Source organism: Colossoma macropomum, unplaced genomic scaffold, assembly GCF_904425465.1.
Source record: "Colossoma macropomum unplaced genomic scaffold, Colossoma_macropomum, whole genome shotgun sequence".
In the NCBI taxonomy this organism is placed as follows: domain Eukaryota; kingdom Metazoa; phylum Chordata; class Actinopteri; order Characiformes; family Serrasalmidae; genus Colossoma; species Colossoma macropomum.
Window position 1 is genome coordinate 1497888 of NW_023494794.1, and position 576716 is coordinate 2074603.

A 576716-nucleotide genomic window follows, 5' to 3' on the forward strand; every position below is an offset into this window, starting at 1 on the left:
TAAAAATGTCATTAATATTAATACATTTCACAACTAAAGTCAATCTGAAATTAAAACTGATCTTTTGTACCTGGCTAGTTCCTAATAGTGATGGCTGGTCACTATTAAATTGGAAGGGAGGGCTAAAATATTAACACCTGTCAATAGCTCACATAGCACACTTGGAGAGCCCCCAAAGAAACAATGCAGTAAGCTGTCTAGCCAGCTACTGCCCACACTTACATGTCGATGTTTACCATTACCTAATCACTATAGTAAGCTAACAGAACCACTACACTATGTTTCTCAGCAGTTTTATCAACTACAATGAGCAGAACAACATTTATAACTTACCTGAATGTGTGTTACAAGCTCCAAATATCTTAGCATCATCATTATTTGTGGCTGACACACTCTGGGTGCCCTGGCCAAATGGCATTTTTGTGATTTTCTAAGTGAAAATAAGTGATCATAACACATCCTCTACGGAGAACACACCTCTGCACATTTTAATACAGTTTTTTGCTGAATTTAACATATTAACAACATAAAATGTGTCCTATGCAAGAGTTATGACATATTTTCTATTTTCTATTTTATGTTAAACTCAGCAAAATAGAAATTTCATCCCACTCCCACAGAAAACTGCAATCATTTGTCCCACTCCTGCCCATCACCCAAAACATTGTGGCCTGCTCCTACCCACACAGATTCATCAAGGCGAACTGACATTCAAAATTTATCTATTCACAAATACATTATCCTCTGCTGAAATGACGCAGCAGTCATGGTCATCAGGATCACTGTCAATTAATTTCAACACCATTTATTCCCAGTAAACACAAAGCAGGAATTAAACCACAGTGTGATTAATTTTGGTGTTTTGCTGGGCTCGGCAGCTGTGGCCATCGGACTGAAGGCTCTGCCATCTCTGTAAGCTACGAGAACTTGCACGTTGTTGTTGTCTACCTTGTATCACAATTTTGGTCTATTTTTTAATTTTGTTTACATGATTTGAAATTGCTCAGTAGTTCACATTATTTCAAAATTTCATGTCAAATGGACCAATAGAAAAGGCTGAAAATCACTTACATTGATATGCATTAAAAGTGAAGAATGTTTTTTCCTGCTGTAAAGTTACTTTTTTGGAGATGTGAAGTTTTGTTCTGACAACAACAATATTTAAAATGCTTATATGTCCTTCAGCATTGGAATACTGCAGAGTTAAAGACTTCCAATTGGCTGTGTAACAATCTAAGCAAATCCTTTTCTCAAGCAAAGCTCCCCATGCGGTCAACAATTATGGCTGCTTTGAATGCAGTATCACTTTCGAAAATGATGGAGTGCAAGAAACACTAACACTTATTCAGAGCACAGCCAGACACCCCAGTGTCCCTCTGCTTACTCTGTTACACTTATCTCAGAATGAATGATAGGTGTGTACTTGGAATGACCTCTCACTCTCACAAATGAGGAACAGTGCCAGTTTGCTAGACTGAAAGTAGGTTAAGTTACTTTTGATCTCATTCTTTGTGCATCAGGTAGAAATCATAGGGGGCTGTTGTGGAGGCCTCTGCAAGCCCCCTAACTCACACAAATACAAACATCATCCCCTTAATATATGCACACTCACACCATGCTTTATTCTATCATTAGCATTAGCTGCTAATGTGACCTTTTTGCTACCATTATCATTCATTAGTAGAGAATCTGTTTAAGTTCATGTTTTAATATTTCACCATAAAAATTACAGCAATTGTTTCCTATGGATACTTTTTTAGCATGCATTAATGTCATGAGACACAGTTATTTTACACATTTGTGGGACCTGAGGTGGTAACCATGCATACATACAGATGCATTTTAAAGTTACAATATGAATAGGAAATATGTTATATGTTTCAGATTTGCCAATAATTTCCTTTCTATAAGGATGTTTTTTTCTTTGAACAATTGCACTAGGAATGTTGGATTGGTGTAAAAGAGTGAGATCAAGAGGATAAACAACAAAGACATACTTAAAAAATAATTCAGCAAGTTTGCATTGTAGTTACTGAATAATAAGCCTGTAATAAAGATGTAATAAGCCTCGAGTTAATAAAATGAAAGACACTCGGATATTCAGAGTAAGATTTAAATAAGTTTTTGCCCTGTATTTTACCAAGGGTAATCATTCTGGAGGACACTGTACAATGTTTTATGATGGGTAAGGAAGGCAGGTAAAGAACATCATCTTGTCCTTCAAATATTTAAATTACTTCATGTGTCACAAAATGGTGAAAACACTGTGGAAACCTAGCAGAAATGGTTTCATTTATGTGCCATTTCACATATATCACCTTGTCATGTAGTTCATATTCCATATACATGATTGAAATCTGATTCTTAAGGTGATCCAGCTGACCCCATTAACCTCAATGGTTTTGAAGCCAGTTGTCATGATTCGCTGACAATGATAACATGCTATATCTATCTATCTATCTATCTATCTATCTATCTATCTATCTATCTATCTATCTATCTATCGATCTATCTATCTATCTATCTATCTATTATTCATTGCAGTCAGAACAAAATCTTGTTTACCTCCTGTAAAGTTATCATTTTGGAGATAAAGAGGTAAAGAGGTAACAAGCTTGGTTTTCTCTCAAAGATGAAAGCTTTAAGTGCTGTTTATCTGATGGGGACAGTTTTAGTGGTCTACTAGGTTTCACAGGTAGTTTTAAGAACCTCATTTTCAACTTTCAATCTTTTTTTGAGCTCCACTTTTGGAATCTCCTGTTTTTTTTTCAACATTTTGTCCTTTGAGTTTCTCCTTCCTCATGCAAGTGGATTATCTTATCTAATTTCCTCAGAAATCTCAAGAAATTATAAATATAATTATATATATATGTATATATATATATATATATATATATATACACACACACACACACACACAAGGTTTGGAAGCACCAACCATCCATTTAAGAATAAGCCCCATTCTTCTGAATTATTTAATTATAGCACAGAAATAGCACATTTTTACATGCACAGATGGTGTGGACCGAATCTATAAAAAGAATGTTTTCTTCGGAAATTGCGGCATTCCAGGAAAAGACCTCATAAGAGAAAAAAACACTCGTGAAAAAAAATACATAAAAAAACTGCATCTGAGCCAAGCTGAAAGAAAGAAAAGCAGACAGGCCGTGTGATGAATTCTACATAAAGTGTGTACCCTTCCAGATGATTTCCATATTCTCCGGTGGATAAGTTCACAATGTCGTAATTCATCTCTAATCGAATAAGCTTCAACACTACCAAAGCACAAATCAGATTTGGTCAGGGAGGGCAAGCTTGGAAATTTCATTCCAATGAACTTTCCCCATCATGTTGACATACTGGAAGAAGATAATGTGATTTTGCTCCGGACTGCACATGAATTATCTCTAATAACGGGAATTAAATGCACCAGGCTGTGCACGCTTCTCTTTAGCTAATTACAGTGCAGCGACAATTAAAGAATACAATATATACATTAATGAGGATAAATGACCAAATGATTGAACAACTATTATATAAAATGTAGAACACCATGTATATGATATTGTTCTGTCGTTCATTTCAGCTGGCTGTGAAAAAGAGCTTTAAAAAACTGGAGGAATAAAAATATCAACATCCTGTACTGCATGAAAATCAGAGACCCTCCATTTTTTATTTCCTGTGGAAATGCCCATTAAGAACATGTTATTCATTTTTCAGGAGAGATTTCTAAGGAAATTCGATAAGATAATCCACTTGTTTGAGGAAGCAGAACGTCAAAGGAGAATAAGTGGGGACAAGAACAGGAGATCCAAAAATGGAGCGCAAAAATAATTGAAAGTTACAGAGAAAATGGGATTCTTAACAACTACCTGCAACACCTAGTAGACCCCTACAACTGTCCCCATCAGATAAACAGCACTTTAGGTTTTCATCTTTGAAAGAAAGGAGAAAATCAAGCTCCACTGTTGCTTCAGATCTGAAAAAATCCACAGGTGTTTCTGTTCATCCTTCCACTGTGAGAAGACAACTCAACACTATGAGTCTGAAAGGATGTGCAGCTGTCAAGAATCCCTCACTGAGTAAAGAAAAAAGACCTCAACATCACTGATTGTGTTTGGTATTACTTAAATCATCAGAAGCAGAAACTGCAACCAACTTCTATGGCTGAACTTTGGAGGTGTGTAAAAATATCACATGAAGTATGGTCTATATATATATATATTATGTCTTTCAGCCTTTCCTTTTCCCTTTTTCCCCAATAACACCTTCAGGTTGTGAAACTCGAAAATAACAAACCTAATAAATAACCTGCTACTACTGTGTTACCCTTTAGAACTAATAAATAGCAGCTTTGGACTGATACTTTTAGAGATCTCGTCTGAGGCTAAAGTGATTCGCCAGTACCTTGGCTCTCTGTTTGGCTTTATTAAGAAAAATGCATTGCTTTATTGCCCGCTGCAGTATAAAAATAAAAGCATATTATCCTTAAACTGTTTTCCCTTCAGGCAAATACAGTACGCACAATATATTTGGTGGTTAATCTCCTCCTACGTTGGCTGGAACCTTGGATAGATGCAAGATCTTGACAAAATGGCAAATATTTAAGCGACCAATTACTTAATGTCTTCGATATCAAGGCAGATACTCTTCCCTCTGTGGGCTGTAGCAGGGTCATTGCGCTCCTTATATTACTGTCAATCTCAGAATTATTGCAGTTCCTTGAAATAATTGAACGGTTCTGCTGCAGGGGGGAGAAAAGAGCTCAAAATAAAAAATGAAAGTATTACTGGTTGGCTGGGCCAACGCCTGGCCTAAATCATGTTCCCCACTGCACTCGCCTATAAAGACGCATGCCGAGCCAGTCCGGATCAGCCGAAGAAATTGGATGGCCTTTTCATTATCATAATGCTGCCATTATGCTCGGAGAAGGAGAACAGTTTTTCAAATTCACCTCTGAAGGATCTCATCTTAGCTTCCTGGGCTGATTGGACTGGTTTAACAGGTGCTGATCTAAACATGTCAGCTCCGCAAAGCGGCCCTAATCTATGAATTTTATCTCAGGAAGAGGAGTCATGGCTGTCAGTTTTTTAAAAAGCGAAAAAGAGTTGCCCAGCATGTCTTAAACTACATTAAAATGCATGATCTACCAGGAAAGGTAGCATTGGCACGTTGATTCGCCATTTGAATAGCAAGGTAATCATCATTATTATGATTGGTATGGCATTGTTTTGGGAGACGTGCTGAGGAAGCAGATCCTCAATGCTTCAGATCATATTTTTAATACGCCAGGGACAAATTAGTGCCTCCGCCTGCTGTGCGGAATGAGTTTTTGAGGGTTCATTTGCCCTCCAATAGAATTTAAGATGTTTTTTTGAAGACTTATGGTGTAATTTGAAACAAAGCCCAACTTGTTACATTTTGGAGTTTATGTTTATAAACAAATCCACAGAGAGATTGGACTGTCGTCGCTGCTAGGCCAAGTTGTAAAGTCAACGGCCCAAAAAAGATCAATTCAAATGCTTAGCCTAGCATTTTACTTTATAGTTTTCTGTTCACCTATAAACTTTTGTGCATTTGGAGGATTAAAAAAACTTTAATCCATGTGCAGTTTAAAGTGCCATACCTGAAATCTGATTGGTCACCCCAGACGCCACCCCAAAATTCACATTGTGAGTACGTCTTGACTATCCCACTTTGCCTTTAAAGGGAGAGTGGTTTCACTACTTGTAATCTGCAGAACAACCCCCACCTCCACCCCACCACACCCCAAATCCACACTCCCTCCCCAGCACACACATTCACATTGCCACCCTGCTGAAACTGCCTGCCAACCCTTTGCTACCTTCGGTACAATATTCTCTATCCACTACTGTCCCTGGTCAGCACTGGAACATCTTCCTTGACCTCTTCTGATTTTGCAGAAGAAGGTCAATAGTGAACTTGGTGCAGAATTTCATGTACAGGGTTGTTTTAGGGGTGCAAACAATTGAAGGGATGAGGTACCAGTGGCTGTTTTGAGGTGAGATGCTGTTATTACAGTGATTTGCCCAGCAGGGGTTCAGCATGCTATCATTGCAATGTTGCAGTCATCTTTGCAGCCCTAAAAGTGAGAACATTTTTATATCTGTAGATATATTTGCATTTATATATACACAAAATTTTATATCTTAAATATAGTTAGTGTTATCACAGCTTTTAATTGTCTATTTCAGTTATTAAAACTGTACTGGTCTGGTTGCTTTGACTTTGACTGGTTGTGCCACCTGACTTTTCAGACTAATTTCAAATTAAACAGACATCTACTTAGACACCCATTAAAAACCTTTATCCTTGACTTGAGTTTATACTTACATTTTACATCAAATAAACATTATTGTAATATTTATACATTTTCATGGTGGAAATCACACCACCTGACATGGTAAACTGAACCATTCTAACCAGGACCTAAAATCTTTTTTTTTTGACAATTTGTGAAAGGGCTACTGACCTTGGCATTGCACCATAAAGGTTACTTGGACTCTTCTTTATGAGGCAAGACCCTGGCCCCTCTTTTGTAAAAGTTTTGTAAACATGTCAAAATAAAAGTCCTTTGTTTTTGGTTGTGCTGCCTGACATTTTAGGAAGTAAGAATTTGTGGACAAAAGTTCTTCAGTGAGTTGCGTTAAGCTGGCTTATTTTGCGACATAGTTTTTATTGTAATGTTTTCAAACTTAAAATCATACCAAACTATTTTATTTTTAGAATTCCTTATAACTAAATTACCAAATTACCTTTTTTGATAGTTAATTTTATCAACATATATGGTTGGATGGTTTACTCGACATTTTAGACTTATTGAGGCAAAAAGAAACTAAAATGATTTTTATATGGATGCACTGAAAATATGTTTCACATAAAAAGGTATTGATGAAGAATTTGGTATATGTCATGCATTTTTTTAAATTATTTTTTGGAAAAAAATAATGGATTTTATAATGAACAAAAAATGCACGTCATGTCAATGACTCATATATGAACACAACTGAGGACTATGACCCTGTACTAAGTGTTAAAGAAACCTACTGACTCAAAATGCCAGCAGCTTTCTGTCTCCACTGTTCAGTTCCATTCACTGTCTTTTAGGAGGAAATAGAAAGCAGCCATGTTTAAACTAGCTGACCAGAAAGTATGTGTGGTACTTGTTTGAATATGGTAGATTATTAAACATTGTGGATTGTTAAATAATATTTAAGCTGCAGAAAAAGTTAGTAAAATGACAGGTTCTGGTACGACATGGTCTTAGTTTGTTAAATGAAAGTAATGAAGGGGGAGAGGGGCAGTGGCACTTACTATCCACAAAGGGAGCCTTGGACTAAAAACGTTTAAGGACTGCTGCCCTAAAGAACCTTATTTGTAGGAAGTGGTTCTTCTGTGGCATCATGTGGCACCATTATTTTTAAGAGTGTGTTGAAGAGTTCTTGAGTAGATGCATAGTGGAAACGTTGCAGCTGGTAGCCTAGTTACATTTCTGTGATATAAATTAAAAGGCCAATGAGCATTTTTCAGGGGTGTAAGTGGCAGTATTGAGTGATTTTCAGGGGGTGCTTTAGCCCCCCGAGTGCCATGCCTGACATGGCAACATTTGAGGAGAATCTTACTGTGTATCCAGAGAAGGTGGAAGAAGTGGTTCTTGTCATGGTTTGTACAGTCTTCTGTTGCTACTGCCACAACTGTTTATGCTGGTAACACAATGTTAGGCTGGCTTTTTGTGGTGAAACTTTCATGTAACCACAAACAATTTCCATGCAACTTAACAGCCACACAAAGCAGTTCAGAAATAATCATATTTGCCTGCAGCAAAGTGTTGTTAATTTCTTTTATCTTTCTGGCTTTACTTTGTCTACATTTATTTCATCTTATCCTTTTTAATGTTGAGATTAAAATCAATAGCATTAGTTCATCACACAGCAGGCTAAGAAAACAGCCTTTCAAACAGCCAACATGTTAGCTTTAGCAGGCTGACTAAGTAGCTAAATGACCTAAGTAGTCACTAGCAAATAAGCAGCGAAACTCCAAGATTGTCGTTTCTTTTCTTACAAATGCGATCACATTCTGACTGGCTGTTTTATGAGACCCAACACAAAGTTGACAGTGTTGCAACTGTTGCAGCTGAGTTTAAATTTGTCTTAAATGAGTTGCAGGAGATTGTACATTATGCTACTATGCAATTATGAAATTTTGTTTCATGCAAGTTTCAAGCAACTAAACTTGGGTGGAAGTTTCACCATATAAAGCCTTAAAGCACAACCAGTGCTCTGAATGACCACAGGATAGTGGAGGTAGTGCAAGCTTAACTATGCCTTTATTTCACAGGCAAGTCAACACATGGCAGCATCCTTCATGTTTGAACGTCAGAGTAGCTCATTCACTACCTTCCCTTCCCAAAAACAAACAACATCTGCAGAACATTAGCAATGTGCAGAACTGTCTGGTCAATCATCGGGCTCTCCTGGGGCCCGTCTTCTGATGAGCTCGCTTTCCGACAAGCTCACACATGCAATACAATACAATATGACAGTGCCAGTCAGAAAAGGCTTGCAGCCCAGCCAGCCAGCCAAAGCAATGCATCCCCTACTAAAGAGAAAGGCATGCTTCCTGCTGCATGATTGGCTGCTCTTGGCACTGAAAGCTTCCGAAAGCTTTGGCGGAGATGACATTGACTTTAACCCACTATCTCCATTGGTCCCTTCAGTTATTGCCCTATGACCCATAGAGTCGCGCATGGCCAGGTCCTGCGATTGCTCCCTGGACTGGCCAATGAGCCAGCTGTGAGTGGATTATCAGGAGTGGTGGACTTTCGGCGCCTCACCTAAAGCGTGATATAATGCAGTGGATTAAACAGAGGTCTATATGATTATTGCTTTGTAAGACACATTCACCATCAACTTTATTATGAGCACCTACCTTGTACCTCCACTGACTGGCCACTATATGAGCTTCACTTATCTTTAAGGCCCACTATATAGGGGTACAATTACAGATTGAAGCCCATCTGTTGGCGAATTGTCTTTTGACAGTGGTGGACTATAACAAAGAACAGACACTTTTTTACTGTAAATAATACAAGTATTTTTTTCAGTATCAACAAGTATCAAATTTAATAAACTCTCCCAAATATCAATTGTCCAATTGTAGATTAGCAACTGTAACTAGGCCTGCACATCTCTGACAAGTTTTTAGACCGGTTTACATCTTGTAAAGTTGTGGGGTTATTAGATACTGGATATTCTAAAAGTTTGGAAGGGGGTAACAGGCCCAGCACCAGAACTAAACCATAAGTGGAGCATCCAAAAACCATGAAAGGGGAGGGAAGGGGTAGCAGTGCATTCACATGGCAGAAAAAATAGTTAAGGAAAATATGGCAGATCAGTACAAGGGAGACATTCAGGAGAGAATCAATGAGATAGTCACATTTACCGCAAATCCCTTACTTATATCACTAACCTACAACATACAGCGCATTGGTAAAATATAACCAATACAAACTGATGCATGCAAACCCTCCTGTGTTAACTGGTAAACTTGGCACCCACTGTAGGAATTACTGCAATGTGCACAAAGTTCAGCTTCTCTTTTTTTTTTTCAAAGTTCATCTTCTCTTTTTTGCTGCTTGCCACTGTAGAAGCATGTAAAAATAATGGGTTTAGTGGAGCATGATGACTGATTGGTGGGGCATTGCCAGGCCTAGGGGGTACAAGAGGAAAGGTGGGGGATATGGATTAAACCCCCCAGGCTTAAACAGTAGGAAGACTGCATTCCACTCAAAACCACACAGCGTTACCACTCAAATCCATGCTGTTACCACATGGACTAGGCACATCTGCTCTAAAGTATGTGATTAAGTTAGCTAACTGTGATATAAGGTCATGATGTTTTTGTGATTTTAGGCTGCCGATGGTTCACACTGTGGCTCACTGCCAAAATATATCGATCTCTGCTCATAAACTGATCATTGATGAAAGGCTAGAGGATGGCTAACATAAATGGTGTATCAACAGATGGGTTAACACCACCAAGTTGGAGCTACATGGTAGCTGTTTCTGATAAAGTAGCCACTCAGTATGCATATTATAATGTTCACTGCTGAAAAACAGAATGAAAACCTTTTAATAGTTGGAGCATCAACTCACACTAACAACTTTATGAATCAATCAAATATCAAGCATCAGAAGTCCTCTAAAACCTGCAATTCGTCCTCGTTGAGCAGAAATCAAAGTGGATAATGGGCCATTGTGATTGTGATGAAGACAGTGGGTTACATCCTGATCATGCTGTCATTTCACAGAGGCTCCGAAATCTAACTGCCTCAAATTGCATTCAGCCCGAGATAATTTAGCCCAGCTCTTGAGAGCCATTTAGCCGAGTTCAGCGGCTCATTCCAGTGCCTCTCCAAATTCTTTGCAGGGTCTAAATATACTCCCTGTCTTTATCTGCTTGCAGTCACTCTGATTGATGTCAGACACCCACTAACTCTTAAAGCACGGCTTGTTATTCAAGAGACTTCTCAGAAAAGACTGTGGTGATGAAGGCCAGATTTCAGTTTATACATTAGGGCCTGTCCTCTGCAATGAGAGAGGTTATTTGTTTTAAGCATGAAATAATACATCATAAGCGTGGGCTAGGTCATTGGGTCAGAATGATCAGCAAAAAAGCCTTCTTCTTCATTTTTTTCTATTGGACGAGAAATTACTTTCTTTATGGATTTGCCCTCTCGTATTCCACGCAAGTTCAATCAACATTTCTGTCAGCTTTCTTGTCTTCTTAATTTTATGCTAAAGCCCTCTCTTTATGAGCTACCTGACATTTACAGAGCAAGAGATTAAAAGTGCACAGAAAAGGCGTTTATGAATAATCATCAGTCTAGACTCTACATTAAAAAAAACTGTGCTAGAGATATTATTCATATCAAACTGAACTCTCTCTGGCAATGTGCTCTGAGACTTTATCAATACTTCTTTTAACTTGTTTAAATTTGCCATTAAAGTGGGACACATGCTTGTCCATATTTGGGATAGCTAAATATATATCAGTGATTTTTTTCAATGTCAATTCTATCACTGTATAAAGATGCACAAGGCTTCCTTTCTAATGGACCATGATTGTCTGTGTGAGTGTGAGAGCTCATTCTGAACGCAGTCCAGATTGGTAAATGCTTATTATTGATTTGTTTAATCAGAGTAACATAACTGATGTTCAACACTCAGATGCAATTAGCTTATAAGATATCAGACACAATTACATTCCTGCATTAGTTACTATGGTCATACAAAAGTTCCCACACCCTTGTAAAAATTACGTGTTTTGTTGATTCACTTGGCAAAAATAAGTTAACACATCCTCTACAGCCAGAGTACTTCAACCTTCTCCTAGTGTGAGCCTTATCTGGGGCTAAAACATTTCAAAGTCTCTAGAAGATATGTGCAGTGTGATGGACTGGTGACCTGTCCAGGGCATTTCCTGCCTTCCAGCCAATGACCGCTGAGATAGGCTCCAGCAACCAACACGCCCCAGATTGATAAGCGGCTTAGAAAATGTGTGTGTGTAGAAGATGCATTAGATAAGACAGGGTTATATTATTTAGTCTCTGTAAGGTCACAAATATTGTGAACAAGAAACAGAACCTTCCTATTTACATACACTGTTAGCCAAAAGTATATGGATACCAAGCTTTTCAACAATTTTTTAAATAAAAATGAGCATATTTTCTTTTTTGGTTTGCAATTACCTTACAGATTGAAGACTAATCAGGTTTCTTTTAAGGAAAAAAATACTGTGGTGTCCACCCCAGGTGTCCACCTGAGGAGCTTAGGGGTTGTGGCCATGCAAAGTGACTCTCTGAGCGCAACTCTCTTCAGGTTAAAACGGTGCTGTTTCTGCTGTTGCTACGTTGCTAAATTTGTTGTTGTTAGTTTAAGATGTGCTTAAATGAAGTTACAAGGCTAATGCTGACCTCACAGCTATTTTAACTGTGAGTAAAAGGGCTGGGCTGGGCATTTCTTGCTGCTTGGTGAAGTGCCTGTCCAAAAAAAAAGGCATTTGCCTGTATATGCTGGACCCTATCCCAGCAGTCACTGGACAGAAGGCAGGAAACACCCTGGACACGTCGCCAGTCCATCGCTGGGGAGACAAACGGACAATCACACACACATATGTTCAATCGGTATGGCCACATGTCTTTGGACTGTGGAAGGAAGCCCACACAGACACAGGAAGAACATTCAAACTCCACACCCTGGTTGCCCGGTCGGGGAATCGAACACTTTTTTTGCTGTGAGGCAACAGTGCTACCTACTGCACCACTGTGCAAAAATATTTAAACTATTTTGGGCAAAATGTTCTCGTCAAATTTCAGAGAAAAGCAAGACGTCACCAGATTTTGATGAGTACTGTACACCCAACACACATATTCTCATTTTGTTTATTTATTTTATAAAAATGTATTATGATCTGTTATTAAATTCATGTTTTATTATACTTCAAACTATCTTCTGGGATTTTCTTGTGTCCATTTTATTTATTTTTTTTATTTATTTATATATTTATTTATTATTATTTTTTGTATATATTTTTGTTCCTCTTATTCTCTTTTCCAGGTCCTTGTCACAACTATATTGCATATGTGAAAATAAATAAAGATTTGATTGGTTGTTTGAAATAATCCATCCATGCTCCACCCAGAAATCCATCCTTTAATAGTAAAGGCTGTAGATCTTTTCAGAATGGTGGCAAAACCCCATAATGAAAGATTGTAGTAACGTTTTTGGATGCTGTACTACCAAGAAGACTATGTTGTTGTAGCTAACTGAAACTAGGCAGGCTGTAAATGGCAATGATGAATTTTCCACTAGCTATGACAAAAGTATCTGCTGTATCTGCGATGACCTAAAAATATGACTTTGCACATGCACACAAAACAAACGTAATGTGAAACCTACAATATACTCTTAAATAAAATAAAGGCATTTTGTTGTGTGTTACAGTTAAAGATTCTCATTAAGCTGAATGACTTTTGCCAACATTGTCTAAAGCTTGTCTGTCTTTGCAACAGTTGGTACAAAAAAGCACCTTTTTTTGCAGCATGGGAAGGTCAAGTTTTATATATAAGGTTGGACTGTGATTGTAATTCACAATGTAGCTTGTAATATTCTTGCTGGTGTATATTCAGTGTAAAGTTGGTGAGCAGCATTTATTCCTAGAGGTAAAATCTCTATTTTATTTTATAAAGCTTGGCAGTGCTCTGTGATATTTCTCAGAAATAAGGACACAATCAAGCACCAATAATTTAGACAGACACCAGTTGTGATCTTATGCGGGTCAGTGTTGAAGGGCTCCGAACTGTCAGTGTTTTGATTCACTGCTTTGCTGCATATTGAACCACGTAATGACTGTCCGGTAGTCAAAAATCATTATCGAGGCCATTTCAGCCACCGTTCGCCTCACTCATCATTCAAACTGCGCTTTCAAACCCCAAACCTCCTGTGGCTTCACATTCACACCCTATTCATATTCAGTGCGCATTACATCAGACGCCAAGCCAAGCTCGCCTCTGCTTTATGTAAGTGAACTCAATGATGTCGTCGCTCTCCCTGATTTTTTTTCATGCTCTGAAGGACGTCTTGAAATCCAGGCAGCGATGTCTTAAAATCAAGGAGTGATGTGTTAACTCCTTCAAACTCTAAGGAACTATTGATGGCTTTCATAGAAGTTATTATAATTCATGATTAATGGATGATTAATCTCTGCAGTTTTGTAATGGACTAGGGTTAGGGTTAGGGTTAGGGTTACTTATAGAAGAATTGTTTTTCTATTATCAGTACTCAGTCACACCTTCTTGACAGCTACAAATCCTTTCAGACTCATAGGGTGTGTCTCAAAACCTACACAGACATTTTTCATCATATTATGTGCACTGCCGAGAAGAGGTCTGTCTGAATTCTTAGATACCTCATATATGCTGCCTACTGAGGGATCTTATTTTGACCAAACATTGAGAGGCCATCAAATGTTTTCTCAGCTGCTAAGGCAATCCCGCAATGGAACTTTTGTTTGAAAAACAGCAGGCAGAAGCGCTGGGGCAAACGACAAAGTCATCTTCAAATGTGAATTATTCTCATTTTCTGCTATTGTTCTGAATAGCCAGCAAGCTAACAAACTTGCTGGCTAATAACCAAGTAGCTTAACTAGTGGTAGGTTTCGTCAAACGTTAGCTAATGAGAGGTAGCGCTATCTAATCATTGATCCGTTGGTGTGTTTTGAATGATTTGGTAGAATAATGAGTGTTACATGGCGCTTTTCTGTAAGTTGCTATCTGTTTAGTTCTGCGTGTTCACATACATGAGTTGATTCTGCTCCTTAAGCCCTTTGCCCTTGGCTACTTTAGCTATGTCACATACTTTAGTCCATTTCTATAGATAACAGTATGTTATACAGTGGAAAAAAAATGTAAGCTGAGATCATTTGAGATTACTTGTTAGCTACATTAGTCTTTTCAACCCAGTTCAAAACAGCAAACCTCAGAATCCAAATCTGGATAATTGACTCCATTTCACATGAGGCTGAAAACTGTGTTAATATTGTGTATTTTTGCCAGACTATGACTTTAAGGTTTGTAAATGGATAATAAACCTGGAGTTTAAGGGATTTTATACACATCTCTACTAAAAGTCTTCTATATTATATATATTCAACCACTCATAAGGTTTTGAGGTGATGTATGAAAAATAAGGCATATGATGTACCAGATGGAGTTGCTGTAAAGGTGATGGAAGTTGGCTGGCTGCTCTAAGGAATCTGATGTTGTGAGCTGGCCGGCGGGCATCGCCGCAGCTTCTGACAGGCTGACCCTTCCTGGTTTTTAATTTCATTTAGTATGGCTCACCAGTAGGTTTTTCAAATTGATATATTGTAAAAATTGTAAATGCTCATAAATAAATAGTAAGCATTAACAAATGCATGGAAGCACTGTACGGTGTACGTATGGTCATTTAGCCCACTCCATGCGCAGGTGTCCTATCGCTTTTGAAAGTATTCTTATACGCACTGAAACGTTATGACATGATGAAAACTAAAGTGGACATTCATGTTGGGAGAAAGTGAAAAGTCAAGCAAATGTTAATGAAATATTCATAAGCGCCGACACATTTTCTCAGATTAAAATACACACAGACACACCTTTAAAGGGTATAGGATCTTTCTGGAGGTCACTGTGTTCTTTGGCTCCTAATCTTCATCTAAATAAATGATCCTTGGCTTCTGAAAGATTGATGACGGCCATATGCATATCATCGCTGTCCAAAGAAAAACATGGATCACCATTTTTTTTTTGATGTTTTAGATTTCTACATCATTTGAACACTGCCGCCATCTTTTACATGGTGTGGACATTTCATGATAAATGGACCGATAGAAATGCTTCAAAATCACTTGGAATAAAACCTTTACACGAACCTCCATTAAAAGATAAGAGCTTTTTTCCTTCTCCTTTAAAGTTACTATTTTGGAGACACTTGGTTTTCTTGGACAGTGACAATATACTAGTGCTGTATATGAATGTTGTCGAAAACAAAACCTTGTATCTCCACTATGGTAACTTTACAGTACAAGGAAATGCTTTCTTAACTTTCAGAGTAAAATAATGTAGTAAGATTTTATTCCAGTTCATTTTGCACCGCTTCCATTTCAAGACACTCGCTTTTGGTTCTTCAAAGAAATCAGCAGGGATATTTTTTCACACTTCAAAAGTTCAGTCTTAGAAGTTGGTTACATTTTCTGTGTCTCATGATCTGAAGCAAGAGTGGAGCTTGATTTGATGAAAGCTTTAAGACAGTTTTGATGGTCTACCAGGTCTCGCACCGTTGTGAGTCCCATTGATTGTAATCATTTTTTTGAGCTGTAGTTTTGGAAACTTGTTGTTTTCACTTATTTTTCTTTGACTTTTTTTCCTTACTTATGTAAGTGGATTATCTTAAATTTAATCTTCTCAGAAATATCTCCTGACAAATGAATTACCTGTACTAAATGGCTGTTTTGAGTGGAAATTAAATAAATGATGGGTGGTCTCTAACTTTGGCACAGCACTGTACATATACTTTGTCATTTTAATTTAATTTAAATGCTGATATATTGCTTTGAAAATAGTTTTGGCTATATGCTCTGTTTGTATTTGTCTTGGAAACAAAGTTTGTTTGAATTTAAGCCTTTAGTTCTAATTGTCTTTAAAAATATGAAAAATGGGTACTACTTTACAATAAGACAACCCATATAAAGGGTTTATGAATGGTTTAGCTAAATTAGTTTATTAATGGTTCTTAACTTTTTTTCATAAACCCATTAAAAATCATTAAAAAGCAGCTATAACCTCGATCAGCCATAACATTAAAACCACCAAGTGTATCTACACTTATTACCCAGTTTATCAGCTCTGCTTACCATATAGGTGCCCTTTGTAATTCTACAAATACAGACTGTAGACTGTAATATGTTTCTTTACTTAATTAGCCCCCTTTTAACCTCTTCTTCAATTGTCAGGACCACCACAGAGCAGATATTATCATTCCCAGCACCGCAGTGACAGTGACGTGGTGGTGGCATATTAGTGCGTGTTGTGCTGGTGCGAGTGGATCAGACACAGCAGTGCTGCTGGAGATTTTTAAACACTGTGTCCACTCACTGTTGCTGCACAGTTCATGTCTGTCACCCTTTAGTTCTGCATCAGTGCTCACAGGACTCTGTTGGCTGCATATTTTTGGTTGGTGGACTATTCTCAGTCCAGCAGTGACACTGAGGTGTTTAAAAACTCCAGCAGCTCTGCGGTGTCTGATCCACTCAGACCAGCGCAACACACACTAACACACCTCCACCATATCAGTGTCACTGCAGTGCTGGGAATGATCCACCACCCAAATAGTACTTGCTCTATGGTGGTATGTGGGGACCTGACCTTTGAAGAACAGGCTGAAAGGGGGCTACAGTCTGTAATTATAGAACTACAAAGTGCACCTATTTAGTAAATAGACAATGAGTGTAGAAATAAGGAGGTGGTTTTAATGTTATGATGGTGTAAATAAACAGGGCAACAATGAGCTGGTTAGTCTGATGAATATGAATAACTGATGAAGCTGACAGGTATGATGCTGACTGATGGAGAACATAGAGTAAGTATACAGTATAGATGAATGTGGGCTGATTCATGAATTTTAAAGAGCTTTTGATCTGATTAATAACAATTTATAAACTAATTGCCAACCATTCATAAACCCCTTATGAGGGCATACTTTACATACCATATGCAGTTGAATAAAGGTTAAACAGAGATTATTTCATTCTGGAATAGCAATGAGAGACACAGACTAGCTGCCTATCTGGACTTCAGGGCCCTAAACTTTAAAGAACCTGCACATAACCACAGCATACTATTGGACTCTGATCTTAGTTTTAACATTCATGTCAAACAGTCACTAAATCAGCATTTTATCACTTTTAGAACATCAACAAGATCAGTTTCTGACTAAAGCAGACCAGGAGAAATTCATTCAAACCTTTTGTCTGGCAGGATTGACTACTGTAATGGTCTCACTGTAACTGACTCCCAAAAAAGACACCCAGTCAGCTTCAGATTATTCAAAATGCAGCTGCCAGAGTCTCACTAGGATTAAAAGAAGGAAACCCCCATTCTTAAATCCTTACACTGGCTACCAGTCTGTTACAGAACAGACTTTAAGATACTATTACTGTTCTATAAATGGCTTAATGGTGCAAGGGTACTGTATTTATCTGATATGTTGCAGTGATATGAGCAGCGTTTGGCTACTATGCTGCTCTTAAATGGAAGTTGACAGAGAGCATTAGAAGAGCCCCGACACTACACACTTTAAAATCCCTTCTTAACATGTTCCTGTTTGAGCAACTTTCAGCTCAGTTTAAAGCACTGTTAGCTGTACTGCTCTTCTGTCCTCTAACGGCACTTTATTATTCTAATTTCATTTTTAATTTCATTTTTAATTAGAATGATTCTTCTCTTTTAAAATACATTGTTTTAATCATGTTTCTAAATTTAATTCTCCTTCAATTTGTTACTTTTTGAATTACAACTTGAGCTATCTTTGTATTTCAACACTTTGAATGACCGCAGTGTATGAAAGGTGCTAGATAACTAAACTTGCCTTGCCTTGCCATATTTACGTTGCCAGTTTTGACTGGTAATATATATATGGTACAGCCGTGCTTTAAACTGTCAAGGAAAGCTCACATCGCAGCACAAAACCAATAGTCCCTTGGTACCATGGTGGCAGTGACATCAAGCTTCCAAAGCACATTACAGTCATGAGATGTTGAGAAAGTGAGAGAGACAGGAAAGATGGAGAACTGAAAGAGCAAGAGAGCACAGAATACACTCATAAATAAATCTAAACAAACACTGGCTCTCTCGGCCCTCTTTATCGTGTCAAATCAATATTGGAAAATATCTAAAGGCAGCTAAAGCATCGGGCCCTTTGTGTTCCAAAAGCCTTTAGCAGAGATTCTCTAAAGTCCTAAAGTTTCTCTCAGTACTGCACTCAAACTTTCTCTCCTCTGTTTTGTTGAAAGGTGTCTGGCCAAGCAACCCCACCAAGAAATAATTGACCCATCCATGATCTGCCTACAAATGCATTCCTTTGAAGCAGCTGTTGCCTGGTTGGACAAGCTTTACAGAACACTGGCAAAAATCTCATCCAACCTGCTGAGAGATTGCTGTATTAACTGTCACTACATGTTAAAAGTGACACTTAACTATACTATGTTGTGGTAGTGGGTTTAGATAGCTATCTAGATCATACAGTACTGTGCAAAAGTTATTTGCTCACAAGAACACTAATCTTAGAATAAATACAAATAACATTAATACAATAAGTAGCATTTTTACTTGTGTTAATATATTGGTTTGACCATTTCCAAACCTCCCAAGGCAGTACACTCTTAAAAAGATGGTTCTTCAAGGGTTCTTTAGTCGTGATGGAGAATGTGTTGTATGTTGTGTTGGTTCTGTATAGCACCAAGAAGTGTTCATTTGTTGTTACAAGCTTGACATCATGACAATAGCATAACTCTTTTTAGTGCTATATAGAACATTTTTAGAAAAGTTTCTTTATAGAACACTACACAACACATTCTACATCAATCTGAAGAACCATTTCACCATGCAAAGAACCCTTTAGGTATGCAAATGGCTCTTTATAGAACCATTGTCTTTAATAAAAAACCCTTGAAGGACCATCTTCTTCAAGAATGCGGTTATCGAACAGCTATTTGGAACACAAACCCAACAGTCCTTTAGTCCTTTATCAGTGGTCACAGGACGCTGTTGGCTGGATATTTTTGCTTGGTGGACTATTCTCAGTCCAGCAGTGACTACTGTGTCTGATCCAATTGTTCCAGCGCAACACACACTAACACCCCACCACCATCTTCAAACGTTCTTCTGCAAATGTTCCTCAGACTAGCTCTAAGATATCAACTACTTTTTTCAAAATAAGCAATTCTTGTTAGTTTTTCTGTACTTATGTTTGTATTAATTCTAATGATATATGGTGCTTTACAAGTAAGAATGCACTTACTGGGAAGATAAATGGTTTTAAACAAGGTGCTTAGGTGCTGAAGACTTTTGCACACTACTGTAAATATTATTAAAGTGCATTACTACATATACTACATTTTTCTTGTATTTTATTTTTCCCTTGAGGGCCACTAATCACATTTGTGTGGATCGAGAGCAGTGGGGCAGGAGAGCAAACAACATCTTCATAACCACTTTACCTAAAAAACTGCAAACAGTTTTTGGTCAGCTTTTATTAGTGAGCAAAGGGGCCACGTTTTCCATTCTATAGAAGTTTTTAAGCCAGTTAAAAACTACTGTATACTCCAGTATGCACTATACTCTATATTCTGTCTAAAGCTATATTAGTCTCATTGCCCTGTGAAGTTTTCTTCTGCTGTGGATGGATGGCTCGCTAGCCAGCAGGCTGTTGTTTATTCTTGGAGATAAATGCAGTAGAGAGCAGGCAGGCTAGCAATGCAGAGCAGTACGGAAAGCTTCTGCACTGCGCCAGGCAACTAAAACCAACATTACCACCTTAAATTAGAGCTCTAACACAGACAGCTAGGAACAGAGAGAGTCGATAGCCCAACCTCGGACTACTACTGAGATATTACTGTGGCTTTGACAAGAAAGGAGCATCTCCATGTGAAACACAAGGGGTCCTCGGGGGTCCAGGACCCCCTAATTATCCTTTTGGTCCCTTTGAATGGCTCAAAATCAAAATTCTGAAGGGTCTCTGAAAATAAACTTATTATGACATTATGCTGTCCGGAAAAAATGGACGCTCACATTCAGGGAAAGCTCATGGTTTAGCCTGCCTCACCCACAATCAGCAAACCTTTGTCTTTGGTATTCTTAACTAACCAGAGATGCAGCACTGGTCTGCCTCATGCTGGTGCTGTAGTAAATTGGCTTACTGGGTGGTCCCTCCTAGCCTAGCAACTGTAACTATGTCAAGTATACCTCTTGATAAACTGTGCATTATGCCATTGCATATTTGTAAATCTGAAAATTTGTGCAATTTCCCAAGGGATTGGTAAAAAGAGTGAACTGTGGCTCATTTTTCAAACTGAAGACAGAAGAGGGGATGTGTAAGATCCCCTTTAATGTGTGGAAGAGCCCTTTACCAAACTAGAAAAGAGCTTTTTCCCCCCAAAAAAAGAATTGCTAAACCAAACATTTTCCCTTTGACGCTAGCATCAACACAGCTATGGCGAGTCAGTTAGCACCCAGCCAATGCTGGAGAAGGCAGCGAATATGGGACCCCCCAAACACCGGGGGGTTTTTCACACACTGAATGTCTGACTGACATGAAAAAAGGCTAACTATAAATTGCTGTTTTGTGTGGCATGCAGGCAGATCACCTTGCTTTCTTTAGATGTACTGCTACTGTGCGCAGGTAGCTAAAAAGCAGTGCAGTGGAGCATGTGTTTTCATTAAAACAGGTAAAAAGGTTTTCAGTTTGAAATATTGAACCAAACAATAGACAGAAACAGAAATAACTCTAGCTCTAACCTAAATTTTCCACTATTACTCACTATTTTACTATTATTCACTAGCTTGCTGAGCTGTGATCTGATTGGTCAGCTTCTAAAAAAGAGCTCACCACTTTTCTCAAAACTTTAACGTATGAAACATGAACCTATGTTCCACTCTAAAATATGCTGGTTCCAGCACTGCATTCTGACCAATGTGCAGCCACTTCCCATTGAATTACATGTAAAGGTTGAAGAAAAAAAACACATACTGCGATCACAGCTTCAGTCTGCCATCATCAGCCATCACAAGCTTTGAGAGCTGAATTGAAGATGATCAACTGCACGTTTGGAATCACAGGCACGTGGATGGGCCACAAGTTCAGTACAAAGTGCAACGATAAGGGAAAGAGACCTCAGCTGCAAACGTAAATGAGGTCGGTATGAATGGCTTCGCTCTCGAGCATGGAGCAGCGCAAATGGTTGGAGTGACATTGCCAAGGTCGTCATGGGCGATGCCAGCGAGCCTCGCTATTTAATCATGAGACTTGCCATCTTCTGGCCCAAGGCCTGATCCCAGACTCTTTTCTCCTCCTCTCCAGTCTCAAGGGACCTTGGCACAAAGAGACAGAGTGGATCCTGGCGCCAGTCATCGGCCTGATGTGGGCAGTGTCATAAAAATACCTAGGCATACACACACAAAGTTTTACAATGTCCCATCAATCTGGAAAACCATTTCATCAGTGCAGCTGCGGATTATCAGATGGTCTGTAAAGAGGTATATTTTTGCCAGAAGACGTTAGCAAAAGCAGCTGCACTAATCATGACTCTGGACAACTGACTGCCCTTGCTTGGGGTTGGTTTGTGACAGCCAGCTGCTCTCCCAGCTATACCCAGGTGGAGGTAAAATAGCCACAACTCAAAGCAAGAGGGGATGGTGCGTTCGTCTGACAGACAACAAGCCTGTTGTTAGCCCATGGATGTAACCTAAGTTAGTATGGGTTAAAAAGTCGCCCCAAAACTTCCAACTTAGCAAGGATTAGTAGTAGCGTGTTACGTCTCCAGAGAACACATTACATGTGAAAATAACAATTACCTCTGTTATGGTTCTGTTAGCCAATGATCGTGCTTTGCTAGCTAGCATGTTTTGTTTGTGTTAGCGCTCATGTTCAGGACGTTAAAAGAGCATAAAGGAACTTGGGGTGGGTTTTAGAAGGACTCGTCCATTTTTCTTGCCACCGTTGCCTTTGGCTTGATATGGGGGCTTAGACCTGGATTTTTCTGTAAAGCTATTTTGTAGTACTATTTAAATAACATTTATCTTGACTTGACTAGTGGTACATTTCACCAGAGTCCAGTGTGCTACTTTTCTTATGATTCTTATCAACACCTCCAATAGTAGATCACCAATTAGCTCTAAACGAGTGGTCTCCAACCCTGGCCCTGGGGGAAGCTACCTTCCTGCAGAGTTTAGTTCAGGACCAGAGTTGGAGATCACTGCTCTAAATAAAGACAAACTAGGCATCTCTTCCAAAGTTAAGATGTCTAGTTAACATGTAATAAAAAGTGTATACAAAAAACTTTCACTGGGGTTGTACACTCAAGAATACTTGTTCAGTACCTTAAGTTAGGGAACATAATTGTAGCATATTCCATTATAATTACATTTTGCATTGACTCCATACACCACCTGTTTTTTAATATTAGGTAGTGCAATGGTAAAAATATGCATCTTTCTGCTGGGAAAATAAAAAAAAAGGATTGAGGTACACAGTTGGACCTTAAAGTTCCATTGTTTGGTAAACAAAAATGTCCCTGAACAGTACCTTTATTTCTAACAGTGCAGGCCTTATTTGAATATCAGAGGTGCTTATTAATCGACTGCAGTTTCTGGTCAATAACTAACCTAATCTCGTCATTTTGTCATAGCAAAACACTGCGCAGATATCTTCATATTAACATGTAATGTGCAAAACATTTAGATATGTAAAAAGTGCTCTGGAAAAAAATATTATTAATAGTTTATTGTTAATTTATATTAATAAAGCAGTAATGTCAACATTACATTGCTCCTCTATACCGAGGTGTTACTGAAGATTGCAAAAGAGATTCTTAGGGGTGAAGGAAACCACAGAAGACCCACTTTTGGTTTGCAATAGAACCTTTATGTTGATTTTTTTTTTTTTTTGGAAGATTTGCCAATATTAATGAGATGCAAGTGTCAAGAACCCTTTTAACACACCTATTAAACCTGGTCATTAAATTGGGATCAGGGGTGTTTGAGTAGGAAAGTCTCCAAATTGTGATGCAATTTAGCCCTCCAGCACTGGACTTTGGGACCCCTGATGTTTTATAAAGATTTAATAGCAGTTAAAGGTTTTTCCTACAACTATCCAAGTCAACAAGAATTTAGGAACCTTTATTTTTAAAGTGAAATTCTAATAATTAAGAGATTGGTACATCTATTTCTTTCTTGAAGGGACAGTTAGAGTTAACTATGGTCAACCAACTGGCTTACATTGGCCATCTGAATATGAGCCCAAATTTCCCTAAAATCCTTCTGCTCTGCAAGTCTTTCAGTGACAAATATCCATGAAATGGAGGGCATGGACCATCAGTGCATGAAAAACAAAGCAGTAGCAGTGTTCATAACTTATTTATCCTGGCCAATGGCTGTCCCAGCTGCTGCGATAAGCCCCAACTTCCCCAATCCCCTAATTACCCCTATGTCTCTGTGAAGTGAAAACCACTTGGCTTCTCTGGCAGGGATGGAGATTGTCCCCTATACTTGTCCGCTGGTGCTGATCCAGGACAACACCCCCCATTCCCCGGTTGTAACCTTCACAATTGTGCAAGACACTGCGAGAACTGATGTCAGAGCAGACCAAAAAGGCAACTCCACCCCATATGTTTTCCCCAAACCCACCCCAGGCACCAGCACTGCAGCCATCTTTATCCATCATTTATGCACTGCTTCTCACGCTCAGGCCTTTCCGCCGCCTCTCTGGGACTGCCGGCTGTCAGCGGAGATGACGAAGCGCCCCCCCGAAACACAAAGAAAGAAGATAAGCACTCTATTGCAGGGAGAGCCAAGAGTCACTGCAATCACTTTTTAATTATATAATTAAACTGATGAGCCCACCTCTGGGGTAGGATTTTCAGCTGGAGAAAAGCTTCATTCTTCTTCTCAGACCTTCCGTGTCAAATATGGAGATCTTTGGACAACTGTGCTTTCATCGTTTCAACACAATGTACCCAAGTCAGTAACCGAATGTGTTCCAATGAGGTGAAGTCCCAATCACATACAATAAAAGTATATTTACCGATATATGTGTCATGTATGTATATATAAAAATGGAACTGGACTTGGAACAAGGTTTTATGGACACTGATGATTTTAATTTTGTAATGGGAATAACTTGGATTGTGAGAAGCCAAAAATGCAACCAACTTCTAACACTGAACTTTGAAGGTGTGGAAAAATATGCAGTTTTCTTTGAAAAACTGAAAGTTAGTCTCACAAAAAGAATGGAAGCTTTAATAAAGGCAAAGAATGAACACATTAAATATTGAGATATTTGGGTAGTATGTAGTTGTTGAGCCTTCTGTGTAGTTGTCTGCTTTTTTTCTCATGCTGAAAAACGAATCATTTGTACTTAATAGCTGTTTTAACTGGAAATTAAATAAAAGAGGGGTGGTCTCTGACTTTTGCACAGCGCTATATTTAAATCATGCATGACCATATGCATTATAATGTACAACAGTCCAGTTATAATACGTCTTTCATTCATTATTCGACATATAGATAATACCTTTACTTTACATATTAATTATGTCAAATATATTGTATGATACATTATCAATAGATAATACATTTCAGTATATTTAAGTCTATTTTAAGATGTGCTGTTAAAGATGTCAGCTCTTTAAGTATCTTTTGTTGTTCAGTATATCAGTTTATTGAGTCTGATCTTGAACATTTCTGAATAATAATTTCCTTCACACATTGAAGCCTTGTTTGTCTTGGCTTAACGTTTAATGACCGATAGCATTTTCATGTCTAATAAGCTGCTTGGTATTGGTATCTTGCTTGTAGAGATATAGTTCATTTGTCTGAAGGTTAGAAATGTAGTTCACTGTCATACAATAATTTCATTTTTAGCAGCATTTTTCTGTTCACAGTAGCCCTCGAATCAACACAAGGAATTTTTGGTAACAGTTACGCAAGTAATTATTGAGGGTAGAATCTCTTCTTAGACTCCAGACTGCAGTCCTTTGAGAAAACAGAAGACTTCCGTTGTCTGGGCTTTTATTAAAAGCTTAAGGAAAAACGGTAATTAAATCAAGCCTTAAAACCGTTTAATGAAAATCGTGACTGCAGACTCCGGTACAGTGGGTTTCCTGGAAGTCATAGAGGTCAAAGCAGTGTTGGCAGGACAACAGTTTGCACTTATAAGAATCAGGAAAGCCCTTTATAACTTAATTATATTCTCATATGTACAGCACTGTGCAAAAGTCAGAGACCTCCTTTCATTTATTCTATTACCAGGCAATCCAGCCATTGAGGACAAGTTACTCATTTTTCAGCACCAGAAAATTTAGAACATAAAGAGTATATATATCAGAAATGTACAAAGAAGCTTCAACAAAAATATAATATCAGCATATTATAAATATTCTCATATTTAATGTGTCTTTATTACAGTTTCTGTTCTTTTCTGGAGACTTGCTTGCAGTTTTTCAAAGAAATCTGCAGGGATATTTTTCCACACTTCCAAAGTTCAGTCTTAGAAGTTGGTTGCATTTTCTGCTCATAATCCAAGTGATCTTAAACACATTCAGTGATTTTGATTTCTGGACTCTGGTGCGATCAGTCCCTTTCTCTGAGAACACCAGCTTGATTTGCAAATTTTATTCCTTTTTCTCAGTAACTGCTTCTTGACAGCTGAACATCCTTTCAGACTCATAGTGTTGAGTTGTCTTCTCACAGTGGAAGGATGCACCTGGTTAAATTATGTCCAAATATGGACTTCAATGCAATGTCCATAACTGTGCTGAGAGCAATAACTCTTAAAAAATAAAGGTGCCAAAATTGAGTGATGGTATAGAAGAACTACTGTTGGTTCCTTAAAGAACCTTCCAATAGATGGTGGAATTTTTGAGATGTGTGAGTGTAAAGAACATTGTTAAAGTTTAAAGAACCGCCATATAAAATAAAGCATCTATATCAATCAGTTTTTTTTTTTCCTGGAACTGTACATCTAAGCCAAGAACCATCAAAGCACCTTTAGTTTTTGAAGAGTCTCATTTTATACTACTATTTCTTCCTCTTGTTGAAATTCTGTTGAAAATGTGGATTCTAAACTTTCAATACCACATTTGTGTTTGTAAGTAGAAGAGGAGCATTTTCAGCTGTATGTATGTAAAAGTTTGAACTCCCCTTTTCGAACTGCATGTTTTGTTGATCTAAGTTAACACATCCTCTACAGAGAACACACTTATAGCAAAATATGCCAATTTTCTGCAATGTTAAGCAACAATTTCTATGTATTTGCTATGTATAACCTATGTGGCAGAACCTTTGCACAGGCCACATTTTATATTTTGTTTTATTTTATATTTTCTTTAGTTTTTCCAGTATGTTCAATTCCGCAAGTAATACTAAACAGGAAATAAAATAAATAAAACAGATATTGTGCATTAAAATGTACAGAAAATTTAACTTATTTTTACCAGGGTGCACAAACATTTACACAGGACTGCACCTCCTTTGACTTCTTCCACAATTTGTCATCTCTTAGCATCTAAACAAATGGAAAAAAGTTGGAGGTGCAGAACCTGTTGATACAATTTACCACTAGTAAGGGTTAAAACCAATGTAAGCCACCAATGCAAAAAGAAAAGCTAGTCGAAGTGGGAAATCTGAGTTTACTCTGTACTCTGACCTTTATATAACATTTTACCGGTGCCATAAAAACTGCCTCCTTTCAAGTCAGAAACATTGTGCGAGTACACCCCGTCTTTTTCTTCTCCCTTTTTCATTCTTGGCTTTAAAGCTCTCAGTGGTCTATCACCTTTAAACATTTCTGAGTGTCTTTCGCAATATTGAATCACGACTTAATCTACTGAAGACTTATTGAATATTCTAAGAACTGATAACTTTCCCCTTGTGTGGAATGACATTTCCAAGAACTTGTTCATGATCCACTAGTTAATGCAACAATGTATATAAAAAAGTGTTTGAATACTGAAATATTTATTTTGTATCCCAACACTGCAAAGAAGTTTCACTACAAAGCAGAAGTTCTTAACCTTTTTCAGAGTGCAGCCCTTTTGTTGGGTTAAGAATATTTCCCCACCCTACATACACCAGCATACACAGCACAGAAATTACAGAACAATACTCAAACAGGAAGTTTACTCACTTAATGGGATGACTGGGTCTGTGTTTCTTAGCTAATGCTTTGCCACAAACCACAAATCTGTAGCCTTTCACTAAAAAGGGCTTCAAGTTTAGCAGCCTGTGTGTTGGCCCTATCATCAGGAGTTCGATCCCCGGTGATGCTACAGCCATCCATGGCCTCGCTCTCTCAGATCTCCCCCATCACTCAGCGTGATGTTAGCTAACATAACAGAACCGGTGGTTAGCGTTCTCTTCCAAGCGCATTCGGCTTGTGTTAGCGGCATATCTAAAAGATGTGGTGGCTGGCTTCGCAACACTCAGAGGAAGCTTGTGTTTGCCCTCACCCTCCTAGTGGTAGTTGTATTGTATGACTGGGGAAGACCTAACTAGTGGATGGACCCTCCCTCAGTAATGAGCCCATCCAAAAGAAATTCATCATTGACATAAACCTGCAGTCACATCGGAGTGCAAGTTTCTTCATTGTGGTGGGGCAAGTCAGGTGAGTACGAGTGGTCCTGATTTGAGATGGTTTTGGAGGGGACGTTCAGTTAGTGTTAGCAGGTTAACTTGTTTGTTTTTTTGCAACTGTGAGCGACAAGCAACATTTTATTGGCAGAGGAACATTTATCCATGTAGTATCTACAGAAAAAAAGATGCCACAGCTGGCTCTTTTGTTTTCTAATGGCTGACATTCCCAATATTCACAAATTCATGAGGTTAAAATTCACCTCGGCACGAAGTGAAGAAGCAAACATGAGCTGAGGTTCACCAATCTGCGCAAAACTGTCCCAACTGGGGTTGTGTACAGTGTGTGTGTATATATATATATATATATATATATATATATATATATATATATATATATATATATATATATATACATACATATGTGTGTGTGTGTGTGTGTGTGTGTGTAGGGCGTGGCTGTGACCAAACACAGCCTTTAATAAAGCACAATAACTTGTGTCTTTGTCAATAGTGTAGAATGCTACAATAGCTTTCAAGCACCACTTTTGCAACCTCTTGAAACCAGGTTGAGACTCCCAGGGGGTCCCAACCTCCAGGTTAAGAACTCTTACTTTAAAGGCTGGCAATATCTGGAGCCCACGCAGCTTCTGTTCCCAGGTCATGTTCCTCCTCAGTAAAGAACCTTTTCAGTGATTAATGGCACAATTGTCCTTTAAAGTCCTGCAAATGTATGTTATATAATTGAAATTGTACATACAGTCATATGCAAAAGTTTGGGCACCCCTAGTCAAACATATATATTCAGAGCATGTAAAGTGAATTTGATTTTAATAAAACAAAACACATCTTTTATGTTATTTGAAGATTTGTTTTATATATTGCTGTTATTTTGTGTTTTCTACTCTATTTTTCTTCTAGATTTTTATGGGAATTTATGTTGAGAACCACACCATTTCCTACATGGCAAATAAAAAGATTCTGATTTTCTATGGATGAATAAATTCTTCATACACAACCTAAGTGCAGGATGATCTCATGGTTTCGTACCAATACGAACTGAAGGTCTGAGGAGAAGCTATTTCTGTAAATCTGTACTCTGTAAAACTGTAAAGTCGTAAAGCCAAGGTGTTAGAGCTGCTCTGTAGTGGCTTCTTGAAGCTCCTGAGAGGCAATTTCTTAGCTTTGGCAGCTCTGGAGATTAATGCGCTATGTGAATTTATTGAGAATTAGCACAGCATGAAAATGTACTTCACAGCATGGTCACAAGCCACCTAATCTCCTCCCAACATTTGGGGGGAAAACTAATAGAAACAGCCAGCCAACCCTGCAGAGATGAGTCCTTTAGTCTCGTCTGGTCTGGTCTTCTGGTGCTGAAAACAAACAGAGTTGATTTCAAATCAGAACCTTCCATTGTTTTCACATAATACATGCCTTTTTTCACAGTGCTATTTAAGTTTGAATTGCTGATGTGGGATGATAAAGAAGGGGTAGTTACACAGTTTGACAGGTATTGCTCAAACAAATCACTCAGGTTCTTCAGGAGAGAAGCCAACGTTGTTTAATTTATCCTGCCTAAGCATACATCAGGTCTCTTGTTACTTTGAAATATAGCTGCGTCTGAGCTCTAACAGATTGCTTGGTCAGTGTGAACAAAATATAGCAGCCTTGTTTGGAATCGGAAGTGACTAAGAAACCAAAGGGCAAAATCAGAGGGACAATTTAATGAGTGTGCCTAAGGAGCCTAATCTCACTAAGAGCCACTCAGCCGTCCTTACTCTAAACAGCAGTAGCTCCAAGTAGTAGTTGCTCTTTTGATGCGGGAACAGTTTTCTCCATGCCAGTTCTGGCTTTAACCATGAAAGTGCATACAGAAGAGCCATAGCTGTGGTCAGTGGCACATTTTTAAAGGGCAAAATTTGCTTTTTTAAACCAAAACAGTCTGATTTTGTATGTAAACCAGGGGCGGCCTTTGCACTAGGCAAAAGATGGTTCTTCAAGGGTTCTTAGTAAAGAAAGTAAAGAATATGGTTCTATATAGAAACATGAACACTAACAGAACCCTTGATTAAAAGGTTCTTTGCATCATTAAAGGGTTCTTCAGATGGAGAGTGTGTTTCATATGGTTCTATATAGAACCTTTTTGAAAAGGGTTCTATATAGCGCCAAAAAGGGTTGGCTTGACATCGTAACAATAGAATAATCCTTTTGGCACTGTATAGAACCCTTTTCAAAAAGGTTCTATATAGAACCATCCACAGCATGTTCTCCATCAATTTGAAGAACACTTTCACTATGCAAAGAACCTTTTAATCATGCATAGCGTTGTATAATTCAATCCCCAGTCAATACAGTCTATATAAACTAAGCTGCAAAAAAGCGCCCATTTTGAAGTCACATATATCTGCCTCTTTAGCTTCACCCCTTCACACTGAAGTCATAAGGAGTGTGTCAACCAATCCTGCTTTTTTGAAAGAGGCACAATACAGAGCAGCCTATCAGAATAAAGATAATTTACATATATGAGTCTCAAAGACACAGTAACAAAAACACCCTGTTTAATTCTAAGGCTGGCTTTAGTTGCTTAAAATCTACAAGAAACTAAATTACATTTGAGTTGCATAATGTAAAGCGTCCTGCAACTCACCTGAAACTCAGCCTCAGCAGTTGCAAGTTTTATGAAACAGCCAATCAACATGCCAGTAATGGATCACGTGATCATGTTGAACAACATACTTTCAGAAAATTGGTTTCACCAGATCAATGGACAAGAAAATACAACAGAAGATAGTTTGCTGGACAGGTGGCTACTTAAGCATTCATTTTCAAATGCTTAACAAACAAGAAACAGATGAAAAAACTCTAATGTACAGAGATGGAATTATACATTATATGATATATAATTATATATTATATATTAAGAGGTTCGGTGGCACAATGGGTAGTGCTGTCGCCTCACAGTAAGAATGGCCTGGGTTTGAATCCCCTGCCAGGCGACCAGGGTCCTTTCTGTGTGGAGTTTGCATGTTCTCCCCTTGTCTGCATGGGTTTCCTCCCACAGTCCAAAGACATGCAGTCAGGCCAATTGGAGATGCTAAATTGACCCTAGGTGTGAGTGACTGTGTATGTCTGTCTGCCCTGCGATGGACTGGCGACCTGTCCAGGGTGTATCCTGCCTTCCGCCCGATGACAGCTGGGATAGGCTCCAGCACCCCCTGCGACCCAGAAGGAGAAGTGGCTTAGAAGATGTGTGCACGTGTGTGTGTATATTAAAAGAATGGCTATTACAGCCGGAAAAAGTATGTGTAAAGTATACGAAGATGATAAAAATGCTGCAAATATGTAAATTACACCAGACAGATGGCTTTATAGTGAGAAAAATGCAGTGTATCAAAAATACCAGCTGTTTATTGGGCTATATAGTGCAGTAACTGAATGTGTTGCGTGCCACTTTGGTTCTGAATTGCTTTGTGTCACTGTCATTTAGCATGGAATTGATGCTGCAGGCAATTCACAACATAGAACTAGTTGCATGAAAGTTTCACCGTGTGAAGCCAGCCTAAGTTATAGAGGTTTGAAATGGCCAATGGTTATTTTAACAATTACACCTTCTTGAGCCTCAATTTAGCAATATCGGTTTTTAAATCAATGATTTAGAATTCCAAGCACCACAGAAATGCTCATCCTCAGTCATGTGTAAATACATACATAAAAGAATTCTGATTATTTTTGGTATATAAGCACAAAAACATCATACGGGAACCTCAAGAAAAATGCTCGGCATGTAGGTCCTTCAAATTTCTATCTCAAGTTAAAGTGAATTTATCTAAGTTCATTGCATTCAACGTATTAAGTGCTCCTCTTTGTTACAAGCTACAATTGTAAAAAAGATAGTTCTTCAAGGGTTCTTTACTAAAGAGAATGGTTCTATTTAGAACAATTAGTTTGAAATACAACCATTTCATGCCTGAATAGATCTTTGCATGGTGAAATGGTTCTTCGGATTAATGGAGAAGGTGTTGTATATGGTTCTAAATAGCACCAAAAAGGGTTCTGCTTTAATTCCAACTTGACATGGCAACAAAAGCAGAACGCTTTTTGAAATGGTTCTACATAGAACCATATACAGCACATTCTCCACCAATCTGAAGACCATGTCACAATACAAAGAACCATTTAGTATAAAATGGTTTGGTAACACTTTACTGTAGGGTATTGGTCATAAGGCTTTATGACACCTACATAGGCTTGTCATGACGACTGACCTAACCCTACATAGATGTTAATAAATGCTTACTCCAATAGGCATAATTTGCCATAAAAGTTACATTTGCTCGATTTGATCAAAGTCAGCTGAAGTAGTCTTTATGACAGATGATGCCTGTTGGAATAAGCATTTCTAAACATTTATGTAGGGTTATGTCAGTTGTCATGACAAGCCTATGTAGGTGTCATGTAGCCTTATGAACAGCACCCTACAGTAAAGTGTTACCAATGGCTCTAAATAGGACCATTCAAGTATATAAAGAACACTTGAAGGATCATATTTTTAAGTGTGTATATTGAAGTGTTTTACAGCACTGTTAGAAAAAAATATATATTTGCAAGCGCGATGCTCCCGGTTACCATAGTGACGGAGTTAAAGTCATAACATCAGGACAGCTTTGTGTAGGCCTGTGCTAATAAAAACTTACTTTTCCACTGTTCATTTTTCATTTGAGTACTTCCCTGAATTGATATTTTGGCCTTTAGTAGATGGCTGTAGAAGGCCAAATCCAGCCTACATCCATAACATATAGAGCTGGAGATGAGGACTGCAGGCTGGCTGCCTGACCACTGCTTATTCAGCTGGATAGTTGCCATAGATACAGAGTGCTGATGCCGTTGCACCAGACGTGGCGCATAGTAATGTCACAGCCGCTTGAAAGCTACACATAAGTTCTGAAAGCGATCCAATGGCTCACGACCAAAGTAATTAAAGATTGAAGTGTGCAAGTGTGTTACACAACTCTACTCGTAATGCCTTTTTAACTCTTATCCTAGTGAGTAGATTGATGACTTATATAAAATTATGACATGGTACATAATATGTTGAAAGAGTACTGGTATTTCTGCACAAGGGTCATTCTACAGAAACATCCATTTTTGTGTCCCTAGCATTTTCAGATATATTACACTTGAAAAACATGTTAGGGTTACAATTTATTTATATTTTAAAACAAAACAATATGTTATTTTAACAATTACACCTTCTTGAGCCTCAATTTAGCAATATTGGTTTTTGAATCAATGATATAGAATTCCAAGCACCACAGAAATGCTCATCCTCAGTCATGTGTAAAGGGATGAGTGCCATATTTTTAGGTAAAAAACATGTTTTTCTGCCTTTTTAACTGCAATAATCTACACACGGCTATGAAATATATGATTTAAATAACATAAAGAAAACAAACGCCAAATAAAAATGATAAAATATATAATGAAAGTTGTGGTCCCCACGAGTTGTGTCACTGGTGTTACTGCTTAACAAAAAAAATTATTTATTTTGAAATAAAAATGACACTGATGACATCACTTGATTTCCTTTTGCATATTTTCTGAGGATCTAAGAAAAAAGCACATGGTAAGTCCACTGTGTCTTTTCAGTCATCTGAAATTTTCTCATTTAGCTCATGATTTCATATAAGGCTTTTAGTTTACCTCTTTCTTAGGTAATTGTGAAGAAATAGAATACAAATGGATTAAATGACATATTTTAGTGGATATTCCATGATTGACAACATGGTTTGATGCATTTTGTAAAATGCATTTTTCATTAAAAATGTCGCTGGTGTTACCTTTCTAATGTGTAACACCAATGACGATCAGTTACACCAGTGACTTCTACGGATAGATAAAAAAGTAGACATTTCTGTAGAATGACCCATAATTCAATTAGTGAGATATAGACAAAGTAATTTGTAGTGGTTTGATGTATAAAATGCCTTAGTCTAGAGAAACTTACCAGCTCAGATTCCTTTACAGTGGTGATCATAAGAACTACACATCACCATACCACACAAATATAACCATTATGTTTACGATCCAAAACCACTAGTGAACCTACACGAGTTTTTATATGTAGTAAAATGAAGACTATTTTGCCTCACAACAACCTACATTTACCTCTCCACTGTGAAAGTATTTAACAAATACATTAGCTCAAAACTTTTGTAAAACAATGGCTGTGTTTGAAAAACCTACTACTTACTGCTTGCACACTGATTGTGCCCGAAAGTAGTTAGCATGTGACCAACATGAATTTCTTCAGTACGCCAAAGAAACCAGATGACTAACTACTCTGGACAAATATATGCAGCCAGAGCTATCTCTATGATATATGGCATCCCACAATGCATCTCAGTCATTTCAGGAGGACGTAACCATTGATATAAAGGCCTGGATATTTTTAATAGCACTGGATTTAGCCTTTCAGTACATTAATAATAGTGAAATGAAAGAAATTTGTCCAAATGCTGCTGCACTCAGCACAACACTGAGCTTTCTCTGCTGGTTCTGAGGTGGATTTGCTGACTTCAGCTATTTTATTAAGTTAACTCACTGCATGGATAACATGGTTAAAACATAACCGGCTAAAATTGGTCTCAGCCAAACAGTCTGCTCAGCATGAGTAGGGCTGTGTATTGGCAAGAACCTGGTGATATGATATGGATCCTGATACAGAGGTTACGATTCAATATATTGCGATACTGCAAGGCAAGCGATGTATTGGGTTTTTTAAATCTAATTTAGGAAAACTCTCATAGTATAAAAACACACCACCATATGCATAAAATCTGAGAAAAAGAAAAAAGTTTGCTTTTTAAGTAATCAGAACAGTGGGATCTGCATTTGCATTAATCACAGTCCCTTTGATGCCCAACATTCAGTGCGTTAACATAATCAGATTTCCGCAGTTATCCGATTATTCAAATGGCCATATGAACACCATACTCTAGAAATCCAATTAAGAAATCTAATAAAGAGAGCTGGATTTTAGCCCAGTAATCAGATTTCTCAGTGCCTGTAAACTCTTACTCAGATTTCTTTCAGATTTCTCAGTCTGTCTATGTGCGAAACAGACTGCTGTACCAGAAACAAGCAAGTAGTGTTGCCGCAAGGTGGCAGCAAACACTTTTGGAGCGACGCTGAAACCAACTATATTCTCCTATGCAGGATTTAAATATTCTTTATTTTGTAGATGATGTTTATTCATATTTTCAGCCAAAGTGGTGCAATGTTTTTTTAAAAGCCGCAGCATGAAGTTTGAGTTTTACATTACATTTATATTGTGTCTTCTGTGAATTTACTGGCCGTTTGCAAAGCAGAAATCTGATTACTGTCTGACTCATGTAGACCTGGAGTTTCCTATTATCTGATTACTCAAGTGCATATAAAAACGTTGATCAGATTACTGACAAAATCTGATTTTCTGCAGGTACTGGATTATTAAGTGCATGTAAACACAGTCACTGTAGCACTACTTTTTGTGCCATATGAAGGAAGGAATTAACATTTGCCTACAGCAGTAAAAATGAACATAAAAGTTCATTTTTACCTTCTTGTACAACTTGTGCACAGCATTGTCAGAGATATGTTCCGAGGGTGTGGTGTAACAAGGCTCCATTGTACATTGTCCATTGTTCACCATATTACATAAGCCTTGTTCTGACACATTGTGCTGCCTTGTCGAAATGTCCTACTGTAGGGCACAAATTTAGAAAGCTCCCCACATAAAACCATAGGCAGGACATTTTGATAGCCTAAATTACAGGCTAAAAGTCAGCTTCCTACTCGCCAGCTTTTTGTTTGCATTTCCCTGTTCCACCTTAAACAGTGCAGCAGTTATTATTACAATGCCTTGTACCAGAATGTAACAACCGCACCATTTAAGGTGGAACAGGAAAGTTTGTACAAGAAACTGACGAATAGGAAGCCAAATTCAGCCAATCTAATTATCAGGAAATGTTAGCAGCAGTAAAAGAATAAGTAGGATATTTTGACAGCCTAAATCACCTTATCAGGGGTAAGTAGTAATACTACGCTGGACAATACAATAGACTGTACAAAAGATTTGAAGCAAGGCGAATTATCATAGAAAACAGTTACTAGGCTATAGTAATGACATGGGCACACTCAGTGGGTATGACCAAGCTGTGAAAGACTGGGGGTGTCCGATACTAATTATCCACTTGTCTCAAAATCAAAATTCTGGGGGGTCCCTGACAATTAACTGTGAACTTTCAACCTGCATAACCCAGATTCAGCTAATTAGAGCTACAAGCTACAAGCTGGACATGGCAACAACAGCAGAACCTTATTTGGTGCTATACAGAACCATTTTCAAAAATGTTCTATATATATCGATATACAACACATTCTCCATCAATCTGAAGAAGCATTTCACCAGCAAAGAACTGTTTAAGCATGAAATGGTTCTATATAGAACCACTGCCTTTACTAAAGAACCCTTGAAGAACCATCTTTTTTAAGAATGGAGGATCACTCCATGTCCACAAGTTAATACTTGCTTTAGAGAAAGAAAGTTTTGTTGTTGTTTTATCAAAGCTGTGATTCTTACTATTTTCCTCCACTGTTAGTATGTGCAGTTATACTAAAGCCAGTGCAAGTTTTAAGATGCTTTCACAGCAACATATGACAGCATTTGAGTCCAAAACACGTCTCCATCGTTCCAAAAGAGATGGCCTGGTGGAGCGCCACTTCAGGCTATGTTTCCTAAACCCCCTTTTTTTCAAAGAACAAATTGAAACCATTTTTCTCAGCAGAAAGCTGCATTGTATGTTAAGCCAAATCCACTTCTTTCACATTTGTGATTAATGTTTGACCATGAGGCAAATATTTCTGACAGGAATTATTTTCATGCTGTGTAATCCCATATTGTGAACCACAAACAGGAAATTACCACGTTCTCAAGCCTTTTAAAAATTGCATGGCATTTCTAATACACCCCACCCTCCTTTATGGAGATAATGGAATAAAGTGCAGGCAGTTTTACACATTCTCAAGACTGAGTGCGTCAGTTTTAAACTTGGTTGCTATTTATCAACTTATTATCAACCAATAACTTGAGACCCCCATAACAAAACCTCATATCTCCAAAATGGTACTTGTATGCAAGACTAAAAAACATTCTTAACATTAAAGCTGTAAGTTTTGGGGATATTTGAGAAATGTGTAAATCGCACTGAACGTGCAGAAGAACATTATGTAACATCGATTGTGCTTCGAACCCCTTCCCTGAATGGATGAACCTGTTGATTGAAAGTGTGTTGGAAAAAAGTATTCAAAGAGAACCTGGTCAAAACTTTGTGAAGGACTTCAGTGAATTATCTCCTAGTGTCATCATATCTTCATCGTTCATTGGAGAGCTAAACATCAAGCCAGACACTTTACAGGGTGACTCACAGCAGTGCACAGACACCATAGTCTAGCTTATGTTAATGTAGATTTTATTCCATACACTATATGGACAAAAGTATTGGGACACCTGCACATTGCACCTACACAAGCTTTAATGACATCCCATTCTAAATCCATAGGCATTACTATGGAGTTGGTCCTCCTTTTGCAGCTATAGGAGCTTCCACTCTTCTAAGAAGCTGGCTACAGATTTGGCTAAAGATTTTGCAGTGTGTCTGTGGGAGTTTTTACCCTTTGATCTAGAGAAGCATTTGTGAGGTCAGACACATGTTGGACAAGAGGGTCTGGCTCGCAGTCTCTGTTCTAATTTGTCCCAAAGTGTTTGATGGGGTTAAGGTTAGGGCTCTGTGCAGGCCAGTCAAGTCCTTCCACATCAAACTCTCTTAACCATGTCTTTATGGACCTTGCTTTGTGCACTGGGGCTTAGTCATGCTGGATCAGAAAAGGCCCTTCCCAAAACTGTTCCCACAAAGTTGGAAGCATACAATTGTCCAAAATGTCTTGGTTTGCTGAAGCATTAGGATTTCCCTTCACTGGAACTGAGGGTTCTAGGCCAACCCCTGAAAAACAACCCCATAGCATTATCCCTCCTCCACCAAACTTTACAGTTGGCACAACACAGTCAGGCAGGCAATGTTCTCTTGGCATTCACCAAACCCAGACTCGTCCATCAGACTGACAGATAGAGAAGCATGACTTATCACTCCACAGAATATATTTCCACTGCTCCAGAGTCCCTTTACACAACTCCATCCGACACTTGGCATTGTGCATTTTGATCTTAGGTTTGCATGTAGCTGCTCGGCCATGGAAATCCATTTCGTGAAGCTGCTAACACACAGTTCTTTTGCTGATGTTGCTAAAAGGGGCAATTTTTAACTCTTAAGTGAGTGATTCAACAGAGGATAGACACCATGTGCTTCAGCACTCGGCAGCCCCACGCTGTGAGCTTGCGTGGTCTACCGCTTTGTGGCTAAGCTGTTGTTTCTCCTAGATGCTCCCATTTAACATTAACATCACTTACAGTTGATGGGCAGATCTAGCAGGACAGAAATTTTACAAACTGACTGGAGGCAGAGGTGGCATCCTATGACAGTGCAATGTTTAAAGTCACTGAGCTCATCGGTACAACCCATTCTACTGCCAGTGCGTGTCTATCGAAACTGCTAGGCTATGTGCTTAATTTTACCTGACCTCAATAATTAGGAGGGGTGTCCCTATACTTTTGTCCATGTAGTGTATATTCTAGCTTTCAGCTTTACTATTCTAGACAATTGCTATTACAAAGTGAAGGGCAGTTTTATATGCATCACTATGTTTGCATATGACAGCAAGAAATTCTGTCCTGGTTTAATCTCAGGCTCGTTACTAAGCCTTCCTAAAATGTATTATTCAGTAATGATATTACAATGGACAATGGTTACAATGTAAACTAATGGAGTTATTCTTAACTGTGTGATAAAAGTGTGGACCTGCTGGCTGATTCCGTTTGTTTAAGGGGTTAATTTTGCATTCAAAAGCCCATGTGCTGGTACACAATGTTGAGAATGTATATGTTTAATATATGTTGAATTGCCATTCAGCTTTCAAATAAAATTCCGTTTTCCGCAGGAAGTAAAATGCGAGTGTCTGTTTAATATGAATAGCAAAGTCAAGCCCCATAAAGAACTTTAACCCTTATCACTATAGAAGCATAATAATTGCAATAAAATCTTTTTGGTTGACTGTACTAATTTGTCAAAAGTATTATTACAAATCTCGTAACACATACCATGTCTTGTACGCAAATAAGCTCACGTCTTGTAATTCTTAGTTACTATGATAAATGTAGTTCAGATCAGTTAATTTGGAGAACTCCTACAGACTGAAGAGTCTTTTGCCCAAAAAGCTTCCCAGCATTCTTGGCAGTTTTGTTGGGTTCTGTTAATTAACTCATATTTTTGTAATATATAAATATAACTCTCTTAGCAAAATGTGGAACATAGCATACTGTGATGTTCAATGTGAAGTTTTTGATGGTGTTTGTGGTCAGATGGTGTTGAGTCCTCAGAAGTGGGTAATATATTAAGTTGTTTTCATTAATGCCATACATTACACAAGGACCAATATGTGATTCAAGTTAACCTAACTATTTCAAGAGTAAACAGAACTTAAAAAGAAAGAGTACATGAATATGAATTGAATACAAACATGGTTATTTGCGTGACGCACTTATTAACTGTAATTACATTTCCAGTTACATCCATCCGTCCATCCATCCATCATCTAAACCGCTTGTCCTTCTGGGTCGCAGACAGACTGACATACATATACAATCACACACACATTCACACCTAGGGGCAATTCAGCATTTCCAATTGGCCTGACTGCATGTCTTTGGATCGTGGGAGGAAACCGGAGTACCCAGAGGAAACCCACGCAGACACAGGGAGAACATGCAAACTCCACACAGAAAGGACCCCAGTCACCCGGCCGGGAATCGAATCCAGGCCCTTCTTGCTGTGAGGCGACAGCGCTAATTTCCAGTTACAGTACTGTGCAAAAGTGAAAGACCATGCAAAATGGCCTTTAAGTTGTTCATATTTCAGCAGATATGTTTTTTGTGAAGAGATTAGATATATAATAGTATGCAAAAGTTTGGGCGCCCCTGGTCAATTGACATATTTTGATTTTCTAAGCGGAATATAAGTTACCACATGTTACACGGAGAACACACTTCTGCACCTTTAAGTGCTGTTGAACATATTAAAGAAAAATAAAACACAAAATGTGCCATGTGCAAAAGTTATTACATATTTTCTGCATATCTTCTGTTTTATTGTGTCCCAATATCTTAAACTCAGCAAAGAAAAAGAAATTGTGCACTAAAAATTGCATATTTAAGGTCCCAGTAGCGGATGCAGTGGCTTATTTTCACATAGAAAAAAAAAATAAAAATGTCATTTGACCAGTATTCCAACTCATTTCTGTCCATCCTTCTGCTGTGAGTGGAGAACTTGACACGATGCATCTTGATAAATGTGTAGCTGTCAAGGAGCTGTTACGGAAAAAATGAAATAGACCAGAAAATTTCCATAATCAAACAAAGAAGCTGCTAGTTTTCTCCAAACAATGGACAGACCACCCCAGAGGTCCAGACCTCAGCATCACTGAAAGGGATTATTTGGATGGTGAGAAGCAGAAAAAACAACCAACTTTTAAGACTGGACTTTGGAGGTGTGGAAAAACATCGCTGCAGATTTCTTTGAAGAACTGAGAGCAAGTCTGCTGAAAAGAATAGAAGCAAATGGAGACACTAAATACTGTAATATATTTTATTTGGTTAATGAATGAATGACTGTACATTTGAATAGCACAGCAAGGTGGCAGTAACTCTAAGGGTTACCAACACTTCCACAATGACTCCACAAGCAGATCTGGATGATAATTGACTGGTGATCAGCACTTTACGATTTTGCTGAAGCTCAGGGCTGTGCTCTGCAGGACGTTAATAAATCTTTCGGCAAGGCATGCTCCTTGTTTTTTTCTACTGCGGCGGCCCCTCGGTTTGGTTCCTCACCCCAGCTGTGAGGCACACACTCCAGCTTGGCCACATGCTCAGCAGCAGTCGATGTTGGACTGTTTTTTATTTCTCCCAAGACTGCAGTGTCGGCCGCTCTTTTATCTGCATGCTTTCTGCAGAGACTCTCTCTCCCTCTCTCCCTCTCTCTGTCTCTCTCTCTCTCTCTCTCTCTCTCTCTCTCTCCTGTTCCCCACTTTTATACGCCAAGCACTCAGGCACAAAAACCAGACGGCAGTTGTGTTCTAAAGAACCCCTCTAAAAGTCCCCACTTTGGCGCGGGCGTAGGCAAGTGCATCAACTCTAGTGCCACATCACATTACACCTCCTTTTCATACAGGCTCTATCAATAGAAGCCAGGTGAGTGGGGAGGCACTAATGATTTGTTTTCGCCCTCAGCCTCTGTCACGCGGAGAGATTTCTCTCTTTTAATTTCCTCTGCCCTCCTGCTGCTAGCCGCCAAAGAATTTTTATAATCAAAAAAAATATATATGTCTTTTCAAAGATTACTGCACTGTGGGCTTTGCCTATGGCTCTGTAACAGGAGGAGTTGACGGCAAACTTCGGCAGTGTTATTGTGCCGGCAGAGAGATCAAATTACAGCAAAGTGAGGATGGGGATGGTTTTAAGGGATAGCAAACTGGCCAAAACATGCTATGTGATCTACTTCTACATGGATTGTGTTCAGTATGACTTCACAGGATACCGTTCAGAAAGTGAATGGGCAAGGCTGGTGCCACAGTGCACTGCAACTAATGCAGCACTAGTGTGCTGACATATCTAAGAGTGTCTCACCACAATAGAGGCTGAGTCAACATTGAAAACACAAAATCCTCAGGGTATTGCATTTTGAACATGGATGCCAACGTCAAGGTGCAGTGTTGTTCATTACATTTCCATCCAAAAAAGGTATTCTTTTTCCAGAGCCAAGAAAAAAACAGAAGATATGTATTAACGAAAGCCTCAACAACTAAATGTAATATAATTTTTTTAGTATTTATACATCGTCGCTGTCCAGAGAAAAACATTCTCCAAAATGATAACTTTACAGGAGAAGGCAAAAGTGTTATTGACTTAGTGGTGCAAGCATCTAAGCGTTGGCCCTATCATCAGGAGACCGCAAGTTTGATCCCTCTTGATGCTACAGCCATCTGTAGCCAGGAGTCCAGGAGAGCACAATTTACCCCTCACTTCCCCCCCTATCACTCAGCGCAGGTGTCTGTTAGCTGATGTAACAGAACTGGTGGTTGGTGCTTTCCTCCGAGTGCGTTTGGCTGTCCAATGATGTTGCATTAGCGGTGGTTTGAAAAGATGCAGTGGCTGGCTTTACAGGTCTTGGGAGAAAGTCTGTGCTAGCTTTTGCCCTCTTAGTGGTGGTGGTATTGCATGACTGGGGAGTCCTAACTAGTGGGTGGAATTAGATGTGACTAAACTGGGGAGAAAATTGGGAAAAGATCCAAAGAAATGTTGTGTTATTGACTTTTAATGCAGGATAATTTGAAGGTTTTTTTACAAGCAACTTTTATGCATTTCTGTCAGTCCATTCATCCTGAAATTTTTACACAACTTAAAGGGTAGCTAGTTTGTTCAGATTATGTGGAAAAATTTAAAACGAAAAAAAAACAGGAATATTTTTGTTTTAGACAGCAATGATATACAAGTTCAGTCTTAGAAGTTGGATGTATTTTTTGCTACTCAGGCCCATGGCATTGTCATTATTTTCAGTCAAAATGGCCATTACATTCACGTTATTCATTTTCCCTCATCAGGAAAAAAAATAATGTAACAGAAAATGACCTCAATAACCCATACACTATCATTTTTGTCAGTGTTTAGTATGTGTTTATTGTAGCTTCCATTCCTTTCAGGAGACTTGCTTTCAGTTTTTCAAAGAAATCTGCAGGGATGTTTTTCCACACCTCCAAAGTTCAGTCTTAATAGTTGGTTGCATTTTCTGCTTCTCACAATCCAAATAACCCCAAACACATTCAGTGATATTGAGGTCTGGACTTTGAGGTGGCCAGTCCGTTGTTGTGAGAACACCTGCAGCTTCTTTGCAAATAGTCCTCATCTCAATAATGACTTTGTGACAGATATACATCCTTTCATACACATGGTGTTGAGTTGTCTTCTCACAGTGGAAGTGCTTTTCCCCATACCTGCATCAGTACGCTGATCAGCTGGTTGCTAAGTAACAGTGATCAGTTTACCCCAAGCTGCTGGAACTACTTTTTATGGTGGAATAAATTGCCAGTATGATCTATAGCAACATATTTTTGAAAGAATATTCAATGTTTTTTACTTTGCAAAGCCGTTATGTAAAAGCAGTAGAGCAGTCAGTGTGTTATCACAAGACACCCCCCTCTACACTTTCAACAGAATTACTCTGCATATTGCTACAAGTGAGAAGTAATGGAACGAGCTCAAAAGCCATTTTAAGGTATATATATTATAGAGGATGCCCTGCGATGGACTGGCGACCTGTCCAGGGTGTATCCTGCCTTCTGCCCAATCACTGCTGGGATAGGCTCCAGCATGTGCCAAACCACCACCCCCCCACCCCCACCGCAACCCAGAACAATAAGCCATTTAGAAAATGTGTGTGTGTGTGTGTGTTATAGAGCATCTAGAAGGGTTAAGCATGGTCAGCAAGTGCATACTGTAAGTACATACAGTACAGATCTTCGCCTGTGGCCTGGGTGCTATCTAAGCTGAATGTAATGTAACAGTTGTGTTTTTAAAATAGAAGCCTCAACACTCTGATTTCATGTGCGTAGCACTGGAAACATCTCCTCGGGCACTACTGCCATATGTATTGGAGTTATCTGAATCTAGGGGATTTTCAGAATGTGCTCAGAGACGCTGCTTTTTAATATTCTCAGTCACAGATGAGTAACAGACAACAAGGGAAAGGCTGGAGTGTTTAAAATGATTTTACTCACTCCTTATAGCTATGTATGCTCTTGCCCGCTGTCCACTAGAAAGCAACAAGACATTTCAAAGAATTTCATTTGAATAAAAGAAAATACCAAGTCTGTCCAGATCCGTTACAGAAAGCTTTGGAACAATCTTCAAAGTAAAGGTTCCTCTGTGGTTCTCATCTTTGGATGTTCTTTGAAAAAAAAATTCATTGAATAATTATTTAGGAAAATCAAAGGTCTAAAACTAGGTTGAAAGCAACCCGATTTGGGGAACTATTGGACAGAAAACATGCTGGGTGAATATACCTAAGCAGGATAGACTGGTCATTCAGTAAACCATTCAACCCATATTCTGGGTCACATTGTGGGTTTTTATTATGCTTTCCTACAGTAATCCCCCAAGAAGTTTTATTTACATAAATGATCCATATTTCCTGAAAGTAAATAACTCTAAACATGCCCACTCTTTAATATGTTGAAGATGTGGAATGCAAATCAAATATATATGCAACAATAAACATGTTTTAAGTACATTTTAAACAAAAAATGCTTTAGAAAAAATATTGAAAAAGAGAGACAAAATTTAAATTGGGGTCCTTTTAATAAATTGGGAAATTTCTGACTAAATGAATGCTCTCACATGAGGTGTTCATCTTCTTTTCTGTTTTCATCATGTTCCACTTTCCAGATTTTTCCCCTGGATGAAACTGTAAACTCACCCAGCCTGAATTCATAACGTAACTGTAAAATCTAGTGCGCCATGTTGCTTTAAACCTGGAGGAGCTTAAAGCTCAAGTACATCTCAAAATACTGAGAAACTTCAGACACCTTTGACTTTGAGTCAGCAGCAGCCATGAACACTGGGAAGATAAATACTGTTAGCAGACACGACAAACGCCAACAAATATGGCTTTAGAGTTTTCATTTTAGGCTGTTTGAGACTGTAATGAGTAACATTTACATGTGTTCTTGCGCAACAATAAACATGTGACTAGAATTTCCTCCATTTGTCCAGGATATGGTTCTGCTTTTAGTTCTAAAAGGACCCACCAATCCTGACTGCAATTTTTGAAACCAATTTTCACGACTACACTCTTAAAAAGATGGTTCTTCAAGGGTTATTTAGTGAAAGGAATGGTTCTATTTAGAACCATAAGTTCTATATAGAACCATTTCATGCCTAATGTTCTTTGTATGGTGAAATTGTTCTTCAGATTGGTGGAGAGTGTGTTTGTATATGGTTCTACATAGAAGCTTTTTTCAAAATGTTTCTATATAGCACCAAAAAGGGTACTTCTATTGTTACAGGCTTGACATCGTAACAAGAGAAGAATCCTTTTTGGTGCTATATGGAACCCTTTTCAAAAGAAAGTTCTATATAGAACCATCTACAGCACATTCTCCATAAATCTGAAGAACCATTTAGTGATGCAAAGAACCCTTTAATCATGCAAAGGCTTGTTTGAGTGTTCAGTGCTTTACTAAAGAACCCTTGAAGAACCATCATTTTCACACATTCTCCATCAATCTGAAGAACAATTTTACCATGCAAAGAACAGTTTAAGCATGACATGGTTCTACATAGAACACACAGTTCTAAAAAGAACTATTACCTTTACTAAAGAAACCTATGTTTTTAAGAGTGTACCTGAATAATGTTTTAGTTCATTAACTGAGAAAAAGGGAGCTATTAGACCTGTTTGCCGTCTCTTCTTGTCAGCTTTTCAAGGCCACGACTAAACCACATAGAATGCTTCACATGTGCTGATACACAAGTTCAAGTTCATTTTTAACATAATACATGTACAGTATTTATCACATTTAGTGTCATTTTACCTCACAAACTGGCTGTTTTCTGAGTTGAAAGTTATGAGGTGAAACAGACTGTAATGTTATCTGAGGTAACACCATTAGCATTTGTCTGTTTATCTTAAAGACTTTCTCGGTGTAAATTGCAAGCCACATGTGACCTACAGGGCTTTTTGTGGTCTCATTCTGGGTTTAAATAATGCAGTAATGGCAGAATGCTGAGTGGCGTGCCTGAGCGTGCAGAGAAATTGAACTGAGCTGGAAGTCGCCAGTGTGCACCTTTATTCAAAACAATGGTTACGACGTGGCTCAGTGCATCCAGTGTGCGGTGGCCTTAAGCATAAAAATCAGCTATATTGATACAGATGTGAAGTTAAAAGACTCCTACCTAGTAACTACAGGAGTAACCCTCACAATAATATATTGTAAAAAAAAAGTATTCATCAAAACAAAGGTCCCAACATGACCTCAGCCACAATTCAAACTCTGCTGGACTTCCTACCTTTTGGAGAAAGTCCACTATGTTTGCTCCAACCTAAAAAGTGAGGGAAGTTGAAAATGAACCAGTTAATAAAATAACGGAAGCTTGGTTTGCACTATTACATCAGGATGTATAGATAACCAGCTACAGTGGGTTAAACAGGTAGGAGGATGTCCAAGGATTTAAAAGTCGCAGTATGAAATATGACTTTTAACATCATATTTTAATTATACATTGAACCTATATGGTGTCTTGACAAATGGAGCACCTTCATGGAGCCAAATAGGCCCTTTTAAGCCTGATATTTATCTGAATTTGGACTTGATTGATTGATTGATTGACATGTCAATAATAACTGTACTCAGTGCATCAAGATGTAAACTCAAATTTATTGTAGCACAATACACATAAAAATACAACACATAAACAGTAAAATATAAACAAAACAATATACAACATTTGGTATAGGAGACTCATGGAAAATGACACATTTTTTCATCTGTGCTATAAAAGCTGCAGCAGCTACTAAAAACTTGCACATTAAAACAAAGCGCACACAGCTAGAGTTTACTAAGCTGTGTTGGCCTAGCATTAGTTCACCTTTTCTTAACAGACATGTTTAGTTTTGTTTGTGCTAGCTACTTGACCGTTGTTGGTTTGGCCACATTAACAGCATCTCACACCTGAGGGGAGGAGGAGCTAGAAGCTAACACTAGTTAATTCAGAGTCAAAACTAGTTTCTACAGTATAACCTGGTTTGATTATGTGTAAACCTTAACATAAACACTTATGTTTATGAACAGATTACCAACTTTGGATATTACATTGTTTTTTCATAAGCAACAATTCAGCAAAGACACAACTATCATGAGGTAAAACATGCTAATAATGTAGCATGAGGACAGTGTGCTAGCTAAGCTAATGCTAACAGGCAAACAGGTGACTGCTAATAAAGTTACAGTTAGGTACAAAAGCAGTTACAAACCTTTACTTGGGCTTTTTTGCTGTTGTATGTCGAGATCTGCTTTCCTGTGATGAAGATGTGTCAACATAACCCAACAAAATGGCAAAATGACTCAATCCAGCATTTGGTGAATCCATATTTTTGGAGTATCACTCCACAGCATCTTTAGTTTTCAAAGTGGCACATTCAAAACTCACCAACGAACCATGCTCAGCTCTAAGCTTGCAAATTAAAACTTTTCAAAATGCTTTAGGGGTTTTTAACATTAATTTGCCGCTCATGCAAGTCAAACCAACGCCTGAATACAGAACCATCGTGTATTATATGCGCCGTCTCATTCGTGCCCTTTTGATCTGGGCCACACTAAATATCAAAGCAGGTTCTAAATTGATCCAGCTGAATTAATGAAGGTGAGCCTCTTGACATCCTAAATGTAAAATGTCATAAGAAAATTGATTGATCTGATGTTTGAATGTAGTCAGACGAACATCTAGACCTTCATCCGTTTGATAAAAGGAAAATCTTTAATTAGAATCATATCCGTCTCACTGTCTTGACCGTCCAACATGCAAAGCAAATGAGCTCTTGTGGGGAACGCTTATGTATATTTGATTGAGACTGGTTATAAACCATGTGCGATGCTCACAGAGTATGAACTTTTTCCTGCCTCTCATGCATAAATTTTGTTCATATTCAATAATATCATCAGGTTCATGAGAATCGCTGAACCAACCTCATAAATAAATGCTGAACTTTAATTCTTACTCCTGCATTCATGGAATGTGCATCCAAAAACCAATTAAGCCTACTATGTTATTATTGTATTCCTCTGTGAACAATTAGTCCTCACCCTATCTGGCTCATCATGAATAGACAGAATCCACACTGCATTTTCACTGAATCTGTGCACTGAAGAATTTACGACACATTTGCAAACTAACAACAGGGACCAATCAGGTGCAGTTAATTCAGCAATGAGTGTGTTTACATGTATAAAATAATCTTAGGACTGCAAAAAATCTGATTTTGCTATGATGCTTCCAGTGTGTTTACATGCACTTAAGTAATTTAATAATATTTTTTCATATGATTTACTGTACTGTACAAAAGCCACAGACAGCCCTTTCATTTACGTTACCATTTCCAGTCAACACGGCCAATAATAATAGAACGGGAACATCTGAGATGTGTAGTGAGGTTTTATGGGCTGAGTCTGAATCTGCAATTGAGATTATTCAAACTGTAGGAAGCGGAAAATGCAACCAATTTCTAAGACTGAACTTTGGAGGTGTGGACAAATATCCCTGCAGATTTCTTTGAGACCCTGAAAGCAAAACTCCTGAAAAAATTAAGGCTTAGGGTGCTCACACTGAATAATGTAGGCATATGAAACTGCCTGGGGACCTTCCAGGCCACAGTGCTGTGGAGATTAGCGTTCACCCTCATCTAACACTCTGAATTTAAATCATAAAGTTCTGGCTAATTAGCTGATGAGCTGAATCAGGTGTGGTTAACGAGGCAGTGAGCTGAAGTCTGCAGTGTTTTGGCCTGCAAGGACTGGAGCCTGACACATGTGGAATAATGGAAAAAGTACTATGTTTAGCTGTTGGGGCCTCTGTATAATTTTCTGTTAAATAAATGTAGTCTGATAAAAATGAATGACGTTCTTAATGGCTGTTTGCACAGTACTGTCTGCGTGTGTACATTTGCTTCGCAACTTGCCAATAAACCCACCAAATAACAAGAAATTGATGTTTTAGAGCAGATATAGTGTCAAATCTAATATAAAAATGGGAAATAATTTTTGAATATTTTTATGTCTATTTTTGACATTTTTGTGAACAAATATTGTTGAAAGAAGCTCTTTTCTGTCTGGTTCTCTTTATAAGAATGAAAGATAGATGACCTGTGATGACCAATTATTTCACTATTATTTCTTGAAATCCAATAATCTGATATAATATTGTTGTATGCTGTTTGGATGACCACTTGAATAATCTGGCAACTGCAGATAATGAACATATTAATATATTGAATATAACAATGTGTTATTGTTACAAAAAAGTGGCGAAGAACCAATGTATGTGGTCCTCCTGTTGTAAGTAATGTCTTTCACTCTGTTGCTTGACAGATGAGACAGACCAGGGAAATAAACGCGTGAAGCTGCTGAAGACCTATCTGTCAAAGACACTACAGTACAGAATAAAATACAAACCTGAAGAGTATCTGTGGAGTAACTGGGTTGAACCTGGAAACTCTGAATATTTGGAACTCACAGCCTATACACTGTTGAAAGGGTGTCAAAAAGGGTTCTTTAGTGTAACACTCTAGAGGACCCACTTTGAAGAACCTTTAGTTCTGCAGTTTCTCAAGAACCAACCGCCTAAAGGTTCTTTAAGAAACCAAAAGAGATTGTTCTATGGCATCACTCCAAAGAACCCTTTGTGGAACTATTATTTTTAAGGTTAGAGCATAACATCTTCTTTGTGCTGCAATTAGAGGAGCAACATGAAAGCATGCATCCTACATGTTGCTTAGCGCTGGATATAAATACAACATAATAACGATTTACAGATCTAATTGTACTAGACATATGGGCTGCATTAAAGTTCAACATGAATAAAGCACACGAGCATTAAAATGACAAAGAAATGACGTCGCTGGGGAAAAAGGTGGGCAAGGTGTTTTTTTCTCTCCTCTCAAAGGTTTTGAATGTATTCACTGTAATATCAGGTTTTAGAATTAGCACATGAGCGGGTCTCGGCTTCATATCACGTTTCTGAAATCATGTTAAATGCTCTTTTGAAAGCACTTTGTCTTTATGCAAATGACTGGATTTGTTGGAAATGTTTTTCTATGGAGAAAAAAAAGTACTTTCAGTGCCCGAAAAAATGTTTTGTACTGAGAGAACATGAAGTTCAGTGACTTGTTCCAAAGAAAATCTTGGAATTACATGTAATCTCATCTAAATTAAATTATTCAAGTACTTCACTCAAGAAAAAAAAGCCACGCAAGCAGGCTTGAAGAGCTTACATAACAATCATTAATGCCGATAAGAGGAGGAACTACTTCCGTTCTTGCCATCTGTTGTTAGATGATAGCGATCGCCTAACGTCATATCCACAGAATCAGAACACTTGATGTAGTCATCTCCAGCTCACGCTCGCATGTACGTTGTGATACCAAGGCTCCCATCAGTTAATGTAGTGGGAATCGTGCGCTTCTCCAATTCGAAAAAAGGGTGTCATATGAAAACTTCATGCCAACATTTGTCACGGAATAGTGTCTCACAATTTGATTGGCATGTTAACGCATCCCCCATCTAGAACGTATCATCCTGTCACCCAGCAACGTCTGAGGCTCGTCTTCACGCAAAGAGGAAGGCATGAGGGGCAGGCCGTCGAGTGGAGCTACAGCAGCGTATCTCTGCTGGAATGCTTTGTAGTCAGTCACCACTCAACTCTTAGGTGTATTGAAGCTGCTCTCTTTCAAGTGCCCGCATGCCTTATTCAAAGAACGCAATGATGGTGGCGTGTATGGCAGATAATAAGAATGAAGCCCGATTAAACTTGCAAGCATTGAGGCCATAAAATGGAAGATGAAGCGCAGCTTGCCATCTTTTGCAGAGTCTTCTATAGCTCTCACCGGTGAAAACGTTTCATAGCATGCCAGGAAACATACTCGGCTTCAATCGTTAGAAGACGAGAGTTCTGGTCCTACTTTATATTAAATGTCTGTAATAACTGTGGAGTAACTGGGTTGAACCTGAAACCTCTGAATATCTGGAAACCCATAGCCTATACACTCTTAAAAGGGCGTCAGAAAGGGTTCTTTAGTGTGACACTCTAGAGGACCCACTTTGAAGAACCTTTTAGTTACATGTGAACAACATATGCAACAACAATGTAACTACTAATGACTTAGTCACTGTTACAGATGGATTACAGATATAGACCTTATGTAATTACAAGTGTATCAACTTCATTTTTGCCTCATGTAATTGCACAAGTGTATCTTAATAGTTGTAACAGGCTATTCTCTCATGTAATTACACATAAATGTAACTACATTTGTAATTAGACTGGAACAACAGTAGTTTTCAGAGGGGTTTTTTTTCAGCAGTAAAAGGAAGTATGTAATAACGTACATTAAGACATTACTTACACTGTATCTGCCAGCTTTCCTAACATTTAGCTAGTGTTTATGTTGCTAGTGCTGAGACACTGTAACCAGTTTCAACTTTAAACCATTCTGTATGTATATGTGACAGTACAGCAGGTGTCTCCTTATCTTAAAATATAACTTTTATGACATTAATTAAATGTGTTGCATTAAACCCAAAGCAATTTCTATATTACCGCTCCATTATTACATTATTATTATTATTATTACATTATTATTATTATTATTATTATGTCCACTTATTTTAAAGTGTAACTTCAACACTACACTACAGGAAAGTTCTTGTGTATAAGATGCACTTGTGTAACTACATGAGGCAAAAATGAAGTTAATACACATATGTAATTACATAGGCTGCACTTCTGTAATCCATCTGTAACATTGACTAAATCATCAGTAGTTACAGTGTTGTTGCAGATGTTATTCATATGTAACTACACAGTTATTACAGTCACTTAATATAAAAGTGGGAACAGAGTTCTTACTTTTGTTTTGTTATATTACCTACATGTCATTACATCATCACATATTTCATTACATATTGAGTTATACATACAATGAATTACATATACATATACATATCTACTCTCTGAGTCTGGACCACCAAATTTTTTCCACTTGTTTCAATGTCAAGAAATGACAATAACAGGGTGAAAATGTAAAGGACTGTTCTTCTTTCACTTAAAGAAAACTGCTCAACAATTTTCATCAAATTCAAACCATAATAAAATATCTCTTCCACAATATGGGCTGGATTCCCAACCCAGATTAAGGCTCATCTTAGACAAAAAGAAAAATCCAAAGGGAATTCACCATTGGAACTGCAGTTCAGCCCAAAACTAGGGTCAATCCATGTCTGCGACACTGGTTCAAAGGGTTTTCAGACACCTGCTCATCCAACATCTCTTCAAAAATCAACTGTATCTATAGAGAGTTTGTCCCAGCTTCACTGTAGTAAAAGCCTCCACTCTTCTGAGACAGCTGTACATTAGATGTTGATACATTGCTGAGAGGATTTGATTGCATTCAGCCACAAGAGCATTGGTGAAGTCAGGTACCGATGTTGTATGATTAGTTCTGGGTCACTCCGGCTCATCCCAAAGGTATTGGATGGAGCTACATGACTCATGTGAGGCTTCTCCAGAGCATTGTATTCCAGTACAAATGTTTTTCTATGGGGATTATACAAGCTGTGTGTAGAAAAATAGGAAACAGGCTTAATCATCACTCTGTCGTGTTGGGTTGCAAGCCCAAAAAGATGGCCTAACCATCAGGAGTACAATCTGTTAACTTTTTGCGTGGATTACTGACTGATGCAAGCCAAATGGGTCAACTTTTGTGTGTATAAATGCTCAAATCCTCCTCTGTGGCTGAGCGGCGCAACCTTTCAAGGCATTTGAAATCCCTGACTGTATGTCCTGAGTGAATATATATAGGTGTAATGACATGCTTTCAACTCCCCCAGTCCTAGCCATCCCAAAGATGTTTGTTAAATATTAACATGCATGGCAGTGAAGCTCCATCATGTGATATCTATTTATTCTGGCATGACATAAAAAGTAGGAAAACAGCCGCCACCAGCCAGTTACCACCACTTTGCCGTTGGACAAGAATAGTTTGTCATCAGTCGACCACTACTAGGCTTTTATTTTTATGGATGTCACTGCATGAATGCACTTAGGAACCATCACAGATGCATCCATCCAAAGACGTTCTACTGCAAAAATGCTTGGGGTTTTTTGAGATATTTATAGGGTGTTAAAAAGTCTTCAAATACCCAAAAAGACATTCAGTCCAACAACTAGAGCGCACTGATCCAGATAATTGGCTTTTAAAGACATGTTTTTATGTTTACATGATGAGAAAAATAAGGTTCGAACAGGAAGAAATAACATTTTTAATTCTACACCATGACAGGTTATTACCAATAAGCAAGTTATTCAAATGAACACTTCTCAGGTGGGTAGGAAATGTATTTAAATATGTATGCGTATATGTGAGAAGAAATCATAACTATAATGATTAAACGAATACAAAGGGGAATGTGACATGGAGTTTTATTAATTCAACTGAACTATTATTGCGCATACTGATTTGTCTTAAATGAATCAGAACTTGAGAGACACAAAGCGAGAACAACGATTGAGTTTGAAAGTGTTAAAATTCAAATGTTTGGGAATCGACATTCAAAACTGAAGCAAAGCACCCTCAGGCGTTTTGCCCACAAGTTCCTTCCCAGAATGCCTTTTGTTTATTGATGTCTCTGCATCTGCTAACTGCTGAAAACATGATTAATATACCAGTAGGGAAAAGATGCCGTCTGTAAGGAGAAACTGAGATGATGACTTATGTTTCACTCACATGAAAACTACAGCCAGACGAGGCAAAACTGCATATTTTATTTGGGTGCATTTATTTATAGATAAGAAATGTGACAGCATTGTAACTTGGCCCTGTTTACACTTGGCATTAACATGCAATCACTGTAATCCAATTGTGGATGGTGACTGGATCATCATCCAATCCAGACTCCACGTTTACACTTGCTTGATTCAAATGTAGCTTCTGCACCCAAATACTGATCTGCTCTAAGTTCGCCATGTAATATTTACATGTTTAAATCATTCTGGTGTGGCTGTGGAACAGAGTAAACATGGCCATTTAAAGACAACCAGCCCCAGCCATTTAAAGACAAAAGCTCTTCTGCGTTTTGTCTTTTATCTTCCTGTTTACGGGTGACTGCCATTAGAAAACAGTGGGTGTTTCCACAGAACAAGAACAACAGACTTGCATTTTTGGGAACAATGTTCTCAACAAGTTACCTTGCAGGAAAAACATGAGAATGGAGAATGAATGTATAAGACTTTGAGATATGCAGTGTTCTTGTTATTGTGCAAGGCTCCATGTACACCAGCACTAACATCAGTAGCCCAAAGCTCAGAATATTATGAAATCCATGAACACCTTTGTAATATATAAATGACTAAATTGCGACTGATATAACTGCTTATGGGGCAACAAGGTGGTGCTGTTAGCTCACCGCAAGAAGGGCCTGGGTTTGGTTCCCTGGCTGGGTGACCAGGGTCCTTTCAGGATGAAGTTCACATGTTCTCCCTGTGTCTGCGTGGGTTTCCTCCCACAGTCCAAAGACATACAGTCAGGCTAATTGGACATGCTAAATTGCCCCGGGTGTGAACGCGTGTGTGATTGTATACTGGCGACCTGTCCAGGGTGTATCCTGCCTTCCACCCCACGACCCAGGAGAATAAGCATTTTGGAAAATGTGTGCGTATAACTTCTTATACGCAAATGTGTTGTTTTTCACTGCTATAAAAAAACATATTTCATTACATCACTTAAGTAGCCTCGTCACTGGTAACAACAGTGTTGTGGTACCCTTTGCTATACTAAATAAATGGTACCCTTTGCTATGCTATATACAAGTAAATGTGCCTTAAAAATAGCCTGTTCATTCTTTCTAATAATAAATATAGTCATGTAACACTTTCCTCTAGTTTTAAGGTGTTCAAAATATTAAATGGTTTAACTGACTAAAAGTGAACACACAAGGAACACCAAAACAACACAAACAGTTAATGTTAATGTGTGCAAAAAGAATATTTAGCATAAAACTCTATAAAATTAAACACATCTGCAGCGATACACCAAAATCAACACAGTCCCTTTTGCTAAAAGTTAAATAAGAGCTGTGCTGGCTTTGCTTTAGAAATTATTTAGCAGCTACAAAGCAAAGCAGACCAGGCGCTGTTACAGTAAAAAAAAAGATAGTAAGGTATGTATGTTTGCTGAACAGCCACAACTGAAACACAGTCAACGGAAAATTTTAACAGCTTTTCAATTTTTGTGTTTGTAAGCTTAAGCGGAAGAGATTTTATTATGATCTGAATTTGATGAAACATGATTGTTTTGCTCAAACACAAAACCTTCATGCTTTGGCATTTTTTGATATTGAAAAAAAATGGAAAAACTTTGGACCTGTTTGTACGGAATATAAATCAAATGTAAATGAAACTGATTATGAAACTAACTCAAATTGAAGCTACACTATGTCAGTTTTGGGGATTTGGAGACCTCTCTGGTGGAAATGTGTAATTGTACACAACGTGTGGAAGAGCATTTTGTAATGTTGGTTGTGCTTTAGACCCCTTGCCTGACAGGATGAATCTGATGATTGCAAGCTCATTGAAAAAGGAGAGTCAAAACTTGGTGAAGGGCGTGTCTCCTGAGGATGTGTGTGAATTATCTATGATTGTCATCATCTCTTCATCAGTATAATGTTGATTTTGTAGACCTAAACTTCGAGTCGGACCTTTCTGAGCCTGTGCATGTGAAGTTAATATGTAAAGACGTATGACATGGTCCGAAAAACTCTGACACCTCTGACTTATTATAACAGGCTTTATAGGGTGACTGAAGCAGACTCAGTACTGATACACCTTTTAAATTTAACAAAAAAAAATCAGTGCATCTTTAAATTACATAATTACACAAAACTATGAACTGCAAATTAAATGTATAGCAAAATTACACCAACTCTAGACATCTAAGGGTTAATCAAAATTTTTACTTTACAGGTCCTCCAAGCTTTTCTTTATGGTAAATCTTATACAGGGCACTGCATTAATCAAAGCCCTGAGGACAACAGGTCACGCCCCTGACTTAACTGATGGTGTGTGTTATGTATTTGACTCACTGAGTGTATGAGTCAGTGAAGAGAAAAAGGATGGAAATGCTGATGAGTTGAGTCAGTAGATGGAAACTCCACGTCACTGCAAGCTGGCCAAGTCACTAACAGCTCATGCTGGGACCCTTCATAATCATTTCTGCCCTGTCACGGAGCCAGTCTTGTTCAGAGCAATTAGCTAAAACTGTGCATGAACTGTCCTTTTGACAGAGGCACTTTTAAAAGAGATATACAATTTTCCCCTTAACCCAAACATAGTTGTTCAACCAAGACGTGCTTCGTACTTCTTTAGTTTTGCACTGTAGCTACAAGGCTAATAACAGGCTAATCATTAATGGAAGCCAATGCCCTACCAATTAGTATTGGTCAAACTGCAGGCCTAAATCATTACACTCTCGCCTCAAATCACACTCAGTTGTGAAGTAATCTTAAAGAGGCTTGCTTATGTGGTTTCTAACACTTTCATTACATACTATTATGAATATGATAACTTTACAGGAGAAGGAAAAAACCTACTCTACTTTTAATGTAAGTCAATGGAACCAGAATTTTTTCCAAGTATTTTTGGCCCATTTCTTTTGGTCCAATCATCCTGAAATGTACACACAACATAAAGGGCAACAGGCATTTTCAAATTATGTCAAAAACTGAAAAACAACAAAAATGGAGATGCAAGGGTTTCTTCCAACCACAGCAATGTAGTTTGAGGTAATGGGATTCATTAGCAGTCAAACCAACCAGTTAAACTTTCCAGAGGAAGACATGTTTTAAACTGCAGTTCAGTGTGCTTTGGTAATAAGAATGTAGTTTGATCATGACCCCTCGCACCGTGGTCTTTTTACTGAGATTATTAAGGGGTTAAGAAAGTCCACAGCCAACAAAAGAGAAAGTACAGAGGAAAAAAAAACGCAGATGTTCAAAAAATTGGTGCAACTCTCAATGGAAGGACAAAATGACCAGCTTTTACTGATCCTAGTAGGCCTCTCATTCCTGGGCTGTAGTCTAGTATGAATAAAACGCCAACCTAATCTGTGAGTTTTACTTCAACAACATCACTCAGGACTTCAGCTGCATTTCAAAAGGGAGTAATGATTAGCTTCAAGAAAGAGGACCGAAGGAAAGTTGACGTCTTAGCCCAGCATGGCTAATTAACAATGCACGCAGACGCTTTATACCTCAGTGATCTTACCAGGATGTCTGAACTGTTTATGGTCAGGATGCTGTAGCTACAGCATGAACGGCCATGCTCAGAATACCTTTTAACAGGAGGAAATGAATAGGTGCAGTGGTTTAATGAAGGAATTGTGATTCTGCTGACGGCTCAGAAGATGCGTGTTTGTTTTGGGAACAACTGCATGAGCCTGGCTGCCTTGAGCCAAAAACCTGCACGGTTCAGCTACTGGAGAAAAATAAATAAAGCTAATTAGTCAGTCACTGTCATAAAGCTCCACTTTCGCTCTAATAGAGGGAGATGGGCACATTTGTATTCATTGGTGGTTTATTCTGCCAAAGTTAATTGGACTCCAGTAAACAAAACCGAAAAAACAAAACCAGAGCCTTTAAAATCTCACCTTTAATTGTGATTTGTGGGGCTCATGTCAGAATATCAAAATCATCTGCTTAGAATTTTTTTCCTTATAGGAATGATTATTCAATTGCCTTTTCGGAAAATCGCAATTACTCTGTTGGTTAGGTTGATGAGTAAATTAAGCAATTTTTAATGAGAAGTAAAATGTAAAAGAGCAAAAACTCTTAAGTAAAAACCTTAAGTAAGCATCATTGCTCATTTCTTCTGACTGAATGCTAACATATACCAATATGCCTGGCAGCTTGACCTTCATTAAATATCCAGGAAATATAGTTTCAAGGCAGAGAGAAGTGGGATCTCCAAGCATAATCATGCTAGCTATGCTATGTCCAATCTGTGGAGAAAAAGTATTGATGATGGCAAATTCATTATTCTCTTGTGATGCCTCTGTATAAAAATGCTATGAAAGTCTCTTGTTCTTGAAAAAACAGTGGTGGGACGGATTAGCATGAAAACGCTTCAAGCCACATAACCAATCAATTTTGCTTCCGTATGGTGATTGCTGAAGAAAGCTTATCAGCTTTGTGATTTGTGATTGCATTACTTTCTGCAGGCATGTGTCTGGGTTTAATGATAGTGTAATCCATCTTGAAGCGACTAGTAGCATTAGCAAGGGATGAATTTCTATATTTCTAGCCGAGAGAAACCTGCCAGGTGGTTAGACTCCAAATGTGCACTTGGGCTGTGTCTCTACAATAAAAGTAACTTCTGGACAGGCCCATCCATGTGACAGATCGATTGCATCAATAGATACTGACGTAAAATATGCCTCTTTTAGTCATTCAATATCATTTTACAAGACTGCTGCAGCCAGTTAAACTCAGCCGAGAGGGAACAGAGCAACTGAATCAAAGGCAGTTTAGCTACATTTATCATCCATAATCTGTCTATTGTGTTACTGTATCTGGCTTGCCTTTGTGTTATCGATAGGCTTGACTGTGAGCAATGCAGCCACCACTGGACTGAACTCGGGCCCTCTGTTTAGAGCTGGGAAACACGTTTTGGATACAAGTCAGTCATTTCTTTCTAATAAATTACATATCTGTAAAGGAACGCAGCTCATAGTCTAGGTCTGTTCTTGAGTTAGTGTTGCACAGTATCGATATACTACAGTATAAAACTCTGTTCTAGATTAAATACAGACATTTTAAGCTTGTGAAAGTCTTTCCACGTTTCGTTTAAGGCTTGCAATCGAATGACATACATTTGCCTTGCATGTTGAAGTTTGAGTGAGTGTTTCAGTAAAGCGTATTGGTATAAAGCTTCCACTACTGCTTTCCTTTTCTATCAACCAACTGAAACTATATTTCTAATGTTTTTGCTGTGAGAACAAAATCTCCAAAAAAAGTAACTTTACAGAAGAAGGAAAAAGTGTTTTTAACTTTTAATGTCAGTTAGTATCACAGCATTTTATTCCAAGTCATTTTGGAACAATTTCAATTGATTGGTTGATTCTTCTGTTACTTTCTAATAATGACAGTGGTTAATCTAAAGGCCTTCTGTTGAGCTCCTGAAGGACTGTGTAAACTATGGGAAACCATGGAGGAAAAAATCCTGATTGGACCATTTTTCTTTGTGCATTTCAAGATCTTAACCCTTTTGTTTGCAACCAAAATGTAACAATGAAATAAGTGAGTAATACTGAAATACTTGCATGGTTTTGATTCAATTAAATAAAAATTTTAAATCACAGACATGTATTAAACGGAAATCATTAGGCCTTCTCTGAGGGCCTGGAAGCCCCTGAGGGTTCCCCACTGATGATTATCGTTTTTTTTTCAAAACGGCACAGCTGAAGTAAACAGCCTACCGCTACAGTCTCCATGCTAAGCAAGTTTCAGGACAGCACATAGTAATAATCTGAACAGTAAACAGTAGTAGTGCTAGTGAGAATTTCATATTTACTTATAATTAAGTTGTACAGTGTTGTCATTTTTTACAGTTTTATTTATGATGTTGTAAAGAAGAGGTTCAGAGGGGAGAAGTTCAATAAAGAACACAGTACAATAGCAATGGAAAATGAATTCCTATTTCGCTATAACTTAAGAGCAATTTTATCATATTCTCAACTTACTCAATGTAAGTCAGAGTATAAAGATCTGACATTCCTTTAGATAAGACTCAGGCTCAATTCAGCCTTCTAAATCTTAAAATGAGGAATCAAGAGAATAAGTCCAGAATTCATAGGCAATTCACCAATTTCTCAGTCCCTTTGATTTAAATTCTACTCATTGATTATTTTAACACAATTCTAATTCCTGATGCATTGTTTCAGGATGTTAAGTATAGTAAGTGTCATTATTAAAGGGTGAATGTACTGTTTGATAGGGCCTGTCTAGGTGACGAGTGATGTCAGCTATGATATGTTAAAAAAGAGCAGGAGACTCAATCAGTGCCAATGTAGCACATTTACGCTTTGCTGGACAAAGCACTGAGTACGTCATCTACTGATGCACATGAGCAGACGATAGAAACAAAATGGAAAAGAAGAGAAAGAGAGTGAGAAAAAATGGTCACACCAAACATACAAAGCTCAAAATGAACACAATATTTGATAAGTTGCTTCAGCTATAGCGACCTATAGTGTGTTAGTAAGGCCCCTGGTGTAGCCCAATTTTGCATCAAGTGCTTTTTCGCTGCACTAGCAGACTACACCAGCATATCGGAGATGTCTATTTTCAATATTTAACAGAAAACACTGACAGTTAAACAGCAAAAATTGGTTCTACAGAATAATTCTTGGTCCTACCCAGTTACACATCTTGCAACAGCACATTAAAGGGGATTTGTCAAAATTTCTGCATAATTAAATGGTTAGGATTTAAACAAAGTCATTCAGAGTAGTTTGGTACAAAATGTAGAGAAATTTACTGAGTCAGAATTGTTCACAGCGGTAATGATTGGAACTAGACGTCTGAAAAGTTTAAGCCCTCTAAAAGCTACATCACAGAAAGTTATTATATTAAATGGTTATGAATACTCAGCCTGATGTTTAAGACACTGTTTTACTATAGTTTTGAGGTAAGTTTTGGCCTAAAATGTATTTTAATCAATGTATTCTAATCTACTCATAGTGGAGGGATACATTAATGGTGTTCTAAGGCAAAATAGTCCCCAAAGAAAACTTTTATTTTTTTTCAGATTTACCAGAATTTTAACATCATCAACATTACATACTAAAAACTCAGAAGACTTGTGTTCGCTGGTGGTTTTGGTTATTAAATAAAATGGCTTTATTTGTGTTCCAGACATCAGGACCCCTGGTTTCTATCACCACCACTGTAAATAAATCAGAGTCAGTAAGTTTCTCTACAAATAAACCATTTTGCATCAAACCACTCTGAATGACACTGTTTACATTACAACTACTGAATTATGCAGACATTTGGAAAAATTGGTGGATTTCCACTTTAGGAGGATGGACATAACATATGGGGAGACACTACAGTCCAGACACTACATGTTCATTAAATTAAAAAATAAAGTCTTAATATTAAAGTACAATTTATGTTTTGGATTAACAAAAAAGACTGTTTGTTCCAGCATCACATTTCTATCCATACATTTAAAGAGAGCAGCATTGGTTCTTTCCAAGAAAGTGATGTTGTTTCTTGACTATAACTGCTGAAAATAGATCCATCTTACATAATACATTGCTGAGCTTACACACAAACATCTCCAAGAAGCCTTAGTCCTGAAGACAAAGGTATACCAACATCTTTAATACCAATTTATAGGGATTCTTGAAGCAGTAATCCAATGAAATGTGCCATGTGACTGGACCACACTGCAGAAAAAGCTCAGAGATAAAAAAAATAAAAAAAGGTACACTCTGGTAGATGGACCTTTTACATAAACAGCACAAAGATCCCAAGACTTGAAACTTAATTGAATATAAAGTTAATAATGAGCAATAAATTGTTTTCTTCTAATCAACGGATATAGTAAGCATGCCTCCGCGCCAAAGCCAATCCTTTACCCAGGACAGGAACCCAAAGGAAAGAGCATTTGTACTGCTGACTTTATACACACTGAAGTGCTCAACGGATGTTTACAAGGCGTGTGGCTGTGTTCCTGTACATTCCAGCTGCTATGTCTCAGCTGGACGCTTCAATAATTCACACTGCGAAAGAGATTAGTCTTATTTCGCTGCACTGCCATTTCACATGTCGTCTGAGACGAAGACAAGATAACAACGCAAGTAACAAGATGTGGCCTGGTAACTTACATATAACATATTATTTACTTTGCTGAAACAAGTCTACAAACTTGTTTCTGCTGAGTTGGAGATTAGAGTGACTATCAATCAAACCATTAGAACACCTCAGAAGCACTGGATGTCGGTCTTTAAAGGCCACTGCTTAGCGCCCTCGGGATTCTATAAAAGTCCTGGCTCTGTAAATTGCAAAAGCTGAAAGAAAAACTTGTGTGACATGGTGCAGTACTGCTGGGAACTAATAGGCAAACAGCACTGCACCATTTTGCTTGCTTCATTAAATCTATATCACTATAATGTGACACTTACGGTGGCTCAGGGAGTCAACTCTTCCATTTTGATTATGGTGGTGAACCACAAGAGACAATCTTTTACCCATGTTACCTTGAATGAACCGTGCCGAACACTCATAGCTCGCATCCACGTTGTCATTCGATATTTACTGCATGTACCGACTCGGTTAAGATAAGCGTTTAAGAGATGCTACTGTATTTCCACAGTGTTGTAACTCGATGCCCACAGTGCCAGGGAGGAAGAATGAAGACCTAATAAAGTTATTATTCAGGACATGGATCAGTATGAGTCATCGCAAAACAAGACTTCAGGCCATTACATGAAAGAGGTAACTTGTGTATTAGGGGCAGTGGTAAATACAGAGACTGCTTGTATGAGTAAGCAGTATACTTCTATGTCCTGTCTGATTTCAAACAAAGCCATCTGCTCTGAAGAAACATCAAATAAAAAAATCAAAAGAAAAGAAAGGTTCAAAGGTCCGTGGGCAATCAATGCATCTCCGGGGAGTGTGATGCAGCTCATTTTTGTAAGATCTCTTGAAAGGTGGACACTGAAGACAATTGGCCCAGACTGTCTAGTCTCATTCAGAAAAGGAACTGTTTTGAGATTGACAATATCAACCACTGTGCTAACAAACACGTTTGGCCTAATCAAGGTCTTCTCTTCTCTTAAGTGTCTATACAATGTATTGATTTATATTACTGTGTCACAATGTGTTCTTATCTTGAAGCTGAGCATCTGGAACATAAATATAAAACAAATTTTCAAAAGTCTATTCACACTGTATTGAATGTGAAGACGGGGCATTGGTCATGCAAGTCTCCTTTGTTAAATTATAGCTAAAAACCTGATTCTTAAGCTCTGGGAAAAAGCCACCAGTGAGAAAGTGGTTTACAGAGCTGACTAATATACACTGGTAGACAACATGGTACGTTTTGAAGAATAAACTTAGGGAATTTGAAAAGAGTTGAAAGCCTTTGTTTTATATCTCATAAGAGGCCAATTTTAACAGTCTATTCATCTTCAGCTTGATAGCACTTGCAAGGAAAGTTAGAGGGAATATTGGATAGAGAAAAAAAAAGTTTTGTTTGTTTTACTATTTGAAATGGCATATAGTATATTGTGATGTTTATCACAACATACGATGTTGCATATGCTAATGGGAATAATGGAAGCAATGAACATGACTGGCCACTGTTTCAAAATATGCCAAAACTGCAATGGCAAAATGGGTACTGAATACTTGAACTATTCAAAAATAATTTAAGTAAAAAATTGTTTTATATAAAACAACAGGCTACATTAGCTACAGGTAACCGTTAAGCCTCTTTAAACATCCCCAGGAGGTAGTTTTTTTAAAACTGCCCATTAGCTTGAACTACAGCACTGGGCATCTTTTGTTTTCTATAATCGCTGGCCCATAGATTGTTGGGGAAAGGGGGGTCTGAGTGCACATTATCTTGCAGTGCATGTTGGGGACTGTAGTGCAGCACATAGTGAAACAGGCTAATTATAATAGAAAATTATACTTGGCTTGGCCTTCGGGCCTTGTGTTTGACATATGGGCCTTTACAATGTGGCTTCAAAATATGATGTTTCTCAATAAAAATAAACAGAATTCAATTCAGCTTTGTGTGTTAAAGGGGAAATGTGGTATGGCAGTTTTTGGATCCGATGAAAATGACCTCAAAAAAAAAAAAAAAAAAACAGCCCACCAGGAGATGTCACTGTGGTGTGAGACCTCAGGCCATGGCAAATCTCATTCAGCAGTAACAGCACCCTATTTGTTAAGTCTTTTCACCAACAACTGTTTCATTTTAACGGGCAGCTTCCCACAGAACAATGGATCTAATGACAGACATATGGTGATCGTCTTTATATGAAATACATAGGGGGTAAAACTTATTCGTATTTTTATCCTCTTTTTCATCTGTTACTAATCGTATAAAGTACTCAAACAAAATATATTCTGTGATTTGTGTACAAATGCACGACTCAGTTTGATCCACCCTCAACTGTATTAAGGTTCTATGCTTTTAGGGTAATTATTTTTACATCACAGACTGTCATGGACCTACATTTAAAAGATTAGACACTTTACCAGCATGCCGGCCTGACAGAAATCTTCAATATCAAACAGCCCAGAAGCCCCTGTAGCCACACACCTAAACAAGATGGTTCTTCAATGGTTCTTTAGTGAAAGCAATGATTCTATTTAGAACCATGAGTTCTGTATAGAATCATTTCGTGCTTAAATGGTTCTTTGTATGTTGAAATGGTTCTTCGGATTGCTGGAGAATGTGTTGTATATGGTTACACCATGGTTCTTTAGTAAAGGCAATGGTTCTATTTAGAACCATGACATCATTTTGTGCTTAAATGGTTCTTTGTATGTTGAAATGGTTCTTCAGATTGCTAGAGTATGTGTTGTATATGGTTATATAGAAAAGTTTTTTGAAAATGGTTCTATATAGCATTTATTTTGGTGCTATATAGAACCATATACAACACATTCTCCATCTGAAGAACAATTTCACCATATAAAAACCATTTAAGCATGAAGCTGTTCTATACAGAACTCACGGTTCTAAACAGAACCATTCTCTTCTCTAAATAATCCTTAGAGAACCATCTTTTTTAAGTGTCCAGCGTCCAAGACTGCAGCAGGGCTGACGAAGCCCTTTGGTGATCACTGTGGGCGTGAGGGATGCGATATCCACACGTAGGCGGACAAATGGACTGGGATTAGTATTTTAAAGGCGGAATAACAGCGCAAACGCCTCAAACACTAAACTTTTCCCATCTTCCATCTTGAATGAAGGATGAGTGAATGCACGTCAGACAGCGAGTGATTTCAGTCGGCTGGGTCACGTGACTGAATCTCGGTCGCTAACACGCACTCTCCCTCTCTGAGGATTTTTTTGAGAGCGGAGGTTTTTTTAACCGGCACTTGGAAGAAACGTTCAAGTGTCGCCCCGTTTAGGGCAGACAAGGCGCTCACCACAGCACAGAGCAGGACTGCGGGTTTAAAAGACGAACTTGACCAGTTTCCCGACGACGAAAAGTGAAATATTTTCACCAGACTGAAAGACGGAGAAGCCGAACTGCTGCTGGGTTTCGTCTCTCAGCCTGGAACAGTTTTGGGGTTCCGTTAACGTTGGCGTCGCTGAGGAAAACACATTTTTCACGTTTTTTAAAGTGGACTCCACACGCCAGGCAGAGTCCCCACACACTGTAAGCTGCCCTCAAGGAAAAAGGTAACCGTTTGTGAGCGGTAGGCTGGAGGTTTACTTCGACTTCTGTGGGATTTCTGCTGTTTAATCCACCCAAAATTTAGCGACCGGGGAGTTTTCTCTGACAGAACCGCCGCGGCGGCCGTGAACGTTTGTTTCTCCTCTGCTGGATCTCCTGTTACTTCGGTTTGGACAACTTTACCCGGACTAAACTGAACACTGAAGGCGAAACACGTCGGGATAACGTAGTCAGGCTACACAACGAACCCCTTTGGACTCGTGTTCTGTCATTTTGTTTCCTTAACCGGGCAGTACCGCTCGGCTGGGCTGTGTGAGGTGATCTGTGAGCCGGACTGGTGAACTGCGCTAGCCTGTTAGCTTTTATTTACCTCAGGGCTGCTGCGCGGGAAAAAACGCGTCCGCGCGACCTGAACACTTCCACTGTTTATGCCGCCGCCGTCTTGTTGAGCCCACTGTTTTCTTCTTCCAGTCTCGCCTGGTTCTGCACTCCGCAGCCTGCGTGCCGGGTGGAGACGGGTTTATCCCGCGATGTGTGGATTATGTGAAGCGGGCACATGGTTAAGAGACGCGTGGGAATCGAGAGCTCCTCGGTGCCTGTAACTTTTCTCCCCCGCAGGCGCGCTCTCTCTCCCTCTTTCTCTCTCCTTCTCTCTGTGTCTCTCTCCCTCTCTGGTCGTGGGAAGAGATTTGGCCAACGGCCTTTCTGTCCTCTTCGCCTCTTTATCCGGGTTTGCCATATTCCGTAATGGACGTGAAAGCCTTCGGCGAAGTTCCCCCCACATCCAGCACGTCCAGGTGATTTTTTTTTCCTCCACTCTCGGTTGGAATCCACCGCGGGACTGAAGACGAGTCGCTACTGCCGGCAGGTCGCGGGATAAACATTTCTGGAGCTGATCAGTATTAGTTGTTTCGAAAAACGGGATTTACTGGGGGAACTACGATGTCATTTGTACGGTCTTGCTTGGGAACTCTGCTGCTGTGTACATTCATTTCTGATGGTAAGTAACGTCGCTCGTTCTGTTTTTACCTCTGATTTTTTTATGTTTGTTATTTTGTCTTTTTTTTGACCAAATCAACATTTCAAGACGACGAAATTGCCCTTTTTAAATAGTCAGTGACAGCTGCAGTTTTTAAGTCCTGATTGGTGATTCCAAGCACACACATTCAGACATTCATGCAAACACGAAGAGCTTGAAGAAGCTGTAATGGCAGCTTTAGGCTGGAATGGCAGGTTTACATCTGTAGTGGTCATTGGTCACCACAATCTCACGCATTCAAAAATAACAGGAACGTGCAGCCTGTAATGTGTTGATCCAGCGTTCAGTTCAGTGTGATGATTGCGGTTGATGCTGTGGACCAAGCACAGCGACTCCCCACAAGGTGGGAGCACGACTGTATGAAGGCTGCTGCACTGTCGTAAGGATGTGTAGTCTACACTACATGCAGCAGGATAGTGAACTACATTTCCCCCATGCCCTTTTTACTGTTAACCAACAACATTTTAAGACAGGGAATGGCATATTAACTCCTGTCTCCATATTTTTGGAGTGTTATTAATTCTATTTTGTTGAAAACCACAATTTTATCACCACTGATGTCGCAGATAATGATGTTTGCTTGTGTAGGGGGGCCAATATAGGCTTACCCAAATTGTCATTTAAGCTAGATAGTTGAGATGTGTCCTGACTGTCAAGTAGAGAGGGATCAATATGCAGGCCACTTTACCTGTTTCCATGGGAGGCCCAACTTAAATTCCTTCAATAAAAAGGCATCTTGTGGTGATTTCCCATCTGACACGTCCTTATGACTGCGGTAGTTTTGTATTGGTGATTGTAGACCATTTCACTCTGAGTGAGTTAGGCTTTTAGGAGGGTACATCTCATTTGCAGGGAAGGTTTCTCATCCTGAACATGGTCACTCATGCAGCTTGCTTAAAAAAAGGGCTGCTTGCAAGTTGACACCTCATTTACATTGCAATTCAGTAGCACAAAGAAGTAAGACCTGCCCACGCACATGCTCTTTGATATATATTCTCTGATACAAAGGCTGTTGTTAGCAGACATTCAAATACACCGGATTTATCTGATGAGTTTTTATCTAGGTACCATGAATGTGCATAGATTTATATGTAGAACAATACTGAGAGAATATATTTCTGGGATTTGACCCAGCAAATTTGGCATTGGCATTGTTTCGTCTTTTTTTGAAATCGCAGGCCTGTCCTAACTAGTGAATTTAGGCTGCGGGTGTTTCGGAGATGAAAAACCATCTGAAATAACAGCTCCCAATCAAAACTCTTACTTATAAAATATGCCCTATCATGTTACATTGACGGTCACTGGCACTGGGGATGATGTGGCTTTGAACTGTTCTCTTGAAGTCTCCTTCAATTCCAGCCCTTAGCCGACATGGTTCCTCTGAAATTACAAAAGAACAAAAGGGAGTTTTATTAGGGAGTACAACATATGCCTTCTATCCTGAAGGGAATTACCAGATGACTTGACTATTAATGTATGTATCTAACTATGTCCAATTTGGAAGGCATCATAAACATGCTTGCAAGAAGATTATGGTTAAATATTAATCTGACACTTGCTTTCGACGCTATGTACTGTGGTTAGGATGGCAGTGTTTCAGGAAAAGTTTTGCAAAAAATCCAACCCATTACTTTTCTCTTTGAGGTCGATTAAGCAGTTGCAGTGTATGGTATTATTCTTACAAGTTACTACAGCACATCTAAACATGATACGTTATCCATTACAATAATTTCTGGTATTCCAGGGGCCATTTTTTTTCTAGGGGCCTAATGAAAGATGTCTCGTTTAGAAGTTACAGCAAAGGTACCTTAAAGTCAACATGAATAGATGGTCATTATGAATTTTACCTCTGTACCAGAACATATTTCTCAGTGAAACATATCAGGGAGGGTCTGAACTAGCTGAGCACTTTCACTCGATGATGATGGGAGTGGGAGGTGAAACATGATATTATTGATCAATATATGATATTATTGATCAATATAACTCTTCCTCACCCCCTGATGCATCATGACATATCCAAAAATTGGAAGATGTAACCAAAAATGAAAAACATTTTGATGGAAGATTACAGAAAAACAGTTTTGTCTGTTAAATGTTATATGGTGAATTGTGCTTAATATGACCAGGGACATGAACGAAAAGTGTAAAAGGTCAGTTTTGATTTGACTTAAATCACATTCTATTGTATGTTTACCTTTGTACACTGGCAGCAAAGTCTGCAATTGAAGGAAGTTTCTTATATTGCAGACAATGATTTTCATATATCACTGACAGTATAGCTGTGATGTAAAATCTGCAAAACTAATCTTTGACCCTGCTTCTAATTGAGCTGGCAATACTTCTTTCCTGGAGACGCCACCACATCACGTCAAAAAGGACCGTTCTCCCTTAAGTAGTACATGCAGTAACCATCTGGACTGACTTGCTCATCATTCATGTTTATTATGTCACCTGTCAGGTGTCCGGTTTAGGCATGCATGCTTTGACAATGACGCTGTGTCTCTGTGCATTCCCATTTGTAACCTAGGCAGCTTTTATATGTACTTGATGCTAATACAATGAGACAGTAAATTGGGCCAGTACAAGTACATCTCCTCCACTTTCAGTAATGACAGCCTTTCGGAGTGACAGACAGGCACCAGCCGAAAAGATCAAGGCATGAGTAAACATTGAAACATCAACAAACCTGAGACGACTTGTGCTCTCTAGGGACGGCTTGTTTGTTAATCCGCATGCTGTTGCACCTGTGCAGAGCTCTCTGCTTTAGCTTTCCGAGCTGCTTTTCCCACTCTGTGAAACCAAATCATCTGGAAAGGAATAGCTTTGTTGTGTTCTTGTGTTTTATTTATTAGTGTTCCAGCCGGCAAACACGGCTGGTATTTAGCATCGGCAGACCTCCGCTGACTAGATAGTAGGGACCCCTTTAGGTAGGCTGTTCCCAACCAAGCCTGTAATTATGCCTGACAGCACTACTAATTGGGCTGACATTTTATTTTTGTCACTTGTCAGTCCTGTTGCTGGACACATAGGTAGATGCTGTCAATCAAGCATTATATTGTAATAGTATTTGCTGTAGAAATGCTATTGAATGGGAACCTTGGGGCCCATGCACACAGTCATTTTCTAAGCACAACTGCATAGAAAATGTCTGTGTTGGTTTACTCGCAAAAGCTGTGCCCTCCATTTTAATTTTTAATGCTTAAAATGAAATGAACGGTGCCTTGTCTTGTCTCTAAGCACCCTGTTAACCTCAGCCATGATTCAAGACATTAAATGAAACTGCAGCTATAAACTTTAAGTTTATTCCTTTTTTACTGACAAAACATTGATCAGGTGATGTCTAGCTTAAAGGACTACAGATTAACCATAACAGGCAGAGTGAGTACTCTCGAATAAGTGCTTGCAATAAAGTGAAATTGACTTTTTTTGAGGTGTACATAGAGGAGGGTGGGGTCCAAAGTTGGGTACTAAGGTAGTGTTTCCATGACATCCTCTCCTGACACTGGTTATGATTCATAAAGTACTGTCAAATATTGAACAAATGCTCTGCAAATTACCTACTGCATGCTTGCCCTGCTTCTAGTCATTTCAGTCCTTTAGTCATTTTTATTCAATGGAAATTAGCTTAGCGCTTACCTTGAAATATGATATGCCTATGATATTTTTGTGTCTGTAACATTATGTTTATTAATGATGTCCATTAATAGCCATTTAAAAGTTTCATGAGTGAATCTATGTGTGCAGAAGAGAAAATCCTCATAAACAAGATGGAATATCTGAGCTGGCAGAATCCTTTTTGAAGCTTGGTGCTGAGAAAGGCATTTAAGTCTCAGATTAAGCCATTTGATTTTTCTCCGTCTACACTAACATCAGCTCCAAGCTGTGGAGCACAAGCAGGAGATCATGGCGCAATAAAGCAATGGCGTTAGGAGGCACTAGCATGCTGCCCCTGATTCGCAGTGAAAGGCATCTTTGTGGCGCGCTGGTTCCCTCAGACATAGCGTGACTGGAGACCCCCCACTAAAGGCTCAAGGGCTTAATGGCCTTGCTTCTGAAAGCATACACAGGTTGTTTACATGCATTGCACATTGGCCTTTGAATAGGAGACCTTGTAATCACAATTGCTCAATCATAAAGTACACCAAGGATGAATACATCTGCTTGTGTTTTCACATCAGCAGAAGATGGGTTTAATGCCTGGATGGGTGTACTCTACCGTCGTTAAAATGTTCTCCCATTGAGTTTTAAGTTGACCTCATGTCATGCAAGATAAATGGGCTCTCTGCAGGCAACTTGTCTGACCCATCTGTCTACCCATCAAGCCTGTGAGAGAAATGGTGAGCTGCATTGCCCCTCGTACTGTTTTGTTTTTGGTACCCAGTATGCAAACCATAACTCTCTAGTCATTCGGCTAAAGAGATCCAGTATCTCTTTGATAATAACTCCAAGAATTGCTGTGGACCACGTGGGGATACTGAGGAGGAGCATCCTAATGACAAATATGGATTGTTGACATCTATCAGATTATTTTTGGATATTCTTTGCCGTTTCAGAATGGCTGGCTGTATGTTTTTCAAGCTTTAATAAGTCTGTGAAATGGCTGACTCAGGAGGCTCTAACCTTTAGTTTCTGCTCTTGTTTCTACTCAACTGCTACATTCCCTCCAGCAGCACAGGATTAGTATCTTGACAAAAGAGATGCTTATTAATAAGAAAATTGTCTTTAGCTGCAGGAAAATGATAAAAGCAGACGAGAGGTTTTTTTTGTTAGTCTGCAAAATCTCTGTAAGGCTAGTAATTAGGGAGACCAGGAGAGTTTGCCGGAATGTGAACACAAATAGATTAGCTCGAAAAAATGCCTCTTCCCTTTTGGAGTAGAACTATCATTATCCTCTTCAACTTCAAAAGTGCAGTTGCTTTTAATGCTTGATTGTCTAAGGGAATAATGCTGTAGTCTTTAGTGCTAGACGTAGATGCTGGACTGGACAAGGGTCTTCAAACTTGTGTCAAGGCCTCAATTATTACTTGCATTATCAACATCCACTGTGTGTCTTGCCTTCTCATGAGGGATTGGTCTGTGTTCACTGCAGTGGAAGCTAAAGAAATATGGCCAGATTTTTGCCCCCCAGTGCTCCTTGGCTGTTTGTGCAGTGCTGTCCCACCCCCACCCACTTCTGCCATCTCTCCTGCCTCCATATCTCATGTGACAAATCTGTGGGAAGAAGGCACACACATTACCAGTGCCCCTGCTCTGCAGGTTGACTGGCTGCTCCCTGGTGCGTTTGAGCTTTATTTTTCAATTTCCATCATGATTTTCTTGTCTCTGCTGCACTGCAGTGGACCCCTGCTTGGCATGTGCAGTTCATCACCCAAGTCAGCCCAAGCCTCTCATTAACATGGGAGATTGGTAGAGCTTGCGGTCCGGCTATTCAAATCAGCTGTCTCTGCTCTGCAGGAGGCAGGTAGGGTGCAAAAAAGGCTACTTGGTCTTTCTTTGCCATTATCCTTGGTATTAGATAGAAGTTGATGGTGGCCACCAGAGCAGAGTGGGTCAGTGTGGCCTCAGCAGTCAGCATGACTCATTAGTGTGACTACCAGGCTCTCAGACGGTTTGCTTGGCTGCATTTGAAAATCCCCCAGCTCACACCAATGACTGATAGTGTTGAGCTTGGAGCTAGTCGTTGCCAGACCCACACAGGAAATGCATGGGGTGTAGCTGGATGAATATATCGATGGCCATGCAACCTCATGCAACAGTAATTGTGGTAGGTTGAAAATATTATGCAATTCAGGAAAAGATTGTTATATTTCTAAGTATACATGTTCTAGGTTTAGTGTTGTAATGGGGGATGGGGTGTTTTTTTTTCCTTACCAGTGTTGCTTGTGAAATCAGAAGGGCTGTATAAACTGTTTACTGGTCATATTATGTAGAGGGGTACAGAACTTTATAAGCCTGTATTAAGCTGTATTTTTCAGTTGATTAGCTTCACAAGTTCCCACTATCAATAAAAAGGCAGTTTTAATCTAGTCGTGCTTCAGCAGTGACTGCAGTACTTTCAGTATAGATATTCATACTTGGTTTCTGTATTTTTTTTTAATTAAAATTTATTTTTAAATTAAATTTAGATTAATTTACTTTTCTCTTTTTCCTTTCAGTGTGCAGTTTCAAAGGACTGCATCACAAATGTTGCTAATTGTGAATCTAATGTGTTCCACCTGAAAATGAAAGGCAATGTTAAATGTTTCCTAATAGCCGTCTTTTACTGATAGCATGTTAGTTCTTTTTGTAGAGCATTTTTTCAAGGCTATCCATTGTGGAGTTAGCAGGGTGGGTGGGAGATGAGGCATGGAAATAGTATGGTTGCCTTGCAGGTGGAGCATGAGCTTATCCGTCTTGTCGGTAGAGTAGGGTTCTCATCCACACTGGCGTGCTCAGTGCCCCCAAAGCAGCAGTAAATGCACACTAAAAAGTCCTACTCCAAGACCGTGGAGCATGACTTCACTCTGAAAGTTTGAAAATAAGATGCCTATACTTGTCAAACTCCTCAGAGCTCTTTTCAACTGGTGCTGCACTGCTACTCATACCACCTTATCCCAGGTAACAGCCCTCTTTTCTATTAGAATAGTTGCTTATGACCTCACTCAAAGGCTAAAGATGAAGTGCAGAGATTTACTGTCTGTTAGATTAATCCAGAACTCATTTATACCTAAAGAATCACATTGAAATCAGTAGTGTTCAGCAAAGCCAAAACACAGGGCTTTGAATCTGCACTAGAATGAAATTTTGCAAGGGTAAGTTAATGGAACCAGACTTTTTTTCTGGTTCCATTGTCGTTTTGGGTCGTTTCTTTTGGTCCATTCATTATAAAAGTTACGCACAGGCATTTTCGAATTGTCAAAAACTGAAAAACGACGAATATGGAGATACAAGGTTTTCTTCCGACAGCAGGCCTGTACTGGAAGCCTTTCAACTTAGCTGAGCTGAAAGAGATACTGACTTGTGCGTTTTAAGGAAAAACAACAAATTTCTTCCCAGGAGACCTCTGTGACTTTTAACATGCCTCTTATCTTCATGGTGGGTCATGTTCAGCAGTGACCTAACTAGTGTTTGCACCCTGTTTGTTGATGTACAATGTGTTCTCACTCTAGAAGCACTCCAGGTGCTTTGTGTTGTGATGCCAGGGCTCTGGATGGGCAATTTATCTGTTTATCCCAGTCATACTTCCGTGTGCTGGAGTATCAGAATCTGCTGTCTGCTTCCCAGCGCCATTCAAAGCACTGCAGGAATGCCTGGCAACAGTGGGAGCTCGGGAAGCACGGAGATCTGTCAGCAGCCAGTACAGCTCACAGAAACTCCTGATGCGTTGCCACATGCATACTGGCACAAGAGTGGCAGGAGATAAAACCGGTGAAAATCAGTCCCGAACATTATCGCACAAACTAGTCGTTAAATCTGACTTATTTAATCTCCATTTAAATGTTGAGGTTGATAATGCATGAACATGACTACAAATAATGAATGGTGAATGTAGGCGGGCAGTCATAGCCTATGTCTGCTGACAGGGGAATCTAGTGAACAGAAGATGAAGCGCCTTGGCAAGAAATGGCTTTCCAGGGAAGGACAGGCCACAGCATTATGAGCCATTTTTATTGTTGAGTAAAGATGTGGCAGTGCCGAGATTGTGACACCTCCTCCGGTAGAAACGGATTAACCCGAGACAAGCATGTTGCTGGAGTGAGGGATGAGGAGTCCAAATCCCTGAAATAAGCACTAGCACCCCTGGGAAATCAAACTCGCACAGCCAGCGCAGGGACGCCACATGCCTACAACTCGGAACCACAGTAAATCACACATCATACTCTTGATCTGAAAAAATTTCCTCTGAACCTGCCAACCAAATCACGCTTACTTTCACCAAAATGTGGGAACACACACGCACATCTCTCTCTTGTGTTCTCTCATTCTCTCTCTCTCTCTCTCTTTCACTCTGACCCGCTCGCTCTTTCATACATACATTTGTATTATGTTATGGGAGTTTACTGCTAAGGTATGTTCTGTTGTAATGTTTCATGGTAGCTACGTGCTGCTGTGCCTACTGGTATGATTCCGATATCGTGCTTCCTTGCCAACAACATCAATATTTCTCATTATTATGAGAACATTTTATCCCCCCGTAGAAGGTAAAAAGTAGACACGCACAGATAAATACATACCAAATTTCTTTGAGTGTAAGGCCTCTTCTGTCATGATTTCGTTCTGCAGTGCTGATTGTGCAATGAAGTATCAGTGCATTTCAAGAAGATGCTGGAGAAACAATGTATGCCTTCAAGGAAGATGAATGCCGCAGAACGGCCGCTGCTGGTCAGAGTATGCTTTAGACGTAACTGATGCCTTCTGGGCATGAAAATATGAGGCCAAACTTCGCACTGTGTACACAGCCTCTGACCTTTTGTATCTTCAAAGATGAAGATCTACAGAGATGCTTTGTAAACCATTATTTCTCCTCCAGAATGTAAATTGTTACTGGCTGTGCAGGACGATGCTCTTTGGCTGCTCTGGAAATTATTGATATCTCAAGCCAACTTCAAAGACTGTGACTGTTTAAATATTCACAAACGTGGTTCGTTGCAGTCACATCTTGTTTGGTGAAAAGGGAACTGCTGCCTACCTGGCACTGACCTTTGGTTATCCTGTAGAGCCACAAAATTTCAAGCTTTTTTAGTTTTCTTTCCTCGGTCGGAATAGTCAGGATTCTGTATACGTGTGCTGCATGGTTCCTACAAGCCACAGTGACTTTCTGACGTGCATAGAAGCTTGTGTAGAAGGCATATGGCTAAACTTAATCAGAAGTGATGTCTCCAGTCCATTTCTTGCCAACAAGTCCCCTCAAAAGGCACGCTTCACCCAGATGCAGCTAATGATGTGGAAAACATGGTTGAATTGATTGAGTTAAGGCTGACAGTTCTGTTGGAGTGCTTTGTTTTACTTGTTGTAGCAAGAAAGTCCTTATGCATTGAGACAACTTGAAGCAGGCACTTTTGTTTAGTTTTACTGCAAACAAAAGGTCAATTTCAGAGAGGATGAATGTCACATACAAGCAATGCAGTGTACTAGTGGGGGGTATACCTTTTCCTCCGCTATACTGTTTTATGGTGTACTGGTTTAAATTCTTTTTTAGTTATACGTTTTGTCATAACCTTTATGCTATTATGCCACAAATAAGCACAGATAATGCATCATACATACAGTGCAAAACAAGCCTGTTGATCTAAATGGCTGATTCAAGTACATTATCTTTTCAGCCACATTTTAAGTGAAAATAAAAAATGCAGCAGGCCCTCGATTACGTATTGCTGTGTAGTCAGTTGCAGTCTGGTAACGAGTCGAGTTTGCTGTCAAGAGACATAAAAGTGGAAAGAACTGACGTCTCCTGGGGATTGCCTTTAGCCCGCTTGCCACGCTTCTGTTTTCTCTTGCACGGCCTGCGGCGTCGCCTCCCTCGGTCATTTGCATCAGACTGCGATGACCGGACCCCGAAACTGCCTCGCGACAAACGGAGGCTGTGCAGCTTCTCAGCCTCTACTAATAACGTGAATGACTTATGTTTGCCAACTTTCTACAGATTCCTACAAAATGGGTTTTTTTCGGCTGTACCACCGACCCCACTACTAACGCAATGCAACAGTGTTGTTCAGCCTGTTAAGAGCCAAACTGATCAACAAAGATACAGTGCACTAATGAGGTCTTGTTGGGGATGTCAAATTAGCTTCCCCTTGTTTGTCAAATATTTAAATATATTCAAAATTTCAATAGAAAAGAAATTACATTATTTCAAAAAGAAAATAAGTAGGATACCTAACTGCAGTAAAAGCCAGATTGATGTCTATATGCCGAGTCTTTTAAAGTGGAGTGCTCAGTATAAATGACTTGTCCCCAAAAGCAAACAAAAGTGTTTAAAAATTCTCCTTTGGTTTAAACCAGTGATTCTCAACCTGGGGGTTGCACCTTGTGAGAGAGAGGTCAAAAAAGTTGCAAAGGTCTTTTCTGACATGAGAGTGACTTCAATAAAATCCCTTATGCCATGATGTTCCGCTGTCATTATAAGCTAAAGAGAATAGCTGAAACCATGAGCAGACTGATTTGTAATGAAAGAAAAAGTCTGTAGCTGGCACAGGTGGCAGTGATAGCTGTGTAGGGGCTTCGCCACACAGCTAAACTTGCAGTTTTCTTCACTATGTTATAAATATTACATAATTGTTAGCTTATGGTGCTACAGAGCTTCCAGGTTTGGAGCACTGGCTTGTCAAAAAGTGCCATCTCATGAGAAAATGTGTTTCTGCTAATTAGTGATGTTAAGTTTATAAAGTAAACAGATTGCTTTGTTTAGAATGACCGAATTGCTTAAAAGCTGTTGCAGATGTTTAAAAATATTTCCAAACAATTTTGTTGGTATGCTGTTTGTTTGTGGTCAGCAGATAAAGGTTTTTCCATGCGTTTGGCTGGTGTCGTTTGTGATATTACGGACTACATTATATTATTATGGAGTACCATACAGTACAGCATAGTTACACATCTGAACCCAGAACTGTCCAATCCTGATCAAGACCCTGTGTCCGTTTGCAATCACACAACAGAATTGTGAAAGTAGGCGGAGATTCTTTTTGGGTCACATGATTTCTCCTCCGAATTTAGCGTCAACAGTAAATACTTTCACTGTTATGCTGCATTTGGTTTTATGTGAGACAGTGAATCTCTCTTGTGTGGTTTTGAGTTTTGATTTTTATATATATATATATATATATATATATATATATAATATATAATATATAAAATATGTAAGTGGCAGGTCTTTTGACCGTGATGATACGTGATGCTTTTGGATTATTGTGTTTGAGAACGGTAATAAAATTCAGATAGGGTACTCTGGTAATGTACAGCTTGCTTGGCGGTGGACAAAATGTGTGATCATATATTTGTAACCACACTGTACCGTATAGCCTGATAGAAAAATGCTCTAAGGGATCAGGAAGGTCCTGGGAGCTGCGGCAGAGGCTTTTTAAAACATTCAGATGGACGTTTTCTACACTGTAATGTGCTGTTTGTTTTTCTTTTTCTTTGGAGTCGATGAATATTTGAATGTCATTTTATTTTGACAGTCCCATAATAGCAATCTGAAATGCACTTTGCTTGGTTTATTTATATTTGTTTGTTTGTTTATTCGGTTTGGTAACAGCTGAACGTGTGTTGAGGGGTCAGTAAAGTCTTTGAAGTTGGACTTGCCTGTATGAATTCTCTCTGATGAGTGTTGTGTGCAGATGGGGTCTTGTTCATGTAACTGCTGACATATCGCTGCATACTGACTCTTGTAACATCTCCCTGCAGTGACTCTTTCCACCCTGGTGTGTGTGTTTCTCTCTCTCTCTCTCTCTCTCTCTCTCTCTCTCTCTCTCTCTCTCTCTCTCTCTCTCTCTCTCTCTCTCTCCTCTCTCTCCTCTCTCTCTCTCTCTCTCTCTCTCTCTGTAATGCCTTCCGCCTCCACATGTGTCTCGACTTGACGGGAGAAGCAGCAGTAGCCGAACAGTTGAGGCTCAGAACTCGCAAATCCTTTTTCTTTCTTTTGCTGCCGTACCAGATCTTGCTTAGACAAACCATAGTTTTGTTTCCCATTTGCATATTTGCTCACATCCTAACAATAATCCCTTCCTTTTCCAGCCTCTCCAGTTGAATATAATTTTCCCTCACACTAAATAGTGTCCTCAGCTGCTGTACGTCGTCACAACTTTATCAGAAAGCTAGACGCGAGAGGATAAGCAGCAAGGTACGTTTATCATCCTGCACCTGGAAAGCTGAGCTTGGCCGATAATGCAATTTGTTAAGTAGTAATTGCTGCACCTGGGGACCATTCTCCCTTATTAACACTGTCTTTCACAGGTGTTTCATCATTTTCGCTGAGGAAAAACCCAACAAGGCACCGATAAACCCACGTAAATCCGTCGCTCGTGACCCTCTCCTCAGCGTGTTCGTAACTAAAGTGAAATTCAAGTAGTTCGCCTCTCTGTGCTCTACCGTAGACAAAATAGCTTTTATTAGAAGATCGACGTTGCTAGTGGGAAAATTTCTCCCACCGAGCGCATGTAGCCATAGATACGGTTCTGGAATGTCTCAAATATGTGGAGCAGAGGGGGGGTGGGATCTGCCAAAAAATCTGCTACAGTGTTAATGAGCGAATAATGTTCAGCTGCTTCCAGCTACGAGCTTCCTTTGTCGTTAAGGCTCAAAAAGAAGAAAACGTTGTTTGCTGCGTGGATTTAGTGGAGCATTTGTGCTTCATCTATGCATGCAGATGTAGGATTGCATTGATGCATGCCTCGTTATGGTTGATTGGTTGGAGCAAACTAGCTCACTGTATCTCAAGGTTCTGTGATCAACTGCCTCAGGATATGTGGCAGCGAGCAGATGCGCAAGCTCACATGTGCAGCTGGGACATTTTAAAGTGTGCTATTAAAAAATATGTAATAAATAAATGAAAAATCTCAGTTCAACATGTTGCCGGTAATTGCTTTCAAGCCAGTGTCATCTGTAGCCAGAATCTGATTCAGAAGCTGCAGAGCCTGCCATTGAAATGCTAATGACGGACCTCCTTCCCTACGAACCTGATCTTTTGTTGTCTGCAAGTTGTTTTCCCTCCCTCACACAAGGACTCCACTCACTTCACCATCAGCACAATTACAGGCTCCTTAATTGAAACTGCAGGAGTCGCGCGCTGTCAGAGCTGAATTATGGATGTATGTGATCAGTCCGGTGGTCTCATATGTTGGTCTCATATGTTCTTCGGTGGTGTTATATTGACTTTAAATTGGGTGCTTGGTTCATTTGTTTGAATCCAGGGTGCTGTTATTGAACTTCATAAGCAAAATGGTGAGAGGTCATAGTCCATTAGAAGTGCCAAATGGTGTTTACTGCTGAAATTCGTCTCACTGCCATTGCAAGTGCAATTGCTGAGTGAGCGGTCCACTTTAACAGCTTTGCACCTGGTTCAGTTCACTGATGATTTCTTGTTTGTTGACGAGTTTAGTCAGGAGTGTAAGAATGCATAAAATCGCTGAACTGTACAGCAGGCTGTATATACTAATTAGTCTTTTAACAGTATTATCTAAAGCATTGTTATTGCATTACTCTCAAAAGTTAACGTAAATTAATGTTCCAATAATATTGATATATACACAGTACTGTGCATCTTGGAGACCACCTTTAATTTATTTATTTTATTTATTTTCCAGTCAAAACCGCCATTACGAACAAGCGATTTTAGTAACATTGAGGGGGAAAAGCAGAAATTAGATTCAACAGAAGTTACCCTAAAGCCTCAAAAACCAAATATGATTTGATATTTGTCAACATTTAATGGATCCACCCTTTGCCTTTATTACAGCTTCCATTCTTTTCATGAGGCCTGCTTATAGCTTTTACACTTCCAAAGTTCAGTCTTAGAAGTTGGTTGCATTTTTTGCTTCTTACAATCCAAGTAATCCTAAACACATTCAGTGATGTTGATGTCTGGACTCTGGGGTGGTCAGGCCGTTGTTCTTTTCTCAGTGGAAAGGGTAAAGGATAGACAGAAACACCTTTTTTTCAGATCTAATGCAACAGTGAAGCTTGAATTTTTTATTTATTTATTTTTTTTCCCCTCTCAAAGATGAAAAATTTAAGTACTTTTTATCTGGTGGTGACAGTTTTTGGTGGTCTACCAGTTCTTGCACTGTTGTTATGGGAGAACAAAGATTACTGTTGCACTAAGTAGGTTACTGCAGGTTCGTCAAGCAAAAAAATGGTATTGAAAGGTATTGTTGCAAAATCAGACAAATCTAGCAAAGATTATATATATTCCATCAAATAGAGGACAAAAAGCCAGACACAAAATGAACAAATGTTTCAGTTCACTTGCTATCAGTGCTATAATTGTTAGGGGTCCCATTTTTAGATTAATCAACTAAATGAAACTCCTGTTTCACATATTTTTGTATATTTATATATGTTGTCTTTTATATATAATCATCTCAGAAATATTGGCTTACAAATGAATAACTTGTACTAAATTGCTGTTTTGGCTGGAAATGAAACACATGAAGGCTGGTCTCTTAATTTTGCACGATATTGTGTATACACTCCCATATAAGACATAATATAAGGATGTGTGGAGCTCTAAATTGTTTTAATGTTATGGTGAGAGCTGCATAACATCAAGAATGCCTTGCATTTCTGAAGTGGTGATCTTGAGGCAGACATCAATTGTAAACATATTATCGTTTGTTTTGTAATTATTGTTTTGCAAAATAATTGAGCTTTAAATATGTTAAATACCCCTTACTGTCTAGTTTATAGTATCAAAATCTACATTGTATAAATTGTTGATGTACAAAACATATTGCAGCAGATAATTCCCAACTTTTGACTAGTAGTGCAAATATCTGCAATTCTTAACAGTTACAAATATATATTGCTGGTTTAATTATTCAGCATAAAGCATGGCCAGATCCTAAGGGAGGAGACATGTTGCTTGCTTTGTAGGAACTCATCTGTACAGAGCGTGGTGGTGGATCAAATCCTTTTCTGACCGTGTGTAGGGATTAGCTACGAGGTGTGTGTATTTCTAGAGCTCAGGCCACTCTTTTCCCTGCCCCGCCACCCTCTCTCTCTCCCTGTGAGCCACTCCGATCTCATCCTCTGTTTACGGCTGCGCTTCAGCGGCAGTGCAAGCCCACCCTTCACCCTACAGTCACTGCTTGTCCTAGATTTATTGCTCCCTCGCTCTACCTCTATCTCCCTTTCTTTCTTCCTTTCCTTCTCAAATCCCACTCCTTTGCCCTCCCTCAGCACTCCTTTTCTCATCTCCATTTGCCGTTTTGCTCGCCAGAAAATCTATTCTGCAGTTGTGCCATGATTTGTAAACAAGGTGATGTGATAAGGCTGAATGAAAAGAGTCCCTCGCTATGTATTTTAATGCCCCACTGTTTAAGACGTTTTAGTTCCGTGGTGCTTATTAAAATTGGCAAGATGCCTAGCCCTCGCATGCTTTTTTCCCCTCTGCTTTGCCATATGACTGCAAAAGAGTATATATTAATGTCTGGTTACGCAAGCACGAATCTATATCTGAGATTTCATGCTGATGGCGACATAGAGAGGAAATGGAAAAGGAGTGATATTAAGAGGCACCGGCTGCCTTCCAGCATGGGGGCCTGTTTTTCTCTCTTGTGCAATGCTTTCCAAACAGCCTATTTACTGCATCGTAACGTCCCAGTGAACACAAGTACATCTTGAGCTCTTTTCTACCCAAAACCCCGTACGTTCATGTCATCACAAAGCGGTAAGGATTTGACAAGGACAGAAGCAAATTTCAACTAGATGAAGCAAACAGAAATAATGACCTGTGTTCCAAAAAAATAAAGCCGTAGTGACCAAAGTATTAAGGTCAATTTGCAGGCCGTTCTCAAACCTTCGATTTACAGAGATCCCATTTATTCTATGTGCTTTGCCTACGCTACTTCCCAAGAGACACGTTGCATCATGACGGGGGTAATCCTGGGAATAGCGTGTCAAAAACTTTAGATTGAATATTTGGCTTGTTCACTACAAAGTGCAAAAATCTTAGGCATGATTCGCGAGGGAGGCTCGTCACAAAGAGGAATGTTCAAATACCCGAAGTGCATTTTCTTTTCCCTTTTTCTTTCTTTAGTAAAATCCTTCAGCTCAGATATTTTGATCACAGCTTGAGTACTGTTACAGTTGTCAACTGGAGAAATTTCAGCAATTATCATTTTCTTTTTTTTTTTTTTAAACAAAAAGTTTGTCCCCCTCCTCATCTAAGACACTGTAAAACAAATTTTTTTGTGTTCAGTGCATCTTTTCTCAGGTGCAAAGTAGCTGAAAACACACAAGTTCTCCAAAATCATGTCAGAAATAACCAAATGTACCCAGTGGTTTGAGAAGAGAGACGCAGTGACAGTTTATGAAGAACTTTCAAGAGCTTCCAAAAATTGCCTCTTTTACTGTTCTTCAGCAAACTTTTTTAGTTAAACTTCTTTTGACATGGAGAACTTGGTTTTAACAGAGATGCACTCATCATAAGTTTACATACCCACAGTGTTCTCCCCAATGGCAAAAATCTTGTAACAAAGTTTGACAGTGTATTTTTTTTTGAGACTTCAATTTAGAAAAAAAAAAACTGAAAAAGGCACAACATGTACCAGTCCTACAATGTTTTCCCTGTGGCTGCACAATAGATTCAACTTTAGCAAATAAGTTAAGTTCTAAAAATTGGTAAAGCAAAGAAGCCCTCATGTATTTTATTGTTTGCATGCCAAGAATTATTTTATGGACACTTTTATCCAGAGCTACTTACAATTTAATCATGTTATAACATCAGAAGTCTTGCCGAAGGACAGTTATCGTTGTAGAATTTTATGCCTGCCCAGCCATGGAATCAAAGACCGGTCTACTGCATGTAGAGTGGCAGTGTTGCCCACTTTGCTACGTGCGAGGAGTCTATGGTGTTGTGAGTTCATTTTTGGATTTCAAAAAACAAGACATAGAGAAGGACAACTGGCAAAAATAACGAGGACAACGTAAATTATATTTTATATATATATATAATTATATAGACATTTGAAGCATTAAATCTAGATAAATTGACTTGTCCAGCCCCTGTTAGTCAGCCAAGTTGTGCCCAATTCCTCTGTCAGTGCTTTCAAGTGGGCAGGTGTTTTGGCACTGGCAATGTTGTTTGATTATAAGCCAGTTTTTTGTTTACAAATTTTTACATTTTATTTTTTCCGTATGTGAAATGGTCTCCTAATCACTATGAATTCCAAAATCTGGATGGTTGTATAGAACACTATTATATGGAACAGAATCCATGATGGTAATAAACGATTTCAGACACTCCGCTATACGGGTTTGCTGGGTGACAGCAGTTTCCGTTGCATAAACACTATAAATCTCATGCCACCCGTCTGATGTGTACGCTGAGTTTGCCTGCACACATGAGAAGATTATTGTGGTGCATTATGGGATTGTTTGAGTGCACTTGATTTTCTGGACACCTTTACAGAATTACAGAACCCCAAAATACAGCTTTTGTTTTTCGCTTTATCTAAAATACAGGTGAACTATCGATATGTGTGTTGTTGAAGGACGCAAGTGTGGGTAATTTGAACATCACTGTGTAGAATTGAGTCCAAAGCTCTGGCATTGACTCTTAATTCCTAAATACCTGAAAACGAAGAATCTGTTCTCTTTGGGATCAACTACCAGCCTTACCAAACGCAAAGAATTAAAACTTGTTCACTAGAGTGTGTACTAAGGGAGACGCAGGAAACCGAAGCTACTTAAGCCATGGTCAGAGAGGGAACAGCAGCCGTAATTACCAAAGTTTACTATCACCCTGGGGTGAATGGGAAGGGACTGCTGTTAACAAGCTTCCTCCAAGCCTCTTTTTCAGCTGCCTGAGTGAAAATGCAGTGAAACCCACATGGAGGACTTTCCATTTATCTGTGCAGGCTAGACTTCATGCTCTGTTTGAAGTAGGAAAGGGTCCAAGTGATATGCCCCCTCCACAACCTTCTCCTTTCTCTCTCCCTCGGCCCAGCCTAATTGGATTGTAAAACAAAGGCTGAAGGAATAAAACAATGTGCCGCTCATGAACACTGCTCCTCTGAATCTCTACACCTCAAAGACTGAGGAGATGGTTCAAGGTAGGTGTAAAATTATATTAAATATCTTCTTGGATGATTGGATGGTGTCTGCAGTTCAAGGAACGTGCTGAAGTTGACCCAGTATTGATTAATATACTCAAAAAAGAAATACTTAGAACTCTGCAACTTCCATGAGTTTAATACAGGACATGATTAGTATTTTTCAAAAGCGATTACGCTGTCCTGTTTCAGCAGAAACATTTTAAATATCGATCTCAAGTTGTCGTAATCTTGCACATTATGAAGCTCCGATGGACTTCAGCACTCCAGTGACACTGCCATGGTGGTGATGTGTTAGTGTGTGTTGCGCTGGTACCAGTGGTCCACCAGCCAACAGCGTCCTGTGGGCAGTGTCCTGTGATGACTGATGGACTCGCAACACAAACTGTGCAGCAACAGATTAGCTGTTGTCTCTGACTTTACATCTACAAGGTGCACCAACAAGGTACAGGTGTCTAATAGAGTGGACAGTGACTGTACACAGTGACTCCAGTGTCTGATCCACTCGTGTCGGCGATTAACACTAACACGTCAATACCACATCGCTGCAGTGCTGAGAATGATCCACCACTCAAATAATATCTGCTCTGTGGTGGTCCCATGGGGGTCCTGACCATTGATGAACAGGGAAATAGTGGAACATTATGAAGCTCCAGTGGACTACTTCTTGTGTGCTACTTACTCGCTTGCATATTGTTGCCTCCATATCAATAGCTTTTAACTACATTTTCTTTGAGGTACAAATTGCAAGGAGTGCCAATCCACCTGCCTGTTCCTGATCTGACACCACTGTGTGAGGTGGAATCAAGGAGCCAGTTCTTGTTTACTGTGTGAATCTGTCGACGGAAGCCAGTCTCTGCAGCAGTGTTAATTTATTCTCAGAGTTTCTCCAGAGCTGCCGCACAACGTGAGCTTTCTGTTGCACAAAAATCCTCCTCTGCCGAGACGCAGAGAGCGCCGCGATTGTTGTTGATATGCGTGCGTCTTGGTAGTTTGGTATAGACCCTGACTGTTGACACGCTATAGTTGATTCTTTTGACAACTCTGGCTGGAAAGAAAGTGCATATATTGAACCTGGCGACTCTTTGTCACCCTTACAAGCTGTCAGTCTTGCTGTTGAAACTGTCCAGGTAACATGAATTTCCCCCCTCCTTTTCCTGTTCCCTCTGCTCTGTGACTGAGACACATCCTGAGCTGTATTTTTCACGGATGAAATGAAGATGTGAAAGCACTATCTGCTATGCTTTCCTATTTCAGTGGCTAAAGGAACAGCGTACTCCTGTTTGTAGATTGAGACTCACGGATTCCACTATAACTGAGTTCAGCTCATTTGCCTTCTAATAAGCAACGTCTAGTTTTAGGATTGCATCACGTTCTGAAATAGTCTGTTTATCTTGACGTCTTGCATCACCTTAAAGCACAAAGACGGGTTTTTTTTTTTTAAGCAGTGTGGCCTGAAACATCTCGTCACTGTGTCTCAGAAACGGTAACGTTATGATGGACTATGGTCCATTAATGTTTAAATGTTCACCCAGTGTGAAGGTCTGCTAACATTTTCAAATGGTGTTGAAAAAGAGTTTTGAGGTTTTCTAATGATGGTAGTTTTTTTTACGTTGTCGTTGTAACTTAAAGTGCTTTAAATACTGAAAGACTAAATCTATTTATTATTTGTAGAGGGTTGCAAATGCAGTAAAATGAGTAAAAAAGCTTTTCCTGAGTACAAGAAATATGTTAGCACATATCAGCTTGCAATATTGGCCAAATCTAAACACACGTCCATTGTGTATATGTAAGAGACACTTACTGAGCATTTTATTAGGTACACCTACCTTGTATCTACACTCTTTGTCCATTTTATCAGCTCCACTTACCACACGCTGACTGTACTCAGTTTGTTTCTCTGCATAATTTATCACACCTTTACCTTGTTCTTCTATAATTAAGGCCCCCACAGGACCCCCACAAAGCAGGTATTAATTTGATTGGTGGGTCATTCCAAGCACTCCAGTGACACTGATGTGGTGGTGGTGTCTTAGTGTGTGTTGCACGGGTACCGGTGGGTCAGACACAGCAGTGCTGCTGGAGTTTTTAAACACCTCAGTGTCACTGCTGGACTGAAAATTGCCCACCAGCCAACAGCGTCCTGTGGGCGGTTTCCTGTGACGACTGATGGACTAACAGCACAAACTGTACAGCAACAGATTAGCTGTTGTCTCTGACTTTACGTCTACAAGGTGCATCAACAAGGTAGGAGTGTCTAATAGAGTGGACAGTGAGTGGACACAGTGTTTAAAGACTCCAGCAGCACTGCTGTGTCTGATCCACTCGTGTCAGTGATTAACACTAACACGTCAACACCAGATCAGTGTCACTGCAGTGCTGAGAATGATCCACCACTCAGATAATATATGCTCTGTGGTGGTCCCATGGGGGTCCTGACCACTGATGAATGATATAAAGCATGCAGAGAAACAGATGTATTACAGTCTGTGATTGTAGGACTACAAAGTGCTCCTATACGGTAAGTAGCCCTGCTAAAGTGCATAATGAGTGTCGATACAAGGTAGGTGTACCTCATTGAGTGTATATACAATATAGTATATTCATAGTAAGTTCATAGTGTAATGTCACCACACTGGGGAGATCCCCTACCTCCCTTTATACCTCTTTGTTTCTTGACAGTGCCGTTTGCTGTATTGTTTTTCACTGTATTGTCTTGTGTAATTTTTGCGTGTTTTGTGGTTTATGTGTAAAATCAAACATATTTAATGTTTAAAAAAAAATTAAAGGAATTAAAATTTGGTATGCCAAAGTGGAGTATATGCAACCATGTTGTTGGTTGCTACATGTTTAAATATGCTTAGAAATGGGTTTACAGATCAAACGTGTGTGTGTTTTTTTCTGTGTTTGTTTTGTTTTTTTTTTCAGTCATGTTTTTTTCTCCCTCCTACAAATTCAAATCAGTCCAACTTTCTCACTCTCTTTGAAGTCAGTAAATTTTGGAATTGTCTACTGCTGCTGTTTGAAAGCCAAGTGCATATTTAAATGTTTTGGGGCTTTTTTTGCTTAGTTTTGTAATCTGTTTTAATGATATACAGAATATAACATTTGCAAGAAAAACAAACACTGTGTTTTGCCAGTGTAAAGAGACAACGCAAAGCCTCACACAGGGAAAACAGACTTTCAAAGAGGCGTTCTCGTGTTTAGTTTAGTATGCTGTTTTGTGCCAAAACCGCCAGTACTATGGCAGCATGTCATGATGGCGGATGCATTGTGAATTCTGACATATCAAAGGAGCAAATGGTTTTGACAGGGCCAAGTCTAATTATCTATCCTGTAAAAACAATAATAAAACTTTTATACAGCGCCAAGAATGTGTTGTGCTCAAAGCCCTTTACAGCAGCACAGAATGGAGAGGTTGTGTGAATATGCTATAGATGACTGAGGACCTTTTTCCCTGTGTTTCAGGCACACACAGGGCACAAATAGGACCAAAACTACTATATTAACATAAATGTACAATGAATTTTGATTGAGGGAAGATATGTGAAGCTATTGAAAGGCATAAGTTAGTGGTGTTCCTGAGAGACTTCCTCTGACAACGGCAGCCATTGCAGTAACAAGATGGAAGTGTAGGCTAAAAACATTATGGGAATATCCAGTGATGTTTAGCCAGTTATTTCCATATGCTTTACCCCTACATCCCCATGCCCTCTCGGTCTTCACACCCTCCAGATCTCTCTGCCCCACCTGGATAGCACCAGTAAACTACATGGTTTCTCATAACGCCAAACCTGTGTTTTCTTATTTTGTTTCTCTCATTAGCATTTACTATCTTCTTCTGCCTTCAGTAAACGAGTGAACCAATTCCAGTTATGGACATGCTCTCCAGGACGCCCACCTCAAAGGTCTAGGATACACATCAGCAACAAGGGTCCTGCTGTTTTCAGCCAGCTCATTTTTGATGACCCCTCGACCCATACTCTGTCTTCAGTGTTCAAACTCGTGACCCTTCATGCATTCTTACCTGCCCCTTGCTCAGTCCTACCTTAATCTGTTAGAACTAGTAGTTTTTGCATTTGCTTTCAAGTGTGTCCACATTGTGCCTTTATTATAGCTTCCATTCTTTGTGGGTGACTAGTAAAAAAAACCTTTTTCTTTTTCCTTTTCTTTTTCTCAAGTTCTTAGAAGTTGGTTGTTTTTCTGCTTTTTATAATCCAAGTAAAACTAAACACATTCAGTGATGTTGAGGTCTGGACTCTGGGGTGGTCAGTCCATTGTTCTGAGAACACCAGCAGCTTCTTTGCTTTCTTTCTTTTTTTATATCTTTTTCTCAGTAAGGACATCTTGACAGCTACACATCCTTTCAGACTTGTAGCGCTCAGTTGTCTTCTCACAGAAACACCTGTGGATTTTTTCAGATCTGAAAAGTGGAGCTTGATTCTCTCCCCTCTCTTAAAGATGAAAGCTTGAAGTGCTGTTGGTGACAGTTTTGGTGGTCTACCACAGCATGGTTGTTAGCAACCCCTTTTTAGTAGGAACATCCTGTTTTTTTCACTTATCCTTTGAACTTCCCCTTTTTTTATGGATTAATTGTCTAATCACTGGAAAATATATCCTGAAAAATGAGTAACTTGGATTGGAAATTTAAGGGTGTTCCGACTTTGCAAAATGTCTGTACTTCGCAACAGACATTTTAGAGGTAAAGGTATGTTATTCAGTGTCAGAAACTACATAAGCATGTCTGTTTGAGATTGGCTTGGAACTCTATGCAGTTCAAAGCACAAATGTGTTCATTTATTTATTTTTTAAGGCACAATGCAAAATGCTAACTAGTGAGGTACAAGCTTCCATTTACTTGTTGACTACATTGGTCTTGTAGCTCCAGTGCAAAACTTAAGAAGCAAACTTTGGACACTAAACAAACTAATCACTTTAAACTGTTCTTACAAGTATGGATTTCCTCATGGGCAGTTACCCAGTGTTTAGTTTCAGTTTTGTGCATCTGGTTTGAGCCTCATATCTCACTTTTTAAGGCTTTGTTTTTCTCAAAGTTTCTTATTCCTTCTGAGTCCCACGCTTACCACTGTTGTGTTCAGATGACTCACTGGAGATTCCTGGATGGCTGTAAAGATACTCTACGACCATTTCTATTGTGAAAAGGTACCATATAAATAAAACAAAATTGAACTGGACACAGCTGCCATTTCGCTCTCATTTTTCAATTATTTTAAGCCCTCTTGACTTGTCATGCTGGATAGGCTCACCGGTATTCGTTTTTATTTTTTAGTAGAAGTAAAAATTGCTGCTTCTCGCCACATTAAACCAGGCTAAGCTCTCATTGTGGAAGTTGACAGGACGGGAAAGATTTAATGAATATTTCCACCAACAGTGCCAGTGTTTGTCAAAAGTGAAACATATCCTTGCCAGTTTTCGTTCTTGTGCAGAGCATGTTAAGTGCTTCTGTGCGTTTGAAATTTTAATTTAATTCAGAATTGCTTTTCTGCTGTTCCACATGTTTACACTAGTAGCTGCTTTTTTAATTCTTTTTGAATACTGCATCATCAAGATCATGTAGCCTTTACAGACTTGTTTTTCTTTTGTTATTGCTGTTTATTTGTAGCATTAGTTAAAATTAGAGCTTTTTGTTTCAGTGTAGTTCAGTGAAAAAGCAAGAGTGCTGGTGATGAACAATTTTGTGGAGTTTCTTTGACAGGTTCCTTTTTTAACAACAACAAAAAAAGATTCCCAAATGGTTCTTAGCGTGAACATATGGCTATGAGAAATGTTTAATTGTTATAGAAGCTTTGATATCTCAGTATTATGTGGAGGTTCTTTAAAGCTGCACTATGCAAGATATTTTTGTTCAAAATGGAAAGAAGTGGTGTCACTGAGACAGGAGGGGAAAAACTTGCTAACATACGGTGTCTGTGTGCCGCTGCCAGTCAAAATGTAAAGCCTTAAATAGAAAATTAAAAGGCCATGTCATACATCTGTACATATTTACATCATGCAGGTACAACAAATTCAGCACATTCAGAAGGTTCTGCCCACTGATAAGTTCTCAAATGCGAAATCAACATTATACTGACGAGGGTCTGATGATAATAGATAATTTAATAATAAATTTAACTCATAAGACACATTCTTCACCAGGTTTGACTCAGTTATCTTTGAATACTCAGTTATCAATTCATCTCCTCAGGTAGGGGGTCTGAAGCACAACCGACATTACAAAATGCATACATTGCATACAATTACACATCTCCACCAGAGAGATCTCCAAATCCTGAAAACTCCACAGTGTAGCTTTAAACTTTTAAAAACGTTCTTCAGTCATACATCCATGTACATAAATGTCTTTCAACGGATTGTTCTTTAATGTGTCTTTATAGAACCAAAAGTTTTTTTTTCTTCTAAGGCAGGAAACTGGGTTCCTTCCAGTTTACAGAAATTAGCATTTTGCTTCTTCTAACTAGGAGCGGTGCTTACGGGGGCCTAGGCCCTCTCTTTTGGCAGCCAAGCACCCCCAGATTTCTGACTGCTCAGAGAAAGTCCTCCAATGCTGATGAAATGAAGATACAGAAATTACAGAATAATTTGTTCTGCACTTTTATAAAACGTCATGACCCCGAAGACACTAAGCTCCGCCTTTCCACCTTTAATAGTGACCGTCAAAGCCCTCCTTTGATTATCACCAACTTTTGAGGGTCACATTCTTCAGCTGTTTGCCCTGGACATATAGGTGCCTAGCAAAGTAAAAGGTAGGTTAATCAGCCTTTCCCCATCATGATATGCTATCACCTGTTCTAGTAACTAGGCAGTTAAATGTGAGGTCATCAGTCATGTGTTTAAAATGGTTTTTTCCCTCTCTGGTTATGGAAGCTATAATGAATGAAACTAGTTGGCTAGGTGGTCAAACTCACTATGCGTGGGATGTAAATACATCTTGGCTGGCCCCTGCAGGCTGTTACTAAACTCATCCTAAAATGGAATTCTGGCTGCGCTGCTGCTTGTGGCTCAGAGTTCAGCTCATGATGGCCTTGCCAATTAGCTGATGAACTGCATCAGGTGTGTTTAATGAGGCAGAATGCTAAACTCTACAGTGCTGTGGCCCTGAAGGAACTCAGTTTGACGCCCCTGTTCGAAAACATCAAGAATCTTTTTTGGCACCTTTATTTTTAAGAATGTATTGAGCTGCCTTTAACTGAAACTAAGGCTTGATCATAGCACATAAGATATTTTTTTTTTCTTTGAGGCTGAGATGCTGGAAGAGATCGTTGCATATTTATGTGCATGTTCTGTTTTCATATTCCCTTGTCCCTGCAGCATGTAGCCTAGTGTTTGGAGGAATGTACAAGCACGAACAGGGGCCTTGACAAATGAAGGGCCGAGACACACTGTAGGGGATTAGGGAGTGACACTGCTGTGTAAGAGAGACTGATAACTCAAGGTGCTCGAGTAATTTGATTTTGCCAGACTCCTACTGCACCTGTCATTGACTTCAAGCCTTAGCAGTGACGGATAGAACTTACCTGTCTTCCATACAAGCAAAGACGCCATAAGAACTTCATTGTCTGTGGGGCTGTATTGTCAACAGCTTTATGGTGCCGGCATGTCTAAAAACAGTCGGACAGGAGTTATTTCGTGAGCTGTTGCTGGCATTTGCTTTTTTCAGTCCTTTCTTTGCGTTTAAAAGCACGTCATGACTATTTTGGTCCATGAGTGAAGGCAACAATAGAGAACAACTTGTATTGCAGCAGCAACGCATCGTTTGTCATATTTGTCAAACTGTTGTTTCTTCAGTTTGAGATGGAAATTACCCGTAGATGCTTTTAAAGCAGTTAATATAAACTGCCTTTGGGCCTGTTGAGTGTGTACCAGCAATTCTTTTCATCCGGGTAGAGCAAGAGTGGACCCCTACTGTTTCTTGAGTTGGGCGGCGAGATCGCACGTAAATGCGTAGATGAGCTGACGTTGATAAGTCTCTTTGGATTTGTGCTCTGTGCTTTCTCTCCTGCCTTTATTAGTGCTCATCCCATAAAGCTGCAGGTGGTCCATATGTCTGCCGGCGCCGTAGGCTTCTCCTGTGCCCGTGTCACACAACGGAGGGCCCAGGCCTATTAGCCTGTCATTGATTGGGCCGTTTTAGTCAAGGAGAGCAATTGCCAACCACATGCTTCACGACGTGTGATGTCATCTTCCCTGGTCCTGATGCCAGAAACAGCAGGATAATTGTAGTGGACTGGAAGTTTACGAAGGGCACCAAGTCCTTTTTGCACGTCCAGCTGTGCTGTGAATTACACTGCTCTCTGATATTTAGAATAGGAAAGCCATTGTGTCATTTATTTGGTGAGAGCACTTAGAAACCTCGTAAAGTACAAGGTCCCCTATGTGGCCTCAGGTTGCAGTCCTTCATTCTCATAATTACACAACCAAATACTTAGTTAACAGATACTTTAGAGCAGTTACAAAGGCCATATTGAGGCATTCTGAGGCCCTGGGCTACTGTCTTTGTGCCTTTACCACACCCTTATCAATGTACCAACATTGATTTAGCTTCATCATGCTTCATGCGAATCTGAGTTGAATGTCAGGTCTCTGGGGTGTGAGTCTGAATTAGGTCTTAAGCCTTTAGTAGAGAATTCCAATCTTATTAGCTGCACCTGTCACATTTGACATGGCTTTAAATAATGAGCCTTTAATCACAGAAAAACGTCGAGACAGACGGATTTTCTATACTGAAACGCTTGTTATTGGAAGCTGTATCAAACCCTGCGAGCTGTGAGGTGAGCAGCCCTACAGTAATTACTGCTGTTTGCTTGATTTGTTTGACTATTCAGGGATGCTTTTCCCATAGCTAACTCCAAATCCAGAGCGAGTTTAACTTCCTTGCTGTTCTGGCATAATATCACCATTTTGGCACTTTCACCTTTCCAAACGAACGAGTTGGACTGGAATGTTGGTGAAGTACTTGATATTTATTGCAGATTTACTACAATACCCATAATGCAATGCCCTCAAATCCCAATGCAAATCTCAATTTTTTTTTCCCTCTGGCTCAAATTTCAGTAGTCTTAAGTCTCGCGGTAAGTTAAAAGCGAGTTAGAGTTGAGTCACGATTCAAAGAAGTGCACATCCAGGTTGAGTTGGGAGTCAGGTCAACATGTGTCTCAAGCCCGAGTGACTGACTCTCTGATTCACAAGACTTTGTAGTGTTAACACACATCGGAATAAACCAACCTAAATTAATTGTAACATCAATACATAACCTCTCTCCACTAGCATTGCTAAAAGGTATAAGTGAGGCTAAGTAAAATGAATATAAAGTTGAAAAGTGAAAATAAACTAAAAATGACAAAAAAATAAACAGTTTTTTTTTTAGCAAAACTGTGCGACTACCGATAATCTACAAGGACAAATCTCCATCAATGCAAGCATTTTTAGTTGTTTTTTACTATTACACTGTTATTCACAATCATGCTTATGGTCATTGGCTGTGGGCTGCAGCCACTAAAGCTCACTGAGTTAGTATGGCCTGTATAATAAGTCTTAAGATTATTATCCGAATAATAAGCCTGCAGATTAAGGGCTTCATAAACAGTAGTTTCCAAGTATGAGATCAAAATGCCATACAGCAGCTCATTTTTTATCTTTACTGTGAGGTGCCATAATTCTGTCAGTTAAAACGAGGCAAAACACAGATGCTGTCTATAATAACTCTGAATATAATGACTGTTAAATTATTTAAAGTTGCTGATGACATCGCCCTAGATGGTCTGTTTCAGGGTGATAAATGCCCTCAAAGAATGGAAACTTGCTCAAAATAGGAGTATTTCGTGGTGATCAAGTCATAAACACCCTTATTTTGATTATTCTTGCAAAGTTGGAGATGCTTTCTGTTTTTAAATGTAGAGAAAACAAAATAATTGATATGTCACAATGGAGAAGCAGCACTTGTTCCTGTGGAAACTGTCAAAGGTCAGTTTTATTAAGAATGCAGACAATACTTTCAAGCTAGCAAATCAGAGATTGTGTTTAATTAGAAGGCTTGGAGAAGGATTTGGAGTCAGTGAAATTGACTTGAAAAGGCCTGCATTGGTTAGTGGAAAGTAAATTTTGATTCCCACTGCTTTTAGCCTCCTGAACCGTTTTTAACGTTCTTAGTTTGTAGACATTGATGTTTTGTTGGTTTGTTGTTGGACAGAAAAGTTGTGCTCTCTTCTATTCTCTTCTAAACTTGCTGCTTCTCTGTTGTGGTCTACTTCTGATTCGCAGCTCTTCTGTGGTTTGCTCTCCAGCTCTCTGAGGTTACTGCGGCGGGATTTGGGCGGCACTGTGCCCCCAAGACAGGGGGAATTAGTCACCTCTTATCTTCAATGAGCAGCCATATTCTGCTCTAATCTTATCTCCAAGGCTGTGCGTTTTAAAGACGGGGCACGCTGCCCAGGTCCCTCCACCGTGAAGCAGAGTGAACACTGCGCTGCACCTGCCACTGATTCCTTCGCTCCACCGCTCACACCCAGAAGAAGGCGATTAGGATCTGTAGGTTCTCATGAAGTCGAATGCAGGTTGTTCTGGGACATGAGATTTCTTTATACAAGTTTACAGCACAATTTCAAGTGTCAGAGTATTTTCGAACTATTTGACAGTGGTTGCCAGCGATGGTCCTGGACGGTCCCTGTCTTGCATGCTGCTTTTTTTGTCTTAACACTCCTGATCCGACTAATCTGACTTGCCTTCCATGGTCCATATCACAGTTGTGTGCAAAAGGCATTTTTCCCTGCAAACTTGCTCAAAAGAAGAGTATTGCGTGGTGATCATAAAGTCATAAACTCATCATAAACACGCTGTCGCCTCACAGCAAGAAGGGCCTGGGTTCGATTCCCGGCCGGGCGACCAGCATCCTTTCTGTGTGGAGTTTGCCTGTTCTCCCCGTGTCTGCGTGGGTTTCCTCCAGGTACTCCGGTTTCCTCCCACAGTCCAAAGACATGCAGTCAGGCCAATTGGACTTGCTAAATTGCCCCTAGGTGTGTGTGTGGGTGTGAATGTATATGTCTGTCTGTCTGCCCTGTGATGGACTGGTGACCTGTCCAGGGTGTATTCGGTCTTCCACCCAATGACTGCTGGTATTCAATTATTTTGGTACAGTTAAGATTGTTTTTTAAATTATTTGTTGTTTTTTTACTAGTATTTTTAAAGTGCAGGGTCAATTTCCCAGACTGTAATTTAGCCCAGTCCAGGACCACATTTTCCTTTTAATGGAGAATCTCCATCCAGAATGCTGTATAGTCCTGGACTAGACTTAATCTCTGTCCATTAAACCTTTCCTTAGTAATCTGCCCTAAGGTTAATAACTAGGGTTGTACACTTGTATCAGAATCATGATGGTATTGGCCAGATAATTGTTTTATTAGCTTCAGGCAGCCGTTTAGATTTGATCAGTGTTTCAACCAATATTTGAAAGGGTGCAGCAATGTGGGAAGTAAGGGCCGATGCCAATATCTGATATTTTCTGTGTACATGTCGTGGCTGATGTCGGTATGTGTATTAAAATTGGGAGAACTACTTGGATAGAGTCAGCCAAAATTTAAACATCTGTCCAATGGCTATATATATATATATATATATATATATATACCGATCAGGCATAACATTATGACCATTTTCTTGTTTCTACACTCATTGTCCATTTTATCAGCTCCACTTACTATATAGGTGCACTTTGTAGTTCTACAGTTACAGACTGTAGTCCATCTGTTTCTCTGCATACTTTGGTGGACCCCTTTTACCCTGTTCTTTAGTGGTCAGGACCCCCATGAAGTTTTTAAACACCTGTGTAATTCCTAATATCACCAGAAAAGCAGAATGTTTAAGGAACGCTGGGTACGTGCATTTAATTGACTGCATTTTATTCATTTTACTGCATTTGTCACCCTCTACAAATAAATGTTATTTTTTCCACAAGTGGATCTAATCCCGATTTGGCAGATATGTACATTAAAAATATAGGATATCTGCATTTGCCTACAATTCCTGGATTAGTATATCCCTAATTATAACTGGTAATAAAGCGAGAGTTTAGGAGTTCTGTCTTGAAATAGCAATGAATATGCCTTTTTAAGCACTTCTTTCAGGTGATTTCAGGCATTAATATACAGCTTGAATCATTTGTGATGTGGAATACAAGTTTATGAACATAAACACAGGCACAGAACCTATGAGAAGCTGGTTAAATTAAAAAGCATACTTATGTTCAATACTGATACATTTATGAACAGAGTAGCACTTGTTGGAATAAATGAACTGCAGTGAATTGAACTGAAGAAACCTGAGGTTATGATGCTGGTGAATATCTCGTCTGCTGTGCTCTCTGTTAATGAATTCATCACTGTAGTCTTTTCATTTAAACAAAAAAGGAGCAATATTAAGGTTAATAATAACTTAATCTCTCATGCGCTGTTGCAGCCGTATGTCGCCATTTATTCGGTCTCTGTTGCTGTGGTACACTTGCGTCTAACTCGTACCTTTCATTAGCCAGCCAAATTGTTCTCTGCAGTAGGTCTTTAGGCAAGAGTCCCAAATTTCTGCTATAATTGAAATAAAAGACCTGTCCCATTAGAGCATTTGGCGTCCTCTGTTTAAGACCGATTCACCGTATCTGCGCAAGCTTGAGAAGTGACAATGGCGTTTTTGCTCTAGGTGTTGTCCATCCAGCTTAGTGGGAGCCTAATCAGCTTTGCTGTGTTTAGACAGACCTCCTGTTACTTCTCCTATCTCTTTTTAGAAACCCCCACTTCCATCTTGGCCAGCAGGGCTCCTTTTTATGTTGGCTCTCCGTAGCTCTCTGCATTAGTTGATTGGTTTTGTGAATGGAGAAGGCCCTACTTTAGTTTAAAGCTTGCCTGCGTTGATGGACACTCACATTCAGGCCTAAAAATAAAGGTGCCAAAAAGGGTTCTTTGGAGCGATGCCATAGAAGAGCAACTTTCAGTCCTCTAAAGAACTTTTCAGTGTGGGTCTTGAAAGGACCATTTCTGCAAATGAGTGCAAGTGTTCTTCTTTGAAGTGATCCTTTTTGTTAGGCTGTAATTCCATCTTTTTGTCTAAGAACCGAAGGTTTTTCCTCCGTTGTCTTCCAGCGTTCCAATTCTGCTGGATCTACTGAGTGGATTAAAAGAAAAGAAACACTATTATGTATAATTGACTGCTCTTTCCTGCCTTTTCCGTTTCCTTTCGGAAGATCACAGTTTAAGCCGAATCTGAAGTAGCAGATGCTCAGCTGGAATCCTTTCCCTCGTTCTCGCCAAAGAGGACCAAGACTCTTCCATTTGTAGCGAAAGCAGGGGTGATCAGGTGGAATGTCTGTGTTTGACGTGGACTTGCTGACTGTGGCTGTTACAAAGAGCTGGCTCAGCAATGGAAGATCAACCTGAGCCGAGGGTCTTTAGAGTGGTGGAGCTTTGTGGCAGGAAGTTGAGGTATTGTGGCCCCTGCTAGTGGCCTCTCGTATGGTGTAGAATAAAGCCCAGCTAGACAGTGGTCATCAAATCAGTTCTGGTCCACATTTCCATTGCCCTGTATTTTGCCTTGCTTTTAAAACCAGAGGTTATGCTATAGAGCCATGTTTACTGACCAGCAAGCTGGTTCTATGTAAGATGGTCTTAAATCCTGATTCCATGGGTTTGCACGCTCACTGGTTCCTGTGTGGTCTCAAAACCTGTATCTAAAGTAACTTGAGCTTAGTTCAGGAATACATCACAAGTTAGCTCAGTTACCCACAGGCATGACTGCTATGTGGTGTGCAAGGCCATCCCGATCCCCGTTCTTTGGAGATAATTTGATCAGCAAGATAACATTGAAATACGCCTGGTCTGATTCTTAAGAGCGCTAAAGCTAACAGCAGATTAAACATTAGCCTGTTTTACAGCTTTAAAACAATGACACAGCAAAGCCAAGACCTTTATTAAGCAGTGTTTACTTATACAAGCTGGCTGACTCAGTAAGCCAGCTAAACAGAACAACCACAAACTGATAGATCCAGCTGGATATAGGGAGGATCAGGCCTGTGGGGAAGAAATGAAAGAAATCTGACTCAGCTTTCACACAGCAGACAGGCACTTTGTACCTGTAACTAGATATGCAAAGGCCTCCTGCCTCATTAGCAGCAACTGTAATTGCCAGTATATGATACACTCTCTTATCTCGAATGTTGTGTATTTGTTTACTAGGAATGTTACAGTACAGTCAGAATTAGAACCTTTATTTGCCAAGTAATAATAAAAAAAGTTATGCTATAAAGTAGACAGTACATAGATAATCTGCAAGTACAATGGGAGATAAGTGCAGATAGTAGGTACAGCTATAACAATAGAGCAAAGAAAATGTAAACGTGTGTATGTGTACGTTTTTATTTTGCATTATGCATTTTTGCACTTGCATGAGGATGAGGAAAGTCAAGGCGAAATTAGTGGAAAAATAAACCAAAAAGGATTTTCCAACAAAAAAAGACCGCTAAAACTGTCCCCATCACGTAAACAACGTACCTAGAGGTTTTTGAGAGATAACAGAAAATCGAGCTCCACGTTTCTGTCCATCCTTCTTCTGTGAGAAGACAACTCGACGCTGTGGGTCTGAAGAGATGTGAAGCTGTCAAGAAGCCCTTACTGAGAAAATATGCGAAATAACATTTTTAATCTAAACAGAGGAGCTGCTGGTGTTCTCAGAACAATCGACTGGTCCAGACCTCAACAACACTGAAAGTGTTTGGGATTACTTGGAATGTGAGAAGCAGAAAATTCAACCAACTTCTAAGACTGAACTTTGCAGTTGTGGAAAAATATCCCTGCAGATTTATTTAAAGAACTGAAAGCGAGTCTCCTAAAAAGAATAGAAGCCGTAATGAAGGAAAAGAGAGGACACAAAATACTGAAATGTTTGATATTATGTGTAGTTGTATGTTGTAATTTTCTGTCAGATATGTTTTCTGCTCTTTTTTTTGTGTTGAAAAATGAGTAACTTGTACTTGATGCTGGGCAGGTTTTGACTGGATGAAAACTAAACGAGTCTCTGACTTTTGTTCAGTACTGTGTTGTGAAATTAGTGTATCATTACAGCCTTATTGTTCATGTCAGGGGAAGCATCGGTGTTGATGGCGTCTCTGTGCTTGTGCACTTACTTGCAGCTTTGTTTTGCAGAATTTCTCTCTTGTCTTCATACGTGGTTTAAGCGGCGTTTGATCTACCAAGCCTTGGGGTGACGTGTAGGAGTCATGTTTTGGCTCTCTTGCATTCTGTTGTCTTTTTATTACGGTAAGTTACACTCTGACTTTTAAAAGTTGGGGTCTTGTTAAAAAAGAAAAGAAGAAAAAAACATTCCTTTGATGAACACCTGCCTGCTGTAAAATTAGCCATCAGGACCGGAGATTAAAGCACACGGAGAAAACGGAGAGGTCGGTCAGGGAATCTGTGCCCATGGCTGGTTTTTAATACAAGCATCTGGCTCCTACTTGTTTTTGTGTGTATGTTTGTTGTTTACAGAGTTGCTGTACCACATCCACATCCTGCCTAGTGGTTGTTTATTTACGGACGTGTTTTTTCATCCTTCTCGTCCAAGCAAAAAAGCAATGAACAGCCTGTGTGTGTGAGAGAGAGAGAGAGAGAGAGAGAGAGAGAGAAAGAGTGCAAACATGGGGCTGAACTAAATAAGGTGTGTGATTACGTAGTGCTGGAGTTCACCTCTGTGCTCCACTATAACTTGGTGAAGTCTCAGAGGCAAGTCAGTCTCAGAAGAGTCGTTCCCTCTGGAGAACAAAGACAGAAGAAGCCCGTTTCAACTAGTGCTGCACAATATGTAGTTTCTAGGGCTTTCATGATTTATTTATTTTTTTCTTGTAACCTTGATTAAAAAAAAAGTGGCTTAACTTTAATTTACATAAATCAGCAGTGATTTAATTGATAATGGTTGAGTTGTAATACACCTTTCTCTAGTAAGCAGCAGGGCCTGATGGACATGCACATTTTCCATGTTATTTATATATATATATATATATATGTATGTATATATATATATGTATGTATATATATATATATAAATAATACATTATAATGTACTTATGCTGATTGGCCACTTCATTACATAGACCACCTTGTTTTTACACTCAATTTCTATTTTATCAGTTCCACTTACCATTTAAGTGCACTTCGTAGTTCTACAATTACAGACTGTAGTCCATTTGCTTTTTGGCGTACTTTGTTAGCCCCCTTTACCCAGTTCTTCAGTGGGCAGGATCCCCACGAGTATTATTTGGGTGGTAGATCATTGAGAGTGGCACACAAACTATGACATCTGATGTTTTACCTTTATAAACCTTTGAAAGCAGAATATTTTGCCACTCTTCAGATGTACTGAAGTCTTCAGCTGCGCAACCACATGTGGCCTTCGTTGTATTTTACACTTCCTAATGAGCCACACATTTTCAATAGGAGAGCAGCAGGCCAGTCTAGCACCCGCACTCTCTGATGTGCAGGGTGTTTCTTGACCTGTTGAAATACATGTGGACATCCCTGAAAAAGACAGCATGTGTTGCTCCAAAATGTGGTTGTATCTTTCAGCACTAGTGCTGCTTTCGCAGATATGCACGTCAGTTGGGTGCTAATGCACCCCCATGACAGGGTGACGGATCCTGGCTTTGGGGCTTTACATTGGTAACTGTCTGGATGGTCCTTCTTTCTTTGGCCCACAGAACAAATTTGTGATTTCCATGAACAGTCTGAAAGGTTGTCAAACCACAATGTACGTTTCCACTGTGCATCTGTAGATTTCAGATGAGCTCAAGCCCAGAGAAGTCGGCAGTGTTTTTGGACGTTGTTGACACTTGGCTTCTGCTGTGCATAGTACAGTCATATTTTGCATTTATGAATGCAGTGATGAAGTGTTTACTGACAGCTGTTTGTCAAAGTATTCCCAGGCACATGCGGCAATATCAATCATAGAAGCATGCTGGTTTGTAATGTGGTGCTGTTGAAGAGATCAAAGAGCAAGGGCATTCGGTTGTGGTTTTTGTCTTTGCTTTCTATGCAGAGATTTTTCTGAATTCCCTGAATATTTTGATATCATGCTTAGAGAGTGTAATACTTAATACTTAAAAACCTTGCATTTACTCATTAAGGAACTTTGCTCTTAAACAGTTGTATTTTTTGCTGATGCTACTAAAAATGCAAGCCTCGACCCAGCCTTGCTCATCCTTTCCTGGATGTTCCTGCAGACTTTAGTGGTACGAGTTATATTGACCGTCTCCATTTATACTCACCCTCTCGCCAACAGAGACCTACAGCAAATCTGTACAACCACTTCAGCAGTGATGCATCTCGATATTTGCATATCACTTGTATAGACATTGTTCATTCATTCTTGCTTGACCCATTTTCAAGCACATTGTGAAATAGATTTGGGTCTTTTTTGAAACAAAGTCCTTTGTAATTGCAGGCAAACGTTCTTCACTTAACTGCAACTGAAGGTGGAAGAATTTGCGCATGATGTAGCATAGTCAAGTAGTGGGCAACCCACAACTCTGAAGGTGGTATCTGGGTTGGTAAAGGGGCTCTTATGTTTACAGGAAGAAAACAAATCTGATGTCAACATGTTTTCTTTTTTCTTTCGCATCACTCAACATAAAACCTCTTACGGCACACTGTCTGCACGGCAGTAAAAGCCTTTTCATTCGGTGCTTTATGAGTGGGCTCTAAGATGAGTGGACTATATCAGCCTATGTTCTCCCTCTGCTTGTTTTATATCGCTGTAGTAATGGACCGACAGAAAGGCCATTGCTGACATTTTTGCAACTTTTAAGCTTTTAGAGTGACTCTTTCGATGCTTTCTCTTTCCTCCCTTCCCAGTCGTGCTTGTGGGAGGAGAACTGGAGCGGGCAGTAAATCCGCCGAGCACTCAACCGTCAGTTAAATGCCGTTTCCACTGCTGACATCTCATTGTGAACTTAATGCTAAGGAGGCAAAAATCTGCTTCGATCAAGTGTCCCATTGTTTAAAGGGGAGGGAAAGTTTTGTCATCATATTTGATGTGGCGCTAGCTCCTAACGACGGCCAAGGTTTCTTGCTCTTTCCTTACTTTTTAATTTAGTAAGAAATAAAACAATTTGTAAAAATTAAACAGCCATGTTCATCAACCTGTCTTCCTTCATATGATGAGCAGATTTTATCCACATACTGGTTCGTCAGTTTCTTTTCCAAACTCCTGTTGAAAGCGCATATTGATACTCTTTTGGCCTAGAACATTTGAAAGGTTTGAGTGCTGGCATCTTAGAGATAAAATGTGTGGAGTTGGCGTTACTCCAAAGGTGCGGCTTTTGCTGCTTTGTTTTTTTCAGGTTTGCAGTTTTTGCCAAAGCAAAATGGCCAAGATCTAAACAGCTTTCATATTAATGTGTGTAAATTGACCGAGAAAACATGCTGAAAGAAAAATGGCCAAGATCTAAACAGCTTTCTTGTTAATAGGTGTATAATTGACAAAACAAAACTTGCTAATTTATTGAAAAATATTTTGAAAAGCTTGGTTGAAAGTGAACAGAATCTGCTTTGACAGCAGCCTGTTTTGCAAATGTATTTTAATTAAACTAACTTAAATTCAAAAATCCAATAATTTAAGTGTTTGAAAATGGTACAGCCATTCAGCTAACCCTTTACTTCTTATGAAACCATGTACATCCATGCACTATTTTTTTTCTGTCCTGTGGGGAAACAAAGCTAAAGCTAAAAGCCACATAGTCACCAGTAGCATGCAGTAGCAGTGTATCGAGAGAGAACGATAGACTACTTGCACATCACATAAAAACAGCAGTTTGTGATTGACCATTTTTAATGACTTCTTCTGGTCAAAGCAGGCAGTTCTTGTCTATGTTGAGCGACGAAACCCACCAGACTGTCAGTGATAGAAATATGGCTGTTGACACCATTTGTTTTAGTCTGCTTTGAGGCAGTAATATAGGTCTTAATCACCTGGTGCAGTCCAGACTAGTTCCCTGCTCCTCCAGATAGCATGCTCAGTTTCATTTATATTTAAAAATAAATTAGTGTGTTTGCTACCGAGCTGTGGGATAATTACTGAGACTGCATTTAGTGGATGCTCCAATATGAAGCGGCTTTGAGCATCGTAGAAACCTTGATCATTTAGAATCTGAAATATGGTCATTTCCATGGTCACTGGCGAGAGTGTTTTAGGATAGTATGGCTAAAAAGGCACCATTTCCTCTGCTCTCCTGCAGCAGATCTGTTGCCAGATTGGGCATAATTACTTATATTAGCATTTTGCTACTTACACTGAAAAATATATCGCTGATAAATCACTGATATACAGCTATTTTTTTATTTTGTAGGTGCGCAACCTAGCGCAGAGCAAAATGTCACCAATGTTTCATGTAGTTAAACAGGTCCAAGGAGCGTGAGCATTTGGTCATCATTTTCTCTACCTGTAGCAACATCATCTGTGAATTTGCATAGCAATTCTGTTTGAGATTCACCATGAAGACCACTGTTCTATCATAATTCTATCACTTTTTTTTAATTATTATTCTGCACAAGCAACATAATTCACTCCAACATTATTTTAATGACCCTCCAGGTGGCTGTAATGTAGCACCATTGTGACACATGTAAATAACTCTCAGTGAGAGATAGCCAGGCTGAAGTCCAGTACAGATTTATTTTTGATGCAAATATTTTGTTCATAAAATTGTTTATAAATAATTGTGATTTTGCAATAATAAAATGTGTAAACGATATTGAAAAGAAAACCAGTATCTCCAAAGTAGTAATTAAACAGGAGAGGGCAAAAACTGCTCTTCACCTGAAACATGAGATAATATAAAGAGATTTTAATCCAAGCCATTTTGGAATATTTTTATTGGTCCATTTATTGTGAAATTTTCATGGGCAGCTGCTGAGCTCAAATAATGTAGAAGACAAAAATCTTTGTTTGCTTGTCCTTGTTGAATATTCAAATATTCAAGAAAATTTTTGATAGTTGAAAAATGAAAATATTCAATAAAGAATAAAGTTTTCAGGAAGCAGTGGGGGTCTATGCCACTTAGTCTTTATTCATTTGTAGACAAAGGCAGGCGGGTTAGTTTTTAGTGGGAGAACTAACTTTCAGAACACATTTGGTTGGACTAACACCATGTTTTGCACAGTTTCAGCAGTATAAGAGTTTGGCAGTGTTTTAGATGGAGTTATCCTTTGAGGATAACGTCTTTGCCTCCCAGCCTCTCAAGATTGAGCTGGAAATTTAAGGGCTGATGTCAGTGGTGGTGTTATTTTGAAACAATAAAACCTCCACTAGCTCCCTGGACGCTCGTCTCACAGCCGTGCACTCCACACATATAGGAGCTGTCGAAACTTTTTTGATATAAACCTTCTTGTCAGTTTATCCCTCTTCTCATCACTGTTATGGAATGATGAGTGGGATTCAGTGGACCCCCGTTGCCTTGCAGTACTTATTGAGATGTCAGTCACAGAGGCTCTGAAACCATCGTGCAGATACACCTCCACCAGTGACATAGGAAGGTTTTTTATTTTTTTTTGGTGGGGTGGGTGTGCTGAAGTTCATAGTTTTCCAATGTGAGGTAGCATTTAAGGTGGAATGAGAAAATGTAGGCGCTAGAATGTAACTCCTGCGCCATTTAAGGTGGAACAGGAAAATTTAAGCAAGAAACTAGCGAATAGGAAGCCAGCACCAGCCTTGTTCGTTTTCTGTTACTTGGTTTTATTACGTTACTGAGATGTCTATTCAAGCAGGTCTGCTATTACTGAGGAGCTCTGAGTTTGGCGAATTAAAAAAAAACAGTTCCCAAACCTGGACTTCTAAATATGATTGAAAGTTTTAGAGACAATTGGACTCCCAACAACCACGCAAGACCTAGGAGACCACCAAAGCTGTCACTGTCAGATTAACAGAACTTTCATCTTTGAGAGAGAGGAGAAAGTCAAGCTCCACTCTTGCTTCAAATCTGAAAAAATCCACAGGTGTTTCTGTCCATCCTTATACTGTGAGAAGACAACTCGACACTATGAGTCTGAAAGGATCTGCAACTGATAAGAAGCCCTTATTCAGAAAAGGATATAGACAAAAAAAGAAACACTTGCAAATCAAATAAAGAAGCTGCTGGTGTTCTCAGAACAATAGTTTGACCCCTCCCAGAGTCCAGACCTCAACAATTACTTGTATTTGGGATTATTCGCACTGTGCTAAAACAGAAAATGCAACCAACTTCTAAGACTGAACTTTGGAGATTGTGGAAAAACATCCCTGCAGATTTCTTTGAAAAACTGAAAACGACTCTACTAAAAACAATGGAAGCTGGAAGAAAGGTAAAGACTGGACGCACTAAATAATGATATTGTATTTAACTGTTGAGGCTTCACTGTAATTTCCTGTTAAGTATTTATTCTGCTTTTTTTCTGATGCTGAAAAAGGAGTAGCTTGTACTTCATGGCCATTTTGACAGGAAATTATAAATGAAGGTTTATCTTTGATGTATTTTCATATTTGCACTGTATCCTAGGCTTAAAATACTTTTGTTACTTTATAGCAACTGCAGTTTCAGTTAAACAGTCCCACCCACAGTGAGCTTTTTCCACTTGTCGCCAAAGTCGCCTTGTTGTGCTGTGCGATAGGACAAAACGCAAGGAATTAGGCAGCGTAACTGTATCGTCTGCTGCTGATTTTCACTGTACAGCAGGGAAGCTCCAACACCCACTTTCAAAATAACCTTGTCTTGTTTTCTCTGTTCAATTACTCGTTGTCTGCATGCCTTCCTTCCCCACTCCTAAATAACTTGCCTTGGGGGGATCCTCTAAGGAACCCAAGTGTAGCCACCCACAGCATTAAATTAGCATGTAAGCGATAGCGACGACAAGCTAGCTTGTGTCAGGCAGGCGCGAGGCGCCATGCTGCGTGTGCACCAAGGCGTGTTCATCTCCTGGATGGAAAACGTTGAGGACGCTCAGCAGTGGGCCTTTAAGCAAAATCTCCATACTTCCTGCCTCATGCTAAGCTGTGGGTTTACAAACCTTGTCACTGTGCTGTGGATATTCCTCCAGTTTCTCAGCGATTGCATATGTGGCTTTGCTTAGACCTAGACTGTGGAGCTTTGGTGGTGGGGTGCATTTAGCTTTTAAACGTCTCGTTTTGTTAGTTACTGTTGTTTTGCTCTACCATTTAAATGTAATAGTATAATTACATAAGTAGGCGTAGTTTGTTATAGAATAAATTACGTCAGTGTTCAATTTTGATGCTGTGTTTATGGGTTCAGTTCTCAGCGTTTTGCTGTACTTGTTTTGATTTGAAAAGTGATGAAAGCAAGGCCATATGCGCGATAGCTTTTGCCAAATAACATTTTTGAGCCGACATCAATTTGATGAATGATTCGTTGTTCATCCGTTTGATTCACAAACAACTTTTGTGAATTAAGAGTGATTCAGTTTGATACACTAAACAGCAATTCATTATTTATATCATAATGAATTAAAAGTATTCATATAACACAATGAACTTAAAGACTTCCCCTAATATCTCAGGCAAAACCCTAATCAGTAAATTTACTTTAGTAATGTTTTTATTACGAGTTGATTCCCAAAGGTCCGTGTTCTAAATAGGGTCATTTACCTGAACGTACGATATAAACAAGACGTGTGCAGTTTGTCCTCAAAAATATTAGCTGATTGAAGTGATGTAGCCACAAAGCAGTTCTTAATCTAAAAGCTGGGAGAGAATTAGGGGCAGGACGTGACGTGGTCATTGAGGGGGGAAATAAACAATGTACAGCCTGTGCACTGTGTATTTCTCCAAGTAAAGAGATTAGTTTAGCTCTTTCGAGCATCTAGTGAATTGAAACTGGCACAGTTGAACAGCATTGCTTTGAGCTAGCTTCACTTGTATGTCAGCATTATGTGCTTATTAGCTAACTACCCTACAGAGCATTCACATATGGAACAGTGGCTTGTCAAAGCCTGATAAAATTCAGTTAAGACAAAAATAGAGCTGTTGGTTTATTTATGATCAGCAGTGATTTGTAAGTCTCTCGTGCTGCGTTTCCTCTGTGACTTTCACAGTTCGCTTGTGAATTCTGCCTGAGCCGCTCGTGAGCTGTGAGGCTGATTTTTGACCTACAATTTAGTATTCAGTAACGTTGGGCAGTATAACAGTAACAAGGTATAGTGCAGTACTTAAAACAGTCCACCCATTTATATGGGCCTCACTGATTGGGGTGTGGGAGTTCGCCGATAGGTGGCGCTGATAGAAAGAGGGGAAAAACCTAAGAAAATCTTGGCATGATAGCGGTTCAGCGATGACTAAGAGCTACATGCGGAACATGTTCAATTTCAGACCAGTCACCCAACTTTGCACGGTCACATTTCCTCTAAACAAGTGCCATTTTAGCATCATTTGTCTAGAACCAAGCCTTTGCTGTGATGGGTGGTGCATTTTACCTGCTAACTAAGCTCTTATTAGCTTAGCCAAAACACTACAGAACAGGCTCAATTTTGGCTTTCTGTCACTCCAAAACCAGACACTCGCCTTTTGCTCTCAGACATTAGTTTTTATCATCTACGTTTATGTCAGCAGAGCAGCAGTTAGTCAGAATCCAGCCTGGACAGGTGTGTGCTGCTGTTTGGGCCTGTAGCCTGCTCTATTAGCTAACGTTAAGTTAGCTGATAAAGCTACCGATCCAAAGGAGCCGGTTTAATTTTGTCTTTCTGCCTCTTCAGCACCAGTTGCTTGATTTTTCTTAACCTTGAATCATTATCGTCTAAACTTGAGCAACAGTTCAGCAGAATCAAACTCGCACTGTGATGTGTGGCACTGTTTGGATCTGTAGCCTGCTTGCTAAGTACAGTAAGTTAGCCGAGCAGGCTAGAGAGCCAAACACCACAGAACAGGTTTAATTTCGCATTTCTGTCTCTTCAGTGCCAGTTGCTCGGCTTCACTCCCTCAGATTTGAATCATTATCATCTAAACTTGTACTTGTGTAGCCAGAATCGAACATGTTCTGTTGTGAGCAGAGCTGCTATCATGCTAGCTAAGCTAATGCAAACCAGCTTCTCTATCCTAGTAATATTTATTGAATAATGCTATCATAATCCTGCACTGTGTTCACTTATTTGGGACCTTTATAAGCAAACTGCCACCCCTTTGTTTCCGTATGTCCCCTTATGATCAATAAAGGTGCGTTATGAGGAATTATAAACGATGTACTGATAAAACAGAAATCTTTACACCACTAAGCTTTTGGACTGGAAGTTTCAAATCTCTGCTTTGGACAAAATGTCTTCTTGTTTTAATGAGCTACGGGTGAGAAATAAAAGCATATTACGCCATGCTTGTTTCATCACTGGCGATAACTGGAACTTTGGAAGGTCAAAGTACATTTGCTCCACTGCAATTTATTGCATTGCGAGGCTGCTTTTCCAAGCAATTTTGTGTCAGTCCCCCTACTTCCACTATATTTTGTAAACCAGTTCCTGTACAAATGGTCTCTGCCGTGTTGGAGCGCGGAGGTGTTTCACGAGGGGTGTTGGTCTGTGCTCTTTTAAACTCGAAGACTTCTTTCCTGTCTTAGTAGTGCAGATTTGAATTCTCCTTGACCTGAAGAAAAGGTTCGTGTGGTGAAATGCTGGCCACGAAAATGATAGAACATCTTGTAGATCTTTTTCTGTTCTCTGTAATCCTGAAGCTGAAATAGCAGTTGAAGTGAAGGGCAGTGTTGTTTCATGGACTGTAGGTTTGTCCGTTGCACATGAACAAATGCACTTTTTATCAGTCTCTCTCCATTGACCAATAATGGCAGGCCATTGCACGGTTAGACTGAGTTAACCTCGGTTCAACCCAGGCTGATTGATTCTCCTTTTAAATTGCCCAAATGTAGACTTTCATTACTCCTTCCTGCCTTATTTTAGTTGCATTCTTTTTATTGGAGGTTGCCTGTAGTGTGCTGATGAGCCATTACACAAGGCCTCAATGCACTGTTAGTAGTTTCTTGTTGTAACATACATTCATAATGGGCAGGTGAGTTGATTTTAGTGTGTGTAGTGCAGGAAAACAATAAAACTTTGCAGGATATACTTTTGATTGTGTTAAATTGAGCACTTCAGTAGTGATTGCTTTTTGTGGCAGTAGTGTGCTCATGCTGGGTAATGAAACCTGGATGATGTAACACAACACAAAGACATTTTCACAGTATATAAGTGTATATATATATATACGCACACCCACAATTCATCCTGAAACCAATATCATCATATTGCCTACCTCTAGTGGAACTCTGTACACAGTCTCTATGGAGACATTAGACAAGTTATTTATAATCACTGTCGTATGCTAAGTATCAACAGGAGGTACAACTCAAGAGACCTTCTCCATTACATGTTCGAAACCACTTGAAAACACAACATCCTGCATGATATGCAGAATAAAGAAAACCAACAGAAGCAGAAAGGAAGTCCCACCTTACACGCCGACATCTGCAGAATTAAAGGTCTAACTAAAAAAAATAGAGAAGTTCTTTGCCTTGGATGACCAGGCACTCCCTGTTGTTGAGGACGGTGGCACATAGTTTGTGGCACATACTGTAGTTATTTTAGTGTGTTTGTTTTATGAAAACTATTTTTATTTGCCAGCTTTTTTTTTTGGACCAGTGTGTTCTGAATTTTAGTTTTTGTTTCTGCCAAGGATTTTCATTTCTGGGCATCACTAAACAGTATGTACATTGTGATATCACTGTTGTTTGGAAAATGGAAAATTTTGTGGTATACATTTAGCCGAATTCAGACACACAGACTGTTTGTCTTTCAGATCTTACTCTCAGCCCACTGTTTGCTTCAGTCCAGACTGCTGCACCCCCCCCCCACCGTCAGTACAGTAATGTATCTACCTAGCTAAGCCCATAAGCCAGTCCCGAGGCAGTATCGGCAACATTTTTTCCTTCAAGAAATGCTGTCCCCGTTCTGAGCTAGAATGACATTGGACAGATTGGATTCCATGGTGGTTCACTGAGTGGGAAAATGTATATCCCCATCAGAGCTCTCTCTCTTTCCTCTGCATGGTCCTACCCATTTAATTTCCCGTCGGCCTGATGCAGGCTGTATTACAACATTGATCAAAGTGCAGGATAACACTGCATGTCGCTAATGGCGTATTGGTCACAATTCTTGTTGGATACAACATCACATTATAGGGTCGCTCTTACCCTAGAACTGTGCATGACACCAAGCCTTTGGAGGCTTACTGCACTGTAGCTGACTCTGAATGGTCTTTTGGCATGGCTGTCCACTTAGTAAATGTTTTCAACCTTTAGCTGAGTTCTGCACTATTTTTACCAAAGGAGCCATTTTGGTGGAATACCACTAAGAAAGAGGAGAGCAGTCTATGGCTAAGGTGCTAAAATATAAGCATTTTGCAATTCATTTGGTTTAAAACATTTTCAATAAATGTTATATTTCTCTGAAATGCTAATCCAGGTAGATGTAGTCCCAATTTACTTTTTCTGATTTAAAAAAAAAAAAAATCAGAAAATGAAGATAATAACGTCTGCAAGTAACAAACTATCATAATATCCTAGGAATGGATCAAGCACATGGTGCTGGTTTGAAAGCAACATAGACCAAAGAGTGACTGCTACAAAACAGTCATAGAAGTTACAGAAATTGAACATTGGACTGAACCGGTATACCAGTTTACATTCGTGTCATAACTGTTATACCCGTGTGCCTCAAATAAGTGCAGATAGTGTGACGTATGAACAGTGCAAACCACGCTAATGCTAACCCATTTAGCTAAATGGCTGAGCAAGGGATGTTTGTCATGTTTCAAATAATAAAGGAAAATGTATCAGTCCCCTGATTACCAACCACTGTCAAGCATGTTGCATTTGAAATAGTTCTCTTTATTTTGGAGGCAGCAGACATAAGGGTGTGGCCAGTCTTTTGGGGTTTAGCCTTAGTGTAAAATGGAAAACAGACCAATTGCCACACTTCTGTTTCCTTGTGCACCACCTAACTTGGGCAGCTGTACGCAATAAGCCGTGGACCACCTGGTACTGAAGCGCGAATGACTAATATTTTTCAAATTCCAGCAGCATCTGCTCATTGGAGACACGAGTGTATGGGATGCACGTATGAGATAAATGATTTGAGAAATTTAGTGGAGTAGAAGTTGTCTTCTTACTCGAAATTACTGCTCCACTTTAAATTGTGCAGCAGTTACATTCAGACTGTAACATTTAAGGTGGAACTAAATAAGCCAACTTCGATCTTGTAGAAACTGTTTTTGCCAGGCCTGTGTTGCTCGCGTTAGAAAACAAAATTGCAAGTTTATCTATATATTGTTTCATTTTGTTTTTTTATAATAATTCGCATAATTATTATTGTGATCATATAAACATAAACATGGGTTATTATAGAAAATTGGTTCTAAGTATCTAAACTAGTTTTATTTGAAAAGATACATTTTTGTCCAAACCACCAACTACTGCAGACAGTGATCACCAATTTGCACTAGAAGTTTAGCCTTCGTCGTCATGACTCTGTAACTCAACTCCTGCTTCTGAGCACCTGAGAGCTACACTCCTGCCTGGAGGCGGAGATTTGATGAAGCGTGACGCTCTTAAAAGGGCCGGTTTGAGAATCCACTCTGGATTCCAACTCATTCCAACTTGAACTCCAGCTCTTCCCTTCGCTGTCAAGAAACTTGCACGTTGTTGGGAGGAGTCAGGGAAAGTTCTACCTCTCTGCCGCAGGAGAGCCATCACCCCTTGTTATTCTGCATCTCATATTCCTCCCCCAGCTTGCAGAGCTGTCGGTGATTCAGCACCCTTAGAACAGTGAAGTTGACCACATGCATAAGAACTTTCTTATGGTGAAAGATGCAGTGAAACCTAAGAAAGTCTGTAATTTATCACGTATTCTTGTTGAGAACAGCTGTTCATCTTCATTGCTATTCAGCAACATCTTATTTCACTAAAACCACCCTAAAGTAATAGTTCAGTTTGAGGACAAACTTTTGATTCTTTAAGTACTAAGAACTTCAGTGAAGATGACTAGAGGTCAGTTCGAAGCTCATCTGTTACAAGTAACAATTCAAGATTATGAATAATGTGAACAAAAAAAACACATATTTCTCTTGTCACATTTGCAAAGTCATGTCCATCCTAGCAAACAGGGCAGCAGTTCACTTAGCGTTGTGGCTGTGTGAGCAGAGAGCAAAGGAAAAAGAACAGGTATGGCTGAAAGTTAAAGTAGTAGAGACGAGGAGCACATACAGAATATGCAAGTCTGACTTCACCTGGAAGAATGTTACCTTTGGCCAACAGAAAAGAAAACATACTGGTGTTGGTTCTGAAGCAGCAGAGTGGCCTGTAAACAGTATCTTTCCCTCCATGCTGGTATTTCAACAAACTGAACTACTTCCTGAGGGCAAGCAAATTACGCTCTAAATGATTTGTCAGAATAAGCTAACGTTACACTTATAAACATCACTAAAGCTCATCATGTTACATCACTAATGTGAGTCACTGGAATTTTCCAAGCCATATCAGTTTCTGTTAATTAGAAATGTTTAGCAGCTACTTGGAAAAAGCTATTGACCACTTGGGCGTTCGTCCTGTCTCACCACTACATGCGTTAGCTAGCTAACTATGTACAACTGGTTAGTACAACACATTTCTTTAACTTTTACGTAATGTGCAAGTCCAGGAAACATTCACGCAAAGCTTATCTAGTGAACTAGCATGTTCAATGACGCTGCAGCCGGAACAGCTGTACCGTTATTTTGAAGAACAGGCATGAAGAAGCTTGAAAAGATCTTCAAATACAACGATTTGTCTCCAACTCGATTTTTTTTTTGTGCGCTTTTGTATTTGAAGTAGTGAGCGGAAGTGTTCACCGGCTTCACGCTGTGTTTGACTGTTGGTGGCCTTCCCCTGTTTTCCACCTGTGCGGTGGTTCCCCTCTCTGTTGTTTTCAGTAAAGAGCATTTTTTCTGAACAGAAAATGGTGGGTCTTCTGCACCAACGCTAAACTTTAACCAGCACTCTAAACAACTATGACTCAGAACGTTTCTTTAGACTGGAGCACTTCACATCAGAACTTACTCTGAATGACTTTGTTAGAGTTTGTGGAAAGTGAAGGTGAATTTACAGTTTAGAATTTAATATTTCATATTTTAGCGTATGTTGACCCTCCTGTTATCTTCAAACTAGTGAACATCTTTTAGCCTTGGGGTTTGACCAAATCATTTTAAACTACAGGGTGATTCCAAAAGATTCATCCAATTTCAAAGCGCCATACTTTTACAACTGTGAGGTGCCTTGGAACCAATCACATACTAATTGAAAGAGGGGGTCATAGAGTTTCTGACTGCCACTGGAAGATGGCTCCCTCATCGCTGGATTGGCCATGAAGGAGCCCACGTTTTGGCACTCCACTTCTGTCCACCAAGATCACCTGATCTCACGCCATGTTTTTTGTGGGGGTACGTTAAGGATTCTGTTTGTTCCGCCACTCCCAACAACACTGTATGATCTCCGAAATCGCACTGAAAGAGCCATGAGTACAGTGACACCCCACATGCTCAAACGAGTATGGAATGAATTTGACTATGGTGGTGTTGTCTGTACAGCTGGAGGAGGTTCATACTGAGCACTTGTAAAATTACATAATAAACTTTATGCTCACTTATACCATTTACAGTTTACTGCATTGTTCTGTAATGATTTACAAGTGGAAATAAATCATTTTGAAATTGAATGAATCTTTTTGAATCACGCTGTATGTCAAAATATCAAAGTTCAGGTGGGAATTTTTTCCCCTATATGCAAAATTAAAAACATTGTCAAACCGTCTAGACACAAAATTGTGGTCATTTCTTGGGGAGTATTAATATGAAGAGCCAACAGTTTTGTATTGCTTCTCTCTGTGTTCTTTGTGCTCCGTTGTATTACTTAAGACAGTCTCTGGGATCTTTTGATGATGTCTTAATCACGCCAAACTTGCAACTTTCTTGCCAACACTTCTCAAACTCATTAATATTTTCTCACATAAGACCCAGAGACAATATCAAAACTCTACCCAGACAAACTGCACCACTTGCAGAGGCCCTTCACATCACACGCTCAGTAAGATTTTGTTGGCCTGCTTTGGAAGTGTCGTTCAGTTAGTTTGATGATGTAGAAAAACAATGTGTTTTAAAACAATTAAACAATGTGGGTGAGAAATGCCTTCTGGTGATCAAGGGCCTTTAATCTGGAGTGCTGAAACAGTTCCTTGTCAGATGCTCCATCTAAAGGTGCTGCTTTGGTCCACAGCCCCATGTTGGTGATTTTTCAAGTAGAACATTTCTGACGGATGACTTTGCTTCATGCTAATAACATGTCATGGATAAAACAAGCACTTGATGGATTTTACTTTGAAGGTTACGCCGTAGCTTGTTATAGTGTACAAGCATGATCAGACACTGCAGTGTGTAGACTGTGTACTCAGAATGGCCAGATCGATACTGAATAGTTGATACTAATCCTGATGTTTCCTGTTGAGAATGTGTCATTAAAAATAAGTGTTTCCTTAAAGCAGCTGTTTTACTATAATTGTTTTAATGGAACTAAATGTGTATTGAGTAGCAAATAAATGTGTAGGACTAGAACTTATACACACTGGCAGTATCCACAATCTGTAAACTGTAAAATTAACCCAGCGCTGGGTCAAAATAACCACATAATGGGGTAACTCTAATGACCCAGCCTGTTGGGATATTCATATAGCCCAATAATGCTGGGTCAGATTACCTCAGCATATGTTCTGTTATCCATAACCGGGCATTGGGTCAATGTATATGACCCAAATAGGGTTGTTTTTTAACCCAGCATTTTTTTTTTGATGGCAGATATTAAATCAGTAGTATTAAGCATAGTCAATAATATTAACTGATGACCGAATATTTGGTTATTTTAATCTTTTATAGCCTATTATTTCTTGAAACAGACAGATTATGCTAGGTTTAGACTGGATAGCTTAGTTAAGACTAACGCAAAGATTTTCAAAAATATACAGTACTGTGCGAAAGTCAGAGACCACCATTCATTTAACAGAAAAACTGACAAGAGGTCTCCTGAAAAGATTGGAAGCAGTAATAAAGGCAAATAGCGGACACACTGAATACTGAACATTTTGAAATTATATTTAGTCTTTAAGGCTTGTATCATTTTTTTTGTTACATTTTCTGCTTCATTTTTGACTGGAAGTTAAATAGAATATACAGTGCTATGTAGAGACTGCCCTTCATTTGTTTTGTCTACATTTACTAATATTTTACTCCAGGTCAAAATTTCCCCTTTTTAATGTGCACAAGAAAACTTTTTAAAGGCATCTGTTTGTGAACTTGCATTTGCATGGGATTCTTTCATTACTCAGTATCGAACTGAAAAGAAAATGAGTGGCATCACCCTTTCGTACTCTATGCTGTACTAATACTGCTCTTATGACTGCTGTCATAAAACTGTGACCTTGACTGGAAAGATCTTGGACCTCCTCCTGAAGCCAGTGCTGGGAATATTGCTTTATTTTCTAAAAGTCTTTTGTTGCTGTTGCTGTAAGCCATTAGTCATTTGAAACCATGCATTACCACAAGGCTCAGTGAACACTCGTAATGATCTAACGATTCACAGAAACAATATTTTTCTTGATGCGTTGTGTTGGATAGTTCCTCCTTGCTGAGATAAATGTAAGTCAGTAATGTGCCGAGTTGCTCGTCTTTGTGTTTTAGATTCATATATTGAGATTTTTTTTTTTGTTGAACAGTCTGAAAAGTCACGCTTTGACACAGTTTAACTTGAAGTTCATTTTCTCCAAGAAGTAGTTTATGGTGTTAATCCACTTGTCAAAGCCTTAATTATGAGCTTAGCTTGTTATTGCATCTATAATTGACAAACAGCCTGACCTCCCTGACAAGTTTGAGTAATTTGAACTGAAAACACCCAGTTGCCTTGGGAACACATCAAGATTTGATGGGTGGAAAAAAATGACATCTAAGATGTTGACTCGTGAGTACTGTCAGTAATTTTTAGAAGTGTGTGTGTGTGTGTGTGTGTGTGTGTGTGTGTGTGTGTGTGTGTGTGTGATTTTCTAACTGAAAACTAAATGAACGCTTCCTCCACAGAGAACACTGTTAAACATGGACATAAATAACATCATAATTTTTTTATATATATTTTTTCTATATGTTACACTGTTTGTGTGTGTGTGTATAATGTGTATATATGCTTCAATATACTGTCTGTATTTCTTCCTTCAGAGACCAGACTGTATGTATGCACAGCAGTAACTGTTCATCATATTAAAATACCTCATCTACCTGCAAACACACATAATATGGTGGTGTGGAGTTGAAAGTTTACAATCTCTATTTGCCAGAATTCCTCCACTTGTGTTAAAGGTACATTCCACAGATGTTTCGAACATTCAGCATAATTAAATGGGTAAAATGTAAACAGATTCATTCAGAGTTCATTCATTTGATGTGAAATGCTCCATTCTAGAAAATAATTAAGCGTCTGAAGCAATTAGTGCTTCTAAAACTGACGTCGGATTTTAAAGAAGCAAGTCTTGGCTCAAAAACATTCATGGTGGAGGGCGCGGAGGGCATTGAGTCAAAATAGTTCCCAAAGGTTTTAGATTTACCACTATTTTAGCATCATGAACATTACATGTAAGAACTGAGATGGGTGTATGTTCCCTGGTCATTTTGGATAGTAAATAAAAAGGCTATATTTGTGTTGGTGACACTGTGATTCCTGGTTCCTGTCATCACCTCTGTAAAGAAATCAAAGTCAGTAAGTTTCTCCACAGTGAACCATTTCATATCAAGCCATTCTGAATGACTGTTTGCATCTCAGTGACTCAATTATTCTAAATTTTTTTTTTTGAACATCATAAGTTCACCTTTAATGAGCTTATAACAAGAATATAAAATATTAAAATGCACTAAGCTTTTGGTCTTGCAGTTTCTAATAGTTAAACATCCACAGAGCTGTGGACCTTGTCGATGAAAGTTATTGGGTTATTACTTTGCGGTGGAGAGTAGACTGCATTTTGTTTTTTGTAATTTAGTGGGGTTGATAGTCAGAACATAGTTGATTATGTTGTCATTGTCCACATTATGGAAAATGGATGTAAATTTGAGTTCATATCCACTCCTCATACAACACCGACATCTGACTCTGCATGTGTATGTGTGTCACGCCCGCATGCACTGAAAGTGTTGGCTGATTTGATTCACAATTCCAGTCTGCCAATTCACCCTGACTGATTGATCTTGCTGAGTGTAAATGCAGCTCCTCAGTCAGTTTCAGAGTTTTGCTCTGGAGGTTCGTGCATGAGCCCAAGCGACTTCAAGTTCATGTGTGCAAGTTTCTTTGTGCGGTTAGTAAGTTTCCCATCGCAACTGCAACCATACTTCACTTGCCATGCTATTAAAACACAATAAGTGGGTCTATCTATCACATTTTCACTGTATTCTACATTAGAGGATCATTTTTGGAAAGCCCGTAATTTTTCTTTCCCCTTATTACTTTCCTTAGGAGGTGATGGCTCACTCCAGTAATTAGGTTAAGGCCCATAGCCTCAATGCTGTTCAGTAAAAAAACAGTGTGCTTAAAGGGGTACGCTGGCGTTTTTCAGCCTAATGTCTGTGTGCTGCGTTTTGTAGTATACAGTCAATTCCTATGGACAGTAATTTCCTTCTGTTTTGAATAGAACAGAAAACTCATTGACTGTGAAATCATCGGTCATGTAGAAACTGCCCATTGGCTTCTATTATAAGTGCATGTAAGCTGGAGTGTTCCTTTAAACCAGAGGTGTTCAGATCTGGACCTTGAATCCAGTTTCCAGTTCTAGATTTGGCAGTCACTTGTGTGTATAGCCCTAGGTGGCCAATCAGCTCCATCAACAGTTCAATTAACTACCAGGGTGTGTACAAAATACAGGACTGGAAACTGATTTCAAAGTCCAGATTTAAAGATCTCTGCTTTAAACAAATTGTTAGGCTGGCTTTAGGGCTGCTCGATTATAGCAACGGTCATTACAGTGGTTATTTTGGTCAATATTGCGATCACGATTATTAACACGATTACTCATTGACTTTGGGAACATCATGCATTTATTAAACTTAAAAAAAAAAAAAAGTTTTTTTAAACAGTGGATTTACTTGAACTTTAACTAGAATTCACCTAAAAAAAAAGGTCAAAATAAATTGTCTAATATATAAATACACGTTTAAATAAATAATATAAAAATATTAAATTAAAAATAAGATCAAAATAAAGATCACCTATGTTGTAGTGCCCCCCACAACCTACTGAAACCCACTTAACATACATAAAAATAATAAATAAAAATAAATTAGACCAAAATAAATTAGATGAGTTTGGTCGAAATCATTGTTAAATGGAATGTGGCACAATAATCATTTTATCTTGATTATCTTGTTTTCATAATTGGTAGAAGTCAAAATTGAAAACAAAAATAAAATTTGATTAACGCCCAGCCCAAGCTGGCTTAACTTAAAAACTTGGCTACTTAAAAAGTCATCTTGAAAAGATCAACATGCACAAAACACCTTAAAGTATAATACATAGTAAAGAACCCTAGGTAGTTAGAAACATACGACAGTGACACCTGTAAAAATTGTCCAGAGACAATAAATATGCTGCAAATATGTCAGTGGAAATAATGCATCACAGTTGTTTTTATATCATGAAAACAATGATACATCAAACAATACAGGCTGCTAATTTGGCTAACTAGTGGAGTAATCAGATGTGTTGCATGCAGTTTTCTTTTTGAGTTGCTTTATGTAGGGGTCAAGTTGCACGGAAACTCACGATATGCCTTACTGTCGCTGCCGTTCTCACTGCAGGTTTGTTTTGAGTTTATTTTGAGTTTGAGTTTGATTAAACAAAGAGAAATAACCAAATACAAATTTACTTGTTTAGCTGTAGTTTTGACTGTTGAATGAATTTCAGCTGAGTGCATCGTCTTGTTCAGACGCAAAATTTATGGTGTCGGCATAGAAGAAAATGTTTAAGCAGGCACTTCAACAGCAGCAAGAATTGCCCAGCCCAGCACTAACCCCAACGTGGAAGACGGGGAGGGGGTAACTGGGGAGGACACACACTTCCAGCGAGGAGGGCAAACACTTCCAGCACCCAGCATTCTCAGTTACAGTTATTCTAAGTACGAATTAACCACCCAGCGACAACAGCCGCAGTCACAACAAAACTGACCTTTTTAACTCGGCTCCAAGAGGCACTTTGCATGGCTGCATGACCCTAAGCTCCTGCTGGCCACCTCTGGCGTGTGTGTGTGTGTGTGTGTGTGTATATATATATATATATATATATATATATATATATACATATATATATATATATATATATGTATGTATATATATATATATGTGTGTGTATATGTATGTATATATATGTGTATATATATATATATGTGTGTGTGTATGTATGTATCTCTCTCTCTCTCTCTCTCTTTCTCTCTCTATCTATCTATCTATCTATCTATATATATATATATATATATATATATATATATATATATATATATATATATATATATATTGATCAACATGTTAAAAATCCTAAATGCATTTTATGTTTGCCACCCAAAGTTATTCTCACTTGGAGCACTATGATTGCAAAGTAGTATAGACTTGCCTGTCCACTCTGTAAACCAGCTGAAAATATATGGCTATTCAAAAGTTTTAAATAATTTGTACTTTCTCTTGTATATTTGATGCTGTCTAAGTATGCAAAATTCCAGTCAGACTCCTCTCTGTCCTTATCTGACATAGGGTTACAGCACAGTCTCGCAGCCTCTTTGGAATGTCCTTTGTGAAAAGGGGTAAATGTGCAGCACTACTACAAAATACAGTTTTTGACAAATGTTGCTGTAGTTCACCATCTGCTGCAGTAAAATGCAGTGGGTCTGAAGGGTTAAATTAGTTGAAATTGCTCCTTAGTTATCATCTGTACACTCCAGATGCAGCAGATAGAGGCAAGGTTGAAAAACGCTGGAGTATTGTTTTGACTCAGAAATCTCCATATTTTTTTTCTTTTCTTTTTATTGGCTTCTCAGCTTCCAGCTCATGTTCTTCAAGCCCACAGGCAGCCATTTCATATTTACACACTGTTCATCAAATTTAATTCCTGCACACGTCAACCGGGACATACAAAATTCAGAGAGCAGAAAGCCGGGTTGTTGAATCTTGAACTCTGAGCTGCCCTTTAAATAGCGGTCGCTTAATAGAAGAATCCACCAGACGTGGAAATCTCCAGCGTATTGGTTGCTTGCGTTTTACCCTTCTCCTCACGATCGATGATTTTCCAGCCTGATGCGATTGAGTCATTACTTCTTATTTATTTATGTATAGATCTTGTTTTCTTCTGTCACCAGAGGGAAGGTTTACAATATTTTTGCTTACAGTTTTTAACTTGATGGATATTTTGCCTAACAGGCCAGCTGGGCAGAAAGCCAAGGTAACATAATTGGGTCTTGTCAAAATGAACTACCAGCCTTTCATTCTGAGTAATAGCTTCTTTCTAGCATTGTGCGGCCCATTGTTTATGGCAAAATGAATGGTTATTAGCTAGAACGTTAACTATTTTTAGCCACGTTTTCAGTGTCATTCTACAATTTTAGGTGTTGTTCATGTCTGTAGGATACATCTTTTGTGTATCAGTGTACACACTATTTGGTCAAAAGAATGTGGCCATCCTTCCTAATTTCTGAGTTCAGATGTTTCAGCCACACCTATTGTTAACAGGTATATAAAATAAAGAACATAACCACAAATTTTCTACAGACAAACATTACAGTACAGTGGGTCATACTGAAGTGATCAGTGTCTAAACGCCATGATGGATGAATCTGGTTTTGCCAAATGCCAGGAGAACGCTACATACTGGAATGCATAGTGCTACCAGTAAAGTTTGGTAGAGGAGGAATAATGGTGTGGGGCTGTTTTTCAGGGTTTGGGCCCCTCAATTCCAGTGAAGGGTGTTGTTAATGCTACAGCATGCAAAGACATTTAAAGCTTCCACTATATTCATTTATATGCTTCCAACTTTGTTGCAACAGTTTGAGAAGACGCTGTCTTGTTCCAGCATGACTCTGCCCCTGTGCACAAAGTGAGACCCATGGTTTGACAAGTGGAGGAACTCCAGTAGCCAGCACAGAACTCTGACCTCAACCTCAGTTAACACCTTTTGGATGTATTGGAACATTGTGAGCCAGGCCTTCTTGTCCAACATCCGTCCTTGATCTCTTTTGACTGACTGGGCACAGATTTCCACAGACAGTCTCCAAACTCTTGTGGAAAACCTTGCCAGAAGAGTGAAGGCTGTTATAGCCACAAAAGGGAGGCCAACTCCATGTCATTGCCCATGGCTTCAAAATGGAGTGTCCAACAAACCTATTTTGGTGTGACAGTCAGGTGTCAACTTACTTTTTATTTTAATATTCAGTCATACAGTGCATGATTTTACCAAACTAACCTGGTTTGCAGCTTGAATTATCTATTAACGGTGTACAAAAATAAGATGGATTTCACTTCATTGCTTAAACTTTTGCTTGTCCTGCTTTCTGTTTTGCCCGGTAACATTAAAAATGGCTTAAATATTCCTTTAAAGCTCCAGTTTTTTTTTTTCCCTTTGAGGACCACTTTTTGACATGAGTTTGTATACCAAAATATTTGTTACAGTTCATTGACGTTTTTCCAACATATCTTAAGCCATTAGAATTATTTTTTTTATTTTTATTTTTTGGGATTTCTACCCAATTATCTCCCCAATTTAATCGTCTCCAATTCCACCCGCTAGTTAGGACTCCCCCAGTCACACAATACCATCAATGCTAAGAGGGTGAAGGCTAACACAGGCTTCCTCCGAGACCTGTGAAACCAGCCACGGCATCTTTTCGAACTGCCGCTCGCCCAACGTCATTGGACAGCCGAACGCGCTCGGAGGAAAGCGCCAACTGCCAGATCTGTTGCGTCAGCTAACAGACGCCTGCACTGACTAGCATCGCGCTGAGTGATGGGGGGAGAAGGGGGGCCATCCCACCCACCCAGAGAGAGCCAATTGTGCTCTCTCGGACTCCCGGCTACGGATGGCTGTAGCATCACCAGGGATCGAACTCGCGATCTCCTGATGATAGGGCCAACGCTTAGACGGTTGCGCCACTCGGGAGCCCATAAGCCATTAGAATTAAACATGCTGTTTTTGTTACTATACCTTTTAAGACTGATATACAGTACTGTAAATACAAATAATACAGCAAGTAGTAATTTTATGTATATTAGCATGTACTTATCCAATTCCAACTCCCTCCCCAAGGAAGCCCAGAATTATTTCTAGTTATCATCCAATATCCAATTTGACTAATCAGTCTTTGATTAAATTAAATCACCTGTGCTGGTGATGGAATTTAACAAATCTGTGTCAAGACTGGAGGCATTCAGGAGAAATCTGGAACCAAACGTCTTGTTCTTACTAGCTTACAGTGCATCAAACCAGGCTGATATTCTCTCATAACTTAAGCCACATGTAGACAGGGTTTCTTTCACATACAACTAGCCAGTATCCGTCTAATCAGTCCCCGATTGATGCTATGCACAGGATGGTTCAGCTGTACTTCAGGCAGCTCCGCTCAGTGCTGCTTGATGGCTTTGCCAGGCCGTTTCCCCTGATTGGCTCCATAGGGTAAAGCAATAGCGTTGAACCAGAGAGATGAGTTCATGGGACACTCATCCATCAAGCAGCCGAACAAGTTCGGGGTGAAGCTTCCCTCACCAGCAGAGACTGACAGGGCAATAAAGCAAAGTGTGTCTCAGAGGTGAAAAGTCAAGCCTGGCCTTAATGTATGAGGAGAGAGAGAGTCAATAGCCACTATGTGGATAGAAACCACAGTTAGTTAGAGGTGCTCAAGTTCAATATACTTTAATTACGCAATTTTGACTTTTTGTTCTGAGATTTTTGTTGTTTTTTTTCTGCCAAATTTGAATATGCAGCCTTCACTAGCCATTGCTTCTTTCTCTTCAGCAACCTTGCGTGTGTCTTGGGTAGATCTATTCGACCAGTGAGAATAAAATCCATTAGCATAAACACTCTCACTCTGCCTGTGGCCTCCTCACTGATTTATGATCCTTTATTGGCTCACATTCCGTGATGTTTATTCACTGTTTATCCAGTCTCACAGCCTGGAGATGATATTGATGGGTCTGTGTAACTGGCTAGTTATTCAAAAGAGGGAAAAAGTAGAAAATGTATTGATTTTCATAATCGTTAACAAAAGAAATGATGCCTTTTAATTCTGATTAGTGTTTTTAGAGCTTGATTTCAACGTGTAATTCACAAAATGGATACAGCCGTGTGCAAAAGTCTAAACACCCCAAGTCAAATTGCGTTTCTAAGTGAAAATAAGTTCACATCCTTTACAAACTTAACTTAAATATGGCATTACTGCACATTTTAGTACACACATTCTATTCATTTGCTGAGTTTAACATATTGGCGGGGTGGGGGGGGGGCATAAAATGTACCGTATCTTTTGCACAGGCCACGTTATGTTTTTTTTTCTTCCAACATGTTATAATAAATTCAGTTTGTGTGTCTGGTAGTTCCCTCCAACATGGACGAAAGGCTAGACTGACTTGGCCAAAGCACCTCACACAAAGGTTGAAAACATGTAAACTTTGTATGTACCCTGCACAGAAAATGAGCAGACTAAGGAAACAAACCCTTATTGCGCTTCGTTTTGGAGGAGAAAAAGTCCACAAGGTTTCATTCTTCCCACTCAGCACATGTAAACATTAGCAATGTTAGCGAGTGCCCTGACCGCAACAACTTGCACGTTTTTTTAAGCAAACCTATGTGATAATTTCCAGGAAGCTACATATGCCAGTGAATAAACATTCATCCTTGAACTGAGCATTTTTAATGACAGGTGCGAGTAAATCTGTCCTCCTCTACAGCCCCATGTTGCTTTTCCAGTTCAGTTTCACACTCTTTTTTGATTGGTTACCGTGTTAACATTGACATATGACAAGTGGAGCTTTTCAGCTGAAACGGAATATTTTTAAACTAGATTGAGTGGAAACTCAGTTAAGGCTGGTTAGTTTAATTAATTGTGCGTTTAGGAACACAGCATTTATTTCGGGCAGTAGTGTCAGCTGTTGTTTCCAGCGTGAAGGAAAGTCGTTAATGCTACTATTTTTAAGCTTCTGCATTAACAATTGCAGAAGTATGAGAATAGTCTATTATTAGCTTATTGGCTACATGACATCTGCAAAACACTATGGGGAATCTGCAGGCGCCATGTGAACAAGATCAGATCGCTATGTTTCTTTTTTGTGTTTTGACCCCTCATGACTTCTTGTTCTTTTATTTACTGGAATTAATGAATGTAAAGTGCTATAAAACAACATTTTTAAGATTTAAGTAACATATTAGGCCAACCATGGGCACAGCCACATATTTAAGGATAACTTACATCGATTTAACACAGATGTGTGGCAAAGCGTCACCATGTTTTGATTGCATTTTAAGATTATGCTCTATGTTATTGATAGACAAAGTAAAAGACACATTAGGAACATATAGAACTACTACATCAGCATTTGAAGCGGAATGTTCTGATGCTACATTCAAATCCCACGGATGGGAATGTGCCATGTAAGGTCCAGCTATGGCAAATCCCGCCAGTGGAACTGTACTTCTGAAAGGGTGTAGTTGCTTGCTAGCACTAATTTACTTTTAATGCATTGCATTTTCACACAATTCTGTGTTGATAAATAAAATTTCATAATTCCATATTTTATCAAAAATCCATTGTATCGTGTCGAGTCAAACTGCATAAAGTGACTACACTCTTTCTTGTCGACAAGCCCCACAGTCCTGCTATAACAGCTATCAGTTTCAGTATACAGTTCGCTGAGTGCAGTGTTGAGTGATGGGTTTTCAAAGGATATTAAACATTAATATTTAATTCAATACAAACAGCCGATTGAAACTAGATTATTCTAGATTAAATGATTATTAAACAACAAATTAGCCACTTACTGAAGTCATTTCCATTGCCCTAATAGACACCACTCCAGGCCTGTGCAGTTTTTATCCCACCCCAAAAAGGTGGTGCCAAAGTGACCTCGCTGGTAGCTCCTGCCAAATTAACACCAGTGATTTCGTTCAGAAATCATAAGGCATCGTTTTCTTTGATTTAAACTCTTGTACTGACTGTTTAATTCATTGTGGTGGTGCCCTTTGCTTCACTGGCATTGATTTTATTGATTCATCATGGTATCATGTTCTGTTTGGCCTTAAAGGGAAAGACTCATTTCCTCTGCATGCTCATCTCTTCAACAATCTATTAAAGTTCATCTCTGTAGGAAAACTGCAGTTGTTTACCTTTTTCGCAACGTGAACTTGAAAGCCGTGCCACCAATACGTTTGATGGCACGCTAATGGCACTTAGTGAAGACGTGAAGTGCGGGCGTGGCAGCGCTAATGGAGCGAAATGAATAATTCACATACATGCGGCACATCTCATGATGCCCCCAGCCCCTTTATGACATCTCAGAAAGTAACAGAGAAGGAGAAAGCCTTTGTGGATGAGGCATGTAACGTAACATAATGTAGCGCTGGCTAATGATATACAAAACAGCAGGTTATTGTCAGGCTGAGGACTCTCCCTGCTGTACTGTCAAAGAGAGAGTGGGACAGACACAGCAAGCAGAGGAGGAGTGGAGAGCTATGAGTAAGAGTTAGCAGACACGAGGGAATCTTTAACTGTGTCCCACTCTCCACAAGACTGAGAAGCTTCGCTATCACAGCTCCTTGTGGTGATGTTCCAATCTGCTGGCAATTCTCGTCCACTTGTTCTGGGGCCTTCTGGTTTGAAGAGGCTCATTGGTTGCCAGATTTTTGGCAGGTTCTCCAGGTTTTTATTGTACTTGGTCTTGCAGAAGCTCTGCAGTAAAAAATGAGACCTGAGAAAAACAAGCAATACAGGATGTTCTTGTTATCTGAATGCTTTAGACGGCAATAAAGCCGGCGAAAGCTCCCAGTTGCATCTGCGTATGGCGATAAGCTCTAAATCTGTATCTTCGGAGGAGCAGTTATTAAGGTCAAGAAAAGTGCTTGAGACAGAAAGTTTCCTTTGACTGTGCAGAGATAAACCTCTAAAGTTGTGGAGACGGTATTGACCTTGGTTGATCTGTTTGACGGTGGTTGATAAAGGCGACTTGTTACTCAACGCGATTTCAGCTGCAAGCTGTTGACTTGTACATACTGTGCATTCATCCTTTGAAAAGTACTAACCATTTGTAAAGTGCTTCAACGTTCTTGTTTCTGAATGCTCGTATTTCTAGAGAGTCAAGTGTCATCTAGACCCTAGAGCTGTGCCCACAGTATTACTGGAGCTCAGTGCATCATTAATTCAGAGGTAAGCTGAGCCACCCTGGAGGTATGTGAATGGCTGCTACACTGGCAGTAATTAAAGCCCGGGATTGGCCGAGTGGCCGTGCAATACCCCGGGGCCTTTACCGAGTACCTCCCATCGGACCCCCAGCCCGCTTCCAACTCTGCTACCCTCACAAACAGTTGCACACACTCATTTACTCTGATTGTATCTCTTGACGCTCGCCAGTAAAAGACAAACACCACTTACTTTGACTGATTAGCCTCTTCAGACCAGGCAACAAATTTGACTTTGTCTGGGTTTCACTGTTGTCCTTTTTTCTTCATCCTCTCTTAATAGCGCTCACTCTCAAGAGGATTGTCACTTCTCTGTGATGGACTGAAGCGTCTTGCGTCCATTCTTGCACCGTTTCGCCCTTCCCTGCACTTGAAATCCAATGCGAGAAGGAGATGATGAATATGCAGATGCATTCTGCTTGCTTAGCTGCAGTGCATCAAAAGCTTTCGTATGTTGTCATGAGAGACCCTTTTAAACAAATGTGAAGAACCACGCATATTGCGCCGTCACATTTCCAGTGATGAAACGTTACAATTTAAAAAAGAAACAGCAACTTTTAAGGCATCATTTAAGGCCGGGGTGTGAATAATGCAAACTGCAGGCAAGGCTGGCGCTCCTGTTTTCGCAGGCAGATTTGTCACCGCAGAATTGCGGCCACTGTGCATCGCTCCAAATGGGACTTTATACGTATGGAAATGTACTCGGCATGGAGAGACAACCATTGTTGTCATTACCCAAAGAAAGAGCTTGGGTCATTAATTTCCACCCCCTCCTTTTCCACGGGAGCATATTTAGTTTTCTCTCTTGGCTTTGATTGATTGCTGGCTGCCTGATATGCTTGCGGTAGAGAGCTTGAACTGAGTCCACGGTCTGAATATTAAGAAACCCTGGCTGCTGGGGCTCTGCCACTCGAGCACTTCCATTCTCTCAGGAGGGGTGCCTGGTGCCAGGAGCGAGATGATGTCATCATGCCAAACTCCACGTTTCAAAGCTCCTCTTTACTTTCCCTCCGCTGATCTTCTCAGATCTCGCCCCATAGAGGAGGATTTCAAAGCCTTGCCTAAAGTGGATCTTTTTTCATTTTTAAAGTCAAGTGTGACTCCGGGCCATAGCTCTGTAACTGTATTATACCCTGAAAACACTGAAATATCTACTTGCACTAAAGAAGTATCACATGAACCCGAGAATAGAAGGCCTGAAAATATATGGCTTCTTAAAATACCTTGTGTTGGTGCTACTGGGGGTTCAGTTGACATGTAGAGCTTTTATCACTTTCCAATTACTAAATGATGTGGCGATTAACTCTGGATGAGTTTGATCTGCAATAGCAAAAGCTCTTTCGGCAGTCATTACAATTGTCGTTCTCTGAAATCCGTAATCAAGCTTCCTGTTTATGATCTGAATTTTCGTAGAACACCAGTGCCCTGATTGCCCATCAGTCCATTCGCACAACGGTGTGAATGCTTACATTTTCACTTAAGACAAAGGCACTTTGACTCTGGCAGCTTGCCTTCAACCTGGCAGTAATCCTGGCTTCGGTTAGGACTTCCTTTAGTTTGCTATGCAAGGTGATCATACTTTATGTAGTTGGGGTAACACATCAATCTTCACATCAGAACAGTTCAGCCGGAACCTTAAGGAACCTTCCAAGAACCATGAATTAAATGTTTACGTCTTACTGTTTACTCTCAGACTTCTTATTTGGTTCATATTGCTCTCATCCATATTTGATAAGCTACTTAGCGGTGCTCAAAGTGAGATGAAGTCATAAGCGTAGCCTTGCCAGAGTTTACTGTCGGCTGTGAAGATGCCGTCTTCATTTGTGGGTCAGAGGTGACCTTTTAGGTTCTAGTCTTCGTTACTTTGACCTTTTCATGTCCGAGGGCTTGCAGCCGACCAAGCTAGGTGCTGCTGAACTTTGTACCAGCCGCTCCATCACTAAAGAGACAGGGTGAATTTCTCTCATGCCTTGACCTTTTTAGGTTGATAACTTGGTGTTCTAATACAAATTGTGATAATTTGAGTCCCGACCACCGACACCCTGACGTTTCTGCTCGATTAAGAAGGAGAGTTTTGTCATTTTTCTTCCTTCTCCATCATGGCAAGACCTTTGCTTTAGCATCAACTGTGCTAACTTTGGACTGTGGGCCTTGGCGAATACGTCATTTTAGTTTGCTGACAAATTGGGAACTTTTAGAGTTTACTTGACTGACATGATTATCTATCCCAGTGAGACACTAGAGAAATCAACAGTAACACTTAACCTGAACCCTGCTACATAACATTGACGTAACCATGCCATAACCAGTAACTGCCACAACAGATGCCACAACACAATCTGGCGTGACAACTCATGACAGCATATGTCAGTATTATTTAGCAGGATTCAAGTAGTGTTACTAAGTCAGATTCAACTTGATTCTATGGTTTGGTTTCATTGTGTTTAGTCATTTCTGTGAGTGGGTTTGACATATAAGTAGAATCAGGCCTTACTGGTGCTTTTGTCTATAAAATAGATGTCTGTTTTTTATGAATGCATTATCTGCCTCCTCTGTGATCTCACCCCCTGAACTAAAAATATAACGTTCCTACCTTTTAAAATTACATTCATTTTGATGGAATTCGCCATGAGTGGGTTTTGCGCTGCAATCTTCCAAGACAAATAAATTTTGCCTGCAACTTTGGTGGACTTTGACCTGCAAATTTGTATGCTTGACCAGCAGTACTGCTACTTTGGCTGTGTTGATCACGGGGGTTCAAATAACAACCCTGAACTTCAAAAATGGAGGAAACATTAAATTAACCAGTGTCTAATCACAGTGTATAAACGTTTCTTCACTGGCTATAAATAAACACAAGAGAGACTGCATGATTCGCAGTCAGAGAGGAGGCTATTATCTTTTACTATTGCGATTTTTATGCAGTTGGTGAGTTGCTAACTGAAGTGTCAGCTCCTTGGCTACTTGCAGCCACACACAAATCACTTTAATGCTGCTAAAGAAAGCCAGTTATTTACAATTTCTTGCTACAGATGAATGTGCAGCACTGTGTGGTGGCAAGTATATTATAATGTGATATAATTTCATCCACTTTCATTTTACTGTTTTTGGTAGCTTGATCCCTGCATTGTTAGCTCCTTGGCTAACCACAGCAGCACACATGACCCCACTGCCCCCAACCACACCAGCTATCTCCTGTTTTCTTTGTGAATGTATATTCATCTGATACAATTGCTTACTTTTGTGTTTTTAATGTTTATGGTTAGCTGACTTGCTAAGTGCACCAATACAGAGGCAACATGAACTGCAAATGTCTAGCATAAGTGTGGATGAGGGGGTTAATTGTGTTGAAACCTTTGTGAAGGTGTCTGTTAAAGGGAAATGTCAATGTTAAACGGATGTATTATTACTTCTTAAAATGTTCTGAGAGGTGTTTCAGACAGTATTACCCATTTCGACATAATTATACACAAAGAAGCCACAAGCCTGGGACTCTGGGACTTGGAAAAATGGCTAAAATTTGATCTGTGGAAAGTAAGTCTTTAGCCTCTGCTTTTGCCATATTGATATGGATGTCCAGGTCAGTTAGTTGTTTGCCCGTAATGGACCGATCCACTGTGATGTAACTATAAATTCAGTAAATTAGTATATTAAAGATCCGATAGTTTAGAATATAGAATATAGAATATATTTTTGTTAAAAATCTGATTGTGTGGTACATTTGGGCCTTCCAAGAGTTCTGATCACCTCTGTTGATATAACTATATTTGGATGCACATGGCCCAAGCTAATCCTGAAAAAGCACCTTTAGCTTCATAATGGCCTTTATTTTAGTGCTTTCTGTCTTGCAGTATTGTTGATTGGATGCTTCTATTATTAACGTGATTTCTGATATTGACCTTGAGTTGGTACATGAGTGGATTGCGACAGATTACTGCCTGCGTGCCTGTGATCAGCGCCAACACCTCTCCAGGATTAACTCATAAGCTGAGAGCAATGCATCAGGCTTGATAGATGGGTGCACCGATGACATTTGCAGCACACAACCTGCATCATCAGTTATTTGCATTTAAAATGTGCACCTTTTGATTTATCTTCTCATTTGGAAACAATACTAATGCGCTCTCCCTTCCTCTCTCTCTTTCTCTTTTGCCTCCTCTGCCGCTGCTGGCACGGCCCCTACAAAGGTAAGTCAACGCCAATGATTTCTGTTTCATGATATGTGGGTGGAGGAGATAGATGTGCAACACAGTTCAAGTGTCACTTTGTATAACATTTTTTCTGATGTGGTGCTGCGTTATTACCCTCTTGACGCCTCAGTGCCAGCACGAGTGGTTGAGTGGAAAACTCAACAGACAGATGAATGTCAAGTCAAAGCTCAAAGTAGGCTTGACGTTGTCCCAGCCTTAGAGGTACACGGAAGGGGAAGTATAGAGATCAGCCATCAGGAGAAATGCATTAGCACTGACCAACTTGAAACCAGTTCAAGGTTTAGAGGCTTATTACACATCCAAATCCCTTTTTTACTTTAAGTAGCAGATTACAGAGCCTTAAGATGCTTTAAACACCTACACAAGTCTTGAAACACCTTTCAGGGAGAGCTTTTGAAATGGGTGCCTTGCAATTTTAATTAGAATTGGAAAGGTATACTTTATTAGCTTTTTTGGTTCGGGTAACTAAGCACCTTGAATTTTGCACTTTGATCAGCACTTAAAGGAATGGTTCGGCAAAGAATCTCCTGTTAAAAACTATCTAAAAATATCTGTTTTCAGAGTGTGAGGAACACACTATGTCTGATTAAAACACAGGGAGAAGCTGTGAATGTTCATACGGTTTGTTATACAGAAGCACGAAGACCAGTTATGTGGATTACATCAGGGGTTCTTCACCGTTGACCCCTTTTTTTGTGGTTAAAAATACTTCAAAACTCCCTCTTTGCCTCCACATCCCCCCTCCAGCCCCCATACCCATACACATCAGTGTGCACATTAAAAAAAATTACAGAAGAATAATCAAATAGTAAGTCACCTCACTTACTGAGCCATCATTACTTAGCTAGCATTTCATCACAAACCACAAATGTTGTGGTGCTGAAAAAAAAAACACCAGCGGTCAGTCAAGGTCACCCAGTAGAAAGTCATCAATGATAGCCAGTCTTCCTTGGCCTGTAAGTGAAGCCATTCGGCAGGGCTTGTTTGCACTCATCCAAATGATTTTCTGTGTTTTGACAAGGTACATTTCTTGTGGCACCACTTTCCCGACCCCGAGGTTGGATTAGATGATATTTAGAGCACACAGATATAGAGATGAAGGTGACTGTAGAAGGTAGGAAGGAAGAGAGGTTACAGCATGAAAGATTGTGACTACAACAAAACAGAAGAACAGAAAAAATACATGATTACAAACTGGCCTTCATAACAAAACATCAGCAAAATAAACAACAAAATAAAACAGATTAGCTTAACCACCCAGGAGAAAACAACACTTAACACACATAAATCACGAACAACTAACATACAGCCCTGTCGAGGTAAAAGGCAGTAAAGGAAAAGGCTTTTCCTGCCTTTTAACTCTAAAGCTCCACCTACTGCATGTAGTAAAACATAATGGGACATAGAATGTCTCACTCCTCCTCCTACAATTTCCAACATCTAATTTACACACTTTTCTGCTTACCCTGGTTAATCAGTCAAGACATGCTTGATATCCAGGTTTTGCACTGGGGCTACGAGGCTAATGTTCCTAATACTAGACGACAGTAGTCACCCAAATCTTTTCTGTAAGTACATCCCTAAAACCTCTCTCAACCCACTCAAACGCCATCCAGGTCTTTGTTAAGGTGGCACAGACCAGCTGATGTGGTTTAGGACGCAGTATGATCGACTGTGAACTACAAAAATGAACGAAACCTCACTATGTGGCTGTTTTAGACAGCGGGTGTTGTGCCAAAGTCCAACTCCCCTCCCGAATCCAGTTCGTGTGCATGCACGTCATGCAGGCACATAGATGCTAGAATACCTACACAGTTTCTGTTGTTCCTATCCTTAAACATGTATCTTCAGTTCAGTAACAGCTATTTGTAAAAAGAAACGGCAGAAACCACATTTTGTAGTTCACAGGGAGTCATTTTGTGCTCTAAACCACATCAACAAGGCTGCGCCACCTTATTGAAGACCTGGATAGCGTTGGAGTGGGTTAAGAGAAGGGGATGTATTTACAGAAACGATTTGGGTGACTGTTGACATTTAGTGTCTATTAGCAGCGCCAGTGCTAAACTGAAGAGGTAGAACTCTGATACCAAACCTGTCTTGGCTTGTCATCTGTATCTGGGGTAAGTGTAAAATAGTGTAAATTAGGTTTTTGGCCAAAACATTCCTTTAAACAGATTTTTTGCTTGAGCACATCGTCTCATATTTGGATGTTTTTGAGTTTTCACCAGTATTATTTTTTTCACCTTTTTTCACAGTTTTGATTTCACTTGTGATTTCACACTTACCCCTTTTCCCTCCAAAATACCCTCCAATTATACTGGCAGATCTAGCAAGCAGCTGTTTCAGATACTTCTCAAGTACATCACACGCTTGCTATCTGTTACACACAAATGTGTGGCGTTATTGCTGCAGCTCGTCAATCTGTGGGCCTTTTCACACAACAGATACTTCCCACGACATTGTATTTTCTACCACATTCATTTCCTCTTCACGCCGTCACATTCTTTAAACACATCTGATCCGACTACGAACTGATACATTGCAATGAGAGAAACCATAAAGTGATTTCTCTCCCAAAACAATCTGCTGTGCGCTTTGACAAGACATGCACTGTTGAGCAAGATGGGCGTTGCTGCCGGTTCATAATTACTCAATCAAGGGTTCTTGGTTATTTGCCCTCAGAAATGCCTCCTAATTTCTGCGCATCTCTGAGAACGGTCTACGCTGTTGTCATCTTCGGCCTCTCTTCACGCTACACGGGTTATGAGTGCTTACCTCAGACCTTTCGCACCGCAGTTTTCCATGGTGTTCTGGAACGTCATTCACATACAGTGCAGCGCTCTGACATTTCCCGAGATTTCCCCTGATATGCCATGACCTGCTTGTTTAGTACACTGGGGCCTCGCTTGAACGTGAGAATCATGTCTCAGTCAGTGTGAAAGGGGACCTTAAATTGCAATGCAGCTCCTCCTTGGGCTCTAAGCAATCCTACAATGGTAATGCAGTCTGTACATCAGATCATTAAACATTTTCTGTGATTTTACATGTAAGACAAACCTCTTGCAGTTGGACACAGACACCTCCCCGGCAGTTGGTGGTAGGATGTAGTAGAGAGTAAATCGCTCATTGGGATTTCTTATTGACACATCTCATTTTCACTGACCATATCTGTAGATGGTTCCATTCTGTTTAAAGATCCTCCTGAGGTCACCTTCCAGTTTCATTCATGAAATGTGAAAACAGCTAAAAAGATCATAGCTTATCTCATATGGAATACGGTTATGCTACACATTTTCCAAATGTGCTCCCAAAGAAGCTGTTAAACTCACTAATGAGTATAGCCTGTTAAAGCTGCACCACACATACCACTGTCATCATGCCACTCAAAGCATGTTCAGGATACTGCCCGATTTCAGTTGTGAATGTTTGATGTTTGTATTCTACAATTTGTGCAACTTGAAACTAAACGTGTGCAGTGAAATATGGAATACCTGAGTGCGTAATGCACTTTTGTTAATGTAGAGTAGGAATATGATCACCATTTCTAAAAAGAATCACCTGGCAATACCGCGCCCTATCCAGGCATGACAATATAGTAACCCTTCAGCATCCAGCTACAGTGAAGGGTGGCCAGTGCCATCCCACTCTCCCCCTTCCTTCCCCACAAATGTGCCACGGTGCTACATGTATAGCTAGAAAATCTAGGTTTAATGGGATGTTACATTCAAGCAGTGTTGGTGTCCATCAGTCCCCTTCCTGTAATAAAACTATAAGATAATCATGGCGTGATATTCTCACGTAAAATAGCACTATAACTATTAAAGACAGGGCTTGGTTTATGTATGTATTTCCGTAGTATATTTCCACAGTAGTGCGATTGGGTGCCCACAGAAATGGGCAAACTTTTATTTTTAAATATTGTCTCCCTGCAAAGAGGAGATGGTCAAGGTTATACAACAGCCTCATAGAGAAAGATTTGCAGTTTAATCACATGCACTTTACAGATTAACTGACATTGGGCCACTGTGTGCTAGCCTCTGAGAATTACGGCTTGCAAAGCACTCTGATGTTCAGATCAGTCAGTACAGAAAGAGAGAGCAAGAAATAGTAAGAGAGCGGGCTCTGCTTCATTTTGGCTGTAGTACATTATGGCCCCACCAGTTTCAATACCCGTTTTCAAAGCAGAACATTTTGATAACCCATAATTTTGACCATTTTATTTTATCTGTCATAAACGACAGACTCCAATAGCGTTAGTTAAACAGGTTTTACTGACTGATTTGTTTCATGTTCTTGTCAGTTGTCAGATGTGATTGTCAGATCTCGAATGTCCAATTCGAGTTTCTTAAGCTCAGACAGCAGAAACTCACAAAGGAGTAAGTAATATGAACATAACTATGTATGAACATAAGCCATTTATAAGGAACTTGGAACCTTCAACCTTAAAGCAGGTAAGTGACATTCTCACTGTGGAAAATTTACCTCTGCAGATAATCAGTTAGACCTCACTCTCAGCCGAGTGTGCCGAGGACATGATGAGGTTGGTTGGGCCCTACTGCATATACACAGGTCCAGGCTCAAAAACAATGCCAAAAAAGGGGCCGACAGCGCAGGCAAAGCTCCGTAGTTCTGGCTTTTTCTATCTCACTGCCATCCCCCCTTCTAGCACTCTGCTGTCTGCTTCAAGATTTTGATCTCATCCCTGGAAATGTGGTAAATGTGTGCGCCTGGCATGACGGGGGCCTCGGGATCTATCTGCAACTGGGAGGGCAGAGAAAGAGGTCAGAAAGATTGACTGAATCTGAAGATTAATCTACCCAAACGTGGTAGGCAGCTGCCTAGCAAGGGCCCTTCGAGTCATTTTGCAGATTGATACAGTGCACATGGCTGCCCTCCATACAGTTTCCCTGCTCACTTTCTCTCAATGGCTTGGGCCATAAAACCCGACATTCATCAATTAAATGACTAGGGACGGAGCCCATTTCTGTTTCAATTGCTCCAAATCAGTTTTTCCTTGCTGCAGATAAATAATACATAGCCTTTAGCACTAAGATGCAGAGATTCTTGAATAGAGAAAAAGAGGGGGCTCATTTGCAAGTTGTTCTCAACTTTGAGGCATCCTTACGTTTCTCCTGAAACACCGCAATCTTCTTATTTCTCCAGAAACAAACTACAGCAGCCTTCTTCACATTTCTCCTGAAAGGTCTACAGCATCTTTTACATTTCTCCATTGATGGCTTATTTCACGGTGCACGTGCTACATTGATACCTTTTACTTTTACTACTGCTAGTATGTTCCAGGTAGGGGTCTGCAGGGGCATGAAATTGAAGCCTGAACCTGACCTGTATCCATAACTTCAAGACCCAACCTTACCTGAGTCGTGCTGCTAATTTTGGACCCTGAACAGAAGAACACTTGCATGCATTAATGTTAAGAGAGGGATTATTGCAGATGTGGTTTTATTGCTTTATTTTGGTTTAGTACTAAGGTTACGTTCTCATTACCTGGCTAAAGAGATGCAAATACAGTATTTTTTGCTGCGTGGACATGCAAGTCTTTTCATATCAGACCCGAGCCACTTTTATTTGTGGTCCTAGATGGGATACATATTAGATATGTGGCCGTGTAGAGCCAGTAAATGGTGCAAAAGCGTCTGACCCTTTTTCACCATTGTCTTGGTTTGTTTGTTTTTTTCTTAGGATGTGCACATTAGGGTAGTTTCAGAACACAGATTCATTCACATTAATGACGGATTTGAGTCACTTACCTACATCAATGTGAAAGTCATGTTAGAAATACTGGTTTTGAGCAAAAATTGGAATTGAGTAAGGAGGCTTGTGAACGTAGCCTAAATGTTTGTGTTGAATTACAGGTGTAAACTGGTATTTTACATTATAGTCAGTATATTTTTGTGAAACTGTTGGACGTACCTGGTGGGGAACAGCATCCACTCTCCTATGATCAGTTGTTAGTCAAACCATTAGTCCTGTTAGTCCAACTGTTAGTCCAGTTGTTCATGAGAAATTAGCCTGAGCTTGCTGAGAGCCAGACTTTGTATGTGAAAAAGCAGCCTAAACCTGACCTGAGTCCTATGTCGTAAAAAAGAAATTGACCTGAACTTGACCTAAGCCCAATGTTGTATGTCAGAAATCCTAACCTGAGCCCATTGTTGTACATGAGAAATCGCTCCGAGCGCCGAGCCCGGTATTGCCCATGAGAAATCGCTCCGAAACTGACCTGAGCCCGTGTTGTATGTGACATAGCAGCCCATGCCTGTCCTGAGCCTGATGCTGTATGTGAGAAATCACTCCCAACCTGATCTGAGCCCAGTGTTGTACATTATTTTATGAAAAGTGCATTCTCAAAATGTCATGAAACCCATCTCAAAAAGGTTTCGGACATCCAGTAAACCTCCGCCCCCCCCTCCATAGTTAACTCAAGAACCCCATGTTAAGAACCACCATCCTGTATAGAGATGGGTGGAATAAGACTATCCTGGCTAAACGTACACTGAATAATCTCTTGCAAATGTAATGCAGTGCAATGGCACAGCCTCCTTTTGAAGTGATAATGACTCAGAGACTCTTTGCCAGCCTGAAGAAGTGCGTGGACCCAAAGTCCTCCTCAGAAACGCAATTAGATCAGCTTTTCGGGGGGGAAATAAAGTCGTAGCCCCTCAAGAATTGAGGTAAAAGGTATATTTCAGAGGTCTGCTAGCGTGTGCTACCTTTAGCTTTCCGCTAAGTGCTCCACTGGTGAGGAAGCAGCCAGGTAATTCAGTGTGAACGGTGAGGGCAGGCTCGTGCATTGACCTGCTGGCTTTTTTGGAAGAAGTGCTGTTTTAATGGAGGATTTAACATAAGCGATTAGCAGCTCGTCCTTATCCATTCCACCATGACCCCCCCTGAGGCTGCCCTTCTCTGAGATGTGCTGCGCTGCCATTTCTGAGCCTGGGCTTATAAATGAAGGTGGTTGAGTGTCCATATCCTTCTTTAATTAACTGCAAAAGTGTCCTCTGAGACTCCGATGAGGGCGCTCCGTGGGAGGATCACGCTCGGTCCCTCCATCTTGCTCTCTCATCCTCTCCTCAAAGGGCTATAGGACTTGGTTGGTGCTAGATCCCCTCTCGGCTCCAGTTGCATGGGGTGCAGTTTGGTGTCATTTTATTGAGCCTGAGTGAGTCCTCTAATAGTTAACCAGAACATGTCTGAGGTGTGGTAGCCCCCCAGCTATTACAGTTTCACGACACTATGGCGGGGGAAAAATGTGACATGGATACTTTGGGTAGTTAAGCAGATTCAAGTAGAGCATGGTTCTGGTCACTTTCTCGTATTCCTATAGCAACATCATCTGCAGGTTTTCACAGAAATCGGACGGATGTTTCTCAGAATTCACCCTGAAAACTGCTTTTGTACTATAAAAACCTTTTTCACACCTTTATTATTTTTATGCACTTGTTGTTTTGATCGCTCTCTTGGTGGCTATGATATACTACTGTTTTGAGGCATGTAAATATCTCACAGTGGGTTATAGGTTAAACTGCAGCCTCTCCATGGAGGGGTTAGTTTTATACAGTGTTACAACTAGGCCTTCCGTAGTAAACAACTAGAGAAGTCCATATTTTCTCATATAACTTCAAAAGAGTTAACCTGTACAGATGAATAAGAAACAAGCCATGGATGTCATGTAGATAAAATATATTTCAGTATTTCCATGCCGATATTTAGTTTATTGTCCAAAACAATACATGTGACTCCATTTTGATTTCTTATTTCTCTGCATCATTGGAACATCAGCTGTCCTTTACATTTTGTAAACATTTTATATGAGTGGACCAACGCAAATGCCCCATAAACCTCTTTACATTAACTTAGATTAAAAGTTAAGACCATTTTTTGCCTTGTACAGTTCCCTTTTTTGCCAGCAATTTTACAGTTTGCCCGTGTTCAACACAGCGTCTTTTCATGAATCATGTTTGTTTTGACAAATATGTTCTTAGGTTGTTGGGTCAGAAAGTCCTCTGGTTCATATAACATTGAACTCTACTAAATTAATTGTGTATTTCTTGGATTTACCAGACCTTTTAGCAACTGTCATGACTTGCCCCTGCAGTTACAGTTGACCCCACTTATGGGGTAAGTTTTGCATTCACTCTGTTTTTGACTGAAGAGTTCTGTGATTTCAATAATGTCGAAATACGGCAACGAAGGGATCCAGATTCTTTAGTGCTGAGTTTTGCACTAAAGCTGTGAAGCAAATGAAGCTAATGAAAGAAGGAAGCTTATACCCCTAAATCAGGACGCTTACCTCAAACTGTGTTAAATTGTTAAATGATGTCTAGTACTTGTATATGTGGTTTTGGACACTGCATGACCTGTTTATACCTATAAAAAAGGGCTAAATGTACATCATGTAGCTAGAAACATTAGCTGCAATCACTTTAAAGCCTAAATTGTCTCCGTGCATTTGTATGAATGTCTGCACTCCTGCAGCAGACGTCTCTCCCTCTCTCTCTCTCTCTCTCTCTCTCTCTCTCTCTCTCTCTCTCCCTCTCGCTCTCTCTCTCTCTCTCTCTCTCTCTCTCGCTCGCTCGCTCACTCGCTCCTCACACTCATCTCTTTCACACTCTCTCATCTTCAGAGCCATCAGGCACAGGCACTTCCCTTCCCTCCTCACTCTGCCTGCATGCCAGCATGGTAATGGCTGTGAACCGCCGAAGATAAGTTGCTCTGCTCATACCAAGAAACTGTTATCACCTTTGTGGTGGGCTGTATAAGCTTGAAGCTAGAGGGGATGGATGCCTTCCTAGGATTAGAGGCAGAGCGTAATGAGATGGAAATCCATACATGGTGAATAATATCTTTTATGGAATTATTTGGCGAGAAATCAAATTTACACAGTTTCCCCACTTAGTAGTCCAGCAGCCAAGACGTGCTTGGTGTCCAAATGTTTCTTCTTTAGTTTAGCGCTGGAGCTACGTGGCTAACATCGCTAACAAACACCAGAAGTCAGTAGCCACCCAAATCATTTCCATAAGTACATACACACAACTTCTCTCGATCCAGGTCTTCGTTAGGACTGCGAAGATTTGTCCATGTGGTTTAGACCACAGTAATGCGTACGGTGAACTATGAAGATAAACACAGCTGCACATTGCAGACAGGTGTTGTGCCGAATTCCAACATCATTAAACAAAAAAAAACAGCTCATAAGTATATGTACCATCCATACGCCTGTGTAAAATGTGAGGGGAGTTGGAATTTGGCCCAAAACCCCCAAATGCCTAAAATGGCTGCCTCCAAAATTCACTGCTCTGTGAGGTTCATTTTTGTTGTTTACGGTAAGTCATGCTGTGTCTTAAACCACACTGATAGGTGTGCATGACCTTAGTGAAGACTTGAATGCAGGTTGAGAGGAGTTGTTTTTTTGGAAAAGATTTGGGTGACTATTGACTTCTAGTCTTCTAGCCTCCAGCGCTGAACTAAACCATTCTTTTACCCTTAACTCAATGGCATGTTTATAGCAATCCTGTTTTTGTGAGCATTGCATGCTTTTTAATGCTTTAAGTCTGTTTGGGGGGAGGGGCACTACAATTCGGATTAACATGAGTATTCCATATAAAATGGATAATAAATATGGTGTATTGTTCGACTGTCTTGTGCTTGTGGCTGTGCTCTTAAAGGTTCGGTGAATCAGTGCTTTAGAAGATCCATTTTGGTTATCTAAAGAACCTTTTGAGCTTGAGATGTTTCAAAGAAATATCTAGTGAGGAGTTCTTTAGGGAACCAAAAGTGATTCTTCTGTGGCGTTGCTCCAAAGAACCCTTTCTGGCACCTTTATTTTTAAGCATGTACAGAGTTGGCACTGGGAAACGAGGTGTTCATGCTTTAAGGTTTTACATAATTCTTTATGAGTTCCTGGCTTTTTAGTTGCAGCAGGTTTGCTCGTGCCAAATTCTCAGAATGTTTTTGCCAAAGAAAACTGATGATCAAACAAAACCTGCACCACCTCCTTCCTCCCTGACCAGTCTCCAGTGACAACTGTTTTCTTTTGTTGTCAGACTTGCTTTTTTTCTCACTTTGCCTTTGACTTTAACCTTTTGCTAAAGGTTAAAGAAGGGACTTTTTTATGTTTTCTCTTGTGTCAGAGTGGGTAAAGTAACCTTGCCTTGCCTTAAGACCTCTTTTCGCATCTCCCGCTTGAACTGTGAAGTCAAGTAAGATCGCCCCCTCACCCGGAACGTTAAAAAGCACCGTAGTGTTAAGATCGTTTTAACTGCCAACGAAGGTGTTTAAAGTGATCCTCCGCTCTGCTGCCGCGCTGTGATATGCTGCAGGGAAATCGGGCCTGATTTAGTTCGGTTACACAACGCACCCTAATAGTGTATGCGCTGTCGCGTCGCATTGCTTCCTCTGAACTGTTGAAAGCTGTCCTAATATGATCCCCAGCAAGACAAAAAGCCAAAACAAACTGACAGCCAATCCGATCAAAGCATGAGCCGGCCCAGGCTTTTGTGTATTTTCCCCTTCTGTGGACATGGCAAGATGCTGCGAAGAAAGCACATGGCAGGAATTCAGGATTTAGGAATTCAGGAAGCTAGCAGATGGAAGATGGGTTTAGGATACAATACTGTGCAAAAGACAGAAACTCAGACATTTCATTTCCAGTCAAAACAGCTGTTAAGTACAAGTTATTCATTTTTTAGAAGCAGAAGTTGCACGTTTTGTCATTCAGAGTGTTTTCTGTAGTTTTCTATTTATTCTATTTTACTATAACGCTTGAGAGAAAAACATAAACACATAAAATGTGCCGTTAACTTTTGCACAGGCCGCATTTTATGTTAACTTCAGCAAATAAACAGTAATTATGCATTACAAATATGCAGAGGTGTGTTCTCAGCAGAGGACGTGTTAACTCGTTTTCACTTTGAAAATCAACAAAACGTCACTTAACCAGGGGTGCAAAATCTTTTGTATATGGTTGTATTTCTGAGAAAATTAGATGTAGTCCACTTGCATAAGAAAGGAGAAAGTTAGAGGAAAAGCCAAGGAGCTTCCTGCTGTCCAGTGCTGTGCAGAAAGCCTGACCTGCATTCCACTCTCCCTCCTGATGACAGATCAAACTGTTTGATCGTAGACAGTTTTACCTGCCTCACAATACACTGAGCTCTTCTCATATTCATACTAGCAGATGATCATGATAGGCTGCTATAGTCATTGGTGTTCAAGGATGTAACACTCATTCTCAGTACATTTCCAACAGTAGTTGCTGGCTTTCACTGCTAACTGATTTTCATAGGTCTTTTTCCCATTGTTACTCTGATAGGCCTCTAAGAGTGATCATCGGTTATCACTGGTAAATCGATATACTTCCGTCCCATAACAGAAGTATTTAAAAAAAATATATTTTTTTCCTTTTCTCTGTATTCAGTGTTGTATATTAATTGTGAAATCCTATCTGTGTGCGTATTACTCTTGTTGTGTTGTTGTTTCGCTGTCTGGCATCAGCCACAGGAGGATGTGTTCCCCTTTTGTGTCTTGGTTTCTCTCAAAGTTTCTTCCTCTTGCTCTTTGAGAGTTTCTCTTTGCCACTCTTGCCCTTGTTTTGCTCACTGGGCCTTGAATCCGGATTTTCTTTACAGCTGCTTTGTGACAACACCTGTTGTATATAAATCAGCTTTGACTTGGCTTGAAAATAAGTGAAAAAGAACAGTTTCCAAAACTGAACACAAAAACTTATTAAAGTTGTAGAGAAAATGGGACTCTTAACAGCCATACAGGCCCTGGTAGACCACCAGAACTGTCGCCATCAGATAAACAGCACTTGAAGCTTTCCTCTTTGAGAAAAAGGAGAAAATCAAGCTCCACTTTTGCCTCAGATCGGTCCAAAATCCACAGGTGTTTCTGTCCATCCTTCCACAGTGAGAAGACGGTGGAGTCTAAAAGGATGTGTATTCTGTCAAGAAGCTGTTACTGAGAAATGGACAAAAAAGAACATTATCAAATCAAACAAAGAAGCTGCTGGTGTTCTCAGAACAATGGACTGACCACCCCAGTCCAGACCTCTACATCACTCTGTGTTTGGGTTTACTTGGTTTAGGGTTTGCAACGAACGTCTGAGACTGAACTTTGGAGGTGTGGAAAAGTATCCCTGCAGATCTCATTGAACAACTGAAAGCAAGTTTCCCAAAAAGAATGGAAATTATAATAAAGGCAAATATTGTATACAACAAATACTGAAAGATGTATTTTTACATTTAGTCATTGAGGCTTTTTTGTAATTTAACCCTGAAAAATCATCTGACTTTTGCACAGTACTGTATACCAGAGTGTTGTGCGGTGGGGATATTTTGCAGTGTTGGGAACTATGAGGAATTTAAGTTTTTGACTTGGACCATAAATTAATGGAAGCTGCATCACGCCCACATTATGTAATTGTGTATGGTGATTAAAAGTGACAGCCGATCAGTCAGTGGTGTCTTATTTAGTTTTTTAGAGTTATTTGCCAGTCTTGCACAATCTCCATAGAAAAGCACTGCCAATAGAATGGGATGCTCTGAAGAAGCCGCACATGAGCCTAAGGTTACAGTGCCGAGTGCCAAGCATTGGCCAGAGGGGTATTAACCCCCTAGCATTGGGCTGTGGAGCAGTGGAACTGTGTTCTCTGGAGTGATGGCGCTCCATCCAATACGTTTGGGATGAGTTGAAGTGGCGTTTTGTGATCCAGAACTAATTATCCAATGTTAATACCTGACCTCTGTAGTGCTCTTCAGATTTTCAGTCATTTAAACCACAAACAGGGCTTTTAGTGCCATTTACATAGATATCATTTCATACACAGCAGTCAGTCTTGCCAGCTCACATTATACATTTGCACAATCACAAAACATTACATATGCTAGCATGATCTACTACTCCCAATGTCGAATGGAGGTCATTGCTGCAGTGTTGAAGAGCTGGCCGCTGTCTGCCAATCATGACCTCTGTTCAACTTTTAAAATGACCAGCCGCATAAACTCATTGATCCATGCCAAAATGAAACCATTACACTTTCATCGATTTTCGTCCTCACTCTCTACTGTTTCGCTTTCCAGAATCTCTCTTGATTGAAGGCGATATTCTCTTCCTTTTTTGAGGAAGTGAATATTGGGGTGGAACCTCATACCCATGTTAAAAAAATAAACGACCCCCTTCTTGTTATTGATACTGCTCTGCACTAAGCTTAGCTGTACACATTTGTGTGTACAGTACTGTGCAAAATCTGACACTGCTCATTTGATTTTTCAGTCAAAACAGCCAAAAAGTAAGGTTGATATTAAAAATGTGTGTTTATAACTAAATATATAACGTCCAATTTTTCTGTGTGTAGTGTGTCCACTCTTTGCCTTCATTGCAGCTTCCATTCTTTTCAGGAGACTTTCTTTCAGTCCTTCAAAGAAATCTGCAGAGATGGGTAGTTGCATCACATTCAGTGATGTTGAGGTCTGGACTCTGGGGTGGTCAGTCAGTTGTTCTGGGAACGCCAGCATCTTTTGTGGAGTGGAGCTTGATTTTAATTTTTTTTTTTTTTCCCCTCTCTCTCTCTTAAAGATGAAAGCTTTAAGTGCTGTTTATCTGAACGTGACAGTTTTGGTGGTCTACCAGGGAGGGTTGTTAGGAGTCCCTCATTTTTAGATTTTTTTTTCCCCCCCACCTATTTTCCATTGACCTTTTCCTTTGTTTACACAGATGTAGTATCTTATGTAAAAAAATGGTTCTTCAAGGGTTCTCATTCACCACAAGTTTTTCCTGAAATTAAACCACAGAATTGTTTGCGACTTTGTGCTCTTGAGTGTGTGTAGATTCTGTTCTTACCTACGAACAAATCCCAAATAAGAAAATGTTTGTGAATGTCAGAATCTTCGTAAAAACTGCGGAAGTGGGTTTTAAGAAGACATTTCTTTAAAAGAATGATTGGTGAATGAGGCCTAAAGGTTTTATATAGGTTTTTATATGAACACTCAAAGAACCATTTTCATGCTTAAATGTTTTTTAGCACGGTGAGTTAGTTCTTCAGATTGATGGAGAATGAGTTGTTTATGGTGCCATAAAGGACCTTTTTGAAAATAGTTCTCTATAGCACCAAAAAGGGTTTTTCTATTTTTAGATTGACATTGTAACGATAGAAGAACCCTTTTTGGCGTAATATAGAAACATTTTCAAAAAGGTTCTATACAGAACCATATACAACATGTTTACGTTTACAGCATTTAGCCGACGCTCTTTTCCACAGCGATTTACAAAAGTGCTTCGCTGCCCACTCAGAGAATGTATTCAAGGTTAGAGTCCAGACTACCTTTGAGCTCAGACGCTGCAAGAAACAAAAGCAAGTGCTTAGAACAAGACAGATACAAAATGAAACATGGCATGAGTGTAATACCATGCGTTCCAATAAGTACTAAGATTCGTGCTCATGTAAGTTCTTCACAAAGAGAGACGGGTCTTCAGTCTGAATTTGAAGAGAGTCCGTGAAAGAGTCCACTGTTTGGACAGCCAGTAGAAATGAGTTCCACCACCTGGGTTCCGATACAGAGGAGAGTCTAGATGCTTCTCTTTCATGTGTCTTGAAGGATGGTGAGTCAAGCTGGGCTGTACTTGAAGCTCAAAGGGCTTGAGGTACACATCGTGCTTTGACCATAGCCATAAGGTGGGGAGGGGCTGGTCCATTTGTGACTTTGTAGGTGAGCATCAGGGTTCTAAATCTGATGCAGGCAGCTACAAGAAGCCAGCCAACACATTCTCCATCAGTCTGGAGAACAGTTTCACCATGAAAAGAAGCCTTTAAGCATGAAAGAGTTCTTTAAGTGTTTGTGGTTCTATGTAGAACAATTGTCTTCACTAAAGAACCCTTGAAGAACCATCTTTTTTTAAAAATGTATGTAACCCCAGAAATATCTCTTAAAAAAGCAGGTTATAAAGTGTTAATATTAATTTATATTGAATGATATTTTGTATGTGTGCAATAGGTCACATTATGTTATAATTTGTTTTTTTTTTGTTTGTTTGTTGTTTTGTCTTGAAATCTCTCTAACTTTAACAAAGGCAAAGTCATTGTTGGTACCATTAGCTATAACACGGCATAGCTTGACTGCATAGATTTTAAACTGGGAACTCAACCTTATGTAGCAAACAAACATAAACAGTAAGAAGAGGATAATTTGGGTGTTTTTAGATCTATTTGGATTTTCACCAGTGTCCTGTAAAGCTTGTCTAACCTCACAATGAAGGAATTTGTGGGTGGATAATAGAGAGATCAGTTGGCGCCTTACGTCGCCATTCCAAATCGGTGCCTTCGCCCCCAGGTTTTATACTGGTGGTCTCTGTTTCTTCCTTCCACTAACCCAATCTGACATTAGCCATACAGCAGAAGCTATAGAGAGTTCAGGCAGTGAGTAACCTAAAGACGGTAAAAATGCTAATTGTTAGGCCAGTGAGGGGACTGCAGGTGTAATTAGACCTCTCAGGCACATTTGTTTGACTGGCATCTAATAATTATTAGCACAAGCTGCTGGTGCTGTGCACTGGTCCCAGGCCTCACTTATCCAAGCCTGGGTTAATGGTGGTCTGAACCTTTTGCTGCTTACCTGCACATGCACATACACACTTAATGATCAGCCACACTCACACACACCAGCTAATGATCACACATGCAATTTAAGATCTCATGCTCTAGCAGAACACAGGGAGGGGAGGTATAACCTCATTGCCACTTCTCTCCCATATTTCTCTCATATAAGAGCGGCTAAAATAACTAATCAGGCTGTTGTGGTCGATGCGCTGGCCAATATACTCCCCTATATTTCAGAATAAAGCCCCTTTTCCCCGAAGCATCGAATGTAGGATGTTGAGATTGTCCAGTAGGAAGATAATTAAGACTGCAGTGTTTGTGCTGAATTTAAAACCCTGTTCTGTAAGTCAGGGCAACACAACTTGCTAAAATATCTTCTGAGCCTAAATTTTGTGCAGAGATATTTGGAGTCATGTTAACCATGTATTTCAGTAATATCTGAAGTGTATGGTCGATTACCACAGACAGTAATTGACAGGTTTCTGTCTAAGAACGTAACACGTAAAGAACATAAAGCCGATTGAATCAAGACATGGTTACAGTGGAAGCCACTGGGCAGTTACCTAGTTCCATCAGTAAAAACTGCCCAATCCTTGCATGTTTCATAGGGCTGGCCTGAACAGCATTTTCCAGGCTTCTGGTACTCTGTTGAAAGAACACTTGAGTACTTGAGTTTAAAATCCACACTAAGAACAAGACTTAAAGCACATCTATTTTTCAACCTAACTGAACAGATGCATTTCCTTTTCAGTCGGTGTTTCAGGTCATGCTAGGCATGTGCCTTGCATCCACCAACGTGCAAGCCTATTTTTTTTGCACTACCGCATAAATATAACCTCCATAAATATCCAGTCAGATACCACAGTCCCACTTTCCATAGCGTTCCAAACTCTAGTTGAAATCATTTACTTAACTGTGGTGACCTCGTTGGTGTGGTAGTTTCAGAGCAGCTCCTGCGCTGTACTAACTCTGTGTGGAGACAACACTTTCCACCTAAAACAGCTACGTGGTGGAGCTGAGTCCGAGACTAAAACTCACCACTTATTTGAGATGATCTGTCAAACTCGTCATGCCTCCTTGGTACACCAAACTCATTAGCATCATTGGCTTTGTGCAAAGCAGCACGGTTTGTTGCACCCTGGGGCGAGGCGACATGGATGCCTGGCATGAATTTATGATCCCTTCAGTTAAACCAGCTGTAACTGATTTTTCCATGTATTAACAGTCACGGTTTGGTGTGAAGGTCTTTGCTGATAAAATATGTTTAGGCTTCAAAATTTGTGGCTTTAAAAGACGAAGCATTCAAATGCTAAACAGAGAGATGAATGCCAACATAACGAACTTGAGTATTCAAATTATACAGGCTAGCTGAAGCATTTCAAACGTCTAAGGACCTTTTATTATAAGTAAGTTTCAAGTCAGTGAGTTTTCTGTTCTTTTGTAGTTCAAGGAAACGCGTTTAGGTTTATTGCCTGGGGTAATTGACAGTAATCAGATAGAAAACCGCTAGAGTAGTCCTTGAAATGAATAACACTTATGGGCTGATCAGGGTTCTACGATAAGCTTTTCGTCGAAGAGCACGAGTGCCCCCGACTTGAAATAAACAGAATCTATGAGTGTAAACTCATTGTGAGCATTTTATTACCTTTTATTCCTTATTCCTCCTAACAGTCAGAGAGATGTTTGATTTAGCAGTTAGATTGTTCAAGTCCTCAAGGATTACCTGAACAGCATTAGAAGCTATCGTTTTCAGTCATTCAGTGTTTTTGTTCCTTTCTTGCAGTTTTATTCATTTTCGTCGATGTTCCTGTCTTTTATCTAATTAACACAAAGTATGTCTTTGTACCAGCAGTTCTTATTAGTTTGGCCTGAGAGTCATTTCTTATTGTAATGTCTTTGGAGTTTCACATTTATTGAAATATTGCTTTACAAAGTAATGCAATTTCTGGTTCATTTGAATCCGAGACGCTAGTCGAGTTGAGCTGCAGACTCTACAAAATGCAGTTCCTCTAGTTTTATCTTCTTAATGCAGTTGAATTAAAGGATACAGAAATGGGTGGCATGGTGGGGCAGTGGGTAGCTCTGTCTCCTCTGAGTGAGAAGGGCCTGGGTTCGATTCCCTGGCCGGGCGACTGGGGACCTTTCTGTGTGGAGTTCACCTGATAATGTTTGAAGACTAAGACCAACTGATTAAACATATAGAATCAGGTGTGCCTCAGCTTGTTTGGAGTGAAAATTGCCATTGTGTTTTTGTTGGCTTACAATGAGTTCTTCATGTCTACATAGGGAGAGGGTCCTCTTCCATATATATATATATATATATATATATATAATATATATATATATATATATATATGTGTATGTGTGTATGTGTATGTTCCTCTTCCATTTCCCCTGTCACTCTTTTTGCCTTTGTTGTCCTTTACTGCATTATTCCAGCTTGTTGTTCTATTCCCTAAGGAAAGCCAACAAGTCCTAGAACAGTGAAAAGCCTCGGGTGCAGCCTAACTAGCCTCGCGCCGTTGCTCTTTCAGAACGAATAGGAGTTGGCGAAGGGGAAAAGGGAGTGTGAAGCTATTGAAGGTTTGGAGTGTTTTGACAGCCGCGCTGGACGGCGAGCTGAATTATACATGTGCCGGAGAAGCGCGGCTTGCGTGTTGGCTGGGTGCAGGTACACCTGGCTATGAGCGCTACCGGTGTATCCTGGCTCCCCCAGACTGCACCTTAGTTCATTGCAGTCATGTCAGGAACTCTGTGTCCAGCCAGAAAACCCAAAACCTCCCAGAAAACTGGACAGAATTGTATGGCAGTGGTGCTGTGGGGTGGGTAGTCATAGTAAACCTGGTTAAATCACATGGGATCAGATTATGGAGCTTTTTCAGTCCTTTTAAACTGTTAGCGGAGATGAAACCCAGGGGCGGCGTCTCTCCTGACCTCAGCTCTGGCTCGGTGGCCTACTGAGCTCTCTTTGAATACTGGGACCATCTTCTCGGGCTGTCACTATCAGTCATGTTACTAATCTGGTAATCTGCTGGTTATTTTGGCTGTCAGCGTTTTACAATAGAAGGATAGGAAAGTCCTGGGAACATTAAAAGTATATTAAAAATGATTATTTGATACTAAAACACCTTGCAAAGTTTGAATGAAAAGAGAAGACACGTAATAAAACGGCTTAAAAATCACCCATCAGACCTCTCTGAGAACTGCTTGGGCATGGTCCTAATATCTGGACATGATTGACAGCCCTCAGTCCAACCCCCCCAGGCTGCTACACCAATAAAGCCGAACTAAACACATATGCAGGAGGTATTCTAGACCCTACTGTGTCCATGACTCACTAAAGACTCACTGCACATTATCCAGTTTTTATATAGCAGCCTCTTAAAGAAAGTAAAGTTCATATTCATTTTACTGCTAAATGTGCATTCAGGGAATGCTGGCTCGGCCATTTGACCGAACAAACTGACAAATGGACATTCTTGCTAGCTCACTTATGCTTGCTAAGGTTGGCCTTTGTTCATTGTTATTCGTCTCGGGGTAAGCTTGTCTGACTTGAACAGAGAGAAGGAGGCCGTTGGGAAATACAGTTTCGTTCAAAACTGTGTGGGCGGGACAGCCCACTTTGACTCCCTGCTTACATACGCGTAACTCAGGACTGCCCAGTGTACAGCGTAAGAGAAGAATGTTGGCAAAATACACTGGCAGTTAAGTAGACATTGCAAAGATGTTCACAACAACTTTGTACATATATGTTGTGTTCACACAAGAACAAGATTAACCTGCATAGGCAGAATGCATATATTTAGGTTCCCTAGGGCATTAAGAACATTCCAAAATACAATTTTTAAAAAGGTTTTATAGAAAAAAAAAGTTTTCTTTTCTGTAAGAAAATTTAAAATAGGCATCTAACTCATCATTGCTAACTCACTGGGAATGTGCATTTTGATCATATTTATTATTATTTTTTAAATATCAGTTAATCAATTGAAATGAGTACCTGTGATGAGCCTTATTGCTTTAGATTTCCACTGTACAACAGAAAACTCACAATCAGTCCTTCTCATGGTCTTAACATCTATTGCACTGTCCAGTTCTGTGCTTGCCCTGCTCTGAAGCACCTGAATGAACTGACAAGCTGATTATTAAGCCCCTCATGAGTCAAATCTTGTCAAGGCGTGTCAATGCAGAGAGTGAGAAACTTTGACGTTGATGTGAAGTGTTTGAAGTAGCCCGTTCTGAATTGAATTCTCTGCACTTCAAAAGAAAGAACTTCTATATGAATAAGAAAACATCTTTCTCATACCGTGTTTTATCATATACCATGTCCTCCTTACACCATACCTTATAGTATACAAATTATAATATAATAAACAAATTATATATATATATATATATATATATATATATATATATATTATATTTAAGAAACTTCGATGGAAAAAAATGCCTGAATATCGCAAGAAAGAGTTTTTATGCCTGCATGAGATGGAAAAGTTGGTTTATCGATAAAGGAGAAATGTGAAAAACATTGATGGGAACAGATTTTTCAATTAGTGATGTAGCGGGAATGACAGTCGCATGCTGCTGCTCAATCTGATGATAAGAAACATGGCGCCAGATGAACATTACAAAATCATCATCGCTGTCTGGACTGACGTTCCCAAGGGTTCAGTGTGCCACAGCGAAGTGGGACAGAGACTTCAGCCCTCATTAAATGGGCCGCTGTCTGCTCCACCCAGCAACTCTGAACTGTTAGGGCCACAGCCATGTACAGTTGACAGGCAGCTGTCGTAACTCCTGAGATCTAATAAAGGCTTGAGTACCTGTTTGAATAACCGATTAATTAGCATTTTCTTTCACTGACTTTTCAGAAACTTATAATGCTAATTTCTGCTAGCGCCTCTAGGGGATTTCTAGTACTATGTTGGTGATGTTTTTGGGTTTTCTAGATAACATATGGAATTCTGAAGCTTGTAAAATACATTCCATTATTTATTTTTTGAAGCTTCAGTAAAGAGCCCAAACTTTGAGCTGCTGCTACTGTTTTCCATTTCTAACAACTAACTGAAACCTGGTTAGGCTGCTGCTCAGATTCACACTTAGTGACGTATCTTCCAGAAGGCCTAGCGTGATATTTTTTTTTTTCTTCATGAAATTATAATCCCACTCATTGTAAATTAGTGATTCCACAGTCAAGTCCTAATTATGTTGATGGTTAAGTGCATATTTTAGGCCTTCTTTTCAGCTTCTGAAGGCCTAACCAATGGGAGAGGTATGTTGGCTGTGTCTACAGGATACCACAAAAAAAAGAACCACCCCCCCCCTCATCATATTCTGCCCCTAGTAACCCTCCCCCTACAAGCACTTATCTCTTTAATCCTGTGAAGACACCTTCAGCATCGTCTCCTTCTCCGCTCTGGTAAGAAGTGAAAGATTTAATAGTTCCATCATCCGCCCCACGGCCAAAAACTTCCTTCCAGGCAGCTTAGACTCAGACTCTCCTCCCTTCTGAGTACAGAGACACAGAATCTTGCTTAAGAAAGGCAGCGAGAAGAAGAGTGCAGCGAGATGAACAGAATATTTCTCTCCCAAACACCTCCCCCTCCTTCAGCAGCACACCAGCAATTCGGCACCACTTAGGCGCCCCAGGACCGAATTATCACTTGCAATGCAGTCTTGGCCTGGGAGAAGCCGGGGCGTGTCCGATGCAGGAAAAGCCGCTAAGTGAATATATGAGAGAGAAAAAAAATTGGGACAAGTTATCTGATGTAGCCTCTCGATACAAAATGGCTTACCATGACTGTAATTGCTCAGATATACAGGCAACAGTAACGGAAGTGCCTGGTTCATAAGTGACGTAGGACATTGAGTATGAAAGAAGTGATGAAAAGCCATGATCATATCGCTGCTGTTGGAAGAAAACCTTGTATCTCCATGTTTGTCATTTTTCAGTTTTTGACCTAATTTGAAAATGCCTGTTGCCCTTTACGCTGCATGTAAATTTCATGATGAATACACCAAAAGAAACGACCCAAAGCTGGAAAGACTTGGAAGTCTGGTTCCATTGACTTACATTAAAAGTATTGTATTGTATGTTTTTTGCATCTCCTGTAATGTCATCATTTTGAAGACACGAGGTTTTCTTCTGACAACAGCGACATGTTCCATGAGCACATATGTGAACATGTTCTGAAAACTGATTTAAAGGTAGCTATTAATTTATTTTTACAGTTGTTCAGAGATGATCGTATATATTGATCATTCTATCAAATTGGTTCAGAGTTCAAAACTCATTTCAGACTTTAACTGAGTGTGACATTAGATTAGTCATTTTGTTTTGACCCTGTATCTTAATTATGTTTATTTTATTAAAACAAATGATTGAACAGTCACGACCAAAAGTTAGAATCCTACCAAAACTTTTCTAGTTGTTTTGCTAGTCAGTGATTCGGTAGTGACCATTTTAGTTAATTTTAGCATAACTCAGAACATGGCTAGCAAATACAGCATTAGACAGTTGTACACACAATATTATATTTTTCATTAAAACACAAACAAGTTTACTTAATTGCAGAAAATGTGTTCAGTAGTGACAAATCGTAATGATGCACACCGATTTTCAGACTTTGGGTCAGACTTATTACAGAACAATGGGATCTAACTGCTCACTATGTGGCCATGAGGGATTCAGAGGCAGTCTCACTTCCTGCTCTGAAATGCAGGGGCGTAGCTAAGATAAGGCTCCGCCTATGGGCTGAAACCTTGAAAAGTTTTTTTTTGTTTAAAAATGAAACTCATGATACATCAAAACCTTTCAACTTTACTTAAAAGAAGTCAAAATCCTTAAGAACACAAAAAAATACACAAAATATCTAAGTACTATTTTCACAAGTTGAAATGTAGGTGTTGGTGTTTGGGACAGACACCACCCAACAGAAAGTACCTTATAGCTGATGGTTTTGTATACAGTTTTGTTTCTATGTTTAAATGGATCATAATCCTTGTAAATGTCTAAAGCCTGAATACTTGATTGTTTTAAATAGTTTTGTACTTCAGTTTGAACTAATGTGGTAGAACAGTCCATATATTGCCACATGATTTGTTCCATCACAGAAAGAAGTGACCGACATACAGTACTGTGCAAATGTCAGAGACCACCGCACTGCTGTTAGGTGCAAGGTGTTTGTTTTCAGTATCAGGGGGAAAAGAAAACAAAGCTTGCATTTAACAGAAAATGATACAGATAATTACACAGAAGCCTCAACATCTAAGTATCAGGTTTTTCGGTATTTAGAGTGCCCACCCTTTGCCTCTATTGCAGCTTCCATAAACAACCATTGTCCTTCAGTTGACTTCCCACCCATGCAGTCCTCCCCATGAAACAGTCTGATCGAAATCAAATTGCCGGTTGCATAAACACAGGCGTTCGCCTCCCCAGCCCAAACCCACGTCTCACCCGGTGGGATAAAGCTGCGGGATCCGCCTTCCTTTAATCGCACCCCACCCCCCTCCTCAGCCAGCGGTGCATCGTCCATTTTATTGCTCCCAGATAAACGATGAGCGGCCTCACCTGTAATGAAGGGCCGAATGCTAAAGCACCGCTAACATGGGGAGTTTCCCCATAGCGCTGGTTTTAAACCCTGCACGCTCAGCAACAACTGTAGCAGTTACCCATTTGCACACATCAGCACCCTTACTCGATCACCTGTGTCTGACTTTCCAAGAGAAATGGGGTCAAAGAGAGGAGTGGGCGAAGGGCCAGTGGGGGCCATTAGCCATTTTGTTTGCTCTACTTAAAGCGATGGTTCAGCAAAAAATCATGTTTACCCAACTCTCCCCTCACCTCAGATGTGATCGATCAGCCTAGACAAGTGTGTTTCCTTAGTTTTACCCTGAAGCTATTCGGCTAACGTAGCTAGCAAGCAATGAAAGCTAATAACTCAATTAGTGTTGCGCAATCTGGACACCTAAATCACAGACTTTCCTCATTGAGTTGAATTGTTATTCAACACTAATCTCAAATAGATTTGCTTGTATGGTTTCTGACACTGTATGACATCCTTGTGTCCATTCTTATGGATTTCTTATAGATAGCAGAGTGCTGGACAGCTGGACAGTAGTAGCTCCTTAAAGCCTGAATTTTATCTGCACTTTCCAGAGCCTTAATCAAACAGAAGGTAATCATTATGACCCAGTCGTAATATCTGGAGGTGCCTACAAATGAGAGGTTGAGGCAGATTTGTAAAAAAGTGTTGTTGCCAAAAAGAGACCCCCATGTCAATAAGCCAAGACTTATTTGGTGTCCAGTGTTTGCTTCTTTAGTTTAGCACTGGGACCACAAGGCTAATGTTGCTAACAAACACAAAGTCAATAGTCACCCGAATCTTTTCCATAAATACATCCCCAAAAACTTCTCTCAACTTGCTTAAACTGCATTCAGGTCTTCATTAAGGTTAATCAGAGTTCCTGATGTGGTTTAGGACACTGAACTATATATATATATATATATATATAAATATATATATATATATATATATATATAAAAAAGGGGGACATTATGTGGATGATGGTTCCAGTTTTAGCTTAAATGTGTAAATAAAGGTCTATCCATGCCATTTTACTTAATTTTATGTATGCATGTAATTATTTATTTATTTATTTTAAGAGTTAGGTTTTTTTAATGTATTTGAAACAAATATAAAGATTTTAGCATGTTTTTGAAATCTGTCAGGGTGACTGCTGATGTTTAATGTTTGTTAGCACTGCTAGCCTATCACCTTCAGTTTTGAAGTTTGAAGAAGCAAAATTTGGAAACCAAGCGTGGCTGATTGACTGAATTAGGGTAAGTGGAAAACTGTGTAAATTAGATTTTTCGCAAGTTTCTTTGAAGGAAGACATTTTGGTGAGAAATCTAATTGACACAGTTGTTCACTTACTCTAGATGTCTTCGATCACCCAAACTTGTTGCCCAAAAATGTTGCTCAAAACATTAGAAATCAATAGTCACCCAAATCCTTTTCATAAATACCTCCCCAGAACCGCGTCGAGCTCTTCTTTAAGGCTGAACGAACTTGTCAGTGTGGTTTGGAACACAGTGTAACCTACTGTGAACTATAAGAAACAGAACTTCTCTGTTGTCTAAATCTGCTTCCTGAGCCAATCTTTCCTTTAAAGATTTCTCCTGGAGTTCTGTGTTCAAACCAAGAACCATTTAGGAACCTTTATTTTTATGAGTGCAGAGAAAGAGGAACGGCGATGGCCCTCGTTTGCCACCTCGTCCTCTTTTCCTTATAAGAACCTAAGCAGCTGTTTTTCTGGGTCCACCGTGAGGCCAGCGTGGCTCCGATGGCGCCGGCGAGATGAGGGTGGAGAGGATTTCAATTTCAGGGATGGAAGTGGTCTGAAGCAGGTTGCTTGACTGGTGCTGAGTGGCACCATCAACTCTGCTGTTTTCCTCGTATCGGAGGAGGACTAGCTCAGCCAGATGATTGAGTGATGCTGTTGTCACGGCCACCGCTGAGCGCGCCCAGCTCCGCTTTGTGGTCATATGCGTAAAAGAGTCCATTAATATAGGAGGAAAAAAAATAAACACCTGCGTGTCTTGGCGGACAGCAGAGAAAATACCGCGACTGTCGGCGGGCTGGGGGGCTTTTGTGAGGAGGAGTGTGATATGATCGCTGCTTTATTGGATTTCGGAGCAGCGGCTGAAACGGGAACGCAGACAAACAGGTGCTCGAGGTTTTATCTCGCCAGCCAACTAAAGCTCTAGCAACAGGCTGCGTGGGTAGTCACCCATTTTTTTGAGCTTAGTTTTATGGGTTTTCTTCAGAAGTATGTAGTAACTGGTTACACTGATCCAGTGCCTTTCGATGGATGGAGTATTCCCAAATATTCCTACACTCTTAAAGATGGTTCTTCAGGGGTTCGTTAGTAAAGGGAATATTAGAACCATACAGTCTTTAAATATAGAACCATTTTATGCTTAAGTGGTTCTTTGCATGGTGAAGTGGTTCTTCAGATTGATGGAGAATGTGTTGTATGTGGTTCTAGATAGAAACCTTTTGACCTTACATAATAACGGAAGGATCCTTTTTGCTGCTTTTTTTTGAGGTTCTTTAGGGAACCAAAAGTGCTTCTTATGTCATCACTTTTTCACAGTTTTTGTGTATTTGAGAAGCTCTCAGAAGGTTCTTTAAGTGGTTTTTCCATGGCACACCATAGCTTGATCGGAAGGCTAAGGGTTGGCTGGTTTTCCCTCTCATGCTATCGGATCATCCGTGATATCAGACACTTCCAAAAGGTTCTTTTGCAAACCAAAAGTGCTTCTTTTGTGGCATCACTTTTTTACACAACCTTTAAATTCAAATTCCTAACCGATTTAGTTTGGAGTCCTAAAGTTAGTCTTTTTTTACAGAATTTCTAGTATTCTTGCCGTGAGGGATCCGCTAGACACTGGACCATAAGACACAAGTTTAAGCCGCTAAAATGCACTCAGACTCACAGAGCTCCCTCGTCATCACACGATACAAACGAAGCTAAACCAGCCTGGACCTCTTCTTGCTTGTATGTGTCACAAAAATGCAAACTAAGGCTGTCTGTGGAGTTATGAAACACAGATATCGCAGTCAGAACTGGAGAATATCCCACTACAGATGGGCAGTTGACTTGTTAAGAGAGTGATATGATGTCTGGAGTCCATACATTATAAACATTGTAAAGGCTCTTATTAGCTTATCTTCAAATCCGGGTTAAAATCAGACTGAAAGTGTGTAATGTAGGCCCAGCTTAACAAAAGCAGTCTAGATTTTACTCAGTTGCTTCTTCTTCCTTCCCATTGTGGTTCTTAATTACTCTTTTGGCTTTGATTTCATTGTGTTTTGTTGGTTCAGCACCTGGTGCATCACCAACTGCTTTGCTGCTCACACTGCTCGCTTTCAAGGGTTAGCTTTGTCTTTTAAAGAGTCCCAAAGAGAGATGAACCCCTATGAGTTCCTGTGCTGAGAAGTCCCACTGCAGTCCTATAGGGAACTCTCTTTACTCCTACTAAAGCTGTTTGTAGAAGATACTGCTAAGGTTATGTAGTTGTAGTCAAGAAGCAGTAAAGCTTTTACTTAAGGCCTTTTGTTTCAGCCTCTTTTGGCACCTCACCTCATTGGTAAAGACTGCGCATTGATCTGTATAGAAACTGAAAGCTTCAGTAATCATAAAAAAACTGCATTATGCAGGCTGGTGCTGTGTGGTAACCTCCACTTATGTTCCACTAACATAATGTGAACTTATAGAAAAGGTCAGTTATCTCTGTGTTGGTGTGTTTGTATCCTATAGAAATGCTTTCTAAAGCAATCGGGAGGCATTATGTTGCGCTGGAGTTTTCAACACCGTTTGCATTTGCATGATTCCTTTGTTCTCCACTCTGAATGAAAGAATTACCCTACCACAGACATTATTTTACTAAATTATCATATGCCGAATAATGTGGTGAACGTAATAATGGGAAATGGAATAGCAATCCAGCTCTCTCTGAGCGGAAAACGCCCCCGAGGACCATCTTGGTAATGTTATCATATTGCCGGCAAAGGTTCCTTTTTAGACCCCCCTTTTTTTTTTTTAAACTGCGGCTAATAAATGTTGCATAAAATAATCAAAGAAGACATCACATTCTTTCCAGGCAATTAAACCCCGTTTGAGCAAACAAAATGGAATGGGGGTCGTGGCAGCGGGTAATTACGGGGACATACTGTATGTAATCGTCGGCCACAAACAACGAGGAAAGGCCCAGAAGCTTCTGGTAATTGACAGGCCAAGTTGAACAGGGGTCACTGTATGTAATTTAGATTAACGGTATGGAGTATGGTGGTGTGTAATCACCCCCGCCCCCCCATCATGAGTTTGGAAGGGCTTGGTTATTATCTGTAGGAACAGGACTTATGGGCCTAATTGGTTCCCTTGTCTTGTGGTAAGTGTCAAAAGCTCGTCGTCATTATGGTGCTATTAGGGCTTTTTTAATAATGCAAAGCCAGTCCACAACAGTAGAGCTTCATTACGGTTTTGATTCTTTTGATATTTTTGGAGACGTAGTAATTATGGGCTCGGCACGAAACGGACATGCAGCCTTGGAGGAAGCTAAGTGGAATTGTGCTGACTAAAGCTGTTATTTTCATTCTGCATTATTGAATCTCACGTTTACTGTGAAGTGGTAATGCGCCGCAGCACTGCTGGCTCATGTTTTAAGCTGAACAGCATGAACTGCTTTGGTTGTACATCATTAGCATAATACTGCATGCAGATATGTATGATTGTTCAGCAATGCCAGCCAAATGTACCTCGAACCTACAATTTATTAGTATGATTCATTGTGTTTACCAATGGGTTACTTAGCAGCATATATACAACTTAATGCTGTGGTTATGTAACAGTTAGGTCAGATTTAGTGTAAAAGTGCCCATATCATGGGAATATATATATATATATATATATATATATATATATATATATATATATATATATATATATATATATAATCAAAAAACAGAACACAAGCAAACAAATAAATAAAAAGGGTGTAATACCATCACTATCAAGCATGTGATCATATTTTTATTTGTAATGATGTGGCTCAGCATTAATGGTCCAGGGGTCAAATGAAGGTGTATATTTTATTGTTAAAAACGCGAGATTTACGATAATGTCACCTCGACCAAGATCCCTCCAAAGCCCCCCATGCGCAAACACCCATAGTCGGCTGCAGCTTCCACCTATTTTCTGTTCAATTTTTTTGAAAACCTTAAGAGTTTTATTATGTAATACTAAGTAACAAACCATTTTTTGAAAACTTTCACCTCATTCTGTTAGTTCCTACTCTGGACACATGGATTTGTGAGCTCCTGCTGGTGTGGGTTCAACTTCCCCCCCTCAACATCCCCCTTCCACATGCTTTCAACATCATTATAGTGAAGTCCTACATTGTTATTGTTATAGTCTCTCTTGAATTCAGTGATTCCTGTGGGACACCATGATGTCACAACCATGAACAAGTTTACATTTAACTGCCTGCCCAGTTTACAGCAGGGTAGCTCTACCCATTCTTGTTGAGGTGATGCAGAGTGTCGTTACTGCAGGCGGTCTACAGCAGAGTTATTTGACCGGAGAGACATGGTAAAAACGATCAAACGTTGTTCTGTTCCTGGCTGTCAGGAAGCAGATATATTACTGCAGCCATCCAAAGGATCCACACACGCAAAGGTTTTGTTTATGTCCAAACCTATAGTTTGTTCTATGCGTTTCAGCCCAGACTGCACTTTGAACCTGATTTCATTTGTGAAGAGGTTGGCGAATCAGAACAGAGGTAATTTGCATAGAAGTCTTAAAGGAGCAACAACAAAAACAACCTAAATAATTCTAGGGGATAAAAAGAGCTTGGAAAGTGTTTATCTAAAAATGAATGACTATTTTTAGGGGAGGAGGGTACAAGAGTATGGCTCTTTTTACTACTTGTTGCTGTTGAGCTTGTCGTACGGCTGGGTAGATGGAAAAAGAATACAAGTGGTCCCAAGTGCCCCTCTCCTCATTCATATGGCGAGCATGTTTTGCAAACAGTGCTTATTGAATTACGCCTTGGCGTATGTTTCAGCCAGATTTCTGGCCGATAGGTGATGTGGGTTAGAGGATGGGACTAATCTTCTAAATGGAAGGCCATGTTTGTTCCATTTAATGTTCTTTGCCGAGTCGCTCTCCTTGAAGACAGAGAAATGAGTTCTGTTTCTTCCAGTGTTGAAATTGCACCTATAGACTGTAATATGCATAGTCAGGTGCATAGCCCAAATTAAAACACACTAGAATAGAAGCTCTAAATGAGCTTGCAGAGTGTGACAGTGACTATGGCTACCAGTAGATATGGATAATTAACTGCTGCCTTGCTTTGGTTTATGCTAGCATTGCTGCTGCTGCTGTACAGATACGGTAATATTAGTAGTTTGTTCAGTTATATAATCTTTGCTTTTCCCCAAACAACTCTACCTCTTGTGGATACCAGGCCCACTGGTAAAATAGGGTTCCACCCATAAGCTGTTTTGTTTTGTTGTGTTGTATTGGCTTTCATTCCACTGACATGACAAGAGAGAAAACCGTCCTGAAGTGCCCTGTGCTTTCCAAAATCGAGGCTGTTTACTCCGCGCTTTTGAACACCTGGGTGATGTAAAAAGAAAACCCATTCCATGTGTTTTCAGAACCAGTAGGTATCAGTTGGTATCTTGAGAAATATATTGAAATAATAGCTTCTTTATTGCAAATGGACAATCAAAGAATAGAAGAATAGATTTAGGGTTGGAATTCTTTTTTTATCATTTTAAATTGATATGAATTACCTGCACATCATGGTTTTTAACCCCTAAAAGTCAAGAGTTATAATTTTTCTACTTTTATACTGTACGAGTGTAATTGTGTGGTTACATATTTATTACATATTTACATAATTACATTTACATTCACATTCAATTTACATCTTGTATCAACAAGTTCGAGTCTGATTTTTTTTTGCCGTTTAAGTCGATGTCAAGCAATGATGAACATGACAAAAATGTAAAGGTTCTTCTTTTCTTCCAGCAGAGAAAGCTGTCCAACCATAAGTTTTCATCTAATTTAAATCATAAAATGTTTCCTCTCCTTTAAAAGCAAATGTATCACAATCATATCAGTATCAGCAGATAATTACTTAAAAATTACTCAGCATCGGACTGATGTTTAGATTTGACTGATATTTCAAACCAGTATTTGATGATGCGTTTATTGTACTCTGGAAGAGCAAAATGTTAATGCTCTTCTAATCCCAATTTCTAAATATTATAAATGTGTATGTATCAGCTTTGGCAGATACCTACATGATAAATATCAGATATCGGCATCGGCCCACAATTGCCATATCAGTACATCCCTAATTTAAAACTTAAAATCTGAGCTTTCACCTGAATTTTCTGCATGTTTCAATGAGCTGTGAGTGAAATAGTAGAAACAGGATTTTGTTGTTGTTTGGGATAAATGTGACTTCTAAGGGCTATAATTTACACCAGACGTCCTCAGTGCCAGTTGAACCGGTGAGCCAAATGCACACAGAGCTAACACGCCCGTGATCGATTACCAAATGAGTGCAGCTTAAGCGACGCTCTGCAGATGAAATGGAAAGCCCTGCCCTCCACTGACCATCTAGAGAGCAGCGAAGGTCAGCCGTAATCCCCGGACCACTAGCCAATCATGTAGAGCATGAATGCATTTTGATTTTTTGATTTTGATGATGAACTTTTTCACTTTGCATCTTAGTTTCTCTTGTGTTTCCTTTGCCCTGTGTTAAACTGGGTACGTTTGCTTCTGTGAAAGTAGCAGTAGTGGTATAGCGGTGCATCCTGACGTTGTGGTATCGCAATGCAAAACTGAGACAGTGCGCATTGTGGAGAACGGACATTCTGTTAAATGTGCCAGCAAATGCAGTTGCATTGTTTGAAGACCAAAGTTTGCAAATGATCAGCACCACCAACACCACGCTCCTCTGGGAATACCAAATCTTGAATCCTAAACTGCGGCCAGTTTTGGATGCTTTAATTTTCAGATAAAGGGAACTGGATTGGATATGCAAAGAAGAAAATAATGAATCCATTCTTATTCTGTGACGTATCTAGTTTGAAATACCACAGAATCACTCGGAAAACAGCGTAACATACAGAGCAATACATGGCGTTCGTAAAGTACCTCATATAGTAGCTATAAGGTACCAACCACTTTACGACCAACATGTAACCAGTATTACAAATACTGTAAAGTCGGTTACGTAATAACAGTAGCCACATGTAGCCTAATGTCAACAACTAATTGAAATGGACCATATCCTACATTTTTCTTATGCTTATTTTTTTCTTGCGGAGCACTTAGAATGTTTGTATGGCTTTATGTACCTAAATTCATTTTATATACAATGATTTTTCAACCTCCCTTTATCCCTGAGAATTAATCAGGTTGTTTTTGTTACTGTGCCTTTAAGACTGATATGTTAATGACTTCTATTCTGATTGGTTGTCCTATATTGGGCCTCATTTAAAAAGCAGTCATAAACATTCCTTATAACTTAAGTGTGTTAATGTATTTTCTCCTATTTTCACTCAGAAAATCAATAAAACATGTAATTTGGCTTGAGGGGGTTAAAGTTTTGCATACGAGTGTATAAATCACCATCGAAAGTGCTTTAATTAAAAGTATCTCATTTTAAGGCTTAGTCATATATATATATATATATATATATATATATATATATATATATATATATATATATATATATATATATATATATATAAATCATGTCATCTCTAGTTTGAGTCTAATCCAGAAAGTGTAATCTTTTAACCAGTTTCAGTGCTTTCATGCCCCCATAAGCCATGATCAAAGACTGTCGCAGTCCCTTTAAAAGCAAGGCGTTGGTGAAACATCTATAACAGAAAATGAAATTCAGCATGTTCAGAATGGTATGATTTCACTCTTGGTTCCATTCGAACGAGCTAACTTAATGCCAACCCCAGCCAGCTGAGATGATTTGTAGAGTAATGTGAAATTCATCACGGTCATCAGCGAAAGGCAACTCGAGTCTTTTCCACTAGGGAGAAATGAAATTAATTCTGCAAGGGTTTGGGTTTTTTTTCCCCCCTCTTGTCTTATACACAGAATGATTAACTGGAGATAAATATAATTTTCTTTTGCTCTGCTCCTGCTAAACTTTGTGGAATAATCACATTAAAAAGTAGAAAGAATTAATTATGCACTACAATAAAAGAAATTGCTAACTGATGATTCGGAGGAAAAAGTTTGCCTTGCATCCCCCCTCCCCCCTTCCCTCGGGGGACCCCCGTTTCTTTAAATTACAAACCCATGAAGCTAATGATGGGGAGCGCTAATGTGCCCAGACGCTAGTGCGCTGAAGCTGGAGGGTTTTATATACGGTCTCGTTTTGTCTTAGTCTCGTTTTGTCTTATTAACCAAACGTCCATTCTTTTTGCTGTAAGTGGCCAAGCTTCCACACTTCTGCAGTTCTATTTTTTGGTCCGTATGATAAAGACACATTGTAATGTTGTTTACAGCATGCAGATGACAATTTTTGCTCTCCTCTTGTGAGACTGATTGAAAATAAATGCTCTCGGGCTGTTCTGGAACAGGGCCGCTTTCCAAAAGCATCACTGCTCGCAAGAACATCATAATCAACCTCAAAAGAAGTGTCATCGAGTTTCCCGAAACTGTCACTGCCACTCATCCTCACATGGATTTAGGATCATCAGAGCTAAAGTTTCGAAATATAGCTCAGCAGATGTGTGTGTCCATTGCAGCAACAGTCCACAATCCATTACATCCTTTTCTTAGCTCAGTCAAATCCAGCCCTTTTATAAACAGTAATAACATATGCAGTGCAGATTTAAATATCAATACCAAATGGTATTTATAGTTGTTTTATACAACATTGGAATGGTAATCTATGTGTATGGGTCCCAGTCTAGCTGTCAGCCAGCCTGTAGGACAGTAGACCGCCTACTGTTTTCCTTCACCCCACCCCCCTCGGCGGAAGGGATTATTGCTTTCCCCTTTCGTACTGTAGGTCAGACGTAAAGGCCCGGAGGAGAGACAGAGATGAGAACATGAGAGGCTCCTTTCGGGCTGTCAAGCCTGAAAGAGCCTCTTGAGGGCCTGAGAGAGGGAGGATTGACGGGAGGCAGTGCCCTCTGACCCAGTCGTTGGTGATTAAAAAAGGCCCCATGCTGTGGTCCAGGAAAAAACAAACAGTGAAATGTCACAAGTGAAATGAGGAGCGACGAGCGTGCCCCGAGCTGTCCGTTAAAAAGCCAAAGGAAGGACCAGGAGGGCATGAGGTCCCTTTGCCCATGGTAAATATCTCCCCTGCCTCTCCTGAACCCCCTGCAAAGAGAGGACGGGCTGGCTGGGATAACGGACAGCGTACAAAGTGAAATGTCTGCCAGAGTCAGGAATAGGTTGTGGAACTTTCAGAAACACTATTTTTTGAGCAGAGGTTTGTAGATTCTTAACAGATTATCAACAACACATCAACATATCAGTGAAGTAGCATTGAGGTAAAAATCTTGAAGTACTGTTGATACATTACTCTCATGAAGTAGATGTATTATTGATATGTTACATGAACTAGACTTAATGTTAACTCACCTTAACATATTACCCAGCTTTACCCAAAACCTAACCCTAACCCCGGCCCTAATCCTGACCTTAACCTCAACCCAAAACCTAATCCTAACCCTTACCCTAGCCCTAATCCTAACACTAAGCTTCACCTCAGCCAAAAACCTAATCCTAACCCTCACCCTAGCCCTAATCCCAACATTAACCTTCACCTCAGCCCACTCTGGCCCTAATCCCAACACTAACGTTCACCTCAGCCCAAAACCTAATCCTAACCCTCACACTGTCCCTAATCCTAACCCAAACCTTAACCAAAACCTAATCCAGTTAAGCTCCGGTTACAGAATGGTGTCAGCAGCAGGTCTATAACAGCTTGTTGAGGATGTTGAGATGGTCTGTATTGAACCTGTTACATGTTCATTGACTTCTCAGGTAAACATCGACAGAAATGATCTTCAAATAAGGTGAAAAACAACTGAATTCAGCAGATTATAAACACATTTTGGTTACGCAGTTCATTAAAAGTTTCTTGATAGTTGCTTGTTTGTTTAATCTAAAAAGGACCATGGAAAGAGGTCTAAAGAGGACATGGAAAACCTAGCTTATGGAAATTGCTGGCATACTATGCTGGCATTGATCAGTTTTGATCAGCGTTATTATTGTGAGACAGAATGTCTGTCAGAAATATTATGTCGATTTTTCTACCAAAAATCCCAAATGGAGCACCTAACTCAGTACGGTTGCTAGCATTACTGCTAAGCTTTGAACAAGCCTATAACAGGAAACCCTGAGCTGGTATTACCGCTACGAAGGACCTTAAGGGCTTGGTGTTCCCTTGCCCATAGTAAATATCTCTCCTGCCTCTCTCCTGAAAAAAAAAATCCATAGTAATTTTATTAGTCCAGATTAGTGCAACTACTCTAAAAACAGAAGCAGCATGTAAAAGAATAGAACTTGGTTGTGTAATTTGTGAAATATCGTGCACCATTATTGAGAGAGATAAAACTAGCGCTCTTCGATTCTAGACATTTTAGCCGACTCCTAGTCCGTGGAATCGTTTCCAAGAGTCGATTCCACAGAATCTCAATTCCAAAAACTAAGACGTAGAGAAGGACATCTGGCAAAAATAAAGTATGTGATATTAAATTATATCTGACTTTAGCAAGGAAATTTGTAGAGCTAACACTAGCTAAGTTAACCTGAATAACTGAGATATACCCGAGTCTTAGTTCCTTTAGGTGGGTAGATGTTTTGGCACTGGTGATGTTGTTTGACTGTAAGCCCTTAAACAAAAATTTTACATTTAGCTTTGTTTTCAACTTTGTTCAAAGAAAAATACAGCTGGACTGTCTGTTGTTGAAGAATATATCGTCACTGTCCAAAGAAAAACATGTATCTCCATTTTTTTGCGATATTCATTTTTCTACATTATTTGAGCACGGTAGCCATTTTTTACATTGTGTGAAAATTTCATGTTGAACGGACCAATAAAAATGCACCAAAATTGCTTAGAAAAAAATCAATTTCCATTGATTCACATTAAAAATAATGACCGTTTTTGCCCTCTCCTGTAAAGTTACTGTTTTGGAGAGACGTTGTTTTTCTTTGGACAGAGACGATATATTTCAGATAGACTCTCTACTCAGTGGCCTCACACTTTGTGTGGACACGGGTTTGGGCAAAATTAAACATTACTATGTAGAATAAAGTCCAAAGCTTTGGAGTCGACTCTCGATTCCTGAATGAATCTGTTTCTGGGATCAACTGGGCTCAAGATAAACCCCAAAGTTCAAGACTGGAAGCAAAATAAGAAGGGATATAGGCTAGACATAGGAAAGGCAGTAAGCTGAGCAGGAGGCCCATAATTGAATAACATAACTGTTAATAATTACATAATTACATAACCATTATGCTAAGACTTGTTAGTATAATGGTAACGTTACTCCACCAAGTTCTTTCACATGTTCTAATTGTCTTTTATGTGCCCAGGTTTCATTTCTCTGCACATTTCATCATACAGCTCTGCATTAGGGCTGGAAATATTTTGTTAATTTTTCTTCCAAAAGTTCCCAACAGATCACCTGATCTCTGGTGATTGCTATCAGGCAAAGCTTTAAAAATCCTGCCTTTAAAATCCACCAATATGTTTTGTTCCTAAGGTTAAGACTTTTCACCCTCTAACTATAATTGCTTGTTCCCGATTCATACCAGTATTTATAGGCCTTTATAAAACTGGGGCTGGTCCAGTTCTGAGAGTAGATAGAGTGGCTCCTCTAATACCATCAATCAGAAAAGGTGAAGGACTGCGTTTTATGGCATCAAGGTCAGCGCTAGGAGCCCATTCTTCCCCATGGCTGTGAAATACTCCATATGGAAAAGGTGTAATGGCAAACCAAAAGGGCTTGTCAATGTTTACGTGTAGCTCTAAATCTACCTGACAGGCTTGTTAAGGTAAGAATGAAAAGGAAGCGAAATGTTCTCTCTTATGGGCTCTTCAATGTCATACTACACTAAAAAAATCAGTTCAACCGAAAAGCTAATACTGCTAATAATGAATGGAAATTATATATATAGTTATATGAAAACATGATTGTGCTAATTGGAAGATGCTAGTCTTCATCAGCGTCTCTAAATCTAAGGCAGTGAAGAATGGAAAACAAGGCCTTCACTCTTATGAGGACTGAAATGGGTCATTCTACTGAAGAAATGGTTCAACCAAAAAAACCAAGTCTGTTCATAATGAATGAAAAACGTTAGTCTTTTGAAAGTTTGACTGCGCTAATTAGATGCTAGCCTTTATGAAAATCTAAGACAGTTAAGAATGAAAAACAAGGGAAATGTTCCCTCTTAAGAGGACTGAAATGGGTCACTCTACTGAAGGAATAGTTCGACCAAGAATGCTAAGACTGCTAATAATGAATGAGACCATTAGTCACCAAATTAGCCATCTGTAAAGCAGACTGTGCTAATGGGCGGATGCTAGCTTTCCTCTAAGTCTTTAAATCTGAGACCGTTAAGAATGGAAAACAGGTGAAACTCTTATGAGGACCTAAATCGGTCGTTGTACTGAAGGAGTAGTTTGACCAAAAATGCTAAGACTGCTAATAATGAATGAACATTGTTGGCCAATTGAAAATATGATTGCGCTAATTGGGAAGATGCTAGCCTTTATCCAAACGTTCTAAAACTAAGACAGCTAAGAATGGAAAACAAGGGAAATATTTCCTCTTATGAGGACTGAAATGGGTCACTCACTGACGGAGTAGTTCAACCAAGAATGCTAAGACTGCTAATAGTGAATGAAAACTGTTAGTCACCAAATTAGCCCTCTGTAAAGCAGACTGTGCTAATCGGCGGATGCTAGCTTTCATCTAAATCTAAATCTGAGGCCTTTAAGAATGGAAAACAAGTGAAACTCTTATGAGGACTTAAATCAGTCGCTCTACTGAAGGAATAGTTTGACCAAAAACTGCTATTGTTGCTAATAATAAACCAGCTATTAGTCAGTAATTAGCCATCTGTAAATCACATTGTGCTTATTCACGAATGCTAGCTTTCATCCAGTGCTTGCCCCTGAAATGAAAGCAGCGGGGATCCTTAAATTAATCCCTGCTTCGACTTTGTCTCCTCCTTTGTCAACAGCTACTGTTCTCAAGGGCAAACGGTAAACACCGAGCAACAGTAAAGAAGTAATAGCCTTTAAATGGCCGTGCTGGCGGCTGGATTGATGATGACTCTTAGTGGTGACTCAGGATTTAAATTTTGTTTTGGAAAGTGGCGGGGACTCGGGCCGTAAGTGCACGTAGATGATTTCACAGTTCGTTAAGTGCATCTTATTCCTCTACAAAGGGCCGAGGCGGTGCTAAGCAAGCACAGTTAAAGATATAATGACAAAGGAAAAACCTGTTCCTCTCCCAAATGTGGGTCCAGTCTTTGGGTTCTACAGAGCGCTGCTCTTAATTGTGACCACTTGTCCAGAAGCATTAGTAACTACTGATGCAGATTTTTGAGGTTTGCTATGGGTAAATTATCGTTTACTCTTAAACCGGCTAAAATGCATATCGTCGCTGTCCAAAGAAAAACAGGTGTCTCCAAAATAGTAACTTTACAGGAGAGGGCAAAAACGTTCTTTACTTTCAATGTAAGTTAATGGAGAGATATTTTATTCTAAGCAATTTTGGAGCATTTCTATTGGTTCAGTCATCATGAAATTTTCATACAAAGTCCTGGTTGCGCTTTTCTTGTTAACAACAACTGACAACAACAACAAATACATTGTAACTGCATAAACTGCATGGTAACACGTACCTGATTGGATTAGCACAGCATGCCATATTTTATTGAAAGGACACATCCTGCATTTCTTTTATGTTTGGAACATCTATGCATGTTTATGTACCAAACGCAGCAGTGACTCATTTTTGAATGTTCATTTTCCAGCCTCTCTTTATTCTTCAGAAATAAACAGGCTGTTTTTTCAAACTGTGCCTTTGATTGATACATTATTGCTGGCAAAAAACGAAATTCTGCACAATTTAATACACATTAATACACATTCTGCACAATTAATTATTTAATACAAATTCTGCACAATTTAATACACATTACTGATTATTCGCTGAATTTAACATATTGGGGGACAAACAAAATATAAAATGTCTTGTGCAAAAGTTACATTAAAAGCAAATAGTTTTTTTCAAATATGTGAAAAAAAAAAGTACAAAGTTTGCACTAAAATATGCCAAAAAACGCCATATTAATGTTTGCTGTCTTAAGTAAACACAAACATATGTTAACTTCTTTTCACTTCATCAAAAAATCAACAAAACATGTCACTTGACTTAACTTATACAACTGTATGTAAATGGCCTCTGTTCTGATTGGCTGCCCTGCATTGTACCTCATCAACAGAAAGTCCAGACTAAAACACTCCTTATAGCTTCAGCATGAATGGGCGGAGCTAAACTGCTGCAGGCTGAATAGGTAGATATACACCAGCGTTCAGAAGTTTGCAATCACTTGTCATGTTAGTAATTGCTGCTATTTTCTAACAGTTATTAACTGATCCCCACACTAGCGTTCACTGACCTGGCACAGCGGATACTGAGTCACCTCACAGCTCAGTGGACACTTGAACAAAAAGTGCCCGAGTCAGTGCCTGCTCCGCTGCCTAATATTTTTGTACGGATAACATTGTAATGAGTGCTAAATCACATTGCTGTCTGATAGATTGGATTTGATGGCAGGGATTGCTTTCCGCGGCGAACAATGATCGAATGTGTAAGCGAGTTAATTAGAGCTCGCAGATAAGAGATTATGATCTACCTGCGTTCTCCTCTGCGCTGAGGGCCTTCATCAGTTTAGACAAAGGCGATACCCATCACGCTCTGGCTTCAGCTTTTTTTTTCTCTGAGATCTCAGTGATAATAACTGCTGTCATGTTTAAACACCCTAATGGGGGACGATGAGGGGGAACGGTGACGACAAACTTTGTTAACTCATTTCCCATTTTCATGGCTTTAGATTGAGTCTTAGCGCCGTGCTATCGTATTCATTGCGGTCACACATGACTCGATAGCAGAGAGTGTCAGAGATAATGTTTTTGCGTGTGTGTGTGTGTGTGTGTGTGTGTGTGTGCGTACGCATCGGGGACAGCTGTGTTGACAGACTGCACAGCGGAATTTGCTCAAACAGGATTATACACTGCGGGATTAGCCGTCTATTGGTACTGGTGAAAGGAAGAAATTAAAATGCCAGCAGAACCAATCCAAGAAATCAGCAGGCTTAGCTTAAACAAACACAATTATTAAGGCAATTACCGGACCCGGCGCTTCTCGCCATTCTTCTCGTCTACCTGTTACCATTTCTTTCGCGAGACGTGTTTGCGCCGAGTCTTCCAGGTGTGATCTCTGATAGAAGGGCGCTAGCGGCGTGCGAGCTGTGTGGTGTTATTACTATCTCTCGCCCTTCACCAGCGTGTTTGATTTTTGTTTGGAGGGTTGCTGTAATTTGGCGCAATGATGTCTGAGTTTGTCTAAGACACTGTCGCAGTGGCTCACATTGATGCCTCGCATGCCACAACCAGTGCACGAGTCTGGGAAATATGCAAATTTGTAGGAATGATCTGTCTCTTGGCTGGCCTTGTTATGGCTCGACAGATTTGGGCTGAGATTGTGGGAAGTAGGATGGTGCAGAGTGGACCAGACAATGGCTAGTCTCTCTGCTGGTTGATTCAACACTACTACAGTTTTTTTAATCTTTTTTTTAATGTTTGTGTGTTTTTATGTAGTAACAGTAATTCATTTTTTACATTGCCATTGTCCTCAGATCAAACAGTCTCGTTGTTACTGTACTTTAAAGCCCCTGTCAATGTGGCTGCAAATGCAGTTGAAGCTGCTGCCGGCCCAGAACTGTGTGGGTGTGTCAGTATGCTAAATGATGGATAGTGGGGTTCCCTAGGCTACGTAAACAAACTGCGGCATCCCAAATTGGTGTGGTTCAGCCCTACAGGTTTGAGTCCCCCCAGCAGAAAAATGGACCACTTCACTCTTCTTCAGCGGTCTCTGAATGGATAGTAAAAAGTGCAGAACGGGAAACAAACTGTCTAGTGGTCATTTTAGAGATCTAATTGCACGTTGGAGAGCTCAGGCTATCATCTTATGACTGTTAGATCACAGACATGTTGTGCCAATGTTTCAGCGCTCAGCTCTGACATTATATCTGTAACCTGTAGATTGCCAGCGAACTGCTGGACCATGCTCCTGAGGTCACACAAGCTCCCGTTGTGATTCAGCATGGTCATATTTGAGAACAGTGTGTGGAAAATTCCTGCGAGCCGTATTGTGCACCACTCACGCCAATGTAAGTCGTTTGGAAATATGATAGTGCTAATTGGAAGATGCTAGCCTTCTTCAAAATCTCTAAATCTAAGGCAGTTAAGAATGGAAAACAAGGGACGTGTTCACTCTTAAGGGGACTGAAATGGGTCACTACTGAAGAAACAGTTTGACCAAAAATGCTAAAGCTGTTAATAATGAATGAAAAATGTTAGTCTTTTGAAAATATAATGGCGCTAATTGGAAGATGCTAGCCTAAGGCCAATCTGAGGCAGTTAAAAATGGAAAACAAGGGAAGTAATAACACTTAAGAGGACTGAAATGGGTGTGGAGAAAATGCTCGTGTACCTTAATGTGCACCACACATCTAAAATAAACTTGTGGGAAACCACTGTGAGCCTTGATGTTAGGAGAGTAGCTAACATGTTATTCCTGCAGTTAAGGACGGCAGCTATCGAGCTCTCGTAAATGACCATTAATTGTTAATTGCTTATAGTAGGATCCTGCAAAAGGTGGCAGGTAGGAAGCAGCGTTTAGCCACATAATAAACCTTCTTTATGGGCACTGTTAACAAATTGGTGAAAGCTAAAATAATGTACTTGCTGTGAGTTTTGGCTGGCTCGGAGCAGCAGGACTCACTATGTGCAGGAGAGGAAGACGAATAGCCGACGTATACATATCGCTAACTCTGATTGGTACATTGGCAGAATGGACTTCACCTGCGCCGCATTTAGTCCTTCCCAACTCAAATCAAACAGAGGAAAATGGCAGAAAAAGTCATTTAAAAGATTTCCCAACAGAAAAGAGCAACATTATTCTTTCTCTACTAGTTCATAGAAAAACACCACAAGTACTATAGATAATAGAAGAAAACCATGAAAATGAGCCGACAGGGACTGTAAGACTGATACATGTAAATGTGTGTATGTGTATTTATTCAAAAAAGCAGTCAGGGCTGAAACACTCCTTATAACCTCATCATGAGTGGGCGGAGCTAAACCGCCGTAGGCTGAAGAGGTGGATATACAGTGCTGTGCAAAAGTCCGAGGCACATCAGCATGTTGTCTAAAACCATTTATCTTGGCAATAAGTGTGATTACACGTACAAAAAACATTATATTTCAATAGAATAAATACAAATTAACATAAATATACTAAGAAATAACAAGAATTTCTTATTTTTAAAAAAAAGTGACCCACCCATCACAAGGATTTATGAAATTCCGTCAGCAGCACACTTGATTTAACATAATGAAAGATTGATTAGCCAGGTGTTGGATGATAACTACAAACTATGATAACTATTGACATCAGTTCCTGCTAACCCTAAACCCCCCTACTTTTTTTCCCCCCAAAACTACATTTCCCAGAAGCCCCACTCTAGCTGAGGCATACACTTGTATGCAAATGTTGGGCAGCCCTGGTCAAATGACACATCCTCTACAGAGAACACACTTCTGCATATTTTAATGCATAATCACTGTTAATTTGCTGAATTTAACATATTGAGAATAAAAACAAAACATTTAATATGGTCTGTGCAAAAGATATGGCAAAAAAAAAGAAATAGTGCACAGAAATGGGTAGAAAATTCCATATTTAAGTTTGTTCGCTACAGAGGAAGTTATTTTCACCTGGAAACTCAACAAAACATGTCATTTCACTGGCAGTGTTCAAACTTTTGCACACAACTGTGTGCTCTGATTGGTCCAATTTGGCCCTGACTGATCACTGCAGGGGGTAAAGACATGCCAAGCGGTGCCCTTCCCTAACCCAGCCACACAGACCTGTTAAATCGTATGGTATTAATTTATAGAGACAGCAACGTGTCCCGGGGGAACGAGGGGTCAAGTGCATTTGCATGAGCTTCCCATGGGAGTGCATGTCCGGGTCACAGCCAAAACAGCCCACGCATAATAAGAAGGACAAGGGAGAAATCATTGAACTGACTTCTCGTTTAAAGGAGTGGTTCTACAGGAGTTTTGTCTATTTTTTATAGATAAGTGGATGTCATACAGTGTCACAGACCACATTAGCAGAACTAATTGAGAATACTTGACAGCGCAACTCGGTTTAAAGCAAATGAGGGATGACTTGCATGCAGTTTAATGTTTGAGGCCAGGAAACATCCCATCCAAAACATCCCTTTAGTGTGTGTGTATTACCTGTGTGTTAATGTGCTTATATTCTACATTTTTATCTTTTACCTTGAGGCCCACGTACAATGTTTGTGTGGATTTATGGACCAAAAACAGTCAGGATTCATTTATACATGACCACTTTCCAACCTCTCCTTATCTCTTAGAATGAAGAGTTTTGTTTTCCTGTGCCTTTAAGACTATTATATGTAAATGACCTCTGTTCTAATTGGCTGCCCAGTTTCGTGCCTCATTTTAAAAGCAGTCTAGGCTACACATTCTGAGCAGGTGGGGCTAAACTGCTGCAGGCTGAATAAATGGATGTATGTAAATGGGATATTTTAGTAACATCACAAAAGTAGTGAATTCAAAATGGCTTAGCTTTTATATTTGGACTGGGAAATAACTGTATTTTTATACTGCATCAAACTCGTATTTCAGAAAAGTGAGGGAATTTGGTTTTCCAAGAAATAGGGCCTTTAATATCAGGTATCGTCATAGTCCTGTGTGATGTACTTCATTTTCTCACATATTGCTTGTGTTGCAGCCTGTTTTTTTCACTGCCTCAAATATAATATAACGGGCATATTGATATTGTATATTTACATATAATATTACATTTGCATTCAGGTACACATTTGTAAACACTTGCAAATTCAGTCACAGTGTTGAGTTTATTCTAAATCTTGTAAATTCTGTGTTATTTTTAGACCTTTTGTTTCCCCTCCTCCCCCCAATGCATGTGCATATTCTGCAGAGTCATTTTTATTACCACTACAATCTTTTAACTTCAGGATTAATAAATTTATGTACAATTCCATTTTTTTTTCTGCATAATTAAAGATGTAAACACGGTCATTTAAAGTGGTTGGGTGTGAAATGCTCTCCTCCAGAGAAACTCAGAGTCAGAACTGTTCACAGTGGTGGTGATAGGAGTCAGACGTCTAAAGAGTTTACTGCCTCTAAAAGCTCCCTCACCAAAAGTTGTTATAGGAAATGGTTCTGAATGCACTGCCTGATGCCTGAAACATTGTTTTATCACAGTTTTGATAAGATTTAGGCCTGACACTTTTTTTTAAGAGCTGGAAACTGATTTTTTCTCATATTTTAAAAAGAAGTCATGTTTCATTCACTCCTCCCTCCATACAGCCCATATATTGAAACCAAGCTGCCAAAACAGTTTGATTTAATTTCACAGTTTTCGTGATGCTACAAAACCTGGTGCATTCACATATATCCTCTATACAGCATACAGCAGTTTAGCCCCACCGTTTCAGGTTTTACTTACTCTCGCGTTTCGCGTCACATCACACTGTATAGTCTCCGCCATATTGAGGGCCGAATCAGGCGGTGAGTGCGCTGGGGCGATGCCTTTAATTTACTGTGCTTTGTGAATGATTGAATGATTACCTTATTTACCTGCAAGACGTCACAGAAGCCGAGAATGATGAGAGACTACACAGAGCTTTAATTCAGTGTTTTCAAACTCCAGGAGCCCCTGCACTGTATACTTTAGTGTTTTCCTCTGCTGTAGAAGGGATTAATTAGCTAATAATGTAAGGCATTTTAACCAGGGAGACCACAATTATTCAGAGCAGGGGTTGCAGGACTGGAGCTGGGGCTCTGCACTAACTGCACCAGCAAACTTACAAAATCCCGCCTGTTGAAACGCGGCGTAGTTTTCCGACCCAACATTCAGTCTTACATTTAACGTTTGTTTCTTCATCCAATCATTATTTAAATCTCCAGAAACAGAGAAGTGAAGGTATACCTGCCTGTTTGCTGCTCTGTTTATCTCTCGGCTGTTAACATTAGCAAATCTAAAGGCTAGCATTGTTCACATCTGGGTTAATTAGCTGATGTCGTTACTCTCCTATGATGACAGTTTTTTCTCCTCTTCATGCAACACCATGGGATCTTTTACCCACCCTGACGTGAACAGCTGGTGGGCTTCTGTGCTTTTAAATGCTTTGAGAGACTCTCCAGAATAAGGAGGGGGTTGTGTATGAGAGAAATGTCAGGAAAACACAAAATTGGTAGCCAGTTTAAGTGGGACCAGGAGTTCGGGGGGAAACTGCGTAAGGATCGCAGTCTATTTTATCAACTTTGTCGAGGTAACGGTTTTTCTCTTCCGAACTAAGGTAAGTAATTTTAGCCATCTTTCACCTCTAGTTACGTTCGTGCAGAGCAGCGAAGCCAGAAATTCGGTCCCTAATATGGTGGCCACAACAGAAACATTAGAATAGAGCTCATTTACATGTATCGGTCTTAAAGGCACAGTAACAAAACAGCCTGTTTAAAGCAGCCATATGCAAGAATTGGTATTGTTTGCTGTTGGGCTTCACCATTTCACATCAAACCAATCTGAATCTCAATGACTGAATTATGTTGTTTTTGAAAAATAAGTGGAGTTTGCCTTTAAGGGTGTAACAATTTCAATATACTAAAAAAAGTGGGGGAAAAATAATGTCTGGCAATTTATATTTACATATTCCATTTTTAAATATTAAAAATGTTTTGCATTGATATTGTTACAAAAAATGGTCCATTCTATTTTTTTTCCTTTTTAACTGTGTCTGGTATGAAACCTCATATTCCATAGGTGGGTACAAATTCAAGCCTGACTTATTTTTTCTATTTTTGGTTTAAATAGAGGATTAACTGCTTAAGAGGATGCATATGTTTAAAGAGTGAATCTCTCTTTAGCCCCACTCTAATTACTACGGTATATTTGTTCTGATCCGTTTCTCACCTACAACATGCCTTTCAGCTCTGATTCCCACATCCAAGTGTGCCAGGGATTTCAGTCACGCAGCAGTGGAACAGAACCAGCTAACGAATCCAGAATCCGACTGCAGCTTCTCATTCACTTTCACAGCACCCTTATGGCCCCCAAGGGTGTCTCCTATATCGAGATGAACTCCTGTTGCTAAATGGTCACCAGGGATTACGAATGGTTATCAGAAGGTCAGGGCATTTTTACATTAGCGTCCACTTCCGCATATGTCAAAACAAGTTTAATCTTCTTATATTTCCAATCCCTATTGTGCCGCTGCAGAGCCGTGTCCGTGTTTCTGCTGTCTTAGCGAGTTTAGCTGAAATAATGCTTTGACGTCGCTGCTTTGACCTGCAGTTATCTGGATGTGTTGGAACGCATTACGCTGCAGCTCCGATGTGCAGAATGTAGAGCGGAATGTTGGGTTAAGAACACCTGTCTGACAAAACTGAGTTTGTGTTGAGACAGTGATAATTATGTTCTTGCCTTCTTGGAACCGGCAGTGCTGCGAAACACTTTCCATTCATTAACTCGCATGCCTATGCTATCTTCCTTTGTGTATAATTACCTATGCACTGTTTGCTTCCTTGGTGGGTGCTGCTTTTTTTGGACGCTGTGTGGAGAAGCAGTGCACAGATGATTCTTTGGAACAGTGCCATAGAAGAACCGCTTTTGATTACCCTAAAGAACCAGTGGACGGTTGTTTAAAGATCGTCTTTGGAAATTAGATGTTTGAAGATGTTTAAAGATCCTCAACAGTGTGTAGCATTGAACGTTTTTTTTTCCCAGAACTATCCAGGAGCCAGTTAGGAACCTTCAGTTTTGAGACTGTGGCACAGTGGCTCAGGACTAAGGGTGGGCAATATGACTGTTTTATCATTATTGTGATAAATTATGTCTGTGCATATCGTTAGTACTTAAAGAACACTGACCAACTACGTGCTTCCTTACAAAGTGAGCGTAATGAGGCCTGTTTACCTGGATCAAGTTTGTAAAATACTGAATAAAATCATTATAGTTGTAGATTATTATTATTGTTGTTGTTTTATTATAGTATTTGTAAATGTGGCATTACAGGTTCTATTTTGTCTGTTCCAACTTATTAAATTTCATCTTGTGTATCGTGAAAATGTCTTAAAGTACTCAGAACCTCATCAAAGGAATCAAGAGGGCTCCAGGTTTGACCCCAGCCAGGGCACCAGGGATTCTGAGTTGATAGTAGAGGTTATAGTGTCTCTGCTCTTTTTCCAACAGCTGCTGCTGTGCCAATGAAACAGGAGCTGAAATCCTAATTGCTTTAAGAGTTCTCCATCCTTGTGTCTTCTACCCTTTCCCTTTGCATTCGGGTGCAAGTTGCAGTTGCAAATTAGGGTGGCAGCCACTATCCAATAATATTTATCCGTGATTAAATGAAGGCTTGCTTACTAAGCTGAATGCTAGCTTTTCACTAGTATCATGCAGTGTCCAACTCTGAACGGACTCAATGGAGATTTGGCATAGTTTGCAAGACTCTCGCAGATTGAGGTGGCAGTTGGTTTGAATCCAAAACTGGTCCAAACAGTCCTACGTCTCAGGATTGCCAGCTACCTAGAATGGTGTCAGTTGCATCTGTTACTGAGAATGAATGAGAGTATGCTAGTTAGCTAGCTGTCCAGAGCTGTAGGAAAATTATTCAGACTGCATTGTTTACTGCTGATCATGTAGAGCTGGCATTTTAATCAGGGTTGCCAGATTGGGAAGGATCCCCAGTTTACCGTTTTAATGCTATTCGCAATGTAAAATAATTATCAACGTTTCCTCATTGTCTTGTAGTATTAGGTGTTGCATTAATTAAGTATAAAATGCAAATAATAATGTAATACTATGAAATACTAATAATATTAATGAGATAAAAGCAGTGAAATTGATATTGAGCTTTTTTATTTCATATGCAGTATTCAGATATTTGAGAATTTTCAATGAAGTAGTTAATGAAATGAAAATACTAATTTAATTGTTGCTGCCCTACTTGCAAAGAGGATCTTGTGGTTGTGTACAGAACTGTGAAAGTCCGAGACCATTACTTACAAGTTTTTTTTTTTTTTTAGACAATATTTCTAAGGTGATTAAATATAAGACAAAGTGAAAAGTCAAAAAAAACAGAAGTTTCCAAAACTGAAGTTCAAAATTATTGAATGTTAAGGAGAAAATGTGCTTCCTAACAACCTTTCAAGACGTGGTAGACCACCAAAAGTGTCCCCCATCAGATAAACAGTACAGACTCCAACATTCAGACATTACTGGGATTACTTGGATCATGAGCACAAGAAAATACAACCAACTTGTAAGGCTGAACTTCAGAGGTGTGGGAAAATATCCCTGCAGATTTCTTCTGAAAGGGAGTCTCCTGAAAAGAATGGAAGCTGTTTTTTTTTTTTTCCTGAAACTGAAAAATGAAGTACTTGATGACCATTTTGACTCAAAGTAAAAAAAAAATGAAAAGTGGTCTCTTTCTTTTGCACAGGCACTTAAAACACATCACTAAATCATTCAAACGATCAGATACGAATCTTGTTCTAGCCACACACAACAAACAAATGTTAAACCTTCTTTGGTTTTTCACTGTTTATTCATAACAGTTTAAAATCTTTTCTTCTAAGATATTGAAATATTCTTTGTTAAAATGCTCATCCTTGATAGATCGGCACTCTTGAAAGCCTTTATGTCATTATATGTACCCATGATGTCAGCGTGCAGCTGTGATACCCCTGTGAGACCACCCGCCCAGCCACTGAGCCAGCTTTGAGCTATCTGGTCTGATTTTGATTACACGGCCATCCAAAGCTTTCGTTTTTTTTCTTTGTGACACAATCTCTTCCAGCCTCCTGCTGCTTTCCTCATCCAGTACTTAGATACTCGACACTTAATCAGAATCAAATCTCAGAAACGTTCATCTGAGCCTGGTTAGAATCGTGGGGTGGCTTAAATGGGTGTCATCGATTTATTTGGACCTGGTGCCTGATGTTAAATCCACTCTGATCTCAGTGAATCATGAAAGCGAGCGCCTAAGATCCTCCTTTTCCTCCCCATGATCCGAGTCTGTCCCTGTGTTTAATAGGGCTTAATTACTCAACGTTTTGTGCTCGCTGTCACGTCGCGTTAGCCTTGTTTAAAGCCTACGTCTCTCGTGGTTCTTGTTAGTCCCCTTTAGCGCATCTGCTGAGTCTCTGAAGTTCTCATAGTCGCTCTCGTCATGAGGGAGAGAAGGAAGAGTTGCCTTTGGAGGAGTAAACAGAAGTCTGTTCTTCGCTCTGAGGCTCGGCTCGTTTGTGGATCGCGTTAATGTGTCATGGGCTTGATTGCTCACTGGGACACTCATCAGCTCTTGCAAATGGCGAGCGGTTAAGTGTTGTGTCCCTCTGTGCTAGAGCTGAATGATGGCTTTACTGTTTATACTGACCCTACATTTATCATGTGAATGTTACTTTTGTAAATTCAGCACTTGATTTGACAAAAGAATGCAAACAAATGGTTAAAGCTGTAAGACAGTCGTCTATTACTAAAGCATTTATGAATGTAACACGTTATGCTGCTTATTTATTCAATTAATCAATATATATATATTTACTGTATCATGATCATTTGTTACTATAGAAGAAAGAAACCTATTTCTACCAGGCAGAAGTGGGGAAATATATAGTTTGACTAGTATCTTCTTATAATGGCTTGCTTTTCCCAACATTTTGAATTAGTATCTGAAAATAATGACTTTTCTTGGAAATCTGACTTAGTGTCTTCTTATAATGGCTTGTTTTCCCAACATTTTGACTTAGTACCTTAAATTTTTCTTTAAAAAAATGTACATATCTTGAAATAATGACTTGCTTTCTCAGTATTTTAACTTAGTATCTCAAAATAATGTCTTTTTTCTTGTATTAATTACTTACTATGTCAAAATAAAATAACACCTTACATTTTAAGAATGTTGGAATTATTAATCATTTTATGATGATTCAGATATTTGGAAAAAGTCATTATTTCGATATATTAAGGCACAGTTTTTGCCAGAAATAACAGGTGACATTTTTTTTTTACTGCCCCTAAATGGCTGAGGAGGTTTCCGTAGTTGCCTGTATGAATGTTATCATAATAATTATTGGTGCACCCATTATAATTAATAAACTATCCTTTACTTAATTAAACTCACATTTATTATTGTCGAGATATTTTGCTAAAATATTTACTGCAGTGTTTTTTTCACCCTGCTCTACTCAAAGCCCCCTTTAGTTCTACAGCTTTTTACATTTCTTATCTATTAGCAGTTCTTCAATCAATAAATTGCTAGCACAGATGTTGGGGGTCCATGGAAGAGCGTATACAGAGTGGCCCAGTTTCTCTGACCTGGGTCAAATATACTCTAATTCCGCTAAGTATATTGCAGAATGCTTTATATAATGTATGTCTGTACCCATTAAGTTGCGGTGTCGCCATTGTTATCTTAATTTTATCTTAATTTGAAACCAGCACAAATGGTTTCGGGGACGAACTAATGGCATTGGCTTGATAATGGTTTCTTATCCGTGTGGGTGGTGTGTTGGCAAGCTGATAAGCGAGGGTGCTTATAGCATGTAGCATTGCATCGTTCGGGCAGTGCTAATAGCATGCTAACCTCTTCAGTTGTGCTCAAAAGGATTTGAAAAAATCCCAATTGTTAGCTTGTTGACCTTATTGGTGAAGATGACATTCTGCTGCTTTCCTCTTTAATATCTGCACTACGGAAAAAGCTTTGCAGGGAAAATCAAGGTGAAGTGCTAAAGAAAAGGTTGAGAATGCGGTACTAGACAGCTTTTTGTCTACCGCCTGTCTATAGTTTATTGTTGCAAATGTTAAACTGGATTTTTTTTTCTCATAGCCGTTCAAATATAGCACTGCTGGTAGTGCATTTTGTTCACAAACATAAGGAAGCCTAAATATTATGATAAATATTGTTAATACACATTAATCAGTAATGTTGGTGCCTACCTTGACAGCCCTTTTCAAAAGTTTGGGCACCCTGCTCAAATGACAATCAGTCGTTATTTTAACTCTGAGTACTTTGAGGGTGACCCTCATTTACAGTGTCGCCAAGCATTATACAAAGAGGAATTTTAAAAAAAGAATTAATATAAATTTGTGAAAGTAAGACGTAAAGCAAAGAACAAATGTCATTAAAACTACACAAAAAAAATTTAGGACTTATTTTGAAAAGAGGAAATAAGTACATGTATAACTTGTGCTCTGAAATGACCCTTTTTACTAACCTGCCCAGAGATGTACATGGTGCAGATTCTTCAGTCATGCTAATTGTGCATGCAGCTCTTGTGCTTTTTTTCTTATTACTATGCAAGTAATGATTGGTTTAATGTTGCAGCATATGCTTTCCGAGTGTCAGGCGAGGCCCTCTGGCCAAACTGCAAATGGCAAAGTTTACAATGTGCACTTTATTGACTGGCTGCATGGCGCTCCGTCCCCTCCGGCGGAGCTCCCATCACTGGCAGACCTACTTTTGAAAGGTTTGCGGGTCAATAAAAACATCATTTATTTGCATGATAAGGAAACAAAGCAGCACGGATCGACAGCAGTCTAGACATCAGGCACAGCGCGAGAGTGAATTTATGGGTAGTGGAGAGATGCTCTCACTGCAGGCCTTCTGACAGACTGACCTCAGTTGCCACTTTATTAGAAACACCTACCTTGTACCTTCACAATGTTTCTGCTCAGTAAAAATGAGCCACAAATTACAGACCTGTATTTCTCAGGGGTTTCTAGAAATCATGAGCCCTTTTTGAAGACCTGGAGTGCCTAGAGGGTTCTCTGCTGGGGAGAATTGTGCAGTTATGGATTGCTTTTGTGAAGTGATTGTTAGCATGCTGTCATGGTGAGAGATCTTCCATATAAATCTACACTGTATAGAAATCTGTGCTCTCCAGGAGCCACCATTTATGTTGACACTGAGCTGCTAAGGAGCTAACTAACCATGTTTTCCAGCTACTTGGAAATCGGTCGGCAGAATGGAAAAAATGGAATAAAAAATGGAATAGCAGCTAACAGTGTAACCTTGAATATGGCTTCTCCAGTATAGCCTTTTCCCCCTCTGACTGAGCTCGCCACTCGTTTACTCTGTGCATGCATCAGATGGATGTGGGCTTCTTTTATTAATACTGAGAAAACTGTGCAAACGAGGTTTGAATCATTTACCCAGCTGCTGAATATAGCATAAGGCTGACTGGCACAGAGCCTGCGTTTTTGCATGTTCATTCAAGTGGTTTCCAGGGCATAGCTTTAAGTTAACTTGAGTCTTGAGTGAATGTTTCCTTTGTGTTCTCTAACAAGAGGCGATAGCCTTAATTAGTGTCCAGAAAACTTAGGCTTATAGTTTACATTAAAAAGCATATGATATGGTCTGGTGGTCTGTAGAGGCCTACTTTGAATAATTTTAATAGTGCAGAATCCTATAATATGCAGATGAGCCTCTAACCGATCACTGTGTGCTGTAAGCATCCTGACCAATCACTGGCGTTCTTTGGGTGTTGGGATGAATTGTGGCATTCGTGATTCAACATAAATCATTTTGGTCAAAAATAATGCAGGCCTGCAGGTCACATTAAAGGGTTCATCAGTGTGTTTTTGATTTATTTTAGGGTATGTTGCAATATGTAGCAATATAATGTCAATTGGGGATTTGGTTTACATTGTTTAGCCATAATATTAATGGTGTTATGCATGTGCCCTTCATTTTTCTTGTGCTTTATGTTCTTTTTCTCTGAAGTCCACTTATAACATTTTGTGTGGTTTTATATGCTCAAAATACGTATTACTTTTTATAAGACCATTTTCCAGCCTCTCTTTATCATTTGTTTAGGTCATGTTGGTGTTACTGTGCCTTTAAGACTGATGTATGTAAGCGACCCCTCTATTATTGTCCTGGCTGAAACACTCTTTATAACTTGAACAGGAGTGGGCGGAGCTGAACTGCCGTAGGCTGAATAGGTGGATGTATGTAAATGTGAATCACGAAAGCAAATCACGACATCACGAAAGCAAAAAAAGTGTTTTTGCAGCTTAGTTTCTGTATATGGACTGTATGGACTGTGAAGTGAATGGTGTGTTTTAAAAATGTAACAATACTGCAACGTTTTTTGTTATTTTTATATTTTTTTACATTGATGACATCACTCTGCGCCCTCTCAGAACATGTTTTCAATGTTTCTAATACTTTAGAATATCTGTACATGATTGGATGAGAAAGTAAGTCAATGCAAATTATGTCTTTTCGCTGTACAGTTTCAGTTTAGCAGTCGTTCAGCTCGCACACGGCTGCGCTTTGACCTGTGATTAGCCATGCTTTGAACAAAGACACAGGCAAAGTTTGCTAGATCCAGTTTTCCGTCTGTCAAATACAGCTTGAGAATTTAACCACATAGAGAATTCAAGGTCTCATCTGAACTCTTTTCTTCTCAGACACTGGGCCTCTATTGTGTCTGCCGGGTGTAGCGTTTGGCAAATCCCAGGCACTGAAGCTGCAAGATACATGAAGATCCGTGCGTCTGCGCGCACCGGCTTTGCATGATCAACAAAACGAGGATTGGTTGGAGATTAAAGCCCAGTTTGAAAGGAAAGCTCTGGTGGGGAGAGATAGGGAGGCTCTATCAGAGGAAGAGTTGGGGCCATGCAAATAGTAGCGCTTTTGCATGCTACCTTAGCAGCCAGTGGGGTTTGTCAGGAGCAGATGTGGCTAGACAGAGAGTTAACTTACGGTGAAGAGGATCAGTGAGTATTAGGAGAATGAATCGAGAGTTATGTACCTGAACTTCGACGTTTCACTTTTCTGATTTTTCTAATGCTAATAGCACGTTTTGCCAGCGTGCACTGCACTACTCTTATGTGCACTCGCTTCATAATTGAGTCTACTTAATGTAGTGAGTCATTGTAAGACTTGCTTATGAGAAGTGTAACTTAACCCGAAAGCCTGGAACAAACTAATGAGCTGCTCACAGGCACAGTGGCTGGTTTTGCTACCATATTTTTTGTCTGTACCTTCTAACATTTGGTGCATAATGAAGTGCACGATTATTATATTACGCAGACTCATTAGCCTTACGAGATATCGTTTATTTCTTTTTTGAGCTTTCACCAGATTGTTTGTATCAAGTCAAGTCAGTTACTGCTGGATGTTCTAATGGACTATGCTATTATGTACCTCTATCGAAAGTTTAGGAACACCTGCACTGTCAGAAAAAAACATCCGTTTTAGTCTCCCAAGGTTTAAACAACAGGTATGTACATTTAAAGGCATAACAGTGGTCATATGGTCTAACTGTATATCTTAAATCAGTTGTAAAGGTCCACTTTATTCACTTTCCCACCTGAAATGTGAACCTTTTTTAAATAGATAAACCAAATGCATATCCTGGGCTGGGTGTAAGGAGTAAATACAGTTAAAAATATATAACATATGCATTGTGTATATAAGATATATTCTCAAAGGGACAATTATGGTACCCTGAAAGTTTGTTTTTCCTCAGAGTGTAGCTTTTCAAAGTGCTTCTAGTAAACAATTTTTTTTGTGTTGGTTTGCTATAACTTAACATAGGAAGTGCTGTGATTTTGCCATTTTCTTTGTAAAAACTAAAGAAAACAACTCACAAACAAAAAAAAACACCCTGCTTTTGGAATAATGCCAAAGGCTATCCTCTTGTTGTGATGCCAGCAAACTTATCAGGAGTTTCAAAATGTGCTTTTAATTATAATAGAAAGAGAAAGAAAGTGTGGAATTACGATTTAGGAAAGACCTGCTCTTTATAGCAAGGAAGACATTTTGAACCTGAAGCTAATTGTTGAACAGGTTACCCAAGTATTAATAGCTGTTTTATGTTAATGAAACTCTTTAAATGTATTTTTGCTTGCTGAGTCACTGACTGACTGAGACTGACTGACTGATGTCAGTTGTTAAACACGCCTACACAAGTGTTGCCAAAGACAGACAGCTGCTCCATTAAATTATGCTCCATTAAATTGTGCCCTCATATCCTCCTAACGCTACCAATGTACGGCTAACACATAATGTAGGAAAGCATAAATGCATCAGTTGAAACACATCATGAGTTTTCCGAAAACAGTGACCTAATAACGGGTGAAATAACGCAGCAGTGAAATTGAGGTCGGAGCTGCGTCTAACTTGGAATATTTTCCAAGTTATTTTTTGGAGTATCTTGCTCTGTAAGCAGCCTTAGCTATTGTTAACTGTTCCTGCTAAGCAGCGAAACACCAAGCACTATTGCATGTTTCAGTAATATTCTGATGTGTTGATTTGCTATTTTAGAATGATTTACTTTGTAAAGCTGCATTTCTTTGCCAGTGTAATGTTAGCTAGTTTGGAAGTTATAATGCTGGTGCTGTTAGCATATATGCTAGCAGCTAGAGATCGGGTTGTTTTTCCTCTTATTTTTACACTCTCAAAAAAAAAAAAAAAGATAATTTTCCTTGACTCCACACATAATTCCAGGTAGGTGTAGACATTTCTAGAACTATAACTTTGAGTTCGCCAAGTTCGCATCAGCAAACATGGTTATAATGCTAGCACTACTGGCGTGTATGAAAGCAGCTGGAGGACAAGCTGTTTTTGTTCTTAATTTTACAGTCTCAAGAGAAAATGTACATTTTGCTTTACTCTACTTCTGATTTTGGGTCACCATGGTCACTTCTGTGGGGGGAGAATGATTAGAAGTCATTTTAGAGTCTGATAGATATGCTACTATGCTAATAACAGGCTCTTATTATAATTTAGGCTTAGTTGGGGGCTAGCAAAATTCTTGTAATGAATTATTTCATGACACACCATGTTTAAGTTATGAAATGAATTATCAAACAAATCCATCCAGAAAACAGATTTATCCGCTACTGCTTCTTTGCCAGCACTGGAAAATAATTATGTAGCATAGTGCCTTAAAGGTCACTGCTGTCATAATAAGAGTCCTGTATAATTATGTTATAAAAAAAAAAAAGTTACTTGATTTACTTGAACTATTACTGAATGTAGTATTATTATTATTATTATTATTATTATTATTATTATTATTATTATTATTATGTGCAGTGATGAGATGCTGAAGACAAGCTAGCCAATGTTAGCTAGTTAATGCTACACTGGTAAATAAATGTAACTTGATTATTCCAGATATGGTGACCTACACATCAAAACATATCCTATCCTATATCCACTATCATGGTCACTTCCTTGATGAATGCATGTTCAGCTGATGGCAGTCCAGTAAAACTAGGCTATTTTCTTTCTTAATTGAAAGAAAGATAGAAAGATTTAGAAGAAAGGCAAATTGTCCTCCAAATTTTCAATAGACAGTAGACATGTTTGCTATATAGCCTCCAAGGTGGAAGCTGGACTGCTGTCCTGGATGGATCTCCTGAGCCTCCTCCGGTTCCAGGAGACCATGCAGACATGGCTTACAGCACCTTTTCGATTCCACACAGTGCTTTTGGGGTTATGGAGAAAGCCTCAAGGCACACTAGGCTTTCCTACAGGTCGCTCCAGGCACGGCCTCTGAGGCCTCCCTGTAGAAGCAGCCAGGGTTTACAGCACCATTACTGTGTTTGACCTGCTGGGAAAGCAAGGGAGATCAATAAAGCTACACTGCGAACTCAGAAGCTCAGGTTTGAATCTTGAGGTTGGTTGTATGCCTGCTTGACATGAATTCTCCAAGCCTCCTACCGTTCATTTCACTTCTGCAGTCATGATTGGGGTTTGAAGCCTTGTCGTGGCAGTATTTTCTTTGCCCGCGCTCTCCCTCTGCCCTTAAAGCCTGTGTTTGTAAAAACGCTCAATATTTTTCTCACAGAGGCAAAAATGGCTTTTCACACCAGCGCATTAGTGAGCGAGCGGATCAATTTTCTAAGATAATTCTATGAGGTGGGCTCGGCGCTCATCTAGAATACTGGTACCTGAATGTTATAAAATGGGGGTTTATTAGCGGCAGCGTCTTCAGAGCACTTGATAAACAAAACCATTATGAGGTTTTGATTTCTCGAGTGTTCAGAATTCCGCTTGCGCCGCGGTTGATGGCGCCTGTCAACGAAATGGCTCAGTGAAATCGCAAACAGTGACAAACAATGTTTATAAATGTCATATTCATCTCTTATTCTGACCGCTCAGTGCTTTTATCTAGCGTCTGCGCCTGCTTAGGGCTTCCAGTGAGACTGCGACTTCCTTTCTTTACCAAACCATCAAAGTGACAGATCAAAGGTAGAGGAAGTTTTGTGTGCTTACCGCTCAATGTTGTTTAGTATTGAATGCGTGAAGAACTTTTTGAAAAAGAAAAACCTCAGGCAGGTTTAATTATAAATCAGCATCGGGACGTCATGAACTTCCATTAAAACTCACGTGTTGCTGTAATATCCTCTTCGCACTCATAGGGAGTTGTCAGAAAGCTGTGGTCAGGCTGACATGTTTGGGAGCTGCAAGATGTCTCATTTCAAGTCAGCGTGAATCAGAAATCAGCACATTTTTCTTCTGTGCCATGTGTCCTTCTAGCCCAGCGTTTTGCTCAGTGATGGGTGGGAGGGGGAGGTCAAATATGATATTACTTAATATTATTCTGCACTGTCAGCTGGTCCATGGTGATGTCATCAAAAATTTTTGAGGCAGAATTTTGACTTTTAAATGGTGTGTGTGATGAATCATGCTTAATATGACCAGGGACAGTACAGTGCAAAAGTCGGAGACCACCCTTCATTTCCAGTCAAAATAGCTGTTGTTTTCAGTGTAAAAAAAAACAACATATTTAACAGAACATTGCAGCACAGAAGCCTCAACAAGTGAATACAGGATCATTTTTCTCTATGTGTCTTGCACTCTTTGCCATCATTATAGCTTCCATTCTTTTCAGGAGTCTTGTTTTGACTTTTCCAAAGAAATCTGCAGGGATATTTTTCCACACCTCCAAAGTTCAGTCTTAGATGTTGGTTGTATTTTCTGCTTCTCATCATCCAAGAACACACATCCTTTTAGACTCATAGTGTTGAGTCGTCTTCTCACAGTGGAAGGATGGACAGAATCAGCTGTGGATTTTTTTTAGATCTGAAGCAACAGAGGAGCTTAATTTTCTCATCTGTCTCTCTAAGATGAAAGCTGTAAGTACTGTTCATCTGATGGGGACAGATATGGTGGTCTACCAGGTGATGCAGGTGGCTGTTAGGACTTGTGTTTTCTCTTTATTTTTTTATTTTTTAACGTTTTTTTAAAAACATTTTTCTTTGACTTTCTTCTTCCTTATGCAAGTGGATTTTCTTATGTCTAAGATCCTCAGAAATATCTCCTGAAAAATGAATATCTTATACTTTTTAAAATACTGTATTGACTTAAAATTGAAATAAATGAGCAGCGATCTCTGACTTTTTCACAGTACTATGCATTAACTAATCCTAGCCAGTGTGTTCTCTGATACTGCATAAACACAGGATACAGTTAGTAGTAAATAGCTCATTAATTTTAAAAGCAGTGGTAATTACCAAAACATCTAACAGTGTTTCTGCCTGGCGTCCACTGTACACCACCATTCAAGAGTTTGGAATTACTTGCCATGTTTAAAAAATGCGTTATTTTATATACAATAATACCTTATGCAGTGTGGTTTTAACTATTACAAACTGTTTGTATTTGTCTATATGTTCTAAATTCTAAGGTCAGGAGGTTATTAAATTAAAATATACTCTAATTATCTATTTACATCCATTCTTAGATGAGAAGGAACCTCATGGATCTGCCTTGTATCTCACTCACTCACTCATGTTTAGCAGGTTGAAAATTCCATTAGCGCTCAGATAACTTTTGATGCTTCATATATGCAGGGCTTCCATCGGTGACGCTGTTTCTCTGTTTTGTCAAATATCTGCTTTATGATTTGATCTCCACTTTTTGGGCTCTGGATATTATTTTTATTACAATGTAATTCTCAATGTTATACAGCTCTGTCATTTTACAATTTCTTCATTTCTTGAAAGCTGCATACCAATTATTTTAATCTGTGAAGTTGCACTGGAGTAGCAGATTAGAACCATTTTATGCATGTATCTGCAACTAAATTGGTTTAATAGTTTTGAAATCGTTTAACACCAGTTAAAACCGCAGTTTTAAGCAGTACATTGTTATTTGGTAAGTTGACGAGGGTCGTCTGCACGGGCCATCCTTTGGTACATCACCTTAGATGGCACACTGCACAGATGAGATTCAGTCCCAGCTATTGAATCCACCACTGCATGCATAACGTTGGTTAATGAAGGCCACTATTCCTATTGATTTCATAGACAAAAGTAGTTTCTAACAGTTTGCTTACCTGTCAAATATGGCTGACCTGTTTTTGGCCAAAGCTTTGTGAAAGCCAGAAAGTTCGTTAGCTCTCCCAGTTCTAGCTAATGAGCCCCTTACAACACTGTACTCCACTGTTCTCAGTATCATACCCAAAAAAGTCAAACGTGAGAGATTCAATTAGTCAGCTGAGAATGTTGTCAAACAAGGCTTAGCTAATACGAAGGGGGTCAAAGGTCACAGTTTGCCGAGTGCAGCCAGACGTGACTCATGCCACACAGTGGAGCTCAGGCGGAGGCGCCTGAATGCTCCTTATTAAAGAGCACCTTCCATTGTCTCGGCTGCGCTGTTCCCTCGAGACGCCAATTAGCCGCAGACCAAGCTCATTTGTTTGTGACTGTCTCGCTGCCGCACACACCGTCGAGCACAGCTAATCTGATTGGTCAAGAGGAGCATGGCCGGTGCTTTGACAAGGAAGGGACTCCAGTACCTGGATTATGGCTCATCTTTCTGTGGGTCATGAGTTATTAAACTTTTTAAACTTCTTTTTTAGAGGCTAATTACCCATTAGGGTGGTGTAATCAAGGCGAGTCAGTGGGCTGGAATGGAGGGCTCTTATAGTAATGTGAGGAGGTTTTTTCCTTTCTTAACTAAATGTGGCCTTGATTCTGGACTTGGCAGGAGGTTGTGTTTAAAGTTATTTTCAATAGTTCGAATAAAACTTTTTCTCACATTTGTGGTTTCAGTATGATGTAAGATTTTTACAGGGCCGTATTTTTTTGGAATTTGGGTCATTTTGAACATTTGTGTTCTGTAAAGGGGCAAATTTAAGTTTATATAAATTAATATATATTTATGTATATTTAATTGTACGTTTGACTCATTTGGCTCTAATTGTACATTTGCCTAAGTGTAAATGGAGTCAACTGCATACGTAAATAATTTTGTAAATTTGACTCAAATTTCACACACATTTCACACTAATTTTAAATTGACTGGTACATTTGACGAATTGTAAAGTGAGTCTATGTTACGTTGACCTCAATTTTAAATCAAGTCTACTGCACATTTGACTCTAATTGTAAATGGCCTATATTGTACATTGTAGTCTATTGTAAGTGACATCTATTGTACATTGAAGTCTATTGTAAACGGCATCTAGTGTACATTCAAGTCTAGTAAATAAACTCTATGGTACATTTTGACTACTCATGAATTCAGTCTATTGTACACTCAAGTCTATCATAAGTAGCGTGTGTTGTACATTCAGGTCTGTTGTACATTCAGGTCTTGTAAATGGACTCTATGGTACATTTGACTCTAATTGTAAATTAAGTCTAATGTACGTTCAAGTCTGTTGTAAATGGACTCCGTTATACATTTACATCTATCGTAAATTGAGCGTTCAGGTTTATTGTATATTAAATCTATTATAAATTCTAGTCTGTTGCAAGTTGAATCTGTTATACATTTGAGTCTGTTGTAAATCGAATCAGTAGTACATTCAAGTCTTCTGTAAATTGAGTCTTTTGTACATTGAAATCTGTTATAAATTTGAGTGAAACTAAATTTTGGTTAAAAAAAGTACAAGTTTACTGTTTTGCTTGGCTGCCATCTCCTTACTTTCTTCTGCCTCGTCTACCTTTTCAGAACAAATCGCATGACCTTGCTGGTCTGCAGGGACGTGGTGCAGTGTGTGCTTTGCAGACCGCAGTGGGAAACCCAGTAAGCCCTGGGAAAGCCCTGGCGATCAGCGGGATTGAGCGGTGAACCGAGAGGGTCAGGGCTAGCTTAGCCTAGCACAACCTTTCCAGTGCTCTGCAGGACCCTGGTGCGCAGTCTCAGGCCCTGTATGCTGCTAATGAGTTAGCTAAGGCTGTGCTAATGCTCTGATGGACTGAAGAGATTCAGCCTTCATAATGTGTTTTCCCATCCCAGTCACACTTGTGGGATGGTTAATTCGTTGATGGCCGAGTTGCTCCCCTTTAATGAGCCGGGAATGGTCTGTTTGTTTATTTTCTGTTTGTTTTGCTGGCAGAGTAAACATATTTAATTACTTCTCCATGGCATTAGCAAGGTGTTACGGTGTTACAGTACCATGACTGAAGTAGAGGTCATGTAGAACTTCTAACAAAGCAGGCTAACGTGCTCGGCATAGTCAAACACCACGGGCAGGTTTTGGTTGTTAGTTCAAATGTGAAAACTGACCCCTAGCATGAGTTCAGCCCTCCTGGCCGAAGGTCAGCGCTGTTGGCATTAGGTCAGTCCTGCTCCAAACTGCAGGAACACATTACAAGTATGATTCTATGCTGAACTTACGGAACCCAAAACCACAGTTTTTCTCTCTCTCGCTCTCTCGCTCTCTCCCTCTCCCTCCATAATTGTTTGTCTCTCCTTTTTTCTCACTCTTTTCTCTCTTTCTTTCATTTTTGTGTGCTCTCTTTTCTTTCTTTCTTATCTCTCTCTTTAATAGTTTCTTCTTTTTTCCCCCCTCCCTCTTTTTTCATTATCTCTTCTTGTTTGCTTTCTTTCTCTTTTTTTCTTCCTCCCTCTCTCTCTCTCTCTCTCTCTCTCCCTCTCTCTGTCTGTTTTTCTCTCCTTGCTCTTGATAATTGGTTGTCTTTTTTCTGCTTTTTCTGTCATTTTCTCTCATTTTCTCATTCTTGTTTGCTCATTTCTTCCATTCTCCTCTCTTTTTCATTCTCTCTCTTTTAATTTTTACTCTCTCTCCCTTATTCCTCACTTTCCTTTCTCTCACTGTCCTCTCACTCTTGTTCTCTCCTGCTCTCCCTCACTGTCTCACTCTTTCTTATCGCTCTCTCTCTCTCTCTCACTATGTTCCTCATTTGACCCCTTTGTATTTTTCTCTTTCTCATTCTTGTTTGCTCTAATTCTTTTTTTTTGCTTCTTGTTTACTCTCTCTCCTCTTTCTCTCTCTTATACTTATTTCCATCGTCTTTCCCTTATCTTGCTCTTTCTCTCATTCTCTCTCTCCCCTTCGCTCTTTCTCTGTCTTGCACTCTCTCTCATCTGTCTTTTTCTTTTTTGTTCTTGATAGTCGATTCTCTTTTTTCCCTCCTTTTTTCTCATTCTGTCTTTCCCCTCTTTTTCTCTCTTGTTTCTTCTTTACTCTATTCCTCTCATCCTCTCTCTCTCTTGCATTCTCTCCCTCATTCTCCCTCACTTCTCTCTCTCCCCTTCTCTCTCTCGCTCTCTCTCTCTCCCCTTCTTGTTTTTGATAATCAATTCTCTTTTTCTCTCATTCTTGTTTGCCTCTCTCCTTGTTTTTCTCTCTTACTCTTATTTGCTTTATCTCGCTCTTCTACTCCTTTCCTTGCTCTCTTTCTCTCTTTTTTCTTCGCTCATTCTCTTTCTCGGTCTCTCTCCTTCTCTCGTTTCTCTCTCTCTTGCCCTCTCTCCTCTCTGTCCTTTTCTTGTTTGCTCTGTTTTTTTCCCTGTTTCATTCTCTTTCTTGCTCTCTGTCCTTCTGACACTTTCTCCTCCACTCTCTTTCCGTCTGTCTGTCTGTCTGTCATACAAAACAGCCGCACACTGCGGGTCCTTCATATTTTTTTCATACTCTCTACACCCCCCATTGCACCTACTGCACACAAACTCCTGCCCTTTCCTGCAAGGCCGGCTCTGAAGTTTCCGAGCCAGGTGCCCCTGCTTGTTATTGGCAGTCAGCTTTGGCGGCCTTTCTTTTTTCCATCCTTCTCACCCTGGCCTGTAGAAAATCCAACGCCACCACCCCCCACCACCCTCCTCTCCACCAACTGACACCATCGTTTACCCTTTGCACTTAGATCAGCGAAGCCCCGATAAAACCTGACCTCCTGTCAAATAATCAAACAGACCACCAGTGGCTCTTCTGTTTACAGTCCAGTTCCTTCTTTCCCAGTCTTGCATTGAATGTGTGAGCCTGGACGATAAACCACAAACCGCTGAATTTTTTCACTATCATTGTGTATGATTGATATTCGCTTCCTCAGTCCAGTCCTCGAACAGGCTTGAACCTGGAGAGACTGCTGTTTCAGTACACTAGATGGGGAGGGAGGAAGTCTTGCTGTTCACTCACAACAGCTCAAACCAGCAGGACAGGTAGTGAGCTAGCTAGCAGGGATGGACTGGGATCAGAAACCACAATTGGTGAGACTCAGACCATCCTTGTTCTCTGTCCAGGGCACATGCAGGGGTCACTTTATTTATTTTACTGAAATCAGTCTCAACATAGCTAGCTTGATATTGAGTCAGACTTGAGTCACTAATTTGATTGACATGGCTCGTCACCTGACTTCTGCTTGACCACCAGTGACTCAGACTTTAGCTGGTACTTGAGCCTTATGATTCAAAAAGACTCAGTCCAAGAGAGGCTGCAGACGGGACTCTCTACAGTCAGTTACTTTTAATGGGACTAGATTCATTTCCTGTTCACGAGAATTGAGTGTGAGAATTTAAGTTCGCCTCCATAAGCTGGAAACAAGTGGCACTTTCAATTCTATCTTAAATTCCATTTATGAAACAATGGAAAATTTGAGTCTGAGGTCAACTTCATACATTCACTGTCATATATCTGTTCTGTAAACTCTGTTCAGCGCTGTCGTTTTGGTTTCTGTTTGTTGTCTAAACTTAAACTAGTGGTTGTTTTTAGTTTGCTGACCTACTTTTTATTTTAATCCTGTGATTCCAAAAATCATCAAATTTAAACTGTAATGTTTTTTAAGTAGGTTTTTTATTGTGTTTAATAGCACTTTACAAGTTCTTTTCATGTGTAGTTGCACCATTACAGCATGGTTATCTGCATACCTTGGATTTTGTGATTTTATTTATTTGGTAATTAAAAATATACTGTGGCTGTCCAAAGAAAAACAAGTATGCCCAAAACTAACTTTACAGGAGAAAGCAAAAACTTTTAGTGTTTAATGTAAGTTAATGTAGAGATTTTATTTAGAGTGATTTTGGTCATTTCTATTGGTCCATTCACCATGAGATTTTCACACAATGTAATGGACGGCAGTCGTGTTCAGATGATGTAGAAAAATAAAAATCAACAAAAATGGAGATGCATTTTATTTGGACAGCGACGATATACACCCATCAGCCATTTTGTCCATTTTATGAGCTTCATTTACCACCAAGTGCCCTTTGTAGTTCTACAATTACAGACTGTAGTTAGTTGTTAGCCCCCTTTTATCCTGTTCTTCAATGGTCAGGACCCCCACAGGACCACCACAGAGCAGGTATTATTTGGGTGGGTGATCATTCTCAGCACTGCAGTAACACTGACGTGGTGGTGTGTTAGTGTGTGTTGTGGTGGTAAAAGGCTACATCACAGATAAGGTGGTGCTGTATGAAGAGCAGTTCTGTCACATTACCTAGCCAAGTAAATATAACTGAGTCATATTAGGTAAGTAAGTTACATATAGATTAGTATTAGAAAGTTGGCTTTAATACCTAAAGATGACTAAATGGTCAGTTGTCTGTAATCCTAAACCTTCAGCATTAGCACAACTAACATATTTTGTGTGATGGCTCATCTGTCCCTCCACAGAGTTGAACCTTTGTCTGGTGCTACCTGTTACAGGACTATAAAGAAGGATAAAGGGACTAGAAAACTAGGGAAAGCGGGAACAGGAGTCTAAGGATGAATGGATTAAGGGAAGATTAGTTCGTGGGCTCAGCCTCAGTGCGAACCTCACACTGTGCCCTTGTGTTTGGCCACACATTAGGGGAAAACCTCAGAGGCCTGTAAAGGCCAAAGGCTAAAAGCTTAAGAGAGATTACTTGGAGAGAAAACATGGACAGCAGCAACAGCACAGCAGGGGGAGGGGAGGGGGGGTCCCAGAGACAACCTTGGGTTTTGATAGTAAAGTAGAAATCCAGAGTAGACCATTGCTAGTCTGAGTTTAGAGAATGCCAAAATAAGAACAATTATTAATAATAATTAGAGAATACCAAAATAAGAACAGGGGGTTGTTTATGTCCTTTTTGCTAATGTCTTTCACTTTTTGCATCATATGACAAACTGTTGCATTTCGCGAACTCATTTCACACTTCATCATGTAGAGTAGCATGTTTTACTAACTCATTTCTGTCTGATTCATCATGTAGAGTAGCATGTTTTACTAACTCATTTCTGTCTGATTCATCCTGTAAAGTAGCATGTTTTACTAACTCATTTCTGTCTGATTCATCCTGTAAAGTAGCATGTTTTACTAACTCATTTCACACTTCATCCTGTAAAGTAGCATGTTTTGCTAACTCATATCTGTCTGATTCATCATGTAAAGTAGCATGTTTTGCTAACTCATTTCTGTCTGATTCATCATGTAAAGTAGCATGTTTTGCTAACTCATTTCTGTCTGATTCGTCCTGTAAAGTAGCATGTTTTACTAACTCATTTCTGTCTGATTCATCATGTAGAGTAGCACGTTTTACTAACTCATTTCTGTCTGATTCATCATGTAGAGTAGCACGTTTTACTAACTTATTTCTGTCTGATTCATCATGTAGAGTAGCACGTTTTACTAACTTATTTCTGTCTGATTCATCATGTAGAGTAGCACGTTTTACTAACTTATTTCTGTCTGATTCATCATGTAGAGTAGCATGTTTTACTAACTTATTTCTGTCTGATTCATCATGTAGAGTAGCATGTTTTACTAACTCATTTCTGTCTGATTCATCCTGTAGAGTAGCATGCTTTACTAACTCATTTCTGTCTGATTCATCCTATAAAGTAGCACGTTTTACTAACTCATTTCTGTCTGATTCATCCTGTAAAAAAGTTTTACTAACTCATTTCTGTCTGATTCATCCTGTAGAGTAGCATGTTTTGCTAACTCATTTCTGTCTGATTCATCCTATAAAGTAGCACGTTTTACTAACTCATTTCTGTCTGATTCATCCTGTAGAGTAGCATGCTTTACTAACTCATTTCTGTCTGATTCATCCTGTAGAGTAGCATGCTTTACTAACTCATTTCTGTCTGATTCATCCTATAAAGTAGCACGTTTTACTAACTCATTTCTGTCTGATTCATCCTGTAGAGTAGCATGCTTTACTAACTCATTTCTGTCTGATTCATCCTGTAGAGTAGCATGTTTTACTAACTCATTTCTGTCTGATTCATCCTGTAGAGTAGCATGTTTTGCTAACTCATTTCTGTCTGATTCATCCTATAAAGTAGCACGTTTTACTAACTCATTTCTGTCTGATTCATCCTGTAGAGTAGCATGCTTTACTAACTCATTTCTGTCTGATTCATCCTGTAGAGTAGCATGCTTTACTAACTCATTTCTTCCTAATAATCTTTAAAAAGAAGCATGTTTTGAGGACTGAATCTGAATGAGGACTGAATCTGAATGAGGACTGAATCTGAATGAGGACTGAATCTGAATCTCATGTTAAATCATAGGTTTATTTTATCCGTCTGCACATGTGGACACATTACTGTATATAATGCACTTTCTGTAGCCGCTATTGCGCGTCTTCCACATCTGGACACTCGACACCTAGACACTTTATTTCAGTACCAATATCTGTACATATTTATTCAGTATTGTCATTATATACCTTTACCTCTCCCTCTATGTACAGTCATTATTGCACTGCCTTTTTCATCTCAGGTTATAGATATTATTCCAAATTGTTGGACTTTTCTGTTTATATATATGCCTGTAGATAGGATTTTTTTATATTTATTCTTCCTGTTATATTGTTTTCACCCTTATTACTGTTACTGTCCTGTGTTGTCTGTCTGTCTGTCTGTCTGTCTGTCTGTCTGTCTGTCTGTCTGTCTCTCTGTCTGTCTATGTTTTGATGACCTTTTTCTGTCCAGTTCATCTTTTAAAGTAGCATGTTTTGCTCACTCATTTCTCGACCCACTTCATCGTGTAATGTAGCAGGGTTTGCTAACTCATTTCACTTTCCACATCAGTGTCCCGGCTTCCTTTGGCTGCAGAATTGCACTGCCAGCATTTATGCAACTAAACCAATGGGAACCCCCCTCCTAGCACAAGGTCAAACGCAGCAGATTAAAATATAGCCCATGCTGTTGTAACTAAATTTGAGCCATGGACAAAATGTGTAACAGTATCAATATTAATAATGCATAAGAATCACAGGGAATGCTTTGCCCACTGTAATGCATAATTCATCTCTGCACCAGCATAGTGAGAGTCTGTATATGTGTAATTAGCTAACCGTGTCCTATGGCAAGGAAGGTTCATGCGTTCGGATAGTACAGAAACAATGGCTACAGTATTGATTTTCCAATAATAATGCTGAAAACAAAATATTGCAGACATTTAAACGCCCCACTGTTTAAATCATGTAAATGTTTAAACAGCCTAAACTAACTATTAAATTAATAATGTTGAAATTTTTAGCTGCTTTTCATTGGAAAGCATTTCCCTCGGATTGGAGCCACTTATGCACAATTGGCACAGTCCAACAGTTACACTGATTATGATAAATATATTTAGAAAGTGGGACAAAGCTGGCTTCATCGGACCAGCCATGGGACAAAATTCCATGCTGTTAGAGCATCACTTCAAATGAGATGGATGCAGTTGTTTTCCGGTAAAACTAGAGATACTGGCCTAAGTACATGTTTCCAGTTCGAATGATTTCTTTCAGTTATCAGATTACTGTGTTCATTTGTGTTAAAATGGACTGTTTGGCCTCCTGACTGGTGCATTGCTGGCTATATTGTGTATATATACATATTGGTATATGTAGATCAGTTTTCATCCACCATCTTCGTTGGTGACGTATAATGATTTCAACATGTTTTCGAATGTTTTGATGATTGTCTGATGATTCTGTGATTTAGTTCACTGTTTGATTGATAGACGTGGTATCCGCAGGTCATTAAAAGGCCATGTTCCACAGTCTGAATACTCTCCACAAGGGGGAGATGCTGTTTATCAGATGTGGAGACTGACTGAGTCTTGACAGATAGCAGTGATAATCTGGAAGTCAATTAAAACCTGACTCTTATAAAATCATTGTTTATTGACGTGTTTTCACAATTTAGCTGATTTACTGAACAAACAGCTAAGCCTGCTAGAAAAACCAGCACAGACAGGCATGGCTGGTCACCAAAACCAGCTTATGTTGGGTTTTGGATGCTGTGTGTGGTAAACCAGCATGACCATGCTGGGTGAGCAACGAAACCAGCACCAAAGCAGCTTAGACCAACATAGAATGCAGTGTTCAATCGCAAGTGCACTAACTTTAGTAGGCGAACATAAACCTTGTTCAGTGTGCATAACTCGACGCATTATTTTAGCGCTGGATACCAATTTGTGTCAAATTATTTGGAGATTTAATGACCTATATGATTCAGCTAAACCAGGTAGCTAGCTACAACAATTTTCCCCTCAGCCTTGTCGGTTTAACAGTACTAACAGTCCTTTTCATGTTTGCATTCATCAGTGTTCTTAGACTACAATACCCAGCATGCATTACTGAGAATGCATCATACAGCCATTGGGAATGCCTGTGGTGTCAACCAACATTGACTGCTAGCCTAGCCACTGATGTTAAAGCTAATAAACATGACCAAGCTAGCTTTAGTATTACTCTTAACTCGGTCATCACACGAAATCATAGTCTTTATTTGGCGTGAAATGGACACTGTAGACAAGTGTTTTTACTCGTTCATCCAGAGAAAAAAGCCCAGTTGGAGGCAACATATCTAGGTAGCCAGTCACCTTGCTAACTTCTAGCTAACCTTTTAGCTTTGTCCTCCTCATCTGCCAGAGACGTTACTATAATTTGAGAAATCCCTTATTTTCATTGTGAGACAGTTGCTACAGTTATAGCTACAGATATTTACCTTCCTAGCAGCAATGTTGGCTTCTGCATTCACCAGCTTATAGGGGTGGGGGGACACGTTCAAGACAGCCCACCTCAAAGCAGTTGTAGCTTTTCAAAGTTCCTCCCACCTTCAAGATACAGCAGAATTTACTAGTCTTTAAACCAGAAGAACTCACTTTAGAGACTAACACATGATTATACAAGTGAATAAAGTGTATAAGTATGTTTACAACACTTGTAGCAGTGATTACATTGTAACTCTGACTAGAGTGTCCCTTTAATGTGGGCCTGAAAGGGGTTAAAGAAATACTACAGCGGTCACTGACAGGTTTTCTGTTCTTTTCTAAGCTCAGTGAAATGCATCAGAATCGTCAGTGTTAACTGACTGTATGCTATAGACGTGGCAGACAGAGATCAGGCTGGAAAATGCTGAAGTACACCTTCTTATGTTTTTGACTTGTGCCATATTTGTTTAAAAAGATATATACAGGATAGGGGGTTTCTCTTTTAGCACAGTTTAGGAAACACCTTTGACTCCTTTTCACGACTCCTTTCACTGCTACGCACAAAAGCCGAGGCCTTTTTAAATCCCTCGGGTCTTCTCGGACCCCGTGCAGCCGAACCGGTCAATTCATCTCTATTTTGCGGCCTTTGCTATCGGCAGTTGTAGCGTGTGTGCTTATCAGCTTTGCTGGTTCTGCACAGTTGTGTGGCGATGGCTCACACACTGACCGCAGGACAAGTCCTAAGCTCAATAACTTACCTGGATGCTTTTAGAAAGAGAGATAGAGAGAGAGAGAGGGAGAGAGATTTGACAGCAGGGCAATCAGCGCACTAATTAAATGAAACAGGGCCGGGCAGTGATGACATTAAAGTAATAGCATTTAAACTGTGGAGACATAAAGGAAAGGTCACCCTCCTCTCACACCGCCGCCCTGTAATCAATGCTATGAGAGAGAGAGAGAGAGAGAGAGTGAGAGAGAGAGCTTATGATAAATTGATCTACTGGATTATGTCACAGGTTTTGAAATTAAGTCATTTCTCCAAATCACTTGGTTGCAGGTATCCAACACTACTCCACTAGGGGTGGGCGACATAGACTCAACTTTATATCATGATTAGGCCTGTGACTGGTGACAGTTTAGAGTTACTGCAGTAACAAACCCCCCAAGACAGTATCAGCTTGTTTTCTGCCGGTTGTTGTTATTATTTTCTTCAAGTTTTAAAATTTCCACCTGTTTTGCAGATCCCTCACTTTTTTTTCTTCAGTAATGTTAATGTAATACATTTTGATGGTAATACGTATGATTTACAAAACCAAAAGAAAACTAGATTTCTGTCTTCATAGATGAGCAAAAACGTCAGCATTTATTAGTGTTTTTGTTATGTTTACATGCGATTTTTGGGGCAGTTGTACACAAATTTTTGATATCAACAAAGCTGCAGTTGTTCTGTTTTTTTTTTTTATCTTGGCATAGCTGTCTTTACAGAGAGGTGTGAGTTGTTTTCACAGCAGGACACTCACAACCCTCCCCTTTCAGCCCTCATTGCTCACTAGCAGCTCAACACAGTCACAGCTTTTCACACATAGAGAGCCAACAGTGTCTATTAATCTGTTAACAGAGTTACAGAAAAAATATTTTATTTGATCACGTTAAATTAAAAATATCTGAGTTAATTTCCATTCTGCCAGCAGATTGGCCATGAGGGTGCAAAGGTTAATACCACATTTATTGTACCAAACATAGATAAGATACCTCTGTAAATGTGGCTGTTGAGCTGTGCTGGTCTAACATGCTCGGTGCTGGAGGCAGATGTCATACCTATACAAAGAGCTGCGTATATAACATAGTTTATGGCATCAGGTTTCAGACATCCGAAAACACAGCCTCCGGTCTTGAAAAACACATGTAAAATCATGTCTCAACTCTCAAACGAGACGTTTCGCAAAGTGGTTTCCGAGAAGAAGGCATTAGGCTAAGCTAAGGAGCTACAAACTTTGAGACAGTAAAGTTCACACAGTGGCCAAATTAAAGATGACAGTGCAGTACAGACACAACTTTTACTGAACTGCACTTTTTTTTAAATTTAAACTGTGTGTTCTTTTATTTGACAATGGTTGATTAATTTTAACTCGCACATTATCACTGTATTTGCGTCTGTGTTAAGGGCAATCTGAACATTTCTGGACAAACAAGGTCTTCTTTTGTTGTTGTCAGGCTCCACTGGTTGATACAGGACCATCTTATGGTGAACTTACCACTCTGAAATATCCCTTTAAGTTAGAGTTATTTGGACACGCTTGTGTTTAATTTGAAGCAGAGCTGTTTGTGCTTCACTGGCTTATCAGGTATCCACATTATAGTAAAACCCATAACATGAGTTTAAGCAAACAAGCAGTAATTGTGCATTAAAATATGTAGAATTTTCACTTAGAAAATCAACTAAACATATCATTTGAGCAGGAGCGCCCAAACTTTTGCATTTGAGTGAGAATACAGGGCTGTTTGCAGTCGCTTAAATATTATTTATTTTATATAGAAATTCAACTATTTTATATGTGCCCTGTGATGGACTGGTGACCTGTCTGGGTGTTTTCTGACTTCCACCCATTGGTTCCTTCGATAGGATCCAGCATAGAAAATATGTGTGTGTGTTTTATGTTTTATTGCTTGTTTATTGCCGTTTCTACCGAGTGTGTACATATGAACATACAGTGGGCTCCACAAAGTCTGAGAAGTCTGAAAATCTGAAATTTTTATCATTTAAATCCAGGAAAAACAATAGAAAGGTTTAGAATCTAGAAAATAGTTATAATGAAGTAAAATGAAAGGGGTAAATTCTGTCCTGTTTTTGGTCACTCTTCAAATTTAAGCAAATATGTGAAACAGATTCTGTTTAGACTTTTTAATAAAAAGGTCAGATTTTTCTTTTTCGGTCTTATCACTTCCTCCGAAGCTCGTGTTCAGACAACTCTCCAGTGAATTTGATCTACTTATCAGAGGCTTTTGCTGAAACTTTTGGAGTTCATGTCAGCTCAAGTGTCAATAAAGCAAAAACTGTACGTACCAAATACTAAGAAAGTCTGAAATTCGTGTAAACAAAGTTTTTATGCCGAATATTTAATTTGTAATGAAAAAATTTTGTAAGAATGCGAAGTAGAAGCATTTTCACTGGTGAACTCAGACTTTATAAGTTAATGTAATATAATTATGTAAGTTTAAGGTTTTTGGTTACAGCTGAAAGAATTGGAGCAGGAGAAAAAGCACTAAAACATGGTGTCCATCTGCTGCTGCGAATAATAAAAATTCAGAGGGGTCGGGTTGGATTTTGTGGAAGTTTTTCCAACCACCTCACACATATTTTACATATAACTTCACAGGCACAGGCTTAGAAAAAGAGAAAAAATATTTAGATCTCAAATGCAATCAGCGTTGTACCGATGACATCTGGAGCCAATTCCAGCGGCCATTGTGCAGAAGGCAGGAAACACCCTGGACAGGTTGCCAGTCCATTGCAGGGCAGATAGACACACAGATATGTACACTCACACACAGTCACACCTAGGGGCAATTTAGTGTATCCAATTGGTCTGACTGCATGTCTTTGGACTGTGGGGAAACCGGAGCACCCGGAGGAAACCCTTGCATGCAAACTCCACACAGAAAGGACCCTGGTTACCCAGCCGGGGAATCAAACCCAGGCAACCAGTGTTACAGAATGTTCTTCCACATGTTGCATGCAGTTACACATTTCCACCAGAGAGGTCTCCAAATCCCCAAATCTTATATAATGTACACTCTTAAAAAAGATGGTTCTTCAGTGTTTTTTAGTAAAGGAAATGGTTCTATATGGAACCATAAACACCATAGAACCCTTTGCATGATTAAATGGTCCCTTGCATCATGGAAAATATGCTGCAGTTGGTTCTATTTAGCACCTTTTTGAACAGGGTTCTAAATAGCACCAAAAGGGTTCTTCTGTTGTTACAAGCTTGACATCAAAAGCACAGTAGAACCCTTTTTGGTGCTATCTAGAAACCTTTTCAAAAAGGTGCTATATGGAACCATCTACAGCTGATTCTCCATCAATCTGAAGAACCTTTTCATGATGCAAAGAACCCTTTAATCATGTAAAGGTTTTTGAGTAGTACTGGTTCTGTATAGAACCATTTTCTTTACTAGAAAAACCTTGAAGAACCTTCTTTTTTTAAGAGCGTAGGCTTTAAACGTTGGCAGTATAGACTCATAAAATGCTGTGTTCAGCAATTACGTTTGAAAGCAGACAGACGTCCTTCAGTGTAGCTTTAATTTTACACAGGAGTGAAGAGCAGAATGGCCCGTGATTGATTGCCCCATCTTGCCGTTATGGCTGTAGACGAAGGACTTGTTGGACTTTACATGTGATTGACCAATTTGCGAAAATGAAGTGAAGACGCCGCACTCTGCCACTCCTAAAGACAGACGATGTTCATGGCCCTGATTCATCTTGTGAAAATCAAAACAGAATGCTTCTTTTTTCATTTTGTTCAAAATTCCCCCACACATCCAGCGTTCTTCCAAATATCCTTAACTCCTCTGAATCATTTGGATGTGTGTTAGTGTGAGAAATCTTCCCACACGAAATAATCAAAGCCAAATCAGGATTTGGGCTCTAACGATCTTGCCTCTCCTTCAAAACTTAAATGGCATTTTCTGGCTTAACAATTATGTGGTAAACAGAGCGTCTGTGCTGTAAACATGCTTTATTTTCCCACCCCCGACCTAAACCTAATAATCCGTGCCGCCGTGCCCCCGCCTGGTCCGCCCCAATCAGGCCTTGATTACACTGTGATTGTAGTGCTTTTGGGTTTGTTTGCGGCTGGCAGGTAACGTGCTGCTTTAATTGCCAGTGTTTTTCACCACCCGGCAGACGCAGGTGATAAATTTTAGTTTCTCCCTCGTGTCCCACTCTCGCCTCAAATTGAGACTTGTTCAGGTGAAGCGCAGGAAGTGTTTGAGCATCTCGCGGGGAAGCGCTAGTGCGGCAGGTGCGGAGACGACTTCTCTTTTATTACTGAGAGGGGGTTTCATTCATTTGTGAATTGAGTCGCTGTTGGTGCAGAATTGAGAAGAGGAGCCTGAAACCGTCTTCTAATAAAAGTGCTGTAGCTACAGTGAAATAATGACGCGAGTAAAAGTAGAAATTACTGCCAAAAAAAAAACACATTCAGCAAAAAAAAGTATCAGGTTCAAAAACGTCCCTATTAAAACTGCAGAGGAACTTCTTAGTACATGTAGCATCTACCAAGATAGGAACTTTCTGGGCAGTGTTCTCACTCTGATCTAAAATAAAACAAAAGAATGAAATTAAGCTCAAAATTAAGACCCATTGCTGACATCCCTTCTTAATAAAATGTGTGGCGACAGTGTACTTGTGGGAACAGGATCCTAACGTGTGGCCATGACTCTGTAAGGCATAGGAATGAGGTTTTTTTTTTGTTTGTTTTTTTTGTTTTTTTTTAAACAGTTAAGTCACGGCCACAACTAAGGCATGGGAACAAGATAATTTAGTCTTTATAGTTGAGTCATGGCCATGACTTACTACGGCCGTGGAGCGAAAATAGTTATGGCCATGACTATCTAAGGTATGGGAACAAGATAATTCAATTTTTGTAGCTAAATCATGGCCAAGACTTAGTAAGCTGTGGGAACAAGATAATTTAGTCTTCATGACATGGCCATAACCTAACTATAAAGACTGAATTATCTTGTTCCCACACCTTACTATGATGTAACCATGTCTTAACTATTGTAGGGTGGGAACAAGATAATTCAGTCTTTATAGTAAAGTCTTGGCTATGACTTACTAAGGCATGGGAGTGAGATACTTAAGTTATGGCCACGTCATACTAAGTTGTGGGATCAAGACAATTCAGTCTTTATAGTTAAGTCATGGCCACGACTTTGTAAGGCATGGGAATGAAATAGTTATGGCCATAAGTAAGTAAGGCATGGGAACAAGATGATTTCGGTCTTTATGACATGGCCATGTCTTAACTATAAACACTGAATTATTTTGTTCCTACGCCTGTGGCGTGGCCATAACTTAACTATAGTAAGGCGTGGGAACAAAATAATTGACCATGACCGTGAGGCTTAGAAACTGAATAGTTAAGTTATGGACACAACTAAGTAAGGCATGGGAACAAGATGATTCAGTCTTTATGATATGGCCATGACCTAACTATAAAGACTGAATTATCTTGTCCTTACACCTTACTATGACGTGGCCGTAACTCATCTATAGTGAGGTGTGGGAACAAGATAATTGGGTCTTTATAGTTAAGTCATGGCTGTGTTTTACTAAGGCATGGGAGTGAGAGTGAAGTTATGGCCACAACTAAATAAGGCATGGGATCAAGACAATTCAGTCTTCATGACATGGCACTGACCTAACTAAAAAGACTGAATTGTCTTGTTCCCACAACTTAGTATGATGTGGCCATGTCTTAACTGTTGTAAGGTGGAAACAATATAGTTCAGTCTTTATAGTTAAGTCATGGCTATGACTTTCTAAGGCATGGGAATGAGATACTTAAGTTATAGCCATGACAACGTAAGATGTGGAAACAAGATAATTCAGTCTTTATAGTTAAGTCACAGCCATGACTTAGTAAAGCATGGTGATGAGATGGTTAAGTCATGGCAACAGCTTAGCAAGTCGTAGGAACGTGGTGATAAAGTCATTCCCAGGTCTTTGCATTGTGTATTATTTACCTAGTATTGTTTATTCTAGAATAAGTTCCTGTAGTTGGACAAATACTTGAGCTGTTAAGTAAATAAACTTTTCAATGTCTAGTTTGTTATCTAAGCCTATGTTGTCTAGGTTATTGGATTTTAAATAACATTATCAGTATAAAAAGAGAGATTTCAAACTTGAATGGCAGTGTCCATTCAAGTGTCACAATATAACAACTACGTCTACAACTAATGCAATCTAATAAATATCTTGAAAGCGACATCCCAGCCCTTCCAAACTCCACTGTTTTTACTCGGAGAGGAAAAACAGCCTCAGATACTCTGCAGGCGAATAAAATGACTCCCATAATCAAGTCTTACTTTGCTTGTGTCTTGTCTGTCAAACTGTTGTAGTCCAGTGGGTATTGTGGGCCCCTCTGGGTGGACAGCGTATATAAAGACAACAATGCAAGACACGACAGAACATAGAAAAAAAATCTCATCTTGGAGGCCATCACTGTTCTGAGTTGAGTGTGAGAGTGTGGTGTGTTTTCCTTCTGTTTTTCTCTGGATGCACATCATCTTTTGTTTGGCCACAGATGCAGTGCATAAGGAAAGCCTGGCTCAGTGCGCTAAAAGAGAGATATGGGATGTAGGCCTGGGTTAGAAACTTCCCAAAGTCTAAAAGTCCCATTTAATATTCTCTAGACTGGATATGAAAAGGCTGTCATTGCTGTTGGAGATGATTCGTAGAACATTAAAGACTTTCTCTTCTTTGGATGTCGACGCCACGTCATGAAGTTAATAAAGCTATATGCTTTAAAAGGCCCTGACTGTTGACTTGTATCAAGATAGAAATTCCGCTTACTTGATGTTGAACTATATCGTTTGATGGCACACTGGATGTGACAGTTTGAATCCTCTGAGAAGAAACGAAAAGTTCTTTGTACTAAAGAACGAGGCGCTGTGTGTAGTTTGAAAGAAAGTCATCCACCTTACAAGATCGTCCTGATGTCGTAGCGATAGGACATTAGGTGCGTGTTATTTTCGGTATGTATTAAATGCTGACATCCTTATGTCTGCATCTCCCTGAGGGACTAAACTAGAACAGCCTCTTTCTTTCAAGGTCTTGTGATACATTGTGTTTCAGATAAGCACAAATCCGTTGAGTTAAATAACAGCCAGCTGCACACCGCTAACCTCGAGCGACGTTGGGCGTAAATATTAGCATGCTGGCGGCCACCTCGGACTTCGCTCTCGTTTTACTTTTCGTCTAACCCAACCTTCAACCCAGCCTTGCACTTCCTGCCCCCCCCCCAATTAGAAGCATTTGCCTCACTCAGACACTTCATTTGTATGCAGCCGCTAATACGTTAGCGGCTCATTATTTACAGTCCCATCTGGAAGGCTCTGTGCGCTCTTAGCCGCTAATGCAGCCACTGGTTTTAAACGCTAAGACGTTTGTTATGAAACAAACGTGACAAGATTAAGAGTCGAGTTCAGCGAGGGCACTTTAATCAGATGTGAGTGCCATATGTTTAGCGTGGAGCGTTTATGGGGTGCGGAAAAACAAAACAAGAAGTAGGTCACTGTACAGGAGCGATGAGTGGTGTAATCGGGTGCAAGAGACGAGGGAAAAGTAATCCAGGCAGTTGGAGGAAACGGGAAGTTTGAAGCTTTGAAGTGCCTGAACGTAGCTGTTAATTTTCCTCGACGTATGCTACGCTATGCTAACTGCAGCGAAGATCGATGTTTTCTCCAAACCGCCCAGGATCAATATTGGCTGGAATGAATGAGTCGGGTAAAATGAGCATTCATGAACAATAGCATGTGAGCATTGACTGTTATACATGTCCCCAATAGGATTTTGCAGGACTTTGTGAAGTGACATGGAACTGAACCAGAACTAACTTTAACTGCCTCTCTGGGCTTTTATGCTTAACCCACTTTCTGACAGGCTCAAGTACGGTTGACTAGGCATCAGAAATCTGCCATTATGAAGAGTGCCTGGCCCCGGCATCATCTGGACATCATGGCACGCCCCCCCATTGTTTTAACCCCAGTGGGCAGGTGGCTAGACCTCCAAACAAGCCCTAGCAGACCCTAGGGCTTCCGTTATTGACGTGTTGGTAATCCCAATGCAGCCTCCAAAGCTGAAGGCTGTGGTAGCCCGTGGCTAGGTGTGTTTACTCACAAGATCACAGAGTTTCACTTTTGCTTTGATTTCACCACACACTCTTCAAAATAAAGGTTTCTGAATAGTTCTTGGCTTAGTCCTGTGGTTCTGGGAATAATGTTAAGGTATAATATAGAATAGGAACCCTTATTTGGAATTTCTTAAAAATGTAAAGTTTTTTACATTTCATGTGTTTCATTTATGAGGTTCTTTTAAGATCCGTCCATTAAAACGTTCTTCAAAGAACCAGAAGTTGTTCTCCTATGACATCACGCCTACACCTTTTACCTTTAAGAGTGCAGGGCTGTAACTGAGATGAATCTGTACTCTCTCATTAGCGTTGTGCTTTACTACATAGTGTTAAAAGTGCACAAAATAAGGACTGGGAGTCGTGACTAGGCTGCACATTTAGTTCTTGATCCATGACTGCAGTAACTAATAGCTAAGATTTATGGATATCTATATGTAAAATGAGCACCTTGCAATTAAGATCTTTGTTTTTTACTGTAAAGAGCAGTTATTTTTTTGTTTTACAGTGCCAGCAATACTTTAAAACTACATATTTAATTTTAACTCAGATCAGGTAACAGATCCTTTGACTGTAAAAAATTTCTAAACTTATTATGATCAAAACATGTGTTTTAAACTAATTAAACTAAGGCTCTGAAACACTGCAACTAAGTAAATTAAGTAAACTGTACTAAGTTGAACAAATGAGTCAACAAACTTGAACAGTCTTCAATCAAACAACCCATTGTTGGCCTGATAGTATTTGTCTGTTCTGTTAAGTCAATATAAAGTAAATATAATGCATTTGAATAAAGTTACTTTAACTCAAAATATCTTAAAACATCCTGACAATTCATTTTTGAATTAAGAAACTCCAACTCTGTAGTACTGAAGTTGCGTTAATTCTTTCATTAAAAGTGCAATGTGTAAGATTTAGTGGCATCTAGAGGTGGGGTTGTGGATTGCAACCAACTGAAAACCCTTCCCTCACCCCTCCCTCTCCAAGTGTATAGTAGAACCTACAGTGGCTGTCAGCTTTTCACTTCTTTAGTGATGAGGATTCACCCTCCCTTGCATTTTCGTGTGCTAAACAATAAGTGTGATCCTCCATTTGTCAAAATTTAGGTTCTTAAATTTCTCACAACAGCCAGCGCCGGCAACAGCCACTGATTCTTCTTCTCTCTGCATTTTCCAGCTGGTGCTATAGCACCACTAAAATCAAGCTGCCGCTTCAACTTTTATATATATAATGTGTGAAAGCATAATCAAACAGTCACAAAACAAAGCGAACAGAAGTGATGAATGCCGGGCTGGTCTGGACAGGTGTTCTTCCAGGTCGGGTCAAAGGGGAAAGAGCCCTGAATGTCTCTCAAGATGGTGGCTCGGCGACCTCTTATACCTTTGTTCGCCCCCATCTGGCCAATCATGTACCTGCACATAAGGGGACACACAACAGGGAAAACACAAAATGCCAACACAAGGCACATAAAAGGTATATTACAACCAGGGTTCGTAACTATATATATATATAATATCTCACCCTAAATCTTACACACTGCACCGTTAAGATGTGCCATTAGGTTTTACAGTGAAGTCAAGAGTATCTGATTTTCAGTGGATCAGCGGTCAGTGTTAACATAAAGGTTGACGTTGCCCTACAACATTTCACCACTTTTCACATTTTGGCCATTAAAAATGCAGAGCCTGACAGATGCTATTGAACAGAAGCATCTTTTCTCTCAGCTTTGCTTTTTGCCCTGCATGATTTCTGGGTGAATTTCTTTGAAATTCTTTCAATACAACTGATTGTAGGTTTAAAACCAAAACCACTCTTAAATTCTTGAGAGTGTGAGGGCAGTATTTACACTTAAGGAGTAGCAACCATCCAGCAGCAGACGCTGTCCGATGCCCTCCTCACAGCTACAAAACAGATACTTGTATTCTGGAAATAGAAAGAGGCTCCTACAGTTTATCTAGCTTGTTGAGCTAGTACATAGATAACAAGATGAGTCAGTCTGGTTCTCTGGAAGTCTCTGCTAGACTGTTTGGATGCACCTCGTTAACACATCACCAGCTTTCAGATTGCTGAATCATCTCATGTGTAGTTGATTTTTTTTTTTTTCCTACAGTTTTTGTGTATCAAAGAGGATGTTTGTATATGTAAAACAGCTTGTGTGTCCCGATTCCTCAGAAAATTCTGTTTAAAACGTGCTATATACATAAAGAGATTATCACCACTAATTGAATTTTCACACATTTGCAAATGTTCATCATTAATAACAAAACGTCTACTCTTCACCCTCAAGAATTAGAGTCTGTTTGGTCAGACATGGTCCTACTGCATCAAATAAGTTTTCATTTTGGCAACTGTAGCTACCAAGATAGCGAATGTGACAAGTCTCTGATAAATAGTTCCTCTTTCAAAGCACTGGTTTTTGTACTGAAGTCTGCTTGTTAATTGAAAATTCAGTGTATGTGCAATAAATGATTTACTTAGGCCCTGTCCACACACATCCAGAATTTTTTGAAAACTTTTTTTGGCCTCCTGTCCACATGACGCCAGCATTTTCATTCACTGAAAGTGGTTTTTGAAACTGCTCTCCAGCGTGGAGATCTTCGAACTGTTTTTTATTTTTTTATTTTTATTTTATTTTTTTTTGTGGACAGGAAAAACACAGCTTTTTGAAAATGCTGACATCCCACCACCAACTTACGCACGTCTCTAGCCGTTTTCATTTATTAAGCATGTAGAACTCTGTCTGAAATATGACTGACCACTGGGTTGCTGCTGTTTGCTCAGCAATTTGGGGGTGATTTGGGGAGTTATAATCATGTGAATAATTAAATTTGACTTTACTTTTTCATTAACCTGCTGTGCAGAGGCGTAATGTGCTTCGCTCACTTCTTGCAAATAGGGTGTAACCTTGACTGCAAATATTAAAACTACCTCAGTGATTGTGAAGATATGACATGATCATTAATCAAAGTCAGATTTGAAATAAATCCCAGCTTTGTAACTCAAACGGATTGGGAAAACTAGTAAAACCTCAGCCTGATCAGGCCTGCGTGGACGTTTGAGACGGTGGTCTAGCGGAATGTGTTTGAAATATCCAGTTAGGAAGGTCTGACAGTCTGCTGATCAAAGTCTACTGTATTTGTAACAGCGCTGTCATGTTTTTACAAAATCTCTGCTTTAGCTTCACGATGCGCTCTGTATTTTGCACCATGTGCTCACTGTGTTATTCTTGAGGTGTTTAACATCAAATTTTAGAAGGTATTATCGCCCCCCTACTGGGCTGGCATGCTCACGCGAGTGTTTTCGAGTGGATTTTTGCATTCTCGTGTGTACATTTCCAAACAGCTGCTGGTGTTCAAAACTTTTTTTGAAAACTTGTGGACGAGGCCTATTTCTGACCACAGTTCCTTAATTTTGGCCTCAAGAGTCATTGGTTAGTATCCTGAGTGGCCAGTACAAATGTTAATATCTGTCTACCCCTTCTTTACCGTCAGCTTTTGTTCCTCTGTCTGTTGCATAGTAATGAGAGGCTCACGATGCACATTGGTATACATTCAGCAGATGTGCTGATCTACAGTGTTCATAGAAATTGAGTGTATAGTCGGAGATTGTGGAGTCCTCAAGATCACTCTGGAGTTCAGTTTTACAATTCGGACACTAAAGCCCTATTTGAGCTGGATTAATTTGCAGAGGAAGTCCAGTAATGCAATTTGTGTGTGATTTGACTGGCCAATCCATACGGGATGAAGGATCTGTATAATTTTCCCAAATTACTCCAAACAGCTCCAATTGAAACATCATCGTTTGCAAAATGCCATAGTAAAGTAGGCTAGTAAACTGCATTCATTCAGTACACCAAATGCCACCCCTTGAGGTAGAGGTACTTTCAAGGTACTTCATTTTCCTTCTTCTTGTAATTCAGCCATCACCAAAAATGCTGTGGATTTCTGTTGAGACAAGCTTCAAAATTAAGGAATTGGGTCAGATTGAGCCCCATTTAGCTGCTACCCTTGTACTGTGATGTCGTTTCGAACAGGACTGCTATTACTGAGGGACCTCAGAGTTCGGCAAATTATAGAAGGTAATTCGCTCTGGAATTATTTCTTAGCAGACTTGTAAAACCTACTGACATTGCAGATTCATACTGGATTAAAATCACAGATCTCATCAGTAATCACTCAAATTACAGCACCTCCTGAAAACTAATCCAGCTCAAATATGGCTGGCCTGTGTATCAGTTCCCTAAACTGCAGATAGGCATCCGTTTCAGTCACAGCCCACGTTCTTTTATCACTGTTAGCGAGATAAGTATGTAGCTCTTTATGTCCGTCCCTGGTGATTTGACTGATGAAAAACTGAGCTTTACCTGTTAGGCGGTTGGGTAATTTGTTCAGTTTACTATGTTTAGGCCGGCATTACATGACATAAAGTAGAACCACTGGGAAGAAATAATATTTCAGTTCTCCAGTTTTCCAGTTGGCAAGCGTAATTGCAGGTTGCCATGCAACTGAATTTGTCCTCAGCTACGAATTATCACTCTGTCAGTGGAGTTGAAGCTTCCGATAAGAAAGGATCCTCTTTGCATATGAATAAAGCAAATGCGTGTCATCTCCAAGGCTCTGTATCAATCAAGGTAGATGTACTTGCATAAGCGAATGCACGCACACGCTCGCCTCGCCAAATTAGAGGAGGTGGCTTGTAGCGTTGCTTGATAAGCTGAGCTTGATTTGCATCTGATGAAACATCTCAATGCATCTTCGGATATCTTCTTCAGCGAAGTTCTTTCCATTTATCAGCGGTTCAGATTGTTTTTGACTTGTCGGCTTTGCACCGCAAAGTTGTGGAGAAACAAGCGGCAATGTAATTAGCGAGCTCAGACGACTGCTAGTGTTAATCTTACAGTAAATAAATTGCACATAAAACACAAATTTATTCCTGTTATCCATCAGCCGGGTGTTATTATGGAAGGCATGCTGTCAGATATCCTTGTTTCAAGTGCTCGGGATGGATTTGGTGTCTTTAAATCAGCCTCTTGATGAAAAGAGATGATGGAAACTAACTCCAACCTTATCACTGCGGGCTGCAGACGTTAGCTTCTAGCTGGCTTGTATTATGGTAATTGAGACGGAGAGGCAAGCAGTCTACTATTGTGGCCATCGATTTTGGATTGCAGTGTTTCAGAGCCGGGAAACTCTAGCTGTGCGGATATGTTGGGCCGGTGGGACTTATAATGGGTTTGCTTTGCTGGAGAAAGCTGAGAATGAGAGGTAGACCCTCGCCAACTCATGCACCGCACCACAGATATGCTCCAAGTAAACACCTTTTTGATTCCCTTAGCCTATCACAGTGTTACAGTAGTCATCAGTTTGGCCCCCATGCTAATCTTTTTCTTCAAGATGTACATCTTGAAGCAGAGTATTCACCTCAAGCTCAGCATGAGAGTTCACTGAAGCTCAGCAGCTCCTCAGATATGATCAGACTCAAAAGACGTGCAGTAGAGCCCTTGACTGATGTATCAGTTGGCTGATAAAATTGGCCAATATTCAGGGCTGAAACAATTATTCAACATTATCGATAATGATGATTTAAAGTTTGCAACAGAGATTACCGTTGTCAATTTTTTTTATTCATATTTTCAAAGTGGTGGCCAACCTAGAGTGAGTTAAGGGTTTAAACTGAAGAGAGAAGCGATTCACTTGTGTGTCAGGCCTGTGTGAGCAGATAGCTAAAGGAAAAGAACAATTATGGCTGAAACTTTAAAGAAGAACAAAGGCACAAAGACTGGGAGCATTTTCTTAAAGTGAAGGATTGGAAAGTTGTCAAATACAACATTGTCACAGCCCAGAAAAAAAGCTCCAACATGATGACTTTACAGAAGAAGACAAACATCTTTTTTATCTTTTTCCATAAATTTACATTAAGAGGTTTCATTCAAGTGATTTTGTAGCATTAGAAGGCTGCTGTGTTTGAATGATGAGGGAAAAAAAAAAAATATATATGTATATATAGTATATATATATATATATATATATATATATTGCATTGTTGTTATTATTATTATTATTGTTATTATTATTATTTAGGAAGTGATTAGAAGCTCCATGCTGGTGTTCTGACAAACCAAACTCGTAACTGAGGATGCATTGAAAGTGATTTGTCAGAATGAGCTAACGTTACTCTTACAAACGGTTAACGTTAGTCACTGAAATATTCTCAAACAGTGCTCGATTGGTATTGGGGGCCCAATGTGTGCCTGAAATCCAGAATTTCTGAAATACTTAAACCACCTGGTCTGGCACAAACAACCACGCCACGCTCAAAGTCACAGATCACACCTTTTTCCCCCATTCTGATGTTTGATGTGAACATTAACTGAACTTCTTGACCTGTTACTGCATGATTTTATGCATTGTGCTTGCATGACTGAGCAGACATACAGGTGCTTCTAATAAAGTAGCTGGTGGTTGTCATATTTATAAATGATGTGTTTGTATGACAATGAACAGATCAAATTGGAGAAGATTGTCGATTTTTAAGGATTCCAGGGTGTGACTTTTTTTTTTCTTTGATTTTGCTAATCTGTAGAGGCTGATAGTTATCACTTGCTCACCTTTATAACTGCACGACAGGCTCAGCTGTCCAGCTTGAGCACAAAACGTCATGATTAAAATAATGCAGACATAAAATGCAACTCACCCTAGCCTAAACTAGCACGAGCATAACGTATAACGTATATAACAACAAAACTGTCAAGAATTTTTAAAAGCCCTGCCACTAGAGCTACAGTGTATTCTATTATTTAGGAGTTTCTACAGGTCCTCAGTTCACAACTGACTGTTAAATCAGTCAGTAATGCACTATTTAAGAAAAACTACGAGTCATATTTATTTTTTATTGAAAATTTTTCAAATTTTTTGGCAACAAAATGTTCGGTCGGAGGTGCAGCGAGCAGTTCTTTGAAATGTAAAAAGGAAAAGCACGCATCTGTTAAATGAAGTGCTGTCGGCATGGTTTCCTGATAATTGCTCAGGATTTTTAGGGCGCATTTGTACACAAAGTCTGAAATATGACACTTTCTTTCCAGGAGAGTGGCGATTCTCATTATACGATACGCTAGGCTGCGCTAACGCAAGCCAAGCTTGTGTATCTGAGCAGCTGCTTACCCATTCCCTGCCAACCCTCCTCCTTCCCTTATGGAGCCAACACAAGTTCCCGTGTCTATTTTATAGGGGATCAAAACCAGTTCAAATGAGGATTGATGGCTTTAAAACATCCTGTGCTGCGTTCCTACACAGCATGTTAATTCGCAGGCGCGTGTCGCGCATTGTAATCACCTGCTCATGGTTAAGGTAATCTCAGCTGTGTTGTCAGTGGATGTGAAGCCTCGGCTGTTCAGGCACACAGATGCTGAATTGTGGAGATATTGAAACATGCAAGGACTGAAAGGATTGTGTGGCTATTAACTGTTGGGTTTAAAAATGGGCCAAAGTATAGACAAAAGTCACAGTTCAGGAAGGAGGCTACTGTTGTTTTTAGCTATGCTATGTACTTTTGTCCATTTTTATAGACAGCAGGATGTATCACAGTGTCAGAAAGCACAGATATGGTGATTTAGGCATTCAGTTCACACAGTGCTAATTTGTGGGGTATTCGCTTCTCCACCTTCTTAATAGATCCAGTCCAAAGCTTAGGCAAACTCTAAACATCACATATTTACTGGTGAACTGTGCTTATATTTAATATATATATATATATATATATATATATATATATATATATATATATATATATATATATATATATATATATATATAATGCAAATACATTTAAAACATACATTTTACATATCATTGCTGTCCAAAAAAAAAGCCTACAACAAAAATCTCCATTTGTATTGATTTTTATTTTTCTCCATCTCTTTAAATTAACTTCAAAAATTAAGATCATTTTTACCTTCTCCTGTGAAGTTACTGTTGTGGAGCGCAACGATATATTTCTTTTCTGTATGGGAAATCTGTGTAAATCTGATTCCCGTATCTTGTTAAACTAAATTTTCCCCACTTTTTTCTTTAAATTAAGAGTTTTATGTGGCGTGTACACATTGTTACAGTGCCCTTCTTTTTTCTTTTTTTTTTTTTTTTTTTCTTTTTTTGAAATTGACGACTGTTGTAGTGTATAACAACTGATAAACTTTCAGAGGGTAGTGTTCACTCCAGTCCATAGACTGAAACCAAGCTGCAAAAAAGAACCATTTTGAATTCACTGTTTTTGTGAAATCACATTTACATGTATCTGTGTTTTCAGCCTACAGCGGTTTAGCCCCACCGATTCTTATTGAAGTTATAAGAAGTATTTCAGTCCTACTTTTTCAGTGAGGGGAGCCAATCAGAACAGAGGTCAATTACATGTCAGGCACAGTAAAATGAACAGCCAGTATAATAAAAAAAAAAACAAAAATAAAGAAAATGGTCATGTTGAAGTGAATTGTCATAAAGCACAAATATCATAAGTCAACTTTTGGGGGTAGAAAAAAAAAGAAAACAAGAAAATTGTAGTATATAAGCTCTTTCAATTTTCAAAATGTTCCATTCACTCCTCAGTCCATACAATCAATAAATGGAAACTAAGCTGCAAAAACAGCCCGTTTTGAATTTCTTGGGAAAAAAACTCCCTATTTCATATATTGGCATAATTAGCCTACAGCAGTTTAGCTCTGCCCATTCATACTGAAGTTATAAGGAGTGTTTCTGCACAGACTGCTTTTTGAATGAGGCGCAGTACAGGCTAGCCAATCGGAACAGAGATACACAATAACAAAGCAGCCTGTTTAATAAAAAGGATGAGGATGAAATTCGAAATGGACTTATATTTTTCAAAAAACAATAAAAATTTCTCAGTTTCAACATTTGATATGTTGTCTTTGTACTATTTGCAGTTAAATATAGGATTTAAATGATTTGCATATCATTGCATTCTGTTTTTATTTTTCATTTCCGTTTTGCACAGCGTCCCAGCTTTTTTGGAAACGAGGTGGTAAATTCTGACTGTTTTTAGTACATAAACCCACTCAAATCAAATACAAGGAAAATGTAAGACGTAAGCCATTTGGTTTGAGTTGTGCTCCCACAAAGTGAGCATTCGACACAGACCTGAACGTAATTCCAAGTTTGTCTGCCACGGGTGAAAGCACATCAGATTAAAAGTCCTCAGAATTAAGGCCTAAAAAACGTGAAGAGGAATGAAGAGGATTTATTGGAGCTCAGACTCCGCCGGGTGATCAAAACCGTGACTCAGTCGTGCATTAAACGGCGCTGCGGAAGTCATAATGAAGTGCTCCGAAAGTTGGGGAGCCTCTCGCTGGCTGGGCTGATTGAACGCTGGCCCAAAAGCCTGACTTCTTGTCTGGGAGACTAATAGCACTCCGATGGCTGCTGGCGTGCATGTTTGTTTGCCGCATCATTCATTAGCTGTTACCTGAAGTGGTCCCAGCTAGGATGCTAAGAGCTCTCTCTCTCTCTCTCTCTCCCCTCCTCTCTCTCCCTCCATCAGCTCCTGACACTGAGACTCTCTCCTAATCCCGTCAAGTCCATCACTGTCAGAGCACCACAAACAAGTGCCTTGTCTGATTTCCGTTGCGCCGCGTTCCGTCGAGCGCCGGGCCCAAATGTCTTTCCCCTAAAAATGTTTAACCATATTAACTGCCAAAAGCAATTTCTCTTCGTCTTGTGGCGCCGCTCTCGCACTTTATTGGTTTTTGCTTCACGCGCCACTTCATTCAGATGTGCGATCACAACACTGTCTCCCACAAAATAAGTGTTTTTTTTCTTCTTCTTCTTCTTCTTCTTCTTCTTTTTTGACATTTCTGCCACTCTTCTGTTTTGTTTGGCCATCATTGTGGAAGCGAATGCCATTTGTAGTAATTGGATCAAAGGAGTAGACGGAGATTAGTGGCTGTAAATGACAAGTAGCTGCTGAGGAAAATTGCCCAACACTTGAAAAAATATATAAAAAAACTGTGTGGAGAAACCCCACCAGAATTAAATTTCTCGTTTGTCAAAGACAGCATCCTGCAGTGCTGGGACGAATCTGTTTTCTGTACTGCGCACTGAAAATTAGGCCTGTAATAAAGCATTCTGTTAATAACTTCAGATAAATATAAAGAGAGAGTCTTAGCTTGATAATTGGGACCGCTTTAAGTAACTGCCAATGATTGAATGCAGCAAACAAACAAATTAAGTTTGATATGTAAGTAATAGATATTAAGTAAGTAGTGAGTACTGTGTACTGTGAGACATAGAGAATGTGATGCAAGGATTCTGGATCTGGACCTCAGAGATGGCTTCAAATGGCCCATCACATATATACAAGTATGCGATAAATGGATAAATAAATATTTATATCTAAATCTAGCTCACACATAGTTTTTCATTATTTTTTCTGGCTAAATATTTATATCTGATGGGTAGATGTGCTTCAGCCGTCAGAAACAGTGGCTGGTTACGGTACATAAGCTGTATAAACTGAGCTTAGACTAATGTTTTCAGTGTTAAAAGCAAAAATAAAGCGCTGCATAGGAGAGGAAGCGTTCAAACAGAAACCTGACGCACTATGAACTCTGTAGTTTGGCTGTAATTTAGCTTTACTAACTTAACTGTTTTATAACTAAGTCCGGTAGTTAGTTGAACCTGCCTTGGTGGATTCTTTTGTCATAACAGGAGATACAACATTGCAGAATTAGGAAATGAATGGAATTCTCAAACAAATCAACTTAGAATTCAGAGTTAACCCCATCTGGCAACACTTCACTCACAACAACGCCAGTTCTATCACTGTAAGAGTCTCTTCTGTTGAATATAGATTTAGTTGATTCAGATGAAATTAGCGTTAGAAACTTTATCATCACTACTAGTGCTGTTGCTACTTCTACCACCACCAGTACTACTACTACTAATACTACTATCAAGACTACTTTTAAGACTACTACTACTAATACTAAGACTATGACTACTGCTTCTACTATTACTACTAATACTACTACTACATCTACTGCTAATACTACTACTAATACTACTACTACTACTACTACTACTTCTACAACTATTACTAATACTACTACTATGACTACTACTACTAATACCATTACTACTACTAATACTACTACTACCACCACCACTACTACTACTTCTACTGCTAATACTACTAATACTATGACTACTACTACTACTACTACTTCTACTGCTAATACTACTACTAATACTACTACTACTACTACTCCAACTACCACCACTACTACTACTACTTCTACTACTACTACTAATACTAATACTACGACTACTACTACCACTACTACTTCTACTGCTAATACTACTACTACTACTACTACTACTACTATTACTACCACCACCACCACTACTACTACTTCTACTGCTAATGCTACTACTAATACTATGACTACTACTACTACTACTACTACTTCTACTGCTAATACTACTACTACTACTACTCCAACTACCACCACTACTACTACTACTTCTACTACTACTACTAATACTAATACTACGACTACTACTACCACTACTACTTCTACTGCTAATACTACTACTACTACTACTACTACTACTACCACCACTACTACTACTTCTACTGCTAATACTACTACTACTACTACTACTACCACCACCACCACTACTACTACTTCTACTGCTAATGCTACTACTAATACTATGACTACTACTACTACTACTACTTCTACTGCTAATACTACTACTACTACTACTACTCCAACTACCACCACTACTACTACTACTTCTACTACTACTACTAATACTAATACTACGACTACTACTACCACTACTACTTCTACTGCTAATACTACTACTACTACTACTACTACTACCACCACTACTACTACTTCTACTGCTAATGCTACTACTAATACTATGACTACGACTACTACTACTACTACTACTACTACCACCACCACCACTACTACTACTTCTACTGCTAATGCTACTACTAATACTATGACGACTACTACTACTACTACTACTATTAAGACTACTTTTAAGACTACTACTACTACTACTAATACTACGACTACTACTACCACTACTACTTCTACTGCTAATACTACTACTACTACTACTACTACTACCACCACCACCACTACTACTACTTCTACTGCTAATACTACTACTAATACTATGACTGCTACTACTACTACTACTACTACTAAGACTACTTTTAAGACTACTACTACTAATACTAATACTACTAATACTATTACTACTAATAATAATAATAATGTGCTTGAATTAATGTATATGTTATGTAGTTAAAATGCATACGTTGAAAAATTGGCACTTTTTCTATATTTTTTCCAACTGTTCCTCCTTGAAAAAGACCACCTCGCTAATGGCCCCCACATAATTAGAGTTTTAGACCCCTGGCGTAATGGATTCCAATGGAATATAATTTAATACCATTTTTTATGTTTTTTATGATTTTTCTTCCTACTTTCAACTTTTACATTTATCAACTTTTTATTGCTTTGCATGTTTGAAATTTGAGTGAACTGTGAGAGAAATTTCGCTTGATCGCTGAAGTGAACAGAAAAACACGCTTATTCGGTTGTAGGTAATTCCTATAATTATTTCTACTTAACTAGCATATTATCACTTTCATATCCAACCTTAATAGCTCCATTATTTGCTCCACATTATGCCCATGAAGATTTCATAGCAAATGGACTAACAGAATAGAAATGTGTTACATTAATGTGCATTTGAAACTTAGAATGTTTTTTTCCTGCTCCAGTAAAGCTTTTCTGAGCGTTTCTGAGGCGCAGTGTTTTATAATGACACTGTCTGCTTCTTTCTATGCCTGATATGAAGGTAAAAGCCTTGATCCAGACACCTTAATCCATCATTACATGCAAACACTGCAGATAAGATTACAAGCAAAAGGAGAAATGAAGGAAGAAATGTGATAAATAAGGACATGACAACTGTGTGACCTTAGTGTAGTCAACATTTCAAACATGTCTGTCTAACTGCTGTTCACTAACCCCTCTCTCTCTCTCTCTCTCTCTCTCTCTCTCTCTCTCTCTCTCTCTCACTCTTACTCTCATCCCCCCTTGTTGCTGCTTCCTGCTGCCATCTCCATCCAGGTAAGTTATATTTCCACACGCTTTTGGTGTCGTGCCTGTAGATGGGCGTATCTAGCGGGGGATTATTACAGTGTTTGAAAACTATGGATGAGGGAGATAATTACGCTGACATTTTGAAGTTTTGAAAACAACAAAGGGCACAGAACTAGACTACAACTCCTGCTTCAAGTCGTTCAGGGAAGTTTGATGTGAAATGGTTCATTGCAGAGAAACTTTCCAACTCAGATTTCTTTACAGTGGTGGTGATAGGAACCAGGGGTCGCAACATCTACAGCACAAATATAGCCATTTTATTTACTATCCAAAATGACCAGTGAACCAGCACGTTCCTTCTGAGTTTTCATATGTAATGTTGATGATGGTAATCAGTAGTAAAGCTGGAAAAAAAAAGTTTCCTTGTGGACTCTCTGGCCTCACAACGTCCTACGTGTACCTCTCCACCATGAATGGATTCTAAGCATATATTATAGATCAAAACATCATCTCAAAACTAGTAAAGCAATGTCTTGGACATGAAGCAGTATATTTAGGACTATTTGCTGTAATAACTAAACTCTTCAGACGTCTGGTTCCTATCACCACCACTGTGAACAATTCAGAAAGTTTAAGTTGGTCTAGAGCCGAGCATTTCGCATCAGACCACTCTGAATAGCTTTTGTTTACATGTAAATTATTTAATGATGTAGATATTTAAAAAAAAAAAGGAATTTCCCTTTAGTAATAATTTGCAGTGTGTTGTAATTATACTCCAGCACCACCGGTAGCTTTGAAGGATCTACCATCCAGCCTAAAACACATGGAACATATCGAACACTGAGCTCAATGCCTGATCTTGATGGCATGCTGTACTTATTCTATCAGATCAGTAAGATTTCTGCTTTTTACTGAGGTTGTGAACGTGTTTACTTTTACCCATTACTGCAGGCTGATAATGGCACCAGCTCCAGCAGTGTCCAGGTGTCAGCCGATCTGCTGCAATATGTTTTATACGTTGCAGGCTAGTGGGGTTAAGCTTATGGTGAAGGGACTGTCATTACAGATCTTAATCCTGCCAGGCCTTGATTGCCTTTGCGTTCATAAACGGCACCACCTGTTATCTGTTCCACATGCCTGTATTAATCACGGGAGGGGAGATTGATACAACCTGCTGTGCCACGCTCCTGTTCTGCTAGAATAGCCTGATCGCTAATTTCACCCATATTTCACTCACGCTCCTCACAGCTGATGGCTCGTTTCTGGTCATAAGCCTCACATTTTCCCCTTTAGTGCCATCGCAGCTTCCCAAAGGTGTGCTATGTCCACTGGCTTTTCACGGACCAAAGTACACCAAAGTGTAATTGGTCCCAAGCGTGTAGCTAAAGTGCTGAGTTTGCTTAGATTATGATATATAGGTATTGTAGTTATCCATAAATGCATATTTTCAAGACTTTCAGTGCAGAATGAAGGCTGTTCAAACATTTGGGTTTGCTGTTTTTGGTAGGGATGCACCAACATTACTAATAAGTAGGCCAAAGGGGTTGAAAGTGGGGGAAAAAAGCAGCTGAAAGAGAAAAAAGCAGACAATTTAACCTGTAAAAAGCCAGATCAAATAGATCCACAATAGTGTCAATGTGTCTACGCTTAACAAATTATTTTAATGATAATGAAAATGAGAGGTTAAAACGCTGTTTATCTTTTCACTTTTGCGCCGATCATCAGAACCGCGTTCAAACAGTTTGAGCAGCAGTAGATCAACAGTGAAACCCTCAAACATGGCCTGCAGCAGCTGCATTCATTCTGATTAGACTACATTATTTGACGGAAATTGCATAAATAGTACTAAGTACCTCAATATCTTTAATGATAATAAACTTGTTTACTTCTTGTTTTGGAAGTTGTCACTGCAAACATGTGTTTGTTAGATCCTGCTGAGGTTAATGGCTGTTCTCTAATTGATGAAGGCTAAAATTACTTGAGTGCTACTATTGCCCCCTGCTGGAGAAGCCTCAGACTGCTAAATGGGAGTTCCAATACATTTTCATATTAAGAAATGCAGTGCTTTCTGTCATTATAGCAGAGGTGCTTTTAGAAAACCATGAAGAATTGTTTTAATAATTCTACAACTTGCAGTGCTTAATATTACATTAGTTAAATGAAAATGAGTCCTCTAGTTCTCTCAGTTCTCTTTCCCAATATGACGATTAGCAACTTTGAAGCCTCATTAGCATTATTACATAATTTCAGAATCATAAATAAAAAGGCAGATTTTATATAAAGATTTTTTTTCAGTTTTTTTTGGTTTTTGGATGAATGTGTGCATTTTGGTTTGGGCTGACGCTTTTCATTTCAGTGCATCACTGGTTTTCAATAAAATACAGCCAGTTTTGATGCAGAATGACTCTAAAGCGATGCTAGTTCTCTACAACTTTGTTGCTTTCAAATAGTTTGTAGGAAAAATGGAGAACTTTTAGTCTGTGGAGCTCTAAGTTATTCCACAATGACAGAGAAAGCTGTATAACACTGAAAATACAATTATAATATGATTAATATCCAAATTTCCTTGTGTTTCAAGAGCGGTGATCAAATCTCGAGGCAGATAACTTGTAGAAATTGTTATAAATATGTCATAACAGTGGCGCCGAGAGGTTTGAAATGTTAAATGAAGCATTTAAACTCCTTCTTCTGTAGTTGTTTTATAATGTAGACTGTTTAAGTTACTATTGAATAAAATAGCTGTTGCTAACATGACAAGTGATTTGATACTTTTGAATGGTAGTGATTATTTTGTTTTGTTTCCACATGGAGGAACTGTATGTTTCCTTGTATAGGGTATACTGTATATCTCTCCTTCCTCTGAGCTTGTGTTGAATATTTTATTTAGTGTTGGATTTTCCAGAATAAATTACATGTAACATAGAATAGTCCATTGTCTTTGTTCTAGTTGTTTTGTTGTGGCTGCTGCATTCAGGTGGACCCCTCTCCCTGACCCCTCGTCTGTCAGGCCAGTGAGTCTCCAGGCTCCCGAAGGCAGCCGAATCAAAAGACCCATCTGTGCGGACCACAGCCTATGCTGCAATTAGAATGGCTGTTTTGGTCTCTAGGGTTGGAAAAATACTTTGAAAAAGTACTGATGGCTGAACACGGAATACAGTCTATAAAAGTAACATATTCAGAACACATTTATAATACATACTGTTAAAATACATGGAAGAAACTGCTGTAGTGCTTATTTCTCACCCTGTTCTTCACTGTTAATAGTTGGCAGTTTTATTTGTGTAATTCTTCTGTTAATCTTTAAATCTGTAAATCAAGTATTCAATTCAAATACAAAATTCTCAAGAATTTTTTGGCTGCTTAGGTGAACTGCTGCTCCCATAATCCCACTGCCCTTTCATGACCTAAGCAACAATTCACCACATCCCAATAACAAGATCTAGCTAATGTGACAATAAAGTGAGTAGCTGTGATACGTATGTAACTTGGCACGGAACAGTAAGTTGTCTTTTCCAAGCCAACTTAAAAATGACTTTTTTTTTTTTTTAGTTTAGAATGCATCTTTACAGACTGTGTGCTGATTTTAAAATTGTAAATAAACAAGCACTGAAGGTGTTTCTTTTAAAGATGATATTTTTTTTATTTAGTGGGTAGTTATACTGAAAGTAAGAACATAAAAGATAACTGTATTCTCAATACTGCCTTTACAAACAACTTAGATTGAAGATGCTTCATTTCTCGATTCTGAATATATATGAAAAATCGTTTCTTAGATGCATCGCGATGCGGACGTGGACGATTCTGAATCGATTCACAGATGTCAAAAATTGATTTTCTAAATATTTAATTTATAATGTAATGTTGACGGAACGCAAAGGGCGGAACTTGGAAGTGGCTAAGTGCAGCGCTCGGACTCGGACACACAAATGATAAGAAGAGCCATTTTGTCCTTTTAACAAAAATCAATCCGCCTTGGGAGCCACAACATTTAATGTCCAGCATGTCTCAGTGTGTGCTAATGTCCTAGTATGGGCTAAAAAATATAAACGAAAACACAGACTTACTTTGCTCTGCTTTAAGCTTTAGCTATAGCTGCTTTCCTCCTATCTTCACGAGAAAACTTTTCCTCAAAAGTAGACCAGTTTCTTGTAAAATGTCTCTCAACGTTCAACTGTTTTACGAGGCAGAAGTCACTTCTTATTCGAATTTTAAGGTGGAATGGGAAAACTCGAAAGAGAAGCTGACTTCATCTTCACAACCTTTTAGTGTTTGACAGTCTCTCATTGCAGGTTTAACATTCCAGGAAGCCAACTGCACTGCTTATAAATGCGAAGTCCATTTGTCTCCAAATGTTCGTCTTAAATCTCTCTCTTTGCCTTTTCGTTAGCTACTAGCCAGGCGAGACTGCGTTGCTGTGTGACCTGCAGTCTGCATGCCAGTTTTCAGTCATTGAAAACCAGGGATTTCGCGCTATGTTGTACACTTTGGAGCCGAGATTCAGTCCAGTCTCGAAGATATTTCACTGACACAGGGACCCCTCCACTCTCTACAACGAGACCAGAACCATTGTATAATATAAAAGATATAAAAGAAAACAGGTAGGATGGCTGTAACACGCTGTATGGACATCCATTACCACTGGATCTTATTTCACTGTAACAGCGCATTTTATCACAGATGAGCAGCAGCCAGTGTCTCATGTGCTCCAAGCAGTGAAAGAGAGTCTTCCAGTTCACTTACCGCATCACTTCCATTTGTTTTATTAATAAAAGATACTGGAAGTAAATTCATTATGGATCACTATAAATACTTTGCTTTAAAAGTACCGAGTCCTCACACATTGAGAAAAAAAATTCTAAAAAGATGCATCGATACTCGTTTTATAATCTCATCGCAGCCTCTGAATCGTAATCGAATCGAATCGTGAGGTGCCTAGAGATTCCCACCCCTACTGAATATGTATTCCCAAAACTTGTGTTCCATTACATCCTCCCCTTGTTGATCTCTGTCTTCCTCTCTTTCCTGTGAGTTTAAACATTTGTCACATGGCAAGAAAACAAGGACCTACCTCTATGAATTTGCTGGTGTAAAAATGGCATCTAAAGACAGTTTTATTTACCCCATTGACTGAAGTAGATGTCAGTAGATACCCTGTATCCAGTAGATACAAGGTTGAGCACGAGAGCACTGCTTTGTAGCGATGATTGTGAGGTTGGGCAAGCTCTGCAGAATGTTGGCAAAAGTCCCTTTCAGACTAATGAGAAAGTGTAGCTCACAACTGCTTTGCTCAGAACACATCAATTTGGAATGTCTTACTAATTTCTCATTAAGTTTTATGGGACTTTGGCCAATTTTTCCTATCTCACATCTGTTGCTGTGAAAGAATGCATTTGTGGGTGGAGCTTGGGTAGCTTAGTAACAACTCACTTTCATGGAGGGGTACATGTTTTTCTCCACTTTGAACACATGGAGGTCAAAAATGATGAAATTCCAAGTTCCAACTTTCCTCTATCAAGTCAAGTCGAGCACAGCATTACTTCATCTATCGATACACTTGGTGGTCCATTTACAGCACAGTGATTTTTAGTGCTGTACTGTGGTTTTAAACGTGGCTCAGCCAGTCAGATTTCAGGAGCAGATCTGTTCATTTTATAATAATTGTATCATGAGATATGCACTTCAAAACTCATGCGTGTGCTGCTTTTTTCACTTGTAAACACATAATATGCTTTAAGATACAGCCAGGCCACCACGTGGGCTGGGCCTACACCTACCTGGGCCTTTACTGGCACAGTGCTTGGCCCAGGCAGGAATTTTTTGCAGATTTTTGAGTGAAAATAATGTTCGATCCAAGATAATTAAGCATTGCCAAGTATTTTTCCTTATTGATGAGTCAAACTGCTTTTTTGAACCCATTGGTGTTTGTTAACTTACTGTGTAATAGTACTTGCAAAAACTCATATTGAAAAGCGATCTGACTTTGTGCAAGGCCTGAATTCAGACTGGCACTTCTAATGCCCTTTGCACCTCTTTGGTATTCCACTTTTCAGATTAGCTTTACAATTAGCCCATCTCGGAGCAGTTCCTTTCAGCGAGTTTAATTTGCACGAGTATGGGTCTTTATTGTTAAGAGAACGAGCGCGCCTTCATCCATCGTTGCATCGGACAATATTTAACCTTGACCTTGAGCGGTGGAAATTGCCTACGGACGGCCGCGGTGGTCAGTTAATGACTGAACTTCTTCTTGCACAATGAATTCCGCCGCCACGCTCGGAATAGAAATCGGCCAGGAACATTTTCACTGTTCCTTAATGTTTTTGGCACAGGCTCCAGTGGCACCAGCAGATACACGCCTACTCATGCATAGCTAAACTAATGAAGGATTAAAGCTTACAGCGGTTCTGAATGTCTAGCCCTGCTGCATGAGCTGTTTAATGTACGTCTGCTATCTTTAGCCCTCCGGTTCAACCCTTCATATTTCCATAAATCAAAAAAGAGGAGGCCTAGTTAGCATTGTCTTTTGTTTACATACCAGGAGATTATAGGCCATTTGCAAGAAGATTTATGAAATGATGAGATAATGCTTAATGACCGACCCGACTGTAAACACACAAAGCCGATTAGAGGGTCATATGTAATGAAAGGGGTGTCAAAAGGTGAATCGGGCCAAACAAGACACCAAGCTATGCGTTTAACAGGAAGAAATGGCAGACTTGTGTACAGATGTGTGCAAAAGTTTGTGCATTGCTGGTCCGATGACACTTTGTTGAGGTGAAAATATGTACACGTTTTCTACAGGTAACAGACTGCTGCACATTTTAATGCACAATGTACTATTTATTTGCTGAATTGTACTAATTTTTGGAATATAGCCTTGGCAAAAGTTATGGCACCGTTTTGTATTTTATGTATACGTGGACAAAATAAGCTTCATTAACATGAACTGAACATCGAGATTTCTACTGAGTGAACATAGTTTGCAAATTACTTAACAACATCCAGTGGGAACAACATGCATGTTCCAACCAACTAGTGTATATTATACACAAACCAGGCTTAACATTATGACCACCTCCTTGTTTCTATGCTCATTGTCCATTTTATCAGCTCCACTTACTATATAGGTGCACTTTGTAGTTCTACAGTTACAGACTGTAGTCCATCTGTTTCTCTGATACTTTGTTAGCCCCCTTTTACCCTGTTCTTCATGGTCAGCACCCTGATGGACCCTCACAGAGCAGGTACTATTTGGGTGGTGGATCATTCTCAGCACTGCAGTAACACTGGCGTGGTGGTGGTGTGTTAGTGTGTCTTGCGCTGGTATGAGTGGATCAGACACAGCAGAGCTGCTGGAGTTCTTAAACACCTCAGTGTCACTGCTGGACTGAGAATAGTCCACCAACCAAAAATATCCAGCCAACAGCGTCCTGTGGGCAATGATGAAGGACTAGAGGATGACCAACACAAACTGTGCAGCAGCAGATGAGCTATCGTCTCTGACTTTACATCTACAAGGTGGACTGACAAGGTAGGAGTGTCTAATAGAGTGGACAGTGAGTGGACACAGTGTTTAAAACCTCCGGCAGCACTGCTGTGTCTGATCCACGCGTACCAGATAGACTACGGTCTGTAATTGGAGAACTACAAAGTGCACCTCTATAGTAAGTGGAGCTGATAAAATGGACAATGAGCGTAGAAACAAGGTGGTCATAATGTTATGCCTGATTTCTGTATATACAGTCAGTTCTTTATATAGTCAACTGCTCTGCGATTGTAACCTCTTGCTCTCATTCATAAAGCTCATGAATTCTTGTTACAGTAGAAGCTCTTGAAAGAAAACTGGATCTTTCCATTTTGCTGTTGCTTTTGTCAGTTTGCTGCTTGTTGATGTATCCATAGTTCTTCTACCGGCTCCGTCCAGTGTCGTCTTCCCAATCACTGATTTTGCTTATAGAATGGGTAATATGAATACATTCACCTCGACAGCAGCTTGAAATAACTTTAGTTTTATCAAGAGATCAGAGCAACAGCATGTGAGCAAACCAGGAATATATTAACTCTGTCAGACCTAAAGCTTAAAAAACAACAAACAAAAATCATTAATATCATGTTTGTTAGACTATTATTTGCATGAATAATTATGTTTTTATAATAGTATTTTTAATTTAAGGCTTGTAATAAAAATGTTCATAAACTTATTTCATGTCATTTAAAACATATCGGTCTACATTATGTTTCTGTGGACCTGAGCATGTGTCTAGTTTACTGTTGGCTGCTTTTAGTTGATGCCTAGCATGAACGAAGAAGTAAACATTTCAGGCACCTTTATTCTAAGAGTGTATATTAATGTTTGAACATTAACGACAATAATAGGTCTCGATGTTTAATTGTAGTTGTTTGCAGTTCAGCTGGTGTTTGTAAATCTGCCTTGATTAGTTTTGAAAATCAGACGTGACTATTATAATAAAGCTTTACCTATTAGCATCATGACATCACAGTGCATCACAAGATTGACAGCTTGTGCTTTTGGCGGAATTGGCAGTTTTGTGGATGCACGGCTGCTTGTGGCTAAATTCTAATGGCGGAGGATAAAAGTGTGAGCGAGTGATCAGATGGCATCTCTCACTCGTGAATTAATGAGCGTTTGAGCGAGTTGAGTGCTGAAACCTCTATCCAGTCTTGGTGCTCTGTTTTATGTTTGGGGGAACTTTCCCAATTACGACGGCCGACAGCCATCAATTTGACAACGTGCGATTTCATGCTAGCTAAATGTGGGTTAATTGCTGCTGATTGCAGCACGGGGCTTTTTACGGTTCTCTAAGGCTCGCGAGATAATTCTAACCCCGGAGCCGCAGTCACGGAGGCTAATGTGGGAGTCCTTTCCCTTTCCTCTGAGGGCCCGACTGTGTTTTTCCGAAAGATCCATACAAAAGGCTCTGGGGAGAGGAAGTGGAAGGCTAGCTAAACGAATGCAGTCTCGCCTCCTGCCATCCCCCCTTTTCCATACCCTCCTCCTTTTCATTCACATCCACTATCCCACCATCGTAAAGAGCTGTTAAGTGGCTCCTAGTACAGGGAGGCTCACTTAGGAGGATTCCCTTAATGTATGTCCCCAGACTGACCACAATTAAAAATTAAAAAATGAATTTGAGCCATTGCATAATTTATGGCTGCCCCCCAAACTGCTAATGTGGCAGGAGGTAGACAAAGGAGGGTGCGGTCAAGTGGCCGGCGACCCAGCTGGCCGTGTGCTAGAGCTTGAAATATTTGGTTTGGTCAAATTTAGACACTGTTTCTCAAATGTTTGTCAGGCTGTATTTCTGGCCTGTTTAATGCAGTCGTTTGGCCAAAAATCAAGTTTACATTATTCAACCAAGGCTTATTTCTGTTTGCTTCTTTGGTGCTGTGAGGCTAATTAGTGACGGAAGCTGATACCTCACCAATTAGCATTGTGCACACTGCATTCCTAGATCACAGCGCTGTTCAGGTTTGTTAAGTAATCTCAAATAGACTTGCTGTGTTATATATAACATAGTTATCTATGAAAAATGAAGAAAAGTACAGACAAAACTCAGGCCTAAAGATGGGCTGACCGGAGTAGCACTGGCTACCACAACCACCTTGTAGTTCTAGCACCAGAGGCCAAGCCAGAGGGTTGGTCTAGGTGGCACTTTCTACCTCTGAAATCTGTTCGGCCACCAGCCCAAACTTTCTTTCACATGACTGGCTGACTGGAATGTTTCCTCCCACTCCCAGGCAAAAGTTTTCCATGTCCTCCAGTGCTGGAGCTGATGTTTTGAACGGGTACAGCAAATTAGTGAATTTCACTCCTGTGGACGAAGGATGTAGGCTGCAAAATTTAAACTGAGGTGTTTGCTAAACGTTGTTCGAACACGCTGCCTTCAGTGTTAATGAGTTGGTAGTCATACACATTCAAGTTTAATAGGATCAGTTAGGAAAATGAAACAAGGGAAGACACTGCAGACATATAATTAATAAACCGTACTTCTGTTGTTCATCCCATGTTAATGCTATAACAAGTCTTCATCTTGTTGTCTGTGTCTTTGTTGATAATTATGCAAATTTATAGCCCCCGTGAAGATGCTATGCCACCCCAGTGGCAAACCATGATTGTTAGAGCTAGGCCTTCAGTTTGGGCCATAAATGTCAGAACTAAATGAATGAAACTAAATAAACCCACCACTGTAGTAATGCAAATTTTTGCTTCTAGCACACCTATGGGACTGTAGTAGTATATTAGCTCTAAGTTGACAGCAATTCACATGAATATGTTTTAGCTGTTCTAGATTAAACAGACATTTGAAGCTTGTAAAAGACAGTCCATGTCTCATGACAGAAATATTAACATATATTTCAACTTACAGCAGTGTTACAGTGACTCAGGAAAGAGCTCTTGCATAGAGTTGCTACACAAATGTATCAGCCTATCATTCGCACCCACAGTCAGTGATGTATGTAGGACTTCCAGAAGGCTTAAAGTGACATTCATTCTCACAAAATTGCTGCCACCCATTGGAAATCAAAACATGATTTGTTTATTTCCACTGTAGTTCTAATTATGTTGGTGGTTAATCCAACATGTAAGCCCTTCAGTTCAGCTCCTGAAGTCCAAACCAATGCTCACCTGGCTGTATCTACCTAGATGCCACAGAGGAAAAACAAACTTTTTCATTGGGAGTTTCAAGAGTTCAACACTTCTGTTTCCAACTCAAAGCTTAAAAATTAAATGAGAGTATCACTACAGTGTTTTCAGAGTTTAAATACAACATGCATGATGATTCTATTAAAGTAAACTAACATCATGAAGCCTTTTCTGAAGGTCTAGAAGGCTGTTAGGGTTCCCCACTGGGCCAGGCAATGGCCACCCTGTTTCTGTAGTCCTGGAATTGCACTGTCTAGCACAAAACAAAAGGAACAAGTTTTGACACAAAATATGTCTTGGCTGTCCAACTACCTTTGGATTAAGGCAGAATGTGCAAGTTAGGTTTTAAGCTCCACAGTGCACCTCGCTTGCTTGAGCAATGCTGACTTTGTTCGGGACGTCCTGGTTCTGCAGGGAACGCAGGCATCAGGTGCACAGCGGGATGCAAAGGAAATCAGACAGTTTGCTCATCTGTAGCCTGCAGGACTTGTGTTTGAACGCCACTCGTTTGTTTTGCTTTTTTTCTCTTCTCGCTAGCAAGCTTTAGCCATGCATATGATTCACTGCAAGCACACTAACCATGCCATCAGCGTAATTCATACTGTAGAACTTTTACTCCTGACAGCGTACAGTGCGGCGGATTATTGTGTATGCTTGCTCAGTCCGGGTAGCTCAGTTTGAACAAAGAAAAAATATATATATATTGATCAGTGCTGCTTTGCCATTAGCAATGACACAGTGCTATGGAGTTGTACATTTAAAGTGCTATTGGCAGTCAGACAGAAAAACAAATCATAGCTCCAGAGCCCAGCTAAGAGACTTACTTTTAAAAAAATGACACATTTTTGTTGTTTTGATTCTGTAGAATGTGGAGATTTATCCCGACTGTCCTGCTTGTTGTTTTTTAAATCTTCATTTACACTGACTGGTCAATTAAGAGCAAGCGCTTATTCACAGTGGCAGAGGAAAGAGGAGAAAGTTTGGCTAACCGGCAAAGCTAAGAAGCAGTAGTGGGTAGTGTGGCCAAAAATGTCTGTCATGGTGTGATTAAAATTCCTAGAGGTTTTGCTATATATCACAGCATATGTGTTAAAACTATGTTCGATGCTTCAGTAAACCTGTTTATGCAAGTTAACAGTGCCTTGTTATTTTGGAAATCCCTTCACTTTTTAATAAGAATCACTATTAACAACCAAAGTAAATCTGAAAGGTTTTTATTGTGTAAAATAATAAAACTAATGCTCATCTATGCACAGTTCAGTTTATGTCAGTATTGCTTTCTAAAGCTAGCCCCGCGCACCCGGAAAACATGTTTGTTTCCACAAGCCTGAAATTGGCTTCTTATTTGACAGCTTTTGTTTTTTCATTCCACCTTAAATGGAGCAGCAGTTTGTAGGTGTCTGAGTATAATTGCTGCGTCATTAAAAGTGGAACGGCAAATTTGAATAATAAGCCAACTTTAGCTTCGTCAAATTTCTCAAATCACTTGTCTCGAACGTGTGTCCCATGCTCTCGTACCTCTGACTGTCAGGTGCTGCTGGAATTTGGAAAATATTAGTCATCCACACAACAGTACCTCAGTTAGTAGTGTGGACAAGGCCCTAAGACTGTATGCGAGAAAACAGAAGGACGGCAGTCCGTCTGGTATCAGTGTTAGACTATGATCAACCCCAAAACACTGGTCTTTCCTTGATGTCCGCTGCTTTGAAAACAAAGTGGACCACCTCAGATGCAAGAGATTAAAGCAGGGATAACGGGAGGCTAATCAAGAATCTGCTGTGTTTTCATTTAGATTTGAAAGTGACTGATACGTCCCTCGCTCAGCAATTCAGCTAAAGGGAATAACGTTAGCATGGTTCTCACTGTTTTCATGTGTAGTTATATGCGCTTATTTGTGGCATACTGGTATATTTGTTATAATAAAACACAAAGCTGAGGAAGAATTTCAGCCTGTATACCGTCCACTGCTGTGATGACGTTCAGAGGGAGGGAAAGAGAAGGACATATGAAAATAAATACACAGACTTCTATTTTGCATTGCATGAGCTAACATGCCCCCAAAAATATACTGCCGTGATATCAGTTAGTGTGACTGTATGTGTGAACTGAAACGTGCAGGAGCTCATGTTTGTGTATAGTAGTGCACACTGAAGCATTATGGGTCACAGGGCTTTGCTCAGAGTTGACTCTTCAGTGAACATGCCGGAATATTTCTGTTTGTACACGTGCGTGTGTGCTTATTTCTCCCATAAATTCACTCATGGCCCCTCCACCCTTGTGCTTGACAAGGGGAACTCCACTGCCCCAGCAGGCACTCACAGGCAGGGCAGGGCACAAGTCAGCATGCTTGATTATCTCCCACTCATTTCACAAATCCACTACAGCATGGAGATTTACATGCTGTAGAGGTTCGCACTCTCTGTTTTGTTCCTAAGGCCCGACCGGTTTATCAGGTGCCTTATAACATCAATGATATTATGGTCCACAGTTTTGTTGATATCAGTGACAATTCCACAGATAATGCACCGATTCATATGGCTTGTTTTATATAATAAGAGATGGTTTTATATTGTAATCTTCAGTTGCAGCAATTCAAGCTGAAAAATTGGTAAAAGAATGAAATGAAAACATCATTGTGGATACAATAACAAAAAAGTGTCAACCTAAGCCAAGATTAATGGTAACCCAGAAAATAAATGCTATTTAAGATGCCAGCTACATTGCTGAGAATTCTAAACGCTCTGCCCCAAGGAAACCCATTCTTTTAAGAGTGGACAGTATTTGTATTGTTTAAAGTCAACTTGGAACCAAAATGGACCGTTTTTATCTTTCTCGTTTTTGTCCCTGATCGTATTAAGTGTGATTCATCACTGTATTATTTTAAAGACAGAATTCTTGTCCATCAAAAGGTGAAGATGTTTGCCCACCTCTAAAATGTCTTAGTAGGGTTGATTGCATTCCCATGTACCAGCTGCCGGGGCAAAATAATATTGGCCAATAATATCATGTTTCACCCCCTTCTCGCACCACCCACGTATCACTGAGAGAGAACACTCAGTGAGCTCAGAGAACCTTTTAGATACCATGTTTCATTCAGAAGAATGTTGTGGTAATGAAGGAAAATACGTTATGAAAAGTCAGAAAAATAGGTGCGAAACTGTCACTGGGGTGGGATCCTCAGGGGTACATCTTCAGTACTTTTAGTCAGGGAACATAATCGTACCATAATCCATTGCATTTATATTTTCTAAGTTGTATTGGCTCCACACACCCCGTCTCATCTCCAGGCTTTTTATTTCATTGTTCTGTTTTATTATTAGGTTATGAAAAAGTGCAAATATGTACTTTTCACCTTGGGAAACACTTAAAGTACCCAGTTGGACCTTACAGCCATTGTTATACCTTTGAGGGTACATTTACATTGTTTGTACCTTTATGGAAAAAAAAATACAGTTACTCCACAGTAACTTTTTTTCTGCCACAGTAGGAAAGTGGAGCGCTATAGTTACCCTCAAGGGCCTCCGCTGTAATTAGTGGAAGTGTTACATAGTAGTGTGTGAGTAGTAGAGTGTGTGAAGGAACCATGGACCTTATCTATAATAAGTAAATTCAGAGGCCACCCTTCATTTAAGGAGAAACTGCAACCAACTTCTAAAACTGAATTTTTGTAGGTGTGGAAAAATATCCCTGCAGTTTTATTTTTTTTTATTTTTCCAGTTCTGGAGGTCCTTTACTTGAACTCTTTTAATGACATTCGTACATAATTTTTGATATGAAGAAAGCTGTTCTTTTGCCTGTTATGTCTCATCTTTGTGAAAAGGTGTGAATTGTTTTCACAGCACTCTTCCCTTTCCCCTCCACTTTCACTCATCATTGCTCGCTAGCAGCTCAACATAGTCACAAAGGTGACGCGACAGTGTCCTAGTTAATCTGATAATGTAGTTACTAGGAAAAATAGTGTATTTAATTATATTATTTAAAAACATTTCTATTCCGCCAGCAGAATGGAGGCCTGCAGAAAGAGGTTAAAGGCCGTTCAATAAATGAAGGGTGATTTTGCACGGTACTGCACACGTTCATTGGTTGGAACATGCTATGTCGCTGGACATCGGTGATGAAAATTGGAAACTATGTTCACACTATGGAAATCTTGTGATTTCATGGTTCATGTGAAGCCTGTGTTCTCACAATGAATATAATGAAACACAAAGTATTAAATACATTCTGATAAAGAGCCACTTATCTGGCTGTAACACAATGCTTTGCTTTTTCAGTGGAAAAAGAAAAAAATCTTTCTTTAGGGTCACATTTAATGCAGTTAGCTACACTAAATCATGCAGCATGATTCATTATTTTAAACAGCCCTCTGTATTTCTGGCTTTCATAAATCTGCTACTCATGCTGGACCAGAGCAACTCTACTTCATCTACCCAGCGGGCACTCACGGGCATTGTGCAGGGCACAGGTCAGTTTGCATGATTAACTCCCACTAGGAATAGACTACAGGCAGTTTACACACCGCCATCACTCCACCCATCTCTCTTTGACATGCGCGAATGCTATTCACCGCAGTCCTGCCTGTTTGAACAGGAGATGAGGGATTGTGAACTTTTTTAGAAAACGAGTGCGAGAAGAAGAGCGTCTGCAAATTCAATTTTCACTTCAGGTAACTGATGATGTTTTTTCCGCCTGCTTTTATAGTCCCGTGGTCCTCCACTTGAGCTGGAGAGGGGGAGGTAGGGAGGGTGGGGGAGGGAGAAAGGGACGAAAGCGAGACGTGGCAAGAGAAAAGGAAGAAGAGAAAAGGAGCGCTTCCCTCTGGATGTGAGCAACGCTCATAACATCCAAAGTGGATTAAGGTAGCTCTTCTCGCAGCCGGCTAATCCATTCAGCTTGAGGAGATGGAGCCTAGCGCTTGCCTATCTGCATACAGCGTCTGTTGTTGGGTGGAGGGAGCGCAGCGCATACATTCTATTGAGGAGTTCATTACGTCCTCTTATTATCTGTGGCTTTACCCAGATTCTGTGCATTAACCCAACTCTTTGTGTCCCCCTCAATATCTCCAGCGAATTCCTCCCTCTCTTGAGTCTGTTTCATTAACTGGCCTGGTGACCATGCTTTCCTTACAAGTCAGTGAACTGTACACCTTCTAATCCTTAGAGATCTAGAATTACTGCCATTTTTTTTCCTTTTGAACCCAGTTTCTCCCCAATTCAGTAGTTTCTAATTCCCCTGGCTTTTTTTCACCGCAGGGCTAGCACATGCTCCCCCCAAGACACATGAAGCCAAGCAGTGCATCTTTTTTTCATGGGCTAAGTTTGGTTCCTGATGCTAATTAAATTATTAGGAAAACACAAGCTGTATTTGGGGTTGTAAATATACGCTCATTGCAGATTTGATGTCTGAAACATGTTCCAAAGTTGGAGCATGTTTACCGTTGTGTTACATCACTTTTTCTTTTACCAACACTTAATCTTTTTTGTGGACCAAAGACACGAACTGATCCAGTTTTGAGAGCGGAATTGTTTTTTCATATTTTTTGCTTCCTAATGTGCCACAGTTCTTCAATGTGGGACCGATCTGGACTGCACAGGTCAGTCAAGTACCCACACTCTCTGATTACACAGCCATACTGTGCATTGGCTTGTCATTGTCAATTTGAAATAAGCAAGGACGTCCCTGAAAAAGACGTCTTCTAGAAGGCAGCATATCTTGCTCAAAAACGTGTGTATGTCTTTTAGTGTTAATGGCGCCTTCACAGATGTGCAGTTAGTGCACCTTAGGCACTAATACACCCCCATACCATGTCAGACCCTGGCTTTTCTACTGTACACTGGTAACAGCCTTTTCTTCTTTGGCCTATAGAACACCATGCCCATTATTTCCATAAGCAATCTGAGAAGTGGACTCATCAGACCACACTGTGCATCAGTCCCTTTCAGATGAGCCTGAGCCCAGAGAAGTAGGCAGTGTTTCTGGATGTTGTTGAGGACTGTATGTGGTTTTGTGGTTTCCTTTGTACATAGTACAGTCTTACCTTGCATTTTTTGGACATGACGAACAGTGTTTATTGGCAGCGGTTTGTAAAAGTATTCCTGAGCCAATACAGTGTTGTCCATTACAGAAGCTTACCAGTTTTTTAATGCAGTACCATCTGAGGGATCAAAGGTCACAGGCATTCAGTTGTGGTTTTTCAGTCTTGCTCTTTCCAGACAAAGATGTTCCAGATTCCCGTAATCTTTTGATGATGTTATGCACTGCAGAGGGTGAAATGCCGGAAATCCTTGCAATTGCTGGTTGAGGAACATCATTTTTAAACAACTGAATTTTTCACTGAAGCATTTTTGGTAAAGTGGCAAAGCTCAGCTCATTCTTCCTAAAGGATAGACCTAAAGGATTAGACCTTTCCTAAGTGCTCCTTTTATACCTAAGCATGATTGCATTACCTGTTTAAGGTGTTTTTGAACATTTCACAATGTTCGTAGTCTTTCATTTCCCCAGCCCACCTTTTTCAGAGAGCATTGTAGGCATCATTTTCAGAATGAGTGAGTTTTTATGAAAAACAGTGACATTAGTGAGGGAGAACATTAAATGTCTTATATAGTTTTTAAATAAATAAATGCTCAGATAAATGACTTGACAGAAAAGTTTCTCAGAAGCCTAAAAGTTTCTTAGGCTGTCACATTAATTAGTAAGGTGATTTTATTCATGTACTTAAAATTCCTTCAGCTTATGTTTCACTGCCATCATCTTTCACACTGTGTCTCCTCTGCAGTGAATATCAGTTGCCTGCAATGTCAGGCCAGACAAGGACTGTTATTCTACAAAAATAGAATTCAAAATTAAGACCATTTATACATACCCTTAACATAAACATGTAGACATTATTTTAACAATACCCAATTACAGTCCATTTAAATTGATCAAATATAGAATAAAAGAAGATAAAAATAGTCCGTTTTTTGTGCCCATTCTTAATAATGGTTCATTATGTGTTCAGACCCAGCTCATGCACATGCTAATGTGTTGAAGTATTTCAAATCAGCGGGTGCCAGTCTTTCTGGAAAGCCTTGTCTTCACCAGACAGATGGCAATAGCACCAAGGCAGGAGGCCCAAATGCATATCCCATGAGAAGAGCATGAATAAGGGAAAAGGCTCAAAGTGCGACATGTGAAAATCCGCCTTGGGGCCTTTCTTTGACCGCCTCCTCCCCCCCCCACCTCTCCACCCACGCAACCTAGCAGGCTAAAAGACCAAGGACTGCTCAGTCATGCGGCACAGTGCTCGTGTGTGTTCGGTGAGGGAGACAGGTTGGCTCGTCCGTGGGGCCGCTGCCCATTTAGTGCACTGGTCTGTTAATGAACTCTGAAGGCAGATGAACATCCCCCTCCATCTTAGCCCATCTTCATTTTCGCTCTAGATCTAGCCTGCCTTCAGGGAATGTGTCAAAAATATGCGGACATATTACAATGCTGATAATGAATGAAAGGTTACCATGAAAACCATGAGAGCTTTCATTTGTTGTTAGCCGTTAGTGTCTTTAGATGACTTGAACCTTCACCGCCTTCATTGTTATAGTAGTTTAGACTGACTTTGTGTCATGAAGATTTCAAGGTTGACTTGGGTGTGAGTCTTCACAAAGATCTAGTGAGAAGCCCTCAGAGCTTTCAAAGAAGACCTAATGATGACCTAAGACCTGTGATGAAACGTGTCTGTAATTTTTCAGTTCATTTTTATTTAATGGAAGGGAAAATTAAGAGAAATTTTGTAAGCAGTTTATCCAGTCAGGATTTTTTTCTCCTTAGTATCTGGGTAGATACAGCCAAGCAAGCTCTCTCATTGGTTAGGACCTCAGGAGCTGGACTGAAGGCCTAACGTATCAGATCATCTGTCAACATAATAAGGAACTGATATGGAATCAACTAGTCATGTTTTGATTTCTAAAGGATCGGAGCAATTTTGGAAAAAAAAATAGTTCTAAGCCTTTTGTAAGTCTTATATACAGTACGTCACTGACTGTGAGCATGAGCGTTAGCCTGACCAATGCATTTCAGGGCTATGGCTGTTTACTGAAGGAGTCACTATAAAACTGCTACCTGCAAGCTGAAATATATCGCTGTTGTCGGAAGAAAACCTTGAATCTCCAAAATGCTAACTTCACAGGAGAAGGAAAAACATACTTTAATTTTAATGTAAGTCAATGGAACCAGAATTTTTTCCAAGTCATTTTTGGCCGTTTCTTTTGGTCCATTCATCATGAAATTTGCAAGGTCAACAGGCATTTTCAAATTATGTCAAAAACTGAAAAACGACAAAAAAAAACATACAAGGTTTTCTTCCAACAACAGCGATATGCTAATATGTTTGTAGCAACTTTCAGATAAAACACAATGTCTTTTACAAGTTAGTTCAGTGCTTACATACTACCAGACTCCCATTGGGGCACTAGCAGAAATGAGCTTTATCACCCCTGCTGAAAACAGACCATTAGACACTCCATGATTAAAACCTGATGCTTTTGCTTTTTTAATGGGAATGGGCTTATTACCATTAGATACTGCTGGTTTCTTGTTTTTTTTTTTTTCACACAGTTTTTGATCAAGGTTTGGCCAAACTGAAGCACTACCTCCAATAGTAACAGTTTACCGCTGCTGAGATCATGCTAGATTGTCCCCATTAGCTTTCTTGACTTCTTAGCCGTGTTAGCCTTTTTGAATGTAGTATTCCTTTTAATCTGGTAAACAGAGTCTAAACTGTGATGTGTGATTTGCGACCTGAGCATACAGTATAAATATAAAGCATATTATATATAGGATAAAGTCTGAGTTGTGAGCCTTTTGCTATCTTATTTTTAATCTGGGAAAAATTTGTAGGGTGCTCACTAAGATCATACTAGCTTGCTCTTCATTGTTTTCATTTATAGCTAGCCATGTTACCATTGGAGTGAAGTAGACTGTCCCTTTTCTCTTTATTACTGTGAGGATCTAAGATGTCTAACATCAAAGTTTCACAGTTGTTTTTTAAGATGTACAGTTCAGATTACTTTGCTATGGTTGTGAGTCTATACAAGCTTTCTTTGTAGCTAGGATAATGTGTAGGTGTTCACTGTTTATAAAGAAAACTTGTATAGCTAGAGATTCAGCCAGTTTTGTGGCGAAAATAAAAAAAAACAAAAACCCTAAGCTTTCATACAGATATTTTCCTCTTTTATAAAACAATCTGAGTCAAAGTTAACGTTGCACTGCACTTAACCAAAAAGCGAACTATGCCTATTGAATTATGCATTAAAAAAAGAAGAGATTAAACCATTTTTCATTGCCTCATTATTTACAGTTCACCGCTTTGTACATTGTTATTCACAGGACCGGGCAAAGAACATTAGTTTAAATGCGAAACGGCTGCAGTTTTCTCTCAGGTTAAATAACTGTTGTTGTGTGCCAGGTGTGAACTGTTTAGTTATGTGCCAGCGATCCAGAAGGTCACTCCATTGACCCAACAGCAGTCCTGTGTCGTCGCCCAAATTAAGCCCATGATAAGTGGGCACTCTTTTAGCCAGGAATAAAACACAGAGAGTGAGTGGGTCAATTAAACCTTTCTGTTAGACAAGAACCTATTGGGCTCGCTTTGCCGAGACCTCATCAACATGGCTGTCAGCTACATTAAGGACGGCCTGATCTATGTCAAATAAATTAGGGCCTTTCGTAGGCTTTCTGACAGTGGGCTGATGAGGAAGGAAAGAAGTCGGCCATTCCTGTACACATAAAATATAACGAGCTCTGACTCATATAGTCCTCTGTTCGAGCTGACACCTCGGCAAGCCAGGCCGCTGATATATCCACTCCAGCGGAGACCTTTTCTTATAGGGGCAGGGCAGAGAGAGAGAGATTGTCAGGTTATATCTACTGTGCAGCTTCATTATCAGAATCTACCCTGGCAGCTAAAAATGCCTCGAAGAGTGAAGACATAAGATGGCCTACACTTTAGGAGCTATTTATGAGCCAGTGCCCTTGATAAGACCTAATTCTAGACTGTTCTAAGGAAAGTCTCGTTGGAAACTAGATACTAGATTTAAATGCTAGCATGGCTAGCAATTAATAAAAGCGACTGATATTCCATTTGCATAATGCCAACAGCCCCCCACACACTACTTTTTATCATTGACAACTAGGGGGCAGTTAATGAGTTTTCAGTGGTGTACCGCATTATACAGCCGTGTGCAAAAGTTGAGTGGGCGCCCCACTCAAGTGAAAAAAAGTACACAGCTTATTATTTGCTGCATTGAACAAATCAAACACAAAAAGTGGCCTGTGCAAAATTTATGGCACAATTTAGATTTTATTTTTTCTGAGATGTAAAACTTGGCAAATAAATGGAAATTGTTCACTGAAATGTGCAGCAAAATACTGTATTTAAATTTGTTTGGTGTAGAGAAAACCAGCAGAGCGTGTCGTTTGACTCAGGGTGTTGAAACTTTCATATACAGCTGTACAACTGAGTGATAATCCCACTGTTTCCCGATAATCATGCACTATTAGCAAATATTAGGGACAAGTCATGGTGGAAGAAATAGCGAACTGCTGCAGTCTCCTTGCAAAGCATGTACCAGAACAACGCATGGTTACATATAATCTGAACAGTAAAGAGTAGTGGTGATGGTGATAATTTCATGTTAAGTTAAATTAGAAGTTGGTGTCATTTTAAACATTTTCACTATTTATTCATTTATAAATAAAAGTTTTCTACTCAATTTAATCCTTGCCAATTCTATATAGTAGCTTGGTTTTACCCATCAAGCTAAAAAAAGGTGAAGGCTAAAACGTGCTTCCTTTAAGATGTGTGATACACTACAGCATCTTCTCAGCAACCGCTGCCCATGCAACGTCATTACAGCTCAGCACGCTTGGAGGAGAACGCTAACTGCCAGTTCCCTTACAACAGACCCTCGCATTGGCTAGCATCACCCTGAGGAATGAGGTGAGAGGAAGGGCCTTCCTACCCATCCAGAGATAGTGTGGACAGTTATGATCTCATGGACTCCACCTGACAATAGAACGAACAACAGTTGTGCCACTCAGAGCCTTCATTTTCAGTGTAATTTAGCAATACAATAGCACTGAAAACTTCGGCCATTGATATCATAATAGGAAAGTCTGTATCGCCCCATCCCTGTTAGTAACAGTCGTCTATTTTAAATGTATTCCTTCATCGCATTCCTTTATAAGAACACTCATTTTTCATTATCTCACTCCCTGTGATTGTGGCTTTATAAGGCTTAGCTATTTAGGTCTCTTTAAAAGGATTAAGATGATCTCTTTAATATGTGGAATCTTTTAAATTGAGTCGAGGACCCTGTGGTGCTCTCGTCCAACGCTTTTCATTCCAGTCCCCAGACCCCCAGCCAGTCCATGTTTTTGTTGGGTTGCTTTTCTTAGAACACCCATGCAAGGCAATCCACGTTCTGCAGCCCCTAATTATCTGGCTAAGTTGTCTTTGGAGGTGGAACTGGATTAAAAAAAAAAACAAAAAAAACTGGAAGTCAATGAAAATCAACCCCCTCATGGTAGTCCTTTGATAAGAAATGCATTCATATAGAAACAAAGCAAAATGGTGTGTTTCATTAATAAGGAAGCAACAAAATACAATGTGATAAAATGCACTGTAGTTCAATAAATCAGTTGATTTTAGTTTAATAGTAATTGCAATAAACTGTTCTTTCACGAAGCCATTTACAATAATGTTTGTCTACAGTGTCTGGAGGTTACACAGGAGGAACTAAATATAATATTAAGTGTTTTGGCATTTAGTGTGTCCACCTTTTGCCTTTATTAAAGCTTCCGTTCGTTTTGGGAGATTTGCTTTCAAGAAATCTCCAATTCTTCCACACCTCCGAAGTTCGGTCTTAAAAGTTGGTTGCTTTTTCTGCTTCTCGTGATCCAAGTAATCAGACTCATTAAGTGACACTGAGGTCAGGGGCCGTATAACAGAAAATTCGTATCTTTTTGTCTCAACTTAAAATCTGACCGGTCAAGATAAGATTTTTCATTATTCATCATTTTATCTTAATTTAAGAGTCTTCTCTTGTCTTACAGCGTCTTTTCTTATCTCAAGTTAGGAAATCTTAACTTCCTCGATTGGAGTCGACAGTCAACTGTCGTGTCTGTTACCTAGCAACCGACCATACACGCACAGCCGAAACGTAAACACGTAATCAATTTAGTTAGACAGCTAACGTTAGATACCATTACTGGTGTAAAGAAAGTCAAATAAAACTAAAGCGCGATAAACTGAGAGTTAAGAATATTGTGACAGAGCTCATTGCTGTTTGTCAGAGCGTCGCTGTTTGTCAGAGCGTCGCCGCTCCACAATTTCAGTTTCATTTCCCAAACGCTTTAGTCGAGCTCGCTAACGTTATTCCTCCTAATATACAGACACACGTTCAGCTCTGTCTCATTATTCACCACCAAAACTGTAATATTTTATCTGACAAGTTTTCATCAACATTAACACCTGAAGGTAATAAGAGGCGTTGGTGGAGGTCGTGTTTGCAGCGTCTGAGCTCTTAAAATGCTGTTAAAAAAACTCACAAATCAAACCACAGTTTTCAGTGTAGATGAATGTAACGTCATTATGCTACTTATAGTGAACTGTGCTGCCTGACATTGTATAAAACAATAGAAACAGGCGATTAAAACAGAAGTTAAGACGCTCTGGGGTTGTCTGAAAATATTTAGGATATTTTGGCAGGATGTTTCTGTAATACCGTTTTCTTATCTGGAAATAAGATAAGATTATAGACTTAAGAACTATTCTGTAATGGCTTCTGTCTTAACTTCAGTCTTAACTGAAGTTGCCATGACAACAAAGCAGAACTTTCTGTAATACGGCCCCTGGACTCTGGGGTGGTCAGTCCATTGTTCGGTTTCTTTGTTGCGATTTGAAAATGTTCTTTTGTGTCTTTTTCTTTTCTCAGTAAGCTCTTCTTTACAGCTACTCATCCTTTCAGACTCATAGCGCTGGGTTATCCTCTCACAGCGGGATAATGGACAGAAACACCTGTGGATTTCTGCAGATCTGAAGACAGAGTGGAGCTTGATTTGACTTTGTTCGTGAGCCGACAATTTGTCTTTTATGAATACAGCTCTAAATGAGCTTTTAGCTGTTTTTTTCTTTTTCTAAGTATATTCTGCCCAATTTGAATGAGGTTATATGCAGAATTGAAGGGTAGCATCTGGTCTTCTGGAGAAGAGTCTATATCACATGGGCTCGTAGCTGTCCTCTGAGGCTGCCCTCCTCCATGCCTGAGCAAACCTGTCCAAAAAAGGCCCACCGCTGCACTTTTGTCCGAATCATGCCTGTGCTGCAGAAAGCAGCATTCAGCTCCTCTAGAGGGAGAAAATCGTGTACAGAGAATAATTACAGTGTTCTCTGAAAGAAAAAAAGCAAGGTGTAGTCAAATAAGCATGAAAGCTCCATCTCAACCAACCGAAAGAGAGGAGGCCTACATTAGCATGCTTTGCTAGGCGCTGAAGTCTTTGCTTGTCGTTATTGTGGGTGTTGAGTGGAGGTTGTACTCACAGCATTGGAGGAATCTTGGTAAGCATATTGGCCACTTTCTGTCCGTGGAGGCGAATTTCTTTCCCAGCACACCCGCTAACCAACAATGTGTATTTGGAAAAAAAAAGAGCCCTTCTCTGCTAGCGTTTCCTCCTCTTTCCCTTTGGTATTAGCTACAAGTAACCAGCAAATGTAGTCTTTCAAGTCGCGAGTACTGCAGGAGCATCTAGTGAAGCCCTTCATTTGCATTTTGTGCCGAGCAAATCTCTTTATTAGAGCGTTGTTGTACACTTTTTTCCTTGCTCCTTCTCCTTACTTCAATTAGCCAGAGGCGCTCGCTAGCATCCTAATTCAACAGGGAGTCATTGGAATAATGAAATTGAAAGCACTTCTGTATGTTTTTATTTCCAACTTGCGTACGAGCTGTGAATTACGGAACAGATTGAGCTTGCTGACGGCTCAGTGTGGACTCTTCTTTGCTGTTTGGTTAGACTCAGCTAGGCTTTGACAAATAGTTGAGGTAAGGGTGGATAATGTGGTTAAAAAATATACTAGTACAATACTTTAACACCTAACGTTTGATATGAATCATTTTTTTTGTTTTTCTGAGGCTGGCGGACAAGTTGGAATGGACAAAATGGCCCAGTGAAACAGCAGTGCCTCTGCAAGCCCAGTTCCAAAAAAAGTTGGGAAAGTAGGAAAAATGTTAATAAAATCAGATAGCAAAGATTTGCAGATACTTTCTAGACTGTGTTCAATTGAAAACAGGACAAAAACAAAAATGTTTCAAATAATTAGCTTTGTTTTTTTGTATATATATGCTTATTCAAAATTTGATGCCTGCAGCATATTCCAAAAAAAGTTGGGACGGGGCATGTTTACCACTGTGTGACATCACTTTTCCTTTTAACAGTTTCAGGAATCGTTTGGGAACTGAGGACACCAGTTTTGAGGTTGTAAAAGCGAAATTTGCCCCCATTCTTGCTTGATATAATGCTTCAGCTGCTCAACAGTCCGGGTCTCTGTTGTTGTATTTCGCGTTACATAACGCCACACGTTTTCAAAAGTTGACACATCTGAACTGCATGCAGGCCAGTTTAGCACCCAGAATCTTTTACCACAAAGCCACGCTGTTGTAACATGCAGGGTGTGGCTTGGTATTGTCTTTCTGAAACAAGCGGGGATGCCACTGAAAAAGATGTCGTCTAGATGGCAGCAGATGTTGCTCCAAGATATGTATGTACCCCTCAGCAATAATGATGCCTTCACAGGTATGCAAAATACCTATGCTATTGGCGCTAACACATCCCTGTGCCATGACAGACACCAGCTTTTCAGCTCTCTACGTCCATCTCAGATGAGCTTTAGCTCAGAGAAGTCGGCAGTGTTTCTGGATGTTGTTGATATATTGTTTTCACTTTGCGTAGCAAAGTCTTAACTTGCATTTGTAGATGCAGCAACAAGCTATGTTGACCCTTATTCTTTTTATATGATCTATACTCATGATTGCATCACCTGTTACCTAAAATTCCAAAACAGGTGTTTTTGATCATTCACAAACTTCCCATTCTTACATTGCCCCTGTTTGAACTTTTTTTGAAATGAGTTACGTGCTTTAAATTTTGAAGTAGCGTAAATTTACAAAAAAAAAAACTTTTTACAAGATAAAATATTCCATATCTTTTCTTTGTGCTGTTTTCAATTAAGTACCTGTCAAAGAAAGTTTGCAAAACCCTGCTTTCTGTTTGTATTTGCATGATTAAGGCATAGTGGGCTGACGTTCAATCAGGTGTCTGATACTGTACAGTTAATGTTGTTGTTTACAGTCTGTATACAGTCTAAATCTGTTTTTATGATGTGTATACCAGGCTGAGAAAAGCCTATTGTGACACAGTTTATCACCGTTTACGTATTGTCATATTTCCCACTCCTAAATCGTCAACCCGGCTTCTGCATGCCTGTGTTTTATAGGATGGGTAATGGAGTGAGAATACATGGCAAAACAACAGCAAGACTCCTTCCAGTGTCACTCCATGTTTTCATATTCTTGTCCACACTTGGCGTGGCACAGGGGCTGCCTCGGCATAAAGTCACTGTACACTGGCTTCTCCTTGGAGATAGTGTCATTATATGTTAAACTTCATGCAGGCCCCCTAGTGGTGTTGACGCCAGCATCTACACTTTAAGAGAAGGTCATACAGACTCTACTGGTTTTGATGCACTTGTTAACGTATTTCATCAGATGTGTCAGAAGGAAGAAAAAATCATATACAGTGGTAGATCCACGGTGCTGCCTCAGCTGTAACAGCAGGTTCTCACTCCCCTTTACCCCTCATTGCTCACTAGCAGCTCAACATAGTCACACACACATAGAGAGCCCAAAAGTGTGTTCTAGTTACAGATAACATGGGCAAAAACATATTATTTGACAGTTTGTACAAATGTTTAGCTTTGATACACACTTAAAGGGTCATTGGCTTGCATGTGTGGTTCTAGGAAATGCTTTAATTGGTATAGAACCTGTGGGCATGTTCTTTGAACTTCAAAAACATTCTTCACACTCACACATTTGGAGGCCTCTCTGGTGGGAATGTGTAATTGCACACATTTTCTAATGTCAGTTGTACTCCAGACCCCTACCCCGAGGGGATGAATCTGATGGTTTTCTGTATTCAAAAATGTTTAATATACCATGAGAAATATTTGTTGTTTTTACCTTAAGAACTAAGTAACATGTCTGACCTCAAATTTGTCGTTCTTAGAAGATCAAATAAGATTGCATAACAGAATGTAAGACGCTTGATGTTCATTTAACTTAAAATTCTAGGTCAGGCACAAATTAATGTAAGATAAATATGAATATTTAAGTATTTTATGTGTTTCTAGAACTGAGACAGATTGTGTTGGACTATCAAAAACATTTTAAACCAGTAGTTTTCAAATTCTGAAGGATGTGTCTTCCATGGATCTAAGTGAATTATCTGCTGTTGTCCTCATATCTTTATCAGTTTACTCTTGATTTTGCAGACCTAAACAATGAGCAGCACCTTCTTTTTGATACCTATATGTATGAAGGTAATATTTGACGAGGTCCGAAAAACTCGCAAAATCTGACCCGATATCTCTGACTTTAAATGACTATTTCAGGCTTTACAGAGAGACTCACAAAAGCACACAGACACCATATTTTACTGTTTTTTTTTCTCCTGACTCAGTAATTCTACCAAAAACATATTACATAATGCAGCTTTAAAGGTGTGTAAGATTTAGTGGCATCTAGTGGTGAGGCTGCAGATTGCAACCAACTCAATACCGCTCCTTCACCCCTCCCTTTCCAAGTGTGTAGTAGAACCTACAATCGCCGTCGGGTTTTCTGCCGTTGCCTGTCCCAATTAGTTTTGCTTCTTCACACTTTTGCTTGTTTGTCAACGAGGATTCACCCACTCTTGCTTTTTCTTTAGCTAAATAATAAGCATTTGTCAAAATTTGGGTTCTGAAACTCCTCACAACACAACACAAAAGCACCTGCAGCAACCACTTTTTTCTTCTTCTTCCTGCATTTTCCAATCAGTGCTACCAAACAGCACCACCAAATTCAAGCTGCCACTTCAATGTAAAACGTGGGAGGTGCTCTCTAAAGCCAGTATTTGGTTTGTCCATAGAAACATGGCAGCACAACAAGACGGGTTCTGTAGGAGGAGAACCCACTCCCTATGTAGATAAGAAAGGTTCGTTCTAAACTAATGAAAACACGATTCATAGATACAGGTGATTATTCACTAATGAAAACATTGGTTTATATAGATGGTTTAAAGAACCATCCATTGAAAGGTTCTTTAGGACAGAGGTTCCCAGCCACTGGACTGTAGACCAGTACCAGGCCGCAACGATGTGTAAAGTTATGAAAGGCATAATTAAACATATTTTCCCCTCTGTGTAAAGGATATGAAGCCGTGCCGGAGTACGGAAAGGGGGAGCGCTCGTTTGGGCTTTTATGTTATGAACTGCTGAGTGCCGAGTACCTTTCTTTTCTAGCTTCCAGCATCCACGTGCTCTTATCTTTAGATGCCATTCAGCGGATAATCAAATGCGTGATTTGCATCGGGGCGCGACGCTAAAACACACACACACACACTCTCTCTCACGCTCACAACCTCTTACACCAATCACCGGATAATCGTATACATATGCATCATGCGTGCAGCTTAAACGTGCACTCCAATGCGCACACGCTCAATCCAGCTCACGCAAATAGCAGCGCATGACTGATCGCTAGTTGCTGTATGCTAATGGAGCTTAGCGCTGAAGGAGCTAGGTTTGAGCTATGGCCTTAGGGACTATCCTGACCTTGTGTGCCTCAACCGCTAATACTTCTTCTTCATCCCTCTCTCAGCTTCACTACACAGCAATTAAAGGCAGGTAGATTGGAGTGGCTGGATTTAGATGTAGAGTTAGGCTGTTGGGAGCTGCTGAAGGTGCTCAGCTACTGGAAATGATCACAATCTTTAACTGCACTGCTATATAACAGGTTCTAGAATGTTCTAGTCCCTCATTCAGGTAATTCCTTTAACTTTTTAAATTTATTTTGTGTTAATTAGACTCAGTGGCTAGTTTATTTACTAAATACAACGAGGATTAGTTTGTCTTAATTGGATTGATTTTTGTTAATTAGATACTGTCAGTGGTTAGTTTGAATTAAGTGGATTTGGTCAGTGGTTGATTTTTGCTATTAAGATACTGTCAGTGGTTAGTTTGCATATATTAGTTTCGGTCAGTGGTTGATTTTCATTAATTAGATATGGTCAGTAGTTGATTTTTGTTAATTAGATACTGTCAGTGGTAAGTTTGCATAATTAGAATTGGTCGGTGGCTGATTTTTGCTATTAGGATACTGTCAATAGTTAGTTTACGGTAATTAGATTCTGTCAGTGGTTGATTAGATTCGGTCAGTGATTGATTTTCATCATTTTAGATTCTGTCAGTGGTTGGTTTGGGTTAATTAGATTCGGTCAGTGGTTGATTTTCGTCATTTTAGACTCTGTCAGTGGTTGGTTTGAGTTAATTAGATTCGGTCAGTGGTTGATTTTCGTCATTTTAGACTCTGTCAGTGGTTAGTTTGGGTTAATTAGATTCGGTCAGTGGTTGATTTTCGTCATTTTAGATTCTGTCAGTGGTTAGTTTGGGTTAATTAGATTCGGTCAGTGGTTGATTTTCGTCATTTTAGATTCTGTCAGTGGATAGTTTGGGTTAATTAGATTCTGTCAGTGGTTAGTTTGGGTTAATTAGATTCGGTCAGTGGTTGATTTTCGTCATTTTAGATTCTGTCAGTGGTTAGTTTGGGGTAATTAGATTCGGACAGTGTGATTTTCGATTTTGTCAGTCAGTTTGGGTTTCAGATTCTGTCAGTGGTTAGTTTGGGTTAATTAGATTCGGACAGTGGTTTGATTTTCGTGAATTAGATACTGTCGGTGGTTAGTCTGCATTAATTAGATTCAGTGAGTGGTTCGCTGTAATTAGATTTAAAGTTGCTTAGATGTATCTCTACACCTTTGCCTTCATTCACTATGCGCAAATCTATGAATATGCATAGTCCAAATAGTGATAATCGAAAATATGCTTTAGAATTCCCTGTTGAAAAAATATTACAATCCAAGCAGCCTCATATCCGTGTCACGTGATATGTAATTTGCTGTTGTACGTGGTTGTCTTTCCAAAATGTGCTAACACTGGCTACTTCTTGACCACAGGTCATGCATACGACTGTCATTGGTGCACTGCAGTTTCACAGGGGAAATAGCCATTGCATTGACTGCTTATTCCCCCATGGTGTGTCTTCTAGCATATAAGAGACACCACATGGGCATGTTAACAAGTTTAAAAGCTTGATTTTCACTGTAGGGGGTCTTTAAAGTGTTTTTTCAGCTTCTTACAGGTTTGATATGAAGTACAGTTCATGTAAATGTGCCAGCCTGAATTCAGGCAGCTACACATCTCTAAGATTACACGCACAAGGAGAAACATACAGATGAAGGGAGGAACGTGATGAAAAAGAGCATGGTGACCTCAGTGTAGTCAACCTGTGAAACATGTCTGTCTTACTGCTGTTTACTAACCTTTCTCTCCTTTCTCTCTCTCTCTGTCTGTCTTTCTCTGTCTCTCTCTCCGTTACGGTCTTCCTGTTTCCTGCCGTCCAGGTAAGCCATATTTCCACAAGCTTCTTTTCTTGCACGTTATATGGAAAATAGCCTTTTTGACTCACTGTAATAAATGGCCTTTTGCTGAAATCTATATATAGTTCAACCTTCACATACACCACTGCTAGCAGACCTGCCTGGGTTGCTGCTCTGCTGAGGCTAAACTCACAATCAGCGATGGTATAAAACAGTCTGTTTTCTCCCCTGAATGTAATAACCTGAAATGGTTTAGGTGGGGAGGGTCTTGATTAAAAAACCTGTGTGCTGTAAAGGAGAGGTCAGAAGGTCACATTGCCAGCGCAGGGAAGGCCAGGCTTTGGCATTAGCTTTATATATGAATTACTTTCTGCCCTTTTGTTAGTGTATTCCAGAACGTAAAAAAAAAAAATCAGTCTATTAAAAACTTTAGGAGTCACAGTTAATGTTATTGATAACAAAAGCAGGTTGTAATTTTACAATTCTCACTCGAAGCTCATTGAAATAAGCAGAAATTCAATTGATTCTGTCAGTCCATGCCACATTTTTCTTTAGAAATAGAATATATATATATATATATATATATATATATATATATATATATATATATATATATGTAGTGCATACTTTAAGGGAAAAAAGTTGTAATAATTATGTAATTGCATAATAAGTACTATGTAATTACATTTTAATACTATAGCAAAATGACAGTAGTTACTCTAGACTCTGTCTAGGCTTATACATCTACCACAAAAGATTATCGAATGTTTTTGATGACATTTAACAGGCCTTTTGGAAACAGATGACCTTGCTAAGAAATGTAAAGGTCATCAGATCAAAAGTTGCTGCTTAGTTTTCAGTTTCATTGCACACCTAATAGCATCTAAAAGTGCTGAGGTATTTCTGGGAGGTCTGACAACACAGTCCAATTATTTGAGTGTTTCTGGAAGAAAAGAAGCATCCTTCTTTTTTCTCATCACACATCCTTGGTGTTTGATGTTTGTCACCACTCAGACAGATGAGTTGTATGATGAAAGGTTGGTTGGTCTAGAGGCTCCTGCAGTGGGTCTGTTGCAGCGGTCCACACAATATTTTTACCTCAGCCTCGTCTTCATCTGGTGACAAAAGGGCTTCTAGTCTTTAATTAATGTTGACTTCAATATAAACTCTTAGGTTTAATGTGTCATTGTGTTTTAACGCTACCATGAATTTTGGCCCTTTGTCATTAATGCTTATAAGCCATCAAGTCTTATCCACGAAGGGCCAGTGTGGCTGCAGGTCTTCATTCCAAACATGCAGAAGCACATTTGATTCCACTTGTTTAATCAGTCTTTCAACAGTTGATTAGTTAGATGAGGTGTCCTCCTGCTTTGTTGGCATGAAAACATGCAGCCGCAACAGCCCTTTGCAGAAAAGGCTGGACATCCCGGCCTGCATAGTTAATGATCGTTTGTTTATTGGATGTTGAGAAAAAAGGTACTGATCAGAACGTAAGCTCTTGCGCAATCGACCTCCAGTGATGCCATGGACATCAGTGGCTGGAAGTCCAAGAGAGCATAATTGGCCTTGCACTCTCTGGGTAGGATGGCCCTTCTTTTCCGTCCATTACTCGTTGGAGTGCTAGCCATGATGCTAGTAGGCATCTGTTAGCTGACTCAACAGAATTAACAGTTAGCATTCTCCTCCAAGTGTGTTGAGCTGCTCAGTGAGACCTGGTTGGCCTGTGGAATCAGATAAGACTAAAGTGGAGGAAGAATTTGGGTAAAAGTATTAAAAACCACCCAAAACAAACAGTTATTACGTATGGTTAGTGATGCCTAAACTATTTTCTAAACTATTTTCTGGCTAATGCCGAAGCTTCACCCTCAAGTCTACGTAAAGAGGCATGTTGTGTTGTCATGGCAATGGTGTGGGTTCCATAATTGGCTTGTATATATATAAGGGAATGGTTTGATGGAAAAATCTAATTTTCGGTTTCCCACTCACTCCACATGTAGTCCATCAGAGATGTTTGGTGTCCAAATGTTGCTTCTCTAGGCTAGCATTGCTAACACTAGAGGTCAATAGTCACCCAAATCTTGTCTGTAAATACGTTCCCCTAAAATGGTTTCCTTTTTTGAATAACTGTTAATCTTAAATGGTCAAACTTAAAATATTTGTAAACAGATCAACAGAATGTAATCTAGCATATATGTGCGTAAGTAATATGCGTGAACGTGAAGGGGGTCATATTCTATCATCTGAAATGCTTCCCCCAGTGTTCAGCTGCAAATTGTTTTGTTAATTTGTACAGTTCACAGTAAATCATGCTGTGTCCTAAACCACCTCAGCAAGTCTGACCTTAATGAAGTTAGGGACCTTGATGGGGGTTTGAATGAATGTATGGAAAAGATTACAGTGCCTGTTGACTTCTCAGTCAGCCTCGTAGCTCCAGTGCTGAACTAAAGAAGCAAAATCTGGACACTAAAATGTTTCGGCTGATCGTTTATATCTGTGGTAATTGTGTAAATTTAAAGTATCAGCTGAAAATTTGTTCATGTTAATGAACATGAACCATTAGCTTCCACAGACTAGGATATGAACTGCATCGGTTAGCCTAATTTGTGTCAAAGGGCTGTGGAGGGCATCTTTAGACCATATCCACTTGTATGCTGGTGTATGGCCACAGGCCTGGGGGTAATGGCCAGACACTGGTCCTTAGACAATTCATCTATGGCTGCACTTCTGCTAGTGGGCCTGTGTCTTATTTACTAGATTGTTAGAGCTCTCTTTTCTTTTTTCTAGCTGCTGCTCTTTCTTAATTAATCTCTGGAGGAGCTGGCGAGATGTCTGGGCAGCCACACACTGCTGTGAAGTTGTTGTGAAGGATTGTCTTTCTGTAAGGATCAGATATCAGCAATACTGCAAAGATAACTTAATCTGCTGCTCTATTGGCTTCTGCTGTTTCCTTACTTCTAAATGAACCATTAAGCTTCTTGTTCAGTGCATTATAGTTAAGGAGTGGTTAACTGCTCTGATGCATTCCACCAATAAGAGCAAACTACCCTGAACTGTACACTGTTTTAAGAGCCTACATTGCAGTCTGATTCAATAGCTTGCTTCAGTAGGATGCTTTTTCCACGTATTGATCAGACATGCTTATTCCTTATACACTAAGTGCATGAGTACCTTACCCTTTAGCAGCAATATGAATAGAACTGGAAGTTTCCCAAATTACTGATAATGCACCTGTGATTTGATTGGCATTTTCTCAAGCAGTAAAAGTAGAAGCCCCATCTTGATGTACGTATTTCCTTCTATAGATGTGACTGAGGGAAAACTGCATCTTGAAAAACAATTGTTTTCCCATCACCACCATCCACTTCCGTCTTCCCACTCCCACTCCTTCACATTCCAAAACAGAGTGAAGTGTAATTAAGTATAATTATCCATCAAACAGCAGTGATCTACCAAAACAGCAATTTCCGTCATACCTTATCCTTCCTTTTTTTTCAACCACAATGCAATGGTTTTCCATACACAGATTAGTCTAGAAAGGCTTAATTACATTGTCAATAGTGATCTTCCATTGAAAAACCTTTTCAGTTTCGGAGAAGGCCAGCTCTTTTGTACCCCAGCTCTGCATATTTTGGTGTTCTTCCTGCTCTAATACACCGGATCCACCTAATCAGCTCACTAACAAGCATTTGAAATGAAGTGGGCAGGAAAATACTAAACTATGAAGGACAGGGTTACTCCAGGGGTCTCAGAAGCATGCTCAGTATAAGAGAATGGTTTGGTGAAAAATGTAATTTACACAGTTTTCCACTTTTCCCACATGTAGCCATCGGCCAAGACATTTTTGGTGTCCGAGCTTTCCTTCTTCAGTTTAGAACCGGAGCAATGAGGATAATGGTGCGAACAAACATTAGAAGTCAATAGTCTCCCAAATCTTTGCTGGTAATGCATTTAAGAAAATTCTCTCAACCTGCTCAAACAGGTCACACAGACTTGTCGATGTGGTGTAAGACACAGCATGTCTTACTGCGAGTTATAGAAACTAACAACTCTTCACCGTGTAGCTGGACTCAATCAACTGTTGTGTCTAATTCTGACTCCCCCGCAGAATCCAGCTCCCCTTGCAGGCATGTGGATGCTAAATTACTGTCATGATTTCTGCTGTTTCTATTAACAAACATATATCTTCAGTTAAAAAAATGACAAGATTAACAGTGTTCAGAAATAGAAACAATATAAATCCTGGGATGTGATCTGTAGCATCCACATGCCTGTGTGAAGTAGAATTCTGAACAAAACCTGTAGTTTTTTTCAAGTTTAAAGATCACAGTAAGTCATGCTGTGTGCTAAACCACATCAACAAGTCTGTGCAACCTTAATGAAGACCTGGATGTGGTTTAAGTGGGTTGAGAGAAGTTTTTGAGATGTGTATGTCTTGGCTGATTAACAACATCTGGGGAAAGTGGAAATTGTGTAAATTAGAATTTTCAGTGAACCATGCCTTTAAACAGGATTCCTGACTGAGGTTCAGCTTTACAAAACCTTAACAAATGTGTGCTTAGCTGGTTCTAGAACGACTTTCTCTATGATTAATCCTCTTGCGCATAGACATGGTCAGCCAATCACGTGAAACATGAGGAGGAGTTGAGCAGCTTAAAGAAGGGAAAAGTGATCATATTACGTTACTATGTAGAAAGTAAAGCAGGTTTAACGGTAAAAGGCGTCACTGCTATTGCGTTAGTTCCTATAGGAGTAGTAATTGATTTCTGATATTGATGTATGTGTAGTACGACTTCCTTCATGCACTGAAGGCAATATTTTTCAGAACAAAAAAAAATTCTTGCCTTCTACTTGCCTCATAACGGCCTATGGCTGCTTTCATTAAGTTAAATTCTACACTATTTTCCATTTCATTAGTATCTACTATGAAACAGTCATGTTTTTCAGACATTGAGTACACCTTCAATAGGATTAAATGTGGTCCGAGTAAAAAGTTGCTTGTAACTTCTTAAGTTTGTATCAGTGAGCCAAAGTAGGATTTGCCACCTCCGTCTGTATTTATTCCTCAGCTAGCCTCCTAAAACACGCCAGTGCCCATTGTTTGGTGCTATTTTTATTGTAGCTGTCGCCTAAACAGAACGGAATTAAATGGAAACTCATTTGAAACGTGGACTTGTGGTGCTAATTAAGTGGCTGAGCCATATGCACGGTAATTACCAGCTGCTGGCGCGATCCCCTTCGGCTAACTTTGAGGTAGAAATGGGCCAGCCGTATGTCTCCCGAGCACCGCGCCGCAAATTTCAAACATCACGCGGACTCCTGGGCCACTTCCAGCGCATGCACAGTCATGCAGTCTGGAGCGCAGGAGGCAGGTGGGGCATCATCCTTGTGAAATATTAATGGAAGCACACAGGGTTGTGGGTTTTAGGCCAAGTTGTTGATAACATGTGGTAATGGGATTTGGACCAAATATGCATGAGAATACATGCATGTTTTACATAATTCTAGTTCACCAAGAGACATTTTCCAGAATTACATTGTTTTGCATTGGAGGTACTCTAACATTAGCATATTATGTGGAAAATGCCTTCACAGTCTTTGTTGATCTTAGTCGATAAGTCCTTTACATCAAGGCTTCCCAACAGCCTGGTACGCGATTGAATGGGGGGGATATGGGTAAGTCATTCTGTAGTCTTCTTCTGGAAATGCTTTTTTTCTAGTTTGGAAATACGCTCTTCCACACATCAGCTGAGATCTTACACATGTTCTCTTTTGCCTTCAGAAATGAGTAACATTAACTCCTTCTACCAAACTCTTGGGAAACAGGGCAAGTTTTCAGATTTACAAATATGTGATTATAAAGTTTTTCAGAGGTATCGCGGGCATAGTTACAGTTGCTAGGCTATGAAGGACCAACTGGAGCCAATTTACTTCAGTGCCCCCCAGGCAGACCAGTGCTGTAACACTACTTGGACAAGAATAAGCTTGTGGATTTAACACTAAACACTGACCTTTCCCTGATTCTGTATTCGATGTTTTTCCCTAATGGACAGCATAACGTCATAATAAGTTTATTTTCAGGGACCCCCAGAATTTTGATTTTGAGACATTCAGGGAGTCCAAGAGGTTAATTAGGGGGTCCCTGTATTTTGCACCTTGGTTGCTATGACATTCCAATATGAAGATATGAAATATGAAATCGCCTGACCTTCAGAAGATCTTGCCGCATAGCGTCTCAAACGTGCCTAGAAACTGAGATGTTTGCAGCTCCAATAAAAAACAAGTCAATGTTAGCGGTAGCAGAGTCCTCTTTGTGGAATATATCAACAATTAGTGGCTAAATTAGCCAGGGGTGTGGGGATGTTTTTAGTTTTACATCTAATTTTTTTATTTCCACAGAGAATTAACACACGTTTTTGTCACTTAAGTGCAAATGGAAGCAAACATGGTGCGTGTTGAAGTATAATCGTTGTCAAATAAAAAAAATAACACATCTTCAATTTGGCCAAGAAACTCTAATTAATCTAGGAAGAAACAACAATGCTTAAACGTTTAGTTGTGCTGAGATGTGGGAATCCTAGTGTCGTACTATGGATTGCATGAAATCGGTAAAATAATGTGATATTGTATTGAATTCTGTCCTTTATTTTGCTCCGCAGCCACTGTAAGTGTGGCTTTACTTCCACTCAACCAAAAAAATGCCTGCCTTCAGTAGACAGGCGAGTTAGAGAACCAGACGTTTCAACCATGGAGTTTGACATTCCAATATGACCAAGATATGAAATATGAAATCGCCTGACCTTCAGAAGATCTTGCCGCGTGGCGTCTCAAACGTGCCTAGAAGCTGAGATGTGCCGTGAGGCTAGCCTCATTTGCCCCTGTTGGCCAACTCTGTGAAGGTCTGCGAAGAGTAATGCTACTTTGATGGTGTGATTAATTATACAAAGTAACTTTCCACTCAGCCCAGTTCTGGTGCAGATCCTGCGCCCTCTGCAGATGCACTTGTTAATGCCTGCTATTTACATCCATCGCAAGTGGTCTGATCACAAGTGGACAGCGAGAAGTATAGAGTTTACACATGGCACTTCCATGGGTCTCCAAAGCGTCTCCAGTGACCACTTTCGATGAGATTTTATGACTGGAGGAAGGGTGGCTTGCACAATTACTTCAGTCTTTCGCTGCATTTGTTATCAGACAAAAATGTACAAGTCTTTGTTCGTGTACATGAAAGGGCTGTTACAAACGTCTGGATCTCATGGATTGCCATCACGACTTTAAATAAACAGGAGATCAGATGAAGATAGAAGTTACATAGCTGCTTTAGTCTGTTACAGTTTAATTTTACCCATTCTAATGCTCCGTTTTACACTAACTACTGCTAGAATCACTGGTCTACCTGATACCACACACTGGTCACTGTGCAGTCTCATTTCTACTGTACCAAAGGAACAAGCATGCCTTCAGCATAGAGGGACACTCAAAGGAGAATGCCAAGAGGCCTCATTTCATCCCAAAAAGCAATGTTTGCCAAGGTCTCCTCTGCAGAGAATAATGCCGCTTTTGTGATGTTGTTAGTTGTATCAGACAGTGCACCGGCTGGCCAAAAGGACATTTTTCGGTGCCTTTGAAAAACAGAACACCACTTTACTGAATTTTCCATCGAGTGATTCTTGGGTAATCAGTGTGTTTTGCTGCGATCAGTAGAAATGTAATTTTGCCACTGTGCTCTTACAGGATTAATAATTAGCCTCTGAAGTAGGGCAGATGTTAGCAAGCAGAGGAGCGGCATCACAAGAGGAAAGGGTCACCTCCGAAAACAAAGAGGGCATTTCATTTCATCTTTCACACCCCCAGACTGAGAGCCCGACGTACGAAGCCTTTTGAGGTGGTTTCAGGCACAAATATGACACATTCTGCCTACAAAACTGGCACCTAAACGTGCAGTTTACAGGCCATGTGCATGGAACTGAAATGCATTACTCTTCCCTGCATACGCATTTGAGGGAGGATTGTGCAGAGAGTGAGATATTGGGAGTGCGCCTGATTACATATTCCAGTCGATTTATTAACATTGGCTCAACAGATTTTCTTGCGATGTTTTCCCCGCCTTTTAAAATCAGGCAGAAATTTGCGATAATGTCTCAAAGGCGTGTTGTCAGGAGATTTCCTTTATAAATATCAGCAGGCATAGAGGCTTGACAGAGGCATGAGCCTCAAATATATTTACTGTCAGAATAGGACTGTTTCATCTCAGCATCAGATGTGGATGTGTGAAAAAGACGCAACACAAAATGCACCTTGATGCATCCACAGTATCGAGTATCACAAGTTCTGTTTTTAAGCTGGTATAGAATTACAGCCCTGTAGAAAGTTCATCACTGAATTTTAATGTTCTCCTTTGTCTCAAGCTTGTTGGCAGCTCCTCTATTTCGCTGCACCTTTTAAATTCAGCGTCTCACTTAAGCAGCAGAACTTGAAAAGGAGTGTGTTATCGCGAGTAACTTGACAGCTGTGATTCGGTCGCAGGCGCGAGCTGAAGGCCGTGTTATTCCCGACAGTGCACAGCGTTGAGTGTTCTGTTGTTTTTATCCAGCAGTTCTGCAAAATGAAGACGCAAGTAAAGCAAAGAAGCTCTGAAGATTGTGTCACATGCTTTAATTTCGGCCATTCCATCCACTGAAAAAGTAGTAGGCTTTTACATTACAGAGCCATAAAACTTTCACAATATCAGGTTCAGCTCAGCTTTTCAATATTAGTCAGATTGACCTGAATGAATATTCTGTTTGATATAAGTTATCAACATATTGCATGATGTCACCATTCACATCATGTATGGCTTAAAAGTTCAGCGCCACCAACTTAAAACACCTTCTTGTGTCCCTGAATGTGTCCATTTTCTGTTTTTGTAAGTATTAAATCGAAACTTAGTTAGCTGCATCTTAAATCAAGTTATTATATAGCATCCAGTGCTCATCAGAATGATAGTAATCACTAATAACATCACGACTAGAGTGTTTCTCAACCAATCAGATTGTTCCATCAGAACTGACTGTTGTATAAAAGCAAATTTGCCTTATTGTACGTTAATTTCTTGTGCGATGGCACCAAGGTCCTTTGTGCTGCACCTGCGCTTGTGTGTTCTTCTAGCCCCGGGTCTTTTGCCCTTTAGATGCAGAAAGCAGTCGCATGTAAAACACATGCCGTCTGCTGTGTTAACTTCAGAATGTGAGCAGAGGTTCAGCCACGTTTTCATTTGATGAAATGTCATATAGGATTTAATAACTAGTCCTGGTGAAAGAGGATTTGGTATTATGAAATGACCAGCATGGTGTCCACATCTGTGCATTAAAAAGCATTAGAACTTCAGAGAAGGTGGATTTATACAAATCCTAGACGACAGCTCAGCATGTGTGCGATGAGCTAATTTTGTTCGTTTTTGAAGTGCGGTACATTGAGATTTTATGTTTGCCTCAGCCCTTTTCGTAACACGTATTTGTAATATGAGCATCTAGAAAGCTGCAGCTGCTCAAACGGATGAGATTTATATTATCTATTATGTTATGCTAGAATGCTTGAGGAGAGAACAGAGATGTGATGTATTCTGAGTGCATTTGCAGTTTCTGAACTAGTTGATCAGGGCCTCGTTTGCTCTGAAAGAGGCAGCAGGCTAAGACAGCTTTCCCGAATCTAAGCGTGAGCAGGGTTGGGCTGTTTTCACACCTAGATTGTTTGATACAGTCCTCACCAGAGTTTTGGGTTTATGTGATTTTTTTTATTTATTTATTTAATTTCATTCATATTGCAGCAGCTAATGTGCATCAAATTATACACCTGGGTGGTGTTTGGTTAAAAATTTGTTTGGGTTACAAGCTCTCTGTTACTCCCTGTTCCGTTAATGTAAAAAAAAAATAGCTCTTTTTGTATTTCAGCTTTTACTAACCTACCAGAGAATATATCCATTCTTATATATATTCCTGATAAAATATATAATCTTACCCATTGTTTTCAAAATGTCTAGGTGTATCAGAGAGTAGGGCTATCCGATTAAAGTGGACATTCATATGTTTGAATACACATTCGACTGTAGGAAATGTCCATTTGAATGTTTAAAGCTGCTTCTGCTGCTGCTCCGGGCCAGCGAGTAACGTGGCCACACACAGCAACCTACCGGAAAGGGAAGAACATTCAGTGGCTGACCATAAATTAATTTTGTTTTGGCTTTAATGAGAGAAAATAATATGTCTGTTATATTCACAGACATCCGCCAGCTTTCTCACAACTCAGTCTGAATGAAGTGAGTGATATGGAAGTCCTCATAGGAAAGTCTGACCACTCAAATGCCCTCTGGCAGTTATTTTCACTGATGCAAGACCAGGCTCATATCTCTTTGAATGGGGACAGACATATAAATCCAAAGCTAAAACCCAAAGCATTGTTTCAAAGGCATATTTCAAATCGCTGTTAATATGTGACCAAAATTGCATAAATAATTTGGCTCAATTAATGCACAGGCAGCTTGTTTTGGCTAAGGGATTGTCTCTTTTTATTCAAGGATGGGACTTTCTCTACTAAACATTATAAGCTTTCCCATTCAATTTAAAGCCGGTCTCCTCCTTTGTAACGTCTCTGGTGATGTCTTTGAGCTGCATCATAAGCAGAAATACACCCTCAAGTGAGGTAACTGAATGACCTGCTTCAGATGGCACTTGTTCTAACAAGCCAACTCTCCAAATGTGGACATGCTGTGGTGCAGTGAACTAATAATCAACTAATATGTATCAGGTAGTGCATTAAGCTGCAAGTTTAGCTGCGTGGCTGAGCTGCTACACAGCTACTACAGCCACCTTAAACTCTGCAGCAGTTACATTCTGGTGCCTAAATGTGCCAGGTGGAATGGAAAATTCGACTACGAAGCTAACATCTGCCTCATGCGAACCACTGTTAGCTTAGCGCTATCAAACTATCTTTGGAATGGAGCTTTGACATCTATGGCTCAAACTGAAGGCCTAGCTCTGATAGTCCCGGTTCGCCACTGGATATCAGTATTGCAAAAGCCAGCATCGCTATAACGATTAACAAATACATTGTGCAGCCTTGCCCCACATTAAGGACAGAAAATGTTCCTGAAATTGGATATTAGCCACAGCTAAGATATCTCACTCTTCTGCCTCTTTGTAGCATTGTCTTCAATTCAGAGGCTGTGTGTGAGCAGCTGTAGGCTCCCTGCCAGGTTGAGTACCGTGAAGAATGCTACTGCATGCTATCTGTGTCTGTTATTTCCCTGAAAGCTTTTGAAGTCGAGCCTATGAGTAATAAAAAAGAGGGTGTGAAATGAATGCATGTAAAAAGTGCTGCTGTAGTAAAACATCACTTTGTATTAAATGATGCAGGAGACCTCAGGAGACGCCGCACCTTTTGCTGGGTGTATACAGTCTTCCTCAAATAATACCATTGAGGAAGGAGCAGTATCAGTTGCAGAGTCTCAGTTACAAGCCTGGTGGTGTGATTTAAAACAGCCAGTTTGTACTTTTTAAGTGAGCGCATGATGCTAAGTACACTTAGCTCTGTCTTAAAAGTTGCAGTCAGTGCTGGTGGTGAAGGGAGCTGTAATTTTAGATCATTTAATTTCTCACTCTAAGCTCAATCACTGCAAAAAATGGTATCTTGGCAAGTGAAATTATCTTAAATCTAAAGCTTATTATAAGATTATTTCACTTATTTCTAGACATTTTACTTGTTTTGAGTGACTTTATTAAGTGAAATTCTCACTCTGTTGGCTTTTTGTAAGAAATATGCTTGAAAAAAGCAAATTATCTGCCAGTATAGTATGATGTCATTTAATACAGTCAGTTAGTTAGTCTAGAAATAAGTTAAATTATATCACATTACATTGTTTCATTTTAAAATAAGAAATATTCATGTATCTGTCTGTTACCCGCCAAGGGTTTGCCCTGAGTGAGGCGCGAACTCACAACCCTTATGTTAGTAGTCAAGGGACAAACCACCCGGCGGACAATAAAGGGACACACAGAGCAACTTTGGTTGATTTGAATGAACAAAGAAATAAAGGGGTAGCAAACAATAGAAACAAGGACAGTGCCTTGTCACGGAGGATCAAACCCTCAACTTCTGTGATGCCGGTGTTACGCACTGAGCCACCGAAGGGGTGATGGGCGTGATAAACTCAATGGATTAAAAGGATGAATGAAACTGAGAAGACTGCCCAAAACTGAACTTAAAAAACTCCCTTGAGTACCGAGGGTGAGAAAACGCTCAAGAGCAGAAAGCAACAAAAAGCTCAAAACTTGAGAGGGATACTGGAAATTACCGAATCACCAATTACGAATTACTGAAGTCAGAGCGACCTGCAAGTAGCACAGTGAACTCAGGACTGAGAGGCAAGCAGCATGTGAGCAATCCTTAAATAGAGCGCCCACAGCTGCAAGTGCCCCAATTTACTCAGTCCTGGCTCTCTGGCCCCTACTAGCGGTCAGAGAAGGCCTAGTAGGTTGCCTGGATGTTACATTGTCGACTAGGTTTTAGAAAATTGCAGTTGCTAAGAAATCATTTATTGCAGCGTTAAAACAAGACTATAAATTCTGCCATATGTACAGATGCTAACGTTTCAATTCGTACCAGATTTGAGTTTGTGAGTAGATGTTTTGCTATGAATGCAATTTGATGAAAAGTTATTGTAGTGTGTATAGTAGTTTTGCTGAAAGAAAAACTTTCTTTGTTTTGTGAAATACAAACAAGCCAATGTTTAAAGTGCTTGACCTGATCAGATCTGAAACAAGAGTGGAGCTTGATTGTCTCCTCTTTCTTAAAGATGAAAGCTTTAAGTGCTGTTCATCTGAGGGGGACAGTTTGGTGGTCTACCAGGTCTTCCAAGAGCACCATTATCTTTTAACTACAGTTGTGGAAACTCCTGCTTTTTCACTTAATTTCCGTTGGCTTTCTTATGCGAGTTTCTTAAGTGAATTATCTGATCTCTAATCTCCTCAGAAACATCCCCAGAAAAATGGGTAACTTGTACTTAACGGTTGTTTTGGCTGAAAATTAAGTAAATGAAGGGTGGCCTCTGACTTTTGCACAGTACTGTACATTACATAAAAAGTTCAGGACCTCATTTGTTGCTGAAAGTGGAAGCAGAGTGAGATGGTATTTGTTGAAGAATGAAGTATTTTTGTACACCATACTGTGATATTCCCGATTTTGTGATATGATGTTTGCTGTGCCTGTTGAAGCATCAGACCGGATAAGAAGGTATTGTGCAGACTGTCTCGTTTGTGGAAGGCAAGCCAACCTCGTTTCTCGTTTCTTGATATAGACGCAAACCAAAATAACTCTGAGCTGCAGCCTTGAATCTGTCAACTCAGAATGTGACGCAGAATGTAAATTAAATGTAAACGAAATGAATTGCATACCTGTGCAAAGCTGTAGAGCTAACACTGTGATTCTGTAATAGTGACTGAGAAAACAGAAATAGTGTAGCACTTAATTATATTTAAATAGTCAAATCGCATTCAGATGCATTTAAACAGTGCAGTGACATGACAATATTGACTAGACATCTAATGGTTTTGTAATCTGAATTTGTCTGATTGTCTGCAGTCAAATAGGCTTTGTGAATTCACAGCTGGAAGAGATGACCCCAACTGAAGAACAGTAGCCCTGCAGGAATGCTTCAGGGTGGGGTAAAAGACTGTGGTGTTATTCCCTTTCGCTGACCCAGACCCAATTTCTCCTCCGGCAGAGGAGCTGGGCTTAGCAGAGAAAGACCTTGCTTCTCTGTAATGGATAATATTGTGCATTTATCATCCCTTGACATGTGGACTGATAGGGCAACCATAGCCCATTACAACTGAAGAACTGTACTCCAGTGTTCCTCAGAAATTAGCCATCCTCGCCTGGACTTCTCCAGAGCAAGCAAGGCCAGCATTTCTGCTTTAGTTCTGAAAAAAATCTTGCTGATGAACTGTTTTATTTGTGGTGCTTTACTTTATATATTGGTAGATATATAAGATATTAACTGCACTACAGGCCAAAAGTTTGACAAGTGTCAAAATAAGCTTGACCATTTTATGTGCAGTCATGTTTATCAGCGTAGAACAACAGAGTTTGATGAAATGTGTGTAATAGTGAACTAATTCATTCTTCTTAGACCTCTGAAGTTGTCATCATTCTGTAGACGACGTCATGCCTGTATTAGGAACGTCGGGAACTCTGCTGGTTTTCTCTATGGGTGGAAAAATGATTGGTGTTTTTAAAAATCACTGTACATTCTATGATAAACAGCTCTTGAAACTGGAGTCTACTGCAGCCCAAGCAGCTTAACTACCACGTTTGACAAAGCTTGCTGGCTTGCCTGGAATCGGCAAGATTTGCAGGCAAAATTTCCTTAACGTATCAGAAATGTTGGTAAAAGGTTGTCATTCCCAGTGTGCACACTCTGTAAAGGAGATGTGCCACTTTGTGTTTGGTTAAATCAAGGCCTGTATCCTGGAAAACTGATTTTCCTTGCTTTTTTGAAATATGAGTTTGATGTAGCATGTAAACATTGTTAAAGCTTCAAAACATACCATTCGCTCCAGTCCGTATGGTCCATATTCAGAGTATTTGATTGTGTCATTAAGAAGACCACATCGCCATGTTGGCAAGCTGTAAGTGACTGTGCTCTGATAGAGCTTCTTGTCATGGTGGCTGACGACCAAAAGCAAAATAGCAAAATAGATCAGAATTACCAGGAAAACCATGAAAAGCGATGTGGACACCAGATGCAATCTCCAGAAAACACTATGAGGAGAAGATTGGTTAGATTGGTGGGCTGGATCCGTATAACCCGCACATCTCCAGAGTTCAGAACTTTTCACTGCATGATATTTTACAAATACCATAAAAGTGGCTGCCAAAGCTCTTAAGTACTAAACTCATGTATATATTAGCTGAAGTTAGCTTCTTATTCACCAGTTTCTCATTTGAATTTTCTGTTCCACCTTAAATGTTGCTGAAGTTACACTGAGGTGCCTTCAGTGAAGAGGGAATTATGAAAGTTGGCAAATACAAAACCTCAGCTTACCTCAAAAAATGCTCCTTAATCAACAAATACCTTAAACTTTCACTTGGAAATGTTTAATAAGCAGCTAACGAGCAGCACAGCAGAGCAGCTATTGAATGTGTTTCGTTGGCTGATTTAATGCCACGTCCCAAACCACACACTTCTGTACTTCACCTGCTGCACTAATGAGTGCACTTGTAAAGGTGTATGTGCTATTTTTTACACACTATTTAGTGTGCTAGTATGTGGTTTGGGACGCAGCACTTGAGATGCAGCGGGAAGTCTCAGCCGTTTAGATGTCAGCTTTCGTTATCACTGCAGCCGCAAGTCAAATAAAATGAAGCCAATAAACTCAAATATTTCACTTAATACGCTTTAAAAATAAATTTAAATAAGTGATCCAAAAATGTGTTTTTCTGTCTTTGCTGGATCCGTTATGGCTTTATCTCATTACAAACTGCCACAGCACTGCTGAGTGAACTTTGAACAAAATGGCGGCAGTGCAATCATGACGTCATCTGAATACTATCAATATGGAAACTAAGCTTAAGTGAATTGTTTTTGTGACATCACAAAATCAAGTACATTTATAAATATCCACCAATTCATGCAGCAGTTTGGCTCCACCCACCTGCACTGAAGTTACAAAGAATGTTTCAACCCTGCTTTTTAAATGAGGCATAATACACAGTACAGTGCAGCCAGTCAAAGGGCCATATACTTATATCAGTCTTACAGGCATGGCCTCAAAAACAAGGATAAAGGGAGTAAAAGATATACAACAAAACTGAACTTTTTTTGGTACATAAACCCACACAAATATCGTAAGTTCACCTCAGGGAGGAAATAAAATAGGAACATGTAAGATATGGACCCTTTTAAGATGAGCATTGGCATTTCTAACCCTTCGGTTTTAAGGCAGTCGGGCAGAAGATGAAACTGATTTGTGAGTGTTTTTGCACCTCGCTGCTGATTTATGGAAGCGGCTGAGGGAAACGAGGCTGTAGGTTGGTGTTCTGCAAGCGGCGGCTTGCAAAACCCACCAAGCCGTGGCCAGTAACCTGTTATATGTGGAGCGCTCTTTGAAGTCAGGAAATTGGTGATAAAACAAGTCCATTCACAGACCTCTGAATAATGGATTCACACTGTCAAATCTGTTGCATCTCTTGCAGGTTAGATTGCAACGAAGACAGAAGCCGCGTAACGTCCTTTTCAGATAGTCTCATTCATTTATGTGCAGGACTGCTAGTAACTATTTTGTTTTATGTCATTTTAGCTTTGACAGGCTCTGTCTTTGAAAGCTAATGCAATTTTGGCTTAAAACGAGAACGCGCCCATGCCATTAAGGTCCCCTATCCGTCAGCGGAAGACGATGTAAATTCTTTGCGGACGAGGGACGGCGGCCCAGCTGTTACTTAAGCCTGAGCCGTGATGTAGTCCAAATGGCGGTCTTGGTGAGGGAAAAAAAGGGCTCGGGACGCAATTGAATTAGAGAAACAAATGAATTTCCGCCTCGCCCCGGCTGTTTGCCATCACAGAGTGGGGCAAAATGCGATCTGTAAATGGAGTCGTGTATCATGACCCCAGGGGTCAATGACCTCAGCGTGGCGGTTACAAGAAGAGTGTGAATTGAGAAAGCTGTTATTTGTCGAGGGAAGGCCGTGGATTCAATTTGCAAAGAGCTGCTTTGTGGCAGCAGCATTCATCATCATGACAGTTGTCAGATGTGCGACAGGCTAATAAGATATGCTTTGATTCAACTGCAGAAACGCACAAAACCATGAATCTGGGGTTCTTAAAGGGCCTGCATTGATATTTGAATATCGTTTGAAATAGTATGTGACCATCATTACCATTCATTCCCCAGTCCATTCACTCCATATATGAAAAACCTGTTTATCCACCTGTTCGGCATATAGCAGTTTTGCCCCGCCCACCCACAATGAAGTTGTTCAGAGGTTATTTACATATATCAGCCTTAAAGACACAGTAACTGATAGCTTTTTTAATTCTAGGTACAAAGGTTGTGAAAATGAATTGACTGTTTTTGGTATGTAGATCCATCCAAACAGCAGAAGTAGACTTTATTCCAGTAGAGGCATCCTTGGTACCAATGTGTTTGTTTTTAGATTCTTTTTTTATTCATGTTTTTGCAGTTTACATATGATTACAAGTCCTGATGCTTGACTACAGTGTATGCTGGGTGCTTCTGTTTGTTTTAAAAGAAATGCATAAAAACTAATTAAAATGTAAATTTGCTTTCTGGACATGTGGTTAACGTTTACAGTGCTGGGGAAAAAAGAAAAAGCAGTCCAATCAAAACAGCCTGTGTCAGTTTTGTAAGACATTCTTTCAACATAAAGTGCCAGTACTCAGGAAGGATGGGCTCATTAACTTTTAACCAACGGCATGTTTATGTAAGAATGCTAGCCAAAAAAACAGCTAAAGGGAGGGTTTTATCATTTCATTTTCACACTTCTTCAAAGGGGTAACGTTCAGCTATGATGACGGCCTGTTTACTTTGTTACCACTGGTTTTAGTGGAACTATTCAGAAAGCCTGAATCTCGGGAAAGGCCCTTTTAAAACATGATTGGCCTGGAAGAGTGTAAGTGATGTCTTGCGAGTCCAAGCAGAGGGGTATATGAGTAAGTCACTTTAGATTCATCAAAACATTTGTCCTGTTAACTTATTTTCTTTCTCCTATAAAAGCATATATGGCACACCTATAGTTACAAGAACTGAAGACACTAGGAACACTAGGGCTAGGAACATGATGTATAAAATACCATTTTGCCCTTATATAATAGCTACATGTTGCTGTTGTGATGGCTTACAAAATAGTAAAAATAAGTCAACAATGTGACATGGTTAAAGCTTGGCCAGCATTATTATTATTATTATTATTATTATTATTATTATTATTATTATTATTATTATTATTATGATTGAACTAACCAAAAAATTACACACATTGCTAATATTTTAGTTAGTACTAAACAATAAGTTGGTAATTACATGGTAACAAGTTGGTAGTAAAATGGTAAAATAATGGTAACAAGTTATAACAAGTTATTTTGTAGGTGTTAATAAATGAAGAGTGTGTTTGTAATTGTTGCGGTAAAAGGTGTTAATAACATGGTAATGATCATAATAATGAGCGAGTTTATAATTGTAGTGGTAATAAGTTTGTAATAACTTGGTAAAGTAATGGTAAAAAGTTAAACTAACCTAAAAATGACGTTAATTTCCTAACTGTTGAGTTAGTAATTGTAGTGTTAGTAATATTACCACATTAAAATCAAACTACCCTTATAAAGCGTTCATGAATGGTTTAAAATGAGTTCATTAATGGTTATTAATTAGGTCAAAAAGAACTCAAAATCATAAATAAGCGGTTACAACATACATAAATAAAAAGGGCACCTGTTGTTTGCCTAATAGTGAACCTTTGTTTATTTGTTTCTTTAACTTTATATTTTGATGTTTACTGATCCTACTTTTTCTTTGTCAGTCAGCATTAAACCTGTCAGCTTCATCACATTCATATTCATCAGATAACACAGCTCACGTTTGCCCTTTTATTAATGTGTTATAACTGCTTATTAATGACTTTTAGTGTTTATGATCTAACTAATAACAATTAACAAACTAATTTTAAACCATTCATAAACGCTCTGTAAGGGTAGTCTTATTTTAAAGTGGTACTAATTTAATTAGTAGGTCTTACAGTAAAAGTGAGTAGTACTAAACAATAAGACAGTCATTGTAGATTTTTTTTCTGCATAATCAACGTCACCCCAATTCTTTTAAATCATTAGAGGGTTTTATAATATAAGGCTTATTACCCCAAAACAGTGCAGTGATTCTGCTAAAATGGTATCAGAGCTGTAAAGTACTAATTCACTCATTTCTACTTTGTTTCTTAACTATAATATGTTTAAATGGTCAGGCGCAGCATGATGTACAGACAGAGCTTCAGGCTATGATTACAGCAAATTTACCTGAAATTGGAGCTGTAAAAAATGCAAACTTACTTATTTCCATCTTGTTTCTCAGTTACTGCATCTCACATCAGGTGAAAGCATCAGTTCCTCAACATAATGTGTGTAACTGCACTGAGATTATGACTAAATTACTGCAACTACAACTATAATCACCTATGGCTGTTCTATTACATTTACATGTGGGCCCATCTACAGACACAGACTGTTAGTCAGGAACAGATGAGGTAAATATGCTGATATTACACAGAATCAGGGCTGGAAAATGCAACATCATGTTCCTTTTGTCTTACTTGTTAATAAAATACTATTACTGTTTTATAAAGCTCAGATCTGGCAAAAAACTCACACCACACTACGTGTTTATCTTTCTCTATCTTATTATTATTAACAACTGGAAAGTGAGCTTATCATTTTTAGGTTAGTACAACTTGTTACCATTACTTGTATAATTTTTATCAATTTATTACATTATAATTACTAACCTATTGTGTCATAATGGCTAGAAAGTTAGAGGGTGATTTTTAGGTTAGAACAACTTGTTACTACGATACTACCATGTAATTACCCACTTAGTCCAATCTGTAAAGTTCTTCTGACATTCCAGTAACATATTCTTTAATTTCGGATGTTGCCCCAAAATGTATCATCGTTCATAATTCATTTTTACTTGACCATTTTCCAACTTCTCTTAATCTCAGAATTAAACAGGCTGTTTTGGTCACTTCACATTTAAGACTGATATATGTAAATAAGCTGTGATCTGATTGGCTGCCCTGTATTGGGTCTTGTTTAAAAACGCAGTCTAAGCAGGAAATTTTCAGATAGACTGAGGAGCCAGATACACATAAAATACATTGTTTTTTGTGACATCACAAAAAGAATGAATTCAAAACAGGCTGTTTTTGACAAGTTAGTTTCCATATATGGACTGTATGGACTATAAAGTAAGTCTTTAAGCTTAAAGCTTGTCTCTGAAAACTATTGGACAAGCTTAGCCGTGCAGATGTCCAGCTGTTAGGCTGCAGAAAGTCATGAATTGATTTGAATCAGTCTGAATCCGTCTAAATCTCTCTGAATGGGAAACTAAAACTAAAAGAAGTGTATGTGACGTGACATAACATCACTGTTACACAGTCCTGTCCATCAGAGGCATCTGTATGTGAAACAGCAGCTGTGGTGGTGAAAGTATGAAGGCTAGTTGAAGGCTAGTTGAGTGGGAGTGGTTATGTAGTAGGGTGTGACTTTTTTATAGTTTATTTTGCTGAGTTTTAAGTATAAAGACAAAGCGTAACACAGCTGTCAGAAATATTAATACGTGAAATCAATAAACGGTTGCCAGGTTTTGTACTTTACTTTTATTTTTGTTATCTTTTCTAACAGTGTACAGCTGTTGATTTCAGACATCCCATTCCAGTCGGAATGCCGGCGTCTGATTTCCATTTTAATGCGATATGTTTTTGGCAATCACTAATTTCTGTTAGTCTTATAATATTTATGCTTCTGTGATCAGAATTAGTATATTACCCAGAAGACATCTCTGGATTTGCTACTAAGCCACATATGAAGCAAAGAGGAAAGATACTACAGACTTAAAAAGAGATGGTTCTTCAAGGATTCTTTAGTAAAGACAGTGGTTCTATATAGAACCATGAACACTTAAAGAACCATTCGCATGCTTAAATAGTTCTTTGCATGGTGAAAGGGTTCCTTCAGATTGGTTGAAAATGTATTGTATATGGTTATATGGTGTGCCTTTTTGAAAATGGTTCTATAAAGCACCAAAAAGGGTTCTACTATTACTATGATGTCAAGCTTGAAACAGTAAAAGAACCATTTTTGGTGCACATTCTCCATCTAAAGAACCCTTTGACCATGCAATGAATGATATAAGCATGAATGGTTCTATATAGCTCTCATGGTTCTAAATAGAACTATTGTCTTTACTAAAAACCCTTGAAGAACCATCTGTTTTAAGCGAGTGGGGATAAATTTGTGCAGTTTGGATGGGTTGACAAAGTTGATGTTAAAGCTTAAATTGAATGAATCTGTATATGGAGTTTAAGGTATATGAAAATAACTCCACAATTTCACATCTGTGCTCTGGTTCGTGCATAGACTGGCTTGACATGAGTGCCTTGTACATCCTAGAAATAATGTTCTGTTTTGGCTGACCTGAATGACACAGCTGTTCCATATGTGGGGTGGGACAGAGGCTTGTAGAATCACATCTCTAAGAGGGAAATAGGCCAAAATGGCTGCACCTTTTATAATTTCTCAAATGATAAATACAAAGTCCCATGAATGTGATTTGACAAGGAAAATAGCGTTTTGTTTACTATGTCCCCTTTAAAAAATCTCATCTATATGGCACCAAATAGGGTTCTGCTCTTAGTATAATGTCAAGCTTCACTCTTAAAAACAAGATGTTTTTCAAGGGTTATTTAGTGAAGAAAATTGTTCTGTGTAGAACCTTGAACACCTAAAGAACCATTTGCATGATTGAAGGGTTCTTTGTATGGTGAAATGGTTCTTCAGATTGATGGAGAATATGTTGTAAATTGTTTTATATGGAACCTTTTTGAAAATGGTTCTATACATCACCAAAAAGAGTTCTTCTATTGCTACAAGCTTGACATCGTAACAATAAAAGACCCCTTTTTGGTGCTCTATAGAACTATCTACAGCTCATTATACATCAGTCTGAAGAACCATCTCATGATGCAAAGAACCCTTTAATCATGCAGAGGTTTCTTTGAGTGTTCAAGGTTCTATATAGAACCATTTTCTTTACTGAAGAACCCTTGAACCATCTTTTCAACAGTGTAGTCTGTATCTGCTGCATATGGCTGGTTATCGCGGACAGTAATTTGAGTGAGTCCCTGTACTTATAAGAGAATAGAAAACCTTTTGAATGTATAACAAAAGCCAAAGAGCAGGCGCTGAAGCAAGAGATTAGGTGGGAAAATACTGGAACGTTCCTTTAATTATACAGTATTCTGACTAACCATCTCGCTATGACCCTGTTCGGTCCTGCCCTTAGAGCACACCCCCACAAAACTGGCGAACTGTCTTCCTCCTCTCCACAAAATAGCTCATATACAGAGAGTGGAGTGGTGTAAATTGACCGTTCATCACTCAGGTGGGTGGTGCACATGACGGTTGAGTTGCTCATTATTGCACATTAAGTATTTGGGTGTCTAGAAAAGCTATACAAATGCACTCATTTGCAGGGTAAACTAAGCACATGGGACTTAATACAATACAGTGTAATACAAGGCACACCGTACATGAACTAATGAAGGGCTGTATGAGGTTCATGCACTGAAACGAGTACAGGAAGATCCAAGACATCCCATTATAACTTCTTTGCCGCAGCCCAAATCCGTTTTGACCTTTTCAGTCCTCCAGAAGTCGCCTGCTTGAGTCAACCTATGAAGCACTTGAAGATAGTGTTATGGAGAATGAATAGTCCTCAAGTAGTCAGCCACCCACAATATGACAAGCTACAAGTGCAAGTAAATGTTAACTGTCTGCCGTTTAGAGCTCTTCTCTCACTCCATTGTGCTCCGGCAGTCTCCAGGAGAGCTACATCGACTGCTGTGGGTGGCAAACACTAGAATCAGACTGCTAATTCTCTGAATGCTGTCTTAATGGGTCGTATTGACATAGCCTGCTGGCTCTTGAGGCATGTGCTGCTTAAGTTGGCTGTAATTGAATTCTCTGCATGCTTAGGCTTTGCTTTACACAGTGAAACTTTTGTGCAACTTCAGTTGCTTGAAACCTACATGAAGCTAAATTGCACTGGAGTTGCATATTGTAACGTGCCTTGCGACCCATTTTAAACTCAGCCGCAAGTGTCTTCACTTCGAAAACAAGTGTAATGAAATCAGTGATAGTTTGTCATGAGATTGCGCCAAATGACCATTGATTTACTAGACAAGAAAATAAAGCAGAAGATGGTTTAGTGGGTGGGTGAAAAAGAGCTGCGCTAACTAGCCAGCTAATGGTAACAGCTGTTTAAACGGCAGCTTGTGCCACCATTTATTCTTCTTTGGCTTGCTGTCATAATGATCTACATAACTAGATTCATTTTCTCCTCCTGACAGCCACTCGTTTTACACAGAGCTCAGATTCTTTTGAGTTATAGTGGATGAAAATGATTACAGAGGGCTAGAGTGAGATGCGGTCCACAATAAATTTGGGCTTCTTGGACAGGATGAGTGAGACAACAGTCAAGTAGGCTGTAACCCTAACGGCTTTTTAAACATTAATTTTCAAAAGCTTACAATACAGACACTCAACAGATAAAAACAAATGTCAAATATACAGTAAAGATAGAGATACAGAAAAACATAACTGTCAGTAACAGCTGGAAGAGCTATACGAAGACATAAAACATGCTGTAAATATGTAAATTACACCTCACAGATGAACGATGAGCTGCTAATTTGGCTAACTAACTGAATGTGTTGCATGCAACTTTGATTGTGTCGTGTAACTGTCAAGTTGCATAGAAATTATGTTGTGGCATGCAACCAGCTTTGGATCAGCTTTGAGCAGAAAGGGGCACAGACCATATGGTCTGTCTTTTAATGCCCGATATGATTGGGCCGTCTCTCTATACTGGGAAAACGAGTTTGCATCAAGCTGGCATTGTTTACCCCACACAGTATTATAACATGGTCACAAACAGTGAAACTTCCAGTCAGTTTGCCTGGTTTGGAATCGGAGACAATGGAGAAACGTCTGCTTCTTATGCCATCGTAGTTGAAAGTACCCCGTCTCAAGAGCGGAAAAAGCCCCTTCTACCTCAGCACTTCTGGAGCAAGTCGTCAAATTCTCTGGAGTAGGCTCTTCCTGGTTTAAGCAGGGGCGTGCAAGTGTCTCTCCTCAAGCCATGTGACCCGAGATTGGGCGAAAGCTCCATTAAGGCGAGCCGGGACTCTCCGAGGTCCAGTCTCGCATCGATTTCTGTGGCAGAATTGATAGCCCCCACCTCGCAGCCCCGAAACTCTATCCGCTTGGACCATGGCAATTAGAGCCACGCTCAGCTCCATGTCTGCAGGCCCCTCTGCATTTATGCTTTCGCTGCATAATTTAACAGCCACAATGACTCGGCTTCATTTAATTATTTTTCCCTTTTGCTGTCTTCTTTTATACACACTGGGCAGGAGTTCCGAGCCAAATGCAGTGGCGGATGAGCTGGCTGGAGTTGCTTTTTGATGGACACTCAGCTCAACATGGAGCCTCTCAAATTCTTCTGCCTGTGCGATGTGCTGCATATTTTGATTGGTGATGCAGCATTTAATACTTTACCTCTCAGATGTCCCCACTCTGGACCCATCCTGAGCAAACAACAAGCCGCAGAAACTTGCTTGTGATGTAAATCTATCCCTTTATAGATATGATGCCGTATCAAATGTTCGGGAGCGCCTCACTTTTTATAATGTTTTAATTAGCACTGTTACAGTTAATGCGTTAATGTGTTATTACGCGTTTTGATGTGTTAACTTTGACAGCACTAAATAACCCCTTTTCAGTTTTGAATTTCTATGGCTCTTTTTGGTGGTCCCTCAGTCCAGCCTTGAATTTTAATTTGAAAGTTTAAATATATTTTAATTAAAATTTAATTCCCGTTTGAACTCAAGTTTTTAATTATACTACTAAAAATATCAGATTTCCATTTAGGAGGCCTGCAAGAAAAAAAAAAAAAAACACTTGGGACATGCAGCTACTGTTGCTCTCACTGGATGTCAGAAACTGCGTTCACTCTATAGAATTTTCTAGAAGTTTCATGTGTAGGTTTATATAAAGTCTGCATGCACAGCATGAAAATAACGTTGTGGAATTACTGAACATAATAAATACATTCTGATGTATTTTGTCCTCTCATCCAACTATGACAAAATCCACTGCTTTTTTAAATGGAGAACTCTTTATTTAGGGTCAAATCTGAGCAAATAACTACTGCAGTTAATCATGATCAACTATATATAAAGTAGTGCGATTAATCATAACAGTAGTTTAAAGAGAAAACTGTCTTATTGTGATTATTTAGGCACGACTTCCTCTTCATAGCAAGGAAGCCACTTTGATTAACCTGAAGCTGAGAGTTGAAGAACAGTACACCAAAAAATGATTTTATGTTAACAGAATCTTTGCCTGCATTTTCATACATAATTGAAAAATAGTGATCCAATCTAGGGCTCCTGAGTGGCGCAACTGTCTAAGCGTTGGCCCTACCATCAGGAGATTGCGTAGTTCAACTGATCGATGGGCAGCATGGCCCCATCACTCAGCGCAGGCATGTGCTAGCTGACGTAACAGAACTGGCAGTTGGCGCTTTCCTTCGAGCGCGTTCAGCTGTCCAAGTGGCGCTTCACAGGTCTCGGAGGACGCTTGTACTAGCGTTCGCCCTCTTAGCGCTGGTAGTATTGTGTGATTGGCGGAGTCCTGACTAATTGGGGAGAAAATTGGGGGTGAAATAAAAAATAAATAAAAAAGGAAGGAAAAAAGTTTCTCTAATCTAAGATTACTTGAAAATTACGTGTAAGTTTTTAAGTTTTCCAAACTTAACAGGAAACATAAACAAGCACTTGTTTGTCTGCTTTTTCTATATATGCCAGGCACAAAATAGCTTCACGTCTAGTAGGACACATGCTGGGCGTGTAAGGAAGTGTCTTCCTATTACGAAGCAAGCGAGGAACAAAGGCAGCCAGCGATCCATCTGCTGTCAGTCACCTGACGCTTTTAAAGCACAGCACGATATCTCGGCATGCAGCAGGTGAGTCAGGTGCGCGGTTGCCGGGGCACGGTGCTTCGTTGGGACCGTCCCCCTGAGAGCAAGACCAGAAGGGAAGCTGGGGAGCCAGATGACAGGCTGAAATCTCCAAGTAAAATTACATTTCCAATTGAAGTGGCAGACGACACTAATATCACACTCCACTTGGCAGCGCTTAAGTAGTTGCTGCATCGGAAGAGAGAGAGAGAGAGAGAAAGGAGCAGAGAGAGCGAGATAGACCTCTTCTCCTCGGAGAAAACAATCTCTTCTCTCCTTTCCTCTCGACCTTCGCCGTCCCCCTCAGCACTCTCGGACCCCGCTCTCAGAGCGCCTTTCTGACACACACCGAAGACGAACGTTGTGGGAGTTATCAGCATCTAACTGTGACACGTCCCCATTTAAAATTCATCTCTGTGTACCCGCGGTACTGCGGCCGTGCTTTGTGTTTGCACGCTAATTTAATTAGGCCGCGGACTTTGCAGTCCAATTACCCCATCTCTCAAGGCGCGGAGTTTTTTCCACGTAAAAGAACCTGTAAATTGTTTTGGAAGTCATTGTCAAGACCCGTTGGATTCGTCGCTGATCATCACAACGTTTCGTTTTATAGGCACCGTGTGTTTGTGGAATGAGAATGAGGAAGCGCAGGCTCTTCGGTGGCCGGTTATGGCGCCGTCACCCTCTGCGCAGGGTAATTAATTTACGAGGCGCAGTTGGGGAAGTAATTGTTCATTAAATTACTGCCAAGGAAGTTGACCTTCCCTGTTCCAATCAACCAATAACATAGACTACCATGAAGCAGGTTTATGGGAAGAAGGCATCTACTAGGCTAAATTAAGCAAATGGTAGTTTTCCCTTTCTTTTTATCTTTGAAGTGACCCTGCGCAAGGATCTTTATAAGCAGTGCATTAAGATACGCAAGCATCGTACATCAGGGTTCATTTCTTTTTTTTTTTACTCAATATCTGAGTGTAATTCCCTTTTGGCAGAGGATAACAAATGCTAGTACTTTGTCGTGTTGGAAAAAACTACAATGCCTTCAGTTAGCATCACCTTACTTGCACTGGTTAACTCCATATTCATATAAAGGCTGCACGTACAAAAGTTGCACTGCTTACAGCATCTGTTTCCATGGCACTGTTGTTCATGTGGTGTCATGCAGAGATTTCAGCATGGGGAGGCTTTAGAATCCACAGTGTTTGGGTATAATACGCTCCCATGTGTTTTGGCCAGTCACAAACAATGCACCGTCTCACTGTGGCTTTATCTATCTCACTGAGTGGAACATTTGACCAGCTGGTGGTACTTCTCTCTGAACGCCAGATGTGACTGGGCTTGTACATCCACCCCCCCTTCCAAACCCCTCACACACACACCCACCATGCCTGTAATCGCTGGATCCAGGGCCATTTTTCTCCAACATCGTATTCCAAACATGCAAATCCCAATTCAAGGTAATTGTTCATTCTGCCAAGTATGAGAGCACTCCTCAGTAATTCAGTAACCCCCCTTAACCCCACCGCTCTCCAATTATAAATTATAAACTATCATTTGATCCTCTGCACCTCAGAGCTTACAAGGTTTCCAAAAAACGCTGGCCGGCCAAGCATCTCCCCAGCCCCGGAGAGCTGCGGTAGTCAGCTTGTCTGAAATTGGACGCGCTTGAGGGACTAGCGAATGGAGCCTTCAAGGATTTAGTCAAGGCTGCTGAATTAAACATGAAATCAGATCTGTTCCCCTCTCCATTTTTTCCACCCTGTCCCTTTCTCGAGACAGTATATCGCTCTTTGTTTTATGTGACATCATGGCATATTTTAGTATGAGATGCTATTTTTGGAGCATCTTTGCAATAAATGGCATTCATAAGATCGCTGACTGTGGGTACGTTATATTAGATTGTTTCGATTTCGTCATCTTTAGCAGAATTTCAGCTTCGGGTCACTCCATAGTTAGACATTCGTCTGCGAGTACGGACTCCTGTCACGGGAGATCTTGAGACTTACAAAGCCGTTCAAGAATCCAGCGGTTGGTCTCCCCATTAAGTACAGAATTGAGAGTTGGATTGAGAGTGCTGCCTCTGTCAGCAGATCACAATGCTAAACTGTCCTCAGATCTCACACCTCGGCTCAGTGGGAGCTGTTCTCCGAGCTTGAGAAACTGAGGTCTTCCTCAGTGTTCTCAGAACTGGGTGGCAATTAGGCCACCAGCTGCCGCCTGTTAGCTTCCTTAGGACCAAAGATAAGAAAGCTTTACCGTCATAAAAGAGGCTTTGATTCTTGTCTGGGCAGGTCTGCCAAAGAACTGAGCAGTGTGGAAAAAGTGGGTGGGTAACGGAAGCCGAATAGATACCCTTAACCCTCAATTGAAGAAGGTCCTTCATTTACATTGGCTTGGCTTGGCTAGGCTAGAGGATAATATATTGGAGTGCTTAGTGACTCTTCATTGAATGGGAAGCTGAGGTCAGCAGCTCCTGAGAAGAGAGAGAAAAGTTTTGGTGCTTTGTTGAGGAGCACAGTGTTGTAAATATGGGCTGTGGGAAATCCTTTCCTGCTTCTTCTTTGTCTTCTTGGGTGATATCTTCCTCTCCCACCTTCTTGGTTATGAGCAGCTTACTGAAGATAAAGCATGAAAATTTTACAGGGGATACTTGTGAAAGAATTTGTTGTGCCTTATTACAATGACAAGAAGCATCTTAAAGGGGGGTTAAAAGGGGTGCAAACAATTGAACTTTTCAAAAAGAGCACCAGCACTCAGTGAGTGCCATACAAACTCACTATATATAGCCACAAGAATGGGATCAAAAATAGAAGGCAAATTAAGTGATATGAGGTTCTCCAAGACTTCCCAGTTCCAAGAGTCTGGCAAGGATGGAGACTGACATGTTTTCGTTGTATTCTGAAACCAATGTAGCAGATGCTTAGCTGCCCTTGCTGTATCAGGGCACAGGGTGGGCTGTGTAGAGAGCACTGTGTCGTTCGGCAGGTGCTGTGGCCTGACATTCCGCCCCACCATTGTCCTCCCCCGCTAATCCGCCTTTTGTGAGCGATTAGCAATATCCTGGTAACTCCGCTCAGGGGAGCCAGGGAGAGAGGAGCTTGGCTGACAGAGGACAATGCCCTGCCACTATCCATGCTGTCTAATTTCATTACCCGCACATGCAGGAGGTGCGGAAGGGGGCCCAGCCAGCTGCATTTCAGACTCTAATGCCACCACCCCCCCCACAAATAACCTGATTAAAAAGGTCTTCGATCTGATTGTCCATGTGAAGCGCTCCAGCAGTAGCGTACAATTTGGCACCAATTGCTCCCAAGTGATGCGCGGGTATCAGGCGGGTTTGAATGTGGTTTGGGTGAGTGTGTTTGGGATGAGCTGAAGTCTTCAAGCAGAATTGTAGTCAGTGAGATCAGTCCTGGACACACTGGACACAACTTTTTAAGTCTTAATACGCGAATGAACAGAGTGTCGTACACTTTTCAGACTGATCATAATAGATTTTTATGGCCACTGAAAAATCGGGACTCACATACTAAATGACTTGAGATCAGACATACTACCCAAGTTGTAACTTGCTGCTGAACTTAATCAAACACATCAGACATTCACCAAAACATGGTCTCTCGTTACAAGGATGTTCCTATAGGAAAAGAATTATTGCTTCTTATTTAATTTCTTTTGTGTGTTTGTCTCAAGCTCAAGCTTTCACGAGTCTTAAGTCTCGAGTCAGAATTAGTCATTCATCATGTGACTTAAGTCGCTGCCTCAAGTCCCCTTCTCTAATATGAGGTTCTCTAAGATCCCAGCTTTTTGAGTCCTCGTGAATTATGAAGGTGGTAAAAAGTAATTTCTGGAAAGTCAAGTCTGAAGCAAAAGTGAATGCAGTCAGTATGGAAAGTCTGCCTACTTTCTACTTTCTGTACACTTCTTCTCTGTGTTCTTAGTTTTCATTGGCTGTTGTTGGTATCCGGATTTGAGTCGTTGACCAGTGTACTTTACTAGATTATGTCCAAGTTCCAGTACCACGTGGTGTTCTCTGATTAGCCGAAATTAGCCTGCACCCCTCGCTTGTGCTACTCCAACAGCCCCAAAATCTCCAGAGTATTGCCAAGCAACAGTGACTCAGCTCAAATCTGAGCTGTGATTCTAATCACACTAGAATGTTGTAATGTAACCCTGCATTTAGAAGGATTCATTATGCCTACAACTCATCATAGTTGCTTTTCGCTTGCAGTTTATGTATCTGAAAGTTTATATAATCCATTTTGATGGATATTTGATGAACGTTTGTCTGTGCTCATGCTAATTCAGTATCTCCAATGTAACCCTCAGGAAACAACAAAGCCCAATGTTGGCGCGTCCTAGTTTCATTCAAGAGATGCAGATGCAAACTTTTATCTGCTCCTGCCGTCTCTTGGGGTGGGGTGGGGTGGAGGGGTGGTCTGAAGTTATGGAGCCAGCGGCTCTTTTTGTGACTTCTTGCGTCCACTGCAATGGGCCGCTGTTGAATATGGAACAGTTAGTAATGTTTGAACACTTGAGCTTATCTGCTCCCCAGGATTTACATCCAACAGTAAATAACGTATGTGCTCTCCAGCAATATGAATTATTCAGAAGTAACACACATAAATCATTCTTTATGTATTTATTTATGCTGTCTGGCACTTTCTGATGAAATATTAATTGTTTCTCTCCCCCATTTCTCTTTTTTTTCCGGTTCTTTTGCGGGTGATGTCATTATAATCGGGAGCAGGTAAGACATTTTTGTTTGTATTTGATATTGATTGATGTCAGTCATCTTCTGTCAGTTTTGATCTTCAAACAGTACTTTGGTGTTTCCATGTAGCCAAGCTGCTTATTGTTAAAGTGTAATCATCTTTATTAGAATTCAGTACTGTACAAAGTCTTTCCGAATGGCCATTAAGTAAAGGTTATTCATTTTTTCATGGTCAGAATGTAAGCAGGAAACATATATAACAGAAAATGACACAAAAACCTTCAACACCAAAGTATAGTATCAAATCTGTCAGTGCTTAAATTGTCCACTCTTTACTTTTGTGCACCTACTGCCACTTTAACTCTCCCATCCTTCCAATCTGAAAACCAACTAGCTACAGCTGTGTCCTCCCAACAAAAGCTGTTCCCAAAGATCTCACTGACATTATGTGCCCCTTCAAACAGACACTAACATTCACACAAACAACTACCCAAACTCACCTTCAGATTTCTTTCTCATGTGCAACTAAAAAGACTAAATGAGATTTTTGAGATGATATAAAGTAAAAGATATGATCATGCACTTGCATACGGAGGAGAATGTAAATGAAAAACCGGTGTTCAAAAAATATTTAAAAGATACAGAGAAACTGCGACTCCTAACAGCCGTACAAGACCAAGAAAATCATCGGTTAAACAGGAAAGCTTTAATATGTGAGAGTTGGGAGAAAATAAAGCTCCGCTCTTGATTCTAAAAAATCCACAGGTGTTTCTGTTCATCCTTCCACTCTGCGAAGACATCACAATGCTTTGAGTCTGAAAGGATGTCAAGGTGGTCATACTGAGAAAAGGAAATAGACAAAAAGGAAGAAAATTTGCTCTAGAACACAGAAACTGGACGTCTTAGATTCAGAGCGAGGTTTTATGGAAAGAGGATTCTAAATTTGTGTTTCAAAAGGCAGAAAACACAACCACTTCTAAGACTGAACTTGAGATGTGGGGAAAAATGCCTAAACACACTAAAATGCTGAAAGTATTAATATTGTTCTGATTGATATTATCCTGATGCTGAAAAGGGAATAACTTACTCAATGGCTGCATTGACTGGAAATGCAAGGATGGTCTCTGACTTTTGCGCAGCACTGTATGTCTTCTGTGGTAGTGTAGTATGATGCTGTGTGAATGTGACTCGCCGTCTTTGGCATGATTTGTTTGATCAGGCCGGCGGCTGACGCGTAATAAGATTATGGAGCTGTGATTGATTTACGTTTAGGCGGAGGCAGGTGGCAGCTGAAGTTGACTGAGGCATGAATGATGGCTCGTCCCGATCACACTCTGCACTGCGGCCGCTGTTTCCCCACTGCGCAATTAGGGCTACTAATGGCCTGCCAATTAATGGAGTCATCACAACACATACGACATCAGAGGAAAGCGAGAGAGAGAGAGAGAGAGAGAGAGCTTAGACATCTGACTAAAACGCGACTGACTGCACTGATTATGGTTGAAGCTGAAATTGTGGTAATTCATGATTCTTTATTGCCACATAAGAGCGCTGTTTGGATTTGGTATGTGTGTTAGGGGTGTCACTGTAGATTGTATTAGTATTTGAGTAATTATAAAAAATACACACAAAATGGCCAAAAGTGTGTGGACACCCTTTTGCAGCTCTAACAGCCTCCACTCTTCTAGGAAGGCTTTCCACAACAATTTAGAGTGTGTCTGTGGGAATTTGTGCCTATTCAGTCGAAAGAGCATTTGTGAGGTCAGGAATTGATGTTTGACCAAAAAGATCGGCTCACAGTTGACATTCCAGTTCATTCCAAAGGTGTTCAGTGGAGTGGAGGTGAGGGCTCAGGCCACTGGAGTCCAGTGGCGGCGTGCTTCACATCACACCTGCCGACTCTTGGCATTGTGCATAGTGATTTTGTATGCAGCTGCTCACCCACGGAAACCCATTTCATGAAGTTACAGATGAACAATCTTGCTGATGTCGCTGTAGGAAGTCTGTAGTGAGCGATGCAACTCATTTTTATGACCTAGTACTCTGCAGCCCTGCTCTGTGAATTTGTGTCCTCTACCAATTTGTGGCTGAGCTGTTGTTACACTGCATTCATTTCACAGTAATAGCACTTATAGTTGACTAGGGCAGAAATTTCACAAACTATCTTGAGGCAAAGGTGTCATCCTATTACAGTGCAACGTTTAGTCTTCAGTATGACCCTTTCTACTGTCACTGTTTGTCTGTGGAGATGGGCCAGAGTTTTTGGTGCTGTCACATTGTCAAGGATTAATCCAGTTTACCAGGCAAATGGGTAAAAATCTAGTCACTTCAAGTATTCGTGTTAAAATTGAGCAGATCCTTTATTATCACATGACATGATAGGCTAATCTAAATGCTATCTAATGCATATTCTTAAACAAATTAAATAACTATAACCTAAAGGAAACGTTGATTGGTGGGGCTTCATTTTATTTTCTCTGTCTGTCTTTCTCTGCTGACTTAGTCAAATATTTCTGTGAAGTTTCTTAGCATGTTGAGGTGCACTAAAGATTAAACTAAGAACTTGCTCCTCTCCTCCTGAAGGTTTTTAACCAGAGCTCTGCGGCTTGAACGGCAAACCAGAGAGCATTTCTTGTTTTTTGTGTCTTTATTGACCGTCAGTTGGTAAACATGCGTTGACACATGTAAATGATCAAATAAAGCTTATGTAGACAATATTTGAGCATAGCAATTTTGATTAAATAGCCTAATGTAGTTATTGGCTACTTTTAAGAACATTATTTTCTTCAGTATACTTTTATACAATCCTGACCAAATGCTGGCATTTTTGATAGAAAAAATCACTTGCGGTAAATTGAGGCAATGAAGTTACAATAAACTAAACAGAAGCTTTATTTAAGCGAAGGTCTCAGCATGCAGGCCAGCGGCCACTGAAGTTGAATGACTGAACTTGAAAATAATTGAACTGAGAAGTGGTCAAACAGCGGCAGTCTGGGGCGACTTCTTATCCATATGCTGAACAGCAGGGGGACGCATCGCCACTGAATTTTATTTGCTTAAGTTTTTACATTGACTTAGTGAATATATTTACCGGACAGTCTGTCCAGCAGCATTTTAATTTACTGGTCTTGCAGAGCAGTGGTTCTCAATTCAGGGCTAAGGGCAGCCAGGTGGTCCATATCTTTGTTCCGACCCTAGGGGGATAGATCCAAAACATTGACTATCTCGGCCTGAGGACTGGTTTGAGAGCCACTGTTGCAGTTTTTACTGGTTGATTAATTGTATTTACAGTCTAATAGAAACCTGGATATACGGTCGTATGCAAAAGTTTGAACACCCTTGGTGAACTTACATGTTTTGTCGATTTTCTGTGTGGCAAAAATGTGAACACCTCCTCTACAGCAGAGGTTCCCAACCTTAATCCTCGAGTACCCCCCGTCCTGCACCTATTAGTTTTTTCCTGGCTCTCAGCACACCCTCTTCAAGTCATGAGGGGCTTGTTATTGAGCTTGATTAGTTGAATTAGGTGTGTTTGGAGCAGGGAAAGACTTCAGGACTAGGGTTGGGAACCACTACTCTACGGGGAATGCAATTAAATAGGTTTTTTGCTCATTTTAGACCACACTTTGTATTTATTTTCTGAGTTTAGCCATCAGGCTCTGTTTCTTACTGTAGGAAATAGAAGTATTTATTATCGTCATGTAGATTTCAAAGTGGTCAATAATGTAATTGATTTTTTTAATCAAATAATCAAGTTTAATAAATGAAGTCACTCCTCTAACCACAGTTCTCTGATGGCTTGAATTAGAGACTGGTTCTGAAGTGGCTTGTTTTTGCTGATCAAAAGTCTGTATCATCTACCAGAAGGAAATATGAGGTGTGCTGGGTGGGAGGGTTCAGAGTAGGGGGTGGGCAATATAGCGATATGTGTTGTTTTCATGATAAATTATCCTTCTTGGTTACAGTATGCTTTTATGAACATGTCATGGATCAGGTCATGGAATAGAAAACACAAGTGAAGCGTTTAAAGCATAAATTTCCTCTATGTAGATTATCCGCTACTGTAACCTGCGTGCTTATGTACTGTCTACGACAGCTGACTGCGCACCTTTGATTATGAATATGACCAGCACAAGTGTGGGAAGCTCTGTGAACAATCTTACAAAGCATCTAGTCATGCTAATCTGAAGGTGACGGATAAAGCTCCTCCAGCTAAAGAAGAGAGAGACCCGACCTGACTGGATTTTCATTCAACTCAAAAGGTTTGTTTGCTAACAAGATGTGGTAAAAGTTTAGTTAACCAAGCCTGGACAACTTGGGATGGGCAATATGATGATATTTTAGCATCATCGTGATAAATCATGTCACAATATGCTTTTCTGAGCGCATTGTGGATATACAGTACTTAAACACTGACTAACTACTAACTACATGTCAAGTGAGCAAAATGAGGCCTGTTTAATTAGATTTAGTGCAGTGCAGTTTGCAAAGCATAATTAAAGTTATTATAGTGAATTAGAGTTATTGTAGTTGTCTGTTTATCATTTTATTGTTGTTATAGTATTTTTATATGTAGCGCTAGAAGTTCTGATTTGTCTGTTCCAACTTATTAAATCTAAAAAAAAGCTAAATATTGTGACGCAATATGTGTGTATCATGAATATATTTTGCAGTATTATGATATATTTTTGCCACCCACTCCTGTTTAAAACACAAGAATACTTAATATACTGACATGTCTCTTAAGTAATGTTTGGCTTAGTGATTGGCTAGTTTTCTTAATAAAGTACTGAAAGAGCTGTTGGATTTTCCTTTGTATGTTACTGTTGGTACAGATTTGCAACATAGAAATAAAGTAAAAGTCATTAGACTAATTTTTGCAGTAGTTAGACTATTTATTCCAGGACATAATGAGTAGAGGAATCCCATTACAGTTTGAGAGTAATTAGTCATTTATAATGGGTTATTTTTGCTGGCTAACTGCTGACAGAGTTTGCACTGATTTTAGTGAGAAGGCCCAACTCCTCTCTGGCTTAAGGAAAGAAGTGATGAAGGAAGAAGGTTCATTTTGAATGCTGTGCATTTCATGGTGCTGGTAATAAGGCTTTTTCTTTCTGTGCTTCATGTTGGTGCATTGAAATATAAATGCAAAATAGTCAGAGATGGAATGTCCTGTAGGTTTGATTTTTCTGAAGGAATATGAATATGAATTACTGCAGACTGTCTGAAGAGTTTCTGCTTCTTTTCAGTGCTGTAGATGCTTTGCTTTCACATGTGGTCATCTTGTTTCTTCTTCTGCTATGGAGCCAGTGCTGCATGCATGTCGCTGCTGTTTTTGTGACTAGTGCTGGAGATGAAGGAGAGCTGAGGAAAGAGACGAAGACACTTAATCTGGGTGTACACCACACAGTTTCTAGACAAATTTTACCTCTGATTTGCCTCGTTTGCAAAAACCTCTACACCAGGGGTGCGCAACTCCGTTCCTGGAGGGCCAGTGTCCAGCAGAGTTCAGTGATTTACCTGCTCAAACACACCTGGTTACAACCATCTATTAGTTGCCAGGTTTAGTGGGTGTGTTTGAGAGAGGGAACTACCAAACTGTGCTGGACATGGGCCCACCAGGACTGGAGTCGTGCACCCCTGCTCTTCGCTATCTGAAAGAAGGTGCTGTGCAGGTATATTTTCTGTATATCAAGGTACAACAGTGCTGTTCAGGTCCAGCTTTGCACCTTAAATAAGTTTTTCCCAGGCCAAAAAAATGTGTTTGTACCTTTTCATAACCTAATGTTTGAAAACAGAACAGTAAAATAAAACGCCTGGAGTCAGGACAGGATGTTTGGAGTCAATACAACTAAAAAAATATATGACTACAATGGAAAATAGTACAACTATGTTCCCTAACTAAAGGTACTAAAGATGTACCCTTGAAGGTACCACCCCAGTGACAGGAGGGGTACCACCCCAGTGCCATTTTAGTGCCATCTTTTCTGAGAGTGTAGGTATTAAGCAGTACTAGATCTGTATCGTGGGTAACGTGGTAAGTTCTGAGAGAGTGTTTACCTAAAATACTCAAGTTAAACAAGTTCTAGATGTTAGGTGGGTAATTGTGGGGTACGATCTCTACAGTCCTGTGTAATTATTTTGGGTAAGATTACAGTAAGCGGTAACTATGTTCCACTGAAATGACTAACAGGTTCTAGGTATTGGAGTAACGAGGTGGTCATAACAAACATGCACTAAATTTCAAAGTAATGCCACACGTTTAACCTTCCTGTTCCTAAATTTCCTAACATCTTTTATCCTTGGGGTCAGTTTCAGCCTTTTATATGTAACGTCATAATAGCAGGATTTGGGATATTGAGTGCCTATTTGTACGAAGAGTGTGTGATACCGTCTGCCTCAACATGCAGTGTGTGCAATAAAACGACAAGAAGTCCTGTAAATGACTGACGTTAAGTGTGAGAAGTTCTCTGTTTTCTCTAAGATTTTATAAGTCGTGTAATATGTACTTTATAGAGAAGAAGAGAGGAAAAAAAAGTAAGTTTGAGAGAGAAATCAAACGAAAGAGTGTGATAACTAGAGCAGGAAAGAGAAAGAGAGTGAAGATTGTAGAGAATAACGACATACAGAAAACTGAATGTGTTAATATAAAAGTGAAAGGCAGATTGCGAGGCCTACTGACTGCATGTCACTTTGTGCCTGGAGAAAAATCAAGGTCAAATTCAGTGCTTGTGAAAGAAGAAAAGGGAAGAAAGAGAAAATGGACAGGAACAAAAGAAAGAGAAAAGGAAAAGGTTATGGTGAAGAGAGGAGGACAAATTATGTTACAGAGAAGAAGAGAGGAAGAAAGCGATAAAGTGAGATGACTAAGAAGAAAAAAGGAAGGAAAACAGAAAGAAAAGAAGAAGACAAAGAAATATAAGAGCGAGTATTAGACCAGGAATTATAAAGAGCAAGGAAAGATGGAAAGCCACTATAGAGAAAAAGAGAAAGAAAGGAAAGACAGAGAAAAGGAAGGAAGAAGAGAAAAACAAGGAAGGGGGAGATGAATTGGGCAAGAGTGAAAGAGAGGAAGAAAGGACAGGGAGACGGTGAAGAAACAAAGAAGAGAGAAAAATGAGAGAGAACGGAGTGAGATGGATGAAATGGGAAAAAAAGAAATGCAAGATGGTTTTACGAGGAGAGCAGAAGAGAAAGAAGGGATGTAGAGAGAGGATTGGGTGGGAATGAGAGAGTGAGAGAGAGGAAAAGACAGACAGGTATAGAGAAGAAAGGATGAGGAGGATGGGGCTGAATTAAGAGGAAGAGAAAGACAAGAGAGTATGAGGACTGGGGTAAGAAGGAAAGAGCTGTAGAGACGGAGAGAGGAAGATAAAGAAATGAAATAAAAGAGGGCTTCAACAGGAATGAGAGAGTGAGGAAAGAAGGATGACCGTTATAGAAAGGAAGGAAAGGGTGAGATGAATTCGGCAAGAGCGAGAGAAAGAAAGAACAGGGGGACAGTTATAGAGAAGAAAAGAGAAAGAATAAAAGGGGGAAGTAAGGAAACTGGGATAGAAATGAGAGGAAAAGCAAGACAATTATACAGAAGAAGAGAAAGAAAAGAAATAAAAGACGGGCAGGAAAGAAAGCAAGAGATCGAATAGAAGAATGAGTGAAAGAAGAACAGAAAGAAAGGAACGGGTGAGATAAACTGGGCATGAAAGTGTGAAAGAAAGAACAGGGAGACGGTTGTAGAAGAGAAAGAAAGGGAAGAGTGAGGAGATCAGGGCAGGAACGGGAGTGTGAGATAAGGAAGAGAAGAGAAAGAGTGATATGATTGGGTTTCACAGTGAGACAGAAGAAGAGAGGAAGACATAGAAAAGAAATAGGGGAGGATTGTGGGAATGAGAAAAAGAGAAAGAAGACAATTATAGAGAAGAAGAGAGGAGAGGAGCTGGGCCTGGAAGCAGAGGTGATGGAGAGAGATGTAATTAGCTGGACAGTGAGGCGTGGTGTGCAGGCTGCTCCTCCAGCAGAGTGGACTCAGGACAGTGAGTGTTGCACCTTTTTTCTAATAGCCGTCCACCAGGGTGTCCAGATGGAGGTGGAGTGTTGGGGTTTAAGCGTGTTTGCTTTACTGATGTGCTGCTTTACGCTCTGCCCGCTTACAGCCCTCCGACCTGCGCTCCCCTCTTAACCTCCAGCAGACAATCACCTCCCCGCCTGCGTTCTCCATGTTTATGAGGCACCACCTGCCGCCAGGCAAAAGGCAAAAGGCTTGGGAGGCTCCTGGAGGAGAACGTGTGCTGCTTGAGGCTGCCGGACCCCCTCAGGTCTCTCCTGTTCCGAGGGATGACCAAGGCATCCTGGTTAATTGAAATGCTGGTCAGCTTCTCGCTCTCCACGGACTACAAACCACGTTCGGGGGCCATTTGCACATGTGATCTTGTGTCCTCCAAAAGCTGCACTGTTTGATTTTCTTGTTGAAAGTAGTAGCGTTACTGAATCAGGAGGGAAAATACATGCTAAAATGTTGTGTCCATGCCTGAAATGGTCATTTAAGAGTCAGAGGCGTTGGGTCAGATTTTGCAGAAGTTGTTTTTTGATTAAAATCACATGCGCAGGCTTGAAACAAGGTCCGGCTCAGTGTTTAGGTCTCAAATGTGTCAGTATAATAGTACATATAACAGTATAATGTTGATCATCTATAGATAATTTACATACATCCTCAGAAAAGGTCATTTAACTAGTTCTCTTTGAATCCTGCTAATTGCTCACAGTCATCGAATTCATCCACTTGGGGAAAGGGTCCCAAACACACAATGTTCTTCCGCATGTTGCATAAAATTCCACATTTCCACCAAAGGGGTCTCCAAATCTTACAGTGTAGCTTTGTAAAGATTGCCTGTTTGGTACCCAGCAGTAGATGTTGACTGACATTCCAATAACAGTAACAGTTTGACTTAACAAGACAGGACTATTAATTTTGGACTTGTTGCCTAAATTTTACGCTAGAGATCCAAAAGAATCGCTCAGATGCTCCTGAGTCGTACACTGGGGTTTGTGGTGAAGGGATCTGGTCCTTCTCTTGACTCAAGGAAGAAAAAAAACGTACAAAAATGACTAGATATCCCAACAAGACCGCGCAGGATTCCACGCTGAGCTGGGTGGTCTTAGGAGGAGGAAGTTAAGGTGACGACATGGCCGAACAATCACAACATTTCATTCTCATTGAGAACCACACGTCAAAATGAAGGTTCTCAAACGGTTCTTGACTTGGACGTGTAGTTCTAGGAGAAACCTTTAGCTGTTATAGAACCTTTACATTATGTGGAGGTTCTTTAAACTTGAAAAAGGTGTCCAAAAAGTGGGTCTTTGTGAACCATCCACTGAAAGCGTCTTCAGGGAGCCAAAACTCATCATCCTCGCTCAAAGACCCCTTTTTGGCACCTTTAATTTTAGGAGTCTGCGTTAGGAAATGTGTTGAGACGGATAATCCAACCACCCTGGGTGGTCTGGGGACGGTGGTGAAGAACGTTTGGTGAAGCATGTCTTTTACATCATTTAAAGAAAATTTTATGAGAAGACTGAGCAAAAGTCAGAAACCATCTATTCGTTTATTCACGTTTTTATGAAGTACAAATTATTCGAGTTCAATTTTGATCGACGCCACAGCCATCTGTTGTCAGAAGTTCAAGACAGCATTATTGGCCTCGCTCTCTCCGGGTGGGTAGGATGGTCCTCCCTGTCCCCCTCAGCACTCAGCACAGTGCTAATCAACAAGCATCTGTGGGCTGACGTAACAGAATTAGCAGTTTGTGTTCTTCAAGCGTGTTGAGCCGTCCAATGATGTTACATTATCAGCAGTTTTAAAGATGTAATGGAACTTCAGGAAACATGTATTTCACAGAAAATTACACAGAAACCTTAGGAATTCAAATTAAAATAAACTTTTTCGGTATTAAGTGTGTTCAAACTTCACCTGTATTACATTCTATAGAGGAGACTTGAATTCAGTTCTTCAGAGAAATCTGCAGATATATTTCCAGAAGTTAGTTGCATCTCATTATCCAAGTAATGCCAAACACATTCAGTGATCGTTTTCTCAGTAAAGGCTTCTTGACAGCTCGCACTTGCAGTCTCAAAGTGTTGAGTTGTCTTCTCACAGTTGGAGGATGGACAGAAACACTTGTGGATTTTTTCAGATCTGAAGCAACAGTGGAGCTTGATTTTCTCCTCTCTCACAAAGATGAAAGCTTTAAGTGCTGTTTATCTGATGGTTTTGGTCTTCCATTTTCCAGTTTTGGAAACTCCTGTTTTTTCCTTTGATTTATCCTTTACTTATACAAGTGGATTATCTTATAACTTCAGAATAGCCTTCTCAGAAAAATCTTCTGAAAATGTATTGACTTGTACTTGATGGCTGTTTAGCCTGGAAATGAAATAAATAAAGGATGATCTGTGGCACTGCAGTGTGAGCTCTTAGTAATAGACTGTGGGGGGACCTACAACATACAGATAAACACTCTTATCTGTCTGTTCTCAATTCCTTTTTTGATATCGCTGATTACAAAAATCGTGGTTGCCAGTGTACTTGTCTGGGTTCATTTTTGCCTCATCGTAAGTCTTTTCATGACCTCTATTTGGCCCCGATATCTCAAGGAGACAGTTCATAGTTAAATGAATGCTTGAATTAAATTTCACAAACGTACCTTACTGGCCTGACAGAGCTTTAAAAAAGTCCCATTTGTCTTCTTTGATCGAGAAGGACGCCTGTGTTCCAGATTCTCTCTCCTAAAGCAGTTCAGTACGAGTGCTAGGCCTGTGAATTATCTTTATCCTCTTCTCCCAGTAGACCCTTCACAAAGACTTCATTACCCAGCTGCCACCCAGAGGAGACTTGCGGGAGGCATCGGGCAAAGCCTGTGCAGCCTCTCCAGCTTCTGCTCCCAACAAGCTCATCCGATAACGTGACCTCTGCGGGCTTTGGGGAGAGATTAGCTATGTAGCGGCCCTGCATCTTCTACCTTATTACCAACTCTGACAGCACGAAGGAAAAGAAAAGAGTGTGGGCATGCATCGCACTCTAATCAGTCTCTTTTGTCCTTGTTACTTCAGTCAGGGTCTCTTTTCTGTCACCTAGGGTGTGGAGGTCACAGGGACCAGGCACTTCATATCAAGAGCTTACAGGGCTTAGACAAGCCAGACAAGCCGCACAAGCCTTGATGTTTCAAAAGCCGAGAATAATAAGGCGGTATTGGATGTGCCGATGGAAAGATTATTGATAGGGGTCCCGCATGAGCTTGGCATGAAGGTTGCGTGACAGTCAGATCGATCGGAGGTGGAAAATGATAGAGGAACAACAGGAACCCACATGTCAACGTCTGAAGTCAACCAAGTAGCGTCATGTGTTGGAAATAGTAAACAATCAAAAAGCGAACACTATGGCAAGAGTTTGTTGGAGAGGTGCTCTTTGGAGAAGCCATGCAAGACGAATAAAGGACTTTCAGATTGGTTCCCTTTGTTTTTGTTGTGCAGTGAAGTTGAGTTGGGTGAAAGACTAAAAAGTTAGACAAAAAAAAATCCATAATTACATAAAATCAAAGGCGATCTCTCTTGTGAGAAAAAGTTTTAAGAAGTCTTCATTCTTTTAGCAAGGTCAGGGCAAAGAAAGGAATCCCCACTGGGTTGTGACTGGCTAGACTTTGTCAAAAGAGGGTGGATTTATTTAAGCATGGATGTTTCTCAGTACTTTTTTTGCCTTTTTTTAGAAGCTTTGATTATGTGTGTTCCTACATTGGATTTCTTACTTACATAGCACTGTGCAAAAGTCAGATACTGCCATTCATTTTTTAACTTCCAGTCAAAACAGCCTTTTTCTTCCTTGGAAGGAAAATGGAAAAAAATGTATTTTAACAGATGATTTAACAGACGCCTTCACGACTAAGTTAACATCAAAGTCTCTTGCTTTAAGTTTTTTTGCAGGGATATTCAGTCGTAGATATTCAGGGAGTTCAGTCGTAGAAGTTGGTTGCATTTTTCGCTTCTCATGATCCAAATAATCCTAATAACAAATTTAGAGTATCAGTTCATAAAACCTTACTCCACATCTCAGACATCCAGTAGTGCTCTAGTGTAAATTGTCTCCTTTTCTTGACAGCTACACATCCTTTCAGACTCATAGTGCCGAGTTGTCTTCTCACAGTGGAAGGATGGACAGAAACACCTGTGGATTTTTTCAGATCTGAGGCAACAGTGAAGCTTAGATTAGATTATCTCCTCTTTCAAAGATGAAAGCATCAAGTACTGTTTATCTCATGATGAAAATGGTGGTGGTCTAACTTTTTATATCTTTTTATGATTTTTCCAGTTCTGGAAACTCCTGTTTTTCTTCAGTTTCTTCAGTTTCTTCATGTTTTTTCTTTGACTTCACGCCTTCATACATCTAATCTCCTCACGAATATCTCCTGAGAAATGAATAGCATATTTAATGGCTGTTTTAAAAGGAAATTAAATCAGTGAAGGATGGTCTCTGATTTTGCACAGTTCTGTAAGCTGAATCATGAAAAAGTCTGATCTAATATGCTGGATCAGGTGATGAAAGGTGAGAGCACCACACAGACCCAAAATGGACACTAAGCAGGGCTTAATTCGTTAAACCAGAGTTTTATGACTCAGAACACATCTGGGCCTGGGCTTTGCGGCAAGAACTAAAGACGTAAGCTTTGCACACCGAACAAGTCTTTGCTGGTCTTCTGCATTCGGGGGAAAATGAAGAACTGTATAAATTTGACTTTGCACTACTTGTTCTCTTTAAAAAATGGAGTGACGCTGTACTTAAATTTCTGTACCAGCGTCTTCCAAGTGTACATTGCGCCAATGATGGAGAGCACGGACAGGCCGGGTGTCCAATCAGTGTTCATGATGTGGCCGGCAGCGTTGGCAGAGTGGAGAATGAATGCAGTATGTGCAGATGGGACATGGTGTCATACTGTATTACCACTATATACAGTGTAATGACACCAGATTGTCTGACAGTTTCTTCCGAACTACATTGCATAACTAAAGTGAAGCATAATGTCACCCTGCATCTCCTAACACTAGAATGAAATGAGACATATGAAGGCATAAAGGAAACTTTTGCTGTCACAGATTGGCCAGCGAGCAAATGGTTTTGTGATGTGTTTTTTAGATCTTATGCAGAAAAGCGTGCTGTAATTGTGCCGCGCTATCAGAGACGTAACTGCATCAAGACTTGCTTGCACATATTAGAGCAGCACATGCCATTCTCTCCAGATAATGACTTTAGCTGTAGTGTGTTGGACAAAAGCGAGAGTGGGTGTTTTTCCTGTTAATTTCGCCAGTGTTTATGTAAACTTGGCCCACTGAATTCCTCTCATGCTCCAAAGCCACACAAATCAGCTCCAGCTGGGCAGAACAGAAGTGACACAAAGGCAATTAGGCGACACCGTTTTTGGGTGACCTTTTTTGTTATGTAACACTTCTTTTCTTATCTTCTATTCTTATCGCGCACCTCGAAATAGAAGTCATCATATGGGGAGCGTGACGAGTAAATTTAGTAATGAGGACTAATTTCTGGCCAATTAGCTTTGTTGTACAATTAGATGTCCACTGTGTCCAAACTGTAATATCTGTTTAAGGTTATGCAGAGACTACAGCGAAACGCTGGTGGAGAAAACACCCTTTTTTGTGTTGACCGGGGTTGCCATCAAAACCTTTGAAGTTTTTTTTTAATGTCTTAGCCTGCATGTGGTCTCTCTGCATTGCTCTGTGTGGAAACCATAACTGCTTTGCCCCTTGTGTCCTCTTGATTAATGACTTAATTATAAGCTCAGGTAAGCTTTATATGTATGTTCAGCTTAACCATTATGGTGCTTTTTCCATACCCATTACCTACATCAGTGAGTAGATACCATCAGTGCCCTTGCTGGATTAATTCCATGGGCTTTCCTTATTCCTACTCCCCAGTCCTATATGTGTTAGTGTGCTTTTCTGTATGGTTGAGGTATATATAGTGTCCTTGGTGAAATGCATAAATTCATGATGTTTGTTTTATCAGCATGCACAATGTCATTTGGTATAACTAACCTGATGTAACTGACGTGCATGAGGTCCTGGCATAACTAGTATGTATGACGTTTTTGAGGTAACCAACCTGCATGATTTTCTTTGGTGGAATTAGCATGCATAATGTCTTTGGTGTAACTGCATGCATGATATCCTTCATATAACTACCACACATAATGTATTTGAAGTAAATAGCACAGATCATGTCCTTCGTGTATCTAACATGCATGGTGTCCTTGGCATAATTAGCACACGTGATGTACTTGATGTAATTAACCTACATAATGTCCTTGGTGTAACTCACATGCATAATGTCTTTGGTGTAACTGCATGATTGATGTCTTTGGTATAACTACCAAGCATAATGCATTTGTGGTAACTGGCACATATAATGTCCTTGGTGTAACTAACATGCGAAATGTATTTGGCATAACTTGCATGCATGATGTATTTGAGGTCCTTCAGGATGATGTAATTAGTGTGCATAATGTCTTTAGTGTTACTGCATGCATGATATCCTTAGTGTAACTACCACACATGATGTGTTTGAGCTAACTAGCACACATAACGTCCTTGGTGCAACTTGCATGCATATCCAGCTTGCATTATGTCCTTGGTGTAGTTGGCGTGCATAATGTCTTTGGTGTAACTGCCGGCATGTTAGCCATGGTATAACCACCACACATGATGTGTTCGAGGTAACGGGCACACATCATGTCCTTGGTGTAACCTAACGTGCATGATAACTTGCATGCTTAGTATCTTTGGTGTGACCAAGCAGCCAGGCTATAGTCTCTTCTCTGGTGTATAGCTCGGTCTTTCCTTGATAAACAGCAGCTGTGACAAGCCGATGACGAGACTGTCAGAGGCCCTGACTGATGGCACGGCACGACCGGCTGTCACCTAGAACCGATGTGAAGGAGCAGAAGGAGGAAGCCCGGCGCCTCCCGCAGTGGTCACAGCAGACACACAAATGCCAGAATGTGGCAGATGATTGTGATCTTGCAGCGGCATCTCACTGACTCATTTCTGCCATGGCTCATATGCTTACCGTACAAGCGCTAGACACGACGGGCTATTTTGGATTCCTCAGAAGCTGGCTTTGGGAAACCGGGAACTGAATCATGCTGCATTGATGGATCGTATCAAATGACATGGTTTCTCTTGCTAATGAGCCTCTGGCGATGTGTTGCCTCATGACTGTCAATGGCATCGAGTGATGTTTGCTTTTATCCTCTGAATTTGGAGGATTGAGTGTTGGAGGATAGTGCAGTGACTTATTTATTTGTGGTCTAACTCAGCGAAGATTTGTAGTCTCAGTTTGCTTAATGAGCAGATTATGCCTCATGGCATGTGTTGTGGATGGAGTTTTGGCGCTGGCAACCATCACGCTTCTCTGGGGAGCATACTGGTCTGCTACACTAGCTTATGTAATGTCCATCATTTGGCAGTCTTTTAGGTGTTCCTGGGCTCCAGGATAGTGTCACATGTTCTCATTGCTTCCCTTAAAGTGTGTATGTCAGCCACCCACGGATAGAGGTCTGCACTCCTGTTGGCTTCAACCAAAAGAAGAGCTCAGCTACACAGAACGGCCACTTCATTAAGCACACCTCTTTGTCTCTACTCTCTTTGTCCATTTTATCAGCTCCACTTATCGTATAGGTGCACTTTGTAGTTCTACAATTACAGACTGTAGTCCATCTGTTTCTCTGCGTACTTTGTTACCCCCTTTAACCCAGTTCTTCAGTGGTCAGGACCATCACAGGACCACCACAGAGCAGGTATTATTTGAGTCGTAGATCATTCTCAGCACTGCAGTCACACTGACGTGGTGGAGGTGTGTTAGTGTGTGTTGTGCTGGTACGAGTGGATCAGACACAGCAGTGCTGCTGGAGTTTTTAAACACTGTGTCCACTCACTGTCCACTCTATTAGACACTCCTACCTTGTCAGTCCACCTTGTAGATGTAAAGTCAGAGACGATAGCTCATCTGCTGCTGCACAGTTTGTGTTGGTCATCCTCTAGTCCTTCATCAGTGGTCACAGGACGCTGCCCACAGGACACTGTCAGCTGGATATTTTTGGTTGGTGGACTATTCTCAGTCCAGCAGTGTCTGATCCACTTGTACCAGCGCAACACACACTAACACACCACCACCACATCGGTGTCACTACAGTGCTGAGAACACTGAAAGAAAGGAATATTTTAATAAACGTCTAAAGATGTTTATTAGTTACAGACTTATAAAATGTTTTAAGGTCTAAAATCTGGTCATATAGCGAGGCACAGTGACCCTTATTCATCGTAAAAATCATAGATTTGACAGCCTTTAACAACGTACAAACTACTCTGCGTCTGCCTCAATTACATATCATTTACATGAAGCATGCCCTAATTTGTGCAGATGTCAGTAGGGAGCCAATAAAACGACAGCCTTCAGCAGCTCGTGAGCCAATGGCTGTGCTGATAGGTGGTGTTTGAGGTCGAGCAGTAAGTGCTCTGCTCCCCATACTGACCTCACTGGAATGAATAAAATGTGAAATGAATAGAACATCCTAGTCTTTTAAGATGGTAGAATGATGTGATTGTGTATTGTGATTTTTAAATGTTATATTATTGCAGTGTATGAGATGCTTCTGCACTGGCTATGTTCTGTATTGTTTCTTTTTGGGCAGTGTCAGTAGTATGAAACAAAAGCACAGTGTAATATGTCTTTAAATGGACATGCGATATCAATGTGCGTGTAAAATAACCACATCCACTTTTGTAATGGGTTGCCATGGGCACAGTTTATTAGTACTATTGTTATTTTCTAATTTAGGTAATTTAATCTGTATTGTACTAGATACTACTGATTATAATTATGGTTAATTAATCACAAATTAAGCTTTATTTCAGGTTGTTAAACTATTACGCTCAAGTGTACACACACTCCTACCAGACGAGAGTTTGATCATACTGATAAGCTAAAAATGAAACTGATGAAAAACAAAACTGTTGGTTGAAAATCGAATGTGCTTATTTTCTGATCAGATTTGGCCGTACACCACGGTGATGAAAAAGAGCCTGTATGTCCAGGTTCAACATTAGAGACCGAAAACAAAGTTGAGGGGGTGTATCATGGTTTTATGAGCTTTAGAATGCCCCATGATAATAAATGTACTGATATACATTTGCATTGCTCAGCCATGTGTGTATATATGACGTGTAAGATCTTTCGTTCACCAAGCTAGGTTACCATCCTCGAACCGTGGTCAGTAGCGACTATCATTTAAACATAACTGGTTGTAACTCGTTAAACGCAGTTGTAGCCCAGTTTTTCTGTACCAGGCCCATCAATATTACGTTAAATACCTTTGAATGAGAATCAAAGCTGGCCTTGTTTCATTTCTGTCGTGTGCAGGAAGGCTCAGCCCGTGGAGAACAGAACGATGCTGAGTTGTTTTTTCTCTTTTGTTAGCTCTAGAGTAATTAAAAATGCATCTTTTCAGCTCTGCTTCAACTTCACAACTGCAGCACAAACCTACAAGTACCAAATACACCCCATTTCCCTCTGAATCCTTTGGAATTATGTGGATTTCTGCTCAGTTGGCTTCAAAAATGTAGACCGATCTTCATCTAAGTCAGGGGTTGGCAACCCAAATGTTAAGAAGAGCCGTTCTGTCCTTTCAGCAAAACTCAAAAATTTTATGTCTGTTTTACATATTGGCTGTAATTATGTCTCAGTATGTTTTTATGTATTAGTATAGGCAAATAAATTTAATAGAAACAAAAAAATACAGACTTACTTTGCTCTGCTTTAAGCTGTAGTTCAGCTAGAGCCACTGTTCTCGCATCTCTGGCAGGAAACTTTTCCAAAAGCGGAATAGTTTCTTGTAAAATGTCTCTCAACGTTCGACTCTTTATGAGGCTGAAGTCAGCTTCTCATTCGCCAGCTTCTCATTCAAACATTTCCACCTTAAATTGTGCAGCAGATGAGAGAAAATTTTAACTTGTCCACAGATTTGTTTGAAGCAAGTGAAACACTGAAACCAACACCAAACACCAAATTTAATCATAACTGGGAAGCATGGCGGTGGCAGTACAGCAGTATATTACAGTCATTAAGGAACCAAAGAACTATTAGTAAATTCTACAGCCCAGTGCCAGGATGTTGATCTGTGGTCTACAGCTCAAAAGGGCGTGGCAAGTGGCTCAAGCAGAATTTTAGAATGGCCAGGTAAGATTCCTGACCTTAAATGAAATGCTGTGGTGTGATTTGAGGCAGGCTGTTCCAGGAATACATCTTAAAAATCATACATGAAGCTTTAATGGTTTTGCTGTAACAGAATAGTCCAGAATACCTCAATTCATGTACTGTTTTGCAGCTACTGAAAGCGCTTGGTTGAGGTTATTGCTAAAACAAGAAGCTCCACTAGTTACTAAATATAGTTCACATATTTCTTCCATCACTGACCTTACTGATTAGAACAATTTGTCCAATAAAGATGTTGTGCTTTAAAATGTGTTGTTATTAAATGATCCAGCTCCTCTGCAAGGAGAATGTTTTCATTTCATTTAAAGAAAATACTTGTTTTAGTTCAGATTTTCTGTACACTGTTTATTCATTTATTCAGTTTCCTGATGTTCTTCAGAATTCATTGGTAGGTGATTTATTTCAGTGTGTTTGAGGTGTGGGGCCACCATTTGTTTGCAAATATTTGTTTTTATTTTCTCAAGATGAATGAAAAAGGCAAGCACTTTGTTTTGGCTACGTTTTGCATGCTAAATAGCTGTGACATTAAATCTACATTACTGTAGATCAGTGGAAAATATCAAACACCAGACTGCGTTTTCAGCTTTTTCCCCCTTTTTCCCCCCTTTCCCCCCACCTCCCTAAATCAGAGTAAAAGCGGATTATGGCAAAATAGGTCAAGTCAAGAGAAATTACTCTCCAACATCTGCTGAGGTCCATGTAGTTCAATATTTTAATCCAATACTTGACGAAGGAGCCTATTACTGTCCCAAGAATTGTATAATCCTGGTGGTATTCCGTTCCTTTTAAGAGGGGCTAAAGAGGGTGGCGACTGGAAAGAGGGCTGTGCCTCTGTTGCCGTAGGCTGCTGCAAGCATTTTGGAGGTTCATTGAAAAAAAAAAAAATGTGGTTGTGGAGATCCCAGTTCAGTTCCCAGGGAGTTCACCCTCAGCCTCTGAGGCTGGTGGCTATGTTGAGTTAGATATTTACCCTGTCTGTCTGACAGTGCTGGGCTGGGTGGTAAATGGGAATGGAGCCTTTTCACACTTCTGTATTCGACACAATGGAAATCATCACGGTCTGGAAAACATTACAGCAGTGGCAGTTTTTTACGAATGAGAACGTTTAGGAATTTTGGCGAAAGGTATTCACAGAATTTTTCCGCTAAAGACATTGTTCATATCGCGAAGCAGTTTTTGTTTCCAATATGACAATATTAATTGATAAATGAAATATTGTGATAAATCACCATATGCCTTTCCCAGCATATTGTGGATGCTGTCGGTCCTTAAAGAAATGTTTTGGTGAAAAATTAAATTTTAATACTTTTATACTTATCCCAGATGTAGTCGGCCGAGACGTGTTTGGAGTCCAAATTTCCTTAGTTTAGAACTGAAGCAACGAGGCTAATGTTGCTAACAAATACTAGAACTCAGTAGTCACCTAAACCGTTTCGGTAAAAACACATTAACAAAACTTCTTTTAGCCACATCAATCTGCGTCCAGGTCTTCGTTAAAACCACACAGCTTTGTCAGTGGGGTTTAGGACAAAATCTGACTTCACCTCAGGAGTAGGAGTGCTATCAATATTTGTAATAATGGCCATCATAAATATGAAAGAGTCTGATTCAAGATCATTCCTGCTTTCTGAATATCAGCCCTGGTGGTGTCTGAAATGGCTGCCCATAGTGGTGAACTTTTATTTTTTATAGTTCACCATCATACTGGGCTTTGAACCACATGGACAAGTCTGCCAAATGAAGTTTGAGTGTTTTGAAAGAAGTTTTGGAATTTTACAGAAACAATTTGGGCTATTTGGGTAACTATTGAGTTCAAGGGTTTTTAGCAAGGTTAGCCTTGTAGTTCCAGTTCTAGACTGAAAGAGCAAAAATTCCAAACATGTCTTGGCTAATCGATTTCATCTTGGATCGATTTTTAATCAGATTTTTACTGAACTGTTGGCCAACTGACCAACTTTGTTAAATTAGTCCAAGTTAGTGCCGTGTAGCATGTGAACTGTGGAATAAAAATCATATATGTATTTTAAATGTGGCATTAGTGGTATTTTTGTCTGTTCCAACATATCAGATATAGAAGAAAATAAATGTTGTAACATATTGAGTATCATGACAATTTCTTGAATATTATATTTTTGCCATATTGCCTACCCTAGACTAGCTGTGACCACCATAGGCAAGAAAGTTGGGTCAAAGTTAAACCAAAACATTATTTTTTCTCAAAAATTACACACATTTTACACACTTGAAATAAGAAGTCTACATTTCTGTCACTCTGTCAACATTTGGTTTGCTTTAACAAAACAATAGGATGGCAATTGACTTGCAGGCATAGAGTCTCTGCAACACAGCAATCTGAATCTCAGCAGGACACTGTAGAACCACACTGGAGCAACATGTAGCTTTAGCATGTGAAAGTTTGATTTGACGCCAGGAACCCTGCTATCTGTTTCCTGTGATTTCACTCACCACATACTGGCTCTGAGTGAGGCTTAAGTTCAATCATCTGCTTCATACTGTTCTCCACGTGTCGCTCAGGAAAGTCTCAGAAAGGGGTAGACCTCATCGGATTTATCTCATTTGGATAGATCAAGTCTTAGCAGCACTTGCCAGTCCTTATGGGAGCTCGCGAGGGAAGACTGAAGTGGATTGAGGGGGCTAGCCTACTGTAGACGGTGGTGGTACTTAGTTTTGAAGCTGCATTTTCCACAGGCTGGTCAACTGACTGGTCAACACTTAAAAACGTTCTTACTTATTCTTATTCATGTAAAACCTCAAGGGCTCCCTGAAATTTCTCACATGTCCCAAGTCTATTTTGTGACATTGCCTATTAGTATCTCATTGCATTTCAGGGCTGTCATTTTAGATGGACGCAACATTTGTGGGTGGGCCTCAAACTTTTCTGAAAGAGCACTGAAAACTGTAGCTGAGTGAGAGTGTTGATGGCTCAGGAGGGAGTGATGCTTAGCAAACTACTTAATTGTGCTAACTGGTTGAACTGGGATTTTAATTGGTTGACATCTGAACAAAATCCTGAACATGTCATATGTCAGAGGTTTCATATCCAACCACCAGGTCACAGACCAGTCCCAGGTGGTTTGTTTGGCACAATCCAGGCTGTGCGGCAGTTAGCATGAGGGTGTTAGTAGCCTAACTGTTTAAATCCACTATTTTATTATTAACATTAATGTAATTAAGGCTATTATAGTAGTATTTGTGTTTAAGGCTTCTTTATTCTCATTAAATCTGATGGGATTTTAAACATAAAAGCCTATATCATGTCTGTCTCTGGTCTCATGAGTGCATATATTTTGCTATTGGCTGCTTTCAAAAGAATCAAAAATGAATAAACTGACTATTTATTGGGGCTGCAAAAACAGGAAGAAGCCCATCAAAAACAAGAACGAGACCTATACTAAGACAAAAAGCAACAATCAAAAGAATAAAGGAGGCTAAAAGCAACGTTCTGTAACAATTTCACCTTAAATTAACAGCTGACTTATAATCAGGAGAATGGCGTCTCCGTCATTGCCTCTCCGGGCCCGGAACGCCTGCTATAGCGCTATGTAACTTTGGAGGAGCAGGCAGGTCATGGCACCTGTTCCTGTTAAAAAGGGTGGGAACCAGTGTTATATGTCAAATTTGGCTTGTGCGTCTTTGTCTGTATTTTGGTTTATTATTTATCCGATTATAATGTTGATAGTAAATTTGAGCAGTCATTTTTGGTGGGCCATTGATAAAAGTGGGTGGGCCTAGGCTCAGTGAACCCATTGTGGATCTCTAAAACCTCCAGATTCTAGAGTTATACACTTCTGACCTCACACCGATTAAGTCATGAATCCCCAGGAAAAAATTCAGTGCCTCATGATTTTAGATTGCACCTTGATTTGATTTGATTATTTTTGGTATCATTTAGAATTATTTTTTATAAATACACAGAATGTACAAGCGTGAGGAAGAGCTACTTACACAATACTAAAATATATACAGTAAAAAGTTTTTTTTTTCATATTGGAAAGTAGCCCAGAGATTTTAATCCAAACCAAATGAAGTCATCAGCCAAATTATGAATATTCCAAATGTTGACATCAAAGCCAGCACATGCAGTCTTTGACAAATGATGCTTATTGGAGTAACTGTTTATAAATGTTTATGTAGGTCTATGTCAATGGTCCTGAAGGGCTTAAGGTGTCAAGTAGCCTTATGAACACGGTGTGACAGTAAAGTGTTGCCGAGGTCCATTTGAGGCTTAACAACATTCCAAAATAGACGCAGTTGATCTGCCACCCTCAGATAGATGCATTATGACCAGTTAAAAATACACTGAATACACAACTGGAAGAACTGTTTTCAATCTCTGTTAGGCCCCATGTAGCACGTATCAGAGTTCTGGATCATAATACAGCCACAGTAGCGAGTTCCTCTATAGACTGAGATTTTTTTTTTCCCCCTCAGTGACTCATAGCATAAGATCGTATAGACTATGGGGGGGGACTTGTTTTGCGGTAATGAGCCACGTTTGATTGGCATGTAAGTAGAGCTGTCGTGAGACTTGTCATATCGGGTCTGGGCCACATTTCTACGAATGGCTGGTTCTGCGACAGCTATAGTAAGCCTTCAGCGTGAAGCTGCAGTTTGTCTGCAGTAGCTATGGGGGAGGGATTGGGAATTAGCAAAGCAGATTAATTAGCCGCGATCTGTGTGTGTGTGTGTGTGTGTGTGTGTGTGTGTGTGTGTGTGCTGGTGTGGTTTTGTATGCCTGTGTTGATCCTGACTCAGCAAGAGGCATGGGGAGTGGAAGCAGACAGCTGTCAGTCCTTTTAATGAGGAGAGGGGCCATTTTAAAGATCAGCTGCACTGCCTAGCTACAGCACTTTTCATCAGCGCCACCCAATAACAGGAGCCGTGGGGTGTGTGCGCACTGTTTGACCAGAAGGCCTTTTTTCAGTGGACCGTCCAGCTCTAGGGTTACTCCAATATATAATGACTTTAAGCAGATGTGTGTAAAGTAATATTCCCCATTAAAGTAAATAAAAAAAAAAATGTCCTGACATGCCAACCAAAGGAAGAGGAGCTGGTTTAGCGTATAATAAGGCATTTGTTGTGGAAAAATCCAAGCTGGTTTGTACTGGTTTATGCTTGTCTAATGCTGGTCTGGTGCTGGGTTAGCTTGTTACCCAGCATAGTCATGCTGGTTGACCAGCATGCCAGCATTCAAAACACAATATATCGTCACAATATATAGTTTTCTGTCTACTTTGAGCTCAGCAGCTGTCCTTTATTTTATGAAAATTCCATGATGACTGGACCAATAGAAATGCTCCAAAGTTGCTTCAAATAAAATCTTTTTACATTAACTTACATTGAAAGTAATTTTTTTTGCCCTCCCCTGTCAAGTTACCTTTTTGGGGATACTTATTTTTCTTTGGACAGCGACGATATGCTGGTCTTGCTAGTGACCAGCATATTGACTTCCATTGCTGCTGACCAGCATCCAAAACAAGGGGCATGCTGGTGGCTAGCCATGCTGGTCTGTGCAACATCCGGACACCAAACATGTCTTGATTGATTGACCACTTCTTGAGAAAGTGGAACGTTTTGTACATTTGATTTTTGTTTTGTTTGACCTTGTCTTGTACTTCCTCATTGAAACCTAGATGTAAAATATGTAAATAATAACGTATTTGTAAAAATAACGGTAATTCCAAAACTACCATGTCAAAGTTAATATCCTTCCCTCTAATTAAATCCAGTAGACTCCTTTAACCTTTTCTTTTGCCACAAAGAAGTCTCAGAAAGGTAACAAAATCCATATATGACTGTTAAACACTCTTATTTTATCAATTAATATTAATACATATTAATGGTTTATATGTTCTATGAGCTATAAATGAACAAATATGTTTTGTTTGCCACAGAACATATGTAAAGAGCATCTAAAACACGTCTTAAAACGATGTTAGGTATGTTTTTGAGCTGTCAAAGAGGGACTGAAGTCTCCAAAACCCCTGCAGAAGATGAAGGGTAAACAGATATGGCACCGCGAGATGCGCTTAGGTAAATAAGGCTCTGTCTGCTGTTATGACTTGGATGAAGATCAGTTCACATTTTAGGAGCCATTCATGCAGACATCTAAAGAGTCTCCAAATACGATGAATTATCATGTTCATGTTTCTGCTCCCTTTCAGTTCTCTTTCTTTGCTAATCAATTGGCAGCCCATCTCAAGAGCCTGTTCCAGAGCTGGTCTGCAGTTGATCATGAAATTAAATCACAGTTTTGGCCCACACAGCTAGTTTATTTTGCCAAAGACTGAAATTTGTGTATTGGAAGCAAGGATGCCAAGGTATGTACCCTTAGACAGACACTGACCAGCCACTTCATTAAGTCCTTATATCTAAACTCATTGTCCGTTTTATCAGCTCCACTTACCATATAGAAGCACTTTGTAGTTCTGCAATTACAGACTGTAGCCCATCTGCTTATCTGCGTATTTTGTTAGCCTCCTTTTACCTTGTTGTTCAATGGTCAGGACCTCCACAGGACCACCACACAGCAGGTATTATTTGGGTGGAGGATCATTCTCAGCACTGAAGTAACACTGGTGTGTTAGTGTGTGTTGCGCTGGTATGAGTGGATCAGACACAGCAGTGCCACACAGCTAGCAGATAGCTCTGTGGTCGCTAAATGGCTGAGAGTCTCTATCAGTAATACTCAAAGTGAGACTTGAAATTGAAATCATTTCTGAAGGACTCTTTTCTGAAGGCCGTGCTGCTGCGAGGAGCTTAGGGGGTGTGGCTGTGCAAAGGTGCCACACTCCAGGCTCAAAAAGGGACAATTATTATGTTGTTTAAGTTGTTGCTGATGTTAATGTGTAGTTGCGTTTATTAGAGGAGGGTGGGCTTTGTAGTGTAACAAGTAAATGGAAGTGTCTACCCTCCCCGTTTGTTGTGTCTCCCCCCTTTACCCCCCCACCAAGTGTCGTGCTGGGGGAGGGGGTGGATTTGGCTGGGCGTTTCTTGCTGCCTTTGAAGTGCCTGTTCAAAGAAAGAAAAAAAAAAGCATTTGCCCGTATGTGCAATGTTTTCCGCATCTTCTTCTGCGCCAACACTACAGTATGTTGCACGCATGTCTTACCAGCTTTGATTATCCTTGTTTATGTAGAGCTGCCTCAAGTAGTATTAAATGCATTGTGGAGAGGTGAAAGCACACCTTAGTTAGCTTATTGCTAGTAGAGTGATTCCCATATAAAAATTAGCATCATTGTAATGATAGAAGTCAAACAAAACCAAGACTTTTCAAAAGAAAAATTCATGATGTGTTCCGCAGAAAACTAGATATTTGGTGCACATCTTAAAGAAAAGATCTAAAAACATTGCAAAAATCAACACAAGTCTATGGGTAATGCTTACTTCCAGGGAGTGTGTGCCAGTAGTGCGCCCCCTGTCTGCGATCTATGGGGTATACACCTTGTTATCCAAATGCCTCATAGAAGCCTATCCTGAATGTGCCAGAATCTGATGTATCACACAAGCTGGTAAATCATGCGCACTGTGAAAATGTGGACATGGTTATTTACTCTTAGAAGTCAGAGCTGTTGACAGCATGAACAAAAACATGTTATAATTTTATATTCTTACACCCAGTTCTTTGAAAAGAGCAGAGAAAATTCTGTTGCAGATGTTGTTCAGTCACAGCCTCATTTGTGGAGATATTTTGTTCTGATTTGAATCTGATGGATGGTTACTGTTGTCTCCAGAGTCCAAGTTTTTATCCTTTTACATTTTTACTACGTTTTTGCCATCAAAAACCAAGCAAACCAGAATCTAAATCAAATGTAAATATGATTACACTTCATTTCTATTGCAAAATAACAATAATTATCATTTATAACTCTAGACCTCCATGTGTTAATCACAGTTCCAGCACCAGGTAAAATTCCAATCACAATAACAGTCTTTCTCGTGATCGTACATGCCCCAGAATGGAGCAACGGCTTCGTACTAGTTTGCAAATACATTTAAATGGCTCTTCAAACAGTCTTGTGAAGTGGTAGGCCCTTTTTATTCCCCACCCCCCCCCCGTCCTCCCACCTCTGAAGAAAAAAAATACTTTCCCCAAGCTCTTTTGATGCAGTTCTACATGAATAATTGAAGGACCCTTCTTCTTGCACGGCGGGACCTCATCAGAAGGGCTTTGGTGTAATTACGACAAGCACCATCACCCTTTGTTCCAGGTCCATACTGAGGGGTGGGGACGCTAGGACCCTTACACAGACGTTAAGACGGAGGGGGCCAAAGTGGAGCAGACACAAACAGATGTATTCAGAGCTGAACGAGCGGCAGGCAGACCTGGCCTTAATATTTATGGTGGAGCTGAAAGGAGCTTCACAGGTGGCAGGAAAGCTTTGCGATTGAGTCAAGTGGGCGAGAGCTCAGCATGACGCCTAGGTTACACTTAATCTAAGTGTTACACTTAGATTTATATGTGTATTTACGCAGCATCTCACATGGTGGAACAAGTCATGTTGAGTGTAAAGTGGATTTGATTCCAAAATGTGCCGACTTAGGAGTGTTAAATGTTCACACAGTGCACAAACTAATTATTTTTTTGTAACTTTTAACAGAATTTTAAATATTTCACATTTATATTGACATAACTATCTATACATATACAGTCGTATCCAAAAATTTGACCCCTGGTTAAATCACGTTTTGTTGTTTTTCTAAGTGAAAATAATTTAGCACAGCGTCTGAAGTGAACATACATAAATATGTCAGTTTCTTTCCATTTTATTACATACTTTCTATTTATTTGCTAAGTTTTGTACATACATATGGGAAAGATCTAAAACATAACTTGTGCACAGGCCACGTTTTATGTTGTTTCCCAAAATTTAAAAGTTAAATTCAGAAAATAAACAGTAACTGTGCACTAAAATTTGCTGAGGTGTGTTCTCTGTAGAGGATGTGTTAACATATTTTACCTTAGATTATCAACGTGTGGTTTGACCAGGGGAGCCCAAACTTTTGCACACACCTATTCATAAATAGATCATCACTGTTGGAGCGAAACCTCATTTCTTCAAACTTTATTAATTTCTGATTAGATTAGATATGAAAGGGATTATTTGGATCGTGAGACACAGAAAACGCAACCAACTTCTAAGACTGAACTTTGAAGATGTGGCGAAACATCTCTGCAGATTTCTTTGGAGAACTGAAAGCAAGTCTCCTAAAAAGAATGGAAGCTGTAATGAAGGCAAAGGATGGACACACTATATTCTAAAAATGTGGTATTTTATTTAGTTGTTGAAGCTTTTTGGTTAAATATATATCTGCTTTTTTACCTGACACTGAAAAATGACTACATTGTACTGCAGTTTGACTGGAAATGAAATAAATGAAGGGTGATCTCTGACTTTTGTACAGTACTGTAGAAAAAAATCTTTTTTTCCTTTAAAGTATTGAAAAAGTTTTTTATTATTATTATTTTAATAAATATTAGCACTTTCCACTGAGACTCTTGCTGCACAGTTCTGAAATCACAAAGCAGTTTAAAAATAAAAAAATTAACTTTTTTTGATTGGGTTATTGCATCTGCAGCAGACTATAATTATCGTTTTTTTTTTTTGTGTTTGGGCAACTTTTCCTGGTTTTGATGTTTATTTCCAGTAATAAGGTCATCTTTGAACAAGCTCTAAGATTGCGCTAATTCTAAAACTATTGATGTGACAAGTCCTTTGTTCGTCATTAGCCTGTTGTTTACCTCTAATTGCATCATTAAACCGAACAGAACAGACTCAAACTCAGAAGTACAGTTATTTTATTCTCCATTAACAATTTAAGTGCTAAGAACCTCTTTGTTCCCAAGAAGATGCTACAACGGTGGCGCGCTAATAAGTTTTAACCTTGTTTGTGGGGCTATGCTAATACGAGAACCTTTGTTTCTTTTAGCGGGGGGAGTGGGAGGGGCTCCATTTTAAGCCTGGAGCGTGACTATAATTGATGCTGGGAGCTTCTAAAATGGTCGCCGCTGTGCTTCAGTTCACTGAGAGTGCTTTGGTGTAGTTGTGTTCTCCTCACAGTCAGTCACTGGAGGGGGGATTTGAAGCGGCTGACGGTTGACGTGTTTTGCGAGGTTTTAGCCTCCCCTTTCTTCTTAGCTTTTCTACGAGGCCAGAACCAAGGTAAAGCTGTCACAGCTTGGGCCGTTAATCTCCCATTCACACCTCTTATCACCATGACAGAGAAGGGAGATGTGATAGACTGCTCCACAACAAGCAAGGAAATCCTGTTGACAAAAGTGCTTCACTGTTTATCCTAGCGCTTAGCGCTCCCTCCTCGGTAACGGCTGGAATGCGCACACATGAGGGGTAAGCAGTTTCTTAAATCCCAGCAGGACAAGAGGGAGGGACACTTTTGAGTGACTTAGGAGGATGTTTGAGCGCTTTAGGGACATTCGTGTGCAGCGCAGGTTTCTAGAAGCTCCAGAAGTGTCGGCGCGTCCTTGCTAGCATGGTCGTTCGGTGAAGCGCAGTTTAATTGAGATATTGTTCAAACATTTGTACTTTCCTGAAAAAAACTGTACGTGTTCATGTAGGTTTAGGTTATAGTGAAGGTTTCAGGCTTGGAAACTGTACTAAAACATTCAGTGAAGATTGTGAAGATTTGGATTGTACATATGGTGGCATCTGGTCACTAATAGGTGGACCGCGGTCCGAGTCAGGACCCAAACGCTGTCCTGTGCGGACCTGGGCCTATAACCGATAAATGGAGAATTATTTAATTTCGACCGGGTGGTCCTATTTTAATCTGCGTAACTTTTCTAGCATTTACGGTACGGCTTTAGCGACTCAGGAAACTCACAGACCAATCGCATGTGTTGTAAAAATCACATGTGATCCGACTCAGCCAATAAGATCTGTGCATTAGGTTGAGCACTGGGACTTGAGCGAGTGGCGCACACACGAAGGCAAGACATAGCAGTCGGAGAAGAAAGTGAGCCAGATTATTTTACATGGTTGCTCTAAAAAGAGAAAACTGACAGTAAATATTGTTGAAATATTACTCATTTGTACTTTATTTGATTCGACATTCAGTGGTTGACTACCTAAGATGTTGATATAACTGCTACTTCAGTGTACAGTATATGGCACTGAATCATAATGCAAGTTAGACATGATTTTCTGGACCTTTGCTTGAGGAAATTGTCTTTAACTGGACCACATAGCCATGCAATCTCATAGACAAAGACTGGCAGTAGAATGGGCCGTGCTGAAGAGCTCAGTGACTAAACGTCATTGGATGCCACATTTGCCATAAGTTCATGAGATTTCTGCCCTGCTAGATCTGCCCTAGTCAACTGTAAGTGCTATTAGTGTGTAATGGGAACATCAGCTCAGCCACGAAGCGGTAGACCAGGAAAACTCACAGAGCGGGGCTGCAGAGTAGCACAAAAAATTGCCTATCCTCTGTTTCATCACTCATGAAATGGGCTTCTGTGACTGTGTTCTCTGGAGTGTTGAATCATCCTTCACTGTCTGGCAGTCGGGTGGACTGGCTTTGGTGGATGCTAGGAGAACACTACCTACCGGAAAAGAATAGTGCCACCAGTAACGATGGATGGGGAAGGGATAATGTTCATGGGCTGTTTTTTTAGGTTTCGGGCCCTTTGGTTCCAGTAAAGGGTAACGTTAATGACACGACATACAAAGACATTTTAGACCGTTTAGACACTTCGCTGTTCCAGCATGACTGTGCCTCCTGTGCACAAAGGTCCTGTGCACAAAGGTCCATAAGGATATGGTTTGATGAGTTTGGTGTGGAAGTACCAACCTCAACCTCACCGAACACCTTTGAGATGAATTGGAACATCGATTGCAAGCTGGAGGGACCACCTCATATTATTGCCCACGGTTTAGAAAAGGATATTCAGCAAACTCATATGAGTGTAAAGGCCAGGTGTCCACATACCTTTGGCCATATAGTGTATCTTTTCCTTGGTGGTAAATGTGGATAAACCTCCTCATGCTTTTTTTCTTGTACCTACGTTATTAAGTGAAGCTGGTTTTTTCTGTTTTGCACAGGCAGAGCAGTATAAGCACTGCTTGCTTTCATGCCTTCTTTTTCCCATGTTGTGGGTGTTTCTTCTGACAAGCACCCAAACAAAGTGCAGTTGTATTTGCTAGTTAACCATCTGGTATGTACGACCTTCCAGTGAGCAGCGTAAGAACACATGGTGCACAGTCAGAGTCTAGGTTGTCTCATTTTTGTAGGCCTACGTGTAACAGTGCTTTAATGCTAGCCTTTAGCGGCCCTTGTTTGTGCTGTAGGTGCTCGCGCAGGCCTATTGAAGCGTAATGGCCTCCAACCTGCTGGCACAAACGTCTTCTCTACTGTGGCCCATTAAGGAGCGAAAGCCCAGGATAGCATAAAACAACCGCTTTGCAAAAGCGTCCATGCTTGCGAGACCTCAAACATTCTATATTCCCAGGTCTCCCGTGTTTGATAAAAACAAATTGCTGGTTCAGCTTTCTTTTTTTTTTTTTTGTTCCCCTTTCTTTTCTCTCAGTCCATTTCTCCAGGTCTCCTTCATGCAGGGTTTAATATCTCCCCTGATGATCCATTGTAAGCGGGAGCTAACATAGACTCTCGGTTAAGAGGAAGTCGGTCCATTAGCCTCCAGTGGTGTGACCCCAAACCTCCTTGTCTAAGCGGGGTAAATGGCTCCATAGAAGTACCTCTCTGCAGCTGTTGTATCTCTTGTACATAAAGCAAAAAAAAAAAAGTTTGCTCTGCTCAGAGGGGCTCTTAAAAGTTGAAACCTTGGCCTCTATTGTTCCTTTAACCCAATCAATAAAACATATGCTTGCCTTGTAAGAGTTTCGTGAATATTTAATAGAAGTGGCCTGTTTCCTTTTATCTACCGGCTTTCTAAAGAAAGATCAAGAAAGCTTTCTCAAGCTGTTGACTTCGAATTGTTGCTCTTTATCCAGCTCGCTTGAACAGGCAGCTTTCCTCTAGCGGTTCTTCAAACGTTTTCATGGAACCAGAAAGTGCCTGCCGCTAGAAGACCGGTAGCGGTGATATCATGACCTTATCCTCATGAGGTCCTTCTAGAAGGTGGACTGGGGAATCGCTGGAGATGTAATGTTCGCGTCTGGTGAAAGTGGCAGAGCTATTTGTGTCGAGCATTAATGAGGTGGAACTAAGGCTGTTAATTCAACCTGTTGCACCCTTCAAACTTCTCCAGGGCCCAGGCCCCTAAGTGCAAGAGAACTGCTTGGAAGGCAATTTGCCCCCTGGGGAGCTGTTCAGAGGTGCCGAGGCTTGACAAGCTGCTGGCTTTTGGCAGAGGAGCTCTATCTGGTTGGAGGTACCAAACACCTCCGACATGCCTGTAGAACTCACGTGTGATAACAAAGGTTGTTCATAAAAGTAGGTCTAAACAAATCCTAAGTCATGGTGCTTATAAGCATCTCTTTGTATTGACAGCGGCTACAGGTTGGCTTATTGGATGGCGCACATCATCATCCTCTGTTTCACTGCAATGCTAGCTTATAATTGACTTACATAAACACTTTTTGGCAACACTGGAGGGCAGTGTTCATAAGGCTGCGTAACACCTAGATAACCTCATCATCACAACTGACATAAGTCTACATAAACATTTAGAAAGGCTTATTTCCATAGGTGTCATGTCTACAGCTGCTTTTGTCGACTCTGATGTCAAGTTGACCTAACATCTACACTGTATGGCCAAAAGTATGTGGACCCCTGGCCATCACACCTGTATGAGCTTGTTGGACGTCCCATTCCAAAACCATGGGCATTAATATGGAACTAGCCCCACCTTTGCTGCTATAACAGCCTCCACTATTCTGGGAAGGTTTTCCACTACTTTTGGAGTGTGTCTGTGGGAATTGGTGCCCATTCAGACAAATGAGCACTTGTGAGGTCAGGCACTGATGTTGGACGAGAAGGCTTGGCTCACAATCGATGTTCCAGTTCACGCTAAAGGTGTTTAATGGGGTTGAGGTCAAAGCTCTGTGCTGGCTACTGGAGTTCCTCCACACCAAACTCATCAAACCATGTCTTTGTGGACATACATTGCCTACATTTGAGAAGTGACTTAGAAATAGTGCAGAATCCTAAATACCTCATTTTGCTTGTCATGACTTTTCTTTGTCTTATACTTTTCAAAAGTCAGACTTTATATTGTTTATTCCCAGGTTTTCAGAGTGGTCTCAGACTTTTAGACCTCAGTGTAGGTCTACGTCAGTCATGTGAAATTGGGGACCTTCCAGGCCAAAGTACTGCATAGATTAGCGTTTACCTCCATCTAACACTCTAAATTCACTTCATGAATGCTTTGCTAATTAGCTGATGAGCTGAATCAGGTGTGCTTAATAAGGCAGTTTGTTGAATTCTGCTGTGTTTTAGCCCGCGAGGACTGGAGCCTGACACACGTGGTCTACGTCAGGTGTCAAGAAGAGCTTGTGAAGGTGTCACGTAGCTTTACAAACACTGCCTTGCGCTAAATTGTTCCCACCTTTTCCGTCTGATTTTGCACTGGACTCCCTTTTGGTCAGGTCACAAAGTGCACTTGGAAAATGAGAGCACAGAGTGAAAAGAGAGGCTTATATGGCTGCCAAGAATGGATTACTCACCACTGCTGATTATACTATCAGGGAGAAAGCCTGCATCAACAGTACCTGACAGTCATCCCGCTATGTGAAATGGAAAATATTTGTTTTGTTTTCCTCAGTAACAAACTGTTGTCCATCAGAGCCATTTTCATGTGAATATTCAACAGTGCTCTTCAGCTGCTCGATATGAATTAAAGACATAAACAGGCAATTACGGGCAAATGGCCTCGCAGACCATGTTGATTTCAGCATATTGATGCCGGTGGAGTTTATTTGTGATGGCCCTCATTAAAAGTTCATGAATATGCTCAGTAGACGTGGTTGCTCATGCTGTAAACAGTGTAAGCAGGCCCGCAAACCACACGAAGGATAAATGAAATACATTAGCCATGCTCCCCCCAGCTGGTTCGCAAAGTCAGACAGGCCATCAAGCGAACACACCTCAGGGCTGGAACTCTGACTAGGCCAAAATTTGCATCATGTCAATGAGAGGAAGGTGTTTGAGCTGATGACGTCCTTAGGATGTAACGTGTTAGCATGCTAATTATATGTATGCATGCAATCTCCCAAGTAAAACATGAGATCTTTGTTGAAGCATGATTGTGTGTGCTGCGGCAATATTTGCCGATGTACAGTCAACACTGGTACATGAGGGCTGCCAATTATATGAAGGCTGTTTCAGCAGCTGAATTGGCTAATAGCTGAACAAAAATCATGCTTTGAGCATCAACAATATTTGCAGCAATTATCAACACTGAACGTCGCTGAAATAATCATCACCTCAGTGGAGTGCAGAGTCACGTTGCGTACCAAAACCTTCCCTCAGTGTCTGCTGTGCTACGCAGAGTCACCTCAGGTTTTGGCTAATCACGCGCTAAGATCCTTAATAAGTCATTAGAGATGTAAGCCTGTAGGCCCATGTGATATCTCTCTCAGCTTTCCTTGGCTAATGTGAGGATGAGCTGAGATCACTCACGGATCTGTGGTGTCTTATCCTTTTGGCCTGTACTTATGCAGGTGCATTAAGGTTAACATGGCATTCAGTGTGGAGTTCAGAAAGAGGACAGTGGAGGTTTTGTCTCAGATCTTTTTCTGGTCTGCCCAAGAACATTCACTTTAAAGGGGCATTTCAATCTAAAGTTATCGTTTAGTATGTTGTTTTTCGTGTCATGTAGTATTATTGCATATGTTATTGCATTGGTCAGCGTCAAACATTTGATACAATTCAGTTTTGTATCCCATTTTTGTTTTTGTGCATCAATATTTTTTCACTACAGTACCCAGCATGCATTGCACAAACATGTCAACTACTATGGCAATAAAGAAATTAGCAGGAAACTAGTGGTTAGCCACATTTCGAACAGCTACCTCTGAGTCTACCTCAGTGGGGCGTTTCCCATTTTTACAACTGAAACATCTGCAGACTGTCGCTGTAGGAAGCAATACATATGTTTACAGCATATTTGGTAATGGTTACATTTTTCACTGTGGCCAGAGTTCCCATTTAAGGGTCTTATATGTGGAGAGTTTAATGTATTTGGTACTCTTATGTATAAACTGGCTGGCCACTTTATTGGAAACATCTACCTTGTAGCTCCACATTGCAAATATATAGTTAAAAAACCATAGGCAATATGGTGATCCACAATTTGAACCTTCTAATACTTAATCAGTGGTCAGTTTCTGACCACATGGCCACTTTGGCTGTATGTTTTTGGGTGGTTGACCCCTCTCTAGCCGTGACACTTGCATGTATAACCCTGATAAAACCCCCAATACACTCTTACCAACACCACCCACACTAGCATGTCAGTCACTTCTATGTTGAGTCCACCACCCAAATAATATCTAGTCAACAGTGGTTCAGTGGTCAGCAGCTGTTTTTCAAACATTTTCAAACTGTTTTTAATGTGTGTGTGTGCAGCCTCTGTATCATACAAACAAGAAATGTAGTGCATTTCACTGTAAAAGATGAACCACTTTACATGGAAGCTACTTCTAATAGAAGTCAATGGGGCAGATGCTGAAGCAAGGCTGGAATATTCCTTTCAAATTCACTTGAGTTCATTTGCCTGTGGTTCCCTGTGGTAGACAGAGCACAGTGATACAAGCAGAAAGAAGCAGGCTCTGTCTTTTAAAGTGAGCAGTTTTCCCACCCACACCACGGGGAAGCCAAGATCACGATCTTTCTGAACTCGACAGCAATATTCAAGGCTTAAAGGTTTTTACAATGATGTTTAGCAATGCCGATAAGCAGCTTTTCAAAGGGAGGGACTATCACCAAAGCCGTGGCAGCTTAAGCCAGTCATTCCGCCCTTAGACCAGGCTGCGGCATTTCTTCAACGAAAACAATTCGGGGCGAAAAAAAAGTGCCTTTAATGCCGACTGTAATGAATAGCGCTGTTGTGGGCCGCAGTGGAGCCAGGTGGGCCTTAATCTGCTTAATCTGTCTGAATCGATGGCCTGGCTGATAGAATCGGAGGAGATATTGAGGAAGGGGGGCCTTTGCAAGAGTTTTCTCTCCAAGCCCCATTCGTTTCTTGGCAGGGATCATCCCCGTACTTCTTTTCGGTTGTTATGGCGACTTGGCCCACAGTTTTTTGGGGGTCCATCGCCATGGGAACCAGGAGAAAACGTTATGTGAGACCCAAATAGTGAGAAACAAAGATCGCTTGTTTTCCTGCTGTTTTTTTTTCCCCCAGTTTTGCATTCCGAGTGCAGGTTTGTGTCAGGTGTCGCTGGGAATACAGTTGGGCTGCGTTGTCGGATTATTAAATATTATATCACATATTAACTTGAATATTGGATGAGGATAAGAAAATGCAGATTTGATGAAAAAAATGTTTTTTTTTAAATTCTTATTATTTGTTGCTGCTGTTGTTATTTAAAAGTATTAGACTCATTGTCATTACTTTTATTGTTCATTAGCTTTTGGCATAAATTCGAATTATTTATCTTGTTTTTTTTTAATTTATGCTTTTTAATTAAACTTAAATTAACTACTACAAGGAAAAGGAAAAACATCACTAATAATACAGTCATAGAAAGTAGCATAGAATGCTAATCGGGGTGATCACGCCCAATCTGGCAACGCCGTTGCTGTTGTGTCAGTGATGAGCGGTGCAGGAGAGCAGAGGAAACATCTTTTTTTTTACCTATCAACTTTACAAAATAAAAAATAAAAACCATACAGAAAAAAAAAACAGTGAGTGAGGAAGTTTTTAAGACTCTCTAAGCTGCTTTGTACTGGAGCACATGCCAAACTTAGCCCTGTCAGTCTTAATGCCCCGTGCAGTCTCAGTATGTTTCTTCCTGCTCTGGACAGCTCACTAGACAGCACGCTTTCATTTGTTCTCAGAAACAGATGCAGCTGAGGGCATGCTAGCTGGCGTGCCGTCCAGATCAGTAGTGAACTTGTTTGAATTGCGCAGTGTGGCCGATATCACCTCAAATTAGAGATAGTTAGGAATAGAGACGACACTGAGAGGTGGGGGGTTTGGTTACTCAGTGTAGACTGCTTTGACAGGGAGAGTCTAATAAGTCCAGTGAAATGTGTGCTACTACGGAATAGCATTTAGGTTGAAAACAGTTTGTTTCCCATAGGATTGATAAATTGCTGCATGGCAGTATTTGATTTCATAAAACAGGAAGAAGTTTTTTGTCTAGATTTATCATTTTTGAATCATTTTATCAGTTTATCCAATTTGTGACCGCAGTTGGCAGCATTAAAGTGCACTCTGCAAATTCTGTCTGGAAAAGTGTCTCGATCTTCTATTTTGCTTGAAGGTCGTCAAGGTCGTTAAGTGAGACGAGTGGCTGGAAAATGTAGTGATATAACCAAATATGAATACTTTCAGTGAAATGAATGGAATCCAGTCCGAACAGACATTTATATGGACATAAATAGGCAGTGACCTATCTCTTTATTTTTATTTTATTTTTTTTGTGTGCAGTGAAACTTTCCCTCTGTTAGAAGCCAATTGCAACTACTTGTTGGAAACCACTTGAGTCCTTTTTAGACCATCTCTTTTTCTCTGTTAGCCTGAGCCCTGTCCTGCTAACCAGATCTAAACACAGCCTTATTAGTCTCCAAAACAACCCAGACGTTCTTCACGATCTGGACCAGAATTCCTTGATTTAGAAGCAAACAGCCTTTCATCACTATTATCTTGTTTGGCCAAGTGAATAAACCTCTTAACAATCCAGATGTATTTCATACAAAGGCTGATAAAACTTGTAATGGCTTGTTAAGAGGTTAGCAATGTCACAGTTATAAACTACCTACAGAAATTGTAGCTAAGTTGCCAGCCTGATACAGCTGAAAGTAGTATCAGGGTCAGGCGTGATCTTGTAACAAGATTATGAGAATGTAGACTTATTAAAGTGGGCACAAGCTCAGTGTGCGATTTCTAATACAATCCAATGTCGTGTGAAGGTGGAGCTGAAAGTAGGGGGCGATGCTGCGCTCGAGAACATTGCCTGACGAGTATTCTTGTCATGAGATCACTTCTCGCCCCGCAAGACTAGTTAAGTGAGCTGCACGCTAACACAGCTGCTCCTCTTCTTATTATTATTACTATTATTGCTATTGTTAATCCTATCAAGGTCTCAATACCGATCTTTTGAATTCTATACAGATACAGTTACAGTGGCGTTATATTACTCCCCTGTTAGACGAGCAAACCCTTAATGGAAGAGCTGGAAGAACAGGAGCTCTAATTAAAGTCACTCTGGTTGTTGTGTGAGCGATAATGAACGTTCACACCACTCAGTTGAAAGACTCAATACTAAGCTAGCTCTTCTGTTTGACCTTGTCAGATGTTTTCAGCTTTGACATTGATTGCGATTGTTCCTCATGTTGTCATGTTGCTCATATATCGACACATGTTTGTAGAACCCTATGACACTTAAAACCCTCACAGAGCATCACCTTGGAAAGTGCTTCCCTCTTGTACTACAGTTTCATTGAGGGGGCGATTTAAGGTTGCCTGATTGTGGTAAATTTGCCTCAAGAGTCTTGGGGTATTGGAGGTGCTCCAGAGCGTGCTCCATATGAAGGTGAAAACAATGCACTTACTTTGTAACCATTTATCAACATAAGCAGACACCTTCTCCGTCAATAGAGTCATTAGCATTCCCTATGGGCTCCGTCTATCCATATTGCTTTCTTTTTCCATGCTCATTAAGGAGTCTTCAAAGTGAAATCAATCCTGTTTTGCTAGGGAACTGATGTGTGTATGGGTGCGGGGTTTGGTGTGTGTGTGTGTGTCTTAGTTAGATCACTTATCAGTTGTGTTAACTGCCATGATAAATTATGTTAAACTAGAACCATATTGAACATGGCTGTGTACACTTTGAGGATTACAGGTTAATCTCAGCCATATGCTGTGTGTTTAATGCAGTACGTGTGGCTGTGAGCTACAGGCAGTAAAATCTTCAGAACTCTGTCCTTGTGAGTCCACTCTTGTGCTTTTGCTTAAGCATACGGTAAAAGTGACATTTCCCAGATTATCTAAAGTGCCCAAGCATCTGTTATAGGCTTGAGCTCATTGACAAGAATTTATCATTAGCTTGCATCTGTTGTGATGGCCATCAAGTTTAGGGTTGCCAGATTTCAGCCATGGCAAGACTGGATGGGGGTGGGGTGGTTGACCGGTTTGTCACAACTTTGGAAGATTTAATCTGTGAATTAGCAGTGTAATTTACAGCTTACCCACCCATATGCTTAAGTTTTACTTAGTATATTGGGATCTATCTATGTAATATACATACACTGACTGGCCAATTCACCTCCTTGTTTCTACTCTCACTGTCCATTTTATCAGCTCCACTTACTATATAGGTGCGCTTTGTAGTTCTACAGTTACAGACTGTAGTCCATCTGTTTCTCTACATACTTTATTAGCCCCCTTTTACCCTGTTCTTCAATGGTCAGGACCACCACAGAGCAGGTATTACTTGAGTGGTGGGTCATTCTCAGCACTGCAATAACACTGACGTGGTGGTGGTGTGTTAGTGTGTGTTGCGCTGGTACGCGTGGATCAGACACAGCAATGCTGCTGGAGTTTTTAAACACTGTGTCCACTCACTGTCCACTCTATTAGACACTCCTACCTTGTCAGTCCACCTTGTAGATGTAAAGTCAGAGACGATAGCTCATCTGCTGCTGCACAGTTTGTGTTGGTCATCCTCTAGTCCTTCATCAGTGGTCACAGGACGCTGCCCACAGGACGCTGTTGGCTGGATATTTTTGGTTGGTGGACTATTCTCAGTCCAGCAGTGACACTGAGGTGTTTAAAAACTCCAGCAGCACTCTGTGGTGGTCCTGTGGGGTTCCTGACCATTGAAGAACAGGGTAAAAGGGGGCTAATAAAGTAAACAGATGGACTACAGTCTGTAATTGTAGAACTACAAAGTGCACCTATATAGTAAGTGGAGTTGATAAAATGGACAGTTAGCGTAGAAACAAGGAGGTGGTCATAATGTTATGGCTGGTCGTGTGTATAGTAGGAGGAGCTGATAAAATGGACAATGGGTGTGGACACAAGGACGTGTACATAAAGAGGTAGCCAGTTGGTATTTATGTGTATACTTTAAATATATTCATATATTCATTGCCTTGGATGACCAACCATTGTTAAAGAGGACATTTTATTTCATGTCACATACTGTAGCCTACATACTGTAATATCCTTATTGTTTAAAACCTTAATAAAACCAGAATCAAACCAGCCCAGTTTAGCATATGAAGCTAAGCCAGAGCTGACGCAAGGCAACCAGGCAGCTGACTTAGGTGGGGTAATTTCATGCTCTTCTTTAAGGAGTTGTCTTAATGCCAGTAGCTGACTTTTTCCTTAAAAACATTCTGAAAAAGGGGCGCTCAGCAGCTGAGATTCACATATGGCCAATAAAGTTGAGGCATCTTGTCTCCTAGTAAATTCTGATGCTTTGTTTCAAGTCTGCTTCAAATTTCCACCCTCATCTCCTGATTGCTTTCAAAGCAAGCTAATCTACCATCCTGTGATGTGGATACAAAAACATACTATGGTCTGCTGTTGTGTGGAAGGTTCCCACCAAGAATACAAAGGCACAGCTATGTATGGACATGTTTTTTGGAAGCAGTGCAATTAGCAAATTGTTTTTGGAGCCATTGGGCTTCATGGAGGAAAACCCCCACCCCCAGGTTCCTCAGTAGTTTGAGGGAATTGGTTTTATTTTCCCTTATAGTCTTATTTCATCTTTCTTAGAGGGAGGAGGGTCAAATATTTGGCTGTTTTCCTCTTCAGCTGAAATTTTCATGGGCTAAATTATAATAATAATCAGTATTAATCTGGGTAATTTATTTGCTCTCATCTTCTGAATATATTGTTTGGTACTCATGCATGTTGAATGATACAGTGCAGTACATAGAGATTGTATGTGCATCAGTGCTTGTTAGTGGCTGTAATTCCAACATCAGACAAATAATACAGTTTTCCCCTTTTCCAGCAAATAATATACTGGCTATCCATATATTGTGCAGGCCTACACTGTTTCAGATGGTTCTGTTAAAGTTCTTTAGGGAAGGGGATGGTTCTATTTAGAACCATTGCTCATCAAGCATGAAAGATGTGTTGTATAAGGTTCTATATAGAACCGAATTGAAAATGGTTCTATATAGCACCAAAAAGGGCTCTTCTATTGTTACATTACTTGACATTGTAACAATAGCAGAACCCATTTTGGTGCTACATAGAATCATTTTTAAAATGGTTCTATATAGGGTCATTTTACGCTCAAATGATTCTTTGCATGGTGAAATTGTTCTTCATATTGACGTTAGGTCTGTTGTATATGGTTCTATATGGAACCTTTTTGGTGCTATATAGAACGATTTTCAAAAAGGTTCTATATAGAGCCATATACAACATTCTCTATGAATCCGAAGAACTGTTTCACCATGCAAAGAACCATTTAAGCATAAAATCGTCCTACATAGAACCATTTTGAAAATGAGTCTATATAGCACTGGTAAGGGTTCTGCTGTTGTTATAAGGTTGATCTCATAACAATAGCAGAACGCTTTTTGGTGCTATATAGAACAGTTTTCAAAAAGGTTCTAAATAGAACCTTATACAGCACATTCAGTTGTCAGTCTGAAGAACCAATTCAGCATGCAAAAAACCATTTAAGCATTAAATAGTTCTATGTTGAACTCATGGTTCTAAATAGAACCTTTCTGTTTACTAAAGAACCATCTTTGTAAGAGTGTAGTTAGCCCACAGATGGCCCTCTCCTCAATAAGTCAAGTTGTTAAACTGAACAAATGTATATTAAATTATCAAGCATTATTTTTATAAGAGTTCTCTTAGTGGGATCTGTCCACCTTCGTCTTTAGTCTCGAGACGGTGAGCTTATTCACATAATGAATCCACTACTCTGTGAAATATTTTCATTATCTTTCATTAATATGTGCTGTTTCCTCTTTCGCTGTATTAGATTACTTCACCTAATAAAAGAAGAAGCAACAAATCCACGCTGTATATTCACCACCTCTAATGGAGTAATCCTACTATAACCAGAGATGCAAGATACATATTTAATTGTGCCACTTATTTGAAGCACTGAAATGTGGTAAACATGCCTCGCTCCACAAAGCCAGACGTCTGCAGAGGCCCATTATAAACCTTATTATAATCAAATCAATATTTAGAGGAACTTAAAAGGAAAAGCCCTCTCAAAGGCTTGAAGGTCGGCGGGCGGAGTGTAGACGGGAGGACGAGGCTCCTGTGAAAGTTTTTCTGCCCACTTCAAGTAAAGGACCCTAGTGTCCAGTCCTCGGCTCGCTTTAAAGGCCAAGCTCGCCGTTTCATCTTTTGTCCTTGAACAAGCCTTTCTTTACTGCCTTGGCTCGAGCCTTCTCACCCCTGTGTGTATGTAAATGCAGCTCCGCATACATCAACTCCTGAATCAGGTTAGAAAAAAAATACAACATTAACCAAGTCTTGCTTACGTTGCTGCTTTGCAGCCTCTAGAAACACAACTTTTTACTTGTTTATTTATTTATTTCCTCTGCTCTTCAGGCCTTTAGTAGCATTATTTTATGCCATTGCCTGCTGCTTCAATATTCCGTGCAAAACTGTGGTAGCATCCCACAACCTGCTGACTTGAAATTGGTAACTTGTCACGTCGTTGGTGACAGATCTTCTCATTTCATTCCATTCCATTTCCTGAGGAGTGACTTCAGTGAAAGCTCTGATACTGCATGATCTATCAGAATAACCCCACTACCAAGAAAATGACTGAAAAGGCAGTAGAAAGCACATAGCAGACCCTGCAAGGAACACCGTGGCCACTCTGTACAGCTATTTGTGAGACTCTATGTATGAGTCCTATTTTAAAGGCAGGTAAGAAGCTGCATTCTGAGAGTTCCTCTGCTTCCAAGTCCAGTGAGTTTTCAAGTATCGTGTATAATTAAATGCATAAAATGTAAACAGTCATTCAGAGTGGTTGGCTATGAAATGCTCTGTTCTAGAGAAACTTGCCAAGTCAGAATTGTTCACAGTGGTGGTGATGGGAACCAGACGTCCAAAGTGTTTAATGGCTCCAGATGGTACCTCGCAAAAAGCCGTCACACAAGGTGCTTACAAATACATTGCCTGATGCTGGAGACGTTGTTTTTACGATAGTTTTTATATGAGGGTTTGGCCTAGTTTAAAACAATTTATGGTGAGGAAGTACATGGAGGGTGTTGTAGGATAAAATCGTTTCTAAAGAAAACTTGTTTTTTCAGATCTACCACTATTTCACCATCATCAAACTCAGAAGACACATGTAGGTCATTTTGAACAGTAAATAAAATGGCTGGATTTGTGTTGTAGACATCGAGACGTCTGGTTCCTATCACCACCACTGTGAAGAGTCTATAAGGTTCTCTTAATAACCATTTCACATCTAAACCAAGGAATTATGCAGAAATATTTACACGATTCAGTGGAATTCCAGTTTGAGGCTTCTCAGGAAGCTAGCATAGCGTTGTAGGTGGACCGTCTTGTCTTGTGTTTTATTTTCAAGTCTAGTTAAAAATTTAAGCCCTCTTTTCACGAAGGCATGCAGATCACATTCCAGGGTAATAACTGCTACTACGAAGACAAACAGTATATCTAAGGAGCTACATTCCTCAGCTTTCAAGCCATAAAGAATGTGCTGTGCTTGTAGTCTCTCCCATAACAGGGAAAGTCCCATTACTTTTCAAAATTTCCATATAATTAAATGCATAAGATGTAAACAAAGTCATTCATCGTGGTCGGATGTGAAATGATCTGTTCAGGAGAATTTGGTGGTGATAGGAACCAGGTGTCCAAAGTGTTGAATATGAATGAATACCTCGCCTGATGCCTCAGACACTGTTTTACAGTAGTTTTTAGACAGATTTTGATATTAAACGTATATTTTTTAAAAACATTCATGATGGAGAGGTTCATGCAGGCCAACATAGTTCCTAAACTATGTTGTGATTTACCACGATTATCACTTTAAGTGTAAAAACACATGTGGGTCCATTAGTCATTTTGAATGGTAAATAAATTGACTGTGTTTGCATTGTAGATATCATGACCTCTGGTTCCTGTCACCACCATTTTAAGGAAATCTGAATCAGTAAGTTTCTATACAGTGCAACATTTCATATCAAACCACTCTGGGAAGCTTGAGGAAGCTTGCGTATCACTGTAAGTGGGGCATCTCGTCCTGTAATACAACCTTCTGCTTTATTTTAAAGTCCATTTAAAACTTCGCCCTTTGCATCACGACTGCTTTCAAGGCAACCGGATCGCATTCCGAGTTAATAACTGCTATTACAAAGGTGAGCGGTACATCTAAGGAACTCCGCTTCCAAGTAGGAACAGCGTCATTCTCACAGCCACGATGAATGTGCTGTGCTTCCTGTCTCTCACATTAAGGCCTCTGGTATTGATGCGTCTCAGGAAGCGAGTGCTAGCCTCCCTGTTGTTATGCTACACTCATTGATTAAGCTTCATTATTTAGTGGAGGATTTCATTTCCAAGCCCAGAAGGCCTGCTATGACGATAACGGTCGCTGGCCAGTGCCTGTTTCTCATGCTAATCACTTCATTTGCAACTGTTGTTTGTCATGCTAGCTCAGGCCACTGCTCATTCACTAGACCGCGAATCATGGCAACCGCTCCTTGTTAGCGTAGCTGCGGATCAAAAGCGTTTTGCGTGTGGCCTGTGTAAGCCTTCCCAGTTCCCTCCGCAGCGACCCGCCGAGGATTCAGAATTCTTGTCGAGTCATATTTGGCCACTAATGAAATCCTCAGTACTTGACGGAGGCTTTGATCCATGAGGTGCAGTAAGAGATGCGGGGGGGGAAAAAACAGAACCCGATGCACTCTCTCACCCCTTTCCCTGAATAAGCAACTGCTCACGAGTGTTTTGCTGCATTTCAGCATTATTAGTCCTTGTTTTGAAGACAATCCAACGAAATCAAATCTTACTTCAATCTGGCTAATGTAACTATATGTATCTTTGAATTATGAAGATCCATGCCGTTATTTGTGCAAAACGAACGTTGTGCTTTCTGTGACTGCTGTACTGTGATTTACCTTTCACATTGCATTACTTCAATGTTTGATCACTTGCCACATCCCACCCCTCTCGATCGTCTGCCTCCCCTTCATTCGATTTTTCCTCCGTCTATTTCTGCTGGGCACGTTCCAGTACAAGGATCCTAATGGACCCATTCTTCTGCTCTGGTGTTTCTTCATAGAAACGGATTTGAAGAATAACTTATAAATTAGCACAAGCCTCTGATCAGTTTGCAGCGTAATACAAAAAGCAGAAACAAATGATTTCCATTTAAACAATTTCAGGTTAAAGTGATTTGAAAGTGAACAAGAGAATCAGGTCTGTATTCATGGTTTGTCAGTGTCTCCCAGTAATATAAGGGATTTTCTTTCATTGTCTGTTGAGCTTAAGGCAAGAGATAGGCATAGATCGTGTCAATCATTTTTCAGATTTTGGAATAAAATTGCATCTATCTTGCATCTTGATATTGCCACTGTCCCAAGAGAAGGCCAAAATGTTCTTTACTTTTAATGTAAGTATAAGTAATATGATTTTTTTTCCAAGTCATTTTGGACCATTTCTATTTGTCCATTCATCAAGAAATTTTGACAAGGGCAGCTGCTGTGCTCAAGTGATGTATAAAAATGAAAAAAATAGATTTTATTGATAATAAAGAAAATTAAATAATGAAAATGCATGTAAATGAATAATAGAGTAACTAAAATGCATTCTGATTTGATTTGAAATTCAAGCTGATTCACCACAAAAAGCTTAGTATGCTGTTACAGATGTGCAAGTTCACATGAAGTTGAAACGTTTTCAACTTTTGCGCGACACAATTCGGCCAGGTCTCAGTGTGGCCAGTAGGAGAGCGGTTGGTGTGTCTGGTAGTTCCCTCTAACATGGACGAAAGGCTAGTTTTATCAGGGAGAGCCCAACCGTTAAGTACTACATATACCGCAAGTGATGTAAAAGCAGCTTTGGAGTTATAAATTGTTATTTGATTTGATAAAATCAGTGGTTCTTTGAATAAAAGTGTTGATTTTGTTGATGTTTTATCATTCCTCACTAAAATGGTTTTTATATGAGGGAAATAAGGAAGATGATGCAAAATAACTGGGTGTGAAAATGCGACCAACTTCTAAGACTGAACTTAGAAGTAAGTGTGGAAAAATATCCCTGCAGTTTTCTTTAAAAAACTGAAAAGAATGGAACGTATCAAAGGCAAAGTGTGGACACACTAAATGCTGAGAAATATGATATTATATTACATTTTTGAGGCTTCTGTGTAATTTTCTGCTAAATGTGTTGCTGAAAAATAATGGCCATCAACTGCAAATTAAATGAAAAAAAAGGTGACCTCTGACTTCTGCACAGTATTGGATGTGTAGATTATACCTTATTGTTGTTCATATATATATATATATATATATATATATATATATAGCCTCTAGTTAGTGGAAAGTGTGTAGGTGAGATCTCAACTGCTTTTTGTAAAGTGGGCCGTACTGACTCTCATTCAACGATAGCAACCTTTCAGCGGGGGATGGAGTGAGGTATTCCTTTATGCGGAAAAGAGCTACAACAAAGAAAAGAGAGAGACAGAGGAACTCGTCACAATGGAAAGTTTTATTAAACCGTATGGCTGGGTCACATTAACAATACCATGAGGGTGACGTCTTCTTTATTTCCCATAAGGCTCATGGAAGAAGATAGCTTCAAAGAAAAGCCCTGAGGGTCAGCTTGAGCCACATCCATACTCCATGCATATCCTGTAACTTAGCACTGCAGCATCAGACACTCTATTAGACCCAGAGGCCTAATAGGAAGCTGAATGGGGCCGACTTTTGGTTTCATGTTGTAATCCCATCTGTGCACCCACTTTGTTGGAGTGCAAAGCTGCTCTAATGATGGACCCTATATATATATATATATATATATATATTAGCTCCAGGAATCTCACCAGAAGTTTATACCTTCAAGCGGTCAGTATTATTGAAAGGAGCTACTGCAGCAATGGACGTCAATCCACCTGCGTTTTCAAAAGTTACTGGATAGTCGCTCTTCAGCGGCTAATGTATTTGTAATGGATTGGCTTTCCGAAGCATTAGCTCATTCCTTTAGGAGGTATTCATTTCTCGCGCCGCAGTCTACAACTGTGCCAAAGGTGCTGAATCCTCGGCGAGAGTGAAACCCGATCCAGGCATTTACAATCAGTGCGCCTCCATTGAAAGTGAGTAAGATAGTAACCTTCAGCTGCAGAATGGAGCTGACAGCAGCTCAAACCTGAAAGAGGTGTTTACATGCAGGCCATGTTACAAACTTCCTTTGTGGCTGCCTATTAGAAGTGGCACTCTAGCAAATGCCATAACCAGCTAAGGGACGTGAGCGCATCCGCAATGTTGTAATAGGCTTTTTGTTTGCCATTGTGGTGGATTTTCTATTGTTGTGGCCAAGAAAAAGAAAATCATTATTTAGAGAGGGAAAACCCACATATGCAGATCTCTTTCCTCTCTCTTTCTCACTCTGTGCTGTAGAGAAGCCAGTCTCTGGAGTGAGGAGTGCTGTAGGAGTGAATTGCCACCCCTCCCCCCCCTCCTCTGTCACCTTCATTCAAATGTATTTCTCAGAAGTCTTTGGACGGGGAAAGGCGAGGAGAGCTTATTCGTCAATGATCTTTTCTCTAATCCCCTGTTTCTCTCTCTCTCTCACTGCCTGAAGGCGTTCAAGTAATGCAACCCTCCCCCACCACACCCTCGAACTCAGTCGCACACTCACTCACAAGCACGGTGTCTGCTTCAACATGTCCAGTGGGAGAAGATAAATGGAGTAGGGGAGTTTGTAGTCGGGATGGTGTCGATGTCCTGGGAGGCCTGTGCTTTTGCAGGAACTCTTGCTAGGAGCTGAAGTGGTGATTATAGGGCTGGGGCAAGGTGTGGCGAGACAGGGCGGTGTCTGGGCTTTTGTCTCCAGCTAGGAGGAGTGACTAGAGCTGCTAGGAGGAGTCAAGCTCAAGCAGGAGCCACACAGAGAGCAAAGCTGGTTTAGTTTCACAGAGTGACTTATGGTGGACTTTACCATGCTGGAACACAGGGAATGGTGCTTCTCAACAGGCTTCACTCTACCTTCAATGAGATTGTTTTCCCAGGAGTTGTGACATGGATGGATTACAACTAAGGATGTTTTGTCAACTTGGATGACTCTTCAAGGCCTTGTTTTTGGAATACATGTTGTTTCCTGAGTCTCTGAAATCTTTTGGAGATACTTGCTTAATTTTCATGGATATTGGTTTGCGAAAGCCCTGAATGTGTTTCGGCTGAGCTTCCCTGCAAAGCACTGCTGTAATATGGGACATTTTGTTGCTCTACTGGACTGGAAAGACAGGCCGTGGCTCCTATTTCTAGCAGCTCTGATAAGTATGTTGCATTTGTGCTATTTGTTGTGAAAGCAGGCCCCAGCTTTGAACAGATTGCATGCGATAGCTTGCAGGGAACTAACGTAAGATGTTTTTGTTTATGGTCTTCTGCTCATTTTGTGGCCTCAAATAACACCAGGCTGCCTTTGCGCTTGTCCCCTTTTATGGCGGTTTGATATGAGGAATTTTTATCGCGCTGAAAGATTTATAAACCCATTTATGCTTTGGCTAGCTTTTCCTTCAGATACTTGTGGTTTTGTCAAAGTAGCTCACTTTCTCCCAGCCAGGATATGACCAAAGAATTGCACTTGCCGAGTAATTGATTAAGCACGTCGTCTTGGATAGTTTATCTTGGGGGCATGGGATTTAGAAATCAATGCTGTCTCTGTGTACAATATGCTATTGGACAGGCAGATGTGCAGTGTCTAACAAGTGCGTACAACCAGGGAGTATGAATCTCCATTATGCACGGCCTGTTCTGCCCCTTTGTTCAACCTAGCATATTCAGAATATGCATTTATGTCTCATTATCTGAAAGTACAGAAATTGATCTCTCTGGCTGTATTGCTTTCTCTCTCTCTCTCTCTTTGTCTCTGATTTCCAGTTAAGCCAAAGCAAGGATGTGTTCAGTGTATGAGTAACACTCAATCACTTGCTTAAGCACCAATATTTAAGAGTTGTTAACCCTATTTTCTGCTGCTGGAACAATCTCTGACTCAGTGTGATATCCTACATATGTACCTTCCATTTCAGTCTGCAGACATCTGACATTCCTTTTTCTCATCTCTGCAGTTGCAGGTAAAGTTTCCCCCACCAGCTCCGATGCCCTCCTCAGTGCCCCCGCTGCTAGCGCCACCTCCAGCCCTCCAGACATGTACCTCCCTGCCAGCTTCAAGCTTTCCAACACCCAACTGGCCTTCTTCCTCCAAGAGAGCCGAGTCCCAGCCCGGGGTGGCTCTGGAGGCCACCCGCTGCAACGCTCCGAGAGCTTTGTTGTCTTTCAGACCAAGGAGTTACCCTCGGTCAACATCTCGCTGGGTCCTTTCACGCAGGACCAAACGCTCTCCAAAGACCTTCTGCAGCCGTCAAGTCCCTTGGATATCCCAGGAAGGCTGACGGTCAACTGGAAGGTTCGGGCCTTCATTGTCCAGTCCAAAGTCTTTGCAAGCAACCCGGTGGTCCAGGTGCTGTTTTACATTGCAGGCCGGGACTGGGACGACTTCAAGGTCCAGGACAAGCTGCCTTGCGTGAGGCTGCACGCCTTCCGGGATGTTCGGGAGATCAAGACTTCTTGCAGGCTCCAGGGCAATCTGGCTCAGTGCTTGGCCCAGCTGGACCTTCCGCCCACCTGGTTCAACGTCAACGTTGCACCCTTAGGCCGCAGGAAATCCTCAGTGTCAGATGGTCTGGAGATGACCGGGGAGACCCTCCAGGTGGAGCTCTACTACACTCTCCATGATCCGGACAGCAAAGGGGAATGCGGGGAGAGTTACAGCAGGCGAGGAGGAGGGTCAAGGGGAGAGAGCTCATCCCAGCAACCCCTACTTCGGATTGGGAGCATCAGCCTGTACCAGCCGAGTCAAGAGCTGCTGGTGGTGGACAAGCAACTGGACAAGAACCTCTTCTTGCGGCTGCCTGAGAAGCCGCTGAAGCCTGGCGAGATTCTGAGCATCTTTCTGTACTTGGTGCCAAACTCGACAGTGGAACAGTTCACACTCAAGTAAGTCACTTTTCACTTTCCTTATGGCTCTAGAATGGTTTCACGCTGGGAAACTCATTAGCATACGAGTTGTGAACATATGCACACGTGATGGCAACAGTATTCACTAGTACACAAACCACAATGAGCGCCTATTGATTTCTAAGGTAATTCTTATTTCTAAGCTTGTGAGAAATGCAGTATGAAAAGCCCCCACAAACTCCATTCTTTTGAAGGTAAAAATGGATTCCACATAAAGAGTGAGAGGCGTACATTATGGAGGATGCAGATAAATCTCTGCTGGAATGTCAGGTATTAAGAGAAAACGAGGAGGATTCTGCTTTTGAAAGTATAGACATAATGGGTATTAATTGACATCTGCTGGAATTAAATTCCTCAGGAGCTGACCCAGTTCTTGTCGAATTAGAGCTTAGGGGATTCGAGGCATGACTTTGCTTGCCTACCCTGTATATTTCCCATTCGTTTTTCGTCGTCAACATAATGGGGAGGGTTAGGGTTCCTGTGAAGGAAAATTATTATTTAAATCCCTGAAAGAGGCCCGAAAATTAGCTTTCTTTCTCCTTTTTTTTTACTGAGATGAGCGAAATGGAAGGGGGAGGAGGGGTACGATATTAGCTGCTCTCCCAGGCATGTCGACAGAACGCTTCGTAAACACAGCCCCCCTGAACTCCCCCCCAGTCGTAATGGAAACTCGCAGACTTCAATTTAGGAATTCACCGTGAATTAATTAGGCTTCGATAACTCATTAAGCCCAACAGGAGCGGGCGGGTGCCATGATTTATGCTAGCAGGGATAGTTCATTAGTATTATCTGACGAAGTGTGTGTGGATTAAGGTGTGTGTGCGCGCGTGGCGCGTGGGAGTTAGAGGGGTCAGCACACGTGTGCGAATGCCAGTGTCCAGATCTGTCTCTTCAGAACTTTGGAGACTTTTATTGGATTCAGTTCTTGAATCCCAAGGAACTGCCTGACTGCCACAGTTCAGAGATCTTCACTGCCTTTACAGCCTCTTAAGATTCTTAATATAAGGAGATTTTATGACCCCATGCCATCAGAATAGTAAAAATAATCAACTTTATTCATATTGCACTTTTCCTAGGTTAAATGGAGTTCAACAGAAACTGCTTCGCAGATATAAAGCATAATATTACAAGGAGTTGGGTAAAAATGAACAATTGGGTCAGAGGTAAAAGAAAACTAGAACGTTCAGTAAACTGAAACAACTGTAGACAGAACCAATTAAGGGCCGGATTAGAGAACAAGAAATACGATTAGGACTTCATAAAGTATTTACAACACACACACAGCTTGCTTCCTGGACATTTATAGATACAGTCGTGTGCAAAAGTTTGGGCGCCCCAGGGCAAATGCTCCTCTATGGAACACACACTTATGCATATTTTCATGCACAATTACTGTTTCTTTGATGTATTTTTCAATTTGGGGGGGAAAAAACATAATGTGTGAACTTATTTTCCTTTAGAAAAATCAACAAAACAAAGCATTTGACTGGTTTGTTCAAACAACTGTCAGTAAACTCCAGTCAGTATGGACAGCATTGGCATAGATAGACAGACAGACAGACAGACAGATAGACACTTCATTGATCCCGAAGGAAATTTATCAGCCAGTAGCAGCCACACAACACAGGACAGCAATAAGGATATAAACAGTATAACAGGAAGAATAAATATAAAAAAAAATCCTGTATACAAATAGAAGAATACAACAATCTGGAATAATAAGCATTCATGGAATGGAATATTCATCATTGTCTATTATGGAACCTATGGGAAAGTTAGAAACATGTTGAAACATGTTGAAACATGTTGAATGTTGATAAAGCCCTGAAGTCAAGACTTTTAAGCAAAATGTAAGCTTACTAATACCATATGACCTGTTTCAAAAGAGGCCTGAATATATATATATATATATTTTCAGGCATCTTTTATATATATAGGAAGACTGGCTGATGTGAGTTCATTAAACCTTTTCATTATTATTTATCCTACTTTTCTCAAGCATTTCAAAGCTTCAAAACCTGCTGAACCGTGTGAGCTCAGTGAGCTGTTTATATGTTTTACTGCTCAGTATTAATATTAAAAAAGAACCAAAAGCAATATAAATATGTTTATAGAATCTATGGTTTATACAGATGCTAAAAAAAGCAAACAGTGTTATGAACAATATTAGAGTCCTTGTGCTCTGAGCCAACCTTTACTTGTTTATTTAATCCCTGTTCACTCTCTGTAATAATAATAATTTACTGCCGTGCAGTCGCAGGTGACTTTTCTGACAAATTAAGATACTATTAAGATTTTTGATCAGCAAAAATGTTTAGAAGGTGACTGATTCTGTATTTAAAGACACTTGATCACATTTGTTTCAGTATCTCTATACAAAGTTTCATTGTTATGAAACCTTTAATTATTATCAACTAAGTGTTAAATTGAGCTTCTTTGAACTAAAGGGGTTCTTCAACTCAAATGTCTGATTTCTTTAAAGAACCATCCATTGAAAAATTATTTGAGGAACCAAAATGTGGCTCTTCATCACTCCAAAGAAGCCTTTTTGGTATGTTTATTTTTAAAGGAGTCATTTTGGCTGCACATGTTGTATCATGTAGCAAGTTTATGCTGGCTCATCTCACTTCAGTCTTATTTTGTTGTTGAATTGTGAAGTAGACAAAACAACATTTTAGGAATCTTCCTATATAGGCTCAATCCCATTTCACCCCTTGCCCCTACCACTCAGTCCTTAGCCCTCTGTTTTGCGTGTTCACGTCTAGGGTGTCCTGATTTCTGTTGAGATAGAGGGGCAGGGTGAAGTGTTATGGCTAAGTGTTCCTTCAAACGGAGGTTTTTCAGAGGCCCACTCCAAACAGAGTGTTATGAGAAACAAAGAAAAACCAGAAGATGGCTGCATAAGCAACCAAAGAAACCAACAAAAAAAAGTATTTTCTCCATTAAAAAATTATGATAAACACTGTATTATCTGAGATTATTGTCGTTTTCTTTATAACAAGCATCAAAAATTGCTAGTAGTATGCTGATTTGTTGGTAGCTAGCTCGCTAAATTTCCTGTTCCACCTTAAATGGGGCAGCAGTTACATTCAGGCACCTCAGGCATCAGAACTGCTACTCCGTTTAAGGTGGAACGGACAAGAAGTTGGCGAATAGCTGACTTCAGCTTCTTATCACCGAAGAATTAGTGGTGGGTGATGGTAAATAATTGTTGCACCCCCCCCCACCTTGAACTCATTTCATGCCCATAATGTAACTAAAGCCCAGCAGTGAGGAGCTGACCTTTACCTTCCTCTGCTATCACTGCAGACTGGCAGAGCACCACTAGTAGCCTGTTAATGAAGTAAGGCTCTTCTTTATTTGAGGGTCCCATTTCGTAGGGGAACATTTCAACCACTACCCCTTGTAACTCAGTTCCAAAGGGGTAGGGTAAAAATAAGTAATGGGATTGGGCCATAGTCACATGAAAAAGTTTGAGCGCCCCTGGTCAAATTATGTTTTGTTGATTTTTATTTATTTATTTATTTTTTTGCTCATTTTAATACATAATTCCAAAGTTATGGCATATTTACTATTTTATGTTTTATTTTTCTTCAATACGTAAAACAAATAAATAGAAATTGTGGACTCAAATTAGCACAAAAGTGGCAAATTTATCTTTAACTTATTTTCGCTTTAAAAATCAACAAAACGTCATTGAGCTAAAGGGGTGCTCTGAGTGTTGCATACAACTGTAATTATGTATAAACACAAGCTCTAATCCAGAGTAGTTTAGGTTGGTGGTGTTGTAATGTTAGGAGTCTAGCCCAAGAACTTTCATTGGTAAAGCAGCTTTGATATATTAAGGCTTGAAATCTACTAAAAACAACGCAGATTTTCTCCCAAAATATGATAATATACCGTATAAAATGTTTCTCCCACCGTTACTTGTTAGTAAATAGCTGTTTTGTCTTTCTGAAAATCAAGCATTATGCAGAAAATATCCAAAGAAGGCTTAGGTGTTCTCAAACTTTTGATGGGCAGTATAACTGACCTCTCTGACTATTGTACACTGAGCTTTGGTCCAAAGCGGGCCTGTCCGTTTGCCCTGCTAGTGTGGACTGTAAATCTCCCTGACTGCGCTTTTTTCACCCCTTTTTTTTTAATGTGCTCATATTGGAGTCTGTATGTGCCCCGGGTCCGGCGTGGTGGCATTAATCCTCTGCGGAGCGGCCGAGGAGCAATAAAAGCTCCATCAGAAAAAGAGAGAGAAGATGAAAAAAAAAGTCCAAGCTGAGGAGTCCGTGCCAGACGAGGCGAATTAAACACTGCTGCAAGCGAGAGGTTGAGGAGCGCACACCGAAAAAAAGACTATTAAAGATGTAATAAAGAAAATCTTTAAATATGAATTAAGCTGGGCTTAGTGAGCCTCCTTCCCCTGCTGCTTTATTCTCACTTTCAGCCAGTCTTTTGAAGGCCTTGACTGTTTTCATCTGCTTGGGGTCATATCTCAGACAGAGGGAAAGTTAGGCAGCTCTAGAAATACCTGTCATCTTCCATTTCTTATATGTGCTTACTTTGTGTGGGCCATTGATTATTTCAGTAATCGAGGAATACTTTGATTAATTGAGTGATCAGAGTTTTAGGAAAAGGACAAATAATAAAAATAAGGATTTAACTGAACACTAACAAACCAATCATTGCCTTTCAGAGATTCTAAAATATAAAGACTTCAGAACTTAAAGACTTAAAAAAAAGTATATTGTTGCTGACAGGAAGATTGTTTCTCCTTTTTTTTTATGTATTAATTTTATTTTTTACATCTAAAAATATCAGCTTTTACATTGTGTAGACGTTTCATGGTGAGTGGACCAATACAAAAGTTTCAGAATAATGGTTGGAATAAAATCTGGTTATATTAACATTAAAGTGAATGTTTTCTCCAGTGAATTAACTATTTTGGAGACACAAAGTTTTGGTCCAACAGCAAAGATATATAATGCACAAAAATGGCTGCTTTTACTTGAACATCCGTCCATATATTTAATCAATATAGTGCACGTATGTCTGTATATTGACATATGTGTACATATTGGCATCTTTAAATATAGAAAACTGCCCCATTAACAAATATTTAGCTTTGTGTATATTATTACATATATTTTAAAACCTAACAACTACTGTGCGTATATGAACAAATATATTCATACGTTGTTCTTCCAGGTGGAAGGCTTTTGTTGGATTAAAGTGCCAGAACAGTATCAATATGTAACAGGCTTGTACGATATGGACAGAACACTAGTATTGCGATTATATTGTGACATTTCTTGATTAACCAGTACATTACAATATATTACAGTTGCATGAGTGAATCAATAATATCACATGGTTAAAGAGTAAACTATGAAGAGAGACAGTGACATCAGTCGTGTTGAGGTTTTAACTTTTTTCTGTCAAACTGTCAAAATATCATCATTATTGTGGTCAGTTCAGCCTCTTTAGCGCCCTCTCTGGTTAACATCTACTATAGGCGTGCGTGATGTAGATCAGTACTGGAGTACGAATCTGTGTCCCAATATGCAAATTAGTTAACAAATGTTGCCACCCCCTGATGACGACGCCTGCTTCACACTGCACTTAACAAATAAGCCGACTGCCAGAACAAAGGCAAGAGTAGGCAAAGTTGTGGTCAGTCTCTTTTCTAGTGTTAGTTAAGGTCAGCTGTTTGAGAAACTGCGACAGTGATTCACACGATCAATCTGGAAAAATGTGAAAGTGTAATTTGTGTTCTTTTGACTTTTTTCACCTATTTATACTAGAATTTTCCCCTTTACTCGCTGCAATAATGCCAGTTTTCAGTGTTATATTAGCGCCAAGCTAACGAGGGTGAATGTTCACATTCCCACACTGTCTTTAATGTTAGCCTACTTGAACGCAGGATGAGTTTGAATATTGGAATCCTCTGATAAACGTGTCCATACCATCGTTCTGTGTTTTCATTCTGGTGTGTTTCTCTGTAGGTATTTGTGTTGGTGTGCTGAGACTATAAGAAGGGTGAAGGATTTTGTAAAGCATGCATTCATTTCATCAGTATTGTGTGTTAACAGGCTACGTTTGGTCTTTTAGTCGGGACAAAGTAGATAATGAAGTAAAATGTAAAATGTGTAAGGAAAGTTGGCTGACAATCCAATGTCACTGCCACTGGCAAAACATCTACCCACCAACTTTAGCCAGCCTCCACTAGTCAGCTATGGTTATCTGGCTAGCGCTAGCTCTTCAAATTTCCTTGCTAAGGTCAGATGTAATGAATATTGTACTCTTTATTGTTGTCAGAAGTCCTTGTCTTCGTTTTAGGAATTGACGTTATCACGTGTAATCAACTCCATAGATTCCCATCGTTTAGAATCCGAATCAGAGCTCCAAAATTTCTGGAATTGGAAGTGTAAGTTTGTAAGTTTGTGTAAGTTTCGTGATGAATGGACTTAAAGAAACGGCCCAGAATCACTAGGAGGGGAGGGGGGGTGAGTCTGGTTCCATTGACTTACATGAAAAGTAAAGCAAGTCTTTCCTTTCTCCTGTAAATGTATCATTTTGGAGATATGTGACTGGTAAACATTGTAGCTGGTAAGAGGGCTCATTTACATATTTCAGCCTATTCTGCAGTATCAGCATTGTGAAAGCTAATATTACTGATATACTGATTAATAAACCATATATTGTGCAGCCTTAATACTACACTATAATGTGGCGGATGTAAGGAGTTTCTTTTGCTCTTTATAGAATGAGTATATTCTCGTAGCATATGTGCTGCCTAGGTCTGAAATTTGCGTTTCCATGGAAATCTGATCGCGGCAGTAGCCTGTAGCCCCCTTAAAGGGCTTTTTTTATGTCGTAGTTGTCTCCAGCTGTGAAAGACAAGATCCATTACACTCACACGTTAAAGAACTAGTCTCTCCTGCCGTGAATGATTGAGGTGTTGTGTTCGAGCAGTGCAGTGGCAGCATTCGAGGACAGAAAGAGCGAAACATCTAGATTACCAACAAGCATGACAAGATTAATGCTCTGTGAATAATGCGCTGTGAAGGACGAGCTGCTTTACTGTACATACCACACAGCACAAAAGCAACATGCACTGCAGGCCAAGAGGACGGAAGCAAGTAGTGATTTTGAAAGAAACTTCACCCTGATTTCTTTACAGTAGTTCTGATAGGAACCAGGGGTCACTATGTCAACAGTGCAGATATAGCCGCTTTATTCACTGTTCAAAATGACCAGTGAACCAACACATCTGAGCTTTTATATGTGATGTTAATAATGATAAAATAGTGGCAAATCTGAAATGTTTTTTTTGGGCTGTTTTGCTTTACAACAGAAATGTGCTTCTCTGTCTCGCATGAATTTGAAAAATGCTCTGAAAACTGTTATAAAACTGTCTCAGGCATCATAACAGCTTTCTGTGATGTAGCTTATAAAGGCATAAACACTTCAGAGTGGCTTATCGAATTCACATCAAAACACTTGATTCTTTTCATATAATCATTTAATTATGCAGAAATTTAGAAAAATCTGTAGCATTCCCCTTCAATTTTGGATCATTTCTATTGGTCCATTCATTATGAAATATTTATACAGTGTAAAGCGCAGCCTGTGGTTTCAAATGCAGCGTGGGCTGATAGAGTGATAACTGTAGCAGTACTCATCAGTCCTAATTAATAGCATGTTCTACCTGAACTACTACATTTTAAGCTCTTTATCAGAAACACCTACCTTGTATCTATGCTCATTGGCCATTTTATCAGGTACACCTACCCCATATACAACACTGTGCAGAAGTCAGAGACCACGCCTTGTTTGTTTAATATCCAGTCAGAACTGCCAATAAGTACAAGTTATTTCATTTTGTGTGATAGAAAATTACACAGAAGGCTCATCATCTAAATATAATATCACGTTTCAGTGTTTAGTGTGTCCAGTCTTTATCGTTATTACAGCTGCTGTTCTTTTCACTAGAGTTGCTTTTAAGTTTTAAAGAAATCTGCAGGGATATTTTTCCACACCTCCAAAGTTCAGTCTTAAAAGTTGGTTGCATTTTCTGCACTTAGTTGCTCTTAGCAGCTTTACAGTTACTGACTGTAGCTGATCTCATTTCAAATCATTTCAGTTTCTACACCCTCAGTGGAAAGAGACCGCTGTAGAGACCACCGCTGACCAGATGTTGTGTGGATTGTGGCTCATTTTCAGCACAGCAGTGACACTTTAATGGTAGTGGAATGGTAGAGTGGGTTATGCTGGTATGAGCATATCATCTTTTTCCATGTACAGTTTGTGTCCTTCATCAGTGGTCACTTTCTAACCACAGGACTGCTTCATATTTTTGGACTATTCTCAACCCAGCCGTGACATAGAGGTGTTTAAACATCCCTGCAGAGGTCACATAGATTGAAGGCGTAGCTGATGAAATGGTCACTGAGTGTAGATGTACGTGATTGTAATAAACTAGTGATTTAGAGAATATCATGTGATTTGCTGTGTCTCTGCCTGCTTGTTTCTGATTGGCTCCATGGGGGTCCTTTCTACTGCTGACACTCTCTGCTGACCCTTCTGGCCTGGCTTTCAGATCCTATCACCGCTGCCAACTTTCTTTGTCCTTTATTCCCTCTATCCATTCTTCCATTGAGCATTCCACCTGTAAAGTGGCTCTAAACACGCACCCTCTGCTTGGGTTATTTATGTAGGAGCAAGCCGACAGGAAAAACCATTTGACAGTGGACAATGAGAAGACCAGATATCCATTACTGAGGCCTTGGACGCCTAAGCTGCTCACACACACACAGACACACACACCCACACACACATACATTTGTGAAAAGGAAAGAAATAAAACAGCCAGTTCTTTCACAGCTGGCTTCTTTTTACTTAGGGCTTTTGTGGTTTATTATCCCAGTGTCGCGTTTCCGACACCGTTTCAGTAAGATAAAGGTGAAGCTGAAAAAGTGGCCGGTAACATTTAGGAACCTGCTAATCTTAAATTTTAAATGCAGCTTGACATTTCCCTTATTCGAAAGAGAATGCGCTCTCTTATCCTTGCAGAGGCGAAACCGAGCGATTTTCAGGCCCTTGCCATCATCCCCTATCTGCCTTCATTACATGTTCTTGGCCAAACGCAGTGCTTCCCTACATTTACTTTTCTACCCATAGGGATGGTGTGCTCTTTGCGCTCTCCACCAAAGTTTCACATGTTTTTCACACTGAAATCTATCCACTGCATCTGCACCATACGGACCTATTACAGATAATAATGTTGACACATTTTCCTGTATTTGGAAAAGAATAAAAAAGTGTATGTATAATAGAAGAGAATGTGCAGCTTCTCCTGAACCTTTGATTCTGTATACATGGACTTCTAAGTAGTTTTATATAACGTGAGAATTGGAACAGTTGAGTAACAGAGTGACTATAGAAGATTCAACATTCAAGGGTGTCTAGATACTCACTAGTGATATTTGGCCTCCTAGCAGTAACATTATCTGTCTGACGCCCTTCAGCATTAGCCAGCTAGGGGTTAAAACAATTAAATGACCTGCCTCCAAAAATGCACCTCAAAGCATTTATGTGTTTTCAGAAGTTGCTCACCTTCAAGGTACGTCATCAGACGGGGTTTTCGTAGTCTTTAAAAGGGAAAATCTCACTCTCGGGACTGCTGTAGGAGGCAACAAACATGTTTACAACAGGTTATAAACTCACTGGAAACACATTGTTGCTCCACCTTAGTTAAGAGACTCTAACTCATCTTTTGAAGCACACTTAGTGCCATCTTGTAGAGCAGAGGTTCTCAGTTCCAGACCTTCAATCCAGTTGCCTGTCCTGGATTTTGTAACCAGTGGTAGGTGATAGATAGGACCAATCAGTTACATTAGCAGTGCTAACAGTGATTAAAAACTACAGATCTGGAGACTGAAGTCTGAGATGAAGACCTTTGCTCTAAGGCCTGTAACTCACCAAGACCACGTTTCAGGTCTAGCACCAGCTATGTCTGACTGATGATCGGCTTCCGTCAGCTCACCATCGCCTCTCGTCTCCTGTATAAATTTGCACTCGAACACACCATAAAAACTACAGCTGTTACTAACGCTTTACTTAATACGCCTGCGCAAAAGTGAGGAATTCTCAACAGCAGGAGTTGGCAATAGTGTAAAAGTGCAAAACTGCAGCATAAAAACTTTGAATGTGAACTTTGAACTTTGAAAATAGTCAAAAAGCCCAATCCTAGTGCTAAAACTTTGCTACTTACACTGGCTTTGAGAAACAAGGCTGTGCTCTGTGTGTCCTCTTGAGATTTTTGTTTTCTTGTGTTGCTTTCTTTCTTGCTTTTGTTTCACTCCTTGGTCACCCATCCTCACCACTGACCACCAATGATGATTTAGCATGCAACAAAAAGCATAGACAAGGACAGACTAGAGCCAACGGTGCCATACACACCGCGCTGACTATGAGTGACGGTTGGCCTTCGATGCTCATCAGCGGCCTGGTGGTGTCTGATCTGCTTGGTGTGTCCCAGACCTGTCTTTTCAGAGCCGCTCTTGGCTAGATACCTTTGGGTGACCACTCTCAACCTAGACACTGATGTGTGAAAACCCCAGCAACACAGCGACATACAGTTTAGTCATGTTCCAGAGAGAGGTGAATGTAGTATTAGGAGTCTTGCATGAATACTCTTATTATTATTCCGTAGTATAGTTGCCCAAGCAGGGAATCGAACCCCAGTCTGCAATGTGAAGAGCAGTGTTACCAACTAGGCTTTGTTAAGTACCCTATGGTATTGAAAGTGGTCTATAATGAGTTTTGAACCAATACCTTCACATGTACATGTAAATAGCAGACCTGTGAAGTAAGTGTTTCTAATAAAGTGGCCATACAAGGTAGATGGTTAAAAAAAAAAAAGTGGATGGTGGAAAAAGAAAATAATAAAATAAATTTATCCAATTAGTTGACCAAGAATGGTACATCTAGTTGGTCGACTTGTTGATATAGGGATAGTAAAGGGAAAAGTTTTGAATTACTTTTCAGTGGAACCTAAAAGCAATACCCAGGTGCTGATATTGCCACGCAACAGCGAGCTAGCATCCACGGAACACTATGGTCTACTTAACAACTCCATTTGCTCAAGAAAGACAGATGTCTTTTCCTCCAAGAAGTGTATCATTACACCAAATTGGTCTTGCCATCCCATTCCGTCAAAGTCAATTGCCTTATTTCGGCACGTTAGTGAGGGATTTCTTGCTTTTTTAGCGAGGAAGAGTCTTGGGCTGCTAGCCTTGCACTAAAACATCCCAATTATTGCCCTACTTTCCACACTGTTTTGAAACACATGTCTAAATTGACCTTGTGGATTTATCTCGGCGCACAATAACAAAGGAATGGGAGGGGGAAAGTGGAGGGGAAGGAAGCTGTTTAGTTCCGCTACCCGACACCGTTTCAAACACACAGCCGTGGGCGGTCGGCTGGGGTTTCCCCTCACGTACTTTTCGGCATGTAATGATATACCTGGGAACGTGTGTGTGCAGTTCAAATGGCCGTCAACACCTGCAGAGAAGTCTTAATAACAAGGGCTGTGTGAAGCCTGCAGCTGGAGGCAGTCGCCAGGGTGTTTATTGATGCTGCCGCTGTGCTACTGTATGCTTAAGATTTAGCCTTTGATTCCTGAGCTTGTTTTTATTAATTATTAACATTGATTTTTTTTCCTCTTTCGAGCGTGACGCTATCCCACTGTTGAGACAACTTCCTGATTTTGTTTCAAATTCGGTCCAAACATGTACGCTGATGGCTTTTTGCAGTTACACTGATTGTCCAGAGCATTGCTAATTGCTGATTAAATCGCATCACAGTGGTTCCAGTGAATCGGAAAACTTCTGCTGAGCGCTGGCCAAAACAAACCATCCACTCCATTCTGTTCCGGTTTGGAATGGAGACATGATGCTTTTAGGCAAAGCAGACAAGGGTTTTACATAGTGCCAAAAAGGGTTCTTTGACTTGTAACAATAGTGGAACGCTTTTTGGTGCTACATAGAACCATTTTAACAGAACCATACACAACAGGTTTGTTGTGTAGAGGAGAGAAGAGCCATTTAACCATATAAAGAACTATTTATGCATCCAGAAAGTTACTCAAGTTCCATCTACAACCGTATGCAAGAGTTTGAACACCTTTGGTCAAATTACATGTTTTGAGTTTAACACTGGGGAAAAAAAATAAAACATACAGTATAAAATGTGCCATTACTTTTGCACAGGCCACATTCTATGTGTTATTTTTTCCCACCATGTTCAAATCAGCAGACAAACATTAGCAACATGAACTCTCACAAACAACTACAGATTTGGTGCTCTAATTTCAACCAAATCTGGCCAATTTGTTGCTTAGGGGCAACAAATAGGGGCAATTGCTTTTCACACAAATGATTCACACGTTCACTATCTTTGCTTCTTAAATAAATTAACCATTTTGAAATGTTTTTATAATTATAAGTAAAATAATAGTTTAAAAATTGTCTTCGTTTAAAGATCTAAAAACAATCACTGTGACAAATGCAGTAATAGAGAAAATCAATAAGGGGCAAATACTTTTGAGCAGCCCCCCCCCCCTTCCCAAAAAGGCAAACATTCAAACTTATCAAGGATGCAGAACCATCAACTGCTGTCCCATTTCATCCTTCCCAATAATAAATGAACAGTTATACCCTTGATCATCCTGTAAGCCCCCTTTTAAACCCTCCTTTCAACCTGAGATACACATTCCCTCATCCAGTTGGTTCCACTGTATATTCCACTGTGAGCATCAAAGTAAGCCGGGATTTTCTGTGTTTTCACACTCAGCCATCCATCTATTGATCATAAATCTTTCTGAACTATTGCGGATGATGGATGGGTTTATTGGCATCTAATGGGGATTCCCAGAAGAATAGAAATGTTTGAGTTGGGGGGCAGGGCTTCCCAAAATGAGGTAAATGTTTTAGTAGGGGGTGGCCTTTCATTTTTGTAAATTATTAGAATGATTAATGATTAATTATTATTAGAAAGGTCTTTGTGTTATCATCTCTATCTTTAAATACATGCGCTTTATCAGCTGGTGCAGTATTAACCGATATATCGGTCGAGGCTTATTCCCTATTGCCTTGTTTGCCTTGACTCCCCAGAGCTATTTTATTGACACGCTTTTGCTCTTGCGTCCTCGTATAAATCGATAAAGCCTCCGCTTCTCCCCCCTGCCCTTGCTCCCCAAATCCTTAGAGCTTTTTGTGCCACCGGCCTCGCTTTATACCTCCCCCATACCCCAACCTGTTTTTGTCAGGATCAATCCCAAGAGAAGTCACAGAACACAAAAACAGAGAATGGCTGTCAGGACCAATTGTGAAATCCAATCCTGTCCTCACAGCGTTTGGTGGGAGCCCAAACCGTCGGCAATGTCACACTCAACCATCCATCGTTGTTACAATCATTTTTTCTTCCGGTCTGTTGATGCAAAAACAAACGCGGCCTGGTCAGGTGGCGCTAAGCTGGCATGGCTGGAGGCCCTTGCCTGCATGTGCAATGCTATGCCAGCATGGGATGCCTGCTGGCTGAGCTGCCCCATCGTGCGGCATTCAGGGAAATGGACTCTGCAAGTGAACGATCTTACGCAGTCATGAATTGGCATGGTGTGTGTGTGTGTGTGTGTGAGTGTTTGTATGTGTGTGTCTACAGCAGATGGCTAAAGCGGGGCTTTGTGTACGCACTGATGAATATAAATGCATTTCAGTGCGTTTTGTTCACGAGCCGTTTCTGGCTCGGACTGCGGCAAGTGGCTATTGACATCAGTCACAACTCTCAACACTGTCAGGAGCTTATATAGAGACACAGCGAGCCAGAGGATTCTCATTGCGACTTTACAAATGCCAGCAGTTGAGTGGCTATGCGGTTGCCTCTGCTATGCTAAGTGAACAAATGACATTGAGCCAGGCTGTCTGAATAGGCCCATTGAGTCGCAGTCAAAAGTTTGGAGGTACCAGCTCATGAAGAGTTTATAAGGTTAGGGCCGTTTTACTGTACAGAGTTTCTTCTACTGTATAATAGGCCAAGCAGTTTAAATGAGAGGATGTGACATGGTGGGCTAATGTGTTTGCTTCAGCTTGGTTTTTATGTGGTATGCGCTCATTTTTTTTTGGCCAAAATAAAATTGTTAATATGTTTTCAAATGTAAAGATGCACTAATTCTGATCCCCTCTTACATGGATCCAGTCATTGATATAGAAGTGTTATATAGCAGTGTGAGGCTGAGGCAAGCTGGCTTGTGCTGGAGGAGCAGCACCTAACTTGGCTTTAGTCTTCTAGTGTCTAGTCTCCAATGTCAGAGTGGGTAATCGGGAGAGTTGGGAGATTTCTCAGTGGGCTGATTATTTTGAGCTAATGTATAAACACATGTACGCACAAGAACTCTCTAACAATCTATAAATGTTCTGTCTGTATATTTATTGAATAATTGTAGCAATAATAGGCATCAAGCCAGCGGCCCCCACCTCAAGTGGTACAACCCTGTACAGTGGCTAGAGATTAGATGAAGCTAAAGTGAGCTTCTTATTCTCGTTTACCATTCCACCTTAAAGCATGTAGCTGTTACATTCAGACACCTGTAGCGTCTAAATGCTTACTATTTAAGGTGGAATGGAACTTTGAATAAGAAGCTAACATCATCCTCAAGAGATTCACATATCAACTTCAGCACGACAGTGTGAATCTGTCATTGGCTGTCAAGACAGACAAAAAAAGACAGCTGACTGTTTTGCATTAACAGTGTTTTTATATGTAAATCATGAAGATGGACAACAGTGGCAAGAACTACAAAAAAACCTAAGATGACGTTGAGAAGACAACTGAAAAAAAAAACTTGTTAAGGAGGATGAGGACATATCCAAGCAAGTGGGCAGTGAGAAATGCTAAACCTTAACCTGCTTAGTTAACTTACTTAGCTAGCATTAGTATGTAGCTGATTGACTATAGCATTCTTCAATTCCTGATAATCAAAAGCAGATATTTTTGGGCTTAACTTTTGCATGTTTTTGCATGTTTTTTTTTCATTGTTAAAATTCATTGTGCATTGAAATGTGTTCTCTGTAGAGGATGTATTCGCATATTTTCACTTAGAGACATATCATTGACCCAGACTTTGCATACAACTGCAGAAACTCACGTATGGGTTCACTGGTTGTTTTCCCATAGTAAGTAAAGTGGCTATATTGTTGTGGATGTTGCGACTCCTGGTTTCTGTCACCACCAATGTAGTGAAATCTGAGTCAGCACGTTTCTCTACAATTAATCAGTTTTGCATCGGAGCACTGTGAACGAATGCTCACGTCTCAGTGAATGAGTTTTGGAAGCTGGTAGATCAACACTGTCTTTAAAATGATGATACAGAATATAGAATATCAATATAGAAATATGTGAAAATATACATTCATGTGTGCAGACTTTTGACTGCTATATATATATATATATATATATATATATATATGTGTGTGTATGTGTGTATACATATATATGTGTATATATATGTATGTGTATGCGTGTATATATGTATGTATGTATTTATGTATGTATGTATAAGGCCACATTTTATGTCATATATGTGTGTTCTCATATTTTCACTTAGGAAATCATCAAAACGTCATTTGACCAGGAATATTTAAACTTTTGCATATCACTATATACACATAAATTAAAAATAGAAGTAAAATACAAAATCCCCTCTGCGACAATCTCAGGCCTGTGCTCGGCTCAAAATACATTTATTTTAAAGTGCTTTCATTAGGGGTCCATGCACTTTTTTCTTCTCTGCTTATAATAGCAAAGGGTGTAGGTTGTAGTTAAACAGTCCTGAAAGTAGGGGGTGCTACAACAACCCTTATGTCCCCCTCCTATCCCGCATCCCTGCAGTTGAACCCGAGCTGATTCCAGAAGAGCGGAGTGCCCGGCTGGTAAAAGTCAGAAATTCGGTCGGTTAGTGGAGCTAAAGAGGAAGTAATGGGAGCACATTAGCGTAATTACCTTGACACTGACGTACCGTCCCTCAGTCTGAAAAGGCGGTCCGGCCAGAAGCTTCTCCGGCGTGGGCACACGCGTACACACACTCACCGGGGGAGGCTTGCCTGGGGCCTGGAGATAAGGCATCCTTGTTTGCAGCTGTGCCAACTGAGGAGGCCTGCGCCCTAAACACAGGACACAACACACACACACACACACCGTGCCCACTCTCACACACACGCTAACCGCGATGACGGACAGTGCACACACAAATCCTTTAAAGGAGGCTTACTGTGACAAAAAGACCAAAGTGCCGTTTATTACACCTCAAAGCCTTTTAAGGAAAGTACAGGCGCACACGCTCACTCATCCCGCACTCACCAGGCAACAGCGAGAAAATAGAGGGAATATCTTCAAAGCAAACAGGCTGTCAAAATGACAGAAAATTACGCCTCTGAGGGTGCAACCAGGCCACACACTCGCACAACCACTGCCCAACAAAAGCTTATTGTATAGCCCTCTCGCTCCGAAACTTAAAATGTATGCACTTATTCTACAGCCGCGGTGCAAAGTGGTCAGAAAGGTCCAGTCCTTTTGGACCTGATGTATGGCCTCTGGATCTTGAAGTCTTCTAGAGCAGTGAATGTGAAGCAAGAACCACAGTGTCATCTAGCTATATCTCTCTCTCTGACTCTCTCTATGAAGGTTATGTTACAGACCTCTGTGGTCAACGTCACGCCCATATTAGGAGCTGTTTTTCTCTATGGGAAAATTAACAGGAAACCTCTGCTTTTGCCCCCAGTGCTCTAAACCTGATTAGCTGCTAGGTTAGAGGTAAATGAGGTGGAGTGATACTTAAACCTGCATCATGTAACATTTATTATTTTATTTTTTTTGTTAAACTGAAAGAAATATCATTACTCAATCAGGAAAAACACGCTAAAGTATGGTGTGCTGCAGCAAGCTGCCCTGTAAAGCCTGAAATAATTTAAAAGTCAGAGACGTTGAATTGGTTTTCTCTGGAGTTTGGATACCGTTATACATCTTTACATATTAATCACACTCACAGGCTCAAAAAGAAGGTCCGGCTCGATGTTTGGGTCTCAGGCAAAATCAACATTGTACTGATAAAGATATAACAATATTAGGTAATTTACTTATATCCTCGAAAGATTTTGACTGGGTTCTTTTTGAGCACTATTTCAACACACTCGCAATCAGCAGATTCATCCGCTCGGGGAAGGGTTCCAAAGCACAACCTACGTTAAAAAAATGTTCGGTAACACTTTCTATGACTGTCACGTTTGTAAGCATCTATAAACACATTTATAACATGTTATAATGCCTTCATATGGCATTATAAACATGATTATAAACATTTATAAAAATGAATTACACTGGATTACACTTTATAGCCATGTTTATTATACATTATGAATTGTTAATATAATGCATTATAAATAGTGTTGATAACATGTTATACTGTCAGTGCCAAAGAAGTCAGTCCCAACTTGGAGAGTGCAAAGTAAAGACAAATACCAAGCTAACGGTGGTGTACATTGACTTTCCCACATTGGGTAAAGCACTGATGGCAGCACTAGTTTAAACTCTGTCATTTGAAGCCTGTAATGTTTTAGTGTTTCAGTAAATCCTTCAGTAAATACTTCAACTTGAAGCCTCACTCTTAACACTGGAGGAGGCTTTAGTACAGTACGCTTCACTTTACTTAGAGCGGACAAATACCACTTATGAGCTCTTATAATTTGTTATGAACAGTACTTATAATGTATTATGTTAACAATTCATAATGCATAATAAGCATGGCTATAACATGTAATGCATTTTTATAAATATTTATAGCCATGTTTATAATGCCTGATGAATGCATTATAACATGTTAGGAATGTGTTTATAGATGCTTACAAAGGTGACATTCATAGAAAGTGTTACCAAATGTTCTTCCACACGTTGCGTGCAATTACACATTTCCACCAGAGAGGTCTCCAAGTAAGACTCTAGTCTTAAGAAGTAAGAAGCTAGTAACCTTAGCTGAGGTTACAGACGATCAGCATTTGTCTATTTATCCAAAAGGCTTTAATGTAAGCTACTGTGCCTTTTTTTCCGGTCTGGCTCTAAATTTAATTTAATGCAGTAATGGCAAAATGCTGAGTGGAGCACTGGGAAGCGCAGAGAAATTGAACAGAGCTTGAGTACCATTGCATGGCGACACCGAATGTTGGGCTGGAACGTGAACCTTCATTAAAAACAACGGTTCTGAATTTTGGGCGCTGCACGGTGCGGCGTGTCTGGCGCGCAATGGCCTTATCTATCTCAAATTGTCCGGCTAACGCCTGCCTGGACCACATGTTTTAATCTGAGCTCAGGCTGAAGAAGACCTTAGTCAGACCATAACAGTTGTGTTTGTGGTATGAATCATGTCGTTTGTATGGTCATAGCTTAGTTAGACCAGCATCCTGTCTCTTCATCATGCACAAATAATTGTACATGTACCTTCAGAGGTATCAGTCAGCCTTCACTCTCTCACTTTTGCTTTGTTACTGGCTCTCTCATCCGCTGCCCCCTCCGTGGACTCAGAGGCGGAAAGGCCGGATGCAGTCGTTTTTTGAGCCTGTTCAAAGCTCCAGTTGAAACGGACGTAATAGTGGGATGTGCCTTTTATTGACTGATTACAAAACTCAAAGTCCACATCTCTCTCTCTCCCTCTCTCTCTCTTCCTCGCTTGCTCCATTTTCTTTATTCTTTCTTGGTATTGAGCTTAATTGAATTTAACAAATAAAAGACCATAGAGGTTGTATTACGGCGACTGTAATCAAATGTCTCGGTCTGAATGTGTTGCGCTGATAAATTTGGCTGCACTGAATTAGGATGAGGAGATAAAGAGGACAAATTATTACATTTTTTCATTCAAATTATAACATCAACAAACCCCTTTGTTTTCCAAAAATAAAGTGGATCAAGGACGGTCACAATGCTTTTTCTCCATCTCTTGGATCTTTGGTCGCAGCTGTTGGCCACTGTGTCAGTTTATCATGTGCATATTCAGTTCTGCAGTGCGTCTCACTAAGATCTTCAGCTGATAGTTATATAATCACGGGAGCGTGGGACGAGTGCCTGCCTCTGAAATCTAAGAAATCTTATAGTTTACATTATACAGTGACCAATGTAAGAGGTCCCTCTACTTTATAGGTTCCCTATATAGCCCATCTATATCATTGTCAACTCCCCTCTATCTCATTCATCATTGTTTCTGACCAGAGCTGGAATGAGAATTGCTGGGGTTTTCAAAAAAAAAAAGGACAATAAATCAAAAGCATTTTACATTAAATAAACTCGATATAATTAGTACAGTACATAGGCGTCCTCGACTACAGAGAGCAGTTGGTTTTCCAAGGAAATAAACTCCTTTATTTTTTAGTTCTGCTTTGCTTTTTGACTCCTTCGATTGTGAAGTCACTGTCAGGTTTTCAAGTCAAACCTGCAATTTCTGCAAAGTTCTTGGGACTTGGACCTCCTCTTGACACTTGGCATGAACAGTAACAACACATTGTTTATCTGATCTCCCTCATACAAAGCATAAAATAGTTGCACATGGCCGATATTTTCATTGTTAGTCTGCTGCTGCTCCAGTTGTTTGAACGTGTCTGTGCATAGGACAGTGAAGTAAACAAACAGTGTTTTTAATTACTATTTCTCATTTTCATTGCCATTAAAATTTTTTATAAATTGTTTGGATTTTGGCAGGTTGGAGGACAATTTAGTCTGTCAAAATTTTAGGCCATTTTTTTCTTTTAGCCAAGAACCAAAAGTGCCGTGTCCAGCGAAAAAAATACCAGTAGCCAAACTTTTGGTGCATCCCAATTTGAGAGAGTTCTCACAATGTAGATTTTTGACTGTTATCAGAAAGGGGTGCATTTCGCTGAGTAACCTGCCTACTTTGTCGGAAAGGGGAATATGACTGGCAGACTAAACTAAAAACTGCAGGAGTGCCTGATGTGTAAATGGCCAGTGAGTGTATTTGTGAACCTCCAGTGCCTTTTTTTTCCAAACTGTGCAGTTTGCAATTAGGAGCGGCTGTGATTTCTGCACTTTTGCCCCTCAGCTGCTTCATAGTTCATTTTAACAGCTGAAATTTTCAAATAATAAGTGGATCCTTCAAGGTAACAACTAAAACTAATGTATCAGCTTGGCGAACTGCCATGCCCCTCACTGAAGCGTGTGTGTGTGGGCAACATTCATTGCTTGTGTGTGTAAACATTCATTGCTATCTGACAATATTAGCAGCAGCTTTGAACTCGAGTGACCCAGCCCTTTCACAGCTCTTTCCCAGCCCTTTTCCAGCCCTCGGTGGACTGCAACCCGCTATCTCACCTCTGCTGGAGACGCTATATTGCTCCTGCACACGGATAGCTGACACTTGCTCAAGCAGAACCAATGCTGTTAAAACACTCAAGCATATACAAACAGCACATGTAAAGAAAAAAAAAATGAAGAAAGGGTTTGAGGGAGGGAAACGGATGCAATATTCACAGTTGCCCTGGATATGGCTGTCTGCATGCTTTGATGTATTTGCATCAGAACAAGATCAGCAGGAGCCGTTGATCATCGCGGCCCTGGGGCGAGAAGGAAACCTTCCTTAAATAGATTTTTTGTCAGTGGAAGGGCACTGTAAATAGACAATGTGAAAAATATATTCCTCACTCGCATTTCCGCAAGCCCTGCGTGCCAAAGCGGCATTGGGCCTCGTATTGTTCCCTGGGGCACGCCGCCTATCTCCCTTCATTTCAGGGCCGTCAGATTCTCCAGTGAAATATACAACATAAAAGAGGTACATAACCCGTAACGCTCTATATTTTCGTGTGATATGTGGTGTCTCCAGTCTTGGCTGTGTGAAGCTAGGAGGGGAAATGTCTTTAGACACGTTATAAAATGAAATATGAAACATGTCTGGAGACTTTAGAGATAGTTGAATTTGTTAAAATAGGTATGGGCTGCTTTCAAAGATGACTAGATGATTTGGTGATTCGTTCTTGTTCTATACTCTGCAATAATTAATAAATTACATTTTTATTGAGTAGTTTTAATTGTTTTATACGCATATATTTCCTATATTGGCATTATTAATGTATTTTAGATCTCAGTTCACTTTTCACATATATATTCATGGAGCTCTACATTCAGCAACATATTTTTCTTTACTTAGCGCCTGTTAGTTTATGTACCAGAGGAGGATCTTCTCTATAAGCGTTTTATTTTATAGGTTTTCCTCCGTCTGTCTGCGCTAATACCCCACGCCTCACGGCTGGAGAAAGACTGTATGATGGCTCTGACTGTGAAGCGTGTGAAGCCCTCGCCTCTCTGAAGTGATGGCTCGGCGTTGCGACGGCGGCGGCCACTCCGTGAGGCTGATTTAAATGAGGCGGTAGAATCTGAGCATGCCCTTATTATGGGATGCCTCGCAGCCAACTGGGCCACATTTGTTCTGGCGATTTCCGTTGGCCTCCACTGCTCTTTAATGGCTGTTTAGTGCCTCGGCCCCCTTCTGCTCTATCTCACTTGTTTCTCTCTTTCTCCATCCCTCGATTCCTCTCTCTCAGAACCCTTTCCCCTCTTTTTGTTTTTTTTTTTTCTTTGCAAAGTTATTCAAGGCCAGAGGTCTACAGAATTTGCTGGAAGATATAGCAAGCGAAGGGGAAGAAAGGAAACATGAGCATGGAGTGTTATTTAACCTACAGCTAGGCAATGTTGTTTTTGTAGTGGGAGTGTAGTGTTATCTTGTGTGGGTGGTGCAGGCAGCTGTTTTGACACTATTATGTTCAGTGTGTGTGTGTGTGTGTGTGTGTGTGTGTGTGTGTGTGCCTGACTAAGGGAACCAATATACATGAATTCCCATTTCTCAGGGTACTCCAACCACAAAGTGCCAATTCTGGGACGTTTCATGACTTTGGCCCAGTTCCAATCTGAAGAAACTCCTGCTTCCTCACTTCCTTACTTACCATGCTGAAAGGCAGCATTTGTCATACCTGAATGATCAATATATCGTTTGGCCTGGAAAATTGCATGGCTTTTTCAGCACCGGCAGCAGGGATGCTGTTTTGAACAAAAATGTTATTGGGTCTTAAACTGCACTAACAACTCACTTGCCTGACCCTGACATGAAGACAAGCTACAGAGAGCATGAGAGCAAGGCCAAAACTTCTTTTTTTAATATAATAACTTACTAGAGTTTTATTCAGTAAAGCACTGTTTGACTAAAACTATTGAAGCCTGTTTCATTTTTGACTGTCTAACGTCATATCAGCTGATACCACAGTTTAAGCACCTCCGAACAAATTAAATATTTGTTAACTTTCTAAGTGAAAATAAGTGAACAAAACGCCAAATATGATATTTTTCTGCTGATTTAATGCACAGTTGGCTGAGTTTATTTATTTGCTGGGTTTAATGCATTAGAAAAAAAATAATAAAACAAAAATATAAAATATGCTGTAACTTTTGCACAGGCCTTATTTTATATATTTTTTTTCCAAAATGCAAATTCAGCAAATAAGTAGAAATTGTGCACTACAATTTGCAGAAGAATGTCGTATTTACGTGTGTTCTCTGTAGGATGTGTACTTATGTGCACTTAAATGTGACATTTTTCTGCAAGTTGCTATGCAAAAAATCCTTTTCCACGGTTTTCGTGTCATTACTGAAACACAGAGTTTTAATCCGTAGGTGGAGCTTTATATTAGCCACACCCGTGCATTTTAGAGCAGGAAGTGAGACCGCGTTCCTGTCCCTCAGGGCCACATGCTGAGCAGTTAGATCCCATTGTTTTGAAGTAAATGTGTCCCAAAGTCTGAAAGTCAGTGTGGAACAATTAGAATTGTCACTACCGAAACATTTGGTAAAGTTTCAGTGGAGTTATGATTCCATTTTGTGACTAACAAAACAATGTTCCTTCATTTCTTTACATATTAAAGGTATAAAGTCACTTAAAGTAAAATGATTTTAGCCTAAAGTTCAAGCCAGTGTTTTAAAGTCCAGTATGTGTTTTCAGCTCTGACTTTGAACCGATTCTGTGGTATGATCCATATAGAACAATCTTTGGTTTATTTAAAAACCGCCTGTCGCCCCCCTGCCTCCCCATCTGCTGACGCCCTGGGTTGTCAGTGAACCCCACCGTTCCCCCGAAATGTTTTCACAACTTGACCTCGATGAAGATACATGGACGTGGCTAGTGCTAGTTTACACTCAGAATCAGAGGCTGGCTGCTCTCATTAGGCTGTGAGTGTGTGCTGAGTGTGAGTCAGTGCTGAGTGGAGCCCGTGAGCCCCTGTGGGTCTGCAGGTCTTTCACCAACCCCTCAGAAACAGCTAAGCCAAGCTGAGCCTGTCCTGCTCCATCAGCGCCATGTGTGGTGCACTGCCCGCCTCGCTCACCTCCAGGCAGGCCTGCCGGAGCTCGGAGTGGGCCGGCGGGCTGATGGGGAGAGACAAGCTCAGCACACACTGCCTACTCTCTGGTGTATGTACATCTCTCTCTCTGTCTCTCTCTCTCTCCCTCTCTCTCTCCCTTTCTCTCTCTGTCCTCTTTTCTGCTTATCATTGGGGTGACTCCCTCAAGGCCTGCACCTAGTGCCGATGCAGGCAGTGAAAGACGCACGTGTGTTGCGCTGGGAGTTTTAGCTCAGAGTGTGCTTGGAAATGAGTGAGAGAGAGAGAGTTGGTGTGTGGAGTCAGAATGTTTAGGTCTTATTTCCTCTTTTTCCCTTGTGTGCTTTTTCTCTTTCTGTGCAGCTTTAGCTGAGCGTGGTGGAGTAACTAAAAGCAGGAATGGAAGACTCAGCAGTTACAGTGGACGTTACGGCAAAAAGAAATATCACGATATTTGAAGACATTTTCACATTTTGCCGTGATATTCCTGTGATGGGAAAGACGAAATGAACCAGCAAACACCAGTGCTACGTTATGAACTATGAGAATGATTTTTATCATAAAAGTGTTCTGGTTCTGACATCTGATGTCATGTTCAAAGCGGTATGCACTGAATACAGTACTGTTTCAATTTTCAGTATGTATCCACACTTCGTCTTTATTACAGCTTCCATTGTTCTCAGGAGACTTGCTTTCAGTTCTTTAAAGAAATCAGGGATGTTGTTTCACACCTCCAAAGTTCAGCCTTAGAAGTTGGTTGCATTTTCTGCTTCTCGCAATCCACGTAATCCCAAACACATTCAGTGATGTTGAGGTCTGGACTCTGGGGTGGTCGGCCCATAATACTGAGAACAGTAGCAGCTTCTTTTTCTTTTTTGTCTATTTCCGTTTCTCAGTATCAGCTTTTGACAGCTACACATCCCTTCAGACTCATAGTGCCGAGTTGTCTTCTCACAGTGGAAGGATGGACAGAAACACCTGTGGATTTTTTTCAGATCTGAAGCAACAGTGGAGCTTGATTTTCTCCTCTCTCAAAGATGAAAGCTTTAAGTGCTGTTAATCTGATGGGGACGGTTTTGGGGGTCTGCCAGGTCGTGAGTGGTTGTTAGGAGCCCCATTTTCTCTATATCTTTCATTTTTTACGCTCCGGTTTTGGAATCTGTTTTTTTCCCCTTTTGATTTTTCCTCTTCCTTATACAAGTGGATTATATTCTATCTAATCTCCTCAGAAATATAATATAAAATATAATATAAATGAGAATTTTGACCATTTTGATTGGAAATTAAATAAATAAAGGTGTTACTTTTGCACAGTACTGTAGATCTGGAGATTTCAACATTGAGCTATCAATGCTCACGCAAGACCCAAAAATTAGAGTAATGGCATTTGAATGTTATCACATTGCTTGTGTGGCATTCCAGCCTTTTTTGTAAGCCTGCTAAAAGATGAGGCCAAAAGTGACGGACGTTTCATTCACATTACATACTGGTGTCTAGATGAATCAAACCACATTGTGAACATCATTAAAAATACACTATTACAGCTTCAGAAAGAGCGTGAGAGTCAGAGAAATGTCAGTTATCTTAACAGATGTTTGAATTTTGCCCTATTTTACCAACAGTGGCACATTTGATACAGATGTGTGAAACAGCTATGAAACAAAATGGTTTGATTGTCAGCCTGCGCTGAATATCTAAAGATCTCGCCTTTCAGTGAGGTGAAGTTATTCAAAGACAAACACATCACCATCAATGGAGCCTCTGAATTTTGTGCTTTATGCATCGTCATTTAGCTAGAATAACAGCATGTAGTCCTCACCCAAACTGTCGAGGTGAAAGAACCCATACACAGGCATCTAAAATCATCCCTTCAAAATTTCTCCAGATCTGTCAGGCTATGGTTAAGTTTTCATATAATTTTTTGCTCAACTTTGCCAATGGTGCCTATAACCGCAGTGGGTACCGTAAATAGATACTTAATTTTGCTGCACAAGCTCTCCACCCCATTCACCCTGTCTTCAGCCTGTTTTTGAAGCAAGCATAAGAAATAGTTTCCAATTTACATACTCAACCTTTCTTCTCAAAGCCACCAAGGATAGAAAAACGAAATGGCAAGCAGTGTAAATAAATGTACAAACACATACCATCGCTAATCTCCATGTCTGTTCGCAGATGATTCCCCACAGCCTCTATAAATGCCGAAAAACAATCCGTTTGGGATTAAAACTCTCTATAGATGCTTTTTGGAACAGAGTATGCTAGCACAGTTTCTTTCTGTGGGTTTTAACTTGGAGGACTGCGAGGTGGCAACACTGCCAGCTCTACTGAAAGTACATTCAGGAATGAATTCTGAAGTGGCTTCTGTAGTGGTCACCCTGAGGGCTTATCGCAATATTAGGTGAAGGTTATTTTGTTTGTCTTGCAGCTTTGAAGAAAAGATGTATCGGAATTGCCCCATCCCATGTAGGCCTCTCACAATTATTACATAACCTGATTGCAGTCGCCGGTCCATTTTCTGGCTTGGTAATGTTTGTTTTACCTTTAAAAGTTCCATTCAATGAACAAAAAAAGACAATTGAATTGTTAATCAGTATTATGTATATGGCAGCTAATCTTCAGCAAAAATTCATCCTTTCAAGCCTAATCCCGAGTGGCAAGCTAGAATCATTGAGCCTCTATTGCTAACCTAGTGGGTAATATGACCTTTGACAAAATTGTAAAAAGCTCCAGAATTAGGTTTTCTACTAGTAATAAGTAAAATAGTAGTATGTTGTCAAATATGCTCAAGTTTAAATATGTTGTATTTGGCATTTTTTTTGTCGATTTGTCAGCTTTTTCCTCCGAGATCCTCAGAGGAAGGGCCTCCGCGTTGATAAGAATTGCAGAGCAGTAGTGGCGCCTTACTCGTTAACATGGTGGTCATCCACCAGCAATCACATCATCTACTGGTGATGCTTCAGGGTTCCATTGATCCATCTGAGAGTTCTACTCATCACCCACCAGCAGTACGCTGGCCTGATTCCAATCCCGATAACAATGAGCCCTTGCTCATTTCCCCTGTCCCCCTTCCACTCAGCGAGCCCGTGACGCAGGGACAAATTGAACTGTTTTCAAAGCCAACAGTGCTTAATGGCCTTGTTTCTTTCTAGAGATACTGCTGAGGAACAGTGGCTCAAAACGAGCTGTAAGTTGAAAGGCATGATCGGGAATTATAAGTAGCTGCATTGTTTAAAATGAACTTGGCCATTGGAAGTGGAAGTGCATAGGGCACGTGAAGAAAGGCTTCCTTTTGAATTGGAATTGATCCACGATTGTTTACAACGGGTGCAAATAATATTTCCTTACTTTCATTTCCAAGGTGTGCTTTTGTCGTCTCTGTGACTCTCACGTCGTCCCCTACCATTAGCAAGCCAGTTTTAGCGCAAGCTTAATGCTATTAGCTCCAGTGGCAGTTTCACAAAATTACCAGTTTGATTAAAGCTGTTTAATCTGCATTAAGGGAATCTGAACGATAGCGTAAGCTTTCGGCTAATCCCCCCGACTTTTTCATTCTCATGCAAAATGAAAATAATCGGTTCTAATATTGTGGCAGGAAACACGCATTAGCGGACATCTCTGTGGCACTCATGCGAGACGCTGGTCTCTGCTTTCGGAGCGCCACTTTTCCAAGAAGTCTCAATTAAACATGAGTGACCAGCTGCATTATGAGGTGATAACTTCCAGAAATGTCATAACCATCCTGTGTTATTCAATCACTGATTGCTTTGACCTATAAATATGGGTCGGCTGACCGATTTTAACACGGGAAAGTGCTGGTATTAGGGAAGATCCTGTAAATATTCCCACCCTAGATGGTGATTTAATAGTTATTTGAATCTTCTGCCAGGAGACGTTGTAGAACAAGTGAAAGAACTCATTTCCCTACAAATTGGTACATATTATTAAATCATTTGCTGGGCACATGGCATCATTTGTCTCTATGGAAACCGCTGGCATTGGCACGTTCAGGCCCCGGTGAAAAATGAAGCATTTCATATTCATATTGTTATAATGGGGGAAATGATTGAGCAGCCAAGTGTCTGTGCTGCATTTGAACTCTCGTTGTTGGCTTCGTTCGGCTGCACGGGGCCAGAAAAATTAGCGTCCCTGAACGTTGGCCACCAGAGGATTCCTTTTGAACCTTTGTTCACTCTTCGTCCTTCATGCGTTTGCCAGCGGAGACGCTGTTGTTGGCCAGCCAACGACAGGGTTCAGTTGCGTGGCACACTGCAGTTCATAATGAAGGAATTATGGTTTTATTGGTTTTACAGACAGTAAAACACAAGAGTCTCTGAAGCTGGGCGGACACACCACCACTTTCAAAATCCTAACAGATTTGGAAAACTGAGAGCATCACACACTTCCTAGGACATGCATGATAAAGGATAAGGCAAAAAGAGGGGTCAACACACACAGTAAAAAGCACTCAAAACCCCAGATCTCCCCCTTTATCTCATGATATAAACAAAGCCACACTGGGCTGGACCTGTTTGTGCTTTTTTGCATGTGAGAAACGTAGCAAACATGCGAACTGGGGATGAATACGGGGCTGAAACGCAGACGTGACCATCAGAGCTGAAGAAAAAAAAGACTACAAACTGCCTGCTGTCTTCTACAGAGGTCCAGAGATACGGACGTCCAGGGAGGCCATGAGGTAGTTATAATTTTCAAACGGAAATCAAAATAGGCCATGAGCTGTTGCTATAATTTTCTGGATTGCTATCTTGAGATAACAAGTCAATTATCTTGTGATCTCAAAATAGAGTTATCTTGAGATAACAAGTCAATTATCTTGTGATTTCAATGTAACAGTTATCTTGAGATTACAAGTTAATTGTCTTGTGATCTCAAGATAACAAAGTTGTAATCTTGAGATCACAAGATAATGAACTTGTAATCTCAAGATAACTTTATTTTGAGATCACAGGATAATTGACTCATTATCCCAAGATAACAATCCAGAAAATTATAGCAACAGCTCATGGCCTGTTTGGATTTCCATACTGAGAGGCCATGATGTAGTTATAATTTTCTGGATTGTTATTTTGAGATAACAAGTTTTTTATCTTGTTATCTCAAAATTGTCATCTTGAAATAACGAGTTACTTAAAAAAATCATTAAAAATTATGCAGTGTAGGCCCAGCTTTAGTTAGCTTGTAGGTTAGCGGATTAGCAACACTCTGGTTAAAAGTGCTGCGGCTAGCTAGCTGTGAGTGTGATCACAGTTAGTTTCTTACACGTGCATACACATAAACACACACACACACACACACACACACACACACACACACGGTCTTCATGGGAAAAGAGCAAAAGAAAGCGTCAGCGTATCTTCTCCGTCATACGCGAGCTAATCTGCTTTCCCTCCTCTCTCTCTCTGTTTCCTCATTTCTCTCTATACTCCTGCTCCCTCTCACTCAGCCCGTCTTCCTCTTTGTCTTCCAGCTCGCTGCTCTAATCCTCTTTTTCATCATCTTTCTCTCTGTTCCCTTTAACTCGTCCCCGTCTTTTCTGCTGTCATCTCCATCGCCGTTGTTTTTGGCTCCACGCGAAACACACATAATGACGAGTAGTAAAAACAGGGCGAGGCGGTGCGGAACAGCGAGCGGCCGGCTTTCAGAAAGGGCCTCAGAGCGATTATTATTGTTATTAATGCCCAGCTCGGGTCAAAACCCGTTAACCAGGAACTTCCTGACTAGCGTGGTCAACCATGAGCAACTTCAGCTTAATTCCTTAACTGTTCTCTGTCTTGCGTGGGTGCTTTTAGGGTGGATCCGTCTCATAAGAGATGCTTCATTTACGCACAAACTGTCACAGTTCTTAAAGCGATAGTTTGGCTAAAAACCCAATTTTAGTCATTTTCCGTAGCCGATATTATAGTCGAGAATATAGTCGAAATTAGGCATGTTTGGTTTTGTGCTGGAGTTTGCTAACAAGCTAAAACACTGCAGCACACTTTTGTCCACTGTTACAGATGACAATACATCATACAGAGTCAGAAACCACATGAGGAGGTCTGTCTGTCTTGATAGCTTGAGGAGGATTTAAACATGCAGTTTGCACAGTGCTAGTTGGTGAGATTTAAGCTCCCGCTATTGGTTAGCTACTTTAGCTTTGCGCAAAAGAAACGAAACAGACGTCAGACAAACATTCCTTGGCTGAACAGCTACATTTTTTGGTCAAACTGTCACTTTAGTATGCTGGTACTTTAGGGGAATCTAAACAAGAACTAATCTACTTGGTTATTTTTCCACACCTGAAGCAGCTGAAGCTGTGTGAACACTCTCAGGTGGGATGTATGAGATTCTGGGCAAAAATTCAGAATTCCGAGGCAGCGTTAGGTACAAAAATCCTATAAATACTTCTATATGGACTTAACCTGCACATGAGTACAGATGTGTGTCTGTGTGGTACCAGGTTGTCACCAAAAAGGAGAGGAAGAAGAATGCTGCATTTTAGAGGGTCAGAAATGAGGCCGACCCTCAGAGTGACACACCAGGGGAGAGAGAGAGAGAGATGGAGAGAGAGAGAGTAAAAGCAGAGCAGTAGCCGGAGGGTAGGGGGTGGGAGGCAGGGGTTTGTGGAGTAGATTAAGGGCGGGGTTGCCGTGAGGACAGGTTGGGTATATTAAAGCACACACAGGGTCAGCCAGAGTAATCACTCGCCAGGGCTGCTCAAAGACAAAGACTCAGGTTAACACTTTTTTTTGATTATGTTCCTCCACTCCTCACGCAAAACTCCTCATGATTCACGCTGCTTTCCTTTTGCACGCACTGCCGAACAGCCCATGTCACTGGGAGGGGCCCGTGTACTGTGTTTTTGTTGTATTTAATTTTACTTCTCGACTCCCACTTAGAATTTTGTGACTTTATTTCCACACTTTCCACATTTTCTGTCCCTTAAAATTAAACAGGCTGATTAAAAGTAATATAAGTAAATGTCTTAAGTTCTGATTGGCGGCTTCGTATTGTGCCATGTTCAAAAAGCATTTCAGGCTGAAACACTCCTTGGATTGGCAGAGCAGAACTGCTGTGAACTGTGTAGGCGCATGTATGTAAATGAGATGATTTTCATGACATCACAAGTGGGCTAGTTTCACAGCTTCCATATTCAGTTTTCCATATATGGTCTGTGTGGTCTGGAGAATAAATAAGATGCTTTGAAACCATACCAAGGTTTACATACTCAATCAGATTCTTTTAGTTGGAAAAAAAACAGAAAATGTATTTTTCCCAGGGAGTGGGCTCTTTAATATAACTTGAAGGGGCTGCTTTTCAAAATTCCTTTTGCTCCATTTGGCTTTAAATGTTCACCCAGTGTAAATGAAAGCATGTCAAGAAAGAGTTTTGAGGCTTTCTTATAACATATATGATATATTTTGAAATTATTTTTTAATTTTGTGTTACAGAAGCTCATATCCAGCAGTATTTTGCAGGCTGTCTGTACAGTATTCTGCAGGAAATCACAACATAGGCCTGATATGAACTGGATCCAGCAATGTAGGTGCCAACTAGCACTTTAGAACACTGAGAGCGCTGCTTTGCATTTAACACCAAAGGTGATAATGGAGAGGCCTGCTTCTGGAGCAGTAGGCCACCTGCTGGTTAGTTGTGGTCATTACTCCTTTGACTGAAAAGCCAGCAGCTTAAAGCACAAAGGGCACATTTACAAAGCATATTAGTCATACATTATATATATTCAGTACCCAGTTAACAATAGACACATGATGTACTTCATTAGAACTACATGAGCAACTACTTTGTCAAAAACACCTAGCTTGTGTTTCCACTCACTGGCCACTTTATTAGAAATACATACAGACAGTACTGTGCAAAAGTGAGAGACCAGCCTTCATTTACTTAGTTTCCAGTCAAATTAGCCATCAAATGCGAGTTATTCACTTTTCAGTATTAGAAAAAAACAGAATATATATTTAACAAAAAATTACACAAAAGATCCACAAATAAATACGATAGCAGATTTTTCAGTATTTGGTGTGTCCACTCTTTGCCTTTATTACAGCTTGCATTCTTTTCAGGAATCTTGATTTTAGGTTTTTCCATGAAATCTGCAGACATTTTTCCCCCAATGTCATTTAGCATTTTCTGCTTCTCATGATCCAAGTTATCCCAAACACATTCAGATATGCTGAGGTCTGGACTCTCAGAACGGTTTATTGTTTTAAGAACACCAGCAGCTAATTTTCTAGAAAACTCCTGTTTTTTCATGTATTTTTCTTTGACTTATGCAAGGAGATCATCTTTTATGTAATCTCCTCAGAAATATCTCATTAAAAATTAATAACTTTTACTCAGTGCTTATTCCCAGTTTTAACTGAAATGGGTCGTCTCACTTTTGCATGCTACTATACGTTATAGCTCCACTATATAGTTGCCCTCTATCCTGTTCATCATTGGTCAGTTTCTGACCACAGAACTGCTGTTGGCCAGATATGATTTGGCTGGTGTTTCATTCTGGCATGGTAGCGTGTGTGTGGTGCTGGTATGAGAATCACTGTTAGGTTGAGAGCCGATCACCACCCATAAATATCCAGCAGATATGTGGTCAGAAACTGACCATTGATGAAGGACTTCAGGATGGGCTAACATAAATTATGCATCAAGCAGATGAGCTTCGGTTACTGTACACCAGCAAGATGGGTGTTTCTCATAAAGTGGACACTGATTGTATGTTCATTAGACTGTATATTCATGGTGCATCGTTAGTGATTTTTGATAATATTTTCTTTTGATTAGATATTAGCTTTTAGCTGTAGGATCTACTGTAAAAGCCAGTAGTTTCACTGAGCAGCTGGTCTGCTGGATGTTGGAATTGCTTTAGAGGAGAGGAGAGTGTGTGTGTGTGTGTGTGTGTGTGTGAGAGAGAGAGAGAGAGAGAGAGAGAGAGAGAGTGCTGTGGCTTATTGTTCCTGGCAGAAGGGTTAATATGAAAAGCCTCCATGCCAACTTCAACCCACCTCCACTTTTGTTATTTCCATCCTGTCACTTTGGGGAGAAGATTCAGGAAGACATTAGCAACGGCGAGCGGTCAGTGTGCAAGTGTGTGCGTGTCCAGGTCTTGGCTGCCTTTGTGTTTGAATTATACGAGTGTAAATTTCTCATCCCTCAACAGTTTGATTAAAATTCTTTAGAAAATGAATCGCTGTGTCATGAAAGCTCAAATTTCACCATGATTTGTTTCAATTTTGATTCTTCAGGAAATGATTCAATTCGGTTATGACTCTTTAGGAAACAGTTCAGTGCATCCTGCAGGAAATGATCCGTTTCAATTATGATCCTTTAGGAAATGATACAGTGAGTAATTTGGGAAGAAGATTTGGGAAGACATTAGCAACAGTGAGTGGTCAGTGTGCATGTGTGTGTCCAGGTTTTGGCTGGATTATAAAAGTGTGAATCTTTGATCTCACAATGATTTGATTTGTTTTTTTTTTTAGTAAATGATTCAGTTTAATGGAAGCTAAAATTTCTCCATGATTCGATTCAGTTATGGTTCTTAAGGAAACAATTCAGTCATTCAGTCATTTGGGAAACAATTCAGCGCATCATGGAATCTCAAATTTCACCACAGTTGAACTGAATTACGGTTCTTTAGGAAATTATCCAGCTCAGTTATGATTCTTTAGGAGGTGATTCAGTGAGTCATGAAATCTCAGATGTGACCATTTATTTGATTTGATTATTTTATGATACACCAGGTTACTTTTAGGGATTTTAAGTTTAAAATAGCTCAGTAATTTGATTTTAGCTAAGTTATGAATGCATGCATTATTAAATGGTTTTGCAGTGGATTGTAATGGATTATAATCTATTCTAGTGTTCTAAAATCAATGCAGCGGCATTTATCTTTAGATTAATGCATTTTTGGAGCCCTGCTAGATTACTATTGTTTTTCATTTCCCTCTCTCTTTCCTCTCTCTCTCTCCCTCTCTCCCTCCTCTTCCTCTAGTGTCTCTTTCCCATCATTCCCCCGTTGCGCTGCAGGCTCTCTTTTATTGTCTTTGACATTCATTCAGAGCATGGACAGAATCTGATATTTGGTCGATCTTCAGAAGTGCTTGACATGACATTTATCTTCCCTTCAAATTAATATATGGTGTCAGTCTCTGTTCTCTCGCATGGGAAGAGCGAGACAGAGAGAGACTAAAAAGAAGGAGAGAGAGAGAGAGAGAGAGAGAGGAGCAGCGATAGAGAGAAATGTGTGCCAGCATTGATGAAAAATCTCGCTGTACCGCATAACAACAGCCAACCTCACTAGAGCTGAACCCAGCCTGCGCTCTCAGTCAGTCCCAGCATGCCCAGCATCTAAACATGCTAGTTCACTCAGCAGAGCAGTCCCTGAGCAGCCAATCAGAATGTGACATCAGGTCTTTGGAGCCTATTAGGATTCATCTCCTGCTCAGTTGTTCGTCCCTGAAACACTGCCGGCAAGCCTTTACCTCTCGTTTCATCACTTTACATGATTTTTTCACATTTCTTTACTTTCATTTTTCTTTACTTTCGCGTGTTTAGTTTTTTCACGTTTCATTACTTTCACATTTTTAGTTTTTTACATTTCTTTCATTTGTTTTTTTCATGTTTCTTTCATTTCGCATGTTTAGTGTTTTCACGTTTAATTTCTTTAATGTATTTAGTTTTTTCACATTTCTTCAGTTTCGCGTGTTCAGTTATTTATGCTTCTGTGCTTTCGCATGTTTTTTTTCATGTTCCTTTACTTTCGCATGTTTCATTTTTTCATGTTCCTTAACTTTTGTTTGTTTAGTTTTTTTACGTTTCTTTACTTTTGTGCGTTTAGGTTTTTCACATTCCGTTACTTTCGCATGTTTAGTTTTTCCGCGTTTCGTTGCTTTGATGTGTTTAGTTTTCTTCACTTTTCTTTACTTTTGCATTTTTAGTTTTTTTTTCACGTTTCTTTACCGTTGAGTGTTTTAGTGTTTTCATACTTCTTTACTTTAATGTGTTTAGTTTTTTCACATTTCTTTGCTTTGGTGTGTTAACGTTTTATTACTTTAATGTTTCGTTTTTTTATATTTCTCTTGCTTTTGCGTGTTTAAATATTTCATATTTCTATGGTTGTTTGTGTTTAGTTCTTCTTGTTTCTTTGGTTTACACTGGTTTTGCATACTGTAAAGTATTTTTGCTCAAGTCAGTTTTCAGGTCTAATACACACGACTCAATGAAATTTTGCTTTGTCTTTCTAGTATTTAATATGTACAGTTTCTGCAGACCAGTAATAAAAACATGCTCATTTCTATTTGCGCAGCTCAGCTTTCGCAGAGTTTTGATGGCCATTGTGTCCGTTTTGTTTGGCTGTGCTTTTAAGCAAAGACGAGTGCGCGTATTCCTCTCTGTCCACTGACATGGGCAGTGAAATGTCAGCGACTTGGCCGGCGGAACTGAGCTCCACTCGTCTTATCAAATAAATTGGACCCCCCTCCCCTCGATCGGCTGGGCAGAAAGGTTTCGGCTGACCCGCGGCTCTTTTGCTCGCGGAGGCTCGCTGATGGGAAAACTACTTAGAATAATTGTGGTCTGGGAGGGATTGCCTTTCTCTCTCTCTCTCTCTCTCTCTCTCTCTCTCTCTCTCTCTCTCTCTCTCTCTCTCTCTCTCTCTCAGCAGCAACAGTGAGTGGTCAGTGTGTGTGGGTGTGTGTGTGTGTGTGGCTGCCACCATTGCCTCAGATTGCTATTGTGTTTTATTATGTTCTCTCTCTCTCTCTCTCTCTCTCTCTCTCTCTCTCTCTCTCTCTCTCTCTCTCTCTCTCTCTCTCTCTCAAATCTCTTTCTCAAATCTCTTTCTCATTCTCTCTCCATCTCCCTCTCTCCTCTTCTCTCCCTCTCCTTCTCTCTCATCCCTCCCTCTCTCTCTTTCTCCTCTCATTCTCCTGTCTTTCCCTTCCTCTCTCCTTCCCTTTCTCTATCTCTTGCTCTCTTCCCCTCCCACCTTTCTCTCCTTCACTCTCTTGCTCGTTCTCTCTCTCTCTCTTTCCCACTTCCCCTTTCTCTACATCTCTCTTTCTCTTTGTCTCTTTCCTCTCTTCCATTCTCTCTTTCTTTCTTTCATTCTCTCCCTCTCACTCTTCTCTTTCTCTCTCTCCTGCCCTCTCTCTCTTTCAGTCTCTCCCCTTTTCTCTCCCCTTACCCCTCTTCGTCCCTCCACCCCTCTGTCTGTCTCTCTCTCTCTCTCTCTCTGTCCAGTACAGGGTATTATATTATGTGAGTTATGTGAGGGTTTCTAGGTTCATCTTCACTCTTCCATCACTTTGTATTTTGTCTCACAGTCGTGATGCTGTACTTCATGCTGTTTACACCTGGCTCCTGGTCTTGGTTCTGAGGTTTGGGGTTCTGTTATAACTGTCTCGCTCATTTGTGACTGTAAATATTCCCAGCCTCAGTGGATAACACACATCTTGACAGATTTTAGTTAGTCAAGCAAGGCTAGCCCTTTGGTCAACCATGGATGAGGAGGACGTTTGGTTGACCATCACTGTATACTGCGGTCATTTCATTAGTCTTTTGTTGTATAACAATGAACATATGATAACACAGCACTGTTTAATGCAAAAAACCTTCGCTTTATAAGTACTTTTTGGTCACCAAAGTCTTATTTAGCACCAATCCAGCGGCGTCCTCTTCTCGTGCTGGGACTGAATCTCAAATGGCTCCCTGCTCCCTACATAGTGCACTACGTAGGAATTTAAATACTGGATCCTGAAGCACAACAGTGCAAAATATAGCTAAGAAATAGTTATTTGGGATTCAGCCACATCCATACTCGATAAATAGTGCACTATTTGGCTGTAGAGGCTAGAATTTCTAAACTTTCATAGTTAGCACACTATGTAGGGAGTACAGAGTTGTTCGGGATTCAGCCTGGGGTTGATGCGACTTCTGAATGAAACATGAACATATGAAGAGCAGAATACATTCAAGTGACATTTTCTAGACTTTTACATTGCTTCTAGACTTTTACATTGCAGGTACGGGTTTTAATTCAAGCCTGTGATATTAATGATGGAGTTGTTTAGGCTGTTTACTATCTTTTAGCTAGCTGCCCAGCCTAGTTCTAGTTAAGAACATAAGTTGCCAGCCCCTCAGTTTAAACAAAAAAATGGGTTCTTAATTTAATATACTCAGTGGTCCCTATGAGCAGCATGAGAGATTATTTCATTAACAGCACAAGGGTTTTTTTTTCGTGCCGTGGCGCAGTAATACACAATTCAGTTGTTGTGATGCGGTCGTAGGAGTGGTATATCGTGGATTTTACAATGGCTTCGAACGCGACTCAGCCAATCAGATTTTAGGACCGGAACTATCCGTTTTATAATGCCTATAATACCACACAACAGCTGGAACCAAATTCCTTGTGTGTGTCAACATACCTGGCCAGTAAATCTGATTCTGATTCTGATCATTCATGCACTGTAGCGTCAGACACTCGTTCTAGTATTTACTGCTTAAACTCTCTGCTTCCTGTGTTTTGCACCCAAGGCAGAATGATAGCAGTGCGTCTAAACGGTGCTGTTTCAGTATATACCACTCGATAATAACTCCTAAAAGTCCAGTTAGTTGTGAGTACCACATTGATTTATTGTCTTTGGTAATTTCATCCACGGAGTGAGGCCTTTAGATTGGAGTCCCACTGAAGGCTGTGTGCTTCGCCGTCAAGGGAGAATAAAGTTGGTTTATTTCGCGGTGGCAGTGCTGTAGTATAGATGGCTGCATTCTGCTGTTTGCTATAGTGGAAGGAAATCTCTGCTGATGGGAATTCTCTCTGCGCGCTCCGGGAATGACTTTTTTTTTCTTTGCTTTGTTCCAAACTTTGATGAAATGCCATCTTTGTGTGTAAGTCCTGCCTGTCAGGTCGGTCCTTCTTTGTTTTGCATTAAAGATAACTGAGGCTCTCTCTTTTTCTCTCTCTCTCTCTCTCTCTCCCCCTCTCCCCCTCTCCCTCTCTGTCTCTCTCTCTCTGTGAATCATATATATGACTGCCACTACTGATTACACCATGTGTCCAAACAAGCAGACGCTGCCCACTATAGCATCCACTCAGTGGTCATTTCATAAACATACCCTATAGGTCTGCCTGTCCTCTGTCCTGCCATTCCTGAAATGAGTAATGTCTCTGAGTCATATTGTACTTTTCCCCTCTTAGCTCTTCTTTTAGTTCACTGCATAGAGTACTTAGTTGATGTTGGCCTTATTTATGCAGTGTAAAGTCATGGCAGCTTTGTTGGCTTTAGGTCCTATTGGCCGTAGGATGTTTCAAGCAATAGAGCAGCATAATCTGAGAGAAATATGTAAACATTCATAAATATGTAAACTTTGGTAGCATATTAGCATATTAAGTGTTTTCATTTTCACTGTTTCATCACCTACACATCTCCAACTTGCACATGCAATGCTATTCACAGTTCACGGTAGGTGGGCTTATACAAGACCCTGCTGATATATTGGTTGGTGATTTGACAGCTATGTTGGTGTCATCGTTTATATATATATATATATATATATATATATATATATATATATATATACAAAATACTCTATCATATCTACTTGCAGCACCTGTGTGAACTACAAAGTGCATGAGTGCTCTACATATATATATATATATATATATATATATATATATATATATATAGAGTTGAAAGTGCTGAAATTAGATATGACTGAGAGTATTTTCTATAAACTGTCACTGCATGTCTTCATTATGTTTAACACAGTTATCCAGGAACTTTTGTTTTGTTCTGTGAGATCTTTGTTAACTTATAATCCCAGGCTTATTGCATACTAAGACTTGTGATTCAGTAACTACAGGGACTTCAGTGCAAACTGATTGAGTTGTTCTTAGGTTATAGATGTGTGTAATAAACTTTGCGACCCCCTGTGGGCCCTGGCCGTTTAAGGTTTAAGATTAAACTGTTTGTAAAAGAATGTGAAATACAATTAAAAAGCAATAAGAAGGTGTTGATACGTTAAAAAAGGGCGCTTCTGCTTTACTGAGGAAGTGATAATGGAGATTAAGTCCACCCCAAGCTTAAGTAAAGTGGGTAGTCGAGAGCTGAGAATCATATCAGTAGACCTAGTGGAGTCTAGTGTTTGATATCTGAAATAATAATTTCTATATCAATTATACCATCCAGTATTATTAGTTATCACAATAATAACCAATAATGTGGAAAGTCTGCATAAGTAGCCGTGCACACTGCCAGAGACTATGGAGGCTGCCCTTTCATTTATTTCATTTCCATTCAAAACAGCCATTAAGTGTATGAATTAAGAAAACAAACCAGAAAAATGTAAAATTGCACAGAAGAATAAATATAAGTTTTTAGTATTTAGTGCGTCCACTCTTTGCTGTTATTACAGCTTCCATTCTTTTTAGGAGACTTACTTTCTTTTTTTCCACGAAATCTCCAGTGATGTTTTATCGCACCTCCAAAGTTCGGTCTTTGTAGTTTTTACAACATTTTCCAAAAGCAACTTCTCCAGAAATGCAGGTTGAGATCCCTAATGGTCAAGCTAAGGGAAACAGTGGCAGAAACACGGCCGCAGCACTGAGAGGAACTCGGACTCTAAAAAAGAACCCGTGCTCCTCTGGGCTGCGCTGTGCAGGCCTGGTGGAATTACAATACAAATTTGGCATTTGTTCATGTTGCACTGCAGCGGCTCCTAACAGTCCTCATTATTGATTGATATGTCACTAAACGTGCGCCGAGGTCACGGCCTGCGCTACCATTAGCACACATGGCCGGCTGAATAATGCATCGGGGTGTGTAGAGTGTGGAGGAAGGGCCCATTTGTTTTGACTGACGAACTGAATCTGCAAAAGTGGCTCGTAGCTCAAGAGATACTAATGGAAGGGGCCCCTGTGTCTACAGATGAGTGGAGAGAAAAGAAAGAAAAGAAATAAATAAATAAAAATGAGAATGGCTCGGCTGGCCAGGTTTAGCCGCTGAAGAGGGGCTGCTTTTTTGCTCTAATGCAGAGAGAGTGAGAGAGAGGCTAATGCCTTAGAGACATGCTACTGCTGACATTTCTCTTCCTGCTTATTTACAGGATTTTCTCTCTCTGTTATTTTTTATTTATTTTGATTATTTATTTTTTATTAATTTTTTTTTTTAGCTGGTTTTCATGGTCATATTTTTAACAGACCGCTGAGGGGACGGGCGAGTGAAGGCCAGAGTTATCCATCATCGCAAACTTTTCCCACCATAGCTTCCAGTTAGCCCCCCGCTGATGCCAGATCAGTGGTGCCCACAGCTCGGGCCCGACAGTAATTGCAGCTGACCGGTCCAGGATCGGACCGGAGAGAGGAGAGGCCTATCCTGATTTTTTTTAATTGGTGTGCAGAGTTCACAGGCCATGAGCTGCGACACTAGCGAACACAGGCAAGTGCTGAGACAGCTGTTTTGGAATAGGGGGGAGGGTAGAAAGAGAGAGGGAGAGAAAGTGGGAAAGAGAGAGACGCATTGGTTGGTTATTTGTAGACTGTGTCAGAGCTGGGTTGTATTTTTCAGTGTGTGCTGTGTGAGGGTCCAGGAGTGCCCACCATATGCTTGTTTATTTATATGACAGCGCAGAATCTGAAGGGGAATTCCACTGATTTTCCTAATTTTTTGTACAATCTCATTATTAAAGATTGAATTAAAGGGGAATTCCACCGATTTTTCAAAATTTCTACATAATTCAGTCATCGAAATGTAAACAAAATCATTCAATGTATTGATGTGAAATGGTTCACTGTAGATAAACATACCTACTCGAACTCTGTTACAGTGGTGGTGATAGGAATCAGGAGTCATGGTGTCCACCATGTAAATAAAGGCTTCCAGTATGACCACATGTCTTCTGAGTTTATATTTAATGTTGCTGGTAAAATAGTTGCAAAAAGTAGTATTTTGCTTTACTTCAGCCTGTATGTAGCTCTCAAAACTAAATACGGTGTTTCAGGCCTCCAGCAACATATTCATAACCATTTGTAATACCTTCCTGTGAAGGAGCTTTTAGAGGTATCAAACTCTTCAGACGACACTGACTCTGTACGTTCCTCTAGAGCAGAACATTTCACATCAAACCTCTCTGAATGACTTTGTTTGCATCTTAACGACTGAATTATACAGAAATTTTGAAAAATTGGTGGAATTCCCCTTTAAGTCATTCAGAGCAGTTTGATTTGAGAAGTCTCATTCCGGAGTCAGAATTGTTCACAGTGGTAGTGATAGGAACCAGACGTATAACTTAAGTATGCATCATCTCTGAGGTTGATTTTCTTCCGCTTTTTTCTCATATCCTCATCCTTTCTGTTACTTAGCAACCCCACACTGGACCACCCTATACCTGTACTGTGATCCTCAGCACTCCTTTAAACGGCCCACCTGACCATCCTCGGTATATTTTCATTTGTAGGTACATTAGATGTCCACTTTCAAGGCTAGCGTCATCTTGTAAGATACCTCATTGATAGCTGCTGAAGCTCTGGCCTGCGCCTCTCTGATATTTAATTCCACAACCAGTCAATGGACTGTGACCATTGCTGTTTTGGTAGAGGCCAGAGGAGGTGAGATAAGGGCATCTGGTAGGTCTGGTTAAAACGGGCGGCTGGAGCGGCCGCTGTTGGTCATGGTCCACTCCTCAAAGCGGGTCCGTGTGTGTTTTCTTTCTTTTTTTTATCAGGTAGGTGCAGCTGGAAGAGGCAGTTCAAAAGGAACGGGAGCAGGCCTTTGAAAGCCCGTTTGAGGTTAATCCTGCAGAAAGATTGCTCTCTCAATGCATGTCCGAGAGTTCAGTCAACCTTCTGACATGGTCAATAGAGGTCCAGAAGAGCTGCTAATATGGCTGCACAGTACATTGTTTGTATTGTTTGTATTGTTATCGAGGTACAAGCTTTAGCAGCACTCATATCAGAATATGCAAATGAGCTTCATAGCCAATCACAGAGCTGTTTACTGTCTGCTATGAGCATCATGTCCAATCACAGGTCCAGATGGGTGCTTATGTGGTTGTTTTGATGTAGTACAACAATTTATTATTTTAGTTAAAATAATTCAGATTAATCTTTCATCTTCACTAAGTAGCTACAGCTGTATGCGAAAGTTGAAACATCTGGGTCAAATTACATGCTTTGTTAATGTTCTAAGAAGACACACCCTCTACAGAGAACACGCTGAAATAGGGCATTTTTCTGCATATTTTAGTGCACATACTTCTTATATATATATATATATATATATATATATATATATTCTTATATATGTTCTCATATTGGGAAAAAAATAAAGCCTAAAATATAAAATGTGCCATAACTTATTTGCAGGCCACATTTTGTGTTTTACTTTTTCCCAGCATTTTAAATTCAGCAAAGAAGCTGTGATTGTGTATTTAAATGTGCAGGAGTGTGTTCTCTGTAGAGGATGTGTAACTTATCCTCACTTAGAAGATCAATAAAACATGTCATTTGACCAAGGGTGCCAAAACATTTGCGTATGACTGGACTTGGAGAGGCACCAGGCTGCATCAAACACATTGACAGCTACACATGACAGAACACTGTTCACAACGAACGGTACATTTCACATAAAACCACTGGGACCAAAATAATATTTTACAGTTTCGCGTTTTGTTTTTCACTGTTAAACTAAAGTTTCTGGAAACTCTCAATTTGTGGTTCTTTTAAAGAAGCATTTTTATGATTGAGATGTGCGAGTGTGAAGAACCTCCTCCTAATGTAAGGGTTCTAGATAGCAGCTATATTGGTTTTGTTTTCTAGAGTCTGTACGTCCGAGACAGGAACCATTTAAAGGGGAATGTTTTAAAAGTTCTGCAGAATTAAATGGTTAAGATGTCATTCAGAGTGGATTGATGGGAAATGCTTCATTCTAGAGAAGAGTCGGAGTTGTTCACAGTGGTGGTGATAGGAACCAGACGTCTTTAAAAGCTCCCTCACGGAAAATTATTACATGAAATGGTTATGAATATGTAGGACGTGTACATTTACAGCTATATTTGTGCTGTAGACGTGACGACCCCTGGTTCCCATTACCACCACTGTAAAGAAATGAGTCTGTACGCTACTCTGCAATGAACCATTTCACACCAGACCACTCTGAGTGACTTTGTTTGCATCTCCACCACTGAATTATGCTGAATTTTTTAACAAATTGGTGGAATTCTCCTTTAAATACTTTCATTTTCCATTCAAAGCACACAAGTTCCATCACACAGGAAACACTAGCAGCTGTAGATGCCTACACTGATATCCGATTGCCATCTGATTGCCATCTAATCTCTCTCTCTCTCTCTCTCTCTCTCTCTCTCTCTCTCTCTCTCTCTCTCTCTCTCTCTCTCTCTATCTCTCTCTCTCTCTCTCTCTCTCTCTCGCTCCCCCTTCCCACAATGTTACAACTCAGCACTGCTGGGAGATCTCAGAGCTGTTTACTCACGCTGATAAGCCAGACCGTTATCAGAGAGCCTGAGCTGATCGCCCTGATAGCTTGTCAGTGATCTGCAGGTGAAAAAAGTGAAAAGAAAAAGTGCACGCCTCGTTCAGCATGTCAACCGCAGCCAAGCGTCCCTGTAATCAAACACCTCTTTAAAGGTGTTAACCACCTGCCTCGGAGCATCACAGCTGGTGTACGTCACCCTTCCTGTCCTGATCCAGGATCAGCCTTACCAAGTCTTTGAGTTTTCGCACTCCCTGTGCTGTAGCTGCGCTTTGTTCTGTCTGCTGCGCCGCACAGCACAGCGCTTCTCGTCCGGTGAGCAGCATCCTTTAATCTTTAACAACGTCGTGGGTTAACAAATGCCTCTCGAATGCAGGTGTATATTTCCATATTCCAAGCACAAACTCACGACAGAAAGCCAGCTCAGCTACAAGAGAGAAAATGTAAGCGAATTCAAAGAGGCTGTTCGGTACTGCTTTCTTTTACAGTCCATTAAAGGGCCCATTTTATGGAAAACCAAATTTAGTAAATGAGTTTAAAGTTTGTAAACATTGTTAAAGTGTCTTCCCAGTTCGTACAGTCCAAAGATGGAGACTAAGCTGCACAAACAGCCTGTTTTCAATTCATTAATTTGGCTTGAAAAAGCCAATTTACTGCTGTTTGTTTTTTTCTTATTATTATTTTAGAGTCAAAAATATGCAGCGCCGCTCCTCCTACAGCTTTCAAGCTAAAACTACAAAACTTTGCAGGATCATAGAGCCTATATTCAAATAGGTTGCTCATGTTTTTTAAACTAATTCGAATTACGGTGTCTGTGCAATGGGCCTCGTTCATCCATCGTTCTTAAGAAGAAATTTCAGAGATTCTGACATTCACCAGTTTTTTATTATGTGGGATTTGTTCTTAGGTAAAAACTGAATCTACACACACTCAAGAGCACAAAGATGCAAACAGTTCTGTGCTTTAAGAACACGTCATGAATCTGATGTAGACTTTTTCTTAGGACCTTTCTCACGAACATATTTAAGAACAACCTTAGGAAGACGATGGTGAATGAGGCCCAGTGTCCATAGGAATGAATGGGGGAAATCCTGAAACTGAGTCATTCCACTTACATAATCTTATAATCTTATTCAACTACAGTCAGTATACACTCTGTAGACAATTGTTTTTAGACACTCCTCTCATGTCACCATCATGCAAGTATCCTAGTGAAACCTTAGCAACCACCTGGGATACCATAACAACAGCCTACCAACACCTCAGCAACCACCAGGGATTGCATAACAGCCTACCAACACCTTAGCAAACCCAGGACATCCACCAAGCAGCACCCTAACAACACACTGGAACACCATAGCAACCTCATAGCAACACCATAGCAGCTACCTGGAATTATTATATAAACCCAATTAGATTATCAAAAGTGTTCTGCAACTGCTTTCACTTTTAAAGCATTAGCTGTCTTTCTCGAGCCAACTTTCCCTTTCTAGTTGTTTCTCTGATGTCATAAGAACCAATTCATTTACATACATCCATGTGTTCAGCCTACAGCAGTTTAGCCACGCCCATTCATACAGAAGTTATGAGTGTCTCAGGTCTGAGTGCTTTTTGATTTCTGGATAGTTCTTTGAAAAGAGCTGATTTGGATATTGCTAACATCCACTGAGACAGCGTGAATACAGTTCCTCAGATTGACAGACTGTAAACGCACTGCACCCGATTAATTACATAAAATATGAATACATTTCGTAACAGTTTAGAGCATATTGCCCATGTAGGCTCGAGGTTAAAGTGGACGCGTTTGTGCTTTGTATAGCAATCGTTCTGCGTCATCCCTGAGCCCGTGCGCGCTTCTTTTGGTAAATTGGGCCCTGAAGGTTTTGGGCGAGCTGTAGAAGAGCTGTTCCTGTTTAGTAGTCAGTCTCTCCACTGCGGCCCTTAATAAAGGCCTGCCTTGGCAGAAAGCGTCTGTGACATGAATAAATAATTGTAGTGTCTTCACTGAAGCTGTTTGCGTGGCTTTTTCTATGCGTGTTTTTTTTTTTTATTTATTTTATCACGGCAGAAAAGCTGGTGCAGGGTTTTATTTTGTGTGTGTGGGGGAGGACCACTGTGTATATCAGCAAAGCCTTTTCACTTTCTGTGTGTATATATTGGTATCTGTGTGTGGACCGCTCTGTCTCTATCTGTCTATTCCAGCAGCCCTTCAACTTCATAATACAAGACCTCATATTCACTGGTTAATCTGCTCCAGGGCACAATTCATTGTTGGCTCCACCAGAATGCCACAAACCAAATACATGCACTCTAAAAAAGAAAGGTGCCCAAAAGGGTTCTTTGCCATAGAACTACTTTTTGTTCACTAAAGAACCTTTGAATGGCTTGTCCATTTGGTTCCCTAAAGAATCTTCCAGTGGATTGGTTGTATGGTTCTATAAAGAACCTTCCAAGGGATTGTCCGTTTGGTTCCCTAAAGAACCTTCCAATGGATTGTTCGTATGATTCTATAAAGAACCTTCCAAGGGATTGGTTGTATGGTTCCCCAAAGAACCCTCCAAGGGATTGTCCGTTTGGTTCCCTAAAGAATCTTTTAATGGATTGTCTGTTTGGTTCCCTAAAGAATCTTCCAATGGATTGGTTGTATGGTTCCCCAAAGAACCCTCCAAGGGATTGTCCGTTTGGTTCCCTGAAGAACCTTCCAATGGATTGGTTGTATGGTTCCCTAAAGAACCCTCCAAGGGATTGTTCATATGGTTCCCTAAAAGAGCCTTTCAATGGTTCATTTAAAGAATGTTTGTCAGTAGTGCTAATATCACTAACAGTGAATGGAAGTGAATAGTCACTGCTTAGCATTACTCAGATGATATCATGCTAACTGGTGGACTACTAACTTCTAAATTAGTACTTTACTACTATTCTTATTAATAATTATTATTGCTACTAAATTATTCATTGTTAGCAGCTTTAGCATGTATTTGAGCTGTTCCTTTAAAAAAACATTTATGTCAATGAGAAGCGAGTGAGAACCAGGGCTGGACTTAAACTTTTTGAGCAGGTAGCACTGGTGCTAGAAAAGGAAGTGGAACGGTTTGTCATTTTAACTGTGAAAGAAATCTGAAAAATCAGAAGCAGCATGTAAAAGCATTACTGTTCATTCTGTGAACTGGACAGTTAATTCTTTTTCTCCACAATGTATATTAGCATTAGCATTCACATAGCATTTTTGTGCATCACTGAGAAAGACGGTAAACCCACAACCGCAGGAGCTCACAAATATACTGTTAAATGCAGAAAAACTCCCAGACAAACGACACGTTTTGTTCATTTTCTACGTGAAAGGAAATGAACACATCCTCTACAGCAGGGCTGTCCAATCTTATCCACAAAGGACCAGTATGGCTGCAGGTCTTCACTCGAAACAGCCTGGAGCACACCTGATTCCACTTGTTCAGTCTTTACACTGCTGATCATGTGAGCTGCTGCTTTGCTGGAATGAAAACCGGCCCTTTGTGGATAAGATTGGACACTCCTGTCCCTACAGAGAACACACTTGAAAGTGGCATTTTTCTGCTGTTGTTGTGCACAATTACTGTTTATTTTCTGAGAAAAAAGAAACATAACATTAGATGTGCTGTAACTTTTGCACAGGCCACATTTTATGTTTAATTGTTCCCAATATGTTAAATTCAGCAAATAAACAGTAATTGTGCGTTAAAATGTGCGGACGTGTGTTCTCAGCAGAGGGTGTGTCAACTTATTTTCCTCATTTTCTTAACTTATTATAATTTTTTGTATTTGCACAGGATTATTTCCTGTCTATTCGACAGTATTGTCCGACTGTACCGTACATAATGTGAAGGTTCTATTCTAATTGAAGGCTTTTGTTAGAACCCTACATTCAAGCCAAGAACTATTTAGCAACCTTCATTGTTCCTCTCTGAAACATTAACACAGATGCACACATCTGTGCACTCGCTGAAACATTAAGAATTTGTGTGATGGTCAGTCTCTTGGAAAGAGTACGGATACTATTTGTTAGTTGAGGTCAGAAAAATCTTTCAGATTGTTATGCAGTTGCATAACATGGTGTAATCCACTTCCTTGCAAATCTAACAGTACTTTGTAATGTGGTGACCTCTGCATTTGCAAAAGGCTCTTTATTTATTAATCTTCTTTTCCATCCAGGACAAATGCAACTCGTCTTAACCCTGTGAGGCCGGGATGAAAATCCCTGTTTTCCTTTAGAGTGTTATATATATATATATATATATTGCTTGGTGTTACTGTCAGAAATGGTGACATGATCATGCAAAACACGGTTATGCAAAATCAGAAAGGCCTTCACGTACATCAGAAGTGCTCTTGCTTACAGTGAAGTCAGTATTTCAGCTGTTTTTATCCTTGGCGTTCCGTGTCACTGCAGAAAGTGAAGTGGGTCATGACTGCAGGCTATCTGTATGTGTCTATTCATTCCTCCTGGAAATGTCTGATTAACCCTGTACGCTCAGACTTAACTGATACTGACTTCCTCTCTCTCTCCGTTTCAGGGTGAAAGCCAAGAAGGGGGTGAATCTGCTCAACACAAAGTCAAAGAGCAACCAGTGGAAAGTAGAGTGGGAGGTGCAGTCGGGTGCCAAGCACTCTATCGCCACAGTGGAAGTCAGCAAGATCAAAGGGGTCCCTGGGTAAGATATCAAACCTTCTTGTCAGCATTCGCTCGGGGTCGGCGCTGCCCTTTTTATGTGGCTCTAGCAGCTCCTCACACTCTTTTTTGACGTTTTGCGCCTCCTGGCACATGTCGCTCTGCCCTTCTCTCGGCGTGAGAATGTTATTATCTTGCCCTGCCCCTTTACGCTTTCTTTCCGAAAAGGGTCATCATGCAAGTGACATTTTGGGAGGCCCAACTACCACGTAAACATAAAAATTGAGTTGCAGTGGAAGTTTTGATGGGAGGAAAACTAATTAACAAGCTAACTTTCTTTAAGAAATAACAATCACTTGCTAGGATAGCTAGCTATTTATATGACACTCAGAATTAGCACGTTTTACAGTAGGATGTTGATGCATTACAGTATATCAGCTTATAGATTAGAGGTGATTAACACTGAATTTGACTCCTGAATTTGCCTGAAAGGAATTTCAAAAATGTCCATTTCCAGTTTGCTCTTGGTTTTCACTTAATACCTGCAGTTCACTTTATTTTAATGGACGTTGTCCATCTTGAACCATCTACTGCCTTCAAGGAATAGTTTGGCACTGTAGTCATTCAGCCATTCAGTCATGTTGAACGTCCAAGTTTTGCTTCTTTAGTTTAGCGCTGGAGCTGCTGATAACATTAGAAGTCAATAGTCACCGTAATCTTTTCAGTAAATACACGGATAAACCTTCTCGACCTGTTCAAACCTCGTCCAGGTCTTCATTCGTCACTCAAGGTCATACAGACTTGTAAGTGTGGTTTAGGACACAGTATGACTTACTGTGAACTATGAATATGAAGTAAACATTTGGGTGACTCTTGACTTCTAGTGTTTGTTAGCAATATTAGCCTTATATTTCCAGTTTAAAACTAAAGAAGCCAAATGTGGACACCAAACCTATCTTGACTGACTACATTTGGGGGTAAGTGGAGAAAAGTGTAAATTAGATTTTTCACTGAACCATTCTTTTAAATAACAAAGCTAAAATTACAGCTATGCAAAATTGTACCAGTTGTGCCTTATAGGCGACCTTCTGAAACACTGAGACAGGTAAGTTGAGAAAAAAGAAATATATTACAGTATATTTTCATAGAAAGTTGTTGTTATAGACATCAGTTGTAATTTACAAGCTGTAAGTTTTAGGTTCACACCATACCAGGTTCATACCACTACCTTTGTAGAACTTTGTAGAACCTGTAAGAATTTTAATGGAAGAATCCCAAAGATGGTTATGCAGTATTTTCTACAATGTTAAATTAAAAACAGGCTGTATGTGGTTCAGTTATGTTCCTCTATTTAGTTTGACCTCCCTTACTTTTTTCTGCACTGATATCATAGAACAACTCCTCCCTAAATGGATAATTCTTTAAAGAGCCATTTTGTAAATGAGATGCATGACTGTAAAGAACCTTTTTAAAGTTTGAAGAACCTCTACAGAAAGGTTCTATACCAAATGAGAAACAGTACATCCAAGCCATGATCCACTTAGGAATCTTTATGTTTGTGAGAACATACTGGCTGATCAACAAAGTCCAGCGAAATGCTGATGACAAAAAAATTGACCTTCCAGTTAAGGCCTAGAAATCTAGAGGTCAGAACTTCCCAGAGTTCAACCATAAAACAAGCTGAACTGCCTGGAGCTTTTAGCTGACGCCATAGCCGATGCATGCGGTAGATTAGGGCATTACTATGAGGCGCTGAATATGTAACTCCATCTCGAAGCACAAGGTCAAACATGCCATAAGGGTATAAAAGAGGGGAACGGAGGGGCAGGAAGACCTTCAGGGCTTTTGAATAGAACCCTTTTATATTAAAACACAATAATGGAAATGTACAGTCATATCAATCATAGCTTTTAGCCGTAGCAATCATAGCTTTTTCTATGACTGTGGGTCATATTAGCCACATGAGATGATGTGATGAGATGATGTGACCAAATGATTACTGTAAAGGCTTAATATCTCGGCTCGATTGAGATCAGCTTCATTGAGTGCTTTTAAAAAAGCATGCATTTTCAGACAGCTTTCCTTTTTTCAGCTGGGTAATACTTAATGTGTTGGTTAAAAAGGAGTAAATCATGCGCCTGCTCAGATGATTCCAAGCTACTGAGACATTCAGTATACAGAGAACCATTATCAAAGACTGTGAGGTGTAGAATCATTTACTCATGTAATTATTTAGGCATTAAATAAACATTGGAATTAGCTTTGCAGATACTTGCGAAATTCATCAGTGTGTCAATGTTATTAATATCTAAGGTGATTGTATGTAGTACTTTGAATAGTTTAGTGAGTCTTATTCTTAGAAGATCATACTTTAAATGAGGAAATACTTCAGCACTGGTACAAGTAATGTTTTTCAATGAATGCTCCAAACATTGAGAGGTTAATGGTGTTATAACAACGTTGTGTTCCTCGTAGGACCATTCTGAAAGCTCATATATTCTTACGATCTCTGCATTATTTTATACTGCCTTATTACAGTTTCAGCCTCAAATGACCCACAAAGCATTTAGCACATTGCATACTATCATTATCAACTTTGGAGGATTTGAAAGCTTCACTCTCTTGTGCTATTCATGTCGTCATGTCAGATACATGAGTGTGTTGGTTTTTAGTCTGTGGAGTCCGCTAGAAGAATTGTGATTTTATTATTATATTAAACATGGCTTTATTACAGCTTCCATTATTTTCAAGAGGCTTGCTTTGAGTTTTCCAAATAAATCGGCAGGGATGTTTTTCAGCACCTCCAAAGTTCAGTCTTAGAAGTTGGTTGCATTTCTACTTGAGGTCTGGACTCTGGGGTGGTCAGTCCATTGTTCTGAGAACATCAGCAGCTTCTTTGTTTTCTGTCTATTTTCTTTTTTCTCAGTAACAGCTTCTTGACAGCTTCCTTTCAGACTCATAGTGTTGAGTTGTCTGCTCACAGTGGAAGGATGGACAGAAACATCTGTGGATTTTTTCAGGTCTGAAGCAACAGTGGAGCTTGATTTTCTCCTCTCTCTTAAAGAAAAAAGCTCTAAGTGCTGTTTATCTGATGGTTTTGGGGGTCTACCAGGTCTAGCACAGTGGGTAGGAGTCTCGTTTTCTCTAGAACGTTTAATAATTTTGTCAACTTCAGTTGAGAACTCCTGTTTTTTCACTTTTTCACAAAATTTTCTTTTAACTTTGTTTTCTAATGCATATTATATCCTTGAAGCAATCAGTGTTTATTAGTTTTTGATAGATGAACGTAGGGGTGGGTGATATGGCAAAAGTATATCACGATACTTCAAGACACTTTCACAATACATGATATGCATGACGATATTAGTTTTTCTGATATTTCATAAGTTGGAACAGACAAAATAGAACCTGTAGTGCAGTATACAAAATGTAGTAATAATAATCATCATCATTATCATCATACAACTACAATGATTTTTATTCAGTATTTTACAAACTTCACTGCACTCAATCCAATTAAATAGGACCAGTTTTGCTCGCTTCATAATAAAACATGTAGTTGGTCAGTGTTCTTTAAGTACCGACAATATCCACAATATGAAAAACAGTATTTTGACATAATTTATCACAATAACGATAAAATATCGTCATATTGCTCACCGGTAGATGAAAGTTGTAGTAATTTCATGTGAATCAGTTATTCTTATGGTACTGTTCCAGAATTAACCACCTTCACTTCAGCAGGGCCCCTTCTGGTCAACAAGGGAACCCTTAAAAGAGGCAGTTATCACTGATAACAAAAGCATTTTTTAATTGTATATTAATTACTTCTTACTCATACTTCATTGAAAGAAGAAATTCTGAAGAAAAATTCTGTTGAAAATGCAGATTTTAATAGAAGCTTCAGTTCATACTACCTTTGTGCTATTAAGTAAGCAAAAAACTTTTTTTGTCATCGTTTGACATTAAAACAATTGTAAATGTTCAGAGGTACTCAAACCTACTAATATACAGTGTAAATCAAATGTACTCGTAATTGATTGAAGAGCCCGTATCACAAAAAAATCAGTGTTCCTCACTTTTTTGGTTTGATGTAGTGTGTAAACATTGTTAAAGTTTCAAAATGTGCCATTCACTCTTCACTCCATATGGTCTATATGTATAATCTAGGCTGCAAAAAAACAGCCTGTTTTGGATTGTTTCTGTGATGTCACAAAACCCCCAAAAAAGGGGTGTTTCAGCCTGGACTGTTTGATTAAGGCAGCCAATCAGAACAGAGGTCTTTTACATATGTCAGTCTTTAAGGCCCAATCTGTTTAATTCTATAGGATAAAAAGTGTTTGGAAATTGGTCATGTAAAAATGAGGGACTTATTAGGACTGTTTTTTGGTCATAAAATCATAAATATTATACAAGGACCTCAAGGAAAAGTATTAAACACATGGAAATCTAGGATGCGAGCCCTTTAGGTAATAGTGTACTTCATCTAAGTGATTACTTTCAAATAGCCCAGCAAAATTACAGTAATAATTGTAGGCTCTTGGGGGGGGACATTGTGTTGATAGTACAGCTTCTTTGATGGTGTAAACAGGTGAGGGAGGGCTGCTTTAGGAGTCCAGGCATCAGCTTAACGCCACTGATTTTGTTTTTGGCTTTAAGCTTTAAGCTTCTTAACCGTCTTATTTCTCTGTATTGATGCCGATGCACTAATCTTAGCCGCTCTTAAAAGCATATTGAGAATTGTTGCAGGTACGTCAGGCATGTTTATAGCGATGACTTTAGGATAGAACACTAGAGCAATACAGCAGATCAGACACCTGTTCATCCAACATTCCCTTCTAATTTAACTGTATTATTATTGAGCTGGCTCTCATTTTACTCCAGTAACTGCTTCTCCTTTAAGACTTTACACTAGATGTTAGAACATAGCTGTGAGGATTTGATTGAAGTCAGCCATGAGAGCATTAGTGGGATGATGTGTCTAACGTCACTCCAACTCAAGCCAAAGCTGTTTGAGAACATTCAGAACTCCAAAGAACCTAATTTGACTGCTCTACAGTTCAAAGCTGTTCAGTTATGCCACTTTAGCTGATGTTTGAATGGTGAGCTGAGACCTCTCCAGTCAAAGACCACGAATAATTTATTTAATTTTCCAGTCAAAACAGCCATTATCTGCAAGTGATTAATTTTTTCATATTCCTGAGAAAATTAAATCCAAGATAATCCACTTGCATAAGAAAGAGGGAAGTGAAAAGAAAATTTGTGAAAAAAGTAGGAGTCTCCAAAACAGGAGTTCAAAATTAAAAACTGCAGAGAAAGTGGGGCTTCTAGCAACAGTGCAGGACCTGGTAGACCACCAAAACTGTCACCATAAGATAAACAGAACTTAAAGCTTGCATCTTTGAGAGAGAGGAGAAAGTCAAGCTCCACTGTTGCTTCAGATCTGAAAAAATCCACAGGTGTTTCTGTCCATCCTTCCACTGTGAGAAGACAACTCAACGCTATGAGTCTGAAATGATGTGCAGCTGTCAAGAAGCCCTTACTGAAAAAAGAAAATAGACAAATCAAACAAAGAAGCTTCTGGTGGTCTCAGAGCATGACCACCCCAGAGTCCAGACCTCAGCAACATCGAATGTGTTTGGGTTTAATTGGATCGTGAAAAGCAGCTTCTAAGACTGAGCTTTGGAGGTGCGGAAAAAGATCCCTGCAGATTTCGTTGAAGAACTGAAGGCAGCGGTAATAAAGGTGAAGAGTGGAGCAAGTTTGGTATTATATTTAGTTGTTGAGGCTTCTGTGTGTCTGTGAAAGTTTCTGATGCTGAAAAATGGATTTGTACTAAATGGCTGCTTTGGATATATTAAAGCACCAACATTGCAATGAATGTTGCACTATAAAATAGGTACATCCATTAATTAGAAGCAGCTTAAGGACACTTGGATAAATGATGTTAGCCAACCACTTCATGCAAGCCAACCCATGAAACTGCAGTATGGATTCGAGACTGTTCAGATGATTGGATGGCGAAAGCTCAGAGATGGTATGGATTGATGGATTGGAGCAAAAGTAGTAATCCAGTAATTCCCCCAGTAGCGAACAAAGCCAAATCAATAAAAAGCAAAAGCAATAGTCCTAGCTGATAAAATATGTTCCGCATATAGTTCTAATCCAAAGTTCTAAGAGCTTCCGCCCCTTTAACTTTTCATTTTCATACACTTTTTCTTCATGAACTTTCCTCATCTCCAGTAAACCTCTCCACGTTCTACACTTCTCTCATTTTCGATATAGGAAAAACGTCGGAGGACAGGCGGATAATTTTCACTTTCTTCATTCGATTTAGCGACGTCGGGCTGCGAGCTGTTAAAGCGCAATAAAGATGACGAGCTCCTCAAGCTATTTCAAGCCCGCCTCATCCCGCTAAGTGCAATACCATTAATGGGGGGCTTTTTTGTGATGGCACATTTAACAGTGATATAGCTCTGCTTTTCTTTTTTTCCTCGTGCAGCGTTCGGTATATGTTTAGGATAATGTGTTAGGCTTGGCCACTTTATACATTTTCCCATAAAAGCAGAGGTATATTTCTGACGAAAAAGACTGTCATTAATAATGCAGCACTGCATTTTGCTCCAAAAGCACGCTGCGAATGAAGACTTCCTGTAAGTGTAGCTTTTGTGTGGAGCTTTTATCGTAGAACACGCTACATCACCGTGTTTATCAGAAAAACTCCTAGCAGAGCTCGACTTACGGGAAATCTAGATTTGTGTAGTATGTAGATCTGCGTCTCTTACGGTAGGTTACTGGACGGATGCTCTCTTCATGTGATGGTCCTGCAGCTGACTCTGTTGTTAGCAGTAAGGCTGCGATAGTTCTATGCAAAAATTTGGACGTTCCCACTCAGGTTCCATGTTTTGTTGATTTTCTAAATGAAAATCAGTTCCTCCACGCAGGACACACTTCAACGGAGCCCCACTGGTGACATGCTAGAGAAATAAAAATAATGCCTGGCTACAACTTTGTAAGGCGTGGGAACAAGATAATTAAGTCATGGCCATGACTAAGTAAGGCATTATCTCATTCGCTTGCCTTGAGTAAGTCGTGGCCACGCATTAAGATTTCATTCCCATGCATTAATACGGCATGGCCATGCATTATTTTTATTTATGGATGTGTGTAACTTTATGTTTCACTTAGAAAATCAACCAAACGTGTCATTTGACTGGGGTTTTTCAAACTTTTGCACGTTAATAATAGGTTCCTAATAAGAAGTGTAGAGAGAACCTGCTAGAATTCGTGAGCTAACAGACGAAAGCCTTGTTGTAGCTTGATGTAGTGAACATTTGCTATAATATTCAAATGTAATTTGTATTTCATTTACATTGTTTGCTTCAGTATCGACAGCGTCGAGTCTGCACTTCTGACTTGTTTCTGTTTGTTTCCGTCTCAATTAATGACAAAATCATGGTTTAGATGTTTTTTCGTTCCACAAAACAAAACAGCAACTTTTCATAAAATTGTACTGATAATGAAAACTCTTCTCTTCTGCCCATAAAGACAATTTTTTTATTTCTTTTATGTATCCTCTGCAGAACTTGAGACCACATTTTATGTTTTATTTATTATAATATTTACAATATGTTAAATTTGCCAAAAAAACAATAAATGTGCATTAAAATGTGCAGTATTGTGTTCACTGTAGACGATGTGTTAACTTATTTTCAACCAGAAAATCAACAGGTCACAAACTTTTTCATACGACTGGATGTATCTTATCAGTGTAAGAGCCTCTTATGCAGGAGTATGAAGAAGCCTTTTCTCATATAACATTCAAAATGAACTTGTTTGTTTAAATTAGATAACAATAAATGCTGATTGCATATGAGTGTACATAAATGCATCCACACTGACATTGGCAGATACATGCATGTGAAATATTGGATGCCAGTATCGGCCCAGGATTCACATATCGGTGCATCCCTAGAAATATTTACACCGCTTTTTTTATCATTGGTGATGACTAAGAATGTTGGAGTGTTAATAAGCACATAAACACAAGTGTTAAGTGCAGAACACCTTAATCATGAAAAGAACATATAAAGTGTGAATGAGCTTCGTTTATATGAAAACATGGACCTTCACAAAACTGATGATTCATATTACAGGCCAGACGTTTGGAAGCAGCACTAAATTGTATTTATTTAAAAGATAACAGACAGTAATATGTTTATCATAGAGCAGAAGGGTTTGATTCTTCATCTGCAGAGTTTTATTGCAGCTCCTATCAGATCCTATGGTTCTTCCTCATGCATTCAGATGATGCTGAAGGCTTGATGAACTGACATTAGGAGTATGCATGGGGAGGAGGGGGATATAGACTGGATGACTCACAAAGATACTTTTTTTTCCAGTAATTTTAAGGCTTAAGATTCTTCATCGTTTTTACATAGAGCGCCAACAGCAGAGCATCCTGCATTCTGTCACCCCTCCAGAAGAGACCCCTCAGTGGTTTGGCCTGGTACAAAGAGGGAGAATTTTGTTTTCAGTTCAGATGAAGAAGCTGCCAAAAAACACACACCAGCACAAATCAGCCTTTCAAAAATGTCAGGAAAAATAAAACTTAAAAAGAAGAAGAGCAGAAGGAAGACTGTATGTCAAAGACGGGTTATGAAGATATACTGGAGCTGTTTATAGAAAGGAAGCTTGTGCTACGGTAACCGCAGTTGTCAAATGGAAATGATGCCACAGAGTTGTTTGAGTTTCCCTGTGTTGTGTTTGTGTTGAGATATTCTGTCATATTCTCTCAACCACTGAAAAGTAAAAGTTTGAGGTGAAGTAGAAAGTGGTCCGGGGTCCACTTGGTATATGATAAACACTCTCTAGCCTTCCGTCATTCGGCCTGAGTACAGTACAAATTCAAACCAGAATAGCTCCATTATTACACTAGTGAATTTCACACGTTTGATCTGTAGCTGGATATGCGAGTGTGTTTTTAATTGGGCGTTTAGTAATGTATCCATCCAAAACAGCTCTGCTGCCACAGTCAAGATGCAGCACTTTAGAGAAGCAACAAACTTTACAGTTCCAGCCAGTCGTATAAAGTGTATTTACATCATATTCACAGCTTGCTGTGTGTTAAGGAAGAGCTGGAAATCTGAAGCTATAACGAAATAAGGAGTATGCTTATGAAAATGTTGACACATTTTTATGGTATGACAGGTTCTGCTAAGCGAAATGAGGTGAAGCAAGGGGGTCCGCGCAGGGGGCCCAAAAATTCACTTTTATATAAAGCTTGGGTCAAATTACATGTAGATTTTTTCTGACATATTTCTGTGTTTAATATATTAATAAAAAATACACTATAAAATGTGCCATGACTTTTTTAGAGGCCATATTTTATGTTTGATTTTTTCCAATATGTTAAATTTGACAAATAAACAGTAAGTGTGCAACAAAATGTGCAGTAGTGTGTTCACTGTAGAGGATGTGTTAACTTATTTTCACTTAAAAAATCAACATGTCATTTGACCGGGGTGCACAAACTTTTGCACACAACTGGATGTATCCTATCAATGTAAGAATCTCTTACACAGGAGTGTGAGGAAGGCTTTTCTCATATAATATTGTGCAAAAAGTAACCTATTTGTTAAAATTATATGATAATAAATGTTAGAAGTTATATTGGCTTTTAGTGTGAGTTCTGCAAACACTTCCACACTTACTAATGAGCTTTGTAGTTGCGTCTTCGTTGGCTCAAGTCGTGTGCCACAAACTCTGGCATAATTACAGCCTCCATTGTAAGAGGAAATGAGTCACCCTCTGAGAAACCACTGTGTTCATACTTAATTTACGCTATTTAATCTCTTGTGAAGATAATGCGGTTAGCATCTGCTGACTGGGCCACATAGGAACTTTTATTATAACCTATCGTTGAATAGCGTTTCTTAATCCACTACCTTTCTAATTCAGTATTGCTCTTTAAATCTGTCCATAAGCTTGTTTTTTAATTCACTAGGTGACCTGTCACTTGTTCACTTGTTCTCTACTTCTCCACATTTTAGCAGCTGCTAATGAAAGAGACGTCATTGTTTATAATGCGAAAAAAACTTATTCTTCATGTTCCACCAAGGATAACATTTTAGGAGATGAACAAAGCCATTGCTGGCCTAGGCAAAGGGTTCTAAAGCTCAGATTTGTAGATTTTGGAGAGTCGTGGGTGTCATGAAGTCACCTGCTTGTGCTTTGGTTTAACTGTTACTTCTCTGATCTCAGAGTGATTTGATTTTAGTCTTTAAGAAACAGCATAAATCATGAAATCTCAGCTTTTAACATGAATCTGTTTGATTGGAATCATGGAATCGTCGTGGTATGGTTCAACTGACATATACAAATATCTTTTTTTAATGTGGATTTATGTTTGATATTAGCTAATAGACAATTTTATTTTGGCCAAAAAATCAGAATTAAAATTTTCAAAATGGCAGCATTCTTAAACAAGGATGCACAGTGTTATTTATACGAAGCATCAAAAGCTGAAAACAAAGTGCTAATAAGATTCAAATACAATCTTCTGCCTGCTAAACATGAGCGAGTGAGTTACAAGCCAGGTCCATGAGGTGCTTCACTTCTAAAAAAATAAAGGTGCCAAAAGGGTTATTTGGAGGGATGCCATAAAAGAACCACTTTTGATTCACTGAAGAACCTGTAAATGGATGATTCTTTAAAAAAAAAGTATCATATAATGTAGTGGGTCTCTACCAATTCATTGGGAATTCCATTAGTTTTTCAAAACAATTTCTATGTAATTAAATCGATTTAAACAAAGTCACTGAGAGTGGTTTGATGTGAAATGCACAATTCTAGAGAAACTTATGGAGTCAGAATTGTTCACAGTGGTGGTGATAGGAACCAGATGTCCAAAGCATTTAACGCCTCTGAGCTTTCCTCACAGAATGCCATAACATGGTTTTTCGGTAGTTCTAAGAACGTTTTTGCTTAGAACTCATTTTTAACCCCATTCATAGTGTAGAGGTTTTTGGAGGGTGCTGTAAGGTAAAATAAATAGCCCCCAAAGAAAACTTAATTATTTCCAGATTTACCACTGTTTCACCATCATGAACATCACAAATAAAAACTTAAACGATAATGTAGGTTCACTGGTTGTTTTGAATAGTAAAACAATGGCTGTACTTGTGTTGTAGACAGTGTTACACCTGGTTCCGACTCCCAATACAATGCAGCATTTCATATCAAACCACTCTGGACATTTTCAAACATTTGGAATTCCCCTTTAAAAGTTATTTTTGAACATTACACAGTCCAAGATCAGTGTGTGTCTCCCGATTGGTCTATCACTATACATCAATGCATTTTTACACCTCTAGTTGTTTGCAGAACACGTTGTGACAGTGTCTTGTTCTCAGACATTGGTGTGACTTGCAGCACTAGACTGCGGAGGTGTTGTCGTTTCGATTTCAACAGCTTGTCGCTCTTGTCAAAACCAGATGCGATACTTCTTTTTTTGGCGTGAAGCTCCTTTCCATATTTATACCCTCGGCACCAGAGGGGTTTGGAGGTTTGTGTACGTGAGATGGCCTTTTCTTGTTCTTAGGCAAAGCAAGCCTCTACCTGAGAGTCATAATGGAGCTGCAGTGACAGGTAAACTGTGGCTTCGTTAAATCACAGGAGTGTTTTTTTTCTCAGCTCTCAGGATCAACTTAGCTAAGTGCATCAGCTAAGAAGAGTTCAGATGGTGCTTCGCTCATTTGCTTGCAATCAACTCTCTGTTTTCTGTCTTTGCCTCAACCCAACATTTAAAGACTTTTTAATGTGTGCATATTAGTGTTGGCCAATATATCATCTGTACAGGCATGATAGTACTGTACAAAAGTCAGATAGATTGGTTTCATTTTCAGTCAAAATGGCCATTAAGTACAAGTTAATCATTTTTCAGGAGATATTTCTGAGATGATTGAATCCACTTGCATAGGAAAGGAGAAAATCAAATGATAAGTGAAAAAAGGAGTTTCCAAAACTGGAGTTCAAAAAATCGTTCAAAGTTATAGAGGAAATGGAACTCCTAACAGCTGCGCAAGACCTGGTAGACCACCAAAACTGTCCCATCCGATAAACAGCACTTAAAGCTTTCATCATTGACAAAGAGGAGAAAATCCACAGGTGTTTCTGTCCATCCTTACTGTGAGAAAACAACTCAACACTATGAGTCTGAAAGGAGGTATAACTGTCAAGAAGCCTTTAGCAAGAAAAGAAAATGTGCCCAGAAACTGGACATCTGAGAGTGAAATGAGGTTTTATGGCATAATGAGTCTAAATTTTGGATTACTTGGATTGTGAGAAGCAAAAAAATGCAACCAACTTCTGAACCTGAACTTTGGGGCATGGAAAAATATCCCTGCAGATTCTTTGAAAAACTGAAAGCAAGACTCCTGGAAAGAACAGAAGCTGTACTAAAGGCAAAGAGTGAACACACAATACAAAAAAAATATTAGATTTAGCTGAGACCTCTGTGTGAACTTCTTTCAAATATGTGTTTTCTGTTTTTTTCTGATGCTGATAAATGAATAACTTGCACTTAATGGCTATTTTGACTGGAAATTTAATTCATGAAGGTGGTCTCTGACTTTTGCACTGCATGGTACATGTATTTTTAGTGGCATTTGAAAAGAGTACTTTGTCCATATTATAATATCAGCAGGCTTGTTGTTTGTTTTTAGCTTTTTATATATCTTGTGCACTTTAATCTCAGTATCCAGGATCTGACAGTTAACAGCAACGTGTGTCATGGAAATATGCTTTCTGTCTGGTTAAGGTTTAAAAATACTGTAAAAAGTTCCCTTTGATGTAATTTTAAGGGAAGAAAACAGAACGAAACAAGCTCTGTCAGGTTTGTAAGATATTCTTTTAGCATAGAGTCACAGTGCTGAAGAAGCACAGGTTCATTTTACTGTATTAATGCTAATTGAAATGTCATCCAGTACAGTTATACTGTGAAATATTTGGAAAATATCATGATAGAATGTTATCAGTCACCTAGCGTTCGAACATATTCATCTAGCAAATGTTAAACCCTTAACTAGATCAGTGGAGGGTATAACAAGGAATGAGTTCATCCCCAGTTTCAACAGATGAAAATGGGAAAAAAACATGCTCGTACCTGAAAAGAACTTTAAATAAATATTGCTTTGGGGAATGTTTTTTATTACTGTTACAACCTCCTCCACTTTCTCTTACAGCTCAGCAGATTGTAGCCACTAAAGTCTTAGAATTGGACCTAGACTTGCTCATTTTGTAAATAAGTAGTATATTTCTACACCAGTGGCGCTGTCGAGTGGGGGCCAGAGGGGGCCACGGCCACCCTTAACCAATCGCTGGGCCCCCCCAGTGGCACTTGGTCCAATGTAAAATTGCTGCACCTAAATGGCCAAAGCTCAAGGCTCAATGAGCAGAATGTTAAACGAATCAACGTAAACTCAGTGCTGAATGTTCTCACTGCAGTTCAGATCTTTAACATGCTGGGATTACATTACATTTGCTTTGAAGGTCTTCACAATATATACATCATATATTATGCTCTTTAAGGCTTTATCTTCTTTTCTTTGCCGTCACATCAAAAGCCCATTTTTTCATTTCTTTTTTTTTTCCATTTGAAAACACCATCTGTGCTTTACACTGTGGGAACATTTGATGATGAATGAGCCAATAGAAATGATCCAAAATTACTACATCTCATCACATTAATGCATATTCACATTATTCATTTCTCAGTTTGTGAAATGTAAATCTTTTACACTCCCTCAAACTTTGAGAACATATAAGATCAGACAGCTGGTAACTTGTAGATCTACAAATGTTGTTTGTCATCACGTGTCTTTGTCCTCTATTGTATGTTGGTAAAACTAGACAAGCTCTGAGGATGAAAATATTCGGAATCAGTTAAACATTCTGAGGGAGGCCTTTTGGATTTTTGAACTCTGTCTTTGTTCCCTAGTGGTATGAATAAGGATCTTATTCTCAACGTTTTTTTTGTTTTTTTTTTGTGAAAAGAGGGTCTTTGTTCACTTTGAAATGGTTTTTGATGTTTTTGATGTATTTGATTTCTAGCTTTGCAACTTAGTGTATTCTCTAGTTGTTGTATTGTCACTTTAGGAAGTCCCTAGCAGAATCTAGAACCTTGAGAGAGTTGCTTCATGAGCACTGATGATAGAGGCTGAACCGTTTGCTTGGTTTGTGCCTGGCTTTTCGTACGCTGTTCGAAGGAATAAGTGTGTATCTCTGCTACACTTGTCTGATTTTTTTAGCCATTTGTAGGCAATACTTTCCTCACTCTCTTTTGATTCAGATTTGTTTTGCTTTAAGCACCCGTAGTGACCTTCTTTGTATGTTCAGTTTTTTGCAACAATAATCTTTGTTCTTGTACATTCAAGTTAAGAATGTTTTATTTTTATCTTGACTGCTTTGGCCACTTCAGAATTCACAAAGATCCTTGGCCTTCTTTTCCTTGAATTTTTGCGTTGTCTAGTTCAGAGGTGCCCACGCTTTTTTTGTCCTTGGGGGCCAAAGTGCAATGTTTTTGATATCTGAAAATGATATCTATACATTTACACTGTATTTTGATACTTCAGTACTTCGAAAATACTGTTTTAAAATGTATAGAGTGTAATACACTATAATAAGTTAAGTTATAGTAAAACTGCCCTGCTAGATCTGCCCCATCTAGTGGAGGTGTGAAATGGAAGCATCTAGGAGTGACAATAGCTCAGCCACAAAGCGGTAGACCACACAAACTCACAGAGTGTGGTCACCAAGTACTGATGTGCATGGCACATAAAAATTGCCTGTCCTCTTTTGCAGCACTCCCTGCATTGTTCCATTGGGTTTCCATGGCAGCTGCACACAAGCCTAAGATCACTATGCGCCATGCCAAGCGCTGGCTGGAGTGGTGTAAAGCACACCCCCACTGGAGTCCAGAGCAGTGGAAACGTTCTCTGGAGTGATGAATCACACTTCACTATCTAGCAGTCTGATAGATCTGGGTTTGGCAGATACCAGGACAACACTACATACCGGCTACCAACATAGTGCCAACAGTAAAGTTTGGTGGAGGAGGGATAATGGTCTGGGGCAATTATCCCTCCTGGGGTTTTTCAGGGTTTAGGCTCGACCCCTTGGTTCCGGTTAAGAATAATGCTAATTCTACAACATGCATAGACATTTTAGACAATATTATGCTTCCAACTTTGCGGCAATACTTTTGGGGAGACCCCTTGCTGTTCCAGCATGACTCATGTGTCCCTGTGCACAAAGTGAGGTCCAAAAAGACATGGTGAGTTTGCTTTGGAGGAACTTCACTAACCTGAACAGAGCCTTGTCCTCAACCCCAATGGGATGCATCCATTAATGCCCATGGTTTTGGAATGGGACGTCCAACAAGCTCATATAGGTGTGATGTTCAGGTGTCCATGTACTTTTGGCCATATAGTGTATGCTGTATATACTACATGTAGTCATGTATAGTATAAAAATGTCTTGGGTGGCTTTGGAGGCCAAATCCAACATCCTCACGTGTCCTAGTTTAGTTTTATTAAGGATGCTGAACTAGCTTCTTAAAGCTTTTTTAAGCAGGTGTGCAATAAAGTTTGCAGACTTGTTTATGTCCACTCACGTTTGTCAATATGAGACCCATTTGTTCTTCCGATTGTTTTTATTCAATTAAAGGTGCTATAATTGGCACCAGGTTGATCATTTTTGTTGTTGTTGTTGCCGCCTCGGATTCCTTTCTTTCAAACTTTCTCCACAGGCTTGTAGGTTAATCATCCGTAAAATGGGTCTAACTGCTCGACGTTTTAAAGCTCGCCTCTGGAACAGGCAATGCTTAATGACTGATTGTTGACAAGACTCTTCCCCAGCCTCTTGAGTGTGTGTGCTTCGCTGCGGTATCGATCCTTAGCGACGGGTGGCTAATTAGAGCAATATTAACTTTGTAAATGCAGTGTCCAGCGAAGGGGCACTGGGAGAGCCGGTGCGTTTGATGGAGATTGATTCCCATTTAAGGCCCTTCCCTTGAAATATTTTCTTTCCAAACAAAAGGGAAAGTAATCAAAGTTTGAAGTTAGCAAACACACCTGAACAAGGCCGCCAGTTTGACCGGCTGCATCGATCCCAGCAAGCAAATTACTAAAGACTGCAGTGGTGGACAAAACGTCTAGATGTAAACTGGCCTTTTTCACACATGCTAGAGCACATTTCATTAATTAAATTTGGTAAATCAGACATACCATTTGATTAATCATCGTACAGTAATAGAGTATATTATAACCTAACAGCTAAAAGGTGAGTTTAGATGTGTTTTTTAATATTTAAAGTATTTTGAGCACCATAAGAAGCTTTTACATTATAATATATACAGTTTACAGTGTTTTTTTTTTCTTTTTCATTCTTGATGTTGTACATATTCTCAGTCGTGTTGGAATCATCTACAGGGTGATTTCACAATCGGGGAGCCATTTGTGACCCACTGATGTTACATGTACGTATATAAAGGGGCAAAGTGTCCTTCACACCAGTAAGAAAATGTGTTCATGTTTTAATAAATATCTTAAAGCATTAATTAAAATCCAGCTTCAGCATTTTTTTCTAGTCTTAGCGCTTTTATAACTTCACTTTACCTTGAAATACAGTCTTTAAAATACTTTGCATTAATGTTCCATTTAGCATCTCATGCTTAAAACATCCTTTTTCATGATTCATCCATTACAGGTTACGAAACGTCCATTTTAGTGTCCCGCAACATTCACTCAGCTCTGTTAGATGTTGCGTCCATCTCTAAGATGTATATGGAGTATCACATAGAAAAAGTTCTCTTTTTTTCATTATTTCCAATAATATTGTGATACTGACTGATAAGGTTGAATGTACGAACTTGTTGCCCAAGTTATTGACTGAAAGGTAAATTATTAATGAATTAGAATTAGAATTAATTGAATTAGAAGTAAATAAAAAAATACATTTTAATAAACCAAAAGAATGTCCTCAAAGTCTTAATGTCATTAGCATGGATGCTAGTAAACTACATGTTGTGTATTTGCTAATTCTGTTCTAACAAGTCAATCCCGATACTCATTTAAGCCACTGTTAGCAAAGAAACCTTATAAAAAAAAAAAGGATATTGTTCCTGAGATGGCTTTATTAAATGGTTAAATACATGTTTTGTTAGATTCAGTGTTTAAAAAAAATTATAATAAAAAAGCTTTAGGTGTTAAGAGTTAAGAGCTAAATGGCTAAAGGGCTTTTTATTTACTTATTTATTTATTCAGCCGCTTCATACCTTCCTACAAGTGATCCAAAAGCTGTGAAGTTGCCCATAACTAGAATATTATCATCAGTTTTTAAATGTATCTTCAACAAAATTAGCTATATTTTTTGAAAAAACTGGTTCCCTTGAATGCTGGTATACGCTTCATCAGTATGTAGCCTGTGTACCAGTGTGTAACTGTCTATCCGGCAGAATGAAGCTTCCCTGTGCTCGATGTGTGAAGCTCACAGTGGGAAGAGGAATGAAGATGTAAACTATAAATTATGTAAGCGCTGCTGTATAACACAGTGATTAGCACTCTGAACGTCTACAGTGAGAGCGCTAGCTCCTGCTAGCATATACAGATGCATATTCATCCTACAAACTTAAAACCCTGAGTGTGTAGCGTCTGTAAAAGTGGGGCTGCTAAATGGTCCAAGCTTACCACTCACTTAGCAGAACATTTAAACGATTAAACAGAAAGTTTGAGCTCAATGTTCTCTGTTTGGTTGAAATCATTAGCGTGCTATGCTAAAGATGATTTCTTTTCCTCCTCACAGTGCATTTAAAGCATCCTGTTCTATTACAGTCATACTTTCTCACTGCTTTATGCCTTATTTTACAGCATTAGGGCTGTAACGATACTCACATCAATTGAAGTTTGCCTTCTTGACGAATCGGTAGTGATTAGTTGGAGATTTGTGTGATGATTATGCATATTAAGTGCATTTTTCCATGCGTTCGCAACGTCTTAAAAAATCTTTCTCTAGAAAGTATTTTGGAATGTTTGAACTTCATTTTAGTTTATTTTTTTATTTTCCTGCTGAGTTTAAAAGCTTGAAAAAGGCATAAAATACAGACAATATAACATACTTCTGAAGCCAGGGACAGATTACTCATGATTTTGTGTAGCTGTGTTGTCATTAAAGAGTTCAGTATTTATATGACAGCATTTGTGTTGTTTAATGTTCCAAAATTCAGTCAGAATTTGCTTTAGCATGAGCATTTTAACCTCTTCCTATCCTTTAGAATTACACAGACTGTTTTTGTTTCTGGGCCTTGAAGACTTATATATGTAAATTACATCTGCTCTGATTGGCTGCTGCCTCCTCTGCCTCTTTCAGAAAGCAGGTGGGGCTTGAAACACTCTTTAGAACTTCAACATGAATGGGCGGAGCTAAACTACTGTAGGCATCAAATGCGGATGTATGTAAATGTGTTGGTTCTCTTGACATCATATAAGCAATTATTTCAAAATGAGCTTATTTTCCCTGCATGAACTTTATGGACCATGAAGTTAATGGCTTTCTGAAACTTCAGGATTCAGACACTGCATGAATTCTTATTTCATGAAGTGCAGTTTTCCATTATGTGAACGCTTTAATATCCCATCTATTACACTCTTTCAGAGTTGGCCTAGTACTGTCCTTTTTTCAGTATTGCATTTTTATGCAGATGTTCCATCCCTTTCAATGTATTACTTCTTAGAAATGTATGGTTTTTATTCCTTGGTTTTGAATGCTGTCTTAAACAGATGGAGCTGTACAGAGCAAAGAATAGATCTGCCTGAAGGTTTTGTTACAGTAGCATAGCGCACCTGGATAATATATTGACTATTATAAGTCTGCCAGCTGTAAGTTATGGTGGCTCTGGCCTTGATTGACACCGTTATTGATGAAAGCCATTCTCTCTAACCCACTTGTGGAATCTACAACATTGCCTCCGCTGCCACAGTCCTTCTGTCAACCTGTTCATAAACTAATATCCCTTCTTCAAATGTGAATCCCTGCCCCAGTGTGAGGGGAAATCAGTTCTGGCCTGCTGCAAACCCCCTCATAGTAGTCTTCTAGTATCTGCTGCCTTAATGTGTACAGCAGGCACAGCTCAGATAAAGCAAATAATGCTGGATGAGTGAGCGTGCGATGCCCAGACAGAGCTCATTTAGGCTGTCACTATCCATTATAGAGTTTTGCAGCCGACGCCTTCAAAAAGAAACAAGTCAAGTCGGCACTGCTGCATGGCTGCCCGCGGTGTTTTCGCACTGGTTATGCGCTTTGAACTCTTTGTGCTTGCATGGAACTTGCAATCGTTCTTTATTTCTTGTAATGTGTAGGGATTAAAGAGATTCATAAAGCCCCAGGGAACCTAAATCCAGGAGTCCATTCTAATTAGGTTATATAATGTGCGTATACACAGTAGGTCCTATGAACTTCTCTGGGATTTCTCCCCAGTCGATATAAATTGGATGCTCCTAAATTTGGCTAAAAGTTGTGTAAGCTTTATCTTCACCAATCACAAGGCTGTCACATGTCTCCACTTCAGTTTGTGTCAAAACTGTTTCCCACAGTATCACTCTCTCCTAGTCTGAGAAACCTCACTAGCAAACAAAAGTCAGCCTAGCAAGCGTAGCCTACTGCGATAATTCCATCAGCACCTATCAACTCAGGTTATCTAGTGGCAGAGCTTCTGTCTGATTCTCTGAATAAGCAGGCAGGTTCATACATGTAGAATTGAACAGGCCCAACCTAGAGAGAGCAAGGCTGATTATGCTGTCTTAACCCAACTGGCCCAACAGTTACAGCACTCAGGAGTCCAAATAAGCTGCTTTTTGAGCAGTGTTTGTCTCTGCATGTTTGTTTCTTGTTTTCATTCAAACTTTGCTGGATGTTTAATGTAAGACTCAAGTTTTGTATCATACAAATGATTATAATGTTTCACACTATAGTCTCTGGGGCATTAAGCCCTATTCAAGCTGGTTTAGTCTTACTTGTGCAGGTATTATATGTAACTTGGATCCAGAGTGAATGCTTTCTGTAATTGGCTGCACCCAGTGCTCCCCCAGTAATAGTATTCCTTTGTTAACATGATGCTAATGTAATAAGAACACTTGCTGTGCACCGTGTTGTTATTGTTATTGAGTGTAGTGCCTGTTATGTGAGGCTGACATATATCTGGGCTATGTTTCAGTTTGGCTTAGTCTTACCTGGGCTAGTGTTATATGTAACTTGGATCCAAAGTGAATGGTTGCTGTAATTGGCCCTCAATAATAGTATTCCTTTGTAAACATGATGCGAATGTAATAAGAAAACCTGCTAACACCTGTGAACCGTGTTGTTATTGAGTACAGCGCCTGTCATGTAAGGCTGATATATATCTGGGTGATGTTATAGTTTGCGCTATCTATGAAAATTACACAGATATTTAATCCATTTCGAACTGGCCTCTTACAAATTACGTTACACATCCTCCTCTGGTAGCCCAATCAGGACTCTATGTAGAAGCTGAATGTAGAATATGAGACAATCTGTAAATAAGAGACAATTTATTGAATGAATTGTGTGGTAGTTGTGTGAAAACCTGTGTTAAGGCACAGGCCTGTTTATACTGATGGTTTAAACTTTGTCCATTGTCTTGCATTTCAATATCTTAGTCATTTTGCCATTTTGTGGAATTCTTATAAAACAGTTGAGCCACATTTTTGTCTCAAATTTCATCTCCAAAGCTTAATTTTTAGCCCGCCTCATCTATTCCAAAATAACAGATGGGCCGGGCACAGTTCTCTTAATTGGTTCATTCGCTGATTGTTTCAATATATAATGCCTAATACATGACAGAACATCTGTCTGTGCTGGTGGCCAGCCCATTAAACCATTTAATGATCAAATACATACCTGACCCTAATTAGAGTCTTCTAAATGAGCTTAATAGCTGAATTTGGTGGCTAGTTCCAGCATATTTTCTCACTAAACGCTGATATAATTGATCACATCCGCCGTTTTGCATTCTCATAATTGCTTTCCTTTTCCTTCTAGGGATGTGGCTGCCAACATCGAAGTCATGCAGCTGGACTTTGAGATGGAGAACTTTACCAGTCAATCAGTGACTAGAAGAATCAATTGGAACATTGATTATCGGGGCCAAAACCCACCCCCAGACTCGGACAAGGTGGTGACAGAGTTGACAGTGGTTCAGAAGGATATTCAGGCTATCATACCCCTGTCTATGGTGAGTAAAACCTCCCTTATAGCCTGGTTATAATCAAGGGTATAGTTCAGTCAAAAAAAGCTGATGTTGCTTATGGTTAATAAAAGTCATCAATCAGCAGTTAGCATTAGGCAAAGTCATGGTTGGCCATGTTAGCTTGTTTGGTCGAGATATGCCTTTAAATTGGAATTTGGAAGGAAGTAGAACTCTTAAACAAGTAAGGAAGAAGGGCTCTTATATTTTCCATGACATATCAGCAGAAAATAATGGTTAGTTTAGATTTGAGTACAGTTGTGCTGCAGGTAAAACCAATTTAAAAAAGTGAGTGATCAAATTTTTTTGCCTCAAGTTACCTAGAGCATCATTCCCGCCCAATTTAACCCCTGGGTATAATATCTCATCATGACCTACCACTCCGGTCATCATAATGGATGTTGGTCAATCAAATGGGTGTGTTTTATATAATTAATTTTGTGTAATTAATGTCGCTGAAGGCAAGAACTTCAATTACAGCTCTGTCAGAAGAACACATATGCACAAGGGATGTATTGCACAGATAGACCTCAGGCCTATAACCTTGTGAAACCTATTGGATGATATTAGTCTACTATACATGAAGAAGAGACGTCCATTGATTTTGCTGATATTGGCCATTATCCTTGCATTGGTCCCCATTCTCCAGCTAGTTCACCATGTGGTATCTCATGTGAGAGATTATTGAATGAAACAGCTCTGCGTTGTGAGTCATTTTGCAGGTAATAGGTCCAGGCTGGGAAGCCCACAGAGAGCATATTAATTCCCTGTGTGGTTACCCATCTGCTGTATGCATCTAGCTCCAGAAGTGGGAGACTTCATTATTCACCCTTTAGAATTCATCTGGCTGTCAAATTTATGGTGAGCTCTGTGGTGCTAGGCTCTGTATTCGAGCCATCACTTGGTTGAGTGCACTAGCGGCCAGTTAACATAATAACTTGCCCATAGTGCCCAGTGCACACACAACAAAGCAAGTGTTCACCCAAAAATGCTTCATCCAAAAAGGATAATGTGGCTAAGAATGAACGAAAGATAGTTAGGATTGGTGGACAGTTAGTTTAGCGAGAAATCAAATTTACAGTGTTCTGCTCAGGTGGGACATTTGCTTTGTCAGTTTTTTACTGGAGCTATGAAGTAATGTAAAATGGACAAAAGTAAGGACAAAATTCAGGTTTCAGCCAGATAATTTATGAACTGCAACTTGGAAACATCTTCCAGGTTGGTCATATACTAGAGGGCGCTCCTGAGAGTGTCCATAGTAAACGTGTTCCTATAGAGAACTTGTGCAAAATTGCAATTTGAATGCTTTTCAACTCCAGTTGTAAGACTTTATAACAGTGCTTTATGTACATTCATGACATCAGTGACCACAAACTGCTTTACTCAACCAATGGGCTGGGCAGCTTGTAAACCAATCAGTACTCAGTAGCAATAATGCTAGCACTCTACTTCCCAAAATCTGTTTGCTGTAAAAGGAAAAAATACTGGCTTTCAATGATTTTTGTATATATGTTCCAAAATTAAAGGAAATTACTGCATGAAAAAATATTTAATAATAATAATAATAAGCAATAAGCCATGAGAGGCCATGCATTAATGTGATTTTATCACAGGAAAGTTTATCCCCATGACAAAATCACAGTAGTGCACGGCCATTATTATATGTCCTCTTGTCGCGGTAACGCACGGCCATTATTATACGTCTTTTTGACGTGGTAACACACGGCCATTGTTATACGACTTTGTCGCGGTAACGGACAGCCATTATTATTCGACTTTTTGTGTATAATAATATAAACAATGCTATTTTGAACTTATCATAACATAGCAACAGAATTCAGTTGTTGTGAAGCAGCCATAGGTGGTATGTCGTGTATTTCACAACGGCTTTGTGTGCAACTCAGCCAATCAGATTTTAGGACTGGAAGTATCCATTGTATAATTAACATTTTTAGTTGTTTCACTTCATTACCTCCTTTGCTTCCAGTCCAGGCATGTTTTTGTTGTAATGAAAGGAATACCAGGTGGCCAGGCTCCCTTAAACTGGCTCTGCTACTTCTGTTTTTAGCTATGCAGTGCATATTTGCCCATTTATATAGATAACAGTATCTCATACAGTGTTTGAAACCACATAAGCAAGTCTGTTTAATATTACATAACAGCTCATCATGATTTTGGCATGCAGTTTGTACAATGCTAATAGCTCTAATACAAACCTAGTGAAGCAAACTTCAGGCACCAAGCATTTCCTAGCTGATTGTCTGTTTGGAGTAAAAGGAAAATTATGAATTATTTTCAGATTTTTTTGCTGAATAGCTAAATAGCTTTCATTCAGTATAGGTTGGTGTAGAACGTACAGTTTCTCATGCAAATTAAATATCAAAAACCACCGCAGAGCTTAAGCCAAGTCATCATTTTTGCAAGGCGCTGTTGGTTTTCAGTCGCCGTTGCTACCTGACAATTACACACATACAGTCAACAGCAAACTGAAAAGCCTGACACATGCCCTAACTCCATACAGGTCCTCGGGGGGTGTGGGTGTTCAATAGCTGGAACGAAGTTAATACATGGGAAATGGAGGGCTTTGTGGACAGCTGTGTGTGTGTTAGCAGAGCCTCCTGTAAATCGTCTGAAGCCTCACGAGGTCTGGTCTCTTTCTCATCGGGGGGGATTTGCGAGCAGGAAGCAATCAGAGAGGTCTGCGTAAGAGGCGTTTAGAGGCCGCAACAAAGGCCGAGCTCATACGCAGCATGCCAGACGATCCGAATGAGAGATGGAGAAAATCCCACTCCCCGCACACACACTCACTCACAACATGCTAACACGCTATGTAATCTCACACACCCAAACGCCCCACATGAATACATGCTATAATCTCACGCTCATACAGCACCGACACAAACAGCCGTGTACGGACACTGGAATTAGTGAGGCATCGACTTGTTACATGGAATCAATATCACCACCAACTGATCTACGACCCAAGCTGCTTCTTAGACACAGTCGCTCCAAAATGTGACCAAATTGCACAACCGATTCTAACTGTGTGTTTTTGTTAATGGAACTGAATGCTCTGCATACAGCTAATGATTATGAATGATCTCACTGCAGGCAGACTTCTCCGTAGTGTATGGAGATGAAACAAGCATGAAGAGGAAACAGGTTTTTTTGTAGGCTAGGAAATAAAACAAATTGTCAGATTTTTGGGTGATTTTGAGATAATAATGTGCTAGTAAAGACGTCTACAGTTAGTCTTCGTAGCCCGAAAACAAATTGGTTGAATATGAAATACTTGTCCATCGTGAGTCCAGTCAGAGTGAGACTAGCAGCAGTGAGCAGTGCTTGTGTTTTTAATTACTTTAAAATGATGTCAGACTCAGGAAAACGTACTTCACATGTACTTATTAAAGAAGGGTGAGAGGAAAACGTGTTCTGAGACACATAAGCTGGACACTCGTCCCACCGCCGTCTTTTAAAGCTCAAATCTTAAACTTCATCTTCTCTGCAGACCAGTTTCTCTTCCCGCCATGTCGAACTCTCTAAACTTTCGGAATGACGTGAACACACACGTGCAGAACATACTTAAACTTTCCGATTGGGAATGTAGTCAGATACAGGTATTTACATGGCTATTATTGTTCTATTCAATGGATTATATACAGGATTATCCATCTTGTCAGTTGGATAGAAATTGTATTCCGAATAGCCTCAATCAGACTAGTCTATTCTGATTGAGGTGTATACATGGATCTATTTATATTCCTATTGAGCTATTTGGCTGATTTTTAACGGATTAGCAGGCTGCATGTGAACATGGCTACTTAAAGCTTTCATGGTTCCACTTTATATTAAGTGACGCTAATAACTGTGTAGTTACATATGAACAACATATGCAACAACAACGTAACTACTGATGATTTAGTCACTGTTACAGTTGGACTAAAGTACACCTTATGTAATGATACATGCATATCAACCTCAGTTTTGCCTTATGTAATTACTCAAGTGTATCTTAATAGTTGTAACAGCCTATTCTCTCTCATGTAATTACACAAGGGTAATAACAATGTAATAACATTGGTAATCAGACTGGAACAGCAGTTTTTGTCTTTTTTTTTTCCAGCAGTAAAAGAAAGTGTGATAACGTACGTTAAGACGTTACTCACACTAGATCTGAAAGTTTTCCTAACATTTAGCTAGCATTTATGTTGCTAGTGCTGTAACATTATAACCAGGTTCAACTTTAAACCATTCTGTAATGTGACAGTACAGCAGATGTTCATTTATATTAAAACGTAACTTTTGTGACATTAATTAAATGTACTGCATTTCCCTCAAAGCAATGTATATAATACCATTTAATTATTACACAGTACCTATAAAACAATTACAGAGGAGCTGTTCACTTATTTTAAAGTGTAACTTTAACACTACACTACAGGAAAGTTCCTGTATAAAAGATACACTTGTGTAATTACATGAGGCAAAACTGAAGTTGATACAAATGTGTAATTACATAGGCTGTACTTCTGTAATCCATCTGTAACACTGACTAAATCATCAATAGTTAGTGTTGTTGCATATGTTATTCATGTGTAACTACACAGTTATTAGCGTCACTTAATATAAAGTGGGACCGCTTTCATCTTTGAGAGAGAGGAGAAAATTCGCTCATGCTGAAAATGAATAATTTGTGCTTAACGGCCATTTTGACTTGTAATTAAATAAATGAAAAGTGGTCTCTAATTTGGCACAGTGCTGTATATCATATCCAGCACTCTGTACTGGCTGGTATCCCGATTTCAGGTATCAGAATCGGTGATGGGAGTGAGAAAGGAGTGTCGGTGCATCCCTGATAAAATACACACAGCCGCATAATAACCTCCCTGACACAAACACGCTCTTACAAATATCCACCGAAATCTCTTGACAGAAAAGCGTAGCCAAGCAGATTCCACTCTGTGAGTCAGGTGTAGAAGGAAGCACTGAGGGGAATTTACAGTGTGTGTGTAGGTGTGTGTGCGTGTGTGTGTGTGACACACACAGGAGGACAGTGTTAAATCAGGCAGGGTTATCATTTCAGCATGGCAGCCTCGGCCAGTTCCCCTGGCAAACACAGTCTGGCTGCAATTAGCATGCAGCAGCACAAAGCTGCTCACAGTCTCCTTATTAAAGCGGTTAACCCTTACTGGGAAGGACGCTGACGGTGAGAAAGCCGTGAGCTGCACTGATCTCAGGCCAGTTTTTGAACCATTTGCTGTGCAGTCTCTCAGACTGGGCTTTGGCTAAATCCTGGGCCTCACAGTGATTCAGTTTGATTCTTTAGGAAAGTTCATTTTAGCATGAAGTCTCAAATTGTGATTCGTTTGGATTTACTTAGTTAGTTTTTACAGTCAGTTCAATTACAATTCTTTAGATTCACAATTCAGTGCATCATGAAACCTCGAATTTCAATTCAGTTACAACTCTGCGGGAAGTGATTCAGTTCAGTTATAAATTATGATTCTTTAGGAAACAGTTCAGTGCTTCATGAAGTCTCAGATTTCGCCATGATTAGGTGTGATTAATTCATTATGCAGAATTAATTTTTAAAATGCACTGCATGCATTTGGGAGTGTGAAAAAGTTTGTGATCACAAAATATTCAATAATAACTTACACAGTGCAGATTGAAATACTGTCAGCTTGACAGCAGAATATGTTTTCAATATTTCAAGGGCTTCTATCATACAAAACCAAAATTTCCTCACTAATAAAATCAGTTAGGTGTAATATGTAACCATTGTTTATGTCTCAAAACCATTCACTCCCCAGTCCATACAGTCCATGTATAGCAACTAAGCTAGTTACATACACCTGCCTATTCAGCCTACAGCAGTTTAGCTCCACCCATTCACTCTGAAGTTATAAGGAGTGTTTCAGCCTGCTTTTTGAAAGAAGCACAATACAGGACAGCCAATCAGATCACAGGTTATTTATGTATATCAGTATTAAAGGCACATTAACGGCAACAGCCTGTTTAATTCTGAGGGCTAAAGAGAGGTTGCAAATTTGTCAAAGGTGGACAGAGAGGGAAACATAAACACAAATAGAATGTGGGATATGGGCCTGTTAAAGTTTTGTTGGGAACAGCAAGAAGTTATTAAATGATAGACAGCATTCTGTAATTACTTATTTATAGGAAATCTTTTCATTCTTTCTTAATGTTGTACAGCTTCCTTGGTCATTAAGGAATCATCTACAGCTCTGTTCATCATTCTGAACACATCTAACGCTCATTTGTTTTATACAGCTTCCTTCAAATTAGTGTAGCATCATTATACAATCATTTCCTGCACTTATCCACAGCATTTCTTTTATTTCATTGAACACTGTGATCCCAAACTGAAACATTCCTGGAAATAGCCCAAGAAATGTATTGTTGCCAAATAAATACTCTGAAAAACACTCTGAAATCTCTGCACCTGTTTACATTTTGTAGTAAGGACTGATGAAAAGTCAGTATGAAAGCAGAAACTGCCCACCTAGATACATCCGGATGGGGGCATATTTTGGCCAGGCCATACTGACCGCCACAGTCCTGGAGCATGGGCCGGTTGCACCAGCTGTGTTTTAGCTCAAGTGTAGACTTGTTGTACCATAGGTGTTTACTAAGTTCAGGTTTATGCATTACTAGGTCCAAATGGGTCGCGCCACACAAACTAGTTTAAATGTTAAGCTTAGTGGTCAATAAATATTCCCCTGCTGTCAGAACAAAACCTCGCATCCCCATTTTTGCCATTTTTCAGTTTTTGGCATAATTTGAAAATGCCTGTTGGCCTTCACACTGGCTGTGTTTACATGAAAGATTTTTGCCAATTGCCAATTGAATACAGTCCGATTATAGATTAAGACTGAGGTGTTTATATGCTCACTCTACTCAACAATCTAATGAAAATATCTGTTTACATGCACACTACAGGTGAGTCCAGTCAGTGAGACGAGCAGCAGTGAGCAGTGTTTGTGTTTTTAATTGCTTTAAAATGACATCAGACTCAGGAAAACGTACTTCACATGTCCTTATTAAAGAAGGGTGAGAGGAAGACATTGTGTTCTGAGACAGCTGGTCGTCCGTCCCACCGCCGTCTTTTAAAGTTCAGAGCATGAACTTCGTCTCCTCTGCAGACCCGTTTCTGCTTCCGCCATGTTGAACGTCATAAACTTTTGCTATGACGCGACGCACATGATCAGAACGTACTTTCAGACTGGAAATGTAATCGGATACAGGCTTTTACTTGGTTATTATTCTTCTATTTAACGGATTATTTACAGGATTACCCACCTCATTCAATCGAATAGAAATTGTATTTCGAATGGGGGGGGGGGACTCTGACTTACTTTAAAAGTAAAGTAAAAAAAAACAGTAAAAGTAAAATCTGACTTGCATTAAAAGTAAAGTATATTTTTTACTTTTTCTGTAAATTTGTCATTTTGGAGATATAAGGATTTGTTCCGACAGCAGCACCTCCCGCTAAGCAGGTGTGAGTGTTCAGGAAAAGACAAAAAAGACTACAAATTTGACTTTCTTTGGTTAACCTAGATAAATTCGTTTTTAAAAGCTGCATTTATGGTTGTCACAAGGAAATATTAAAGAACGGACAACGGCTACAAGTACTGCGTTTTATTCTTTATTCTTCTATAAAGGTAATTTTTCTATAAACACGGTAATTTTTCTCCATGGATTTTTTTTCTCGCAAACTGCCATCATGTTTCCATGGTAGCACATTTACAGCTTGGCTCTGAACATGTTATCATCATGTTAAAGCGACATACGCATTAATTGGTTGTTGCTAGTTGAGACATGGCTTAATGATTTGTGGTGTAAAAGAATAGACTGAAACAAACTAATGACTTACTAAAGGCTTTACCAACTTAAGTACAGACTAAGTGCATCTCAGCCTAGTTCTTTTAACAGTTTTATACTTCATCTTATCTGTGTACTTCGCTGCCAAGGCAGGTGGACTGTCTTGTCCTTTCTAACGACATCACAAAGCAAACACATAATAAAACTAGAATGAACATCTCCAGTGCTCCAGCAGCCTTTTGACCTTAGCCACGTACAACAAAAATAGAAAATAAAACCTATCTGTGTGTCCTAGCTGCCTCCACAACTGTGGGATGGTCTGTATGTCTCTTATTTTCTTATTTCAGGGGAAAACCAGATACAGGTCAGCTTTGCTTTGACCGACATTGTGTAAAGCATGTGGTGATCTGTCAAAGCCATCTGCACTGTTATTTATAGTGAAGGCTGTTTATATTTGCCGTAATATGTCATTTATTACACTGCAGACTCTCGCTGTCACTGTAAATCCTTATGTCTATATTTACATTCAACACTTCTGAGCATGGATGACCTGTTTCACCACACGGGGGACAGTAGGTTATGCAGCCGTCTAGTGTCAAAATACATATTCCCTAAAAGCACTGACTGTGAGGGCACCTGCTCACCTGTTTCTTCTGAAATCACAGGTATTAATGGGGAGTTTGTTCCCCCTTTGCTGCTGTTACAGCCTCTACTGTTTTGGGAAGGCTTTACACAAGATGTTGGAACGTTGCTGTGAGGATTTGATTGCATTCAGCCACATGGGCATTAGTGAGGTCAGGTACTGATGTTGGATGATTATTTCTGGATCACAAATAAAAAGGTGTTGGGTGGAGTTCCATCACTCCAGAGAACTCAGTTCCTCTGCTGTACAGTCCAGTGCTGTGGGGCTTTATACCCCTATAGCCATGAATGCCAATGGGCAATTAACAAGCCCATTCTGAGTTGAAGGGGGTGTATTAGAGCAGACAAAGACTAAAATGTACACGACAGGGCATTTTCCTGCTCCAGGGTTGAGTGGCTGCTCCAGAGCTTCCTATTGGCAATGATTTTCTATGAAGATGATGCAAGCTGTGTGCATGCAGTTGACCTCCTGTGCCAGCTGTCAGTGCACTATACAGTGTCTGAATTCACCAATTAGAGAAGTCTGGATACTTTTGGTAATATAGTGAACATTTGAAATACATGAGTTTGAAAGTACAACCATACAATAACTCTACAAAAAATAGTGTTAGCATGAGGTAAACATGAGACAAAGTCTTACTAAGGTTGTTCTTATCAAGTTATACACTCTCAAACACTGGAACAAAACAGTAAAAAAGCGCTTACTGTTACAACTGCTTTCTGTAAGGTGTTTTGGTATCGATGGCGATCAAGCAGAGGTCAGTAAAACTGGTAAAACTGGTCACCCACAATACTATGTTGATAACAAATTATTACAAATTGTCAGTTTTGGAAAAGTCCTTACTGTAAAAGGCTGTATTATATTATTACTATACTATATTACACAACAGTTGTTATTACCACTATATTATACAACACAGCTATTACTCTACTGTATTATACAATATTATTACTATAACTGTACTGCACAAATAATAGTTACTGTTACTATACTATAAAATACAATTACTATTAGAACTATATTGTACAGCACTATTACTGTACTGTAGAATACACTATAACTAGGGGTGGGAATCTCTAGGCACCTCATAATTCGATTCGATTATGATTCAGAGGGCTGCGATGCGATTATAAAATGATTATCGATGCATCTCGATGCATCTTTTTTTCTATATAGCATTTATATTTTCTCACTGTGTGAGCTCAAGTTTCAAGTTTATATGTCATAATGCAAATGTCATTTGCACAACATGACATTTATGCATTGAAGTGCTTGTGGTGAGGCTCAGCTAATCACTCTACAGAAAGTAAGTAAAAATAAAAATACAAGAAAAACCAACTGAAATATATTAAATATACACAAAATATATACAAAATGTAGAGACAATATACATTTTAAAGTGACTAAGTGACTCAGTGTTATTGTTATTTAAAGTGACTCGGTACTTTTAAAGCAAAGTATTTGTAATGATCCATAATGAATTTACTTCCAATATCTTTTTTTTAATAAAACAAATGGCAGTGATGTGACAAGTGAACTAGAAGGCTCTCATTCAGTGCTCTTGTTTGGAGCACGAGAAGCTGCTTAAAATGCGATAAAATGTGGGTCGTGTGCAACATAGTGCGAAAGCCCTGTTTCACAATGACTGAGAACTGCAGGTCACATAGCAGTGATGCGTTATTCGCATTCATAAGCAGCGCTGTTGGTTTCCTGGTACGTTAAATCTGCAACGAGAGACTGTCACACACTAAAAAGTGGCGAAGCTGAAGTCGCTTCTCTTTTGAATTCTTCCGTTCCATCTTAAATGGTGCCGCATTTTCATTCGGCGCCTCAGTTAGAATTTAAGGTGGCACGGGTAAATTCGAAGAAGAAGCTGGAGAATAAGAAGCGACTTCAGCCTCGTAAAAAAACAGTCGAACGCTGAGAGACATTTAACTGATCTTCTTCTGAAGAAATGTTTTCTGGTGGAGATGGAAGGAAAGCGGCTGTAGGCAAAGCTTAAAGCAGAGCGAAGTAAATCTGCGTTTTTGTTTATATTGTTTAGTCTATACTAGGACATTATCACATACTGAGACATACTGGACATTAAATGTTGTGACTCCCAAGGTGGTTTGATTTTTGTTGAAAGGACAAAATGGCTCTTCTTATCTTTTGTGTTGTGACTCCTGACCTAACCTGGCTTTAATGCAGAGGGAGCTGGTCAGATTTCTCGCTCATCCAGTAGTGTTTTTGTTATGTGCCGCCACAGACTGTCCGGGCGCTGCACTTACCCACTTCCAAGTTCCGCCTTTTGCGTTCCGTCAACATTACATTATAAATCAAATATTTAAAAAATCGATTTTTGACATTTGTGAATCGATTCAGAATCGTTCACGTCCGCATCTCGATGCATCTAAGAATCGATTTTTTCCCGCACCCCTAACTATTACTATGTTATTTGATACAGTTGATATTAGTACTCTATTGCTATTACATTATTATGAATATTATTTATATTATGTTGTGATATTGTCGCTTTTGGGGGGGAAAAAAAGGAGAAGGAGAAAAGTTTCATGTTTTTCAATATAAATTCATGGAACAAGGTATTATTCATTCAAGGTATTAGTCATTTAAACCATTTCTTTTGGTGTATTTATCATAAACAACAGTGGGTGTTTACTGACAGAATCCTGCAACATGACTTCTGTCATAAATGTTTAGATTCAACAGGTTTGCTTTTTTGTACAGGGAAACATGCCAAAACTATTGTCCATGGTAATCAACCATACTCTAAAGCTGTGGCAGATAGAGATTAAGTTGAAAAACACTGGAATTTTCCTTTGAAATATGAAAATACTTTGATTGTTAACATGCCTGTCTTTTTAACTTTCCTATCTGGCTCTGTCTTCCTAAGGTTTTCCAGCCTACTTTTAGTCATTTTATGTACTGTGAGTAATCTTAGCAAGTGTCCCACTGGGGGGCTTAATTTTGCTTTCTTCAAGTATTCACTTCTTCCATTTGTTATTTTTAGAGGCTTTTTTTCTGCAGTGTATCAGACACAGTTTGGTACTAGAAATAGCTCAGAAATACAATACGTAGTATTTAGTTACCAAGAAAATATTCTCAATGAGGAACAGGACCAGCCGTTGTGAATGAATCCTTCCCCAACCCACCCCAGCAATAATTCTAACCTGGACAGGTGAAGTATTATGTTTTATTGTTTATTGAATGCAGTATTAGCTAATAACCCTGGCATGGTGATATGCAGAGGTGTGGAAAGTAGCTTAAAGCCAGACTCAAATGCAATGAAATAGCTGTTTAATTAGGCCTTAAGATGTACAGGCGAGTACTGAGTATTCTGCAGAACTGTAGTGAAACTTCATAGTACACTGAACATCTATCAGCTGAAGTTCAGAACTGAAGTTTGTTAGGCTCTGTTCTTCTCTTCTGGGTTCCTTTTGGTCTAACATAAAATGCTACAGCTAATGAGCAACAGCAAAGCAGTCCAGATAATGAATCAATGAAATTAAACCTTCACAAAAATAATTTGAGATTAATATTTGATTAAAATGTAACTTAGGAAGAAGTACATTCATTTCTTCTAGACGTACTTGAGTGGGTACAAAGGTGGTCCCACATTTTTTTTTCTGTAATAACTGTGTAGTTATACATTAATACATGTAACAACCATGTACTAGTGATATGTTCACTGTTATAGATTATAATAAGACAGTTTATGTAGATACATAGGTGTATTGAGTTCAGTTTTTAATAATGTAATTACACACGTCTGTCTTCATAGCTGTATGTAACAGCATATTTTCTCACAACGCATGTAATTGGATGATTTAATTGCATTTGTATGAACTGCTGTTTTTCCTATAAGACTTTTCTGATTGTAACAGGTGTGTAATTACCAACATTATGAGAGTTCTCACACTTCATCTGCACAGGAAACAGCAACTTTCCTAACAATAACAGTACACTCATACTCACATAGTGTGTGTAATCACACACCTCCCATTACAATCAGAAAAACAGCTGTTCATACAAATGTAAATACTCTATTACATGTGTAATTACACAAGAGAAAGTGCTGTTACAGCTGTCAAGATACACTTGTACAATTACAAGAGTAAAAATCTGGAGTTGGTACATGTGTATTTACATTCGCTGTATTACTGTAATCAACCTCTGACAGTGAATACATCATCAGTTGTTACATTACTGTTGCATGAATTGTTAATGTGTAACTACACAGTTATTAAAGACGTAAAGGTATATTAAAATACTCAGATTTGACAGTTTTGACAATACTACAGATCCACTTACATAAATGAGACTAGTTCCTGCTCAGCCCAATACCCAACTGAACATCGGCCTAGTTTTGAAAATGAATGTGGCCTATATTAGGGACTCCCCCAGAGCAGGCCAAAACTTGGAGATAGTAAGCCCTGAGCTCCAGCTCCAGATGCAGAGCCCCCCTGAAGAGTTGATCAACTTCACTTCTTTGCAAAAGTGCTTGGTCTTGGCTGTAAATGATCCAGGCAGACCAAGAACTGTAGGGATACGCAAGAATTATGGTTATGCAGTTCCAACTGGGGGGCATCAAGACTTCAACACTAATACTAAGCTAATAAGTCAGTGACCATGTTCAGACAGGGAAATATTAAACAGCACTGTTAATTCTCTGAGTGCAGCCTGCAAGCTGAAGGTTTATAACCCCAGAGAAAGACTTTGTGTCAGAATTTTGGCACTCGTTAGCCATGAAAAATGAGGGAAGTAAAAGGACCAAAGGGGTTTAATGTGGCTGAGGGTGCAAATTGTTAGCCATTGTGAAGAGGTGAAATATTTGGGAGTGAAAACTTCTTAGCTGTAGTTTATTCTTGATGGCGGTTGTGGGTAAAAGGATGCAAGTGAGGTTTAAAGCCATTGTGGTGTCAAGATCAAAATTTCACAGCTTTACACAGTGTTTCCCCCAAATGTATCAGCCTGGACCTGACGAGCATTTTTCAGTTTTTGACCTAATTTGAAAGTGTCTGTTGCCCTTTACATTGTATGTAAATTTCATGATAAATAGATCAAAAGAAATGGCCCAAAATTACTTGGACAAAAAGGCTGGTTCCATTGACTTGCATTAAAAGTAAAGTATGTTTTTTCGTTTTCCTGTAAAGTTACCGTTTCGTCCCGACAGCAGCGATATATTTGTCAGTTTTTAGATAATGGCTTGTCATGCAGTGTCAGGAACCATCTAACTATGTGCAGTTAGCCTGATGCTAATTGGTAGGGTATTACCTTAGCCTCGTAGCTCCTGTGCAGAACTAAAGAAGCAGATTTTGGACACCAAACACGTCAGGTTAGAGGTTTTTAGATGTTCGAGAGAGCAAAAAGTGATGCCCGTACCATCTTGCAATGATTTTTGAGCTACACTGCTTTTGGAAACCCAAGCGCAGGTTTAGCCCAGCTAAGGCAAAGGAGGAAAAAAAGTAAAAGTTTACGCATTACTTTCAACGTTCTCCTCAGGGAACTCCAGAAATTAACAACGCAAGTCATTTTTCTTGAAAACTCGCTCAGTTGTGACCACTTCTGTCTCGTATGCTGCCTGCCGTGAGATTACAATGACTGAATTTAATGAAGTCATGTTGCCTTTTATACTTGCCCTCGGGTAGCACAAGCTGCGGTCACATACTTTCTGCAAATGCGCTGGATTTATTGAGGCGTGGGACCGCGCGCTTAAAGTTCTCTCCTATTTTTGGGCCCCGTGCGGAATAATTTACAGTTAGCTGTTGTTGCGTCCCTGCAGCAACAAAAAATAATGAATTGATGTGAACAGGAGGAGCAATCCAGGAGCCGGGGCGCTCCATAATTGGCCTCAGCATTTGCTTTGGAGCTCTAATTGAAAGAAGAGACCTGTTTGAATATGTAGCGTAGCAGAACACCATATCAATTTGCGAGTTCAGGTAGCGAGGCAAGGGGTGAATGCGAAATCAAGGCAAAAACACTAACTTGATGATGCTAGCAGCGCTGGAATAAGTAGTTTGCTAAAGTTCGTCATGCTTGACCAGAACGGCGGCTACCAATTAGCTTTATGTTGTAAGTTCCCATTTATTTGGCACATCTACTCTCATTGAGTTACTTGCCTTTGTAAATTATTTTGCCGCTTTTTTGCCGGGAGGAATGAGGAAAGTAAAGGAACCGTTGGGGTTTTGTGTTGTGTAGCTCACAGTTGTTATTACTAAAAGTTATTATTAATTGCAGGGTTTGAGGAGATTCACCACTCTTGCAAGTTGCATTCAGAACATCATGTATCTACTCTCATTGAGTTACTTGCCCCTGTTGTAACACATTATGTCCACTCTGTCTACTTATTCGGTTGTGCGAATGAGAAAAATGAGACTTTCCATTTTCATATCCTAATAAGCCTTCAAAATTTATCGGCTGTGTTTTATAAGGTTGAGACATTTCCCTTTCAGACACTGTTACTCATGGCCTCACATTTGACTTTATGAGCCTAATGCAGACTCAGACTTTATAAAACTGTACTGCGCTGTCTCCAGGCTTTTATTCAGTATTCAAATTCCTGCACTGAACTCATGCTAACCTTTCGTGACCATTTTCCCTCTCTCTCCTTCTCTCTCTCCCCCTTACTGTCTCCCCCCCTCGTCTCCAGGACACCGAGATCATCAATACGGCCATTCTGACTGGACGAACCGTCGCCATCCCGGTCAAGGTTGTCTCCATAGAGATGAGTGGCACAGTCACCGACATTTCCTCCTCCGTGGAGTGCAAGTCGTCCAATGAGGACATTGTCAAGGTATGTTATGCTCATGAGCGACTTATTGTTGCTCACCTGTTAGAGGAGGCTGTCACTAGAAGCCCCACGATACAGTATTCGATGCGATACTTGAGCGAAGGTATGATTCTTTTGCCATTTGTACAGATTTGGGATATACTAAATACACACACACACACACACACACACACACACACAAACACACACACACACGTTATCTATGCTGCTTCTTCTCCTGGGTCACGGGGGTGCTGGAGCCTATCCTAATCCAGAGCGAATTACAGTGGCAAGTCAACTCAACTTTAGGAGTATAGTCCAAGTTCCACTTCTCTCTCTCTCACAATTTTTTTTCCACTGCTAAGGTTCACAAAATGGGTAATGCTCACCTTTTGGGAAGCAGGTGAAAAAATATATTTAGCGCTAGCATGCTAACTGTTAGACATTTAGCTCCCCAGTCATTTTTTCATCCCGTTCATGAAGGGTAAGTGGGGGGGTACAGCTGCTCCCTTGTGGTTGAGGCTGGTATAGCATGCTAATTGTTAGCCACGGAGGAGCTCCCCAGTGATTTATTTATTTTTTTTCCACCTGATCCTAAAAGGGTAAGTGGGGCAGGCGGAGGGGGGTCCAAAGCTGATGTAGCATGCTTAGTGTTACCAAGTACTTCTTTAATAAAAAAGGTAGAGGTAGAAAAAAAAAATTGTTGGTGAATTGTTGTCAGCTGTTTATGGTATATTATACACAAAAAAGTGGAACATTCAGAAACTCGCTTAATTTTTTTTTCATCTTACCCTTTAAGGCTTCCATAATGTTGTCGTGTATCGTACATGATTTCCCTCAAGGGTTCAATTATAAGAAATTATGCTTCATTACTATATTTAAGTATTATTGTGGAAGATTTGTACTTCACTGAAGTGTTGTTAAAATTGAATTGAAATTTAACTGAAACTGAACTTTAAATCGAAATTTAACTCAATTACGTTTCCAAAAGAATAAACATACTTTTTTTTTTTTACTCCGTGCATTTTCACTTAGATGCTCAGAGATCTCTTTTTAGATCTTAAAGGTGAGGAGCGGCGTCTCCTTTTCTCTTACCATTTAGTTGTATATACTTCTTTAAATGGAGATGCTTTGTCAGCTTCACTCAAGTGTAACTGAGTAAGATTTTGACAGCATACTTTCACCTAAGTACGATTTCCTGCGCTGCCCCCACCACCTGCCCTCCCACTCTCCTTCTGTTGTCTCCCAGTTCTTTTGAGCCAATGAAAGTAGAGCTATGCTTAAAAGAGCATAAAACAAGCATCAAACAGTCACTTAAAACTGGCTCTCTGCACACTCCCACGGCTGATGCTTTTTGAACCCCCCGGAGGGATCGATGACTTTTTCGTCCGAGACAATCCATCAAAATCAGCGTACTGCAGGAACTCACGCAGCCCAGATCGCCGGGGACTGTAATCACACGGCCCCACGTTTCCAGCCATTAAAAGAAAACTCTCAGAAAGTCATGCAGCTGGATATGACGTCTCTTTTGATTATGCTAACCAGAATGACTTCGGGTAAAAGATACTGTTCTTGAGATTTCAGGGATCTGTCACAAACGGAGCTCAGGCTCAGGGGGAAGAGCTCAATTTAAATATGCTGCGGCTTTCACCCTTCTCTATTTCCTTTGGGCGCAATGAGTACGCTAATCCTGCTATTGCATTTTATTTCCTTCCATAAACGCTTAGCGCTTGCGAATGACCATCTCTCCCAGCTTGGGCTTTTTTTTTTCCACCCCTCCAAGAACTCTCAATCATATCCGGCGACTACGATATAGACATAAACCCATTTTCAATTATCCTTTATTGCTGCACTTTTATGATATTTCCAATAATCTTTGCCATCCGTTTCATCACCATGAACTCCACGAGACACATCCGCACCAACTCTTAAAAAGCCTTTGGAGAGGACATTTAAGATATAGGCCTGGCCTGCCCATGATATCTGTGTGTCAACCAAGGAGTGAGATCCATATGTCAAAGGATAGCATAGGCCAAGGGTTGCCATGAATCTGGTTTAAGATTTAGAGTAATGGCGGACAGGCAGCATAGCGCGCTAGCTCTCGGGTTATCGAGTGGGTTTGCTTGACTGCCCTGGCCATTGAACTTTGGAGGCTAATTTGAGATGAGCCCTTCATGCTGTGACGTCCACGAGTACTGACAGTTCAATAAAACACTCCGGCTGGGGGGAAAAAAAAAAAGAGAGAAACTCCATAAGGAAGAGAAAGGTTAGAGGCCCCAGTAACATCTTTTTGGTGGCAGTATTCACTGTCAGACCTTTTGGAGTGGGGTTATTCCTTAGAGCAGAGTTTTGGGCTTTTACTACTGATGCACTTAGACTTGGAATAGAAGGGAAGCTAACGCAGAAGTGCAAGTGTCACGCATTGCCGTTTTTATTGCATGCAGTGAAAGTGCTTTCAGTACATTTCAGTGGATCATCTTTAGCTTTATATGTGTAAGCTTAAAGGGCTTTGATGCTGGCCTTCTTAACCGAGGTGGTCTCTGTCTTTTGGGTCATGGTTATGGGGTTGAACGCACGGATATTGTGTGTGTGGATTCTCAGTGTGGATTTGTGTGTGTGTTGAGACCCTGTGGGGCTTTGTGTCGGAGAGCAGGAAGCTGTGAACAGTGCTTGGCCAGCTGCTCCCTCCTCCCAAGGCTGTGTTAGTCACGCTGGCCATCTGAGGACAGAGTGTACGCCTAACCGGCCTGCCTCCCACTGGTCAGCAAAGCACACAGCTGACCCACACACAACACGCCACACGCAAACCACGCGCATGAGGCGCTAATCGCATCGCAACATGCATGGCAGGCAAACCGCAAGCACGACACGCTAACCGCTGAACAACACGTATGATGCGCTAACCACGAAACCACACTTGACACGCTAACCACTTACACCACTGGCTGATCACATGCATGACCTGCTAACCACATGCACAGCGTTCTAAACATAAACCAAAACTTGCAGGAAACACTGACAAAATGTGCCACATGCTAATGCATATGACATGCAGCTCACTAGCCACATGCATGACGCGCTAATCACTTCACAACACGCATGACAGGCAAACCACAGGGGTGATACGCTTACTACAAAAAGACACACAACACTACTCATGAACCCACATGCGTGGCACGCTAAACACAATGCCAACCACAAGCTAATCAAATGCACCACGTGCAAATAAAGTGCACCACAGCTAACTATGCGTATTATGCACTGACCTCAGGCTAACCACTCGTTAACCATGCATATTAGACGCTAATCACAAACTAACCACATGCATGATATGCTAATCACATGCGTCACACACTAACCACAGACATTATGTGCTAATCTGACACCACTTGCTAATGACATTCATGCTTACCATGTGCATTGATATGCTAGATTCATAGACCACATGCTAATCAAAAGCTAACCACGTGCATAACGCGCTAACCACATGTACCATTCGCTAATTACATGCATTAAAAGCTACCTGCATGCATGACATGCTAAGCACACCAACCACAAGCTAACCACATGTTCCACTTATTAACTATGCATATGTGCTAACCACAAACAACATGCACCAGGGATGCAGGAAGGGGTTTTACAGTGCCCCCCACATATTGTCAGTGCTGATAAACATCAGCTAAACAGACTGTGAAATAGCTTAAAGCTTATCTTTCTGATCTTTCATTCCAAGTATTAACGAAAATGTAACCTTTATATGAAGTACAAAAAAAACGAACTCATCCTGAATTAAATATTGTTTGTCATAATTGTTGGCATCTCTATAAAGTCTTATGAGTGAAATCTAACGGAAGTATATTCCCCTTCATATTTTATGTTTTAAAATTTCAGTGATTAGGAACAAACAAACGGTTAGCCGTGAATTCCTGTGTCTCTGGGATATAAATATGAGGTGACTCACAAGCCTTTTTCCCTTTTTCCTCCATCACTATGAGAAAGACCAATGGATACAGCAGTGATGTGCGACAAAAGGTTGTTGAGCTGCACAAATCAGGAAACAGCTATGAGAAAACAGCTAAACAGTTGAAGATGCCCACTATCAGAGCAATAATTAAGAAGCTTAAACCAGCTGGAGATGTTAAGAATCTGCTGGGAAGATGACGAATGTCTGTACTGACCCCACACACAGTGAGGAGGATGGTTTGAGTGGACAAAGAATCCCTGCGGATTACAGCTGGACATAGTTGGGTATTGGGGTCAGAACGTCTCCCAAACTACAATCAGACGCCACCTACTTAACCAGAATTTCTTCTGGGGGTTGCTAGAGGAAAGCCTCTGCTGTACCAACAAACTGAAGCACCTACAGTTTGCCAGATGTTACTGGAACTTTCATGGGTGGGACCATTTTCTTTAATCAGGTAAGACCAAAATGGAGTTTTTTGGCAACAACACCAGAGGTGGGTTTGACGTGGAAAGTACAGAAAAGTACCTCATCCCCACTATGAAGTATGGTGGTGGATCTGTGATGTTGTAGGGCTGTGTTTCTTCCAAAGGCCCTGAACGACTTGTTCAGACACATGGTGTCACAGACTCCATCAAGTACCAGCAGATGTTAACCTGACTGCCTCAGCCATGAAGCTTAAACTGGGCCATGGTTACATCTTCCAGCAGAACACCGATCCGAAGCATGCCTCAAAATCAATACAAAATTGTTTTGCTGACCAAAGAATAAGGGTTTTGCCATGACCACTGCAGTCCCCTGACCTAAACCCTGTAGAAAACCTGTGGGGTGAGCTAAAGAGGAGAATCCACAAGCGTGGACCTTGGAATCTGAAGGATCTGGAGAGTTTCTGTATGGAGGAATTGTCTTACATCCTTTGTATTACAGGAGAAGAGCTGTTATCTTTGCAAAGCGAGGCTGCACAGAGTATTAAATGAAGGGGTGCCAACAATTGTGGCACAGAGATTTGAGAAAAATCTTTGTTTTTTTTGTTTTTGTTTTCTTTCAATCGTTGTACTTCAAATGAAAGTGAGATTGTGTTCATATTTTGAGTGAAAGATCAAAAGGATAACCAATAATAGTAAAAATACCAGTAGTTTTTTTACAGCCTGTTTGCTCATGTTTACCAGAGGTGCTAATATTTTTGGAGGGCCCCTTATGTTTCAATTTAAATTGATTGGATAATTTACATCCAACTGTGACAAAAGAATATAAACTTTTTTGCTGTAACGTTCTGGTCAAAGTTGTAAATGCAAATGAGCTGTGCGGCGACCAATCGGATTGTTGATATGTGGCACGGTAGCCAGTTGCGTCATACCCAAGCTACTAGCACTTTCCCCATACGCTATGAACTCTCTCACTATGAACTCGTGCAACCATAAAATGCTGGAATAAGCAGCCTTGAATTCGAGTCTAGCATGTCACGCTCTGTATGAGAGCAGCTGCACGTTTTACCACGCACAAAAAACACCTCTCTATTTAAAACATACCACTAAACAATTGGTCTTGGGATCAGTGTCAAAATCACCCTGCACTTTTCTTAATTGCTTGCACCACCATTCAGGTCTGTGAGTGCCATTAACCCACATTAAAACATTAGCCCACTCTATTACCCCACGAATGCACCATCGCTTTAAATCCCATCAGTGTGCCATTACGTTTGCATGCGCGCTTCAAGCTGGAGCCAGTATGGTCCTCTTAAAAGCTCAGCATTGCAGAGGCAGCAACAGCCGAGAGATCGTCCATTCCTCCATCTGTTTCATGGTCTGGGCAGCACACCACACCAGGCAGCATGCTCTGAATGAGTACAGCGAGGGCTAGAGTGTAGGAGGTTCTGTGGAGCTTAACAGGAACCGTCCTGCCACAGTGTCTAGGCCTCCACCCCTTCCATATTACTAGCATTATTGAAGTTGCCAGCTCGGTACCTTTGGGGGTGGAGGAGCTGTATAACAGGAGAGCACTTCCAGCTACCCTCCTCACGCCCACGAAGCTAAGAAGCTTCTGTATGGGAATTAGCAGACCACGTTTATTAGTAGTTTTCAGGAGCTGTGCGGATGAAGAAGCACTAGGGGTGTAACACAGCGTCACTGGCTGTGTGTGTTCATTGCTAAAAATACCTGCATCTGTGCAAGAAGTGGGCATGGTGTGAACTGAATATGGATTTAGTCACCATGAGAAGTGTTGATATACAGCAAAGTGTGTTTCGTTATACTGAACCCTGTATATGTATGTAACGTAATGACAAAGCTGAATTGAATTGAAATGAATGTCAAATATTTTGGTGATTTGGTGAAGTGATGATAAGTCTTTTAGCGAGGGGCGCTCATACTTTGCATATGACTGTATTATCTATGGATTCATATTAACAGGGAAACATCAAACTGCTTGTGCATTGTATTTCTTTGTGTGTAGCTCGGTCAACCAGACTGAGCTGGCAACTTCCAGTGCTGTCCAAATGTCAGAGACCACCTTTTATGTATTTAATTTCTAGTTTTCCTGGTCTGCCAGGTTTTGCCTAGTTATTAGGAGTCACATGTATTCTACATTTTTGAATCATTTTGAATGATCATTTTCAGAAACTGCTGTTTCGCTTATTTTTTTTTTACTCATTCAAGTGGATTATCTTATCTAATCTCCTCAGAAATATCTTTTGAAAACTGAATAATTTGTATCTAACAGCCATTTTGACAGGAAATGAAATAAATGAAGGTTGGGCTCTGATCTCGGCACAGCGCTATAAATGTTCCCTACATCTAGTTTAGGTTCTTCAGATTGAAGATTTTTGTCAATTAATAAGGCTGTGTTTAGGTCTGGTATAGAACTGGGATTATTTTGGAGATTAATAAGGCTGTGTTTAGGTCTGGTATAAAAATGTGGGATTATTTTGGAGATTAATAAAGATGTGTTTAGGTCTGGTATAAAAATGTGGGATTATTTTGTCGATTAATAAGGCTGTGTTTAGGTCTGGAATAGAAATGTGGGATTATTTTGTCGATTAATAAGGCTGTGTTTAGGTCTGGTATAGAACTGGGATTATTTTTTCGATTAATAAGACTGTTTAGGTCTGGTATAGAACTGTGGGATTATTTTTTCGATTAATAAGGCTGTGTTTAGGTCTGGTATAGAACTGTGGGATTATTTTGGAGATCAGTAAGGCTGTGTTTAGGTCTGGTATAGAACTGGGATGATTTTGGAGATTAATAAGGCTATGTTTAGGTCTGGTATAGAACTGGGATTATTTTGGAGATTAATAAGGCTATGTTTAGGTCTGGTATAGAACTGTGGGATTATTTTGGAGATTAATAAGGCTATGTTTAGGTCTGGTATAGACCTGGGATTATTTTGGAGATTAATAAGGCTATGTTTAGGTCTGGTATAGAACTGTGGGATTATTTTGGAGATTAATAAAGCTATGTTTAGGTCTGGTATAGAACTGTGGGATTATTTTGGAGATTAATAAGGCTGTGTTTAGGTCTGGTATAGAACTGGGATTATTTTTTCGATTAATAAGGCTGTATTTAGGTCTGGTATAGAACTGGGATTATTTTTTCGATTAATAAGGCTTTGTTTAGGTCTGGTATAGAACTGGGATTATTTTGGAGATTAATAAGGCTGTGTTTAGGTCTGGTATAGAACTGTGGGATTATTTTGGAGATTAATAAAACTGTGTCTAGGTCTGGTATAGAGCTGGGATTATTTTGGAGATTAATAAAGCTGTGTTTAGGTCTGGTATAGAACTGGGATTATTTTGGAGATTAATAAAGCAGTGTTTAGCTTTAGTATAGTACTGGGATTATTTTGGAGATGAATTAAGGTTTAGATTTGGTAGGGAACTGACTAGTATGACAGAGATTAGGCTAACAGAGGAAGGCACTGATGAGCAAAAGCAGTCAGCGTTTGCGGTGTATCTTTTGGCGTGTTCAGCGTCATGGCACGGGGCTGTTTATTCTTATCTGTAACTGTATCTGTTCTGTTCATTCTGAGTAATGTATTTGTATGTGGTTACATCCCTAGAGTGAAACGGTGGTGGTAAAGAGAGACAGCCTGATCTAAATGGCTTTAAGAGACAGTTGTTCTTGTAACTGGTACTGCTGCCCCCACCACTGTAATGCTAGTGCTATTACAACTACCCTCAGCAGTCTGAAGGCTTGGCTACAATTCAAGAGTTCATGGGTTTGATCCCAGCTGATGGGATGTCCTTGAGGAAGACATTTAACCCCAAGCTGCTGCGTGGGGACTGACTCATGACTGGCTAATGTACATCGCTTTGGACAAAAGCACTATCTAATTGACAATACACATACAAACTTCCTCAACGATATTCCAGAGCAGCTGTTCAGAAATGCCATGAAGGTGATATTGTGGCCTGATATGGCTTTTGCAGTTTATGAAGCGAGATAGTGATGTTATTGTCACCTCTTAGGGCTGTTTTCCAAAGCAGCAAAGTGCCAAAATGAAAAGAGGAGGTAAAGGTTTTAATGTGCTTTGATTTAACTGATTAATTGTTTTTGTTTTTTTTTGTCAGTTATCTGATGATCTCATTCTCACCTTAGAAAAATTAAGCAACTGACCACTAACCATTTCCACCAAAAGCACTTAATGAGGAGTTTGTCTCAGCTGATCAATTCCCAGTATTGATAGTATTGATAAAAGAGTGGGTTGCCTGCAAGGCTTGAGTGTTTTATTACATAGATATCCTCTCTGTGATGAATCTCAAGGCCTAGGAAGACTACAGCTTCCAGCTCCCATCAGAGCAAGATTAGCTTCTCTGATTACAATGTCAGCTGCCTGAGACCCCCAGATAAATCATAGATGTTATCCCAAAGCAAAGCCCCAGCTATATATTACGATAAGTAATGTATTATTAAAGACGGCGAGTCGGCGAGTGGACCTGGGAGACTGACAAAGAAAAACAGTTTGTTTGTTCTGTCCATGACTGGAAGTGCAGGAGTAAAGCAAGCTTTTCATTTTACTACCGTTTTCCTTCCTTTAGCCAAAAATCTCTACAATCGAGGCAGCCTTTAGACAGGGCAGGTAGTTGCATTTTAGGGATCATAGGCAAAGTATTGCATCTTTACTACTATTGCTGTACTTCTGAGCCCCACACATTCAGGAAAAACTAACAGCAGTAGACTTAATTCAGTTTATCATGTGCTGTTGTGTGAGTGAATGAAGTGAGTATCCTTTACTAACTTTCGTTAAGGCTTGTATGATCAATGTTTTAGATTGTGGTTTTAGCTTGTGACAGCTTCCATTGCTGCTGACCAGCATACCAGCATGCCAGCATCCAAAACACAATATATGCGTTCCAAAGCAACAAAACATTTAGCAGTTGATGGGGTAAAGTGCAAAAATAAAAAGACGAGCTAAAAGTTTTTATATACTTTGATTTAACTGATGATTTGTTCTTGGTTTTTTTGCTGTTTTTCTTTTTTTTTTTTAGCAAAGTAGACACTCAGCACTTTGGTCTGAATCAAATTTCCCAGCTAACAGTAAGACATTTTTATTTCAGCTTGGTAGAATTACATGAAAATGTCCTTTTGTTAAATTGATGATTGCACAATTGCTTTCACTGAAAGTCAGTCAGAATAAAAGTGGGAGAGCAAAAAGTGCTGCACTTTCTCCACTGTTTAGGCGTCTTTAGTACTGTCTGGGTATGGTTAGTTTTACATATCGCTGTTGTCGGAACAAAACCTTGTATCTAACTTTACAGAAGAAGGAAAAAACCGGCTTTGCTTTTAATGTAAGTCAATGGAGTCAGACTTCTGTCCAAGTCATTTTGAGCCGTTTCTTTTGGTCCATTTATTGTGAAATTTACACACAATGTAAAGGGCAACAGGCATTTTCAAATAATGTCAAAAACTGAAATATGACAAAGATGGAGATACAAGGTTTTGTATGACAGCAGCGTACAAAACATACAGCTACATCTTCTGATTAGATGAGAGTGGCTATTGATCTACACATGGTTTCATTAGTGTTATCATTAGCTTAGGAATTCACAGTCAACAATCAACCTCACTGCATAAAATCAAATGTTTTTTTACGTTTTTATATTCAGGATTCAGAACATAACTGACTTTATTCTAGCCACAGAGAACAAGTATATTCATCTTCTAGTGCCTCCTTTTACACAAAATATGATGGCATTTTTACCAAAATGTTGATTTGCTCATGATTAATGTAACCTGGAGTTATTTCTGTACTTTGTGTTATAGAAGGTAAAGGGCGCTGGGGTCTTCTTGACTAAAATTACTGAGAAATGGTAGTAATAATTACATTAACCCATCATTTCCCCATGTGAAACTAACTCCATCTGGATATGTTTTGTTCTGACCACACCTGTATGGGGTTATGAATGATGCTAAAGGGTCTGTTTGGCCTCGTGGGGTAGTATTGTTTTATTTTTATCATCTGTTTTTTCCCCCATGTTACTCGAAGAAGACTAATGATTTGCATGTGTTTGTGTCTGAGCCTGTCTGGGAGTTGTGTGCTGTACCAAAAGGGTAAATATTCAGAATAATAATAACTGATTTTTGGAGAAAAAAAACAATGCCTCTGGCAAAAACTGCCACAGTCGGTGCCTAATAAGAGCTGTTATTTGGTGTTAGAGGCATTAAGCTTGTGCTTATACAGAAACATGCTGGGGAAAAACACAAAGCACTGCAGTTGGAAAAGCTTTTTTGCACTTAGCACACAGGCTCAAAGAGGTTTGCTTGTTCCATATGGGATTCTTTGAATTATATGAAAAACTCATCAAAGGGTGAAATATAATTCAATATGATAACTCAGATATTAGCAACATGGATATAATGGAGATATTTTTCCACAGCCCAAAGTTCTGTTTCGGAACTTATTTTAGTCACATTTTCTGTTTCTTACAATCTGAGTAATCCCAAACACACTGAATGATGCTGAGGTCTGGACTCTGGGGTGGCCAGTCCATTGTTCTGAGAATACCAGCAGCTTCTTTGTTTGAATTGCAAATTATCTTCCTTTTTCTCAGTAACAACTTCTTGAAAGCTGCTCATCCTTTCTGATTCCTTTTCTCCCTTTTTTTTCCCAAAGTCTATTACAGGAAGATTAAAGCAGAGGAATGCATAATACATAATTCATTGTATTTATATAGCACCTTTCTCAGACGTCTCTCAGAGGATGCTTTACAAAGTTAATGACAACAAACACTGAAATATACATAGCAAAACATGACAAATAAGGACAGATAATATGACAAAACGTAAGCAAAAATAGAAGAAACAGCAGCAACAGAAGGAGACGGCTGGTAAAGTTGAGGTATGAACTAAATACAAAGGGGAAAAATGACCGAAATAGAAAGTCAAATTTGGCAAATTATCAAATTTGGTTTTTAAGCTAAGATGGCATTGATGTGTTTATTCCTGCTTGTTGGGACGCGTCCAGAAGTATCTACTGTGGACAAATACAAAAAGGACACATTAAAATTGTGGGGTTTGGTAGTCAAGTTCCTTCAGTTTATACAAAGAAAATCGGCAAGATCAAAACAGCTTTCTGCTTAGTATGTTAAAGGAATACTCCAGCATTTCTCAGTATAATCCCTATCAGGTGCTGAAACAACTGCTTAATGGTTTCTATTATAAGCACATTTTTAATCAACAGGGTTTCGGTCCTTTTTGAAGTGCAGGGAAAGACATTGAACTTGACCATGGTCTATAGACAGACAGGGTTATTCTGGAACCACAAAACATGCTTGTTGATTGAAAAAAAATGTAAAAACTAGATCTGTCCAGACATGTAATGGACAGTTTATACGTATATGTGATGCTGTTTATAGCCTCTCTCTCTCTGTCTGCTTTCCCTCTCAGGTGTCCATGAGCTGTGACTATGTCTTTGTGAACGGTAAGGAAACAAGAGGCTCCATGAATGCTCGTGTGATTTTCAGCTACGAGCATCTGAGCGCCCCGCTGGAACTGACCGTTTGGGTCCCCAAACTGCCCCTCCGTCTGGAGCTCTCAGACAACCGCCTGGCCTTCATCAAGGGCTGGAGGGTCCCCATCCTGCCTGACCGCAGGTGAGATGCATGGATCACCACTTTCCCCAAACTTTTTTCTTATACCAGTCCTGGACACACATGATGTAGGGACGTGCATTCCAACTCATTTTGAAATTCCAGTCCCCATAAGAGTTAATGAATGTTTATCTGATTAACCACAGGGATGAAAATAGCCACACCAAACAGGGATTATATTTAGGCTTTAGGCCTACTTTTTTGAATGATAGCACTGAAAACACGTTTTATTGTTCAAAAATAGCCGAGGGAAATCAGTAGGTTTTCACCTTGGATGAGTAACCGAGGCTGCCCCTTCAGATGAGCGAACGAGCTAACACTACAGCTAACCGATGCGATGTTGGATTGTGATGAGGACTCATTGTCTTCTATGTGATGTCTTTTCTTTTCACATCATTCCAACATGTTAGTCTGTCAGAGAAATATGTTTTCATAGTTTCTGAACATAGCTAATATAAGCTAGAGTAGTTAGCTATGTTAGCAAAAAAGCTGCAACTGAACCAGCCACGCTATCTTTTGCCTGCTTGGTCATGTCCTTAACAAGTATACTTGTCAGTGCAAGGCGCTTGTGTTTTATAGTAGCAAATGTAATGTAATGTACATACTTGCTCTCATAGTAAGATGTTCTGGTCTAAAAGCTTATGCTTAAATGTACTGGGGGTAGTAGTGAGTTTGATATTTAAGTGACGTCTTGTTAGATTTATACTAAAAGTTGTCATATTTTCACTTTTCTTGAACATGTTTGTGAGGCAAGTTAGTCCACGTCTTACTCAGAGTTTCACTTCAAAGAGAACATCAGAGCTTATCAGACTTCACTTCCTATCCTGGTAGATGCTGAATGCACTACTTCCACTGTGGTTCAACAGAGAGCTGAGTTCTTCAGACGTATTCATTTATTTTGACCTGTGTTTTGTTTGGTCACTATTACTTCCGCTCCAATCATTATTTTAATAGCTGTTCGGTCATTATTTAAGTTGTAGTTTTCAGCAGTTCTGCACATCTCCCCCAGGTAGTTGGCTCCTCAAGAAGCTGCTTGAGAGAACGCCAACAGTGTCTAAAGCTGCATCAAAGCAAATGCTACTGTAGACATCTTCACAGACTCAACTAGCAGAGTGTTAAATTTCATACTCAGATTAGTGTTGCTTGTGTAATTGTTTTTGCCCCTCTGCCGCTGCATAATTGAGTTAATGTGTCTGTGGCAGAGAGAAACAGTGTTATAATGTATTCACTCTTTGAGGATCATCAGACCATATTGTTTTTTTATGAGCACAGTTGGTTTACCTCTGCTAATATGTCTCCTATGGTGGCAGCTCAATAAGTATAGCATATTTCATATCATTTTAATGCAATTTAAGGAACAGGCACAATTTTCTGCAGTAAAGTTACGGTCTCTATCTAACTTGTGGGTTAAGTAATAATGCAAGACGTGCAGCTGGCCAAGAAACTGAAATTTTACAGTTGCGTGTAGAGCTGTGAAATGAAGCTTATATGTGTTACGGGTGGTCAGTGATGATATGTCATCATAATCGTGATCGGTTATGTCAGTACTTTGTCGTATCTAGAACGCTGAACAGCTCAATGTGTGATAAAGACAGATTAATTACAAAGAGACTATAAACAACTACAACCTGCGTATAGTAAGTGTGTAGTAATAAGTAGCTGATTGGATGTCAACCTATTATGACATCATCTTATATATTACGTGTACGTATATTATATATATATTATATATTATATTCATTTATTTTTATATTGTTTTCTAAAGGCATTTTCCACAGCACAACATAGCATATGCTGGTTTTGCTGGTGATCAGAATATCACCTTCCATTTGCTGCTGACCAGCATACCAGCATCCAAAACACAGTATATGCTGGTTTTGATGATGACCAGCTGTGCTAGTCTGTGCTGTTTTTTCTAGCAGGGAAAGTACTGGAAACTCTGGCACCAGAAAACTGGAACATTTTCTAGTGGTCACTGGTCTTGTACCGAAGGTTCCAGTTTTATGCTTTTTGGTCCCGCTCAAGATTGGGAACAGGACCTAATGATACATGATGCTGTCCTTTTCTGTCTTTGGTAACACTTGCGGCTAAAGCTATCAGCAGTCTAGCCAATTCTTTAATCTTCCTGGTGAGGACAACATCATAAAGTACTATTAACTCTACATGACCAAAAGCGTCAGAATGTAAACGTGTGTCAGTTGCTGTTTTCAGAATTATTGCTTAGTTAAGTTAGTTAAGGTAATATGAGCTACTTAGGAAGCTAATGCAAGCACTGTTTATGCCAGCCTCTGAGGAATTAGTGCATACTTTTTTGCATATTTTCACACTGGACAGAGAAAAGTATAATTGCTCATTTTTAAACTAGAAAATATGGTGCTAATTATTTTTAGATATCACCCAGGCCTATCCGGATATCATTTAGATGTTATATTTTTGCCATATCATCCACATTTACTATGTATAAAAAAGGCTGTGAATCCTACATGGTTCACACAATATAGGAATAAACACCCTCGTTTTAAGGTGCATTTTAAAGGGCCAATATCCCTTTAAATCTCACTATTTGAGAAGATAAGAGTCTGATGTGGCATGTTAACATTGCTGAAGTCCATACAGTGTATAAATGAAATTGAAGCTGCAGAAATGGGCCACTTTGAATTTATTGTTTTTGTGACGTCATACATCTACTTATTGAGCCTACAACTTTTTACATATATCAGTCTTAAAGGCACAGTAACAAAAACAGCCTGTTTAATTCTAAGGGATTAAGTCATGTAAAACTAAATTTATAACATTTTTTGATACATAGGTCCACACAAATGTCAGATGTGTATATCAGGGAAAATGATGAAATGAAGGAAACATGTGGAATATGAACATGTTGAATTCATAGTCACTATTTCATTTCCAATATATCATGCTGGACTGTAGAACCAGACAAATAAGCAAGAAAATGTTTTTTTTAGACTGAACTGGACATTCTGTGAAAAATCCATCCTTTTGTTCTGAAATAGCTTTGATGTATATAGGCAAATGAGGACAAACTTGTAGTATTTATTTATTTATTTATTTATTTATGTATTTATGTATGTATGTTTATTTATTTATTTATTTTTACATAATTACATCAACTGTGCTCTTTGATTTTTTTTTTTAGCCTCTAGCACTGTCAAAATGCCCGGCAGGCAGAAGGGGTAGTGTCAGCTTTTGATTCATGCAGAACAGAAAATATATACTTTCAAAAATCTGGTTTGTATTCTGTACACATGGGCTGTGAGAGAGTGACTGATTTCCTAATTAAGTTGTAGTAATTCTGATGGGCCATTCAGATGGAAATGTGATCGGATTTGGTGATACTAATCCAGTTTTGAACTAGAGCAAAATCCACTGCAGGCTGTTACCTAAGATCCCCGAAATCCTTCCAGAAAGTCTTGTTTGTGCTCAGTGCGACTAATATGTTTGTGTTCCGAGCTGCAAAGAGGCCCTACAAATACAGATAAAGCTCCTAAAGCTCGTGTATATTTAAGAAGTGAGCTAATATTTCACTGTTGTCTGGCCATTAATAAAGTCTGCTGAGGCGGAGAGGCTTCCGAATGAATGTTTTCCTTTCCCCTGATAAACAGTCGAGATAGTCGAAAGAGGGGCATTGATTTTTAGCTGTGACCTGAACTTCCTCTGATTCAGCTGTCTGAGTATAAGAATTTCTTGCTAGCTCTCACTCACAGACACGAGAGTGGCGGAAATGATGGTCCTGATTATTTTGCTTGGTATTGAAATCAAAATAATTTATGACTCAGCCAGTTTCAGGAACTGTTTTGTTTTTATAAGGCACTTCATTTACACCCTAAGTTATCACCCAAAACAAAAGCATGGTGCAATGCAGTATTAATTACTGCTCACTCACTGAAACAAGTAGAGAAATTCTGGGGAAGTTCTAAGGTTTATTTAATACATCATTTGTGTTTGTAAGTAGAAGAGATATTTTATCATGAGTTAATATTATGCACACAGTCTTGTTTAATGGAAAAAAGAACCATTGTTTGCATTTTTTGCCTCGTTTGTGTCATTTTGGCCTGTCAATAACCAGGTGGAGGTGCAGACCTGAAGCCGTCAATGCAGAATGTAAATATAATGTAACTGTAATTCATTGTGTATCTCACTATATCACTTTAATAGTGAAGCAAAATAAAATTATTAACTGCATCTAGCATTAGATTGCAGTAGTAGTTCCAATACTAATTCCAGGAGCTTCCAAGGACTCCAGAGAGAGAGTCCTCTTTCTTCAATGTTAGTATTTATTAATTATGTAAATGTAATTCATTGCATAACTATGTAAATAATCTTGTAATTACATTTAAATAGTATAGCAAAATAAAGGTATTTGCCATTGCGTTCTAAGGGTTAAATCAACAGAAAACATAAGCTTTTATACCTTTAAATATATAAATCTTTGAAGCAATATAAGTTTAGTCCTTGAAATAAACATGCAGTTACAGTATGCTGGCTGATAAACTGTATTTGTATCTGGAAAAGGGAATATGCTCATATATTTTTATTTTGTGCCCCTCCCACAAAATGCCTGACACATGATGTGTCTGTCATATATGATGGAGCCTTTTCTGCCAGTGGAATGGAAATTGACTCATATATTTTCAATTAATATAATCAAATAAAACATTTTCCCTTCCCTGTGTGATGTTGAGCTGCTAGTGAGCAATGAGGGATGAAATAGGAAACAGTTTACAGCTCTTCACAAAGACAGCCATGCTGAGCTAAAACGCAACTGTAGCTTTCTTGATATCAAATGATTGTGTACACCTTCCACAATAAAAAAAAATAGTCTGTAAACACAGTTAAAGCACTTGTTAACTTGTTTGCTCACCTACAAAGATGGAAATCCAGTTTAATTCTGGTTTTGTAAATCAAACACATTTCCATCATAGAAATACATTCATCAATGTACAAAAATTTCAATAAAAAGTGAAATATAACATTAGCTAATTAGCTAACTTTCGCCAAGTTCACCAACATTGTAGCCAACTTAATGAGGAAGCCAATATATGTTAAAATACATTACAGCCCTAAAACACACATGACTCCTTCTAGCATAATATACAGTGTTAAGATTGGCCACTTGGCAAAGCTCATTCTATCCTGTTTGGCTAAAAAAAAAAGAAGGAAGGACAGTTTTTTGTTTGTTTGCTTTGCAAAGGTGGATGACTGCAACTCCCCATATGTCCCGGAGTCATCTAGATCCTAATGAGTTCAGACAAAAGCTCACAATTCCTGGTATGTCCTTGTGGAAATACACTCTGCATGACCCCAATGAGTAGCTCCAGCAGTGACTGTACACACTCTTACTAGAGAGACTGTGTCTCCTGGGGGTCACTGCAGTCCACCTCAGTCCCCTTTAGCCATTGCAACATTGTTTACAGAAAAAGCAGAAAAATAGAGAAAAGTACAGCTGTGGTCAAACTGGCACTCTCGTGTACTGGCAGTCAAAACGAATTGGTCAGAAGCACATATGTCACAAAGCTGGGTTAGCACAACATGACTGTGGGGTGCGTGTGAAGCAGCTCCTTTCGACTGCAATGAAATTACTTTCTGAAAATATAACAAAGCAGTGTGGAGAGAATCATTAAGGCTGGGAAAAGGACTAAGGGCAAGAACAGAATAAGGGCAACATGTTAGCTTTTTCTCAGTAAAATTTCTTGGGTGAAATTATGTTCATTGCCTGTCAGAAACCACAGAAACCAGAGTGAATAAATTGAAACTTTGCTACAAGTTTAACTCTGGTGTAATCTGACTTAGAAATTTGCGCCTGCCAATAGCACAAAAACTTGGCCTGCGGTGATCTCTGAAGTGGTCAGTCCTTCGTATTGCAGCATAAAGAGATTGTGGTCATTTTAGCCTAAGGTGGACCATTTATATGTTTATTCCCGTATTGTAAATTAGTAAGTAAAACAGGATATGCAATCAGTCAGGAGGCTGGACTAGATGATGTAACTCTCTTTACTTTCTCTTTTTTTTTTCTTGTGTTGTTTTGTGTTTAAGATTTCCAACTCACTCACTCACTCAGCAGGCACAAGATTCTCCACAAGGGGGCACTATTAGCACTCAGTTAGCTTTTGGTTCTTCGTAAGAGCGGTGCTTTGCCACATGCAACTGAAGAAGACTGCATTTCTCAGCTCTTGCATCACTGACGGCTGTCCCGTTTTGTAGGATTCTTCGAGTGTGGCTGAGAAGTGCACTCATCATTTCTGAGAAACTGAAGGACGCACAGACCTTCAGTCACCCTCAGTCATTCATGCACAGCACAAAAACATCTGAAAAATGACAAGTGGTGAGATGCCACAGCGCCAGAGTTTGTAATTAAATGCAAACTTTAATTTAGCGTTATTAAATATAAGAACTGAATGAGTGGCATAGTTTACGTCAGTAAGCGGTGACGTGTCTGTACATCCTGCTCAGGCCGTCTCGAATGCGAGCGTGAGTGAGCACTGAAGAGGAGCCTTTGTATACCAGATAAGATCTCTTCTACCTCAGCTGCAGCCTTCACTTCACAGATACGTCCACTGTGTGCCCTTGTTACTGTTTATATTTGGCTAACTTGTTAGCTAGCATGCTTTCTGCACCAATTTAGAGAATTTCCTTCACAGCCAATCTTCCGGTCCCGTCTTGGTCACAAGGCAGTGTGAACTGCTAGTGCAGCTTTGCTTCTCCATTTCCTACATTTGTATTCATTTTTTGAGGCATCGCTGATCATTACAAAAAACTCTTGAGTAATCTTTTTTGACTGCCAGTGTAATTTATTGGGACTCTAGTGAATGTCACCATATTTTCTGGAATCAGCTGAAATGGGAAAGAAACTATAGCCTTCTTGATATTTACAGACATTTACAATTTATGCCGTTTGCCAAGTAGGGAAAGAAAATGCACACATGCAGAATTTTGGCTCTCTGCTCAGTTCTCCAGCAAAACTGTAGCAGTGCTTGAGTAACTCAGAAAGGCTTCAGGAGGCAGTAGTGGTACACACTTAGGCCCAGTCCCATTTCTTATTTTTACCCGTACCCCCTGTTTTCGAGTGTGTCCTTGCCCCTTGGAACTGAGTTACAAGGTGTAGTGGTTGAAATCTTCCACTATGAAATGGGACAACCCTCAAACAAAACAGAACATTACTTTCATTAATAGGCTACTAGTGGTGCTCTTCACTATTTTTTGAATTTCTGGCTTTTTCACGGGCAGTATAATTTGTTGGCGCTCTAGCAATGGTCAACATATTTTTCTAAAATCAGCTCAAATGTGAAAAAAGCTGTAGCTTCTTTTCCATAGTTTGAATTACAACATACGCAGAACGTTCCTCAGCGTTCTGGTTTATAGAATCCCTCTCTGTTCAGTTTTACAGCAAAACTGTAAGGGGCTTGGGTTCCTCATATTGACACTATCAATCTCGAGCTCTTTAGCTTTGTAGATCTCTCCCAGTCTCTGTCTTTACAGAGTTCGACCGCAATCAGCCTTTGGCGGAGGGTGATACTGATCTGCTTCAGCTGCTGGTAATCAATGGGCGGTACATGCTTTGTCAGTCACCAGCGGACAGGCTCTGCGTGCGTCTCCAGCTATCCGAGTGTAGAAAGTCAAAGCAGAGATTAATTAGCTCTGCACGTCTGTTTGGAGGAGGAGCTCTCAACCATCACAAGCTCGCTAGCTCTCTCACTCTGTATGATAGAGGCAGGCTGCAATGCCAGATCCTCTCTCTCTCGGTTGGACGGATTGGCCTGGTTTGTATGTATGAGGCGTACGAGACTCGCTGATGCATGACTAGCTGGATTCAGGTGTCCAGATGATGCTGTGTTTGATGCTAGCTGTGTTCATAAGCTGCTTATGAAGTGCTCAGAAGAGCAGGGTGTACCAGGGTGTACGCTGTAACCAAACAGCCCTTGCCTTTGGGATGGTACAGTGGTGAGAAGTATTAGTACGCCAGTTGTCATGTGTGGTCATCTGCTCCTTTCAGGATGCTCCTGTAGGGATGTCCTCCCTTTCTGCCCTGCAACAAAACCACAAGATATTATTGATTGTTTTGAAACATCATAATAAACCCCAAATGACAGCAGTGGACCACAGGGGCATCCCAGTCAAGCAACAGTGAAATAAAAGTTATCTTACAAGTTTATGGCATGTCACATTGTCCAAGGTGATCCCAGTCTTGGCCAAATTCCATGACTCTGCAGTGCCTTTTATGTTCAGTGTTCATGTATACGGCATGCCTGCTTATACACGCTTGAAAATAAAGACATAGGCATGGTTCTTGGCTTGGACATACAGTTCTAGGCCAAACCTTTAACCTCTAATTAGAGGTTTAATTATGTAGATGTTCCATGACCTTTAAAAAGGTTCTTCACTGTAGGGAACTGTAAGTGATTCTTCTGTGGCATCGCTCCAAAGAAACCTTTTTGACACCCTATGTTGAGTGTATGATCAAGATTGTCTAGCGATACGATACGATGCTAGAAAAAGGCTATTTGGCTTTGGTCATACATTAACACCACTCATTTGTACTTGTTGTGAACTGTGCTTCGTCCCACTGGTGGCATTTTAGAAGTCCAGTGTATTAGCCCTCATATTAAGAGATTTTGATCCTGTCACCAGGCCATAAATTGTCATTTAGGAGACAAGCCAGTTGGCTTTTAATGTTATCAGTTTTTAAGAGGGCATTTTGGCCAGGCAAGAAGGCCAGTGACCAAAATTTGAGCTATTCTAGCTTGCTAAGTTTGTATTCCTGGACGAATTACATTCAGTATCTTCAGTTTTTCAGCAATTATTCAGCTTAGCCTTAGCATGGTTTGAGTTACAACACTGCTAACTTTATAAGTGATCCTTTACTAGCTACTTTTAAGATGAAGCAGAGATGGAGACTCGAGTCAACCCAACTCAGACTTGAGATTTAAGACTTCTCAAGTCAAATTTATTTGTATAGCGCTTTTTACAACTGATGTTGTCACAAAGCAGCTTCACAGAAAATCCATTAAAGTCAAAGTTTTAACATGAAATGTAAATCCTCCAGGTGAGCAAGCCAGGGGCGGCAGTGGCAAGGAGAAACTCCCTCAGAGCTGGGGAAGAAATTTTTGGGAGGAACCAAGGCTCACAAGGGGGGACCCATCCTCCTCTGGTCAAACTACCTACACAATTATTATACTACTAATATTAATAGTAGTATTAGTAGTCGTAGTAGTAGTAATAGTTAGGAGTCCATGAAAACTTCAATGTAGGGTGGGCAGCTAGTCCAAGGCAAGTGGCGGTAGCTGGGCGAATGGTGGTGACTGGGGCGTGGGTAACTGGTCTGAAGCGGGTAGCAGGAGAGCTATCATCCATTACTTGTGAAATTTAAGCCTGAGGGGAAAAAAACACAAGCAGAGAGCATTAATTTAGGATCACAAGCCTTTAAATATGATGTTTAAAGGATGTGTAAAACAACTTGAAACTTTGGGCTGGTATGCATGTAGTAGTTTGGACTGCGAACATGCTAGCTAGCACAATTGCTACTTTAGCTGAAGCTAAATTTAGCTGAATGTGATCTGTAACTTATAGATCGCATTCTTTTAAAACTTAGTAAACTTCAGCTAGCTAGCACAGTTGCTATACAAACTAATGATTAACCAAATATTTCAAGTTGTTTTGCCTCTTTTCTTTAAACAGTTCAGTTCTTTCAGACTGAAGTCCTGTAATGAAAGCCTCCTTTTTTGAAGCTCTGTCAAACCTGGCAGGTTTTCATTTGGGATTTACATTTGTACAATGCAGTGCCTGCAGCTGATAACAAGACTAAGCTGAAATTCTCTGCTAAAAACCCAGATTCGCACCTCAGAGACTGACATGGACTTGATTACACTGACTCGTCTTTGGCTCTCATGAACTGACTGACTGACTGGCTGTTTAAAATCTATACATTGAATCAATCAGCGAGTTTCATGTTTTAGAAGGCTGGTATCACAGCCACCAGTTCAACCTGAGCATGAAGGCATTCCAATTTTAATATTACTGTGGCAAAAACTCTGTATATAACTAGTGTTTACCTGCCTTTAAATGATCCACTTTTTGTCCTTGCCCACAGGTCAGCCCGCGACAGTGACGACGATGACGAGGATGACAGGAAGGTGAGCCGGGGCTGCACGCTGCAGTACCAGCGGGCTCAAGTCAAAGTCATGACCCAGTTCCACACCACCTCCACTGAGGGCACCAACCAGGTTATCACCATGCTGGGGCCCGACTGGCAGGTAGATGTCACTGACCTGGTCCAGGATTCACTGAAGGTACTGGACCCCCGGGTGGCTGAACTAGTGGACCGTACCGTGCTGGTGGCTCTGGAACAGGGCTCCACGATCCTGAAGGTAAAGTACTGGAGATGGGGTTTGAGGATTTGCAGGGATGCCTAACTTACCCCATGATATCCACCAGCCACTCTGAGCTTAACCCTTAATTCAGAAGTCTAGAATAGTTTTGTACTGTATGTGTGTTACATAATTATTAATGTGTAATTACATAATTACATAGTTACATTGCACGTTAACAGGTTTCATTCTGCACTTTTTTGCCTTTTTGATTTGTTTTGATGCCAAACAGTGACAAGTACAGTACTGTGCAAAAGACAGAGACTGCCCTTCATTTATTTCATTTCCAAAATGGCCATTTAGTAGAAGTAACTTAATATTCTGAGGAAATTAGATATAAGATAATCCACTTAGAATATAAATGAAAAACAGAAGTTTTCAAAACTGGAGTTTAAAAAATTATTAAAAGTTATAGCAAAAAGAGGACTTCAGCCATGATGGGCCTGGTAGACCACAAAACTGCCCCCATCAGATAAATAACACTGTAATCTTTCATCTTTGAGAGAGAGGAGAGAATCAAGCTCCACTGTTGCTTCAGATCTGATAACATCCACAAGCCAGCTCAACACTATGGTTCTAAAAGGATGTGTAGCTAATAGACAAATAAAAGAACAAATAAGAAGAACATCTGCAAGTCAAACAGAGAAGCTGCTTGTTCTTAGAACAGACTGACCACCCAAGACCTCAGTCCAGACCTCAACATCATTGACTGAGTTTGGGATTTTGTGTGTCTTAAGAAATAGAAAATGCAACCAACTACTAAGACTGAACTTTGGAGGTGTGGAAAAACAATCCCTGCAGATTTCTTGGCAAAAGTGAAAGTAAGTCTCCTGAAAAGAATGGAAACTGTAATAAAGGCAAGCATTGACATACTAAATAGTGAAAGTGTAATAATATGTATAGTTGTTGAGGCTTCTGTGTAATTTATTTTAAAGAATGAAGAACTTGTAGTTGAACTTGTAATGGCTATTTTGACTGGAGAATGAATAAATAAAGTTTGGTCTCTGGCTTTTGTGCAGTACTGTACATGATAAAAATACACTACTGTCTTCTTTTTCATCAAGACATGATGATACATACAGTTTCCTTCAAAACGTAATAAAACATAATAAAATATCTCTTCTGATATGGGTTGAAAGCAGAATCTGCACTTTAGACTGTTGCAGTGAGCCACGAGTGAGAAAAAATTGATACGAAATTAAAAATGCTTTGTTATCGCTGATGACGGCTTCAACTTCTGAGGGGAAAATTTCTCAATCGAGCTCATATTTAACACACTTGACTCTTGACTCCAATTAGCTAGATCAGATGTGTTCGACTAGGACCGTAACTGAATGCTAAAGGGCAGCAGATCTCCAGCAGCAGACCCTGGGTTAATGTGATGCCTCTAGATATGACAATGTGATGTTAAACTTTAACCTCCAAAGCCCAGTAATGAACTCTTTGCTGCAGTATGCAGCCCATATGTTTCTAAATCTGCCTTCAAGTTGCAGTCTGAGTCACTGGAAGGTACGTCCTGCCTTTATTCAACATGACATTTTGCTCGTGGGTAGAAGATGACTCAGTGAATAAACATATGACCCGTCTGAGCCAATGTTACTATCTTTACATCCTCGCTAACTCACCTGGTCCCCGTCATATCTGAAACTTCTTTTATTTTTGCCTGGGTCAGATCCTCTAAGCTTGCACACGTGGCAAACTAAGTATTAGACTATTAGGGCTGTATTGAGATGGAAAAGATCGAGTCTGTTCATTTGCTTCAATATCTGCAGGGAATCCAAGGTCAGCACGATTAGCTTATTGCACAGCTCCGTCGTCCCAACGGCTCCATGATTGGAAGCTAAATCCGATTAGATGATCCAATAGACTGAATTTGATGGAATTGTCATGTTGTATATTGGGCATCTGTGCCACCGAATTCCATTCAAAAGAATTCAGTGACTGGCTGAATTGAGAACACCACACATATTCAGTTTAAAATAAAGATGCCAGAAAGAGTTCTGTGAGCAGTGCCATAGCAAGTGGCCATCACTCATGCTTACCTAAAAACCTTTTTTTTATTATTTGCTCTCAGTTTCAAAATTCCATTAATGTTTATGTATTGACATTGACAGATATGGAACTTTATAGATGTTTGCATCAGCCTGCAATTCCTATATCACTGCATCCCTATAAAGAACTGACACTTAATGTAAAGGTTCTAGGAAGAACCCTTAAAGTGGTATAGAACTGAATGTCCCAATGAAAAATGTTTTATATTAATAGGAATCAAAAACAAAAACAAGAAAGGTTCACCATTCTTTGTTTGCCAGCATAAGAGATGATCTGAACCTGACAGTTGGCTTAGTGATTCTTTGTTTTTTAGGTGTAGGTGATTCAACTACCAGCTGACCTACAGAATTGCATAAACGTCATCTTTTAGCTCGAAATATGTTCATAAATATTGGGTGAAATACCGATTCATCCGTGTCTTAGCCTTTATACTAGTATTCCACAAATAAGCATAGTGTGCAAACATAATGTACATACATCCCACTTAGCTGAATGTAATGTATCAGTAAGAAAAGGAAATGTAGAAGTCCTGCACCAGTTTACTGTCTAGGGCAGGGGTGTCAAACTCCACTAAAGACCTTTTTGGAATAGATGCGAATAAACATAAATACAGTAAAAAGTAACAAGATTTTTTTTATGTTTTTCAAAAAATTAGTTGATTTCTTGTGAGCTAATTTGAAGAACAAAGTTTGGTTCCCAGTATCTCATGGACGCCATCAGCTATCATATGGAATTATTAAATTCCATGGGCAGCACATCTAATTAACTTCAGGAAGGTTGATTAGCCAAACCAGATATTGGATGGTACATTAATATAAAGCTGTTACTTATTATAGTAACATTATTTGTATGTATTCTAATATTAGTGTTATTTTCTGAGATAAATACATTTCAAATAAAATTTTCTTAAGGGCTTAAAACTTGTGCACAAGACTATATATTTTTCTTCCATATGGCAATACAGTATACCGTGATTAATACTGAAAATTTAGTTATTCTTTGATACACATTTTTGGACATTATTTCTTTATTCCAAACTATAAAGCTACACTGTGTCAGTTTTGGGGATTTGGAGTCCTCTCTGGTGAAAATGTGTAATTGCACGCAACATGTGATAGAACATTTGTAACCTTACTTGTGCTTCGGTCCCCTTCCCCGAGTGGATGAATCTGATGATTTTGAGTGTGTTGAGAGTATTCAAAGAGAACTCAGTCAAACCTTGGTGAAGGACGTGTTTTCTGAGGATGTGAGTGAATGACCTGTTATTGTCATCATATCTTCATCAGTATAATGTTGATTTAGCATTTGAGACATAAACACCGAGCTGGACCTCCTTTTTGAGCCCATGCATGTGGCGCAAATACGTAAAGACGTTTGACGTGGTCCAGAAAAGTCCCACAAAATCCAACTCAACACCCGACTTTTAAATGATTATTTCAGGGCGACTCGCAGCAGCGCACACATACCATATTTTAGATATGGTGTACTGTACCTCCTGCAGATGTAAACAAACTCATATAACTTGTATGATGTTAAATATATTTTCGAGTAGCCAAACTCAGCCCTACTAATTGTAGTTGTCCTTACAATTTTATTTGATAGTGAAGACTTTGCAGCATGACTGCGATACTTTGATTTGATATTGAGTTTTTTCTGATCCAGTCGAGCCCTCACACATGCAAAAAAGTTAGCTAATTACAGAGGGAACTTGCCAAGGTCGTTAATAATTAAAGGCCAGCACGGAACTTTTTGAAATCCTTGTACGGCCCTCCTTCCGACAATCCGTGTGGAGTGCTAGCTGAAAATAATTTGTCGGCAGTTATAAAGGGGACCTAATTATAAATGCCGCTTCTCACCCAAACAGCGAAGCGTCGGCTGTTTGTAATTTCCTCGTTATTTAGGAGTTTGCCACCATCTGAGCTTTTTGAGCCTCACAAATATCTCTGATCTGCATCTCCGCTTTATGTGGAGTTACTGAGGTTGAAGAACAAAGCCTCAGCCCCTGTCACACAAAACTATTTTAATGGACTTTGTTGGGAGCAGACATGAGTGAGTCAAGCTCGCTGCATAGCTTAGTAATAGCCAATTTTTAATGGGCCTCAAGAAGCCATGTGAGTAGCCCACGTCCACTTACTCTGTAGTCCAGATTACACGTATTCCCTGTGGATTAATTGGCTCGGGTGTACCGGGTGTACAGACTGCTGTAATTAAGTTAGAAAAACAGAAGTGCGTCCTTGTCTTTTAGCTTCTGAAGCTCTTTAAGAGCACAAAGCTCCGCCTGTTAAAATGCAGACATCAAACACAGGTAGAGCAGCAAGCACAATAACACTAATTGCAAGCTGCTTGGATGCAAAACAAAAATGCTTATTTTGGCAGGCTCTCTCTCTCTCTCTCTCTCTCTCTCTCTCACTTTATTTCTTTCCCTTACTCGCTTTTTCTCCTCATTTTTCCCTCTTTCCATCTCTTTCTCTCTTACTCACTTTTTCCTCCCTCATTTTTCTTTTTTCCTCTCATCAAACCTCTCTGTTTCTCTCTCTCTCTCTCTCTCTCTCTCCCTCTTTTACTTTCTCATTTTTTCCTCTTTCCATCTCTCTTTCTCGCTTGCTCACTTTTTTCTCCCTCTTTTTTCTTTTCCTCTTTTTCTGTTTCTCTCTCTCTCTTTTGCTCTCTCTTTCTCTCCCTCTGTTGCTCTCTCTTTCTCTCCCTCTGTTATTCACTTCTTTTTCTCATTTTTTTCTCTTTCCTTCTCTCTCTTACTCACTCTTTCCTCCTTCTTTTTTCTTTTTTCCTCTTATCAAACATCTTTATTGTTTCTTTCTCTCCCTCTGTTACTCACTTTTTCTCCTCACTTTTTCCTCTTTCCATCTCTCTCTCTCTTTGTCTCTTGCTCACTTTTTATCACCCTTTTTCTTTTTTCCAAAAAACTTTCTTTGTATCCCTTTTTCTCTCTCTCACTCTCTCTAGTTCTCTCTTTCTCCCTCACTTTTCCATCTTTCTCTCTCTTTTTCCTTCTCTCATTCTTTCTTCCTTTCTTCCTTTTTATTTCTCTCTTTTCTCTCACTTTTCTGTCTCTTTTACCTTTTCTTCTTCTCTCATTTTTTTCTTCTTTCCTTTTCTCTTTTCTCTCTTTCACCCACTTTCCACCTCTCCATCTCTTTATTCAGCTTTTTGCTCTCATACTCGTTCTTGAGTCAAACTTCTTTCTTTTTTCTTTCTCTCTCCCTCTCTCACTTTGTCTCTTCCTCTCTTACTGTTTCTCCCTTGTTTCTCTTCTCCTCTCATGAAACCTTTTTTTTTCTCTTTTGCTCTCTCTCCCCTCACTTTCTGTCTCTCACTCTTTCTTTTTTCATTCTATCTTCCTGTCTCTCTTTTTACATCCTCCTTCTCTCTTTCTCTCTCTCTCTCTCTCTCTCCCTCTCTCTCTTACTACTAACACTTTCTGTCATTCTGTCTCTTTCCCTCTCTGTCTCTCTCTCTCTCTCTCTCTCTCTCTCTCTCTCTCTCTCTCTCTCTCTCTCTCTCTCTTTCTCTCTCTCTCTGAAGCCTGTCTACAACTTTTAATTATACATTCATCCCTCCAGGGCCATCAGCACTTTCTTCTGGCCAGCAGAAAACAGGAGAACATATAGGAGTGAGGTGGTCAATGAACTGTAACGGCCTGTTTCAGAACATCGGAGCGTTTAGAAAGCCAAGCAGCTCTAGACGGAGACCGGTGACTCACACAGGCCGAGGTGGATCAGATCTATAATTTCAGGCTATATTCTAGTAGACTTTAACTATCATTAGCTGATCTCATTGGATAACTTGTCATGAGATCCTTACTTTTGTAGTCACACAGGTGATTCTTGAAGAAAAGCTTGTTGTCCTTGCCAAGCTTGCTAATCTCTGACACTCTGACTCCACCAAATGAACAATGTCTTTTTTTTGGGAAAATGAAATAAGTATCTTAATGAAGATGTAAAAATGAGCGTCATTTTTAAATATGTTGAAATTATGGAGTAAAAAATCTTCAGTTTGAGGAGAAAAAATAAATTGAAACGTATTGAAAAGAAGATGATTGTGCAAAAAGACTTACCTGCAGTCTGAACAGGTTTGGTTTTCTGTAGCTTTTCTTAAATCAGATTTAAGTCTTCCAGGGTTATGTTAGGTAGCCATATTATAGCATACTCTTCTGAAAGCTGGCCAGGCACAGCCTCTCAACTGACAGTTTATAAAGTATATAAAACTCCATCAATACCAAGAGCTCTCGTTTGGGGGAGGGCATTTTCCCTTTTCCTTTCCTATTTTCTCAGAGAGACGTAATCCTAGCATGGAGCCAAATGCGCAATGTAGAGGTCGGAGATTTTCAAACGCAATTAAAAGTCATTATGGGCTTTCAGGGCTAAATGGCCAAGAGCTGAAGTTGCTTTGCTCCCCGCTTTGTCGCTAGTTAAATCTGGCAAACTCTAAGTCCAATGTGATTGAGCCAATTATAGGGCCCATTATTGCGGGTAATGTTATGCTTCTGTTTTTAAATGGGGTGACTAAAAATAATGCCCTAATGTGTTGTGACTTTTTTGTTAGTTATCTGTCGTTTTAAAGCTCCAGTCTTGCTGTTTTTTGGAAATGTTCATTCATTTGTTTTTGTGCCTATTGATCCATTAAGTTTGAAATACAGTGGCCTGCAGCATTTCTGATTAACAGGACAAACCATATCTACAACACACAATGTGTATGAGAACAGATGCATCTGAAATGTGACCATTTACTAGCATTTACTGCCATGTTTGGTCTTTACGAATTCAATTATTATTATTATTATTATTATTATTATTATGTTCATCTTCTCTGATTAACACATTATATAACTACAAGTACATAATTTCAAGTGAGCTTACAAATGAAAGATCACAGTTAAACATTTCATTTCACCAACAAACAGTTAATAACAAATTTACAGAAGACTTTATTAACACATTTTACCAAATTTGTAAGCTTGCTTACAAATGATGTGTTTCTGTTTATTGGGGCAATATTAATTGCTTGATAAGAGTTCATCAGTTGATAAGAAGCAGACCTTAAAATGCCAGGAAAATTCAAGAGTACACAGAGGAGCACATTTAAAATAGTCTAATTCAAAAATAAACTGGATGTATAGTGCAGATGTACAGTGGGGTCCAAAAGTTTGAGACCACACTGCACTATTTCTAGGTCACAATTCAAACTGAAGCAAATTTAGGAAATTGACCATGTTAAGGCCTTTGTACAAATGGTCTTTTGGCTCTTATTCCATCCACTGAAACACATGACTCTCATGTGGATTTGAGCTTCTTGTTTGGGCTTCTGAATGAAGAAAGGAGTCCATGCTAGCTTGAGTGCATGGCGTCATTAAAGAAATTCATTAAAATCATTAATCAAACTCATTAAATCATTAAACATCATTCATAATTTAAATAAAAACAGCTTTACCCTCCAGATGATCAGGACAGCATGTCGGTCATTAAATGTTGCTCAGTAAAGCCTTTCCATCATTTCTTAGCTTAATAATTTTGACTAATTTACTACCACCGCTGTTCTCACTGCAGGTTTGTTTTGAGGAGTTCTGGAATTTTTTTTTTAGAGAACATTTATGGGTGATTGTTATTGGCTGATTGGACGATTGTGATTGGTGTCAGTTAGTATCATGATAGGTGTGAAATTTCTCATGGCAGAATTTCAGACCTTGAAGTTATTTATTCAGGACTTAAATTTGATCTTTCATTAATTCCACACTTAAGCTTATATAATACATGCCTGTGTGAGTGTGTGTGTGTGTGTGTGAGTGTGTGTGTGTGTGCGTGTGCGTGTGCGTGTGTGTGAGTGTGTGTGTATATATGTCCTTTACTTATGCGGGTTGACATCCATTTATGAGTAATTTAAACTCAGCAGAACGTTTGGATTGAGCAAATGAGAAACAAAAAGTTGTGGTAATTATAACTGAATTGCCCAGAATTACTGCTACCTAAATATCTGAGTTACTTTTAATTCCTTCCTCCAGTTCTTCCTCGTGCTGCCGAGACTGGCTCTGACTCACGAGTGCAACATCATCTGCCTTCAATAATTCACTGTGTTATTTTGGAGATTCACTCAAGCTTCCCGAGCTTCCTCCAGCAGATTGGTTCTGTCTATGAATGATGAAGCTCATCATGTGCTTTTTTTTTTTTACATTTTCAGAATACAAACGTTCTGACCTTGAAGAAAAAGAGACAAAATTAGGCTTAACTTACAGTGTCAGGACTGGCAAGTTAGTGTTTGTTTTTTTTTAACACAAGCGTAGGTAGGGTTAGGTTTAGGCTTAGAACATTCTTAGTACATATAAGCACTTGATACGTAATACTTATGGGTCACATTATAATACCACCTATATGCTTGCATATACAATGCATATAGGATGTATTATGTCATGCATGTATAATACAAATAAACGTATGCATGTATAATGCAGTACAAGTGTATAATACAAATGGGGCCTACTGTTTCATATATTTGTTGTGAAATCTTAACATAATGTAAAAGGTAACTGCATTTTTCAAATTATGTTAAAAAAAAGAACAAACGACAAAAATGGAGATGCAACATGTTTGCATCACAACAACGGTATACTATATGTAGAGCATATGTTATTACATATAGGTACTTATACACAGGCACTTACATATATAGGGCATATTATTATTATGTATAGGTACTTATACAAAGGTACTTACATGTCTAATACATGTAGGGCATATTACTATTACATAAAGGTACTTATACACCATATGGACAAAAGTATTGGGACACACATTTTAAGAATTCAGGTTTTTCATTCTGTCCCATTGTTACAGGTGTATAAAAGCACCTAGCCATGCAGTCTGCCTGTACAAACATTTGTGAAAGAATGGGTCGTTCCAAACAGCTCACTAAATTTGAGCGTGGTACTGTAAAAGAATGCCACTTTTGAAACATAAGTCAGTTCACAAAATTTCTTCCATCGTAGATATTCCGTGATCAACTGTGAGTGGTATTATTGAACATTGGAAGCGTTTAGGAACCACAGCAACTCAGCCACCAAGTGTCAGGCCACATAAACACCTGTTACAGAGCGGGTCACCGGGTGCTGAGGCGCATAGTGAATAAAAGTCACCAACACTCTGCTGACTCAATAACTGCAGAGTTCTAGACCTCCTCTGACATTAACATTAGTAGAAATATTGTGCACCGGGAGCGTCATGGCATGGGTTTCTATGGCTGAGCAGCTGCATGCAAGACTTACATCACCAAGCACAATGCTAAGTGTCGGATGGAGTGGTGTAAGGCACAGCGTCGTTGGACTCTGGAGCAGTGGAAACGCATTCTGTGGAGTGAAGAATCACTCTTCTCTATCTGGCAGTCTGATGGACGAGTCTGGTTTTGGTGAATGCTAGGAGAACGTTACCTGCCTGCCTGCACTGTGCCAACTGTAAAGTTTGGTGGAGGAGGGATAATGATATGGGGTTGTTTTTCAGGGGTTGGCCTAGGCCCCTTAGTTCCAGTGAAGGGAAACCTCAATGCTTCAGCAAACCAAGACATTTTGGACAACTATGTGCTTCTAACTTTGTGGGAACAGTTTGGGGAAGGCCCTTTTCTGTTCCAGCATGCCTGAGCCCCAGTGCACAAAGCAAGGTCCATAAAGGCTTGGCTGGGTGAGTTTGGTGTGGAAGAACTCGACTGGCCCACACAGAGCACTGACCTCAACCCCACTGAACACCTTTGGGATGAACTAGAACGGAGATTGTGAGCCAGGCCCTCTCGCCCAACATCAGTGTCTGACCTCACAAATGTTCTTCTGGATGAATGGGCTAAAAGTCCCACAGACAAACTCCAAAATCTTGTAGAAAGCTTCCCAGAAGATGGGAAGCTGTTACAGCTGCAAAGGAGGACAAACTCCATAGTAATGCCTATGGATTTAAAACGATACTTCGTCCATATAGTGTATTAGGTACTTACATTTATAATTCATATGGTGCATATTATTCTTACATATAGGTACTTAAATGTAGGTACGTACACATATAATACATATAGGGTATGTTATGTGATAGTTATATAATACGAATGGGACATGTATATATATGTATGTACTCTTCTGTGTGTGTATTTGGGTACATTCACACACTGAAGCTACACACAGTGAAAAAACTAGATTGTTTTCTGTTGCTGGGCTGGGAGGACAGGGCTTGTAATAGTTCTAAAGTGGCCAGTTTGGCGGGGTTTGGTTCTGTGGCAGCTGAGTGGTTTGGACTACAGGTGCGCTATTTAGAGAGATTTTTTTGTTACTTTGCCCTCTGGTCACAAAGTGTCTCAAGATTGTGTATGATCCACCCACTAAACACTGCTGTTATGCTGTCACTCTTGCATTCTGCCTCTCTTGCCGTCTTCTCCCATTCTCCTCCCGCTTTGTATTCCTCTGCCTGTCTCCTCTCTCGCTGCTGCGATCGTGTTAGGTCTGTGACCGTGAGTCAGAATATTAGTCCAGGAGTGAGGAGAATCCCACATAACATCAGAATGGAGTCCAACACGAAACCTAACGTGTGTCTACAAAACTGCTCTCACAGTGTGGATTTACATTCTGTACAGAGAGGTTCAAGTCAACAGTTTCAGTGTTTGTTTTGACAAAGTGGCTTAAACATGTTTTTTTCTTTGCACACAACAATAACTCATTAATTTCAGATCATAATAAACTTCTCCTCTTCTTACAAACACAAATGTGGTATCAGCTGAACATTTTGAACCCACACTTTTGACAGGGTTTCAGTGAGCTCCAACCAGAGTTGGGTAGTAACAGAATTTATGTGACCATACAAAGGTAACTTTATTCTGTTACAGAAAAAGACAGCGAGTTACATTTTACATTACATATTACATTTAAAGCCTTATTTGCTATAAACAGCCATATGCAAAAAAAAAGGAAAAAAGTTCCTGGAAAAAAAAAGTTTTTTATTGATTTTCTAAGTGAAAATAAGTTAACATATCCTCTACAGAGAACATTTTAATGCCCAATTACTGTTTATTTGCTGAAACCTAAAAGATTGCCCAATTCATATTTTGTTTTATTTTTTCCAATATGTAAAACTCAGCAAAGAAATAGAAATTAGTAGATAAATGTCAAATTTAAGTGTGTTCTCTAAAGAGGATGTGTTTATTTACGTTCACTCAAAAAATCAGCAAAATGTCATTTGACTGGGGGTGTTCAATTTTGCATATGACTGTACTCTCAAAAAAGAAAAAATGCTTTCAGCGGGTGATGCGCTGTGGAAAGCGCTAAACTCTCATGAAAGAAAAAAAAACACAATAATGTGTTTACTTTGACAGCTAGGAAATCCACATAATTCTCATGAGTGCAGTTTGAAGCATAGTTTGCCTTGCAGGATAAAATAGGAATGTGTAAATATTCCAACATTTATGTGTTACAAAATGTGCATGCCTTACTTAAATACCTGCTGAACTTCACCAAAACATTTAATGACTATTTCTAATGAACGTACATGTAGCACACAAAGTGCAGACAATTCTGTACCACCTACATTGTTTCTGTGCATTTCTGTTTACCGTGTGTTTGCTTCATCCTGCTGAAATTGTTTTTCTCTTGTCTTTTATTCATTACAAGACTTTTAAAAGAAGTAACATAACCAGATTACAGTACTTTAGCCTCTTTCTGCAAGCCCACTGGTGGCCAGCCCTACCAGCAGAATAAAAGTCAACTGCAATGTTTTTAATATAATCAAATAACATATTTTTATTCATAACTCTGTTAGCAGATTAACTGGGATACTGTTGACTCTGTGTTGAGCTGCTAGTGAGCAATTAGGGGTGATAGGGGAGGGGTGAGAACCTCCTGCTGTGAAATCAATCCATATCTCTCCCCAATAACAGCCGTGCTGTGTACAAGTGCAGCTCTCTTGTTACACTAAAGCAACATACACTGTCTTTTTTCCACCAGGTTGAATCCCCACTAGCAGTAGAGGCCCTGTTGGGTGAGGCGCCGTTCTCTGTGGTGGATGAGAAAGTGTCCATAGTTGATCTGCGTGTCCATGCCATCTCTGGACTGACGCTGAGTCTGCAGCCCAGCCCCGGCAACAGCCACACCATGGTTGCCAAAGCAACTGGCTTACAGACGCTCTCCGCTCTCAAGCAGGTATTACAGACTTATTTCATAACGTGGGCCGATGTCATCGTGTCTTGCTTTGCTTAGGTCTTTTTCAAAAGGTTGTCATTGTCTGAAAAAGATGAGAATTTTCACTGGATGCATATAAAGAATAACCTGCTGTGACCTTATCATTTCAGTTCCTTTCAAAAAAGTTTACAGAAGTATAATGTTTCTTTCTTTGATGACAGCCACTGACCTTTTAGCCTGTTTTGAGAGCAGTAGATGATAGTCGTCAAGAACGCAACCAGCCCTTTTTCTTCCGACAGGTGTAATATTCTTCAGAAAAGATATGAAAGATGAATGAATCTGAAAAGTTAACCAGCCATTTCAGGGGTATACAATTTCCATGGCAACGCACCATACCATAATACTAGCAGAACCAGAAGAACTGCTCTTGCAAATAATTAAAGTTGTTGTTTTGTTAGACCACTAGACCAGCACTGTCTCAGAAAAATCTCCTTTCTCAGCTTTTGACAGTCATGATTTTTTTGGGTTGTTCCCCTTTAGGCTGTCTGGGTAAACTTTGAACATGGAGAAACTTTAATATCACTAGGCCAACAAACTGAAGAAAATGAAGACAGAGGAGTCCAGTTATGGTCATTTCCCAGCTCAGACACAATTACTAAAGCTGGTTGTTGACTGATGAGTCATATCAGGTGTGTTTGAGCAGGGAAATCCTCAACCTGTACTGGACTAAGGCCCTCCAGGATTGGAACTGGACAATATATTGTGAAACCTCTTTGGTACCTTGGTTGCAGTTCTCTAACTTCATACATGTTTAGTACAGAAACAAGTATATAGGAACTGTAGCAGCCACTTTAGTCAAGAGCACAAAGGGTCTACTAGGGTCAATCCAACCAAGTTGACAGATCTCACTTGCTGTTTCTCCCAAAGCAGCTTGTATTGCATGGAGTTTGGACAACTTCACACGGCTGCTTAGTCAAAGTGTTGTGCTCATCAAACGTAGATCACAGAACCACGCCGAACTGCACTAGCGAATAATTATATGCATTTAGAGTTGGACCTATCAATATTGCAGTGCCATCACATTCCCTTGTAACGTTAAGTGACATTTGCTTCAGATTCTTTGTTTCCTCTAATATTTGCGTATTCTGAATTGGACGAACTCTGATGGCGCATGTTGATGGTACAACTCCTCGTCAGGTTCTGGAGATCCATCGGCCAATTAGCTGTAGCTCGCTCTGCCAAGCTGGCCCCATAGGTGCAATAAAGGACTGTTTGACATTCAGACGTATTCAAATCTTCCCCCAGCATCAGCGCACCAAATGAGACGCCGTCTTGCTTAATAAGGAGCCAAAAACACGCCGCCACTTCTGTTCCTTCCCGCTCGAATGGCACCGGGGGAGCGCCGTACATTTGCTTTGTAATCCTCCCAAAGCTTTAATTGAGGCTCGTATTTTGGAGCGAAGCTCCCCCGGATGCCGCCATGCTAATTTGCCTAGACGTCTCGGGCAGATACCCGAGCTCCACCGGCGGGAGCTTGGGACCGCACTTCGTTTTTTTGCTCTCTTTCTTCGTCTTTTTCTCTCTTCTGTACTTCAACCCAAAAAGCATCAAACGGTGGCTGGCCACTCTCAGTTCATGCATTAGAATCTAATTGCCCCCCCCCCCCATCCAATAGCTTGGCCACCTTTGGATTTAATTAGTGTAATGTATTGCCCTAAGTGCTCATGCTGTAAAAGCCTGCGATGACCCTCCTCTGTTCCGGTCGCTTGGCTCTCAAAGGAGAGCCTCCAGCCGCTGCAGCCGTTCTGCTGGCCAGGAAAGTTTGCCCCCGAGCTCTCTCTTGCTCCTGCCATCCCTACAGCGGCAATGATAAATGAACAGCGCTGCGGAGTGTTGACGGTCACGGTGTCAGCAGAGGCGTGCTTTGTCCTCGCTCATGCTTCTGCTTTGTCCCTTGCATTATTCCCCTGATGTGTGTCACCGTTTTGTTTCAGGCCGTGTACGAAAGAGCTCATACTCATGCATCTGCATCAAGCTCTCTCCCCTCATTTGCCTGACTGGAATGCTCAAATAATTAATGCGCTGTATGCTAATGTGTTTCTTTCCTTTCCTAGTGTTCCATAAATTCCCTCGATTGTTGAGAATATAATAAATTAAGGATCTCTTCCACCAAAACATGCTCTCACATCGTTGCTGTTCTCATTTTAAACAATGCATTCATCATTTCCTAGTCAGACTCCATTGAAGCTTTAGAGAGCTGCAACTTAGCCCCTCTTTTAAACTAGAGTTCCAAAAGTTCATCAGCACAGCATTTCGCCTTCAATGTTTTATTCAAGCCATGCATATCAAAGGCGGCCTTCTTCTTGACAAGCGAAGATGACAGTGACTGGGCCACAATGTCAGAGCAACCTTGAAGGTAGCAACAGCGTCAAAGACTTTTAAGCTTTCGCAACGAGCCGTAACAGAGCGAAGCCAGACAAAACATTTCTTTCCCCATCTGAGGAGGGAAAAAAAAACTAGACGGAAAAAACACACTTTGGCATTGCTAGCTAAAAGCACTCTGTCAAAGAAGCTTTTCCTTTTGTCTGCCTGATAACAGGTGTAGGGCATGGTAGAATTGTTTTAGCTGCACATTGGAGCAAAGGAAGGCAGCAGTCAAACCCATACTTGTTCTGAGGGTGGTACAAACACAAGTCTTGAATCAGTGTCATATTTCCTCATCCCGTGTTCCTAATGGTCAGATGCAGACTATGGAGTCATATGGCTAGCTGCAGGACAAAGAGTTACATGATTGAGGGTCGTGAGTATGGCTTTAACAGTCTGTTATCAAAGAGACTTATTTACAGGTAAGATGAAGGCTGCAACGTTTTGCTAGTGCTGATGGAATCTGTTCTCAAGCTGTGTTGATCCCAGTTCTTTTTTGATAATGCTCAGGTTAGCCCTGCTAATGCCTAATTGCACACTGAAGATAGCAAAAGTGTAGTGTTAAGCACAAGTGCAGCTAATATGTTTGTACTTGCTGCTCAGACTGTGTCATGGAAGAATTCCCTTCTCTGTTTCAGAATTTTGAAAAGACACTGTCTCCACCTTGTTATTATTCTTTGTTGTGTGATAAAAGCATGCAGTGTCTCTGAAGGACCGGCTGAAAATGACATGGTGCTTGAGGGAAGTGCTCATGTTATGACTGATTCCCATTTCATCTTGCTTTTTTGCAGGAGTCCACCCTCTCCATCTGGGTCTATTTCAGCGACAACACGGCTGCCCCGCTCGGCATATATGACCCAAAGGACTACAACCTTAATGCCTCCACGCTGGATGATAAGGTGGCCTCCATTTCCCAGGAGCCTCAGCAGAGGTGGCCAGTCATCATTGCGGAGGGAGAGGGATCTGGGGAGATTGTGCGTGTGGAGATGACCATATGCGAAGCCTGCCAGAAGACCAAACGCAAGAGCGTGATTGCTTCCTCTCCGGTTCATGTCAAGGTCCGCTTCGGTCCCGAGGAAGATTCCGAGGAAGTTGAAGAACTAGAGACTGAGGTGGAGACTAAAGTCCCAGTCAGTACAAGGAGAACCATAATTGATCCCAGTATCGGTGCTGGCTATGAACCATCCAATGAGCAGCCCGCCAGTGTCCCAATCGACTACACCAACTTCCCCACTATCAGCAACCAGGAGCGACCGACGGAGGAAGAAGAGGAGGAAGATGATGAGTTCGTGCATTCACCTCGTAGCATGACTGACCTGGAGATTGGCATGTATGCCCTTCTGGGTGTCTTCTGCCTTGCAATTCTGGTCTTTCTAATCAACTGCATCGTGTTCGTCCTCAAGTACCGGCACAAGCGTATCCCGCCAGAAGGCCAGGCCAACATGGACCACTCACACCACTGGGTGTTCCTGGGTAACGGGCAACCCTTGCGAGCTCAGAGCGACCTTTCCCCACAGACGGTGGAGAGTCCTAGCAACCCGTTGGAAGGGGTACAGACTTGCTGCCACGGAGACCACCACAGCAGCGGAAGCTCTCAGACCAGCGTCCAGAGCCAGGTCCACGGCCGAGGAGACGGCAGTTCCGGTGGCTCGACCAAGGAGCCTGGGGAAGAGGCTAGTTCGCCCACGTCCAAGCGCAAGCGCGTCAAGTTCACCACCTTCACTACACTGCCCACAGAGGAGCTGCCCTACAACTCCATCCCCATAGCTGATGAGGAGGACATTCAGTGGGTATGTCAGGACATGGGCTTCCAAGACCCAGAGGAACTGCATGATTACATGCGCAGGATAAAAGAAATCGCCTAATTTGGCATCTAGGAGCTTTCTAAAACAAATGGCCTAATTTGGCATCTAGGAGCTTTCTAAAAGACCTTTCCTTTCTAATCTTCTCTTTTTTTTCTCCCCTCACTCTAGTGGAGTTATCTTTTCACACGAACGAAGGAGTGACCGAGGCCTACTGTCCTGTTTCTTTGGGGGTCGTATTGCACAGTGCCATTTTCCTTCTAAACGTGTCGGAACAGCGGCGAAAAATAACCGACAAGAACAAAAAAAGAAACAATAGGTGGAAAGCCAAATACAAGACTAGAGGATCTTTTAATCGCTAGCACAAATGGCTTTAGTGTTTGTGTCATCCTTTCTCAGGCGAAGAGGGCATCTCTAACGGAAACCCAGTGTTTTGAGTTCTCAGCAAACAGTGTCGCGATGGATTCCTCAAGCGCTCCATCACTCCTATTGGGAGGAGGTGCGGGTTACCCTGCTGTGGACAGGATCTTTCTCAGAGGAACGCTGCAAGTCTTGGCACTGTGTCCGTAGTTCTTTTTCTTTTCTCTCTCTCTCTCTTTCGAACATCCGAGTATTCTTCTCCAACAAAGAGGCCTTTGTAGTGCAGATTTTAATTTTACTCAGAGAAAAAGTGTTTGAGAGGCATCACTCTCTTGCCGCTGCTGGCAACGTACAGTTCTGTTACAGTAAATGTCAAAGACTATCATTAGGACACGGATACTGTTTTTTTTTTTTTTATGCCAATATTAAAAAACACTGAATGGTTGTCTCTCTATCCCCTTTTTAGCACTGTCTTCGTGCGACACCTTTTTTTTTCCCCTCCAAATTTCCAAATTACTTTTTCATACGTCTGTAGCATTTTCATACTAAAGCCTACTTTTGGATCTCTGGTTCACTCATTTCCCTGGTTAAGTCAGATGCCTTATTAAATGAATTTTAACAATCACAACCTCTCTTTGTGTTGACACCATGCTTGTTCACGTTACTAAGCATCGTTGTAGGCTGGGTAACTATCCAAACTACTTTACGTCATGGAAATTGGTATCAGCGAAGGGGGAAGGTAGCAGCTTGTACATTGTGACATGAAATATGTTCTCCAGCCTTCATTTGCATGACAGGAGAATTCAAGGCACAACCGGCTGTTTTTGTTTTTCCCAAAATTTGTAAATGTTTGTATTGTGGTAATTATCTAATCATGCCTAAATAACAATAGAGGACATATTATGTTACCATGCATTACATGCATGCGGTGCCAGCCCTGCCCTTCTATGTACATGCCATATCCTGCTTAATCATTTCTACTGAAGCTTATTGCCATTGCATTTCTCAGTTCCCCCTGAGACAGGGTGGATTTCAGACAAGTGCTTGTCATTCATTTGGATCTCATCATGTGATTATTATTCTTTTAATGTTCTAACCACTCACTTCCCACGCAAACATAAGGAACTCTAATTAAAACACGAAAATCTACTTGAACACATGCAGGATGAGGAATTCTGTGTAGCAAATAAATATGATCGGTATTATCGTCACTGAGTTGTATGTTTAAATTATGTACATATTCTTACATACTTCTTACATACATCTTTATTTATACATGTAAGCATTGTTCCCTTTTTTAACTAAGCTATAGTTTTGAAGACTAGGAATCGCAGAAACACATTATTATGCCTGCCTTTTTACACTAGTAAATGCCAGCTGGGTTTGCTGGTGGAAATGCCACATTGTTTTTTACCAGCTTTATTTCTTATGATATTGATTATATAATTAGCTAGTTTTCTGTAGGGCACATTAAAATCACTTCTAAGCACTGAAACTGTCATTTACTAGTGTAGAAACATTTGGAAGGGGTTTGAAAGTATTTAGTCGGTTGAGGAACGATTGTTCTGGAGATGTTGCTGACCAAGCCAAGGATGATTTATTGGGTACGGTCTCCACAGTTTCTTCAGGACACAGTAAATCTCCTGAAGTCATAAATGCATTCATTTCTTCATTGTGTCTTGCTCAGTCAGTCACATTAATCATTTTAACAATGAGGAAACATACATTTCTGTCACAATTTTCTTTATTTATTGCCTTTATCCTCTGGTTCGAGCAGAGGCCCATTGCACTCTAGGTCAGAATCACAGAAGACCTAATATTGAACCCTGACTCACCTCACGCATCCCATTCTGCCTTATATGATTTACAGCACTCCCCATCTTCTTATCCAAGGTTTCTATTTAAAAATGAAATATCCCAGTAAAAGTAATATGTTGAAATGGCAATGAAATTGTACAAACAGGTCAAATTATCATTTTTATATACAAATAAAACCGTCCTTCCTTCCATCTCAAGGTTTCAACAGTTAAATTAAACCTGAACCTGAACGTTAGGTTTATGACCCAAAGCTTCAAATCACAAGTTCAACGATGGTGTCTCAGGATGAATGTATACCTTCCAGCTGTACTTTGACCATCAAAATGAGTATCATGTCCAATGTATTACCAAGGCCAACCAGTAGGGTGCTAACGCTTGATAAAACTACTAGCAAGTTTCTAGTAGCAGCTCATGCATTCTTACTTGTCTTCTTTTGTTTTATTTTCCCCACCATGTCGGTGCCATGAACGTCAGAACGTCTGCCTGTCACAACACTGACCCCTTGCATTTCAGATTGCTTTATACCTTCCTCCATGTATATATGTATATGCAAAACCATTTTGTATTGTGACGCCACAATTATGATATGTGTCTGTTTTTTAAAGGAGCTGCTACTAGGTCTTTGCTACGGCCACACGCTGTGATGTGGAGTAGTACATTTTGAGCTGTACTCTATGGGAACCTGCTAAAGCACGGTCATGGCAGTGCTGTGCTGCCTCACTCTTAATGTACAGAGCACTGTTAAAACTCCTGTATTCTTCTGGAAAAAAAATTAAATCCCTTGTATTCCCCACTTATATGTAAGTACTAAAGAAAATACAATGCATAAACTCTTGTGTACGGCCTCTTTAATGCTCACACAATAGAGTATTGGCATGGTTCTCTGCTCTTTGTGGAGTCATTGTTATGCTATAGAACAGCATTAATATTTTTCAAAGCTGCATAACTACCATGCAAGTAGGGTAGGTTGCCTTAACAAGGCTGCAGTTTGCTGCACTACAGAAAGCATGCAGAGACTATAACTTCTGATCGACCTAGGCAGCATTTTGATAGAAATGCATTACCACCTCTCCAGGCTAAAGGCGAAGTAGGGAATATCTTGAACGTCATGCTGGTTCTCCACTTTCTCGTGCCTGGCTGCATGGCTTGTCACTGTATCAGAATAGTAATTAACCTGTACAAGAAAAAGAGAAGCATTTTCTCAGCTCAGAATGTGGTTTAGGGCCTTACAGTGACACTGCTCAGAAACTTGTCATTTTCCGGGCTTAAATTGGGATTTAGGAGGTGGGGATCGGATCCCTATTTTGTCAATGTGGAAATAATATCATTAATTTTATACGGTATTTTGCAAACATTCCTGCACTAATGTCATGAAAATGTGATTACAACCAGTAGGATGTTTTTTTCCCCCATAATGGTGTAATTACGCCAATTAATATATATAAATATATAAAAATAAATACTCACCGAGCACTTTATTAGGAACACTTGTACACCTACTCATTCATGCAATTATTGAATAAGCCATTTGCATTGCAGTGCAGTGCATACCGTCATGCAGATACAGGCCAGCAGCTTCAGGTAATGTTCACATCAACCATCAGAATGGGGAAAAATGTGATCTCAGTGATTTTGACTGTGGCATAATTGCTGGTGCCGGATGGGCTGATTTGAGTATTTTTGTAACTGTTGATCTCCTGGGATTTTCATGTACAACAGTCTCTCGAGTTTGCTCAGAATGGTGCAATAAAGAAAAAACATCCAGTAAGCAGCAGTTCTGTGGATGGAAACACCATGTTGGCGAGAGAGGTCAACTGATTGGACTGGATTGAATGGACAGAAAGGCTACAGTAACTCAGATGACCACTCTGCACAATTGTGCCGAGCAGAAAATCATCGCAGAATGCACAAGACATCAGACCTTGAGGCGGATGGGCTACAACAGCAGAAGACTATGTTGGGTTCCACTTTTGCCAGCTAAGAACAGAAAGCTGAGGCTGCAGTGGGCCAAAACTCTGGAAAAAAGTAGTCTGGTCTGATGAATGTCCATTTCTGCTGAGGCACACGGGCAGAATTTGGTGCCAACAACTTGAATCATTGACCCAAGCTGGCTTGTGTCAACAGTCCAGGCTGGTGGAGGTGGTGTAATGGTGTGGGGAATATTTTCTGGGCACACTTTGAGCCCAGTCAGTCATCACTTGCATCTCTTCATGGCCACAGTTTACCCATCTTCTGTTGGCTACTTCCAGCATGATAATGCACCATGTCACAAAGCAAAAGTCGTCTCAAACTGATTTTATGAACAGTATTCTTCAGTGGCCTTCCCAGTCACCAAATCTGAATCCAATAGATCACCTTGGGGATGTGGTAGAACGAGAGATTCAAAGCATGAGAGTGCACCTGAAACATCTGCATTAACTGCATGATGCAATGTCAACATGGACCAGAATCTCATAAGATTATTTCCAACATCTTGTGGAATCCATGCCACAAAGAATTGAGGCTGTTTGGAGAACAAAGGGAGGCCCAACCCAGTATTGTTGATTTTCTTCTAATATTGATTTTCTAAGTGAAAATAAGTTGGGTTTTTTTTCGTTTTTTTTTTAAATCAAATTAATTAGCATTAATTTCTTGAGTTTGTCATATTCATCAAATATAAAAATTTCTTCTGGCCACATTTATGTCTTATTTTTCATATCCAATATAGTTATGCAAGGCTGTCAAATTTAGTAAAAGCCCATTCACAATGAACAAGCCCACTGAACAAATGCTTGATTTAGTTATCTCAGTTGCGTATTTGGCAATGTAAACTTGGCTATGTTGAACAAAACCGTTTGGAATTATTTCAGATGTAACAGGATAAACAACAGCAAATAATCTAGGCTACTTAAAGGTTGAGGCATTTATTTAGCAAGTCAAAACATCAGGAAACAGCAAGAAGTATTCAGTAATGATACAAGGAGGGTGTATGTGCAGCAGCCAAAAGCAAAACAAACAAACAAACGTATAACTGGACTTATCTAAAACCTCAGTTTATCATTGTTTGGTTAAATAGGTTTCATAAAGGTTGTATTTGAAACGATTTACATTTCCATCAAACTAACATAGAAGAGTTCACACAAACCAAAGCATGTGATCTGGTCCAGTTTAACCCCTGCTTATTTTAGAAAATGCCTTTATGCTTAGAAGAAATAGCCAATAGTTACAGTTAGCTCAGAGCTGCCTATCAAATGATTTAACTAGCCTTTTTGGTAACATAAACAGCTGTTTGCCCATTCTTTGAGCAATTTTGCAACACTCAGCTTCATGTTCATCAAAGCGTCTTCTTTGGTATGAGGACCAAAGACTCGTTTGATGGTTTTCTTTTTCAAACTATTGGTAAAAGCACACATTGAGCCACTTTTGGCCCAAAAGGTGGTTCAAACAGCTGAAATGTTTGAGTGCTGATGAACAATGACTTAATATGCATTGGTTTCTTCAGTCTGTCAGTTTTTGAAAAATGGCCAGGTCTAAACAGCTTTGTATTTAATATGTTAACTTATTCCATTTGACTATAAAAGAATAAGTCTCTTTTGGAAAAGGTAAGTGTTGCCAAAATTTTGAGGAGCAGTGCAGGCCTGTATGAAAGCACTCAATCTTCTCTGTGGCAGAGCAAACCGTGAAACCGTTTTCCGCTTTATGGCACCAAACCCATCAATATAGGTCAAACATTTTCACTCAGCAAATTTCCATCTGTCCCTGCCAGAACCAGTGCCAGAACACAGATGGGGCAGTCTGTGAAAAAGTCTCTTCGTCAGAAAATGGTCATATGAGGTATGACCAGTGTGTTTATACACTATATGTCCATAAGTATCCAGACACCTCTGTTAATGAGTAAATTCAGCTACTTTAAGGTGACCCATTGCTGACAAGCGTGTTCAACTCCTCCATAGAAAAGCATTGCTAATAGAATAGAGCACCCTGGAGGAGCTGCACAAGAGCCTAAGGTCACCATGCCCCAAGCCAAGCATAAGCTAGAGGGGTATAAAGCCCCCCAGCATTGAGCGATGGAGTTCCATCCAGTACCTTTTGGAATGAGTTGGAGTGGTCTTTGCCATCCAGAACTTATCAATCCTTCCCACAAGAGTAAAGGCTGTTACTGCAGAACAGACAGGACAAACTCCCTATTAAAACCCTTGATTTCAGAAGAAACACTGGATGAGAAGGTGTTAACAAACATTTGGACATATAGTGAATATGAGGTGTATTTCCAGGTGTTCTGTTGCCTTTATATAACAGAAACAGATGGTAAAGAATAGGGGTGCGGGAAAAACTTGATTCTTAGATGCATCGCGATGCGGACGTGAACGATTCTGAATCGATTCACAAATGTCAAAAATCGATTTTCTAAATATTTAATTTATAACGTAATGTTGACGGAACGCAAAAGGCGTAACTGGAAGTGCGGAAGTGCAGCGCCGGGACAGTCTGTGGCGGCACATAACAAAAACACTACTGGATGAGTGAGAAAACCGACCAGAACTGTCTGCGTTAAAGCCAGGTTAGATCAGGAGTCACAACCCAAATGATAAGAAGAGCGATTTTGTCCTTTCAACAAAATCAAACCACCTTGGGAGCCACAACATTTAATGTCCAGTATGTGTCAGTATGTGTCAGTATGTGTTAATGTCCTAGTATGGGCAGATTTACTTTTAAGCTTCAGCTATAGCCGCTTTCCTCCCATCTCCGCCAGAAAACTTTTCTTCAAAAGTAGAAGAGTTTCTTGTAAAATGTCTCAGCGTCCGGCTGTTTTACGAGGCTGAAGTCGCTTCTCATTCGCCAGCTTCTCGTTCTAATTTTCCCGTTCCACCTTAAATTCTGCCTTAGGCGCCGAATGTAACTGCTGCACCATTTAAGGTGGAACGGGAAAATTCGAAAGAGAAGCGAGTTACTCCCTGTTTTTTCGTTCGCTACTGGTGAGGCCAGACCTCGGTGCTATGTGACCTGCTGTCTGTTCTCAAACCCCCCCCAACACACTCTCTACAACGAGACCGAAACCGAAGGTATGAGATCACTAAAGATTCCCACCCCTAGTAAAGAACAAGTAATGAAAAAAGTAAACCTAAAGGCCAAACACTGTTTCAAATATATCGTTTCTGTCCAAAAACCATGTCCCTAAAAATGGTAACTTTACAGGGCAAAAATCTCAACTTTAAACGCAAGTTAATGTAAAGAGATTTCATTTTAAGTAATTTTGGAGCATTTCCTTTGATCCATTTATAATTAATTTATTAATATTTTTACCCAATATAAGGGACAGTTGCTGTGTTCAAATGAAGTTAGAGATTTTTTTTTCTAGAAAGCAATAATATGTTGCAATAAATGCAGTTTCTAACGCCAAAAAAAGTAGTTCCAGCACCTTTCGGCAAAGTGACCTTTGTCATTACTTACCAACCTGTGGTCACCATAATAATAAATATACGGTGATAAAACAATACTGTTATCAGCAAACTCTGAAGTCTATAGTTATCATTGTGACCATATTAGGAACTTCAGATATGAGCTGATTTTCTCTATGAGAAAAATGAATGCCGTTATCAAAAATCACCACCATTGTGCTCCTGTATTAAACTAACATGTTCCCAGCCCGATACATTTGGTCCTGTATACATTTTCCCACAGAGTGTCACTGGATCTTCTGAGCCAGCTTACACTCCTGTGCTTTGTATTGTTATTGAATGCAAGTAGGTCTGCTGTTAAACTTCAGCACTACTGTACACCAACAGCAGCTTCTCAAAGTATTACTGCCAAAGCAACTAAACTACCGCATTAGACAAAGCTTGTTAGTTTGCGTGGGTTGCCAGTCAGTTAAATGTACAGCAGAGTTAGTTTGCATGCAGTAAGATCTGTATTTTGACACCTTAGTGACCTCATAATGTCATTTGGAGGAAAACTATTCAACGTTAAACGACAAAATGTATCAGGTTTGGAACATCTTTGTTTATCACAGGGGCACAATAGCAGCTGAGGGGCAGAGAAAACACCACTGATAATTCTGTAGAAAATTCAGCTTAGATCCTGAGTTCCTAATATGGGCATAATTCCAACAACGGAATGACCACACAATGAGGTCTATAACAGCATGGGCAGAATGCTTGTCCAGTCAGATTCTGTGGTAGGAAAAAAAATTATTGGAGATACCAGGTTTTGTTCTGCTGTTGGAACAAAACTTTGTATTTCCCAACTACATACATATATAACATTTTAAATATATATATATATATATATATATATATATATATATATATATATATACACTATATGGCCAAAAAAATGTGGACACCTCTCCACTCTTATTGCGTTTAGGTGTTTCGGCCACACCTATTGCAAACAGGTGTATAAAATCAAGAACATAGCCTTGCAATCTCCATAGACAAGCACTGGCATTAGAATGGGTCATACTGATGAGCTCAGTAACTTTAAAGGATTCCACTTTTTTTCCAGTCAGTTCATGAAATTTCTAATTTTCTAGATCTGCCCTGGTTAACTGTAAGTGCACTTACTGTGTACCACGCCACCACTGGGCTCCGGATCAGTGGAAATGTGTTCTCTGAATTGATGGATCATGCTTATGATCTATCAGTGTAAGGGAAGAATCTGGGTTTGGCAGATGCCAGGAGAACACTACCTGCTGGCATGCATAGTGCTGACTGTAAAGTTTGGTGAAGGAGGGATACTGGTGTGGGGCTGTTGTTCAGGCTTGGCCCCTTAGTTCCTGTGAAGGATAATGTTTATGCTACAGCACACACTTTAGACAATTTTGGACAGACATTTTAAACAATTATATGTTTCCAACAGTTTGGGGAAAGCCCTTTCCTGGTCCAGCATGACTGGCTCCCTGTGCACAAAGCAAAGTTCATAAAGTGTTTAATGTGGAGGAACACCAGTGGCCACCACAGGGCCATATATATATATATATATATATATATATATATATATATATATATATATTAGGGGTGGGAATCTTTAGGCACCTCACGATTCGATTCGATTACGATTCAGAGAGCTGCGATGCGATTATAAAACGATTATCGATGCATCTCGATGCATCTTTTTTCTCTATGCATGATTTCTATCTTCCTACTGTCTGAGGACTTGGTAGTATTTGTAATGATCCATAATGTAAATGCATTACGGATCATTACAAATACTTTGCTTTAATTATCTAAAATATCTTTTATTAATAAATGGAAGTGATGTGGCAAGTGAACTAGAAGGCTCTCATTCAGAGACGCTGCTGCCACTCATCTGCGATAAAATGCGCTGTTGCCCTGAAATAAGATCCAGTGGTAATGGGTGTCCACGCAGCACGTTACAGCCACCCTTTTGGTCTCGTTGTAGAGAGTAGGGGGGGATTTTCGAGACTGGACGCTGAATCTCGGCTCCACAGTGTGCAGCATAGCGCGAAAGCCCTGGTTCTCAACGACTGAGAACAGACAGCAGACAGCGGGTCACATAGCCCCGAAGTCTGGCCTCGCCAGTAGCGAACGAAAAAACAGATTAAGACGAACATTTGGAGACTTATTCGCATTTATAAGCAGCGCGGTTGGTTAAATCTGCTGAGAGACTGTCTTTCTCTAAAAAGTTGCGAAAATGAACTCGCTTCTCTTTCGAATTTTCCCGTTCCACCTTAAATGGTGCAGCAGTTACATTCGGCGCCTAAGGCAGAATTTAAGGTAGAACGGGAAAATTAGAACGAGAAGCTGGCGAATGAGAAGCGACTTCACCCTCGTAAAACAGCCGGACGCTGAGACATTTTACAAGAAACTCTTCTAGCTTTGAAGAAAAGTTTTCTGGCGGAGATGGAAGGAAAGCGGCTAAAGCTAAATCTTAAAGCAGAGCGAAGTAAATCTGCGCTCTCGTTTATATTTTTAGCCCATACTAGGACGTTAGCACACACTGAGACATACTGGACATTAAATGTTGTGGCTCTCGAGGTGGTTTGACTTCGTTGAAAGGCAAAATGGCTCTTCTTATCTTTTGTGTTGTGACTCCTGACCTAACCTGGCTTTTAATGCAGAGGGAGCCGGTCGGATTTCTCGCTCATCCAGTAGTGTTTTTGTTGTGTGCCGTCACAGACTGTATATATATATATAATGTTAAGCCTAATGCAGCAGATTCATCCAGGGATCAGACATATTTCATTGGATAGTAACTACAGCTGGGAAGATCTGACCTGAGGTGAACCTTCAGATGCTGCAGTGTTACTTCAGCACTGTATGCCAGTCATCTGCACCGGTTACTTCACTCTTAGAGCAAAACCTAATGATGTAGTGCTGTAAACAGTCTGAATAATTTAAGCCACATTTCAAAACGCTGCCTTCCTCGCCCTCTATGTCTGTTTAGATCTATAAAGTGATAAACGCAGAGGCTGATTTCATTCTTCGTCTGTATTTCTTCAGTACACCTGCCTTATGCCTTGTTTCTAAGACCCCCTCAGGGATTTGTATCTTGCTTTGTTTACTTCAGATTTCCATTTACTCAGATGCCCCAGGACTGTTATTACACTCCATCAAGAGCACAAACAGTAGGAGATTTGACTACACTGCTTATAGACACATGTAAGCCATTTAGCTTAGCTTATTTTTGTCATCTACCTTTGGTTTTCCCATTTAGATTGCTAACAGTGTAGCAGAGGAGGAAAATGTCAGACCCCTTCCTTCAGTGCAGGCTGCCAGTTCGATATTCTTACATGCCTTGTTGAAGCTTTCATTTATTCATTTATTTGTTGTTTTATTATTTATATATCAAGGACGATATAAAGTAACCCAAATGTGAATGTGCCAGTGTTAGCCAGCTGGCTAATTTTCAGCTGTAGTCCCCAAGGGCTGATGTTATACAAAAATAAGGATGATTTGAATAAACATAATAAAAGATACAAATACAGCCAACATCTGCAGTGGGATTCAACAATGAAGAAGAGATTGTTGATTTTAACCTTATCACACTCCTAATTGGCAAGAAGCCATGCATGTAAACTATGCTAAAATATACGCCAAGTTTGACTGTTAAAGTATTCCAAAATGTGCTGCTCTCAAGAGAAAACTAACTGTCTAAACAAGCTTTTATCTGGAAAAAAGGTCAGTTCACATTGTGTTGATTCAGCTAGTACAACGGGCAGAATCAATTAAATATTCTATGTCCTACTTTTTTCCTGAGGTCCACTTACAACATTTGTGTGCTATTGTTTTCCACAGTCATAATTATTTTTTAAGGTTTTTGTCAACCTCTCTTTATCCCATAAATTAATTAAACAGACTGTTTTTGTTACTGTACCTGTAAGACTGGTACATTAAATGACCAAAAGTATGTGGACGCCTGACCGTCAGACCTATATGAGCTTGGACATCCCATTCCAAAACCATTAATATGGATTTGCCCACAATTCTGGCTAAAACAGCCTCCACTCTTCTGGGAAAGCTTTCCACTAGAATTTAGAGTGTGTCTGTGGGAATTTGTGCCCATTCAGTCAAAAGAGCATTTATGAGGTCAGGCAATGGTGTTGGACAAGAAGGCCTGGCTCACAATCGAAATTCCAATTTATCCCAGAGGTGTTCAATGGGGTTATGGTCAGGACTCTGTGCAGGCCACTGGAGTTCCTCCACACCAGACTCATCAAACCATGTGTTTATGGACCTCACTTTGTGAACAGGAGTACAGTCATGCTGAAAAAGAAAAGGGCCTTCTCTGAAGTTTTGCCACAAAGTAGGAAGTATATAATAGTCTTAAATGTCTTTCTATGTTGTGGCATCAGCATGACCCTTCCCTGGATGTAAGGGGCCGATCCCAAACCCTGAATAACAGCCCAGACAATTATCCCTCCTCCGCCAAACTTTACTGTTGGCGCTATGCATTACACTAGGCCCCTTAGTTCCAGTGAAGGGAAACCTTAATGCTTCAGCAAACAATATTTTAGACAATTGTATGCTTCCAGGTTTGTGGGAAAGACCCTTTTCTGTCCCAGCATGACTGAGCCCCAGTGCACAAATCAAGGTCCATAAAGGCATGGTTGGGTGAGTTTGGTGTGGAAAAAAAAAGTCCTGACCTCAACCTCATCAAACTCCTTTGGGATGAACTAGAACGGAGATTGCGAGCCAGGCCCTCTCGTCCAACATCAGTGTCTGACCTCACAAATGCTCTTCTGGATGAATGAAAAATTTCCACAGACACTCTCCAACATCTTGTAGAAAGCTTCCCAGAAGAATGGAAGCTGTTATAGCTGCAAAGGGTGGACCAACTTCATATTAATGCCTATGGATTTAGAATAGGAAAATACATATTCATACATATACAAGAAGGCTTAGAGTGGCATATTTTCTCATCAAATTGGCCCCACCCATTGGAAATCAAAACATGATTGGTTGAATCCACAGTTACTTCCTAATTAATGTTGGTGGTTAATCTAACATGTATGGCCTGGAATTAAAGTCTGACCAATGAGAGAGGTAGCTTTGTTGTATCTGCCTAGATACCAGAGGAAAAAATATGGATATTGACATTTTTTTTTGGGATGTTTCAAGTTTTTAACACATTTATTCCAACCAAAACTTAACAATGAAATAAGACTTTTACTACTTGCAGATTCCCCCTGGCTTACATAGTACAACAAACTCTTTATCTTTAACTTTAAAAAGCCTATTCAGTATGTCTATAAAGGGCCTCATTCAACATAGTGCTATACAGTAGCTGGTCTCAATCAAGTCAGCAGGTGGCACTTTTTCCTCTGAGCTCATCTATTCGCTGTAATCCCCACTGTGCAAGGCCTCGTCTCTGGGGAGAGAACCAGGGTGCAGATGTTAAACTGTCCATGGTGTGTAACTAAACACAAGCACACACTCTGTTTCTCCCCAGTGAGGTGGGGATTTAACCATTTGTCATTACAGAGGCGAGACGTCATAAATCAAGGGAGTTCCTTGGGCGGAGGGAAATGGAATGGTTCCACTGCCAGAGCTCCCCCTCCTGAAGCTTTAGTGTGAGTCAGCAAGTCTAATCAGTTGGAACCAACCGCATAATGAAGTGACTGAGCAAAGCCGAGGTCTTCATAGGGGCCAGATTTCCATTCGCTTCCCCTATCACAGCTCCCAGTTGGAACAGTCCGTTCTGTTCATATAGTTTAGAGCACAAAATCTGATTGGTTGAAAGCAATCTACAACCCTGTTTCCAAAAACATTGGGACACTGTGCAAAATGTAAGTAAAAACTGAATGCATTGATGTGAGAATTATTCAAAGTCTATATTTAATTGAAAATAGTACAAAGACAACACGTTGATACTGAGAAATGTTTTAAATAAATGCCAATTTTGAATTTGATGCCAGCAACATGTTTCAAAAAATTGGGATGTGGCAACAAAAGACTGGTAAAACACCTGGTAGTTAATTGGCAGCAGGTCAGTAACATGATTGGGTATAAAAAAAGCATCCCAGAGTCTTTCAGAAGTGAAGATGTGGAGGGGTTCACCACTCTGTGAAGAATGTTTCCTCAATGTAAAATAGCAAAGAATTTGGGGATTTCATCATCTGTGGTACATTAATATCATTATCTCTGTGTGGAAAGGACAAGGCCAAAAAACAGTACTGGCTGCATTAAAAACGAGCATGATTCTTTAGTGGAAATCACTGCATGGGCTCAGGAACACTTGCAAAAGCCACTGTGTTTGTCACTGCATCCACAAATGCAAGTTAAAACTCTACCATGCAAAAAGGAAATGTATATAAACAGGTTCCAGAAACTCCGCCGCCTTCTCTGGGCTCGAGCTCATTTAATATGGACTGAGACAGAGTGGAAAAGTGTCCTGTGGTCTGACGAAAAATATTTTTGTAAATAAAGGACGCTCTTCTGACCACCTGTCTTGTTATCAGTGCACAGTTCAAAGCCAGTTCCATGAGGTGGTTTGCACCTAAAAACACATTTGAAACATGACAGCACACACTCTTGTGTTCTGTTGCTTAATTTGTGTGCAGTTTTCATTTTTTAAATAATACAATGACTTCTAATTCCAGATGATGATTTGCAGTGACATAGAGGCTGTTTGCATCTTATGATAGGATTATGATTGGATCATTCAAACCACATTTGGAGGTGAGCAGAGACGGAACTTCCAACTAGCAGGTGAGAGGATAAGCAAGGATATTGCAAGGCTGGAGTTATCCCCTAACCAAGTGCCCTCTTGCACTCTGGGCAAATGAAAGCATCCAAACAGGTGGCAGATACTAACAGGTGAGAAACCATTATAGTAGGTCACCTGAAATAAATGGAAACATGAAAATTGGATCTCATCTGGCCACACTAAGGAAATGGAATCCAACCAAAGTATATCTAGATACGATCCAGTAAAGTCTAAACAAGCTCTTAGACTAGTGGAAGAAGCAAACTATTCAAATAACTCAGTACTGACTGTAGCTTAGCTTTGGTGGCTAAGGGAGATATGAACACCGTGAACCATAAAAAGTCTGCTGATCTGGAATCACACTTAAATTGCTAGATGAGTCCTGATTCTTAAGCAGTACATTTACACTATATGTCGAAAAAAGTATGTATGAACCTGTTCATCCAACATTTCTTCTGAAATCAAGGGTATTAATAGGGAGTTTATCCCATCTTTGCTGCAGTAACAGACTCTTCTCTAGACGTTGGAACTTTTCTATGAGGATTTAATTGCATTCACCCACAAGAGCATTAGCGAGGTCAGATGCTGATGTCAGATGATTAGTTTTGGATCACAAACTCCACTCCAACTCATTCCAAAGTGCTACACCAGTCCAGAGAACTCGGTTCTGCTCCACAGTCCAAAGTTTGGGGCTTTATACCCCCGTAGCCAATGCTTGACATTGGGCATGGTGACCTTAGATTCCTCTGTCGCTGCTCCAGAGCATTCAATTCTACTGAAAATGCTTTTCTATGCTTTTTAATGGGTGCATATTAAAGTATCTGGATTCACTAGATTGTGGCGGCTTCTGGATACGTTTGGGCACATGAAGCTTGGTAAGTAGATCTGATGTGAAACCTTACAGTTGACTCACTTCATAAAGTCTGGACACATGTTTAAATGTATAAAAGTAGTTTTCAGCAATCAATAAGGTCTTTTCATATGTGCATTCCTTCAATCCCGTCAGCAAAGCTTCTCAGGTAGCTCCTCATGAAGCTGCTCTAGAGAATGCCAAGAGTGTGTGAACATTCATCAAGACAAAGGCCCAAAAATAGAAGATCAAGGATCTAAAATAGAAGACTGATCACTGCATAATTCTAAGTGATGGCTATTATTCTTGCATATGGAAAACAAATAAATAAAAAAAAAAACAAGAAAAAAACACTTATGAGTGAGTGTATCCAAACTTTTGACTGGTATTTTACTATTTGTGATGGTGTGTGAGTGTGTGTGGGTAAGTGATGGACATTCATTTGGTGTTAGGCATAATTGAAAGCTGATATTGAAGGTGGAACTAAAATGAAAAATTAAAAAGCGGTAGAGTTTTTTTTTTTCAAAAAATTAATGAAAAGTGTAATTGGCTGGAGACAAGTCACTGTCGTTTTAACATTCTGAACACATGGTCTACCCACCATTGAGAGTAATTGCATTGGTGGGTCATTATTATTATAGGAAAATGATTGAAAACTTTTCTCTTGGAGTCCCTATACAACATTGTTTGCTAAATTGACTCACCGTATCTTATTCTGCCACCCCGATTCAGCTCATCAGCTCATGTTCATGTGTGTTCAGCCTTCAATAATATTCAAGTTCATGTGTGAAGCAAACTTTTCGGCAGATACGCATAATTAAGGAGCCTGTCTTCAGCTTATGCCTAACCTTTACTGAAAGGTTAATGTAATCCTAGGCTAGAAAAGTGTGAAAATATTGACAGGCTCTATCTTGCTGTGTTCAGAATGCTACATGCATACGAACATCATTCGCTGGTGCTATTTCTATACTGTGCAACATGTGAGAAAAGCTTTGCTCACAAAGCTGGCCAAAGCTTTGACAGTTTTTTCAATAGCCTTTGTAAAAATGCTGGTTTTACTGCATGTTTTTTTTTTTCTTTTGTCTGCAGAATTTCAAAAAGGCAACAAAAAAAAGAAAGGACAGCCAAGCACAAAAAGCAAGACAACATAATGACTTTCATTTATGATCACAGTCACAGAGTCACAGAGGACAGAACCACTGATCAGGGTTTAGATTCATTTGCTAAGCTTGTTTTAAAAGAAATTACAAACATCATATTTTCTGTGAAATTGAGAAACAATTTTTTGTAAATTTTGTTCAAACGAGATTAGCAAATGTATCATATCATATTTAAGATATATATGCTCATCTTTTTTTGCTAGATCCCTGTCCTTTTTGCTCAAATCCACATAAATTGTCTCTGGTAGGGGTGCTGCTAATAATTTTTATCAATTTTTTTTATAAAATAAAAATAAAATAAATAAATAAATAATACCTCTTACACAATTTCACTTGTTGACATGAAATTGAGCCTAGTAACATGCAATTACAAGTATTTTGATTGCATTTGCCTTTCTCATCAATTGTTTTAAAATAGCAGTTTTTAAACTAGTACTGGGATTTTTATCTGATAGTTTCATAATTGGCCTTGAAATAATTTGTGGCCTGGTAAGTAACTACTCATCAAAATGAGATGAACCTTTCACTCACCATAGACTCCACATATCAGTTAATCATTGTAACCTCAGCATTCCTGACATAAATGTTAAAATACAAGTTCATACAAATTGTTTTTTATGGAGCACTACAGTGTACAAAGTAACTTGAAGTCATTACAGTTCTATTATCATTATTTTCTTCACCCTACAAATAAGAAATAGGTGTCATTTGATTCAGTTTTTTTAGCTGAACAACTTTGCAGTTAGAAGTTATGTCAGAATTGCTGGCTCAAAGCATACAGTTTACACAATTAATGTCAAAATGTCAATCTGTACAAAACTTGAAAAACCTAAAGGCTGCTGATCAACAATAATGAGGTTCTTCAATAAAGACTATGAAAAGGCCCTATTTGGACATTAGGCCTCATTGAGTTCATAAGTGCTTGGACCCCACACATTGCCACTTGTGGCTAAATTTTTTTTTACTGAAATTATATTGAATTTTCACACATGTTCAGTGGATAAAAGAGCCTTTCGAACGGCAGAAAACTGCTAAAAGAAGTTTAAAGAAAGTGTGTTACAGGAGCAGTTGCTAATCTCTTCAAACAAACTTGTACATTCACACAAACAATGAAACAAAACAGATTCTCTGCTTTCAGAAAATCTGACAAACGAAATGAGGTATATTGCACTTATGTTTAGCAAAATGGTTCGCAGCTGTGCACATTCACATCTTTTAAGCCCTTTTTTATTGAATGTGGTCTCTGGCATTTACATATCGCACCTTTATCTGCTCAGGAAATGGCACTGGCACTGACAAATGAAGAAATTCGTGAAGAAAAATTGATGGTAGGAGACAGTGATGAAGGGCTTGGGAGATATGTCCGCATATCTTCGCGTAATTGAGGCACATATGAGGCCCTGGTGATGGATATAGCTGTTTGTCTTCCTCCGAACTGGTGGTGGTGGTGGGGGGGGCGTGTGCTGGCAAATCGCTTTAAAGATGATTGAGGGTCATTTGTAAAAACCTGGCTGGCCCATTCGACAGAACCAATAACTTTCGGATGACCTTTCTCTATATACTGGGCATAACACTGATTCATTTCGGGGGTTTATATGAAGAGATGCGAAGCTGACTATTGTTTGAACTTGAGGAGCAGCCCAAGGCTGTAGAGCACAGAGGCTGTCTGGTTTGATGCTTTCTGTTCCTTCCACGTCAGATGCGCTCTTTGGGTCATTTAATCATCCGTGAGTCGCCGGGATGTATTGTGAAGCACAATTCTAAAAAAGGACGATTATGTCATTGAATCTGACCGTGTTAGAGCGTATGTGTGGCTGTCATGACCGTATCTGACTCGGCTGCTGGACTTCATGGTTCAGCCTTGGATTTATTTAATTTCCTTGAAAGCAAACCCTTTGTCTTCATATTTACAGTGGCTAGTGGTAATGAGGTTGCTGCCTTTAAAGGGGATTTGCATTTTGTTGTTTGTATACTTCAAACCTTGTTGTAAGACTAAAGCTGTCAAATGAATAGCAAAAGCTTTAGACCCTAAGAGTCCAAGTCACAGGGATAAAGACATACAAAGTGCCAATTTCTGAGCAATCTAGGGGGCCTATATAACAAAAATGAATTTGCTTTTCATTTTTGTAAACAGGAGTTTGATGTGCAGTGTAAATATTGTTGTTGCAGTCTATACAGTCCTTGAAAACTAAGCTGCTATGCTGCCTTTTTTGAGTACATCATGGTTGAGACTTCACAACCATGTGCACATTGTAATGTGACCTACCAATTTAGCCAGTTTGCCAACCTATTTAGTCAGTTTAGCCCCACCCATTCACAAGTGTTAAGGAGTGTGGTTACCAGTGCCGGCTCTACTGCTCTACCTAATAAGCAACATAAGCAGCTGCTTGGGCCCCATGGCTGCTATGAGAACCTCTCAACAACTTCTAGGTAATGTTGTCTAAGATGCTCGAGTGAGGGGAAAAAAGCAACTGGAACATACATATCTGAAAGTGGATACAGTAAAGAAAAAAAAAAAGAAAAAGCTTAAAGATAAAAATATGTCTTCTTAACTTTGTTAATATTATGCCATTTATTTTGGCTTGCAGTTAGACAACACAGGTTTCTGATAAAGTTTCAGGTTCACAAAAAATAACAAAAAGCCATGGTTAACTTATTTTACAACAGCAGTTAAAAACTTTGTGTTTATCCAGGTTTCCACACGAAAAGCATGATATTTATGATGAAAAGTCATTTGTGTGAAAGATGAGTTGGTGTCACCAAAGAAGTACTACCTACCTGTCTATGTAGACAGTAAAGCATTTATATCAGTAAAAAAGCAGTGCTGATACCACTGTCACCACAGTTAGATCCAACTAAGCTTATAGTTAGCTGGGTAAACATCGTGAGTAAGTACTGCATCCTGAGACGGACCCCTGGATTGAGAATGCTGAGAATATTATTTGTAATTTTAATTGCAATAACCCAAAATGAGCAATCAATCATCAGCAATAATACACAATACACAGTTAGCCAGTTATAAATGAATATAATATCGACAGCTTGTGGATGTCATTGTTATTAGCCTTTAATTTTAGTACATCATCTAGCAAGATGGAGATGACAAAACTTCCTTTTCAGGGCCCCGAAAGCCTACAGCCAGCCCTGGATAGAAGTGTATCTTTGCAAAGGATGCAGACGTCAGAAAGGAGTGGCCAGAATTTATTTTTCCTGACATCCCGGAGGCTTTCCATTCGACCCTGAAAGTTTCTTACGCATGGCCCAGACTGCATTTTGAATGTGGTGTGCCCCATTTTGCTTGTGAAGCAGTGAGCCAATCAAAACAGAGGTCGCTTACATAATTAGTCTTAAAAACACAGTAAAAGAAACAACTTCTTTTATTTGTAAAAATGATCATTCACCTGTTTTAATGTGTTGGCACATACAATAACATAAATATGATAAGTCGATTTCAGGGTAAAAAATTAAATATGGCATATTCAGGAATGTTGTTAATTAATCGAACTGACCATTACACAGGCAGGCAGACCGTTAACCACACAGCATGAATATTGGCAGCTGAACCCACTACTGTGGTTTACCATAACGTCATTGACCGCGACCACCTCTAGTGTTGTCTTCCCATATCAGCATGCAATCAAGCAGCAGACGTCTTTGTGCGCAATGCTAATCAGGTCCGATTTCACTGCCTTAGCATAACTGCTGGTAATCTGCAAGCGAGACAGGTCCATCGATGACCACGGCCATCCGTCAAAGTACGTGATTGATGGCCGGCCTTGGATGAAGAGAGATGAGTTTGCAGTCCTGGATTTATCGGCGAGGCGAGGTTTTGGCACCCTCTCTCAACACAGTTCACGACGATGGAGGCTGACGCTGAGCTAAGTGGACAGGCTCCAGAGGGGCTGCGGCACTGAGCTTGCACTATCACTCCACCAATTAGGGGTGATTCATGCTCCCCCATGGGACGCTGGCCGTCAATAGTGTTGAGTCGCAGCGATGATGTGACTGGCTGTGATCTCTGCACAAGTGTGCTACACAAATGACAAATAAATGTATGGATAACAAAGCCCTGTGTCTGGGTCATTCTACAGAAACGTCCACTTTTTATCTATCCATAGGACTCACTGGTGTCGCTGATCGTCATTGGTGTTACACATAAGAAAGGTAACACCAGAGACATTTTTAATGAAAAATGCATTTTACAAAATGTCTGTTACAAAACATCAAACCACATCTTGTCAATCATGGAATATCCACTAAAATATGTAATTTAATCCATTTGTATTCTATGTTTTCACAATTACCTTAGAATAAAGTAGGTCACACCAGTGACTTCAACTAAAAGCTATTATGGAATCATGAGCTAAATGAGAATTTCTGATAACTGAAAAGACACAGTGGACCTACCATGTGCTTTTCTTCATAGATCCTCAGCAAATAAAGGAAGTGATGTCATCAGTGTGATTTTTATTTCAAAATAAGAGATCTTTTGTTACGCAGAAACACCAGTGACACGACTCCTGGGGACCACAACTTTCATTATATATTTTATAATATTTATTATATATTATATTTATTAGTTATTTAAATCATATATTTCATAGTCATGTAAAGAATATTGCAGTTAAAATTGCAGAAAAACTTGTTCTCAAAATATGGCCTTACCCTTTACACATGACTGAGGATGAGCATTTCTGTGGTGCTCAGAATTCTGTATAATTGATTTAAAAACCAATATTGCTAAATTGAGGCTCAAGAAGGTGTAATTATTAAAATAACTTACGGTTTTATTTTAAAATATAAATAAATTGTAACCCTAACATGTTTTTCAAGTGTAATTAATCTGTAAATGCTAGGGACACAAAAATGGACGTTTCCATAGAATGACCCGTCTCTATTCAGTGGTGTAAATAGGATCTTAGGGGCCCCAGTGCAAAAAGTATGAATGCCCCTCCCTGCGTGAAAGTTACTTTTAATGAATAAAGAAAATGACAATGCTGTTTGTTTCTTTACTCGCTATTATGATGCCTACAGTTCGCAAGGCATGCAGCTTCACCCACGAGCATCTATTGCTAACCTAATGGTTTATGTTACACTACATGGATAGCAATAATTATACATGATATTTAGCTGTCTTACATGCCACCAGTCAAATATGAAGATCACAAAGACTCTTGAGAACGCTTGCTAAGCAATATGCATGCTTTGAAAAAGTACATATTTTGAAATATAATTTATGACTTTTAAGTTATTTACTTTTATGATTTTAGAATTATAAATAATGAACATATTTAATGTTTTAGCTTGTAAAGGATCCATTTGAAAGCAAAAATCATGGATGAGATGCATTATTAATAAGAGGGAGATAAGTAGAAACTCATGGAAGCTAACAGGTGAGCTATGTTGTGAAGCAAAGTGGATCTCTCAGTATGAGTGTACTATTGTGTCAGGGTCTCTTTCAGAAGCATAGTAAAGATTTTAGTGGGCCCAGTCACTACAGCCACCCTCACCCCTGGTGCCATAGGCCCCAGTGTAAATGCCCACAGGTGTTTCTGTCCATCCTTCCAACTCAGTGCTATGAGTCTGAAAGGATTTGTAGCTGTCAGGAAGCCCTTACTGTAGTGTTGTTAATAAATCAGTAATGAGCAGCCAGTTATTAGCTCTTGCTCTGATAAGGCTTAATAAGAGTTTTACAGGATCATTATAAAGTCCCCAATGTCCCCGTTTGTATGTGCTGAAAGTGGCTACAGTACATTATAGCAGTACAGTATATGAGATACAGCATGACTCCCACCCCACAGGACTGCATAGCCCCACATAATTGCTTTTGCTGCATGAAAAGAGCAATAAGGATTATGCAAGATGTGTTGTTCATACATGAAAGCCTCCTAGTGCAGCGTATAATATTGAATGTCTAAAAATAGGCCTGTAAACACATGATATTAGACTGCTCAAGAGCCTATATGCTACGGATAATGGAGAAAGTACATGTAAAATGTCAAACACGGAGCTGATTTTCCTCAGTGGTAATATATTGTAACACATGACAAACATATTGGATGATTTTTTTACATTTTACTCAAAGTGTTTGAGAAGCTACATAGTTCGTGAACTTCAATTCTTAGAAAAGGTATGGATGAACCTGAATCCTTTTAAACATAAATAAATTATGATTCATAGTCAAAAGATCTTGGCCAAAGTCTTACATAACTAATAATAAGGGAAAAAGAGTCTACCTAGTAGTTTACTTACTAAATAAACACAATCAATGCCTCCATAATAATTCAGACTGCATATGTACCATGTTAGTCTCAATATGTGCTACATATACAGTGAGGAGCAATAGGGTGAATCTGATTTTCACTGAAAACCAGGTTCATGCTGTCAGGTTACCTAATTAGCTTAGCATAATGAAACCTTAAATTGGCGACGGCCTTTACATAACGTCTTAACAAGCCGCCATGCGGAATGGCCTTTCCACCTTTTGTCTTGGTGAACGGTACAGTTTTTAAAATAAACTCAATAATGTCCTCTTCATTACTCTCTTTAGGTGAAGTCCAAAGTCTGATTCTGGACGCGGGGGAAATTATACTTCATTATGAGCCATTCAAAACGATATTTCACCCCGAGCTCTCTTTTCAGCTGTCGGAGACCCGCGGAGTCGGCCGCTTAAATTGGAAATCGACCTGAGGGCCTTCGCTTTGCTAGATTACATCTTAAAAAGGCACTTGCCTAGAAAAGCAGTCCAGACTCAAGGTCTTCAAGGCCTGAAGGCCTGCCTGGTGATGAAAATAGGTGTTTTGCAAATGGAAAAAAACTTTTTTTTAGCTGTTTATCTCTTCGAAAGCGTGCTTTTAATTCGCCCCCACCCCTTCCTTGACCTTACCAAATATGACCGCAGCGTTAACTCTCTGTTCCGGGCCATCTCTCTTCTTTTCATTGCTTGGTCGAGTGTGAAATTCCGAGATAATTATCCCATCGGTCTGAGCGCTAGATAGAAAAGAGATAGGCCGGCGCGTCTATTTGCGAGGCAGGGAGGCAGATTCCGCAGCCCGTACCTTTAGTCTTGGTGCATTAGCTCCACTGTGAGCTGGAGGAAAAGAGCAGTCAAGCATGGCACCTATTAAAAGCCTTCAAAGGACCGAGATCTGCTTCTGCAAGAGCGTCCTTCAATGTTCCATAGAAATGAATACCGTCACTGTCACGAAAAGTGAAAAAAGCAATAACTCTAATATTTTTGTGCATTTACTATTTAAAAACCACAGCTGACTTTTACATTGTGAACATTTTGTGACTGTTAGATAGAAATAGTCCAAAGTTATTTAGAATAAAATCTGATTTTCTAAGGAATTTTAAATTTAAGACACAACGCTTTCTCATAACAGTGATGATATACAGAACACATACAGTGCTGCACAAAAGTCAAAGACCAACATTCTTTGATTTCTAGCAGCCATAAAGTACAAGTAATTCATTTTTCAGGAGGGCATTAGATATAAGATAATCACAGAGGGAAGGGGAAAGAGGAAAATAAGTGAAAACAGAAGCATTCAAAAAATGATATAAATATACAGAGAAAATGGAACTAACAACCGTGCAAGACCTGGTAGACCACCAAAACTGTCCCCATCAGTACTTAAAGCTTTCATCTTTGAATGAGAGGAAAAATCCACAGATGTTTCCATTCGTCCACTGTGAGAAGACAACTCAACACTATGAGTCTGAGAGGATGTGAAGCCCTTACTGAGAAAGGAAATAGACAAAAAGAAGAAAAAAATCAAATAAAGAAGCTGCTGGTGCTCTCAGAACAATGAACTGACCGCTCCAGAGTCCAGACCTCAATGTTACTGAATGTGTTTGCAATTAAAAACTATACTTCTCTTATTTCTTATATTTTCATGTAGACCTTCAAAGTACATGTTAAGAATCGCAAAATCCAGAGATTTTTTCTCTACTTTCTCTTACCAGTCAGTTGAGCTCCTGTGAATTTAAGTTTACTGTTTTTATAAAATTATTTAACCAAATTCATGATTATAAAATAATACTGCCAAAAAGTTTGCTAATTTATCTTTGTTTAAGGACTAGAACCTCACTGACCCTTTGCTTTTTACCTTTATATTGTTGAGTATGTCTTTTTAATTAAGTAAGAGTTTCACAAAGTACTCATATTTTCACTCATATACTTAACTGTATTTTTCCACCCCTGTTGTTCAGCTGTCTTAAATAGACTTACTTATGTCATTTCTGACATTGCAGGACATGTTGTTGTCTGTAAAAATGGACAAATATGTGGACAAAGTTGTGGCTATGGCTACCACTGTTTTTGACTATCCAAACATACATACATTTGCATGTATGTATGTCATACAGTGTCATACAGTATACATGCAGCATACATGTGTCATACAGCGTCAGAAACCACATAAGCAAGACTATTTCAGATTATTTTGTAATTCAGCATGGCTTGAGGCAAATATTTTGATGATTTAAATGCAGGTAGCACAATAATAATCATATACACCAACTGGCCACTTCTTTAAACCAACCTCTACGCTCATTGTCCATTTTATCAGCTCCACTTACTATATAGGTGCACTTTTTAGTTCTACAGACTACAGACTACAGACTGTAGTCCATCTGTTTCTCTGCATACTTTGTTATTCCCCTTTCACCCTATTCCTCAATGGTCAGGACCCCCATGGACCCCCACAGAGCAGGTATTATCATTCTCAGCACTGCAGTAACACTGATGTGGTGGTGGTGTGTTAGTGTGTGTTGCGCTGGTCTGAGTGGATCAGACACAGCAGTGCTGCTGGAGTTTTTAAACACCTCAGTGTCACTGCTGGACTGAGAATAGTCCACCAACCAGAAATATCCAGCCAATAGTGTCCTGTGGGCAGCATCCTGTGACCACTGATGAAGGACTAGAGGATGACCAATACAAACTGTGCAGCAACAAATGAGCTACTGTGTCTGACTTTACATCTACAAGGTGGACTGACAAGGTAGGAGTGTCTAATAGAGTGGACAGTGAATGGACACAGTGTTTAAAAACTCCAGCAGCACTGCTGTGTCTGATCCACTCATACCAGAGCAACACACCACCACCACGTCAGTGTCACTGCAGTGCTGAGAATGGTCCACCACCCAAATAATACCTGCTCTGTTGGGGTCCTGACCATTGAAGAACAGGGTGAGAGGGGGCTAACAAAGTATGCAGAGCAACAGATGGAGCAAAGTCATGCATCTGGTAGGTGGAGCTGATAAAATGGGCAATGAATGTAGAAACAAGCAGTGGCCAGTCGGTGTGCTTTTAGCTCCAAAAGCAAACTTTAATTGTCAACTATGTTTGGGGAAGAAGAAACGTAATTACGTAAATTAGATTTTCCACTGAACTATCGCTTTAAAATGAGAGTTGGTTTGAGTGGCTTCAGCACCTTTTTGAGGCTTCAGTAAGTGAAAGAGAGCAAAGGTGATCTTTTAGTTCCTCAGGTTAGGAATGGGGTTATGTACAGAATGCAGTGTAAACACCCCATAAATATAGCAATACCAAATTGTGTGTGTGTGTCTCCCTGCGGAAATGTGGCAGGCCTCAAGCTAGTTCTGTGAAACGCGAATTCCCCTGGATATGATTAGCATCATTATTGGTTTGCTTTGAGCCGTCCCGGGACACCGTTGACGTTGGATGCGATTAAAGAAGTGCGGCCACATCTGCCGTCAACACAGCTGTCAGACTGTCAACACATAACAAACAATTATAGGGGAAAATATGTTTGTTTAACATATGAGGACGCCAGAAAGCAGCCGCGGTGCAGGTTTCATTTCATCCTCCTCCTCCCATCATTAATATTCCACAATTCTGTTATAGCCCACACTCTTTAAAAAGCACTTCATATGTCATGTGTCTCTGACGGGTACCGGCCTGTTTTAAATGCACATCACTGTCAAAACACTGCAGATAGCGTACCGAAAATCTTTCAGACCAATCTAAAAGAACGTATTTATAGACAGAAACTGCCTCTTGTGGTGGACAGATAGCAATGTATGGCAAAATATGTGCTGTTAAAGCACCCATATATAGCATTGCTCTTGGTTTTTTCTTCCACTCAGATCCACTGATGACATTTGTGTGGGCCAAAAACACATCATTTATTTTTACACGACCATTAAAGGGGAATTTCACCATTTCTCTAAAATGTAAACAAAGCCATACAGAGTCTCAGAGTCAGACATCTGCAGCAATTTATGCCTCTAAAAGCTCCTTCACAGAAAGTTATTACATGAAATGGTTATAAATACACTGCCTGACGTCTGAGACATTGTTTTACGATGGTTTTGAGAAGCTTTTAGCCTAAATGTATTTTTTTTATCCATTCTTTGTGAAGAGGTGCATGCGGAGTGTTATGAGGCAAAATAATCGCCAAACAAAACTTATTTTTTCCGATTCAGCACTATTTTCTGATCATCAACATTGCATATATTGCATACTCAGAAAGATACGCGTAGGTTCACTGGTTGTTTTGGATTGTAAATAAAATGGCTATATTTGCATTGTAAACATTGTGACCTCTGTCACCACCACTGTAAAGAAATCCAGGCTGGTAAGCTTCTCTACAGTGCAATCAAAGCACTCTGAATGACTGTTTATGTCTTTTGAAAATTTTGGAACATGGGTGGAATTCCCCTTTTTAGTCAGGCGCTTGCGTGCTGCAGAGTCAATTTGAGCAGCAGCATATATGGTGTATTTTTTTTCCGTGTCTTAGGCTGTATATTTCATGATGCTTGCTGAAGCTGAAGCAGCTGTCTGCCTCACTGCAGCTATGTAAAACCCACGTCTCTGTGGAGGAGTCAGACATGCCTCGCACGGCCCAGAGAGAGAGAGAAAGCAGGCTGGATGGAGCTTCTTACTTCAAGCTCTGCCAGGGGAATTTGCAGCAAGAACTGTATAGACAGGGCCAATCAAGATGATATAATACTGTGGATATGTGTGCGTGTGTGTGTGTGTGTGTGAGAGAGAGAGAGAGAGAGAGGAAAATCGATGTGAATATACATATGATTATATGTATGATTGCTTTAAATGTACCGTTACAGTGAGCTGCATGCAATTTTGACAGCAATTTATAGAAAATATCCTGTAAAAATTACTTTAAAGAGCCCATTACATGGAAAAACACATCTTCCTTTCAGTTTGAAGTAAGAGTTTGGTGTAGTATATGAACATCAACAAAGTGTCACTCCTTTCATAGTCATAGATATTCCATATATAGTTTCCATATTGCTGCTGTCAGAACAAAACCTTGCATCTCCATTTTTCAGTTTCTGACATATTTTGAAAGTCCCCATTGTCCTTTACATTGTGTTTAAATTTCAGGATGATTGGACGAAAAGAAATGGCCAAAAAGTACTTGGAAAAAAATTTGGTTCCATTGACTTACACTGAAAGTAAAGCATGTTTTTTTCTTCTCCTGTAAAGAGGTTTTATTCCGACAACAGTGATATACATGGAAACTGAAAGCCTATTCCGAATTTTTGTCATGTCACAAAAACCAATGCATTTAAATACATCTGCCTTTTAAATATATCTGCCCACTACAACTGAAGTTATAAGTGTTTTAGCCTGGACTGCTTTTTGAGTTCATTTACATACATCAGTCTTAAAGGCACAGTAACAGAAATAGCCTGTTTAATTCTAAAGGATAAAGAAAGGTTGGAAAATTTTCGCATAAAAAGAAGGATGACTGGTTACAGTACATAAAAGCATAGATAATCATAAGGGGGGGACAAGTATTGTGTAAATCACTGCCGTTGGAACAAAACCTCGTATCTCCATTTTTCAGTTTTTTACATAATTTGAAAATGCCTATTTCCCTTTTCATTGTGTGTATATTTCAACATGAATGGCCTAAAATAACTTGGAAAAAGTCTGGTTCCATTGACTTACATTGAAAGTGAAGTATGTTTTTTCCTTCTCCTGTAAAGTCACTCTGGAGACGCAAGGTTTTGTTCTGACAGCAGCGGAATGCTGTTGCAGTGAGGTTCAAGCATAATAATGAACAATTTTAATGATCTATAAACTGTACCCATTTACAATTGGAACATGCTGGGACAAGCAAATTTGTTTTCATATGCTCACTGGCCACTTTATCAGAAACACTCACCCTGCTTGGTAAGCGCACCACAGCTTAAAGCACCAGGCTTCGGTGTGTGATACAGATGCTGCTTTAAGATTACATCGACAGCACTGTCACTGTATCACTTCACATTCAACTGAGCGTCATTACTCCTCTCTGTGTTTCGTGTATATTATGCATGTTGAGGTTTTACTGAACGGAGAGAGGTATAATATGTTGTTTATTGTAGATATCACAGAAGTGCTAAGCAGCACTGATAACTCAGCGTGATGTTCGGCGCTTTCCAACCTTCTGTCTTTAAACGTTGCTACTGTTTCATTCATCTGCTGAAATATGAGGTCTGTCCTTAAAGGTGCACTAGTCAAGAAACAACATACTAAACCTCCAGCAGTTCAGCAGGTGAACTAAAAGAAGATTGGAACAATTTTGGATCCACCTCCCATTACAGCCCATCAACCAAAACCAAGCCCATAGAATAGACAGTGCCCAGTGTCCAGTGTCCAGTTCATTTAGAGTTTGCCAGCATTACCAAGCATTATCATGATTACACTTTCTAGAAATGAGGCAGGCTGTTTGTAAGGTTATTGCCTTACTTTGTTGTTATTTAGATGGATCATTCTGCCAAATTACTTCAAATTGTGGTTCCACAGTAAAAAAAAAATCAAAACAGTGAATATTCAACCTTGGATATTCTCCCTTCTATTGGGAGAACTCTGTCCTAAACTAAACCCCTAAATTTCAACTTGAAAATAATAGTTACTTTTTGGGGGGATGTTTTTTCTTTTTTTAAAAAAAAGATCTTTCATTTCTTTTAAAGTGAAGTTTAAATATTTAGATTTATTATTGGTTCAATGCTTACATTAAAAGAAAACCTTGTTTCAAAAAAATGCTGTCCCACATTTTCACATCACTACCGAAACACAGAGTTTTAGCCTTACTTTAGCCACACCTCTTCATTTTAGAGCAGGAAGTGAGACTGCATCCCTGTCCCTTGTCCCTGGCCACATGGTGAGCAGTTAGATCCCATAGATTTGCAGTAAATTTGTGCCAATGTCTGGAAAAGTAACATTAAGTGACTTGTGTGTAACTGACACTGCCAAAACACACATTTTCCGCAGTAAAATATTTTTTTTTGTGCTGTAACAAAATTATTATGATTTTATGTGTACACCTGTTAAAAGGTGTGTTAGCTGGTCATGTACTGACTATTGAGTTCTGCCCAAAATTAGCTAAAATTGTCACTAAAGCAAAAGTCCCCACCGAACATTCGACTTTTTGCAAGGCTAAAGTCAACTTCTCATTCACCAGCCTCTTGTTCAGCTTTTTCCCATTCCACCTTAAAGATGCCTGAGATGCCAGAAAGTAACTGCTGCACTATTTAAGGTGGAATGGGACAGTTCAAACAAAAAGCTTAAGCTTCACGACTTTTTAGTGTTTGTCAGTTTCTCATTGCAAATTAAACGTACCAGGAAACCAGCTTATAAAGAGCTTATAAACACAAATAAGTCTGATCGTCTCTGAGACCATTTATTGTTAAAACTGTGTTTGAACGATCAGCAGAGCTTTATTTTACTACAAAGGAGGATTATTTTATTTTTACCTAGAAATCTAATTCTGCTGTGGAGCCCCAACAGGGCAGTAAAAGAGCCACATGTTGCCGACCCCTAGTTTAGGGTCACTCAAAGCAAAAGGAGTTCAGTCTGTGCATTACGTGAATGTTGCTTGAAAGTAACTCAAAATACTAAAGAAAATAACTTTAAAAAATCTTTTTTTATATTTGTATTTGTGAAATGTGTGCATTCTTAACTGGATATAAGCCAAAAAAATACGAAGCACGCACAATTCAGTTTACCTGCACACTGTGGTGCTCATTCGCACATAACCCCATCAAAAATACAAAACATTTTCATGCATGATATTGTAACATCGGCGTGGAAGGAGACGTGGGAGAAGCCATTATTTCTGCTATGAAAAGTGCTCTTTTATTTACACCAGCGGAAAAGGCACATACTAAGCTGACCCAATGATGAGGAAGGTCACCACGAGCCCTGTACACCACCTGTATGGTAGATGCTCAAATCATCCACCTAACTAAACTCCCACCCCAACACAATGTCACCCAATAAACACATACACACACCTTTAACCAACAAACAACAGCACAGCAACAACAACAGCAACAGGTGTCCCTTCAAAGAGGGGGTGGGTGGAGCGCATGGCATATTTTTGCATCTAAAGCCCCTTCTGCAACCCCGAGGAAGTGGCAGCCACAACAACATCAACCTGTGAAAGTTCATGAAGCCAGTAAACAATTCGGTTCACCAGATTTGCTGCTGCAAGAATAGTCAAGAGTGTCCTCACTGTCCAGTTTTTCTTTGTAATGAGCTCCCACGAGTCCGGTGAACCGTCACCACCTGTGTTTGTTAGTTAGAATCATTACCTGCTCAGGAGTTTGATGCAGTTGACTAGCATTACACACATCTATATGGAGGTGGTTCATTGTTTTACTGGATGTCTGAGTGATGAAGATTTTTTTTATTTGATTCCTTGAGTAAAGTCAGCCATTCAAATGCTTCATTCATATTGCATGTACATGCCTGTCTAAGAGAAATGTTGCTAATTCTGTGTTCAACTTCCTCCCTTTCACATGTAGTACCTCTCTCCATCTTCTATCAGTGCTTCCAGTGTTGATTCTTGTTTTAGCACATTTCTTGCTGTTTTTCTTGCTAGTTTTTTGGCAGCCCAGCATGTTTATATTCAGCTTATTGGACGGAGATGGGATGAGGTAATGTAGTGCAGGGGAGGGTCTTATGAAATGACTGACAGACCCCTCTGCTCCACCCTGCAGTTTTCCAAAAAGGATATTAAGGCACAAAATACATTTGCCCTGATACATTTGCTAAAACAATTAATTTGTATGATGTTCTATATATGTTCTAGGTTATTTGTACTAGTAATGAAATTAATGAAAATTACATCCTAATGCTCCTTTAAAGCAACAGCTCAGTCAAATATGCTAATGTTGCTAACAATGAGTTTCTGATCAAAGATCTGATCAGGAGACTCTGCAGTTGGTGGGCTAGTTTCTGGTGCTCCAACATCAGAGGCTTTTCAGACACAGTACAAAACTGCAGCCTCTAAAAGGTATATTTATCCAGTATTCACATCATGCACACTGATAGTAAATTCAAATGTAGTCCTATTACACTAAAACCGCAGCTCTGGCAGTTCCTGACCAGGACTTTAAGTCATTAATGGGTCATTTATTAGCTTTCTCTAAAGATTCCCAGCACTAACAAAAAGGCATATTATATGGCCACTACACTCACGGGCCCAATCACTCAACGTCCCACTTTATTAGAAACACCTACCTTGTATTTCCACTCGCTGGCCACTTTATTAGAAACACCTACCTTGTATTTCCACTCGCTGGACACTTTATTAGAAACACCTACCTTGTATTTCCACTCGCTGGCCACTTTATTAGGAACACCCACCTTGTACATTCACTCACTGACCACCTATAAAAACACCCACCTTGGTTTTACACTCACTGGTCGCTTTATTAGAAACACCTACCTTATATTTCCACTCACTGGCCACTTTATTAGAAACGTCAACCTTGTATTTCCACTCACTGGCCACTTTATTTGAAACACCTATTTTTTAGCTCCACAGTTAGTCCATCTGTTGATGCTCATTTATGTTGTCTATTCTCAAGTCCTTCATCTGTGGTCATTTTATAAGCACAAAACTCCTCTAGGCTGGATGATTTTGGTTGGTGGGCCACTCTTAACACTGTATCTGATACACTTGTACCAGCCCAACACAGAATACTATGCCAGTGTCACTGCTGTTCTGACCAATGATAATTGGGGTATAAGAAGACTTCATGCCTAAATAATTGTGCATGAGAGCATATACAGCTGTACAGTGGAGCACTAAGGTAGGCACTTCTAATGAAGTGGCCAGTGAGTCAAAGTACAAGGTAAGTGTTTCTAATAAGGTAAGAGCTGAGTTATTATATCATATGAGCTTCATAATTGCCAAACACTTTTTACGTTATCCTTTTTCCTTCATGATTATTCCCATTATTAGCAATTGCTTAACCTGTAAAATACAGCACCCACGTTACTTTAAGCATTCAGAAAATTTTGGGAAAATACTTTGATACTATGAATGTACATTTCGTAACTATCAGAACTGAACTTCTTATCTCCAAAAAAATACTTTAAAAGAAACAGAAAAACATTCTTAATTTTCAGTGTAAGTTAATGTAGCACAATTTCATTTGGAGTCAATTTGGAGCATTTTTATTGGTTCCTTTGCCATTAAAGTTGTGCACAATGTAGACAATGTAGAATTTTCAAATTATTTTAAAAATATAAAGACAAAAAATGAACACACAAGGTTCTGTTCAATAGTGAAAATATAGATACTTATTACAAGGAAATTTGTAAAATAACAATATTCTGTATATAATGTGATGCATTTGTCTTATGCATATGAAGAATATGTACTATTATTTAACAGAAATGTAGTATTTATAGCATGCAATTGAGCTATCCAAGGTCCGCATACATTGTTGTTCACTGGACAAGATTTACGGAATGTTGGAAATTCCATACAACTCAAAGAGAAATTGTAGCATTTTTGATGAAAATATGGAAATTTAGAGTGCATTTTTATGTCAAATGATATTGACTTTAAATAAAAAGTCATACTGTTTGGTTAGATTGTGTGTGTGTGTGTGTGTGTGTGTGTGTGTGTGTGTGTGTGTGTGTGTGTTATTTTTTTGCTGTTGTTGTGTAATGGAGGTAACTTTAGCATTTGTCATTTCTAACCTGCCTAGTTTCAATTAGCTACTGCAGCACCTCAAAAACGCTGATTTTCTAAATGGAAATAAGTGAAAATATATAAGGCATTTTCCTGCTAATTTTACTGCACAAGTTCTGTTTATTTGCTGGGTTTAACATGTTGGGAAAAAATACAGCAAAAAAAGTGCCATAACTTTTGCACAGGCCAAATTTAATGTGTTTTTCCCAGTATGTTAAATTTAGCAAATAAATAGCAAATGTGCGTTAAAATGTGCAGAAGCGTCTTCTTATTTTCACTTAGAGAATCAACAAAAACATGTCATTTGACGAGGGCTGTCCAAACTTTTTTGTGACTATATGTAGCTATAATTTCATTACGTTGAATGGGAAAAAGAGTCCATTTGTGGGCAGAGCATGGAGAGATCAGTTTTCTGTTGAGTCAATGGAAAAGGTGCTGATAATGTTTTACCAGTATATGTTTTCATTTCTTACAGTGCAACACTTTAGCTGTATAAAGATAACTGTATTTTTTACACAGTGTAGCACATTGAAATCAGTGACCACCAGCCCTGTATCCAGTACAGTAAGCCTATGGGAGGATGACTCTATAGAACAGGAGCTCAGCAGCAATGAAATGTCTCATAATCCCTTTATTTTCCCAGAGTACTCTTCTCAAGGGTAAGCTTGTGCACCCTCCTTATTATTCCTGCCCTCATTCTCCGCCGTTTCCCTGTGTACCACCATGTTCTCTTTCATGTTTCCACCCGGCTCCTGTGCGGGAACACAGGCTTTTTAGCAGTTATCACTGTAACAATGACTGATTCCATTTTCTTCATGGCTGGATGTGCGTTAAACTTTAAAGACGTGGGGAAATAAACGAGTTGGCATTGTAGGAGCGGACTGCAGCGCAAATAAAGATCTCATCCTCAGCAAAAACACTTTCACAGGGAAGCATGAATTTTTCACTGTTAACTGATGTTCTCTCCGTTGGACACAAGCACAGCTAAGATCAGCTGAAGATAGGATTCTCATAATGGATCATCATTGAAGGAGAAAAACAGTTCAGACGTGAGAAGATTGGTGGTGTAATTGGACAAATGGAGTGATCAAGGTTTAGTGTAAAGTCTCTCTGTTAAATAGAATGAGTGAAGCTGAACCGCTACAAGCATACAGTGATCTCCACTAAGCTATATTAGCATTAAGCTAAATCCAAAGTCCTTTTTTAGTTAATAATGTCTACTTTTCAGAGTGGTTATTTATACATTTCCGCCAAGTCGCCTTGAGACCAAAGATTCACTACGTTTTAGCCTGAAAATAAATATAAACAGAGCTGCTTGATTTGGAAACCTTTCATTTCTGACCAATGTGTGTTAATTTGCCTGTGTGTTTTATAGTCATGCATAATTCTTACTGCAATGTCAATGTCCTACAGCTCTCAGCGGTGTCGGCTCTGGGTTAGTTACCTGTCATGATATGCACAGTGTTATTGGGTGAATCATACATATCAATCCACAATTCTGGGAGGAACCTTGAAAGGCACACAGCACACAGTATATCTGTCTCGCTGTAGTCTGTATTGTGCACAAAGCTAGTACAACAAACACACTATATCCATCCACTTACAACAGGCCCAGATCAAGCAAAGGTACTAAACTGAAAGTTGAAACATGCAGATTATAGATCAGTTCAATCTCAGATGGTGTGAGCAGAAAGACTGTGATTTTGCTCTATAGGTATGTTTAATTTAATAAGCTAGGTGACAAACATTATATTTTCTCAGTTAAGTACAAAAAATCGGTATTAATTTTAACCAAAAGCTTATTGAACTCTCCCTCACTTTCTTCTTGATCACTAACCTCCATCAGATCTGCTCCTTCAGTTCTATCAGTCGTTTTTAACAAGGCTTATGCTTTTTTTAGTGAGCTTTTAGCCAAAACCTGTCTTCAGCTCAGCTACCATTTACTTGGCAGTGCATAAACAGAGACCCTCCCCCAGGACTGATGATTGGCTTATAACGTATTAGGTCTGATATTATTGGCTGAACGTTACGTTTGTCAGTCTCTGGTAGTTCAGCAGAGGCCGCGCTGCATTAGAGCAGCCACAGCAGCTGCGCCTCCCCAGGTCGTGCCCTGCTATTACAGTATATTATGAATGAGAAGAAACTATAGTTGATTTGGATTAGTAATGTACATTTACTTAGGAATTGGGGGCTATATAACATTTAGCGGGAGGACTAAAATCCTAAAATTAGCCTAGCAATACCCATGGTAGCCACAGTTTTAGATCACATTCCCTTAAAACTTACAAAACTTCAGCTTGATTATTACGCTATTACACTTACTATACAAACTACTGACTGTGCAACTGTTACAAGTTGTTTTGCCTCTTTTCTTTTAAACACCACAATTACTGTAGGTAGAGCTTCAGCCTTTAGACTCTTGTAGTCACCTCAGAAGCTTAAGAACTGACTCGAACTTAAACCTAAGAGACTAGAGACTCAACTGTCTCACTCCCCAGAGACTCAGGACTCAACTCAGACTCGCACCCCAAAGACTCAAGACTTGACTTGGGCTCGCACCCCAAAAACTCAAGACTCAACTCGGACTCGCTCCCCAGAGGCTCAAGACCCAGCTTGGACTCGCTCCCCAGAGACTCAAGACTCAACTCGGACTTGCACCCCAGAGACTCAAGACTTGGCTTGGACTCGCTCCCCAGAGACTCAAGTCTCAACTCGGACTCACTCCCCAGAGGCTCAAGACCCGGCTTGGACTCGCACCCCAGAGACTCAAGACTCAGCTTGGACTTGCTCCCCAGAGACCCAAGACTCAACTCTGACTTGCACCCTAGAGACTCAACACTTGGCTTGGACTCACAAACCAGAGACTCAAGACTTGACTCAGACTCGCACCCCAGAGACTCAAGACTCAACTCAGGCTCGCACCCCAGTAACTCAAGATTCAAGTTGGACTCACAAATCAGAGACTGAAGACTCAACTTGGACTCCTGAGTGCCCAAGACTCAACTCTGACATGGACCCAAGAGAATTAAGACTCAACTTAGACTCGCACCCCAGAGACTCAAAACTCAACTCAGACTCAGACCCCAGAGACTTAAGACTCGACTCAGACTTAGACTCCAAAGACTCAAGACTCCACTCGAACTCGCACCCCAGACACTCAAGACTCCACTCGAACTCGCACCCCAGAGACTCAAGACTCAACTTGGACACCGCAGTGTTTTGAGACTCAACTCAAACTTACACCTAATTTGGGGCTGCAGTAAGAGTCTCACTCTGGAGACCCACCCCAGGGCTATGAAAGAATGCAGTTTGTGGGTGGAGCACAGATGGAACAGTTGATCATAACTTAAGTAACATGGCTTTGATTCAGTCAAAGTGGCAAGTTGTCAGGATACTGGTGACTGCGTCTCAACATTTCCCATAATGGACTTTGAATAACGGACTGGTCACGACAAAAAATGCACACAATGAGCTTTTCTCACATCAATCATTCTCCCTCATCCTTTAGCCAATTTTCAGCATACAAGAGGCCATCTCCGGCCCGCTCTCACACCATCGCATATGAAAGATCATTTCTCTGCTCTGATCATCTAAGGGGGTCCAATTTGGGAGAAAGTCTTCAGCCAAATTAGAACAAGCCCCAGTGGGAATGCTCTCTCTCTCTCTCTCTCTCTCTCTCTCTCTCTCTCTCTCTCTCCTCTCATAAGTGGTGTCGTTTTAAGGGACGCCTTTGTGCATTTGGAAACTCTCCTGCAAACTAGCGTGCCTCTCTCGCCTGTGATCAGACCCTGTGATCAGACATCAGAGAAGTCATAACAGGCCCAAGGCCCAAGATGAAGAATTAGAGCATCACTCAACCAACTTAGTCAGCACTAAAGTGTCATTTTGTGCATCATTTGGCTCTCCACAGTCATTTTTTTCTTATTCGCCACATAAAATTTTTCCTTCCCTGACTAACAAGCCCTCAGTGTGGGAAACAAGCATCAAAATGGCTTTCGGCAGACTCGGAGCACACGTCTGACAAGCTGTCATGTCCTAATGGTGGCAGTTCAGTCTGCAAAACAGTGTCACTCCGTCACTCACTCATCAGCGTGAACACGAGTAGCATTTTTTACAGTGTGTCCCTATGGGAACAGGTGAGAGAGAGAGAGCGAGAGAGAGAGAGAGAGAGAGAGAGAGAGAGAGAGAGAGAGACAGAGAGAGAGAGAGAGAGAGGCTCATATTAGAGTATTATAATACTCTTTGATTACAATTATAGTTATTCTTATTGTTGTCATCACTGCTGCTATTGTTGTTGAAAGAGACAGAAGGGGGAGGGGAGAGATAAAGTAAGGGAGAGAGATACATAGAGACATACAGAGAGAAATAGAGACAGTGAGGCACAAAGAGAGAGAGAGAGAGAAACACAGTGAGACACAGAGACAAATAGAGACACAGTGTGGCACAAACAGAAAAAATAGAGACAGTGAGGCACAGACAGAGAGAGAAATAGAGACAGTGAGGTGCAGAGAGAGAGAGAGACATATATATACATAGAGAGAGAGAAAAAGAGACGCAATGACACTAGATGGGACAAGCATCCAGCAGAAGGCCTGCATGGAGAATTCAGCCAAAGAGTCCAAAGAAAAACACCAACCAATGCATGCAGGACAGATTTAGGCTGATTTCCTTTCTTAATAAACACTCAAAATAGACGTCTAAACTTCTGGATGCACAGGTCCCAATAGAAATGGTGCAATTTAAGGCACTTACAGAGCCAAGAACTGAACCCAGAGAAGAGCTCTCGGTCAGTGGGCTCTGAGGCTCTAACATCTCCTAACACTCAACAGCCTCACTCCAGCACTGCTTTACAGTCCAAACTGAACATTAATCACATCATCAAACAAGTAAGAGTGATTATTTGGAACGATGAGAAAAAGAAATTGAAACTCAGAGTAGACTGGAATGCTATCAGGCCCTAAAAACAAAAAAAGAATCAGAAGAGTATCTACTGCCTGTCAGAGATACAAAGCAGAGGCAGATCCTGACCAAGTACAGACTCAGTGACCACAGCCTGGCAAGAGAAAAGGGCAGGTATAAAAAGTCCTGGCTGCCCATGTATAAGAGACTGCGTGGTCACTGCATGACCGGTGAGGTCGAGACAGAGATGCACTTTCTTCTCGACTGTGAAAAATTCAGACCAGTACGTGAAATATTCAAACAAATTCAATCAGCTAATCCCAAATTTGGGATACATTGAAAAATGTACCTAATTGGAGAAATTAGGAATCACACAGCCCCTCTCGCTACTAAATATGTAGCATGATGTCACCACCTGAGAGACAGTGGGACAGTGGGTTTTGCCAATCCATTTGAATTCATTCCAATTAAGATCAAGGTATTTACAGTGCTGTGAAAAAGTATTTGCACCCACCTGATTTCTATTTTTACTAATTTGTCACAAGTAAATGTTTTGGATCATTCAACTAATTTTAAAACAAGACAAAGACAACACGAGCTAACACAAAATGCAGCTTTTAAATGAACCACTTAGCGTAGATGTTACCATGACAATGAGCGTCACATGAGTCCAGTCAGACTGAGATGAACAGCAGCATGTTAGCTGAGTTTTCCGTTGGCATGCTTTTGTTTTTATTTGCTTTAAAAAGATGGCAGACTCAGGAAAATGTGCTTTGCGTACTTCTTAAAGAAGGGGCGAGAGAAAGACGTCATGTCCTACAACACAGTTTGTGTAAACCCACTGGCGTTCATTTGCTCATATACTTGTCTCAACAGCTCTTGACCGCAAGCTTTACGGTCATCCATCCTGCATAAACTTTGTCTCCTCTGCAGACCAGTTTCTGGCTCCCACCATGTTGAATATTATAACTTTCTGCTATGACATAAATGCACATGTGCAGAACATACTCAACCCTCTGGGGTCCGAGGGCATTTGCTTGATTTTTGAATATTGCTGCTGTCAGAACAAAAACGTTGTATCTCCAAAATAGTAACTTTACAGGAGAAGGAAAAAACATACTTTACTTTTAATGTAAGTCAATGGAACCAGACTTTTTTCCTAGGTAATTTTGGGCCGTTTCTTTGGGTCCATTCATCATGAAATTTACACACAATGTAAAGAGAAACAGCCATTTTCAAATTATGTCAAAAACTGAAAAACAATAAAACTGGAGTACGAGGTTTTGTTGCTTCATATCAAAATGCTCCATTATTTTCATTTCATTTGCTACTTTCCAAAACCGCTCCAACATCTTCATCAGCTGTAAACGTTTTTGCTCACCATTTCACGTGTCTCCGATGTCGACTGAATGAAGGGTTTCCAGTGTCATGGGTCAGTCCTTAGTAATGTCCATTTGTCAGTTTCACACAAAATGTAGATGGACACACAAATCCACCAATTACACACAATGAGAGGTAGATGACGTATTTCTCAGCCCCTCTTCATAGGCTTGTAACTCTGGATGTGAGTTACAAATGACCTTGCGATGAGATGGAATGGAAAGGGCCACTCAGATTCAGGAAATGATTGAACCATATTTCTGTGCTGTATTATCGCCAACATTTCACTATTGTCAGAACAAATCCTCATATCTCCATTTTTGTTGGGTTTTTTTTCAGTTTTTGACATAACCTAAAAATGCCTGTTACCCTTTATATTGTGTGTAAATCATATGACGAATGGACCAAAAGAAATGGCACAAAATTACTTGGAAAAAAGTCTGGTTCCATTTATAGTAAAGTATGTTTTTTCCTTCTCCTGTAAAGTTACCATTTTGGAGGTACGAGGTTTTGTTCCAACAGCAGCGATATATAGAAAAATGTTATTTGACACACAGACGAGTTCATGGACCCCAGAGGGTTCAACTTTCAATTTGAGAATGGAATCAGATACAGGCTACATGGTTGATACGTATAAGAAATAGTATTAAGGATGGCCTCATTTGGACTTGTCTATTCTGACTGAGGTGTATACATGGACGTATTATATTCAGGCTGTGTGTAAGTGTGGCTATTGTGAGAGATACAGAGAAACAGAAGGAGATAAAGACAGAGAAAGAGATGGGCAGAGGGGGTGAGAAATACGGGGGGGGGTTCTAGCACAGGACGTTGTCAGAGACGGTGGTGATTTGCTGACATCTTTGATTTCAGCCTCCAGGTTTTCTCCCATTAGTGTAAAAGCCTTCACCGTCCACACTCACCATACGCCTGTCTGCTGTGTTCACAACACTGCAATATACGATCCCTGATGGATTGGTGCTATTTGCCACTGTTAAACGTGGCAACAAATTCAGCCATGCATTTATACAAAGTTGTACAAGACATATTGTTAAAAATATATGATTTCAGGGGTGGAACAGACAGCGGTACATTTGCCTTTGACAGGAAAAAAAAAGATTTTTTCTTTTAAAGTGAAAATGTATGATGTACCTTTGGAGTAAGAAGTCCCTCAGATACAGGACGAAAAGACCCCCTTTTGCAAAATATTGTTTACTCAGATTTTCATCATAAAAATGCGAAGTTGTTGACTGGGGATTTACTGGCTAGCTAGCATTAGCATGACAGCTATAGCGATTGTTAGACAACATTTATTACCCTCCTTGCCGGAGAGGAGATTGTATGTGTGTTTTGCAGCTCGGCAGAATTCTGTGCATCTCTGATTAACTTTGACATTTCAAGTGTTTGTGTGTTACTGTCATTTGTCATTGTTTAGTGAAATGAAGTGAAATCATTAAGACATATATTGATAGGTGATTCATTTTCATTCAAAAAATACAATATCTTTAATGTTGTACTTTGACCAATAAAGCAATTTTTAAAGACTAGAAATAATTTGATGCATACATTAAAAAGAAATTTCTTCTTAAAACCCACTTGTGCAGTTTTCATGAAGGAAAGATGTGTAGCTGTCAATAAGCCATTACTGAGGAAAGGAATTATACAATAGACTACAGAGTCCAGACCTCAACATCATTAAAAGTGTTTGGGATTGCTTGGATCATGAGAAGCAGAAAAAGGAACTTCTAAGACTGAACTTTGGAGGTGTGGAAAAATATTTCTGCAGAATAATTTGAAAAACTGATACTAAGTCTCCTGAGAAATCATAGTAATGCCCATAGTCTATAAGGCCATAATAAACACCAATATACATTTATATACACCAATTTACACCAGTATACACCTGTAATCCACAGCTGATCTGTAGTCTATAGGTCCATAATAAACACTAATGTATATCTACACCAATTTACACAAATATACACCTGTAATCCATAGCTGATCTGTAGTCCATAAGTCCTTAATAAACACTTTGATATCTACACCACTTTACACCAATACACACCTGTAATCCATAGCTAATCTGTAGTCTATAGGTCCATAATAAACACTAATGTATATCTACACCAATTTATACCAATATACACCTGTAATCCATAGCTGATCTGTAGTCCATAAGTCCTTAATAAACACTTTGATATCTACACCACTTTACACCAATACACACCTGTAATCCATAGCTGATCTGTAGTCTATAGGTCCATAATAAACACTAATGTATATCTACACCAATTTATACCAATATACACCTGTAATCCATAGCTGATCTATGATCCATAAGTCCTTAAATACTAATATGTATCTATACCAATGTGTACCAGTATAAAACTGTATTGCACTGGGCAATCCATGGTCCATAAGTATAGAAGTCCACTGTACTTTGTTCAAACATGCCCTACATTACAACTTCTAAGAGCAACATATGTGCATGCCCGTGTGCAAGCAACTAGTGTTTTTGTGAAATTACATCTCCAAAGCTAATGGTGTCACAGTGGGATTACTATCATGGTGCTTCTTAGCTTTGGGTTGCATCAACTACTGCCTACATTTAAAAGAGTCCATAAAAAGATCCTGATCTGACCATGCTCCTAAACTCTTTGCAGCATTCCCAGCTTTGTGTTAAAAGTCCAATTTTGAAAGAAATTAGCATCTCTGATGCCTAGCATAATGACCTAGCTTCAAGAGGATGTAGCGCTTGCACTCTCTGGAGTGCCAGCATGTGAGACAGTGATCAAAGGCTAGATGGACTTCCACTGGTGAGGTTTCATCAGCTCTTCTGGGCTTTCTGTGGGCCTCCAAGCAAAAGATCTACAGTGTCATTGAAGTAAAGGCAATGAAGGCTGTTTTTTGGTGCTGGTAGTTCGTGTAGCCAGTGCGGAGAACATAACACACAAAAATGACATGAGAAAACTGCACTCAGACCCAAATGGTCCTTCCGTGGACCCAGTTGAAGACCACTGATCAGTTAAATTCTCTTCAGATCTGCTGTAATTTCAGTTAAGTAGAACTAAGTGGAGTGTAATTGGTTCTGACCAGCACTGTGGTGCAAAGGTACCCAAAATTGCTCAGTGGTGCAGTGAATTTAGACTAGTGGTCCGCATAATGTTTTTAAAATGGGCACCACTTTAACCTCATGGCGGGCCAAGGCCTTTTTTATCTTTATTACCATTGCATCATTTCTCATCACATTTTCAGTGTTTTTGCCAGCCGTGTTCAGAAATAACTGTTGAATATAGCATTTTTTTAGCATGTTTTGCTAATGCATCATTAATAATTTTGACTCATGTTAAGAAGAAGGTTACAGTGTGAAATTCTCAACTGTGGTTGCTGAATGGCATGTTGTTTTTACTTTTTAAACCAAACTAAGAAGCAGCTGGTGTTCTCACCACAATGGACTGACCAATCAAGAGTCCAGACTCAACATCACTGAAGCAGAAAATGAAACCCACTTCTAAGACTGAACTTTGGAGGTGTGGACAAATATTGCTGCAGATTTCTTTGAAAAACTGAAAGCAGTTTCCTGAAAAGAACAGAAACTTGATGATATTATTTGTAGATGTTGAGGCTTCTGATCAGTTTTCTGTTAAACATGCTGCAGTGCTCACTGCTCTTAAAAGAGACACAGCTTTGCACAAGTCGTGGTGCTTTACTCTCCAGCTGTTGTTGGCCACAGCCACACCATACATAAGCAGAGTTTTCTCTTCACTAACAGTTTGTTTGCTACCCAGCTCATGTCTCACTCCCTCAACTCTCTGCTCACACACATATACCAGGTGGCAACTCCCCCTGCCCTTCACAATAAGAGTCCTTACGAAAATAACCCAGTGAATAAACGCTAGAGAACAAATAACCTAAAACCAACAGGCAACAACATTTCTTGAACATGCTCCAAAATGTTTTCTGTTTTTTTCCTGATGCTGAAAAATAAATAACTTGTACTTAACCCCTTAAAATAGTAGACTTATTACATACTAAGTCTTATTATTCAGTACCTACACAGACTTCAATGCACACTGGCTGAGCTATTCTTAGGTAAAAGAAGTGTGAAAGAAAACTTTCACAGGCCCTGGCTATTTAAGGGGTTAATGGCCATTTTGACTGGAAATTAAATAAATGAATGGTGGTATCTGACTTTTGTGCAAAGCTGTACATCATACCTAAAATTAATTCTTCTATTATATGGGCCGCTTAAAATGTTCACTGAATATCTCTGACTGAATTTACTTTCCCAGATCCCATGGGCACAACACAGATATGTCACCAGCACCAAAATACCTGCAAATACTTGCGGACCACTGATCTCGACAATGACGTACTATGGAAAATTAGCACAAGTGGGCTCCAAGATGGATCACAGTGTCTGTTTTGGTTATGCAGTCACCATTGCCGCTTATGTACACAGCATACGCTGAACAGATTAATCAGGAGCCACAAACGCAGTTATAGGTTAAAAGTACACTCTATAAAAACATGGTTCTTCAAGGGTTCTTTGGTAAAGACAGTGATTCTATGTAGAACCATGAACACTCAAAGAACCATTTTGCATGCTTAAAGCATTCTTTGATTCATCATCAGATTAATGGAGAATATGTTGCATATGTTGTTGTTCTATATAGAACCTTTTTAAAAGGGGATCTGTATAGCAATGAAAGGAGTTCTTCTACTGTTACAATGTGAAGCTTGTAACAGTAGAAGAACCCTTGTTGGTGCTGTATAGAATATATTCTCCATCAATCTGAAGAACCATATTACCAATGCATAGAACCATTTAAGCATGCAAATGGTTCTTTGAGTGTTCATGTAGAACCACAGTCTTCACTAAAGCACCCTTGAAAAACATCTTTTTTAAGAACGTAGAAATATAATATGCTTTCTTAAATGAGGCTACATTCTAGTAGATTTTTTTCCGAAGGTGACAAATAGTGCTCGGGCACGTACGATTAGCAATGATAGCAGGGCAGAGTCAACCTGAATTTAATTAACTTTGAATTCGGATGGTGTGCATGAGAAGACAGCAGGGCAATAATCAGTTTTTTTAGCCTCTGTGTGAGCCAAGACAATTTATTTAGCCTTTCCCTCCTTCAAGGTTTCAGCTGATATTTTTTCTGGTTTAATTTGATCCGATACCCCATCTGTTTTTGCTGTTCATAGCTCACTCCGAGGACTAAAGGAGTCTTGCTGAGATAAGGCCAGGCAGTTAGCTGCTCTCAGCTGCGCGCTTGAGTCTTCATTAAGTGCTGTAGGTCGGCCAGTGTTGTAAGCAGTTATAGGAGCTTTTGGTTATAAAAAGATGCAATAATTTAGCATGTACAGAAGAAGTGGCTCAAAAAAGTGTAAATTAAAGGGTAGGCCTTACGAATCGATATTAACACTTGAGTTACCATGCTCCACAACTCTAGGTCATTTTCAAAGATTTGTAATAAATACGGTGATATGACATACTGCCATGAATCACAATTAGTTTTGACTGCAAACTCTTCCTCTAAGATAAAAACATTCCCTATTTATCTAATCAAATTTACAGTAGTTAATTAACTTGCCAATACTACTGCTGATGGAAGCCTTAATGTCAAATGCATGAGATATACTGAATAATACTGAAACTAGAAATGTGCATTTCCTGAAGAACATAAGGAATGATTGCCAAACAATTGAGCAATTTCCAGGTTGCTAGAGTGCTGACAAATGGTTACTCTATTATTTTAGATGGTTGCTAAACCAGCTGCAATGGTATCCCAAGTGCTTGCTATGGTGCTCCAGGTGGTTGCTTGGGTATTGCTAGGTGGACGCTAAACTCTTGTGGTTGCTATGGTGTTGCTTGGTGGATGTTATGGTGTCCAAAGTGGTTGCTATGGTGTTGGTAGGTGGTTGCTTGAGTGTTGCTAAGTGTCAAGGAACACATGCTTACTTTTTAAGTCATCATTTTATGACCCACTAAATGTCTTTGGTGCATTTCTGTTACATAATGCTAACACAACATTGAAATTCCCATTACCAGGCTAGCAGAAATAAGCACTCTGCAGTGGGAAAATGGATAAATAAAAACTGCTTCTAAAGTGAACTACAAGGTTTTCTCTTTAAAGATTGTCATGTATTGACATGCTTGGCTGGCACATGCTCATGATTTGGTGATTGTACATCATCACTGACCAAAGAAAAACAAGTGTCTCCAAAACAGTGCCTTTACAGGAGAAGGCAAAAAATGTTCTTTACTTTTAATATAATGTATTGTTAGTATGAAGAGATTTTATTCCAAGCAATTATGGAGCATTTCTATTGGTCTATTCATCATGAGATTTTCACGAAATGTAAAGAGCAGCTGCTGTTTTCAAATGAAGCAGAAAAATAAAAATGTAAAAATAGAGATACTTGTTTTTTTGTGTATGTGACAATATGGCCTTTTAGCTTAAACAAACTTTAAAAAGGCAACCAATGCAGTCTCTATTTAAGCCACTTAGCCTGCCCCTCCTACTTAAACAGCCAATGACAACAGTGGTCATTAGCATACAAAAACAACACCCAACAAATGACCTGTTATTCTCAAATGAGTAAATAATAGCAATTTGTTTTATACTCTTCATAGATCCCTTCAACAAAACAATGAGCTGGGATGACAGCAATAAGAAATATTGAGTATTTAAATATGATGTCTGTATTTAAAAATTATAACCTGTCAAATTTTCCACTTGTTTATATTTTAGTGGGGCTCACTGACTGGCGTGTGGGGGCCCACTGATTGGTGGTGCTGTTAGAAAGAGGGGTCAGGTTTGTATGACTGAGCACAGAGTAGCAGGAAGCATGAGTTCATTAACTTTATTAATATAAACTTATTCACTTTTTTATTTCTCACATTAATCAATACTTACTTACTATCTTTACTGATGTGAACTTCTTAACCCTGTTAATGTAAACCTATTAACTTTACAAAAGCATGATTTCATCAACTTTATTAATACTAACATCTACATTTTATTCAAGCACAGGTTCATTGACTTTATTAATGCTATCTCATTCATTTTATTAAAGCATGAGTTCATTAACTCTATTATTGCTAACTTATGAATTTTCTGAAAGCTAATTTAATTTTAGCAAAGTCCCAGAGAACAAAGTGCAAAATATGAAGAACGGTTTGCATGATACTAAACTTGAGTATTATATTCATATAACATTCTGCAAAGCTTTAATGAAAAATACAATATAAATATGATAGATTAGAACTGCCCAGTTTACATCGAGAGGAGAGATATATGCTGAAACACATCGGTCATTTATTGGTCATTGGAACATCATTCAAAGGGTAAACTTAGCACATGTTCACTGTTTGAAAGAAAGCAGATTTAGTTTCCCCGGGTCTTTAAAGAATGAGTTCTTCAACGCTATTAATGCTAATTTAAATCAGACTCTGTGACACCCTGGGAAAATATTGTTATATTGAACTTGTATTGTTGTGTTTTCTCCAGACTGGACTGGCGTGGTCGTGTTTTCGAATCTTTTGTGTGGGCTGAGAGATTTTAAAGATGCTGCTGGTGTGGGTGTGATTTTTTTTAAGCTGAGAGGAGATGAAGTCTTCAGCAGCTCAGTCAAGACTGAAAGTGTTGTTTCATTAAACACCAGTTAAACTGAGTGATTTATTCACAAGCTGTCCATCACGTCTGGTAAAACATGTCGGGTAATTCTCACTAAGAAAGTCAACATCTGGGTTAAAAATGTAGCTGCTAAAAGACAGTATTTTACTAAATCACAACATGATGTTCTCAGCCTATCAGCGCTGGAACATCTGTTCCTGCCTCCTTTAACGGCAGAAATATTTGACAGTTCATATAAACATTTAAAGAGATTATATCAGAGATTACGCCGATTCTAAATTAATATTAAATCTCTCTCTCTCTCTCTAAAAGTCTGTAGGTCTGAAATGTGCCTGTCAGCCTCTTACTGTATAATTTCATGAGTTACTGACAAACCAAAACCTGACAATATTCCCTCAAACAGAGCATTTATGATATTAAGTCTGTTAACAGTGAATCCAGATCTACACAAATTAAATTTGATGTATCATCTTTACATGTGAAGTGGATTAATACACCACTAATTCAGCAGAGTGTGATAGAACATCACTTTTTAATAAAAATTAAAGTGCTAAAGGGGTGATATGCTCTCACGTGTATCAGAAGAAGCTACATCAGCTAAAGAACTGGCTAAAGAACGTCACACTGGCATTTTTCACCGAGAGATGAAGCTAATTAAAGACCTCAGATATGATCTATATTAATAAACATTAATTTCCACAGGACTCCTCACTGCCTCAGCTATTATTAACAAATATTTACCACCGTCAAGCCAGAGAGAGAGAGAGGGCGAGAGAAAGAGAGAGACAGAGAGAAAAAGAGAAAGGAGAGAGAGAGAGAGAGAGAGAGAGAGAGAGAGAAGGAAGGAGGAGATATAGAAAGATCTCTCAAGGGAGAGAGAAAGAGACAAAAGGGAGATGAGGGGGAGAGAGAGAGAATCGGGAGAAAGAGAGAGATGGATGGGAAGAGGAGCACAGAGGAGAGGAGAATGAGAGACAGAACAAGGAAAGGAGACAGTAAAAAGGGAGAGAGAGAGAGAAAGAAGAAAGAGAGAGAACAGATGTAAGAGAGAGAGAGTGAGAGAAAGATAGAGAACCGAAGTGAGAGAGAGAGAACAGAAGTAAGAGAGAGAGAGAGAGAAAGAAAGAGAGAGAACAGAAGTAAGAGAGAGAGAGTGAGAGAAAGATGGAGAATAGAAGTGAGAGAGAGAGAACAGAAGTAAGAGAGAGAGAACAGAAGAGAAAGAAAGAGAGAGAGAGAGAGAGAGAGAGAACAGAAGTAAGAGAGAGAGAACAGAAGAGAAAGAGAGAGAGAGAGAGAGAGAGAGAGAGAACAGAAGGGAAAGAAAGAGAGAGAGAGAGAGAAAGAAAGAGAGAGAACAGAAGTAAGAGAGAGAGAGTGAGAGAAAGATGGAGAATAGAAGTGAGAGAGAGAGAACAGAAGAGAAAGAAAGAGAGAGAGAGAGAGAGAACAGAAGTAAGAGAGAGAGAAAGAAAGAAAGAGAGAGAACAGAAGTAAGAGAGAGAGAGTGAGAGAAAGATGGAGAATAGAAGTGAGAGAGAGAGAACAGAAGTAAGAGAGAGAGAACAGAAGAGAAAGAAAGAGAGAGAGAGAGAGAGAGAGAGAACAGAAGTAAGAGAGAGAGAACAGAAGAGAAAGAGAGAGAGAGAGAGAGAGAGAGAGAGAACAGAAGGGAAAGAAAGAGAGAGAGAGAGAGAAAGAAAGAGAGAGAACAGAAGTAAGAGAGAGAGAGTGAGAGAAAGATGGAGAATAGAAGTGAGAGAGAGAGAACAGAAGAGAAAGAAAGAGAGAGAGAGAGAGAGAACAGAAGTAAGAGAGAGAGAAAGAAAGAGAGAGAACAGAAGTAAGACTTTTGACTTTAACCCCCTTTGATTGAAGCGTTAATGATTAAAGGATGTTACATCCTACAGTAAAGAGCTAATAGTTATATGAATAACAATGAGGATCCCCAAAGAAAATCCACCCATCCACAAAGATTCACCAATGATATGATATCACACCCAGATCACTGACAGATACAATACTTTCACCAGCACACCACTTTTTCTCAAAACAGGAAATGTTCTGAGTGCTTTGATAAAAAACAAATTCAACTCTAATGCGCGATTCCACTAGAGCTCGGAACAGTTTCAAAACATCCGCCTCCTCCCCTTCAGACATCAACCTGAAGGACTTCCACACTGATAACGGATACTTGAAAGTGCAAGTATTTAACACAGCTCTGGTACAAAGCCTTCTTATCAGCTGTTGAGAAAGGCAACTTTTGTAACCCACTCAGAGAGAGAAGTTGCCCCTCAGTGATCCCCGGTTCGGAAACAGGGGCTGACAAATAACTCTGGAAATAGCATTTCAGCCAATCCACCAGCCAGAGCACCAGCCACAAAAGCCTTCCAAGACAGAGAGAGAAAGAAAGAGAGAGAACAGAAGTAAGAGAGAGAGAAAAGAAGAGAGAGAACATAAGAGAGAGAGAGAGAAAAAGAAAGAGAGAGAACAGAAGTAAGAGAGAGAGAAAAGAAGAGAGAGAACATAAGAGAGAGAGAGAAAAAAAGAAAGAGAGAGAACAGAAGTAAGAGAGAGAGAGAGAAAGAAAGAGAGAGAACAGAAAAGAGAGAGAGAGAGAGAAAGAAAGAGAGAACAGAAGTAAGAGAGAGACAAAAGAAGAGAGAGAACATAAGAGAGAGAGACAGAGAGAGAAAGAAAGAGAGAGAACAGAAGAGAGAGAGAGTGCTCATCATCTGCGGTTCTTTTGCTTTGTTCTCATTTGGCGACTCAGTTGACTGAGCAGGCAAACAATTTGCTTTCTGATTCCTGTCTGCTACCGTCTTCCAGCCTCTCCACTCATTTATTTCTTCCTCTAGAGTAAACACTTTCAGCGCAGTACATCCCTCAAGATGCAAAACTCAGACCGTGTGGAAAAAAAGAAATAAATAAATAAAAACAGCGCTGGCGTCCTTTGAGGACAAAGCGCTGGGACCGAGCTCAGCTTATCAACAGAATATTCTTACTGGACTGTAAACAACACAGCGTCGGCGTATCCTCTGAAGAGGCTCGAGTCTGAATATTCAGTTTCATATTGAACTTTTATTAGCCTCACAAAAAGAATACCACACTAATGACAATGTGTAATGAGAAGCAGACCACTTTAATGGCAAATCCATTTGATGTGACAGTGAGAATAAGAATGGTTTAAGTGAGTAATTCCTCTTGTGAACGCTACACAGGGGTAATGCTCTTTAGTAGATCTCCTTGGCTTTGAATGATAATCATCTACTGTACACTCACTGACCACTGCATCAGAAACCTACCTTGTACATCCACTAACTAGCCACTTTGTGAGAAACAACTACCTTGTATTTACACTGATTGGCCATTTTGTTAGAAACACCAGCTATGTATTTCCACTGACTGGCCACTTTATTAGAAACACCTACCTTGTATTCCAACCACTGGCATTTTTAATAAAGTGGCCAGTGAGTGGACGTACAAGGTTGGTATTTCCAATTAAGTGGCCAATAAGTGTGAATATGAAGCCCGTGTTTAAGATTAAAAATAAAGTAGCCAGTCAGTAGAAATACAAGGTCTTTGTTTGTTAGAAAGTGACCAGCAGGTGGAAATACAAGGTAGGTATTTCTAATAAATTGGCCAGTAAGTAGAAATCCAGAGTAGGTGTTTCTAATAAAGCGGCCAGTGGGTGGAAATGCAAGGTAGGTGTTTCCAATAAAGTGGCCAGCAAGTGAAAATACAATGTCAGTGTTTCCAATAAAGTGGCCAGTCAGTGGAAACACAAGGTATGTGTTTTGGTGTAATAGGACTGCATTTGAATTTACTATCAGTGTGCATGATGTGAATACTATGTAAATATACCTTTTATAGGCTGCAGTTCTGTGCTGTGTCTGAAAAGCCTCTGATGTTGAAGCACCTAAACTAGCCCACCATCTTTAAAAAGCAAATCTTAAACAAACATGCTAATATGGCTAACAATGAGCAACAAATAGTAGCCACAAGTTAGCATCATGATGGTGTATAATACTGATTGGCAGCTATTTGCTTTCATTCACTGTGAGTAGTGTCAGCAGGTTTGACTTTATACACAGATGAATGAAACAGTAGCAACGTTTAAAGACAGAAGGTTGGAAAGCGCAGAACATCACGCTGAGCTATCAGTGCTGCTTTGCACTTCTATGATATCTACAATAAACAACATATTGTACCTCTCTCTATTCAGTAAAACCTCAAAACGAAACACAGAGAGGAGTAATGAAAGCAGTGGAAGAGTTCAGCTGAATGTGAGGTGATACAGTGACAATGTTATTGATTTAATCTTAAAGCAGCACCTGAATCACACGTCAGAGCTGTAAGTTTGTGCGCCCTGCCAGCAGTGCATCTTTCTCACCTCTTCCAGAGAGAGGTTCTAAGTAATTCTCTCAAAGTATTATTCGGCCTGACAAAAGCCTGTAAAGGCCGTGCTTTCTGGCAGATTCACTAGGTGTAGAGAAGTCAAGCTAAAATAGAATTCGAAACAACTTTTTTGTTTCCTCTCGCAGTGAAAGAAGGGCAAAAATAATTAAAGAAAGAATTTCAAAGGGACTAGACGCCACCGGCTGGTAGGGGTTAAGCTGACGGGATTTCTTTGGCTTGCTGTGTATTATTTTCTCATAGACTGGGTGGAATTGCTTGTCCAGGCTATTTGAATGTGTGGACAAAGAGCTTTTCTCCTGGACAGCGGAGGCTTTTCATACCGAACAAATGTTTATTTCTTCTTCTTACGTCTTTCAGGCACACTGAAGGTACCAAGTCATGAATAATGTGCAGCTTATTTGCTATTTGAATTCAACCAGAGCCATCTCCTTAATGCAAATGCATTACATGTAGACACCCCTATACAGAAGGGTCTTCAAGTGTTCATTCATAAAGAACCATGAGCAATGGTTATATATAGAACCATAACAAGTTACAGAACCATTTGAACGCATAAATGGTTCTATTTTTTGTTGGTGAAAGGTTCTTCTCTATGATGGAAAACATTTGTGTATGGTTCTTTGAAGAACCTTTTAAAGAATGGTTCTACATAGCATCAAAAAGGGTTCTGTTGTTGCAAGTCATAGAACCTTTATTTGGGATCATATAGAACCCTTTTTTCTAAGAGTGTATTTTATAATAATAATAACATGAAAAAAGGATTTTTTCTCTCTGTAAAAAAAGAGTTTGATATATGTACACATTGTTAATATTTCAAAACATACCGTTCAGTTTAAACAGTTCATATATCATAACTAAACAGCAAAAAACAGACAGTTTTTAAGGCATTGTTTTTGAGATTTACACATATCCACATATCTAGCCTACAGCAGTTTAGCCCCACCCGTTCATGCTGATGTTATAAGGAGTGTCTCAGCCTTAGTGAGGTGCCATATGGGTCAGCCAATCAGAACACCTCAGGGAAACAACGTAAGGTGAGGATAATCACTGTTATTGTACAACCCCATTTCCAAAACAGTTGGGACGCTATGCAGAATGTAAATAAAAATAGAAGGCAATGATATGGAAATCCATATTTTTAAAGGAAAATACTACAAAGACCACATAGCAAATGTTGAAATTGAGAAATGTTATTGTTTTTTGAAAAATATACGCCCATTTTGAATTTGATGCCAACAACACCTTCCAAAAAAGTTGGGACGGGGGCATGTTTACCACTGTGTTTCATCACCTCTTCTTTTAACAACACTCTGTAAGCGTTTGGAAACTGAGGAGACACTGCTGTAGTTTTAAAAGTGAAATGTTTTCCCATTCTTGTTTGATTTAGGTTGCTCAACAGTTCGCCAAATGTTTTCAGTGGGTGACAGGTCTGGACTGCAGGCAGGTCAGCTTAGCACCCAGACTCTTTTAATATAGAGTAATGCTGTTGTAATACATGCAGAATGTGGTTTGGCAATGTCTTGCTGAAATAATCAAGGCCTTCCCTGAAAAAGATGTTGTCTGGATGGCAGCATATGTTTCCAAAACATGTATATACTGTTCAGCATTAATGGTGCCTTCACAGATGTGCACATCACCCATACCATGTGCACTAATGCACCCCTATACCATCACGGATGCTGGCTTTTGAACTGTACACTGATAACAAGCTGAGTGGTCTTTAGCCCAGAGGGGCAGCATCCATAATTTTCAAAAAGAATTTCAAATGTTGATTTGTCAGACCACAGGACACTTTTCCACTTCTCCTCAGTCCATTTTAAATGAGCTTGAGCCCAGAGAAGGCGGCGGTGTTTCTGGATCCTGTTTATATATGCTTTCTTCTTTGTGTTTTAGAGTTTTAATTAACATTTGTGGATGCAGTAACAATACGTTTTCAAAGACAGTGGTTTTCAGAAGAGTTCCTGAGCCCATACAATGATTTCCACTAGAGAATCATGTCTGTTTTTAATGTAGTGCCGCCTGAGGGCCCAAAGATCATGACCAGCAAATACTGTTTTTGGCCTTGTCCCATGCATTCAGAGATTTCTCCAGATTCTCTGAATCTTGTAATGTTATTATGTACACATTATTCTTTGCATTGAATTGTGAATTGTTGCACTATTTGGTCGTGCGGTCTTTCACAGAGTGGTGAAAGTGGTCCTCATCTTTACTTCGAAAAGACTCAGCCACTCTGGGATGCTTTTTCATACCCAATCATGTTGCTGACCTGTTGCCAATCAACCACCAGGGATTTTTTTTTAGCATTACACAACTTTACCAGCCCTTTGTTGCCCCCATCCCAACTTGTTACGTGTTATTGGCATCAAATTCAAAATAGGTATATATTTTTCAAAAGACAACAAAATTTATCAGTTTCAACATCTGTTCTGTTGTCTTTGTACTATTTTCAATTAATGATAGGGTTCAAATGATTTGCACATTTTGTTTTTATTCACATTTTGCACAGCATCCCAACTTTTTTGGAAACGGGGTTGTAATTGTTAGAGTTAGAGATGGATGTTGGGTGTGATAGTAAATAACAAATCAATCAATAAATAAATACATTTAAAAAGCCAGGGTTAGAACCACTCATGCACAAAATCTCCTCCTCTTTCTGCATGCCTTTAGAAACCATCTGTGTCAGAACTTGGAGGCACTGGTGGGCTGAACTTTGTCATTTACCATCCGACTGAATCCATTCATAATTTATGACAGCAGAGGCAGAGCTCAGTCCCCAAGCAGGACAAATAGGCCCTGTGCCTTCCCTGTTGTTTACTCCTAACAGTACATAAACAAGACATTCGCCCACCAACCCTATCCCATCTGCGTTATAACTGATTTTTTCAAATTTGCACACTCTACAGCTGTTTACTGGGCTTCCAGTGTGTTTTTTCTGTGTTTTGTTTGCTCATTATTTACCTCATGTTTCTTTCAAGCCATCTCCAAAGGATTTGTGTTATAGCTCATATCAATTATTTAGTAATCTACTGATTATTTCGATGATTAATGAAGTAATCAGGTTTCTTAAAGAAGGCTAGATCATAGACCAAATCAGAATGTTTGTACACATAAAGGGTGGCTATACCAGAGAATGTGTAGAGAGGAGAATTCCCACTCTGCAATGTCTTCCGGGTTTTCTCTGCTAGAGGGCGCTCCCGAGTGAGTCCAAAGTGAATGGGTTCATATGGAGCATTTGAGTAAAATCATAATTTATAAATGTTTAAAAATTTTTAATGTAAAAGAATACATTCATTTCCTGAACACTGAATATCATAAAATATTTTAACACCACTGTTATATTTTTAAGAGCTTTTAAACTCGAGTTATAGGAGTTTAAAAAGGCGCCTCATGTATGTTCATGACGTCAGTGAGCGTGAACAGCCAATGAGCTGCTCCGCTCGCCAATCAGTCATCACGCTCTAGCAGTAATGCCCTGCCTTCTGCTGCCCAAAACCCGTTTGCTGTAGAAAAAAGGAAATATATGGATAATATTTCTTTGTTTTTTTTAGTGAAATACATCCTTCTACTTTCTAATATTAAAGAAACGTTCTGGGCGAGTGATTAGAAACTATTTTAACTTTTCATTTTTAGCCGTTGAGCGCCATTTACTCCCGTTGATTTAGGATTCACTCGCGGGCGCCCTCTGCTGTTTAGCAGTCCTGTTTTTGATATAACAGGGGGGAATAGGAAGTGGCCAGGCTCCTCATAAACCGGCTCTGGCTATACATTTGGGTGAATAACTTGCGTCCATTTAGCATGGAAGCATCTCAATTTACAGCACAATTTACAATAAGTACAAACATAACAGAGAAAACATTGGCAGTAACAGTAAAATTCTGTTGTGTTTGAGGCTGTAATGTCAAAAGTACCCACATATGTAATGAATATTACTTACCTTTTTCCCATTTTCCAGTGTTCAAAAGCAGGTAAAGCTGCTATAAGTAGTGTAACCCACTGAGGGGGATCCTCTGTGTTTGCTAACACTTGCAGCTGGAGCTAACTAATAATGTAGTGAATCATTTACTCTCCCAGATGAAGATGAAGTTGCTCAGCACTATTATACGATCAGCAAGAGCAGCAGAATATAAATAGAACAGTATGTTAATGTGTTGATTACTATTTTAGAAATATTACTTTGTAGCAAGTTGGAAATAAGGCGACATAAACTATAAGCAGTTAAAGCTATCAGCATTTATGCTAGCAGCCACAGAACAAGTGTTTTTGCTCACATTTTCACACTCGACAGAGAAACATAAGAGCTCTGTTTGATTCTACACCTGAATCTATGTAAATGTAGACATTTGTGTAAGTGTGAGTGCAGAGTTGTGCAATATATCATTTCATTTCAGCCAGTAAGCTAACTGGCAAGCAAGATAGCTAGCGAATTAGCCTAGTTAGATGCTTTAGCGTGACATAAAATAACCAAGAAGACAATTAAATAGTTAATTTTGGTTTTTATAATGGTTTCAACTGCCGCTTGAGCAGGTGGAAAATGAACTAGAACTGTAACCGTGAGTTCAGTTGGTTCCTGTTTGGGCCAGTTCTTGCTTTTGAATGTTCAGTAGGAAGAGAAACCCTTTGCACTTGAGTCACAACCCTGATAAGTGCTATAAATATTGAAGAACAGCAAACATGCAAGTACTTTAGTCTCAAAATATTTATATTTCAACAAAACACCTTTAGAAAAAAAATAAAAGCACTCTGTGGCAAAAAGTATGTTTTAATATTATGCAAACTGACAAATAATCATTGCCAAATCATCAAAAAGGTTAATGTTAATTGTGACAGCTCTACTTTATTGTTTAAGCTGGACAAGTTTTACCACAGATGTCTGGTCAGTTTTTGTGTTATTTCACCAAATGATCCCAGATCGAAACAACATAGGCTTAACGTTCACCTCAGCATTAAAGTTAAAATTAAAAGGCTCCAAACAAAAAAAGAAACAAACAACAAAAACTCAGGTTAATGTCGGAGAGTATTAGGCTAGTAAATTAGCCTCATTTAACCTACCAAATGCCACTCAACAGAAATTGCTCTGCCCTGCGAGTACCTTCAAAATATTTCATATTTCTAATAAGGCCATCACCCACAACATTGTAGTGGCCCTGTGTTTAAAATGAGGTCTGTAATCCAATTGAGGAAAACAACCTCTGTTGTAGCAGATAGGCTGTTGTTGTCTTTTACCAACTTCTGTCGTTTCATTACTGGCAATTCTAGAACTACTACTATCCAGGAGGCTCTGGTGTAACAAAAATATTCAATGCTGTCAAAAAGTGACATGAGATATTTGCAGGGTCAGCTTCTCACGTATTGTATTCACTGTATTTAGAAGTGTTAAAAGTCGACACCGCACAAAACATTATTGCACATATAAATTATACAATTTATAAGAATCAAATCAAAAGAGATATTTAATAAATCATTTGCACTTCCGATAGGTGATGAATAGCAGTTTCTAAAAGTTATCAAAATTCTCAGATTATTAATTAAATAATTGTTGATGCATAGGGCCAGATTCATTAAACGCACCGCCAGATTTACTGAGACAGTAAGACCAAATAGCATGATGGTAACATGTTTGCTTATTCATAAATAAAGACGTTTTACCTCTTATGCAATGTGAGGTTAATTTGAATATGCCGATATTGATTCATAACCCTACACAGTCCCACAAAAAATAGCAAACCACTCTGGCAGTTATGGCTGCAAAAAGCTGATGTGGATTAAATTATATTTTTGCAGTGCTGCCAAACACATTCTCACATACACACACTCTGCTGATTAACCAGTATAATTAGAAGACGTGGAGGAAAAAAACTTGTTTGAGCCAGATTTCAAATTGGCATATTTAACTGGAACTGTATTTAAAACAGCTTCTTCTTCCTGCATCAAATTCCATGTTTAGCGACTCCCCCTCCTTCGTATGGAAAGCAGGTTTAGCTTGTAATCCAAAAAAGTGAGGAGTAATTTGACATGTTGAGATTATATCTACATGTTGAAATCGATTTTTTTATGTTAGTTTTACATTTTAATACCAATTTAGAATGGAATTTACAAAGGAATTTAATTTACACATGTGACCATGACATTTACTAGTAAAAAAAATCATTTCATTTCATTTCTACAAGCCAATATTTATTTTTTTTTGTGGATTTTTAATTGGCACATGTGCAAATCAAATTTCTGAGATCAAGAATAAAATATGAATTAGCTCATTTTTTATATGTGTAAAATGAATGTCTGAGATCAAGAAAAATGGGAATTAAAAACTAAAATAACTGCAGTAGCAATTCCAATTTCAACATGCCAGTTTAATTTTTAATTATAATAGAAAATATAACATATTAAGCTTAAATTCATGTTAGTAAAGCATTGTTACTGCAATTGTAATGAGTTAGAAAAAGGCTTGATTTCTTACCACTGAGAAATGAAATCTTATGTGCTATAATTCGTACTATTAAAAGTTTAAGATGTTATGATTCATTTTTTATTCCTGTCATTTTTTATAGTGAAAATATTTTCTAATAATGAAGCTTTTTTCTAAATTAAAACACCAAACAATTTCCTATAATTGGCAGGCATTTTTTCCCTTTATATTCTGTATCTCTGTTTTTGAAAATTTTGGCTCAGCCAGTTTGCATTGACATCCCTGTAGTTACTGAATAATAAGCCTTAATATGTAATAAGCCTATGGGGTTAAAGTTCTCGTCTGCAGTCACTCAAATTAGAGCACCTCCAAAAGTAAAACTAATCCAGCGTGAATAGGCCTTAAGACTCAGGCTGACGTGGTTATAGTTGTTATGCTCCTTCAGATAAGACAGACCAGCATAGGCGGTCTGCCACTGACCAGTGCTTAACGCTGGTGGTTAAACAGCACATGTCACATGATGTGTGTGGAAAAAGAACAGCCCTATATTAGAAATACCACCTGTTGTGTTCTCGCCTTTCACAGCCATGTCGTGAAGATGGCAACAAGAGAATGCTTTTTCCACATTACAGTTTTTAAACCGCAAAAGCATTTGAAGCTCTGTTTGTGTCATCTTGCGAGGCAGCCGTTCACCAGAAAGGTATATGTGTTTTCTATCTTGCTTCTCATGCATAAGAAAACCTTCTATAAAAGTGGTGCTCCTTCAGAGCCTGAAACCTGCTACATATGCTGCCTTCCTGTGAAAAAACTCTGCTACTTCATATCCTGTAATCCTCAGACGACAAACACCGAGCAACGTGCAGTGTAGCACTTTGATACAGGCCCTCTGATGGAACTGAAGCTGCGTGCTTGCAAATGTCGCTATTAGCCTCTTTGAAGGACAGATAAAAATCCGAATCAAAATATCATCTGCTCTCGTGCTTGGTAACATGCCTAGCAGCACAAGCCTGCACGCAGTGGGGAGGCATTTGGATAATGGCTAGCCAGGCTTTGATGCCTTTAATGAGGGTGGTTTGTTTATAGAAGTGGCTCCCCATCCCATGTCATCTATTTTCTGGTGCTTCGCGGGAGCTTGTGTCCGAATCCGACTCCGCGCGACGGAGTATTTGCGTGTGGAGGGCTAATAAAAACACGAGAGCGGAGTTTATGGAGATGTTGCTCACAGCAGATGCTCTGGCTCTGAATTAAGCAGATCTCAACACAATAATGCTACTCAACGGAGCCAAGTTGAAGGATCAGATTCATTAGGGCTTGGAGCACCCAGAGGCCTTGCTATTAATATTGTTTCCATCTCTCAGCCAGGGTATTTTTAAAAGCCCTGTTTGTATAAATAATGCATCAAGAGTCATATGCAGTCAGTCATACGCAATAAAAATATACAGGCAGCACAATGAGTTCAGATCAAGCATAGCTCTTGTGCTGAAGCCATTAGAGAACAGTCCAAAACCGTATACCATCATGTTATACATACTACACTATTAAAAATAAAGGTGCTGGAATGGGTTTGCTTTAAGAGAACCCTGATATATAACCTTGACATAAACATGCCTTAAACATGTCATATGCAGTTATGAGCTGTCATGGCATTTTGTTCGGTGATATAACAATGTCAGGTTACCATTACTGGTAGTTGTCACGGCAGATGACATAACATTTGATGTCATGACTGCTTATCTCACGTGCTAATAGTGGTTGGGGTAGAAGCGTCTCCCTGTTACTAAGCAACAACAGTCTCATGACTGTCAAAGCCCAATAGCGTTGCATAGCAGATACAGTACATACTGCATCACAGTGACAGCACTGAAAAGTCCATTTTTACAGTCTACTCATATAAATTTTATGGAATAAAACATCCAACATCATTTATGAATTCCTCCAGTTTGGTATGAGCTAACTCTTCACAAATTCATTTTTTTTAAAAGATACAAGGCAATAGCAAAATGCTGAATGGCAAGAAATTGAAGAGTGCTCAAAGGTGCTGGTGTGTGGTTCATACCTTCATTGAAAGCAATGGGTTTGAAGTTTTGGATGCTGCACAGCGTGGTGCAGCCCGCCCGGTGTGCGGTGACCAGCTGTGCTAGCAAGCTATCTTTTTGATATTTACAGGCAGAAAGTTAAAAAGTAAGTTCAATTTACTGTTTAGCAGGGGTGGAAGGAGTACTGAACAAGTCTCTTCTTAAGAATACAGTAAACGTAGTGATGATTTGAGTAGAAGTGAAACAAGTTTTTTATTAGAAAGCTACTCAAGTGATTGAGTTACTTTTCTGTATCTCTGCAACCACAACCTGAAAACATTTCTGAGCTGAATTGGCTACATCATTGGAAATAATCTGTGACAAAAACCCCCCTAAAAAAACATGACATTTATGTGTGAAAAAAAGTCCTGAGTCCTAAGTCTGATCACAGTACACTCCGCTAGTACACATGTATACATCTTTCTTTGAACTGAAGAAACAAGGTCTGTATTAAACTACTTTTTATGGTTACATTATTATATAAGGCTTTCTAGTTCAGAATCCCCAATGGTACATATATATATATATATATATATATATATATATATATATATATAGTTCCTACTGATGCTGCATCCTTTGCTTATGAAGTATTTGGACAAAGCCTGAGTTGTGTAGATTCTCAATGTTCAACATTCTCAAAAGTTGAAATGTTCTCAACTTTTGCAAAGACTAAACACATGTGTGGGAGGAACATGGATCAGTTGTATGATGTAGTATGCTTGGATATTTAAAATAGACCAGTCATTAATCTTGTCACTACAATTGCATAGGGATTTGGTGGGATATTTAAAATAGACCAATGATCCATCATGTCCCTGGACTTGCATGGAGGTTGGTTGAGGTCCATAAAATGGTATGTTCATGCCACTGGCAATTTTTTCACATCTACTAAGACTGCACAGATGTTTTCCTTCTAATCCACACAATTGTGCCCAAGGTCACTGATTGTCAAAGATTTGGCCATTCTAAACAGATGCAGGCATGAAAAACACCAACAGGGCATCGTGACAACTTTCCTTCTGTCCTTCTCAAGGTCAGATGACATATAGTGACAGCTTGCAACTATGATGCCATCGTGACAAGCTTTTCAGATGGAAGGAAAGAAATAATCCCGAACTGGCCCAAAAACCAACACAGCCGGCCCATCGCAACTTTCCCGATTTTTCATTTTGAGGCCATAAATAATGCAGTTGTGTCTGCGAACGTGGATTTGAATATTTCATAGGGAGCCTCGTAAAGTTGTGCCCTGAACTCGGCCAATTAAGCAAGCCCAGATCTGGAGTCCTGAAGTGCTTATGGTGGTGAAAGAGAACACAGAGGTAGTCTAGTCACACGGAAAGACTGCTGCATCAGCAGCTATTAGCTTTCTCTCTGTGGCTTCAGAGGGCATGGCCATATCTGCAGAGCCTTCAACTCTACCCTTCTCTACCCTACCCCATATCACACCGCACTGCGAACAGAGCTACTTAGGACATGCATGTGACATGAGGCATGTTTAGTGTGTGGTATGATGTTGTAACAGTAGTGTTGGAACTAAGGCAGTGATGTCTCTATAGTGATGTATCATTTGACTGAGCTCTAAGGATTAGCATGGGTTACCAACCATCTGCTGAGGCGCTGTAGGGTTCTCTACGCACAGCTAGAGTAAAATTAATTGGAGGCACATGACATGTGTTTTACAGGTCTAAATCAGGCAAAGAAACTAGCTCTTATCACCTGCTTGTCCATAACATCAGCATGACAGTATCCAGTGGTTTGCTTCAAAGAACTCTGGGCTATGTATTCACATCTGTATCTGAATCTGAAATTATTGAAACAGTAATAATGCAGTTGTGGGCAATGAGATTCTTTCAAATGTTAAAAGAACCTACCAATTTCAAGGTTCTTCCAAAAACCTTAATGTTCTTTCAAGCTTGAAAAGATTATTCACATGCCTTATATGTCTCATTTACAAAAAAATAAGTTCTTCAAAGAACCATCCACTGAAAGTTTTGAAGAACCAGAAATGGTTCTTCTAAGGTCTCATGCAAAGTACCCTTTTTGGCACCTTTATTTTGGAGAGAGTGAAGTATTGCATGGAACTAAGGCTGTAACTATGAAATGTGAAATATTCTGTAAGAGTAAGGAAAATATGCATTTCACTGTAGCGTTTAACCAAATGTGAAATACTATAAGGTAAAAACATCACTGATAAGCAATTATTGTCATAGCAAGGTGCACAAAATGCTAATTCGATGCATCTTGCCCAGATTGCTGAGACTGTTTGAATGTGTCAGTGATGAGCAGTGCAGGAGAGCGCAGGAAACAGCATCTTTATAACCACATTGTCTTAAAAGTGACACCAGGTTACTTCAAGAGTAGCATCAAATATACTTGCAGGGTTGTTTGCAGGTCTTCTACTTCATACACTCCCAAAATATAAGTAAAAATGGTCTGATTCTGCTGGTGCCCCCCCCTTAATGATGCACATAAAACTATGTGAGTGCTAATAGCACCCTCTGGTGGAGAGTCTTTAGCCTGCTACACATGAGTGAGTGTAAGTGATAAATGAATTCATGTTGTTTACCTTGAACTTTTCTCCGTTACTAAATGTCATTTCTGTAGAAAAAGGAAAGTTAAAATTCAAAAAAAGAAACAAATTCCTGGAAAATGTGAAAATGCAAAAACAATAAGAAACAGTTGATACACTTCACTGCATACTAGCACTGGTTATCATTTCTTTCACAATTTAAAGTACTTTTGGAAGTTTCATTACTGTAATTTGGGTGACTCTAGTCGTTGTCATAATAACTTAGTAGAGTCGTTTTTAGAGTAGAAAATGGCAGCGTGTTGTAATGAAAGTATCTATCAGAGGAGTATCTATGGTGGGCATGTTTAGGGGAGTGGTCTCTTGCCATAACTCTCTGTCCTGCTGGACACAGACTGAACTTTCTTGAACAAGGAGTCTCCAAACCTGATTGGTTGTTATTAAAACTGAACTCACGGTCCATTGTACCACACCATCATTATCTCAGAGGAAACACCACGGCCTCTGCAGCACTTAACACAACTGCTTCACATCATTTCCGCTGCCTATACCACTCTGTACACTTATCATACTGGAAGAACAAATCGCCAAGACGTCCGTTTCATTCCCAAGCAACACATAAACCTGTCCAAGTCCATCACATCACCGGCTCTTGCCCATGCAGTTCAGAAGGCCCCGCGGACACGTGGGCGAAGGGGCTGCGACTCAGCGTGCTATATTACTGCTCCTCCACTCTGATGAATAATACATGGCAACAGATGCACAAGAGACTTGAGCGGAGATCAACTCCTATGGGGGAAATAATGATAAAGGTTGCTTGCTATGTCTGCAGTGGGCATAAAACTGCACGGATGGGAAAACAGCATTAACTCTACTTATATTAAGACAGACAGAGTCAGCCATAATAACCGATCATATATGTCTCTTCATAATGTCTTATCAGCCAAACGTATACTCTCACTGGCCACTTTATTAGGTACATCTACCTTGTCTCTACTCTCATCATCCATTTTATCAGCTCCACTTACTATACAGGTGCACTTTGTAGTTTTACAATTACAGATTATAGCTCATCTCTTCCTCTGCATAATTTTTAGCCCCCATTACCTCATTCACCAAGGATCAGAACGTCCATAGGACAGAGCAGAAGTCCTCCAAGTTCTTATTTACCCAATTCCTATTTGTTTTTCGTATTCATTTTTGGTGAGTATTACTGTTATTACAAGTGCTTTAGTTTTTCTATCAAAGGTAGCTACGCCAGTCAAAAATGGTCAGTTTCATTGGCCTAAAACGCTTCTCACCATCAAACATGCTGATATTTTTCACTATGGCCAAAGTGGATGTGCACACGCTGTAACTCCTCTGGGTAGCAGGTTTAAAGGAATTTAAGGGGCATAAATTACAATCCAAAAGTGGGTGTGGCTTGTGTATATTCACTCACAAGAACTGCAGACTAATCAAGACACACTGATGTTAAATAACATGCATACAGAATTTTAGACAGCCAATCACCATTCAGATTTTGCAACAAGCATGCTAATTGGCTCACTGACACTAATAAGCATGACTGCAAAGCATTAAACAGCCACAACCCTCAGTACCTGAGTGAACTTATCTCTTATGATGAACCATCACACCTACTTAGATCACAAGGTGCTGGCTTACCAGTAATAATGTTACATCAGGGGTAGAGCCTTTTCATACAAAGCCCCCCAGCTTTGGAATAATCTTCCAGTCAGTGTTCGGGACTCAGACGCAGCCTCAGTCTTTAAGTCTAGGCGAAAAACTTACTTGTTTTGTCAAGCCTTTGGTAATTAGTTTTCCCTGTCAGATAAAAGGTGCAGATCTGGGGGTTCATGGTCATAGAGTATTATGGTAAACTGGGAGTGTTGGTGCTGTCGCCCCGCTGCTCTCACACATTCACTCAAATTTGTTGATGGTGGAGTGGAGGGGCGCTGACAGCTCAGAAATTAAGTATTTAAGTAATTAAGTAAAAAATTAAGTATTCAGTCTTTAGATATTTACAAGGATTATGCTATGATGTATTCAAACTCAAGACACTAACTGAGACAGTAATATTCTCCATATATACAAAATCATTAATATGGTACTTTCTATTGGGAGGTGTCTCTCCCAAACCCTCACTCCTAAATTTCAACTTATGATAATAAGTTGATTATAAGCATGATAAAAATACTTACATTTTCACGTTTTTTTATATTTTAATTTTTTTAGTGAAGTTGAAAGATTTAGCTTTAGATCTGAGTTAAATTTTAAACCAAAAAAAATAAAAAATACTGTTCCACGTTTTCATTCACTACTGAAACATAAAGAGCTTTAGCTATAGGCAGAGCTTTATTTTAGCCACATCCCTACATTTTAGAGCAGGAAATGAGGCTGCATCCTTGTCCTTCATGGTCACATGGTGAGCAGTTAGATCTCGTTGTTTTTTAGTAAATGTGTCCCAAAGTCTGAAAATCAGTCTAACCTGAAAAATTGTCACTTTGTTAATTGTTACTTTGTGTTTCAATAAAATATTATGATTTTATGTGTGTACATCTGTTCAAAGCTGTGTTTGTTCCTCATGTACTGGTTATTGTTTTTGAGTTTTGCTCAAAATTAGCTAAAATTAGCTAAAATTGTCACTACTGAAACAGTCACTACTGAAACATTTGTTAAAGTTTCAGTAGTGTTATGATGTATTTTGTGTTTTGAACTCTGACTTTGAACCAATTCGGTAGAATGATCCATACACACTTTAGCTTAAGCAACACTGATGATCTTAATTGAATAAAATGCATGAACTGAAGTCTAAAGGGGCGTTTTGAAGCTTTTACGAGACTGATCATGTCTGTGAGCTGTCTTCTCCCCATACTTTGAACATGAAAAGCTCTGATAGTGTAGATAGTCAAGTGAATACATCGTTGTGTCCCAGATCAGTCAGGGCCATTGTCCTTATCATGGGCCTATCTGCTCGGCTGATCTGTCAAAGTGATGGTTTATGGGGAGGCTCCTCAGGGCTACGGAGGTGACAGACCATATGTTAAATCCATCACAAGAGACACAAACAGATAACAAATAATGCTTCGGTGAACATTAACTTCACTGTTGAATCTGGAGCTTAGAAACTGATGGAATCATACAAGCTTTCAGTTCAAGGGCCACGAACTTGATGGAGAGAAAACAGGAAATCAAGTCTGATGTCAAAACCTTCAGAGATAAAGTGAGCCTCAGAGTGCAAAGTGATGCCGTGCAACTTTTTATTCATGGATAAAGGTCAACGTGGAATGCAAAAGTTCTGGAACATTCATTGAGCGACTTTATGAATATGAAATGAAAGCAGAACTCACTGTTCAGCATTTCAACATCCGGGGATTAAATTGGTAAGAAAGAACAACAGCTGAACATTTTGAGGATGTACTTTAATAATTATGCTCTCAAACTTAATAGGGAGCTGTGGGTTTTTGTAATTGCCTGAATCTGATTACCATTCCTCTGAATGTTTTATACCTTAAAAGTAATGCCTCATGCAAACTGCTGACACTGCTAGTATTAATAGAAGTAACTGGGCCTAGTTAGCATGAAAAATGAGGCAACGGCCCACTAGCTTTCATTCATTGGGAATGTAGCATGCTCCCATGGTCCTACTCTCCAAAGGTCCTAGGTTCCTCAGCTCTTTATATGATATGACATCATATCTCAGTATGAAAATTTCAAAGGATTCCTGAGGTCATGGATAGGGTACTTAAGTTTGTGCATACAGTCTTTACTAGGACCTTAGTTAGCACTAGTTAGTTTCAAACTGTCTCTTCGCCAAATTCAGCTGCACCACAAATTCACTCTATGAAACCGTTGCCATGCAAACATGGAGGCAGCTTGAGCTGACTTTTCCATTCCATGGAAAAAATATCTAGTATAGAAGAAAATGATGGGTACAAGTTGAACTGAATAAAACTGAATACATGTAGGCATGGTTTGTTTACTCTTTAATATTTTATTGCGACAAGAAAATGTGCAGCTTTTTCTAAACAATACCTTCTGACACATCAGCTGCATCAGTCTGGATGTTTCAGCAGCTGCTGAGTTTCACTGAGCTTGATCTATAGATGTCAGCTTCATGGTGGGAGTTGAAACCAGAGTCACGATTACAGCCATACTGAAGTATTTAGTGTTGATAGCTTAGTTAACCAAAAATGTCAGGTCATGTTCTGGACTTGCTTGTGTTATCTGAGTGGTTTTCATTGGTTTCTCCCAACATCTACACCTACTTGGAGGGTGGTGTGAATATTGAGTACAGTGGTCACCAACACTGCTTCTGGAGATCTACCTTTCCTGTGGACTTTAACCCTAATTTACCCCACCTGATCATTTAATTTATTGCCTTCAGAAGTCATTGATTAGCTGAGTGAGGTGTTTTTGATTTGGATTGGAGGTGAAACCTGCAGGAACGTTGACTCGATCCCTCGCTACTTCAGGGGGTCACTTGAGGTAATACGGTAATGGAATGGCCATTAAGATGGCATCAAGGATTCCCCAATGGGGAAATGGTGAGGGCCAGTTGACGAGGGTGTGTTAAAAGCGGAACTAAAATGGAGGGTAGATATTGTCTTTGAGGATGTGCTCAAAGATTCTCTTAGCATGATTGCCATCTCTGGTAACGTCTCTTAAGGTTGTTAATATTGTGAAGTTCCAATGCAATCATAAATAAAACCACTAACCACTGAATAGATTTGTGTTCACTGAAATGAAATCAGAGTGTATTTTAATAAGGGAATTTGTTTGGCAGCATGTCTAAAACCCAGCTTCAGATATTATTAACTGAACATATGAAGGGTTTTGTTCCAAAATACATTACAGACGTCTTTCAAGAATTTTCTTTCGTTTTTTAATGAGATGTGTTGTTGGGAGTGGGCTTTCCACATGCCAGTGATATGTTATGATTAATACTCTTTATTAGAAAAATAAAATGTGTTTTCCATTATGTTACAAATGGATATACAGCATTTTGGAATGAAACACTTAATTTAATATTAGTTTATGTATGTTTGTCAATATATCAGAGGTATGGATGTCAGTCTTATGTGCTTGTTGAGGAAACATGGGGCCATGGTAACAGAGTGCAGTGTTAGAGGACAAATTGTTTATTTTGTGTTTATACCCAGGAGATTCAGCGGCCAGGTGCTTTGTTATCCTGTGCCCTTCTGAGTTTTAACAAAAAAGTCTGAGCAATGTTTAATCAGACAATAACTGTAGAAAACGCAGCAGAAACAGCAATGATATGCCATATGTTAGGGTAATTCAAACACCCATTCAAGCATTCTGTTAACATTTTCAATTAGCATGTCCACCTTCATTTACCATCAGTTTAGATTTGATCACTCTCAGGTGGAAAAGAGAGGCTCAAGCTAAACAACCCTGATGGAACGAAACTGTTTCCAAATCAGCCCTGGACTCACCTTGGGCTTCTTATCAGTGGTGGCGCCTCCTGTTTGCAGCACTTCTTAATTAAAAGTGTCTCCTCTCTCGTCAGTTGTCGCCTCTGAAAGTGTCGACAAATGGGGCCCTCCAGCCGTGCTAGTTTGAGAGTAATTAGAAGCCACGATGGGCCAAGCTGTTCACTATAGTGGTCGTCTGCCTCCCTGTCAGCGATACTCAATGACTTCATGCTCTCTCTGTAGAGGTGAGGCTGGCCTTTCGCAGTGCCCTGACACCAGATTTTTAATTTCTTATTTAAGATTAAAGGGAATAGACGTAGAACCAGATTTGTGTAATTTTAGGTTTGCTTCAGTTGTGTTCTCTGGAGTAATGGAGCTCCAACCAATACATTTGGGATGAGTTAAAGCAGTGATTGTGATTCAGAATTCATCATCAAACAGCAGTACCTGACTGCACCAATGCTCTTGTGACTGAATGCAAACAAATCCTCATAGCGATGTCCAAACATCTAAAGCCTTCCCAGAAGAGTAGAGGCTGTTACTACGGCAACAGTGGGCAAAATGCCTATTAATACTCTTGATTTCAGAAGAAATGTTGGATGAGCAAGTGTCTACAAATGATTAGACATATTGTGTGTCTTAACCAATCAGCACTATGCTACAACCCCTGTTCCAAAACAGTTGGGACGCTGTGCAAAATGTAAATAAAAACAGAATGCAATGATGTGCAAATCATTTAAACCCTATATTTCATTGAAAATAGTACAAAGACAACATATCAAATGTTGAAACCGTGAAATTTTATTGTTTTTTGGAAAATATATGTCCATTTTGACTTTCAAGCTGGGACAAGTTGGGACAGGGGCATGTTTACCACTGTGTTGCATTACCTTTTCTTTTAACAACATTCTGTAAGTGTTTGGCAACTGAGAAGACCAACTACTGTAGTTTTGAAAGTGAAATGTTTTCTCATTCTTGCTTGACATAGGATTTCAGCTGCTCATCAGTTCGGGGTCTCCTTTGTTGTGTTTTTCGTTTCATAATGCACCAAATGTTTTCAGTGGTGACAGGTCTGGACAGCAGGCACGCCAGTTTAGCACCCAGACTCTTTTAATATGGAGCCATGCTGTTGTAATATGTACAGCATGTAGTTTGACATTGTCTTGCTGAAATAAGCAAGGACTTTCCCGAAAAAGACGTTGTCTGGATAGCAGCATATGTTGCTCCAAAACATGTATATATAATTCAGCATTAATGGTGCCTTCACAGATGTGCCAGTGATCCATGCCATGTGCACTAATGCACCCCTATACCATCATGGATGTTGGCTTTTGAACTGTGCATTCATAACAAGCCGGATGGTTCATCTTCTCTTTAGCCTGGAGGATGCGGTGCGTATGATTTCCAACAAGAATTTCAAATTTTGATTCATTCGGACCACAGATTTTCCATTTCGCTTCAGTCCATCTTAAATGAGCTTGGGCCCAGAGAAGGTGGTGGCGTTTCTGGATCCTGTTTATATATGGATTAATCTTTGCATGGTAGCGTTTTAACTTGCATTTGTGGATGCAGCGACAAACTGTGTTCACAGACGGTCAATGTCAGAACTGTTGGTAATTTGTGTCTCTTTAGTAAATCTGGCTCTCGGTCACGTTCATGTGGTATATGCTGGAGGTGAACCAAAAAATGTAAGGTAGTGAAATGGTTGTTGTTAGCTAATAGCTACAAAACAGCTTTCATCTCGCTTATATTTTGATGTTTTTGAAGACAAATGTATGTCAATTGTACATATATAAAATTTACTTTTTTAATAACCAACCTTCATACAGAATGATCTGATTTATTTAATGTTGATGGACTGTTTGCTTCTTTTCTCTTCCATGATGATGTCAAAACTTCGCAAATAAACTTCGCAGCACTGAAAATTTCCATATAACCCACTTCATCATCCAGCCTCGAAGGGTGTTCATGTGGTGCTTCCTGTAGGAAAATGAGACCACTTGAAAGCACTATAAGGCAAGGACTCACATATGGATGACTGCTGATTAGTGCCATCTGGATGGCATGTGGTTCGATGGTTCTAGCCATTAGGGCAAAGTGTTTCCTGTTACAGTAGAAGAAAAAACATGGCATTTTATACTTCTGTTGGGCACTGTAGTAATATTTCTGAAGCACATTCTATTGGATGCGTCAATATGGGAATTGTAGGCCAATTCCAATATCGGCACCTCATCTACCTGGATTAGCATGACAGAGAAATATAACTTCTATTTCTTGCAGTAAAATGAATAAAATGCAGATATTTTGGCACAGTAGCCCAGCGTCACCTAAACATCCTGCTCTTCTAGAGTACAATTAACACAGTACTATGAAAAAGTCAGAGACCACCTTTCGTTTATTTAAACTCCAGTCAAACAGCTATTAAGTAAATACACTTCTTGAGCATTCAGTGTGGCCACCTTGCTTTCACTTTTACAAAGAAATCTGCAGGCATATTTTTCCATACCTCAAAGTTCAGTCTTAGAAGTTGGTTGCATTTTCTGCTTCTGATGATCCAAATAATTCCAAACACATTCAGTGATGTTGAGGTCTGGAGTCAGAACACCAGCAGCTTCATTGGTTCATTTGCAAATGTTGTTTTTTTACAGCTTCTTGACAGTTACATGTCCTTTCAGACTCATAGTGCCGAGTTGTCTTCTCACAGTGGAAGGATGGACAGAAACACCTGTGAATTTTTTCAGATCTGAAGCAACAGTGGGAGCTTTATTTTCTCGACTCTCTCAAAGATGAAAGCTTTAAGTGCTGTTAATCTGATGGGGACAGTTTTGGTGGCTCACCAGTTCCAGCATGGTTGTTAGGAGTCCCATTCTCTCTATATCTTATAATATATACTCTTTTATCTCTGTTTTTAATCTATTTTCCTTTGACATAAGAAAGGAGAAAGTCAAAGGATAATATGTTTAAAAACAGGAGTTTTTGTTGCTGGATTATCTTATATCTAATCACGACAGACATTTTGAATTTTTAAAAAATGTAAAAAAGCATCATCTCAGACTTTTGTTATTGCATTACTGCAGGTCATTAAACATTGGTCAAATGTAACCTCCTTGTTTCTACACTCATTGTCCATTTTATTAGCTCCACTGATAAAATGGACAATTAATTGCAAGTGTAGAACTGTAATTGTAGAACTCCACTTTGTAGTTCTACAATTACAGACTGTAGTCCATCTGTTGCTCTGCATACTTTGTTAACCCTCTTTACCCTGTTCTTCAATGGTCAGGACCCCCACAGGACCACCACCATGCAGGTTTTATTTGGGTGGTGGATCATTCTCAGTACAGCAGTCATGCTGATGTGGTGGTGCTGTGTTACTGTGTGTTGTTCTGGTACGAGTGGATCAGACACAGCAGTGCTGCTGGAGTTTTTAAACACTGTGTCCACTCTATTAGACACTCCTACCTTGTTGGTCCACCTTGTAGATGTAAAGTCAGAGACAGTAGCTCATCTGTTGCTGCACAGTTTGTGTTGGTCATCCTTTCGTCATTCATCAGTGGTCACAGGACGCTGCCCACATGACGCTGTTGGCTGGATATTCTTGCTTGGTGGACTATTCTCAGTCCAGCGGTGACACTGAGGTGTTTAAAAACTCCAGCAGCACTGCTGTGTCTGATCCACTCAGACCAGCGCAACCCGCACTAACACACCACCACCACCATGTCAGTGTTACTGCAGTGCTGAGAATGATCCACCACCCAAATAATACCTGCTCTGTAGTGGTCATGTGGGTGTCCGGACCACTGAAGAACAGGGTGGAAGAGAGCCAATAAGGTATGTAGAAAAACAGAGGGGCTACAGTCTGTAACTGTAGAACTACAAAGTACTCCTATATGGTCAGTGGAGCTGATAAAATGGACAAAGAGTGTAGAAACAAGTAGGCACCAGTGAAGTGGCTGATTGGTGTAACGTTGACTCAGAAACATTTGTAAGGTTAGAGATGCAAGTTTGAGTTAAAGAGCTATAAAGAAATTAAAAAGAAAGATTATGAATCAATATCAGGGATTTAAAATGATCATTTCTGTTCCAAAAAATGATGCTTTTGTTCCCTGCAAAATACAGTCAGTTTCCATTTGTTTTCATTCCTCTAAATGGTTTGGGGCCCTGATAAAATGATCAGAATGGAACATCTGGCACACACTGAACAAGGTAACTCATAACTTGATTTAAATGTTTACATCACTTCCACACTAACAGAAATGATATTACATCAACTTAGTTATATCTAGGCTAAAGGAATAATTGTATTGTAGTCGGTAAAGTAGCCATGATGTACACATATGAATGGAATAAATACAGAGATAAAATACTTACAGAGCAAAAACATCACACTACTGTAAAACCCACCACCAAGTTTGATTCCAGTTTGAGCTACAGTCTACTGGCAAATGCCACAACAGCACTTGAAGCTGAATGCACTTGATGCGCTCACTCTTGAGTCAGTATCAGGCCGACCTCTCTTATGTGAAGTGGCCTACAGTGCAAAAGTGAAGCTGTCAGCTTTATTTAAAGTCTGTCGTTGGTTATCACTGCTGAAGATATCCTCCGTATCAAGGACAGTTTGTTTATCTCACTGTACGCACTCAAAAAAAAAAAGATCTAAAAAGACGCCACAGTGTTCTTTGAGTGATGCTGTGGTTCATCTAACTCTGTTGTGGAACTTTCAGGCAGTGGTACTTTAGAGAAGAGAGTGTGAACCTTTTCAGAGTTTAAAGAACCTCGAAATAACACAAAGGTTTTAGTAGCTCTTACATTTACATTATGTGAAAATGCTCTAAATCTTCTCTAAACTTTCTTAAGGTTCTTTTTTCACCCATCTCAGTTACAAAAATTGGTTCTCTAAAGAACTTTGCAGTGTAAGGTCTTTAGGGAACTGAAAGGGGTTCTTCGGTGGCATTGCACAAAGAACTCTTTGTGGAAACTCTTTTTATATGTAAAAGTGAGGGTGAAGAACCTTTAAAAGGTTTAAATAATCTTCACAAAATGTAAAGGTTCTGTACCTATTTGAGGGTGCTTCCTGGAACCTTTACATTTTGTGGAGGTTCTGTAAACTTTAAAAAGGTTCTTCACATGCATACACTCTCTCTCTCACACACACATACACACACACCCACACATACATCTCATTTACAAAAATGGTTCTCTAAAGAACCATCCATTTAAAGGTTATTTAAAGGACCAAAAGTGGCCCTTCTATGACATTGTGCAAAGAGCCCTTTGTAGAACCTCTTTTTTAAGTATGTGAGAGTGAAGACCCTTTAAAAGGTTTAAAGAATCTTCACAAAATGTAAAGGTTCTAGACCAGTTTAAGGGTTCTTCCTAGAACTTTACATTTCATGGAGGTTCTTTAACCTATAAAAAAGGTTCTATACACACACACACATCACATTTACAAAAATGGTTCTATACGAATTTAAGGATTCTTCCTAGAACCTGTACATTTCATGGCTGTTCTTTAACTTATGATGTTCTTTGCATACACATACATACATCTCTTTTACAAAAATGGCTCTCTAAAGAACCCTCCATTGAAAGGTTCTTTGAGGAAGCAAAAATGGTTGTTCTATTGCATTGTGCAAAGAACCCCTTGTAGAACCTCTTTTTTAAGTATGTGAGAGTGAAGAATCTTTAAAAGGTTTAAAAGAATCTTCACAGAATGTATAGGTTCTATACCAATTGAAAGGTACATTCCATGGAGGTTCTTTAACCTGTAAAAAAGGTTCTTCACACACACACAAACACACACATCCCATTTACAAAAATGGTTCTCTAAAGAAGTAGGGTTAAGGAACTGAAAGTGGTTCCTCTACGGTGTGAGAGAATCCTGTGCAGATGTGCCATGTGGTATATTGTGTATTGGTGTTATTATGTGGTATTGGTTGCAGTCCACACTGCACCTTCTATTGTCTTTTGCTATTTCGACACCGTCGCCTTGAGATTTGTTTATTCCAGCTAGAGGGAGTAAAGCACACCTCTCCAGGATTAGTCTGTAACTTTTTTGACCGTGGGTAATCAAGCTCCAAGGTGCAACAACAAATCCCCTTTTCTTCTCCAGCCTTGTTCAGAGGTCACTCCCAGTAATGAAAAGTTTTGTCCTCCATCGGCTGGAGCTTTGTGGTTGTAGCGCTTTGCTTTCTCTCCCTTTAGGAGTCGATACTCTGCCTGCCGAAGGCTCCGGCTCAGGTTTTAAAGATTTACCGCTGGGCGCCCTGAGGTTTTTCATCACGGGTCGGCGTGCCTCGGTGCCAGTAATTATCTCCATCTGTAAACACATCTCCCCCGAGCCTGGCCGCTGCTCCACAATGAAGCCCTGGCGACCAAGAAGAGGAAGAAATTCAGTCACGCAGCAGGTTGCCTGGTCACTTCATTAAAAATGCCTGACCTCAGGGTCTGATCATGTTTCTCAGGGCACTGTTGGTCCAGTCAGGCCCAGCAGTTTTCTGTTGTGAAGTTTGATATCTTACCCATAGGCTGTGTTATACTATGTGTATGTGTGCACACAGCTGCTATGTGAGCAGCGTTGTTCATATACTCACCCTCGAGGCCTTATAGGTCTTCAGAGAAGGCCAAATGATTTTTGACAACAGAAAGAAGTAAAACTCTTGTTTCATTGTTAATTTTGGCTGGAAATAAAAGGGTTAAAATCTTGAACCACCCAATGGAAAATTGTCCAATCAGGATCATATGTAGGTAGATACATCCAAGCAAGCTCTATCACTGGTTAGGCTTTCAGGAGCTGGACAGAAGGCCTCAAATATTAACTAGCAACATAATATACAAATGACAGTGGAATCAGTCACGCAATGGCTTAGCGTCTGAATATGGAAGATATACACTTTTCTGTGACTCTTATGCATGGTGGGGAATTTTTTTCTCTTTCTTGACTCATTTTAGTTTGCAGCAAGCCAGGATTTTTCTTTTCTGGTCATAAGAGGAGACTTTAAAAGACACCAGAAATCCTGACCTGACCTGACCTGACCCAGACAGTGTGAAGAAAATTAAAAGGTTGAAATGAAATAACTTTATAAGTGTACAAGTCCATGTAGGCTGTAAACAGAATCCTCTGACTGAACGCTTCTCCCACACAGGTTCAGATTTCCATTTACAGACTGATTATAAACATCAGCACAAAAGCATTTAAGCTTCCCAACAACAAAAAAAGGTTATTTTAATTTATTCTCACACTTCTATCACATTAGGATGTTATTAGCATTTGACATGTTTAACATGTAGAATCTTTTTGCACTTTACCAGAAGTTCTATCTTTAAGCCACACACCCTACTGAAAAAAAGCTTATACCAGCATGAATTCCAAAAAAAAAAAATAAAAAAGCTGGTTTAAGTTGGTCTGGTGTTGGTTTAGCTGGCTACCCAACATAGTCATGCTGGTTGACTAGTATACCAGCATCATATGCTGAGTCTCGGCCCTGAAGCTCTGCATACAGGCCAGGGGGAGACGCTTAGATTTCCATTGATTGGGTCCAGTTTCATGAAAAAAACGTTACTTTAGGCCTTTTGGAAGTCTTAGATACATCACTGACCGTGAATACAAGTGGTACTCCCAGGTTTCAGTCAGTTGTTAAAAATGGAAAACAGTGGCAGTGCTACATACAAGGTAAAATATGTAGTTATGTGTTTTGTAAGCTTCAGATAAAAGATGCTGAATGTCTTTTACATGCTTCAAATGTCCTTATTTATCTAGAACGTCCAAAAACATTTGTATGCATCAGCATTAGTCTGGCACTAACATATTATTAGAAATCCCACTGAGGTGCTAGCAGAAATTAGCATTACCATAGAGGATTTTTTCCTCTTTTTTGTCCCAGTGTTGTAAAGGTCCAGCTCTAATGGTCATGGTTTGCCTTTGCATTTGCATGCCCTTTCTGTGTCTGGAGGATTTAAAGCTATATCTACTAGGGGGCAGACCAGAATGCCCTCCTTGGCCCACGATTTCATGCCTATTTTGCCAAGCACATTTTTCTCTGTGGAGTGACCCAGAGATGTCATACAAATGTGGGTAATTACAGAGAAGCTCTGTTAGCTTCTCCTCTTCAAAACCTCCCACTATTCTCATGATTGTGGTCAAGGTTCATTTATCCTCTTTAACCAGCTAAACTGCTGCAGGCTGAGTAGGTGGATATATGAACATGAGTTGTGACATCACAGTGGGCTGTTTTTTGCAGCTTAGTTTCCATATTTAGACTGTATGGAGTGATTGGGGAGTGAACAGTATATTTTAAAACATCCAACAATGCTTACTTCAAACTCTTTTATTTCAAATAATGAGGCAAATTTGTTTTTCCATGATATGAGGCCTTTAATCTTAGTATGACTTGCAGATGCATGGAAATGAGTTCTGAGGACGGGCGCAAAAAATAACTCTCTGAATGACCACAGAATGCTTGGAGTATTCATTTTCTGCACATGTATAGTTAAAATAAAGGATTACATGACTTTAAAATATCTAATGTCATCTTTGCTCTCACTTATTAAGGGGCCCATCATGGAACCATGGAAAACTGAAAGTTTCTCACTAGTTTTTTCATTTTAGCTCCGCCCATTCATGCTGAAGTTATAAGGAGTGTTTCAGGCCAGAGTGCTTTTTTGAAGAAGTGCAGTGCAGGGCAGCCAATCAGAACAGAGATCATTTTACAGGCACGGCAATAGTCTGTTTAATTGTAAGGTATAAAGAGAGATTGGAGAATGGTCACTGTTTCTGGTACATAAACCTGCACAGACATTGTAAGTGGATTTCAAGAAAAATTAGGGATACGGGAAGTTTTTTCAACACTCTTAGAAAAAATGTACGAAACTGTCTCTGGGGCAGTTCCCCTCTTGTCACTGGGGTGGTACCCTCAAAGGTACATCTCAGTACCTTTACTCAGGAAACATAACTGTACCATAATCCATTGAAATTATATTTACACACCCCGTCTCATCTCCAGGCTTTTTATTGATCTGTTCTGTTTTAAAACATTAGGTCATGAAAAGGTACAAATATGTACTTTTCACCTGGAAAAACTTATTTAAGGTTCACAATCGGACCTTAAAACCACTGTTCTACCTTTGAGGGTACATTTACATTGTTTGTACCTTGATGAAAAAGAAATGTACCTACACTGTACCTTTATTTCTAACAGTGAATGCCCACCAGTTTACCCACGTTCACAAGTGTTATTTACTGAGTGCTTGATTTCCTTCAGAGATTTAGCCTCAAAGGCTCCATAAACTGTGTAATCCCAGGTCAAAGTCAGTGTCACAGGGTTTCTTACATCTTTCTTGCTGTTGTCAAGCATCATTTTTTTCTCTCAACTGGCACTTAAGAGATTTTCATATCTTGTACAATCAGCTTAATTGTGTTTCCCAAAGACAAAGAAAGGCAAAGACAAAGAAGTGCAATCAAGAAAGTGCGTCACAAGAGAAATGTGTGATATTCATTACTCATTGAGACACCGAGATGTGGCACGGTTCTTCCGCATTCATTGCAATTTCTGGATTTCAGATTTCACAACCTTTGATCTTTTGTCTCTTTTGTGCTTCGTTAAGAAGGAACTGATATCTTCTGGAACAGCATTCAATAAAGCGATAATGCTCAAAAGAAAGAAAATATTGTTGCCCTTGAAGATCTGTTCTGATTTTATTGCTTCCCATCCCCTCACAAACACACATACACACACATTTCACAGTGCGTCACCTGGATAGGCTTCCTTTGCTTCGGTCAGACCCATGGATTAGCATGACGCATGCGGCACGATCAAGGCATTTCTTCAAAAGTCACTTTCAAATGCGCCCTTGCACCATCAAAAATCCCTAAATATATGCACAACTCTTCCCAAACTGGGTTAGGGCAGCCGGCACTTGTGTTGGCATCCTATGATGTGCTTCAATAGACGGAAAGCAAGCAGAGTCCCACTGTGCACGCTTCTATGATCTTCATTTCTGATGTGGTGGTGGGGGAATGCGAGGGGATAGCGGTGATAATTATCACCAAAACACTCCACTGAACCCGGCCGGGCCTCAGAGGGAAGCAACTCAAAGCGTTGTCTTCTCCAATAAACGCTGCATCGTGCTCTTAGTCACAACAGCAGCCCGATCAATCGCTCCTCAATTAGAATGCTCACTTTAAATGGGCTTTGTAAAGAGAGAGGACAGTGGTTGGATATTCGGGGCTAAAGCCAGAGACAGAAAGCTTTGGCTGTAGAAGGAACATTTGAGGGTCAAGTCAAGGCTTGAGAATTCTTTGGCCCTTTGAGGCAACACTGGAGCTCTCATATACAATACTATACTTATGATTTACCACAGCAGATAAAAAGGCTAATCATGAATGAATTCTTTATTGTGAATTAAAAACGGTGGTTGCAGGATTCTTAATATGACTTGCACAACATTGGACACAAAACCAGCTTTGTGCTTATGCAACCAACGATGGTCTATGACAAAGTTCTAACAGGCCTCTTTTTCACTGTAGAGCCAAATGCTTTTCAGAGCCATACTGACTTTAAAGAACTATCACTGCATTCTCTCTGCTGTATAATCCTATACCACTTTCTGAGTGCAATGTTCTTGAAATTGTACAATTTTGGACAGTATTTGTCTTAAACTGCCGCTCTGTAATGGTACTGAACACACTCTAGCAGTGATGTTGACTGCCCCAAAATGGCAGCACCGTTGACATGCCTAGCTGAACCCAACACGACATCCATGTATGTATATCTATGAGCAACATTGTCTCCAGCCAAAAACGTGAGATGTGTTCAAATTCGGCAAGCAGTACTGAACGTTTCTGGCTAACTTGTTCTGTAAACATTCTATTTTAACAGTTATCCATCGTTCAGCTGCCCTGTATGTTCACGGAGAACTACCTCCTGAACTGCAAGTGGTGGCAAACGTTAATGGAGAACTCAAGATAAACCGAAAAATGTTTACAACTGTTTGCAAACGTTCTTCTATGTTCGCCGAGTTAGAACGCACTGGTGGCTTAGGTGTTAGGTCAAACACTTACGATGCACTGTTTAAAACTGTAAACGTTATTAGGAAAGTGAACAGGGTTGTTGGGAATAATAGTTACTTGCTTCTCCGTTTCAACTACATTAACGATTCAGAAGAACATTTCAAAATAGAAAATGTTACAGCTCATGACATGAAGCAGGACAGCTTTTAACATTCACAACTATAGCACAACTATCTTACTTAGATAAATCTTCTTCATCCAGTGAGTCGATGTGTTTCCTCTTCAGATGCTCAAACATGGAGGATGTGCTCCTGTGCCAGCTAAGGTCTAAGGTTTGTTCTTGAGGCTGCCATTGGCTTTGATTAACTCTCCAGTAAGCGGTAATGTCATAACGTTCTTATTTAGCGTGAGAAATATGCGTGATGTTGTCACCAACTAATCAACTACAAAATTTGTTGCCAACTAATTTGGTCATCAATTTTAGTCGACTAAGTCGGTTAATAGTTGCACCCCTATTTGTCATTGTCTGGTATTTGACATAATAGTTTGCATCATTTTAACATAATTTTGTATTGTTTTTGTGTTTTTGTCAGTCAGTATCCTCTCACTACAAAACCCAGCATCCATAATGCAAATGCTTCAAACAACCACTGGGAACCCTCCCTTCGCCACTACAATAAACAATTCCTGACTGCCAGCTTAGCCTGGCATGCATTAGCCAGATAGCAGGGAAAAAAATTCAACCAGCCTGCCCTCAATTATACACCTCAAAGCAGTTGTAGCTTTTGAAAACTTCCTTCCACCTTCAAAATACATCATCAGAAGGGGAGTTTCCTAGGCTTTAAACCAGAAAATCTCACTGCAGAGACTACTACTCCACTGCTGTGGAGGCCAAGTGGGTGAGTTTACAAAACATTTACAAGCACAATTAATTGTACCATTTAAAAGAAACAAAATCTTGTTTTTTAAAAATTCTCGGGATGCAAAAATCGAGAAAAGGCCCTTAGACCCCAGAGGGTTAAAAGGTTTCTAAATGTTTCTCAGTTTGGACATTTAATTCTGGGAAAAACTTTGAACTGGTATAGAACCTTTACATTGTTTGGAGGTTCCACAGACTTTATAAAGGCTCTCCACACTCACTCATCTTATTTACATAAATTCTTTAATGTACCAGTCACTGAAAGGTTCTTTAGGGAAAGTGATTCTTCTGCAGTTTTGCTTCACAGAATCCTTTCTGGCATCTTCATCTTGAAGAGTGCATCAGTAGTAAGTGGTAAAGAGCAGAGATGGAAATGGTACATGATTCCAGATGTGGATCACTTCTATGCAGCCACACAGCATATGCTGCAATTGTAACATGGTGGGCAGCCCCCCACCGCTACAGAATACAGACACAGTATGCATAAATTAAAGCAAAGTACACATAGTCAGTACACAATGTCTTAAATACTCTAGTGTGCATATTGTGTAGGGCAGCATATACAAAGCAGATCACAGCACAGCTCAAATTGCTGTATATGGTATGTTGTGCAATTACATGCAGTATATCATTTGTAGATGAAGATACATGATGATGGCTGAGGTCCACTCTTGTTCTGGTGGTTGGATGGGGGAGTGGGGATGTGCAGAGGCAGCAGGGCTTATATGGACCATATGTTTACCAGGGACATGGAACTAGAAAACAAGCTGTTGAAGAGCCTACTTTTGATGGACATAATAGGACTGGTCAGACGGGCAAGGTTTTAAAGAGCTTGGCAGCAATCTCACGGACATGCTTATTTACCCAGGATTGGTCATCTATGAGCAATTTTCAAGACTTCTATTGCAAGTACAAAACTGCTAATGTTAAATGAACCTTTCCAATGCTTGCCTGGTCTCCACTTGAGCTACAATAGCCTCCAACACACAATGCTACCCTGCTGAAAAAGACCATTAGAACTACTAGGATTAAAAACGGATGGTTTTGATGTTTAATGGGAATTGGAGAACAATCGCTTCCAGTAAGATACCTTTTGATCCTATTAGGAAACTATCAAATGTGTCTGGAATCAGTCCCAGAACACCTGTTAAAAGGACTGGAATCCTTTAGACTGTGATATCAGCCAATCAGGAAAACACTACATACCATTTGTAACTTATTGGACACCACCAGGTTAATGGTTTCTATGATTTTTTTCAGCAGGGTGATTTAACAACTGCTCACTATGACCAAAGTACAGGCAAAATTCAGGTTTCAAGATGCAACCATAAGCAAGTCTATTAGAAACGACTTAACTTGATATGGTTTCAGGCATATGTGTGATGATTTAGGTACATGCATGGTTTTAAAGGGTTGTCTAAGGTGGCCAACACCCACCCTGAAATCTGACTGGCCACCCCAGATGCCACCCCAAAATTTCTGCTGTGGGACAGGTGTTTGCACCTTTAAGGGGAGGGTTGTTTGCTATCGATGGGTATCGATAGATCGATATCACAATGTAAAGCAGTGGTCACTAACCCAGCAGAGAAGACAAAAGTTGGCAATGTACACTCTTAAAAAGATGATTCTTTAACGGTTCTTTGGTAAAGAAACTTTGAACACTCAAAGAACCATCTGCATGATTAAATGGTTCTTTGCACTGTGAATATGATTTTATATAGCACCAAAAAAGGGTTCTGCTATTTTTTACAACATCAAGCTTGTAACAATAGAAGAACCTTTTTTGGTGCTATATAGAACTCTTTTCAAAATGGTTATAGAACCATATACAACGTATTCTACATCAATCTGAACAAGCATTTCACTATGCAAAAAAACCCTTTAAGCATGCAAATGGCTCTTTGAGTGTTCATGTTCATGAGTCACATTAATACTTGCTTGCTTGTGTTCATTATCCTATAGATTAGTAGGTAGGCTAGCAGTCACAATTGTTTGACACCACAGGGATTCCCAATGGTTGCGTAATGTTTCTGTGTAATGCATGCCATTTGCTTTAAAGCAAGCAATGTTGCAGCCCATGACTTTCTCTTGCCAATTTTAGAGTGTGTAGCTATATGTTAAATCAGCTGGCTATGTTTAAGGCGGTTGTAACAACGGTGGAGGTCAGTTACACTGGCCAGAACACTGAAAGAGTTCATTAAACATGGCCAATTTTGCTGCACACTTGCAATAGAAGCCTTGTAGCATGGCACTTCGATGGCCTTTCTGGCCCAGAAAGAACATGTATAGTTGTGTTTCTTCATGACGAAGATCCTGATGAAGGCCTCAACTACACTGAAAGCTGTCATTGATTTGTAGGAGGAGTGGTGTTGGTAGACATTTAGAGAAATCATTTCCACTGCTTTAGCACTGTTGAGTTTCAGTTTGTTTTCGGCTCCCCAGCATGTGGGATGACCTTCCTCCTGTTTACACACGTCTGTAATCATGCTAGAAATGTTATCATCAACACACCTTTGTTTTTTAATGAGGATACACTGTTTACAGCATAATTATGTACACAGCAATTTTTTGCTTGGTTTAACTTGAATGGATGTGATCCATATTCAAATCACATGTACCATCAATTATAACAAAAACAAAAGTGCAACAACATAACAAGATACTTATGATGGACTGTTCGTGTGATGTTTTAAGAATGGAACAAATATTCAACTGATATTAAAACCTAACACATTAAAGTAATTTGAAATATTTTTACATGCGTAACTGCAAACGTATGGAAACCCATTCCCACCAACATGTTTTCTTCTTCTCAGTATGTCATAATTTTGACTTAATGTCTTGACTTTTTTAAATTTTGACTTACTAGGATCTAATATTTAATAAAGATCTAAAATCTTGAAATAATAACTTACAATGTCAAAATAATGACTTGTTTTCTTATAATTTTAAATTATTAAGAGCAAATTCCAACATATATCAAAATTATGAGCTATTACGTTTCAAGAAGTAATTATTTTAGTATTATAAGTCTTTATTTTGGTGCAGTAAATCAGAATGTTGAGAAAACAAGTCATTATTTTGACATAATAAGTCAGAATTATGTGAAAACAGGTCATTTTTGAGTCATTATTTTAACAAGTTTTGAGATGTTATGTAACGCAGCGTTTGCAGATCAGACACACGCGGATAAAAGTTAATCCAGAAGATTTATTCAGACGGGAGTAAACAGGGTTAAGACCAGACCAGGTCAATAACCAGAATAAGCAGACAAATACAGGGGCATAGGCAAAAGCGAACTCAAACACGGAGTAGCAATCAGAAAAACAAACGGCTTGGTGTGCACAGACTAAGTAAGGGCAATACTTCGCAAAGACAAGTTTCAAACAGACCGGTATATATACAGAGTAAAACAGGTGATGATTAGTATTCAGGTGACTGATCTGTTGGGTGGTTTGTGATTGGCTGGAAGAGTCTTGTGACTGACTGAAGGATTCTGGGAAGTGGAGTCTTTGGTGGTCTGAGAGTCCAAATGAGAACCAGGAAGTGTGACAGTACCCCCCCCAAGGAGTCCGAGAGGGCCGAGGAATGAGGCCGACCTCGACGACAACCACCCACGCTCCTGGACAAGTCTCGGGCCACATTTCCGGAGCTGGCACGGTGCTGGGTCGAGGCTCCACTCACGGAACGTCCTGTCCGATGGCCCAAGGAGGAACTGACTGGGCGTCCTCTGGGGTGACCTCTGGGAAGCAGTGCCGGGCGGTCCGGATGGCACTGGTGAAACTCCTCCACCAACCCCGGGTCCAAGACATCCCTGGCAGGAACCCAGCTCCTCTCCTCAGGTCCATAGCCCTCCCAGTCGACCAGGTACTGGAGAACACCTCCTCTCCTCCGGGAATCCAGCAGCCTGCGCACAGCGTAGACCGGAGAGCCCTCGACCTCGACCGGAGGGGGCGGCCGAACGTCGGGCGAAGCCTCGTCCAGCGGATCAGAGATCACTGGCTTCAGAAGGGAAACATGGAATGAATTACATACTCAGTATTGCTGTGGTAACCCAAGCTGATAAGTAACCTCATTAACTTGTTTAATGGACCAATGTATTTCAGAAACAGTTTTTTACTTCCCTCTGAGAACCTGAAGTCCCTGGTCGAAAGCCACACTCGATCCCCCGGGGAATATACTGGGGTTTTCCCACGGCGACGATCAGCCTGACGTTTCTGACAGCGCAGTGCTCTCAATATGCTGATGAGTTTGTTCCCAGACTTGTTCACTACAGTGCATCCAATCGTCGACCGCAAGAACATCAAAAGGAAAGGCTGACCAGGGTGACAGGCTGATAACCGTAGATACACTGAAAGGGGGTGAGACCTGTAGAAGAACTGATAAGAGAATTTTGCGCAATTTCTGCCCAAGGTAAGTAACGTGCCCAGTCTGATTGGTTTTCGTGACTATACAATCTCAGAAACTTGTTCAACTCCTGATTGACTCTCTCGCATTGACCATTCGATTGTGGGTGGTAACCTGATGTTAAGCTGATAGATACACCCAGTCTTTCAAAAAAAGCTGACCAAACTTGGGAGGTAAACTGAGGACCACGGTCAGACACAATACCTTCAGGGATGCCAAAAAGACGAAACACATTGAAATAATGCCTCAGCTGTTTGGAAAGCATTAGGAATACCTGGGAATGGAATGAATCTGACTCCTTTAGAAAAACAGTCTACAACAGTAAGAACTGTAGTGTATTCCTCCGATTTGGGTAAATCAGTAACAAAGTCTATTGCTGTATGTGACCAAGAACATGTAGGAATGGGCAATGGTAGAAGTTTTCCTGCAGGAAGGGACTTAGGGACCTTACACTGTGAACATGTGGAGCATGATGCTATGAACCTATGAATGTCATTTAACATGTTCTCCCACCAAAACCGGTTTGATATGAGTTGTCAAGTGCGAGTCTCCCCAGGGTGTCCTGACGAAAGGGATGAATGAGCCCAGGTAATAATGCGATCTCGGAATTGGCCAGGTACATATTTCTTGTTTGGGGACATTGTTCAGGACCATCAACAGTCGCTAAGGCCTGATCTATCTCCTCATCTACCGCCCAATGGATGGGGGCTATGATTATTTCAGGAGGCAAGATCATCTGATTCTCCTCATTAAAAGCCCTGGACAAAGAATCTGCCTTGGTATTACGAGTGCCGGGCCTATATGTGATAGAGAATTGGAATCTATTGAAAAAGAGGGACCAACGTGCCTGGCGGGGGTTGAGTCTTTTAGCTGACCGAAGGTATTCTAAATTTTTGTGATCAGTTAGCACGAGAAAAGGATGTTCAGCACCCTCTAACCAATGACGCCATTCTTCGAAAGCAAGCTTCATAGCTAGAAGTTCCCTATCACCAATTCTATAGTTGCGCTCAGTTGGGGTGAGTTTATGGGAGTAAAACACTACCGGGTGTAACTTAGGTGGTGAGCCCACACGCTGAGAAAGAACAGCTCCTACACCTACATCAGAGGCATCAACCTCAACCACAAAGGGTTGGGTAGGATCAGGGTGTTTTAAAACAGGAGCAGACGTGAAGGCAGACTTTAACAAGTTAAAAGCTTTCTCAGCTTGGGGGTTCCAGACTAGCTTTTTGGCGTTGCCCTTCAGAAGGGCTGTCAAGGGAGCTGCAATAGAACTATACCCACGAATAAATCTGTGGTAAAAGTTGGCGAATCCAAGAAAACTCTGTAAACCCCTAATAGAAGTGGGGACAGGCCAATTCAGTACTGCGTCTACTTTAGAGTCATCCATGGTGACTCTCTCGGAACTGATTATGTATCCTAGAAAGGATGTGGACTGCAAATGGAATTCACATTTCTCCCCTTTTATAAACAATTGATTCGCTAGTAACCGGGCCAAGACCTGACGGACATGACCAATGTGTGTGAGAAGATCTGGGGAGTAAATCAAGATATCTTCAATATAGGCGATGACAAATTTGCCTAACATGTCTCTTAACACATCATTAATGAACGCTTGGAAGACGGAAGGTGCGTTGGAAAGGCCAAAAGGCATAACTAAGTATTCGTAGTGCCCCCTCGTGGTGATAAACGCAGTCTTCCATTCATCTCCCTCTTTGATTCTGACAAGATTGTAGGCACTGCATAAATCTAGCTTGGAAAAAATAGTGGCACCTCTGAGCTGTTCCAAGGCTACGGGTACAAGTGGCAAGGGATAAGGGTAAGACTTGGTAACCAGATTAAGTCCTAGATAGTCTATGCACAGTCTTAGTCCTCCATCCTTCTTCACAAAAAAGAACCCAGCTGCTGCAGGTGAAGTGGAAGGATGGATGAACCCCTGAGACAAGGCCTCCTGAATATATTCCTCCATAACTCTATCCTCCTCCTGAGTTAGGGGGTAGACCCTAGATTTATGGGGAACAGCACCCTCAATGAGTTCAATAGCACAGTCATATTCACGGTGAGGAGGAAGTTCAGTGGCCTTGTGCTTGCTAAAAACTGCTTTCAGGTCATCATAATCAGGGGGAATGATTAAAGGTTGGTCGGAATTTGGACTTTCAATGGACGTGGAGTTCAAATTCAGACTGGGAAGTTCTAGACATTGTTTGTGACAAAAGGGGAACCAGCTATGGATCTCTCGTTCGGACCAGGAAGTGTTTGGGTTGTGTTTGTGCAGCCAGGGCAAACCTAAAATCACTGAATAGGCTGAAGTGTTCAATACAAAAAGCTGATTTCCTCTCTGTGAAGAGCGCTGGTGTACATAGTGACAGGTCTTGTGAGTGTATCGATGACACCCTCTCCAACTGGTTCTCCATCCACCGCTGATAATCATAGAGATGCTTGAAGGGTCTGATCATCATCATCATCATCATCATCATCACTTTTATTTATATAGCGCCTTTCCCATGCTCAAGGACGCTTTACAATCAATACATAATCAACAATACATAACACAGAACACACACACACACACACACACACATACACACACACACACACTCCACGGTTCCCACAGCTAGCATAGGGAATTTCACTGACCACAGTATAGAGGCACTTAGTTAACCTGGTTAGTTTAGTTTAGTTAGTTAGTCCTTAGTGACGGGGGAAAGTCTCACACCGCAGCTACACTGCATCACACAGGAGGCCAGCCTGGGAAGCATTGAACGCTGAAGATGTCCTTCGCCACGAAGGGGGAGCATTATCCTGCAGCCAAACACCACCAGTCCAGGCAGCCTCATAGCTGCAGTGCAGCGTCACCCAGGCGGCCAGCCTGAGAGGCCTTGTAGCCACGGCGTAGCGCTGCTCATGCAGCCGAATACTGCTGGTCCAGGCAGCCCCACAGCTGCAGCGCAGCATCAACCAAGCAGCCAACCCAGACTGCGATGTCACACCGATCAGGTCCCCAGTTCAAAGAGCCCCATAGCCGCGATGCAGCGTCACTCAAGCAGCCGATCCAGGCTGCATAATAGCTGAGATGTAGTGTCACCCAAACCGCCAGTCCAATAAGCCTCTGAGCCACAGCTGGAGAGTCACTCTCGACCACTATCTCGGTGGATATGATGGCAAACTTCTCAGGCAAACATCATAACAAACACACAGACAATACAAAACTAACCGATGTAAAGCGGCAGCCATACTTCCCTCTGTTTCCCTCTGCTCCCTCTGTTTCCCTCTGCTCCAGAGTCGATTAGGGCTGAAAAAACAAACAGAATTGAGGCAGCACAAAGTCACAGGCAGCTGAAACGACTTCGTAACCAACCCCCTTGTGGGAGCACTCACCACATTCCAGGGGTCAGTGCCTGAGGTCTATGCGGACGCGCCTGACAGTCACATAAATGTGACCAGCACGATACATGCACAGGCCTCTTTGTAACCTTTGAAGCTGCTCCTCCTGTGACAGACGGGTGGAATCACACTGCATGGGTTCGGCCTGAACTGGATCCTGGCTGGAAACACTGGAGACACTGGCAGGTGAAGTTCTTCTAATGACAGATCATCTTTCGTTGGCGCAATTTATCTAGTAATTCCCCCTGAGAGCGTCCTTCATGAGGGTGATCAAAAACGGATTTGAATTTCTTAACGAATTGATCATGTGTGTCTGATTGTGCCTGTGGCCAGATTGCAGTGGACCATTCTAGGGCTCGACCAGTAAGACGTGAAATCAAAAATGAAATGCGAGAGGTGTCTGAACTAGGAGCCAAGTTACTAAAAAAAAATCAAACACTGAAGCAGAAATCCACGACACTGGTCTGGCGAACCGTCAAACTTGTTGGGCTTACTAACAGGGAAAACACTAGTTGGAGTAGGTAGAGAAACAACAGGGCTAGGATTAGTTTCACTAGATTCACTAGCATTCAAGTTCTGCAGCTGAGAGGTGATCTCCTTTAGGCTATTCGCTATAGATGCTAACTGCTGTTGTTGCTCACTCTGCTGTTGTGTGAGGGAGCCGACAGAGTGAGTAAGAGACTCAAATAACTGATTATGCTGATTTAAAATAGCACCCCGGTCACTCACAGCCGAGATGATCTCCTTTATATCCGCTGTCTGCATGTTGGCAAAGTATTCTGTAACGCAGGGTTTGCAGATCCGACACACGCGGATAAAAGTTAATCCAGAAGATTTATTCAGACAGGAGTAAACAGGGTTAACACCAGACCAGGTCAATAACCAGAATAAGCAGACAAAATACAGGGGCATAGGCGAAAGCGAAGTTGAAAAAAACAAGCAAGGGTCGTAACCAGAAAAAGCACATATACCAAAACAGCAAAGCCAAGACAGAAGCGAGAATCAAAAACGGAAAAAACAAGCGAGATCAAACACGGAGTAGCAATCAGAAAAACAAACGGCTTGGTATGCACAGACTAAGGGTAATACTTCAAGACAAGTTTGAAACAGACCGGTATACATACAGAGTAAAACAGGTGATGATGATTAGTATTCAGGTGACTGTGATCTGTTGGGTGGTTTGTGATTGGCTGGAAGAGTCTCGTGACTGACTGAAGGATTCTGGGAAGTGGAGTCCTTGGTGGTCTGAGAGTCCAAATGAGAACCAGGAAGCGTGACATCTTAAGTCATTACTTAAAGATAAGTATTATTTTGACATATCAAATAATTATTTTGAAAAAAATCATAATTTTTAAGATACTAAGTCATTATTTTGACATAGTAAATCATTATTTTGGGAAAATAAGTCATTACAGCAGCAGTCGATGGTCATTTATTTATCAAATTCTAAAATGTTGTATTTTGATTCTATGAGTCATTCAAATCAAATTAATCAAATATAACATCTGTAACATTTTCCCAAAAAGCTTTCATGTCCCGCCTCATTACTCTGGTTTTCCATGTTTTCATATTCTACAGTAGTGAACTGATTTGGAAGTAGCTCTTTTGCTTGTTTGCTGCTATGTGAAATTTTACAGATGACGTAGCCACTTAGCTAATGCTGCATTCAGTTGCTCAATGGAAGGTTCTACCTGCCAGATGGCTAATTAGTAAATACTTCACTCCATTTGGATGCTTGGTGAAAGGCATGAAAGGTACGCCCACCAAAGGAAGCAAGGAGATCTGGAGAAAACATATCTTTGCTTTATTTAAATGCACATAAATCATATTGAAATGCACCAGGTACATATATATATATTTTTACATTCACTGCCAAGTATCATTTCTTACCAACAAAAGATGCAAAAGGTTGTTATACCTTCTCATAAACTTGTTTGTCATCTAGAATCCTGAGTTTCCCAGTTACCAGTTCCCAGTTAAACATGACTTTGTCAATTGATTGTGCAATTTACATATGGGAAATTGGTATTTCACAGATTCCAACACCACTTAAACACAGCGTATCTGTCTGCAAATACAAAGATCACTTCAAAAGTACACACTAGACCGAGTAGCTCTGTCCCACAGAAACCACCTTTCCCAGCTGCCTGAAATGCCTTGTTGGAATTCCAGCCCTTTTCCTTTGTTACAAGATGATACAATCTCATAACACAATCCTTACTGCCCGCCTACTGGCGAGCTTAACATGCCGGAGGACAGGAAGAGTTTGTTCAGTTTTGTAGCCGTGTCAAGAAAGATGCTGACCTGACTTTCAGAATTGGACTCAACTGGGCTCAAACTGATACGACAGATCTGGCACCATTGGGAAAATAGCCAAAATTGGTGTTTACAGCTGCTCTAGAGAGAACAGTCTGTCCGCAGACTGCAAGACAGGGGCGGAACATTCAGTGACCAATGACCAATCAGTGCACACTGGGCTCATCTGGAGGTGGGGCTTAAAGACAGAGAGTTTCAGACAGAGAGGGATCAGAGATGTACAGGATGAGAAAAATAATGTATTTTTGGAACACTGAAGCTATTCTAGTAGACATAACAAAAATAAAGTTATGAACATTGACATGAGCATAATAGGTCTTTTCAAAGCCATTGTTAAATTAGCAAATGAGCAATTGTTAGTGTTAGATAACATTTCAGGTACTTGCCTACAAATTCACATGCTCAGATTTCTTTTGAACGCAGGGTGTAAAAAGATTAATGTGTGAATTATCATTTGCAAGAGAGACAGCTACTTAATTTTCATCTGAAATGAATGGCCCTTAAAATTCATAGAACATGAGTTCTATGGACTTTTGTAACCACTACAAGAGCTAAGGGACTGTCTACAAATGACTAACCACAAGAAAGCAATCATCAGGATTTAAGCATGACGAGGAGCTTTATGAGCCTGTACAGGCCTTTTAGCAGTGAGGACACAAATGATGGGCAGAGGTTTTAAACACCCTCTATATAATGATGGTTAATTAGGGATCTCTAAAGATGCAGACATTGCAAAACCAACAGAGTTTTAATGAAAAAAGTTTAAAAAAAGAAATGATTTGCATTTGAATAGTTGTTGAACTCAGTAAACTGAGTCATTCTATAGATTGTTTTCCTCTATTTTAGTCTCAGACTACAATAAAATGCTCATTTTCATGCTAAAATCATTAATTTGTATCCTGGGGACGATGCCCCCGGAACCCCCTACAGGGGTTTAGTTTTTGAATGTGTCACCTTTTTCACTCTTCTTGAGTTTGCATGTCTGAACATGGACCAAAGAACTTTCACTAGCCTCATTATTGTATAATCTCATGGGGCAAGATGTGATCTCAAAAGGAGAATGTCTGGGGAAATGTCTATGAGCTAAATGTGGGTGGGAAAGTAAACTTATTAGGGTGGAACAGACTGAGTGTGAAATTTCCAAACCGTTCCACACCTCAGAGCAGGGAGCCATGGTGCACTTGTTAACATTACCCAATGGATAACAAGCAGGCTGTTAGCCCATGGATGTCACCAGGGCTCAGTATGAGGGGGAATGCCATCCTCATGATCAAAAAAGAGACAAAAAACCATCCCCTTTGTAAGACCACCCCACCTTCCATCCCCTTTGGATTAAAATGATATCATGTAAGATTTCTTTTATTGATATTGTAGTGTTCGCTACTACTAGCTTGCACTGCCTTGAGAGTGTGGGAGATGTGGCCAGGCAGAGCAGCCATGTGGAGAGGCTCTTGGGAGGTGCTGTGCTTGTGGTAGGAGAGATAGGAGATACATTTCTTGTAAATAAGCTGTTTAGCTTATTGAAATACACGTGTTGTTTGTGCTATTCTATGGCTGTGGGGTAGTTAGTGCAGTGTTAATGCTTAACGTCAGTGGTGGTTGTCCCTTGCTGCACGTTCAATAAAAGAGCATTTGCTTTTAGAACGCAATTCTCGCATCTGATTCAATGCCCACACACAATATTTTCTTTCCGTCCATATCTGAGATTTACATAGTGCGGGAGATCATGTCCAAAAAAGGAGTTTCAGTCCAGGCAGAGCACACTCGCCTACAAAAGAGGTGGTTATGTGGGCTTGTGTGCTTTCATTTTCCATTAGTTATGATGTGGAGCCATGCGGGTTATGATGTGGAGCCATGCGGGTTGCCAGGTCCCTGCTGTATTGCGCTAGTTTGAAAATGCTGTCTGCAGAGGAAATCATGCATTTTCAGCTTCTGACTTTAAGCAAAATTAATGACTGGAGATTTTTACTGCACTTGGCAACCCATTGGAGAGAATGCAAAAAATATTGCACGAACTGTGGAAAACAGGTATGACGAGCAGCGTTACCCAGTGAAAAAACTTTAAAGTTAATAAAACAGAAAAATGGAGCTTATGCTATTCTTAATCTTCTTACAAAATATTAATCTTTTCTAAATATTGTTTTTAAATAAAGGATAAAAAAAACTACAAAAATGTGGTACTGCTAGCTGTATCCCCAGAATGAGAACTGCTACAGAGTTAAAAAAGGCCACGTAGATGGGTGCTAATAACATGCATGATTTTCTGCATGTTGTTGGTAATTGCTGCAGAGAGTTTTGTCAGCTGTCTGAAAAGCCCCTTAAAAAACTTCCAATTAAGCCTGTAGATGTGTGGCGCGTGTGTGGAGAACACAAAACATGAAAAAAACTTTACCTCTTGCAAGGGTAAAACATTTTCGTTAAGCTAGTTTATTCTTTAGCTTTAGAAGATCTCACCACGCTAGTGGGAAAAGTTACCAGATTACCAGCTGTACGTGGTTCACATTCTGAAAGTGAAAACCAGCTAAAACTAATCATGTACTCCAGACTTTAAAAGAGTATGCACTAGAGGAATTTTGGGGAGGGTTTTAAAGGTACTTTTGTTCATGCAATCCAGCACCAAAGTTTAACAAGTTGCCCCCAGATGTGTATTACAGGTACCTTTGGAGGTTTGCCCTGTGAGACTATACAATAATACGTTATGAGATCATTTCTGGCCCCATTTCTGACTAAAACTATATAAAATCAAATCTAATCTTCAACATATGTTTTTGTTCTGACTGTTTCTCTAGAGACACGTAATGTAATTACAGGCCTACTGGGTCTACTTGTGTCACAGTCAACACACTAAAACACTATGGATCTCACCTTTTTATGATTGGTTTGATTGATTGATGTTGATTTGAAATTAACCAATCAAAGTGCTGTCTATAGGCAGTGTCAAACTATCAAAAAATTCTGGGAGCAAATGAAAAATTTAATGTTAATATGGTAGGCTCTAAACTATCCTTTGTAAAGCACACACATGTCAACTGTAATTATTTTCTTTATTCTTTCTGAGAATTACCATAAAAACCCACCGTAATGCATTCAACCTAAATTAAATATTAATAATAATTAATAATTAATAAGTTTCCTTGATTTGCTTTGGTGGTATATAAAGACTAGACCTAGGTAAAACATAAGCTGAAACAGGTTTGTAAAGAGGAACAGCTATTTTGGCTATTTTGGTTCATCACTTTAATAATTTTTCATATTTCATGCGTTCCTTCAAGCTGTATCACACAAATGTAATTTTACTGTGTTTTGTCCATTTGTGCCAATTCATGTCTAACTGTTTTTTTCTAAAGATGCAGTGCTGAGTAAAATTCTTAAACTTGTTTTTGTCAAAATCAAAAATTTTCTCTTTAACCAGAAGCAAAAACCTCTGGAGTACCTGAACTGTTTTAATGAAAATCTGTAATACACATCACATATTAAGTGATATTGAGATAATATTAAGTAATCCAACATCTTTTGAAAACTACTACTTGCAGTACACCTATGTTAAAACTACTGTTGTAATTTATGTTACTGAAAACCTGAGCTCCTTCTGGTGTAGGTTTATGGCAGTTTGTGTGCTAATAGTGCTCCCTGCTAGAGGAGTTTATGACTGCAAGCAGTTTCCAAAGCCATTCCTACGTGCTTTAACTATCAAACAAGATGTTTTCCGTCTTTATGGCGGACTTACTCTAGAGTTCAGCTACAGATGTCTTTGGAAAACCATGTAGTACTAAATTTTCACAGTTCACATCATTTAACTCATCTGAACTACTAGGACATTTTTGCTCTACACACAATACTACTATTCTTTCTCAGACAGTAGAGGAGAGCAGGGCACAACCTAACACACTGGTTTTTGTTGAATAATTTTAAAAATATTTAAGTAGGAACAATCGTATTTTTATACAAGTAACATATACATCTCAATACAAATGAACACTGTAACTGTGTTTCTAGCACCTACTGTTCATGTATGAATCCACCGAAAATGATGGGAAGCGCAATGTTACAATTTACCTCATGGGTAGGTTATCTGTATCAGACAGAGGGTCAGTTTAACACTTGCTAGGAAAGGCTGATGAAAGTTAATTCAATATTATTCTATATTGTAAGAAATTAATACATTTCCAACTGTACTGCACTATATATTATCTATCAATAAGACAGCTCAATTGATAGATATACATACACATCAAATGATATATGAAAACTGACATGAGACTGTGTGTCAAACAATGAGAAATGTATTTTTGTCCTGTGTAGAAAAGCAAATAAAAACAATACACATGAGTAAAATATGCCACATTGTTTCTGAATACAGCTTTAACAGCTATTAATGTCAATTTCATTAATGTACTTATTTAAAACCAAAATTCTAACATCTGAAAGGTACTACTAGTAGAAAATCCCTGTTTTCAGATGTTTTCTTTTTGTCATCTTCAAATTTGTGTAAACATATAGAACAAAAAGACAAAATTTACTTTATTTGTCTTTGTTTACTAAAGCAGGCTTAGTTGCAACACTGTGTAACAACTAACCACACAGTACTGAGGCAGTGTTTAAGTCTAGCTGGCACTTGCTGTGAGCTTGTCCCAGGCTTCAAAATGGTGCTACACTGTCGGCAACACAATAGTAAACTAATAAGTAAAGTAATATAAGGTGGATTTTGTGATTTACATGAACAGCTTAGTAACCAAAAAAATTACTTACATGCCCTGAAAAAAGCTGATGAATCATGCTGAAATTAGTGGGAGAACATGGCTAGGAAACATGGTCATGTGGCCAGAAGCACATGCTGCTTTACCTTCCTGGCCCCGAGGCTGCTCCCCACGCTCCTCTAAATCACACTCCGGGAAACATACAGCAGAGATAGTGTGGAATTTAGTATATCATTTTAAAGACTCCATAACAACCTAATGTTTTAACAGTAAAAGTGAATAAAAATTACTTACTTACTTACATATTATTGAATATCATTTGTTACCTTTTTCTGATCCTTTTTCTGTTTCCCACCATAGGAATCAGAGGAACTTTCTCTACTTCTGAAAGTCCCAGGGCTGCAGCTGCTGTACGCCAATACCTGGTTATTTTACTGCAGCGAGTCACACTGAGGCAAGCTGAAGTTTTATAACACGTCGCCATTTGTTTTCTGCTACCTGCATTCAAACTAACATGATGTTAAATAAGTAGAAGGGAAGAGTTGTGGGGAAGGTAAAGCAAGCATTACAGTGCACAGCAAGGAGAGCTAACAGGTAGCTTCTGAACAAACCTAGTCCTCTTTAGTTCACTGTCAGTTTCCCAACATGGTAATTATCATCTTTCATGCATCATTTTGAATTACTTTTTTAATCATCAACAATATCTCACCCAGGGCTATGATATCACTGAGCTATCAGTTGTTTTGACGCCACGTACACTGAATACATTGAACTGAGCAGATTTCAAGCACCTGCTGAGCATAGATCCTCACTTACAAAGCATGTAGCAATTGATAAGACTGGAACACTGACTGAAGCATAAGCGCTTATTCCGTTAATGACTCTTCATGTAGTCAGAGGTTTGTTATCGACCGCTTGCTCGCTCCGTACAGTCAATGAACACACGCGTGTGTGTGTATGTGTGCGCGTAGGTGCATCCTTTCCAAGCATTGGACGAGTCTTTGGAGCGTATGGGCTAGGATGAAAGAGTGGATCGGTGAGGTATAGCCAAGATTCAACCTGCAACAATAAATCAATGGAAGCTGATTGAAGCAGAAGGCTATCGATTTCATTCGAGTCGCCTTCTTGCGAAACACAATAAGTCAGCGGGGGGCAGGCTATAGGCGCACTGAATGTAGATCCACACCTGTCCTCTCCTTCTCTATTACGTCCACTCTGGAATGTTCTGGACGACATAAATCCGTATCCTCGAAAGTTTAATGGCGGAGTTTCACATCAAAGAGGACCACCGAAGCTCGAAACTTTTTCTCATTCGTCTCTTGGGCGGCCCGACTCGGGGCCCGGCCCTTTATATTTCCAGGCCGCTCGGATTCATCAAAGGTGCGTCCGGGGCTGGAGAGCTGGCGCGATTTGTTGTTGAGAAATGACGGTGACTTAAGTTCCCAGTCAGGCTTCACACGGGGCATATTTCAACCTGATGTGGTCCTTTCATCACAGGGAAAAACAGAGAGAGAGTGGGAGAGAGAAGGAGAGAGAGAGAAGGAGAGAGAGATGAGCAGACCCTTCTCCATGTGAAATGATTATACGGGGATGATGAGAGACCTCCCAGGGTGAAATACAGTTCAAGGGGCTGTTGGCTGGAGCCCGGCGCTTGGAACAGCGCAGAGATAACTTCAAATGGATGCATAGAAATGGAGTTTTCATCTCCAGCTAATCCCTCAGGTGCACTTCTTTGGCACGGCGCAGAAAACTCGTACCGACTCACGCTAGTTTCCGCAGGTTCAGAACTTCAGCTGCCTTTGTGATACATATCCACAGCTGGACATTTACAAGATATACAAGTACAAACAAGTCAACTCTTTTGGTTTGTTTTTTTCTTTTTATATAAAGGCATGCAGCACATGTCGAAGTCTCCCTGCACACATCACACATGGCATCATACAAAGTATACAATTTTGCTCACACGGCCAGTTTATTGGAAACATCTACTTTGTATTTACATTCATTGGCCTTTTTAACCTACACACTTGAAAAGATGGTTCTTCAAGGGTTCTTTAGTAAAGGCAGTGGTTCTACTTAGAATCATGGGTTCTGTGTAGAACTATTTCATGCATAAAATGTTCTCTGCATGGTTAGTTAAATGGTTCTTCAGATTGATGGAGAAAGTGTTATATATGGTTGCCCAACTATCCAGGATTGCCAGCCTAAGAACCAGCAGGGACATATGCACAGAAATTTTAGGGGGGGTTGGGGCAGGAGCTCAAAGGAAACAAACATGAATCATACTTATATTTTACATACTTATATTTTACACTTAATAGTAATAGATGGAAAATGGAAAATATCTAATAAAATCACCAAATTTTGCTTATACACTCCATTGAGGTGGACACATTTTTGCCTGTATAATAGAAATGTGATCAATTATAATGGAAGTGCATCTTCCAAATAAATGCGAATAAAAAAGTAAAATTCCATTTTAACCTGGTAGTAAGAATGAAACATGACAGAAGGCCACAGATACTGGTGGACAACTTAATCTTGTCAAAGGGAAAAACACATAACGGTGATATCAGACAGTTAAAGAGCATAAGGTACCTGCTGCCAACATTGCCTCAGCTGTTATGTTCACTTGTGCATCTGTCTCTGTGCTCTTATGATACAAAGTGCAGCCATGAAATTAAACAAAATAGCAACAAGATGCTTAACATTGAAGTTTCTCTGTAAAACTTGTCCATATTTCTCAAAGGTATTTTATACATGTGACATAAGGAGATTTATTCTCTTATACCCTTCAATTACTCACAAGGATTTTATGTGACAACTGTGTGGAATCCTGGCTACTGAGAGGAACCAGGACTTAAAAGAGAAACTCTCTAAAAGCATGAGGAAGAACCCATGTGAAGAATCAAGACTCAAAAGGAGAAACGTCCTAAGAGCACAAAGAAGAAACACTGGGCCTCATTCACCAATATCTGCCTAAGTTTTCTCTTAAATTTGTTCTTGTGAAGGTCCTAAGAAAAGGTCTACATCAGATTCATGACGTGTTCTTAAACCACAGAACTGTTCACACCTCTGTGCTCTTGAGTGTGTGTAGATTCTATTCTTACCTAAGAACAAATCCCAAATAAGAAAACGTTGGTGCATGTCAGAATCTTCAAGAAAACTTGCAAAATTGGGTTTTAAGAAGAAATTTCTTCTTAAGAACAGTTGGTGAATGAGGCCCACCGAGAAGAACCAAGACTCAAAAGAAGGAACTCCTTAAGAGCATGAGAAAGACTGAGAAGAACTAAGATTCAATAGTAAAAACTCCCTAAGCACTGAGAGGAACCAAGACCAATAGAAACCAAAGGTTGCACCAGATAATAGAGTTTGGCTGCAGTGTAAGCCGAAATAAAACAAAGGCATTGGAATCACTTAGAAGAAAACTCACTGATAAATACCAGTAGTTGATTTTGAAAGTCTGTCAGAAATCTGTGAGAAAAAGATCTGGTGGATTACTGATTGTGTTGGACATATTCGATGGAAGATAGTGTCCTCATGAATGTAAGGCCACTTCCAGAAATGTATTATATTCCCACTACTGTGGTGGTTATGTTGTTATGTTATTCTTACTTTTACATTTGCCAGAGAAATTGCCCGTTTCGGAAACTGGAAACTGGTCATTATTCATTTCCAAAATATCTGGGAGCATCAGTAGGGGCTAAGGCATCTTGCCCAAGAGCACAACCAAGAATACCCAGTCAGTTTTGGGATTTGAACCCTTGGCAAACCTCTCTTACCACTGGGCTACTGACCAACTAGAGCTAAGAATGAAACTAAACACTGATTGACAAAACAAGTGATCATCAACTATCAACTCAATGAATCAATGGCCATTTCTCAAGCCATTTAAAACATGGCAAATTATATCTTAACAGAAGAAAGGAGCACATAACAGATCGAACACTTGAAACGCTCAAGGATTAACTCTTCATCAAGTATCAAGCTAACATTTAAAGCTCCACACCAGCCCTTGTAAAGCAGATATAGCTCATAGTCAACTACACATTTATGCACAGTAATTATTTCCTTTGTTCTCTGGGAGAATTAACATAGCAATTAAACCTAATGCATCTGACCTAAATTAAATATGGGGAATTAGGTTCCTTTATTCACTTTGATTTATGTTGAACCATGCCAGCTGCATCACTCCCTTTAATGCATAGAAGAAGCATTAACAAGAAACACAAAGTCTACAGAGCAGATTAGATACTCCACACAAATACCGAAGTAGATGTAATTAAAAGATAGTGGCCTCGGCCTCCAAAGGCCTAAATTACAATTGTCACCTTCTTAGCTGTGATGGATCCTTATCTGGAACTCTCAGGGGGGGAAAGAGAGAGTGGAATAACTTGTTATTATTGCCAATTCCCGATAAAGCTCAACAACAAATTGTACAGTGTGAATGTAAATCATAACAGAGGATGTTTTGAGGCACAAGCTGTAATATGTTAATAAATTAGATATATTCTCAAAATGTGACAGGAATGTGATCATATCAGGTATTTCCAGATGTTGTTTGAATCATTCTTGGAATATGTTTGCAAGATCTTAAGTTGAATTCTACCAGCATGACTATGACTTCTGATTCTGATTTGAAGTTGTTGGTAACACTTTATATGTCATATTTGTGTCAGTTTTAGTGTCTCAGAACAAAAGTACCATCAAAGTAAGCTGTTTTCAGTGGCTTTATTTGAAGACTACCTACATAGGGACTTTTTAACACATGCATAAGCGCTGAATGACACATTTATAAAGCAATACTTGAGTATTCATAACAGCTTATGACAGTAACCACAAGCTGTTTTATGGAAGTAAATGACATTGTATTGACATAATGACCCTTAAACCAAAGTGATGGATGTTTGTTCTACTTATAACACCGTTATGAAGCTTCATTTTCAAGCAATGGAACTCATAAGGCAGAGGCCTAGTTAAGAACACCATATATCAGTTCTATGGCAGATTTTGATCGTCCTTGAATGTAATTGAGTCTTTAACCTTGGTAAAATATTACCAGTGTAAAAGGTGATTCCATGACCAGGGAATGATGCTTCATAACAGTGTAATAAATGGAACAAATGTCCATCCCTTTAGTTTAAGGGCCCTCTTGTCAATTTAATCGTTTAACATAAAACACTCCTATGTTATGTTGTTTATAAACATTCAAGTACTACTTTATAAATATTTTTCAATGCTTATGCATGTGTTATGAAGTCCCTATGTAAACAGGCTTCAAATCAGACGTTTCAGTTTTTATTTAAAAACTGTCACATTAAAATTTGGTCAATACTTTTTTTTTAAGGAACACATATTAGGGGTTATTAAGGTCTTGTTCTTAGTTCAGTAAAGCCAAATTAGACCCTTTTAAATGATTTATTCATTTTGCATTAGGATTTATTCATTATGACCTGTATTAGTACACAATTGGAAGTATCTTCTGTGAAAATGATTAATAATTGCATTATTACTTGCGATGAGATGTGATAAACATTCTGTTAAGGCCTTGTGAATGCAAATTATTGATCATGATATAATCACCTAAATTCTAAAATCTTATTAGTGTACAATTGTTATGGATTCGTGTCAGGTGACTTCTGGAGTTCACCACAGAGCTAGTAAGAGGTTAATTCAACATGTGTACATATTCAAGCAGAATTTTAGAATTTTAGTCATCAATAATTAGAGGCTTATTATAGAAATTACTCATTTTTATTAATTGTTAATAAGGGAATAAATCTTTACAGTAAGTCAATGAACATCATAAATTCATTACCTATTCGTAGTGTTTTGATTGCAAAAAAAAAAATTAAAACTCTTCCATACAAGTGTTTAACTGATCCACATTTGGTTGTTGAAATGGGTTGAAACTAATTTAAAATATTCCCAACTTGCATATTTATGGCTCACATAATAGCCATGTAATGATCTTTTCTTTCACACGTGGGACTAAAATTGAGCTATTAAAAACTTTTTAGCCTTTAATTAGTAATGACTAAAACTGTACTTCAGAATATGGAATACATCTTGAAGTATTAGTGACTTATTAAACTCTTATTAGCTCTAATGCAGTGGACTCCAGAAGTCACCTGACACTATAGAACCTATAAAAATTATAGACTAATTAGACATGATTGTAACTTCACACTCTATAATTTGCATAACAACAGTCATTAGTAATTTTCACATAACAGGCCTTTAATTGTTTGCTAATACAGATCAAACTGAGTAACACTTAATGCACAATGAATAGGGCATTTAGAAGTATCTCATTTTGGCTTTACTGAACGAAGAACAAGATCTTAATTTATTCTCAGCATGTGTTCCTTAAAATAAAGCGATAAACCCATATTTGTGTACCTCATTTGAAAACTGTATATGTGAAAACGTCATGACGAATGGACCAATAGAAACGGTCCAATAGACTTGAGGTAAAATCACGTTGCATTAAAGTTAAGAACATTTTTTTACCTTTGCCATTTCAGAGATGTGAGGTTTTCTTATAGCAGTGATGATACAAACCTTTATCATTCTTCCAAGTTACCAAGTTGTTTTGGACGCAGCCTCTGAAGGTTGCACGTCCAAATCCATTTCTGTATGCCATTTTAATTAGCAACACACCGACATGTTTCAAATTCATTTCTGAAGTGGGTTTACCAATTACGTCTTGTTCTTTCACAAAGCTGGCATGATTGTAATTCTCTGATTGCTGAATCTTCTGAAGTGCATAAGTGCTGAAGTTTTTCTCGACTGCTCCAATGATCAATCCCGCTCTGAATGTGTCAGCATGTCAGCTAAAGTAATTACTTGCATTTTGCCTTTATGACCTACGACTATGCTTCAAACAAAGCATTGTTCCAAGGCAGCTTAGGACAGGACAGAGCATTAATGCTTATTGAGCTGATCTGGAGTCAGAGTGGGCAAACTTCATTTGGAGGGCATTGTAAATGCGTCAGCAGGCCCAGAGCTTCAGAGTAATCAGAAACGGCCGTGGCCGACCCATTTTCCTGAATGAGTGAAATTACTTTATAGATTTCTTTGTTTTCTGATGTGGCGGAATTATTTGTCTCTGTGAAGAACACCATTATTTCCATTCATTATTCGATTTGGATGAAAACATTGAGGCCTTGTAAAGACTGACTTAGCAGACCGTCTAAATGGAGGTAAATGCCTTTCTCTCCCATACGATTCCCACCTTAAAAGGGGAATTCTACCCAAATCTCAATTACAAAAATGTAAACAAGGTCACTCAGAGTGGTTTGGTGTGAAATGCTACATTCTTGAGAAACGTACACAGTTGTTCACAGTGGTGGTGATAATTCCCATAAAAGCTCCCACACAGAAAGTTATTACATGAACTGGTTATGGATACACTTTTTTTTATCTTTTTCTAATCTTGGCGGAGAGATACATGAAGGGCACTATGAGGCAAAATAGTCCCCAACAAAAACCTGCTACTATTTTACCTTTATCAACATTACATATAAAAACTCAAAGACACATGTAGGTTCACTGGTCATTTTGGAAGGAAACAAAATGGCTATATAGGTGCACTTTGTAGTTCTACAATTACAGACTCTAGTCCATCTGTTTCTCTGCATACTCTGTTAGCCCCCTTTTACCCTGTTCTTCAGTGGTCAGGACCCCCATGGACCCTCACAGAGCAGGTACTATTTGGGTGGTGGATCATTCTCATCACTGCAGTAACACTGATGTGGTGGTGGTGTGTTAGTGTGTGTGTTGCGCTGGTCTGAGTGGATCAGACACAGCAGTGCTGCTGGAGTTTTTAAACACCTCAGTGTCACTGCTGGACAGAGAATAGTCCACCAACCAAAAATATCCAGCCAACAGCGTCCTGTGGGCAGCGTCCTGTGAACACTGATGAAGGACTAGAGGATGACCAACACAAACTGTGCAGCAGCAGATGAGCTACTGTCTCTGACTTTATGTGACTTCTGACCATATATATACAGGCATAACATTATGACTACTTAAAAACGAGAGTTTTTCATATATATATATATATATATATATATATATATATATATATCCATTTCAGATTTTATGCAATAGGCACATAGCTTTGAGAAGGTCTGGATCTACCCAGATTAATTTCATGCTTACTCAATCAAAGGAAAAATATTTCTTAAGCTGCCTTTTTAAGCCAATGACATTTTATTTGTTTTCTGTATTTTGGCCAATTAAATCATTACCCTCTCTGCATCATTCCAGAATGTACAAGGTTTAGTCCAACCAACCAATCCCAAATTCCACCATATTTTCTCAGCCCTCCAATCACAGTTCACCATGGCCTCAAGCCTTCCATTCGTTTGCAGCACAGTGTAACGTGCCAGAATGATTCAGACACTCACTTATGAAAAAAAGAGAAAAAGGCTTTACTTGTAGAATTGTGATCCAAAATTGTAGTCAAAGAACAGGCAAAGGTCAAATCCAAAAAAGACAGAAAGTACAAACAAACAAACATAACCAGGCAAACTGTGACGAGTCAACAGAATTCAGACGCTCGCGGATAAAAGGTGCAACGTCATTTTATTATCGTCAGGCAAAGCCATGGTCAGGAAACAGGCGTGGGTCAAATCCAAAAAAGCCAGCCAGAACACAATCATGATAATAATGCCAGGTAGACGAGAACAAAGGGAATAAGCAAAAATCGTGGTCAAAAAACAATCCAAAAGGTCAAACACAGATCCACAAACGATAGGCAGCAGTACAAAGGGGCTAAGCAAAAAACAAGGTCAGGAAAACAAAGCACAGGTCATAACAGGCAAAGACAATCAGAATATAACGCTCAGTATGTTTTTGGAATAAACAATACCTCGCAATGTCTACATCTAAAGCCTGGGCTTATATACTAAACTAATATGGTCGTATGACAAGATACACAGGTGCACAATATTAGTATTCTGGCGATCGGGAGCGCTGATAGGTGCACGTGCGATTGTCTGATGTAATCTGATCTCCTGAAGGATTGTAGGCAATGGAGTCCGTTTTGGTTTTCGAGTCCGAGGGAAGTTGTTTAGACATATGATCTCTACATGCATGCTGGGAAATGAAGTCCGAATCTTCCCGATGCGTGACACAAACAGAGTCTAAAGGGCAAAGGCAGATGGGGCAAAGCACAAAACACAGAAAAGTAGTCAGAATCCAGAAATAACAATAACCAAAGTGAAAGCTCAGTAGCTCTCAAAAGATGCAATAACTCGCAACGAACTAGACTAAAAGCCCTAGGCTTTATACTACTCTAACTAGGCAAACAAAGACAGGAACAGGTGAAACAGGTTAGTATTCAGGAGAAGCTGAACAGTGATTGGACCGGGGTGGAAGGTCAGAAGTCACATGATCTCCCAGAGGATTACAGGGAGGTGTCAGGGCTGGAGGGATGCGTGACACACGGCAGTACCTGGGGGACATATGAAGGTGAGATCCCACCCCCAGTAGAGTGTCATTTTCTACCCATTTCCAAACACAAAAACAAATAAAAAAGTGATTGTCACTGGTTTTCTGTGGATTTGATACTCACAATGCTCTTTTACTACAAATGCTAAAATGTGCTATCAAGATGCCAAACATCAAGTCATTAAAGGTAAAACATCAGTGGTCCATAAACATGTTTATGGCAATTGCTTTAGCCTGGGATCATTAGGTTTCAGTTTTTAAGTTTGCTGTGTTGTTTTTTTTTTCTTATCTTTGTTCATCTCAGCTGTCTGATTTTAACTCAGTTATGTCATCTTCATTGGGCCTGCCTGCCGTGGCAGTATGCTTTAGCCTAAGATGCTTCATTTCAAGTTTATGTTAGGACATCTTCACTGTTTAAATGTAAGTATGGTGAGCAGATGCGTGCTTCACAGTAAAGGGTGTTGCAGTTTTGGTTGTGCAAATCTAGCATTCTGATTGATGTGTACACAGTCTTGCTAATGTTTTGTATCAGCTTAGGGCTGAAGAGTTGGAATAGGTTTGGTGATGACTGCACTGCTGTCAGCAATAGGCTATAGCCTGATGTTATGGTATTGTGGGACATAGCTTATTTGGAAATTTGTTTCTGTCCATGCTGCTACACACAAGAATAACTTAAATTCATACCTTCATACATATATACATCATCTAAACCGCTTATCCTTCTGGGTCGTGGTGGGGTAACTTAAATTCAAATCATAATAAAATATCTTCTCTTCTACTTATACAAGTGTGGTATGGATTGAACATTTAGAATCTGCCCTTCCAACAGAATTTCTCCACTTGGTTCAATCAACTGTGAGTGAGAAAAAATTCATTTCGAATTAAATCATTTGTTATAAATTGTGATTATTATTATACCTTTTGAGGGCTAACCAAGGTGTTTTATAGGCTTCAGTGGTTGAACAAATGCTCCTTCTTGCGCACTGAAACAAGAGGGAAATGGTGGGGTCAAACGGGAAATGAACAGATGGTTTAGGGTGCATTGCTCACGCTTTCCGATCAGCCCAGAGGAGCGGCACACTTTTATGTTACCAAACAAAACACATTTCCATGATCGTGTTTGCCCCGTTGGTGCTTTCTGGCATATGGAGAGAGCAGTGAGAATGTGATTAGGCCACAGTAGGGGGTTCTCCGTAGGCTAAATTCCTTTGGACAGGATAGTAAACATCTCTTATTTTTGGTATCTGTTGAGGGTGGAGGACTGTAGATGGATGAGAGGGATGGTTACACAATATTTAGCAAGATTTTAGCATATCAATACAGAGGTTAATGCACAATATTCATTGTTAATGTTGATCATTTAATCTCTTAGATTTGTGCTGCTTTTAGCTACACCTACAGAACCAGTCAAAAGTGTGAGCTGATTGAATGTATGTTTTTTGTTTTCATGTACATTTTGATCTAAAGCCTATAGTTAAGGGGAATTCTCCTTTTCAAACATTTCTGTGTAATTTAAATGCTGAGATGTAAATAAAGTCATTCTGCATGGTTTGATGTTAAAAGGTTTACTGCAGAGACAATTACCAACTCTGATTTCTTCACAGTGGCAGTGATACGAACCAGCGGGCTACAATGCAAATATAGCCATTTTATTTACTATCTAAAATGACCAGTGAACCTACACGTGTCTCCTGAGCTTTATATGTAATGTTGATGGTGGTAAAATATTTGTAAATCTGAAAAAATAAGTTTCGCGGACTATTTTGCCTTACAGCACCCTGCATGTACCTCTCTGCCAAGAATGGATTTTAGACCAAAACATCAGAGAATTATCATAAAACAGTGTCCCAGCCTTCAAATAACGTAAGTGCCTAACAGTTAGTGTGCTATACCAGCTTGACCACAAGGGAGCATTGTGTGTGATTGTGGTCAAAGCTGGTATAGCATGCTTACTCTTTAGCCACTTAGCTCCCCAGAATTTTTTTTCACCTGGTCCCTGAAGGGTAAAGCGAAAAAGAAAAGCAGCCACCCCCTGCTTATCAAAGCTGGTGTAACATGCTAAGTGTATTTTTTTGGCTTTTTTAAGGTTTTTATAGCTGAAATTGTACAAGCGATGCTAGAAATATTTTTGGCTGTTTTAGTGTCTTATACATTAAGGCAATTTCCAATTTTATTTTCTTTATCTTCTATAGAAAACATGCTTAAATATGGCATTTTTCCTGCAAATTCTAGTGCACAATTTCTATTTCAATTTCTAAAAAAATAAACATAAAATATAAAATGTGCCATATCTTTAAAAAAAATCTTTCAATATCTTAAATAAACAGTGATGTGCATTAAAATGTGCAGATGTGTGTTTTCTGCAGAGGATGTGTTGATTTATTTTTACTTAAAAGCAGGTCATTTGACCAGGGGTGCCCAAACTTTTGACTGTATCCCTAAAACTAGTGTCATTGTCTATAATAAGTGAACTTCATTATTAGCCCATTAGAAATAAGATCAAATGAACTAGTTTCCATTCTTTGTGACATTCCCAGTTTTGGTGAAGTTTTTTCGTTAACCTGGATATTTACTCTTCATTCTAACTCACTCATTCTCTTTGTTCTTTCGAGTTGAGGTTCTTGGTGAAGGGTTGCACACTGTCACGCAGCTGACCCAGAGCAGGTGGCGAAAGGTTGGCTGCAATTAGGCCTTAATGAGCGTGTCCCGTTGACCAGACAGTCTCGGGTTGCTAACAGGCTAACACTCCGCCGCTCTCCTGCTACGCTACCACCTGACAGAGGCAGGAGATGAGCAGGATGGTCTACCCAACCCCCCACCAGCAAGGCTTCACCCGGCCCCTCCACCACCTGTCCAAAACCACGGGGAAGTGACTTCTCACACGAGGGAGAGGTGATTTCTGGAAACATCTGAAGTAGCCATATTTCTGTAAGGCAAAATTGTAAGTAAGTAATTGTTATTTATAATAGCATGTTCAAAATCAAGATTACAGTGTGCTTATCAATAGAATAGTCCAATTAAATACAAGCAGAGAGGAACGATTTAATTTTTCGATTATTTTTATTTAATGGAATCATCACACTTGTTTTATTTAGTTATGCAAGTATCAAGTATTGTAGTAAAATTCTAATCTCAGGATTTTTTATTTTGTATTTAAATATTTATTTATTTTGCCATGATATTTTAGTACATACAGCCAAGCAAGCTCTCCCATTGGTTAAGACTTCAGGAGCTGAACTGAAGGCCTTACACATTTCATATAAGGAATGATAGGGGAACCAACCAATCATGTTTTGTTTTCCAGTGGGTGAGAAAATGACATCAACCTAGGCTTTCTGGAAGTCTTAGATCTGTCAGTGACTGTGAATACAAGTGGTAGCCTGAGCAATGTGTTTTGTCAGCTCTAAGCTCTTTACTGAAAGAGTCCGTTTGAAACTTCAACATCCTAAAATGGCCAGAAAATGTTCATGTGAATTGCTACTAGCTTAGTGCAAACATATCACTAGAATCCCACAGGTAAGCTAGCAAAAGTTGCATTATTGTAGAGTTTTTTTTGGACATTTTGACATTGGAGTTTTGACAGTAATGTCCTGAACTAAAGGTCTAGCTAATATTCATGGTTTGACATTGAATACAAGGGAGAATAAACAGATAGAAACAGATGCAAAACATACTTAAAATACTTGACTTGAATGATTCTACAGTATTCTCTTTGCAGTATGAGCCCTGCACAACTGTGTTATTTTGGTATGGAGACAGTGATCTGCTTAATTGCATGTGCATGTTTAACAGGGCAAAGTCCATCCGCGAGTAATTTTCAGACACAACCAATCACTTTCAGAGCACTCACGAGATTAGAAGATTCATTGCAAAGGATATAGTGCCTTGACACCACAGAGAAAATGTCTTTTAAAGATGATGTTTGACAAACAATTAAATGTGCCAAATGAAAAATTCAGATTTTGTAAGGCACCAAAAATGGGCTACAGACTTTAGCCAAATTTCATTTTTAATAAACCTCTATAATATTCTATCAGGATAACTACAAAAGAGGTCTTTTAGGACTACTTTAAGACATTTTGAAAAGTGAATATTGCCAAACCCTACCTAGAACAAGTAAGAACCTTAGAGTACTAGAATAATAAACAAAATTGATAAAGATATCAAACACAATACATGTGATCAAAGCTATGAAACACTGCATAAAAATGAGTCGTAATGCATTTTACATCTTAAAGCTTATTATTATTCAGTTACTTCATGGACTACAATGTAAGCTGGCCTAATTCAACCCTTTGGGATTTAAGTGCATTTGATAGATTTTTGCATATCTTCTTAAATTTGTCTTTAAAGGCACAAGCATATAACATGATATCCATAGTTTCATATCAAAATGCTTCATTATCCTTGTGTACCTGTCTCCAAATGATGTGTCTCACAGCACGTGTCTCACATGTGTCCACTCAATGAAGAATTAAGGTTTTCTGACTTGATGGGTAAGTGCTCAATGATTTCCTGAGTGTCTATTGGTCAGTTTCACACAAAATGTAAATGGACACACGAATCCACCAATTACACATGGTGAGAGGCAGATGACGTGTATCTCAGCCCCTCTTCATAGCCTCATAACTCTGGATGTGAGTCACGTATGACCTTGCAATAAGATGGAATGGAAAGGGTGACTCTACAGATTCAGGAAATGTTTGAACTGTATTTCTGCACTGTATTATCACAAAGACAGAGAAACATATGCAGAAACATCAATTTTGATGCAGGAGCACATTCGTGGACCCTCAGAGAGCTAAGGCTGTTATGCACTGAACGGGAGAACGAGAGAAATGAAATCGTCTGATGACTTTTTTCACATTGAAATTGCACATTTTCTTTGTTTACATTTTATTTAGTCTGTTTTTTGCCTTTTGTTCACATAGACAAACTTCTGTTCCCTGTCCAAATGTGATGTGCAAAATGCCTTCAAGTGACAGGCATCCCATCCTCCTCACAAAATAGGTAAACAATGACACTGGTTGGGTTATTTTGGAAAAAGGAGAATATCGACTTTTCTTGATTCATTCAGAAGATTAAATTTGATGAGTGCTTTGCCTTTGTGCACAGCTCAGATATTCATAACTCAGTTTGACCAGCTATTACTCCACTTTTAACTCCAGCAGCAATGCTGTGTCTGATCCACTCATACCTGCACATCAGTGTCACTGCAGTGCTGAGAATGATCCACCACCCAAATAATACCTGCTCTGTGGTGGTCTTGTGAGGGTCCGGACAATTGAAGAACAGGGTGAAAGGGGACTAACAGAGTATGCAGAGAAACAGATGTACAGTCTGTAGAAATATAAAGTGCTCCTATATGGTAAGTGGAGCTGATAAAATGGACATTGAGTGTAGTACTTAATGAAATGGCCTGTCAGTGTATTTTCACATAGTAATGCACAAAATGCATTCATCTCAAAAGAGAAGAGATGCTTTGTAGAGTTAGCTAATGAGCTAATCTCCATCTGCAGTCCCTGGGCAGGTAAATATATGACTAGTACTATAAAACTCCATGTACAATACAAAATTACAAAAACAAAATATAATAAAACCCACATTAACTATTAAATATATAGCCAACTCACACCCCAACTTAACCTCCCCAAACCAGCCCAAATGCATACTAGGCCCAACCATCGTCCATATAATATTCACAGTTTCATGGTTTCATGAGAAAAAGTCATAAGATCCACACAAATATGACTAAATAAAAGTTGTATTAACATAAAATCTTCCCTCAATTTTTTTTTCCACATTAACACAAGATATACTAATTGAATATGAAACATTAATTTTAACTAAAATATAATAAATCATCTGTCTTTGAGCTTCACTTTCCACCTCATCACACCAATTTACTCAGCCATGAAAATGGCTGTTTATTCAACACGGATCATTTGCATGAAATATTCCACCCCGTCACATTTCTCTCCATCACAGAGCAATGCGATTGAAACTATGGAGGACGAAAACATTTCTTGACGTGAAAGAATGTCAAATTAGCATGTCCATTTGGCAACAAACTCGGAATGACTCACAAATATGGTATACATTGAAAGTTAAAAGCCTAGAATCCACACTTAAGACAAGCTTTCTCTGCTAAGACTGGGAGATGATATCGAATTACGGTATGTTTTTGTTATTGCTGGTGATAACTGCTGCTTCTGAGAGATGAACTCTGGTAGTCAGACACTGAGCTGAAAGCACCGATTGATCTTCGCTTTTTATGCTGTTCGGCCTGAAACTGTGTCCCACACAATCAGAGCCTGAGAGGTGCCATTGTGACCATAGATCTCTTACCGGACAGAGAAGCCGATTAACTCTAATGATGGGAATTATTATCATTATGGCGGACATTGATGCAGCAGGAGGAGGGATGGTAACGTCATTTGTGATTTTATATTTATAGATATTAAAACACATTTATAGTAATAGCATGCTGCGGAAGCGTGACGGTATCGCCACCTCCGCCCTCGGGTTTATGTTGCAGTTACTGCAGTGTTGGCACAGGCCTGCAGACAGTGTGTGAATCATTCCCAAGTTTGTCATCTGAAGTGGCGTTTTACACGCTTCATCTCATCCAGTCACGTAAGCGCTTCCGAGGCAGTCTGCGAGTGTCCTACACCCATGAACGCTGATTTTATTAGTCAGAAGAAATAAGACTCAGACAAGCCCCCCCAAAATATTGAATATTTCCAACACAGTTCTCTCGTGGGCACAGAAAATATGGCAGCTAGATTACTTGGCGCTACCCTGATTTGGACGACTCCTTATTCCACCCAGGGATATTTCTGACACATTATTTTATTATGCAAAACAGCTAATCAGACCATGATTAAAATGTTCAAATTATTTTGCTAGTTCCATCACCCACCGTGCAGTAGAAGCACGTACACTATATGAGAATATTGCAGTATCAGTTTAAAGCCTCAAGGACTCTCAAGGACAGTGCAAAATGTGAAATGTCCCACATTCTTAGCAGAGCACACTATTATCACAATCGTTCAAAGTAACAGATTTTATATAATCTATAACCTGTCCAAACAGCTTTATTAAAGACTTTGATAAGTAATCACTGATGTTCATCACTGAAATCATCACGTGGGTGCTGGAATTGTTCTCGGTCTGTGGAATTGAGGGCACAAAATGGAAACCCTTAGTGGCCCTAATATAGACCCCTGGGTCACTCCCGTGCCACTGACATCGGTGTGGTGACGAGAACCAATGTCGCTCACTTAATTGGGCCACAGATTGTCTCACAAGCAAGAGCAAATAATTAACCTTTCCTTTGTTCAGGGCCATAGTATGTATTATAAAACGCTTTACTGCTGGCAAATACAATTCCTAAGAGTATATGAAAGATTTCCCCCGTGATGACATGTTCAATAATGCCCAGGCCTTGTTTTGTGTCCAACTCGGTTTTATTTCAGTGAGCAAATGAGGCTGGTCAGTGGCTACCTTATGAATTATGCAATTAAATGAAGCATATTGGCTGTAGTTAGTCCCTGTTTAAATTATTACTCCATATTGCCGTTTCCAATTCCCTGCACTATTTAATGGAGTGCTGAAAACTTAATTAAAACCAAAGATTTATTTGAGCAGATTTAATGGGCATGTAAAATCTTTGTAGACAACTGTTACTTAGGATTCAGATGAGAGATCCAAAGTTGGACAGAGACATTACTTTCTGTTTGGGCTCCATCACGTTGGATTTGCCATGAAATAATGAGGCTGAGATTAAAGTGGAAAATGTCTACTTTAATTCAAGGGCATTTAGATTTATATTGGATGACCATTGTATGTAGGAATCACAGCCTTTTTTATTTCATCCTCCAATGTCAGGAGACCATAACTAATAGGACACATGAACATAATTGAAAATAAAATGTTTAGCACTTGCTTGGAAATTCTATGCAGTCAATGACTGGATTTTACAATCCATATCTCTGGCTAGCCTGCAATGCAGCCATTTTCAGTTCCTGCTTGTTTTGCCTTCAGTCTTGGCTTGATAAAAAATTATGTGGATGATCAGTGAGATTCAGGCCAGATCTGACTGACATGGCCAGTCAAGATCAGTTGGCTTTTTGGCTTTTGGTTGGATCTGAGCAGCTAAAATTCTCCTTTTTATGGTAGAAATTCGTCCTTCTGCTGCCATCAACAGTTACATCATCAGTAAAGATAGCCCTGCTGCCACACATTGTCTATGCCACCATGTTTCAGATATTAGCTGGTTTGCTCTGGGGCACTTCTTTTTGTGTGAAAGAAATAGATTACGGGGTAAACTTTGTCTCTTCTGTCCATAAAACCTTGAATTCCTCTGGCTGTAATTGGGCATTTCTATTCATGAGGATTACATCTTTTATCTCATGGTCAGCCCTCGAGAAAATGCTGTTCTATTCTTCTTCAGACCATAGTCCACTGATCCATCAATACCAACAGTTTTTGAGTTCTTCAAAATTGAAAGTATTCTACGACCATTCACTACCGGTCTGCCTGCTTTTCTGCCAAGGTTTTGACCCTGTCTCGGATTTATTCCACTGTCTCTTTACTTTTCAGTCTCATGATTGCCAGTTTCAGTGGCATTCATGTTGAGAAAAAACAACAGGCCACCAGAACTGTCACCTCCTTTTTTCAGATAGGAGAAAATCAAGCTCCTCTCTTGCTTCAGATGGGAAAAAAATTCACAGGTGTTTCTGTCCATCCTTACACTGTGAGAACACAACTCAACACTATGGCTCTGAATAGATGTGTATCTGTGAAGAAGCTGTTACCGAGAACAGAAAACAGACAGAAGAAGAGTAGCGAAACTGGACATCTGAGACGTGGAGTGAGGTTTCATGGACTGAGTCTAAATTTGTAATTGGGATGGTGAGAAGCCAAACATTCAACCAACTTCTAAGCCCGAACTTCAGGGGTGTGTGTAAATATCCCTGTAGATTTCTTTAAAAAACTGAAAACAAGACTCCTACAAAACTAGATGCTGCACTAAAGGTAAAGGGTTGACATGCTAAATACTGAAAAAAATGTTGCTAAGACTTCTGTAGAATTTTATGTTAAGTAATACATTTTTAGTATATATATAATTCATGGTTGACTTATTATAAACATAAATACTCTCAAATTAAAGCTGACATTCTGCATTTTAACTTCATAGTCAAAGAGCCAAAAGAACAACATATTGCCTTGGCGGCCGTTTTGATGACCTAGATTAACAGTGGACGATGGCAGGCAGTCAGGCAAAAGAAAAAAAAACATTCAACCCTTCTTAGAATATCCCTTTCTATGTAGTTGTGGACAGACTGTTCTTGCTGACACAGTCTGATCACATTGTGTACTGATTTTGCCAGCCACCTGAGGAACAAGCTCATCTGTTTTTCACACGAATGCGTGAGTATCAGAGGCATTCTCTGTTTACTCTACGTGCTGATATCTGTCCCACACATCTAAATGCAGATGTTGCTTTAATCACTGTTCCTGTTAAAAACGCTAGTCAGTTGAGCAGTGTTTGTGACTGAAGCTCCTGCCATCTGTGCCCCAGTAATGAACCATCTTTCGAAGTCACAGATCTTTTCCTCTTGCCATTTTAAATCAAAATTAAGGTCAGCTGGTCTCATTTATTCAGGTCTTCTGAGGTCACATGAAATATATACATTATGGGACAGATTCATAAAACGTACCGACACATGGGTATTTACTGTTGATGTATGTATTTTGAGTGAAGAGTAATGTGACATGTTGGATTCTATTAAAATGGATTGATTTTATTACAAGCAGTTTTACCTCTTAATCCTATTTTTTGGAATTTTCCTGGTATTAACAACATTTTCTGATAAAGAAACCTTGTTTGGGGCAGCACGGTGGCGCAGTGGGTGGCACTGTCGCCTCATAGCAAGAAGGGCCTGGGTTCAGTTCCCCGGCTGGGTGACCAGCATCCTTTCTGTGCGGTTTGCATGTTCTCCCCATGTTTGTGTGGGTTTCCTCCCACAGTCCAAAGACATGCAATCAGGCTAACTGGGGATGCTAAATTGCCTCTAGGTGTGAATGTCTGTCTGTCTGCCCTGCAATGGATTGGCGACCTGTTCAGGGTGTATCCTGCCTTCCACACAATGACTGCTGGGCTCCAGCACCCCTCATGACTTAGAAGAATAAGCGGTTTAGAAAATGTGTGTGAAACGTTGTTCCTTGATTTAAAGGTAAATCGCCTTTTCGCAATAATATACTATTATTTGCCAGCATTTCTTCCCTTAAAATCCAAAGCTCTTTTTCTGCAAATTTTGTTTTTTGTGTTTCTTTATTTCCATTTCTTTCATCATGTACATTATGGCGGCCAAACAGAGCTTCACCTGACATGGGTCTGAATGCGTATTATCTCATTTACATGTTCATTTTGATTGGCTCTTGCCTAGGGCACAGGTGAAAATACTGCAGTGTTTAAAAGATAATAGTACGCTAATGACTTTTTGAATAGGTCTTATTTAGCACGCTTCAGCACAATTTTAAGAATCTATATGTCCTAAATTTTCCAGACAGCCCTTATTAGTGAATTAAACTACTTAAAGGTAAACACTTTGCTGGCACAGGTGTTCAGTTGCACACGGTCTGTATAATCTCTGTAGACAGTATTGACATTAGAATGGAGCAGCAGCACATGAACCTAAAGTCACCCAATGCTGCCACATATTTACCAAAAGAGATGTATGATGTCACCTTTTCCATGCTGCACTTGCGTATAAAAAATTGACCTCATGTGCTCATGTGTGGTCTGTGTGTTTTTTGATGCAGCAAAGAGAAAACAGGGTACCTATTCTCCAGATCTATGTCTATGTGGGATGGGCAAATCTTTCAGCAAGCACCCGAATGAGTGCTCATGTTTACTCTACTATATTTACTATGTGTCTATACAATCTTCCAATGAGCACCCAAATGCAGCATTAGCATATCAGGCCCACTGTTCTAAAGGTATATTGGTATATGTAACTTATGGTTAATGCACTGTGACATGATGTCAGGTAAGCTATGCATTATTAAACAGTATCAACTGTATAAATGACCAATTCTTCCATAAAACAGAAGCACAAGTGATCCTAGAAGGTGTAAACTCCTCAGTCAGATGGGTATCAAGGAGTCTGATGCACTCATCCAAGGACGATCCCTGTCGTTTCCTTAATTACCACTCACCATTTCCTCCACTTACCTTAATCCCCTTCCTTTTTGTGAAACCTAAACGAGCGTACCGTGACTCTAATGAGATGAAGGCTTTTCAGTAGGGACAAGAATGAGCAAGTTACAATGGCTGATATCTGAAAGGCCCATTTGCCACTTAATGAACCCAGGAGGCCTCGCAGACAGTGCGGTGGACGTGGCGAGGGCTGCTTCATACTCCTGCACTTCACTTCAAATTTGGCCACCAGTGCTGAAATGAGAGAGCATAGGTAAGCTCAGGTCATTAGTGGACAGCGGAAGGCAGCCTGCTGATCTGCAGAGGGAAGGTGGAGAGACTGCTGGATATTTCATTTACTGGGAATGAAGGGTTATTAACATTTCAGGAGACGTTCATAATCTAGGCTTGCAATGAGGACTAAGCATTAACTCGGAGTGCACGTCAATGCTTGAGACCTTGTTACTAACGTTCTTCATAGTTTTCTACAGTTTGTTTCACTTTATGCTTTTGAACTGTACGAATAGATGTTCCAGTTTCTAAACTCATTTTTGTTGTACTTGCAGGTCTAAAGTAAATTGCAAACAGTGTATAATACATAGGGGCAGATTTACTAATAGAGACGCTAATTATGAACTGTCTACGGAGACTTTGTGCTGGTGGGGGTGGCCAGTTTAGTGAGTTGTCCACTAAGAACTTCAATGCAAATGAACACAGGTGAGCTTCGTAGTTAACATTTGACTAGCGCAATATAACCGCATATACTTTTGGTATGACAGCCTGTTTCCACAGATAGGAGAAAAAAAGTTTTTAATCCTTCTTTTTTCAGGTTCAAACTTTAAAGGTAAAACCAGCGCTTGTTTTCTTAAGATTTTGAGCCAGAATTACAAGTTACTTATTGAGAAAGTATTTGTTCATTTTTAGTTATACTGTAAACAATACTGTGCTCTAAACCACTAAACCTGGATGTAGTTTGAGAAGGTTGAGAGAAGTTTTGAGGAAGCATTTACAGAAAACATTTAGGTGACAATTGACTTCTAGTGTTTGCTTTGTAGCTCCAGTGCAAAATGAAAGAAGCACTAAACATGTCTTTGCTAGTTAACTACATCTAGGATAAGCGGAAAATTATATATATTCAATTTTTCAAACCATTTCTTTTAATGAGGTGAACCTCCCTACCAAAATATGTTATGTGAGTGGGATGGCATTTAAGCCTATCCTTTCTGGAGAAAGACAGAGAAGATATTAGGAATGAGCAATGATTACAGGATAAGTCAGTTTTATTTTATTTTTATTAATCAGTGCTTAATTACTTAAATGGATGAGCCACACTTGTTACCATAAAGGTGCAGTATAGTGATTCTAACTCTCTGGTTAGAAACCATTGATAAAGAGCTAGAGGACAGCTAACACAATCTCTGCAACAACAGATGGGCTATAGTGAGTAATTATACACCAACAAGTGGAGCTACTAGGTGTTTCTTATAAAGTGAGCCTTAAGTATAACAGGCCAATTAATATTGGCATAATATAGTATTAGTATTTATGGATGTTAATAGATGTACAGAGAAACTGAACTAAACATGCCATGCTGATGTAAAGTTGTTTTACATGATGTGTCAGTAAAAAATTGTTACAGTATATGTAATGTGTAAGTGTATCCAGTGTTTGCTTTTCAGAAGATGTGTAGAATGTGCACTATGGCCAAAAGCATGTGGACACCGTGCCTAATCAGTACATTCAGGTGTTTCAGCCACACCCATTGCTAAAAGGTGAATAAAATCAAGCACATAACCATGTAATCCCCATAGACAACTGGCAGTAGCATGGGTCACACAGAAGAGCTCAGTGACTTTAACTATGGCACTGTCATAGGATTTGCCTCAAGTAAGTTTATGAAATTTCTGCCCTGCTAGATCTGCCCCGGTCAACTGTAAGTGCTATTATTGTGAAATGTAGGTGTGTAGAAGCAAGAACAGCTCAATCACTAAGCGGTCAACCATGTAAACTTACAGAGCAGGGTTGCCGAGTGCTGAAGTGCACAGCGTGTAAAAATCGCCCATCCTTTGTTGCATCGTTCCAAACTGCCTTCAACAACATCAGCAAAAGATTTGTGTGCCAACTGCTGGAGTGGGGTAAAGCATGCCATGACTAGACTGTGGAGGAGGTGATGAATCACGCTTCACTATCTGGCAGTCTGATGGACAAATATGTTTGTGCCAAAATGTTTGAGAGAAGATCCTGATGTTTGAGAGAGGAATGTTCCAGTTTGAGAGGACAGTGCAACTACTGAACTTGAACGCATTTATCAGCATGAAGTTCGCAGGTAAACACCTCAGATTTGCTCAACAAAACGCTCTGGTTTTATTCAGAACTTGAAAATATGCACAACAATACTTTTCCCTTTCAGAAATCGTTTGTGTAAAACACTCTGGTTTTCACTCAAAACTGGAAAACTGGCTCAATCGCGCTCTTCACCTTCAAAACTTGCACATGCGCGCAAATCATTTCTGCTCTCAGCTCCACAGCACGCGCTCAACTTTCACATCTGCTCGCTGTAAAATGTTTGAATGTTCGTGTCAAAACTCCAGCCAATCAGAGCTGCCGAGGGGCGGTTCCTGTCAGCGCACCAATCATAGGGATAAAGGTCTTGGGCTGTTTTTCAGGGTTTGAGCTAGGCCCCTTAGTTCCAGTGAAGGATGATGTTAATGCTACTGCATGCAAAGACCTTTTAGACAATTATGAGCTTCCAACTTTGTGACAGTTCGGAGAGACCCTTTCCTGTTCCAGCATGACTATGCCCCTGTGCACAAAGTGAGATCTATCCAAGTTTGACAAGTTTGATGTGGAGGAATTCCAGTGGCCATCACAGAGCTCTGACCTGAACCCCACTGGACACCACTGATTATAAGCCAGACCTTCTCGTCCAACACCAGCGCCTGATCTCACAAATACTTTGTGGATTAAATGGGCACAAATTCCCTCAGACACACTGCAAAATCTTGTGGAAAGCCTTTCCATAAGAATGGTGGCTCTTATCACCGCAAAGAGGGGTGGCACACTATATTAATGCCCATGGTTTTGAAATGAAATGTCCAACAAGGTCATATAGGCGTGATGGTACATTTGGCCACGTAATATATTAGAAAGCCTGTTTAAAGAAATTTTCACAGTGTCTAGGCCGACAAGGAGAAAATCTTCTTTTTTTAGCATAACAGAAACGGCACTCTTGACAGACCCTTGAAGAATCGCAAGTACTTCACCTTGCCACGTTGTTTGTATATAATTATGACCTCAGCCCTGAAGGCTATTAATGCAGATTTAGAAAAAAATAAACCCTCCGGTGCTACTTCATACAGTTTACTGTGTAAACACTTGTAGAGCTGCACTGTCCTCCTCTCCAAAGCTGAAAAGTGAAACCGGCAGACACGAACATTGGCTGATAATAACAGGCATTAGATGTGATTGTTTGTAGACCTGTTTGTGTGGTGGCTGCAAGAGCGCACACTATGCACAGCGAGAAGAGGAAGAAGTGGCGAGAGAGACGTGGCCTGCCAAGCGTCGTCTGTGCAAGTGACAGAATATACACCAGTCACGTCCACTGCATAATCAAACGATTCTGTGCTGAGAACCAATTTAATGGGTGGATGAATCTTAACCTGTGAGGTGTTTTTTTTTTTCTTCTTCTTCTTCTTCTTCTTCACAGGAAAGAGCAAAGAAATGGTTCCTCTCTCAGTTTCTCCTCCTGGTGCCGAGGGTGGCATCTTTTGTCATCCGCTGGGGGAATAAAAGAGACAGCCACGGCTCAGAGAGTTGTGTTTTCTCACTGCTGTTGTTTAGGCTTTGCTTTTAGACAGAGTGCCTCCTTTCTGTCCAGCTGTGAGCAAAAATGCAGAGCCGTTACATAATGGCTCTGCAGCGAGCTAAAGCGGTTCTACCTCTGTAACTCCACATGGGGTAGCAGCAGCGGTGTAGTCTAGGCTGAAGTAGTGGGTATACTGTGGCTAACTGACCCCCCCCAGCATCCGTAAACAAAACATAACCACAGGTACGAGGATTGGTCACAACATGTTGCCCATGCCTAGTAAGCACATAACAACATAACTAATACACATAGCTAGCAACATAAACACCTATAACCCATTAAAGCCCAGTTCAAAATCATCTTGTTAGAGTTTTGTAAAAGCTTAGAACTGTAACTAACTGTTATTTGATTGATGTAGCTGGACAAGAAAGTCAACATTAATAAAAGTGTTATTACTGTGTTCAAACGCTGCAGTTCTGCTGTCCATTTTATCTTGGCACAACCATCTTTGTAGAGATGTAAACTGTTTTCACAGCAGGGGGGTCTCAACCCTCCTCATTGCTCGTTAGCAGCTCAACACAATGTTACATTTTACAGAGCTGTCCTACATTTATTATTTTTTGACATTCTTATAAATAATAATAATTAAAATTTCCAAATCCATTACCATTTAAAAACGTATCTAGAACCTCTCGTCTTGTCTATTCTGAACTTGGCTTAACATATTTATAGTGTAACTAAAATTCATTTACAACCAAGTTTAGTTTAAGGGCCTATATCGTAAAAAAGCCCCAAAAGAACTTGCCTAATAGTTTGTAAGATGTCTTTTATTAGAACATTTATCTACAAACATCACTTTGGTGACTGTAGACAAAGCGTTCGGTTTTTGTAGCATCAGACCACAGAACTTGATTTCAAGATGACTCTGGTTTATCTAGTAGTGTTGTTTTGCATACTTCAGACATTACTTTTTGTGATGAGATCACAAAAGTCAACTGGTGCTTTACTGTTCTTATGCCAGCCAAATCTTCCTGTAGGCCTGGCAGTGACTTGGGGGTTTTGCTTTGCATGCCTGACCAGTTTATAAGATTTTTTTTTGGTCTTTATTACAAGCAGGAAGTGTTTTGATATCTTTTACAGTCTCCTCTTGCTTTGTAAGAGTCAGTTATCTTTAGTTTCAGATCATCGATCAGTTGCTTAGATGGGCCCATGGTTGTTGAATGTAAGCAAAACACCCTGGGAGGTTTGAAAGGTCATATAATGTATTGAGCTCTGGAACTGTCTTAACCTGTCTTAGATAAAATAATATAAGCTATGTACAGAGCAGATCAACTTGTAGAAATTTGTAGAGATGTGTCAAATTTAAGTTTGTTCTATGCAGATGTTGTGTTAACTTCTTTTCACTTAGAAAATCAACTACTTTCACATACAACTGTACCTCTAGGCGGTGGCAGCCTTCTTCTACAGATCATCTCCCTTAAGGCCTCTCAGTCATCCTGAGCACTGTTATCACTCGATAGAATAATAGTCTGAAAAACACCATGCCTCATTTAAGAGCTTATGGACTTGGCTTTCACTCTGCATGACTCACAGTCGTTCATGTTGAGTATGACAGAGATGCTCAGCGTCGACCTCGAGGGATAGTCTTTGCTGTTGCTGGGGCGTGGAAGCTGATGAGCTGTTGCACTTCTTGCATCACAATATACATACAACAGCAGTCCAACCTTGTCGTCAGTTTAGCTTATGATGAAGGCTGTGGCATAAGCCACTCTCCATACAGAACTACACCATTACTGGACACTTTATTAGAAACACTTTGATGTTGATCTTCTAGCCCTTCATCAATGGTTAGTTTCTGACCGCAGAGCTTGATACACCCATACCAGCACCACACTACCATGTCAGTGTCACTGCTGCGTTAAAAATCACCACCCAAATAATTTCTGGTCAACAGTGTTCCTGCGGCCAGAAACTGATGAACGGGA

General features: G+C 39.7%; 1 protein-coding gene across 3 annotated transcripts; it reads left to right on the top strand.

Moving 5' to 3' along the window:
- Positions 1-65065: 65065 nt before the first annotated feature.
- On the top strand, positions 65066-456208 carry tmem132e (transmembrane protein 132E). 3 transcript variants are annotated; one of them, XM_036579861.1, is made up of 10 exons: positions 330078-330656; positions 331448-332375; positions 379920-380057; positions 401129-401321; positions 416468-416611; positions 428429-428634; positions 438737-439013; positions 451045-451239; positions 454434-455432; positions 455616-456208. In XM_036579861.1, exons 1-10 carry the CDS (start codon positions 330587-330589, stop codon positions 455646-455648), a joined length of 3183 nt encoding a protein of 1060 aa, XP_036435754.1. In that variant the 5' UTR covers positions 330078-330586; the 3' UTR covers positions 455649-456208. The 3 variants fall into 3 exon arrangements, with proteins under 3 accessions (XP_036435753.1, XP_036435754.1, XP_036435752.1); XM_036579860.1 differs by lacking the exon at positions 330078-330656 and adding an exon at positions 65066-66412 and having other exon boundaries at positions 454434-456208; XM_036579859.1 differs by having other exon boundaries at positions 454434-456208.
- The last annotated feature ends 120508 nt before the right edge of the window (positions 456209-576716 follow it).

Bases quoted from the DNA above. Each gene is read 5' to 3' on its own strand.
- tmem132e (XM_036579859.1), top strand. From the start codon at position 330,587: ATGGGACATTTTGTTGCTCTACTGGACTGGAAAGACAGGCCGTGGCTC. The intron at 416,612-428,428 runs GTATGTTATGCT...TTTCCCTCTCAG, and splicing joins CCAATGAGGACATTGTCAAG to GTGTCCATGAGCTGTGACTA. The intron at 451,240-454,433 runs GTATTACAGACT...GCTTTTTTGCAG, and splicing joins CGCTCTCCGCTCTCAAGCAG to GAGTCCACCCTCTCCATCTG.